The sequence below is a fragment of the Lineus longissimus genome, chromosome 7 (assembly GCF_910592395.1).
Source record: "Lineus longissimus chromosome 7, tnLinLong1.2, whole genome shotgun sequence".
Taxonomy (NCBI): Eukaryota; Metazoa; Nemertea; class Pilidiophora; order Heteronemertea; family Lineidae; genus Lineus; species Lineus longissimus.
The window spans coordinates 5,757,774-6,230,619 of NC_088314.1; the positions used below are offsets into that span (position 1 = coordinate 5,757,774).

General features: G+C 40.2%; 31 protein-coding genes, 1 long non-coding RNA gene and 3 other non-coding genes across 67 annotated transcripts; 18 read left to right on the forward strand and 17 right to left on the reverse strand.

Annotated features, from left to right (window-relative positions):
- Positions 1-522: 522 nt before the first annotated feature.
- On the forward strand, positions 523-9,364 carry LOC135490584 (rab GDP dissociation inhibitor alpha-like). The gene is made up of 11 exons (XM_064775786.1): positions 523-649; positions 1,142-1,249; positions 1,587-1,692; positions 1,922-2,059; positions 2,407-2,605; positions 2,810-2,941; positions 3,126-3,297; positions 3,729-3,831; positions 4,145-4,289; positions 4,712-4,766; positions 4,977-9,364. Exons 1-11 carry the CDS (start codon positions 605-607, stop codon positions 5,115-5,117), a joined length of 1,344 nt encoding a protein of 447 aa, XP_064631856.1. The 5' UTR covers positions 523-604; the 3' UTR covers positions 5,118-9,364.
- A 598-nt stretch (positions 9,365-9,962) lies between these two features.
- LOC135491528 (E3 ubiquitin-protein ligase HUWE1-like) lies at positions 9,963-46,002 on the forward strand. 5 transcript variants are annotated; one of them, XM_064777481.1, is made up of 65 exons: positions 9,963-9,973; positions 11,006-11,101; positions 11,289-11,387; positions 11,875-11,994; positions 12,387-12,626; positions 12,907-12,969; positions 13,268-13,342; positions 13,532-13,648; positions 13,900-13,999; positions 14,857-15,019; positions 15,449-15,549; positions 16,031-16,111; positions 16,364-16,449; positions 16,789-16,890; positions 17,237-17,480; positions 17,649-17,750; positions 18,046-18,126; positions 18,391-18,497; positions 18,826-19,003; positions 19,296-19,602; positions 19,780-20,008; positions 20,342-20,587; positions 20,908-21,566; positions 21,728-21,850; positions 22,296-22,369; positions 22,708-22,865; positions 23,129-23,377; positions 23,855-23,983; positions 24,364-24,462; positions 25,196-25,432; positions 25,709-25,980; positions 26,236-26,323; positions 26,615-26,909; positions 27,026-27,161; positions 27,409-27,649; positions 27,986-28,340; positions 28,857-29,029; positions 29,244-29,462; positions 29,706-30,267; positions 30,514-30,762; positions 31,043-31,177; positions 31,420-31,580; positions 31,962-32,073; positions 32,377-32,698; positions 33,462-33,606; positions 33,897-34,017; positions 34,209-34,387; positions 34,618-34,720; positions 34,990-35,115; positions 35,383-35,476; positions 35,682-36,058; positions 36,254-36,377; positions 36,573-36,849; positions 37,018-37,309; positions 37,538-38,826; positions 39,078-39,235; positions 39,440-39,747; positions 39,859-40,047; positions 40,748-40,954; positions 41,134-41,355; positions 41,628-41,903; positions 42,134-42,404; positions 42,639-43,044; positions 43,219-43,409; positions 43,652-46,002. In XM_064777481.1, exons 2-65 carry the CDS (start codon positions 11,057-11,059, stop codon positions 43,752-43,754), a joined length of 13,392 nt encoding a protein of 4,463 aa, XP_064633551.1. In that variant the 5' UTR covers positions 9,963-9,973; positions 11,006-11,056; the 3' UTR covers positions 43,755-46,002. The 5 variants fall into 5 exon arrangements, with proteins under 5 accessions (XP_064633551.1, XP_064633552.1, XP_064633554.1 ...); XM_064777482.1 differs by having other exon boundaries at positions 34,990-35,109; XM_064777484.1 differs by having other exon boundaries at positions 32,377-32,614.
- Positions 16,538-16,600, forward strand: LOC135491871 (small nucleolar RNA SNORD27). Its single transcript, XR_010447950.1, has one exon. It is a non-coding gene; the product is annotated as a small nucleolar RNA SNORD27 (small nucleolar RNA).
- On the forward strand, positions 40,111-40,327 carry LOC135491875 (small nucleolar RNA SNORA53). Its single transcript, XR_010447954.1, has one exon. It is a non-coding gene; the product is annotated as a small nucleolar RNA SNORA53 (small nucleolar RNA).
- Positions 40,455-40,671, forward strand: LOC135491874 (small nucleolar RNA SNORA53). Its single transcript, XR_010447953.1, has one exon. It is a non-coding gene; the product is annotated as a small nucleolar RNA SNORA53 (small nucleolar RNA).
- A 14,284-nt stretch (positions 46,003-60,286) lies between the features above and the next one.
- Positions 60,287-68,024, reverse strand: LOC135491657 (uncharacterized). 2 transcript variants are annotated; one of them, XR_010447856.1, is made up of 7 exons: positions 67,802-68,024; positions 67,128-67,291; positions 64,451-66,375; positions 63,990-64,062; positions 63,350-63,562; positions 62,385-62,628; positions 60,287-61,935 (listed from the first exon to the last, which is right to left on the reverse strand). It is a non-coding gene; the product is annotated as an uncharacterized LOC135491657 (long non-coding RNA). The 2 variants fall into 2 exon arrangements; XR_010447854.1 differs by having other exon boundaries at positions 62,385-62,631.
- A 3,835-nt stretch (positions 68,025-71,859) lies between these two features.
- Positions 71,860-78,749, forward strand: LOC135491506 (GATOR1 complex protein NPRL2-like). 4 transcript variants are annotated; one of them, XM_064777420.1, is made up of 12 exons: positions 71,860-72,074; positions 74,388-74,490; positions 74,785-74,876; positions 75,118-75,286; positions 75,467-75,575; positions 75,798-75,934; positions 76,309-76,406; positions 76,638-76,674; positions 76,830-76,923; positions 77,233-77,350; positions 77,560-77,714; positions 77,930-78,749. In XM_064777420.1, the coding sequence occupies exons 2-12, from the start codon at positions 74,416-74,418 to the stop codon at positions 77,995-77,997; spliced, it is 1,152 nt and encodes a 383-aa protein (XP_064633490.1). In that variant the 5' UTR covers positions 71,860-72,074; positions 74,388-74,415; the 3' UTR covers positions 77,998-78,749. The 4 variants fall into 4 exon arrangements, with proteins under 4 accessions (XP_064633490.1, XP_064633489.1, XP_064633488.1 ...); XM_064777419.1 differs by lacking the exon at positions 71,860-72,074 and adding an exon at positions 73,910-73,986; XM_064777418.1 differs by lacking the exon at positions 71,860-72,074 and adding an exon at positions 73,910-73,982.
- Positions 78,750-82,230: 3,481 nt separating this feature from the next.
- Positions 82,231-88,031, reverse strand: LOC135491516 (leucine dehydrogenase-like). The gene is made up of 10 exons (XM_064777458.1): positions 87,396-88,031; positions 86,893-86,999; positions 86,246-86,367; positions 85,901-86,026; positions 84,877-84,969; positions 84,479-84,585; positions 84,207-84,302; positions 83,653-83,796; positions 83,216-83,305; positions 82,231-82,894 (listed from the first exon to the last, which is right to left on the reverse strand). The coding sequence occupies exons 1-10, from the start codon at positions 87,957-87,959 to the stop codon at positions 82,667-82,669; spliced, it is 1,677 nt and encodes a 558-aa protein (XP_064633528.1). The 5' UTR covers positions 87,960-88,031; the 3' UTR covers positions 82,231-82,666.
- Positions 88,032-88,181: 150 nt separating this feature from the next.
- Positions 88,182-90,721, forward strand: LOC135491746 (protein FAM72A-like). The gene is made up of 4 exons (XM_064777864.1): positions 88,182-88,534; positions 88,693-88,770; positions 89,110-89,234; positions 89,523-90,721. Exons 1-4 carry the CDS (start codon positions 88,371-88,373, stop codon positions 89,624-89,626), a joined length of 471 nt encoding a protein of 156 aa, XP_064633934.1. The 5' UTR covers positions 88,182-88,370; the 3' UTR covers positions 89,627-90,721.
- Positions 90,722-90,756: 35 nt separating this feature from the next.
- Positions 90,757-123,306, reverse strand: LOC135491745 (cilia- and flagella-associated protein 54-like). Of its 8 annotated transcripts, none has more exons than XM_064777860.1 (60): positions 122,978-123,306; positions 122,265-122,370; positions 121,850-121,993; positions 121,563-121,734; positions 121,221-121,279; positions 120,757-120,900; positions 120,403-120,516; positions 119,952-120,053; positions 119,265-119,586; positions 118,923-119,035; positions 118,485-118,668; positions 118,075-118,125; positions 117,385-117,467; positions 116,760-116,897; positions 116,412-116,544; positions 115,983-116,036; positions 114,675-114,910; positions 114,236-114,478; positions 113,534-113,959; positions 112,875-113,200; positions 112,294-112,441; positions 111,872-112,027; positions 111,383-111,505; positions 110,798-111,101; positions 110,440-110,454; positions 108,747-108,839; positions 108,438-108,564; positions 107,998-108,118; positions 107,706-107,795; positions 106,633-106,701; positions 104,530-104,634; positions 104,236-104,327; positions 103,654-103,850; positions 103,026-103,450; positions 102,649-102,875; positions 102,165-102,415; positions 101,826-101,981; positions 101,488-101,697; positions 101,050-101,137; positions 100,739-100,912; positions 100,235-100,420; positions 100,035-100,116; positions 99,569-99,832; positions 99,312-99,472; positions 98,896-99,014; positions 98,596-98,766; positions 98,117-98,158; positions 97,100-97,292; positions 96,331-96,898; positions 95,923-96,107; positions 95,359-95,483; positions 94,957-95,065; positions 94,591-94,768; positions 94,141-94,393; positions 93,776-93,901; positions 93,334-93,581; positions 92,753-93,186; positions 92,371-92,533; positions 91,974-92,126; positions 90,757-91,526 (listed from the first exon to the last, which is right to left on the reverse strand). In XM_064777860.1, the coding sequence occupies exons 1-60, from the start codon at positions 123,166-123,168 to the stop codon at positions 91,401-91,403; spliced, it is 10,398 nt and encodes a 3,465-aa protein (XP_064633930.1). In that variant the 5' UTR covers positions 123,169-123,306; the 3' UTR covers positions 90,757-91,400. The 8 variants fall into 8 exon arrangements, with proteins under 8 accessions (XP_064633930.1, XP_064633927.1, XP_064633929.1 ...); XM_064777857.1 differs by having other exon boundaries at positions 118,042-118,125; XM_064777859.1 differs by having other exon boundaries at positions 118,075-118,128.
- Positions 123,307-124,475: 1,169 nt separating this feature from the next.
- LOC135491360 (medium-chain acyl-CoA ligase ACSF2, mitochondrial-like) lies at positions 124,476-127,296 on the reverse strand. The gene is made up of 2 exons (XM_064777168.1): positions 127,159-127,296; positions 124,476-126,632 (listed from the first exon to the last, which is right to left on the reverse strand). Exon 2 carries the CDS (start codon positions 126,614-126,616, stop codon positions 124,835-124,837), a length of 1,782 nt encoding a protein of 593 aa, XP_064633238.1. The 5' UTR covers positions 126,617-126,632; positions 127,159-127,296; the 3' UTR covers positions 124,476-124,834.
- A 1,183-nt stretch (positions 127,297-128,479) lies between these two features.
- On the forward strand, positions 128,480-136,270 carry LOC135491395 (muskelin-like). The gene is made up of 16 exons (XM_064777239.1): positions 128,480-128,571; positions 129,193-129,262; positions 129,615-129,757; positions 129,989-130,077; positions 130,221-130,330; positions 130,615-130,807; positions 131,072-131,218; positions 131,440-131,666; positions 131,861-132,018; positions 132,358-132,502; positions 132,753-132,882; positions 133,173-133,317; positions 133,569-133,758; positions 133,969-134,133; positions 134,336-134,399; positions 134,668-136,270. Exons 1-16 carry the CDS (start codon positions 128,489-128,491, stop codon positions 134,787-134,789), a joined length of 2,181 nt encoding a protein of 726 aa, XP_064633309.1. The 5' UTR covers positions 128,480-128,488; the 3' UTR covers positions 134,790-136,270.
- Positions 136,271-140,398: 4,128 nt separating this feature from the next.
- LOC135491381 (dedicator of cytokinesis protein 4-like) lies at positions 140,399-176,474 on the forward strand. 11 transcript variants are annotated; one of them, XM_064777211.1, is made up of 51 exons: positions 140,399-140,527; positions 142,897-142,980; positions 143,434-143,474; positions 144,141-144,205; positions 144,518-144,614; positions 144,818-144,969; positions 145,396-145,516; positions 146,109-146,156; positions 149,972-150,129; positions 151,331-151,412; positions 151,934-151,994; positions 152,326-152,400; positions 152,769-152,844; positions 152,949-153,037; positions 153,365-153,490; positions 153,776-153,900; positions 154,159-154,321; positions 154,628-154,728; positions 155,013-155,181; positions 155,545-155,642; positions 155,888-155,968; positions 156,224-156,324; positions 156,774-156,855; positions 157,108-157,272; positions 157,492-157,687; positions 158,096-158,223; positions 158,499-158,546; positions 159,852-159,950; positions 160,290-160,483; positions 160,668-160,844; positions 161,132-161,190; positions 161,331-161,479; positions 161,722-161,807; positions 162,310-162,336; positions 163,409-163,420; positions 163,855-164,014; positions 164,146-164,388; positions 164,606-164,692; positions 164,977-165,081; positions 165,420-165,561; positions 165,847-166,016; positions 166,257-166,523; positions 166,721-166,804; positions 167,184-167,303; positions 167,665-167,759; positions 168,133-168,229; positions 169,422-169,550; positions 171,575-171,668; positions 171,780-171,914; positions 172,285-172,367; positions 172,548-176,474. In XM_064777211.1, exons 1-51 carry the CDS (start codon positions 140,491-140,493, stop codon positions 172,860-172,862), a joined length of 5,898 nt encoding a protein of 1,965 aa, XP_064633281.1. In that variant the 5' UTR covers positions 140,399-140,490; the 3' UTR covers positions 172,863-176,474. The 11 variants fall into 11 exon arrangements, with proteins under 11 accessions (XP_064633281.1, XP_064633282.1, XP_064633279.1 ...); XM_064777212.1 differs by having other exon boundaries at positions 146,112-146,156; XM_064777209.1 differs by lacking the exons at positions 146,109-146,156; positions 149,972-150,129; positions 169,422-169,550 and adding exons at positions 147,750-147,920; positions 149,035-149,231; positions 168,864-168,908.
- A 1,108-nt stretch (positions 176,475-177,582) lies between these two features.
- Positions 177,583-180,793, reverse strand: LOC135490693 (testis-expressed protein 264 homolog). Its single transcript, XM_064776054.1, has 5 exons — positions 180,493-180,793; positions 179,794-180,015; positions 179,431-179,614; positions 178,892-179,094; positions 177,583-178,644 (listed from the first exon to the last, which is right to left on the reverse strand). Exons 1-5 carry the CDS (start codon positions 180,751-180,753, stop codon positions 178,501-178,503), a joined length of 1,014 nt encoding a protein of 337 aa, XP_064632124.1. The 5' UTR covers positions 180,754-180,793; the 3' UTR covers positions 177,583-178,500.
- A 79-nt stretch (positions 180,794-180,872) lies between these two features.
- Positions 180,873-188,059, forward strand: LOC135490692 (serine/threonine-protein kinase PAK 1-like). Its single transcript, XM_064776053.1, has 7 exons — positions 180,873-180,919; positions 181,630-181,867; positions 182,799-182,968; positions 183,479-183,543; positions 183,799-184,028; positions 184,202-184,678; positions 184,910-188,059. The coding sequence occupies exons 2-7, from the start codon at positions 181,671-181,673 to the stop codon at positions 185,232-185,234; spliced, it is 1,464 nt and encodes a 487-aa protein (XP_064632123.1). The 5' UTR covers positions 180,873-180,919; positions 181,630-181,670; the 3' UTR covers positions 185,235-188,059.
- Positions 188,060-193,474: 5,415 nt separating this feature from the next.
- LOC135491264 (ubiquitin-like protein 4A) lies at positions 193,475-196,430 on the reverse strand. Its single transcript, XM_064777009.1, has 4 exons — positions 196,274-196,430; positions 195,954-196,059; positions 195,359-195,570; positions 193,475-194,903 (listed from the first exon to the last, which is right to left on the reverse strand). The coding sequence occupies exons 1-4, from the start codon at positions 196,319-196,321 to the stop codon at positions 194,811-194,813; spliced, it is 459 nt and encodes a 152-aa protein (XP_064633079.1). The 5' UTR covers positions 196,322-196,430; the 3' UTR covers positions 193,475-194,810.
- A 3,356-nt stretch (positions 196,431-199,786) lies between these two features.
- On the reverse strand, positions 199,787-204,018 carry LOC135490951 (nuclear transcription factor Y subunit beta-like). 2 transcript variants are annotated; one of them, XM_064776537.1, is made up of 8 exons: positions 203,943-204,018; positions 202,983-203,092; positions 202,310-202,437; positions 202,030-202,097; positions 201,545-201,674; positions 201,302-201,380; positions 200,906-200,988; positions 199,787-200,460 (listed from the first exon to the last, which is right to left on the reverse strand). In XM_064776537.1, the coding sequence occupies exons 2-8, from the start codon at positions 203,074-203,076 to the stop codon at positions 200,431-200,433; spliced, it is 612 nt and encodes a 203-aa protein (XP_064632607.1). In that variant the 5' UTR covers positions 203,077-203,092; positions 203,943-204,018; the 3' UTR covers positions 199,787-200,430. The 2 variants fall into 2 exon arrangements, with proteins under 2 accessions (XP_064632607.1, XP_064632608.1); XM_064776538.1 differs by lacking the exon at positions 203,943-204,018 and adding an exon at positions 203,667-203,910.
- A 1,088-nt stretch (positions 204,019-205,106) lies between these two features.
- On the reverse strand, positions 205,107-288,646 carry LOC135490807 (general transcription factor 3C polypeptide 1-like). Of its 5 annotated transcripts, none has more exons than XM_064776327.1 (38): positions 288,561-288,646; positions 287,801-287,868; positions 287,327-287,538; positions 286,800-286,957; positions 286,499-286,630; positions 286,071-286,191; positions 285,604-285,783; positions 285,313-285,425; positions 284,935-285,029; positions 284,410-284,623; positions 283,946-284,061; positions 283,429-283,599; positions 283,046-283,140; positions 282,640-282,780; positions 282,232-282,375; positions 281,700-281,994; positions 281,263-281,546; positions 280,836-281,010; positions 280,209-280,374; positions 279,764-279,873; positions 279,173-279,388; positions 278,843-278,928; positions 278,429-278,530; positions 278,040-278,153; positions 277,637-277,743; positions 277,201-277,363; positions 276,740-276,865; positions 276,267-276,340; positions 275,678-275,870; positions 275,373-275,565; positions 274,784-275,124; positions 274,353-274,535; positions 273,606-273,668; positions 208,753-208,875; positions 207,308-207,777; positions 206,757-206,949; positions 206,078-206,168; positions 205,107-205,790 (listed from the first exon to the last, which is right to left on the reverse strand). In XM_064776327.1, exons 2-38 carry the CDS (start codon positions 287,850-287,852, stop codon positions 205,687-205,689), a joined length of 5,916 nt encoding a protein of 1,971 aa, XP_064632397.1. In that variant the 5' UTR covers positions 287,853-287,868; positions 288,561-288,646; the 3' UTR covers positions 205,107-205,686. The 5 variants fall into 5 exon arrangements, with proteins under 5 accessions (XP_064632397.1, XP_064632394.1, XP_064632395.1 ...); XM_064776324.1 differs by having other exon boundaries at positions 280,209-280,377; XM_064776325.1 differs by lacking the exon at positions 288,561-288,646 and adding an exon at positions 288,298-288,335 and having other exon boundaries at positions 280,209-280,377.
- A 969-nt stretch (positions 288,647-289,615) lies between these two features.
- On the forward strand, positions 289,616-292,385 carry LOC135491513 (uncharacterized). Its single transcript, XM_064777440.1, has 6 exons — positions 289,616-289,864; positions 290,139-290,211; positions 290,561-290,608; positions 290,864-290,926; positions 291,539-291,640; positions 292,100-292,385. The coding sequence occupies exons 2-6, from the start codon at positions 290,139-290,141 to the stop codon at positions 292,222-292,224; spliced, it is 411 nt and encodes a 136-aa protein (XP_064633510.1). The 5' UTR covers positions 289,616-289,864; the 3' UTR covers positions 292,225-292,385.
- Positions 292,386-293,975: 1,590 nt separating this feature from the next.
- LOC135490937 (uncharacterized) lies at positions 293,976-295,837 on the forward strand. Its single transcript, XM_064776521.1, has 5 exons — positions 293,976-294,066; positions 294,360-294,432; positions 294,764-294,826; positions 295,255-295,356; positions 295,746-295,837. Exons 2-5 carry the CDS (start codon positions 294,360-294,362, stop codon positions 295,835-295,837), a joined length of 330 nt encoding a protein of 109 aa, XP_064632591.1. The 5' UTR covers positions 293,976-294,066.
- LOC135491149 (23 kDa integral membrane protein-like) lies at positions 295,234-300,362 on the reverse strand. The gene is made up of 7 exons (XM_064776834.1): positions 300,274-300,362; positions 299,863-299,998; positions 299,389-299,589; positions 298,852-299,031; positions 298,362-298,439; positions 297,986-298,084; positions 295,234-296,640 (listed from the first exon to the last, which is right to left on the reverse strand). Exons 2-7 carry the CDS (start codon positions 299,956-299,958, stop codon positions 296,353-296,355), a joined length of 942 nt encoding a protein of 313 aa, XP_064632904.1. The 5' UTR covers positions 299,959-299,998; positions 300,274-300,362; the 3' UTR covers positions 295,234-296,352.
- Positions 300,363-301,546: 1,184 nt separating this feature from the next.
- Positions 301,547-306,308, forward strand: LOC135491237 (EF-hand calcium-binding domain-containing protein 12-like). Of its 2 annotated transcripts, none has more exons than XM_064776971.1 (8): positions 301,547-301,559; positions 302,136-302,850; positions 303,227-303,424; positions 303,817-303,979; positions 304,159-304,457; positions 304,631-304,850; positions 305,213-305,522; positions 305,741-306,308. In XM_064776971.1, exons 2-8 carry the CDS (start codon positions 302,212-302,214, stop codon positions 305,997-305,999), a joined length of 2,088 nt encoding a protein of 695 aa, XP_064633041.1. In that variant the 5' UTR covers positions 301,547-301,559; positions 302,136-302,211; the 3' UTR covers positions 306,000-306,308. The 2 variants fall into 2 exon arrangements, with proteins under 2 accessions (XP_064633041.1, XP_064633040.1); XM_064776970.1 differs by lacking the exon at positions 301,547-301,559 and adding an exon at positions 301,566-301,733.
- Positions 306,309-307,348: 1,040 nt separating this feature from the next.
- Positions 307,349-309,573, reverse strand: LOC135491238 (N-alpha-acetyltransferase 10-like). Its single transcript, XM_064776972.1, has 6 exons — positions 309,452-309,573; positions 308,783-308,881; positions 308,432-308,490; positions 308,030-308,239; positions 307,800-307,884; positions 307,349-307,580 (listed from the first exon to the last, which is right to left on the reverse strand). Exons 1-6 carry the CDS (start codon positions 309,470-309,472, stop codon positions 307,521-307,523), a joined length of 534 nt encoding a protein of 177 aa, XP_064633042.1. The 5' UTR covers positions 309,473-309,573; the 3' UTR covers positions 307,349-307,520.
- Positions 309,574-311,597: 2,024 nt separating this feature from the next.
- On the reverse strand, positions 311,598-327,273 carry LOC135491193 (N-acetylglucosamine-6-sulfatase-like). Its single transcript, XM_064776907.1, has 11 exons — positions 327,067-327,273; positions 322,746-322,805; positions 320,839-321,108; positions 318,950-319,048; positions 318,168-318,335; positions 317,347-317,429; positions 316,696-316,814; positions 316,421-316,524; positions 315,853-316,074; positions 315,481-315,591; positions 311,598-314,477 (listed from the first exon to the last, which is right to left on the reverse strand). The coding sequence occupies exons 1-11, from the start codon at positions 327,250-327,252 to the stop codon at positions 314,304-314,306; spliced, it is 1,596 nt and encodes a 531-aa protein (XP_064632977.1). The 5' UTR covers positions 327,253-327,273; the 3' UTR covers positions 311,598-314,303.
- Positions 327,274-327,365: 92 nt separating this feature from the next.
- Positions 327,366-329,572, forward strand: LOC135491273 (zinc finger CCHC-type and RNA-binding motif-containing protein 1-like). The gene is made up of 6 exons (XM_064777025.1): positions 327,366-327,552; positions 327,696-327,807; positions 328,104-328,211; positions 328,390-328,484; positions 328,789-328,876; positions 329,086-329,572. The coding sequence occupies exons 1-6, from the start codon at positions 327,440-327,442 to the stop codon at positions 329,221-329,223; spliced, it is 654 nt and encodes a 217-aa protein (XP_064633095.1). The 5' UTR covers positions 327,366-327,439; the 3' UTR covers positions 329,224-329,572.
- Positions 329,573-333,167: 3,595 nt separating this feature from the next.
- LOC135491192 (protein bicaudal D-like) lies at positions 333,168-347,138 on the reverse strand. Of its 2 annotated transcripts, XM_064776906.1 has the most exons (3): positions 346,844-347,138; positions 340,707-342,851; positions 333,168-333,742 (listed from the first exon to the last, which is right to left on the reverse strand). In XM_064776906.1, exons 1-3 carry the CDS (start codon positions 347,054-347,056, stop codon positions 333,737-333,739), a joined length of 2,364 nt encoding a protein of 787 aa, XP_064632976.1. In that variant the 5' UTR covers positions 347,057-347,138; the 3' UTR covers positions 333,168-333,736. The 2 variants fall into 2 exon arrangements, with proteins under 2 accessions (XP_064632976.1, XP_064632975.1); XM_064776905.1 differs by lacking the exon at positions 333,168-333,742 and having other exon boundaries at positions 333,759-342,851.
- Positions 347,139-348,566: 1,428 nt separating this feature from the next.
- LOC135491496 (sorting nexin-5-like) lies at positions 348,567-365,591 on the forward strand. The gene is made up of 12 exons (XM_064777400.1): positions 348,567-348,672; positions 349,416-349,516; positions 349,744-349,976; positions 350,363-350,438; positions 350,714-350,872; positions 351,022-351,052; positions 351,406-351,499; positions 351,697-351,736; positions 352,070-352,156; positions 352,333-352,422; positions 363,067-363,132; positions 363,644-365,591. Exons 2-12 carry the CDS (start codon positions 349,421-349,423, stop codon positions 363,785-363,787), a joined length of 1,116 nt encoding a protein of 371 aa, XP_064633470.1. The 5' UTR covers positions 348,567-348,672; positions 349,416-349,420; the 3' UTR covers positions 363,788-365,591.
- On the reverse strand, positions 352,754-361,722 carry LOC135491313 (uncharacterized). The gene is made up of 2 exons (XM_064777091.1): positions 361,204-361,722; positions 352,754-354,709 (listed from the first exon to the last, which is right to left on the reverse strand). The coding sequence occupies exon 2, from the start codon at positions 354,655-354,657 to the stop codon at positions 353,359-353,361; it is 1,299 nt and encodes a 432-aa protein (XP_064633161.1). The 5' UTR covers positions 354,658-354,709; positions 361,204-361,722; the 3' UTR covers positions 352,754-353,358.
- Positions 365,592-368,658: 3,067 nt separating the features above from the next.
- Positions 368,659-378,708, reverse strand: LOC135490743 (importin-9-like). The gene is made up of 23 exons (XM_064776175.1): positions 378,570-378,708; positions 377,558-377,706; positions 377,084-377,285; positions 376,818-376,906; positions 376,490-376,576; positions 376,020-376,240; positions 375,777-375,835; positions 375,345-375,496; positions 375,005-375,103; positions 374,807-374,913; positions 374,441-374,580; positions 374,037-374,115; positions 373,603-373,831; positions 373,064-373,300; positions 372,720-372,848; positions 372,439-372,511; positions 372,113-372,315; positions 371,749-371,915; positions 371,240-371,373; positions 370,872-370,999; positions 370,558-370,666; positions 370,192-370,274; positions 368,659-369,896 (listed from the first exon to the last, which is right to left on the reverse strand). The coding sequence occupies exons 1-23, from the start codon at positions 378,706-378,708 to the stop codon at positions 369,780-369,782; spliced, it is 3,132 nt and encodes a 1,043-aa protein (XP_064632245.1). The 3' UTR covers positions 368,659-369,779.
- Positions 378,709-379,204: 496 nt separating this feature from the next.
- LOC135491005 (uncharacterized) lies at positions 379,205-396,303 on the forward strand. Its single transcript, XM_064776622.1, has 4 exons — positions 379,205-379,815; positions 392,418-392,603; positions 393,010-393,303; positions 394,980-396,303. The coding sequence occupies exons 1-4, from the start codon at positions 379,542-379,544 to the stop codon at positions 395,147-395,149; spliced, it is 924 nt and encodes a 307-aa protein (XP_064632692.1). The 5' UTR covers positions 379,205-379,541; the 3' UTR covers positions 395,150-396,303.
- A 535-nt stretch (positions 396,304-396,838) lies between these two features.
- Positions 396,839-420,014, reverse strand: LOC135491720 (cortactin-binding protein 2-like). Its single transcript, XM_064777777.1, has 17 exons — positions 419,703-420,014; positions 419,239-419,340; positions 415,309-415,548; positions 415,087-415,194; positions 413,439-414,638; positions 406,097-406,202; positions 403,218-403,418; positions 402,830-403,080; positions 402,444-402,653; positions 402,113-402,230; positions 401,663-401,971; positions 401,170-401,432; positions 400,796-401,051; positions 400,211-400,580; positions 399,913-400,082; positions 399,663-399,795; positions 396,839-399,391 (listed from the first exon to the last, which is right to left on the reverse strand). The coding sequence occupies exons 1-17, from the start codon at positions 419,805-419,807 to the stop codon at positions 398,461-398,463; spliced, it is 5,073 nt and encodes a 1,690-aa protein (XP_064633847.1). The 5' UTR covers positions 419,808-420,014; the 3' UTR covers positions 396,839-398,460.
- A 3,557-nt stretch (positions 420,015-423,571) lies between these two features.
- LOC135490938 (fucolectin-3-like) lies at positions 423,572-426,217 on the reverse strand. The gene is made up of 4 exons (XM_064776522.1): positions 426,211-426,217; positions 425,192-425,413; positions 424,569-424,772; positions 423,572-424,384 (listed from the first exon to the last, which is right to left on the reverse strand). The coding sequence occupies exons 1-4, from the start codon at positions 426,215-426,217 to the stop codon at positions 424,140-424,142; spliced, it is 678 nt and encodes a 225-aa protein (XP_064632592.1). The 3' UTR covers positions 423,572-424,139.
- A 720-nt stretch (positions 426,218-426,937) lies between these two features.
- LOC135491284 (NADH dehydrogenase [ubiquinone] 1 beta subcomplex subunit 11, mitochondrial-like) lies at positions 426,938-428,499 on the forward strand. Its single transcript, XM_064777038.1, has 3 exons — positions 426,938-427,193; positions 427,565-427,698; positions 427,933-428,499. Exons 1-3 carry the CDS (start codon positions 426,993-426,995, stop codon positions 428,081-428,083), a joined length of 486 nt encoding a protein of 161 aa, XP_064633108.1. The 5' UTR covers positions 426,938-426,992; the 3' UTR covers positions 428,084-428,499.
- A 2,050-nt stretch (positions 428,500-430,549) lies between these two features.
- Positions 430,550-462,757, reverse strand: LOC135490757 (calcium/calmodulin-dependent protein kinase type 1-like). The gene is made up of 9 exons (XM_064776216.1): positions 462,566-462,757; positions 460,890-461,024; positions 452,811-452,885; positions 443,384-443,522; positions 439,903-440,026; positions 437,132-437,207; positions 436,623-436,735; positions 435,713-435,879; positions 430,550-435,456 (listed from the first exon to the last, which is right to left on the reverse strand). Exons 1-9 carry the CDS (start codon positions 462,688-462,690, stop codon positions 435,397-435,399), a joined length of 1,014 nt encoding a protein of 337 aa, XP_064632286.1. The 5' UTR covers positions 462,691-462,757; the 3' UTR covers positions 430,550-435,396.
- A 2,351-nt stretch (positions 462,758-465,108) lies between these two features.
- Positions 465,109-471,242, forward strand: LOC135490942 (uncharacterized). The gene is made up of 10 exons (XM_064776526.1): positions 465,109-465,195; positions 465,666-466,338; positions 466,475-467,111; positions 467,353-467,987; positions 468,388-468,510; positions 468,805-469,036; positions 469,327-469,418; positions 469,693-469,779; positions 470,056-470,293; positions 470,732-471,242. The coding sequence occupies exons 2-10, from the start codon at positions 465,682-465,684 to the stop codon at positions 470,827-470,829; spliced, it is 2,799 nt and encodes a 932-aa protein (XP_064632596.1). The 5' UTR covers positions 465,109-465,195; positions 465,666-465,681; the 3' UTR covers positions 470,830-471,242.
- The last annotated feature ends 1,604 nt before the right edge of the window (positions 471,243-472,846 follow it).

Below are 472,846 nucleotides of genomic sequence, written 5' to 3' on the forward strand. Positions count from 1 at the left end.
CAAGATGTGGTTTTATTATAGAGTTGACTATTTCGTTAGCGGAATAAATCAACTGTTACACCAACATGAGCATTCCACATTTTAGCTCAAACCTGTCATTTTAAAGACCACGCCCCCCTTACCAAAGGAATATCTTTTTACGTTATTCACATTCATCTAGATACAAAATACCTGTATATGATAATCGATAAACATATTTTCCAATTAATCAAACTTAGTGTCCATTGATTTTGTCCAGTAACTCAATTTTGAATTCGCAGAAAGTTGTTCCATCGACGATCCCCTGACGACCGCATCACTAATTGCTAAATGAATTATCATTACGTGGTGAAACCTGAGCGTAATTTCGACAATTACTACCATAAATTAGCTATAATACTATAAGAACTAGTCTTATTTTTGTTATAATGGTAAACCCCAATAATTTGTTGAATTACGTTTGAGTCCAAACTGACCTAGCATTTGTGGACTACTTCCTTTGGCGAATCTATATCAATTATCTCATTTTGGTACTTCGCCGTGAAGCCATCTTGGATTCTCCATTTGACGTTTTTCGTGATCTGTGTTCACTCACCTTGTTATTTTGATTGTTTGAAGTGCAGTCATGGATGAAGAATATGATGTAATCGTTCTTGGCACCGGCCTGAAGGTATTGAACAATAATTAACATAAGAATGCGCCTTTTATTTGCGGGTAGTTCAATGAAAAAGAACCGGTCTGTAGTGTTGGGACTGCGTGATGTGATGTCATCAGTGATCTCCAATGGCAGATGGGTCAATTGGGATGGATGACTCGCCCAGCATCGTGAAGTCATCTTCACTGTTTCACGACTTATTGCAGCAGGACAGGATGAGGACCAGCAGTGCATTTCACAATAGGCCAATGCATCAACTACTCCAAATAAAGCTGGTTGTTCCACTCGATATAGTATATATTCAGTATACAGTTATCGCTCGTTAATAAATACTCCGGAGAAGGCCCCCGGGCCGGCCACCCCCTCCCCAAAAAATTAACGGCACGATGCCACAGCCTACAGGCTTATGGCGCAAGATGAACAATCCAGTTGGCCAGTAATCTTCCGCATCCAGACTTTCTTCAGTAACTTACTCGTTATAATAATTGAGACATTTCTCTTTTTCAGGAATGTATTTTGAGCGGCATTTCATCTGTAGAGAAGAAGAAAGTCCTGCACATGGACAGGAACAAATATTACGGTGGTGACAGTGCATCAATTTCACCGCTTGAAGATGTAAGTTCGGCACAATTACTTGTTTTACCTATTAACTTGATTGTGACATTGTCTCTTGATTGTGATGCTGTGTCGTGATTGTGGTCACTTGTTGGCCATCCGCAACAACATTTGATGATATTATGACACCACTTAAGTTTGGTTCTATTTCTTTCCACTACTGGAACTAGTAATATTTTGTTCTGCAATATCCAATGCCGGGATCCAATGCTGTAACTTGAATCGCTTGACTTTGTGTATCCCAGAGAAAACTTCATGTTGCAATAAGCAAGGGATACCTTAACTGTTTTGCATTGATAGTTAGCCATCATTATTTCATTCCTTATTTTATTTGCAGTTATGGGAATACTTCAAAGAGAAGCCAGAGAAAATCAAAATGGAAAAATATGGGCGTGGTCGAGATTGGAATGTTGACCTCATTCCTAAGTTTCTTATGGTCAGTGGTAAGTACAATGTATTGGACCCATGGAAGTAAGGGGAAAGAATTGTTTTGGTGCCATGAATTCTGTCAGGGCAACATTTTTATTAAGAAAAGATGGTCAGGTTTTTGCAGTTACTGTGAGTGATAGTGCCACATGATTCAATTTACAAACTTCATACAGTGTATCCAAGGGGAGCAGCTATTTCACGAGTGCTTGGTATTGTAACAGTTTTTATCTCCTCAACTTTTAGGTCAGCTGGTAAAGCTCCTCATTTATACTGGTGTGACAAAGTACTTGGAGTTCAAGGGAATTGATGGAAGCTATGTGTACCAAGGTGAAGGCATGATATTCAAGGTTCCATCGAATGAGAAAGAGGCCCTTTCCTCTAGTAAGTATTGATGATCGACTAATACAACAATATTGTATAATCATCTACTTACTAATTCACTTGCACGTGTGAATAATGTTCCATTTGCATTTTACCCGGACCAAGATGTTCGACTCGAGTGCCTTCTATTGTTCATAGTTCTCTCAGTTTTGGAAGTAAAGCAATGCCCTCCATTTCTAAAAAGCTCTCCCTTTAGAATTGCAGGACGCTTGTACAAGGTGTTAAAAGTTGCCGTTGAACTTCGAAAAAATGATTTTAGTTCTGCCCAGAAAGTTTTTTCAAGTTTTGAGTTGTTTGGGAAAGTGTTCTGATGATTGCTTGTTAAAAGCCATATCTATTTGTTTTAGATCTAATGGGCATGATGGAAAAGAGGCGATTCAAGAACTTCCTATGCTATGTGACCTTGTTCAATGAGGAGGATCCTGCTACATTTGATGGGGTTGACCCTGGAAAAACAACCACTAAGGAATTGTATGACAAGTTTGGGTTGGAGCAGAACACGGCTGATTTCACTGGACATGCAATTGCACTTTATTTAGATGATTCGTAAGTTGAGCAAATTTGAAATTGCATTCTGATCAGTCCTGCTCTTTTGTCCTCCAACAGCAAAGAAGAGGCAAATATGATGTGACTTGTAGCTTGTTACATTTTAGTACTGTTGGGGTTAAAATTATTTGTGTTGGAGTGTATGACATGATGATAATGGCCATCTCATTACCTGAATTTTTCTTTCTAATTCTTCTCTTGTAGATATATGGATAAACCTTGCCTAGAAACTATCAAAAGGATAAAATTGTACTATGAATCTCTAGCAAGGTATGGCAAGTCACCATATCTGTATCCCTTGTATGGTCTAGGAGAATTACCACAGGGCTTTGCCAGGTGAGTCATCAAATTGTTGTGGTTCATTTGCAATGATATACAAATTTTTTGATGCAAAGAAATCAGAGCTGTCAACTTGACTTGAATCTGTGAACCTCTGAGGCAACCAACCTCTTATTGCACTGAGCAATATCTAATAAAGTGTTCATTGTAAGAGGTAAATGTTCATATTCTGATTTTGCAGGCTTTCTGCTGTTTTTGGAGGGACCTACATGTTAAACAAACCGGTTGATGAAATTGTGATGGAGAATGGTCAAGTTGTAGGAGTGAAGTCTGAAGGAAAGGTTGCCAAATGTAAGGCTGTTATCTGTGATCCATCATATGCTCCGGACGGTTGCATCAAGAAGGTCGGACAGGTATGCACTTATATTTTCTTTCTCCACTTTCCATTTAGCTACCAAAAAGTGGAGGGAATTGTTCTCAGCCAGTGCTGTCATAAGTGAAACCAATCTTGTGATATCTTGCTCCACGACCAGGTGAACTTCCCCATCTTGGTTTAAGGCATTTATAATTGACTAACCAGCTCTTGAAATACTTAAACTTGTGCGACTAGCAAAAAAAGAAGTAGGAAACTTCAGAAATATTCATCAACACCAGATCAGTAATAAAGGCTTTTGCAGGACCCTAACTTGAATAGATTAGATTAATAATTATTATGATTAATGCCTAAGGATATCCTATAAAGCATCCCCAGTGAAGAAGTAAAATTGGGTGTGGTATTTGTGTGATGACATCAAGGTCACAGTCAAGGTTGCCCACTGATAAAACATCTCTACTTCAATTTCAGGTTGTTCGAGCCATCTGCCTTCTTAAGAATCGCATTCCTGAAACTGGTGACAACGAATCTTGTCAAATCATAATTCCACAGATTCAAGCAAATCGCAAATCTGGTAAGTCTCTGCTGTTTGTTTCCTACTGAAGATCAAAATTTGCATCGATTCATGATATCCATCACTGGCAACATTCCTGTTTGCTGTGTATTTTTCTGGTTTGATTTGTGGTGGTTCAGCTTTGATTTATGATTGTTATCACCAAACAAAACTGTTTGGGTGATACAAAAGTAAAGCTTGTTGGGTTTCTTCTAATAGGTCAGGTATAGGGTAATTGGCCCTGTTTTAAAAGTAGAAAAGTGTCATGGAATCTAAAGTTCAATGCAAAGCTGTTGATTTTCAAAAGTGTAATCTTACATGTGAACTCTTTCAGATATATATGTGTGTTGTGTGTCTGGGGCACACCAAGTTGCGAATCAAGAATACTACCTTGCCATAGTAAGCACAACTGTAGAAACTGATCACCCAGAAGAAGAACTAATGCCTGGGCTTCAATTACTTGGACCTATTGAAAAGAAGTGAGTATGACTGCTGTCCGTTCACCTTCAACTGGGGAAACAAGACTTGACTTTATGTTGCACTCTTCGAGCTTAGCTCCACATCACCAGTTATCGGTACTGTGTACGCTCTGGCCTTTAGTATTGTAATGGTTCATGTCAATATGGTGCATACAGCATTATGTATCATAGTACATTTCGTCATGACATCATCAGGCCAAAATTTTGGTCTACCAGAGCTTGCGACATCTCATGTCAAACCGAATTATTGTGTAGCATAGTAAAGTGGTTAAGTCCAATGCTAGTAGAAATCAAGCATCTAATTGCAAAATGAGATGTCAGCCTCTACAACTGTGGAAGGCCAACTGGAGAACTAACCCAAGCAGCTCCCGGCACACCAAGGCTCTTACCATAGCACCATATGTCCCATTTATCTTTTCCAGATTTGTTGCAGTTTGTGACCTCTTTGAGCCAACTGATGATGGCACTCAGTCTAAGGTAAGAAGAGAAGACAGTCGTATCTATGGTCGCTGTGGTACTGGGACATCACTACTATTTCCGATATCTGTAAAGTGACCAGTGATTTTTTTTCAACTACTGAGCAGCAGCCTGTCTAAAGTAAGTTTTTTATGGTGTTTGAGTAATACTGACTAATCAACAAAAGTGCTGGGTGCTGTAGAAATCTCAAGTATTTTTTGTTGGTTTCAGCTTTTCATATCGACTTCCTACGATGCCACAACCCATTTCGAAACAACGTGCACAGATGTTTTGGATATCTACAAGAGAATGATGGGAAAAGATCTGGATTATTCTTCTATCACAACACCATCAGAGGAGTGCCCACAGTAACCTAGTCTTGTCAGTGTACAGCTGAGTTGCCCAGCCTTGGCTCTTCTAGCCAGAGTGATAGGAACATGAGTTTTATGTGGTTGATGTTGTGTAGTGTGACGCTCAGAGAGCTGATGGGGTTGGAGATATGTGGGATAGCAAGATTGGGTTCATTGCTTCCAATGTATGATATTGTGTACTAGAGATGCACAAAGGAGCCTGGGGCTATTTTGCTTGTCATTTGATTCCCAAAGCTGAATTATTGTTAATTGGAGCAGTGATCAAGCTTTGATTTTTGATGGTCTGAAAAGGTGATAGGTTCTACAATTGAAATTTTGTCAGCTGTTTGATAGTTACATAGTACACACTAAATCTTCCACTAAGCTATTTGAAAGAGAATGTGAGACAACTTTCAGTGTTACAGGAGAGGCTGAGGAAAGGATGTTTTGTGTGACAAAAAGAAAATTTACTGTCTCTGCAAGTCGGGCAGTCTAGATGTATTCATGATGTTGTTGAGCACAGACATTTTGGTCATATATTTACAAAGTGCTTATCGAGTCAATATAGTCTATGTCAGTGTACTTATGCCTTAATGGAAACAACAGTAACAAGCATTGTTTTGATGCTTCTTTGTGCTTTTTTGCCAAATAGGTGTTCACATCAGATTTTTGCATTATATCCTAAAAGCGCTGTTCACGTGATATTAGAACCAGCTCTGTCAGTAATATGGCACCTACATGTAACTGGAGTTTAACTCTCTTGCTTGGTGATTTGTTAACGAAATACGAAATATGTGAAAATTTGTTTAGTAAAGGATACAAGCATATCGTGTTAAGGTATCTTAGCGGCAGGATTCTTAGGACCACCATGACTGACTGGAGTTCAAGTAGTCGCCTTTTATTCTTTTAAAGATTACATTGTAACATTTTGTTTTATTTTGTTATTGCTAAATGTCTGGTATGGTTGCAGAGTAGTTGCTATTACTAAGGTGCTTGAATAATGCAGTTGGGATGTGCACAAGTTTTAGCATCCCTCCTTTTGTGGGGAGTCAAGGATCTGAGTATCAATTTGAGGGCGGGAAAGTTTTACCGAGACTCATGTCTTGGCTTTTGAGCCGTGTATAATAAAGTATCTGGAGTAGTTGCTTTTTCCTTGCATCTAATAATGCTGTGCTGCCTCTGGTGTTCACCCAGTGGTCACATTTTCAGACAAACTTAAAATGTAAATGAATTTCGTATTAAAATGGTTCTATCCCTCTTTCCTGTTACAAAAAATAAAACTACCAAAATGTGTTGAACTCCTTGTCTTTGAGGATTCAAACGTTCAAGTTTCAAAGAAGGAGTCCTCTGAGAAAAACGGCAAACCAAAATTTATATCTTCACACAAACAAAATAGAGGGAAGGACTGCACCCTTTAAGAATTAATGCCGACATTTCACAAGTCCCCGCTGTGCCGAGTGCTTGTACTTAGTGTATGAATTTCTGATGACTGTCGGAAGTGAAATATTTCTTGGTCAACTTGGTTTTTAGCTACAGTTGTTTTACAAGACAATGACAATCTGTATATCTAGATCTGTATATTTTGTTATCACTTCATGACATCTATTTTCAGTGTTGTATGTATTTAGTACAAAGTTTTCCTTTTTTTGAAAGAAAATCTGTCGGAATTGTTGCATAATTTAGTTGCCACGTAAATGGTGAAGAGAGAATTTTTCTTTGGTGCTTTATAGTTCTTAGATTTTTGGTGCTTTTGTATTACATGTTCAAATCAGAGATGCTGGTCTCCACAAAACTTAAATAAATGGCGTATTGCAAAGATGAAGATTTAGGTTGAAAATGTTTTGCATTTATTCATTGATTTATGTGCAATTCATATTATTGCTATTGTGCTAATCAAAGATCTTTCTAACTTGCACTTGGAGTTTAAAACATTGAATGGCTTCAGAAATCAACGCTCACTATTTGTAAATTGAAAGTATTCATATTCTGTGAATATTTTGCTATGCATGTTCACTTAAAAACATGATTAGACCTGCAGTAGTTTGTAAATTTAGGGTCAAACTGACTATAGTCTATCATGAATGTAGATTCTTGAAAAATGGCAGAGCTATGCTGTAATTTCCCAAGTCACTATTTTTGACATCTAATAACAGCAATTTTCTTAACTTGAAAAAGACCTTTGGTACCAAATGTTTACCAAAAACTTATACTTCAGACCTGGAATGAATGGGTTTTGGTGTTACATTTGTGAAATGAGAACATACCACATTTAAGTCTATACTGTGATTTTGTGCTTAAATTTCCATTAGATTTCTTTCATAGATCTGTTTTTATTTACAATTTCATTATGCATTTCAGAACGTTTGTTATATTTGTTAGTGATTTGAACTGTCCCCAGCTGTTCTACGTTGTTGCCTCTGCTTGTCCGAAATACTACAGCCTTTGGGTGCTTTGTTTGTTGAGCCCAGAGACGGATAGGCACTGGCTGATGCTCTGGCCCTTCCCCTTCATTGTCAGTCAAGCTCCTACACTCGTATCAATGCACTGATAATGCGTCTAGACAGTGCCAAGTAAGACATCCCTCTTGTCCGATTGGCTGTTTTCTATGTAAAACTAGGAGTCGAACGTCCCTTCTTAATATCCAGTTACTTTTAGAGTGTGTGCTTAGTTCTTTTTCAACATTCCACAAGGCAGAATTCCAATCATTAAAAACTTAAGCATTGGATGCCATGACGATTGTTTGCCTGGTAATAATTCAAAGCCCTTGATCTGTACCCCCCCCCCTTCTGTTCCTATTTATTGCAGGCATTTACTCAAGTTGTAACAACTGATACGCTTTAGACATATTTTTTTATCAATGTTAATAAATTGTCACCATCTGTATTTTGTCTGACACCTGCTTTTGGCTCTCAGTGAGATATAATTTATTGCTTTTAAAACCTGTATCTTTCTATACACAATTTATCTATACATATACATAATAACTGATCAAAGTCTGTCAAGTTATCTGGCACATAATCGTTATTAGTGTTGTGTGACGCATAAAAAATCAGAGCACTCATAAAGTATAAGATGAGGGGAATTGTCCTCAAGCCTGTCTTTCTTAGGATATCGAATCTGTCTATGTACATCTGCCCCCCATTGCATGCTAGTAAGAAGCATTGGCATTGGCAAAACTTCATGCCTGTTTTAATAAAGCCTTTAACTTCAAACTTAAATCACTGGTCGGTTTGGCTTTTGTTCGTCAGCACCACCTGGACTCGTCCACAGGTAATGACAAAGGGACTCTACAAAACAGTCATTTGATACCTTCAGTTTGGGCACTAAAGTTGTGAATACTAGGTACAAGTGTAGGACAGGTCTCCTGTTCCAGCCCACGAGGAACAGGCATGATGTTTTTTCCAATACATTTCTCAATGTATTTCTGCATTTTAATCGGCTGAATCATCTAACATGGTCAGCATTCTGTGTACACTCCCCTGTCTGGACCAATGAGGTTGATTATAGCTTTACATGTATAGCGTGGAAGATAATTTGTACTGCCTATATTTTCTACATGTTCTATATTTTCAATGGCTGAAGTAAATATGTTGTTAAAATGGAACTTGTTTGATGGTTTTGTCACCTTATTTTCAAAAGCACTGATTGGCTGAAATCCTGGAGCTGGTTGTTTTTGAGATAATCAGTTATAAGATGCCAAACCCACCATCCATATACTTGTGTGTTCCATTAAAATTTTCTGTAAGGTTGCCAGTCATTATGCATTGGCAAGTTTGCTTAACAGTGTAATTAATTGGTTGGCGTAGTTGGCTCTCAATCACTACATAACATTATATTTTGGCCAAAACTACACCTCGACCTATGGTGGTTGGTTTGTATGGTAGTGAAATGTATTAATGCACCTAGGACAAGAGATGTGGATCATGTTGGGTCTTGAAATGAAAGGGTGTTTCATGAAAGGAAGTGATTTTGGATGGAATTAATGTTTATCCTTGATGAAATGCCTTTCTATATGGTTTATGCTAAACTTGTATATCAGGTCCATCATTGCCGCACGGGGCATTGATAGATTTCAGATTCTCTATCCTATGTTAGCAGGTTGTCCAAATTCTGGCGAAATTTCTTCTCAGTCTTAGGCGGTTCTATACTCCATGTGTACTTTCTTTAGATCATGGTTAGTGACCACTGGGGTAGAAAGATGTGCATAAAAGACTTCTTCAATTACTCACCTGTAGTGCAGTTTATGTAGATGGAATAAAACATCATTATGCCCAAAAAATTGTGTCTCTGTTGATGTTATTTTAACTAAAACATGTGTGAGCAAGCTAAATGACAGCATAGTTACACAAGTTGTTGTTACTTGATTTATCAGAGGATTTTCCCCCGGAGAGAGTAAGATCACTTCTGCTAGAGGAAGAGACAATGTCACAACCTAGACTCCCCCTGAAGAATACTGAGGTTATATGATAGTATAACAGAAATAATATATGAGGGATGATCTCTTCACTCCATTATCATTATTTCTTGTATGAAATGGACACGACATGGTCACAATTTGATGAAGTCGATAATGATTTTCGAGAGACCAAGTCACAGCCTTCTTATTCTAATGTCCTGATCACAATGTTACTCTCACAAGACATGAGTTCCTGCAATCTTTTCAGTGTTATTCATTATGTGACAAAGTAGGGATTCCAGAGATAATTTTGACACTAAATTCATCTGAAACATCAAAGAATATCATATGAATTATGATGGTCAAAATCAAAGACACAATCAGCTAAAATGTTTAGACCTGATGCCCATGACAAATCCCATGTGCGTCGACGAAATGGAGGCTCATCCGGGTCTTTGTCTTCAACATGGCGGCCGATGGAGGTTCGTTATCAAAATTTTATCATCTGCGTTTGTGTCAATTTTGGTGATCTAAATCACAATTTTTTAATATTGCAGGAGTCAGATAGCCTAATTAGTATCTCTAGATAAAAATAACGAAATTTTATGACAATGAATTGTGTTATTATGATGTAATTTTATGTTCAAACTAAGACCGCCTTTTTCCGTGCTCGTGCGGTCTGCCATTTTGATCAATGGAGTGTTCTCGATTTTCTGCGGAATTTCATGTCCGTTTTTGCAGTAAGATACGTGCAGAAAGTGTGACTCTGAAAATGTTGGTTTGAGGTGGGAAATCTGTCCTATGTCTGATGGGAATTCGTTGAAGAAGGAGCCACGCAAAAATCAAAAAATGCGTATTTCCATTGTAATACTAATAGTGCATTCTTCAGTATAACTACAATCGGCGAATGGCGCACTACTTCATTCATTATCATGCGCATGCACATCTATGCATACATACATGCATGCAGCGCCGAAAGCCAATCGCAGGAAATTCGTCATGGGTTTCATGTTGTTGCCACCCATTTGTTCCCCATACCACTTTCTTGGCGAGGCTTTCCTGTTTAGCTCGGCAGTGCTGTTCTATTCACCAATTATTGTGTCGACTGAGGCTCGTAACCTTTCTTGCCAAAATGCCACCTGGCACGGCCTGATAGGCTAACCCCATTTACGTTACCTTAACATTCATTTTGGTTTGTCATTTTGATTTTCACAAGATATCATGATATATCCTCTTACCCGTCAGATCCCATCAGGATGTGTCACCGGCTCTGTTGTGATTGTTTAAGACCATGTGACATCATCTTTGCAGGAGATTCAGTTGAAATTTGACGTTTCAGCATGACCCTTCCACTGTCTTACTGACAACAGGCCCCAATATCGGGAGTTTAGACAATACTATTACAAGAGATGTGACAAGAAGACCTGTGCCTGCCAATCATGCAATGTCATGAATCGCTCTCTAGGCAGTTCAGCATGTGGTGGTGAATCTTAAAATCATTCATTATTTTTCAGGCCATGTAGAACAGTAGATTTCTTGGTAATTTAAGTGGTAAATAAGCCAACATGAAAATCGATCAAAACAAACTCAAGAAAGGCACGTCGGAAGTGGTAAGTTGATCAGTAATATCAAGTTTGTCTATTTGAAATAACATTATGAATCTGAGTTTGAAATATTTGAAAACAGACATGGGCCCTTAGACACGTTAATTCAAATAAGATGGTATGACAAAGTCATGGCTATTCAATCATGTGATCAGGTTTGAATAGTACAGTATTGCCACATTTACTTTTCCAGCCTGCCGACTGCCGGACGTTGATTGAACGTCTGAAGTCCTGTAGTCAGGATGACTTGCTTGGAGAATTGAAGCAAATCAAGTCCTGGTCCTATGGAAAGGTAAGACTATTGGTCTCGAAGGTCATCATGTCAGTTTGAATAAAACTGAGAAGCTGTGTGATCAATCCCAGAACTATGTACTGAAAATAATGAACACCACGAAGAACAAGGAGATGTGGAAGAGGACTACCAGTCACATTGCCAAACTTAGAAACCTAAAAACGGTTACATTTGTTTTATAGCCCTCGCACAAGAGTCGACTTGTAAACATATTGTATTGAGGTCTTAGCATTTGTTTGCATTTGGTATTTTGTTTTGTTGGCTCAGGGTTTGGACAGCTGTGTTGTACACAACAATGGTGGATTTCAGTGATGTTTTATCAAGCACATATCTGACCTAAAACTGCAGACTCACAATTCTGAGAAATTCCACCATCTCTCCGATTCTTCTGCTCTTTGGGAGACACCCTGTCTCATCCTTGTTCTCAAAAGATCTGGAGAGTTCAAATATTTTATCTGTGATATTTCACTGAATGTTGTTTTTTCAGTGCGAGTTGTTCCATTGGGCAGATGTGCTTGATATTTTTGATGAAGTTTTAGATAAGGCATGCAGGAGGGAGACTGATACAAAGTGGATTCTCATGTGTGACCTTGAAGGCAATGAGCAGGTTAGTCATTTCTGAAGTCAAGTTGTTTGAGTAGCATATGCCAAGTTTTAAAAAGGGGCTCATGGCAATACCAAGTTGTGGTTTAAAGAAATACTTAGTTGTCATTTTGTGGATTTCAGTGATGTCGTATCAAGCACATATCTCAACTAAAAATGCAAACTATCCACAATCAATCTCATTCAGTTCCACTGGTGCTGCTGCCTAGTGCAGGATAACTCCGTTTGAAGTTGTTTTAAATGCTGTCAGAATTAGCTAGGGGGGGGGGGGGGCAAGTTAGTCCTACTCCTATTCACCCTGTGTTGCATTTTCCAATACTGATTCATTGTCTTCTTACCACAAATTACATAATCATCATGTTCTTATCTTTACAAACCACCATCTGTATCTTTCAGTTGAAGGAACTCCTCCTCCAGGTACTCCTGTTCACCGCCCTTCTGATTGAGCACAGCTTTTCTCGCCATCTCTACAATTCGATGGAGCACTTAACAACCCTGATGTCGTCAAGTGATATGACAGTAGTCCTAGGGGTATTGAACCTTCTCTACGTCTTTAGTAAGAGGTCCAACTTCATCACGAGGCTGAACATGGAGAAGAAGCAGGCTCTCGTTCTCAGGCTGTCTCACCTGGCAGAGGTGGGTTGTGATATTCTTATCTCTCTCTAATCCTTGCACTCTTGATTTCTTGGACATATTACATTGCCGAGCAAGCTAGATTCTCTGACCCTGAATTTGCTATATAAAATCGATACAGATCCGTTGACAAGCGAGGAAATAAATAATATGATTCAAAATGTGTGTATAATAAAAAACAAAATGCAAGGTCTTAATTTCCAGTTCAGCTCACAAGGTACTGTCTTGTTCAAAATGTCTGACTCGGTATTTCTAAATCAAAAGTAAATGACTTTTTTTGTAGAGCTGGGGAGGAAAGGAGAACGGTTTTGGACTCGCTGATTGCTGCCAGGACCTTCCTATAAATGTAAGTTTATTTATCCTCGATTACTAATCATACACAAGTTGACTTGATTTAGATAATTCAAGATTGTTACCCCAACCCAATTTCAAAGTAAACCCTTGAGTAATGGAAACAGTCCAGACACTGTAGTGATGTGTGCCAGTATCTGGTGGATCTATGGATTTAGATGTAACATTTGTAGCTTAGGTGAATTCGCAAATTTCCTTTTGAAGTTGTGGCAGTTCAGTTCCTACACGTATCCATATTGAGTTAAAAATGGGTGTCCAATAAGTGTTAATATTGTTTGATTTTCTTCTTATAGAAATATCCTGGTAGTGCGACAACACTCCACTTTGAATTCTATGCAGAAGTTAGTGATGACAAGTCGGGCAGGAAGGTAAATATTAGGCTAGTGAACCCCAAAGAGTTTGCAGAGTTAGGAGGCCGGTCAGAGTGACCAATCCCCAAAAATTGATGCCTTTTTGATCAAGTCCATGGCTCTTGAAATGAGTATGCTGGTATAAAAGTTAGCACTGGAATTTATCCAGTTATTTCACTCCTTACAAATTGACACTCCATGTTTCAGAATACAGCCAATGTAGTTAGCTGTATCCATGTGGATAACTTGGACAAAGTGGAGAAATCTCCTGGAGAGATTATGGAAGAACTTCTCAGAACATTCGGTGTTCCAGATGATAAACAGGTAATTTCTTAGAGCTATAGAATGTTTGACAGAATGTTGTGTTGTTGCCCAGTGAACTACTTACTTGTTAGCCGACTTCTGATGGTCTGCCCTTGTGTCTAGCAGTAGCATGACCAGAAGTTAGGAAGAAGCACGACTGAGCCACTATAACCCTATATTTGGGTAGTTAGTATAGCCTTGTAATAGGCTTAATAAAAATATCATTCTGGTGTTTTCAATTGCTAGTAATTTTTCATTTACTCTTGTTTCAGATTTCGCTCTTCACTCACATTCGATTGGCGCATGCATTCTCCAAATATGAGCGTAGAATTCAGTGTGTACAGGCACGTCTTCAGGCTATTTCGATCCTGGGTAAGTGACAATATCTTCATTTTTAGGTCATGGGAATTCAATTTGTGGGTCATGTGTGCTCTATGTTAGGGTTGCACTGTCGTATCTCCACCCTACAACACTGTGTATTTGGTGGTCGTAAACTGGTGCTAGATAAAAGTCTGTGACCAGCATCGTTGGATGACAGACATGTGAGCTGTGATCTTGGTTTTTAACTGACACATTTTCCCACAATTTTGTAATGGTAATAATCTGATATCAATCAAATAGTCTGGATAGTTTGTTGCACTGTCGTATCTCCACCCTATAACACTGTATTTGGTGGTCGTAAATTGGTGCTAGATAAAAGTCCGTGACCAGCATCGTTGGATGACAGACATGTGAGCTGTGATCTTGGTATTTAATTGACACATTTTCCCACAATTTTGTAATGGTGATAATCTGATATCAATCAAATAGTCTGGATAGTTTGTTGCACTGTCGTATCTCCACCCTATGACACTGTGTATTTGGTGGTCGTAAACTGGTGCGAGATAAAAGTCTGTGACCAGCATCGTTGGATGACAGACATGTGAGCTGTGATCTTGGTTTTTAACTGACACATTTTCCCACAATTTTGTAATGGTAATAATCTGATATCAATCAAATAGTCTGGATAGTTTGTTGCACTGTCGTATCTCCACCCTATGACACTGTGTATTTGGTGGTCGTAAACTGGTGCTAGATAAAAGTCTGTGACCAGCATCGTTGGATGACAGACATGTGAGCTGTGATCTTGGTTTTTAACTGACACATTTCTACACAGTTTTTGATAATGTCGACCACTTTTGATTTTATTGAAATAACGATTTGTTATAAGTTAGCTTATTATCTTCCAGTGTATTCCAATGCCATTCAAGACAGTGTTAACAGTTTGCTGTACAATGGCTTGATAGAAGAGCTGGTCGATATCCTTGAATTGAAGGATCCCAAATTAATGGACATAAAAGCTGCGTCACTTCGAACACTGACATCAGTAATCCACCTGGAGAGGAACCCAAAGTAAGTGTCGTAAAGAGTCCCTCATTAAGTGCAGTTGGTCAGTTTTTGGTTGGGCTTGTGAATCTCGATCATGATATCAATTTATGATATAATATGCCATAAGCAGTGAAGCTTCCCAAATAGGTAGTTGTAAGGTTAGCGCCAATCATTTGCTCATTACAGTTTTGATGAAACACGGCCAGCTCAGTGAGCTAACTACAGAGTGCCAGATTCAGACTCGAAGAATATAGCACCTAGACTTGAAGGTTCTAAGATTTGTTAGAAAGCAGTACGACTCAAAAATTGTTTGCTGCAATGCATTATTTTGCTAAGTTTTCTTACAATTAATACATATTGCTACAACTCTGCTCTCTTTTCTGTGCATCACTATTATTCTTGCATAAATGCTTCAATGTTGTCATTTGTCTTAAGTTGTTGTTTAATTTCCAGTTCCAATTTTAGGTTGAATGCAATCATCGATGCCACAGGAGCAGCTTCGTACCATGGATTCCTACCGGTGCTCGTCAGGACTTGCATACAGCACATGTCAGGTAGGGGAAATCTTCTGAAGAAACATGATTCCACATCATGTTGTAACTGTTTTGTACCTACATGTATGGCCTTTCAAGCTGAGTTGTGTTTCAAACTGAGGAAGATTCTCTGTCTTACATGATCCCAGACCAAATAAGATTGGCTGGCACTTCTGCATCGTCCATCCGGGATTATTGCACACACTTGCCTCTGGATGAAATCTCTGGAAAATTATAAGTTGTGTAAACGAAAGCCTTGGTGATTTCTCCCTTCTGTCTTGTTGTGATCAGTGCACTGTGGTATCTCCACCCTTTACTGTATTGTGTATTTGGTGTTCGAAAACCAGTGCTAAAGTAAAGTCAGTGACCAGCATCGTTAGATGACAGACTTAAGAGCTGTGGTCTTGGTATCAAACTGATACAAAAGTTTCATTCACAATTCGTTGTCTTAAAATTCTTCTATGTAACTATGATGGCAACATTTAAAAAATCTTTCTTGCAGACAACAACTTGGAATCATTTCCGCTGCCATTTGCTACGGCTCTCTTCTCGTTCTTGTACCATCTAGCAAGTTATGAAAGCGGTGAGTATTCAATCTTTCAAAAGATTGCTGCAGACGTTGCTGTTTCTTTAAAAATATGCATTTATCGTGGTATCCAGTGATGATTTTTCCACAGATAGGGACAAATGAATATCCGTGATTAGAATCTGTGCCTGAGGATAACGTGTACGTTCAGGCACACCTGAAAATCCTATGCCCAATCTTGTCTCAAAGGCTTTTGGTAGGCTGCAGTAACTTGACATACAGTTTCAGTCTATCTTCTCCCTAATACAGGTGGTGAGGCCCTTGAATCTTGTGGCATGATGGAATCCCTACTTAAAGTCATCAACTGGTATGGTGAAGGCCAAGAACACATCACGGTAAGAATTAACGTTGTCGTTCAGAAGCTGTTGGAAAAGACTAGGCGCAGTCTCAATGAAAGAGTTTTCATGTACGAGTGTAAATGGATTTCAATGATGGCATGAACAAGCATATGTCTGAAATAAATGTGGACATTTTACGACTGAGAAATCCTTATAATTCAAATGAAGGTTAATGATATGAAAGTCGTGGAGATCCAAAAAGATCCATCAGCTTGGTAAATATCATACTGCTTGTGATAAAGGAACTCTTGAATATCATAGGAGTTATTTAAAACTCATGCATTCTGCAATTGCTTTCTGCCTCTTTTAACCCTTGAGAATATTGTGCATTTTCAGTTTGTCACGAGGGCAGTGAGGGTTGTTGATTTGATAACAAATCTGGACATGGCTGCTTTCCAGTCTCATGGTGGACTGTCCGCCTTCATCAACAGATTAGAGGTAAGCCCCGTTACCCCAGTTGTTTGATCTGCATCTCTTGATTTCAATGATGGCATGAAACAAGCATATGTCTGAAATTCATGAAGACATTCATTCTCTGAGAAATCAAGCTGGAAGTAAATACCTTTGTTTGCACATTCTACTTTGAAAGGTTCAAATATGTTTTGTCAGTAGCAAACTCGAACAACATCAGTACTTTGTAAGTCAATTTTAGAGGTCGTGTGATTGAGCATTAACTATTGTAATTGGAAGAATCTTTGATTTGAGTCTTCAACTGAATTTTGTCGACTTGAATATGGCAGCATGAAGTCGGTATCACCTGAATTTTGATTTTGATACATTCCAGCATGAAGTTGATATCTGCAGAAAGGAACAACCGTTTGTGATCAGACCAGATCGTAGTGAGTCTGCGAGTGGTCTCGACTCCAACCCTGCCTCACCTGCTAGCCTTACAAAGAGTGCTTCACCAATGGATATGGATGGAGAAAACAAGCCCAGTGATCATAATGATGCGGTCAATAGTGGTGCCTCTACTTCAGTTGGGTTAACGAAGGAGCAGAAAGCAGAACTGTATGCTGAGGCTAAAACCGGTAACTAATCTGTTGTTGAATTGCCCATTTCATATTTGTGTTCATGACTCATTTTTGTTAAGAAGTCTAAATGTCTAAAGTTTACTTTGACCTTGTGTAAGAGTTGTTCGTGAGTAAGTTGCTCTGCAGTATCTCCACCCTACAGTCGATCTGGTGGTCTCATTTCAGGATTGACATGTTTCCCCCAAAGGGCTGCTCTTCTCAAGTCCATGCTGAACTTCCTGAAGAAAGCGATACCTGACCCTGCATTCTCAGAAAGCATCAGACACTGTGAGTAAATGAAATTAGATCTGTGTATTAGATTCTGTTCGAGAAGACTGTAGCAAATGGATTTCAATGATGGCATGAACAAGCATATGTCTGAAATAAATGTGGACACTTTTATTCTGAGAAATCCTAACAAATTTGTGATTATTTGAGCTCAAATATAACTTCATGTTGTGCAACTGATCTCGGCCAAAGAGGCGAGTCTGTCTGCCGAATCAAACATCAATGAACGAAAAGTAATCATCAAGTTAAATAGTTGCCGCTCTGTTATAATATCAATATCTGTTTTTCCCTTCAGTAATGGATGGATCACTACCACGGTCATTGAAACATATCATCAGTAATGCTGAATACTATGGAGCATCTCTATTCTTGTTAGGTAAGTTGATCTTGCAGACAAACCTTAGCATTTTGTTTGTTTGATTTCGATGATGGCATGAAACAAGCATATGTCTGAAATTATTGAAGACATTCAATCTCTGAGAAATCAAGCTAAGAAAATATATATCTGTTGGCACCCAGATATAACTGTGTTGTCAGTTGAAAATAGTAGAGCACGTCGTCAGAAAGATTTGCGATCACTCAAGCCTTTATGAATGAACTCTATTGGTGAGTTAATAGCAATCACTATTTCACTTTTCAGCAACTGATGCAGTTACGGTGTACGTATTCCAAGAGCCCTCCCTGCTGTCGTCCCTGCAAGACAATGGACTAACTGATGTTGTTCTACATGCTCTCCTCATCAAAGATGTAAGTACACATACGGATGGCTTAGCAGCGATGATACTAATTCTGCTTTCTCAACTCTATGCTCACATGTTTCATTAGCAAGAAAATGCCATTCAGAGTGGCATTGCTTTAGAAGGAGGTGAGAAAAGATTGAAAAATCTGGAAAACGTAAAAGCTTCAGTGGTTAGTTCGTAGTAGTACATAGTGCAGACTGATTTCAATGATGGCATGAACAAGCATATGTCTGAAATAAATGTGGACATACAACCTCTGAGAAATCCGTTGCTATGAACATCTAAAAATTGTTGCTTTGATGAAATGTTGCTAACTTTTTCTCCGGCCATTCCAGGTTCCAGCCACACGCGAGGTATTGGCCTCCCTGCCCAATGTTTTCAGCGCCCTGTGCCTGAACGCTAGGGGTTTGGCGGCATTCGTCCAGTGTAAGCCATTTGAAAGACTCTTCAAAGTTCTACTTTCACCAGATTATCTACCAGCCATGAGAAGACGCAGGAGTTCCAATCCCCTTGGTGAGGACAAATTTCAATCCATATCTACTCTGGTAGTGCTGCATGAATATTCAGGGTATTTTTCTCGGGGGGGTTTTGTGGCATAGTGATGAGTGTACTTCTGCAAGTGGATTCCAGTGATGTCTTAAAGAGTAAGTAAGTATCTGAAAGACAGATGTAGAGTAGTAAGTCTGAGAAGTCCACTCTTCAGGTCCCTCAGTTATTGTTATCAACCATGTATTAGCAGGTGAGGAAAAGTAGACCGAAGTAAATAAATGAACTTGGTGTATGATGTTTCTTATTTGCTCGATAGGTGATACTGCTAGCAACCTTGGTAATGCCATGGATGAGTTGATGCGCCATCAACCTTCCCTCCGATCGGATGCCACAAAAGCCATCATACAGCTGCTCGAAGAGGTCGTATCCATGGGGAAAGATCCAAAATATATTTGCCAGAAACCGCAACCAAAGTCTGATTCCTCAACGACAGTGACCTTGAGGTCACCGACACCCAACGAAGGCACATCCTCTGATGAAGAGGAGGAAGAAGATGACATTCCGAACGCTCAGAGTCAGACTACACCAACAAAATCTGTTGCATCAGATGTGGAAACTACTCAGTAAGTCAGAAAATCCTGATTGTTTAATTATGGAATTATGGATTTCAGTGATGGCATGAACAAGCATATGTCTTAAATAAATGTGGACAACTTACCTCTGAGAAATCCTTCAAAATATTTGTTGAAGTATTATTGCAAAAATGTTTTGTTCTTATCATATTGTTTATTTGTCTTCAGGCCATCCGCAGAACGAACACCAATTCCGTTGATGGATTACGTATTGAATGTGATGAAATTTGTTGAGGCAATCTTGAGTAATAACACCACAGATGATCATTGTCGTGAGTTTGTCACTCAGAAGGGCTTGGTACCTCTCATGTCCATCCTCGGCTTGCCTAATCTACCCATAGATTTTCCCGCCTCTGCCTCTTGCCAAGCTGTGGCCACAGTCTGCAAAGCTGTCTTTGTAAGTGTTTATTTGATGAGTGGTTTTCTTTATGTTATGATGTTTTGGGTTTCAGATGGCCAGTTTCCTTAGGATTTTTGTGTTGCAAAAACTATCTTGTGCTCATGATGACACACTGTATGATGAAACATTGAACTCTCTCACTGATGTGATGTGATTGACATCTTGTTCTCTGACAGTGTGAACAACCAGCGTGAATTATGTCTTTCATTATCACCTGATGTTTGGATTAGTTTGTGTTAAGAACTTGAAATATAAAGCAAAGGTGGCTTTTAAATTATCATGTAGATTGAAATAAACAGGTAGAAACATGATAAAATCTTTCCATTCCAGACCTTATCTCATGAACCCCAGGTGCTAAAACAAGGTCTCCTGCAGTTGAACGAAGTCCTCATGTCTCTTGAGCCTCTCCACAAGCCCCTGGACCCTCCTGGTGGCTCAGTCCTTCTCCATGAGTTGGTCAGTGCCAACAACATCACTGAGGCCACGCTGTCTGTGAACACCACCCCGTTATTACATGCCTTAACAGGGGCACATGCTTACATCATGATGTTTGTGCATGTGTGCAGAGCAGGACAGGTAAGCTGGTCATAACCATTTCATATATGATTGGGTTTGCCTTTAGATCGTCCTTGCTTCGGTTCAGTACTTGGCCAACTACTCTGGCCAGACATAATGTAGTTATTTAGAATAGGCGAGTAAATTTCAGTGATGGCTTAACAAGCATATGTCAGAATCTACATGTTGACAAACATTTACTGAGAAATTTACGACAGAAAATATCACTTTTATGCAAAGGAAGTAATGGTATAGCCTATGTGTAGGTAAATGTTGAGGTGGGGTAACTTACCAGTTGGTTCAGTGCTCTCAGAATTTCAATATTGGTCTTTACTTTTCAGAGTGATATCCGTACAATATCAGTCAGTCACTGGGGTTCAGACCTGGGACTACAAGTGTTGAAAGGACTAAGTCAGTTGTATACATCGCTTGTTTGGGAGAGTACAGTCCTACTTGCATTGTGCAGTGAGAATATTCTGCCCTCGGGATGTGAATTCGGCAGGGCAGATATGGAGAAACTGTTACCAAAGGATTTCAAAACAGAAAAGGATAAAGATAAAGGAACTCCAACATCGGACAGCAATCACTCACTTACACGTAGCACCGGGGAAATGGGTAGCAACGGGGTCAGTGCAGCCATGGAATCATTGACGACACAGGAAAGCACTGTACCAAGTCCAATGGAAATGGATGACGTGACTTCTCTGGATAACGAAACCAAGAAAAACAAACTTCCACCAGCCTTACAGGCTCAAATTCGACAAATCAAACCATTGCTTTCGGCTTCCTCAAGACTGGGAAGGGCGTTGGCAGAATTGTTCGGACTTCTTGTAAAACTGTGCGTTGGTTCACATGTTCGGCAACGACGAACTCACCAGTTGCCACCGCAGCCAATCGCACCTACGCCTGCAGCCAGAGCAGTTGCATCTTCGCTCACTAAGTTATTAGCAAATGGACTGTCATGGACACCTCCACCTACATCTCCTGTGCCAAAACTACAGTAAGTTTCGTTAAAATTAACACTTGCAATTTGCCTGCTGGTGTTGCTGAGGTTCCCAAATCTACCTACATTAATAATAAATGTTGTACGGGAATGAATATAGCACTCAAAAAAAAGTGTGTTGGGATTTCAATGATTTCAATCTTTCATTTTGTTTCCAGGTTAACTTTCTACATCTGTTCTGTTGGCTTCACATCACCAATGCTGTTCGACGAAATGAAGTATCCATACCACCTGATGTTACAGAAATTGGTGTCCTCCGGTGGCCAGGATGCGTTATTTGCGTAAGTCTTGAACTCATTCTGATTCATGCAAAAGAATCGTTCTCATATACTGCACTGTGGTATCTCCACCCTATAACACTGTGTATTTGGTGGTCGCAAAACCAGTGATAGAGTATCCAGTGACCAGCATCGTTAGATGACAGCGATTTAAGCTGTGATCTTGGTTTTCCAGCTGACACATCTCACCTTCTTACCTTGTATTTGCTTTCCTTTTCATTATAAATGCACTGTGGTATCTCCACCCTTTACTGTATTGTGTATTTGGTGTTCGAAAACCAGTGCTAAAGTAAAGTCGGTGACCAGCATCGTTAGATGACAGACTTGAGCTGTGATCTTGGTTTTTAGCTGACACATCTTGACTTAACATTGCCTTTTAGGAAAGTAATGCTCCAAAAATTCACATTCCGTATGTCATTTATCATATTGTACTTTATATCTTATCCAGGGCATTCAACTGGGCTCTCTCTTGTGGTGGAAAAGTATCTCTTCAAGATGGCTTAGAAAGTCCAGATCTCCCTGGTAAGGCATTTCATTTTAAAGTGTCCACACAAATTAGCGACAACCATGATTGAATAAACGTAGTCAAGTCCCCGTGACCCTCTCCTGATTGCTGTGCAGGAATTCCACGTAAAAAAATCCACTAACATGATGAACCTCTTAGACATATCATGAATCACAGTGTGTGTCCAAGCTCAACAGGTCTGATAGTGATGGTAATTCTTCACAGCTTGTAACTGTGTTGTTAGTTTAGAAAATACTCCTCAAGATCAAAATTTAACAGAATTTAACCTTCCTTAAGACGAAGAAATCCTGCTCTTTTGGTGTTATTATTAACTTGTTTATGTTTTTTCCCCTAGATGGCACTGGTGAGTTCCTTGACGCCTGGCTAATGCTTGTTGAGAAGATGGTCAACACAAAGAACGTGCTGGAGTCGCGTCACACCCTTCCTACCAAGTCAACCCCACCTGGCTTTGTGCCGTTCAGCCCCCTCCAATATCTCATCAAAACACACAAGGTTAGTTGACTTTGCAAAGGATTGTTTGAGGTGGTTGCCGACATCACATCGGCAATCAAAACAAAATCATAGAGCAGAGAAAGAACAAATTGGAGCACCAGTGATGATGAATTTTCATACATTAGCCATGAATAACCATGTGTGTTCAAGCTCAACAGGTCTGATACTGGTGAATTCAACTTGTAATAGAAAAAGTACAGATCAACATCACAGTAGTTTTGTTTGAAGTCTGAAATTTCACTCGTATTTTCTATTGTATGCAGGCTGCATTCCATGCCATTATGTACCTATGGGACAAGAAGCCCCTGAAGGTGTACGGTAGCCGCATGTCTGAGTCGATCCTGGCCATCCTCTGTCACATAATCAAGGGGGAGGCGACTATCAAGGAGAAGTTGGCTAAAGAACAAGAGGAAAAGGAAGCACAGTCACCGTCCACATCAGCTGGAGCGAGCAGTAAACCTGCTGTCAAGGAACCGGAAGAACCCCAAGTCAACCAGGAACAGCTGCAACAGGTTGGTTGAGAATTGTAGCATTTCTTAGTTTTTCCAGTTAGATTGGAATAAATTAAAATGATTATTATATTTGTTTCATCGAAAGTCTCTTTCCCCATTGGTTCTTGAAAATTCCTATTGTTGAGGTCACCAGTTATGATGAACTTACACAACAAGCCATGAATTCCCATGTGTGTTCAAGCTCAACAGGTCTGATGCTGGTGACTTGTACTGTCAAATTCCACAAATGAAATTTCTGATTCCCTTTTATGTCACTCTGATTGCTTTATTTCTCTCTTTAAAGTAGGTGTGACTCCAGCATATCGTTTGAGACTGTCGTTGGCTAGTACAACATGATTGTCAAGGTTAATCCCCTCTGTCAAACAATGGAAGGATTGACTGTCCGAATTCTTTCCAGAACTATCTGTAATGACAATAATTTGGTAAAATGAGGTGTGATCTGATACCCCTAATAATCGGTGATTTTCCTCACTTCAGTTGCAGGACATGGGCTTCGAGAAGGAGCACTGCTTGGAAGCGTTACTGCACTCGTCAAGTCTGGAACAGGCTACCGAATACCTCTTATCTCATCCTCCACCTGTCTTGGGCACCCCAGCATCATTAACAGTAAGATTTATAATAAACTAACAGCTCCACTTTTAAGAATGACAGTGGAATCAGTGATGAACTAACAAAATCTGTGAGCCATCAAAATCTGGCCAATGGTATTCTTGGTGTTGCCAGGTTTCACAAGCTGGAAATACTTTGATTAATGCCATGAATGTGTTAGTCAAAATCAAGTTTGACTCCCTTCACTTTCTACATTTGTACTTCATGCAACATGCACTTTTGAAAAAAATTGTGCTTTGGTTGTTTATCCTGGTGGAAAATTCTTTTCAACAAAATCAATCTGATATAAGCATATTGCCACTGTTAACTGCAACGGTTAGGAAATACAACCCATAGCACCCTCAATTGGTGCTAACAGTTGACGTTTTCATTTTCAGCCACCGATTGCACCTGACATGGATTTGTCAGAAGAGGATCAGATGCTGCGTGCTATCGCTATGTCTCTTGGCGAGAACGTGCTGGTTTCCACTGATCAGGTACTGTGTTCCCCATTATGACTGCAGATGTAGCTTCTCTCGCTTAGTCACACATCACGCTACATTGACGCTTTGGGAACTGAGGGGCCGAACGCGGTTCAAACTCTTTACCAGTCAAAACTGGATTCTTCATCACTTCTGATGTTCTTGAAAGTGGCCCTCAGTTCTCAAAGGCTACCATTAGGGTTTGAAATCTCATAATTTCTTACCACCTACAATTCAATAGACCGAGGAAATCTTTTTTGCAAAATAACGGGGAATGCAGTCTGCCAGATTGTGACTATCTGTTGTCAACATTTTTTTCTAGCACTGATTGAGCATGCTTTTACTTTTCGGAATCCAAAGTATATATTTTGCCAGTTCTGCCCCCTAATTTAGTTTCAGACAGCTCAGAGTGCCAGTCGGTCTTCATGACTAGGAGAGGTACAACCCATCTCTGTCGGGGCAGTTGGGCACTGAGTATATCTTTGTTTAGCAAAGATTCTTTATACCATCATTGTGCATGTAGATAATGAAAATACACAAGTGTCGCATCCCGGAGGATATCGGCACCTGACAGAAAATGCAGCGGCCTGAGACGTCTGCTGCTGGTTGGAATGGCAGGAATGTGAAAAAAAGTTGAAACTTTTGTGTATAGTGTATGTTGGCATTGAGAGTAAATTGATAAAAAACTCAGTCGAATCTACTTCCATTATTCACGGCTTATCTTATATCTGTCATAATTCATTTCCAGACCGATTCTAAGAAGAACGATGATGAAAAGAAACTGGATGAAGAAAGTAATGTGGAAGAATCTCCGTTAGAGAAGGGAACGTTAGATGACTTCACGAACAATGTGATGGCTGGATGTTTGAAACTGCTGGACTCTTTACCTGAAACTGTTTACCGTGTCTGTGATCTGTTAGTTGTTATTACGAATAGGAATGGAGAGAAGTGGAGGAATGAAATACTTGCTAACCTGGTGAAGGAGGTAAGTACACTTCGCTGTTAATTCATCATCTGGTGGTAGATAATGCATCTATTTCTAAAAGCTATATTTTTGGCAGTACTTGAATTGCTGAACAACATACATGTACTCAGGTGGTCACTACTGTGAATTATGATCAGCTCCATGGTCATGGGCAGATGCTGCTCTGGCCATTACAAATTACACTGCTCTGAACTAAACTTCTCCTTTGGCTGAGAAAATAGTGGATGACAAAAAGTTTGCTTCTTCCAAACGATCATCTCTGACTCTTCTTTGCAGGTGTCGGACTATGCCAACAAACTGGTACAGGTGGCAGCTCCCCTGACCACGTCAGATACATGTAGCATCCTTGAATGGGCTAACAAACTCTCCACTGTTCCCGAGGCATCCAAACTTGCCGCTAGATTACATCTGCTGAGTTTGACTTTCGAGGAGATGAAGATGCCATGTGCAGAGGCTGTGGAATCAAGCGGACTCCTGGAGCTGCTTGTCCGTGCACTTGATGCTGCACAACGATGTCTCTCTGCTGCCAAGGATGCTTCAACTCCAAAGTAAGTCCAAGTAAAGTGACGTAACCTCGACCAGATATATCTGGTCAGATGTAAAACATCTCAAGCTTTCGTCATAATCTTTTGGTTTTAAAAGGGTCACCAGTGATGATGAACTTAACAAAAACTTCTCATGAACAATCGTGTGTGTTCAAGCTCAACAGGTCTGATACTGGTGACTTAATGTTATGTTGTCGATTCCACTTTCAATATCCCAAGCCATTAAGGTAGCTTAATATGTTCACTTTATTGTTTCAGGTGGCTGGCTCCTCTGATGTTGCTTATTGATCAATTTGAGAAGATATCAATCACATCTAGAAGAAAGGCTGAAGTGGAAGCACTTTTGGTAAGTAAAAGGATCAGTCAGTGAGGGAGAGTTTGCAAATGTTGACAGTTTGAAGAGTAGTGAATTTGTTCCTTAGATAGTTTATGTGCCTTTGAAGTTCAGCAGCCAGTCATGATGATTTCAACAGTAAGTCATGAACTACAGTGTGTGTTCAAGCTCAACAGGTCTGATGCTGGCAATGTGACATTGTGAAATTTATCGCAATTTTCTGACAGTAATAATAAGGCATCGGTAGCCAAGGTACAAATCTTTATTCAGCAAACATTTTATCACCTCTGTATTGTATTGTAGGGTCCAGTTCATGTTTGGAAGTGGTTTGATGACCGCAGCGGGCGTTGGTGCACCTACAGCGCTGGAAACAACAAGACAATCGATGATGCCTACTGCGCCAGTGAAACCAACATCCGATTCACGGCAGGCAGGAGGAGATATACTGTGCATTTCAATACGATGGTGCAGGTGAATGAAGAAACCGGTAACCGACGTCCAATTATGTTGGCGCTGCCAACCAAGGAAGAGAAAGAAAAGCAAACTGCCAAGGAAAAGGAGAAGAAGGAATTGACTGATGGAAAGGAGAAGTTAGATGGTAAGTTGTCGGATCTCAAGAAAGTTGCCATTTTGAGCTTGTTGTCCCACTTCCAGATCAGGATGCTGTTCTTATTTGTGCTTAGAAATTTACATGTATTTTTCTTTCTTGAACAGATGAGAAGATGGATGTGGAAGAAACTGCATCATCATCCGACAAACCTGAAAAGAAGACCGATAAGAAGAAGTCGGATTCCAAACCTGTCAAAATAGTTCAGGGACTTACTCCTGACCAGTACACCAGTATTGTAAGGTAAGTCTACTTTGAATTTGTTCCTGTCCGAGACCTCACATTAGAGGCGCCAGTTATGATGAACTTGTTAAACAATCCATGAACTACCATGTGTGTTCAAGCTCAACAGGTCTGATGCTGGTGAGGATACAATTTGCCCCTAGTTCTCCAAAATTCTTGATGCTGTGCATCTGAATGCTGCACATTCCTGTAGCTTCCGTCACCTCTGGTCCAAAATTAAACTTTGGTGTCTACATGTTTATTCCAGATCTGCCGTTGGCCTACTTGGTATTCCAGTTGAAGCAGATACCCTCCATGCTACACTTCGTGTCTGCCTGCGCCTTACCAGGGACCATAAATATGCCTTGATATTTGCTGAATTGGGTGGTCCTAAGCTCCTGTTGGGCCTGACACAAGCGTCTGCTTTCCAAGGGTTCACTTCATTAGCTACGTTATTGTTGAGGCACGTGTTGGAAGAACCTAACGTCTTGAGAATGACAATGGAGAAGGTAATTCATTATTCACAGTACATATCACTGAAGATTTTGTGACATCATTTGAACATCTGTCTCATTCGTTTACACTACCAGTCATGATGAAACCTATCAATCTAGCCATGAACTTCTGTGTGTGTTCAAGCTCAACAGGTCTGATGCTGGTACGCCCTCCAGAATCCAGGTTCAAATCCAAAAAAAAAAAAAATTTGCAACCCTTACCCTTGCACCATTGAGTAAATCAGTGTGTCACTCTGACCAAGGTTTGTAAATTTTCACCACTCACTTGCCTCACTTCCTTCCGACAAGTTCCGTATCATGATCAATCAATCGTATGTTATCTTTCTCCAGGTGGTAAGAAGTCCAGCTCAGGGTAATAATTCCACAGTGACCGGTGTATCTCAGAGAAGCTTGGGTGCCGTTGAGATGCATTACGTGCTGCGAGTCCTTGGTCCAGCCGCTTGTCGTAATCCTGACATGTTCAAAGAAGTGGTGAAAGACGTCTTCAGAATTATCATTCCGCCACCACCGCCCCTATCAAAAAGTGAAGATGAATCGCGCTACGCTGGGCCGAATGCTGCTCAGATTCTGAAGATCCCACCACTAGGTCAGCAGAAACAGGTTCCATTAGAAGGAGCAACACGGGATGTCATCTTCGAACTATTGAATGCTCTTGCTGCCAAGTATAACTGGCTCAAAGAAGAAAGTGAGTAATCTGCTTTGCAATTTGGAGATTTATTTGGCGGCTTATTTTGTGATTCATTGAAAGAGATGTGTTCTGTCGTGTCAACTTTGTCACCTGAAGTGATTATCCTTGTCTTTTTGCCATGGTGCTTTAGCTGAAGCAGGACAAATACTAGTGCAATTGGTTTTGACTTCATCGGTTGGTGGGAAAAGGGAATTTTGAAAAAAAAGGATTACACAGTCAACTTACACTACCAGTTATGATGAAACCTATCATTCTAGCCATGAACTTCTGTGTGTGTTCAAGCTCAACAGGTCTGATGCTGGTACTCCCTCCAGAATCCAGGTTCAAATCCAAAGAATAATTGTTTTGAAACCCTTACCCTTTCACAATTGAGTGAATCAAAGTGTGTCACTTCTGACCAAGGATCCAGTGGATGATTTGAAAGTATTCCACCTTGGCAAAGTACTGATGTTGTGTGGTGCGGTTTCCTGGAGTTTTTATCAAGAATTGACTGAATGTACTCTTCCAATACAGATGCCTCAAGCAACAGTAACGAGGTTAAACCAGCGCAGACGTTGGCCGAGGCAATCCAGGAGGTGGTTAGTGAGGTGACGAGAGACATCAATGATCGGACAGGCATGATCAGGCAGGGGAGTGCACTCGATCTGCCATCGCAGGATGAGGAGGGCAACCCACTACCAGGGACAGTAAGATTCATTTCACTTAAACTTGTGATCAGTAGCTGCGCTATTTTTGTGGTTGTTTACAATTACCAACCAGATTTGCTTTTGGTAGCACGACTGATTATGCAAAGGTCATTTAGTGAATTGGAGAACTGTAGTGAGATTCCAATGAAGTAGCTGCGTTCATTCTATTTCTACCTTTGATATTGGTAACTGATAAAAATCTTTTTATCTTCAGACTCCTCTGACGATCAGTGATGCAACGGAAGTGGCCGACTCAACAAAAGATGGTGCTAAAGATGCAAAAACCGCAGAGGAAGCTAAGAAATCTCGCCCGTTGCTCCCCAAGGCAGCGGTCTTGAGGTTGCTAGCGGAGCTGGTGCGCTCATATACGTCATGTGCTCTTCAAATTGCTCAGCATACTTACCCTCCTGGGCTTACAGAACTGGTCACTGAGGTAAGGATTCCAGATGAGTAGAATTCTGTATTTCGAAGTCCAAATGAACACTCAGTTTGTACACACATCTTGCTGCAGTCAAGAATGATGACAATTCTTTGTCTCCCTAGTTGACAACGATGATGGGATTCACCTTGGAGAACTGACTTGACATCCACTCAGCAGATGCATCATGATGGCTCATTTTGACTGTCACATTCTTTTGCTGGTTAATGTATGATTTTGATCTGTCTTCCCTTCCAGGAATGTTCAGTTCTTGCATTCATCTTGGATAACCTGCTCCCTTCAACTCAGACGTGTGGAGATAAAGACTGTCCAGCCCTATCTCGTATGCTCATAGCCAGCATGGCAGCCTGTAACAACTGCCCGGACGCTCAAGCCGCCTTAGTCAACGAGGTCAAATCAGCCTTACAGCGGGCGCTGATCCTGCCGGAAAGCTCTGAAAAACATGCAAAAATACAAGCATTAACGAACATTATTAGCACTATGATTGACTCTTGTTCTAACCCTGGCAAGGTGCAGAATCAAGTTTTCAAGGGCCAGCAAGCGACCATGAATAATATGGTTAAAATTCTTGTGAAACGTGGCTTGGTTGTGGACTTGGCACGGATACCTCATAGCCTTGACTTATCGAGTCCGAGCATGGCGAATACAGTGAATTGTGCTCTGAAACCTCTGGAGACATTGTCGAGAATTGTGAATCAACCACAGACTGTGCCAAATAAGAATAAACCTAAGAATCCAGCGGATGGATCGACTGCTGAAGGTATTGTGGATGAGGTGGCGGAGAACAATCCAATCACAGGTAAAGAATTTGTGTCCAAATTAAACTTCATATTCTGAAGAAAAAAAACAATACTTGAGTCTAGAATCAATAACAAATGCTACATGTACCAGTGATGATGAACCTTTCATTCTCACCATGAACTACAGTGTGTGTTCAAGCTCAACAGGTCTGATGCTGGTGTAATAAGAAAAAGACTTTGGGTTACTTGGTTTTGGGAAGTGCTTTGTTTTTAGTCGATTCAAGTTTTGCCTTTCTCTGTAACAGATGCTGACCAGAATCCTTCCTTGGAGAACAATGACAGCGCATGCCGAGACATCCAGGACATTCACATCGAGGATGTGACTGAGAGCCGAGACAGACATGAAGATCTCGAGGAGTCTGAGCCACTTGATGCCGTGGAGCCGAGACAGGACACACACGTGGAAGAACTTGAGGAGGTGTTGGACGAGTTATTCAATAGGAACAACCCAGCTGAGGCTGTGGAACAGGTCTTGGGAGAGATTATCATGACAGGTGAGAAGGATTCCAAGGAAGCTAGGGGATTTCTCTCCCCGATATTTGAGATGAACTTGACTTGACCAGTTGACGTTAAATACTTGACTACTGTTGCTATGATTGATCGGTCAACCATGATGATACTCTTTCTTCTTTCACTAGTATCAAAATGATACTCTGTGGGTTCAACCTTGGAGAACTGATATGACATTCAATCCTGTCAAGCTTTAAATGGCAACATTGTTTAACTCTGAATTCTGGTTCTGACTGATGATAAATTTTCGTTATCTTGTTGCAGAAACGACAACCAGTGCAGCTTCCCGTGGTGGTCATGGTGATGATGATGATGAACATGTTGTGATAGATGACCACCATGATTCGCAGATGGTCAGTCAGGAGTTTTCAGATGACGAAGTTGGAGAACACCTAGGTGGTAAGCAACTTACTTTCTCCTTGATATTTAGCCATGGTTTTCTGAAACAGCCTCTTGGTTATGCCAGCACTCTTCCTAGTGGAGGCAATACCTACACTGCCCTTCTGTTCTGCCTCATTCCCCTCAATTTCAGATTTGTGGCCTGCCTACTGGAGTGTAGTGGTGCACACCAACAAGGTGATAAGCATGTCTAAAACACTCCCGATTCTCCCAATACACATTACTTGATGATCTTTCCGCAGGTGACCGCCATGATGATCATTCAAGTGCTTCAGATACAGAAGATGACGAACACGATGGCCATGATGATGATGACGACGATGATGTGAACGATGATGATGAAGATGATGGTGCAGACGAAGAGGATGATGAAGATGAGGAAGAGGAAGATGAAGATGATGAGGTTTGTTACAAAGTTGACTTGCATATCAACTTTGAAATTGAGGCTCAAACTCTTCAAGGTGTTCTTGCCCCAGACAGCAGCATTCTGTTGGCTAGGCTGTGGCAGGGCCTCCTTTTAAATGTTCACTTGGAGTCAATATGCTTCAGTAGTGAATGATTTCTTCTCTTCAATTGGGCATTCAGTCGCACAAAAGACATAAAAAAGTTAATGATAAACTGAACTCTGCATGATGAAACATTGAACTCTCTCACTGATATGTTGTGAGTGACATTTTGTTCTCTGACAGTGTTTGAAATGTTCAAGGCATTTCCTTGTTCCTCATATCTGTGACCTGGATGTTGATGTGTCTGTATTTCCACTGAGACTATGATTGTCTTGCAGGGGTCTGACATGGAAGCAGACAACGACGACTACCAAGACTTCGAGGAGTCCATGGTGAGGATGAGTGATGACAATGACCTACTGGTACACTTAGAAGACATGTTCCCTCCAGGTAAGAAAATCTTGTCAATTGGAAACAAAAAACCTGTCATAATTTGATGATTTCATAAAGTGTCATGTGTTCACAACTAAGGAGTTGGTATCGCTGAGGAATGATGCATTTAGATGAGTCAGAACTGCACCGAGTGCTATGAACACTGCATGATGAAACATTGAACTCTCTCACTGATGATTTGTGAGTGACAACTTGTTCTCTGACAGTGCTGGTGATCCCAGTGCAACTTGGTAAATCGCATAAGGCTGTTTATTGTTACTCCTTCGTTGAAAAATGTGTGCTTTTTTCTCTCTTCATCAGGCCAGTTGATTGTTGATAATACCCACATCCGCACCTACCAGCAGCTTCCAATCTCTCTCCATGATGGCGACACTGGTACCAGCGATGCTCTCATTCCATCAGTTCCGCCTGCCCCGAGTAACGTCACCGCTAATCATCCCCTTCTGGTGCGCCACCCAGAAGGCCAGTCTGTGTCGGGCACGATGGCTGCGAGGATCCATCGCCATGGAGGATTCGGCCGTCAACGAGGGACATACAGGTACAACCCTAGCACACAGACACTGCATGTACATTATCCAGCAGGAGGTGTGAGACACCCTAACCCTCCAGCCATACTGCAGAGGTAAGCCGCGAGGGAGCAGGCTATGGGCATGCTTTAGTTGTCTTGACCTATGGACTTCTGGCTGTAAAGACTTCTCATGTGATTATCTGTATGGAATAATGGATCTAATTTGAATACTCCGATTTTTGGTTTGGAGTCAAATGTCATTGAGATGTCAGTTTTGCAAACAAAAATTGATTAAAAATTGAGTGTTGGAAAATTAAAAGCAATGCCATAGCCAGAGTTCATCTTTGTCCCATTTTACCTCTTTCTGTCTGCACTTCCTTGGCTGATAGAAGTGATAGAGTTTTGCAGTAAACAAGTGGCTTTCCACTGTGCTGTGATGGAATTGGGTGTTTCCGCTTTCCGTAATCCTAGCTTATTAGTGTGTGCACCAGGGAATAGATTCCATTTTGCTCCTGTGAGGTTATAATATTGTTGTGAATATTTCTGTGTTTTAGTCCTGCTTGCCTCCCTGGCTTTGCTTTTGCTTGCCTATGGATAAATGGAGTGGTGAAAGGGTTTGTTTAAAGACCTATCGATAGCAAGGGACATCTTGTCGACACGACAAATGTTCCGATTACCAACCAAATCTCTGGTCTTGTTTTTTTCCATTCAGAAAATATGGACTCTGTCTTGCAAAGTTTAGCAGGACTTTGTTTAAAACTTGTGCTCTGTAGAAAATGTATAAACAGGTATGTCCATAACGAGCCCCCAACTGAAGTGGTTCTTATATGTTTATGTATGTATTCTTGTTTGCATCACAACGCGTCTTCTCTTGCAGGTTACTTGGACCTGACTTCCTTCAGCTGACCAACAGTCTTTCATCCCAGGCTGGGACAGGACACACTCGAGTTCTCTTTGGAAACGATGACCTACGAATATTCGCATCACGGCCAGAGGAAGATCTTCTGGATGAGTTCTTTCCGGTACGATTATATTTCTCTTGAATTGTGATGGAGAAAAACTATTAAGACAGGGTTTGTGCTCATTATACTGCCTGCATGAATGATGTCTAAATCAGCTACTTACGAGCAAGGACAGTTTACTCTGTATGCGCTATGAAAATAAATGGTCCTCTGACATGAAGGCAGTTTAACCCAACTGAGATTCCCCCTTCCTCCTGGGCGCCCCCAAAATAGTGGGTGATGAACAAAACATGAACCATTTGTTTGAAAGCTTTCATGGAACACTTTCTAACTTCATTTCTTTTCACCAGGATCCATATGGAGACAGCACAGGCTCAGGAAATGTCTTATCAAGTGTGCCATCGGCTCTGACTCGCTGGACGGAGGAGTCCCGTGTCCTTGATGGGGACAGCGTGCATGACTGTGTCACCTGTAAGTTCATTTTGCCTGAAATGCACTGTGTATATTCCTCAACATGGCTTTTTCCGTTAGCTTTCAAATTTTTTGGTCAAAATGCTGAATCTACCCCCACCTGACAGACTCTGCAAGTACTGGATTTAGATTTTTGAAGTTTGAAAATGGTATTGGAATGTTTTCACACTGATTTTGTTTCCTCTGTTTAGTGCTGAAGCCAGAGATCCTCGAGGTGCTAGAGAAATATCGGGACGAAGAGTTACAAAAGAGACGAGAGAAGAGGAAGAACAAGGACGGTGATGATAAAACTAAGGAGGATGAGAAAGAAGAAAATGAAACCAATAAAACAATAGAATGGACCTCACCACGGTCAACATCTGCTTTACATGTGAGTAGTATGGTTGCTGTTGGTTATGGGTTTTCCCTTCTAGGCCAAGAGTGCAACACTGATACTCAATAGGCTTATAAAGAGGCTTACTCAATTAGGTGAAATAGATTGGAAGACCTGTTCATTTCAAGACCGACGTTCTCGGATTCATGACTGAATTCAGATGTTACGGGTACATTCATTGTAGTAGTGTATGAACCCTTTCCTGATAATCTGTACTCTTCTTTCAGTCGTCTTTGATAGATGCCATTGCAGTGAGCTCAGCAGCAAGTAGTATTGTGTCCCAAGCAGCACTGCCAACTAGTCTACAGTTGTCCACTGCAGCCTCAAGAGGTAGGTCTGCTGAATTTATTTCACGTAGTACTTGTTGGGAAGAGTTGCGTCACAGCCCCCTTACCTCTTTGTTGTTTTGATGGAAGCTCCCCCCCCCAAATGTTATTATAGAGGACTTTGTTGAATATCTTGAATACCTTTGCTATCTCACGTCTAAATAATTGATGGAGGTCTCCCTTTGAGTGAAATCTAAGAAGTATAGACTCGGCTTAGAAAAAGTCGCATCCTTCAGGTTGTACACTACTTTTACCCTCGTCTGTTGTTTTCAGAGAATTCCAATGAGGTATCAATGGCTGAACGTCTGGCCACTTCACTCGTGGATGAACTTCTTTCGGCACCCGTCACGTCTGCTCCTTCAATCAATACGACTTCATCTAGTCAGAGGCAAGGTACATGTACGTTTCTGATTTTGGTTGATCGAAATCGTTAGCTGAGGCAGAAAGAAATTGACTTACTATTTCTTTCGTAGTTTCTGTTCTGATAAGGTTGTTTGTCTGCATAGAATGATGTTAAATAATCAGCTACTTACGAGCAATTACATTCTGTATTTGCCATGAAAATAGATGGTTCACTGACATGCAAATGACTGTCAAGAACCGAAGTCGATGTTACAAACCAATATTGTTTTGGCACTGAATGTGTTTGTGTCGTTTCACTTGCAGATTTGACCCATGGTTTGGTGCGAGCTTCATTACCAGAGATGTTACAAACACCATCACAGTTGGTCCAGATTAGTACGCCTGCTGCTCCACTTAGGTAAGGATATAGTCGAAATGACGGTATAAAAAAGTGTTGACTTCTGTTCGATGGTTTGTATGAGTACTTTAGTTGAATGGACTCTACTAAACTGGTTTCCCTCATTGACTATTGACCCTCATTGCATTCTGTTGAAATATTGATCTGTCTTTGCAAGAAGACTGTTTGGATTTGTCTTGATTCAGACGTAATTTTGACTTTGCAGGCTTTCAGAAACCCTTCCCACGATGCATCCGAGTTCATTTTCCTCGTCACCTTACGAAACGCCAATCAGTCGTGTAGAACTTCCCGGCTACAGCTCTGAAACGCCAATGGAAACCAACTCGGCCGCAGCGGTGTCCTCGTCCAGTCAACTTGTTGCTGAACTCTGTCGCCAGGTACCAAGTCTAAATGCTGCCTTGGCAAGGAGTGGCCGTACGATGGAGGCAGCAGTGTCCCAGAGCACGATCAGACCTCCAAGTGAAGCAAGTGCCACCCCGAATTCAGCAACTGTGGTTGCATCTGTTGAATCTGTGATAACTCCTGAGGAACCTTCAAATATCATCAGCTCTGAAGCTGTTACTGTACATTCCACTCCTTCAGGTAAGCTTTATCATGAGTTGTTGTCCTCGAAATGATTCTGATGCGAAAAAAAGACTGCTTCTCTGTCAGATGGAACTCTTTTTTAAAGTTACATAGTTCCAGCATGTCTGGTGCTCAGTATAAATGGGAGTTGTTCTTTACTACAAGTTGCAGTCATGATAATATCATACATGTACATGCAATTCTTTCCTTCAGGGAGTAGTTCTGAAGAACCCAGCATTAGTACACCCTCTAGCGAGATGCCTGTTTCAAGCTCAGATACAGCAAGTCTAATGTCGAGTGTTCTTGCTGCAGCTGCAGCGGCTGCCGCAGCATCAAGGTGAGAGTTTGCAACAGTTTATGTTTTGTACCCTGACTGAAGCAGAGGAGTAGATTGTGGGTTGATCATCAGTAGATTTGTCATGTCAGACATGCACTGCATTTTTAGCCATGGACTTGTCGTATAAAAGCTCCTTTATGAAAGATAATTTGATAACTTTCATTAATCATAACGACAAATTGCTCCTCTTTCTAGTGGGAATGACCAGCCTGGGACCTCTGCCCTCACTGAAAGTGGTATCCCCCAGTCACTTCTTTCTGACATCCTGCTCCCTGATGGGGTCGACCCATCATTCCTTGCTGCATTGCCCGATAACATCCGACAGGAAGTCGTAGCAGAGCAGTTGCGTTTGCAGAGGATCCAAGAGAGGGCGCAGCAACAGAATGAGGCAGCTGCTCAGCAGGCGCACCTTGGGACTACTGAAGTCAATCCTGAGTTTTTGGCTGCATTGCCACCAGCCATACAGGAGGAGGTAGGTGCTCTTCCCAGGATCATTGATCCTTTGTTATCTGATTTATTACCCATTCTCTCCAGCAATGGTGTAAATTTCAATGATGCAAGATCGAGACTATGTCTGAAATATTGGTAGATGTGTGCATGTTTTGTCACAACTCCATCATCCCTTCCTCATCTATTCTAGGTGTTGGCACAGCAGCGTGCGGAGCAGGCAAGGATAGCCTCGTCCTCTGGCACCACAACCACAGAAGCGCCCGTCGATCCTGCTAACTTCATCTCCTCCCTGCCAACTTCGCTGCGGCAACAGGTCTTGGCCGATATGGATGACAGTATGATAGCTGTATTGCCAACTCAATATGCTGCAGAAGCTCAGGCCCTGCGTCGAGAACTGGAAGATCGCCATCGACGGATTATGCAAGAACGATTTATTGCTCAAACTGGTGGTTCGTCTCTATCATCCATATTGCGTCATGCAGGTGAGAAAGCATTCATTCTTGCTATTCATTCTTTAGAGAAATTTTGATTAATCGGAAACAATAAGAAATCGAATAACCACAACTCTCCTGAATAAAACAATGAAACAATGACCAATCAATTCTGCGTGTTGATGAGAGCCTTCCTCTTACTTATTATAGTTAGTGAATGACTTCATTGTTTCTGTGGTTGATATATTATGATGCTTATCTATATCGTTTAAATTGCAGGGCTTGGTAGATTTAGAACGGGTGGTATTCGCGCTACTCCCAGGTCTGTTCAGCCATGGACATGGGCACCCCGCCGACCTGGCCAAACAGGGACTACGTCAGGGAATGTTGCTCTTCGTGGATTACACTTGCGGGGACGTCATCTTCTTGACCACGAGGCATTGACGTGTTTGCTCGTTTTGCTGTTTGTGGATGAACCCAAATTGAACACTAGTCGTCTTCACCGTGTTCTGAGGAATCTTTGTTATCATTCTCAGACACGCAACTGGGTGATCAGGGCGCTTCTTGGTATCGTTCAAAGAACTAGTGAATGTAAGATAGACTCAGAGGAAACCAAATCTGGCAAATCTAGTGATAAATCAAAGAAGAAAAGTAGCCAGTCTAGTCATAGCGGAGAGTTACCGATTTACCGGCCTGAATTGAACGTCGGGCGGCAAAGTGCGCCATCGTGGCTGTCCATAGGATTAGATGCAGCCCTCGGATGTCGGGCAAATGTCTTCCAGATTCAGCGTAGTGGGAAAAAATCTGGTGGGAATGTGGCGAATTCGGTTGTGACGATTCATCCGCAGGCTTCTCCTGTGGTGTGTAGACATGTTCTTGATACTTTGATCTCTTTAGCTAAAGGATTCCCGTGCCACTTTGCGCCGGGCAACAATAAAGCCAAGGAAGTGAAATGTGACACTGAGAAAGAGAAAGAAAAAGATCTTGATAACAAAGCGAAATCAGCTCCGAGTCTTTCTAGTCCGGCTAGAGCAGGTGGAAGTGCAAAATCTGCGGATGGAAAGGAAAATAAGGATACAGAATTCTGGGACTTGTTGATTCGATTAGATAGCTCCACCACGAGTAAAAAAGGGAAGGGTGTACAGCGGGTTCATAGTAATCCGAATCTTGAGGGTGACACTGACACCATGGATTATGAGTCATCACCTATTGGTCAGTTAATGAGCATGCTTGCCCATCCTGTGATTCGACGGAGCCAGTTGTTAACAGATCGCTTGCTACGTCTTCTTGGACTTGTATCTGTCGGATTACCAGAAATGAACAATTCAAGTGCTTTAGCGAACGCCATAAGCTCATCGACACCTGTGACGAGCTTGGCCAGCACTGTGGCACCTGTTCAACCAAGTGTGATTCGTAATGCTGTGGTGGCGCCACCTGTGAGATCAGCCTCGGATGCTGCTGTGCCAAGACCAGATGCAGCAGAGTCAATGGAGACAGTGGAGGAGAAGAAATCTGAAGGGACAGATGAGGAACCAATCCTGCCTCAGCAGCTTCAGTTGGCAGTTCAGGTATGTCCTTTGGTGTAAAAGCTATGAAATCACATGTAACATCCTCATCCTTGTCTAAAGAGCATTTACATTTTTCGAGGCAATTTGTGGTTTGGCTTCTCTTCTAGCTTCACTATTCGACTGTGCGTTCTGTAATTCTCAAATGATTCACTGGAACAACCCATTATAGCTATCTGTCTCGGTTGTACAGTACTGCATGTGTTTGACTCTTTTGAGACTCCCACTTAACTGGTTATCTCTGATCATTTCAGGTGCTCACATCCAAGTCATGCTCTGAGGAAGGTCTAGAAGATGCCACCAATCTTCTGCTCCAGCTTTCCAAAGCTAATAATCCCACAAGGGCCACAGTGCTCGATCTTCTCCTGATGGGAGCACAGGAGCTGGGACAGACGGTCTGTGCCCATATCAGGTGAGAAACAGAATTGCATATTTCAATTTCTCTCGTATTTTCGATAAGCTTCCTGTTGCGTGCGAGCAATCGGATGAAAAGTTTTCATTGGGTGCTTGTATCGCACACCCACTGGTTTCAGATGAAAGAGAAAAGGAAGACTTTGTGACTGATAATCAACGTTTGACTGAATATACTTATAAGGTATCAATCATTTCCTTCCAGGACACTACTACAGGAGATTCAAGAAATGTGCGTCAAAGTCTTGGAGACAGACGAGGACATGAATGAAGCAGATGCATTGGCAGCATCTTCTCAGCCAAAAGGTGTCATCGCCGATCGCTTTGGAGGCGGCAGCATGATCGTCGTGAACGCCCCAACAAAAATCAAAGTGGGTCGCGAGCTTCAGTTACCGTCTATGGTTTTGCTAACGAATAAGACGTCAAGTCAGCAATTCTTCCTCCGGATTCTGAAGGTCATTATCCAGTTGAGAGAGGCGGCGAGATTGGCCGCTAGGAAAGCTAAAAAAGCAGGTAAGACCCTTTCCCTGGAATTGGCAGATTCAAGTCATGAAAATTGAGTATCCAGCTGCTCTTGTGCTCATCAGTCTCTACAAGTCAGAAAAGGTTCAATCTATCTTTCAGAAGCCATGGCTAATCTTGAAGCAGAAGCCGAGGCCATCATGGAGATGGTGGGGCGACGTGATCGTTTGGAAACGCAGCGACAGGAAAATCGCGAGGGAGAAGGCGCACTGGAGATCACCATTTCAGGCAGCATATCTCAGCAAGCATCTGTTGAGAGTAGGGATACGCCAATGGATGTGGATCAACCAAGTAAGATTGCTGTCTTCTTGGAACAAGAAAGGCATCTCACCGTAGTTCTTTACATTATCATTCCACACATTCCTTAGATCCACTCCTGGGACAGCCACCATCTCGTCCTCTATGGATGGTTCATGTCCAGCAACTTTATCGGTTGTACCGTCGGGGGTGCTTGAGTCATTAGTGTGTCAGAGTAATATACCTCCACTGTTGGTCCATGGCCTGAGCTCGTCGATCAGAGGCTTTCTGATTGGTGCCTTGTGTTCAGGACTAAACCAATGATGGGGACATTTCTCATTCATTTGATTTTACTTTGGTTAAAGTTATCTTTTCCCATTGCAAATTTAAATGCCTGCAAACTTTATCCAGTTTACAGTGATCAAAAGACTTCATTCCTTTGTTTCTTTACATCATCATTCCACACATTCCTTAGATCCACTCCTGGGACAGCCACCATCTCGTCCTCTATAGATGGTTCATGTCCAGCAACTTTATCGGTTGTACCGTCGGGGGTGCTTGAGTCATTAGTGTGTCAGAGTAATATACCTCCACTGTTGGTCCATGGCCTGAGCTCGTCGATCAGAGGCTTTCTGATTGGTGCCTTGTGTTCAGGACTAAACCAATGATGGGGACATTTCTCATTCATTGGCTCTCGTGAATAAATTCAAACAGTGAAGTTCAGTTAAAAGAGCAATGCTCTTTGAAATTCCAGGTGCCATATCAGCAGAACCAAGCAAGCCAGTTGAGAAAAAGAAAGAAGAGAAAGAAATTCCCTTGCCTCGTCTGAGCGACCTTCTGAAACTGGATGACCTGTGGGAGACACTCGGTGAATGTTTGACAGAGCTCGCGAAGACACCTGATCATCACGCTGTTCTTGTTCTGCAGTCTGCTGTTGAGGCTTTCTTCATTGTTCATGCTGGTAAGATCCTGTAGCCTTTCTAGCTGAGTCTAAACATCACCAGTGATGATTGTAGTTGATAAAGTTACATTCGAATTGAACACAAAAAAGTACATGATATAATGATAGGCTCTGTCTGAGAAGAAATCATCTTTCAAATATATCACAGAATGTGTAATATCGTAATTGTTTTACTTTAGGTGAGAAAGATACCCGGAAACCTCGCGACAGTGCTGCTCAACGACGGGAAGATCAGCTTGCTCACCTGAATGTGGACATCGGCATGCCAATGTCGCCGTTACCAGCCGCCTCCAGCAGCCAAGATGTCATTGGTCTGTTGACGCGAGAGAACTCAGTTGCTTCAGTTGTTTCCATGACGTGTAGTCTTCCACCTGATACACAGAAATTCCTCAAATTTGCTGGTAAGTGTTGGCCTGCTCATAAATCCTATGATGGCATTGTCATCAGGTCTTGGTCCAGCCCATCGATTTCCCAACATGAATGATGTCTTAATCAGCTACTTACGAGCAAATGCAGTTCACTCTGTATGTACACTGAAAATAAACGGTTCTCTGACATGTTGGCACGTTAACTTCGATTAAAAAAACAACACCTGTTGTTATGTTGTAAAGAACTCGCTAGTTGTATGAAATTATGAATCCAATATCAATATTCTTACTTGATTACCTTCCAGAAACGCATAGGACTGTTCTGAATCAGATTCTGCGCCAGTCCACCACCCCATTAGCAGATGGGCCGTTCTCAGTTCTTGTCGATCATACCAGGGTCTTGGACTTTGATGTCAAACGCCGCTATTTCCGTCAAGAACTTGAGCGTATGGATGAGGGAATGCGGCGGGAGGATGTTGCCGTCCACGTGCGTAGGGAGCACGTATTTGAGGATTCGTTCCGAGAGCTTCATCGCCGTACACCAGATGAATGGAAGCATAGATTCTACATTGTATTCGAAGGTAAGAAGTTGTTCAGATCAAGTTGAGCACTTAAAAACTTATAAACAAAATTTTGCATACCGTGTTAGCTCTGGCTCGGTGTAAACCTATTTGACATAGTAAGTGCCCAATTAAATTGCACTTGTCAGATCTGTGGAGATGCTTGCAACCATGAGATCTACCAAGATAGATACTGGACCAAATCAAGGAATTTGTGGTTTGCTCAAGATAAGAATTTCTATTACTTGCAGGTGAGGAGGGCCAAGATGCAGGTGGGCTGCTACGAGAATGGTACCTTATCATCTCACGTGAGATCTTCAACCCAATGTACGCCTTGTTTGCCACATCGCCTGGTGATCGTGTCACGTACACCATTAACCCCTCGTCGCATTGCAACTCGAATCATCTAAGTTACTTCAAGTTCGTTGGACGCATCATCGCCAAAGCTATCTATGACAACAAATTGCTCGAGTGCTACTTCACAAGGTCATTCTACAAGCATATCTTAGGAGTATTAGTCAAGTAAGTAAGCCCTTGTCCTTAGCTGATACATGCCTGGTCCTTGAGCTTCACCAGGGATGAAAAAGTGGTGACCATCCCTGCAATTGGCACCACCCAGTACTAGAATCAGAAAGCTGCCATACCTTGGCAAATCTGAAATGGTAGTGCATTGAATAGTAACGATGGGATTAGGACCTGTATTGTGTGTTCGTGTGAATGTTATCTGCCATTGAAATATTCACTTATTTTCTTCAGGTACACGGACATGGAAAGCGAGGACTATGCTTTCTACCAGGGCCTTGTCTACCTGTTGGAAAACGAAGTAGAACACTTAGGCTACGATCTGATGTTCAGCACAGAGATCCAAGAATTTGGTGTAACAGAAACAAGGGAGTTGAAGTCAAACGGCAAAAACCTATTGGTGAATGAAGATAACAAGAAAGAGTATGTCAAGTTGGTTTGTCAGATGAAGATGACTGGTGCTATTCGGAAGCAGCTGAATGCTTTCTTGGAGGGCTTCTATGATATCATTCCAAAGAGGCTCATCTCCATCTTCAATGAACAGGAACTCGAGCTGTTGATTTCTGGATTGCCGACCGTTGACATCGATGACCTCAAGTCGAACTCTGAATATCACAAGTATCAGCCAAACTCTTTACAGGTAGGTTTGATTTGGATGTTGATGTTTTTTCTTTCCAATTACACTAATTGATGCCAAACAAAAATACTACTTCATGATTGCCCAATGGTTGAAAGCTTGATCCTTCCTGTTGAAACTTGACTCAAATACTGAAACGCTGAAACGGCTCAAAATTGAATATCATTTTGCTTACAGATCCAGTGGTTCTGGCGTGCTCTGCGCTCATTTGATCAGGCTGATAGAGCAAGATTCCTACAGTTTGTAACTGGTACATCTAAGGTGCCTCTCCAAGGTTTCGCCTTCTTGGAGGGCATGAATGGTATCCAGAAATTCCAGATTCACAGGGATGATAGATCAACAGATCGTCTGCCGTCTGCTCACACATGGTAAGTCATTGTTCTTTATGGAAATTTGGGGAGAAAATGAATTTTCTTGATGATTAGTCGTGACACTAGACCAATAAGTTCTTTGGTTGTGTATCTTTACAACCCAGTTGAAACCTAAGATGACATTCAGTTTAGACTGATATTTCTGATTGAAAATCTTTTAGTCCACAATGGTTATAATGTAATGAGCATTTCTGATTTGGTATCTGCTTGAAATCATGTTTTATTCCTCTGTTTTTCAGCTTCAACCAGCTTGATTTGCCCGCCTATGAGACGTACGACAAACTGCGTGGTATGTTACTGCTGGCTGTGAATGAGTGCTCTGAGGGTTTTGGCTTGGCTTAGAATAAAACATCCGGTGCTTGGAATTGGAACTGAAAGAACTGTGTGTGTGACACTATTACAAAATTGCAACGCAATACACAACCTTTGGGAAAATGGACCTGCAGATAGAATTTGTTGTAATATTCGATCCAAAGCGTTGGTGCTGCAAAAGAAGGAATATGACAAATTAACAAGTGTAGGATGAATAAAGAATGTTTTCCCAGATTTAAAAAGCAACTTGGAAGTTATTTCTATTTGCAAAGAAGTGCTGCAGTGAAATTGCAAGTCTCTGGTGAATTTAACCTTGAAGATCAGCATATGGTTTCTTCAAGAGTGAGATCAGTTGATCAGTTGATCATGTGAACTGCTGTAGTTTGTGAACATATTGTACTTAAACGTGTTCCGGTTTAAGTCTTGGAGGAAAGGTCTATATCAAGTTGAGCTGTAAATATTTGAAGCAATTTGAAGGCTGTATGTATGCTTGAACTTTCATACAATGTCAAAGAATCTGAAGCGATTTGAATCAATAGTCAAAACTTAGTGTGAATTCTTGTCCCATAAGGGTCGTTGCCTCTAATCTGGTCAAGCTACAAAACCTGTAAAATTTGTATGTATTGAAACCACAAACTTGTGATGTATATTACTGAATCAGACCAGAGTTAGATGTAAGGAGTGCTCAGAGTTGTTGCCTTCAGGAATTGGTAAATAATTTTCAAAATCATTATGTTCATTCTTTGAATATGTACTCGCTCTGTCAAGGTTGAGGCCGAAGCTTTACTTGCATCAATTTCTTTCTGTATGGGTTGACCCCTCATGCATATCTCTTCACATTATCTCTACCTAGCCCACACAACATGTTATTGCCGACAAAAACTAATCTTGGTCAAGTGTCCTTCACCCAAGTGTTATCTCGCAGTACACCGACACCATCGATACTTGTTAGAGGAATATTTGTATACCTACTTCAAACCAGACACAATGTTTTAACTGTGCTGAAGTCACATGCCTAAAATCCCCCTTCAGTCAACCTGATCAAATGGCACATATTTAAATGAATACCAGACATGCTTCTTTCCTTCCAAGGCTTGACCACTGTCCCTGTTATTGCCATGCCCAGGACTTTTCAAGGGTTGCGTGATGCTTTGGGCCAGAGGTTTGATGGTCTTGAAAACTACGACAAACTGGGACAAGCCTTCTAAGCAGAAGTTGAAAGTCAAGTATTAGATGTAATTCATTTGCCAGTGAGCCTTTTGTTGGTTGTCACCTGATGGTAGCAGAACTTTCTAAAAACATCATGAAGGTTACATTTGTAGCTAATCAAGTGCGTTTCTAGTGTTCATGTGCATGTATATAAAACTTTCATTGAAGATACCATGTAACATTGAATTGTTACTTGTACAATTCTATATTGTATGTCTGATTCCACGCTTTGTAAATGCTACAGAAATCTATACAGGGATTCAAATTTTTTTATTGTTTATTTATGTCCGAAACTTTGATGTGCTTACTTACTGTCTCTGCATTTAGAGGTATTTATTGATTGAGTGCAAAGGTGCTCCCATTTCGAATATTTATGCAACTAGAATAAAATATTCAGGCTTTATTGCTATAACATGAAATCAGATTTCAAGCCTACCGTGTTTGCACTCATCAGTGGATTTGTCTTCTAATGTGGAGATTAGCTGCAGTGAAAATCTCAACTTGTTTTACGTTTTGTTTATCCTCTATGTAATTGTAAGTCTTTATTGTCACGAGGAAAATAGAGGGTGAAAATATTTTGGTGTTGAAAACATCCCAAGTCAGTTTTGCCAACCAAATTAACATTCTTCTGATGTACATTTTATCGGACAACATCTACTCTCTAAGATTCACAACATAAGCATGATATTTGGTGAAGTAATTTAAGGAGAGCTGGTGTGTTGTGTGTCTACTGGCGGAGGGCGGGGTTCTCTGCTTGCACAACTTGCTGGGAGGGAGGGATTCTGTGCTATGACTGGCGACAAACTTCTGTCAACCTTCTTTTTTTCAGTTCTATGTTATTATGGTGGATTATTTTGTCCACGTGCTTGTTGTACTTTGCAAGTTGTTTTTGTTTATTTTCTTTCTGTGACAACGACCAAATGTGCTTCATTTAGGTCATAGAGACTTGCTACTATTGAAATTCAAGCTTTGAAAACTGACACTTATTTGTCTTTGTTGTGCAGAAATACAAAATTATATGGCATTTTGTTATAATAGATTGTATCGATAATAAATATGATGCCAATAACATTTGACTTCAATTCCTCTTTGATAGTTTGCATGACCCTTCAGGACCTGGGGGGCATTGAAAGTTCATAAAAGTGACAACCTCATATAAAGGACGAAAGTCCTTTCTGAGTTGCCCCTCAATTTTACCAGCTACAAAGGAAATCTCACTTTGAATACATTCGATGTCGAAGAGACATGGCCACTGTGGCCAGCAGGTCCTACAGGGTGGAGACGAGGTCCACCCTGAAGAAACATGGTGCACTACGTTTGGGAGAGTACACATCTAGATCAGACAGAGTACGCACAGGGGCATGAAACATCTAGCAAAGACTTGGTACACTCTGGCAACATGACAAGCTATGAAGGGGGTGGGGGCACATCCGATAGAGACATGGGGCACCGTGTAGAACCTGACACACTGCAGGTCAGAGCAATGGCACACCATTGGGGACAAGGCCGCCAGGTAGCAAAAAGGAAGATCCATTGAAGGGAAAGGCCAGGTCGGTCTACTGTCTCAATGGCCAAAAGTCATTTCTGAAGAACATGGTCCTCCCCAGAAGATAAACGTTAAATCCGTGTAAAAGCCTCATCATATCATATACTCTAATATGTAAAGAGCAAGCTCTAGTGAACTCACACAACTGTTTGACATGGGGAGCCCCCCAAACCCCCGTCCTTCTGGTTCTGACATATTTAGCCAGTACATTGGGGGATGAGTCCCCCAAACCCCCTCCCCCGTTCTCTGAAAGTGACAGGTTTTAGTCAGTACATTGGGGGGAAGGCCCCCCCCATTGGACTCTAAAAATAGAATTCCTTGGAGACGCTGAACTACGTAACCATTACACTCACTACGTTGTGTGAGTGATGAATTTTGTTTACGCTTTATACGTATACGTAACCATTACACTCACTACGTTGTGTGAGTTATTAATAAGACACAACTTGGGGGTTTTACGGGCCCTTTCTGTACTTGCATATACTAGGCTTCTTAATAGAAGCTTGGTCTGCCTATCAGACAAGACCACCAAGCATTAAGCAATGATGGCAAGACCTCTTTACACATTAGTGTCACATCTGAGGACCAGACTCATGTGCAGTCCATTCGTCATCCCGATTGTCCTTCCTTGATGTATCAGGTACCAAGGCCAAGCCAGTTCATTGCGTCCAGTCTACTTGGAGCTGGTTCCTCAAAAGATTTTTATCAACAGGCGCTGGATTTGGGTTGGTGGACATACAATGCACAGCTAGTAAGTTGTCCCCATTCCCCGAAATCTAGACTGGGCAGATCTGGGACAATTTGAGCCATCTCAGTTTGTTGTGTTCCACGACAAATGGAACGATTTTTTTTCATGGTATCCCCCACTACCCCTATGGCGTAGCCAGGGGGCAAAAACAGCCTTCAACTTGCAATGACCTTGGAGGTTGTGATCACTACTTGTATGGATCACATTGATAACATGCAACAGGTGTTCTACAGGCGAGGCCTGGTCCCAGCCATGCCACTGTTGAAAGGACAATTCTGGGCTTCATCTTGCACAAACATTACAGGTGTTGTATAGTAATTGTAAAACCTTTCTTATGAGTAGCACTGTAATGTGTAATTCTTGGAATTAAGTGTGCGAGATTATTGGAATTGGGTATCAGATAAGATACCTGTGAAAATTCCCACGGTCTACTTTTAATCCTCCATTCTCCCCAGCGTGATCAATTACGTCAGCATTGATGCGGCTCCTCATTGGATGGAGACGCATCAACGTTGCCCCCTGATTGGTGCAGACAAAGCTGCGCGTGAATACAAAACAGCTGTCCGCACGCTCTCGGCAGAGAGAGAGAGAGAGAGAGAGAGAGAGAGAAGAGAGCGATAGAGAGTTATTCCAGTCTCCCGAGTATTTTATAATCACGTGCACGAATCGTCATCCCGACGAACTATTTTATCAATTATGACTTTGGTGTGTATAATTTTGTGAAGCAGTGTTAGAATAAAGGATCCGGACGTTAGAAGGCAAATTCAGGACTTATTACGTTTGTAACCTGTGCAAATACAACATGGCGACCTTCCCAGGACCTTCAATTCGTGACAGTGAGTCCGGATGCGTTTCAGTCTTGGAGCAGATTCTATTAACCGAGGACTCCGTTTTTCACGCCACGTGCTAGTGCTACTGCAGTCCATTATGTACATTACGTGTACACCTACGTGATTTCTAACTCGCTCATTTCATCGGGAGGCAGAATAGTGACGTTCGTTTGTCAATATAATATTTATAAAATCGTGAATTTTTTTCTAAACTGTTCGTGACGTAAGTGCGAATTTCATTATATTTATATATCGTCACTTTTGTTATAAATCACTGTGATCGCCATGAATCACTGTGAGTGTGAGCGCAGCATTTTTTAATCGATTGACGGACACCGTCTTCGTCAGTACGCATAGTACACGTCTATCTCTGTGTGTACCGAACTATTCAACTTCTACATCATGACATGTGCTATAACGTTCACGGATGATGTGCCCAGCAGCCAGAATACTCTTCAATTCGCCCTGATGTCTACTCGAGATCCGATACCGTTCCAGGCTCCAGCTGATCCAGCGTTGCAGTTTTAAAAGAGACATTTTATCAACTTTTTGAAAGACATTTTATAAACTTTTGAGAGACATTTGTAAACTTTTTGATAGTCATTTATATTAACTGTTTTGAAAGACATTTTATAAACTAATTAGTAATAGGACAATATTTTTGTGCATCATTTCCATGTTGGCAGAGTATAGTACAATACTTTGCAATATCAGTCGATTCATAGCATTTAATGCATTTAATCTTAAATTTTCACTCGTTATTGCAAACTGACTGGAACCGGACCCCGAGGATTTTGACAACTGTATATCTATAATATGAACTTTGTTTAGCTTTGCCCTGTTACAGCAAGATAGACAACGGACCAACCCAACCTTTAATGTTGCATTTACTTTTCAGAAGAAATTAACTTTTGCTTCCCAAATACCTGACTTTTTATTCCTTCATAACTAACTTTTACCCCTTTACAGTAATAATGGAAGGGCCAGCAGATCCAGCACCACCTGCTTTCAGGGGCACCGATTTTCTACCTCCTTTGTTTGATGGTGAAGTGATCGACCATGACATTTGTCATGCACATATCTTATCGTTTATGGACTACCTTCACTTCCACAATCTCCACGAGCCAGCAAATGCTGCAGAGATGATTCATATCATAACATTGTTCAAGGCTAGACTTCGTGGCAAAGCACGTCTGTGGGCAGAGGGAAAAGTTTTCCCCACTATCGCTAATCTCAGAGCACAGTTTATGCAGCGGTTCAGTCCAACCCATTCAAATTTTGCCAATGTCAAGCATTTTCATTCTCTTTCCCATACCCCAGGCGATTCAGCCGAAATGACTCTCAATAAGATACGCTTAGCAGCCCAGCGTATTCATTATAATGAGGTCCAGGTTCGAGACAAATTCTTACAGGTTTTGCCTACCAATTGTCAGGCAGCAGTCATCATGGCTGCCCCTGCAGATGCAGACGTGGCAGTTCTCGTTGAACGTGCTCAACAATATTTAGATTTTTCTGAGCCAGACAGGCCAACTACTGCTAATAAGCAGGTATCATTTATCACTGATCAGGTCCATGTGACCACTGCTAGTGCATCCACTAACAGTAGTGCTTGCGCAGTTGACAGGCTCACTGAGCAACTTGCTGCTCTTCGCACAGAAGTGCAAGATTTGTCTATAGAGGTCAGGACTCAACCTCAGGTTCATTTTAGTCAACCACAGTCCAACTCTGATACTGGTGCTCGTACATATAGCTCGAACTACCGTTCAAGTTCGCCATCTCCTGTGAGTCATCAGTCTAGACGTCCTAGTCGTAGTCCGGCTAGAGACCGTTATCGTTATAGTCATCGTGTATCCAGTAGATCCCCATGTAGGGACAGTCGTCGTTCTCAGGGTTCCTATGGTATTTCTCGTTCTGGTAACTCTCCCCGTCGTGCCACCTCCAACATTGTCTGTTATTTCTGCCACAAACCCAATCATGTGTGGAGAAACTGTTATACTTACCAGAACATGGTCAGTCGTGGGATGAACCCTACTTTCATGCCCGTAAGGCCTCCAGCGCCACCCTTTTCTCCGTCCCATTATCAGCCATCAGATAATGGTCAACAGTTTCGTCAGGACACTCGATGTCCTCAACCCTACCCGTTCCAATCCTATAAGCCAGATAACAGGTCTAGGTTTGATCAGTACTCTGGACCACAACAGCAAAATTTTTAGATAGGAGAAGCACTAACTGCCACTTAGATGCCTCTCCGACTCTATTTTCTGCTCAGCATTCTGGTGATCAACATTCTAGTGATCATTTGTCTTCATCGTATAATCCACATTCTGAATATCTTGGTGAATCCTCTGCTGACATTCAGCTCACTTCTAGGAATTATGCCAAAGGTTATTTACCCACAGGCCAAGGTTTGGTCATTTTATTTGATTCAGGGGCCACTGAGACTCTGATTGGTTTGGAAACTGTAAGGGACTCCCCCTATTTGTCCAAATTGCCCAAGGTTGATATTAAACCAATCAAATTTCGTATTGGTAATGGAGAATTTTTGTTTGCAAAACAGGCCATTAAGCCTAAACTTACTATTCAAGGGAACCATTTCAATGTATACAGTGTCATAGCTGAAAATTTCATTGGTCCTGATATTCTTTTGGGTACATCTACCATGAAGGAACTCAAAGGTTCTTTGGATTTCATTACAAATTCGTTCAAGGTCAGGTCAAAGAAGGCTTGGTTACGTCCTACTGTCAATACTGTCATTAGACCAGGTCAGGTTAGGGTCATTCATGTTAAAGGCAAATTGCCCCATCACATGAAAAACTCGGCACTCATATTGAATTCATCGTCTCATTTGTCTAGGTTTTGTCCTTCAACCATGATGGTCAAATTGAAACACGGTTTAGCTCCTATTCGTATTTATAACCATTCTCGTAAACCCGTCAATATTCGGTCTGACAAGCCTATTGTCTTCACCAACTTGGATGATTTTATTCATGTAACTCAAAGTTTGTCTCCAAGCTGCCTCAAGCAAAATCAACCCTGTGCTCCGTCACAACCACCTGTTGATGATCAAGACTCGCATTTGTCAGCTAGGGACATTTTAAGGCGAGATGTTAAATTAGACCATAGTATTCTGTCTACGCCAGAACAGGCCAGTGTGTATGATATTTTGGAAAACCATGCTCCAGCATTTAGTCTTCGAGGTGAGGTTGGGACTTGTCCCAATTTTGAGGTGGACATCCATCTCAAGGATGAAACCCCTTTCTATATCCGACCATATCCGGTCGCTGAGGAAAACAAACCTCTCATTGATAAGGAACTTGATAAATTAGTCAAGTTGGGCATTTTGCATCAAGGACATACATCATATTCCAGTCCAATTTTGCTTGTCAAGAAGAAGGATTCTACTGAGAAGCGCGTTGTAACAGATTTTCGGTTTTTAAATAGTCGAGTTCATTGTGCAAATCAAGATTTCACTCCTTTGAAAACCATCTTAGCTAGAATCGGTCAGTCAAATTGTAAAGTCTTGAGTGTCATAGATTTGAAAAGTGCTTTTCATTGTCTACCTTTGTCTCGTAGGGCACAGGCCTACACCGGCATATCTGCCTACAACGGTGGTCGAACTTTTTACTATCGTAGACTTCCAATGGGTTTGTCCATTTCTCCGTCCATTTTCTCTCAGAAAATCAATGATATCCTTTCTAATATTCCCAACTCTAATCTCTTTTGCTGTGCAGTACATGATGACATTCTCATCTTCAGTAAAGATAAGAAAGAGCATACTGTACATCTGCAACAAATTTTCCAGGCTTTGATTGCCAATGGCTTGAAGATTTCTCCTAAGAAATGTCGCTTGTTTCAGACTAGAGTTGTTTACTTGGGTCATGTTCTGTCCATTTCTCCTGATGGTTTTGTTCAAATTTCGGCTATGAATGACAAGTGTTTGTCTATTAGGAATATGAAGACCCCTACATGTCAGAAAGCGGTCCGAAGGTTTGTCGGTGCTGTGTCATATTTGAGTCAATATTTACCTAGATTGCAGGAATTGCTTACACCTTTACATGAGCTCACACGCAAATCTAAGCATTTCCATTGGCAACCCCATCATGAGATAGCTTTTCATACTATCAAAGACTTGCTCATCAAGCCACCTGTCTTGAATGCACCCACTACTACAGGTGAATTCAGATTGTATAGTGATACTTCACGTATTGCTACAGGTTCATATCTTGCTCAATACTCTGATGGGCAAGAACGCATCATCGCATACTATTCCAAGCGCTTGCCAAAGGCGGCAAAGAACTATTCTGTTAGTGAGCTTGAATTACTTGGACTCCTCATCAATGTAACAGCTTTTCAGTATTTGTTACAAGACAGGACTTTCCAGGCTTTTGTTGATCATTCTTCTTTGGTTCAGATTGTAAAGTCAAAGAAGCAGCCACCGACCACTAGGTTGCAAAAGCTGCTTGAGCGACTGTCTCCCTATAGTTTTCAGTTGTCGTACATGCCAGGCAAAGAGCTTGTGTTAGCTGATTTCTTGTCACGTGCTCCTCTAGATGATGATACTGAGTTAGATAGGATTATGCCAATCGCGTTCCAGGCACAATCACCTGTTATTTATGAATTAGAGTCTCTTTCAACCCCTGTTCAGGAGCATGCATTTTATACACTGCCACTTCCTGAAAAGATTGTTACCAGGTCATATGCAAAGAAAATGAACATTCCTGTGCCTCTTCTGCATAGGCCAAAACCAATTCCCAAACCACGAACACATGTTCCTTGTCAGCAGACGGTGTCTGTTGCACCTACACACACTCCTCTTGTTAATGGCATTCAAAACAATGTGCCACCAGTATCTATACTTCCAAAAGCTCCACGTGTGCCCATTGTTACATCAACAGTGGCACCACCAGTGTCAGTGATTCCATTTGTTCTCCAACAGAATGACAAATCTCAATCATCAACCAAGGTTGCTGATGAACCTAGGCTCATTGATTCCGCTCTTCCTCCATCTTCTGTCGTTGAAGAGTATTCAGATGATATTTTAGATCTCCTGGTTAGACCCACACCATTGGTTCCAAGGATTGATAGCATGCATACCAAGCATGTCCCTGATCAGGCATCTCTGAATAAGGTATTGAAGATCATCAGACGCAAGGTGATTCGGGATTACAATCTCCCTATTGAGGCACAACAGCTTAGTACCGCACAACAGACATCTCCGTATTTTAAACCCATCTATGATTACTTAGTCCATGATATCTTGCCAGCAGATAAGAAAGCTGCTAGGGTCGTTAGCATCAAATCTGAGCAGTATCTGACTTTCAATGGCATTCTGTTCAGGATTTTCTTTCCCACCAATTCTGAGAATTTCTGTTTTCAATTAGCAGTTCCGGAAAAGTATATAGATACCATCATAGGCCAACATCATGGCTCAGGTTTGCTTCTGGGACACGGAGGATGTACCAGAACTTATCTCACCATTAGGAAAAATTTCTATTTTCCATCTATGTTCCAACGCATTGTCTCGTATATTCAATCATGTGATAGGTGTCAACAACTTAAGGGAAAGTCTGATACTATGCGGACATTTCATGAACGCATTCCAGCCAGTTTTGAACCATTCCAGACCATTAGTATGGATTTCAAATCCATGCCCACATCTCCATCAGGTTACCGTCATATGCTAGTGGTGACATGTGCCATGACCAGGTTTGTTGTGGCCGTCCCGCTAAAGACAATTGACGCCCCCACTGTTTGTGAAGCCCTTCTCCAGAAGGTGATTACTCTGTTTGGCGTCCCATCTGTAATTGTGTCAGATGCAGCAGCATCTCTCACCGGTCATCTTGTTGAATTACTGTGTGCGACACTTGGCATTCAACAGAAGCTTGTCTCTGTAGAAAACCATGGTAGTCTTATGGCTGAACGGCAAATCAAATCCATTGCCGACCTCATCAAAGCAAATCTCCTTGAGTATGGTGTTTCTTGGACTCAATTCGTGTCCACAGCAGTGTACACATACAATTCATTTTCAAGTGCTCACTTGGGAGGTTACTCTCCTTTCTATTTGCTCTTCTTGCGTGAACCAGCTGATTTGTCCACTTTGAATTTCAAACCATGTCTAGGTCTCTCACGGTCACATGCTGAGTATGTCCAACATCTGCGACAGAAATTTCAGAATGTGTCCAAATGTATGCTGCAGCTCCAAGAGCACCAGCAACTGTCTCAAAATGCCAAGATTGTTAACAAACTTCAGAAATCTCCCATCTATGCTGAAGGTCAGTTGGTTTATCTACATAAACCCAACACTACAGGGATGACGGCCAACACAAGAAAGTTTAAGACTCTTTGGGTTGGCCCATTTGTTATACACCAGGTTTTGGATAGGACACACTATATTATAGCAGATTTGAAGGGAAACATCATTCCTGATATCTTCAATTTTGCAAGGTTGAAACCAGCATTTTTGAGGGCCACAGGTCAGAAAAATGTAGCCCATCTCCAGCAGTTGCAAAACTTGCTTCATAAGGCAGACAAGGCACAGGATGAGAAAGCTGTGCATGCTGCTTATGCTTTGGATTTCACTGATGAGACAGGTTCTGCTCATGAATCCACCACCTATAGAGGCGACATCTATGCCTCACAGGCTGAACTTTGTGATTTCAATATTCATTTGTCTCATGCCGAGGGTAACCATGGCATGATTGCTCCCTCTGTGTTGTCCACTAAGCAACAGGATGATTTGTCTCGGCTCACTTGGCAATCTCCCTCAGAGTTTGATTACACCACTTTGAAACGGGCGCGTTTCAAAAATGGATGCCTAGAACTCTTGCTCTCTGTGCCTTTTGGGCAGAAACAGTTTAGCTATTGGTGGTCACCTCAATTTGAACCACATGTTGTCAGCATTGTCCAGTTTGTGTTAAGTGCCAAGGATATAAGATGTACAGGGTGTCCCAACCCGTTAAAAATGTTCAAAGATAAGACCATTCATGATAAGTCACATATTTTGGCGAAAAGCCAAGAGAAAAGTGATTAGACGACAATTTATTGAGAATATGGTTTGTATTTAAAACATCTCAAGTGGTTTCTTGTTGTCGTTGTTATGGTAATAATGTCATTTTGTGTTTCCAACAAGACGTTGCTATATTGCTTATCAAAACAAATCTTTACGAGAATAATTATTTCACCCTCATTGCTATTTTTATAAAAGCTAGTGAGTTGTTAGTTGGATAATTGTAGAAACATCTATTAGCTATAGATGTGATATTTTTTTCTACTTGTCTTCAATGAAGCTTTGTGCAACAGTAATCTGTCTATTGAACAGTTTTCCAGTTTGAGTATTTTATTATCAATACTCTATTTTATTGGATGTTTGTACGGCTACATGTTAGCAAAGCCAACTCTCATCAGTCTTGGGACTGATTTATTTTCGTGATGGGTTTCTGTCTCCAAGCAGTGCTTGTGGCAATTGCTGTTTCGAGACAGCTCACACAATAGTGTATGATTTAAGCAATTTGGATACTTTTGTGACAACAACATTTTTTTTCGTTGAGGTTTTGTAAATACGCGTGTCATCCAGAAGTTCTTCGAGTTAAACTTTATTTTCCACAGTTTTCAGATGCCTCGTCGACCGGTCCAGTCAGTTTCGCAATATTCCCAGCAGAGGTTTTGAAACTTCATTGTATCATTGCATATTTTAACATGCTGTTTAGCATGAGATTAATGATTCAATGTATAATTATATTGTAACCTTATGCTCATACTTTGTCATGAATGAAGTGGTCATTCATTAGTAAGTGGAACAAAATACATATATTGTAACTAAATTCGGCCGCTGGCTGAACACTGTTGGGAACCCCGAACCATATGATGTAATTTAAGTTCATTCGCTGCATGAACACCTCGTTTAAAGCCTTATTATCATTGATTGTACCCCATTCAACAATACTATGTGTTAAGCCAAAGTCATATTCCTCTAACTGTTTTTAAAAAAAAAAAATATTTTAACTTCGTAAAATATTTTACCAGTTCCGCGGGATGTTGTATAGTAATTGTAAAACCTTTCTTATGAGTAGCACTGTAATGTGTAATTCTTGGAATTAAGTGTGCGAGATTATTGGAATTGGGTATCAGATAAGATACCTGTGAAAATTCCCACGGTCTACTTTTAATCCTCCATTCTCCCCAGCGTGATCAATTACGTCAGCATTGATGCGGCTCCTCATTGGATGGAGACGCATCAACGTTGCCCCCTGATTGGTGCAGACAAAGCTGCGCGTGAATACAAAACAGCTGTCCGCACGCTCTCGGCAGAGAGAGAGAGAGAGAGAGAGAGAGAGAGAAGAGAGCGATAGAGAGTTATTCCAGTCTCCCGAGTATTTTATAATCACGTGCACGAATCGTCATCCCGACGAACTATTTTATCAATTATGACTTTGGTGTGTATAATTTTGTGAAGCAGTGTTAGAATAAAGGATCCGGACGTTAGAAGGCAAATTCAGGACTTATTACGTTTGTAACCTGTGCAAATACAACACAGGTATGCAAGGCAGGAGGGCTCTTTAGGTAGATTTCCGGAAATGCTATTAATTAGTTTTTCCAGAGAACTGGCAGCAACTATTACTAACTAGTTTAAAGGCACTCTTGCACAAACCATGCACAGGCGCGGAGCATATTTTGCAGGTATACTACACCTTATATGCAGTAACGACAATTTCTGCCCATTTTTATCTATTTATAACTTCTGCAGCTCCAATCCTATCGTGATGGCAAGACCATTTATACAGCAACTATTACCAACTACAGTGGAACCTCTTTAGCGGACACCGCTCTATTAAGGACAACCTCTCCATTAAATACACTAGTTTTGGTCCCAAGTTGGTTGTTACCATTCAATTTGACCTCTCTAATCAGGACACCTCTCTATAAAGGGCAGCACTTGTCAGTCCCGAGGGTGTCCTTTATAGAGAGGTTCTACTGTAGTTTAAAGACTCTCTTGCACAAACCATTTACAGGCGCGGAGCATATTTTGCAGGTATTCTACACCTAAAATGCAGTAACAACATTTTTATCTTATTACTTCTGCCCATTTTCATCATATTACTTCTGCAGCGTCAATCCTATAGAGTCATGCTGTACAATTAAGCAAACAAGATGATACTTATTGCAGTTTTTAATTCCGATAATAACTAAATTTACAATGCATATCTTTTTCAATCAGCGGCATGGCTAGCTTTAAGATCTTTAGGGGGCAAAATAACACTTCTTCAAATTTTTCTACCGAAATCGTGGTCAAAAACAAACTTTTTGGTGACGTCTGGAGGGGGGAGGGGGGCGGGCATTTGCCCTCTTCCGCTAGCTATGCCCCCGACAATGCTAGAACTTGTAGAAATGCAGCACATGGTGCTCATGGTGGATTAGAATCACAGAAACTATCCTCAAATGAGCCATTGAATGTAACATGTAACAAGCAACACTACTTTACAATGGACGTGAAAGAGTTAAAAGTTTGACAGGAACGCCACATAACTATCAGGTACTGGTGACAATCAGACTGGCGATGTCTTACAACGTCATAAATGGTTACATAATATATATATTTTTCATCAAGTAGGGTACCTGTAGGCTTAGCATTCCCAAAGTTTCATTAGCCTAAACTTTTTCTTTGGCTCGGGGCTTTCCTGGCAGCACTTAATTGGCTCTTTAACAGCGTCTTGGCTCTTGGCTCTCAGATTAGGGCATCCCGCGGATATTCCATTCTACAATCTTTACTCCAATAACCAGATTTACAACTTTTTAGATCACATACTACAGAGCACAAACTACACAGTTTAGGTTTTAATGGGCCTGCTCATGGTAAAGTAGAATCACAGAAACTATCCTCAAAGGAGCCATTGAATGTGACATGTAACAAGCAACACTAATTTACAAAGGATGTGAAAGAGTTCACCGTTCGACGGAATGCCACATAACTATCAGGTAATCGCCCTCTGAACTGGTGACAATCGGACTGGCCTGAAATTCTCATTATCGTCCACTCCTCAGTAAAATCCAACTAAAATGGGGTCATTGTATACAGTGGTACTGTATTACCCCGATGAGAAGCAAGTACGTCCCCCACTCTCAGCCAAGATATTTGTACATGGACCGGTTTGACTACGGGCTGAAGTTGACGATGTACTCCTGACGGAGCCATTGGGTTCTTCGCCCGCTCATTGACCAAGGTGTGGTGACCTGGAGACAGTGACCGGGTTAGCACTAGCTGGTCGAAGGACATATTCTAAGGCGTCCATTCGCAACTTCTCATCTTTCAGGTACAACCTATTCACGTGGACCAAGTCTTACCCAGAACCTCCCCTTACGTAGCGTGGGGTACCAACCCACCGCAGATTCAAGAGATGTGTGCGTGGTAACCAGATATCCTACACCACCCCCAGATCTCAGAACTGGTTGTGATGCTGCCCATTCGCAATAGATATAACCGCCGTCATGCCCCTTTGATTTTGCCATTCAACGCCACCATCGGGACACAGGCCTCAAATTGAGGGATGGGCGACAATGATTATTTCAGACCGATCAGAATGTCACAAGCCCAGAGCGAAATCACCAGACAGTTATATGGAGTTACACCAAAAGGCTGACCCCCTCACTTCATTTGTAAATAGGTGTTGGATATTTTTGTCACATTTAATGGACCCAGTCCAACAATCTCTGGAGGGACCTTCAGTGCGGCAAATCGAATAGGTTTTTAAAAGTGAAAACAATGAAATGGCCAGGGCCATTGTGCTCACCTCATGTGGAGGAAAGACGGATAAAGAGCATGGTATTGTGTCATGTAGTGTTAGGTTTGATGTAGGTCCAAGCAATTACAATTTCCCCAAAATGGCCAATTTACAGTACATTCGACCTCTGTGACCTTGAAAAGTAGGTCAAATCAAAGAAGACCCGGGTGACACATTGAATGGTTGTTAGAATTAGATGTACCTATGATATAAAATTGGTGCCAATCGGGCAAGTCATTACTAGGAATAATGGCATTTTGAAGAATTTAGGATTTGGCCCCCTCCCTGGAGGCCAAACGGCAAATCAGATCGCACCAAACTTCGGTACCTAAGATCACCTGACCAAGGGGTACATGTGTACTTAATTTGTGATCAATAGTCATTGCAGTTAAGAAATGTGCCATAGTTACGGCCTGACGGCGAATTTACGCCAATTGACCTCTGTGACCTTGACAAGAAGGTCAAATTAAAAACCTGTGTGACATATACTGTATGGTGGTTAGATGTACCCATGATATCAAATTGGTGGCAATCGGGCAAGAAGTTAAGGAATAATCACATTTTTAAGGTTTTTGGATTTTGCCCCCTGGTGGTCAAGTGGTGAATCATATTGGACCAAACTTCGGTCCCTGAGATCACCTGACTAAGGGGTAAATGTGTACCAAATTTGGTATCAATAGTCATTGCAGTTTAGAAACGTGCCATCAATACATCCTAACGGCCAATTTACACCATTTGACCTCTGTGACCTTGAAAAGGAGGTCAAATCAAAAACCCGGAGGATATATGATGCACCTTTGCTAGAAGTACCTACCATATTTTTTTCAAAATTTCCCGACTACTATTAAGGGAGATATTGCATATTTTCACTTTTAACGTTTGGCCTCCTGGTGGCCAAACCATGAAACGAATCGGACCGAAACTTGGTCTCCAAGGTGTCATTACATAAGGGTACATGTGTACCAAGTTTCAACTCAATAGCTCTAACAGTTACGAAACGTGCCCTGCTAACGGACGACGGACGACGACGACGACGACGACGACGACGGACGCCACGGTATGGGATAAGCTCACCTCTGCTAAGAGGTGAGCTAAAAAGGTGACTACACAGTAACTAAAGAATACCAGGTGTGGATATTGGGACACCCTAATCCTAGAGCCAAAAGCCGCGATAACCGTCGGTTTTTTTATAGTACAGATAGGCAGAGTACCGCTATCTCATTACTTGAATTGGCAGATTTCAATCAAGAATTTACAAATTTGGGCAATATCATGCCTTTTGAAAACAATTTTGATTGAACTATTTGCGCAAGGCTACATGATACGGCAGGAATGACAAACAAGTGTGATTGTACACAGTGTATGAAGTGCAGACTCATGTACACTGTACTTGCCCTATTGTATTGACGGCATAACAAGAGTACAATAAAAAATCCTGGCATGGTAGACTGTGAACTATATAGCTATCAAGGTGGTGATTTCTTACAATGTCAAAAATGATTACATAATAAATTAATTTTTTATCAAGTAGGGTACCTGTAGGCTTAGGATTCCCAAAGTTTCATTAGCCTAAACTTTTTCTTTGGCTCGGGGCTTTCCTGGCAGCACTTAATTGGCTCTTTAACAGCGTCTTGGCTCTTGGCTCTCAGATTAGGGCATCCCGCGGATATTCCATTCTACAATCTTTACTCCAATAACCAGATTTACAACTTTTTAGATCACATACTACAGAGCACAAACTACACAGTTTAGGTTTTAATGGGCCTGCTCATGGTAAAGTAGAATCACAGAAACTATCCTCAAAGGAGCCATTGAATGTGACATGTAACAAGCAACACTAATTTACAAAGGATGTGAAAGAGTTCACCGTTTGACGGAATGCCACATAACTATCAGGTAATCGCCCTCTGAACTGGTGACAATCGGACTGGCCTGAAATTCTCATTATCGTCCACTCCTCAGTAAAATCCAACTAAAATGGGGTCATTGTATACAGTGGTACTGTATTACCCCGATGAGAAGCAAGTACGTCCCCCACTCTCAGCCAAGATATTTGTACATGGACCGGTTTGACTACGGGCTGAAGTTGACGATGTACTCCTGACGGAGCCATTGGGTTCTTCGCCCGCTCATTGACCAAGGTGTGGTGACCTGGAGACAGTGACCGGGTTAGCACTAGCTGGTCGAAGGACATATTCTAAGGCGTCCATTCGCAACTTCTCATCTTTCAGGTACAACCTATTCACGTGGACCAAGTCTTACCCAGAACCTCCCCTTACGTAGCGTGGGGTACCAACCCACCGCAGATTCAAGAGATGTGTGCGTGGTAACCAGATATCCTACACCACCCCCAGATCTCAGAACTGGTTGTGATGCTGCCCATTCGCAATAGGTATAACCGCCGTCATGCCCCTTTGATTTTGCCATTCAACGCCACCATCGGGACACAGGCCTCAAATTGAGGGATGGGCGACAATGATTATTTCAGACCGATCAGAATGTCACAAGCCCAGAGCGAAATCACCAGACAGTTATATGGAGTTACACCAAAAGGCTGACCCCCTCACTTCATTTGTAAATAGGTGTTGGATATTTTTGTCACATTTAATGGACCCAGTCCAACAATCTCAGGAGGGACCTTCAGTGCGGCAAATCGCATAGGTTTTTAAAAGTGAAAACAAAAAGGTCACTTCAGTAGCTAACCTACAGTAACTAGAGTACCAGGTGTTGGATATTTTTGTTACATTTAATGGAGTCACTCCAACAATCTTTTGAGGGATCAATGCAGTTGATCATGATGGCTTTGTAAACTGAAAACAAATGGGTCACTAACACTGCCTTAAGTTACTGTGGCAAACAAAATGACACTTGTTCCATTGTACAATCCTTACTCCAATCTTTTCAAATCACATACTACAGAGCACAAACTACAGTTATAGGCCTAAAGCAGGCCCAGGGGCTTTAGTCCTAACTTGAAAAAAGGTCCTTCTCAGCTGAAAAATTGAATGTCCAAATATTGTTTGTGCTGTCTTTCAGAATATTCTTCATGCTCAGGATGTTGTGTCCAAACTTTACCATCAGAAGACCTACTGGTGAACCAAAGCTGAAATAATGATAACAACTGATTAAGAGTGAAAGAAAATGAGGGTTACCCATTCAATTGAAAGGTGTCCGTCAATCATGATGTTTACAAGATGTTGTACCGAAAGATATCAGTCATATCGAATACTCGAATTACCCATTCAATTGAAAGGTGTCCGTCAATCATGATGTTTACAAGATGTTGTACCGAAAGATATCAGTCATATCGAATACTCAAATTACTTTTGTGGCATTATCAAGGGAGACTGGTTGTGACTTTGTCCTTGAATTTTTCATGGCAGGAAATTAGAATCATGTACCACAGACTATCCTTCCGTGCAACAATGTTATCATTAGGATGATAGTTGCAGTCACAGAAGGGTATCCTGAGCTTGCCTAGGCCTCAGCCAGATCAGCCATATTTAGACCTATACCGCAAAACACAAGTTCTGCTATAAACAATCAACAAACCTTTGTAGTCAAAGACGCCTGGACATCACAGGGCAATCTTGCATCAACATTGTAGATTCCTCATCTTTGTCTTCAGTAAGATATTGCTGCAGTCCACTGATCCCAGCTGAGAGCATTGGTAGTGGTGTTGGAGGGCCAACCCTCCCCATCTGGATTGGTCTTGGCTTGTTAACCAGGAGGACGATTGTGCGGTATCAGTCTTGATCACCTGTGCTATTTTCCAGTCCAGTTCATGAGGTGTTGGCTGCTGGAAAGACCAATAGTATTCATTTAATTTAATTTCAATCCTCGATTTCCGTTTCTCTGAAATTTTGAAAGGTCATCCTCTCCTCCCTTGGTTTTTTTATTTCTGAAGATAAAATCAAAACTCAGCCACCTTGTAAATTTGGGACAATTCAAATTCCAATTTAATACCGCAAGGGAGTCTTGGCCATAGCCAAATTCCTTTTAATCTTCCACAAACATTGTGTAACTTGGCACAACCTACATTTTACCACAAGGACTTCTTGACTGCATCCAAAATTATGGTCTTATGGTCTGGTGTCATAACTTTCAACGCCAGTCTTTCCAAAAAAGCAACCTCAGCGTTTCTATTCATAAAGCTGGGTGGAGTTAAACAAGATAGACAGTGACCTGCCACAGGTCTCATGCCAACTTTAAGGTTCAAACGATGGGCCTCTGGAGTTCAAGCAACTAATCCACAGAAGCTCTGGTACATATGTTGATGTGTCGTCTTCCCAACCTGCTGTCACTGTCTCACAAAGTGCAATGATTTGAAGCCCTAACTAGCACACATCACAGGCAAATGGAATAATTTCAAAATGCATGCTTACAGCAAAGGGTACCTGTACTTGTCACTAAACCACCTGTCATTTTACTGTCTGGTGCAGTCTCTCTTGGACAACCTCAGGGACAAAGTTCATATTTATTCAAACTGAAAACTCTTAATACATTTAAAAACTTACAGGAAAAGCCTTTAGTTTCCAATGGATCCATCTTCAGTCCTGCCATTGGTGACGTTGGCAACATGATAGGGATTGTCAATAATCTTAGCTTGGTTCAGCCCCAGCTCTTGTTCACAGCAGGCATACCAGGGGTGACAAGTGTCTCCGAGCATCCATGCACTATGGTTTCTCCAGGCCCCCGTGACACCCAAGCCCAATGATCTTGAAACCATGCTGAAAAACAACACGAACCATTTAAATAATCATAAATTTGTTGACAATTTTACATAAAAATTCGGACACTTCGACATCTGGAAGCATCCATCCTATCATCGACTGGCTGCTGATATCTCATCCTAGCAATTGCTAGGTAATTGACTAGCTGTGGTGGTTACCTCGTAGATATGTTCCCAGGCGGCACAACCCTAATTTCTGTCCCTGTTGATAATCTTTCACTATCACAAGTCCAATTATCACTATATGAGCAGTTTTCACTTCACCTAAGATCACAAGCAAGCACTTTTTAAACTGCAGAATTACAGCAGAATGAATGTCACTAAACAATGAGACAGGTAACTTCATGGCACACAGGCCTCCACCGCCTTTGATGGACAGTTTGCCTGCATACTTGAGCCACGCCAAACCAAAGTGCTCCATCTACCTGATCAAGTAGGTTGCTGAATCTCCCTTGGACAGCCTTCGTGGGAACCATGCCCTCTGATCTTGCTATTAGGCTGAAAAGAAACATCAAGATTTATCATAATTAATGCAGGCTATTACCGCATGCAAGAGTCTTTGATATCTCGCTAAGCATACATCCTTTGATTGACTGCTTCCAATCTCCTCTGTTTGAACATCATCCTCATTGTCTTGCCATGGGAGAGGGTTTGAACCCTGTTGGTATCCTTTTCTGATACGGCCAGTGGTTAGCCACTAGCTTGATAAATTAAGTGGGTACAGATTGCCTCCTCGCCACGCACTTGGCATGTAAGAAAGGAATATAGCAAGTAAGGAGCATCTCATATAGCAAGTCTGGCTGGCCCATTCTTTATGGGTAACACAATTGACTTTTTCTAAAGTTGTTTATTACATCACCAAATATCATGCAGATTCCACACCAACCTTGTATCCCAAGACGGATTCTTCTCGCGACAACATTTCCAGTTCAAATGGTATTGTGGTCAGCAAAACCCAGCCAATGTCGCAGCAAAGAACTGTGGTCCTTGGTAAATTTTGTTAACGGGCCATGGCTTGTCAGTAGAATGACGATGCCATACCAAATCTGAATGCCTTCATCTCCTTCCCTGTTAATGTGGGTCATCAGGTGGAGGGGCTGAAAAATATAATGGTTCTCACTCAACTTTTGATTCTGAATGGTAAATTCTCCACGGCACTCGCGGCAAATGGTAACCCCAAAGTTATGGGCCTGGCTGCCTTATTCTAATTATACAGCCCCAGTTCTTAAGCCGAGGACACACTACCAAGAAAAATTGGCCAATGGTGATTAATTTAATTGACTGCAGATGTCTTGTCATATGTGAACGGTCCAGCAATTCACTTGGCCAGTGAAATTAGATACTCTCACCCAGTCTTGGTGAGTTGGTGGGGAGTTCTATATTTTCGCCAAGATTGCCACCACAGGGGGGCTACTTCAGGTAGAATTGTCGTTTGTGAACGGTTCACCAACTGTTTCGAGCAAGGAAAATGTAAACAAGAGGTTTTGTTTTTAACTCTTTCAAGCCCTTTACACCAAGAAAAAATGAATTCATGTTACTAGGCACTAGCTCTTTTAGCTATTTGAGTCTACATTTAAAGGTGGAGTTCCGATTATATGTTTTTGACATGTAAACCCGTACTTTGAAGATGGTTGGCTGTTTTGAGAATGTCCATGGGCCTATAAAACTACAGGTATATACCTGATTAATCAGGAGCAATGACAGCAGGGGTCTCATAAGTAAGCTGTGCATCAGGTGATCAAAATGTTTCCCTCCAGTGACGTCACAGACAGGTACAGGTAGCTAAAATTGTCTGGGCCTGACATTGGTGTGAACGCACAGTTGTTGAGGCCAGCAAGAGTGACTTGCCAGGTGACCCTACATCTGTTTTTGATCTTGGTGAGCAATAGTTGGTAGTGTGTCCTCGGCTTTAGGCTCCGGATCCAGGTGTGCATTGCCAGGAGCTCCGCAATCACTCTGGCAGGGTTGCTATGCCTAAAATAAGCTGAGGCAAATTTGTCTTGGGCAAGGGACAAATTGCTGTTGAGAGGCCTCTACCTCCACAGCACTTTTTTCAAGAAATGCTTTGGAGGCAAAATCCTGAATTTTGAGGCCCGAAAACATTGGAGATGAAACATTGGCTTTCCACATCAAGTTCTTCTGCCAAAGATTAAGCTTTATAAAATCAGAAGAGTCATTTAACACCAACAGCTTTGAAGTAAAGAATTTCAAGATTGAGGTCCAAGGCCAAGTTTTATGTTTCAAAGGACACATAACGAACTCTGTGAATTAAGACAAAATTAAGAAGCAGTCATCCCTCCAGTCCACATACCAGAGTTTCTGGTTGTTTATGATCACAATGACAAGGATATTGTGGGTTCAACTCTCACATAATCTGTGCCACCTCATCTCGTTGTCCTTGAGCAAGGCACCTAATACTTCATTGTGTCGCCCCAAGATTGAGGACACTCAAAAATCTCTGTCAATGTAAACCTATGTCAACTCATCCTGATATTTTGACGAGGAGACCCTAGGCTTCCACTGATCAGCACATCTGGGAAATTTTTAACTATGGAAGCACAAAAAGGGCCTTGTCCAATCCCAGTTTGATTATGAATCACTGTATGAAATATCAGGTGGGCCAAATTTGGTATTTATTGTAAATTGTCAGTCAGGTACTCATCTGGAAATACTGTTTTTTTCAGTTGAGTGATCCCTTCTTGGCTTTGTTGCTCTCCAGGCTGGGAACCACCTTCCTCTAAGCAAAGCTTCCTCTGCAACTGTGCTTTCAGGCAACAATGGGCATCACCAATAAACTTGATTGTTTCATTGCTATAATCAAGAAAATGGAAGAATATTTACAATGGGTAGTCTTGTTTAATACATCCAAGACCTTTTCAACTTTTCCTTCGACCAAGCTCATTGCTGAAGACTAGAGTGTCAGACATTTTTAAGAATAGCACAATACTCAACATCTTCATCTTGATCTTGGGTAGGTGGACATTGGGGACTTAGCCCTAAATCTTGTGAAAGTAAAAATCTGGCAAGGGGGGTCTGAGCATGGGGTCCCCCAGAAACATATGGGCCACATATTTTTTCCTGACATCTGGATTCCAATAAATACACTAGGCTGTAAAACCTTTGCCTTTGCTGCTGCTGGAATATCGATGGTTTGCGAAAATATTAAATATCAGCCATTTTTTTCACAGGAACTTGAGGAAGTGTAATTTTTTCAACGACAATTGACATCACCCTTGTCGAAAGAGTAATTCTTCTAAATAGCTTTTAAAAGTGCGACCTCGAAAGAATTGTCTTCCTCTAAATAATAAGAAATATAGGCTTCCAAGTCTATTTCCACATGGATGGGCAGTATTTTAATGTGGATGGAGGGATAAGCTACAGAGCATCACAATGCACTGAACTGAATAGTGAATGCACTGAATGATGCACACATGATGCACATATGATGCACAGACATTCAAGTTTTTTAAGAGTTTTCAGCTGCGAATTTCAAATGCCACACCTACATTCTCGCCTCAAAATCGACGAAAAACAGAATAGAAATACGAATGTTAACTGCTTACCAATGGTTATTCTGTGTGTTAATTCCTGAACAGTTTACTTATCCAATTCGATCTACGATTTCCAGGAGGCGAGATGCCATTTCAGCCACAAGACGGCCACGAGAAAAACGAAACGTGTCACGGGATAAGCTCGCGAAAAACCGTTGTAAACAGCAGATTTCAACCTGAAAATCAAAAGGAACGACTTACAATGACGAACAACAAGTTATATTTACTAGTTATCAAGTTTGGAGCTGTCAAACCAGGCTGATTTATGATCAAAAACGACCATGAAATCATCATCACTGTTGCGCGAAACAATGTATTCATCTATATCAAGAACTTGCCGTCGTTCGAAGTTACCGTTTTCAAAAATCCCTTGTATATGATATCGTACGAATACTTTTTCACAGTATTTGTTCATATAGATGTAGAAATTCACAAAGAACCTCAAAATAAGTATTATTGGTGCTAATTCACAAGGATGATGAAGGATTTGATCGGTGTTTCGCGGCCGATTTTTGCTCCGAGCATGTGACGCGAACTGGCGCATTGCGCATTTCGAGAAAAAAACATCACGCTAACTTCTCCGACGGAAAAAATAGGGAACAAGTTGACTAAAATGAAAATGAATGGGCCTGTTATGGACACGAGATCATAAACAAGAATTCGGACATAAAACTTCTGTTATTTACCCGACAAAAACTGTCTTTGAGGACCAAAAATAACCACGAAATGTCAAAAGTTTCCGAAATGTATATCGTCTGCGTCCACGGCGTGCAGGAGTGCGGGCGTCACGTGATAGCAATGACGCGATGTCGTTGGTTGGAAACAACCAAATATGGTCCTCAAATTTGGCGGGGTATTGGGTCCACAAACCAACCCTCAAAATGGCGTTTTTTGGCTTTACAAACCACGTATGGGTCCTGAAACTGACTATGAATTTAAGATGATAATATCTCTGGCAAAGAACGCTGCAATGACCCTGTTTTTGTTTTGTTTTGTAAGAGTTCATTCACCCCTACCCCCTCCCCCCAAACCTCATTGGGCGGGTCCATTTTCCCTTTCCGTTGCAGATGCGAAAGCTATAAAATGGGATAGGAGCCGTCACGGCGCCATTTAGTGTTTATAGCACATCCAGAAAGAACATCTGCATCTAGGGGTTGTCAAGCGGGGTCGGGGTAGTGCGGTGCATAGGCCTACTCAGGGATTGTTTCATGATATCTTTTAAAGTCATTACATCAAAACCAGGCGAAAAGATATATAAATATATAAATACGCAGCCCTATTGAACGAAGGACAAGAGAGGAAGACATTGTAACAATCTTACTCGGCCACAATTGTTCGGTACTGTCGCAATCTTATTGTCTCAGAAAAGAAGGAGTATTGCCTCAAATGACTGACATGGAGACATTTTCACAACCTACCTCTTTCAGAATTGTAAGACATGCGATTGAAATCTGCGCCTTCGCCTTGCAATAACTGAATAAGGTTTGTATAGACAACTTACAAAGGATCATGGCCAGAAACAAAAATACATCGTCACAACCGAGTTTTCCAGTGTATACTGTTGCCTTCCTATACAGAATGTCTCTGAAAAGGATCTGCTGGTTGGCATACCGTTGCAATCGTTTGATGTTTCTCTCAACTTATTCTTGCAGTCTTAGACTGTCTCGTCCCGTGCCTTCCTATACAGAATGTCTCTGAAAAGGATCTGCTGGTTGGCATACCGTTGCAATTGTTTGATGTTTCTCTCTAATTATTCTTGCAGTCTTAGACTGTCTCGTCCCGAATAAGCCCCATCTCGTCAGGCTCATGAGCTGCCATCGTCTTTTGCCGTATGGTCCAGAAAATATATCCATAGTGCCTTGTTCAACAAGGGCTCAACATGTGGACATCCTCACAATCGATGCCTCTCGCATCATTGAGACATGCTGTCCGCCTTGCTATGTACAGGACATCTCAGAAAGGATCGACAAGGCTTTCAAAACCAAGGACCTGACATGGAGAAATCATCACAACCTAGCTCTCTCGCACCAGTTGTAGACGTTTTAATATTCCTTGCTATATACAGTCCTGGTCCATCTTTTTCTGTCCCCATATTCGTCGCCTGCTTGTCCACATTACCAATCTCTAAGAAGCCAGCCAGTGTGTCGGGAAGCTAAGATCCCAGCTATTTCTTGATCTTGCGGTGGTATGTTGGGACTTGTCTCCTCGAGGTCCATCTATGTCTGTCCCCGTAATTGTCGCCTGCTTGTTATCCCCGTGACCAATCTCTCAATGAGCCAGCCAGTGTGCCAGGGAACTAAGAACCGAGTTGCTCCTTGATCTCGTGGCGGTATCTTTGGACTTGTCTCCTCGAGTCTGTCCACAGTTTCGTCGCCTGCTTGTCCACATGACCAATCTCTCAAGGAGCCAGCCAGTGTGGCAGGGAACTTTGGAACGAGATGCTCCTTGCTGTGGTATGTTTTGACTCGTCTCCTCGATGTCTTTCTATGTCTGTCCTCATATTCGTCGCCTGCTTCTTGTCACAACTGTGTTTTTGGGACGTCTCTTGAGCAGGAATGGGGCTACTAACACATTGTGCTCTTAAAGACAGCCACAACCCTGACGGTGAAGTCCCTGGATGTGATCCAAGATATAGTGCCACAATCAAGTCAGATCCACATAGCATCTTGTCCCAGATGTGCCATAAGCTATGGAGACAGAATCAAGTCAAGTCAGATCTACACACACAAGGGAGAATGATTTTTGATGAATTATCACCAATGTAATGAGGGGACATATAAAAGTTACGCTTTTTGTAGAATCGCTTGCCAATTAATGCTGCCAGCTGGTTAGTGCCCTAGGATCAACTGGGGATGATGTTTCACTGTAATATATTCATACTGGAGAAAAAACATTCTCATGTGCCAGTTTGTCCTCTCTTCTCAACTGTTGATGCTGCTTTACTGTTATGTATTCATATTGAAGAAATACCATTCTAATGCCACAGGCAGTCTCTGTCCAGACAAAAGTCATATATGTGGTGTTGCTGTGCGACTGACATGTTCATACGGAAGAACTGCAGGCCAATTACTATTCAAAACATGTATTTGTATGATTTATTACTTGCAAAATTTACACTTCATGCAATATCATTGAACCATGGAGGTATAAATAAGATATTTATACCTCCATGATTGAGCCGACTAGAATGCATATGCGAACGAGAGAGATCAAAATACATTTCATTGATAATCAAAAAAAGTCCTGCATGGTGTGGAACTAATTTTGCCCCCTGGACAATTATTCCTACCACAAAATAACGTTCGTTGAGGAGTGTAGCATCAAACATGATGATCCCCACCCACCCTGACCCACACCGACTGTCCCCACCTGGAGCATATGATATGAGGTATTACATATCTCAAAAGTTAAATGGTTGACCCTCGATTTTTTTTGTGTAGCGTAAGCAACTGTCTTTCATGGGAGAATGATCTCTGTAAGAATTATTCAGGAAGAAATGTATCATATTTGGGGGTTTTCGTGATTGTCCGGCCCAATTGGCAATATTGCCATTTGGGATGGTGAACAGAGCTAGGAGCAAATGCGACGCTTATGATTTATTTAAAGAAATAAAATGCCCGATTTAACATCCTGCAGAATCAGGGGAATCGGGCGTTTTGATATACGACACAAGTGGGTTGTCCTCATGCATTCACTTTGGAAACGCATTTTAAAATAGATGTTACGTCCTGTTAATGGGGCACGTCATCATCGCGTACATTTGGGAAAAACTCCCTAACGAGACCTACATGATGTCCCACACGCGAAATTTTTTTCTGCAGGATACTTCTGCCATAGTGTACATCTGACAGCCAATCAGAATTCAAGGCAAGCACGTGTCTTTGTTGACATCATCTTTCCACATGGCGCAATAATGTCAACAATGCCACGTGTTCTGATAATCTTGGAAAGAACAAGTTAGCAAATGGTTAGAGGAGTATATTAGCTAAAATATATTTATTTGCAGTATCTTAACATGTATTTTCATTGTCGAGTGGACTGTATTTATTGGACTTGTCTGTTAAAGGCGCACTGTGCTCGGCAAAATAGCCGAGGTTGAATGTTTATCTGTCAACCGTGTAACTAGTTCTGCTGTATATGCATAGGTGGCGCCACCATTCAATTTATTTTGTTTGCTTGTCAAAATGTGTTTTATACAATGGCCCTTCAACAATGTTCAAACTACCAAAATAGGCCTGATACCTTCAACAGCAGACATTGGATACACTGTCCCTTTAATAATTATCAACATTGGCAACACTGTCAGTGTCACTGCCCCTTAAAATTTCACAAATCGCGAGACATCGGATACACTGTCCCTTTAATAATTATCAACATTGGCAACACTGTCAGTGTCACTGCCCCTTAAAATTTCACAAATCAATGCATGCACTGCAATGTAGCGATCAGATCAGCTGATGCCTCTTTTGTACGCATAATATCATCAATTTTACAATGAAGCTGTGCAATTCATTCCTAAACGCTACGACACAAACCTTGAGTTGAGCATAATTGGGGTCAGACAATGAACTATTGTCACATTCACAGTTGAAGTGGCACTCGGCATGCGACTCGGTATCGTCCATTGTATTTGCATTATCATGCATAAATAAACAGTGTGACGTCAAAGATCGCGCCAATTGTGATTGGCTGTCAGATGTACACTGTGGCAGAAGTATCCTGCAGAAAAAAATTTCGCGTCCCACACCCGCACTTCAGTGGCGCCGGTGTGAATAAATCTACTTGTGTGAATGGTCAATGGCTCATGACGTCATGAAATAATTGCGTCACGAGGAAGGAAACAATGGGAATCACGTCCGACGTGGTAACTGTGGGTGCGGTGCGTCGTGAATGCAGGATCGGCCAACGCGCGGCCCGTATGGAATGCAACAAACTGTACCGGAACCAGAATTGTCATGGGTCTGCACAAATTTTTTCAGATTCGATGGACATGATTACGGTGGCCCATTAGGGACATCATGTTTTTTTTTAGATTCAAATACGATTTTTTTTTCTCGAATTTTCTCCACGGAATTAAGTATTTTCTCCACGGAAATAACATTTATCTCCGCGGAAATAAATACTTTTCTCCACGGAATTAAGTATTTTCTCCGCGGAAATAACATTTATCTCCACGGAAATAACATTTATCTCCGCGGAAATAAATACTTTTCTCCACGGAATTAAGTATTTTCTCCACGGAAATAACATTTATCTCCGCGGAAATAAATACTTTTCTCCACGGAATTAAGTATTTTCTCCGCGGAAATAACATTTATCTCCACGGAAATAACATTTATCTCCGCGGAAATAAATACTTTTCTCCACGGAATTAAGTATTTTCTCCGCGGAAATAACATTTATCTCCGCGGAAATAAATACTTTTCTCCACGGAATTAAGTATTTTCTCCGCGGAAATAACATTTATCTCCGCGGAAATAAATACTTTTCTCCACGGAATTAAGTATTTTCTCCGCGGAAATAAATAATTGATTCCGCTGATATGATTGGTCCTGCATTTTAGAGGACGAGGTCAAGGTGAAACTATTAACCCTTAAACCCCAACCTTGCGGTAGGCTCGGGAACCAAGCTGTACAGGCGCTGCCCGCTGGAACACGAGGCCGCTTGTCAATCCCGTTTGACATTGTCAAATCTGACAATCATCGTGTTACTTACATCTTCCACAGTCTTCATGCCAACACTATACACGTATAGTCAGATCTGACAATGTCAAACGGGATTGACAAGCGGCCTCGTGTTCCAGCGGGCAGCGCCTGTACAGCTTGGTTCCCGAGCCTACCGCAAGGTTGGGGTTTAAGGGTTAATAGTTTCACCTTGACCTCGTCCTCTAAAATGCAGGACCAATCATATCAGCGGAATCAATTATTTATTTCCGCGGAGAAAATACTTAATTCCGTGGAGAAAAGTATTTATTTCCGCGGAGATAAATGTTATTTCCGCGGAGAAAATACTTAATTCCGTGGAGAAAAGTATTTATTTCCGCGGAGATAAATGTTATTTCCGTGGAGATAAATGTTATTTCCGCGGAGAAAATACTTAATTCCGTGGAGAAAAGTATTTATTTCCGCGGAGATAAATGTTATTTCCGTGGAGATAAATGTTATTTCCGCGGAGAAAATACTTAATTCCGTGGAGAAAAGTATTTATTTCCGCGGAGATAAATGTTATTTCCGTGGAGATAAATGTTATTTCCGCGGAGAAAATACTTAATTCCGTGGAGAAAAGTATTTATTTCCGCGGAGATAAATGTTATTTCCGTGGAGAAAATACTTAATTCCGTGGAGAAAAGTATTTATTTCCGCGGAGATAAATGTTATTTCCGTGGAGATAAATGTTATTTCCGCGGAGAAAATACTTAATTCCGTGGAGAAAAGTATTTATTTCCGCGGAGATAAATGTTATTTCCGTGGAGATAAATGTTATTTCCGCGGAGAAAATACTTAATTCCGTGGAGAAAAGTATTTATTTCCGCGGAGATAAATGTTATTTCCGTGGAGATAAATGTTATTTCCGCGGAGAAAATACTTAATTCCGTGGAGAAAAGTATTTATTTCCGCGGAGATAAATGTTATTTCCGTGGAGAAAATACTTAATTCCGTGGAGAAAAGTATTTATTTCCGCGGAGATAAATGTTATTTCCGTGGAGAAAATACTTAATTCCGTGGAGAAAATTCGAGAAAAAAAAATCGTATTTGAATCTAAAAAAAAACATGATGTCCCTAATGGGCCACCGTACATGATGGCCTGGATATATGAATTTTGTTTACACTTTATACGTATACGTAACCATTACACTCACTACGTTGTGTGAGTTAGTAAATAAAAGTTTAATTTTCAGTATTGTCCGCAGAATAATAATGATCTTTTTTGTCTTTGTCTCTGTTTGTTTGCCATGGTTGTGCCTATGTTACGTCCTGAGTGAAAGAAGCAGGGTCTCAAAATATGGCTAGGTCAGCATATTGGCCATCCTTGCACCATTGTTTTCAATATACTCCGCCTCTCGAAATACGACATAGGAGTAAAGAAAACCTGATGTCAGGATGCATCTGATGGGGAATCTCAGTGTCTAATAGTACTTGTCTCGTGATTGACTCATGACTGGGCCTTATTAATATCCTGACCCACAAGTGATGGCTCCGTTACCTCTGCATCCAGGTATTATAAACATGTCCCCCTTCACTGCCCACTGTTATTTTGTTGTCAATATTCCAGCTGGATTGAAGAAGCGTAATTCAAGAAAATGGGTAGTGAACGCATCAAGTGCATATTCTTCAGCGAGTTTCACCCTATTGCTGGTCCGAAGATAACATATCAGGTCAGTTGCAATACTAAAATTTAGACGGAAAAAAATATTCAAGCAAGTCTCCAATCATTTCATAATTCACATCTTTCTGAAGAAAGGCACTTAAATGACAAAATGTCCAGCATGGCCATTAACATAAATACTGATCAGAAGACAGATAAAAAGTCATCTGGGGAAACTCACTGCAAGCTCATCATGTCATACAACATGTTTTCAATATCTATGTCATTTTTATAAAGACACAGTATTCCCCTACCTGAGGTACATTTGAAAGGGTTCTAATTCTTATCTTTTTTCTGTCAATAGGTGCCAGATGACTACATCAGCAAAGAGGAATTCGATACTGTCCATGTTTATATCATTACCAAACCAGAGCTACAGAACAGTATCATAACCATGTAAGCTAATTGGGTAACTAGCACATGTATTAGTGAAAGTCGACTGAAATGTTATGATACTGCTATTTGTCTTTATAGAGAGATTAGCATCTCCGTAATTGAATCAAGGCCCATAGAACATTGAGACATTGTCAAAACTTTGGATAAACATTTGCAACTGAATACAAGCTTCCCCGGGTGACAAAGTCAAATGTCATCATATAGAATGAATTGTTTGATCATAAAGTTCATTCCCTTTCAGAAATGCCTTGGGGCACAAAATAATGGGCTACCCGGTGTGTATTGATAATCCCAAATATGCAAGAAATGCCTTGATTTTCAACCTATGTTTTGTATTCGATGCCACATCCAAACCACAAAAATATGAACCGGTTGTAAAGAAATTGGCTTCTTACCTAGTATCTTTAGAGGTAAGTTTTCAAAGATCTTCTTCAGAGCATTTGAGTTGTATGTTATTATAAATCATGTTTGTACTGGGGGTATACTGTTTCTGAAGATGTTTTACCTTAAGTAACTTAAGGAAAACAGCGAGCAGAAAAAGATCTGATCTACAATCGGTACTATTCTTCAGTAAAATATTTCTATTTCAGCGAGAAAATGGTTTCCTGTCTGATGAAAAAACCAAGGAGACACTTCCATCTAAATTAAAACAGATTATAACACAGCTAAACCAGTCGGGGACCTGTAGTGTGCCAGTCAGTAAGTTCTACTGTAATACAAAGTTTTTAGCACTGAAATGGTGATTACATTTGCAACAAACCAAGAGAATAGCTGCTTTATAAATACAGCTACCGTACAATGAAGTAAGGAGTTAAGTTGTTCAAGTTTTGAACATTCAGCAGTAAACGTCCATAGTGAGAATATGGGACATTCCTACCAAGCCTGTTCTCAAGTGCTTTCAAAGTAGCATGACTATTTCAGATGATGCCAACCACATCCATCTCAAAGTTATAAGGGACAGTAAAATGCCACAAGAAGTGGAAAAACACAACGTTCCAATCTTCATGATGGATAAGAGCCTGATTGTGGCCAGTGATTGGGATTTGACCACTCAGCAGGTATGAGTAAAGTGATCACCTGTTTTACTTTGCGTTAGTCAGTAGCCCTTAAGCAATGTGCAAACAGGTGATTGTTATTTCCTCAACCTGCAATTATAATGACTGCAGTGTGCAACAAAACGGTCTTCCGGCTTTGGGTAAATCCACTAGTCGCTGGATTTGATATTGATTGTCGGTCGCTGCAGTCACCGATTCTTGGCAGACGCCTGCAATATCCACCACAAACAAGACAACATTTCTTGATCTTGACCACTTTACTACAAGTCATGTGAAAGTTTTCAGTAGCGCGTAACAGCTGTTGATTTCAGCAGAGGGATGTCTGACAAGTTGCCATGTTCTCAACATCAAAGTTGATTATTGTATTTTTCTTTCAGATTCTTCCATTTATAGATGGTTTCAACCATGTCGCCAGAATAGCAGTAGAAGCCGACATGGATATCAACATTGTCAAACACTGTATTAGGAATTTATTGTAAGTAATGATATTGCGCTAAATGAAGTAGGAGAGTTGCCCTGGCATTGACATTCAGTTACAAGGGACCACAGCTTTTAGTCTCATCCAACAGACTTTTACATATCATTACATTGCAAGAGGATATGGCTGTGTAGCTTTGCTTTGTTTATACATGTATATATAGTGTAATTTTGCTGGTGATAAATGCAGCTCAAGCTCAAGCCTAAATTTGATCTCCTTCTGTTGCAGATATTTTGATGTGGTTACCCTAATATCTGTTTTCCAGGTGAGATTTGATACATATATGTCCAAATATTAGTTTTACCTGTTATCAATGTAGAAATTAGTATGTGATTCTGACAAATTTATGGACTAAAAGTAGTGACATAACTGAATGACAGAATTTGTAAATGCTGAATATTACTATTATATCTTTTCCAGTATTCCAACCAGTATGCAGTCACGCCTGATATCCAGAGATTGATGGACGACAAAAGGTTACAGAATGAATGCATCAAATTTGTTGCAAGACCTGGTAAGTGCAGACAGTAGAGCATAAAAGGGAGCCACAGTGATGTACATGTAGGTCTCTGACCAACTGTCGTGAGGCCCTTGGTTCAATCCCCACTATGGGCATGAGGCACCAGGCAGGCCTCTTTGCCTCATACATGTATACACAGGTGTATAAATGGTTACCAGAGCAGGTCATCTAAGTTCTACTGAATGGTTTCAGGATGGACTGGGGTCAAAGTATAAAGTCAGATGATAACCTCTTCTGTTGTTGATACCAGACAACAAGCAGAAACTTTATATGACATGATTAGTTTTTCCATGTGTTTTTCAGGTCGTATTCTTCCTACTTTCCATGATGTGTTCATGTTATACTGTGGCCTGACACCAGGTACAACTGTCCGTGATTTGTGTGCCCGATATAATCCACATTCAATCAGAGTGGATGAAAGGTAAACCTTCATATCTTACTGCTGGTTTATCTTTAATCGAATTTTATTGAACTCACAACAATACAACACAAAATAGGACAAAGACTTTACTTTACAAATCAAAAGAGTTTTGCTATTAAGTTGCTGGCTTAAAGAATTGCACCATTACAGCAAAATCTGATATTTACAATGACATTAACACTTCTAATGAAAAAAAACTTAATTTTCAGGAAATTAATCCAGTTTGGGTTAATGAAAGGCATCGTCCGACGTTTGCATAAATATCCCTTAAAATTACCAAATGAGAGTGGAGCAAGTCGACATAAACATCTCTATCGTTGGTTCACTGGACGCCACTCCATGGATGAAATATGCTGCGAAACTGGTTAGTATTACATGTCAACTTCTATGACAGCTCTTGTTCCCTGCAGTGTTACATGATCCTGTCCATTCTGAGCCACTACCATTCAGTGCTCTGGCTAACTTCAAAATGTAATGAAAAACAACAACTGATCATGAAGCATGAGATATCGTTAGTCAATTCATGAGCTTTTCAAGGCAAAGTCGTGTCAGAAGTTACATGATTTCATTATATTCCAGGTTTGAGCCATCAAGAACTCGATGATCGAATAGAAAGTGATCCGAATATTGTGGTCTGTCTGAAGTGACCTGTGGTAATGAACCGCTCAAGGCTTTTAATGGAAAAAAGTGGACTAGTCGGAATAAATTCGTTAGTACAAAACTGAGAGAAATTCACCTTGGCTAATTTTTTGCCATTATTTGTCTGTCTCATCATCTGGTCTTGGAAATGGAGCTCATAATTGCCACAGCCAAATCGTAGTTGAAAATATCTGCCAAGGTCAATGTCCCTCAGTTGTGCAAAAAGTGCAGTGAAATCTTTCGGGATAATAAAATCATTAACACTGTAAGGAACTACATGTATGGACAACGGCTGACAGAATGGAATATAATCAAAATTGTACAATTCTCTGAACTATTCTGGATTGTGTGTACTGTTATTGCACAGAGGGATACCAATCAGAAGTGTTCACTTGTGTGATACTTGTATCTCACTGTGAATTGTTGATAATATGGTGCTTGTTGTTGAACAAGTGAAAGGCCGTCTGCTCTCATGTGATAACATGACATTGTGGGACACTTAGAATGGAACCTTTCACTTAAGATACTTGTAAGATTATCTGTGCTATTGTTAACAGACATAAAACTTAAAGTTTCTCGATGTTATTACATGTATCTATCTATCATCAAAGAAATAGCAGTAAAGTATCGCATTTGAGGGAAATGGCCAAATCTACCTTTTGACCACTTGAAGGGATCATTACGAGCATGCTGATAAAAATAATTTATATTTTGTTGAAAAATGTTGAAAATGTTCAGTTCTGTTCTGAGTGGCGTGTGAAACCAAAATATATACTTAAAATCATAAAAATTAATAAGCCTCTTTCCTTTTGACATCACTGCATTAAATAACATATTTGCAATGAAGGAATCCTTGCAGAAACTGTCCTTCCAAACAGCAAAACAGGTTGTGACATTGAGTCCAACTGAAATTGAGGATTCGGTAACTGTCCATTTACACAGGACAGAGGACAGATTGTGACATTGGGCTCTACTGTCTTCTGGGCCATCTCTTCATCTTATCCAACCTCTGAATGCAAATGTCCTCTCTTGTCCTTAGTCACCTCCGAGCATCTCAGGCTGTCTCTGGACGTCTTCTGTCACCTCTGCATGCGAATACTTCTACGTCCTCTGTCCAATCTCAACTCTTTGTCATTGTCTTCTGTCGTCACAGAATGCAAATATCCTCTCACCTCCTAACATATCAAGCTGCCCCTGGACGCCTTCTGTCGCCTTTGAATGCAAATGCCTCGAAGTTACCCGTCCTACCTCATCATCATGTAAGTCCACCAAAAAACGTATTTTCTGTCGTCCCTGAATGCGAATGTTCTCTCCTGTCCTCAGCTACCTCCCAATATCTCAGGCTATCCCTGACGGCTTCTGTCGCCTCTGAATGCGAACGTCCTCTCCTGTCAGTCCTCAGTCACACCTCAACATATTAGGCAGACTGGATGTCTTCTGTAGAGCCATTTGCATTCAGGGGTGACAGAAGACGTCCAGTAAAAGCATGAGGTATTTGGAGGTGACATAGGACAGTAGATGCACTTGCAATCAGATATGGAATATAAAGGCGTTTGTATGTAGACTAAGATCCTGAGATGGGACGAAGAACGTTGGGGCATTTGAAGGAAAGAGGCGACAGAAGACGTCCAGAGACATGATATGATGGGTTTGGGAATGCAGACGAAAGTAGAGGCATTAGAATTCAGGGGCGACTGAAGACATCCCGAGAAAGCATGAGGTGTTAGGGGTGACGCAGGAACCTAGATGCATTTGCATTCAGAGATGATGGAAGACGTTTTGAAGAGACTAAAAGACAGTGAGAAAAGGACGTCCACTTTTCGAGGTGCCTTGACAAGACAAGATAGGATAGAAAACAGTTGTAGAGGCATTGACATTAAGAGGCGACGGAGGTCGTCCAGAGACAGCCTGATATATTGGGAGGTGAGACAGAGGGCAGGAGAAGACGTTTTTTGATGGACGAAGAGTTGAGATTGGATGGAGGACATAGAAGCATTCGCAAGCAGAGGTGACAGAAGACGTCCAGGGACAGCCTGAGACAGGATGAGATGAATACGTTTGGAGGTGCCTGCAGCAGATAGGACAACGACAGCAGAGGCATTCGCCTTCAGAGGCGACATATGACATCCAGGGATAGTCTGAGGTGTTGGGAGCTGATGTAAGACAGTAGATGCATTCGTATTAAGATGTGACAGAGGATGTTTCGAGATGGATTGATATGATGGGTTTGGGACCATGCAGACGACAGTAGAGGCATTCGAATTCAGGGGCGACCGAAGACATCCCGAGAAAGCATGAGGTGTAAGGGGGTGATGCAAGACGCTAGATGCATTTGCATTCAGAGAGGATAGAAGACGTTTTGAAGTGGCTAAAAGACAATGAGAAAAGGACGGAAGACAGTATGCGTCAACTTTTCCAGGTGCCTTGAGCAGACAAGATAGGACAGAAGACAGTTGTAGAGGCATTGACATTAAGAGACGATGGAAGTCGTCCAGAGACAGCTTGATATATTAGGAGGTGAGACAGAGGGCAGGAGAGCAGAGGACATTCGCATTCAGAGACGACAGAAGACAATGACAAAGAGTTGAGATTGGACAGAGGACGTAGAAGCATTCGCATGCAGAGGTGACAGAAGACGTCCAGGGACAGCCTGAGATGCTTGGAGGTGACTAAGCACAGGCGAGGACATTTGTATTCAGAGGTGTCATAATGTTTTGAGGTGGGATAATATGAAGAGATGGCCCAGAAGACAGTTGAGCTCTATGTCACAATCTGTTGTGCAGGCAGGCAGTTTTATTACAGATTCACATGATCAGAAAAGCCCAACCATTTCAACATACCGTACAGCTGCAATATCCCTATTTATACACAGGATGTCCCTGAAAAGTTTATGTAAGTCCCCTGCAAATCCAGAGCCTTACATGGAGACATCGTCACAACCTATCACTGGTGCTTCAGTCTAAAATGCTTCAAAATGCCTTGTGATATGCTGTCTTATAAACCGCCTACATAGCAAAAGGTTGTGACAATGAGTTTTCAATTTGAAGCGATTAAAGCAAGTCTCCATTGGACAGATTCTGGTGCATGATTGTTCCAAACAAAACTGTCAAGTCAAAAGACTTTGATTCATATCATTTATTACACTAAATATGGCAAAAACAATGATTTAGTCATGATTTTTAAAGTATACAGCTGAAAACATTGATACAGCAACACTAGTTATTCAATATTATGCAAGGGTATTTGAGATTCTGGACTATTAAATGCAAATACAGTAGTGTAAATTCAGTATGGGCTTATGTAATTTGTCATCAAGCTTACTTCTACTTCTCGTCTTATTCTCACCAGATCTACCCAGTAGAAGAATACATTGAATATTAAAGGGAACATTTTGCTGGTACTCACAAATATGTCCCTTTAGCTGGCAAAGCCATTCTGTAAAAAGTTTGAATTGTCACACAGATGAAAATTACATGAAGCCAGCCAAAGAGTTAAGTGAGGAAAAAAGTAGCTTAAAAGAGGAGGTGGGAATAATCTTCAAATAGCTATATGCTGGGAGTAACTGATTAAAACAACGTATAAAAATACATGAAATGTGTAACAAGAATCAGACTGAACCATAAGGATATCAAACACACCCAAGTGTAAGTTCTTTCTCCTATCCAAGGGCCAGGAGCCTTATCACAATGTAGAAAATGCCAAGAAGGTAAACTTTCCCTGATATGCCACTACAGATACACCCAAATTAGGGTCATTAATCTAGCATCTATGATTTCAGCTTTGGCCCAAGGACAGATGGAATGTCGTTTGCCAGCTACAGTCCACTTTGATAGTGCTTGCCCGAGCACAGACACCAAGTACAAAATATACATGTACAAGGAATCTCGGTTTTGCATCTCATTCAAGGATGAAGCAACTAGAGTGAAGCAACTTGCTTATGGTTGCAAACTTCCTTACACTCGAAGTTACAGGTTACAAAGTATTTGCACTGCCAAACACCACTAACGTCCCCTATCCTTTTTGATTCAGGGACGATAAAACAAAACAACGACACTAATACTATTGATTTACTAAAGCTGCAAAACCAAACTACTATATAAAAACTACATAATGGTTTTGTTATCACTAACTGTTCAAGACATCTACCACCATTGGCACCGAAAGTGATAATGCTTGCTACCCTGAACCACAAAACCAATGCATTAAAAGAGATTATTTCTGATGCTTAAACTTCTCTGTACTTATCAGTTCTCAATAAACAAAAATCGTAGCTAGAGTTACTACCGAGATTGCACACGCACAAAATAAATATTTAAGGGAGGTCCACAAACATAACATTAGACATGTCAGAGATAATATTAACAAGTTATGATCATGGATCCCATGCATTGCTAGTGCATTACATTACAATAATTAGTTAGTTGTGAGAATGAGGAGAACAGTGCTTTGAGCAGGGCAAACGACTACATACATGTACAAAGACTTTGCATTGTATTGTTTTGTATAATTTAGAATTTTCAAAAGTTTCCAACCTCCGAGCTGAACCTCCATGGAAATTCAACACTGACATTCAAATGTTTTAAAATCTCTCAGTTGACCTGAACAGTAATTAAATATTGACCTTCAAATTGACCTCCCAGTTAAACCTTAATGGTAAGTCAACAGTGATCTCCATGTTTACAACCTCTCAGTTGAACCTATAGGATGATTCAAGCTTGACCTCCAGTAGTCATCTCCACGATGCCATCCCATATCAACAAGTGATCGGATGATTTTCTGGCTCCGATTTGGCCATATTGGGTGGAGCTGCCGACTCATGTGAGCCGCTATCTCCATGGCGGCTTTGTGTGGCGTGATTTTTTCCTCCTCAGCCTTCTGCAGGATTTTCTTTGTCATGTGGTAAATCTGTGATAGAAAAAGACCAGTGATGTTTTACAATGCGGCAACAAGTGTTTTATTGCCATTATCCACATAATGCGTTCTTGCACTCTTTAACCTAACATTTTTCTTTCATTTGTGAGCAAAAAGGTGTCTTTGAGGACAGAGGCATTATCGCTGTCTCCAACACATTTCAGTAAACTGTTCCACAAAGTCAATCCTCCTCAGACCAGCAGGAAAGGAAACATACCCCAGATGGATTTCCAAAAGGATTTTATTCTTCAATAAGGCTATTTGGTAAGTGATCCTTTGTCCATTATTCCTGAGACAATGTCACAATCAACTTACTGAATTCTCCCAGTCTTCTGTGAAGTGTCTGTCTATCGCTGGATCATCAGGCAGACGACCATAGGCCTCATTGGCACAGTTCACAATGCCCTGAAAAAGTGCATTTACATGTAGATTTGTATAAATGTATTTAGAATATACTTTTGTTTGCAAGTAACCTTGTCTTCGCCAGGTGAAGAGTCCATTGCAAGCTACTCCTGTTTCTAACTTGGTAGGGTCTTGCTTGCCCTGACCTAGACACAAGATACAAAGAACCTCAGTTTTACATCTCATTCGAGGCACTGCGCAGAACCAGAATTGTTGTTCCTTGAAAGCCGAACCGGTTTATCCAGAAATATGATCTTGGCTTCTCCCAGGTATTGAACACAGGCCATATTGCGTGGCAGTGAGCAGTGTTAATTACTAGGCTATGAGGCTTCTCAGCAACATTAACTCACCATCCTATTTGCAAGAAAATCCACGACATATGTGATGTTTCGATCTGCCAACAGCTGATTATCGTCATCACAGCCAAGTTGGTTATTGGCAGCGCCACAGATGATTCTGGCACCGATTTTAGGAATGGTGTCCTTGTTCAAACACTGGAGAGAAGAGAATATTTCCTTTCTATACTTTCAAGATGTATTTCAATTAAACAGTGGATAACCAAATGGCACAGAAGCCTAACAATTTTGAAAATTACATGGAGTTATTAAGGGATTTCAGATGTACACGTAATTTCTTTTGCGTAAATACAACATGATCAGCACTGAACAGTGAGCCATCTTGGGGAAGGAACACTCAATGAAACAAACTCAGCAAGATGTTGCAATCTACTTAGGGAAGATGATCTCAAAGAAGCCCACAGCGTAACATCAGTCAACACACTATGGGATAAATCATGTCTCCATGCATGCCAGATCTTGATGATACCATGTCCATTTGCTATTAACTTAGTGTTTTAAAGTCAATTCTGCTGGATTTCAAAAGTGGATGCTCTTTTCATACTTACATTCCCAAGAGCACAAGGAGACAGTATATCACAGTCGTATTCCATAATACTTGTATCATCTAGTGGCACCTTCATCAGAGTAAGACGACCATCAGCCTAGAATGTAAAATATGTCGTCACCAATTTGTTTGATCAAAACAGGTTCATCAGCTCAGTGGTTCTATTTTTTCAAGAACATTAATTCTTAAACTTTGCTTATGAGAATAGTATGGACCCCTTGAACAACAATTTCTTTGACTTAATCTATTGTTACTTTGACTGTTGTGTTATACCTTTCCCCTGAACAGATCCTGTGCATCCTCCAGTCTCAGCTGATTGCATTCCGATACATAGATGTGTCCGACACCTCTCTCAAGGAGCTCCTCTATGATAACCACAGCTGAAAGACAAAACAGAGAATGTGTCCAGCATACCCAATAAAAGGTCAATTTTGGCATATAACGCTAAATTTGTTACTCTCAAATATAAGGCACGAACAGACAGTCTAAATCTTTTTCATAAGATTTTGGCATAATTTTTCCAGTACACAGTTTCTTTTTTTCTGGTGAGTATATGGCCAAATTTTGGCTCATCAGGAGATGTCTATTGGGACTCGAAGCCCAGGTCGATTTGTCGATGCCAGGTCAGAAACAACGTTTAGCAAGACCAGATACTCGCTGAGACAACCTACCAACATTTCCTGCACCCTGTATGGCTACTGTCTTTCCATTCAAACTTCCCATATCCAGAAAATCGATGGCACCTTCCATTGCACTCACCACACCTACAAAGACAGCAGAATATCGTTAAAGAACCTTTCTGAGATGGCATTCTCACAGTGGTGATTCAAACCTTCTACTTCACTACAGAGATTGTTCTTCTCCTTCACATTCAATTTACTTTTTTATGGCCATACTACAGAACTAGGCCTCTGTCTCTTATAAACCTCACTGTGGTCTTTTGTACCTCTCATGGCCGTTATACCAGTATATCTAACTTGCAGAACCACCATTGGTGATATTTGCCATATTCTTTTAGTTTTCACTCGACACTGTAATACATGTCATTGATATTTAGTTGAATGTGACATTAATTCATGATATTTCACCAGAAGGCCCTATTTCGACTGAATTTCTGATTGTATGTCATTATCCTACACTTTGGAATGCTTTTCAGTAATCATCCTTTTAGGACAAAACATACCATTTAAATGCTGGTATCATCACGAGTATCATTAAAAAAATCTTTGACCTGACTGAATGACAGCCGAAAAGACAGGCTCTGTCAAATATCTAATTCACTGGAGCATAAATTGGGACATCAATTGATGTGATATAAGTAATACAATAAAGCATACACAGAAAATAGTGCATTCATCCTTCATTCACACTCTTTTCTATATCACAGTTTAATAAGGAGACACTCCAAATCTAAAGAGAAAAGTCACATATGACATGTTTCCAATAGCCTGCATTTACGAGTACAGAAGTACTGAAAGGACAGATTCTTTTAATTTACATGTAGGTGACAAACATAGAATGTAAAGACCAAAGTTCCAGGTATTTTTTACCTAGAAATCTTCCGGATTCTAAGAACTAGAATAGAACACAAAAAAATATACTAGGTTTGTTTATACTGTATATATGACACTTATGATACTGACTGTGAAAACAATTCCATAAAACATTCCACGTGAAAAGCAACCTCAGACCCACCTTTGCCGGTTGCTATGGACGGGTTCCCAGATCCACCCAGGTCTTCACCGATACATGTAGTATACCGCGTCTTCAGGTGAACATTGTTCAAGTCAGCCACATTCAATCCAACATCTTCTGCAGCCACTGGAGTATAAATAATAATTTTTTACAGGCTTTTTGATATCTGATATCTTCTACGTTCATCACTTTCTGATATGATTGTTAAAAGAGACTGTAAGGATTTAAACATACAGTATTTTGGCAATTTCATTCATTTATCTTCTAAAGTAGGTGAGTTGATGAAGGTTGGCTACTGAGAACTGAACTTAACTATCATTTGAAACTTTCGAGCTCAACACATACCATAGCATCCATTCAGTGAAGACAGCAGCTCTCCATAATCATAGAAGAGCTTTTCACGGAATTCAGGATCAAGGTGTTTCATTCCAAGAGGCTCAGCGACGACACCTTTGCCACCTCCAGCCCTAGGAGAGATATGGAGACGATACATAAGGCGAGAGCCAAACCAGGATGCTCAAATTTATCGAGGCCACTGCTGCCATGCACTAGGTGTGCTCCAAAAGTGCCTTCATGCCCTCTCAAATCTCTAACATCATCTTCTATCAAACACTCAAATGCCATGAAATGCGACAATTAAATTTTATTTTGAAGACTTTAAACCTTACTGGATGCTGGATTGATTTTAGTGGTCGCTGGTGGACATTATTTAGGCTGACCCACATGCAGTGCAGATGAGATTCTAATTTGAATTCTGCCTTAGAGATGACATTATGGGTGAACCACAGAAGAAAATACAAGCTTATTGAATAAGCCGCATGGCACATGCTGCAAGGCAATGAACTTGAAATATACATATTTTGATATCATTTTATATACACAGAGAATGGAAGCAGAGGGAAAGAGCAAACAAACAGTCACAATGTTATGCTTCTCCTTACCAGACGAAACCTGTGAAAAGAAAGAAAGTTCATAAGACAGAGATTACTTACCAAAGTCCTGCCAGGGCTGATTTCACTCCCATCCCAAACGCCAATCGTAGCCCATCCCGGATATATGTTTCCATCTTTGTGTACTGCCACAGTCGAATTCCACCACACTAAAATAAAGCATAAAGTCTCATGCTAGACAAATTAAAGAAGCAGTGAATACCCTGACAACTTACCACCTCAACTACAACTTTTTCTTTGATGTTTTATGAAACAGAGAGACACTTCGAACTGAATCAGAACCATTGTCATGACAGATTGATCTTCAATCAAAAATCCTAGTATCGGCAAAAGGATACTCAGTGAAAGTCTTTCTCCATACCTGCCGTCCAAAACTCTGCCTCTAGCATTGTCTTGGCTCTTATTCATTGTTGTAGAAATCCCCACAATATTGGAATGTCTTCAAACGTGACACTCCAAAAACACCAGTCAAAACCTTATAATTCCAATCAAATTATTAATTGACAACCTTTGAAAAGCCCTTCTCATTCAAGATAAATACTTACAGCCTGCCCTCTGTTTGTGTTCCACACAAAGGCTCCAAGCAAACAGTTCGAACGTGGTCCAATTTCCATGAAAACACCCTCATGTTGACGATAATCTATTTTATCTTGGGCAAAGAACTCTGCAAATTCCTGGAGCTCTCGATGTGAAACTACTGGCTTCTCCAAATCAGGATCATGCACCATGTAACAGCGCTGGATATTCTTTTCCTTCAAAAATTTAACAAATTCATTTGGTTCAATGTCAAGGAGATCCCGGCTTCCTGAATATGTGCTGTATGCACGACAAATTCTTGAGTTGGTGTAAAAACTTCTTACACCAAATTTCTTGTAGTCTGTTGACTTGGATAAAGAACGACCTTCCACTTTTCCAAGACTTGGCCTATGAACTCGACCACTCTGTACATTTTGTGTAGGACTGTGTACACAGTTTGAGGATAGTGATGAAAATGCTGAAATTTTTACATTTATCGGTAGAAATGATGATTCTATTCGTTTTGGAATGTTTCTAAACAACTTGCTCCTTAGTTGAGAATTATTGACATAAGAAAATATTCGCTGGGACATTTTTAAACGGAATTTAAAAGGAGAAATCAGAATTTTATTCTTTCACTTTTTTAGTGACAGCTGCGCGAACGAAGTGCGGGAGGGAATTCCCTCACGTGACGAATGACGCAAGGATTTAAAGGGACAGACGCACGCACTGTGTTGTCATGGGGAAAACCAATCAAAATTCGTGTTACATACGAAGTAGCCAATCAAAATTAAGAGGACAGCGGCACATGTCGCGACAAGGTCATCCCCAATTCGTGTTGTTTCTTGCCAAAACATTGGGAATTTGTTCCTGAAAAACCCAGAATTTCTTATTACAAAAGGAGAATCTATCCGATCCACTCGCATCACACTTTGTGGACATACTCAGGAACATTATCCTGCAAAAGTTGTCTCGATATTCCGTAGAAAAAACACGAAATCCAAATGAAAATGGCACGCAAAGAAGCCCACTCTTCTTTTCTCAAGAACTCAGTCATGGAGTTGGAATGTCGATATTGCTCAAATTCACTCAGTGCTAGGGGGATGAAAGCTATTCTTTTGGCCGACGTTAATGTGCAGCTTTATTCTACAGATTTCCCACCAAAAGGGTAAGTAAATAACTATGTGAAAATTCACTTTCCAGAGCAAAACGTCTTTTTCAACTATTATCTATTATGACATTCGCAGGATCAAGAGTGATCAATCTCGTATCTCTTGTCTTTTACTTGGCCGATTTGACTTTAATATGTTTATTTCACAATTTCAGTTCTGTAGGCGTGGTCGATGATATACGTTCAACAGACAAATGTGGCTGCCTTATAAAAGACACGGCTTGTTATGGATGGTAAGTTAAATGGTAATATTAATAAATAGTCATATACTATAGGCCGACATGATGCTAACAAGTTGATCATACTTATGATCTCCATCTATGCTAACTGTAGGATTTCAAAGGGAATACATATGTTTGTTCAGTCTTCTGTGTCTTTTATTATCATACTTATCCTATACTTACATCTGTTTGGTTTTTTCATACATCCTCTTTCAGCAATACATGTACATAAGAATTGAGTCAAAACCTAATGTAGAATAATCAGCTAGAATCATGATGGCCATAAGCATATGTAACAAAGGCTTTAAAAAAGAAGCATAAACTAACTTTTATCTGGTATTTCCATTTCAGTGGTAATATAGTAGGCTACAATGTCTCACAGCCCTGTCGTCCATGCCTGGAGTCGTGCAATAATGGCCACTTCTGGATGTTTTACAGTAGTGCAGTCATGGGATACCAAAGGTTAAACAAAGCAGGTATGTTTAGTACCCCTCTTCACATTGTCGACCTTTCTACATCAACTACCATGAGATATCATTTTATAGCTTACATTACATGAGAAGCTTTTCTGAACCATGAATTTCCTTTGTGATCATTAGTGGGATATTTCCTCATTAGAACAACCATGGGAAGATTCAAGCCTGGAGTACTGCTATTATGCATATTATTTTCTGTAATGAGGTAATCATGGCCTCTCCGAAGGTAAAACCTTGCCTCACCATTGTACAGCAATATTAAATACTTTCTTAACCTTTGTTTTGCAGCTGATGATGCATTAGTTTGGGGAGACCTCTTGGACAAGAAAGCCAGACCAATTCTAGAAACAGAATGTGCCAAAACAGATGTGTTGGACGAGTGTTGCAGATAATCACCAGGCTGTGCTCTCATGGGACTCCAGTGTTCAGTACTCTAGAATAAAACTGTGTGAATCCCTGGAAAATTTGGTTGCTGGGATTTTCATCATAGCATTTCAAGTCACAACGACATTCTGTTTAATTTTGCATCTCTTCACTTCAAGTGAAAGACAATGCCAAAATTTCTCAACAAAACTTACAAGTTTGGCTTGTTATTATGCCCTGGGAAAGGCTTTCCCATTGTGTAATTAAGTTGTTTTGCCATCATTTTCTCAGGAGTGATAAGTCTCAAGTTGTTTGATGTTCCCACCTCTGGGAGGAAACAATTGTTGGTTGTGTGTTGTTGGATTGATACATTTCTGTAAATCAAAGTAAATTTGGGTGTCATGTCCCACTATTGTAAAAAAAGTTTTGCTACCGAATTCTAAGTGTTCTCTCTTCATAATATAAATGACAAAGAAGTTTTTGAATTTGTTGTTAAAAGTTGGTAATTTTTCTTCAAAAATGTCTTCAGATTTATTGAGTTGTCTTCTACTTTTAAGATTATTTCTTCATACTAAATATTCTAAAGCACTGTTTATTTATTAGCGCTAGCGGGCAATGTGCTGCAACTAAAGATATTTTGATCTTGCAATCTCGAGTTCCATCTATTTTAGCAAATACCTGGAGGCTACTTTTTGACATAGGATTACACTAAAGATGCTACATTACAATTTATGATTGCGGTACATGTAAACAGGCCAACCTACATTTTACTGTACTTTACTGTTCCAAGAAGAAAAATGTAAATAAATTTGAATTGAATGATTGAGATAAATTGGTATCATTGGATCACTTAATACTATTCTGTAAAATGATATTACTAAACGGATTTTTTTGCAGCATATAGCAATGTCCATCACTTTTCGAAAGTTGATAGTCTTTAAAATCATTTGTTTCGAAGTGATGGTCATTAATGAATTTTACTCCTGTCAGATTCACTATCTCTGGAGCTGTGCTATCAAGAAGGAGAATTCTTTATTTACATGTAAATAACATTTATTATTTATGATAAAGCTACAAATGTTTTGTAAAAACCTTGAAAACTCAAACATTTCTTCTGAAATGTAAAAAGAAAACATGTAAATTGCTATTGTAAATACAGTAACACAATTTTCAATCAAATTTTTTAGTTATTTCATCACATTGTTTCCGATAATTCAGTGACGGAGTTGATGATTATCACCCGGATAATAACAAAGAAGACATATCTGTTGGACGGATTGTGTGTCTTTCATCTAGAATATAACACTGGATGGGATCATATGACCACATAAAACAAAACATCACCATTGATCGGTTTGACGAAGTTTGGACGGATATATGCATGAATATGAATGCTATTGGCTGAATATTCAAAGTTACTGATCACAAGTTTTTACAGAAAAAATCACAGCAGATGGGAAGCTCTAAATATCACAGTTCTTCCACAGACTCATACTTGATGAGCATTCACCAGCAAAGAACACTAGTCACTTGACTATGTAATTTATCATAAAGGTCTTTCAGATAAAAAATCGAGAGACGAGGAACTGGAAAGATGATTGTGCTATCTGCTTTCCTGAATAAAAAACTTTAGTGTCATCAAACTGATAGTCCTTCGATGTAGTTCAAAGCATGCATATCCTTGTTTAAAGTTGTCCTATATGATAGTCCTCAAAGCATATCCTTGTTTGAAAGTGTCCTAATATATAGTCCATAGTCCTTTTATACGTCGAAGCAGATCTTCGTTTGAAAGTGTCCAAAATCCTAAGGTATCGGGAAGAGCTTTAGAAGCCATTGGAGAAGATCTGAACCTTTCAGGATCAAGCCAAAACTGGGGTCAAACAGACGTTCAAAGTTGTAGACATTGGTCTTGTTGACGTCGAATGGAATCTGTAGTGAAACAGAAAACATTCAGTAATGGGTTTAAATAAACTATTAAAAAATTTAAACTGGCTTTGATACGAGACCTCGCACTTTGTCTTGGTTGTACCAGTGCAAGTCTACTCTGTCCTGAACATAGCAACGTTTTATGATGTCTGTGTCAATCTGCTGAAATGCAGGTTGTCCCCTTTGTCCACCAGCAGGGCTGTGAAAGGAGATTCTGTCCAACAAAAGAGTGTCGGGGAATACCTCTAATCTAAGATATTTGGTATCTTTATCAAACAGCTTTCGTCATCGCCAAATAAGTTGGGATTTTCTTCTTCTTGGGAAAGCTTATGTCTTTTGAAATACCGGCCAGGGGAAGTGCATACATGTAAGTTGGAGTATTGGAATCACTTGATTGTCCCTTTGTCTTCAAACATATCAAAACTGAAGAGAAGAAATGTCTCTACTCACCGCTGACTTGTGCTCCGTTTCGGAAGCGGCTGCAGTGGTCAAGGTTGGTGCACCTGTCGTGGGCGATACTGTAGGTGATACGCGGTCCTCAATTGTCTCCAAGATAACACCGAATAGTTTCTGTGCATCGTTCATGCACTGCTTCAGCAGGGCCTGGCAGATGGAAATAAGATTACACAATTAGACTACTTGAAAGACAGAATATAGACATTTCCTCTGGTCTAGTCTACATTGGCTAGAATGTAATACATTTATAAAGCTTAATAGTAGCCACAGGGCACTAGCACCAAGTAAAAACTCCAGCAACACACACATCCTCAGGTTGAGCAAATTCAACAAATGTCATCAAATTCTGTCAAATAAAGAACCATAACTTGTCAAATAAAGAACAACATACCTCCAGATGAACGTCTTTCTTAACCTTTGGTGACAAGGCCTTGATCCTAGCCGCTTTCTTTTGTTTGCTGGTGGTTGGAGTAGGAGTTTGACTGGGTTCCTTTTTGGTTGGGGTCGGCTTATCCAGTAGGGAGATCTCTCCTCTCTGAGTCAGGACAGACAATCTGAAAAGATGAGAACATGCACCATTTGAGAAAAAGAAATGTAAGCAGTAAGTCCTATCAATTCATGCCCAAGTTCATGATTGGAAAGTCATTTATGACATGCTTTTATATAGCTGGATTCAGCCATGATCACATCAATAAATTTTAACACTCAATCAAATTTTGTAACAAGGTACCCTTTGATACATTATTCAAGACCAGTGGCCTACCAATTCTTACCTGTCATGTAAGTCCATGAGTTGTGCCAAGGACACCCAGATCATAGAACACTGCATGCCAGTTGCCGCAGAACCACTCGCCCTCTCCGCCTTCTTGTTTATAGCATAACAGAGCACAATATTCTGCTCCATTTTCCCAGTCTCTGTGTTCATGGTCTCAACTTCTTGTAACGAAGGCTGATACCATTGCAAGCACAATTCTGGTGTTGTCGGCTGCACTAGGGGCTTGTCGACAGGTTTACAGTCATCTTCTCTGGTGCCTGGTGGGAGTGCCACATCCGACACGCTGCCACCTGGGGGGATTTCAAAGGATGTAATCCTGTTGTCCTCGTACATTTTTGTGGTGACGTGGATGTCTGTGATTAGAGCTCCATCTGGTACAGGAAGATCAACCATAGCCGGTGGATAGATGGCACAACAACTTTCCGCGTACACCTAAAAGAGAAATCAATAAAAGTCAAAAGTGAAGTGATTTTGAAGTGTTTCAAAAAGCCAATGTGAAATGGATGAGACTCTGTAATATCAACAGTTATTGAATTTCATCTTGAAGTCAAGTCGAAAACTCGCCACAAGTATACTTACGGGCAGGTTATGTGAGAAGAAATTGTGCATGTGATTCAACCTCGTCGCCCACACACCGCTGTAGAGGGGAGACCTGATCACATCATGGTTGATACTCGTGTCAAACTGTGAGTGTGCGATGAAGCCAAGGTCAAACTCTGGCCCAAGGTCACCCAGGTTCCCATCTTCATTTTCTGCTTTCTTCTTCCTGTCAGCGGTTATGGAGACAGTTGATGTGTTACAGATCCTCTGGAGTAGAGACTGGTAGCCTAAAATGAACAATGGAGAATCATGATTAACCTTCAAACTCCAAGACTGGAAAGATCAAAGTGGCTCGGTAGGAACTGAAATCTGGAACTCTCACAACTACACCACCTGCAACCAATCCCCACTTACCAAGCACTGATCTGAAACACCAAACAACAGCAAAACCTTGAAAAAATTGATTATGTTTCCTACTTACCAAGCAAATGTACCCAGCTGACATCTTCAGCAGATCTCTTGGCTCTTTCTATCTGTTCCTCATATGTTTCGACCTTCTGCTGTTCCTGGGCTTCCGGCATGTTGGCGAGAGCTTCTTCAATAGCATCTGAGAGAAAAGTATCAGTTTTAACAATTTACCACGAGGCAGCAGTTTTAACAATATACCACGAGACAGCAGGGCTCCCACTCCTTTCTTTTTTATGCCAATTGAATGACTTTATTCATGACCAAAGCTCAGGAAATGTTTTTTTGATCCAATTTTTTTTTTTTTGTTCTGCTTGGAACTGTTTTTGAACTATTGAGTATCAGTATGTGGCACTTGAAGGGAGACTTAAAGATACATACCTTTGAAAATCCTCTTCTTCTCACCAAGGACATATGAACCGATCAAGTCCAGTACAGCGAAGTCAGGGATGTCATTCCTTGCCTGAGCACTCAGAGCTTGCGTTGTGACAGCAGTGTTGCCCATCAGCAGCATCCGGCTCCTTTGGGCACTCCCAGCAGACGCCGCACATCTTATGGCAATCCATGCGGCACGGCGATCTTTCTCAACATCACTTAGTTGTTCCTCCTTCTTCTTCCTCAGGTCCTTTTTACTCTGGAAAATAAACAAGGTCAGAATTCAAAGTTTTAGGCTGTGCATTTGTCAATGATTTTTTCCTGTGCCAACAGAAAAATCCCTATCACAACACATTCTGGTTGATTTTGACTTAATTTTTGGTAATGGCACGGCAGCTGCTAACCCTAAGCATAAACAAATCTTTTGGATATCAATTTTGCAGTCACAAAACTTACTGGATATTTCTTGGCTCTCCTTCGAGTGGGACTACCGCCACGAACACTGAGATCATCACCGCTACCTGCATCACTCACGTAATCCAAGGAGATGGCCGACTCTTCTCTCAATGCAGGTACCATGCCACTGCTGACAAGGTACACTAATGCCATCTCCAGGTAAGCTTGGCGAATTAATCTGGAAACGAAAAAAATGGTGAAGTAGACTAAAGCTGGAAATTTTAACATTTTTGTCCCAAATGGCACCAAAGGCCGCCAAGATCAAGCAAGGTTTCCCTTTCTTCTTAGTTCCTTTGGACATCACAACTAATTTTTCAGATATTCATGATATGGGTATCAACAAATGTAACTTGATAACAATCTTACCCAAGGTCATGGTCATTGAGGAAACTTGTCCTGATCGTAGTGAGTAAAGTGCCAACGACAGCTCTGGGGTGGAAATGACCAAGGTTGAATAACTGACGCTGGACTTTGCCTGAAATTTGAAAGAATTCAAGATGATATGGTTGATGGAAGCAAACCATTATAATTCTTTTGTTATTTATGTATACTGTAAGCCCGAGAATGTTCACTTGCTTTATATAATCCCTTATATGCCAGCACAAGGTGTGGGGATTGACATTGCTGTACCAGCCGGATGCAGTCTATCAAAAACTCTGGGGACAAGGACGACCTACAAGTAACTGACCCTTCATCCTTCACCCTGGAAGGTCATATCATCCATGCCATTCATTTCCTATTTTTTACCATTCAAACTGATAAACATACCAATAGTAAGTAGGATGTCTGCCTCAAGGTTTGCCTGTCGTCTGCTGTTCACCTTGCTGAGTTCAAGGGCAGTATTGAGGATGCCCAGGGCACTCACCCACAGATCTGATGATGTTTCTTTTGGACTGGAAAAGTAAATGACCTTTTTAGTACCATGACAATGTTGTAGTTGTATAACAATTTACCCAACCAAAGATTCCTTTTCAAGAATTTTGAACAGGCTTGCAAATAATCTTTAACAGAAATCAATTGCCTGTAAGGCTTTTTTTCACTGACAGTAAGCACTATAAATTATCTTATGATATCGATGGTATTGAGGACCAAGAGGAGTGAATCATGATGTCATACTAAAACTTTGTTCCCCATAAGAGTTTTTCTACTTATTATCATCTTGACCCTCAAGCCTTGGATCCACTCTGCCAACCCGACTCTGTTACACCAAGGTATGAGGGGAGGTAACAGACCGAGTAACTCTGATGGTTTAGAATGCTTGATATTTGAAGAATCTTTATTCTGATCAAAGCTCTTGGCATAAATTCTCCTTTTTAAAAATTTTTCACTTACCTTGCAGTTGCAAACCTGGCTGCATTCCTAGCCACAGCATGTCCTATCCTCAGCTTGACTTGAGTCAGAGGGAGCAAGTGAGGGAGGTAGAGATTGTGTATGGGGGAGACTGGTGTAGCCAGCAGGTGGAGTCCAGTCACTTCGTCTGCATAATGATACTCAATCTCCTCTCCCAACAGTTTCATCTGAAAATGGAAGATTTCAAAAGTCAAGCAATTATTGCCTTGGAAAACTCACACGATTTTCAATTTGCTTGAGAAGCCAGCTAAAGACACCAAAATGTTATTGAAGTCAAAATATTCAAAACCAAGTATCTGCTGTAAATTTTTTAGTTGGGTGAATTCATCAGCTATTCTTCATCACTCTGGTTTGAAGTTAGTTTTGATAAGTGATAAACATGTGTCCTACCTGATCTAGGAGTAGAGTCTGGGCTTTGATATATTCACGGAGTGTTGTTTCGGTGATTGGTTTCCCTTCATCGCCCTCATCTCTCTTCTCAGCAGCATGCAGGTCCGTAAGCTGCATCATGGCCGTTGTTTTGATCAGCTGACCCGGCATCGACAAACACGGCACACTATCGAGGGACCGTAGAACTTCCTCCAATATCATGCGTGTACGATCCACTGTCTTCCCTTCCAAGATATCAAGCAGCGCCCCCTGTACAAGGAACTCGGCCATCATCTCAATATCACCAAGATCCTCTGCCTCAATGACGCCTTCCTTACAGTATTCTCGACAGTCAGCCAACTCCACCTTGACCTCACGCTCAGGGCCTCGGACCTCACCCATTCCTCGTATTTCTCCGACTAAACTCTTGACCAAGGCTAACCGGCAATCTAGCCATAGGCGACAGTCAAGCCGAGACCTGGCCTGGAAGTTCTGATACTGGAACTGGTTACCCTCAGGCTTGGTAAGACGCACATTTGGCATCTTGAGGTGGGCGCGATTATCACGAGTGCCAGTGAAACTAGACGGCCTGAAACAAATGCACAGAGTCACAGATTATTCCCCTGACTTTAGCACTATAATGACTTGGTCAATGAAATTTACTTCCCAAATGAGAATACCACCTATAAATCTGCACCAAGCAGGTCAAGTGCCTAACCTCAGGTGAAAATATACAACAGCTAATTGTCACCTATAAAGGTTAACAATGGTTTGAAATTCTAGAACTCACCTTTTAGGAGGAGCTGTTTCAGTATCCTTCTGGTTCCCTTCTTTGAATATCTGGGAGTTCTGCATCATTTTGAGCGCAGACAGGACAGTCCTCGCCGCCATGGCAGCGTGGTGTTTCTGCTGACCAATCGCTGCCAGCTCCAATTTGCACAGGACAACAAGCTCAAGTTCAGCGGCTTGGAGATTATCGATACCTGGAGAGACAAACAAATTGTTATGAAGGCGTGCAAAAGCTTTTAACGGGCTTAGTTGCCTTGCACAATCTTCATCATTGGCCATATCTTTGATCCTGATGGTGACAATTGTCACTTTTGTCCATAAAATTAGTGGAAGTGGACAATGAAAGCGTTGACAATATTATGCATTAAAACAATGCCTCACAATTATTAATAAGGATGTATGAATTCAACCTTGAGATTTATCAAACTACTTAATATTTTGTGAGGTGACGAGTGAAAATCAGCTGAACAATTACAAAGTGAGGTGAAGCACCCAATGCCAAAAAGCCATTTACAAAAACATATCTAAACTAATGTCAAGGAACAACATCAAAGGTATATAAATATTCATATATTTTAAATGCTCACTAAAGCTTCAATAAATGCTTACTATAGGCAGCCATAGAATATTGTATTTGTATAACATCAAGACTTTAAAAAAGGTTGTTTTTTTAATTTCAAAGGAAGAAAAACACCAACGCTGTTACCTTCACTGAACCAACTATCTGACATGTCTGCACCTAGAGTGATGGTTGACAGATAAATAAACGGCATCATCATGAAAGATAGATAAACGGCCATCAATTAAAGCCAATTTGTGTAGGCTAATGTTGCCATTTTCGAACCTAGGTATTGCTCTTTGTATATTGACCAGGTTAAAAGACCAGTAGGTCTATCTACAAGCTTAGTGTCAGTCACAGCTAAAAAATCTCCATCCAATCAGGGATATGCAATATTAGGGGTCGATTAAAAGCAGGATTGACTACAAGCATGGTTTCCATTGGCTACCTGATACTCACATAGGTAGTCACTATCGACTGGTTGCCCAGGCATTACTTCCCCTAGAATTCAAACACCACCAAAAATGATTGCACAACTGACATCTGAATAATGGAAACTAAATTGAATGTCATAAGCCCAGACGTGATTTCCAGCAGATGATGTGGATCGTTTGGGGATGGGAAATGGGTGGAAGGAAAAACTTGTTTAAACACAACTGACCTTTATTACTTCAATGTCGACCGCAAACTATGTTTCAATCCTCTCTGCCTCTCATCATGAGTACTGAGATACAGTGCTCGTGACTTTACTCAAGAGAGTACAGTGACAATACACAGAAGCCCCAACTGGTGTGTTTGTGATCAGTCTTGAGTAGTGTTTATATCATACACCGCAAAACAACATTTTTACATTGTGATTTATACTTGTGGACATACATATGAATGGAACAATGTCAACACCACCATGAGATTTTTCACATAGAAGACGGTTGTCGTACCTGAGTCATGTGCAGCATTGACCAGGATGAGCTCTGACACTGTCCGGAGCATGGATTCCGCTGCTGCCAGGACTGTACCCTTGACAATCTCCAGGGAGACTGGTCGCCTGGCTGAGCTGAAACGCTTGTGTGCGGCAGGGTCAGAAATGGTGTCTGCATCACTGTCGGCATCTAGATATGAGAGAAGATCACCAATGAATAAAACATTAAACAAACAGCAGAGAGATTAATTCGGAAAGAATTTCATCAATACCTCAATGTATTGGCTGTGCAAAGATCAGTAATGATTTAAATGCTCACCTTCTTTGAATCCAATCTTTGACATGCTTGAAGCTTTACTGTATCGGCTTCCCTTGATGGCTACATTAGAGACCAATATGCTTTTATCCTTGCCTTCCACCCCTGCCTCGCTCTCACCACTGAAATGATAGAACCACATAGAAATCAGCAAATAACATCGGCAACTAATGAACATGAAGATAAAAGATCTCCTGAATATTGTCTGATTTATGATTGGTGCTGGTAAAATATTACGAGCAGAGCAGTAATACCAAGAATCATTGCAGATTCTGCAAATTCTGGCTCACCTAACATGATCAAGACCTAAAAGACGAACTGTGGGGCACAAAGGGCTGGCTCGATTCGTCTCATCCACTGACCTCCGAATTTGATGCAATTGCAAAATTTAAGAAGGAAAAAACTGGAGTACTACTTACCTTGTAGTTGGTTCATCCAGAACCTCTGGAATGACAGGTATAGTCCCAGAAGTGGCAATCAGCAGATGAGCCTGCGCAAGGCTAAGGTGGCACGTCAAGTGGGGACCATACAGGCTGCCCAAGCTGGATGACAGGCGCTTGTCAATCACACTTTCAAGGATCTGAAAAAGTTTGAAATGTTTTATTACCTTGAGTCCAAGTTTACCCTTTTTAGAACTAATGGTAACATCTATAATAGCAAAGTGAATGTAACGCACCTTCAAATTGTTCGGGTCCATTATGGGTTTCGACGTATTGAACTTGACGCTGCTACTCCTGGACTCAGTCTGTCTGAAGTTGCTGTCAGCATTGTGAGGAAGACGCTCTCCATGGAGGAGCCTCTGAAGGGTGACGTAGGCCTCCGTCAGAAGGCCCAAGTCTGTCAGAACTCGCACTTTCAGGATACGACCGTCGACAGATCGTTGGAGGTCCCGGCACATGAAGGTCGTGAAGTAGGAGTATAGGGTCAGCAGAGGGAGCACCTTGAGGTGATGGAAAGAATTATGAATTTAATACCAAAGAAAACACACAGTCCAGGAGCTTCAAAAATCTCTTGAGTTCATGCACAAGTCCTTATTTACAACAAATGATTGAAAGGAAGTGCCATGCCTGGTTTCAAGATTGGATTTTTCTTATCGATTTTAAACACATTGATATTAAAAATGTCATTATAACACTACTTACAAACAGATTCTGTTTTCCTCTTGCGAGTTCTTCCGTGACCCAACGAAGAGCAGCAATAAGAGTTCGACCATCAGAACGGAATCTTGAAAATAGAGAAATCTGTGAATAACAGATCGATGGTCAAACGAAGATATTATCTTATTATTGAAATTGAAATGTATGTTTCAGTCTCATGTGGATCAGCTGAAATGACCACATACCTCTCAGAGAGCAGATCCATGCCTGGCACGAGATTGGTCACTTCAGCTCCCTCTCCGATATCATAGAGAGCATAGTCGCGGTCAGCCAGGGGGTGAGGCATCGAGGAGCGGAACAGCGCTTTGAAGAAGAAGCCCGACAAGAAGCAACACTCCATTCGCAGACCGAGGTCAGAGGTCAAAACAAATCTGGAAAAGGGAGCAGTGAAATGATGTTAAGCCAAACTGACTATACCAAGAGTTTCAAAGGTAATATAACTTGAAATTGAAATTTAGATTTCCATAGCACGTTCCCCAATGCCACGGTTCAAAGCACCTATTACACTGAAATGTCTTTGGTATAGAAAATCTGTGAGATTGTGCGTGAAACTGTCAACTTCGGCATCAATTCTTAGGGTGGGCAATGGATTCCTCAATCTCGAGCACAGTACAGGTGAAAAAGACCCTACCTCCAAATGATGCTGGTCTCAATGATTTCTCACATACGAGATGTTTTTATTTACTTACTGTGCAATGTTTGATGCCACAACCCCTCCCAGGATACAGCCCCAGAGGCCACAGCGATCGAGGAGCTCCCGGCTGATGTCTATTCCTGGTTTCATCTGGCTCCTCCAGTTGCGTATGGCATCTGTTGTGTTGAGGATCACATCCAAGGAGTTTGACCACCAAGTATATGCTGCTCTGTACGGGAAAAGGAACGTCATATTTTATCTGATAAGCTCAACTCAAAGACATGATAAAGTTTCATTGGCTCAGGATGCAAATTCCAAAAAATGGAGAACCTTAAAATTGAACAAAGCTGGTGCATGTGTACATACTTGATATTTCCCGAGTGATAGTAAAGATTTGCCAGCTCCCTCATTGCCTGTCCTGCTGTTCCCTTTTGGTTCTTAGCTGTTAGCAGTTCTGAAAGAGAGGTTTTTATAATAGACAACATGTCAGTTGATATTTCTCAGATAAAACAGTACTGACATTGAACTCACTGAAATGACGAATTATTTGAATGACCCTCGGATATTTTTACCTTCCAAGCAAAACCTTCGAATATCTCATTATTTCATTGAGTTCAATGTCATGGTGGTGTAGAGGCTCAGCTCTCTGACTAGCGGTCATGAGGTATCTGGGGGGATCCCCACTGTTGGTATGAGATTCTAGGCAGGTCCCTTGACTTACATGCATAACTCCACCCAGGTCTTTAAATGGGTACTGGTTTGACTGAAAAGTTTCAGCTTTTCAAGGAGAGACAACACACTTACCAATCGTTTTCACATAGGACGAAACCACAATATGGAGTTGTGACTTTGGAAGCGGTGACACCTGTACATCATCCATCTGCCTGTATTCTTCCTTGGAGAGGTCAGGTGGCATTGTCAGCTGCGGTCGGGCGGTTAGGGGTGTACGGAACTCCACACGAGGTTCAATGTGGGTGATTGACTTGCCGCCTCCTACCATATCAGTGCTTGGGACTGAAAGAAGCAATGGAATACATTTCTAGGAAAAGGAATTAGTTTGCGACGTGTCAAAAGAAAGTAGAAGAAACATATACATGAAAAAAAAGACTTGTATTTCAGCAGAAAAACGAAAATGAACTTACCATTCTGTTGTCCAGCTAAGTAGAGAACCATGAGTTTTCTGCTGTGGAAGAGAGCTCTCGCAGTGTACTGGGATGCATCGAGGGCAACCCGCAGGGAGTCTAAGCTCGCTTCGACATCAAGCGGGACAGAGATATTCTTCATGGCATGAGTTCCACCTAGAATAGGACAATACAACAAGGTTGACTGACTGTATTGAGACTTGGCTGGACTTCAAATTCAAAATTGCCGACTGCCTGGACTATCGCCAGTTTGGCAGTTGTCTCAACTTGCTGTGGGTCATTGGATTCATAGTGACAGCTGCACAAAAATACACTGGAGACTATAATTCGACAACTTACCTGAGTAAGCATCATGTCCCTCCGGATCAATGTGAGCTCCAGGATCAATCTCAGACAACTGGTCAAGAGCGACATTCAGCTTTAGCTGTAGGTTGGTGTACTTGTGGGCTGTGACCCTCCCACCAATCTCATCCTCCGCCACGCGGTAGTGCTCCTGGGGTGGTAGCTCACCACCAGCGTCCTCCAGCTGGACAGTCAGTTTGCGCTGAGCCTGCACTAGAAGTGGGTTCACTTGTTCTGCATATCGATCACTGAAAATTTAGATGACATCACTGACTAACAAGTCTAACAAAGAGCTTAACCCTTATTTGTGTATTAAGAGTGACAAATGTGGTGATAGACCTTAAGTATCAGTAAGTAGGTAATCCTCATGAAATACAATCAAAACAGGTCTTTGAAGAGGTATGAGCTAGAAGGAAAAATGTGCATCATTTGATTTCACTCAGCACTCAGTTTACTTTCAGAGTTCAGAGCTCAGACTCACTTTGTAAGAGCATTAAACTTGAGTGCCACATGGACCAGCTTCTCCCACTTGTGCTCGTAGTAGAGGATCTCAAGTGTCCTGAGGACGATGCGGCGGACCCAGCGAGTGTCGACCGTACTGATGTCATCAAGGCGAGTCTCAAACTTCAAACTTGCTGCTCCTTTCTCATCCTTTACAGTACCCATCCAGGTGTCAAAGGCAGGAACAGGGCGACCTTTGTTTCTTGCCTGGAAATGTCAAGGGGTTCATTTACCAATTCATCATAAACTGTGATAATGCCCATGTCTTCTTCTTCTTCTTCAGTGTTTGTTTGGCATTTGGCATTCTTATGGAAACAGAAGAAATAGTCAAATTGCTTGAAACTGACACCCTCTTACCCTGTTGATTTCAGAGTTGATCTCAGTCAAGAGTTGTGAGAGCATGTCAAGCAGGCAGTCTGCAGCCGTATAGAACGGCAGCCAAGCCATCTCTCTCAAGTCACCAGCCGTCACCATGCCACCTGGGTTATTGGTCGAGATGCATGCCCTCAACAGAGCCGTATGGGCACAGTTCCACAGGGCACGGCACGAGTTCTGTAACAAGGTCCAGTGCTGTCCTCTGTGAGCAAGAACGATAGCCCTCTTGAAGAATTGGAACGTCTTTGTCAGCATGTCCAAGGCCATCTTCGGGTTGACAAGGGAAGAATCCTCAACTTTTGGATCAGTCGGCTTCTGTCTTGGTTGAGAACTTGCGTCCGAGCGGTAGGTTCTTGGGGTATCCTCTTCTACCTCCGGTACAGGGAAGAGTGGAGGTGGGGGATTGCCTACAATAGTATGGAATGGTCATTTTTCAATTGACAAATATATACCAACAAGAAAGGGTGAGATTTGGTGATGGCAACAGCGTTGTTAAGGGAACATGACATCTCAAGGGACTTGCCGAAGAGGACTAAAGAATGGATCATAAAGGGAATTAAAGAATCAATTCACGAAGCATAACCATGATCTAAAATATCTGTTTTCTCACCTGTAGCAGCAGCAGCTGCCAACTCGATCCCAGTAGCTCTTGGAGTCTCATCTCTGCCAAGAATATTGGGTGGCTCTCTACCCTCATGTTGCCGGCCACCTTGTCTGGTTACCTGGCGCGATGGACCGCCATCCCAGTTCACCACTAGGGTGCCTGATGTCTCAAGAGTGAACCACTCCTGGTCAAGGAAGGTCGTCCTACAAATTAAAATTCAAGTATTCCTAAATAAAATATGTCGATTAGGACAGGTAACTCCCCAAGCCAATGGAGTGGTACTAGGTCAGAGTCCTGCTTCTCTGAGGTCAGCACGCATTGTACACAGTAAGTAGGTTTGTGTGGTCAATGTCAGCACCCTCGGGGACCCTCACACCAGGTCTGTCAGGTCTGACATGGAGGGTTTTACAGACAAGGAAGGAAACCTGAGAAGTCTCTTTAACAGTTTCTTTCTCATGGAGGTAACAAGCTCAAGAACCAGTAATAACCAAATTACTCCAGTACCAGGGTATTAGAAGTTAAAATATTGATATTATTCAAATTGAATCGGAAATATCATTCAAAGTGAATCAGAGGGGCTCTACTTGCCTGTAAATGGTGTTTGATCCCATGAGTTTCTCCATCAGCTCGAGACGATGAAGGAATGTACCAAACTGACTCAAACCAAGCAAGATGTTGAGCTGAAATGATAGAGGCAATGAAACTTATAATAAAGCTGCAACAAAAATTCAGAAATGACAAAAGGTTTTTGGTAAATCCTGTTTCTGAATGTGCTTTGCGACAAGCAGGACATTAAAATTGAACATTGGTTTAATACGCCATGAATGAAAGGTCAGAAGATATGCAAATTTCTATGAATTTGGAAAGTCCCACTCCCCCTACCTGGCTTCGCCATGGTAGCTCCTCAGTACAGATCCTCCTGAGCTTACGACGTCTGTGAGCAGTACGAATCAGATCAGGCAGATACAGCGACATCACATCAAAAGCCTGGAAAGAAACCAATCAACTATCAGTGTCCAAAGACAAATGTGTTTCCATCATATTGATGAGACTTCATGGTCACTGTTTCATTAAAGACAATGACATGATCAGTCTGATCAGCTGATTTTGTCAGTTTTCTTCATCAATATTTATGCGATTTGTCTGAAATAGTATGACTTACATTGACAGACATTGGTGCAATTATGTGCTTTAATGTGCTAAAGAAGTGTCTAACATGTCCTAACTTAATATCAACGCAAAGACATTGAAAAGGCCAACTGTTGGTAAATAAACTGGTATGTTGTCAAATGGTTTAAATAATCAATACAACTAGACTACTCAACTCTAGCCTGTGTAACAGAACTTTGATAAGACATATCTTTGCTAACTATGGCTTAAATACCATCTACAAACCCAAGCAGATGATGATTAAAAGAATTGGACAGGGAGAAAAGCAAGGGAAGGCAAGGGTTGTTTGACATAAAATCAAGGCAGCAATTACCGGAACTTCTAATTTTTGGTCAACTGGTACAGGAAAAAATATTTGGCATAACCATGAAATTCCTATAGGATATCTGTTCAATGAGCTCACACATAATAACATAAGCAAGAAGTTGTTAGATATTTTGACATGGAAGGAAGTGTCACAAAAAAGGACAGGTATAAAACTTCACCCTGCAAGAACACAAATCTCCCACATTACAAAGCAGACACTTCAAATTCTTCAGGGTAACACAGTCATCAGCTATTTTCACTAAAAATTTGGAAATGAATCCAAGGAAAGGCACAAATGATAGCGTTAATTGAAAGAGTGTGGGTCATCTGGCAAATGATCAGACATCATTAAAGGATAGGATGAAGCCCCTAGGTATATCAAGCAAAATCTTACACACAAAACCTGCACCTCTACAGATCAATTCTTTACAGAATTCCTATAATTTCATGTTTGTATTTTCTACAGTAACCATACCTTTTCATCCTAAAGACAAAGAAAGAAAAGGAGAGAAAATAACATAAAGTGCAACTAGAAAGAGCTAGAAAAGAACATGCTTGAAATGGGTGACAGAAGCCATGAATATGCAAAAACTATCTTGTGCAAAGGTGAATATCTATTATCATGACCCATGCCAGTATTTCAGAATGGTGAATGAAAGGGGCGGGTGACCCAATGGCTCACTATATCATATCTAACACTGCCGAATTTTTGTCAGCAAGATATTGGGAATGTGATAGGAATGCAACGGGAGCCTTGTGGTATGGATCACCCGCCTATAGGTGATGGAAGAAACTATAGTGTATGCCCTGAAAGATGAACTATGGAATTAGTAAAGTGTTCCCGATCCCTGAATGTGCTGAAAGGGAGAGTGACCTAGAAGACCATGCAATTATTTGTTTCCTTCAGTGTTTTCCCTGTATTTGCTCACACTGAACTTATTGACAAATAGTGACATTAAACAGGTTATCACTTTGGGATGGCCATAACATCATTTGGTTTGCTACGGGTTTCTGCAGTGTTCGCAACAATGACATAATACCATGTGATGCATCATGGTCATGCATCGAACATTGTGTCATGGCGAGGTTCTAAGCAAATGAGAAAGAAAACACTGATGGAATAAACCTTAACCAGAAGCTGTAGGCGAAAAGGCAGAACAATGCAGCAGCATGCTTGATTCAAGCTGTCAAATGGCAGCCAATGTGGAACTGGAAGTGTAGCCAGGCTCCTAGTTGGGGTATTTTCCCAAAAGCTTGAATTTTGTATGGATTCTCTCACATCATCTCATCTAGATCAAGTCAAAAAGTACAGTCATTGCCAATAGAAATGAGACAGTCTATGAAGTCCAATTAAGAACAGCCATGGGCGGCTAACAGTTAGCATAGGTCAAATTCTTAGTAGATGTGACATAACGAGACACCAGCAGGGACAACTACTGTACCAACTAGGAGCCATGGTAGTGAACATTTAGCATCATTTGCATGCAATGCTCAAGGAGCATACTTTACCCTATTGAGTGCCTCTTCTAGAGTCGAGTTGACTGGTTCAGAGCCTTGATTAAGCCTACCCTTCCAGAACTAACAAGAAATAAGGAAGGTTACACTACAGCACAGAGAAACATAGGTCACCTAACCAGGCAAACTTAAACAGCAACAATTTTAAGAACTGTTTAACTGCTTGGTGCCGAACAGAGGAATTTCAAAATAGCAATGAATACGTGGCACAGCAAAATCCACAACACAAACTGAAAAGCAGTCAAAAATACGACACAGAACCAGATTTTCTAATTTTATTTCTTTTTTCACAGTTTCTCGGCCTGTTCCCATATGCTGATATGCAATTAATTTGACACTTTCTGCAATCCTGACCCCACTATGTGACAACTGAATTTGAATAACTTTACAACTTTAGCTGACCCTTCTCAAAATAATTGAACATTCCAATACATGTAAAAGAACAAAGCAGTGAATTTTTTAAACTTGCACAGTAAACAAATATCATGATTAGGCAAAAAAAATATGATGTCATGGTTCTCATCACCACCCTCACCTAATTTTAAGCCCGCACCAAAACAGTTTCACCTTAAGTTGTGTTTTTCACCAGCACAATGATGAAAGACAAAAGCTGAAGGAAAACCCTCATCCCCTTCCTGAAAGTGGCAGACGAGAACCATAATATCTGATTTCTTTGGCCTTAAGTGATCAAAATTTAACGTAACAAAATGTGCTCATGGTAGTGACCCACCTCATTGCGACTGGTATACTTTCTGGTCTTTTTCTTTTTCTAATTACAAAGGAAAGGATATAGAGATAGCAGATCCACAGAGAGAAACCTACCAAGGTGAACAATCAGCAATAGAAAGATAGCTTATGCCTACTAGTACTAAGCACAGTAAAAATGGAGTATCTTTCTAATTAGAAACACATTGCTACTACAACAGTCGACTTTAAAAAACATAATTTTACAATGGCTTCCAAACTCTCGATAAACATAACCAAGTTTTCTTCAAATATTTTCCCACCCACATCTTAGTTATGAAGAGAATGCCTGGCGTGAATGTCGTCTGGTATGTCTTTCTTACCTTAGTCTGCATGCCTTTCCCAGGTTTTCTTGGTTTAGGCTTCCCTGTCGGAGCTAGTGCCTTGAACCTCGGAGTTTGGTCTTGGCGAGACTGCAATCAAAAGAGAACATTGAATGTAAACTAAACTACTATTCAATTTAAAACAGTCTTAAACATAAGGTAACTTCCTTTTTTATGAAGTAGTCTTGACAACAGTTTTCATGATTCTGACTCTTACCTAAATATCATGCCAAGTAACAAACTTCAGTCAGAAATTCCCCCCCCCACAAAAAAAACCCCAAACAAAACTTACCTTTTCCTTGCTGTATTCCACCATGGCAGCAGCAAACTTCTTTGGGTCATCACCAGCCACAGTCAGAGCTCCTGGCTGCTTCACAACAATTGCCTTGTTACCGATGATCTGCTCATTACGCCTGAAATACCCCAAATGAAAATGTCATACGACTCATAAGAACCATCCCAAATGCTTTTACTTTGCTGATTTGGATTACTTCTAATCATACTAAGTCGAAGTCACCGGATAGATCAAGTAAAGTGTAAAGTTGGAAAAACTTTGAGCACTGGAGAAACTTGTACATTCCTGAGTTCATGCACCCAAGTACCTTTGGCCAGTACGATATGAAAAACACTTTCATTCTGATAATAACCAACGCCATCAAGCCAAGTTAGAATGTACACGACTGCAGTGAACTCCTCCAGAGATCACTGTTGTATAATACTTCACCAACTTACTTGTTGATCCACTGGGCCGTATCTTCACACCATTCCATGGCCTGCTCAGCGATACCCTCTGCAAGTGCCTTCTGCACAACCTGCACAAAGAACTCCAGGTATCTGGTCCTACGCTTGAACTTCACCACTGCAAGAAAAAAATCCTTTATTAATGGACCAATTGTGAACCAGGCTGAATTTTTGTTGCTGAGACCTACAATTACAAGCGCTGCCCTGCGATATTTGATCTAATGCACATGGCTTGACTGCTTTCTGCATCAAGACAATACAAGTTGAAACATTTTTCTCTACGACAGATAAGATTCATACCTTCTCTATAAGCCACCCTGCTTGGTAGATAGGCAATGTAGGCATGCAAGATGTTTGGATCCTCATTTCCTGTCAATTCATGTTCTCCCTGGCCTGAAGCAGATGAAACCAATTAGCATTGCAACAAACTTAACAAACTTAACATGCTATTTCTCTTGCACAAAAAAGTCAGTTTATGATCGCCTTCAAATGACCATTTTGATAGCCATGTAATGTATTCAAACCTGAATTGACAATGATAACCAAGCTAAATTAAAAGATATTTCTTGAATCTTATCAATTTAGAACTGAAACATCAACATCCAGAGACTACACCAGAGGTCCATATTAACAGACCTTTTAATGATTTTTTGACATGTTTTTAATGTGCATGTGTGTTACCCTGATAAGATCGTTCAGATTTGATGGACACAACGGACAATCTTTAGACATATTATTTGATTAGATTTAGCAAAAGACCGTTGGAAATTACATAGTTTGAGGCTTTGGGACACTTTTATGTTAAATGGACATTATAGTTTGTTCTAAATGTAGGTATGCTGCTCTGGAATACTTCAAGTTTATAGGCTGAGTTTTATTTCAATTTTGCCAACAAAACTAACAATCCAACTACCGTATACACATGTAGTGTAAGTACATGTACCACTGTGTTCTTACTTAATAAATGAAGACAAAAAGAACAACACAAAATGAGTTTTTTGAATGACATGAATGCAGGGAAACACAGAACACAATAGAAAAGAATGAATGGATGGATAGATGGATGGATGAGTCTAGCAGTGCATGAACGCAACTTCAAGGAGATCATCATAGAAATGGCAAGCAGAATGAAACACACTGGAAGAAGCACTATTTTATAGCATTGGCCAAAGTGCAGGAATATTTTATAGTGCAGGAGCTTTTTGAGCGGTTGCACTTTGAAAATGTAAATGATATGCGCTGATCGCTTAAATTTAAAAAAAAAATTTAATCAAATTTCCCAAAATTCAGGTGAATTTCTGATGAATACAATTGGAGAAAGGAGAAACTCATACAAAAGACAGCTAGTGTTGATGATTTTAGAAGTCAACTGGTTCCAAATGCTCATGATGGTGAACGGTGAGATGTGATAAGGTGACAAGGCATGAATACAACAAGGACATCTTTTATTACGTCCCGAAGTTATCCCCTCGAAGGGAGTCAGAACTACTTTTAATGGTCAAGCATTTAGCACCAACCGATCAAGTATCCATCACATTCAGCCCTGGTCATCATCATTAGGGTTTGGATCAGGTCTACATGCAGATGTTGTCACAACAACATGAGTTCTATACTACAATGAACAATTGGTTTAGGAGACCATGCACAACATCCCATGCAGTTTACCTTCTGTTTCAGAATTCATGACTAACAAAACAAAACAAAATACAAGCAGTGAGATAGATAATTTTGTGTCACTATGCGCTTGTTGACTAAAAAGGGAGGATTTTCAGAAATAGAAGTAATATTGTGGTGAATATTGGAAGAAAATAGTAATGAAACATGCAGAGAAATTGATTTATTTACAAAAAAGGATATATAGGTGTATCCCTTCACAGAGAAACCTGAAGACAGCGGACTGTGTCCTATGTACAGTAGAATGGAGGGTTGCAAATATTGGGATTTTTTCCTAATGTGATGTAAGAGGTGTCAGTAAATTTGTGTACAAACTTACGGTGAAACTTATTTTCTGTACAAACAGAGATAGGATGTTGTCACAACAGGACAGCAAGCAATGCAACAATTGAGTGATACAAAGTGGCAAACATTTCAGAACTGCAAAAAACCCATCACTTAAAAAGAGGTGAGATATTGGTGACTAAACAATCAAGAAGGTACAAATGTACTATCAGGACTCCATGAACCTAAAATGAATGTGACAGCTCCTTCCAAACAAATCTTTACACATTCACATGATAACTGATGACATGGTATGGAACGTAAGTAGCCTGTATTTGGGAATAGATGAGTGATAATTTGACTCGTAAAAATCACAAAGAGAAAACAAAGACCAACTGCTCAGATATCCCTACCTTGCTTGGACAATCTCAACATATGTGCCTCCAGGGCTTTCAGTTCTTCGTTCACTGGCCCATCAGGTTCCTCCTTGGACCCAAGGACCTTTGCCTTGGTCCTTCGTTTCTTCAGAGCAGCCAATGTCAGGGCGCCAGAGTCAGTCACTTGGTCCAAGGAGGAGAAATCAGTGGCACTTGCATTCAGCTTGTCCTTGCTGTCCTTTCCATCAGCCTTGGGATCACTGGTGTCAATTGCTAGAAGTTTTCGACCGGTTTCGTTCAGGTTGTGTGCAACAGCTTTCTGTCCCCACGTTCGCAGAACCTGAATCATACGCAAGGATACTACTGAACTAAACAGCGCTATATCTAAACGGCTCATGATAGGTAAAATCACATTCTCTTTTCTTGAAACTTTTTTTTTTGAACATGATGAGACCAGTGGCATAGCAGAGCACTGGGCTCATAATCAGGTTGTGGGTTCGACTCGCAGAAGGCTCACCCCTGCTTCATCAGTGTCCTTTGGCAAGACATCGACCCCTACATTGCTTTGTCCTTCGAATGAGACATAAACCGATCATCTGATGAATCTGATGAACACCCTACCTTGGCCATATGGAAAGTCAAGCAAGCAGTCATGTGGTGGATGCTCTCTGAAATGTTGGATTGTCTCCTCTGCCTCAATGCGACTGGAATCTCCTGAAGAACCACATGGCATCTCTCCAGAACCTGAGGGAACAGTAAGACATTTGACATCATGTCGAAACCTCTGACTCGTGGATCTGCCCATGCAGTTGAAATGCTATTGTTTATGTTTTTCAATCCATCTTCATTGTATAGGTAGGAGCCTGAGGGTCGAATTGGTAGTCTTCAAGTGACTGGTATGCACAGTTAGGGGCCCGTACAGTGGTTGATTCATCTGACCTAACATCTCTTCCCTGAAGGCACTAGGCCAATAAAGGGGGACCTCAAAAGTAAGAACACTCAAATGAGTGAACACAGTAGAGGAGTTTGGTCTTCAGGGAAATAAATGGAAATCTTAGGTAAATGAAAAATCTCATGCAGCTGCACGAAGACATAGGAGAATTTACTGACCTGAATAGCAGATGGAGATGGAATCTTGAAGTGAATCATGGGAGCAAGGAGACCGTAGCACTGAACCACCGCTTGAAGGGCAAGGTTAGCTTCATTCAGCCACCCTCCAAGTTCAATCGCCACAAGCATGCGCTCACACTCAAGGAGGCGGTATACCTGTTGAAAGAAGAAGCAGGTGTCACTGCATATCCTGAGAGGAGAAATGTGGGAAAGCTATCCCCAGCCATTGTTCTCTATATAGGCACTCGAGAAATAGTGAGTAGAACACAATTGAAGGACAGTAGTTTGTGATCCACTCCTCTGTCCAGGCAAGAAGACAGGGTCACTAGGCAGTTTGAGCCGATCAATTCAGCACACAACAAATGCTTACGTGGGTAAAGGAAGTAAAGAAAGAAATTGCTGAAAATAGACAATATTCTTACCTGCCCGTTATAGAGAGGGCCATGGTCGCAAAGGGTATCACAGAACAAGGCGCCCTCCTTGACATGGATATCAACGTTGAGGAAGATGCTAGTCAGGAATTGTCGCAGCAAAACTGGGGACGCAAGACTTACAACCTTCTTGTTTAATCTGCAAATGATCAGAATAATAAATTTGACTAACCTCGTGGATAAGACAAAAGAGGGTCTGACTCAGAGCCCGACAGACGCTTTTTATCTGGTCAAGCAGAAGAGGTCAGCAAGAACAGAATGACATAATTGCAGGTGAATGCATATTGTATCAATAATTAACTGCATAGTTACTAGTTCATTGAAACGTAATTATGCTCTTAGAGACAATAAAATCATAACAAAACTAAAACCTTTACGAAGGTTTGTGCCATCTTAAACATAATTCGAGGAAGAGCAGAAATCCAAACGCAATTGGAACATAAGATTTTTATAAAGATCTAATGCACAGTGACTAAGAAAGTCTAGTCATTAAGTGACTAACAAAGACTAGTCATTACTGCTTCCTGCCGTCAGTGCTAGTTCATTGATATTTTTAACAGGGCCTTTCATACCTATGCAAGGAGAGAACGAAATCCTTTTTGTTTTTCTCAGTGTAAGTGACACCAGATGGTGGCGGAGGCGTGGCAACAAAGTGACTCCACAGGACACTGCAGGCCTCAAGAGCTATGTCGTAGCATCCAACTTGGTAGGCCACTTGGCTGAGATAAGCCCATGTCATGAGGACTGGGATCGGGTGAGCAGCCAGGATTGGCTTGCTGGTCTCTCCTATACCATCGCCAATAAGCTTGCCTTCTGCTGTGTAGGCTGCGACAGCAAAAACATATCTCTCGCTTGGGATGAGGCCACTGACACGAAGCTCACAACGGAAAGAGGGTACCTGGAAAAGAATGACCAAAGTAACTGTCAGTCAGTCAGTGCTAAAAAGAGGCAGGCCAGAGGTGCAAGGGTTCTCTAAGATTAATGCTACTTCAATATTAATTAAAATACATTGAAACCAGCTTGGACTCTTACCCTCCCAACCTACCATTTGCATCAAGAGGAAATTAGGAGCTGAAATCAGAGTACCGAATATGGCCCATTGATGCCGTTAAGGTGTCCGCCTCGTGAACGTAAGGTTGAAGTTCGAGAGCTGTTGGTTACGATTTCCAATGCAACTGGTTGGTTAGCGGCCAGCTAAGTACAAAAAAGTACAACAAAAATTTATCCTTACCTCTTGACCAGTTCCAGGCAAGTAATAATCATTGAGCCTGACCTTCACATTACTTCCACGAGCTGCACGACAGAATATGCGATACCAGGCAATCTTATCGGACTTGGGGTTGAATGGTGCCGGTCGAAAGACCATGGAGGTGTCAGTCCTGCACAGCAAGATTGGTGGAGGCGGGACTGGCCCATTGGAAGCACGCTGTGACATTTCACTTGTGTTTTCAATGAAGAGTCGTTTCTCCTCGTTTTGTGACTTGGACAACATTGTCAATGCTTCCTGCATGAGCTGTTTTTGTTCCACACTTGGTAAGCCATCATTACTGGAGAGCAATGCCTTCTGCATGTTGAGCAGACACTTGGATATCAGATTCTTGTTGCAGCGGGTAGAGAGTTCTTCATCAGACTCAATCTTGATTTGGTCTGCTGCCACCTGCATGAAAAGAGATGTTTCAAGGTCTCATCCATTACATTTCCACAGGAACAAAGACTTTACCCATACATTTATCTCTCTACTGAACCAAGTCCCAATTCACACCACTTTTTCCAGTAGGGATCTGCGAGATATTTTTACAACAAAGTTTCTATCAGCCACTAAAAGCAATACAGCTAATAAAAGCTAGCCACCAGTTTAATATATGTTTGGACGTTTATTTCAAGATCTTTCATCTTTCAGCCTGACGCCCTGATTTCATTGTCTCACAATTACCTCACTTAGGCGGGATGCTGTTGATACAGACTTTCTTGCCTTCTTGGAGGGATCTCGAGACATCGCAGCTAACTTGAGGCAGACCCTGTGATACATGTACTCCAGTTCCAGATGCAGATCACGGACCATATTCCACACAGCAGTGGCATCTCCACTCTTCATCATGTCTGCATCACCCGACTCCTCAGCAAGAGTTGATGTCTTCCCTTCTTCTTCTGGTTTGAAGAGATCCTCGTTCAATTCCTGAAGAACAACATCAGGCAATTTGAATACTAAATTTTAATTAAATTGCTGTTACAATAAACCTGATAGTTCACGAGCTGGTATCGACTGCAAATTAATGAAAACTTACAATGAGACAGACAGGGAGAAAAATGCCGACAACTGTGTATAAATTATAAGCAACCAATTGATCTTGCTGACTACGAAAAGCACTTACTTTCACCCAGCCTATATCAGCAATAGACTTGCCATCAGTCAATGCCACAGCCTGCCTCGCCTGAGAAACATTCTTCAGCCCAAGTTCCAGAATCTCCCTGGCCTGTAGCAGCTGTTCCTTGGGACCTTGCTTCAAAATGGAGACAGTAAAGGAGGGGGCGCGGCTTGGCTGACTTGGGGGAGGCATTTCACGACTTGTGACACTGTCGGTGTCCTTGGTGTCCTTACCTTTGTCGCCTGTTAAACAGAAAAGAAAGATAAACAATAGTCGTGAAAGCAGACACGTCACAATCAATATCTTTCTTCGTTCAAGATGATTGATTAGATGGTCTAAGCTTGTTATAGGAGGAAATTCAACCAGCAGTTTAGGCAGCAACATGAGGCTAAAGGAAACCCTGATGACAGATACCCAAAGCTAGGAGTCGGCTGTACCTCAGACTATCTCCATCTTCCCCCACTGAATTTAAGGTACTTTATTAGGTAGTACTAAAGGTACTTTATCAAGTGACGAGCATTACACATACTGCTCAGTTTTAAAATTAAAAACAATATAACACTCTTGTTCTCCCAAAGTTCTGCATGTGTAAAGTGCTTTCTATTTGTTTCAGTGAAACATTTGTGATTGCAGGTGATTCTTAAGCTAGAAGGCCATTGCAGGTGTGTACAGACTAACTGAAGAGTGGAATAATGTTTTTTTTTTAATTTTGAGCTCAAGCAGATCTATCTCTATATCTACGTTAGATTTTGTGTGATTGACAAGCTTTTTATCTCAATATTCAAGGGACATACTAGTTACATTGATGTTACATGACCTTGTGTTCAACTCGACACACAGCAGGTCATTTTGTGGGGAGGATTGGAAATTGTTATTTAATGTTACACTGGGAACAGATATGCTTCACAACAAAAAGTCTGACCCATTCCTGATAACAAGAGCAAACACCAGCACCAATTTCAGTTATACTCCATTTCCCGAAAAAATTTATAGGTGTACGTTATAGGTTCCACATGATATATCAAGTAACAAAACAACAAAAAACCTCTGAATACAAAATGACACACAAAAAATGTTTAGATCTATCCTGATGGGGTTTGGGTAGGGATTGTGCTCCCAGTTCATGAACACTGGAGTGGACATTACTGAGACTTGGCATGCAGACTAAGAAAACACGCCAATTGAAAATGTTGGCTTTGGTAAACAAATGACAAACAGAATTTTTTAAAAACTACTCCGGCTGAAATCAAAAGGAATTGTTGAGGGTTGACAAGCTCATGCATGGTTGGTGCAAATGCGTGTGGTGATGTTTACCTTTCGCCGATGGTGTTTCACTTTTGGTCACTATTTTCACTTTTCGATTTTTACCTAAAAACATGTCATTTTCTACATGAAAACAGGGTCGGGCATTAAATAACTATATTGGGATATAGCATAGGGATAGAGCATGGAAGCATTTCTTTAATGTTATAATTGCAGGATGTATCAAGAAAAGAATAATGTAAACATCATAAATTGTAAGAAAAAAAGACAAGGTACCAAATTATAACCAATTTTGTCACACTGGTTTATTAGATTAAATACAGCGGTAAGGTTACTGGCCTAAATAAATTCTCAATAAATAACACTATACTAGACTTATAGGTCATAGGAGCCTGATAGAAACCGTCCTATTTACGCAAAGAAAATGAAACAATTCGACGTGGACTTCAATTCAGTCACCTTTCAAGTAGTTTTACTCACTTTCATCAATGGTTGCACTGCTCTCCAAGACCAGAGCCAACCTGATCGCAACCTCAGCACTCAGAGCTGGATCGACTGTGCTGAAGTTACACCAACCCATAACTTGATGGACAATGTGAAGGATGTACACCCACTGAAAAATATAAATTTCGGCTTCAGTCTTCCAATATTCAAGAACAAGAAATTCTATACAAGATAGACACAACTCTGATAATGTGCAGATCTTAGAACAAGTCAGGAGACAGAACATGGGTGATAAAATTGAACCTTATTGCAAGAAAGCACTGAATCCTTCTCAAAAACTTGGACAAAAAACTATTTCCATTTTTGCCAAATGTTGAACCTGACCTTGCTTGGATTCTCCATCTTCTGCAGGTATCTGGCATTGTCAATAGAACCAGTTTGATACTTCTGCAAGACAGCCTTTGCTTTGTTCCATAAGAACACAACAGCATCCATCACAGAATCCATGTCCATCTCTGCCATCTGAAACAAAAAAGTCAGTCAAATTCTTACCATATCGGATAAGTTGATATCGACAATCAAAACAGATACATGATGTCACATCCTACAAGGCACTGATGCATGCAATGCGGTAAAGAAATTCTCAAGTTAGAATTCAGGCACTCACATATTTTGTGACCAAGTGGGCTTTCAGTGAGAAGTCTTTAAGAATGCAAAAGAAGAAGAAAACTCGAATTTCAATAATTTCATCTTCTGTTGCATACTCTCCAAATAAGTGATAAAGGTCACCCAACAGTGATGCAGTGTAGAGCGTCAGCCACACAATCTAGTGGTCAATTGCCAGTTTGATATGGTATGCAGCTAGTACTTTTTAGCATTGGCAATTGATTAAGGGCCTGCTGTATGCGTTGCACTTGCCACTGGACACACCAGAGAAAATGGGTGAATCCCAAGACTCCATTGAGTTTAACTGCTGTTCAACTAGGCTATTTAACATGATAAAACTTACTGAGTATGGTCCACTGGAAATTGACAAAAGTACTTCAGCTAGCTGAATCAGGTCATCATTCAATAAGCTAGACTTGGTGGTCGCTGGAATCAGATAGGTACATGGATTTAACATTATTCACATGGTGTCTAATGTCTTTCATTTTGCTAAGTGACTTAGGCAACTGTTGGGAAGTCAGAGAGTCAATTCAGTTTAACCTAATTCATTCAGCTTGTACTGATTCAAGACATTTTCAACCAGTAAGTTCACTATTCTAACAATACCATGAAAGTATGCATGAAACCATAACTAGACACAAGCTCCATAATCTCTGTTGGCCAGTCAATAAGCAAGTAACCAAGAGATTTGACCGCAAAAGGAATAATATAGCAAGCAATTATTAAACGGTTTCAAATTAGATACTATTTGGTCGTCTAATCTTATCTATGTACAGCCAGGAATGAAAAAGAGTCAAAATATTAAAAACATTACTCTAAGTTGTTATTTGAATCTGGTTTTTCTAATACAAAATTAAGGTTGAAAAAATCCAGAACAATTTCATTCATGTAAAGGGTATCTAAGAAATGAAGAAAAAACCCCGCTACATGAAGGAACTTTACTAGCCACCCAGGATAGCAAGAAGGAAATCAACTAAATATCTAAAGGAAATGCACACACCACACACTGTCAATGTTCTACTAGTAACCCTACCAAAGGTCTGTCGTGTTGCTAATGTTCTTTGATCAGAGATACTGCTCATGGCTGCTGAAACATTTTAAACATTTTACTTGTGAACACCTATAGTACGTCTCACACTGAAGGGCAAAAGGTTAATAGGAAACCTGTAGGTACTTGGCAGGAATATCTGAATAGTGATACGGTTGGAGGTGCATAGCGAAGGTAGGAATCATGCATGAAGGGTGGAACAGATACTACATTACTACAAAGGGAGGATTTCTTGGTCATAAACCAGGCGCACAGATGATATAGTGTCATCGTAAGGGGATAACCAATGGCAGTTGCCCTTTGATAGTTCAAAGATGCAAGACTCCTTGAAGAGAATTCAATCCAATTTGAACAATACTTGGTAAAATATGAGTATTTTTGAGCTGGGCACACACCTGGAGGTTGCTCCTTCTCCTTGTTCTCTCTATTCTCTTTATCCTTGGCCTCCTTGTCCTGCAAGGCACTGCCATCTTCCCCCAGGGTCTGCTTCCTACTCCTCCTGTTAGTGCTGACCCGCTCCATGGCAAGAAGCAACTCTAGGATCTTGATATCAGGGCCAAACCGGGGGTCATCCACCTCCTACATGACAGTTTATAATACAGTAAGAGTTAAAAGAATAAACGGTTACAGTGTTCAATTTGATCTTCTTGACAGAATAATCGGTGGGTCCAATATATTAATAACCTTTTCAAACTTTTTAATTGAACCTTGGATCAGAGCAAGAACAACATCATACTGAGATTATGACGAAATCTTTGGCCAACTTTCTCACTGATCGGAGCACAACATCTCAGTATTAATTCAGGACAAGTAAAACGACAACTGCTGCTTACCTTGAGATAAGCAAGGATATTGTCCACATAGACATCAAACAGATCAAAGTATTCAAAGCAATATGCAAACTTGATCAGTTTGATAACAGCAGACAATGGAACAGCATCTTCTCCTGCAAGAATGTACAACACAAGAATTAGTATAGAAATTGACCTGTTCTTTTTTTAAAGTATTTTAAAAAATTATTTTTCATCTGTGACTTCTGAAGTCTGGGTTGGATTACCGGTCATACTCCTTCCTCATAACCTAGTTGATTGATGCTCAATTTTTTCTGATTATAAAGTGTCATTCAAGAAATCTTTACAAAATGATTTTAACAACTTAAACAAAGTCCACCTCACCTGCTGCAGCATAATCCATGAGTGTCCTTGGTCCATCAACCACACCTGCTAATCCCGAGTATTCAAACAATGATGGTTCTGACTTTGTGTTTTGCTGGATGCTTGTATTGCCGCCACCCCCAGATAAGATTTCCTGGGCAGCCATGAAGAGCTCAGCATACACGTCAAGGATTTCAACTTCGCTATCCGAGGCTGGTGGTGCCGACTGCACTGTCCTGCGGTTGCTGTCCGACAAAGTCTCAAGGATCCCCAGAAATTGGGCTGCACTACCTTCAAACATGTCAACCAGGAGTTTCTCACTTGGTGTTCTTGGCCATGGGAGCTGCATTTGTTGAGGTTACATTATCAAGGGTATATAGAGCTTTGAGGCAACTAGTACAACAGAAGTACCAGACTTTTTGACACGGTCATTCAAATAATGGGCCTCTTGTCCTAGTCACAATTTTAACATTTTAAACTTTTAGTCTGAAATCCTAGGTCTGGCTAGTTTACTGCATCGATTGGATAATTGACAGCTGTTGTGCAAGGCAAGATCACTAATTGGACATGACGACCAATGGGCAACCAGGTACTTTAATTAAAAAGAAAGCTATGATTCACTTATAAACAACAGAAATCACAAAGAAGTCAAACCCAGCAAGTGGTAGTTTTGATAATCAGATACAATAACCATCGAAATTGACTTACCCCTTGTGCATCCTTCAGATTTGCCCTTGTTTTTGGTCTTAGCAGTCCCTTAGGTTTACGTCTGCTTTCAAATACACTTCTCTTGTACACCATGATAGCCATCTGAAAACATTGATACCCCAATATAAAAATATGTCATAGCCTTCTAGAATTGATCAGATAAGATGCTTAAGACTAAACAAATATTAATTTGAAGTTATTTTCAAATAAGATCCGAATTTTACAGGATTCATGAACAAAATGGGCCATTGATACATTTCATCAACATTATCACGTCTTTTTCGCCCACTTGTGTCCTATCAATATTTAAAACTACGCATCAGAAAAATTGATTTACAATGGTACAGCTGATTGGATATGGAAGATTCTAAGACACCTCGTATTTTCTTTTCTGATACAAAATACAAGGCCAAGGTTGCTCCATAATAGTAGGTCAAGATCCACGTCCTACCTTAATTGTAGCAGTTCGGAATGATACTTCACGCAGTACACTCTGGGGTGAACTGCTGATATTTTCCAATTGACTAAGTTCATTGATTTTTGCTAGACCTCGCCTGGCAAATGCCTGAAAACATACAAGAACACATCAATAAATTGAAAGTCAGAAAACAGAAGAGCAGCAATTTTCAGGGCCTTCTGATTTTACCGATGTCATTCCAGAAACTTAGATTTCATGGCTCTAATGCAGACATCATTCACTTCACAGGATTCGATATAAAACTGGTAACATAGACAAGTCTAATATAGTGCCACAACAAATTTGAGAAATTATGTCATCATTCTATCAGCTTTTCAATATCCTCACCTCAGCATGCTGACCAGCCTTGCAGTCAAAGTAACACTGACACACTGCAGTATAAAGGGTAGACCGCCAGACTAGATACTTGATTCCAAGGAGGGGGACAGATGATTCCATGCACATAGAAGCCCAGAGGAGATACTCAACAACCTAAATAAAAGAATAGAAGAAAACTTACTGACCATACATCAATAAAGAGTTAAGAAAGATTATGCATCATAAAATATCTAAGATTGTGCAGGAAGCATAACTGCAGCATTCTTGCTGTAGTTATGACATCATTTCTTTGGCGCCTTTTGAGGGAAAATGACCTCAGAGATGAGAAAATAATGAGTCAGGGGCCATTTGGACCCCTCCCAAAACAGCAGTGGCTGGCCTCCATGGTCAACATGGCATATCACCAAATTTGTGCGGTACTCGTAATTTATATATCAACCAACTTCTCTTCAGTAGTGGTACAGTACACTTACCCTTGAAGAATGGCCAAGGGACATCAGGTGCCTGGAGACACTGTAGATATGGATGGTTCCTGAAACAAGAATGAAACTCTGTCGATAAATCAAAAAATTTCAAATCGAAAATTTCTGAACCGAAGTCAAAAACTTCCAGTTCCAATATACACCAAGATCAAGGTAAGAAGTGATCTTGTGAAACAAACTGTGAGTCTACAAATATACTCCAGATAGGATAATTTTGAATGACAAAAAATGCATGGTGGATTTGAACGACAAAAAGAAAATACTATCTTGGTGAATAGCCCATTTATCATTATTGCATGAACGCCAACAAATTTCAGCCTTATTTGAACGTACCATTGTAGACCAACCAGCAAAGTTTCTCCTGAGGGAGCACAACTTGCATGACCAGTCTCAGGAAGGACAGGAGCTGGATACATCGGTCCACAGATTCTTTATTCTGGAGTTTAGGATCTGTCATCTTGATAGCTTGGTACATGCAGATAGCTTTACCCATCAGAGCACGGAACTGAAAAAAAACACAGGTTAAAGTAGTCAAAGGACTTAGACAACAAGGCAATGCAAAACAAATGTAACAGTAAAAGCAGGTCATTTCTCTGAGACTTTAAGAGGTTATTACGTACTGTGAATCCAGAATTCTGCATCTCAAAACCATCTGGGAAGAATGTCTTCTTGAAATCATCGACATCAGTGATCTCTTCAACGTTAACATCACCAAAGTGTTTCAGGTAACGCCCATAACATTGCCAGAGAGCTAGGTTATATTCCTAAAAGAAAAAGAAATAAAAACTTATGGTTCAGATAATAAGAAAGAAGGTGCTCTTTAATAATCAGTGGTAAAGGGAAATCATCTCATAAAACTAAAGCAACACAATAGCCAGATTGCTTGGATAAATTTAACTTAAACTTAACACAGCTTTCAGTCCATGAAATAATCATCTGGCACATCAGCCAAAGAATAACTCAAACATGAAATGAATTCGAACTTATTTAGGTGTAGACCTCCTGTATTGAAGTTAAGTGCAAAATAATTGATACCTTGATAGAGACCAGGAAGTCCCCCATTTCCAACAGTTTGTCCTGGTAGTATAACTCCGGTAGACGTGGCTCATACTTGTTCCACAGTTCAAATAGGGTGTCAGCCCTGAAATAAATGGCCAAAAAAAATATATAGAAACAACATATGACAGACTAGAGTAAGAGCAATCAGTAGGCCATTTTGAGATGAAGACAGCAGAAAATTTTTAATCAAATTGAAAGACATCATCATCATGCCAATCATGGCCTCCCTGTTGGGAATAATTTGGTTGCCGACCTGGTCATGGGAAAGGTTTGTAGTAAAAAACTAAAGAGTTCGAAGATAGGATATGTAGCCAATAAGAACAGACTGGTAGTACGCAGAACAATGATCGTACACCTTTAAAAGGCCTGGCTTTAGGCACGAAGTGTATGATGATGATGCAGTGCGAGTGCAAGAGTTTAATCTTGCAAAGCTCAATCATCATTGTGTCATTCAAATATGCCTCAACCGGGCCTCAACCACTCTATTTTAACTTATTTGTTTATTCTTGGTTCCCGGAATGGATTGAACTATGCCTTAAAATGATATCAACCAATTCAGAACTTGAAGTAATGAAGAGTAGGCCTAGGCCTAGACTATAATTGCTTGGCCTAGGCCTAGAGACAGAGTCACTCGAGCATCAGCAAATGGACTCATAACTGACTCGCAAGACTTGTTGTTAGCTACTCACGGCCGTGAAGAGGCCTCATCGGTATCTGTTCTCAGCCAAGGTGTAGATCTCTTGCGCATGTAACCAATGTACACTTTGATCTCCTGTTCTAGGGCCTGGAAAACTGGATTTGGTTTGTCTTTGCTGTAAAAAGTGCTTGGCCGTCCGCGGTTCACGGCCGCCGCCGCTTTATATTTCAGCGTCCCTGACATAATTATGGCGTTCTTAAGACGCCTTGGTTATTCAACTTCAATTAAATAAACTTTGTGAAGACTAAAATTGTAAGATGTAGTTGGATTGAATCAACATAGGCCTAAATCCATGAAATCAATTTTTTGTCCAGTGTCCACCATTTTTCAACAGCGGCGTTGTCAAGTGTTTTCTCTCCTCCTTTCGAGCAGGTGCCCGTTAGTGCTAATTTCTGCACCTAGACGGCGTTAGTCTAGCGGTTTTACTGATTGGAACCAGGTGAACCATGGAGATGAAGAATATCCTGGGGAATAAACATCAAGGCTCCAAGGGATGTAAAACTGCTAGACTGGTCCATCACTTCATTTGATATGTGAGGCTGGGTGGTTTTTTTCCAAACTAGGAAGAAATGATACATCTCAGGTGTGTATTTTAATGTTGGACCCTTCCAATGTCTCCTGTTACCATCTGTTGGTGTTGGTTGAAAGCACAAATATCAGGAATGTCACATCAAAAGAATCATTTAATTTATTGAAGACAGGTGTGTATTTTAATGTTAGACCCTTCCAATGTCTCCTGTTACCATCTGTTGGTGTTGGTTGAAAGCACAAATATCAGGAATATCACATCAAAAGAATCATTTAATTTATTGAAGACAATGTCACTTTTCAAATCTAGATACATGAGAAATTTCTTTGATATATCTACAATGATATCTTCTCTGATATACATCTAAATATCATACATATTTTCCCTAGACAGCCTCTCTTCATTTGGTTGCTGCTCTAGGGGTTCTGCAACTCTTTAATACACTGGGCTAGGAAATTCCTCCAGGCCTAACTCTGGTTCCCGAAGTTGCTGTGAGGCTGCTTGTTGGTGGATTTCTGCTCAGGCATGTCAGGCATCATGCATTATGCATCATGCTGGAGCATTTTTAACCCCACCCCCCCCCTCAATAAGTCTTTGTGGGATGCTTTAAGGGACCACAATATACATCTTGTAGCATCAACATTTCTATGACCCATCTCGCATCACTCAATTATCTTTATAATATTGTTTGCAATCCAAGATGCAGTACTTCCTAGCAACGGCTGACCTCATGCCACTGATATTGATTTCCGTATCTCCTCCCAGCCTGGTACTTTGTACTGGTGACCTGAATTCTCGGCGGGTGTAAATTCCTCAGTTTAGACCATGGCCTTTAAAGGGTCCTTTAGCTGTACACGACAACATTACACTTGCGTTCTACATCGCTTATACAAGACAACTGATTTGGTCATGTACCATGGCAATCATCTCACAAGGACGGACAAGTTTCATTTGACGCCAACACCACTCATAGCTAAAAAAACTAATTCGACAAGTTTTCGATGTTGATGGGGCTCCCTAGTTAGACCATCATTAGTGAGTGAAAAAAAACATGTTTTAATGAATAAAACAGTCTACAAACTACATGCACATGTTCTATGTAATTGCAATTTGAAAACATGGGCCTAGATATCTCAACGCAAAACGTATCGGTAGTATCCGATCATCATGAAGCGCAAAGCGACTGTTACTCATCCCGACTGAAATGTACATATACCATTATCTCGCTCTGGAATAACAAGCAAACTAGTTTTAGGTTTATTTCAGTCATTTAAAGCCGCGACATTGAAAGCAACAAAACTTCAATAAAATTTCGCACATTTAGTCCTTGAGCAATTTTGATAGTAGCTCACTTCTGTGAACTAACTTTTCGGTCGCATCAGCTTTTATTGCCCGTCTGTCAATCTTCCCAAGTCGTACTGGGAAATTCTCCCAAACAAGATAATATTTAGGTGTCTTGCCTAAATTATCTACAGCATTTTCTGGAGCAAGGAAAGTGTCTTCGCAAAACGTCCTTAATTCCTCCTCCGAGATGCTGGCGTCTGCTTTAGGCGTCACGCACACGCATATTTCTTCACCTAAACATTCGTCTGGTACCCCAACCACCACTGCTTGCTTTATTTTTGGATGTTCGAAAAGAGGTCGTTCTATGTCCACAGGATGTGTCTTGAAACCGGCACGATTTATGACTTCAGTGTTTCGTCCCAAGATTGTGACATAACCTCTCTCATCCATAACAGCCACGTCATTCGTCTTGAACCACCGCTGGGATGTCAAGGATTTCATGGTCCTCTCCAAGTCTCCCCAGTAACAGATGAACCCTAGTGGTGTCCTAACGTACAGTTCCCCGAGCTGGTTCACGGGGAGAACGACGCCGTCTCTGTCGACGATCTTCGCCTCCGTGTGCGGAAGAGGAAGACCAGTCACATCCATTCTGTGATGAAGGTCGTCGTGACGTCTTGTACATAGCAGGTGCCCAGATTCTGTATTGCCATAGATCTGTAGTAGGGATGGAATATACTGCAATCCTTTGGTCATAAATACCCGGGGCACACACTGTCCTCCAATGAAACCTATTTTCAACGTCTCCAAGTTATGTTTCCCAGATTCACAGGCCACCAAAAGATCATGGAGTACATATGGAAAGAAGGCTCCACTTGTGATTTTCTCATCCTCAATTGTTTTACAGATAAATGTCGCCGTTTTTTCTGTGCATTGACCAGCTCGATTCTGAATGATGATTAATGTATGACCTAGTAAAACCGGCCCGGAGCAAAATCCAACTGGATGTGTCAACGGACATTCCGACAGATAACGATCCGATCGTGATATTCCAGCTTGAAGAAAGTTGTGCAGCCACAAATTTGTTATGTGTTGTTGCGTTACCAAGACAGCTTTAGGAAACCCTGTACTTCCTGAGGTTAAAAAGATTGTCGAAAAAGCATCAAAATCCACTCTACTTTGCCTTGTGCGGAGAACTTCGCGGTCATATTCCACCGGAAACAGACTATCCCAGGCGATTGTGCCGGGGAACGAATCGTCGGACATCGTCACAACAAACTCAAGATCTGGTACCTCAGGAGAATTAAGCGGTTCCTCAGGATCATGACTACTCAACTCAGGAAGGAATGTCGAAAGGATGTTATAAAATGCTTGGTCATGACCAGGCCGGACAAAGAGACAACGACAGTCCGTCTTCTTTAAAATGAACATTACGTCTTCGCCGCTTTTGAGCACAGTGTGGATTTTCACCAGGATTACCCCAATCCGAGAGAGGGAAAACTCTATAATAGGGAATTCGAGGCAGTTCAGAGAGAGTATCCCCACTCTGTCACCATGACGGAGATCCATCTTTTCCACCAACGCCGCAGCTAGCTGCTCCGTCTTCGTCTTCATGTCCTTGAACGTGATGGCCTTTCTGGGCGCCCCCTCCTGCAGGAAGACATAAGCTTCTTTGTCTGAGAGCTCAGCAGCCTTTTTGTCTAGAAGACCATGTAAGGTGTCCGCAGTAAAAGGGACATCAGTCGTGGCATGGTAGTAACTGTATTCGAGATCCTTGCTGCGGTCCGACCATCGGGCCTCCGGGTCATCTGAGGCTGCCATTGTGTCCAAGGTGACTCTGAAAATGTAGCGATAAATCATGTTCAAAGACAGGTGCGATACGGGGACAGTACACTCTTTAAACGACTCCTCCAATCGCTAAATGTTTCACATGGAGGTACGGAGCGAAAAATATTTCCGAGTGGTTAACCAAAGAAGGAATAGAGAGACAACTTAGAAAAGGGCACCTCCTACTATGTCTTCAATAGCACCATGTCACTCTCGTTTGATCGCTATTGATCTGTCGATTCGAATATCATCAGGCGCCTGTGTCACATCTTGGACCTCGCGGTAGAAGTCGACACCAATACTTCTAGTGGAGAGAATACCCTTCGATCTACCAGGAGAAAGGTCTGCATGCCGCAGAGTCGCACCGTCTTCAGAAAGTGGAACAGGAGAGGTTATACTGAGCTTAGATCTTCTCCATTAAAGAGAATCTATCCTTGGGTCAACACTCTTCCAGGAATCGTGTGCGACAGCTGTCGTCGATCATGAGAACACATTGCCCTGAAACCTCGGTTATGAGAGAGAGCAAGAAACCTTACCTGTTATATACGGGTGTGGTCCTTCTGTCTTCAGCTGCTGACAAACAGTAAGACTGATCAGCCCAGTGTCTGCACTGTGCATCCAGAGAATGCAGTGTTCATCGATTGCCTCACAGCTACGTGGTTTTATTACCTATTGATTGCCTACTCGGAAGCAAAGCCAGGTGAACGCATGCACAGAGATCCTAGGCAGTGTGCGTGGTTTCCCACTGTGCGCCTCGAATAACCGTGGCTGCCACTCTGTAGAAATGAAGAAGAAAAATCCCATCTGACCGCGCTTGTCTGACAGGCTATTATTTGCTCTCATCACGCAGTGACCCGGATAATATATGATATTATTTTATGCCATGACACAATACATTTTCATTGAATTGAATGGACTTCCATTGTCTGGATGGCGCAAATCCGTATACCATACACGTATACCCCGCTAATCCGACTACATCTATTGTCGCCTATTCTCACTAAAAGTCACATCATGACTACATTCCGGACGCAGTGGACCGGCTTCGTCCTTCACCATAAGGGGATCTTAGTATTAGGAGACGCAATGGACTGCCTCGGGAGTCTGATCATGACATGATGTCGGCCAGTGACAGCTTCGCCCGAGCGCGCGCAGTGTTTGGTGATAGGCCTACTCCTACAACCGCACAGTAAGGTCAATTTTTCATTCTTAAAAACATCAAACTTGACATTGATATAATTCAGATCTTTTCGGCATAATCCACCGAGAGTCTGCTTTTGACACATTTTATACTGACCATAATAAAAAAACCAATGAGTTTTCGTACTGATACTTTCGACAAAATAAACGCGCATGTATACAATCAGTTTTGCCGCCGTGACTTCCTGGTGTGCGGGCGGACGAAACGCAATAATAATGATAATAATACGCAGAACCGAATCCTTTTGTTTTGGTTTCAGTGGGACGTAAAATAAGAAAGCATTGACGCGTGCGTTGTCGCAATTGCATGCAGTAGGAGATACCCTTACTGGAAACCTATATCCTGAGGTTTCCACTGAATAAGTTGAATCGCGCAGCACACACGATTGCGCCTACTTTGGCTCGGATTATGGATTAAAATCGGGGCAGAATAATGATTGGTTTCATTTTATAGCAAGCAAGAGTCGAGGTGTACAGTTATAGTGTCGGTTTATCGCCTCAAAAGTAGACTTTGGTCATAGAACTCGAGATTCCCGCTCATCCGCTTTAGTCGGGGCTCCATGCACGATTTGAATTTCCCGCGGTCATTTCCCGCGCAATAGCTCGCACTTTTCACCAATCAAATTTCGGGTACTATTCAGTGTTCGGTATAGCGGGAAGCCCAACATGGCGGCTATTTCTCGAGAACGTCACTTTCTAAAATTTTCTGTGCATAAATGGTCGAGCTATTCGTCAAATTATTACCCAGAGTGAGTTCAGAAAGAAGGAGAAATATATGAACTTGCTATGAAGTATAACTTTTTGTGGTGTCAATCCAGTAAAATGGCTGAAAATAGCTTTTTCATCGCATCCAGCAGAGACCTTGGACCTGTTCTTGTACATTTTGTACACATGTACTGTACAGTGTACGTGATGTTGCATGCATGGCTTTGGTTGTTGCATGCGTAATGGTAGGCTAGGCCTATGGCTTTATGAAGAAAGGGGAAAACATGTCATATTACCATTTTATAGCCTACCCCTAGTTATAGTACCTTGGCTTATAGGCCTACTTAATATTCCTCAGTTAGGCCTATAGTTTTCTGGCTATAGACTAGTTCACGCTCTTGACTTGAGTCAATGAGTGGGTGCGACGACGATGTTCCATTGTTCCCTACCCTTGTCTTGACTGACTTGGTGTACTGTCTGTTGTGTCTCTGGTTGTACGAGTCTAGGGAGAACTAGAAGAGAGACTGAAGTTTAAGTCTAACTCTAGCCAGAGATAATGTCCCATGAGGTGTGTTGTCATGGATGTAGTCAGTGTTGTATGGCCCTCGTTCGTTTGGTTGAATCTCATCAGAGCTCAGATCATGCTTCACTTATTTTTCTTACAGAAATGTCACATTTGACAAGCCCAGTGACCAGTCTTCACGTTGGTCATCCGACTCGAATAATCCTCCTCAGGTATGTATGAACATGACCAACGACTTGAAAACTTCTTTTTTGCCGCAGAAGAGTCTCCCGTTGTCAAGAGTCTGGGACTGATCTCCATCTTAAGATTTTCTCAGATGTTCATCAGAAGACAGAAACTGTCATTCAAGCGCTAAACTATAATTTGTAGAGAATTTGGCTGTTGCTAACTGAAAGTAGAACAGGCAGTGTGATGTGACAAAATGCTAAAGGCAAGGACGAATTTGAACCAAGTTATTAATGGAAAATGTTTTTCAGCTAATTTTACAACAAATAATAGATAAATAGGGAGGCCATCATCGGATTCTTGAGAGTTTTTATATTTTCTGAGTATCCTTTCTTCCAGTTCCTGACTCTGAAGTTGGAGTTGCCTGCAATTGTGGAGACCATTACATTTGGAAAGTTTGAGAAAACCCATGTCTGCAACCTGAAAAAGTTCAAGATTTATGGTGGGCTAAGTGATCAGAATATGATTGAGTTGCTGGAGAGGTAAATATAGTACATGTTATTTAATTATTCACATTCTTTTACAGGATTTGTTGATTTGTTTAGAGCATTTCTGAAGCCTGCAGCTGAAAATCTAGTCCCTTAGCTATTCATCTTTACAATCACAGGTGTGGCTGACTTCAAAACTTAGGTAAACTCTGTGCTTTTGCTCTTTTCTCGCTCTGAAAATCCTTAAAATGTTGTTGCGAACTTCATAGTATTTCCGTTTTCCAGTGGCCTACGAAATGATCACCAGCCAGAGACTTTCAGCTTGAAACATAAGATTGATGGAAATGACTTTCCTTCCAAATTCATCAAAATAGGTAAGCTCAGTCCCCTGCACAGATCAATTCTTTAGACTCAGATTCGTGGATTGAAATGTTCCAGCCATTACCAAATGCTGGGTCCTTGTTAGAGGGAGTGTCCTGTATATGGATCCATGAAGAAAATATTGTTATTTTTTCAGTACCTATCCAGTCATGGGGTCCAAGTTTCAACTTCAGTATCTGGTACATGGAGCTGTCTGGTGTGGATGATCAACATTTTGTAAAGCCTTGTATGAATTGGTATAACACAGTAAGTTTAAAACAAATCATCAAAACATATCTGATGTATGGAGTGTTCCTGTATTAGTACAACTCATGTTCAAAACTTGGGCAGGGACGGACAGCTTTGATTACAAGTTCGGAAGGTTGAGAACTGTGTTGACATGGAGTTGAGTCATGTTATACTGAGGTCAAGAATGACAAAACAATTATAAAGGAAAATGTGGCTTACGATGTTTCAAAGCTGTTCACTGAAACTAAAATTTCAAAAAGTAGCTTAAGTTTAATTTCATGTATTGGTTGTGGTCTTTTCAGTATCGGGAACGAGAAGCAATCCGACTCTGTCTGAAGCATTTACGCCAACATCATTACACAGAGGCATATGAGGCATTGCAGAAGAAAACAAAGATATCATTAGAACATCCGGCATTGACGGAACTCCATGAACAACTGGTGCTACACGGAGACTACAACACATGTGAGAGATTGATAGAGAAGGCTTGTTCAGGTGAGAGTTGTGTTGGCCCTTTGATACATGTATGAGACTTTGATGACCAAGAATTGAAATGTAACTCCAAGCTGTCAAGCCATACTAATCTTCCTCGTAATTTTGTAGTCTTTGAAGGGGGTGGGGGTTAAACTATATATACAATTTTGACACTTTATTGGATATGTTTGTGCACATTTCATTCTGAATGTATTCTCAATAACCCTTTGGTATCTGTTAACCAATTTCCTAATCACTCTAGCTTGATTTCCTCTTTTGTTTCAGAGGGCCTATTTAACAACTTCATCAGTCAGCAGGATTACAAGCCAAAGTGGACTCCCATTGAGCCTGCTGTTCTCTGTTTAGATTCCAACACCGATGCCAGGCCTGGGATGAGAGGAGGACATCAAATGTGTATAGATACTGTGACAGGTAAGGCCTATTATCCTGCCGTCAATAGAGCTGTTTATTTTGAAGTTTGGTGCATTGTACGCCTTCAGATGAGCAGTCTACTTTTCTCAACATACAAAGCTATTGAATGAAATTACTGAAAAGAAGATTTTTCAGATATTTTCTTGATTAAATAATCATAGATCAACTTCTTATCTTATCTGAGTTTTGACTCCATGCTTATCCGTCAAATTCTTCTTCAGAAACTGTCTATTTGTTTGGCGGATGGGATGGCATTCAGGACTTGGCCGACTTCTGGGCGTATCATTTTCCTTCCCAACAGTGGATGTGTCTTTCAAAAAATACGGATGAAGAAGGTGGTCCTTCGGCACGGTCGTGTCATAAAATGTGTTTAGATTTAGAAAGGAAACAGATCTTCATACTCGGCAGATACTTGGATTCCTCTATGAGGACAAAAGATAATCTGAAGGTTTGTAGCATTACTGTATCATACATATGTCTAGTAAATATCAAAAAGTGATAATTTCTGAAGGCTATGTGTTCCCATATTTGCCTTATATAGCTCTTTAAAGCTGTGATAGACATACATGTATTTTGACTCTGAAGCATAAACCTTTCATTGGATGGTCATTTCTGTATTTACTCCAAGTTCATTTTTTTCAGAGTGACTTCTACATGTATGATATCGAAAGTGGTAAATGGACATTAATAACTGAGGACACATCAGCGATGGGAGGTCCTAAATTAGTCTTCGATCATCAAATGGCAATAGATACTGAACAACACACAATCTATGTGTTTGGTGGGAGAGAACTTGCTGGGTAAGAGATTTTTAACTGGAGGCGTGTACAGAAATGTTGCAGGTTTGGAAGACAGAGTCATTTTTAAGCATCATAGTGGTTTACTGATCTATACGTGTCTGTGAATTTTGAGGATAGATCTCATGAAGGGTCTGCTTCCGATGATGTAGTGAATGTCACAAATGCTGCATGGTTGGTTTTGTGGTAATCTCTCCTGTCTAAGTAGTCGCAGTACAGCTATGTGTTGCATTGTGTCAACCACCCCAGAGAAACCCCAAAGAGAACTAATAACTTTTTAATTGCGTTTGTGATTATTTCACTATCATTTTCAAAGTTCATCTGAATCTAATTCTTTTTCAGTGTAAACAGTGACTCTGAGAGAAGTCCTGACCCCGTATTCAGTGGTCTGTACTCTTACCACATCCCTACGAACACGTGGACACGTCTGAGTGAGGACTGTGACAAAATCAAGTCAAGAATTGGACATTCTATGCTGTTTCATCCAGTAAGTCTTTGACAAATTTTGCCCAGGCACCCTTGTCAAGGCCAATTCAATCTCTATCTCTTGTGAAGAACTCAAACTCGAAGTGTCTGAACCAATAAGGATGTGATTCCTGAGTGCGTACAGTGTTAACAATCACATTGCTCTATGACTTTCAATGTGTGTTATCTGCTGCAAAAGAGTTTTCCCAGTATTCTGTTTTTAGTACCGGTAATACGTATTTTAAAAAGTACGTGTTTGTTGTTTCTTTCAGAGTCTCAGGCTGCTGTATATTTTTGCTGGACAACGACAGAAGGAATACCTGAATGATTTCTTTACTTACAATGTCGATACTGGAGAAGTGATTGTGATAAACGATGGAACTTGCAAGGAGGGAGCCCAGTGTAAGTTCAGTTAATGGATCAGTGTTAGACTTCCTGCTTAACACGTAATGAACAGAAAATTAAAACCAAAAGTTTCGGGTACTGTTAACAGATAGTTTCCTACTCTAAAATTTGGTAAAGTTAATAATTTTTACCCAGCAATAGGCTAAATATCGCGTTTGATAGACCAGGTCATGTAATGAATGATGTCACCGCAAAAAGGATTGAGAATGAAATCACTTATTACCTCTTGATCCATATTTTTACCTTTAAAAACCTGATGAATTGTTTTCTTGTTTTTGCAACTCCAGTGCCATCAGCTGGCTTCACTCAGAGAGCTACAATTGACCCGGATTACAGTGAAATCCATGTCTTATCTGGTCTCAGTAAGGAGAAAGACAAGAGGGAAAATATGAAGAATTCTTTCTGGGTGTACGATATAGTAAAAAATAAATGGTAAGTTTGAAACGAATCTAATGGAGATAGTTAGTCATATTTACTCACTTCCTCTGTGTGATCAGGCTTCCAATTTTTACCTTAGCCACAAAATATACGATAAAAATGAACAGCATAAGCCTTTAAATGGCTCCACACTTTACTGCCAACCAGCAGTGTATACTGCTGTTCCTTGGTGAAACTTCAGCCTTTTTATGCGAGGTCGATTGGATTTTGAAAGTATCTTTTAATGAATCGTGTTCCCTTTCTAGGTCTTGTATATACAAAAATGAAGGTACCTCACCAGCTGCTTGTACAAAGAAACAGCTGTCTGAGCCCGTGCCAAGATTTGCTCATCAGTTGGTGTATGACCCAGTCAGAAAGGAGCATTACTTGTTTGGAGGGAATCCAGGGAAAGATACGTTACCTAGAATGAGACTAGATGACTTCTGGGCATTAAAGGTGAGGGATTACTTCATTTTAGGTTTCCATGTTCTTGTTAGTGAAATTTGACTGTCCTTTTCAACCTCATATTATATATCATTTGGCTCTGTTGTCTTTTAACGTTATACAAAATATGGACATGTGAGCTGTTCATAGCCATATCATTTGTTGATTAAGTTGATTAAAGTAGTTTGTTGTTGTATCAGAACATTTCTGTTTCATCTCTAGTTGTCCCGGCCTTCCAAAGAACAGCTGCTACGTAAATGTAAATACTTGTTGAGGAAACAGAGATTTCAGGAGATAGCGTCTACAAATCCTGTTAATGCGCTGAGATACCTGCAAACAGATCTTGCTCAGACCGTGGATCACTCAGATTTGGACGATTCAAGAGAAGTAAGTTCCTCCATGTCTGGCTGTTTTTTTTTGGTTTAGGCTAAAACACATGTAACTATGTCAGCTGTGTGATTGGTTTGTGTACCGGTCACTATTTGTTTGCACTGTGAGAGGTAGTTAGCCTTTCAACAGCCAAAACTTCCATACGATATTGAACTAATTGTGAATTGATGTACAATTTTTTTTTTCTTTCCTTGTTCAGTTCCAGCTCCTGGCATCTGAGTTATTCAAGGATTCAGAAACTGAAACCGAAGTCACTCTTCTCAGTAAGTAACTTTTGGGAATGTGTCTCAGACTTGATTTTGTGTTGCATCCACTCGCCAGATTGACTCTGCCAGTGAGGAGGACTCCGTTACAAACTTTGGTCCAATCGGATGTGGTCTTTTGCTTGCCTTTGGCATAAGCCCAAGGTATCACTATTAAAGATCTAGATTTTACGGATATATGGGAGGTGACCGCATATTGATATATTGGAACTGCCGATTCTTTGTCTGTTCACTCTGTGTCGTAAAATAGCTGTCTTTGTGTTTTCAGATCCAGACGTGAATGAACATTTTATCAGCCGAACAAAGCTCTTCGACATGTTAGTTGGCTTCTTCCCTGATGATATGACGCAGCCAAAATGTAATCTGATTGATCTTATCGAGATGTCCTAAATCCGTAGAGGATAACCCAGAGAAACTAATGAGAAACAAATATTACTGAATCGATTGACTGTTTCACTAGAAAGGCGCAGGCACTCAAACTTATGGTGATTTCACACAGAAAATGCAGCTGTTGAACAAAATGTTACATTTCCTCTGAAACTTCAGAGTCCAAAGTACCTTAAATTACCAGCTTTGCTAGAATTGGACAAATCTTGACCAAGAATTAGCCGTTTGAAGCGAACTTCTGACAGATTTTCTTGGTCATTTTAGGCCTGTTTGTGTGCAGTGCCTTTGAAGTGGACCACATTCTTTATCTCATTAGTGGATTGAGACTTCAGCCGAGAAAATATTTTTGATCGAGTCAATTCAATTCGGATATGCGGTATCTTTGTACAAGTATGCCAAATCTTCTGTGTGTTACTTGCATAATTATTTCAATGCTAGTCAAGATGGATATCATAAGGGTTGGGTCATTATGATGTAAATTTCATTGTTGTTTGTTTACTTAATAGTGGAACATTATGAAATTCTAAATATTTTCATCCTAATTCATTCGTAATGTCATTGTTTTCTCATTATCGGATAGTTTTACCACTCTTAGCTTTTTTTTCTCCCAACAAAATATTTATTTATATTAATATAAATAATCATTTGTATATTTTTGCCATTAAGGACAGTTCTAAGGACAACATTTTCACATGGAAAATGTTTCAGTGTTTTTAAACACCTACCGGTACATGTATTACATCCTTGTTGCTGCCGTGTTATGTAGAATGGATCACAGAAATACTGATAAGTTGGGCAAGTGACCCATTGGCATTTCTTCCCCTTCATCATATTGATGTTCTGTTGAGTAGTTGAGAATTGTTTTGTTAAGTTCAGTCAAAGTGTACCTCATTCAATCAGCTGATAAATGTTGCATTTAATTTTCATACTGATTTGCTTGGTTGGCAAGAAACAATCACAGTTTGCATAATTTGGTTGTATGAACGGGTCATTGTAGAAGAACATGTTTTAGTTGGCATGTTGGTTGCAGATGCTTGAAGGGAAGCTTCAGTATTGGTTGTCATTTCATCACAACTTGCAGAAAGGGAAAGAAACGTGTGACGTTTCATTCTTAAAATACTGCAGTTAGAAAATTGTGTGAGATGATGGCCATTACCAATGCTGACTGCCCTCATTGGAAGTGACCAACATGGTTAGGTGGGCATTATGGGATTGATTTATATGGTCCTGGTTCACTTGATTTTCTTCGTGGACAAGAATTCACTTATTCTTTCTCCGTTACCAGGTGGCAATCAAATCTTTTCAAATGTTTTGCAAAAAGGCTTGTTTTTTGTCTTTGGCCGGCTGGAATCAGAAACACTGCTGTCGGGCAAAAATTATTTTCTTGGACAAAACTAACTGAATCAAGGGAATGGCTCTGTAATTGACTCAATCGAACAATCCCACTCTTGTAATGTTGCTTTTGTTTGTAATTGCAATTAAAATCAACATGAAAAATAAAATCTGTTCAGTTTTATTTTCAACTACTACTGCTACTTAAGAAAGCCTTGTCATCACAAGCTTCATTCTCCAAGTTGTTCTCAAAGATGGAGGTTGTTACCACAGTCATCTGATGCTTTGGACTGGAGAATGAGACAGATTTTTCATAAGACCTTGTACCAGTCTTTGTATGTTAGAGGAATAAATGACGGAAAAGCAGTCCTCATTGTGGAGCAGTATTACAACTTATCATGCAGATGCCAGGTCCTTGGTCCAGATGAACTGAGACTAGTTACTCTGAGATTTTGTCTTTGATCCGTAGCTATGGAGTCACAACCAGTCCCTGGACATATATGTGGTGATTTCCAATATATCCTTGACATTTCCAATGAATTATAATTATTGCCCCCTCCTGAACCAGGTTTCCACCTTGCAAAATACAGCATAAGAAGAGCCCTTTTGTACCCTACATGTACATTGTCCCTAATCGAGTGGTGTCCTGATTGCAGAGGTCAAATAGAATGACATTTGCCCTGATATGTCCTAAGTGGTGCAGTCCTGTATAAAGAGGCTGTTTTGGTGCATGTATGGTCTTCAAGCCAATGATGTGGTATCTCATTCTATCACACGACATGCCTTATATGATTTAAGTCATGATTTCAACCCATTTCGCGCAGTGCTCGTTGAGGACAATCAGCGCAGCCGTCATCCACATGGTGTTGGGATTGTCCCAGGTTATTTTTAGCGGCTTATTGTAATGCTGATTTTATTTTTCTATAGATCAATGTCCTACATCACGGTCCGCCATAACCAGTCCAAGTGGTGGAATTCCACGCATTATGTATATATGTCCCGATACATGTATGTGCTGTGTTATTTTCAAAACACATACATGTACTTCCATATTCAAACCCCTCATAATCGGTTGGAATCTTGATCAGGTAAGAATCTGATAAGATATTAGAGAGGTGCCGATTTTTGATCCCAAAACGAAAACTGACGAGAATTAACGAGGTGGTATTTGAGGACGTCGTCGGAGCCCGGTCACCCCCTAGGGTTGTGCTCTCAAATATCAATTTTTAGGTTGAATGAATTTTCTTTTTTTTCTGATTCAGTGACAGGATGAGTCATCCTCGAGAACACAAGGCAAATTTTGAACTGATGGAAAACGATCAGCCTCAGACAGGGTCATTTGGCCAGCTTCAATTCATAGACAGAGGACGGGATCAATGGGGTCAACCGACGACATGTCTTGGCAAGGAGGACGACACATGGGGTCAGACTGCAGGGTCATCAGCCAAGAATGATCCTTGGACGAACAACCCGGACGACACACGCCAAATGGACCCCTCCTCTGGAAGTGGAAGCGCGGCGTTGACAGTGACGAATAATGATCCGAGGACGTCTCGGACGGTACATTTTGGTGAAATCAACCCTGCATTCGTCGGAGATGACAATAAAACGCCAGTGTACAGAACGGCGGATGGTAAAGCCATCATCACTCATGAACACGTGGTACAAACCAACCAGGATGGTCTCAATGTTGTTGTCACATCACACAGACAAACTTGGCGGGAAACGGAAAAAGTCATCAGAGAAAAAGACATAAGAATTCTTAAAATATTCTCCATTATATCATTTATTCTGTTTTTCCCAACTGGAATTCCTGCATTTTATTTCGCGCGCCGGACGCACACGGAATATCACGCTGGGATTATTCGTGGTGAATTAGATACTGCGAGAAAGATGGCTAAACGATGTGAAAAACTGATTATTCTGTCCGTAATGGCAACCTTGTTAATTGCGGTGTTGATCTTTGTGGTTTTAGAGTACAACGTGCAGGAAGATGATGGCAAAACTAGCAAATTCGGTAACACGTTTGGCAAGAGAGCACCATGATATACATTATATATATACGTTTGCTGAGGTATGTCGCTCCATGCATGCGTCGCCCCTTTAATCGGTTGTCCTATCTTTGATAGTTCGGACAAACGAAGGACGCATTCGCGTCTGGGTGTAATGATATCGAATCCCTTTTCCTGCAGCAGTGAGATGGGACTGTGCGTCTGAAGGACATGTCCCTAAATCTTTGATTTCCCTCCACGTTTCGCTGAGTGTTAGGACGTGAAAAAAAGTATTCCTATTTTCCTGTCCGCAACGGTTTCGGTAAGAGAGAGAGAGAGAGAGAGTTTTAAAAAGTGTTTGGACAGTTGCGTTTGCATTATGAGAGGTCGGACAGCGCTCAGTTTCGTATACATATCGTTAGTAACATCGTCTCTCTATATATCATTTATTCAGTATACGCTCCCGTCCGCGTTCGTTAGCTTTGTCCTCTTAATTAGTGTGCCCATGGACAAACTTTTACTAGTTTTAGCAGGTACACTCGCTGGCCGTGATCAAGTTCTCGTCATTGTTGTACATTGCATTTCTGAATGTTTTACTAATTGTGTTTTATCATGATTGTATAGTGGGAAAAAAATCATATCACGTCTTTTCCCACGCAGGAGGTCTACCAAAATAGTTAGTCCTACACCAATTTTTGTATAGGCCTATAGACCCAGTTCAATATTTATGACGAAACGAGACGGATTTTACAGCACTTATATACAGGCCGACACTATTATATAAGTATATTGTATCTGTAAAATACATTTTACCCTGTAAAAAGAGATATCTTCATGATTTTAATTACAAGCTGTTGATTCTTTTTTTGGTAAAGTCATCACGTTATAAACTGCTAAAGCATGCAACTTTCCGTGATATTAGGCCATGGGAATGATTAATCCGGTTTACCGTCCACCTCCCGCATGGGTTCAGAGCATACATAAAATGTTTTCATTATTTTTGAAAAAAAGCTATTTATTTCATTGTTGCCATTATTTTTTTATTCAAACAATCTTTCCAGTGGTTCATCTTTACCTAAACTGATTGAAAAACACAATAAAAACTTGATATATAGGGTAGGGTCTTCACCATAATAATGTCTCGGATGGTAAGCCGGATTAATCATTCCCATGGCCTTACACTCTATAAAAACTTGATATATAGGGTAGGGTCTTCACCATAATAATGTCTCGGATGGTAAGCCGGATTAATCATTCCCATGGCCTTACACTCTGGATGCAGTGGATCGCGACTTCGTCCTGGGAATACTATGCTTAGGGTGACGAAAGAATAGTCATTTTAGTCTATGTTATATCGGTGTTCACTCCGGACGCAGTGGACCGGTCTCGTCCTGTCCAAAGATGCAATTAGGATCACTGACGCAAGACTGCCCCGGGAGTCTATGGGTGTGGTCTGACGCTCATGGGTAGACTTGGAGCCGCACTTGCGATTGCATAGCCGTATCTTCTATTTCCCATCCCCAAGGCCAATAATTCCCACCTACAGTGCTGAAGGAACTTGGCGATCTCGGAGAATTGTGTGTCGGACTTCGGATTCGGCGACTCCAGCATTCTTCAGTTGGATAAACGTCCAAATCAATGATTCGAGCTTTCATTACACCTGAAGAAAAAATACCTGCCTTGGTTGGTTTCTCACAACAGAATATTTGATTACCGGCAATTATTGGTCTGTCAATCACAAAACAACAATAATGACAATTATCATCCAACCGCATACACTAACTAAGTGTCAAGAGTCAAGTTATCACAACCTTCATACACTAATAGCAACGAAGATAGTCCAAATTTGCAGTACTGGGACCCAGATGAAGGCGTCCTAAAAGTTGTCTCACCAATATCACTTTAAGCATCGTTCACCTGTCCCTGTTATCGATATCAGGATGTTTCTATGGTCTGGAGCTTACATATTTTGACACCCCTGCTGTATTCTTGTCACACCCTGTGAATATCTATACTGCCCTGCCATCGCCAGCAAAATGATAGAACTAAACGTCCAGAAACTGTGAGGCTAGTTATACTTTTCCTCAACAGACAGCAGCACCAGCGTATCGTCTTGCCTGTTTTCCTCTAAATTGAGACTTCTGAAATCCTTTAGACAACCTAAGACCCTTTTTTGAGAAATATTCTTCATCTGAGAAGAATTCTAGCAGGTGAAAGTGCAGATCACAGGAGTTTTCTTATCTGACATATCAAACACTGCGCTGAAGAGTTTTATCTAGTCACGTGACAAAAACAACATGGTCGTCTTTGGACTGGGGAAGTGATCTCCGGTAACATTTTACAAGGAAATACAGAGTTATTAGTACATATTTCTATGCGAAATGTGGACTGTGTCAAAGAATGTGAAGTTTGGAGTCGGTATGTTAAATCCCATTGCCTATTTCCGTATAATCTTCACGCAAACATGAATTAGAAAAACAGTTCTTGATCAGGATGTACTGTACATTTTACAGTACACTGTCACTCTGCATTGTCACTATTTTACTTCCTGTTTCCTGGAGGAGCGTCATGATTCAGGTCACTACTCATACTGTTTGTTATGACTGCACTATTCTAAACTTTAGGATATCTGCAGGCGTCTGTCTTCTTAACAATTTTGGCTGGAACTTGAAATCCTATTGGTAGCAATACCAATAGACAAATTCGAAGAAGTTTGTTTTGGTGCTGACCTGTCATGTGTTTCAACTTTAGGCTTGAACAAAGAATCGCCGTGACTCTAGCTAGGCATTTCTGACGTTTTCTGTGTGAGCGCATTTGATTTGTTTTGGCGTTCTTCGAATTCGTCTATGTCAGATAAGAACTTCTTCAAAATGCTTTAGGATTTCACATTCCAGCCAAAATGTTGGTGCCTATGGCTAGCCTATATGGTCGGCTGGGCAACCCTTTACAAGGTTGAGAAGACAAGACGCCTGCATAGAACAATCCTATCATTAAAAACAGTGATATCAACCTTAAATTACATGTGATGTAAGCCTGGTCACACAGGTGACTCGAAAGATGTTTGAGAGTTGTTTCTTTTACAGTTAAAAGTTTAGAGCTAGGTTGAAATGATGTATACATTGTATTAACAGTTGTGTGACACTGACAAGGTGCAGTGGCCAGCACGGTAGATGTTTTGTGTCCTGCTGCTGGCAATTTTCCAGAGCCCTCAGCAAATTTTCGGAATGAGATGGAGGAGCTGATTTCCATTTTATATACTGATAATTGTAATTGTCCTGGCATAATAGCCTGAAAAACATAATAGCCAGAAAAGTGCAACTGCAGTACAATGGTTTCTTCATCTAATAACAGGTGGGCTCATAATTATTGGTCATTAATATTTAAAAAAAACTAGATTCCAGAATTGACCTCAGTCTAAATCCAGCACATTAACTTGACGTGCTAGATGAATGTGCATTATAAATTCATGATCATCCTTGCCTTCTCTGCATTAGACTGCTAACATGCTCATAACGATTTCATGGAATCATCTTGCTCTATACTCTGCTGTGTTTGATAGATAATCTGAAATATAAAGGGATGAGACATTTTCTAGTTTTGTAGGATAGCCTTTTACCTTCTCCTCATAAAGGGCTTAAAATTTACATCAGAAATGGACAGACTGATAATTTATGTCTTAGCTCTCCATTGACTTTAAATTTTTGAAAACAATATTTATAAAAGCATAGAAGGACAGTTTCAAGGACAGCACTTGACAGATTTTACAAGGACTGCTTTTGAATTTGGAGAATAAGAAGTCGGGATACATCCACAAATAGTCAAAGCTGTGGTCATTGTGTGTGATCGTTTGAGTTGAGTCAGAGTGCATGATTGAAATTCGAGAAATTTTGAAAATTCCTTTCAAATGATTAATTATCATTTGTATGCTCTTGGTGCTGTGTTTTCTTTGAACACAAGCCTAGTTTGTTGACATGTCCTGGACCGTGCTTGAGCATGTGAGGATGGATAGTGGAGCATGTGATTCACAAACAGGATACCAAAATGACTCCAACAAGACAAGATGTCCTACATTAACCCTTTTGCTACCAGAGTTTTTTTAACGGTCCATACTATACATAGAACTGAGCGAAAATTTAGCAGTATCGATCAGTATCACTGCGGGTCAGTAGTACTCAGTGTATCAATCCAGTATTTCCCGGGTGCAGCATGCAGTAGCAAAATGAAAGAGACAAAAAGATTCCCTCAGCTCTCACCCAAAAGGAAGTATTGTTTGTCACTGCTGTCTGAAGATGTGATTTTTCAAGTGGCTAAAAATAAACTCTTTAAAACATTTTTCGAACTGTTTATTATTTGATATATTATCTGGATTGATTTATTTAGGCCATGATGCCATTGATGTCCTCAGATTATAGTGAACTGGGTGAATCCCAACAAGAGTTATTCTGTATGTTATCACTGGTCTAATGAGTGTGTTCGTGTTGTTGTTTTGATGACATTGTTCAGGCCAGACTTTAAAAAATTGTTGGTTTTATTGCAGCCTTACCTACCCATAGAAAACCAGCCCCCTGCTCTTAAAATCTTTAGTTGGGGAAGAAGAAAACTTCCTAGAATTTTTTATTTCTTCCAATTCTTTGCATGTTTTTTCTTCATTTTAAGGGGTCTTCTGGGGTTTCTGGAAAATTTGTGTTTTGGTGTTGATTAAAAAAAAATTGCCTGCTTACTTTCCTGAAAGTAGCATTTTGACTTCGTGCACATCATGTTCATATTGTATGTTCTTGTCTTTTCAGCTATTTACAACTATGATGGCAAGGCCAAATTTGGTTTACCCCTCGAAATAGGGGAGACTGTCCAGGTCTTGGAAGAATGTGCAGGTTAGTTGACGGCCCCAATTTTTACTTACATAACAGCAAGAATTTATGAATTCTTGATAACAGATTGTTACAGTTATTATTGGCATCATATTATTGTTCTTTTTTATTTGCAATTATCTGTCAGTGTGCAAAGACAAAAATAAAAGGCTCATGAACATTGCGAGTTTCATTCTACACAAAAGTTCTCTCACAACATAGACCAGAATGACCAGTGGGCCAACCGTTGGATATATATATATATATGTTTATTCGTACTGAGGAAATCTAGTATAATTTGAAACAGTAAGCAAGTTAAGAAAATACAGAAAAGAACATTACACTGAAAACAGACAAAGCAATGTACAATATACTTAATTGGTCATTCTACTAATTTCCCTGCATCTTTGAGTAATTAACATGACAGACTTTCTCTAAGCTCTTGTAATGATCACCGTCTGAATTGTTTAATTTCAGGATGGTATCGGGGGTTCTCGACAAGGAACAAGGCTGTCAAGGTACCACCTAGTGCATCATTCTTTTCATTCATAAGCAGAGCTAAGCATCCCTGCTGAATTGGGAACAAATGTTGCTGTCTTAATCACCCAGCAAACAAGTGATTTTTATTACTGCTACCTTCAAAAATATTTGTTGCAATGGGTGATAAATAGAATGTTTGGAAGACAGTGTATGTCCACTATCATTTCATTTAGGGTAAATTATGAGAATTTCAACATGCTTACTGTCATTGTGTCAACCACTTATTTGATCTTTCACTATCACTTTGAATAAACCAATTTACTGCGCAGATAGGTATTGAGGTTATTTTCTAGGCTGACCCTGCTTTGTATTGTGGGGATTTTTTGTGGACTATGAATCGAGGCACAATGACAAAGGCAATTCAGACACCATAAAGAGCTTTTCTGTGTTGAGTACCTCTGTTACCTTAAGGCTAAGACTTACGTGTTCAACTTCCTGGTTCATCATCAGAATGGAGAGGTTACAAAAAGAGAAAGTAAAGCCAAAACAAAACAAATGCATACACTCAGAAAGCATCAGAAAGCCCAAGTTACTTAGGACAATACCATAAACCACAATGACCCTTTCCAGGTGATGTGCAAGACTGGTCGGAGCCCAGACTAACTTTTTCTCACCATGTTGCATAATAAGTGTTATCGTTTCAGGGTATCTTCCCAGCATCCTTCATCCACTCTAAGCCAGTTGCGGCATGTGTCGTCGACAATGAGGGGTAAGTCTCCAAGGTCAAACCAGGAGGGACTCAAGTCCATATTTTTGCAGGAAACAGTGCTGTCTGTTAGTAGTACCTGTGGGCAAATACATGTAGTTTCCCTTTGCGTCCTTTGTCTTTCATGAAATCAGATGGTTTCAATAGGTCATGTAATTGATTAAAAAATGTCAGGTTAAATTTGATATGACAATCACAATTATTTTATGATCATGGCTCTGTCAGTGTCACTGAATCTTTACAAGCATGTTTTGGATGTGTTGATTTCGCAGTTTTGTCTTTGAAATATTCATTATGATGCTCTGTCATTTCCAGGCCATATGAGACAGTAACGCCGGTTGAGGATACGACTGTCAGGGAAGTTGGTTATGTGCTAAAAGAATGGAACGGCATCTGGAAAAGGCAGTTTGTGGTAAGTTTTTTTCCATAAGGGATGCTTCTGGATGGCTGCTGTGGCCACTTTCTCTTGTTTAAAGTCCAATGTGTTGGACTGTTCTGTGTTTCCCTTTTTCCTTGGATTGCCCTCATTGTATATGGCTAGATTAGATTGAAAAATCGTTATTTCGGAAATCTTGAATGGTCAAAGTGTTAATTTCTGGGGGTTTTTCTTTCCAGTCACGGCATATGGTGATGTTCAACAATGTGAAAGGAGTCATGCAGAACCTGTTGTCATTCAGGAGGCAACTGCTTTCGAGTACATTAAACACGCAGGAACAGAAACGTGCAATAAAAGCCAAGATTGTATCAAAAATAGACTGGATAAATGGGTAAGGAAAAAGAGATTGGGAAGAGATGTCACAATCTTAAATTCTGTGAGATGCTGGACAAGTTAGCACTGCTGGCTACCACTCAACAAGGGCCAGGTTCAATCCCGGGGACATCCCAGCATTCATTGTCTGGATGAACCTGTGTGGCTTTCAAGGAACTTAAATCCTTGTTCTCAACAACACAGCGTACGAATACATTCATGGGTCTGTCGGATGAGACTAAAAGCGGTGGTCCCTTGTACCTAGTGTCTATCCCAGGGCAAGTAAAATATCCCGTATAGGTGGACAATAGCCTATGGTGGGCAAAAACTTGACTTTATAGATAAACATATGGGACAGACCATTTTCAGCTGTACTAGACATTGCCATCTTTGGGCCAGTATATGTAGTGTTCAGCATTGTTCAGTCTTGCATATCTCATTTCAGTCAACTTGGTCTGGACCTTGTCCCCAGGGTAGAGAATGAACAGGTCGACCCTGACAGGATCAGCGTGATTGACTTATTCCGGTTGCATAAACAAGGTGCTGATAATAACATGAATGCTTCGGTAAGTTACCACAGTAGATGAAGTGTATTTGCACAAATTTAGAGGGATTCATACCAGTTTTAACATCCCTGTCGTGATCATTCTACTTTGACAAATTGTTTAAAGATGTGAGTGCAACAAGAGACGTCTTTCATATTTTGTCCTAAAGTTTGAAGAAAAAAAATTCAGTTGTTGTTAAAAAACATCAAAGGTTTTAGCTTCCAACAGCAGTTAATACTAATAGGACATAAGACCCACCTTGTTGTTGAGTGACTTTATGGTGCCTCAGATGCCATGCAATACATTTGGTGTCGCTTTCTCAAGACAAAGGTTTTCTCTCTTTTATGGCTTTTTTTACTTGGCAGGTATCATTTCACCTATGAATAATGCCAATGCTGGTAACAACAAGTGTGTGTGTGTTGATTTTTTTTCAGAGTTTTTTAGTTTGAGTTCAGGCTTGCAGTGTTTTGGCATTGAAAAGAAGGGCCTATTCCATGAGTTTGCAAGTTTGACGTCCTCTGTAAACAGAGACAAAAGTGTTTGACCGGGTTGTTCGTTTTGAACTTCATTCAACTCTGTAGCCTGGAAAAGACTAATTTGTTAAGGTTTTTAGCAGGAAATTAAGGATCTCAAAAGTGACGATGACATTTTTGGAGTTGAGGTAGAGTGTATTTCTATACTCTGTATGCGACCAATTGTGCATCATGTTATCATTTGGTGTTCTGGAATTCATAAAAGGGCCAAGTTGTTAAAAAGGACACTCTTTAAGGACACTGCATTCCAATTTGTCGTTTCTTTTAAAATTGACCTCTAATTGGGACACCTCTCAATTAAGGACTACATTTGTCAGTCCTAACGGCGTTGTCTGTGGAGAGGTTCAACTGTAACTGAAAGAGATTTGAATAGTTTCGAGGATAACATGAACTATGTACTTAACCTGTTAATCGCGTAATTTTGTATTTGTTAACCGCGTCCTATTGCGTAATTAATAAGATTACACATGCACATCCTCATCTAACAGCCGCTTCGTCTTGCATGCTGTAGCCATGATTCAGCTCAAAAACTGGTGCCAGTGGTGACCCGTAGTGTTCTGAAAGTAAACTACACTGTGCGGACGATCTAAGGGGATTCCCCATCGAGTTTCTGAGTGTTGCCTGGACTTCGGCGAGTCACAAACATAGGACGCCATATGACGTCTTACACAATGCACGGTCTTTAGGCCAGGACGTCATATGGCGTCTTACGCAGTTAACAGGTTAAGAACAACCGGGCCCAGTAGGGTCTGCTTGTGGTAACCTCAGAGTGTTATGGAACTGTTCAGAAAAAACCCCTGTTACTGGGTAGCAAAAATGACTCACCAAGCAATTTTACATGTTTTAGCATAGATTCATAGACTACTGCCAGGTGGCAAGGTCACGATGGAGGCACCTTCCCATACAAAAGAATGATCTTTATATCTCATAAACTTAGGCTGTCGGTCTACAAAAAGTGCTTTAGTATACAGCAACATACATTCATCAGGTTAATGCAAAAGTCTTGTTGACCACGATGGAAAGAATGACCAACTGCATGAGCATCCTGTCCCTTCTGCCAGTCTCATCTTCCAACTTCTAAAAAAATTGCACAAGAGATAATGATCTATATGTATAGTTTGTCGGTCCCGGTGAGGTTATTTTGAATGCACATCCTCCTATTAATGTGAAAGACTGCATAACTCAAAGTGTACTCACTAAATGAATTTGTAAAGGACTGAAACCTTTTACTTGTCAAGGTACCTAGACAGCATACCTTGGAAACTTAGAAAAGGATGACTATACGAAATACATAGAAGTGCTTCCAACTATCTGCATTGCATGAGCTATTTCCTGTTTCGTAATGCCCAACAGTCAGACCTCTGAATTCTGTTTCACCTGGTTATGCTTGCTGAAGAAATACTGAAACATGCCTGAATTACTAATGAGGTTGTTAGACAGTGATGCCTGCATGTGTACATTTGCATGACGGAATTTAAAGTATGGAAAACATCTATCATCAGATCTATTGTTTTCAACTAGAAACCCACTAATAGCAAGCCTCATCAATTTTCATAGTTTTTTTATGACTCTGAAAATAATCAGAATCTTTTACAGAACTTGCCACCTTGCCGACGACCCAACTGAAGATGGACACATTCTTTATCTCATTCAGGCATGAATTGCAATGAAATTTACGCCATTCTTTCCAGTTTTGAACAATTCTCTATTTTTGTTTCTAGGCACAAGTTGTCAAGCAGATCAATGAAAATAAAGTGGTTTTTGCCAGTTTACTGAATAGCATCCCTCGAGACCAGGCTCTGTCTGGGGGCAGTGTTCGTCGTGAACATGAGCAAGGGGATGGCTTGAATGGTGACGACCGGGTTGCTAATGCTAAATCTGCCATCATCAGGGTATTTTATATTACCTTATGAATTATCTGTTCACTACGTCTAACCAGAAGTACCTTTTTAACTGCTACTGTCTTGCTTTAAATTTCAGCAGCTAATCCTATCGTTTGCAAAATCAAAAAAATAACAAATATTCTCACTATCACAAGCCACTGCATACTATTTGGCTTAGTTTCATACTTTTCTTATGATCTTTGGTCATTATCATTCTGAGTTGATATCAATATCAGTCCCCCCCTCGACATTCATATACAGTAATGTAGGTCACTGCAAAGTATAGTTTAGAGGCAAACTTCCTTGTTCAGATATCAAGGGGACATTTGTCAAAATACCAACTTATGCAATTCACTTGGCTACTTCCTGGATTGTCAATAGAATTATAATACCATACTCTCTTTACAATTCTATGAGATGAATTCAGTTCTAAATATAAACAGTATAGAAAGATTAAAAGGGCCACCCTGGGACGTTATTTATAAAATCCAGTTCATACTTGCAGTGCTGTGGCCATGAAAGTGAGGTATGTTTGATCGAAAAACAAGTTAACCATATGCTGCCTTATATACTGTATACAGATAGTGTACATTGCATATGGCCGAATCAGATCAAATTTGGGTGAGGTGCACCGTATATTGAGCCATGCCATATACAGAAAAATGACACAAATTTCCTCAGTGGTATGAGCGGAGGTAACGGAGGCAATACCACTGGAAGTTCAGTATGAATCCACAGTGGCAAATCGAAAGTGTTGCAATATCCTAGCGTGTTGATGGTTCCACATATATCAACATTCACACTAACATCTAATCAATAACGACATAAGTGTATACTTAACGAAAGCTTGCTTTGTAATCCTCTACTTACATTTTTGCATCTTTTGAGATGACTTGCTTGTTGTGATGTGAAGAGATTGATTAAAAACTGTTTGTACACTTATAAAGAATGAATTCTTAATTTTAAAGTTTCTTTTGGCCATCTTAATTTTTGACAGTATATAACATAGTTAAGGGATATGGAAATTACCACCTGTTAATGTATGGAATTTAACAACAATCTCAGTTCATCCTCACTTCATTTATCATGCATGAGTGAATGACACCCTTGTGATTAATTGCAGCAAAGTCAAATTGTAAAAGACAGGCCACCACCACTGTTTCCGCGCAGAGAGCGTATTTCGGAGCTGAAGATTTTGAAACATGCGGGTCGACATCTATTCCACTGCTCCTTGGAAATGAGAAAATTTTTGCTTGACATGCAGAATCCCAGTGATGTATTTTTTGGTATTTATGATTTCAAAACTGGGGAGTACATTAGGTAAGGTGTCCCTGTCGAGAGTTCTGACCAGTGGCGATCTTTGGAAGGATATCATACTGTATGAGAGAGACAGGTTGTTCATTGGTCATTTTCAATGTCGATTGAAATGCACTTCGTTTCAAGTTTTTCAAAAAGAAATTTATCTGTGAAAGTTGCGTAAACATTGATTACGTTTTGATGAATAACTGGTTTGAGTTTTGAGTTACTGGCCTCTAGATATCATGAATTTGTATAATAAGACAACTTGTAAGTTCTCTTTGAATCAGGCAGTAAAATATCCTTCCTTTGCCATGTGGGTCGCTCCTGATGTGACGTCCGGTGATGGTGATTATAACACACAAATGTGGTCATTCATTCTCAATCTACTGTACAACATCAACACTGTACACTGATGAAAAACCCAAATCAATTAACAGAAGTCTTCATTTGGAATCAATGCTTATAATCTGTCTGTAGACTGTTACATCGTTCTGCTGCGAAATACTGAGCTTCGCAGTATTTTGTATTCGGATTGGCAGGTTGTCAATTGTTTCTGTTTGAGGTGTTTTTTATTCCTAATATTTATCCATCAAATGTACAAGATCAAGAATGAGTGACCATTTCCTTGTACTTTAGCCTGTTTGATAGGAATAACACCTTTTAGTGCTTTCTTAGCTATAGACAAGCCTGCTGCAATGGAAATCTTACCAGGTGCTGCCCCATTCAGTTAAGTGTCTCAATTTTCTCTTGGCTACTTTCAGGGGCGTGGCTCAATACAGAAACAACATTTTCACAACGTGTCGGAAAATGTGATTATCCATCACTTGTTTTTCTCCTTAAAAAACTTTGGATGTAACGTTGGTGAGGAGTCTGAAGTATTCTTTGGTCTCTTTGATACGAAAAGCTCTAAGTTCATCAGGTACGTTGCTGTCGGGGACATATGGTGGGCTTTTCTATCTTATATCCGCTAGGGACATTCATTTCTTTAATTTTGGTGGTTAGGTAAATTTGGGAAAAGCTAGCTCTGTTGTATGTTCTATTTGCAAATACCGAGTCTGTCGATTGAGAACAATGGCAGAAGCTTGCTTTTCCCAATGTTATGTTATGTTTATTTTTCAATTATCTGTATGAATCTTTTAATTTCATAAACTGGATGAACTTTTTTTTGAGAGTCTATATTGAAGCTATGGTTAGTACTCTTAAAGAATTAGTCAAATTACAGTTGATCTAAATAAAGTCACAGGTCTTGAGAGCATCAGGTTGGTAAGTCATGGATTACACAAACAGTGCAACTGCCGGAGGACTGAGGGAGCGCTTGGCAGCATTAGCAGCATTTGGGGAATTAGTGTCAAAAGGTCTTATTGCTGTGCCCTGCATTGTGTGCCCTGCAGTGTGTAACAAAAAGATTGCTTGTCTGCGATTAAAATTGAATATCGCTGGGTTTGAGGCATTATTATTGACCATTGCTAACGAGAGACTTTGCGTGCTACAGTAGTGCAACCAAAATCTCCTCTTCCTAGTGTTTCCTCATGATTATGACAGATAAAAAAAATCTTGTCTTTTCGACCTTGGGAGAGCTAACTTTGAGATTTTGACTCCCCCAGTCTGAGGAGAACAGACACTTAAACAGTTTATTTAGCCTTTTAACATCACCCATAAATTGTAGCTCTAACCATTTTATGTATAGGCATCTATGTGTAGCTGACTGTTTGTGTGCTTTTTAGTGTGCTGTGTTTTGTGTTCCCCGAGTTTTAAGTTGACTTGTCTCCGCAGTGAGACAGGTATACCAAGGTTTCTTTCAATTTATGATCAGAAGCATCCTAAATGTCTAGGTGCCAGGTGGATGGCCAGTTCCATGACGTCAGACGGGAGAACACAAGTCAGAAGCAGCCTTCCTTGTATGGTCAGGCAAGAGCCAGCGTTAATATATGGTGTGTTCTCTCCAGTGACATTTAAAATATTAATTCAATTATGCAACACAGATTGGCCAGTTCATCAAAAGTGGACTATTTTAAAGAAATCGTTTGAAGAAATATCTATCCTTTGCTTATATCTCATCAAATGGATTGCAACTGTTATCATCAGTTAACTGAGGCCTTTGTGTTCTTTCTTAATTCCAGTGAGAAATTCCTGGCCAGACTGACCAAGAATGGTCTACCAGAACAATTTGAAAAGCTACACCACAATACTGCTATATTCACAGTAAGTATGTACATCATTTCTTGGGTGTAACTGCTGTTCATGTCCATTGATTCTATGTCCACATCTCCAAAAAAGACTGTTGCATTTGCTCACAGTGCAGAGGATCTAATACACCAGGTAAGATTGGGAGATATGCTCAAGGTTTTGATACGATATGATCATCAAAGATTGATCCCACCTGAATGCATCCATGGATAGAAGGACTTGATTACCTTGACGCACCAAAAGCGGTTTCAATATGATGATGGTTGTCAATCTTGTTGTCATTAGCTCTCTCTTCCTCCAGATTGCACGTCGGAAGTTGGTACGTGTTACATGGTCAAAGTCAACACTTTGTGTTTCTTTTTATATGTAGTTTAGTAATCATTGCATATAAATCCTCTGTTTGATATTACTATAGTATCAAAACTTTCCTAGCTTATTTCTCTTTGTAAATATCTTGATGTTGATACGGATATTCATTAAAAGATGAAGTCTTTTTTGAGGAAGTGATCAGTCACTAATTATCGTATTCATTTCAGGATTTGGGAAACGATGACCTTGTGAAAGATGTGTACATGGTGGCTCACATTTACAGGAAAGGTAAGCCTTGTTTTGATATTCTCTCTTAACCTGCCGTATGTTTAGGCCTTCATCCGGGGTAGCTTGAAATTTGAGCAGAGCACCCGATACCCAGTAACAACAACATTTTCCTCTGAGGTTTCTCTGAAAATGAGTCTATCTGATATCAACAAATGAAACTGACTTAAAGACAGCAGTCATCCAAGTCGAAAAACTCAATGTGGCCTTCAGAGAACTATGTAAGTTGTCACTATAGGCAGGCCTTGGGGTGTTTGCCTATTAGCCGCTTCGACAAACAAGATTTTTCCTAGTTTTGACCAATATCTCCTATTCCTGCATTTTCCCATTTCAGGTGTGATGTTACCGGCAGATGCAAGTTCCAAGAAAGGTGGTGTTCCACATTACAGACGGCCATATGGGTGCTCAGGTATAAACAGCATCTTGACATTAATCCAACATTTAGACATGGAACAGCAATTGTACTATTGCTGTATTTAATGCACTGCCTCTCTTCCTGTGGACTTGTCTCTTCAGATACCCAAATCTCTGCGAAAATTCTGTAAACCTGCATTACATTTTGTGCCCTTGGTGACACTATGTACTATGCTGAGAGTTTTTCAAAACCTTAAAAAATATGTATTACTGGCATTATGATTTTGACAATTGACTCCCATGTTCTGTGTGTTCACCCAATGAATATTTGGGGCACGAATCAGCTCAATCCATGTTGATGTTATAGAGGCACTTATGTTTTTTTGTTTGCCTTAGTTTTACTCTCTTTATGTTTGCTTTCAGTTCTAAGTATCAAAGAAGTATTACTCAATCAGATAGGCCATGACGACGACAAGGAGTTCCACATGAAAGTATACTGGTAAGCCTGGTCTCATTCTTCAAGTGTTATCACATCAATATGGATGCAACGCTATAATATCACATTTCTTTACTCGTCACTGATAAATTCAAATATCGTTTCAGTTGTAGTGAGGAAAACTTCTCATCATTACACGAAAACATCATTAGGAAGAAGGGGAACTACAACCTTGCCTCAGGACAGACAAACTATGGTGAGCCTGTTTTCATTGATTTTTGCTTTGACCAATAGGATGTACTATGTCCAAGATTACAGAACAAACACCACGTGTATATGATGCCTGGCTTGTGATGTTGTATGTATGTTTGCAGAACAAGTTGCAGATTTAAAGTTTGATAAGTTTTGGGTCATTCTTTATCAAAGCCAAGTTATAAACCTGCAGGGTACCGAGTTGATTTGATCGGTGTTTGAATTTGCATCAGATCCTATATCATCTCTGAAACTGCAGAAATACTCGCTAGCTAGAGCAGAGCAACTGTTGAAGAAGAAGAATACAAAGTGCCATTTTCTCTGTTTGAAGGTATGGTAGTAGCAATGAGAATGCTTCATGGAGACCTTGACACAGTCAAGAGGGAAAACCCGCTTCTGTTCACCAAGAATATTGCCGTTTGTCGGCGGATGGGGTTCTCGGATGTCATCAGACCAGGTAACTTTTCTTTCATCAGTAATGCAGTACTCTATTACAATTTGTAGAAATGACACATTTGGGACTAAAATCACTGTCCCTAATTGAGTGTCCTGAATACTGAGGTGTTTACTTGGGGGGATTCCACTGTACTTAATTTAACCGAACTACTTCCAATGAACATTAGTTTTGTGTCAACATTTTATCAATTCTACTATAAAGACCAGTCTTGATGCTGCGGTAAGATGTTCGACTTGAACTGATTTTGATTAAAGGTTTGTTTATCTTATTTTGTACTTGATTCAGGTGATGTCCGGAATGACCTGTACCTGACGATATGCTCTGGAGAATTTGAGAAAGGCAGGAAGAAATCGGGGAAGAATATTGAAGTCATTATGTTTGTGCTGGATGAGAGCGGGAAACCCATTGAAGTAAGGCTTAAAATCTCTGCAAGTGGAAGCCAATCATTGGTATTAAAGATCATCATCAAATGATGGATAAAAACATGTACCAGTGGTTTGAAAAATTATTCAGAAATAAGTGAGGAGAGAATGTATTAGTAGAATTGAGCATCATCTTCGTTTCTTCGTATGATAAAACTCAATTCCTGTTCTGACATCTATCATTGTCTTGAATAGTGTCCGAAATCAAATGAAACTTGATATGATAATGTCTCATTCATATTTCAGAATGCCATTTCAATGGGTTCTGGCGAGCCTAACGTCACAGAGTTCCGCTCGGTGGTGTTTTATCATTCGGACAAACCTAAGTGGTTAGAGACAGTAAAGCTCAATGTTCCTCTGGAGAAGTTCCCTAAAGCACACTTCAGGATGGACTTCAGACATGGCTCAAGTAAGTAGTAAGCGGACCATGCACAAATATAACATCTACTTAGTTGACTAGGTATTTCTCCATGTTCAAATACTCCAGATGACAGCCTACTTTTTCTTAACTGTGCAGGCACAGTTAGACTGGGTACAAACCTGGCTTGCCTGGAAATTTAACCTGTGATGGCCCAGCATCCTATCAAGAGTGGATGAAACTCGCAGGCACTTAATGCTATGTAATCTGGGATAAGCTCCAGCTTGGTGAGCAATTCATGGCTCAGACAAAACCCAGCAGACATGAACCTAAACTTGCCTCTTTTCTCTCCTTTAGCCAAAACTGGGAACAAGTTGTGTGACTTTGCCTTTGCTAAGCTTGTGAATGAGAATGGTGCTACGATAGGAGATGGACGACATGAACTCTTCCTCTACAAGGTCAGTGCTGTTTATCTCAGGAATAGCCAGTTTTGTTTATTTTTAGTGCTATAGAAGTGTATAGAAGTGGGTCATTCACCATACATGCTCTGTTATGCAACTTTTCATGATTAAACTCGCCTGAATCGTACTATTCACAAAGCCATACGATCTACGGGCTGAAATTGAAAAGAGTCTTGACCCCAACTTGAGACACCTGTCAATGACTTTGTTGATAAAAGTAACATCAGGGAGTGAAATCACTCCAAAAAGGATGTTTATATTGCTATTCAATACATTTCCAGTGTGAGAATGCAGAAGCTAGCAAACTGGCTAAGGTTAGCAATTACATCAAGTTACCCAGCTCAGCTGAGGACGGCACGACCCACACAGGAAACTCATTATTTCAGCGGAGCACCAAGGAATTGGTCATTATCAATTCGTTACTTTGCTCAACCAAGTTCACACAAAATGGTAAGTATAGTTTGGGCATTTACCATTGTTTGATGTACTTCTCTAGAATAATGATAATAAACTGTTTGCTGCAGGTGTGGTATTCAGTTGACATCTCCTTGGTATTTTTGTCTTTGTCTTTGTGTAAAGCAGTCACTCAATCTCATTCTTCCTGCAAGTGGAAATTTCTATGTCAAAAGTACCACACTTTCCAGTGATCAAATTCTGTCCTGTTTGGTAGCACATGTCACCTCAGTTTTGCCTGTGTGACCAAAAAATGATGCCTCCACATTGAAGTTGTGTGCACCCTGATTTTGGCCTGTGCTACAAAAACAGGGGTTTTCTGATCATTGCAAATGTCTTGCAATTCATTATCTATTTCAGTTGACCTCCTGGGATTCCTGAAGTGGAGGACACAGCCAGAGAAATTGGAAATGAACATCAACAAGCTAATGACCTTAGGAGGAGAAGAGATTGTCAAGGTAAGAGGAGTGTCATAGAAAATGGAGTCTGGAAGTGATCTTCACTTGCAGGCAAGAGGTTGTATGATGTGCATCAAAGGTCTGTTGTTTTGGAACCCTGAGTTGCAAAATACTTGGATAGAAGAATGCAACCTGGATAACCTTAGACCAGACGTTCCCAAATTTACAACAAAAAACAAAAAATTCTGAAAATTTCAGCTGAAAACTGTTGCAGCATTACTTATTAAAATCTTCTGTTATTTCAGTTTTTGAGTGACATCTTGGACGCATTGTTTTCTATGCTGGCACAGACCACGACTCATAAAAATCTTGTGTTCAAGGCCCTGGTAAGTCCTTGCTTAGCTGTTTCCTTCAAGAAGCATTTCATTTGTTGACATGTTTGGTTATTGTCCTCAATTTTTGAGTAAAAGTTTCGAAATATTTTGGAATGTGGACATCTGAGTAACCTGTATCTGGGGTGGTTCAATTCCCCTCAGTGACCCCGTTTCTTGGGATTTTGAAGTATAGAAATTGTGTGAGAATTGAAAAGATAAACCTGTGAAATATACCAACGTCTAGCATATCTCTTGTATTATTGTCAGGTCTACATATTCAATCTGCTGAAAGATGAAAAATTTGAGCATTTCCGCCCTGTCATTGATAACTACATCTCAGACGTCTTCTCTGCACTACTTGTGTTCAAGTAAGTTCATTTTCAACTTTTTTCAGCCATTTACCTCCCGCAAACCCTTTACATGATGATTTGATGCTCATTCCTACCCTTACATAACAAATATCATTATCATAGACAATGGACTCATCCTTCCTGCAGTACAATAACTGTACAATTTGCAACAGTGGAGGTGCCAATAATGATTTTGAAACTTAAGTTTGTTACGATATTTCATGAGATTTGAAACATCTGTCAATCAGTTGATCCAACTCTAGATAATGAACATGACCAAATACAAAAGGTTACGGTGCAGCGCACCAGAGCAATAGCACCAGAATTGCCTGAGAGGCTGCCCGCACTGTCAAACGATGCATCAATTGCCACGAAGCTCTGGGGATCATGAGAGGAACAAGAGATGACTGCCCAGTTTATAAGAGAAAACGCTTAGAAGAAGAGTTAATCCGTTGTTTCTTCTGCAGGGACATGCTCGGCTGTTTAGTACATCAAGTCAAAATGTGTTACCAGAGCAAACGACCAACAGACATGTCAAAGACATTTGAGGTACATATCTCAGTCATCATTATTTTAGTTTTTATGAGTCCAATCAGACTTTTGTGATGTTTATTTATTGAATTTAATGTGGTCTTATCCCAGCTTTCTGGTTGTACTTCGCTTTCGTCAGATCAATTTTGGGGTAGCTGGCATTATAATCAAACACCATGAAATCTCTCTTAGAGCAATCGACACCAAACAATGGCTCAAAGCGCTTTACATCAACTATCACAGTGTTCAATTGTAATATTCTAATTTCAGGTCTTGGAATACATTTTCAAATTCATGGTGCAGTCGCGCAAACTCTTCAGCAGGGCAAGCGGAGATCAGGAGCAACTGAAAGACTTCAAAGAGATACTCATGACATTTATCAGAGAGTGCGGTTTTATGCTGAAGTCCACCCAGGAACCTGTTGTCAACTCACAGGTGAGTCACTTGCTTGATTGAGGAGCCTCATAGCCTAGTGGTTAGCAGCGCTGGCTACCATGCAATAGGGCCCAGGTGTGATTCTGGGGAGAAACCAGCTAGTATGTCTGGATGAACCAGTGTCTTTCAAGAAACTAAAGTTCCTGGTTTATCACACTCTTGTTTGGGTCCTACAACTTCTCAACTGCTTAAAGGTAATGCCGATATTTTCTTCTTCAGGTGACGCTTCTCAGTAACCTGAGCTCTGTCTACCCAGATCTGTTGAAGCTACTGAGCTGTGCGGATGTGACAGCAATGGTATCGATACTCCTGAATAGCATGCCAAAAGATCAAGTCTCCATAGCTGTCAAAGTCAAAGAAGTCAAACTGCAGTTCTTAAGAGATACAATTGGATCAAAATTGTTTGAAGAGCCAGGTAAAAATAGATTTAGTTTCTATTGCAGATTCTCATCTGTAACATTAAGTAATGCATAATCATTGAATCACAATATGCTGCTAATGTTTTGTAACTTGACTGTTTGAAAACTGATGGCAGATTCAGAGTACCATACTTGAGATAACTTGAGTGACTCTGGATGACTACTATTGTTGAGGAGTGAATTCGAATTGGTCACGAATATTATACTGCTTGAAATTTCTCACTTAGATGGACTAGGATTGAGATCACGTTAACTCCAAATAATGCTATTGGACTTTATTCTCAACTAATTTCATCATTCTCGCTGACATTTGCTGGCATTTTCTGCTAGTCAGGACATCATTTTTCACAAATGGGATAACTTTTCCTATAAACTTTTAATATGATGTACAATTTTTTCCTAAGAGTCCCGCACCACAATGCTGACCCTGGCCATGTCCCAACTGAAGCGTCACCTCATCACCGACTCCAACTTGCTGCTTACTGTTAACATCCTCGGGGATATATTGACCTTCCTACAGTCACAAGAAAAGGTAAAGACAATAGTTTTAATGCTTGTTGTACTCCAGGAAACACACAACAGTGCAAACGGTGTATTGTGTAAAGCATGGCGTTTAAGAGACAATACATGCTTGATGTGATCTTTTTTGACAATTAAATTTCGATAATAGGAACTATTACTGAAGAGTGGGAAGTGACTGGGAAGTTGACAGCTTGGTCGTTTAAATGAAGAAATGTTGGTGCTGAAAGTTGATTATGAAACAATTTCTATTTTGTCCTCGACAATGCGTGATTCTTTCTCTCCTAGGCGGCAGCCAAAGAGGCACAGGCATGTGGTGATAATGAAATGGAAAAGGTGTGTTAGGTTGGGTTACGGATGTTTCACACCCCCTGGCATGCTAACCAGTCCTATTTGCATTCTTTCATTTAAATAATGTGGTCATTCAATTTCTACCATAGCAAATATAATTCCTGTCGATAATTTTTCAACTACTGATTTTGCTCATTGATAAAATTTTCTTAGTTGTATCAATTCCCTCTGTTCTTCCAAAGAAGTTTAAATATCTTTCTTTTTTACATCGTGATTATGTGTGGATCATGATTCCTGGAATAAGATAGCTTGATTGAAATTTTATCTTCCAAAATGAGGCCAAAGGTCATCAGCTTAATAGTAGCTGCATGATCGTTGGTACAGTGGTCTATACTGGTACTGCAAAATGAAGCGGGATAGCCATAACTAACTTTTACCTGCGTTCTTGTTCATATTTTTGATAGTTTCAACTTGCTTTGGCTTGATCTGTGACTGTGCCCAAGATATGAGTGGTTAGGCTCATTTGCACTGGTGATTTAAAGATGTGAAAAGAGGGAAAACAGAGAGTTGCGAAAGAGTCAATATGAATGGGTTGTTTATTTAGTCATTCAACATGTTCAAAGCAAATGCAACGTTGGTCGTAATGAAATCCCCTACCGCTCGTACACCACTCTTTCTTGAGCACAGTGATAAATGTCATACTTGTATCATAAATGTATTCAATTTGCTTGAATGCTATGGTTACCAATCCTGGTGCATATTGGTGTGGTCCGGGAGAGTAAGATATCTCGAAAAGAATCTAACTTAGCTTGTTTTAGAGAAATCTTACTCTCCTGGACAGATTTGAGAATGACCCCGCCCATCATATTTCTCAACCAAAGAGTTGACAATAAAAGCTTTTCAAGTTTATGATGTTCTTTTAAAACTTTGTTGATGATTAGTTTGCTTTCCTCGCTATGTTAGGGAGGACAAGGTGAAGGGTAAAAAATTCGAGATACACATTTACAGTATAAAGGTCATGTCTTGGGGAATTTTGCAAATGATATCTTCTGCCATGTTGTTTGAATGTGATACATGTACCTCAAACGTTGCTCCTCTGATTTGGTTTGAAGGTGCCCTGATTAAGTCTGGTGCATTCTCAGGCCTGATATCTTGGTCAAAAATACTTCAGACCAAACAGTACTAATATGTTATGAGTTGCATTAGCTTTTGAGATATTGAGTAGTTATCAAGCATCTTTCATGGAATATAGGATACAAATGGACGTACAATGTATTTGCACTGGTTTCAAAATGTCACCACCATAAAGTTAAAACAGAAACTGATCATTTCAATGTGCTTGTTTTTCAGGTGGAGAGTGTCCATGAAGACATTTGTCTTGTTGTCAGCTCCCTACTTAGTGTTGTGGCTCAGGTTGTTCTCAGGGTGGAGAGGCAAGACAAAGCTGCTGTAAGTATTAGTGGATTAGTCTCACCTCCATATTTCAGTCCCTAAAATTGAAAAAAGAATGAAAATCCTCTCACACTGTACCGAGGACTTGCATCTGTTTCCCACATTTTCGTCCTCAACCGGCTCTATGAGCTACCCTCGAAGACCAGTTGTGTGGACCAACATGGCAAGTGGGAAATAACTTCTGCTATAGATAATAGACATTACATACAGGCACTGATTTGCGTCTGCCTTGATAAGTAGCAAAGGAAAAGAAATATCTTATTGTAAGGTTCTCATATTCATTTGTACAACTTTTTCAATAAGGAGTATACACACATCCAGATTTTGTATTTTCAGGGTCTGCTGGTAGCGTGCCTAATCAACATGTTCAAACTGATGGACGAAGGTCATTACAAGGCCATATTTGATCAAATGAAGCCCAAACAACCACTGAAGAGATACCTGGTGACAGTGTTCAGGGTATTCAAAGATCTCCTGCAGGCTGGAGTCTTTCCCAAGGACTGGATGGTCATGAAGATGGTCACCAACAGGTAAACTGCTTGGACTCGAAATTGAGTGTAGTAGCAGGAGGGGATGTTGGCTACCGCTTGAGAGGGATGAAATATTTACAAAAAAAAGCGAGAAATTTTAGTAAGAAAGTGAAATAAAGTGTGAAAGAAATGCAAGTAAAAAGGTAAGCTATATGAGAAGTTACAAATTTCTTGTTTCTTGCAGTGTAATCTTGAGTACGATGCAGTTCTTTGGACAAGCGCTTAGAGACCAGTTTCTTGGAAATGACTTTGACCTTGAGTTATGGAGTGACTACTTTAATCTGGCTGTTGCCTTTGTGACGCAGCAATGTCTTCAGTTAGAGAAGTTTTCCAAGGCCAAGAGGGAGAAAGTCATTGAAAAGTAAGTCATTTGCTGAAAGACCCTTTTGCACCTGAGCTGTTTTGGAATGTTGGATAGATTGAAAAATGTGCTGACTGTCCCAGTGATGTTTGTACTGTATGTGAATTTTGTAGTGAAAGTTGCTCTGTTGAACCTTTCTGCAGATCCTGAAACTTGAATGAAATAAAACAAGAAACCTTGTTTAGTTGTAAGAGCAGTAATATCTCACACTACAATGTACATGGTTATGAGATTTTTATTCAGTTCTCCACATTCAGGTATCAAAATTCTGGTGTTTCTAATTGCAGATATGGCGACATGAGGGTGCCAATGGGTGTCGACATTGAGTCTATGTGGCAAAGTCTAGGTAAGCACAACAAAATTACAATCTTTACATAATTGATCTTCGAATTGTTAAAAGTTACCATCATGGTAGTTTAAGTATTGTAAAGTATCGTTTTTCTCTCTTTTGATTTTAAGACTTACAGTAATTTCTTCATGTTTCAGGCACCCATAAGATCTGTTTCATCCCCAACATGGTTGGTCCATTCCTTGAAGTGACTGTAGTCCCAGAGACTGAACTGAGGAAGGCAACGTTGCCTATCTTCTTTGATATGATGGAGTGTGAGCAAAAGGCAAGGGGACACTTCAAACAGGTGAGTGTTGCACTTTTCTCTGATTAATATCTGATACACGAATACCAGATCTCGGAGCAAACCCAAACCATACATTTACCAATACGTTAGTAAGAGATCTGTTGCATGCTCCTGCAAGAAAGATATCTCTGGCATGTTGGTGTGTAGGTCCTTGTTTTGTTCATTTGATCCTACTCATAACTTCGTTCGTCACCTTACCCAAGTCACTTAACACCATTGACACCTTCTTTTGACTCTTCCAGGTTGAGTCTGAACTGATTGACAAGCTCGACCGTCTTTTGAGTCAGAACAAGGGGGATGACCAGTACAGGGAACTATTCCAAAACATGTAAGTTGTTTATTCCTTTTAAAGGCCATTCCTAGCCAAGCAAGTGTGTTTTAGATCAGAAATCCAGGCATTTTTGCCATTCACATAGATTTAGGCTTCAACAACGAACAAACATTGCAGGAACTCCTTTTTCATGATGAGGATGTATAGGCCTGTCAAAATGGGATCAAATAGAAAACGATATAAATATGTTTTTCTGCTGGTATTGGCTTGTGCCTTAGTGTATACTTGGGTACCATTCTTTGCCGTATTCATTTGGTTTGCTTGACAAAGAAATGTGAAAAGAGAGCCTGAAGCTGAAGGCATACTTACTCACTTTTTTCCCCAGAATAGTTTAAAATACCAAATAGCGCTCTTGCTTTCCACATCAGTTGTAGATAATAATCCATACTTAGACCATTTAACTCATAATTTATGCCACTTAGTCGCTACTATTGTGTATCACATAGTCTAGAACTTGTTTGTTGATCATTGTATATCATTTTCTTCCCCACTCCCTCAGGATGGAAAACTTCATAGATGAGCTCGGGTAAATGTTTACTACATCTCTGAATGTTCGTCTTCTTGTCACTGACTTCAATTTGGATGACCTTTTATTCTTGGATTGGAGATAATATCACTTCTGGAAGCAGTCAATAAATATAGCTCCTCTCTAGGTGTCCATTCACCAAACTGGGTTTGGCTGCCAGTCCAGAAAGGCTCATTCATTCAATCCTTTTTGTTTGCATATCTGACTACAGGTATGAAATTCTCAAAAGAGATGAGATGCCTTGGTAATGACAGTGATGAAAACATCTTCCTTGGTCTCTATAAATGAACAAGGAAAGTGCTCTTATTGTTTCCAGAAGTAGAGCATGGTTATCTCCATCCAGGGGCATTACATTTTTCTTGTCTTTGAGTATTGGGAAGTTTAAATAAGTTGCAAATTTTACCAGATGCTTTTTGACTGAAAGGAATATCTGCATGCGATATTACTCATGCTTAACTAATCGCGTTAACTACTTCTACACTTGTTCATGGAAATGGAAAGTGGATGACAGCTTATTATGTTATCATCCATCACCCCTTCAAGTTACTCGATTAACAGCAAATGCAACAAGTCCGTTAGGTTATGCATAAACAATATCGCGTTCCTATAAAATCATTTTGTGTTTAAATGGGAATGGTGATGAGGATGGCTTTCAAAAGACTCACATTGTCATTTGTCACAATTCATGTGTCACATGTCATTGTCACAAGTTTGTTTGTTTCATGACATTAGGGTGAAATGTCTAGTTCATTCTCAAAAGTGACATGTTACAAGTCACAACGTTAACTCTATGAAAACCCAGCCTAATGGCCAGTCATTCGAATTATATTCTAACACATTTGTCCTGTATTTGCTATCATAACAACCACTCGCTTGCCCTGAAACAAGGGTCATTGATAACATAAAGAAAATGCAACTTTGGCTGTCAACAACATTTCTACCACTGAATGCCCATTAAATTGTCATTTGGCTCAAATTTGATTGGTATCTTCTTCAAGTTTATCAATGGCCCTCAAGAGGATGCAATTCAATAATCATACCATTGTTCACTTTTGTCCATTCTGCATCACAGGGAATATCTTGTGTAAGTTCTATTTTAACAGTCAACTGTTGTTTTCACTGTTGTAAACCCTTCTGTGGTGGTTACAAGATTTCTTTTTTGTTCTTTTTCCGTTTTCTTGACTTCATAGAGTTCAGGTTTGGTGATGCTGAGAATTCATTGCCTTGGAATAGCCTTTCATGTGTTTGCCTTGTTGTACTGTATCAAGAATTTATACAGGCTTGTCTTTATTATTGTCCATGAAACTAGCTAGGAATCCCTTGACTTGTTTGAGAGACAGTTGTTTGTTCCAAATCCTGGCTGTAAAAGCAGGTAATCCTCACTGAATCTACCCATGTTATTTCACAAATTAGTGTTAAAGGTATGTACTGAAGGTGTTGCATTGTTTCTTCATACATAATATGCACTAAAATGCAGTCAAATGAAACGCAAAACTGACAAATATTTTTGTTTTTTAGGATGCAAGATAAGATAGATACTCAACCAGACTGGAAGGAGAGTGGGTCTGCATTCATTCAGTCCGTGACGAGATTGTTGGAGAGACTCCTGGATTATAGACGTGCCATGTCAGGGGACAGCAACTACAGTCAGAAGATGATTTGTACGGTCAACCTCCTGGTGAGTTGACAATTTGACATCTGTTCAGTGATTCGGAGTCACTACGGTCATTGTTCCTCATCAAGTTATCAAAGACAATACCAAGATCAATTATTTGAACCCTGATCCTGAACATATGAATACATTTGCAGAACTTCTACAAGAATGAGATCAACCGTGAAGAGATGTATATCCGCTACATCTACAAGCTGCGGGATCTTCACATCCAAGGAGAAAACTTCACCGAGGCAGGATTTGCTCTGAAACTACATGCAGACATGCTGAACTGGAGTGAGGATTATGTGGAGGCAGATCTCTCATTCCCCGACCAGATGAAGTGGAAGAGAAAGGAGTTGATCTACAAACAGATCATTGAGTACTTTGACAAGGGCAAGGTGAGTTGGTGATGGGTTGTCAAAATCATACCGTGACAGGGATTTGAACCACAGATATTTGGATTGACCATCTTCAAGATTAAACAATTTGCTCCTCAATGTCCCTCTCTAAACGCTGAGATGCCACATATGCTTGATAAAGATTCCTTCGAAAAGTGTAATATAAAAAGCCGACCTTTAGTCTCTTCTTTAACCATTCAAAACCATTCTGCTTCAGAGTTGGGAACATTGTCTGCCACTGTGCAAGGAGCTAGCAGAACTCTATGAAAAGAAATTTGACTATGCAAAACTTAGCAATATTTTGGTAAGTTATTACATTTACTGAAATTTAAATACTTATTTCATGAAGAAGGGAGGTAGTCACCCACCTTGGTTGGTGATAATTGCAGAGATTAGTCCTTCAGTTCATATTGAAACATTGTGTATGGCAATCCCCCCCCCCCCCCCCCCCTGTCAGCATGGAAATCTGATTAGCTGGGGTGATGATATTCACCCAAATTCATAATCTTGATCGCTGAAAGCCCCATTCCATTTCCTCCCTTGTACTGGTGTCCAAAATCTGTATGTTGATGTTAAATTTTTTTCCAGAAAAAACAAGCAACCTTCTTAGATAACATCCTGAACCAGCCAAGGTTTGAGTTCGTTTACTTCCGGCAAGGCTTTTACGGCCAAGCATGGCCCACTTTCCTCAGGGTAAGTACATGTAGGTTAAGCCAGTTCAGCATTTTATTATGTTAAACAGGGCAAACAAAGGTGAAATTAAGATGCTTAGGGAAACTCAAAATAATCTTTTGCATCCAATGAATCTGACTTGTCAAAGAAGAGTCTCTACTAAATTCCGTATTTTCTCTGGTGAACGCATCATGTCCAAGAAGTAAGCTATGGTTTTCGTGTTATCAACTTTTATGTGTGCTGGAGCTGGTCAGTGGTTGTTCTTGTCTTCATCACTTTAATTAGCAGTTGATGATCCTGTTAAAGCTGTCATAACGTAGAATGTGTGATTTTTGAGAACTGTAGATATTTCATTTCAGAATAAGACTTTCATTTGCCGAGGGAATACGTTTGAGAGACTGGGAGAATTCAAGAGTCGTGTTATGATAGAACACCAGAATGCTCAGTTATTGAATCGTCTAGATCCACCAGACCCATCGATTTTCAATGGAGAAACTCCATGTATCCTTGACTTTACCTTTCATGTCTTAAACCATTCCTGTTATGCCTTAATAACAAAGACTGCCGAGGTCTTTAGGTATCTGGCTCAGAGTGCCTGACAACTGCTGCTACTAACATACACCTTCTTGGAAGAATTTCACAATCTCGAGGTGTTGCTCATACAGGACATTACCTGAGCTTTATCAGGGAGGTCAAGCACTCACATCTCCTCAGCCATTCATGTGTGACATCTCGCTTAGATAACTTAACCCCTTCCTCCAATGTATTCCTTAACAATGTCCACAGACATTCAGTTGTGCACCGTCAAGCCAAATCCGGTTGAGGAGAGGGCTGAACTGTCCGGTGGGGATGTACCAATGAGGATCGCAGAATACTACAAAGTGAACGAGATAGATACATTCCAGTTCGACAGGCCATTCCACGAAGGCAAAAAAGATGATAAGAATGAATTCAAGGTGAGAGAATTGAAACTTTCTTTCCTGAGGAATGACTTTTCTCCTTCGGAACAGGTTGCAATAATCTAAACTTGAACTTAACTTTCACCATCTTAACTTTTAATCAAGCAGTGTTTTGGGACATTTTCTGATTATCTGCATGAATTTTCTGCACTGTTGACAATTCTGCACCTAAAGTCTGGATGATGATCTTGTGATAATTCGCCTGATCATAATGTTGTTGCCATCTTGTGTCTTCAGACATTGTGCCTAGAGAGAACCACCATGAAAATATCAACAAAACTTCCTGGCCTGCTCAAATACTTTGAAGTGGTGAAATCCAACACAATCAACCTCAGTCCGATCGAGACTGCCATTGACACAATGGAGAATATGAACGCTGAACTTCACACATTGATATCAACATACAGTGGCAGTAACCCAGAGAAGAATATCAACCCACTCACAATGAGGCTGCATGGGGTGATTGATGCTGCGGTGATGGGTGGACCCAAACATTATAAAGAGGTAAGATTATCATTGAGGTGGGAAAACCTTCAAGAGTAGAAAGTGACCTAACTTGTGTCGAATTGAGACTGACTGTGCATTGGGATGGAACGTTTTATTTCTCATTTCTTATTTTCTGTCGTACGGTAATAAAACTTTTGGTAATTTGTAATTGGTATATAGCCTACTATTTTATTTGTATTTTTGGTACATTTCAGGCTTTCTGTTCTCAAGACTTCTGTATTGAGCACCCAGAGCATGTAGACAACATTGTCAAACTCAAGGGGCTACTGACAGAACAGGTAAAGTTTCTAAAATCATCTTCAAAACATTGTGTAAAGTTACTATCAGTCAGTACAACAATTTAGATTATAATAAAAGTAATAATATACATATTCATAAAGCGCCTTTCAAAAGTCTGTTCAAGGCGCAACCCTACCAAAGTGGTCCTGAAACAACCAAGTCTTTACCCAACTTTTGAAAGTGTCGATGTTTAGAGAGAGTTTCACATGCTGGGGGAGACCGTTCCACAGCAAAGGGGCACAAGGATACCTTTTATTTATACGTTTTATTTCAAATTTAATTTATGTTGCACACTTGTATTCAACTATGAATCATACATAAAAAAATCTCATTCAAAATCAGTGAGGTAGTGGCTAATTAGTACGAAATTGGTTTCAGGTGACTATTCTGGAGAAAGGCATGAAACTTCACAGTAAGCTGCATCCACCGGATATCTTGCAACTTCATCAGAGGTTAGAAGCGTGCTTCAAGGAGACGAAGAAGGCCATGAGGTGGTCGGTAAGTATCAAACCAATGAATGCCAATAATTGGGAACTTTTGGCCGAACGCATGTCGATTTCATACTGAAATGACCAGCATTGTACTGGACCGCTCGGGCGGTGCTGCCACCATTGGCTATAAAGTCACTCATTAGAGAATCCTTCATCCTATACTGCAGTGATATAGAACAGCTTCACTGGAAGTAATACCGCCTCAGAAATTAGTGTCATATAAAAGTGTCAAATTTAGTTTTGGTAGGAGGTGAATATAAGGAAAATAATTCTTGGTGATTGAAACAAATTTTTCCTTGTCTGTTACATGTATTTGAAAATGAGTGGAGCTATGGATAATATGACTTTATATCATTTATCTTTTTTAGGGTTCATATAGTGACACAGCCAGTCTGCAGTCAGCCTCTGATTCTGATCCATTTGACCTCTCGCGTCCAGAGTCAACAACCAGTTCTTCATCAAGGTGAGAGCAGCTCTCATTTGTGACCGGCTCTTGCTAAAGGATCTGCATATTGCATTTAGGGAAAAGGAAGAAAAAGGAGAAAAACTTTTAAAATTGAAAAATGATTTTGTGACTTCCTGAGGCAACATCGACTACATTTAGTAGAGTTTAGAGACCACTAAAGCCATGTACAGCAAATAAGTTGCCCCTCCAAATGCTTTTCCTATAAGTAGCCTATCTTTGGATAGGTTTTCTCTGCTTGAGAGAGTGATGTATTCCAAAGTCCATAGCTCAGTCAATTCTCAATCTTCATGTACCTTCCATCATTTTAGAGATGCATGAAGTCATCCTATACAAATAATTCAGTTTCAAAATGTGTGCACATTTGTTTCAGTCGCCCTTCGTGTAGTTCTGGTATATCGGAGCCAGCAGTTCCCAGTGGGGGTCAGACAACTTCCATACTCGACGAAGACATCTATGCCTTGCCAGATGTAAGTCATAGACTGATTAACAAATCCTGATGTGTCATTCCCATTACAATAGCAGTATTTGAGTTGACATCTTGATTTGCTGGTGCACTTTTAGAATGGACATATTTTGATTGAGTTGGCACATTTCGGTGTCTCATTACATTTATACCTAAAAGTCCCAATTCCTTTGGAAATGCAGCTTCGTTTGATGGCATTTCAAAAGGTGGGGAAATGATCCAAATGTGGCATGAAAGCACTGAGGGTCAACCATCGCTATTTTGGATGGTCTATGGGCCCAATATTTCGTTTGAACGCTTACAAATTTCTCTGATGTCCTGTTCACAACCAAACAATGATCTCCGCTCAAATATCAATTGAAAGCATGGAAGGAAGGGAATGCTTCTCTCTTTGTCTGGTGTTGTCTTGTCTACTATGTAGTTTAGTGTCATTGTATTTGTCATGCACATTAATATCTCTGTTTCAGGTTCCCTCTTTCACATTTCAAATATTTTCATGCAATGTGTATTTTCGATGAGAAGTGATAAAGACTTGCTTTTACTGAGCAATGCATAGTTTTCTCATTGGTGTATCAACTGCTCAGGCCACTATTCTGTACGATTAGAGCATTCCTAGTATCTGTTGCCTTCTCTTGTAGCCAGTCACTGCCAGGTCTAAAGCCAGAAAACTGCGGAAACAACAGGTTAAGCACCATTGATTTTACAAATAAAGCCATCCCCTTGGTTTTGGCTCCTTGCTGTGACAATTTTGCTTTGGCCCAGTTTTTCCTTTTCAGTAATGTTTTGAGTTTAAGTGTTAAAATGTGAGACTAGGTTGTGGGATGGGGATGGGGATGGGGTCCAAACCATGGTTTTATTTCATCTGTACAGTGTTCTGTATATGCATATGGTTTTGTGGCTAAAATATTTTTTATGGCCTTTTTGAGAACAGTTTCATTTGTACTAAACTTCAGATAGGGCCTTAACATTTACGGAACCACTTTTAGAAGTACAGGATATTTCGTAAAAACCCCTGGGCACTGAAGGTGTCAGATGTGTAAGTATTGTGTAGTTTCTTTTTTAGAAGGGAGAAACATTAAATAAAGCTGGTTAAGAAATGCTTATAAAAATGGGGAATTTTAAATAGCCTTTCAAAATCCAAACTGAGGATGAGATTTCATTCTAATGTGTTTTTTTCCAATGTCTTTTCTTCACAGTCTCCCAAAGATTTATATTCAGAGCCTCCCCCAGGTACACCATTGTATGCTGTTGGTGAGCTACCTCATGCTCCAATGCCAAAGCCAAAACCAACAAAGCCAAAACCTGCGCCAAAGCCACCAAGAGAGGTCAATTTTCATCAAATATATTTTGTAGAATGGTATAGAGCTTGTAGGGGAATCTATTCATACTGTTACCTCAGCTTTTGAATGATACTGCAACATGCTGTTTTAGTACTGGTGATCATAAGCACATTTTCCCTACAGTGGGATATCGACAAACCATATCGATCCTTTGCTGTTAATCTGCTTAGTCTAGCCTTACACCTTACAAGAATTCATGCCAAGAAACTTCACTGAATTCATTCTTGACCTGAGACATGCACCTTAAAAAATCTGCTTGGCAGTCTCAGTTGTATTGAATAAGAATTTTCAGACTGCTCTTCCGGAAATCTGAGTTAACTTGAGGAAATATGAAACTAAATCAGTTTGAATGCACTTTGTTTCTCACTAACACTACATTGATTTGGTTCCTGTGTGACCAAGTTGGCTTTTCCAACAATGTCTATTACAATGGAATGTTTTGAACACCCCCTTTAGGTTCAAAGTTCCTTCAAAAAAGGTGTAATCACTGCTTAATCACTGCTTACACCTTCTGTATATGTTCTTTGACTAACATGATCGTTCGTTCAGGAGCGGAGGCAAGATGTCAAGACCTTGCCTCCGGAAATAAGGGGAGAAACCACTCCTCCATTTCCTAAGCTGTTAAAGAATTACTTATCGTCACGACGTCGGTATCGATCCGAAAGCCATGTTCCCATGTTGACTAAGTCACTAACATTGATGCTAAAGAGGCCCTCTTCTCAGTTGGCTCTTGTTGTTAAGGACTGCTTTCAGGTAATGGTTGATTATTGAATTGATGCATGTTTTGCATCTTTCCAAGGCTGCTGTTTGTGTATTATCGCTGTGGTTACCATGAGTAACGACCAACGCTCCTGTCATCAGCTGCCATGTTGTTCTCAGTGTCACCTTTGCAACCTTTCTTTTGCTACAGAATGACTTCACATTTCATTATAAGATAAAAAGTGGGCTGCTCTTCTCTATTACGACACTCGCTCAGGGGATGCCATGTGCATGTATGAAAGCTGCTCGACATTCAACTTTCTTGTACAGAGAGTCTTCTTATGCTAGGGACCCGCCAGCACCCAATTCCTAATGCATTGAATTAAATGACGTTACACGAACAGGCACAGCATAATGCAATGTACAGGGAATGTGTCTGGATGGATGTTTGTCTGTAACATATCAGAAAAACATTGGAAATGAGTCGGGAACTTGAAACAAAGCTGATTCACTGGCGCCCAGTTATCAGGAGGATATCAGAATGTGGTGTGAAACCAGTGGATCACTCACATGATGCTTCATCTTCTCCCGGCTCTGGACCACTAATTGACCAATCACTGCTGATTGTTTTATAAAGTAGTACTTTTAGAAATAAGTGTGTGGTCTCACTTTATGTCCAGCTGTAGTACTGCTCAGAATGTAGTTCCTCTGATAACATGAATTAAAGCAGTTTTTAGTAGTTTGTAGCCTTCTTTTACAGTGCAGTGGGTGCGAACATCTTCTACTGACCTTTTGGTGGCTTCAGTCCTGCTTCTCTATAATTCTAAAAGGATTCAACAAAATTCATCCTGAGCTCCAACCTTGAACACAGAAGCCAGTAGGCAGTAGCATCTAAAACAGTGTGTTCATTGCTGTATATAGCATAACCTTGGTTGTTACTTTCTACCTTCCCCTTGTCTTGTCTGGTATTTTCACCCATAACGGTATATCCCATTTTTGTTTCAATGATAAGCGAACAAGTCTATTTTTCAGTGTGTTAATCAGACCTGAAATGTATGGGCAAAATTGTAATTCATATAAGGCCAGCTGTTATGTACATGTACAAGCATCGTATACCTCCACCGACCAGCCTTAGTTATATGCCATTGTCAAGAGGACTTAATAAAGTATTGTACTCTTGGTAGATTAAACACCAAGTTAGAATATCGCAATGGCATTCTTTGTGCATGTTCAAGTCCAACTTGACAATCTCAAAAGAAAATACCTCTTTTCAAATCCTTTTCTGGTGCAACTGTTCTTTTTTGTTACAGAGCTTACAAATTGGAGGGGCATATTCGGAATTACCTGATCAACCTGATCCCAATCTGGTGAGCGCATGGAAGAAAATTGGCAACAAAGAAAATGGTGAGCTGGTTATACATTCTGCCTTGGCACCAGTATTCTACTTCATGTAACTAGATTCCAAGTGTTTCAGTGCATTTGATGCATTTGTACAATTTATCTTTCTTCCCCCAGGCGACACCCAGGTTAGTCCTTCATCAGACAGTGGCACCAGCAGTACTAGCCCATCACCCCGGTCATCAAATTCTGCTGGTTCTGGTGATAAGAGAGATCCACCTGCATTGCCCCCAAGAACAGGCAAATCCCCAGGTAGTGTATAAAGACAGTCCCCATACCTTGGTGCTGTGCTAAGAAAAATATCAAACAGTACAAACCTTTCAGACTGGTGTTTGTTATGATCCTCTTATCTGGTCTGGACTATAGATGGACTTTGTTTACAAAATTACCTCATTCTGAAATCATGCTGAATTATTGGCTAAGAGTGTGTGTCACACGATCGTTGCCAGAATCACTGGTTATGAAGAGTTTCTCTTACCTACCTTGTGACTTACGGAGCCGAACCATCCTGTCTTCAGGCAACTTGTTCATTAGTTACAAAGTCCCAGAGGCATCCTACTTCAGCCATTAAGGAATATGTGCCATGTTCTCTCAATTAATTTATACCTTATTTTGTACCTAGGTCAAGAGAACCCACCATCCTCGCCTGTGCCAACCCAACATTTGTCAGCCGTTCCACCGATACCAGCAAGATCAACTAAAAGGGTAAGTTCTCCAGCTCCAGAATATCAACTACAGAATGTCAAAACCAGCTTAAAGTGGTAACAGACTAGTATCTCACATCATTATTTTGTATTGTTAATTTCCATCCCACAGTGTTGTTTGGTCGTTGCACAGAAAATAACAATACAAACTAACATATTGATGTTCGCTTCTCTATTGCAGGACTCTGCACCAATCGATATGCAGTCTCACCTGCATTCCCCGACCTCTGGCATATCACCGATGAAAACGGTTGAAGAACCATACCCTCCTGCTCTACCACCAAAACATTGCTCAGTGCGTCGAGGACAGTCAGAATCGGCTAATGCTTCTGATCCTCAGGAATCCCCACCGAAACTTCCGAAACGAGCTGCATCCATGTTTCAGCAAAACCACCCAATGCCTGTAATGTCACCTTACCGCCGACCAAGTGCACCGACAATGACTCTTGCTGAGGATGACGAGGAACTCAGAAATAGCACATCAACGGATATGTAAAATAACTCTGGGCAATGCCCTTTAATGTGTTTATGACAAAATGGCTGATTCGTAAATATTATTGAATCCGTTGATTTCAACGTCATGTGGCATTCTGAGAAAGATATTTGGTACCTGTAGGATACGTCTTTTCTCACAAGTATACCCAGCAATTTGTTAGCTGTCCAGATATCATTGGGTGATGTCCTGATGTTTTGTTTTCTCATTGAAATTCATTTGTGAAAAAAAAATAACTCAACACACAATTTTGTATTGGTGATGAGATATGGTCATTTTGTAAGTGTCTGTCAATCCATAAGGGATCCCAAATCAACTGAGGTGCGATACAGGCCTCTAAGAAGGGAAAGGTTCCTGTCGATTTCAAAGTGCTAGGCAAGTAGAGCTGTGTGCTTGTGTGTGGTTTCCAAATATTTCATTCCAAAACCTTTCGGCATATTCTATCATAAAGAAACCAACTGGACAAAGTTTGGTTTTTGTGACTGCATAGTTTAATCATGTGATTTTATTTTACAGATTTGTTTATATTTTGTTGATTGATTGTGATTTTGATAAGTTTTATTCTCAGTTTATATGATCGTCTGCAATGAAATGGTTATTTCTTGTTATCAAGATTTTGACTATTCTAATTTTTCCTATCTGTGTGGAGATAACTAAGGCATTATGAGACAAACGGAATGCTGCTATGTCTCCCAGCTCTTTTCTTTGTTGTAGAAAGCTTTTTTAATGAGCCAAGGGATTTTCAAGGATGCAACCAAATGTGTTACGAGATACTTTTAAATTATGGATTGTTACCTGTAAACATTTGAGAAACAATACGGTAGTTGAAATATCCATTTTTTGTAGTCTTTCTGCTTTATTGTAAATTGCCTAAAGACTTCGATCTTTGTAACCATTCTATGGATTTGTTCAGTTTTGTAAAGTCTTTGCAGAACCTTCTTCTAGCAAATAATGCTGAGGTCAGTCAATTTTTGTCTCAGTTATTCAAAGTTCACTTATTTTGGGATGCTTTACATTCGAAACCTAAAATGATATCATTTGCTCATTTATGTATTACATTTGAGTAAAAACAATAATCTCTTTTTTGAACAAAATCTTGTGCTATGTGTTTATGTACTTTGATAATCATGTTTCATTAATTAGTACCAATTCATTTACTCAACTGTATATAGTCATTCTAAAGTTTTATATACATTTTTCCTAGATGATTATACATAATAATTATGCTTGTGCCAATATTCTATATTCGAAGATTAGTGTAGGCAACAACCACGTGGTCAGAAATTGCTCAATTGGTGGTGGCCGATTTAATTGTGGTGTTGAAATTAACAGGGTTGAGGTGATTTGTTTTTCCTTTGTCAATATCAAGAATTTATCAATTTGTAAAACATTTTCATCTCCATTTTTTTGTAATCACTCTTCCAGTGAATGCATTAGACAAGTTGTTTCCAAGAAACTGGGGATTTAATGGTGAAAAACAGTTGTCACAGATGTTTGTTTCACAGATTTATTTTTCTTGGCCAATAAATCATTCCGGCATTTGGTCAAATTCTTATCACCTCTTTCCTGGAAAGAAATTTCACATGTTGCATCCATCTTGTCAAGAGCCATACCATTCCCTCTCTCTGTTGAAGGAGTTGAAAAAAGCTGTGTTTTTTGGGAATGATAGGGGTGTGGGTCAGTTTTGTAACTTAATTGTGTTTGTGATAGTTTGTCATCATCATGGAGGGTATTTTACATAATTTGAGGACATGATTATAGCTTTGCAGTAAAATGCAATAAACTCCAAACTCTTTACTATTGGAGATAAAGAGGCTTTTGACTTCGTCTGCTGAATTGGGGCTTATATTTACTTAAAGTCAATCAAACTTGTTGGCTTGGCAACCTACTCAAAAGACTTAAGTATGTTAGTCTGGATACAGTAGCTCAGTTCGCTGTTTGGAGTGGGTTCTTATGCCCAGATGCTTACCCTTTTAAATGGTATGCAAAGACAAATGTAGCATAATCGAATCAAAATGCATCAAATAAATTATACAACTTTAAGACAATGGCTTTTGTAAAATACATTACGTATTCGGTACTTTTTTTTACTAAAACTGTATCTTGATGATGGTTGTGTATAATGTGTGTAACCGTGGTTACATCCGCTCGCTTCAAGTCAATGTTGTGTTGTATTTGAGACTTGCTGTGTGTGTGTGTTAGTGACCTTGTCGTGTGGCACTTGGACTTGTAGAGGGGTCAAATTTTATGGCCAAAATATTAGTGTAATCGTCAATGAGTGTAAAGCAGAAAAAATAATTTCTCTTGAAATATTCTGGATTAGTGTTAGGGATGATTGCATGTTGGTTGACGCATCTCACATGTATACAGAAAATCCTATTCCAACATCACAATTTTTTTTCAGGGAATTATTTTTATACATTTTTTTTTTTTCAAAGTGATTGAAAATACTTACTCATGATTGGAAACTCATCCTAATCTAACTTGCTCTCAAAGTTGATTATGAAAATTTCTCAATGTTATCAATGATCAAATCCGCTGTTCAGAGATTTTAAGAAGTGTACACTGTAAAATCAGTCAAGACCTGACATAACTTTCTTGGTATCCTCATGTTATGTATGTCCTATAATAAGCTAGGTGCTGCCACCATTGAAGTAATGGCTCCTGGTTGATTTCACAGTTATCATGATAGAGTGTCTTTTCACAAAATTTCCCATAAAATTGAGATAGAAGAAACCTAGATTGACTGTGTTTCATACTAGCATATGGCAAAAACGGATAAGTAAAGGGTATTTTATACTATGTATTTGTATATAGTAATAATTATAAAGAATATTAAAATGTATGAAGAATGTCAGTGTGTGTATCATATCATATTTCATGATTGTAATTTGGCACATCTTTTTTGTCATATTTTCTTCAATTTTTGTGCAATATAAAAAAGTTTCGATTTAGTGAAATTAGTTAATCAATTAGATATGATCGGTGTTATTCTAGAGAAAGCAGTCAAACTGTTTATAAATTTAGAAGTGTGTCTTTTCAATATGATAACCAAGAGGCCCAACAGTGATATATGTAACAGCCGCAGTTTACTTCACCCACTATATGAGTGGAAAACCTGTTGTCTTTCACCAGATATATCCTTATGAATCACACACTTGAGGCCAGAATTTATTGATTTGCCATATGCAATATTGAAGACAAAGTTCCAACAAATCAAGTTTCCACAGACAATAAACACTTGTGACTTGAAAAAGTTAACTTATGATCAAGTAGAACCTCCCCACATCCCTCAGGCCTTCAAGTTTTATTCTGATTTCGAACCAAAATAGCTCAAATAATAGAAGGCATTTTCCATAGATGTTTTCAGGTAATTGCTTTGTTTACGAAATGGAACTCATTTTGATTCTAGTGTGTTCAGGACCAAGTTTGATATGAGAAAATACAACTGACAACTTCGACAAACCTGCAGCTACTTGTTGAGTGTTTGCTCCATTAAATGCTTTGCCTCTCAAATCATGGGGACAGTGAAACTTGAGCAATGTTAGCTTCAATATTCCCAATATGTACTTAAGATTTGTGGTTGGACAATCTTAATAAAATTCAAATGAAATATCTAGCCTTTGTTACTTTTGTTACCAAAGTGTTGTTTCCCCTGGCCAGTTCACATCCTTTCTCTCAGCACCCAGCTTAAATTTAGCATATTTGTGACCCGGTGAGGTCAAGAGTATATTTTTATCCAACAGGGTGTTTGTCTCTTCATAGTCCCCCCCCTCCCCCCAGTGTCGTGCATGTGTTGTTACTCACCACCACTGGGAGTCATCAATGATCCCAATGACATCCTGTGCTCTCCTGGCCATATGGTTCTGCCATGGGTGTTGCAGTGACATACTCCGCTGCCTGTTTTACTGCCAAGAATGCTCCAAGTGTCATAACGTGTCATAAGAGCTATTGTCTAGCCGTTTGGTTGTTGCCGTGGACATGTTACAAAGTTGGCTCTTTGGATTCCTAAGGCATGTCCCAGTGATATCCTATGCGCAGTTAATCTTATACTGCCATTGAGTGTGTCCCAGTGACAAGCTATGATCCCAGCTGCTTCCAACAGGCTGTTTGACAAGCCAGATAGGGTACTTGGGCCTGTCTTAAAGAGTACTGTGAGGTAGAAGTTCTACCAAAGGCAGAATGCTCCTCATGTTCAGCCAGGTACATGATGTACCTCAGGTACACAAGTTACTTCAAGGAGGCTACTTGAGTTGCCGAGTAGGGTACTTGGACCTGTCATCAACAAGTTCAAGAGAAAGTAAGACAATTAAAATGCTCCACCAAAGCAGAATGATCCTGATGTTGTCTCAGGTACATGTACGGTAAGTGGCCCAAGAGGGAACTGGGGCCCAGTTTCCGAAAGTAAAAGCTTCACCAGAGGCAGAATTATCCCAACATTGTCCCAGGTACATATGTTCAAGGTGGGAGACTATTGACCTACATGAGCTACTTCAAGTATGGCGTCTTGAAATGTCTCTTATGGCCGGGTGGGATCCATCTTCAATAGCACAGTGAAATAGAACCTCTACCAAAGACCTTGTGTCCGGATGTTGTGCGAGGTAACATGGGTTGTATGATATGCATGAGCTGTCAAGCATGTTCCCATCATGGACATGTTTTTGCATAGGTACAATAAGTTCTACAAAATAATTGAAAAGGATTTTTTTTATGACAACTTTATTAACACTGCAGTGTGAACCAAATTACCATACATCTACATTTAACAATTACATGTATATACATCACAGCCACATTATCTTAACGAACCAACTATAATGATATGCAAGATGAGCCGCTTGCTGTACCCTGTGTCACTCAGAATAAATCGTCATAGATTGTACTACAGTCCATGCGTAAATATTCATCCAAAACATTTGGGGCTCTGGAGTCCAAACTACAGGTTGGATGTCATGTTTTAATTGATCTCAGCTTGGAAACCAAACAGGACCTTAGTTAGTTGAACCTGTCCATTCCAGTGCGGTTTAAAGTAAAGTGATACAGATGACCTAACATATCTAAACCACCATTTGATGTTGCTAAACACCGCAAAATTTTATACAAATCATCATTAAATGAACACAGTTAACATTGATTATGCAAGACAGGATTTCTACTTGTATTCACAAACAGGAGAAAAGGCATAATACTCATTAGAAAATGTTGTTTGAAGTCTCATAAAAATATCACAAGTTACATATATCAGCATGTGAACACATTGTTGTGGAGTTCAAGACTTCAAGAAGCAACAGAAACAAAAGCTATAGAATTAAGAAGTGCCACGAGCTGTTTTAATTCCCTCCACCTGTTTGTATTTAAACACCACCAGTGCTTTCATGTTTGCTACATGTTGTAGAAAGGAAATAAGTAGAATCTTTTGACAAGCTTTAGCAACCAAATGAATAGAAACTTAAACCGATTCAGAATCTATACATTGTGTAATGTACACTAACGGTACCAACTTTCGAATTTGTCTGTCCTCATTATCAAATTTGAAACTTCAAGTCCAGTGTGCCGCAGATTGAAACATTTTCACGGTTGTCATCGAACACCAAAATTGATCAATTCGTTTGCTCCCAATCCATCTGATGCTGCAGATGACCTATTCCTGCCTCTCTGGTTCAGCTGATGTCTGCTTCTCCGCTACCACCTCCTCCTTTGTTCCAAGTTGTTCGCTCTCCACGACTTCCTCCTCCATCTTTGATTCAACATCTGGCGTCTTCAATTCTTCCATGTCCATATTCACCTAAAAAGTGGAATTTAAGACTTGTCAGGACATCAGGGTTTTTGCATCTTATCAATGATTTAAAACCTTGGCAGATATGGCCCCCGCTATCTGCTCCCAAGCAATAACAGTTCTGACACGCCTGTACCAGCACTATCTGAATCATGATATCAAAGCGGACCAAGTTCCATGTGCATATTTTGACAGTTTGGCCCCCTGGTTCCTAATTGGATACAAAGTCACATATTCAGGATTTTACAATGTTCACCTGCTCAAATGATGACGTTGTCCCAGTACTTGCTTCTGAACCTGAATCATTGCCATTTGCCACTGGTGGACTAGGTTCAACTGGACTTTCGTCCTGTGCAACCTGGTCCCCATCAGCATCAACAGCAGTTGGCTTTGGCTCCTTAGGTAGCTGGACTGTTGGAGGTGCATCCTTTCGACTTTGCTCATTCAAAAATGGAAATTCTGAAGTGAAAAAGGATAATCATTTCAGGAAACTGACAATTCAAGATGTGTAGACAAGCAAGGCATCCAAGACTGCTTCTAGAATTCTATAACCTAGAACTCTTAGAAGTAGGTCACATTCAATCATAACTCATTCACATTCATGATTGAGGGCATTATAACTGTTGCCAATTTTTGCAGCATATTTATGCTAATTTTGTGCAATTGAAGAGCAACACAGGTCTCTCTCCTTTTTATCAGCAAACAAACCAAATAGTTTTTGACCTACACAAAACATAAGTAGCAGCATGAATGCTAAGGCAGGGCTAAGTCCTGAAAAAAGTAATTCTTGCATACCTTGCCGTTCAACACTTGAATCGCCAAAACTCCCATTTGAATATTCTGTTGTAGCATCATCATTCACATCATTCTCCTGGACCTCTGGGACATAGAAATTTTCCTGTTTGGCCAAAGGTGCCATGATGTGAATGGTATTGTCGGAGTAGATCTCCATGAAGGGATGAGCACAGAGTCGATGTTCCTGAAATGAGTGGTACAGAAAGCAAAATGACTGTAGTGATAAATGTTGTAAGAATAAAATTACTTCCAATGATATTCCACATAGTTTTTACATGGACTTGCCCTCGCTGATAGTTCCAGGCTCCTAGTCCTAGTGATTAACTGATTTGCTGCGAAATCTGAAAAGAGTTATACTAATACCTCAACATATCTTGCCATTGCTGGATAAACTCTTGAAACAAGCATGTAGACAGAGAGAGGTGTGTTATACGGGAACGATGTCCTCACACAGCTTGACACGGCAGGAAGATTGTGGAACTTGAAGCCTCTCTTCTTCATCAGGGTTTCCACCTCTTCATTGGATTTTTCTGTTCCCTCAGCCAAGATAGCACCAATGACATACCGGGTCTTGTCAGGCTCAACCTGAAATTCATGTATACATTAGACTAGGGTTTTTAGTCAATATCTGACAGACTCTCAGTGCAGTTATTTAGGACATGACATTACATTACAGGAGCAAAAGCACTTGAGGCAAATTTGCCACAAGCAATGTTGTCAGTTTTAGTTTATCTCTCAGCTTGCTGGCAGATTCATGCTGTAATTAAGCCAGTGGCCACACATTGAGGACTAGCTCTTAAAGACTCTTGATTGACTTATGTTATCTCATCATTGCAGCCCCATCACTAGGCCTTTTCATAACCACCATTAGTCGACTGAATACTTCTCGTGCTTTCAAGTGAGTGCAGCTCCCAGGGAGGACACGGAAGAGACCAACAACGTTGGTCAGTTCGATCGAGTGTAGCCTAGCCGCCCTATGTTCTGATTATCCCACCTCTCCTGCAATAAATAGCTACACAAAAGAGGGTGTGGGGCGCGGGACAAGGTACATCGTAATCTCACCTCTTGTGGGTTGTCGTAGTAAATACCAAAACATCTTGACCCCGGTGCACATGCCGCAGCCTCAGTGAACAGGGCCCCACACTCTTTATAAGGACCCTGTCCAAACTTGTAACCGACGTAAAGATTTTGCACCGGAGGCTTGCCCGCACCGATATCAAAACTTGTGAACAAGCCAGAATAGATTAGAAGAAAACCTAAAGTTAGCAGTATGATGATCAGGATGGCAATAATGCCCCAAACAAACAGGGTAACATCAGTCATTTCCTGGGTTTTTTGACAAATTCTGCAACTTTCGTTGTTATCGTCGTTCGGCGCTCGAAGACCGACTCCGAAGTGGCCGGCGATGAAAATCCTGAAAGGGGTGCGCACTGGAGATGCGCAGTAAGTTGGTCATTGCTGTGACTTCCTGCTTTTTGAGGGAGTGTTGGTAAGTTTTAACCCGTTAAAAAAGTTATTTCAAGTGGTTAATCCATCGCAATTTTAGGTTTTATAATATCTGTAATGTATTTTCATTATTTTTAACATGCTAGATTTTTATAAATCCTTTATTATTCCCTGAAAAACTTGATTAAAAATTCACCTGTTTTGACTGATTGAATGGAAAAAGAGAGGTTGAGATTTGATAAATCACACGTAAACGTCCACGTAATCAAATCTTCTGTGTCTTGGATGGGTAATGCTGATAATAATGATATCAGCTGAGTTGAAAGCACATCTAATACTAGTAGTCAAACCATGGGGTATTCGTTTTGTGACAAAAATGAAGCGACATGCACCCAGCCAATATGGCAATAGCCGTAGGCCCTCGCCCTAGGCTTGGGCCTTTTTTGCCAGAGATACAAACCATAATAGATCTTCACGGTAAAAGACGCCAGACAAATGCTCGAGAGGTACTGTCTGGTGTCATTGACCGTGAAGATCTATTGTAAAGATGGTTTGTTGGTCCGACCCTAGGCCTAGGTGGTACCGGCGTATCTGGAAAATGGCCTACTATAAGAACGACAGCCATTAGATACGAGCTGAGTTATCTTTGGCATGTATCAAAAGTACATGTATATGCATTTTCAGTCACCGGAGAAGATGTAAACATGTCTCACCGTAGGCGTAATTCAGCTATTCATCTTTGGTACATTTCAGATATTCTCCGATACTGGCCGTGTCATTTCTAAGCCTCCACCATGTCAAAGTTCATAGAAAAAATGAAGAAGAAGAAGAAGCCTAGAGCAAATAGTAACACCGATTCTTCCCCAGGATCGAGTATTGGTGCACCTTATGAGTTTAAACACAATCTCCATGTTGGGTTTGATGCGATATCCGGAGATTTTATTGATTTACCAGAACCTTGGACAAAATGGTTGGGTGTTTCAAATATCACGTAAGTTCTCTTTCAAAGTTGGGCTGAATTTGATCAAATTGAAAGCTAGGGGCGACAGTGTGGGCTGGGGCAGTACAAATTTTTTTCAACAAATAGAATTATCCAAAGACAAGTTATTGAGGACAATGCATGGCCATACTTTTGAATTTGATGACATTATGACTTTGCGATCAGTCATACCTTCCATGCCAACTTCATCGGATTTTCATAAGAAATTGCTATGATTATGATAATTTATCAGTGACTTTAGTGCAATTCATGATATGCCTTCAGTGAAACCTTTCTATTTGAAAGGATACAATTGGGACTGACAAGTAATGTCCTAGATAGAGAGGTGTCCTGATTGGCGAGGTCAAACATCATGTCGAGTATATTCCTAAAAGTCAGGGCAGTCAAAATATTGTGGTTTAAAGCCACTATAAATCTTTTGTATGTGACCTACATTCTTTATTTCTAGACATGAGTTATTCAGGAAATGGCACACTTTTCATTGATACATGCTCAGTGTAAAACGCCCAGTATATAAGTGTCAGTGCTGTAGGTCCTGAATTCTGCTTGATTGTATAAACAGTCATATATGTATGTATGTGTGTGTACTGGCTGAAATTTGCTGAAATGGGAAGTTATGTATCCATTGCTTTTGTCTTCTTAATAGTAAGTGTACTTCCTCACTGAATAGATCTGGATATATTCAACTGAAATTCATCAAATGTATGGCATCAGTTCTTTAGTAGAAAAGTAGAAAGTGTAAATGTGAAAGGCCTAGTGGCAAAATGTTCCATTATCCATATGCCAGTTTAGTAAAAAATTAGCAGGTCTTCTTGAACATGCATCGGCAAACTGCATTTTATTTCAACATAAGCCATGCATTTTGTATAAATATAGTCATAACCCACTCTCCAACTAATCATTCCCCACAATTTTTCAACAGAAAAGCAGAACAAACCGAAAACCCCGATGCCGTTTTAAATGCTTTGAAGATTTTCGACAAGTTGGACAAGTCTATGAAGAAGAAAGGGACCAAGTACATGGTGAATCAGACGATCTGTTCCAATGATGATGAGGATGAATACCCTCATATTGCAGCTGCTAAACCTTGTGGTAAGTCTGCCTGTATTGTACATGTACCCAAACTATGAGGATGCACACATTTTCCCAAGACTTCTGGCAGGCACTATCCAGGGCAGGCTGCTCGGGAAGTTGGATGGCATGCCTTGAGTAAACAAGGTCCAATCGAGATAAAGTTCTGGTCAGTTGGGGAACTGATTCTCCTGTGCTTATACCAGCATACTTAACTGATGATTTGGCATTGCATTGAGCGAGCTGAGTAAACTTCCTGCATTTGTGATCTAGGTCACCCGTCAGTCATAATCATTGTAATGGTTGTAAGCGAGAATTTTCATCTGTACCGGGGTAATAGAAACTTTTAATTTTTGATATCAGTTCCAGGAAGTCATGGTTATTGGTAATGCATGTAAAATGAATTGATATCAAATTCATACCTGTCTAGGTGTAGGATTTTACATCATCCAGAGGCCTTGCCAGTCATCACAATTTTATCAAAATTCTTTATCGTATTCTCTTCTGTCAGTGTGTGCGTTTGTTTTGCAGATGGTGATGAGGCAGTTGGAGGGTCCACAAATCTACCCTATGCTGATGAAACAGTATCAGAAACAGTGAGTAGTTGTCTGTTGTTGATTCATCCATTTTTGTCCAAATAACACCTCAGGCTCAAGCCAGCTGCCATTACTGTACTGTATCTTTGTATTCTACCAGGACGAGCAATTTGAAAACGATCCTTCATTATGATTCCACGGCTAAAAGTACATGTTCAGACTATTGTACATTTGATGAATATTTAAAAGTTTGTGTTGTATTGCATACCGTCTGCTCTGAGTTGAGGCATCAAAGGAACTTATTCAATCTTTCAGTCGGACACAAACCACAATAACGACGGTGTGAAAGATGCTATCAACGATCTCGAGAAAGACGTCCAACATATGAAAACACAAGATGAACCAGAGGAAAAGTTCGAGAGACGACAACGGAAGTCAACGAAAAAGAAAATGTCGGAGGAGGAGATAATGTCTGCTTTACATGCGATTTGTGACCCTGGTGACCCAATGGAAGTGTACAAGGTTGGCAAGAAAGTTGGATCAGGGTAAGAAATAAGTATCTTTAATAGGTTTCGGTGGAAAAAATTTGTGATACAGGTGCGCATTTGTCTCAGCTAATGACCTCAAATGTTCTTGACATGATTCAGTTCAGACCACGGCGAATATCCTTTCTTATGACTTTGCAAGCAGTATTAACATGCTTCATGTTGCATTCCAGAGCTTCAGGCACAGTCCACATGGCCACAAACCTGAAGACAGGTGAACCAGTTGCCATCAAAATGATGGACTTGAAGAACCAACCCAAGAAGGAACTCATCATCACAGAGATCCAGGTCATGAAAGAACACAACCACCCCAATGTTGTCAACTATGTAAATAGTTACCTTGTCGACGATGAGCTGTGGGTCGTTATGGAATACCTGGAAGGTGGCGCTCTCACAGATGTTGTGACCGAGACGGTGATGAGCGAAGGACTGATAGCTGCTGTTTCGAAAGAGTCCCTGAAGGCCCTGAAGTTTTTACACGATCGCAATATCATCCATCGTGATATAAAGAGCGATAACGTTCTCTTGGGAATGAACGGGCATGTTAAGTTGACAGACTTTGGCTTCTGTGCCCAGATTGCATCAGATGCAAGTAAACGAACCACAATGGTTGGAACGCCTTATTGGATGGCTCCTGAAGTCGTCGGGAGGTAAGTTGAAATTCCTGACATTACCGGCAACCTTGAAAATAGTTTTCTGTGACTTTGAAAATAAATCTTTGGGCAAAAAAGCTTTATAGTCGTCTGTATTGGGCACAAGTGACCTGAACAAATAAGTACAAGCCTGAAAGTAAATCTGGAAATGGTGCCTGTCAAAATGATCACTTCATTTGCATAATGACCTCAAGGACAGTAGTTTAGTAACCTTCAATCTCTTTGCAGGAAACACTATGACAAGAAAGTAGACATTTGGAGTCTTGGCATTATGGTTATGGAGATGATGGATGGTGAGCCACCGTACATGAATGAGACACCACTTAAAGCCCTTTATCTTATTGCCACGCATGGAAAACCCAAAGTAAAGGATCCGGAGAAATATTCTGAGGAACTGTTGACATTTATCGATAGGTGTCTAGAAGTGAGCATTGAGAAACGTGCTGGTGCAGCGGAACTTTTACAGCACCCTTTCTTGTTGAAAGCATCCCCATTGATTAAATTGAAACCACTCATAGAAGCTGCAAAGGAGCAGGTGCATAACAAGGACTGATCTGGATGGAAGACATTACAACTTGCATTGAGAAAGTTGTTATAAGTGTTAGTTTCGAATGACATTTGGGTGCAATATGCAGTAGATCTTATTATCCACCGTAGACATTATTGTGATATGTAATCACCATTGTGGGCTTGTGTGGATTTCTTTATTCCAAAGTTACCTAAAGAATGAAAGAGTTGGCAACAAAAACATGGCTAGTGCTAGTGCTGTGAGAGTCGATGCCTAATGACTTCACAATAATATTACTTTATCTCCGTTCAACTCCTATTTGGGGTGGACAAAAATTTTTGTTTTTCTGCTGTATATGGATCCAGAAAGAAATTTAAGCACCACACAATAAACGATTTTTGTTATATGACATAATAGCTTGGTGACAGGACCAGAGGAAACCTGTTTTCCGCAAGCCCTTGCGCAGATCGTGGCTGATGTGGACAACTTTAGTTTTGTCTGTAGGATTATCAAAACCCTAGGTACTTCGTTCATATGGGACTTGTGTAAAGAAGAAAAGAATTTGGTACCTCTTTTCATTGCTCTACAGCTGTCAATAGGATGTCGGGTAACTCCTGCCCACAAATGTGTGTTTCCTATTTTGAACATGTACTTATTAACATATTGCAGTTTAGAAGATAACAGATAACCAATATTTATCATCGTTTCTTGTCTTGAAAATGGATGATGTGTACAATATTGATTGTTATTCACGTTGTGGAGAGATGTCAGTCATACCTGGAAGACTACAAACTTCCTTATTGTGCTGCCAATCTCCACATCTTGTGCACATTGCATTGAATGCATTTTCCCTTGTACTCCCTGGTTGTTTTGGGAGTGCCTCCCTGATTTGCTGAGGAAATTAAATGGAATTTTCATTAACCTCCCAAAACTTTGTTTTTGACTGCCTGGGTTTTCATTCCTACAGGTTGGCAACTCTGATTGTTGGCCTACCTTTTATGCATTGGGATTCCAGTTTGTTTTTTTTATATAATGGAGTATTTTCTAATAAAAGATTAAACGGTTGAATGCTATAAATATCCAAGATTAAAGATATTTATCTATTTTCATATTTTTGTAGACTGATTATTATAACAGATTTTTATATTCCTGATGATTTATTACATTTTGAAGAATATACGTAAGATGTTATTGATGTGTGATTATGAGCACCATTCCATGTGACACTGGTTTTCTGCGACGTAAAATGTTTTGAGGTGGAGTGCATAAGCCACCTGTGGAACTGTTGAAGTCCATCATTCAATGGCATTATGCAAAGATATTTGTGATAGGATAGTGCATTGTACCATTGCTTGTACCAATAGCTCATCAGGAATAATTAGATGATTGTTAGTAGCCACATGTGCCCAAATTTTGTATGAACCCAGCTGCTGTGTTTATTTTGATACTAAAGTATAATGTGATCTTAAACACTTTTGTGGTGTAATTTTGCTAATACGGTACTTTGTTATTCTGGTAGCTCATCGGTGCAGTGCTTCCAGAGTTTCATTCTGGAGGAACATTTTCGGTATGGGGCATGCCTTAGTCCGATGACTCAATTCGTTTGGGTGTGTTCCAGAAATCACATTCCTCTTTTAAAGTCAGATTCCTTCCAAATTATGGCTGTCTTTGCGGTCCAGTGTGTCGTGATGCATTGTACAACAGACCACATTTGCAGTCTAATGATGTCAAGACTCAATGTAGGCCCCAGACACATAAAACATTTTCATGAGTGCTCTGTAGTAAAGTGGTTTAAACACATTGGTTCTGAAGAGAAAGAGCAGTACTACTGAATTAAAAATGGTACCAAAGAACAAAAATGGGGCATAAATCATTATAATAAGGATGTTAGTGTGAGAGTTATTTTTTTCAGCAAATGACCTTTGGTACCAAATGGAGTTTCTGTTGATATTACTACCATTAGTTGACCTAATTTTATACTGCATACTTTGTAAAATGCCCGGTTTACGATATGTGTATAAATCTTGATATGGACATTGCCGTTAGGATATTTTTGTAATTGTATTAATAACGTTTTTAACTCTGTAATGACATTTCATGTGGTGCTACATTTGTAGACATAGTTGTAAATGTAGGGTACAGTTTTTGACCCTACAACAGAAAAAATCTCTCATCCACACTTACTGACATGGGGTAAGCCAGCAGAAAAAACTATGGAGTGCCCTTAGAAACATGCTGTTGAAAAATGGTTCTGTAGAGCTTAAATGTGAAAGCAGGGTGTTTGGATTTCACTTGGCATTTTGAAAATCCCCCTGTTCCATAACTCAGCTTAGATTACTTATAAACGTGTGGTTAAGTTCTGTTGCTATCCAGAGCCTGAGCCAGCTCACCAAACCCTTTTTATAATAATACTAATAGCAGATATGGAGATAGCTGCTAGTTTTCTCTGTTGCAAACTTATTCATAAGAAAATCCGATCAACAAATTTGCTTTTGTTACAATTTCCAGACAGAATGAGAATTCATGTTCTGTAGGGAATGATGAAAAATTGCTGCATTACAATCGCTCCAGAAGATTAATTGTTTTATAGACCTTATGCTTAGAAATTCTCATATCATAAGCCGCACAAATGGTTCAGCTAGTGCGCTGGTCGTGCGAAACCCCCTTTAAACCATCGGATCCCCTGCTACAATGTACGTTTATAGTTACAGTGTTACTTGTATCAAGAATTGATAAAGACTATTGATTCTTGCTTGTATGAATTCCAGAGCGAATGAACATTTTCTGTCAAGATGCTGCATGGCATTGTGTACATTAATGTATATTATTGCTATAATTGAGAATAAATACATACCTACATGTAAGAGTAATTAAGAAGCTTTTGGGACTTCTTTTAAAGACTTTGGTTGATATGAATAAAAGCTAGTAAGTTTTATGTCACTTTTGACCAGAAAGACCTTGTGTACACGGAGCTTTCAGTAAAAGCAATTACTAGCATTTATTTATATTTCCTTTGATCTTGTGGCTTTGGCCAAACATCTCCCTGGAGCCATGAAATGTCCCCCTGTTGTAATGTATTACGGTTGCAACCAAATTCCATCTTGTCTTGCTCTGTGACATATTGGCAGTAGCACCATATTCTCTAGGCTTGATAACTGATTGACTGTGATCCTCATGTACCTCATGTTACTGGGACAACATCGGGACCCGGCAGGTGCTGTCAAATCAATATTAACAAGACCAGATTCACTTACAACTCCCAAAAACATATTACAACAAGGGTACAATTCATTGCCCGAGGGCGAAATCATCCATAATCAAAAGATGGCACATCAAAGATGCAAAGACCAGACTATTTGTTGAAGCTACTGTCAATGCTACCGCAAAACAAGGGGACAATGCTGACCTCCCTTGCCGGATATTGTCCACTGACTGTTGGGCCGTCATATCCTAATCAGCAAGGTCCAAATGTCTTTTGCAACTGCACATGAAATGTCACAACCAGGGGACATCCATATATATATATATGTTTATTTCATACAAAAAGATGTATACAATCTCCTATAGCTGCATGGACCAAATACTCTCTGCTGTCAGGCAATGTCGTGTCCAAATAAGCAGAATAAGACAAGCATTGTCACAGAAAAATCAGCAAGGGGGATCAACATTGCATTGGACGCGAGCATGACCTAATATTGTCAGCTGTCAGGTGATATCAGATCCAAAGAGGAAAACAAAAATAACTTGAAACGGGCCATGAAATAGCTCAACACAGGTACTGTGATCCTCATGTACCAAACATTGCCGATCTCAGGTGTTGTCACAACCAAATCGGCACTATAGCAAGACAAGACAGGCGCTGTAAGATCCATATCGGCAAGACAAGAATAACTTGCAACTGCCCACGACAGGTCACAAGGAGGGGCAATTCGGAGGTCCACGGCGACATCGTCCACAGGCAAGCAATATCACACCTAATCAGCAAATGCCAGGACCACTGTTGCAACAGTCGCCAGATATTGGGCGTTGTTACGTCAAACTATTGCAGTAACACATGATGCCAAAATATATATTGTCCACCGTCAGGCATTGTCACATCCAAATCAAGAAGACGGATATTGCATTGGATGTAAACAAGACATGTCCAAGACGACATGTCGTCCAGATCAGGTGGTGTCACATTCAAGCAAGCAAGTCCAGGTACTATGTTGCGACTCTAAATGATACTTCACAACAAGTGGACATTTCTTTGCCCTGGAGCAGCAAGTCGCACACAGTCTTGCCGATGTCACATCCGAATGATCGAGACTGGAATCCCTGTTGGAAGTAAACATTATATGTCGCAACAAGGGGACAATTAATTCATAGCTGCAGGGCGTGTCCACAATCAGGAAATGTCTCATCTATTCAGAATGACATTATAAGCTATTGAAACTGTCCTTGAAATGGCTCCATATTGGGGATATTGCATTGTTCCAGAGTCCACTCTCAGATATTGTTACTGACAAGCAAGCGCCAGCAGGTCAAGACAGGCACTGTTGCATGGCTCCATATCAGTAAAGCCAGAATAAATTTCAATTGGCCGACAACAAGGGGACAATTCATTGCCCCAGGCTATATCGTCTCCGGTCAGCGATGTCATATCCTCACAGCAAAGACCAGGATCTCTGTTGCACCAGTATATGGTTTACCTCAGAACAAGGGGACGTTTGATAGATTCATTGCTAGATTGTCCACTGTTGGGAGATGTCACATCAAAATAAGCTAGACCAGGATATGTAACTGTTGCAATTACACATGAAATGTCACCCCCAGGGCACATTTCATAGTCCCAGGGCCAAATGTTGTCCACTATCAGACAGTGTCACATTCAAACCAGCAAGATAAAACAGGCGTGGTCACTGCTGAAACAAGAAAACCAACATTGAGTGTATTAAACACAATGTGTCACAACAAGGGGACAATCCATAACGTTCCGTCCCGGACGACATATCGCCCTTGGTCAGGTAATGTCACATCCCAATTAGTAAGACTGGAATACCTGCCTGTGGAATAGCACAACAAGGGGACGATGTATGGTTCCAGAGACAATATTGCCCGCAAAACAATATTGGGTTGAGAGCTGAGTGTCAACTAAGAATCAAATCATGAATTGTCCACTCAATGGCCTGACATCAAGACATCAACACAGCCTGTCTCTGTCTCGCCAGTAAGATTTAACTGCTGCGGTCGACTTTGCTCTATACAGGATGTCTCAGAAATGGATACAAAGCCTTGTAAACTAAGGACCTGGCATGGAGACATCGTCACAACCGATCTATGTCGCACACGTTAGACAAACTCCAGTCTACTTTTCTCTACATAGGATGTCTCTACAAAGTATATAAAACCTTGTGAGTCAAGGGCGTGAGATGAAGACATCGTCACAACCTATATCTGTCAATCCTCTTAGCTTTATACACAATTGCGAAGCACGATGTTTCAGCAAAAGGATCTGTAAAGCCTCAATGGTCGGGTATGAAGACATCGTCACAGCCTATCTCTGTCGCACCAGTAAGACACACTTGCTGTAGTCTCAGAAAAAGGATCTCTGAAGCCTTGCAAACCAAGAGCCTATAATGGAGACAAAATTACTTATCTCTGTCGCACCAAATATTAATCTCTGTCGCACCAGTCTGACATGTCATGATGTAGCAATATGGCTTGCTATATACAGGATATATCAGAAAAAGATATGTCAGCCTCGAGGGCCTGAAGACAACTTTACAACCTAGCTCTGTCAACCTTCTTAGTTTATTTCTATTAGATGTCTAAGAAAAGGGTCTACAAAGCCTCAAAGGTCGGGCATGAAGGGACGTCAAAACCTCTCCGACGTTCAAGTTAGACATTCTCTTCAACAATCTGCCTTGCTACAGACCCGGTGTCTCGGCATGGACATTGTAAACCATCGTCACAACGTATCTATGTCGCACCAGTCTGACATTCTACCTTCCTCTAGAGGATGTCAGCAAAGGATTTCTCAGCCTCGAGAGCCTAACATGCAAGGAGATATCGTCACAGCCCTTGTGAACTATGGGGTTGATATAGTACATAGAGACATGGTCACAACCAATATCTGCGCACCAGTTAGACATTACAGCGATGCCACCTGGTCTCCGAAAAGAACCCATGAAGCCGTGTGAGCCGTCGACACAACCTATTGCTGTCGCACAATTTCGATATTCTTCGGACATACTGTCTTCATCGGCATTACGATATAAAGAGTGTGTAAAAAATGATATATAACGCCTTGTAAACCAGGACTGATACGGAGACATCGTCACAACCAATCTATGTCAATCTCCTAGGACTTTCTACAAGATGTCTCTGACCATGATCTGCAAGGAGCCTCAAACACCTGACACGAAGACACCTTCACAACCTATCTCTATCGCATCAGTTTGACAGACCCTTGCATGCCTTGCCATACAGGGCGTCACAGTAAAGGATTATAAGGTGCCTGACATGAAGACGTTGTCACAGCCTGTCGCACTTTGTAGATTTACTTTGCTCTGAGCCTAGGGTGTCTCAGAAAAAAGCCTTTCACTGGATTTCTGACGTTTAACGGGGAGTTGCAACAGTCATTCTTGTCGCAGTGATTTGGATGTGACAACACCGACAGTGGACTATCTTTAGTCCAGAGGCAATGAAACGTCCTCTATTTGGGAAGTATAATGGGCAGTTAAAACAGAGATTCTGGTCTTGCTGATTGCTGAGTGTGACACAGACAGTGGACAACCTGTCGCTCTAGCCTTATGCAATGAATCATTCCAAGTTATTCTAGTGTCACTGACATGGATCTGACAGAGCCGGTCTTGTCTTGCTAGTGCCGATTTGGCTGTGACATCACCAGTGAACAGAAAATGTTTGACTCTGAAGCTATCCATTGTCCCCTTATAGTGCTATTTCACGGCCAGTTCCAATAGTTATTCTTGTATTGCAATATGGATGTGACTTGACAACGGACAATGTTTCGTCTAGGAACTGTTAATTGTTCCCTTGTTGTAACACATCATGTTCACTTCCAATGTAAAACGCGTCTTCTTGATTGGGTGTGACAATGCCTGTCTTGTCTCGCTGATTTAGATGTGACAGTGCATGATGACGGACAATATTTGGCCCTGGAACTGTGAAATTTCCCCTTATCATGACATCATTGTTTTCACAATAGAGATTCTGATCTTGCAAGTTATTGTGGTCTGGGTGATAGGAATCATACACAGTCTGTCTTGTCATGCTTTTGGCGATTTGGTTGTAACAATGCCCGAGAGCGGACAATGTTTGGCTCCGAAGCTATGCATGGCCCCCTTGTTGTAGCATGTAATTGCCAGTTGCTAGTTGTTCTTGTCTTGCTGATGTGGACTTGAAAAGTTCTGTCTTGTCTTGCCAACGCCGATATGGTTGTGACAACACCTGAGAGCAATGTTTGGCTCTGAAGCTGTCCTTTGTCCTCTTACTGTGATATTTCACAGCCATTTTAATAGTTATTTTTGCATTGCAATTTAAATGCAATGACTGGTTTCTTTGTTGTGACATCATGTTCATTCCACTGTAACATTGGTCTTCTTAATTTGGCTGTGACAATGCCTGTCTTGTCTTGCTTATTTGGATGTGACAGTGCCCGATGTTTGGCCCTTTGAAATGTCCCTTGGTTGTGACATTTCATGGGCAGTTGCAAGTTGATCTGGTCTTAGTGGATTAGCTGTTAGAATGCCCGACAGTTGTCACACATGGACTGTATGTTTGCATTGTCCCCTTGTTAAGACAAACATTGTATTATGATTGTGCAGTGGCAACAGAAATTGCCAGAAACTGATAACACGAGACTCCAAATTGAGCTTTAAATGTCCCCAATCACCATCCCAAAAGGGTCAAAAACCCTACCACACCAGCAAGACAAATTTGTAAACTAAATCCAAAGATAAATAATTGAATTCTATCCCATTGGCTTTTCTCTTTGGCACAGTGTTTCGTACAAGAACAGAGAAGACGAATGGCAGGTTACCAGAAAAGTCACGGCTTTAATCAATAAATAAAAAAAAATGGCCAGGGCCATTGTGCTCACCTCATGTGGAGGAAAGATGGATAAAGAGCATGGTATTGTGTCATGTAGTGTTAGGTTTGATGTAGGTCCAAGCAATTACAATTTCCCCAAAATGGCCAATTTACAGTACATTCGACCTATGTGACCTTGAAAAGTAGGTCAAATCAAAGAAGACCCGGGTGACACATTGAATGGTTGTTAGAATTAGATGTACCTATGATATAAAATTGGTGCCAATCGGGCAAGTCATTACTAGGAATAATGGCATTTTGAAGAATTTAGGATTTGGCCCCCTCCCTTGAGGCCAAACGGCAAATCAGATCGCACCAAACTTCGGTACCTAAGATCACCTGACCAAGGGGTACATGTGTACTTAATTTGTGATCAATAGTCATTGCAGTTAAGAAACGTGCCATAGTTACGGCCTGACGGCGAATTTACGCCATTTGACCTCTGTGACCTTGACAAGAAGGTCAAATTAAAAACCTGTGTGACATATACTGTATGGTGGTTAGATGTACCCATGATATCAAATTGGTGGCAATCGGGCAAGAAGTTAAGGAATAATCACATTTTTAAGGTTTTTGGATTTTGCCCCCTGGTGGTCAAGTGGTGAATCATATTGGACCAAACTTCGGTCCCTGAGATCACCTGACTAAGGGGTAAATGTGTACCAAATTTGGTATCAATAGTCATTGCAGTTTAGAAACGTGCCATCGTTACATCCTAACGGCCAATTTACACCATTTGACCTCTGTGACCTTGAAAAGGAGGTCAAATCAAAAACCCGGAGGATATATGATGCACCTTTGCTAGAAGTACCTACCATATTTTTTTCAAAATTTCCCGACTACTATTAAGGGAGATATTGCATATTTTCACTTTTAACGTTTGGCCCCCTGGTGGCCAAACCATGAAACGAATCGGACCGAAACTTGGTCTCCAAGGTGTCATTACATAAGGGTACATGTGTACCAAGTTTCAACTCAATAGCTCTAACAGTTACGAAACGTGCCCTGCTAACGGACGACGGACGACGACGACGACGACGACGACGACGACGACGGACGACGGACGACGGACGCCATGGTATGGGATAAGCTCACCTCTGCTAAGAGGTGAGCTAAAAAGCTACAATTATTACAATTACAATTGAACAATTATTAGTACATGTAGATGAGTAATTGCCAACTTCTGACATACAATGCACTCAGCAAACGTAAATCCAACATTTACAAGTCAATGAAATAGATGTATCATAGTCATTTATCAATCTGATTAAGTGCCAATGAATGATCCAACTCCACAACTTGCAGAGAATAACAATCAAACACCAGGACACAAAACATCCATCATGGGTCAATCAGTCATAATTCATACTCCAGTTTGCATACCGGTATTTCATGTTCCTGAATGAAAAATTTAAAACTTGGGTGTGCTGGTGACAACTCTTTATAACACAGTCCTGTTTGCCAATGTCATAAGTATCATAGTATAGTCTGTTTCCTTGCAGTTCTATATGCTAATATCAACAAGTATCACCGGCTATTCTGTTTCCTAGCTTCCAGATTCATGTGTGCAAGTCTCTCAATGTCATCTAAACTCAGGCTGTTCAATCTTCCATGATGGTGCTGAAAAACAATGCAAGAAGCATTTTAGTAGCAGTGAATGGACTTAATAACTGTGAAGATCCTCGAGGTCTCAGAGTGATATCATCTTTCAGTACTCTTCATTTTCAAAGGTAATGCCGTTGCCAATATGACATTTATTCCTTTATTTGCAACTGAATTTCACAAAGCACACCTAGTGATAGATGACTTTCTGTGGGAGCCAAATATATCAAGACATTGGTCACTTACATTGTTCAAATCTACAAAATAGCATTTTTATTTGATGCGGAGTCTGCTTGGACCAGACATCTTACAAAAACAATGTATTTCAGCAAATTAACACCACCATCTGAGCAGAACTGCTCCTGGCAAGGTCGAATGGTGATACAACAATATTTCTGTTCATGCAAGAGGTGCAAGAAGCTGGGAATAACAGTGGACACTTTTACATGTCATTTAGCAAGACTATAACTAACCTCTTTCATTTTCTCTAAAACCTTTTTCGCATCAGTTTCTGTGAAGTGTCTTTTTAGGAATTTCAGCATTTCTTCCCATAATGCGGACGTACTTGTACTTGTAGGTTTTTGAGTAAGTTTTGCATCTGGAGGGGTTATGGTAGCGGTTTTCTTGATAGTGAGAAATAATTTACTCCCGGAGACAACTTCACAGTCTCTTAATTTTGAATGATCTGAAAGATCAAGACATGAAAAAAATCGGGTTTATTAAGATCCAACAAGGTTATAAAAAGCTGTAAATGATTTGTTCTACTTCAAACATCACACTAGTCATTTAAATTTTCCGGATACTCCAAGCACAGAATACGGCTAGTATATACATAACTTTAGTTTCCAAAACATAGCAGCTTATACTGCTACAAGATTTAGAAAGGCCTTGTTGGGCTAATACAAATATGGTGCCATTCTTGCAAACAACCCAGAGGATGTGACTTGCCATGCAATTACCCACATTCAAGGTTGTCTAACTCCAAAGGCCTTTGCACATAGACATAGTACTAGTCGTCACCACCTGCAGATGCTCATTGAGAAAATGATACGATTCAAGGATCATCACCTGGTAGTGCCTTCCCTTTGAATACAACTCTCTGTTGATCTGGAGCGACACCTATTTGCTCAGAAACTTTACTTTTCAGATCGGCTACTGTTGCATCACATGTTATCTGAAGAGAAGAAATGATACAGTGAGATGATCAAGCCACATTCAAACTTTTCTGCCAACTGTTATTTAACAGTTTGGAGTTACCTAAAAATCAATAAAGGCCCTTACACCTGGCCCCCTAGTCGTCTTATAGAAAAAACCTAAGTACGGTAGGAGCTTGGGCCCTGGCGAAATTTGAGCAGCCAATCTTCAAAAAAGATGGGGTGCCTATTCACCTTTATAAAGAGTTCCTGTCCCTGCAAAATCTTTACAGTGATATCCATATTGAGATCTTTCAATATATCTTCAAAGGTAAAAAAATTTATCGTTCCAACTGTGGCAAAATTCGCACAAACACTAACGAGAAAATGAAAAATGGTATAGTTGTAGATGTCGTTTCTGTACAAAAACCTGAAACAACTGATGCGGTTGCAGCCTTGGATTTCTCTACTCCACCACCAGAGCACCGAAGACAAAAAACATTCCTAGGTTGTGACAGGTTTTTTGGGATGCATTTTGGAGCGAAATTGACATTTTTGGCGCATTGCACAAACCTTCGGATTGTATATGGACATCTAATGTTGTCTTGCTTAAGACAAGTCCAATCAAAATAATATGTAAAGGGCAAGCCCTAGTGAACTCACACAACTGTTTGCCCCCCCCCCCCCCAACCCCGTCCTTCTGACATATTAAGCCAGTACATTGGGGAATAAATAAAAAAAAAACCTCCCCCGTTCTCTGAAAGTAAACAGGTTTTAGCCAGTACATTGGGGGAAGGCCCCCTAACCCCCCCCCCCCATTGGACTCTAAAAAATTGAATTCCTTAGAGACGGAAAGGGCCCTTTTGAAGGTTGTGTCAATGTCTTCCCAACCTGACCAGATAACCAACTGGAAGAGGTTGGTTGTTACGTAGGCTGTCCTGTCGTCCCAAAGTTTATTAGTGGTAACCCTGGTGTAATTTTTAGGTCGAGTCAAGACCAGATAACCAGCTGGCAGAGGGAAGGCCTTCACAATCTGAATATATAAGCAACTGGCAGAGGTTGATTGTTGTGCGAGTTAAAATTAATGCAGCTCCTATATAGGCTAGAGATCCACAGAAGATTGCGTGGCTTAGGCCTCAATTGACTTGCACCAATTTTATTTCAAAATTAGACCTTTCCATTAAATTTTTTCTTGTGAAATCCGAGCACCGCTCTTATTTGACAGCCCCAAGGAAGTATATGGAGGCAAGTTCTGATGTGATGTAATTGAAGTGGTGATCCCTCCTGGCAATCTTCAAAACCTTCCTTGTTACCAACCAATTGCTTTTATTCATGAACAACTTGAATCAGCAACATTAAAAATTAAACAATGTACATTGTGTCTATTTTTGAAGTTTTTATTATAACAAAAGATATTTTAGCTCAGTTACAGCACTTCACACTTCCAAGTCAACCGATTATACCAACACATCAATACACTCATGATTTGCAGTATGAACTAGCTGGAGCTTGAAATTAAGAGCCCATCTCCTAACATCCTAAAGACAATCATTCCAGTGATGGATACAAGATTCAAAGAGAGGGGGCGCCGGGTATTTCACACAAAATATCCTTGAAATAAGGGGGCTGGGAGGTCATTTGGTGGTTGGCAGGGGCACTCCCTCGTTATACAAGCCTGCACTCCTTGTTCAGATAGGCCTTTGCACAGAATGTCAATCAACCACATCTGAAGTACTCCTACAAAATGAATGGAAAATGTCCAAACATATCCTGCAGACTGGTCACTGGTGCACAAACAGTCAGGTTTTCTACATAATTGAGTTCAAGTACGTATGTACTTGACTTGACGTACTTATACTTGATAACATAATACCAGTAGTCTATTGCTTTCTAGGTTTTTTATGTCGTTTAGGTTTGCCTCTTAGTGTTCGTAACCGTTCCATCTCATCTTTGAAGTCTTCATGCTCATCTCTGAAAAGGTAGGAAAGACAAGGACATCTTGAATAACTGATTAGATATAACGAGTACAATACAAGCAAGCCAGAAGTATTGATGGGTACCAATCAGAAACAATTCAACGTGTGCTGTATAAGAAGCTCCTGCAGTTTCTATTAAGTTTTAGGATCTAGGGAGAGACAGGTACCAGGAAGTTCATCTATGTAAAGTTGGCATTGCAATAATCGCTGTGGATATCAAACTACTATAGATTCATGCACTTGATTGGGAACAACATTTACATGACGTAGTGTTGGCCGTCGTCACGTCACCATGCATTTTACATTAGTGTAACGTGACGTGACGCGACGTTTTCGTAAACGTTGGTCCCAATCAAGTGCATGGATCTACTATTAACTGCAACTTTTACCTCCTTAAACATGTGCATTGTCTTCGTTTTTCTTACCTAAATAATCCATGGTATCGTAGCTTGCTCATTAGGACTGCAATTGCAGGATGTCGTGGATAATACTGTACAACGTCTTCTCTCAAATTCATTGGTTTTTCCTTTAGTAATTTGACAACTTTCATAGAAGGAGCATTTGTAGGTCTAGCTACTTCACCAAAGATCCGCGCTGACAAAAATGCCATTCTCTTGGCATAATTAGACATCTTGTACCTGCAGGAAAAGGTGATAGCGCTAGACATAATTGGCATCAAATGGGTAAAAACATGGACATCAGCTGTATATATAGAATCTGGAATGGCTTCAGAGGCGTGGCACTGTCTAGCGCCTTTGAACCTGAAAACCTACAGTAGATATTGTTAGTGTCCTAATCCTAGGTAGGTGGTACGGGTATATATGGTAAAGGGCCGTCTTTACTACCCCAAAGTTTTAAATTGGATGGTTTGCATGCCAATATCACAGCCAAATCTCAGCAAGCATAGGGCCTAAGCCATAACGCTCAACTGGTGTAAGAATAAGATGGCAAGTGGTATATGGTGACCAAAATTGTGAGTCGTGACGTAACTACTAACGACAGATTGATGTTGGGAGATTTATAGTCAACAAGCTAAGCTGTTGAGCTTGCGAAGTACTAAGAAATGGGTTATCTGTTCAAAAGCTCGAAGTCAATGAACGTTGCCATAAATCTGTCCAAAATTAGATACAAGTAATTTTAATCCGGGAATAGATCGGTAAGGTAAAAACCCCACTCAAAGAAGTCAAACTCTCATTCTATCGTAGACTCGTCATATATTTTGTTGTATATTGAAACACTAAAACATAATACATCAGAAAAACTCTCGATCCACCCGCAATGACAACGTCTGGTGTGTTTTGATACCTAAAAGTGAAAGTTTTCAGACATCTTACTTTTGATAAACTATGACGGACCACTTCCAAATTGGCCGTGCATAAACCCCGAAGACAGAATGGTCCCTTCCACGGTGTCCGCCCTTAAATTCTCAATTTCTATCCCATTCTAGCCTTTCAACCAGGACTGAAAGCTTGTATTTTCCATTTTCTCAATGTGTTGTGGGTCCCAGCATCCACCGTTACACCAGGTCGCTAGGATTGGTCATCAGGCATCTACATAGACTCCCAGGGAAGTCCATTGTGGCACCCTGATTGGGTCTCCAAATATGGCGAGGGACCAGGCCAGTCCACTGCGTCCGGAGTGAAGCATCTACATGGCCATTGGGCCCATGGGCATGAGAAGATATCACCAAATACACACACAAGGGTCTAGGAGATGATGGTGGGCCACTCATATGAAACTAGTCACACATGAGCTAGGCAAGAGAAGTAGCTACATGAGGTAAAAATTTTGTACTATGAATGATTTATTGTCTTTTTCTTACAAAAAATCATCTACTTCAATAAAATTCTACCAAACCAAAGTTTACATTGACAGAAGTTTCCAATCCTTTTCATATTTATACAATTTTTTTTTTCAAATTCATGGTGTACTTTGGACAATTGCTCCTACCACAACAAAATGTCTGCTGAAGACATAGTAATAACCCAGAGTAACTGACAACCTGGGATGAACAATTATATGTCGAGTCCTATCCAAAATGCACAGTTCTCTTTTTACTCAAGACGAAAAATGACATTTGAGGGTGATCACCACAGCAAAGTGATATACACCATTACAGTTTGCCCCACTGCTGACTGACTTTGAGCAGGGAAACTATCTTGGGTCTAGTATTTACTTGGCCTTGTCAAGTGCGAAGAAATATTGGCTGTCACATGTAATTTATAATTCAATACACAGTTTATCAATTACGAGGAAGATGTGATCTCTCACAACACAAATATTTCACAAATATAAAATCCTCAATATCAAACATTGTAAATCAGTCCAGCTGTAGAGCTCAATAAAATAAGTGTTTATAACATAAGTCCTGAACTTTTAGAGAGTTCTTTCTAGGAATCTGGCCAGTATATACACAGCTGATTCTCCATCTATATCTCATCCAAATTGAATCTGATGCTGCGGTATCTGAAAGGATGAAGGGATATAACATAACATACAGATTTATACAGGGCGCTTTTCAACTGTGTAAATGTGTTCAAAGCGCCAACCACTTAAAATGTCTCTCAAACAGCCAGTAATTAATATCAACATGGCACAGGATAATACATTTGACTTAAGCTGGGTGTTGGACCAAGGCAATCTGTCTGATGAAGATGACAAGTGGCCAGTATGACACTTGTGGCAATCATTAAAATCTGATGTTTTATAAAGACAAACCAGGTCCAAAACAAAACAAATGCGGAAACGATTGCATCAGATTCAGAAGGCCAATATAAATTTACTTTGAAAAATGCCATAAGCTACTCTGACCCTTAATTCCAGTGAAAACGCACGACTGGTCAGACTCAGAGCCCAAACAATTGTGCCCATGTCAACTATTGAACTGCATAGAAAGAAAGACGAGATGTACCTGATTAGCAAATGCTGCTGTGTAGATTACACTCTGTTGGCCAGACTGATCAGTTGTCAAGATATTTGTCGGTAAACCATGTGCTGAAATAAAGACAGTGGATGTGAAAGATACATCATGGTACAATTACCTGCTGCGGTTTATCAAGCTACTATATTCCCAGTATCCCACAATAAGTTCACAGAACAGACATGTTCCCCGACCTGAAATGGTGAACATTTTAGCTGGTTTTTAAAACCTAAAAGAATCAAGAATGACACTTTAAAGTCTCCCCAGAAACCAGAGTTCCTCTTATGACATTGCACAGTTTCAGACATTACAGCAATAATAAGCCCTTGTTTGCTGCCACCTATACAAGATATTTTTATACACACAAGTTTTAAAGAATTGACTCACCAAATGTATCGTCAGTACCAGATGCCAGTTCTTCCAGTCCTTCATTTACACCAACCATTCCTTTTTCGCCCTTTGTTGACTGAAAAGAAAACATTTTCAGACTAAACTGGAACATATACATGTACATGTGCATTAAGGGTAATTCTGGGTTAGTACCACTAATCTCAATATCAATCCAGTCACTTTTCAGGGAGCAGTGAATTACCCAAAGAATCTCTCAATAATTGCGCAAAAAAAACTTACCTCTCTATATTTTTGAAGATATAATTTCAGAGGGTCCACATGGTTATCAAAACCAAGATTTGACATGGCAAATAAGATGTCTTCCCCATTGATGGTCTTTCGTTTCTCTTGATGGCACCGTTCACTGGCTCTATGACTGAGTTAAGGGAAGCTATGAACAATACTGAATGTTAACAATTTACTTCGATAATCTCCTTACCCATTCACTCTATCAGAAACATTGTTATCAATGTGACTTCTAAGTTGAGTCATGCTCTTGACATAGACATGGAGCATGGTCTTCCAATGATGGAGCGGATAGTTTTGAACACCATCAAATTGGAGGTATTCACACCATGAAACATCAAGTAGCTCCAGAAGGTTTGTTTCTCATTCAACTGAGGATGTATGGCTTGCCCCGCCACAGACACAGCAGTGCTATGGCACATGTCATACAACATCGGTGAAATGTTATTTGGTCTATCTTAAATTTTTTCAAAAGATACTCGCTTGTTATAAAGCTGATGAACTCTGAGACACATTCCTGTACACACTCCTTCGCATCCTTTGCAATCTGAAAATCAATAAAGAATTTTCAACTGTTGACTGTCTTCATTGGTCCAGGTATAGCCTACTACTCCTCCGGAGTAGGACTAGGAGGATCAGAATAAGCCTTTCGCTGCGAGTAAATCACAGTGATCAAAACAGAGGAGCATTACACTTGAAGTTATTAAGATGTAAATGTCTCATTCCCAAAATAAGAACACACAGAGAGAAGGCACTCACCTTTCCAGTTTTTGGAATAGATTTTTTCATTATTCTTGCGACATTAGCTATGGGAAGAAAGCGATCCTGCTCCCGTAATGGTGCATCATTCCCCTGATCACCATCTGACGTGTCTCCTTCGTCTTGCCCTAGAAGGAAAAGTATAGCAAACAATTAGATTATGCACTTGAAGACACAAGACAATGCAGAAATGGGAGTTTTAAAATCAACACAGGTAACACTACAGGAAATAAAAACCTGATCCTAATTTTGGTCAACTTTTTTACAAGTGGTTGTAACATGATGGGTCCGTTACTTCAACTTTCTCATTCCTAGATGTACACAGATTTTAATGTCAGCATGCCAAGTGATTTATTTTACTGTCATTGATAACAAAATTTAGTATATTCCAGGCTAGACTGTAATCTTAGTACTGTAAGGGAAGCATATTCATGAGTTCCGTGATGATATTCTCATTATTGTTGTCAAACAGTTATTGTTAGTCTGGGCAGCATAGTATTAGACTACATGTAATTAGGCCGACAAACTGGGTAATGTTTAGTGTCCTAAAAGTTACCCAGGACGATTACCCAGGTTGGTCCTGGGTAATGTTTTGGTATACCCAGGACGACATCTACCGATTCGGCTGTAATTAGTTTGAGTGAACTGATATCATCAGTTCAAAGACACATACCTTCTGACACTATGTACGGATGAGACCCCAAGAAACTGTCACCAAGACCACTGCTATCACCACCCCCATCTCCTGTGGGGTTGTCCATCTTCATCTACGACTTAGACAACCTGAAAAAACATATGTCATATTTCATTCATCATAACCTTACATCAATTAACACAAAGATCAAAGCAAAATACACCTTCTATTCTCCACTGGTCAAGGAAAAGGAGATTCAATAACGAGAAGTTACTAAAGCTTGGTAGCATGTTTGAGAAGTCTCGCGCGTAACAGACATGGCCAGCATATAACGCATATCTCCTTCATAATGGCTTCAAAGATAACACTGTATAATTAATCACCCGAGATTATGCACGATTTGCAGTTGCGCGCAACACTGTTTTCTATGAAGGAGATAGACTTAATTTATAGGTCATATCTGCAACGCGCGAGACTTCTCACGAAACTGCACCATCGTCATATCCAGATCCTGGCGTGGTGGTCTATATGCTTGGTCGGGTTGAAAAATCTACATGATGAGCGAGGGCATTGATCAATGTCAAGAGTGAAAATGATGTTCATTGATGTATGCATGCCATGGTCTATAAATAGTACAATCAGGGTAAGGGCGAGACAGACAGGCACGGATTGGGATGCGATGATATGAAGTGTGGAATTTTTTTAATTTCTTGTAATTAGCACTTTTTGCATCAAATCCCTGTGATCTCATCATGATCATGCACGATTTTCTTTTTCAATGTGACTGTCTGTTTTGTTCCTGGTTCAGTGTTTCTGCATGTTTCAGCGTTTGAGATGGACAAAATGCAAGTGGATTTTCCTCAACAATGCAGGGACAAAACAAATGCTTTTTTGCGCTTTAAATTGTGCGATATTTCTTCACACATCTCCCTTTTCGCTTAGGGCATTTGAAAAAGGGGACTTTAGACTGATTGGCTGTCAACACAAAATGGAACAGACCTCTGAAAATCACTTCGGGTTGGTCAACTCTCTGAGCCAGTGAAAATCGAGCTATTTCAGCGAATAAGAATGGCCGACAAAGAAGTCAGTGTCGCGCACTGCAAATATTGGCGCCTACAACAATTCCAACTACTTTACAATTGCTTTGCGCAAGAATACCCACGCTTTAGGTCTCGTTAGGGAGTTTTTCCCAAATGTACGCGATGATGACGTGCCCCATTAACAGGACGTAACATCTATTTTAAAATGCGTTTCCAAAGTGAATGCATGAGGACAACCCATTTGTGTCGTATATCACTGGAAACGCCCGATTCCCCTGGGGGGGGGGGGGGCGCATGAATAAAAAAAACTCCCTAATGAGACCTTAATTACCCGTGTTGCGGGCAGGTTGAAGTGGGCACCTGTATCATCCAGGCATAACCAGTGGTTTTTAAAATACTCCACCTCATGATATTTCAAGTAAAATTGTACCCTTTAGATGGATTGTGGCGGTAGAAAACCCCCATATCAATCAGATTGTCACATTCTAGGAGACGTGGTGCTTTGATTCTATAAAATTTCCTTTGTATTGCTTACTTCTGGATGAAATCTCCAGGTTTTTTTTCATTCATGTAGCCTAATGATGTATCTCTTCAAATGTACCAAGTTTCATTATAACTGTTAGAAAAAAATCGGCCGGCGGAGTAAATTGAAAACCCACTGGTAAAACCATCTCCCGGTCTTCAGTCCTTAATGACGAATTTTACATTCACCCGTTACAGTAGGTCGAGTGAGACTTGGCAACGATGATCACCATTGACGACGCTGGTAAAAAAGGCACTGGAAAAAAAGGCACCGGAAAAAAAGGCACCAGAAAAATTCTTTTTGATTTTTAAAGTTTTTTTGGTCGAGTGCCTTTTTTACCTAGGTAGAGCTTTTCTGGTGCCTTTATTTCCAGTGCCTTTTTTTCCAGTGCCTTTTTTTCCGTACCTTTTTTCCAGTGCCTTTTTTTCCAGTGCCTTTTTTTCCAGTGCCTTTATTACCGGATACCATTGGAGCCTATATGAATTGGGGAAAGGCAATCCTGGTCTTTTGACTGTACGGTTAAGGTTGTGAGAAAATTGTTTAAAGAGGATTGTTACCAGAATGAAATAAACGAAATGGAGACATTTTGATTAAGATTTTTTTATTGCTTTCCTCACTTAGTGACATTTTACATTTACCATGATTTTTACCATTATGTAGTGTTCATAGTGCACAAGTCTGATTCCGGAAATGATATCATGTAACATAAGGGACTGAATCATTAGGAAAGAGACATTTTTTAAGAGCAAAACTTTTTGCTCCAATAAACCGATATTCAACCCAGATTTCATAATGCAAAACAAATGAACAGTTTTGTTTTCAATATCTTAGTCTCAAATACATGTAGTACACGGGAGACAATCACAGTCCAATATCAAACTGTACTTGTCAATTCTCTATCCGAGAGGCAGATTTACGGATTTACTACCCGAGGACCTCTACAGAGAGAGTTCCCTTGCGCGCTTATGCCATTATTAGTAGATTTTCAGATAGTTTGAAGGTTGCACCCTCAGTTGTATCATGGAGAAATGCATTGAAAATCCATGATGTCCTCAACTCTGTCTTGGTTAAAAGGACGAGGCAGATTACACCTTCAATGTGCCCGACATATATTGCAGCCATATATCCTTGCCATTATCTGTGAATGCAAAAATAAAAGACGAAGAACTCAGTTGGTCCTTTAAATTGATACTGTTTGTAGTTGAGACAAAAATTGTCCTAGTTTGATGATGCAGTCAACTGTTGGACTGTAGGCTGCCACAACTTCACCATTGTCTTCATTCACTGGAAGGGAAAGCAGAATATGGAGGTTTGGTAAAGTTCGATTTTTCCCTAGTAATAACTGAATCTTTATATCTAATTAGGATAATCTCATCCAATTTCTTCAGAGACAAGCAACTAGGAGTATCAATCCCCCCAACACAGGTGGTGTTAACCAATTAGTGTTTGTTTCCCGCAACACATATTCCTAAAGTATACATGCATGTATCAAATTGAACCCACCATGACAATTCTCATTCTCCACAGTTCTTGCTCATGAATTTAACTGCATGCTGTTTTATGACACTTACCAATTGGGCAAAATGGTCTTGAGGAGAACAAGCAAGTTTGTGCTGGTTTTCTGAGCAACTTTCTAGTGATACATTCCGTCTTTTCCAACATCTATGGAAGACAAATATAGAATGTAGATTTAGGGACTTTGCTGCTGTCTGTTTCTAAGATTTGATTCATGTCGCAACTGAGCTGATTGAATAATGATTGCACTGCAGACTAGCCAACCGACAACAGAACAGTCTGATTAACTTCTGTAGTGTTGTGATTCTGGCCGGAGATGGAGCCACTAGGTCAACAAACCCAGTACGGCTTTGGCATCCCAAACAGGCTCCGCTGGTTTTCAGTCGGGGTAGCATTAAAAAGACATCAAAACTCAAACGAAAATTTCAAGTCTCTGTCACAACAATGCCATACCCTACTGAGAGTCAGCGCTGGCCGAAATTTTGCTGGTAACCTCTTGGCGCCGAACCGTGCGGCACTCAAAAATGCTCATCCTGCCTTGGAGGTGAAGAGGGAATGCTGAAAAGGTCATATGATTCTTCACCAGGCTCCTTGTGGTAAGGAATTCCACCCCCCCCCCATCTTTACAGACTCTGTGACCAATAGGCACAATTCAAATGTCCAGGATCAGTTCAACTTCAACACAATCCAAACCAGCCCTCCTTGCATATACATGCTGTAACAACCCCAGCTTACCTCCAATAGTTCTAGGATTCCCATAGGTTGCAGGATGGGGTTGAATTTCTTCACTAATCCCTTCATCATGATGCCTGGATTATTCATAATATACATCAACACAGCTTCCAGCATCATTTTGAGGGTTGGACGGTTTACGTATCCTTCTGGCTTTATCCAAGGCCGGCATAGGACGCGTACCCTTTCGTATGTTCTGTAATAGACAAGTTGTAAAGTTTGGGGGAATGGCTGATTGTAGGTTAAAAGCAGATTGCAAGGAACCCTGAAAGTGTACACAAGTGATGGCATCGGTAACTCACGCCATTCAAGTTGGCTACAGAGGTTCAGTATGGTTGTGACTACTAAATACCTCAGTCATTTTTGTGTCTTGAACAAAAATGACAGATTGCACTATGATTGCAACTATGCCTCAGCCGTGTTCTGTATGACGAATACATGTCTTCACAGTGGTTGTGACTAACTCTCCCATGTGTTTTGTATAAAGGTAATCAAAAAGTCACTAACATGGTTGTGACTTCGTCTCTTGTTTGACTTTACAACATGAAGCGTACCCTTCAACAGGCAAACTATGTGAACCACCATCTAAGGACATGGTTTTAAGATTCCTCCGCCTCCGAGTAGCCTTTGAAAGGTCCTGAGTATCAGGCATGATTTCTGCTACACTTTCATCCAACTCAGCAGACGTTTCAGTCTCCATCGGTGTCGGAGTCTGAGAAATGTCAGCTGAATATGATTCTGTTGAGACTTCCATGGCATCGTTTCGGGGTTGACCAGTACTGTGTTCAACTGGTGCCGTAGGCACAATGGTGCTGCTTTTGGCTGGTTCAGTACTAGTGCTGGGTCCTCCTGCTGTACCAGTGCTACCTTCAGCTGGTGGTGGTGTACTAGAGCTTGATCCTGGTGCTATACCAGAGCCACCATCTGTTGATCCTGTTCCTCGAGTGTCCTCCGTGGATAGTTCCAAACCAGCAACCGATGTCACTCCTTTTGCTGCACTTTCTGGTGAAAGCTTATCATAATCCTAGGACAAGAAAAGAAACTGGGCATGAGAGCAGGTATGTAAAAGACCCATAACTCCACCGCAAATGAGATAGTTTTGTTGCTGCTACGCCGACCCCTAAAGCTGAGCGCACACGGGCAACAAAATGACAGCGAAACTGAAAACATTTGTTTTCAGTTGTTTTCGAAATGTTTTGCGTCTTTGTCGTGTTTGTTTCAATCACCCGCACACGGGAGACAAAATGACACAGTCACGTCACAGGTCACGTCAAAAACAAGGGGTAACCATAGTTGCGCCATACGTCACACCCCGGTCACACCCGCGTATTCCAAGATGGCGGCCGATCTCTAGGGTCTTTGCTATTTCAGTAATTGCGGCATACCGCCTGTTCTTATCGCTGTAGAGTGGCGAGGTCACCTCGGAACAGGGCAGGCCTTTCCTGCCAGAGCTCGACCAACCTGCCCTCGAGCTCAGCCGTCCATATTAATTCATGCAATTCCGATTCTTCATCCACAATCAACTCCATTTCGTTTAAAATTGGCGCTGCCATTTTGACCTGGCTTGGTTGGTATCACATGACGCTGAACGTCATCGTGATTGGCTAATGACGATGATGACGCAAAAAATGTTTTACGTTTCGTTGCAGTCACCCGCAAACGGGCGACGTTTTGACGAAAAACATTTTGACTAGGTCAAAAATATATTGCATGTTTAATATTCGAAAACTGTTTCAAAAACAAATGTTTTCGAAAAACATTTGTTTTTGTCGCCCGCAGACGGGCAACAAATTATGAAAAAATATTTGAAAACAAATGTTTTCAGGTTTTTTTGTCATTTTGTCGCCCGTGTGCGCTTAGCTTAAGGGGGTACATGATTTGCGTTGACTGCTGCGTTATCTTGCAGTGTTGTCCCTGCAGTGGTATGTCTTCAGCGGGCCAGCACTTTGTTATCAGTGATGCTGTGTTCCATCTCTATTTTACAATTGCAAGTGCTTACCGCGAAACCATGTTCCCAAGGCTTCATGCTCCGTCCTCTCAATGTCTTGTAGGAGTGGATCAACCAGGGCCGGACATGGAGATAGCTGACATAGCGTGGGATTGTAACACCACTACGAGTTACCTGGAAAACACATAACAAGGACATAGGAACATGAGAAAGTGGAAGAGGTTGACTGAGACTGAGACAAAGAATACAAGGCAGCTGTCGTGCTTGTTCAACTAATCTGTTATTCTTCTCTGTTGAATCAAGGAGAACCGCTGGGAAAGGATTTGAAGAAAGACATCATTTCAAGATATCGAGGTTTATTTCACATTTTATGAAGTGAACTAAAATGACATCAATGAGTCCCTGTACATTTAAGATACTGTTAACAGTTGAATTACACAATCATAAAAAAGTTATGCACAAAGATGTTATACCTACAAGCAGCTACAAGTTGATATACTTGATTTTCTATTGTGGCGAATAAGGAAAGGTGGTACAACTATAGTACAATTATAGACTCTGTGTGCATTAAAATGTGTACAGCCAGTTGTTTTCTTCTGTAGGACCTATTACTATTCTGGGCTATAACTGCAGTACCGGCTATAATTGTATCAGATACCTTTACACTGTACAAGTAATGTTTACAATAGACGCACGATAACTCGATAGTTATTGTTTTTTATTAGGAACAAAAATGCGTTACAAAACTTCAGATCTACTGCAGAACAGAAAAATTTCACGGGCAGGATATTTCTGTGAATTTTGTGAATAGTTTAGGTCTAATGTGGCCATTAATCTCAAATATTCTGAAATTATTTTAAAATGAACTTTATGAAAAAATGAAAAAGACCCCTCAAGACTCCAGCAAATTGGAAAACCTTGTTCAAATAAAACCAATAACTGAATTTTTATATCAATTACTATATACATTCATCGTATTTTTTCATTGTAAAACACCATTTTCATTTTGAGTTCAAAGCACTAATTACACATAAGAGAATGTATATTCATCGCAAAAACTGAATTCTACAATGATAGGTGAGGAATAGCATACAAACTTATACAATTAAGATAACTTATGCTGAACTGAGACACAAAAATGTATTCCCCTCCCTGGCATTCACAACATAGCATCACTGGTGTTGTCACAAGTATTCCACTTCACAACGTAACATCACAAGTGTCCCCTTGATCTCATAAAATAACAAATTCTTGCTAGTATTGATAAAATTGATTCACTCATTTTACAATGTTACATTGTTGGTGTTACCACTAGTGTTCGACTTTCTTATTGACGACACAGACTTCTTAACATGAATCCCTGGTACTGATAACTTTCCTTTGACTTCATAACATAACATCAGGGGTTCCACTAGTGCTCCCATTGCATTCAGTTGGCACTGATATCAAAGGTACACTGATATCAGATTTGTTAGAGTCTTTATAATTGCCATTTAATACCTGGTGACTGTAAGTCGGGTTTGTGACTATGTTCGTCATCGGAATTACAGTGCTTGGCCCTTCTTGCAGTGGCTGAGTGATGAGTACAGAACGACTTGATTTCCGCCCTATGTCCTCACTGTACGCAGTCAAGAGCGAGCCATTGCTGTGTTTACGGCAGTCCGTTGTATAAACAGCGCTATTATAGCTCATTTTTGCGACTCTCTCTTTTCCACAAACACAGCAACAGAAAGTGTTCCAGAATTCTCGTCGGAATCGCTGTCCGAAGAAATAGTATGGCACAATGTTGATTGCAGAGTTCAAGATCACCAGAAAATTGCCAACTTCATTGAGAATGTGTAACTCTGGGCTCTGGTCCAGTCCGTTGTTGAATGCCCAGAGTACACGTGATATTAATGCAGGAACTTGGCACGTGAAGAATACCACAATAACACCAATCAGCATGACGGTTGTATCATTACGTTTTTTCTCAGCAGCGTTCATTTCTCTGCCGCGTTTCCGTGACATGTGCACCGCATAAATTAAGAAACAGTTCATCACAGCTAATGCAATAAAAGGAACACCACATACGAAGATCATGTAAAAGTACGAATGAAAAATCTCACGGTAAATCGTACTCCAGCCAAATTCTGTGATTGTGTACCATACCCTCTGCGTGCACACTCCAGGCATCAGCAATGTTTCATACTCAAAGAATCTTGGTATGTGTAAGAGGAACCCAGCCACGGACAGCCCCAGAATCACCTTTCGTGCACGGCTACGCGTACACATTTTCTCAGCTCGGAATGGATGACAGATCATGATATACCTGTCCGTCGTGAAGGCCAGTGTCAGCCATATTGAAATCACTTGAAGAGTCACACACAACGGATGGACGTATGGAAACATATAGGGATATATCGTCCCTTCTAACTGCACCCAATCACCGCTAGAAGTCCGGTCTGGTCTCGCTGTATCTTTTGTAAGTAACATCATCGTGAACAACAGCACTAAAGTATCACAGACAGAGAGTGCGCTGAGATATATATACGTTGTCATTGCACGCATACTTTTCCGCGTCAGCACAATCAGCGACAGTATATTACCAACAATCCCTAAGCAACATATCGTCATTCCGCAAATTCCTGACAAGTAATACTCCACTAGTTCTTGACGGATTTGTCCATTTGATTTGTTCTGTTTCATCAATGCACTGACGTTAGCACAGAGGTCAGCTGGGAGTTCGAGGTCGGCCAAGGACAGGTTGGTGGACGGCACCTCACCCATGGCAAGTACTGCAACGAGAAAATGGGAGAGATGGTTGTTAAATCAGGAATGAAAAACAGGGATGTAAATCTACTTCAAACTGTTTGCTGGCTTCATATTTATAGCTTCTTCATGACAAATAGATATCACATACATGTATTACATAACACCATGACAGGTTAATTGACAGTGCTGGTCACGATACCAGACTTGCGTATATACTCCACGCGTGTCCCTACCACTGTGTGCTCTTTTAGGACACAAAGACATATACTTTTGATCAAGACACAAAGAGATGGACACGAACTACTTCCAGAAACAGATTTATAAACTGAGTGTTAGGCCTTTTATAAACAGATAGTGAAAATCCTGAAATAATGGTGATCATAGGAAATGGTGACCGGGTGAAGCAGAGCAATGCCACACGACGCTCACATGAATCAGCTGAGATCAAACAGTACATAAAGAAGCCAACCAACAACGCTTCAAAAGTACAATTAACCTGCCGACGTATGAGTGCGGTGGTGCAGTGAACAGTTGAAATACTTGACTAGCAAAGCAAACTTATCAAACTCAATTTATCTTGACTTCGATTAAACTTATCTAAATACCTGTTCTGAACAAACAAGGTCAAAATAGCACCGATTTTCTTGTCTGGAGAGGTTTTTTCGAGTTCAACAACAAGCATACCACTTTACTTTTTCGAAAAAAACACAAGTCACTTTGAGGTGACATTTTTCTTCTCCAACTCTAAGAAAATACGAAGAAAGATAATCTCAGCTGTGTGACTGGGTTGGGAACCATATCCATCAGTGGAGACTGATTTCTTCAGATCTTAAATTTGACCATTTAGCATCGCACTGGTATATATGCCAACAGAGGTCACCTCCTGATGAAAATATCATCACATGAAAAATGGTAATCCTCGAATGGAAACAGTGACAATCCTAGTGAAAAGACTGTGGAAAGTTGTTGAGCCAAAGGAAGAAATCAGAAAATAACCTTTTCCTAATGTTATATGAGTGCAAGTATTAAGTTGTACAGGAATTATTCCTTTTCCAATGATTTTACCCCCCTGACACAAATAATAGGTTCATGATGAAACTCCAGTATTAAATCTGCCACTTCAGAAGGGTCTGTTGTGCAATGAAACAAGCACCAAGTACACACCCACACTACTTATAGCTTATAATAAATTTATCAAAATTATCACCAAATATTGGACATCGATTCCTTTGCTGCGTGTATTTTGTGGCATATTTAGACTTTGGTCGAAGATTATTGAATTACTGACGCAAATGCTACTTCACTCACAATGTTTGGGTAAAAATACAACTTATCCTACTTGTGAAATAATTCTCTATTATAAGTTGGGCAATTAAGAGGATCCCACTGAGAACAGTTAGAGGCTTATGCAAGTTTAACATCAGTAAACGTTCAATTTTCAAGAAGGCTAGGCATAAATTGTTGACCTAAGCGACTCACTTTATGGTATTACAACTATTTCAAAAATTATTAGTGTTTATGGATTTCATAAATAGACTCGCCAAAAAATATATCAGGAAAGATATTTTTGATTGGAAAAATTAGAAGGAAATTCAAATTTTTTAGAAATATTTGCAAATCACACAATATATGCAAAACTTGCCTGGCAACAGTAATCAGAAAATACAGAAATCAGGGAAACAAACCCGTCTTAAAACAATTTTTAAAGAAGATTCTATCAGTAACCGAGAGAAATTGGTGGGAAAATAACAAGGACAGGAGATCATAGCATTTTATATCCAGGTGACATCAGGTTGCCATGATGACAGGGATAACAAACCAGAGTGACCATAGATATTGGAGAAGCCTTCAACAGGTTGTAGAAGGATGTTGGCACCAGGCCAGTTGTTCAGAAATGAGGATTTTTGCCACATATCCACACCAGCTGAGGCAAAATATCCTACACGGGAAATAATACAGCAGAATCACCCTAAAGGCTAACCTTCCTGGCTCAAATTCAGAATCCTGGCCATAAAAAGGCCAGGAAAATTTCCTGTCCATATCTATATATCACTTGTCCAAGGACCTCCATGACCAAAACATCTTCCTTGGTGGGAGGCAGTTTCACAGGACGTCATTCACAGTTAGTTTGGTCCTCAGAAAGATCCCAGGAGACATAGCACTTCAAGTCAAGGTGTCACTTTTGGAATCACATCCGAGCCAAATTTGACACCCTTACTAGTTCTTTAATAATGCCAACTGGACATAACAAGTTCTTCAAAGATGTGGCAATTTAAAAGAATTCCATTCAAGTTGACAAGTATGTAGCTGTTGTCACTTGACATTGTATTTTATCTTGTAGGCAAACAGCAAACGCTAGGCTTAATTATTTTAAAAAATGCACAACTCGTGGCTGTGACACACTTAATATATCCTCCCAGTCCCATCACTAAGTACCCTTTTTGATTAAATGCGATCTGTGAGGACAAGGCCAAGGGCAATTGTACTCCTCTTTATTGGGCTGTCAACTGCACATTTTGAAATGGTTACACTTTTTCATCCAATCATGTTAGATGACTCAAACACCTGTCTCCTAACAATGGACAATCATCTTTAATTGTTGATCTCAACCAATCATCAATGACACTACACTCTCTAGTGTAGCTGATTGGTTACACAATAGCTATTATCAATGTATTTTTATCAATTTCATGACGGGCATCGAAGAAGTGTCATCAACAGAGATGAAATTGAGATGATGATGTCATTCGCCGTAAAAGAAGATCAGTTCAGTGGTGAAGATCCTTGAAGCCATGCGTGCAACCTGGTTAGGATCTTCAGTGGAACATACGTGGCAGATGCAGGCAGAACCTGCCATACCTGCTGAAGCCAAGCGACTCTTTGGGAAAGATAAACCAAAAATACGCACAAACACACTGAATTTTAAAACATTTGACATCATAGCTAGTACTTTTAACTGACAAGAGGGTGAAAAAGAGTTTTTATCAAAGGTTGTTTACCAGAAAGAAGTATACCATAGTGTTGGCCTATTAAGAAGATTACAAAATAGCGAACATAATAGAAAGCTTTCTCTTATATATATACATTTGTATAGGTTTTGATTAAGTTATAAGTGTTTCTACCGAGAAGTTGGAACCGATTACACCCATTTAGGAGATCAGAGATGAAGTATTAACGTATAGATTTTGAAGACACACTGTGTCAGACATACTTAAGTCGATGTCTTTTTTTAAATACAAATCTCTGCCTCAATTTCTGTAGCGAGTCTATATAATCCCATTGCTACATGCATAATACAACAGCGTTAAAAGTCATCAATTTAGCTGCCTTAACTCTGTAACTGCATGCTTCGACAGGATTGAGGAACTGTTTCAACTGTCTGTGTGTTTTTCACCAAGATAATCATGGTTTTACGAGAACCATAAGAAAATCAATTTCATCTGCCTGAATATCAATTGAAGTCACTGTTCAGAGCAAGAAGTGATGGAAGAGATCAAGCTGCAAAGACACTATTCAGCAACATTGCAACAGTGATTTATTTCATCAACTTAGAACACCATCATGAAAAAGTTCAAGTTCAAATTCAAATGGCTTAATATTTGGCCTTTATAGCCAACAATTCTAATCCAAACTGCCTTCAACTTGAAGTTCAACTTAGTTTACCTTCAATGCTTTCCGGCCTAATACATCGCATGTTCAACATCAAAACTCTAATCCAGCATAAGGTGCTTTGCCCCGACACACCAAAGGCCATGCATTTGTTTGCCCACAAAACCATGCTTACGCAAAGAGTGGCCAAGTACTGTGCCTGAGTAAAGTCTTCCAAGACAGTTCATCATTGACAAACTCAAACATACAAAAATCAACAGTCTAGAAGAGTTTTGGCCTAGAAAACGCTTAATTTGTTTAGGTAGACCGGTACATGATGATAAAGCCTCTCCTTTGGCCAGAGAGGAGTCAATCCTGAGCTAATTCCACTTGGATGCAGTCTTTTGCTTGCCCCATCACACTAGGTACAAGGAATTAAGGTTTTACATTTGCTTTAAAGGAGGAAGTAAAGTTATCTGCCCAGGTCATGAGGATTCCATCATGGATTCTTGATGACCAGATCACCTAGCTCTCTTGTCACAACATTTCTATCAGTTTGGTCCAGGAGTTTCCAAATGCTGCTCTTATGTACTTTTCAACCCAAACAACTGTCAAAAATTTCCCTGCGACAGAGGATTAGTGATTTACAAGACCGAGACAAAATAAACTCCTGCAATCAGAAAATTTTTTTTGACAATTTCTTTGTCAATCAGGCTGAATTGCCCATTTTTTTGTGTTTAGGCCAATGCACTGAGTCCATTAGCTTGATTATAAACTTATCTATTAAGGAAACATGTTGAATTCAACAGGGAAAACACTCGTTTTGCATCAGGGGTTCAGGAAAGAAGGTTTGGAAAATATTTTTCAGACTTGTCACTAAAGTGGCTGTTATGGACACCTGATTCTCATTAAGTCTCTACAAAAACACTTGTCCTGATGGCTGGGTAATTACAGTTGACGCTATGTATGGTGACATTTTGTTACTCATCTAATAGGCCTCTATTTTATGAGATAACTGCCAAATTAGCGTCACTTAAGGGCTGTACACACACCCGGTAGCTATTTCATACAGAGATATGGCGATGCTATTGTAAGTGACCCACAGCTTTTGGCTTCAATATAATTTTCACATGCTCCTTTGGTCATAAGTAGTAGCAGTTAGATGCATTGCAGCAAAAACAGTTTGCTTATAGACTGAATTGTTTTTGGAATTATTTTATAACATAGCCTCTATTGGGAACAAAGTAGACATGTACCGAATAAAACAATCTGCAGAAGTCCCAATGGACATTTCAAATCACTTTAAGGGATAAATATTCCGAGAAAGCAAGCTTTAAACTATATGTTATTGATCGAAACATATCTATTATACAAGGCCAATGTAACGTAAGAAATTATCAGATTGAATGGCAATCCGATCATTAAAGGATAAACATTCATATGAAGAAAGCAGTTTTTAAATATTTTCTTAATCATATTTTTGACAGACTGTATGGTCTGCATTATTTCGTCTGATTGAACAATCAATTGTGGTCTTTATAATCAATCGTGGTCTTTATTTAGCCAGGGTTATGCTTGTTTTCCATGGAAAAACATGTCTAAAAATCTTTAATTATTCATCATTTGTTAGAAATGGTTGGTCAAACACTCTGCCAGTACTTATGATAATGCACAGAGGGAAAACACAATTCATGTTAACTCTTAAGCACTGCCCAAACCCGGGATTTCCATCGTTGCATCTTGCAACGTAGTAATGACAACATTGTAACTGGAAAGTGCCCGCAGATTGGTTAAATCACAGGCAATCGTCCTGTTGTCATGCAACATTAATTCCACAGACCAATTTTGTAACCGTGAGAAGTGTGTAAGGGAAAAAACATCATAACAATATTACTGTGAACTGTGAAATTTTCAATAAACAAAACAGTGAAAGGAAAGTTTATGGAATCCCATAATATTTCACACTTCATACCATCTGGTTCGTCATTCTAATATTGAGTTCGACATGGAATCAGAGAGATCTCATCGTATTTCAGACTAGATAGCATCTGAACTCATTCTATATTGAGTTCGAAATGGAATCGCATTATTTCAGACTACATAAGCATGCATGCATCTGGTACTCATTCTATTGAGTTCGACAGGCAAATACACAGCTGTTGCCGAAATTCATCCTTTGAATATCATAATTTATTTGAGTCGCACAAATCATTTCAATCTTTTTCCAACTTCAATGACAACACATCAAAATGACTGCTATCTAATCTAATTAAACAGCAATATTTCTCATTAAGAGTGGTTTCCAATGCTATCACCCTTCTTAGAGCAGTGGATGTGGTTTTTATTGATTATAGCAATCACATATGTTTTCTACAGGATGCTTATTATTTACAGCTGCACCTATCCTAAGATATCAATTTTTTTTCTTTCAACGATTGAATAAACTTAGAACACGACTATTGATTAACTGGCCGCTCTGTATGAAGTTACATGATTCGTTTTCTAAAATGAAGCTCAAATGCAAGTAACGCTTGTAATCAAACGAAATGTCAAACGTAAGTTATATGGATCTAATGTGACTTTCATGTCCTCACAAAATGAGAGCTCTTTATTGCAACGACCTACAGTTTTACAGTTCAATGAAGTATTGTTAGCAAACATTCTTTCTCTCACCTTTTGTATAAATACTCCGGCCACAGAATACTCGCAAGGAACCACACAGAATAATTTTGCTGAAGTTTAATCAAGACTCCAATATAACACGTTCATGTTAAGGTACTTTGTGTCCCAATGTCAAAATAGTTATTTAATGCAATCCTTGGTAAGATCGACTAGTATTGACCTGTCAATTAGTCTTCCACAGCACATCGATTTTGATTATCCTTACATTTCCTTAGGTAAATATTCAAGAACACCTTAGACAGATTTGTACCCTTTTTTCAGATTTGATCTTTCCTGGCCAAAATATCGAATTAAGTCCTCTGGTAAAAGCAAAACGAGAACTCCTACATTCTACATCCTGAACCTTAGTGAATAACAAAGAAGCAAAACTTGACTTCTTAAATCCTGCCTAAATTTCACACAACTCCAGGGGTTTTTTTCATAGAAGGTCAGTCAAAAGTTCATCAAGTTGACATTTTTGATAAAATACCTTATTGACAGGTATATTTAATTCCCAACAGTATCACCACAGTTGGACACTCCAGTGCCTCAACAGAACCTCCTAACACCTCTCATTAATCAAAAACACTTTGCAATCATACACTTCCCTAACTTTGACAAAACTTCCTAACAGGTCGATATCCCAAGAGGTTGTTTTTGAAATGAACTCCTGGCACACTTCTTAGACCCTATAAGGCAAATAGGCCCTAATAATCCTCAAGGACTGTGTTTATAAGCCATATGATACAATGCAACAAGAGCGATTTACCTGTCATCTGTAAAGCGACGTTTTCTCAATGCAAACCTGCAGTCAGGCAGCATTGGTCAATGACTGTTTTCCTACAAGATTGTGCGTTTTTAGATAATGCACGATAATCAACCAATGGAACGATTAATTGATAATGCTTTATTTGTTAGGGAGATGTATTCAAATCCATATTCTGTTTACCCATATATGTACATGTATTGGCCTGTATTGGCCAACAGACCTTTCATTCATATCATTTTTGAGTTGCAAACAACCTGGGATATCTCAGCCTTCTAAGACATACAGGTGGCCAATAATGTCAAGGTGAAATAATGAGCAAATTTTTCACACTGTTCATTCCAGTTTTAAACTCAGTCGACTCCCTATGGGGAACATGTCCAAGCTGCATGTACTATCAGTAGGTACGACGTAAGTGAACTTTCCATTTCACATCTCACTCTGAGAACGTGGCAAGCTAGTGTAGCATTAAAGTGACTTTCTGAAGGTCACAAAGAATGAGTTGGTGTCATTTATTTAACAACAATGTTCAGATTATTAGTCAGACACCTTAGTTATAATCATTACAAAACAACATAGCTGATCTTTTCATCATTTGCAATGTAAACATTGATAAAGGTTTAAATGGAAAATGCCAATATTTCACAGCCGCAAGCAAATATCATGTTTATAAATGTCATTGGGAAACCATTGACGCTCCACACTTAGCTTTTGCCCGGAGAACAGAAATACTTACAATTGCCTGTTTCTAACACAGCCATCATAAGACGATAATAAGAGCAATTATAATCTACAGCCTATTCAGGCAACCAATTTTCCATCACATCAAGCTATTTTCAAATGCCAAATGTTGATATTGAATGAAGTGTAGTTTTCACTGGAAGCCAAATTTCCAGAAAGTAACCCTGGGAGACATGTTACAACTGTTTGACATTTATGCTTTCTGCAAACTATCTGCAACAATTAAATATACATCAAAGGGGTTTATGACATTTCCTGCCCCAACAATACATGACCTCATTTGAGGACTGAGTCAGCAGTAAAACTGAAAAAAGTTTTCATATTACTAACTCAAGGTTAAATAAGTTGCAATTTTTGTTCAGGGGAAACAAAACTGTCAGTGACACCCCAAGACAATCTTTACAAGGTTTCATTAATCCAAATAGAACTTTTATCGTCTCGTTTAATAGTGTGCATAGAATGCCCACAAATATTTCCAAGTCAGACAAATGTCAGATAGAATTAACTTGATTAATCAAATTTTTCTTTCCAATTTTGTTTAATCTTCTGCATCAGCAGTGCTCAATGTAGAAACACTCCAAGGAAAACAAGACAAAGGTATGATTTGAGTGATATATTAGATGGTCACTAAAGATAACACAGCTTGAGCACTTAAAGAACCTCTGGGATTTCAAACTGTGCTCAAGCTTGAGGACGATGAAGTTTCAAAGCCTTGCTGACAATTATACCCTGTTTTTATTCAAAGTCAACCAAGTACAGAATAACCAGCGACAAATGATAAGAATCATCCAATCCTGGGCCTCCGGGATTCAAACTTCACCAAAAGGTTAGTCAAGGAAGATATGGCTAACAATAGGTGGCATTTTTTAGCTTTGTACTCTCTTTTTAAACAAGTACATATCTGTCAATAACTGATAAGGATCATGAATCTTCTAATGGTCACCAGGCAAAACTGTAAAACACACATGAACTGACTATCAGGACCCACAGGATTTCAATCTGGGTTCGACTGCACCCAACATGTTGGCTGTAAAAAAATCTGATCATCCAGAACAAACAAAGAACCCGATGAAAGCCAAAAATCAGTTTTTGATTAAATTTTCAATGGCCCAAGAGTTTCTAACTCAATTGGTAAAAACCTTTGAGCATGCTTGACAAACAAACACATTAAATAAAAAAGCTACTAACTTTAACTTTGTCAACCAGCTAAACCTCCCAGTGATCTTTAATAAGTTTTAGGCATATAATACTCCTTGGAAAAATCCTATTGACATGTTCAGACATATTAAAACTGCCTTGCGCGACCAGCTGTGCAGTGACATGACACAAACAGCACCAGCTTTGTGAACATTGAAACCATTTCATCGCGGAGTGAATACAATAAGCACGCTAAGGTTTGGTGGGCTATCATGAAGTCCACAATCAAAGAGGCAGAGTTTGAAGAGGCTGTTTAGAAGAGGCCTGGCAGCCAGGAGAGGTATTTGGTTAAGCATGTTAAAACATTTTACTGCTTAATATTAACTGCACTACAACAAATAAATAGTACCTGTACCCACATTTGGGCCCGGTTGTAGAGTCAAGTCAGATCAGGCTTTTGATCTTTGTCTTGCACATTTCTGTAAGAAAACTAACCAACGTCTCTTGCCTCCACAGATTAAAAAAACCTTATTGCTCTATTTGTCAGGCTCAGCTGATAGGAAAATTAATATCGGAACTGAGCGATGATATTGGATGTTTCATTCAGTTACCATTACAAATACGGCAATGGCTTCAATCATCTCATGAAAGATCTTATTTCAGTTGAGTGGATACTATAATGCTAGAACAGGCACGTTTACCAGCTGTATCAAAGTAAGGTTTACACACTCAAATAGTCTGGAATTGATAGACTGCAGTAATTCATACAGTGATATCTATTTATAGCCGTAAAAGCGGTAGTAAAGTATTGTGTGCAGCACACACTTTAGGTGAAAAAAGTCACTTTGAAATCCAATACAGTAGTTGTCTTTCGTTTTTACTTCTTCTTTATCATGGTATTGTTCAGGAGAAGATTACATCAAAATTCAAACCAAATTGCTGATCCAGATTCTGGAGAGGAGTTTTTTTATTGGGATGGTGGAACAGACACCCCCTTTCCCACCTCACAACAACTCATTGAAATCGACAAGCGACTTCCTGCTACAAAAGCATGCCAAAGGACAAATCTGCATGAACATCCTTTTCTCGCTCCTCGCCTAATTAGTCTTCTGCTGTGAAAACGAAATTGACGATGACACTCACCATCCCAGACAGAACATGGCCGAACATACCAAACTTACAAGTCCCTAGAACATCATGAAAATTGAGAGCTACTTCACTCACTGATCCATCATTGCACAAGTCGTTTATCAGAGAAAGAAGGCAATAAACAACAGAAAGACATTAATGTGACCAGTTTTAGTAACATATGGGTATGAAAGACAGTCCTGCAGGGGAGATAACAAGCTTTCGAACCTAGTTCCAAATAAAATACCTGAAAGATACCTATTTCTTTCCCACAAACATTCCTCCCGATAAAAAGGCCACCTCTGAGATGAAGTTATAAGAACTTCTTCACCTTTCCGACAAAACTTGCCATTATCTGCATAATTTACACACCTTATTTCTAGATAGCCCCAGACGATCGACGCACCAGGGGAAAAAACGTGCCCAACAGTTGATCAAATGAACGTGCACTTGCATCAACCTGTCTACTCACCCATCCAAGATTATTCAGCTTCCCCAACTTCTTTTGTATCTGCATTGTGAGTCAAGGATAATCAAAGAAATGATGAGACTTGTCAGTCTACCAACAATCTCCCAGTAAACGAAGATAAAGGTATTTTTTACTAAAGTTAAAAGTACACCAGGCATGGATCAGAGGATGGGGGCTTACACTCATCCTGAAGGTAATTAAGGAGATTTTTCTCAGATAAGTGGGAACCCAGCAGGACATGCCCCCCCCCCTTGGATCTGTCCTTCTATACACCCAGGACACAGGGCCGCATGGTGGTTCAGGGCTAGATCACTTGGCCCTTGACTGAAGGTAGCTGCTCGTTCATACCGTAACCACTGAAATATTCTGGGATACAAAATTGCTTTGAGCAAGGATTCATTTGGAAGCACTTATACATCATTTCCAGTTTTTATAAATGGTAGGTTATTCCATTGCAATCAGGAATGCAACAATGAGATGAGGGGTTAATACTTTTAACAGTAGATCAAGGCAAGGACCAACCACGACATTACCAACACTCCACCATTGAACTATCATGGTGACAGACACAAGCTCACGATAGGAAGGAAATAGCCTGTCACACATGCCTCACATATGCAGTTTAATCTCATATCAACTGTATCACTTTCAAGGCATAACAAGCATCCACCATCCAGGGGAAAGTTGCTTACATATAAATCAGATGAACAATAATTCGTGTATTGTCAAGAATATAACCTTCCTGGCCGGCATTTTTGCACCTTCGGTGTTCTCTGCAATTGAATGCTTTTCAAAGAATTCTGATTTAGGACGTAAGACTTCCACTGCTTTGCTTCTATTGCATATTCTTGCTTCTACATGTAAGGAACATCAAATAGATCACTTTTATCACAAATGACGACGGATGCTTTTTATCAATATCTCTCATAAACCTGGCAAATTCATACGAATCAGGCATATTTTTCTCCCATTACTTTCACCTATGAACCTATGAATCAGTATACAAAGGCCTTGAATGTGAGTCTGGCTTTTCCCTGGCTTCTGTATCCCTTTCATACCATATTCGCTCTCTCCCCATCTTTCATGAAGACACGCAGCATAAAAATCCAAGAACGTCCACAGATAAAAAGGTATGAGTCTGCGGCTTTTGAGGTGTCTTTTGAAATCTTGTTATTTTTTTAGCAAAGACAGCTATAAGCTACATTTAGAGCACAAAGGGTACATTTAGTTATAAGGCAGGAAACACGTAATTTTCAAAAGCTAATCTCCATGGAAATGGTAAAACGTCAACAATGAATGCATTCATGAAGCGGCCGGCCATTACGTTCTTTTTCATATCATGCTTTGACAACGAGACAAAATGGAACGAACAGACTAAAAAAATTGAAAAAATTTGATAAAAACGGACACCAGAATTTCCAAGAAATGGATACGTTTACAATGCGAAGACAATAGGAGATGAAGTTTTTATCAGTTTCTTTTCTCAAACAGGAACAATGAAACTGGGGAATATCTTCCAGTCACAATTTTTTGTTGTGGCTCTGGTTTACTGTTTGATCAAAAAGCACCCATATCATATTTACAGCAGATGACAATGTATTGTATAGCTTCACATTACAGTGGAAGTTTTCTTAGAAGTTTTTAAAAGACAAACTATATTTTCCCTGACGTTGTCTCAGCAGTTCCTGCAACTCTTAAGACCAGTGTTAGTGCAGAATTGATGACACATGCAGACTAATTGCCTAATCTGGAAATGGTCGAATTTCAGATGAACTAGAGCTTTCATCATTTTTTGTAGGTTTTGGGATAACCATTTTTCTGTAAGAGAGATCAGGCTTAGCTTCAACTCTGATAAAGATGAGTGGTCAGGGGATATCTTTTTCAAGACAGCTAAAAGCCCTTGGCTGATTTTTTAGAAGAAATACCAGCAATGAGAAGTACCAGTAAGAGAAACGTATCGCATTTCAGAAACATTTTAGTCGTCACCTTTCGTCCATCTCAAATATCATTCAAGCTTGCTCGCAAGAACCTTTTAACCTTTTTTTATGGAATACGGAAGCAAAGTAATGGTGAGATGGTAACAGTAAAACCAATCTTTCAACAAGACAGCAGGATTATTGCTATTGTTATGAAGAAGAAATACACAATTTTTGCGAGCGTTTATTTTTTGCTATTTCAATGCACTGTCAAAGGCAATCTTAAAAAGTATGACAATTTCAACTCCAATAACTCCAATGCATACCACTATTAGAAGCTTTGACATAAACGGTGGTATTTATATTCACTAATGTTTAGCTTCATCACACAAACATTTCACGCTTCACATTATTCTATCTTTTGCTCACTAGAGGCTAGTGATGGTTTACAATGCTATCACCAATACTACAATGCTACCATTGCTATATAGCTACATGTACAGTACGTCAAATCGCTTGTTAATTCTATTGCAGTTACATCGCCTTACCTCCGTTTCAATGACTATTTAGCCCGAAAGGAAGTTGGCAATAGGAGTAACAACCATCCACCTAGAATTCTATAACACAATGGTATTTTCAGATATTAACATGATCCAGATTTATGCTCTACAAGCAGAAATATATAACAAAAGATGCACAAACGAAGCATTAGCTGACAAATGAGTTATTAACCAAAGGGCGTTTGAAAGCAGTAGGATATTTCAAAGCATTACACAGCGATTTCACTGACTGACGACATCATCTAGCTTACATGTATGGAGCTTATTCATATCATCAGAACTAGCAATAGACATTTTTTTACCCTTCCTGTAGAAGTACAATACCCCTTTAATGGCCTGCCAATTATATTGATGCCTGCAAGGTACACCTTTGACCACTTTGAAGTTCTTAGTACAGTGATGTGCCTTGAAGGATTCAGCCTTTGGGAGGCATTTAAATTTAGTCAGATAATAGAAAGCAAGAATTCATCATGTTCGGCAAAGTTGAGAACTTGAAGAACATATGACATGATGAGCTGCATATTGGTATGGGAGCACTCAATTTCCTAAAGGTTTCATCCTAATTAACAATACTTCCCAACAGGTTCACTCTCATTCTCCTATTTACTCTCATCACTGCTACAACAAAGATCAGACAGAAAGAAACTTAAAGGAGAAAGAAAGGTCATTCAATAGTCCATCAGCTGGAGAGAAAAAAAGCTCATCTCATATGGTAGTATCTCCTTATTTTAGTTGCTGATTGGAAATGACCAGACAATATTTGAGGGATAGTAATAATCAAAGATATTGTAGGGAGATGGTGCCTCAAGCATAAGCAAAAAAAATGTATGATCTTCTGTACATGATCAGGTTCAAACACCGACTAAATACAATTCTTATACCCAATTCCACAAGGACTTTTTTTGTTGGGTTGCCACCTGAGAAAAACTTAGCTCAACTCCACCAGGTATTTGGTAACTCTTACACCTACTAATAGGAGTCGTGAGCACAATTTAGTGACCAAATTACTGCTGATGAGGAAAGGTTTGACCACGGCGGTGCAAGCATTTGCGAAACCACACTCATGAAATCAGGTGAATGATAAAGAAAATTTCATGGATTAAAATTGCAACTCGTTTACATGGTTCAGTTCCAAAGTAAGCCAAGGAATAATTGGAAAGGCGTATATCTGTCTGTCTGTCTCTCAATCATTGCAACTAGGTTTTTAAAATGACACTATACTTGATCCTCCTTGGAGAACCCAGCTGCAAGAAGAGCAGTAGCTCATCCTTTAAAACCATTTGATCTCATAAAACATGTTAAAATCCCATTTGTTTGAAAAAAACACCACAATTTACAACTTTTCTCGCTATAACAGATGAGACTTCCCCATTCAGGATCAATCAATTTGGATTGTCTCCTCTATTCCTCCTCAATTTCGAACCCATCTCTTTTGGTAATTTTATCATGGATTTTCAATTTTTACCTTAATCTCCTCTACTATTCCAATTTGATGCTTACACTATAGGGTCAGATGAATAAGGAAGATCGAACACTAGACCAAGCTTCACTGAAAGCTTACAATAGGTTGTAATGTCTTGGAAGTTTCTTAGGACTAAGTGACCTTTGCCAACATTTCTTTTTTCTCATAAGATTGATTTGGGAACTTGGAACTAAACCCATTCCTCTCTCCATACAAAACTGCCTTCTCAGTGAAGAATGCCATCTCTAATGTGCATTTCCATTGCAACAGGGTTTATGTTCGGCCTATTATTGACGGAACGGAAAATTTTCCCCATGACATTTATCACCACCGATGACTAATAGAGAGAAAAGAAATAAAATAGCTTTTCCTCTGAAAGGATGATTGTTTTTTAACTAATAAGGCATGTTAAAATGAGATGTACGGCATAAATTGGTGGGATGCTGTTATCTGCAAACGTCCAGTATTTACACAGGAAATCGTGGATAATATTTTGTATTTGCTCCTACGCATTTCAATCTCCTCAGGATGGTTATAAAAGCATTCTTCATCAATTGTTTAAACAAATGGAATTGAGTGCGAAAATAGTTCTGATGAAGATGTGCTTAGGGAAAGAAGAAGAATTACACTAAGTACAACAGTGCCGGCTTTCCAACTTCTCCTTGACTCGATTGGCTTGTTACTGATGGTCTCTGATGTAGATAATGCCCGACTCAATTTCCTTGTTTTCTGGTGCCATTCGGTACAGCTTAGTGCCTTAAGAAGCTGCTTATAGAAGTCAGAAAATCTAGGACAATAGGGCTAAGTATGATGGAGGAAATGTAGTGACAACCCACTTCTAATACCTGGAACTGAAAACATCTCTGGTCAATGGTGTTTCACGGCTTACTTCAATTTTGAATTCACCGAGAGAATAGTTTACCCCACTTCCAGTCAGACACAAGACAAAATTTGGATGACACTTTAGCGAGGACTAGTTGACGTCTTCCCACTGTATCGATCAGTCCCCATAACACCCTGTACAGATTGGAGCTAAATTAATCAGTATGCTTTTGTAACCACTTATTCATTTCGTGACATGAATCTAAACTTTGAAATTGTCTGGTCACAAACAACACAATAAGGAATTTATAACAAGGACAAATGGCATGGAATAATATAGCCTCATCTTCTATACATTTTACATTCAACTGATGTCCGTGAGACCAGCCGAATCACCTCAGACAACTGACCAAATTAAATATGGCCAATGTGTTGCATTTCTTTCTAGTAAGCCTGCCAAATAATCTTCAACCAATTTGTTTCTGGCAGAAATAGCTTTTTGCCCAAGAATACAAATGGTCTAATACTCATCCAAACAAGACCACTTGCATGGAATTGCCAAGCAAAACATCTATTTGCCATTACGTATCACTTCGAGATAAACAATTTTCTTGTCATTTTATGACAGCATCCACTGTATATCCACTAAATTGTCTTATTGTGGCGTCCACTTTACGCTGCAGCATGCAAGTTTTTTCATCTTCTACTTACTCGTATTTGTTCACTTGCGAAACATTTTCAGCTTGACCAATATTGTTTCCCAGCAACATCAACAAAGCATCTCCACAAATTCTGGCATTATTTTATTAAATGGGTATGCCGTTAATATTACTTGTATATACTGGTGGCTGTGGAAATATAATGCTATAGTGCAGTTATTATGCATGCAAAATCACTAAAACTTGGTATTAACAGAAAAGACTAGCCTTTATCAAATCTTGCTGATATTCATAAGATGGCAAATAGTCACGACTGACTAACTCAGTATTATTTTTTTGTTCCTCAGACGAGGTCCTATGTGGAATGTGATGTTACATGAAGATTGCTACAACCAGTGTGGTTATCTGAATGGTACGCCATTTCCTCTCAAGTGATTTATTCCATTGATCAAAGAAATGTTGCATGTATAATAGAAATGAATCGCTTAGCAGGGAATCACCTCCTCATTCCAGTTATTAATCACGTACGGAGACAAAAAACTTGGACCAATATGTTTTCTAAAGCGATGGAACAAATGATAGGGTGAAGGCAAATCTTATTTGTGCACTACATGATCTGTTCAGTGGAATAACAAACAGCTCAGTTGTCACTTTCACAAAACTAAGAAGTTGTTCAGTGCTTTGCCGCAACAAGATATTCCATTGGTCACATCACACATATATCATCCGCCTCAACAGATCCGTAAATAAGTGCCGACTTTAGCATGAAACTGAATACGTGGAGAGCGATGGCAAACTGTTTAACTCTTTGACTGCCATGGCCGTTTATCTACGCTGTTGACTGCCAGGGAGGTAGATCCATGTGGACTTTCAGTTTGTCAGGAGGCCATCAGATGGCTTCCCAATAGTTCTGCTGTATCTTGTTCAAGAGGGGGGAGAATTAGCAGACAATTATTATCACTACTTTCCAACAACAAAATGGAACATAAAGTATTCTTATTAGTCATGTGACACAAAGCAACAACAACTAATTTATCAGACATGCACCTCACTGAATTCATATCCTGCTGCACGCAATTTTCATTTTTCATGCCCCAGAGTCGTAAATCACGAACATAGTAAATTATGACTGTGTTAAGAAATGTTATTTTCCTTTGAACGCTTAAAAATAGTGACAAATGGATAGAGGTATGCTACAATGACTGAGAAAAGAAGGAGCACTCAGTTTCCCGAGAAAAAAAGTTTTATCACTGGAGTTCCACATGTAGAATCCAAATACTATATTGGTATTGGACAGATTTGGAAGGCTCTAAAAATTGTCATAAAAGTCTTGCACCCCATCCATGGAAACTGTTATATCCAAAGACAAAGAGTCAATAAATATGAAATGTGAGGAAATAAGACATAGTGCTTACTGGTAATACTAATGGACATTGGAGAATGTATCTTTATAGCCATCGCATTGTGACAGTATTAACATAAATAACATAAATGAAAGACAGAACATTGCTGGTGGATTATAAGATTTATAAAGAGAGAACTGTAGTAGTATGAATCATACGTCAATATCATGGGATATATCGCAAAAAGATGATGATATATTGAGGCCATAATCATCAATGGACCTACATGACAATATTTCAAAGGAAACATAATGTGTGCAAACTTGTTTGAGTGTATCATATTAATCTTGTGGTTCGGACCAGCAGTGGCTGGAGGATACAAGAATCATTTCACTGTCATCACTGATGGCACATATCATTGTTCGAATATAGGTGACTATAGGTGTGTCATGAGGTGTGTACAGCCTACGTCGTCTGTGTGTGAACAAATAAATTTGCCATTTTTCAGCAGTTGGATGGGCTAGAAATCTTGATTTTGCTGAGATGTGACCACTCATAGAAATCAGAAAATTAGGCTGCAGGCCCCTATCCTATCTTTTGATGAAATTCTGAATACCTTACCAAAGCACTTAACAAGCATTGTTCAGACTGTTAATGAGTTCCTGTTAAAAGAGTTCCTTATGATTTTAACATGAGAGAAATCGTCGCCAAAACTGTGCCTGGTCATGCATTTCTTAGAAAGAAATAGAAATTTCTTTCAAAGAAATAGAATCACCAAAATGGATTTCATTCCTTCAAGATGGACTAGCTGATGCTGAGAAGAATTTAATGCACGAGCACCAAGGCCCATGACATTTGAAGACTCTGGGATGCTGAAGCACGTTCAGCAAAGACTCCACACCATCTTCGAAGAGTCGAAGAGGTCAAACATATAAAACGATTTTTCTTCTAGTAAACAAACTGCTTAAGCATAAAGTGCTGCATTGGAAATTTTTCAAAAGAAAATATTTTTTGACAGAAATAAAACCAGAGAGATTTAAGATAAGAAAGAATAAGGACACTTGAAACCGCTTTTTAAGAACTTGAAACTCATTATAGATCTGAGTATTAAAGAGAGGTGTATTGAAGAAACAACGAGCACTCAAACACGATAAATACTTTTCCATGGTACCATAGCGGCCAGCTGGAAAAGGAGCAAACTTTGCTTTTTCGATAAATAAGCACTAACGACATTTCCGTAGTGGAGGTTACTTTTTTCACATTAGCGATGTCTTCAGCCAGTTTTTTATGACATCCACGGGGCATCAAGACAGTGATCATTAATCATTACACTTTTACATTCCCATTCATGGTGCAATCATCCAATTGGAACAGGAGACTTGCTAAAATCCGATACGGAACAAATTACTGCAACACCTCAAGCAAAACAGATTTGCGACAGTTGATCATGTGGCTCTGGGGCACTGCAGTTTTAAAAACTGTAAAAATCTGATTACAAAGTAAAAAGTCTAACATCACATAAGATGATTTCTGGTTCGAAAATTACACTGATTTTGGGACATTTTCACAGGGCCAATCAAATCATCGCCTTACTTTGAGAACTCATTACACTATCGAGCGGTTTTGTTAAACCGTGGCAGTGTGTTGCTCGAGTTTGCTTTTTCTGCATTTAAAATTTTGCCACAATGGCAGTTTCCTGTAATAATGGAACGAGTCCTTTGAAAACCATATCGCAGAATGCAGAAAATCTAAATGATATCTGCACGCAAGGATAACAGTGTCGCTAATCTAAATCTCCAAACAACACCCATGCGACAGAAAGATAAACTGACGGGTGCAGAGATTTCTGAATTTTCTAGTAACTGTGATGCACTAGGAGCAGGCATAAAGTTCTGGTTTGAACCAGTATTTTGCAACAAGGACAGATATGGAAAAATTTGGTTTACCAAATTACCAAAAGATCCAACCATGGGTAAATCGCCTGTGATTTGATCTAATGGTAACATAAGAAGTTGTTTCCAAGCCGCTGACGGCAAATAAGTTTCGTAAAATGGGACGATTATTGCAAATTATATGCATCGTTACAGATCTGTTTACCGAGTCTGATATATGATACTGTTGATCAGTGCAACTTTGTCTAATCTTCCACAGGATCAAACATGAGTCAAAACGCTACAGGAATATACATAAGCTTTTTGAAAAATGGGTCAAGGTGGTTAACCTGCTTATGGTCTGTCCAAATAACAGTCAAGTGACGGGTGGACCGAAACAAGAGTTAATATTTTGTCAAAGTGGCAGATAATATCGACAATCGTCTTGACCATTCGTCACTTCCACAAAACACTGATGATTCTACCATGGAACCTTTTGCACTTTTTTTTGGTTCAAGCTTCAAGATGACACAAACGTAACCACTAGGATTAATAATTTTTAAAGGTTGGAACATTTTTACTCATCCATCCAGGTCTACAGTTATGCCTTTAACAAATGTTTAATCACAGAGAATAGTAATCAAGAGGAAACACTGTCCAATCAAGTGACTCCGACAGGAAGTGGTAGACTCCAACCAACCACACAAGTCTCTTAAATTATTACGATTTGGCTGCTCTAAAGGATTCTTGTAGCAGTCGATGGATGGATATGTTCACTAGACGGAAGGTGGGAGATGATATTGGAATAGACAACTGTTAAAGGCTGCCCTGTGGCAGATCACTAGATGCAGGGTAAAGTTGATTCTAAAGAAATCAGCCCTTTTACAGAATTTGGCAAAGCATGTTCTTTCTTTGCCAGAAATTTAAATGAATAAACTATAAACTTGATCAACAACAATTTGAGGAACAGTGATGATGAAATGATGATGATAACGGTGGAGGAAAATGCCTTTCAAAGCCAAATGTAAAGTAAATTACAACCCATTCTGTTGTGGAGACAAAGATTAAAACCTTCCGGGTATGGCAGAGGAAATTTTCATCAATGACATCACCATTGATGTCAATTATTTAGTTTTTTATTAGTTTTCATCAGAATGTCATAGAAGACAATAAAATGCACCACATGGTGAACTCCCAATAGATTTGGAACTATTTCGGTGTTATTTGCAACTTGTAAGCTTTCAGATCAATGCAAATCCATTCTTTGCAATTAGGCAACCAGTCGAACGTGACTTTGGGTTTCATTATCTGGCACTACTCTTCAAAGCAATGCTACATTGAAAGCTTTTTAAAAATGCTGCATCAAACAGGAAAGATGCAAATCCATTATTTCAAGCCAGAACAGAGTGAAGCCAAAGCTGAAGGATATTATATTATTTTGAATATTTCTTTGAAGTTAAAGTAGGGAACAGAAGCTTTCCTCCAGGATATTCACTTTGTCAAGATATGGTCTAAAAAAACCTAACACAGCCCGTGGATTGAAATGATGTGGCCATGGCCTATATAAAATGCTCTAGACAGTAAGCGGGACTGATTTCTCAAGAGGCGGTTGCAACAAATGGTGACACATGCAGATATTATCCAATAACGGAAAACATTGGTTTATGGTGTATGATAGTGTGGGTGAGATACTGCCACAATGTTAGAAAAAAATGTAAAAAGCTTTTCTGCAGAGCCAATGCTTTCTCAGTGAGGAATCAAGGATGAACTTTCTCTTTTGTCATCAGCGGACATGTTAACTTTTTCATCTCTTCTTCAATCTTTCCATCTGATAGGTTCAGCAGACCTCATCACTCATCCGGGGTGCATAAAACTACCGAGTAGTGATGCTTGTAACATAATAAACATATGTTTACCATTCCACCTGTGGATATCGAAGCACCTTTGATCACTCGAGCGGAATTTCAAGCTCAGTTAGTGATCAAAACACATTGCGTGTAAACAGTAACAAGGGAACCACCTGTTGTATGGCAAGAAAACTTGTTTATAACTGTTGCCACCAGCAGAGGAATAACACGAGATCCTTTATAAAGCTACAGAGCATTTTGTAAGTTACGCGTATCTCTTTGTGGTATCTTATGCGAAGTTAGAGAAAGGAACATTAGAAGTAGATAAAATAGATCTGGTATGTGAAACAACGACTTGAATGAATAAAATAGTTGATTTTTGTCTGCTATGCAGTTCCATGCTGCATTTTTTTTGCTCATTTATTTTTTTCATGGGTAAGTTGTGGTGCAAGTTAAGGTTTTGAATCCTTCCTTTGATAATCAACAAACCATCTGACCAAAGGAAAAATTCTCTCAAATCAGGCTTTTATGGAAATGTTTGAAATCATTATTTTCACTCATGCCGCAGTCTCCTACCAGAGGCGACTGGTATAAAGGGGAGTGACACACATTACTCAGAAACCTGACAAGATGGTTTATCAGGTATAATCAGTATTACAAGACCTCCTAAGCCAAAGGCAACCTGGCTTCCTGGATTATCAGAATATGTCTCTGTCTCAACTGATGAGCATAAGGGTTGCTGGAAGGGATCTGTATACCCAGAGGGAAAGGGTGTCAAGATATATGAAGTGTATTTATGTCTTGTTGAATATGGATTTAATCACTCACAAATATGACTTGCCCTTCTGAACATTATCTATAGGTGATAACATTTGATTGCCTGAAGTCACATTGGAAAGAGTGAAGACCCAGGAATGTAAGAGCTGATCAGCATAATATCAACCAGGACATTTTCTTGCCACTGATTTTTTAAATTTGTATACTTTCTAAATTTGATGGTTAACTCAAGGTAGATATTAACCTTAGCGAAATGCATCTTGCATTTCATACAGCTGCCTGGTCATCGCTTCATCCCACTGTGCATATACGGACGACGGCACTGTGAAGGGTGAAACTGTTCACATGGACTTGAAACTCCGGATTTACCACAACCCAGAATTTCAAATGATACCACATCTAAATTTTTGATGTGGCTAACTTTGTAGTTAGAAGTGCCATCAAAAGCGTAGATGAGGCTCACTCCACGAGTCGATAATCATCAACAGCAGTTGGTATCATGTAGAATGTTGAACTTTCCAGATGCAGTTTTAATGAATAAAGCGATCGTTTCTTTTGTCTCAAAACAATTATTTCAGACATTGAAAATCGATAAACTGTCTGAGTGGCAGCTTTTTGTTTTGCAAAGGTTTTGAAACATCACACTTCAGTAATGGGGAAAGAATGCTACACTTTTTTGTTAAATTTGTTACCAACAAATATCAGGTAACTCCATAGACTGGAAGAACAATGCATGAGTACTTATGAGCCAGATTAAAAACGTGCTGTATCATGGCAAAATTTAAATGAATGATGAGACAAAACAACTATCTAAATTTGCTTCTATGCATTGGGAAAATGAATTTAAGCTGAGAGTGAATTTAATGGGATGGCAATTTTGATGCATTACATCAGTCACAACAGTAATTGATAATTGTTGCTAGTATGAAGCCATAATGGAACCTCATGCACAAAGAGTGACAGCTTCTAATTTTTTACTCAGGTTTTTTAATAGCATGGAAAATTGTCCATGAAAAGTGCAGGAGGTACGATAATGTCATTTGAGATGAATGCCACAGTTACTGTGAGATAGGAAAAGGATAATGTAAATCAATGCAGGCGGTAAATTGAACTACATTACGTTTTGGCACCTTACCGATTTTTTTCTAAAGAATAAATAGTATAATTATACTATATTGAGAGAATAATTCTGTACCATATCTCACTGGAGGCCTGACTTACTGGAGCAGTATCTCTCTAAACCATTCAGCTGACCTCACCCTTTTCAAAACAATTCCACGGACTTCCAATATTGCATGCAATTTTAAACCTTTATATTTGAATCAGCAAAGGCTTATGAGACGGGCAACAGATGGCAGTGACTAGGAGAAGAAATCAATGAAGCCTACAAGGCAATGATTAATTTGTATGATAAAGCTAAAATTTGACCCAATAGGTCGCACTAATCACCACCGTTATCTAAATCATTAAAATGCCATTATTTCTCTTTAAAAGCTGTAGCTGCTTCAAAGCAAATATTCAAAATGGTGATATCAGAAATGCCTCACTGAATCCAAGATGAGGGAAAAGGGGCCCCTGTCCAAAAGTCCTGTCATAACCCCCTTCCCAATTCAAATTAAGTTAGTGTAACGCATACATCAAGTGGGTATTAAAGCATATATACACTTTCAATCTTCTCCTGATTTTTTCTTATGCCTTAGTACACTATATTCCCACAACGATGATCAGACAATCATCTGGCCATAATTACTAAAAAAACCAAGTCTTGGGAGCCAATTAGTCATGTTAGTGCTTTATCAATAATCTCGCTCAGACGACTAGCAAAGTTTCAAATACAACAGGCTGAAAAGGATGGTACCCCATGGCGCTACAAAGCTGACAAAATTAATGATGACAGTCCAACCCGCCTTCTGAACTCCTAACGACTAATTATCTTAAATTCTTCAGGCTAAGTTACCTAATTTTTTTCAAAAGCTTTCACTTCAACCATCACGATGAGCTAATTATCTTGTCTTAATTAGTGCTGCAGCAAACTTCGTTAACAAATTAGTCCTTCATTACTGATCCATTTCAAACGTTATCATAGCAAGTAAGGCAGAAAATTGTTCATGGTCTGTAACATTCTGCTCCAGCCATAACAGCATTCTGCCGACAGCAAAATCCGCACAGAAATAACCTATTTCTCTACCAATCATCGATAAAACTGATCCTACCAGATAACCTTATCTGACGTCTCAGTAATCACCTGGCCATCTCACCAACAGCAAAGTGGCCAAACCACCACAAAAAACACTACAAAGCGGTTCAACACATCGTTTATTGGTTATAGGATTTTTACCTTGTAGTATCTGGAACGTCATATCCCCTGGATCTGAGTTGCAAACATATTGACAAAGACAACTTTTGCCACCAGTGTTTCTCCAACAATGACCAAGAGCACTGAGGGCCTTGTAGCTTGATGAAAACAAGGTCTGCTCCATGGGGTCCCAGATGATGCTGCTGCCAAGGAGTCTTCAATTAACTCTTGACAACTTCCCTTAAGGTGCTAAGAGCTTGTGGAATAGCTGGCACAACAAGCAAGAGCTGTCAAATTGTCACAGTGCAAGTTCGACAAGTTAGCTTTGTTAACTAAGATAGGATAAGTCTGCTAAGAGCATGTCCAGCATCCCAACCGCCAGATGCTTTCTAAGCATTCTTTCGGATTCTTTAGTTGACCCTTGACTACGTCCCTCTTGGCTAGCCAGATAGTCCTCCATCAACTATTGCTATGATTGATCGTTCAAAATTAATGATTTCATCAGTATTGACTCTATGAGGTGGTAGGAGTTTGCCTAATGGTAAAACTCAACTAGCAAGAGATGATAATGATGTTTTTGTCGGTATTGCTTGAGTCAATATTAAGACAGCTCCAAAAGCCGAGGCTGACATTACTACGCGAAAAGGTATCTGCCAGAAGCTCATCTTATACAAACTCATCTGATACAAACTCAGCAGCTAGAATGTCTCCAAGCCAAAGTTTTCTTTCCAAGTAATGCATTCTAGCATTGATGTTGACAGGCTCTCTGAGCTAACTCTCCAAGATTAGCTTTCCAAGGTTGCAATAAGATGTGTTTTTGACAGGGAACCAGTCTCAAGCTTGTCTGATACTGGCTGATACACCAAGCAGGATATTCTTTAGCCTTTGTTTATGATTCACTTAGACCTATCATAATGCTGTTGTTGATAAACTTCAATGAAAGCTCCAGCAATATGGAAGGAATCGACATGAAAAACAGCAGCAAAATTAGTTCTAGAAGAGAAACAGGACACAAGTCAACAACGTTCATTCTGATGTCTTTAAAAGTACAAGACATTGACAGCATGTGTCTTTATCAGATCTTCCCAGACAGTCAACATGACCACCAGATGATGCCTGTCATGGATCGATAACAGCAAAAATCTACATCAATGGTGGCCCGATAACGTCACATGCTTGCCAATCGATGTGTCACTGTGGCGACATCCTAAAGGTCTCAGCAGAAATTGACTAATAAAAAATCAATTCTTTACAACATAATCACCATGTTTATAGCACCATGTTTTGGCCATGATGATGTACTTACTGCCTGGTCAAAAAGATCACCGTTACCCACCTCTGACAGATGTGGCTCAGCTCTTCCAACAGAAAACAATCCGCCAAAATTCATAAAAGGATGGCACTCATAAAAGAGTTGTCACACAGAATCTACAAGTTCTCTCAAAACTGGAGCAGTTGTGTGGTTCTGATTCCCACCAGCAAGTAAAAGACATCTGCTCATAACTGGCAATGACCTGGCAACACATCTCCTTATTGGCACAATGAGCTGGCTACTAGATCACCAAACAACTGCAAAAGACAGAGCCAATTCTGACAGATAACCATCCATCCTTGGCACCGAGTATCATCACAAACAAGGACATCAACCACATTTGCTTGACCAAGAAGTAGGGTCATCTTCACCTGTTCACAGATGTCTAAATTGCTGGCTGTGAGAAAACAGAAATTGTTCCCACTACAAGAGTCGTCTCTGGGCATCTACACTCCGCTTCCTCGTGGTACCCCTTCGTAGCAAGTTAATGGCGTTTCTTTGGTAATTTCATGGTTGAGCAAGCTTCATGATCATCCAATTCTAATGATAAGTGTACAGCTATTTCCAAATTGACACAATAACTATCAGAAAGAGTTCAGTAGATGCCTCAGACATTGGCAAGTCACAACTGATCACAACAGAACTCAACAACAAGAATCTAACACGATATTTCCAAATTTGACGGACAGATGTTTATTTTGTATCCCTTAGCTGAAATCTAACAAAGTGACAACACAGGCATTCTGAAACAGTAAAGTCTCACGTGTGAGACTCTGGGGACAATGACGAGGGCCATCAGGGGATTCAACGATACACTTCTGTAATCACTTCTACTTTTGAAATCATAAGCTACCGCGGCTATAAGCTAAGAACAACACAATGGGAGAACTAAATGAGAGCGTTTGACAATGCTCCAGAGGATGATTCTGCAATGAGCGATCAACTGTAGTGGATACCAGTTTTACCAACTTCAAAGTCTAAACTATCTAAAAATGCCCACTTTGCAAGAATCAGAAAATAAATCAAGAACAAGCCTTTCGAAGAAAACAGTGATACATTTTCTCAGCCATTTCAGGCTTTTGTGTTCTAGACCATTTGTCTTTATCTATTCTTGATGATAGCAAGTACAAATTGCAAAATGAAATCTGTAACAGGATACGAGGTCAAGGACCATTGCATGTTTTATGACATTAGTAATCATGATGATCGTAGCTGTCTTGATAAAAGAGACAGCATCAAGGGACCAAGGACACATCACAAAGTGAGTAATAACTCACTTTCAACATATTTTGATCATGCCACTGTTAATTGGTAGACCATAAAGCATGATAATTACTCCCTGAGTACTTGGAGTAACGAAAGTGGCTGACAGCACTTCTTGTTCAGAGACAGCTTGAGTAACGGCTTACTTTCAGAAGGAACAAGTCATGATAAAGTGGATGGAGATAATCATCGTGGGACTCTCTCACCAATCACACAGATCATAGGATTGGTGCTGTTACAAGGTTCAGCACGCTTACTGTGATAGCTGATTTAAAGGAAGGAGAAGACTATCAGCTAGCGGCAGCATTCGCGGCTGTGTTATTTTGTGGTTCTGTGAAATTGCAACTTCTTTTTAGCGTTTTGACCCTCCTTAACAGCAACACGAATAAAATCGTCTCTTTCGTAGCCGTATATTTTTGCAATGTATTTCTCGGTTAACAGCACAGTGGTATCCCGGTCGGCGACCACCCCGCTATGACGACCAAGAATCCCCGGTCCCGAATGTTTTCCTCTCTCAACTTAATCATGCATTTCGTCCCCTGATTTTCAACTTCACTAACGCGACCACCCCGGTAACGCGACCATTCAGCAATATTGTGACTTGATGCTAAGGCAATCATCAAGCAGATGCGAGCTGTACTTTTAGATGAAAGAAGTCAGAGATAAGTATCTGTAAAGGAATCTGTTGCCAATCTCAGATCACAGGGTAGCGCATTGGTAGTTACGAGGTTAAGATTGCCCCAGCTTCCAAGAACACCATGAACGGGGATTAGGTCTCAAAAGTTGCGACACCCATTTGCAGTTAAAAAATTTTGAACACTCGATGAGTACGAGAACTTCGAAGTCAAAGTCAGAAAGCACTTACGACTTGCAAGTGATTTTCCTGTCCATCTTGACATCTTGGAATGGGCAAAGCTCACCGAAACTGATGATGTCTCACACACAAACAGATTCATTTCCTTTTCGTTCTCAGAGTCAGGGCTGATCTTAACCGCCCTAATAAGTAGAAGCAATCACATAAAGTGCTTTTTCTGTCAGATGCCACTGTGAGCTTGTAAAAGTGTCAGAAAGAGAGAACCAAACAATAGTGAATCTGATAGCTGCGGAGATTTGCCTTGGTAATAACTCAATGGACAAGGCAGAGGCCGGAATGTCCAACAAGACCGAAGTTGATTTCCATAATCAGCATGATTTGAGACCCACTATTGCAGTCACATATCATTCCTGAGTTTGTAAAAGTGTAAGAAAGAGAGAACCAAACAGTAGTAGTAGTGGTTAATCTAATAGCAGCAGACATCCCTTTGGGCATCACTCAATGAACAAGGCAGATGGAATGTCCAATAAGACAGATGTTAATTCTATGATCTGAGATCTAATATCTATATCTAGCAATGATCTATTGAGAAAGAGGAAACTGAACAGATGTAAATCTAATAGCGGCAGAGATTTGCTCACTATAACTCAATGAATGGAAGGGAAATCCCACTAGCTACTGAAGTTAATTCCATAACCTGTCACCATCTCAGACCTGGTAGAGGTGAACACAAATTGAAGCAGAACAAGGCTAGCATATCCTGGACAGTGATAATGTGATCATACATGATCCTCATGCCCTGGAGACAACGTTGAAGCCACATATGTGCAGGTCTACTCCTCAAAGGGCCAAATGAAAAGCACCATGTTTTCTTTTCAGACACTGCTCACGCACTGATCAATTTGCCAAATTACTAGTTTTATTGGTGTCGACCATCACATGCTACATTTCTCAAATGAAAGTATCATAAGAAATTCAAAGCAGAAAGTCACACAGCCATCATCGTAACTTTATATCATTTGGTCATTGCTTTGGCAATGTTTAGTGGGATGGGATGCTGATAGGCTGCTCTCACGCTAAAAGCATCAACTTGAATTGTGTGTTGGAACATCAATTTTGAGGCTGTAATCATAGAGGTATCCCTGGGGGTGGGACATCAGACCACAGCTGGGCTGAGGAAGCTATGTGTGAGAGAAAAATGAAATGAAATGAACTTATAGATCTGTGGCTCTTGTCAAATGAGGTTACTAGCAATAAATGTGACGTCTTCAATACGGGTGTTGATGACATGCAATGTTGCCGTATCAAACGCCAAGGACATGACCATGGAATGCAAACAATGACACTGCAACAGTGCACAGCCCTGGTATACAGCGCTCTTAAAATGTACACTCTGTCATTTGATATGGTACGTCAGAAAGTACCGTTAACTGTTGAACTGACCAAATGTGACCGGCACCATGTTTGCTGTAGATTTGGTGATAATGAAGTGATTTATAGCCCACTGGAGTCTACAGTTTTCAGTTGAGAGTGTGGTACTTTCCCTAAAATAGTAACAAGGCGTAAGAACTTCTTTCAGCCAATCCTGATTTTATAGATGAAACTTGTACACTGTGACAAGAAAACTGTTGGCCAAGGCTGGCAAAGAATCTATGACCATCTAATCACATGAAAACTGGCACTTGCTCAGGCAGTGACATTTGTCTTCCTCACCAGTCCTGACCCTTCTTCCAGTGGCCACACTCACCATGTTAATACCATTATGGTAAAATGTAGTAAGTCTCTTGGGGACACTAATTGTCATTCGCCTGATCATAGGCATCCCTTGCGGCGGAACATTAGCCACGGGTTGATGGGTGGGTTAAACACTCCTGGTTATCGGCTAAAAGGTACACAGCTCGCTTGGAAGGGCATTATGACATCCATTTTCGGCCAAGATATTTGGCGGTTTACAGTACTGTCTTGGTCAAGAAAGTACCGATAAAAACCTAAGCAACACGCAATAAAACACACCGATGTTTCAATATGATCTGTTCGTTCATTTCCTATCCATGTCACTCTCTAACAAATATCTTGCTGGCACCTACACTCGCTTAAACTTTCTAAACAGAAACCTTTGAAATCATAATGAAAGAACTCGTAACAGAAAATATCACTTGTGGCGCCCTGCACAATAGGTCAAAGCCAAAGAAGTACGATCGAATTACTTCTTGCATATCAATATTCCCAAAAGGTTGGCACCGCCAACTCAAGATTAATCTGTAGCGAATGAGACCGATATGTTATAAAGTTGCCATTACCGGTGTACATATGATTGATGATGTTGTTCCTAAAGGAATGTTAACGACGCATTCAACCCCCTCAATATTCTCAACCAGGTACCATATTTGTCTGACGATTGTCACCAACACCTGTGCAGCTTGGAAGGCAACTGCTTTCGTGTTAGTGTCAAAGTTTTAATGTAATTATTTTTTATTGTGATTGATTTTTTCCGGTTCACGCTTGCTTGATCTGTTTTCATATTTCACGCACCATTTGCATGAAGTGTCCCATAATGTGGATGATTCAATGGCAATGGCTCTCCCTGTCATTCTCGATGTGCTCTTCTCGGGTTTTCGTAAGGGTTTACATAGAGTTCAAATTTTCCTATGTAACATGGCCTTTTTCACTTGTCATTTGAGACATGAAGAATAAAGAAATCATTTCCAAATACCACAGGTCGTATCGTGTCAGGTTTTCAAGCCAAAGTCAGTTAACCAACTTGCTGCTGACAAGTGACCCATCATGAACCATGCTGCTGACCAGTGACTCCTGAACAGTGACAAGAGACAGCATGAATCTAAAATAAACCTGGCCTAAGGTTCCAAAGAGTTCTTTTACCGTCATGACATCACATCATTTCTCTCCTGACATGTTCGATGATCACTCACATAACCTTTGTAAGTACTCATCTTGCATTTGTCACCAGTACCTCTATGTTTTTGCAAGTCAGTTTTCAGAAACGGTCTTCGATTCCTTGTCATGCATTCATCATAATCACCTGTGCATACACCAGCTATTATCTTCATGTGGATGTCAGAGTTTCAATTCGACAATTTTAATCAATCATTTTTACAATATATGTATGCTTCTGTTTGCACATTTCTCACTACATTATAAATCATTGTCTTGCCATTGCCAACAACACCTGTGCATATTATTTTCATGTTAGTTAAATTCTTCGGTCGATGATATCGGAAAACCACACTCGCCAAAAAGTTTCAAAAGCAAGCTCGAATCTTTCCATATCTTTTTTTAATCTCATATCCTGTCTTCCTCACTGGAGGGTTACACATGAGCACTAACATGACAACAACAGACAGGATCATAAATCATGGCCACTCTCCTCAAATTGACCGGAATAGCCATTATTATCCAATTTAATCCACAGACTGATATTTAATCCAACTTCATCAGTTTTGTCAGAAGATTTATTGATCGAATCACACATTTCTGTCCAGTTGACGCCACAGGATTATTAGCATGATATTAAAATCCCAACACAGATTTGAAGTGCTAGTCTTTTTCACTTCATTTTTTCACAGCATTCTCAGTGCAACAAATCGCAACTGCTCTTTTTGTACATTTCTCGAAAAGCAAGATTCCCTGAAAATAGTGTTGAAAAAGCCAAACTTAACAGAGCCAATAATGGACAATAACCACTATTTGTCTAGATGGTTTGGACTGATTGCCTTGTCTGAAGTGAAAATAGTCCCATAACAAAGGGATTTATAGGGAATTAACCTTATCATTGTATTCTCAGAGCTCTCTTTCCAAGGAATGATATCAAAATAGCGCCTCTTTCCACAAATAATCAAACCCCAGGGACTGTTACAGTCAATAATGATCATCGAGATCAATAATGGATGGAATCCAATCTGAGAGGACACAAAATTAAACGTCAACATTGAAAGTCAAGAGATCCTTTTTAATGGCTCATCTTGCACGAAACGGAGAGAAAATAATTGTGCCTTAATGCCTTTTTCCAAGCAAATCGAAGCGCTTTCCAATTGCAAACAATCCCAATCTAACTGTGGCATTTTTTAAAGGATTGCCACTTTAAGGTTGGAGGCATTAGATGGTGTGAAGCTGGAGTAAGCTCAAGAGCACTCAAAGGATATGCTCAAGATTGCCTGAAGGCGAATGGGAGAAATTATTGTCCAATGCAGCACGCTGCCACAGAAAGAGACGTTCTGTCATAACAGCACTGTGCAAAGCTGGATTTGTCAATGCTTAATGCTCCTTGGTTTGATAACTCCACATACCAGTAGTTAGGAAGTTGTCAACTCCACAAACTGATGCAATAATCAAGTCCAATTCAAAGGGATCATGAAGGATTTGATCACAGTGCTCTTTGTCAGAAGTTCAACACTCTAACCACTACAGCTCTGCAGCACTACAGCAGAACTCCCCAAATTGTTCTTGTCCAAACCCTAATTAAGAAAACAGCGTCTCCTCTCATGAAATATTTACCATTGGATGAGTGTATGGTACATGTAACACCAAGGAGCATCTCCCAAACCTTATAAGTCTTGTTGCCTTCATTAATAAACCATCTGTTAGAGGGCTAATTATGACCTGATCACAGTAATTACCGGCTCACTTTGGTCACGTTGCTGATTGCAGACCAAGGGTGGTGGCAACAGAACATGAAGAACCACACCCTCATTATCGGATCTTGAACCTGAAATTTTCCTTGGAAAGGCTGTTCCTTAATATACCTACACAGAAATATGATCACCATTTCCAATTACAGATAGAGCCTTAACTGTGAACTTTCTCCCTAAATCAGCATTTATCAAACCAAGAATACTGGAGGATCATGTCAGAAGTCACGAACCAGACAGAGGATCATCAAAAGACATATTTTTAGAAATTGCCATGCTGTAGCCTTCAAATTATTTGTTAAAGGACTTCTTTGAAGGAGATAGAGTTTGATGTAAGGGTTGCTTTGCATGTATTGGCTTGTTTAATCAATCGAACTGGATGACATCTTTTTAAAAAATTTTTAGCAGCCATATCTTGTTTTTACCTCACATATTTCAAGGACAATCAATTTCAATCAATCAGAGAGTACTAACTTCATCATTTAAATAGTAATGAGCTTCAACAAGCTTAGAATATTTACCAATGCCAAGGCATTGATTTAGCCTTGATATTTAAGTTAATTTTATAGCTTTATGACTGATATTCAGAACAGTCTTGGACTTGGTGCAGCAATCAGAATTTGGGAACCCGATTCTTTCAAGTTGACATATTTGTACATGTAGCACTCTACATTTAGTGAAAAGGACCGACAGAAAATAGCCATGAAGATCTGATAAAAGATTCAAAACAACACCTAAAAGTCATCACCACCATAATTGTACATCTTTTATGTACATTTTTGATTCGGTTATATACTAAACTAGGAAGGTGGGCATAGACATGTGCCTGTGTATTTTGAATAAGTTGTCGAAATTGATGGTCACAACACAAGGTACATCGGGGTGCATGATAGATAGCTCGCCTCAGTTCAACTACGAATATTTCAGGAGCCAAACAATTTGATAAATGACCAGCTTCATTCAGTCAACAATGTTCAAAGTACCCTTCAAACGAGAGGATTTCTCCATCGGCTAACTAAGCCACTCCTGACTTGCTAAGTTCATTACAGACTGATAGTCAGAGCTATAAATATGTGAATCACATACGAATTAGGCTGGAGGCAGAACCCTTAACAGATCAGGATGTTGCCATTTCAAATTCCTGAGGTGCCAAAATGGTATAGATGAAGGAAGACAAATCTTTAATACACGAGCTGTCAGCATAATGATAAGTAATTTCGAACAATCACCTCTGACGGAACAACTCAAAAAAAAAATCACTGATTGATCACAGTAACCAGTCGACTACAGAAAGATCAGCACTTTCTGATTTTGACGAGACAGAATGTTCCAGGGTTGCAGTGGTACAACAAGGAGATCACACCATGTCAATCTTCTTGAAATTTTAACTCAAATGAAATGTATCTAGTCAAGGGACTTCAATACAAATCTAATCCCGTAGACTTTCAAGGGCAAGTTGATTTATTCGAATTAATCGATCTTAACGACAATTTAGGACGCTCTTCCGTATGTTGACGTGACATGTATGCATTTGTTTAATTACTCATAGCTTCTCGGAAGTGGTTGTCCCATGACAATGTGTAGTTCAGGAATAGGACCTACGGTTAGCATGCGATCTGCTGAGATGCCAAGTCAAGAAGAAGCAATCTAATGAGGCAGTCAACACGCAATTGGCTGGGGCTACTAGGTTGATATAATGGGGAACACAGCTCTTTTTTTCCAAGTCAATTTAAGACACTCTTCTGTTGGCGTGACATGCACACATTAGTTTTGTTTGCTTCTGAGATTACAGCAGTTGCATCACTTCATTCGGTTCACCTAAAAGACAGTGAACTTGTCAGGCAGAGTGAACAGAGGAATTTTTCCAAAATGTGTTTTATGGTTTCATTGATTTCTGCAGCAGATGAGCTCAAGAGCTCAGTCAGTTTCCTCTTGTACCAAATAGCATCGACTCTCTCTGATGACAGTTGAGATTGCTGTTGGCATGCAGATTGACAGTGAACCCCGTACATGACCAATCATCCCCTATCCAGCTTGACCTTGGTCTTGGCTAATCTGCAACTTAATCACAACATAGGCAGACTAGTTCTCCATGAGATGCTGCCGAAGACCAAAATTCTCTGAATGAGTTTACTCCATGCTTTGAGGGGTTAATAGTTCTGAAAAACAGAAATTGCATGACAATTTGACCAAGACTGACTACTCCCTAAATCAATTGATTTTCTTGCCATTAGATAAATGTAAAGGCGTAACCCCTCTATGCTTAAATCACAATGTTGAGATTACGTGTTTTTTTTACCAATAGATACTTCAAAGGCCATGCTAAGGAGTTCATGGCTCCAAGACATAGAAATTACATGATAACTTTATACAACCAACTCCTCCCTGAATCAATTGATTTTCTTTGCATTCAACAAATATTAAAGGGAGACACTTTAGTGAAGTAAGGTAGATCAGATTAGTTACACTAAGTCACTGATAGGGGTATCTTTTATCTCACAGTACATCAAAACTATTTTTAACGGTCGTACAATGAGGAATTGGACCATGTGTTCACCTCGGGAAATGTTGATGCATGTCATTTGCAGTGGATATGGGGAGAACAGTTTTTGTCATTGATGTTAATTTTGCAATCTTAGAGGAAGTGGAGTGGTAGTGCAGCTTTCTTTCCTCGGGCAGTTTATGTCAATATTCCGTCCCAAAACTGAGCTAAAAATGGTTTCCAAGATGGCCGCTTGCCCAATTAAAAGAGAAAGAGGAGCTTTGCTCGATCCATCTGACTGAAAAAACATCAGGGTTGCCCACGAAGCAGACATTGGTCTCCTTAATCTCATCCCTCTTATCCTTGGTTAGTCACAGAGCGCCGATGCAAGGAAATATTCGCATGGACATTGCAAACTCCAATTTCTTACTGGTTTGAGCAGAACATGCCGATACAGAACATGCTGTTGTGTAACTAGAACGTGCAGAACAGAACAGGGTCATATTGGCACAGTTTCTTTTACAATTATTCCAACACTGAGAAACAATCAGAGATGTTAGACACAGACTACTAGAACCTAACACGGACATTATTAGATCTCAAGAAGGTAATCCTGTCTGAAGAGGAGGGAGAGATTGAACAGTTTGACTGGGACATAATACTTTGTCAACCTTGGAATTGGTATTGATTGCCTGACTGAGACAGAATAGTACACATACTAAAGGAAGTTGAGTGTGACGGAGGAGATTGAACTGTTTGACTGCGACCTTTCCCAGTGGAATACATTCAGGCCATCAATGAAGCTCTGTATGTTCCTTCCCAGCTTCTCCTTAGTCCTTTCCCGCTGTACCCTGCTTCATGTAGCAAATAAACCCATGTGTCATGTTCACCTATGATGGTCCAAGTTGACGTAGTTTTCTGTGAATGTCACACCAAAATTACTTTAACTGGGATAGGGTAGATTGTTACAATAAAACCCCTTTCTCTTTCACAGTTTTTGATCAGTATGATCAGGTTCACATGGAATGCCCTCTGACTTACCGTAGACACTATTGTAAACCGCAAAGAGAAGTAATCCAATATTGCTTATCATCATATAATGTAGAAGCTACAATAAACATAAGTGTCTCACAGCTAGGGCAGCCATTTCCCATGACAGATCCAACATTTCCACCCACAGTATTATACCATGTCGAGATATGATTGAAAAATTGGCTGAAACTAGAATAGATTTGTATCAGGTGATATTCGATTTCAAACAACAGTTTTCTATCACCTTTTGAGCAATAAGAATCAGTTGAGGCTTAGGAAGATCGAACAAGGAACGATCGAGTTATTCCCTTTTGGTGACTACTATACATACAGTATCTAGACCAAAGTTTACTCAATAACTAAATGGTCAAATATCTAACAACTAAGGATAACGAGTACTGATAACCTTGGTAATCAAAAGTATCGAAGAGTTAATTTCGTGTTTATTTGGTGGATATACATGTATATGATCATAGGTCAATTCTGAATCAAAGTAAATCCAACGGATGTCTTTGGGTTATTTCCAAAATTTTAAAAGCAAAGGTCTAAAGTGCCAATCTCTGTGATGTGACAAGGCCTCTTATTCCAGCTCTGGTTGCTTTATTAGTTTTATCAGACAATGTCACATACTGTTATCAAACGATTTCACATAATTGCCAGGATGTAATCATCCATGTCTTTTTCATTTTAAAGGAACGTGATATTCTGTTACCCCAGTCTTCATCAGATTTTTCATATTACATTTCGTCAACATTTTCTTGTCTGAAATTCATATTAGTCACATCCCACTGTTTTTATTGAAAAGGGAACATAACATTCATAATCTTCTGTCAACCAAGTCTGTATCAGATTTGCAATGGTGACGTACATTCTGACAGAATTTTGTCACAGCCAGTTAGTGACGGGAGGGAGACGGCAAGTGAATGAAGTGCAGTGGAGCTCAAACAGGTTTTCAAAATGGATCATTAACTGCTCCTAACTTGTATTTAGTCTTTAAATGATTCTGGAAGGCTGATCTGAATTTATCAGTTGAGTACTGTGGAGGTACAGCAGACTACATCAAATTTCTGAACTCAGTAAAGAACTTTTAGTTGCGCCTGTTATGATTCTAATATTCTGATTTTATAATTTTACATAACGAATCCAAGAGAAGCATTCCCTGGTCTGGACACCACCAACAAATTCCTTGAATATACCCGGTCAATTTACTTAGCTAGCTATCTGGTACTTACAGAGCATTACCAAATGGCTAGAGCAGGGGATATGAAAACATATTATTCCAAAGTATCAAATGAGGGCTGTATCACAGCCTCGATCCTCCACATACTGCAGGTGGTTCTTGGTATCTTGATCAGTTTGAGGATTCCAGATTCATGCAGTCAGACAAAACCAGCATTGTCAGGCATTGCCTACTTCCTTAGGCAAGGTGTGATGTTCCAATTATTCCAAGTAAACAAAAACTACTAATTGATTAGAAGAAAGGAGCACTACAGGAGAAAGAATCTCAGTTGGGAAAAAGCTTTTTATCTGTCTCAGAGCACTATGCAGGCTCTGTAAAATTTACCAACTCATTAGAGCAAAACAAAAAGTTTCCTGCTGAGGATTTCCTCAGGAAATCAATCAATAATATGTTCGTCGGATCTTGTTATCAATAGTGTGAAGGGTATCACATCTCTCAAATGCCATACAGAACAAAGACTTTCAGCATATTATTGATTGATGCTTTAAATCACTGCAGGTCTTTTGGACCTTTCTGGAATACTTAAAAAACTTCTAGCATCAATCAACCATTAATCAAACAGCAGAAAGCTCTATGACAAAATTGCATGAACTGATTGCAGTAATTGAAACAACCAGAATAAATTCCAGAACTTTTTTGTCCTTAGTCTATGATTAACGGCCGTAAACCAGGGCGATATGAAATTCATTGCAGATCAGGGCAAGAGAAAATTCATTATGGATCTCCAAGGATTTCTAATCTGAACTTGCCAGAGAGTCAAACTTTGTATTTGGTCAAATGATTTGGTAATCTGCATGAAAAGGTACTAATGGAGAACGGACTATAGACTCTGATCAGAGGACATTTTGTTGAATTTTTTTGGAAAATTTGTGAAATTTATTCAACCTTCCGTCGCAAGATATTGCGTGATGTCATGGACACATCGTTTACGTTCAGCATGAGATAAACAATGTGTCTGATGGTCACCTGTATTGTTGGCACAAATCTTGGGGCAGAAAATTGTGGTCCCGAAATACCAAATTCTCCTCATTCATATGAAATGACAAGATATCACTCATAAAAGTCCAGACAACTGTTTGTCGCTGCATTTGAATCTCTCTCTGAACACAACACACAATGGCATAGAGTCTAAAGTTACACGTCAGGAAGTTCACAAGACGCATTCTGACTTCAATATCTCACCCACTAGCACTGCATGCAGAACTGCAATCACGATATTCTGCAAAAAAACGTCTTTGGTATTTGATCATGAATGGCTGAATACTCAGTTCCCCGACAGCAAAAGACTCTAAATGAAATGATGCATCGAATTACAACTAACAATTTGCATACTCGATTTCAAACGTGCCTCAAATGAAGATAACCTCATGTATTGATGAGACAACGCCTCTCCTGATGAAGTACAAACATCATTAGAAAGCTCGGTGATTTGAGATCAGATTTGTGTTGATTCAGCTTCTAGACCATCAGATTCTCTGATTTAATTACCGAAAGTATCAATAAACCTGGAATATCATCAAAAAGGAAATCGACTACACTACACTTCTCTCTCTCTAAGCTAAGCAAATATCTGTAAAATTGAAACAACTAAATTGACCATTGATGGAAAAGAAACTGTCCGCATTGCATAAATCAGCATTTTTACCACTGATGGCCCAATGTTTTTTTCTGGAGAAGCAGATTAACGAAGACAGCCAAAGACAAAGCTGACCACTCATGACAATAGGAAACTCCAGGATTGCAGAATTCACCTGTTCAATCACTGAGCCTCAGGGTAATGAAGACAACCAGTTGACCTGGACATTACGACAAAGTAAATCAATTACAATAATCATTGGACTATTGATGACAATAAGGAATTGTAGAGATTGCAGGATTCAGCTGCTCCTTCATTGGATTCCCAACTGTTTCTCTATTGGGTATGTCCGTAGCCAAATCTAATGATAAAAGCAAGTTCACCCATTGTGTTAAGGCTAAACAAACAATACCAAAAGATGTGACCACTGGCGATAACAAAGATGGGGCTTGCACTAATTAACTTGGAGCGGTGCAACAACATGAACAATTAAACTGGGAAAAGGATTTATTTTCCTCGAAAGCAATCTTTACAAAGATTATATTCTTGGTGCACTTTTTCTACCAGCAAATCTGGCTATCTGGGATCGCACTCTATTGAGAGCAAAAAATTCTGAAAGATTTCACAACCCTGAGATACCGGGGCAAGATGCTGGTATGTCAGATAGAAAAATTACAAAGTCCATTACCATAATCCATTACTTTAAAAAGAAATTGATGGAGAAGGAAATGTTCATATGCCATGGACGAGCGGATATGATCCTGATGCGGAAGAGACAACTGAAAGAATGCATAGGTGATTTGTAAATGTAGCACGTTTAAAAAGATCTCGACTCTTCGTGTGACCAAATAGAGCTATTAATAGCAATAGGATACAGAGTGGGAAATGAAGAATTATGCACTAAAAGGCCAGGTTTGTTCAAGAACATGGTTTGCATGTAGCTTGCTGGTAATTTGAAATACCACTGGGTGAAGTGAAGAATATGCAACAGTGCAACGAAACTCGCATGTATCTCACAAAAACTGCCAATAAAAAGATGATCATTACCAATTTTGATAAACCATTTTCATCATCTTAATATCATACATCATGGTAATCTTCCATTGCTTTCCAGGCATGGTCAATCAGTCACGTAACTGAAATTCAGGTAAAAACAAAAATTTCCATTTATTGATAAACTAAAGTGCTTGCTCAGTTATACTTCTGATCAATCAATGATATCTTTCAACTGAACTCACAGATAAAACCTGAAACTTCTTGCAAGATGAATGACATTTTGACATTCTGACTCATTGATCAAAGCAAGGATCAGATTACCATGAGATAAAATGTCTCATTTAAAAATAGAAAACAAAGTTCAATGAAAGCGAATAAGAATTGGAATGGGAGACACTTAAATGACTGTATCTGAATTACTTTGAAGAGCATTCCAGACAATCTATAAGGAGGGTAATGTGACATGTCCCTTAAAATCCTGAGATATTTATCAATCAAGAAGACTTATTTATAGTGCTGCACAAAGCTCAAACTTTCTTTCACAATCTCATTGAAGACGACTAAGGTTATATCACAAGAGATAAGGTTCCTTCTTTTTAAGGCAGGGAAGCCTCATGAAGAAATATCAAACCACTGCTATTACAGTATATCTATGTAAATGGCCTGAAATGAATGAATGAATTGCTACACTCGTTAAGTGCATCAGCTTTTGAAATTTGAATTAAGATCAATATACTGGACAGAGGAGCAATCAAAACAGATCAATGGAAAACACACATTGGTCCAGATCCAGAGTAGATTTTAAGGTTTACATAATTTATCAATTTCCTTTGTAATTACAATAATCCAATGCCAAACCCAATGCAAATACTCCAGTATAGATGGCTAGATGGCCATTTGATTATAACACGACCATTCACATTGATTCTGCATTACTCCCCACAGGAAGCAAATTGATTACTGGCATAATGGAAGGAGACTTATCCCTCAACGCCCTTACTGAGCCGGTGTGAATCAAGGACCTGACTTTAACCCATAACAACCATCCTCACACACTTTTAAACAACCATTCGATGCTCTGTCCCTTTCAGAGAGTTCCTGCGCTGTGCTCAACTTGATCTATTTTGCACATAGTGCACTGATCAGAGTCGAACGGAGTGCAGGAACTTACTCAAGTGGACAATACAATGATTGGTTGCATGACGATTTTCGTAATGCATATTGGAAAAATCGGGTCCTCTGTTTACACCAGGTCATGCCAAGGTAGATGGCCCTGCTGGGGCTGGAAAAAACATTGCCAAGAAAGATATCACATCATACCTTTTAGACTATCACAAACATGGTATTTCAACATGTTCAATGAAATGGAAACAGTTATTAGATCTTTGCAAAGAATCAAATAAGTAACGCAAAAACAGTCTGAGACTGCATGATGAACACATAACTAATACGGAAGTACCTGGGACATGAATCTATGATCACCGAGACCTGCCAACTATAATCAACTTCTTTTCTATAATATTTCATTTGAAAAAAGATATTTACATGTTAGTTTGAATAGTTATCAAAACGGCATACTTACTTCGTCGTAAATTTGTCCGACTCATGACTGCTTCTCGGATTGCCAAATTGTTAACGTGAAGTGCAATATTCCAACAATATTAAAGATGTGAAATCCTCTAAAGACTGAAGAATATTAGCAAAAATCTCCAAGCTGAAGTTCACTTATCCTGAAGCACAGCTCCTACTAGAAATCACCAGCCTTGCCAACAAACCTATCTGTATCTTTCCCAGGCTAATAAAAATTGTTACGAAAAGATTTAGAACTGATTGCGTCAAGTCCACAAGAAATGTATCTTGCAATATCTCCAGATTATTGTTCCACCCATTTTCACGCTATTAGGCACTCACCAACATGTTTTCACTGCAATCTTCAAGATTTCACTTCAAGACCCCTCTTCCTGTCTCACAAAATGAAAAAGTAACGTTATTTTACAAAGAAGGGTGAATCATAATACCATCAGTCAATCACCAGACTGGAAATTTTCTAAATCATAGCTTTTATAAAACCCTAGCATCAATTCTACAATCCCAACTATTTCTAAACAGCTTATATTGTTCTTCCAATTTCATCAAATGAAATGAAAAGTGAATATCCAAACTCTCCTCGAGGACAGCTGAAAAAGCTACTTAGCATATTCAACAACCAACAATGTACCAAGGCAGCCAGTCTTTATTTTCTAATCCTCTGGTAACGAAGTATCAAGCAGATGTCATAACAACTCCAAAAGTTATTAATGAGCTTCATAGATCAATAGTATCAGTCTTAACATAGGTGTCCTACCAGATGGTACTGGATTGACTAGCAGGAGCCGCAGAGGCCATAGAGTATATATTGGTGTTCATTCATGCTGATGGCAGGCAACATCAGCACCCTCTAGAGGCAAGACCTAACAACTCAGACACGAGTCAATGAAAGAGCTGAAACCAGGAGATAAGTGGCATCTGCCATGACAAAGCCATTGAGTATATTTTGGTATTCATTCATGCTGCTGGCTGGCAACACTCAAGAGGCAAGATCTAAAAACTCAACACATGAGTCAATTAGGAGCTGGAACCAGGAGAAAAGGACATCAATGACAATGTTGTGCAAACGAGTGATTTTAGTCACTAAGACTTTGACTCGTTTGAAAGGAGTATAATCAAGAGGCCAAAACATACGGCTCCCTCTAAATAGTTTCAGTGTCTCCATCATATCATAAAGAGTGACACCATAAGACAATTTCTGATGACATCACTGCAAAAAGCTCCAACTGAATCATAGCAGCCTGAGAGTCAGAGAACAACCAATAATTTCTACATTACAATCATAAAAAATTACACTGATCAGTCGATATTAGTTTATGGCCAATAAAATAGCCCAGATTAGCCTTTGCGTTTTTATATCTCAACCAAGAACTGATACATCTAGATTTGTTCACAACTTCTTCGCACTTTGATAGTCATTACCATCATAACCACACTGCATCTCTGCCAGAGTATGATAAATCTGGATTTGTTCATCAGCCCTGACTCTGGAGAACATCCTGGCTCAGCCTGTTTTGCTCCACAGGCAGACGATCAAGGGAGGAAATTAATGGTGGTTGTTAGCAAGTATAATAAGCGACTTACGTACTTCACCTGCCACTGGCATTCAACAGAGGATATATCTAAGATTACTATTCATGCAGGATCATAAAGCTTAAGTCGTGGGTGATAAGGGATTCAGAGAGAGAGAGAGAGAGGGCACCATTGCAGTCAAAATCACGGCAGTTTTTTTTTCATCCTGGGGTCCAAGAAAAGACCACCCCTGGATCCGCCAATGAAAGGTACACATAAAACCATGGAAAATCAACCATGGTGGGATTACTAAAAAGCAAATGTGAATAGCCAATTGGCCAAAACTTGGCATTTGTAGAAAGGAAAGAACTCTATCCAATTAAAAAACACTCAAATGTGAATAGCCAATTGGCCAAAACTTGGCATTTGTAGAAAGGAAAGAACTCTATCCAATTAAAAAACACTCAAATGTGAATAGCCAATTGGCCAAAACTTGGCATTTGTAGAAAAGAAAGAACTCTATCCAATTAAAAAACACTCACTTTTTTCAAACTTAAGAAGTTTGTTATACAAACTGAAATAAGCAGCTGACATATCTAATTTCCATTATACGAGAAAAAAGAACTGACGCAGACAGCCCAAAGCAGAAAGGGCACTCACTCCATTTACATGAATTTTCAGACTGTTCCAACTTATGAAGAGTATTCCAAGCAGAATTCAAGCGGAATATATGAGTCTATCGCAAATCTTATATAGAAGAAAAAATCATATTAGAAACATCAAAGACACATCATGAACCCAAATGTTTTAATTTTCTTTTCTGATATTGCACAATATTAATATCGTAAAGACATTAGCTGTTTTGAATGGTAATGGCAAAACGAAGGGTTTTTTGCGGCTTCTTGACTTTATACAGTGTAAACAGGGTTATGTCCACAAAGGACAACATTTTGTGAATTTTATGATTTCTCATTTGGATTAGACTTAATTCTATGATTGCTGCCAAAATCTAATGGTTCATGGATAAGAGTTGAAATATTTGGCAAGATGAAAATTTGATCATAAACGGTCGCAAACATTACCTGGTTTACAGTATCTGAGCCGGATCAGTTTGTTAAGAGGCTGAGCCATGAAATAACTTTTTCATTTCTTTCCCTACAGCAGATTCTTCATCTTCAAAAGTCATTAAAGACAAGTTCAAACAAACTCTCTTTATTCTGGAGGAGTTGACCTTTACTCAGTGACGGAAGTATTTTTTCTTCTTTGCCTCAAAAAGATGGCCTAACTTCATGTTTACCTTCGCTTTTGCAACTTCAGCGTTTTTTTCCTGAACTTCCAATGCAGAATCACTTTGAGGACCCCGAAATCAATCAGCGACAGGCAAAGCAAACAGACTTCCTAAACCCAGGGGATCTCAGTCAGAATCCATGGTGGTCAATATGGTAAGAAAGAAACAGTTGTCTCATGCATTTCTTTGAATTGTCTTTATTTGCCAATTGCAGTTCTACCATCACTGGTAAAATCAGCATTACTTGATGTGAGGAGGTATGGTCTTTATTGTGATGCTAGAATTGGTAGGAAATCCTGTATTTAAGCAGAATTCGGGGTAAGGATTGAATTGCGCCGAGATTAAGCCTAAATTACTAGTCGGGAATCTGGAGGGGACCTGTCTTTAAACGATGAGCCAGATACCTTCATTGCTGATGATTTAACTTATATTACTTGCAGTATTGTCTGGAACTCAACTTTATATTTGTAAATACCCAAGCGGTATGGAAATGTCAACATAGACGTCCACTTCACGGCCCTACTTGTGGTAATGGACTTTTCAAGTATGGCTGGCTTGGTTGAAAGCCAGAACAAATACATTTCAGCACCTGGCATGAGATTATTTTCTAATTAGAGGCAATGTAGATTAGGGCAGTTTTTTCCCATGTGTGACTGGCCTTGCTGGTAGTATCCCGATCATCACCAAAGTTCAAGCCACTTAAACCACAGAAGCCCAAGTCTTGGCCGTAGCAACTGATGTCACCTTTCAAATTGGTTTCTAATATCAATTGCTTCCCTTCAACAACTACCCAGATTCAGAATTGCCCCTGGGCAAAACCCACCTGACAACACGTTATTAGAAATGAAAAACACCCACAAAAACTGCCGACATCTTCAGATGCCCAGAGTGACAATCTTCAACTGATTTGTATGGAACCTTGAAGGAAGGAAACCTCGCTTTTTATGAGTAACTTGGGGAAAATATATGTAGATTGAATATCCATACATAGTGGAGGTTGCGTGCGAAGTAGTGCCCGAATCAAAGCTTATTGAATTTGTGATGACCTTTAGCGAGAATAGCAAGCAAAAGAAAAATATCAAACATTCTGTGATAAGTCCTGCTTCATACAAAACGTCCAAAACCAAGAGGTCGGCTGTAGACACCTCCATTAGGAATGGTTCTATTTAGCGTTATTATTTCCAATATTATTCTTCCAGTATTCTTTGGTTGATAATCCATTGCCATCCTTCACAGCCATTAAATACTTTAGAGAAAAATGTTTATGAAAAGTTGACATTTAACAAAAACTTCTCAATGAGGTTTTTTTGGAATGGTATAATAAAAACATTTTGTACCATAAAATGATGGGCCACGCCATCGGGAGTTCCCAACGTTCAATTTACAACAGCTATTGGCAGCAGTCACACTGCTGTTGTCCATCAGTATGCTAGATGTGCTGAAGTACTTATTTAGTCCACTCAACAAGGGATTAGGAAATCATCAAACTAAGTAGAGGTGGGCGATGAACAGAAAAACGTGCATGGAATCATTGGCACACGCAGCCGGAAAACTTAGGCTGTCACTGGCGACATCTTAGTCTGTTAAGTTGTAGTTACAGGAAATTAGTCGAGTCATGTACTGCTAGCAGCTGGAACATGATTCTGGAAGTCTGGATTACTGAGGAATCTCGTAAGTGGTTACCACTACTGGGTACTACGCAATAGGGCAGGGTTCGATTCAAGGGTAAACCCAGGATTGTATTTCTAGATCTTCACAACAAGTTAGAGATGAGACTAAAACCGGTTGTCTCTTGTACCTGAGTGTCTATGCCAGGGCAAGTTAAAGATCCCACCTGGACAGCATCCTATAGTGGAATTCATACTTCTGGCAAAAAACAATAGGCTGACAACGCCAGTGAGGACTATGATAATGATGATGACGATGTTAGGGTGTAAGCCAAAATAAACTAGCTTAAGATGAAACCTTTCACATGCTATATCATAATGTATATATCACCAGACAATCGTCTGAATTTTTCTTAAGGAAAGCTATTCACTATTCTCAGGGGTCTTTTTTATAGGCACATTACCCTTATATCTTATGGGCACTCATCAGTTGTATCTTTGGTGGTGTGAGAAATAGCCATCGGTAAGGTGTCAGAAATATAGGATTTGTATTCATGGTCTCCCCACAAATATGACCAAAGAAGATTACTCAAAAGGCCAAACGGAAATCATCTACTGGTGACGCTGAATCGTACACTAGCACAATGACCTGGGTGTCAGGTGAAAGGGTTGCTTGGTAAGAAGCATTGCCCAAAACACAGAGTATATCAGAAAGGCTATTTTATATGATAAGTGCATCAGTATGCATAGCCACCACACCAACACATCATAAGTATTCATGAGAACATTTTGCACAAAATGACATTATAGATATTTGTTTGGTTCTAAATAATGGCGAACGAACTACAGGCAGGAGCTAGGGGGTCAAATTGGAGACATCAAAGTGACCAATATGAATATGTGCAGTGAGAAAACTGGGTTTGACTTGATACTTGGGATAAAAATATTCCTCATAAAGGCTTGGTTACCTTTGGGAAGGACTAAGGTTATGACGATAAGTTTTCAATCATGGCCGTGCATAAGAAAGATCAATGCTAGAGTAGGCAAATACTCTTGCTCCCTTATCTTATCAGCCACACCCCAAGGGCAGAAAGGGCAGAAGTCGATCACAAGAGTGCCGATCAGAGTATTATCCCCAGGGAGGGAAATATGATTGTCCAAATGGATAGCTGCTCAACCAAGCACTGTTCACGCTGCGGCAATAATCTCTGAATTATCATCCTGACTTACCAGGGTTCTGTGGTCATTCTGTCGACATAAGTATCAACGGAGATATAAAACCTAGGTAAACAAGGGGCTGAATTACTGGAAATAATGAAAAACTTCTAAAAAATATCATCTCAAGACTACTTTAGGTCATCCAATCTTCTTTTAGTGTGTGGTCCAAGTGATTTATTACCGAGCTGGCAGAAAAAACTTAGCTATTCCCAATAACCTATGAGTATGACCGCAAGATTCTGCCAGACATCCTTTGGATCACGCATCACCTCTATGTTATGTGATATTTGATTGGCCTGTATCATTACCAATTATATTCAAGCGGTAAGAACTCCCCACCAGGGTTATTCCTTTCTCCCCAGGTATTGGTGATTATGCCGGGCATTATGGCCTATAGGCTTTTTCAAATGTCACCGTACTTCTGGGCTATTGTGTGAAAACTACTGGGCCTGTATCATTACCAATTATATTCAAGCGGTAAGAACTCCCCACCAGGGTTATTCCTTTCTCCCCAGGTATTGGTGATTATGCCGGGCATTATGGCCTATAGGCTTTTTCAAATGTCACCGTACTTCTGGGCTATTGTGTGAAAACTACTGGGACGATTTCTCCAAAGTTTTCTATTTTCATAGCCAATTTTGGAACTCAAAAGGATTGTCATATTTTCAGTAACTATGGTTACAACATTTTTTGGGGGTATGTATTCAAGTACATTGATGTAGTGCATTGATTTTGACATTTTCTCCTCCTTACTGCTTATTTCTTGAAATTATCTGGCTATTATTTATTCATATATATCTTCAAAAGTATCAAGTTTAAATGAAAAATATCCATTAGAAAAAAGATTCTGAACAGCAGCCCAAACGGACAGTGACATTTACTTCTGAAAGAGCCTATAGATATTATTTTCAATATGGCTCTGATGGTCTACGATATTGGGTCTCCTTACGCGGGTAGTGACCAGACAGAGCAAAAAATTGGCTCCAGTGGTACACATAATACGATTGTGAGTTGTAAAGGGACTTCTGCTAGGTTAAGTATAGTAACTATTCTTTGGCTTATCCAATCATGCCTCCTGTCACATGTTTTTTTATAGGGGCTCTATAATGCAAGCTTATTTGGAGAAAAAAAATGTGTCCTGTGCTATCACCTTAGCTTTGAACAAAGTTGAAAAATCAGAGAGGTCAATCAGTACCATTCTTGGATCGAGCAAGTAAATTCCATGTATGGCCTGGCATCCATCCAGAGGCAGCAATACTGGACTTCAATATTGCCTCGTGACCAATAATCTTGGCAACTGCTTCAACCGTTCATCATTTCATTTGAGTCCTGTTGAACCACTCAGACCAATAAAACCATTGGAATAGTATGGGCTCTGAATACATGATATATTGGAATGACATGGAAAATATAACCATTTATAATCAAAATATCAAGTTATGAGTATGACACTTGAATGACAACTGAGGACATTTCTGTTATTAAATGTTACTGCCCTCGTTACTTGACGACATTTCAGGCATAAAAATGAACTAAAAAGACAAAGAAAACAGACAGCAGGTATGAAACAAACCTCATAAACTCATCTAAATTTATGGATTCATAGATTCCAGCAACCGGAACAGAGTTCACAGCTGCGAAAAGACATTAAAAAAAGCCATACCAATCAATTACCTAGTATAATCTCACAACCTCAGCCGATTACTGCTAAGTTAACGCTAACGACCATGGTAAACCATCACTTTCCACTAACTAAATTTTACATCTCGTAAAAAAGAGACGGTGTATTACATTAGAGACAGACTGAAAACTTATAGGGTTATTATCCCCCAGAATGATGGATACAAATTGGGCTGTTAAGGGAGGGCAGGCTATAAAACATAACTGGGCCGACATCCTCTGAGATGGATTAAACCAGTCATGACACACCCATAAATTCTTGGAACAGATGTAATTTTATTCCCTTGCTGTAAAGATACAGGTGTAAGCTTTCAGTCATCCATGCGGCTTTGGCCAACAGAGCAAGCAAATTATGCCACAACAACGCATGTGATCTTGTGAGACGTGATTGGTTTCAAGCTGGATGTCACCAAGTGAATCCGCCCCCTAGCGGATTTTGTGCCAAATGAAATGGCCAGGGGCCATTGTGCTCACCGTATACATCTTTTAGTAGCCAGGATCTTGCTTAATTTAGAGGTGAATATGGTGAACACAATCAGGCATGAAGACTTTTTTAGATGTGTATTGATGTCAAGTAATAAGACAGGGCAGTATATATAAGTTTATGATCCAACCAATAATTGTCTATGACATCAACAAGATCAATATCGTGTGATTGCTAAGAGTCCCTGCAATAAAAAATTCATCGAAAAAAAGTCATTAATAAGCGAGATATTGCACGTCCTACTTTTTCAGTTTTGACCCCCTGGTGGCCAAATCAAGAATCAGATCAGGCCAAAATTCGGTGTCAGAGATTATCTGATGTAGGGGGTTACATGTACCAACTTTCAAGTTCATAGCTTCAGCAGTTAAGAAATGTGCCATAGTTACACTCTAATGGCCAATTTATGCCATTTGACCTCTGTGACCTAGAAAAGGAGGTCAAATTCAAAAATCGTAGGACATGTGGTGTATCCTTGCTAGAAGTCCCTGCCATAAAAAAATTATCGAAAACAATTCACTCAAATGAGCAAGATATTGCACTTCTTCCTTTTTCCATTATGGCCCCCTGGTGGCCGAATAAAGAATCAGATCAGGCCAAAATTCGGCATCAAAGGTTATCTGATGTAGGGGGTTATAGGCACCAAGTTTCAAGTTCATAGCTTTACTGGTTAAGAAACGTGCCATAGTTTACACTCTAATGGCCAATTTACGCCATCTGACCTCTGTGACCTTGAAAAGTAGGTCAAATTGAAAACTCGTAAGACATGTGATGTATTCTTCCTAAGAGTACCTACCATAAAAATTTTATCGAAAACAAGTCACATATAAGCGAGATATCACACTTTTTAGATATCCACTTTTGGCCCCCTGGTGGCAAAGTTGAGAATCAGATCAAACTGAAATTCAGCACCAGAGGCTATGTGATATAGGGGGTTATATGTACTAAGTTTCAAGTTCATAGCTTTAGTGGTTAAGAAACGTGCCATAGTTACACTGAAACAGCCAATTTACGCCATTTGACCTCTGTGACCTTGAAAAGTAGGTCAAATTAAAAACCCGTATAATATATGATGTATCCTTGCTATGAGTACCTACCACAAAAATTTCATTCCAAACAAGTCATTAATAAGCGAGATATCACACTTTTTAGATATCTACATTCGGCCCCCTGGTGGCCAAATTAAGAATCAGATCGGACCGAAATTTAGTGTCACAGGTCATCTGACCAAGGGAGTCCTGTGTACAAAGTTACAAGTTCATAGGCTTAGCGGTTAAGAAACGTGCCACTGTTTCTGAAACAGGATACGACGACGACGACGGACGACGACGACGACAGACGACGACGGACGACGGACACTGCGGTATTGTATAGACTCCCCTACGGTGAGCCAAAAACTCAATATTCTGCCTTTTATTCAACTCGTCATGCCAACAACATCAATTACACAACAAATAAGAGTTTGCTTTAAAGTCTCCATTTCCCCACACATGAATACAGATATTCTACAAAGGTGTCTGCCTTACCATATTTTTGTCAGATATTTCCATTTTGCTGAGACAATGACAACCAAACAGTTAAAACGAAACCACAACGTGATCTGCCTGAGGGAGGCAATGCCCACTAAGATTATCATTTGTTTGTGAAGATACCACCGATATCGTGGATTTGTAGCTGAAGTGTAAGGTATCCCTGGAAGGAATATGGAATAACACATTTATTTTGCATAGTTTTCTTATAAACCTGGAGATGTTTGCTCTGTATTTCATCTCATGATCGAGGCATTATACCTTTGTCATTCGAATTTGGCTTTTTAGTCAGTGTTCAAAACAACTCTCTTGTTCTGACATTTTGTGTAATATATCATTTAGAACAATACAACAGTCAGTTATGATACCAGATACACGACATAAAGGTTTCACTCTGACTTCGTATTCAATACCATACACTTTTTTCAGGTGACAAATGATGCTGCAAATCCCACACCAAAGATCAACATGTGATTTAACCTGAGCTGTGCCTCCAGGGAGAAGCATAGCATTTCATTGCCAGCCTTATCAGGCAATGTTCTACTAAACCATCTCAATTTGTCTGCGGAACTCATCATGAAATGGATAAGATCAGTTTTTGGATGATATTGGCGAACTGTGTGGCCGAACCTGTGACTAGGGAATTCATGCTGTAAATTATCAGGGTTTGTCACAAACTTGGCATACATTTTAGCCCCACCCTTAAGGTTTTGGTATCCCAAAATAGACCCTTCTCCTCCTTGGTTTCAATTCCTTAATCAAAGCTGGCATTAGAACCCAGTCGTATGACTCCATTCAAGCCATTAGTCCAATATCATAATGAGATCAATATCAGCACGCAAGGTGTCCATGAACTGTACTCGGTTATCACTCTCCTGGGGTAAGAAAATTTGTTATAAGATATAAGGAACATGGTCCATTAAACTTGTGCAGAATGTAAGACTCAATCACGATAAATCACAGAAGTGTCAAGGGTACACGACAAGTGCATAAAGCTGTCCTTGTATCAGCGATGTGACAACAATACACAATATTTATGGAATTGGTGACAACTCGGGTGAAAAAAACACAATGAGAAATTGTGAGTTTATTTATGAGTGGTAAGGGCTCTGTGTCGGCATATCCGCAACAGATTAGGCGGGATAAGAATATCAATATGAAGAAATGGCAGCGGTCAGGCAACACTATATGGTTGACACTTTGGGCAGTAATCAACAGAGTGACCAAATATATGACCAAAAAGATCATTCCTGGAGAAAATGAATAGAGACAAGAAATAAGGAGTTGATGAGTAGAACAGACTCTATCAAGACATGACAAAGTTAGAAATAGCAGTGGAAGAAATGGAATGGTCTTGCAGAACTGAGACAGCCAGGAACCTAATCATCAGTTTTAAAACGCCTCTGTACCAATGCTTCATTTTTATAATGGATTATACAGAGGCAATGAATTTCATTTATGGGACTACCGGAGTGTCAACTGCCTTCCTATACATGACGTTCCCATTGCCTTGGAGGAAATAAAGATGCATGCCCGCTAAAAACAAGATGTTAAAATTTCCCTGGGATTAATTTCAGTTGCAAATAACAGTTTAATGTGGTTTGGGAGCAATCACGATTTAATTCGAACAGGAATTCATGCATGTTGAATTAAATTTTTGATAGCAGCAGATTAATAATCGCTTCCGTGTAATGCAATGTTTTTTTCTTACAAGAAATTACATTAGATTTGTGAGTTAAAAGGTTCTCAGGAAATAACACGGTCTGCACTAATGAAAACACCACACAACTTATGGTAGCCCTGAGGTGGTAATTGTTTTTTGAGCATCGCAGTGATAAATGAGTACAGTTTTAGTCAGGTATGCTGTAATTAAGGCAGGACTGAGTATGAGGTTAAGACTGCGGCTGTGTGACCACCTACATGTGTTATTGCAAACTTTTTCAGTGCTGTGCTGTTTCATCGGGAGTTTCAACAGAACTCCAGGTCTTTTACAACCAAACTTGTCACCAAAACAAGCTATGATGGGATATGAACCAGCCAAGGAGAAAATCGCCACAAAGCAATAGAAGTCTTTAGCTAATATTTACTGATATATACACAACCTCATCTTTCTAGAATACATGTCATGTCATATTGCTGGCAGCTTAGTAGGTATGATGATGTTTACCCCGTGCCAAAGAAAAGGTTACATTGTTGACCTTACTTAGCCGGAGCAACTTCTCCAACTTCTGTGTTTGATAGCAATTAGATACCATGGCTCTTTCTTTGTTTTTGCCTGAACAGGAAGTTGGGTCCACCCTAATAGACTTGGATCACCAAGCTCAAACAAATAATCTCCCCGAGGTCAAACCACAATACATGTACCGATGTACAACTACAAGGGAGCCACTACAAGCAACAATGAGGAAGGGAAGAAACCACCGGGAGATGAGGCTGACTATCCGTGATCAAACGGGGGTAAACAATGCATCTGACATCATTGATCGGACCGGACCATTTGTCAATGATATCCCCCCCCCCCCCCCCCGAGTGACTTTGTAAATGTCAATATGTGATACTTCTACCTGATAAAAATTTTTTTTAGTGAAACACCTCTATTAACCTTGAGACTATTATAGTATTCAAGAAGGCCAGAGTTGATAAAGATAAGGCAATTTGCCGACTTCTCATCCTTGACCACACAGCCAGCAATCTCATCAACTGTCATCGACATTTTCTTATCAACAATATGGATCACTTAAGTAATGACATTATTTAGAAAACAAGATTAAATATTTCTAGTGAAAAGTACGTACCACCCCAACCTTAAGACTCGTCAAGGCCAGAGTTGATAGAAATAAGGCAATTTCCTGACATCTCATCCTTGACCACACAAACGGCAATCTCATCAACCGTCATCGACATCAATATGGATAACATCACTTGGCATCGATTGGAAAATGAGAAAAAAACATGCTTCCATTTCTAGCAAGGTCTTCCGAGGTATTTTCAGACTGGTCCTTGTAATTGCTTAAGGTGAACGAGGCTCAACTCATCCTGGAGAATCAGTTCCCCCACAGACTGAGAATCATATCTTAACCTTCTGTATTCAAGATGGGCCTCCGGACTTGCCGAGTAGCCTGCCAAGGATATATTTCCTGGAAAAACATGTGTATCACTAGAGCTAAAATGTGCGCTCACCGGTAAATTTCAAAACAATACCAGGCTCACCAATTACTTGTGAAATGTCCTGACAGCAAAGTAGCATTTAAGAGTAACTCCCAGAGATTTACTGACCGCTTAAAAATGTACCCTATTCTTAGTCGAGTAGATTAGTTGGTTCAAAAGGCGATACTTGCATCGTAATCGGAGTCTATATATCATTATGAGGTGGCTGGAAATAGGCAGAGGAGACAAATTTCAGATCTTGTACTGAACATTATGGGGTCAACTTGGCTATATAAGTAGCTTCACTTGCATCAACCAGGATGAAGAGGATTGATATATTAACTCTGTAATACGGAAGGGAAAGCCTTGGATCATGGCAAGTACTCTGCTGCGAGAGTTAGAATAGCTCATCTTCAATAGCACTGGTTGTGATGATAATCAGTTGGCAGGGTTCATTTGGTTGATTGCAAACATGACAAGTCATTGTCGAAGGGAGACACCTAATATTTTCTGATAAATTTGAACAAATCCATAATTTTTTCTTTTTTTTCACCTTCAACTTCATAAATAATGCATCTTCAAGGAAGATATAATTCAACCAGTCTGTTTCCTTGACCTTTAAGAAGAAGGTGATTTATGCATTTTCACCCGATTTATATCCAGCTCTAAAAATCTATATAGGCTCATAAAATGTAATTAGTAGCTGATTCCGCGAGATGTATCGATGTGAAAATGTGGTAAGTAGATTTTGCTCACTTTAACGACACTTAGACCGGAACAAAGTAACCAATAAATGTAATCACAGTCAGGTGAGAGGAAATAAATCTGATTTACTAAGAAATGAAACATTATATTTTATTATTTAATAAGGTTACCCAGGGCATTAGACAAGTAATCTGTATTCAAGAAAAACAAATTCATATTTATAAATTCTGAATTTTATGAAAAAACGAGGTTTATGCCAAAATAATTTTATAGCACGCACCAAGTATAGGCTGGATGTTCTTTTTCTTGCTGTTTAATTGCCACAAACAGGGGGTCGAAAATTCGAGATCTGACATAACCAGCTAGGACATTAAACCTAAAGCGAAATGGGTAGGCCCGCCCATTTCTGGAGTCATAATGAACAGTGGGTGAACAGTGACACCAGAAAGGAAAATCACATCAAAACCAAAAGAAATGTGTGCAAACATTGACATGATATGGGACATTCTAATGAATATGATTAACTTTCTTCTTCTTGTTAGTGCATAAGCCTTTGATGGTGAAACAAATATTTAATCTAATTAACAAATGATGTCTTGAAATGTTGCTTTGAAGAGGAAGTTAGGAACCTCCATCTTTTCGCCACGAAATGGAGAGAGGAGCAAGGGTCAAATGTCAAATTACTTAAAAGACCCTCAGACTGTTTTGACCAGTGTCACGATAGCGTTGGACAGAATACAAAATTGGAGATACAGTACATAACTAAAGCTTGCTAGCTTTAATCAGACATGTCAGAAGTCAGTATGTCCATACTTCATCTAGAGTGGTAGTTTATGTCTCCATTATGTGACCTAATCTTGAACCCTTGCCTGATTCCAACAATAGTCCCTAAGCATTTGAATCATACTCCCCCATTATTGCCCGACCTGGTACATTACATCCCTGATAACTCCATTAGCAGGATTCGGACTTCAGAGAAATATGTGTTTATTGGTCACCCCAGTGAAATCTCTGTCGCATTGCGCCTCAAGATAACGATCAGATTTGTGAAGGAAAAGCAACAAGGCACAGGAAAAGGGGGAAAACACCTTTGAAATTAGCACTGTAGAGATCTCATATTATCATGATAATTATCAAATCAGTGACCTTGCAACGACTTGTATTCTGACTGTCATCAATGTGAGATCATGTTGGTCAGACATGAATTACAATTACCCGTACTGGTACTGACATCGTTTTACTGAGTAACCTTTGAATAATTTAGTAACAACTCAACATTTGTCCAACGTGGTGGAATACTGATACCCTCAATTTAGATTTGTGGCACCTCTTTATCACGGATAGGAAAATGAGCATGATAAAAGAGATCCAGTCGTGGCACAAGCCTTTATATAGACTAGCTGAACGTGGTAAAAATAACTATGGTGATTACTTCCTATGCAGCTCATTGGCTAAATAATCAACCACCTGCGGGAACTCGAAACTGCTAACATTTATCAATGGAAGCTTATTCCCGCCTTAGGTTTTAACCGGGTCGTTCAAAACTCCCCATTTTTATAAACGTTTCGCAATAGGTTTCCTTTAATTGTTAAGTTGGCCAAGCCGAGCCCACAGGTTTACTTGAAATCAGTTTCTGCATGGATACAATCCTGATAAAAGAGTTCTCTGAATTCTGAAAATTTATTGCTGGTTAACATGATTGAATGGCCCCAGTATTTTCCCATGTTTTTTTGCTTTTGTTTTAGCCCACATACTGTGAGCGTATAAAATTACGATGCAACTTATTCCACACGCTTTTGTTCACACATCCTAACTGAATCCATCCATTATGTATTTATCATGATGATCTGAGATGTGCAATACCATCAACAAAGAAAATTGCCTCACAAATCACCTGCCTGGTCACTGAAGTCATTCTCAGGGCATCTATAATTGCTACAATGACAGGTGATTGACTCATCTACTGTATTGTTGGCTCATTGATAATATACACTCTATCAGTCTTAAAGACCAGCACCATTCCTTTTATTTGGGGGGTGGCTGCCATGAAAGTGATACACACCACTGCCAAGTGCACCAGAGAACACTTGGTCGTAGGTGAAAAAGATGACACTCTAAAGGGGTACGCCATTCGTGTTCATTGTACATGCACAATGCCATGGTGCAGTTAAATGCATGCAAATTTGAAGAACATTGGTATGGATAGTATTTGTTCATCTGTCTACACACGGCATTCTTGAAATGGTAGGCCTATTTACAAATTTCAAAATTCAAACTAACGGAATAACAAACAAACGAATGGGGTAAGCCTTGGACACCTTGGTGACTTATTCAAGTGCATGCATGCCTTAGATAAATATGCACTGGTAGGAATATTTACAGTTGCATTGCCATTGTGCGGCACTACAGCTACACAGCGCAAACAAACGTGATCATACTGACTATATTCGGCCCCTTGGTGTCCAAGAGTGGTGAACTTTACAGTTGTGGGATGAGAAAAAACAACGGGCAGGAATGGTGCAGGCCTTCAAGACGATTTCTTTTTCCACTTACAACATGTATAATTGGATTCAGGGCTGGAATCCCTCGGACCTCAAAACAATAACGATATGATTAATTTGTCGGGGCAAGATCCTGGTGGACATGGGTCAACCTCACTATGGACATACTTGACCAAACCCAATTATGTCAATTTTCCCCAGGGGTCATTCTCCAAATGACCGATATTATTGGATCCAAGTGCTGTCTCCGAATCATCTGCTGTGATGATTGTGTTGCTTAGGGGGAGAAATAATAATCGACACCCTGCTAACCGAAGTAGTGTCTACATATTAACTGATGTGATGATTGTGATAATTCTGTTGTTTTTGTTCGCAACAAGTACCAAAATGAGTGACAAAATGTTGAATATCTAATCTGTCTGATTCTTTATAAATTGACAATCCCGGAAGTGTGGCATATCTGGCAGTCCATGGCTTATAAAAGTTGTATTTTAGAGATTTTGATCCCACTTAAACCAAAAGTGCTTAATAAAAAGCTGACTTTGCACCTTCCAGGCAAAAGTTTCAGGATTGGATCACATATTCAACTCACTCTAGTATTTTAAATCGCGATTTTTTATTTGATTTGGTGTAATTTTCTTTACTGATAGGTTCCAGCACTATCTTGGTAATAGAATGCTTAAAAACTCTTCTGTTGACACATCATCTGATTTGTTTCTTTAGCCATGATTGCTGTCAACGTTATTTAGGGACCAAAGCCGCAGATGAGATGTCTGATGCACGGATAAACACTTAAGAGATTAGGGGTTGCACAGAATGGAAATCGTGGCTTGACGATATGGTTAGTTATTTATGGTAAAAAAAGACAGTAATCCATTTTTTTTTGCGCCAGCTATATTTTGCAGCAGTCGCGATGCAGATGTATATTGTTATATTCTTGATATAATATCTTAAAATAATCTTTGAAACCTTGTTTCTAAAGTTTATAATCCATATTTGCAAATCAAAACTATTCCAATTTTATATCAAAACCCAATTGCATGAGCTGCATGAGAAGTAGTCCCCAATTTAGTTATTTTTACCACGTTCAGCTAGTCTAAACAAAGACTTGTGCCGCGACTGGATCTCTTTAACTAGCAAACATTACCAAAGTCCTCAAACACCCTAGAACACCTAATCTTATGGATTAGCTGACCAAACACAGTGTTCAAATACCTGTCATGAAGCAGAATGTTTTGCTCTTTCTCAATATCCATAATTTTTTAGTTGCTATTTGCATGGTTTGACCAGTTGGACTGGGACCGCTCCATCACACTGCTTGTCAAGCCTGTCCAAACATGCAGGATTGAACGGTTTTAGACGCAATAGAGAGGTCTGTTTGGTTTATGTGTTGAAAGATTAAGATAGTATCAGGTGTGCACCTATCTAAATTGCCAGTGCAGACATTTACGCCCAGCTAGGGAAACAGATCAAGAAAACACTGATCAAGCTGGTTCAATAAATCAAGAGATCATTGTTGCTACAACCTGCAATCATGACCATATGCACCAAAAATTGTTAAAGGGGATCAGTGGCATAGTGGGTAGAGTACCGGGCTCATAATCGAGAGGTCTTTGGTTGTTTTCGTCTTTACCCTACTTGCTTCTCTCCACCCAGAAGTAAATGGGTATATGGCTGGCAGAGATGGCCCAACAGGAATGTTAGTCCTGAGCAAAGTCTCATGATTATTATCAATTAGCGGTGGTCATTGCAGTTGCTTGGAACAAGAATGGTGACAACAGCGAACTCTGATCAATATCAAACCATGCGATCCAGATTTCACCTTGTAGTGCTGGTGCTAGACCTAATCCCCGGAGCCACAATTGGAAACTAAAATGCCAACCAAATGAAAATTCAAGGACAATAAAATTTACATTAGCGCAGCATAATTTCTAATATAGATGGCAAACTAGCCATCAACTTAAATTAAGTGAATGATGGAGGGATAATTGGATCAGGACACAGCAGAACGCTGACAATATTGGTAGTATCAACTCTTTCATGGCCCACTCTGTAAACACCTACATCTACATGTATCACTGGACCAGATTTGCCTACTTTTTAAAAAGTTCGGAAAATCAGAAAAAAAGGAGCTTTACTAATCAGAATAGATTGATCTGCTAACTGGGAGTTAGTTTTTACATTTGATTTTAGTAAAACTTAAACAACACAATAACACACGACAATCACAGACTCTGACCGCAACATTAATGAAATATTCACCCATTACCAGGAGTGATATTTCTTAGATTTTGTTACATTAAGATTTATAGATTATTTGATATCATTGGATTATTTCTAATATAAAAAATAAGAAATTGACATACCTGCAAATCCATCGCTATCTTTACTACCGGATAGCATTTTCACGAAAATTATCCTCGAACGTCAGCAACCAAAGATCTCTCCAATTGATTGGCCCCGCCGATATTGGCTAAGTCTTAGTCAATCAAAGAGGTTTCATGGGCGGTCACAAAGTATCGGCCGCTTATATGCAAACGTTATCAACAAGGGGCTTAGATAGGGACGTGTGTCCCATAAATTCGAGGTGATCATCGTACAGGAGTATTAGGGGTATAATACATAACGACAATGATGCAATTCTGATTGCGACAATGACGCAATTCTGATTGCCTGGTAGTCTTGATATCCTGAAAACAACAAATATTATCAATCTATGATGAAAGCTCATCAGACAAGAATAACCATTTGTGGGGAAAAAAGACATGTTTCGAGGAACATGTTTTACTCTTAATTCAACCATTACTCTCTACCAATCTGTTTATTTACCACCCAAAAAAACTCATCATTTTGATGCAACTTCACTTTCGACCAAGGTCAGAGTAGAAATATGAAGACAGAGGGTAGTCAGTTCTTACTACTGAACAACTACCCTGAAAAAATATACCACACATATCATCAAAGGGTAGAAAGCACTCATAGACAGATTTTCATAGACCAGCATACTGAATGCTCTCAGAAGCATAACTGTGGTGGAACTCTCCAAGACAGCCGACTTCCTCAATAATGAAAAGGCCAAGGGCCATTGTGCTCACTGGTATTTAGGTAACGACTTAATTGACAATGGACCTTGAAAAGTAGGTCAAATCAAAAACCTGTATAATATGTAATGTATCCTTGCTGGGAGTACCAACCATAACAACTTTATGGAATACGAATCACTAATGAGCGAGATATCACACTTTCTAGGTTTTCACTTTTTGCCCCCTGGTGTCCAAGTCGAGAAACAGATCAGACCAAAATTCAGTGTCAAAGGTCATCTGACCTAGGGGGTCATGCATACAAAGTTTTGAGTCCATAACCCTAGCGGTTAAGAAACGTCCCACTGTTTTTGAAATCGGATACGACGGAACACGACGACGACGACGATGGATGATGGACGACGACGACGACGACAGCGGACGACGATGACGGACGACGGACACTGCGGTATTGTATAGCCTCACCGTACCGGTGAGCCAAAAATCGTATTGACTGTCTAGCGTGCATTTCAAAATTCGAACACAGAAGAAGAAGAAAAAGAAGAAACAACATGATTTTAAGTTTTGATGATTAGTTTTATTATATTTCCAATGATGTACATCAGTCCAACTTCCAGGACATCCTCTTGATAGGCCAGAGTCTGTAGAAAGATTCACTTCAACCATTGCAATCTGTGTCAATGAAATTCATCAAAAGGAATTCAAAGTAAATTTCCACACTTTGAGACAGACATGATCTGAATCAACAATATCAGCCCCAACAGGAAATTACAGAGGCAGCCTTCCACTTGGTCACCTGAACCAGGTTCAGTTCAAGGTGGTTGAAACATCGAGTGTGAAGCACGATGCACCGGTGGAAGGATACATGTAAAAGTGCAGTCAAAACTGAAATGGGAGCAATTTGGAGTTGCTGAAATGATGAAATGATAAGCCTTCAGTGGCACAGGATAAGGACTGCACTTTAGGCAAGGTACTAACTTGGTATTAGTGCTATCCTGATGCCTTCTCCATTAGTTCAGTCCAGTAGACGTTACACTTTTATGAAGTTTAGAGCTAACACCACAAAACAGCTCACCCTGGTACACTTCACTGATTCTGTCATGCTTTACTTACTCTGCAATATTTATCTAGTAAGTCTGAATATTTTCATGGCTTGTAACTTAAAGTGGTTAAGCCAATTTTTCTCAAAAGACGCACTTGCTTTTCAAAATTATCCCTACTTATTTCTAACTAAACAGAACAGTTTTTATCATTACAGATGGAGGTGAAATTAGATAGAAAACAAAAAGTAACAGGCTTACACTTATCATGAAATTCAAAAAGAAAAATATTCAAGCAATATCAGAGCTGATTACTTTCATAACAAGATACACTTTCACTTTTAAAGTTAACTGAATTGTCAATGGCCAAACGTGTACATGTACATAACTAAAGTACTCACCATGTGAAAAAATCTAACTTAATCGATTGATGTTTTTGTAATTTGCCGAGACAGACACAAATGTATCCCAAATCAAACCTGATCGATACTCACCTCAGTAACAAGGAAAGGTGTACATGAACATGTACATAATTACCGTACTCACCTTGTGAAAAAAAAAACTGAATTGATGTTCTGTAAAAAGCCGTGACAGCGACAATTGTATCCCAAATGAAACCTGATCGATACTCACTTCAGTAACTAAAGAAAGGTTTTGTACATGAACATGTTCTTAATTATGATACTCACCATGTGAAAAAATAAAACTGAATTGATTGATGTTATTGTAAAATGCCGTGACAGGCACAAATGTATCCCAAATCAACCCTGATTAAAACTCACCTAGGTAACAGGAAAGGTTTTGAATATGTTTATAATTACGCTACTCACCATGTGAAAAAAATAAAACTATAAATTTATTGATGTTATTGAAACTGGTCGTTACAGACAGAGATATATTACAATTCCCAAGAAATCTAACCACAAACATGATTGAATTTAAGGGATCTGCCCAAGGTCACAAGAACACACAACTGAACAAACAATCGAAAAAAAGAAAAGAAAAGCAAGAAAGAAAGAGAAGAAAACTGGATTGCTTGATGGTATAGGTAAATTGTTGTGGCAGACACAAATCTAATCAACATTGCGAACAAATCTGACCACAAAAATGCCCCTCAGCAAACTCGATCACAAAGAGAAAAGTATTGATTGAGGAAATCCGATTAAGTGAAGAGGCTGGACTTACATAGGTAATGGGATCACGGCACAAAAAGGGAACACTTTAGGGTTGCAGTGAGCCAGTTTTCAACTGAGAAAGTAGGAACTGACAACCATAAGGATCAATAAAGCTGTTCCAAAAACCTAACTAATCATTTACTAACAAAAGCTGGCTCTGTACTCAGTAAACTAATAGATATATGCACTTCTTTTATCTGACAGTGCTCTTGAAAGTTTAGAAAGTAAGGCAACTCACAATTTTATTTCTCATCAGTATGTTCAACATCTTATCGAGTGATCTGATGTCAGGGTTATATTCCTAAAAGCACAAAGACATGAAATGCATGAGAAATTTTGATAAAGTATTCATAAACCCTATACGATTACTAACTTGCCTGAATATTTGATTTTAAAAGAAATTAGTAATGAAGTATAACTCTCACATTCATTACATCTGGATGATGAAAGAACCAGGATAATACCATATGACATTGGTAAAGTAGTTATTAAATTGCTTACCTTGTAACACAAACTAAGCTTAAGATATTTGATTATTATGAAGTAGCTTTCACATTTCTTTGAAGGCTAGTAAAGTGTAATATGCCAATAACTAATCAAATCACTGCTGTCGCTTGGTTGAGTTGGGGGTTGTGATAACCAGGGGCAGAAGGGGCAACAGGGCATTGGCCCTTCATGAAACCCACAACTCTCTGCAAACTTCTGAGGTGCTGACATCTGTCCGTTCAGTACAACACTTTCAAAATTACAGTGTTCGAACTATCAATATGACGTACATGAAAAGATAATAGGGTCACAACGAACATCCACCAGGGGGTGATAATGTAACTTCTTTGTATAAAGCGCTTTTATCCTCGTTACTGTTCTATCTCAAAGAACTTTACATTCATTTCCTACCCTAATCCAGAAACCTTTCTGTCGAACCTTAACCATGCAGCCAACTCAGGGACGTTAATGCTTGATAACTTTTATTTTAAATACCTACCACTACTTCTTTACGTGTCAGCCCCATTTCCTTGGCACTTTCTATTCTGTTGTGCAGGCGATGAATCTGGTCAACCTCATCTTGGGATATGGTGTGATCTGTCCTGCATTCAGTAAGAAACGCATCGTAATCTGTATGATGGGGATGAAGCTCTGATAGCGATGTTAGGATGTCCTTGGTTATCTGAAACATTAAAAAACAGGAACACATTCGGGTGAGATCTTGACCAGAATGGAATTCAACCAAACAATTTGTCCTCCCTTGGCTCAATTAGACCTTTAGAGTTGGTTTACACTGAATTCTTATCAATCAACATCATAAGTACCAAGAGAATTCAGTTTCCAAAACTATACTGGTCAAGTTATTAATGAAAGACGAAAATCAAAAAGCCTCCAATGGTTTTCTCCGAAACAATCATTCTCAGGACATACCTGTGGGTCCAAGGATGTGTACTCTACTTCACCCTTTGAGTTCTTCTTCAGTCTGACCTTGACCTCACACGGTTTGACTACAAACGACTCATTTGGATTCAGCATTCGTGCAAACCGTGCCACACTGATCAAGTGGCGAGAACAGGGCAGATACGGGGTGGCTCTGTTTTCAGCTCCAAGCACTGCACCTTTACTCAATGTGTCCAACATCCCGGCAGGTTCTGCAGGTTTTTCTGCCGTGCCACAGGTGGCATTGATGAGAGAATCTTGAATCACTGACTTTTCTGTGTTTTCAGATTCTGTCGCATCGAAATCAAATTCCTCCAAGTCTTTGTCAGTATCTGCATAGAAAATGATTAAACATAAAATAATGAGGTTGGACGAAGAAAGTTCTCAGTTCCTCTTCTGGCTTTTGTCAAGTATTATAATTTATTTTGACTGAATTTAGAGCTCTGATCAACTAGAAAACTAGCAGCTGTGTACAAAGTATTGATTTGAAATAAAGAGGAAACCAGAGGAGACTAACAGCCTTCAAAGGAATGGTCTAGTCAAAAGGTTTTGACAATTCCCATGGCGATGTGTTTTTTACCTGACTGAACAGCTTTGGCATCTTCCTGTCCTGTCTTCTCCGCTTCTTCAATGAGCTGTTCATCCTCTTCATCAGATTCTGTCATCAGTGGTGGTTTGCTGCCTGTCGCTGGCTCGCTTTCTTTCTTCTTCGACTTGGCCGGCGCTTTGGTGACCACTGTGATATGCTCAGGAATTTTAGCAAAGGTGACGATCTGGAAAGATATGCAATAAATTATTGTCATTATATTTATAATCATCATGATGAGCAATGGAAATATAAAAAAATCATCCAGAGTACAGTAGAGCAAACAGAAAATGACTCACCTTCTTTAGAGCAAACAAACTAACAACAGCTGCAGCATGTCCACCAACGTCCATGCCACGCAGATTGAAGAAACCGTCTTCATCATCATCCTTGGTCTTCTGATGAGTTTCAAAGAGATTGTCGAGTAATTCAACCGAGTCCATGAAGATCTCCCTCGGATAAGACGACAGGTAGAGGAACACATATTGATACCTAGGGAGAAGAACTTGATTACAAATATCATGAGGCAGATGAAACTGTTACTATAATTAAAAGACTTATAAAGCACTGAAAGTTAGGGGTTCACATTATCACCCCAAGCGATGGCACGCACACACATGATTCAAGCTCCACTCTCTGGGATTATAACAGATCAGAGTTGCAGCTATACAGCCCTCAGGACTAACATTCATATTTTTCCATCGCTGCCAGCTAGACACTCATCTACCTCTGGGTAGAGAGCAGCAAGCAGGGTAAAGTGCCTTGATTCTGCATGGAAAGGCAAATGTAGATGTATTGGAACTTGAGTAATTGACGATATCAAAATATCATGATGTCTTAGGATCAGACCAGGCAACCCATGTCAGAAAAAATATCCTAAATATATACCTCTGTGAGAGCATGTATGCTGACATGGCTGTCATATGAACAGATCTTATCTTCTTCAACTGATTTCTCTTTTTCTGAAAATGTGAACAGAAATGCACAGGAACTTACAATACAATTTTCTTGGGATAATTGATAGATGGAACATGGGCACCACACGATAATGCCAACTGACAGAGAATACTTATCTAGAGCTAATGATGGCCCTTTTTCCATCCAACAGAAACCAACAAGAACAATTTCCATGGTTACTCTTTCATCTGCACAAAACAATGCTCAGAGATGGCCTAGTTGTTTTAGGCAAGGTACTAACTTGGTATTAGTGCTATCCTGTTGCCATCTCCTTTAGTTCAGTCCAGTAGACGTTACACTTTTAGTTCAGAGTTAACCCCACAAAACAGCTCACCCTGGTACACTTCACTGTTCAAACCAACTTCAAATACTAAACGAACACCTTAACTGCAATGAAATCTTACCTTTGTGAGTATCTGATCTGCAACCATTCTGCTGAGAAGGGTGGTCAGCATATCCGCAGGATACTGTTGGAATAACTTGAACAGCTCCTGGGAGCGGCTGTTCTTGTCAGTTGTGGCAAGACAAGCCTATAAAAAAAAAAAGTTTTTCGAATATATTGCAAAATCCACAATGAATGCAGCTTTCACCATGATAAATATGAAATCACCATGGTAAATCTCATTCACCATGGCAAATCATAATTTCACCATGGTAAATCATAATTTCACCATGGTAAATCATAATTTCACCATGGTAAATCATAATTTCACCATGGTGAATTGGGATTAATCTTCGTAAGGCTGAGGGGGATGGCAAAATAACTTATGATTGATTTGTCTTCCCTGGCCCAATATGGAGTCAAGGAGCCAAAAAGTCAATGGGCACTTAACTAGGTAGGACATGCACAACGATGAAAACTCACATGGATAACATTATGCAGTGTGCTCTCATAAATGTCATTGACACAGGTGATATCCTTATGTTGGGACTTCTTCACAAATGTTTCGTCACCAACAATGATCTCGTATGTCTCGTGCAGCTCTTTCAGGCTATCCGGCAGTTTTGCATGAGCCATAAAACCTGACCTACAGAGAAGATGGAGTTGATATAAAACAGACAAATTCAGGATTAGATGCAGTAGAAGACTGGCAACCGAATTAAAAATTCAACGTTATCATTAATGCAAACATCAACTTCAATTTTTGTGTGCAATCTTACCACCATTGTTGATGGTGGGGCGGCCCGACAGACAGCGAAAAGACATGATATGATGACATGAGGACTGATGGTCAAGACAAGATGACATGAGAACTCACCCATGTGAGCTAATAAAAATTACAAAGGCATCGAATTCTTACAATATTTTTTCTTTCAGTGTGTCCAAGAGTCTCTTGAACACTACAATATTCTCTTTGACATTGGTGGCAACGTATACCTTCCCCTGCTTAAACTCCTTCAGAAGAGACTGAAATAAGAACCACACATCAGATCATGCAATATCTGAAGATACCAGAAGTTACTTGCTTCTGACATGATGATTGTTTTGTTAAACTAAAGGTCACAGTTACAACATGGGAACTTCGAACAGTCCAGATGTAAGTCAACCTCAGCCAACCTCATGAAGCCAAGAGGGGCAGAAACGCGCCTTGGTGGAGCAACAACCCAAGCCAATCAGTAGGGACCATTGAATAATGTTGTGATCTACAGTTACTGTATCTAGTTCTACTTCCACTATTCCCAACACCACAATACTGTAGTTACCTTGTCCAAAAGAGCCTGCTTGGCATATGTATCGACTGTAACCCGGCTATCGTAATTTTTCACGAGAAAATTCAGCCGCCGCTGACAAGCTGCAGATGACTTATCCTTTGATACCTAAAGATGACAAGACCCATGAGGATGGTTTAATGTGAATCATGAGAAGCTTTTGCAATCTGTTTTTCAAGGATGAAGTAAGAATTCTTCACGCAGTGAACTACATACGACTGTCTTGATCATGATATAAGCCAATAACCTGAATAGCGCCTACAAAAATGCTCATTCCCACCTTGGAGTAGGACCCTGGAGAATCATACCTCCAAGTGCAAAGAGAACACTGAAAAAGACAAAGCAACGCTGAGCACATACTCTATAATCTATAGGGTTCTTACCTCTGGAAATGTCTCATGCAAGATATCACGTTGATGTTTCCATGACAACAAAGAGCTTGCATAACGACCGAGGAAGATGTTGGCAACTTTCATCAGAAGCAACTGAAATTAATAAATCAGAAACATGATCAAGAAGACTTGCATTCCATGCAAAAGATGGCTTGGAATAACCGATGATAGACAAGGTGATAAGGTTTGTTTTGCATTCGTCGCCCAAATTGCATCAATAGACAGTCATGAAGATTACTTGATTAACAATAATTTGACTTATGTCGAAATCAACCTTTCATGCATCTGAAGTCAAACCTGCCATGACATCAAAATCAACAGTGACTGAGCCTCAAATTCTGTGCAAGTTCAACCACTCCACTGCAAGAGGGGCTCATCTGCAAATTAGAGGAAGAGATAGCTCACCAAGGAGTCTTCCTGTGGACTCCAAATAACTCTCTCCCTTGTCATCATGCTCATAGCCTCCTTGTCACCCTCCTTTAAACGACCCGCTGCAAGAACAGAGGAAAGCTTGCATAAGACAATTATAGATCAGAGAATATATACTTGATAAAACTGATGTCTGAACAAACCCCAAAGTTGTTTCAATCAATCTTTTTATTAGCAAAACATCTTTATGACACTAGATATAAAGCTTTCTGCATGATATAGTGAGTAACAAATTGGGCACCCCTTGGGATACATGTAGACCATTTTTGAGTGTAACCTTAGGAAAATCAAAAGCCATGTACATACATGTACATCTTTTCTTCTCCTTCTGTGCAATAATCGGCATTTGTCTCCTGACCTTCCTCGGCACTTCCTCTCCAGGAGCCGTCTTTGCTTTCCTCTTTATACCCTTGCCTCCTCTGCGACTTGCTGCTTTCTCTTTGGTCAGCTTGGTCTGGATCACAGACATCTGCCCTCCATCCTTATCTGCATCACTAACAGTTTTCTTCGAAATTTGGATGGCTGAAAAAGAGGAATATCAGTGCCAATCCAGAGTACTGGGCTCATAATCAGGAGGTCTGGGCTTAATGCTCAGACTGATTCCTGCCGTTTCCCCTGAGGTGTCTTTGAGCAACAGACCTTACATTGCTTCGTCTTTTGAATGAGACATTAAACTGAGGTTACCTTATATCTTCTACCCATGCATAGGACAAACACAAACACGATTCAAGGGAGAGTCAATGGACACTGAGGGACTTAATTGCCAAAAGGTGACCGTAACAGTTTGCGGTCCGATAAAATACAGTACCTTTTGTGGATGAAATTGACCTGGACTGGAAATCTTAATGATATCATTATCATTTCAGCTCACAGACAAATACAACAAAAAAATAAAACCTTTTGACTTCTCTCGGAGTTTCTTCACCAAAACACTTGTCTTGACCCCTGGTACTTTCCTGGGAAATGGAATTTTAAGGTATGGCCAGGACCAATTCTGGGCTCTGTGGCTACAACATAAAATTTGCGATATGCATGATTAACGGGACAAAATTTTCCAGGCATGAATTCTGACAACAATTAAAGCATAACAACTCCTGTTGTAAAGAAGGACAGGAAATATTACTAAAAATGATCAGTTCTTAAATGTAATTGTAATTTCATTTGAGAGTAAACAGCCTAAATATCTGAAGTGAGTTTTGAAGAGGGATGTACCCAAGCTGTTTATTCAAGAACTCAATGGCAGAGTTCCATATTTCCAAAAGAGCTATATTAATGAGAGTCCGTGGACAATGCAAAGGTAAAACCTGTATCAATGACCTTTCACACAAAAAAAGATGCGTACTTGAAGAAGATGGTATCCAGGCCAGCAGCTCCCCTTCTATCACCTGGCAGGAATCCATTGTCCACAATTTCATTTGGCTTCTTGCGTACAAGCGAGTCCTGTAGCCTTTTCGTCAGATGGAGCGTTCTGTAGTTGAACTGCTCTTCTGCACCGCGGGAGCTCCTCACTCCTAGAAGAGAAATGTATAAAGCTTTTCGTTCATTACAATGACACAGCAAGGCTCAGAAAACCACCAAGTGGCTACTGGCTCATACTGTAATGCACTACAGCAAGCTATGAGAGTAATGTGAGAATCTGGTTCACTATGATATTTTGAGCTTGATCATTGTACACAATCATCCTGAAAGCACTGGCCCAATACTGATAAGGCTTTCAAGATACTCTTTTTCAAAAAACACCCCATTTGAAAGTCAGGCACTTGGTCAGGACACAATTTGTGCCACCGTCACCTCAAATCGGAAGAGCTTCTGAGCTTCCTTTGACGGCTAGATCATAGAGTTCAGTATACATTTTTATAACCAAATCTTCTATTCGAGAAAACAACTTTTATCCAACAGTAACTGATTGGAACAATATCGGTCAAAGACCCATAGACAACATCTTTTTTAATTTGACAAATGTCCCTACCCAGTGATGTGTTAACAGCTATATACTCCAGATCTGCCCAATAAGCTGCAATATCACTGTTCGTTCTGAACTGGTAAACCTTCTCTGGGTATTCTTTGTCAGACACACACATATAGCCTGGTTCTGATGACAGAGTGTCGTAGAGAGTTGCATTGAAATGGATGTAGGCAAAGCACTAAAAAATAAAACACAAGAAATAAGTTAATATTTTGCCATAATTTGCCTTTCATCAAATACACACATAATAGTTTATTGTTACACGTTCTTTTGAGCACAATATCATTGATGTAGATCATGCTTTTAACAAACCGACCCCAACCACAGATGTGCATAGCCCTTCTTTGGGAGTGACCACCATGGGAGGTCCCAGAGTGTTCTTACTTCACAATGCATCACCACTTCCTGAATTTATTACAGGTCAATTTACCTTTTCCTTTGCGTAGACGTTTTGTGGTCCAATTGTCAGCAACCCCTGGTAACACAGCCTCTTTATCAACTCATCAAATATGACAAACACATACTTCCTCTTATATGTAAGCTGGGCAAACAATGTTGGTGGGAGGCAGCACATTGGGTAGTATCGCTTGATGGGGTCGGCTAGGTATTCCTTCAACTCCTCTATGATGTAAGGAAAATTGACTAGCTGGCATAGGAGTTGCAATGGGAGGACTGTCAATGCATCACTCAAGTAAAACCAACCTTTTCCATACCCTGCGTGAAGAGAAGGGAAATCATAAACCGGTAATGCGAGGCAGGAAGTGGTGCAATTTACATCATGAACTTACTGATAACAATTTGTTGAAAGGCTTCACTTATCTGTAATCATGGTATTGTTTTCTGAAGGGACTGATTCCTGATGCTTACCGTGGTGAACTGGAATCGGGGGTAGGAAGCGACGCCAGTCTAATTCGGAACAATAGACCTCCGGCTCAACTTTATGCTCACGTTGGGTCTGGTCCATAAACGCTTCATACGCGGTGAAGCCCCCTGGTATGGTACCGTTGTAGCTACGCGTCAGGTAGAATAGATACTTGTGTAGGATTTCCTGGCGACGCATTCTTGGCACGAGGCCGTAAGCACGCGACGCGTCTTGTTTATAGATCATTTTAATTTTCGGTTGAGCTTTCTTGCTTCCTGAAGGTAAACTGTCATCAACATTCTGAAAAGAAAATCTGAACATTGACTTGATGCGGTAATATTAAAAAGCACTTTTTAGCCATTTGTTGGCCCTAGAAATTAAATTCAAACAGAAAATTGGTGTGTGAGGTGATTTGATTTAGGAGTACAATAAATGACTTGTACAACTACAACATTCCAGGTCATTTTGTTTGCAAATAAGTGACAGATGACGACAACAATGGACTGAGATGATCATAGCCAGAATCAAAATGCCTACGGTGCAGGCCTCATCCCCAGACTCTCTTTTCACTTCCGCCTTGATGCTATCCCTTTGCTGCAGCAGCTTCTTCTTGGCGCGATGGATGGCATCTGTAATACGCTGGTCATTCGGTGAGACAGACTTCAGGCAGACAAACTCCATCTGAAACAAAAGAAAGTATCGATATAAAGACCAACAGGAAAAAATTAAGAGGAGTAGTTACAGCTTTTCTATCAGAGTTTTTTGGATCTTAAAAGGTCTTTTGGCCTGATGGAGTCGTCATTTTGCATTCTAAAGTGCAAAAAATTATCTAGGGTCACTCTCACTCAACAAATTATGCCCTAAAAAATTTCCAAAAATCCAGCAAAATGGGAAAGAATCTCTTCTCTATGATAGATTCATTGCAAAGGTTCAAATAGGGATTACCTTTTGTTCTTTGTTACCAACAGTAACCAGTGTCTTAATGACCTTGATCTGCCCCTCAGCAGCCAAGTTTTTCACCATTCGAGTCAGAGTTTTACGACACATTCTGCTGGTGCTGCCATCTTTTAACTCGCTCTCATAAATCTACAAAAAATTCAGAAATCAGCGGTGGCAAAGCGGCAGCTAAGCCTATCGGAGCAAACTTGGTGGCACACTAAGACAACGGTGGTTTAGCAACCATCAAGTCACTCTTAGCAGATAGCGGAGCTTTGAACAACCGGGCCAGCACTGTGACCCTGCACACTCAAACCAAATATTTTTAGATCCAACTCTCAGACACTGCACCACTAAATTCCACCATGTGCAGAATCTCCCTAACAAGTGTAAAATCTACGTGTTCAATACTCACAATTTTCTGGAGATGGATCTTATCGGTCACTCCTTGTTCCTCAACAGTATCAAGAAACAGTTTCATCCGATGAATCTTCCTCGATGTGACCACACCTGTACAAAAAAGTGTTATAAAACAAAGAGCTTGTGGCTAAAAGAATCAGCCAGTGGGCGCAGTCCTTCATGGTTTTTTGTAGGGGCCCATGGGGTTCATGGGGAGTACTTCAAAACCAACCCTATCTTCTCTAAACAAACCAAGCCATCTTCTTCAGTTCTTCACTTGATCACAAAATATTGTTTTCATCGCAACCCCACTATCCTCCTCACTTGCATGCACACTGTTACATTGCTGCTTTGTGCCGCAACATTTGAGCACCGATTGGGGTTAAAATCAAGTCTCACCTTTTCCCGATGGTTGCCTAAGACTTGTTTGTTTTTTCTCCATGTAATCCAACATCGTGCGCTCACAGCCTTCAGTGATAGAATACTCTGTCTTGGCAGTTACATCGAGGACCACATCACCGCCAGCTCCGGTTGGAATTACATCAACGTCCGTAACTGTTAGGTCTTCATCTAAACAAAATGAGTTCAGTTTAACATGACACTGTAAGACAGGTGTGTTTTTTCGTGACAAACAACATTTTCTAACTATAATGCCACTAAAAAAAGGAACTCTAATATAAGTTACTGTAACAACATTGGCTACGCTAACTTGCACTGTCCCAAAAACACGAACTATAATAGATGTGAATATTTACCAGTTTGAAAAAATTTCACATTTAACAGAAAAAAATTCTTTGAGAGATAGTTTAATAATTAGCTAGATAAACTAGCTCATTCTCAATCAGACATAACATATCTGCAATAGCTATGATTTATTCATCACCACGATAGAGTTATCAATCAGAAGGATTCTCACCATTAATTGTTTCTTCTTCATCCTTGACCGACTTGATCATTTTCTGAACAGTGGTTTTATGCTTCTCAATATCTTTATGGTAGTTGCAGTCTTTCTCATGAACAAAAGCGACAAAGCTGGAAAGGATCAATCACAACTTATGAGGACTGCAAAGGAAATGCTTCCGATTCTACACTTTTAGCAAAATGGTAAATGCTCCTGTCAGCTGATGCAGTTGAGCAGCCTCAGAGCCTAGTCGAATCTAAAACCTCCTGCAAGCTGATCTAGTCCAGCAGTCTCATAGCCTACCTGAATCTAAATGCTCCAGGAAGCAGATCAGGTCGAGGAGCCTCAAAGCCTAGTGCTTAATACAGCTGACTACTATGCAACAGGACATTGTCAATATGATGACTGCCTCCAAGTACAGGAAGAAGAAGTTTACAACCCTATCTTTACAACTACCCTTATGTTTGTTCACTTCTTACCGCTGAATCCTTTGCCTGCCTCGTTCTGCCAAAAACCTGGAAACCACACCCCTTGAGAGTAGATTACTCATCATCAAACGGGCATCGAGGGGTCCGACTCCAAATGCTTTAGCCAGTTGTTCAATTTCACAGCCCTGAGGGCCCAACCTCTCAACGAATCTGTATGCTTGGTTCAGGATTGGCTCATCGCGCACGATGTCAACTGTTTCAACATCTAAAGTGGAATTTTGGTTTTAAAAAGCTTGTTTTGAGCGCAGCGCCAACTGCTATCGTAAAATGGAGTATAGTTGTCTTTCCATAACAACACTACAGTGGTGAAAACCTACTGTGGGAACACAAATAATACTTTCACTACCCACAAAAACAGAATTTCAAGGAATATTTGCATGGTGGGAAAAGGACACTTTAACTGCCATGCAAAAAAATCCAGATAAAACAACGCACGATAAGATCCGAGGCCTTGTACAGCTTACAAGCAAATAACTGACAAACCGACAGGCCCTTCAATAAGAAAATGGCCCTTACCTTGGCAATCACCCTCTTCCTCGGGTATATCATCCTCCTCTAGTTTAAAACGCTTGACCATCTTCAACACTTTTACTGACCGCTCCCCACCATTCCTAGAAATTGATACAAGTGATAAAAATGTAGGAGGATGATACGTGAAAGGAAGAATTGATAAAAACTAAGAAGTTATATTAGAGCATCTTATCAAGTGCTAGGTACCAAATTCTGATGATGGGGCCTTTGAGAAGAGAAATCGGCTCCTATCCAGTGGGTTTGGTTTGACTTATGGAATTGAACCCTAGTCAAGATACCAAAACCCTTGAGAGTGGAGCAGATCAAAAAATGATAAGCTGAGCTTATCATTTTTTGATCTCACAACCAAAATCAGACACTTACTTCGTGTATTTCTCTTCATTGGATATGTCAGGATAGATCGAGGAAATAGGCATTTGCTCCTTTTTGAAGTTGGCCTGGGATGTAGCTAACTTAAAGATTTTCTTTGTGGTGCTCTGAAATTGTAAATCAGTGAACCCCATAATTTAACCCCAGTCACTCCACTCCGGTCCTTGTTGCACTGGCGACAAAGTGCAACGCGTGGGTCAATAAGGTAAGTTTGACACACAAAATGCAAAATGGCATTATTCCTGTGATGACAACATCCGCACGTTCTGTATTCAACCAACTTACCAGTTCTTCCTTTAAGTCTTGAAAAATTACCATCCTGTTTGGAGCCTGCATCAGTAAGTCGATGATTCGCTCGACAGACATGGTCACCTTGGACTTGTACTCGACGAAGAAACGATGTAAATGCATCAGGTTTACATGGGTGGGGGCACTAACTGCGATAGGTTTACGCATGGTAAAGTACTGAAAAGAGGACACAGACACAGCACAAGATAGGCGAGTGGCCGAAATTTGTCAGAAAGTGCAGAAAATAGTCTAACTTTTCTAAGAGATAAAAGGTTTTATCATTTAGATGACATTCATTCAGGCATCACATGAAGTATGACCCTGTTCCTTTTGCAAATTAAGTATAAGATCACTTATAGTGGTGATATCCTGCTTACTTTACAAAATATGAACAACCAATTAGGGGAGAACTTAATGAACTTATAAACCCAAAACTTTAACTTTCGAACTTTTGTTTTCACTACCTGTTTTGTAATCAAATTGTGTTCCAGCATAAGTTTACGATGATAGAACATTTTATTGCTACTCTCATTGAACACATTCAAACTATCCTTCCCAACGGCAACTGCTCCTTCATAACGTGCTCTGGAAGAAAACAACTACCGGTAGTTAATCAACAGATGATAATTGAGTGACAATGTGCTCTTTCTGATTCTAAGATGGCAAGCACTTGACCAATAAGGTGCTGATTTTTCGACTGGTATTGCACTCTAACTTCCCATGTAGCAGTTGAATATAGTTTAATCAATGTTCTTCAACAGGGAACCATATGTCTTGATTCCTCAAGGGGTATTCAGCATTCATTTACTGATGCATTACTGTTTCATCTTATCAATGCTCTGCACTGCAGAAGATTCCACATGAAGTCTGAAATCGGACAAAATGGTATTACCTGCCAACTCGTTCCAATATACAGTACTGGAGACTGTTGAACAGATTGATAATGCAGGGGTTTGTATCCACCCCCAGGATATATTTGGTTCGTGTGGCCTGACTTGCAACCATCACGAACTGACTGCCCCACCTGAAAAAAAGATTCTACTAATGAATTAAGATTATGAGTAACCAAGAAGATTCAAATGGTCCTTTTACTAGACTTAAGTTCATGGGACGGTATTTTAACAATTTGGCATTGACATGGACAAAACTCTACACATCTCTTCTGGATACTTTTGATAACATTTTCTACTTACTTCTTCATGATATCTCCATAAGGCATGAGTGCATTGCCACTACTATCACGGACCAGGTTTGTCACATTTTTCCTGGAATGGAAGGTCTCACAGGATCCTGTTATGCCATCCTCACTGATTATCTTTATGGGATAGATATCAAGAAGCTCATCATCCTCCTAAAATCATTATGAAAAGAGTGCACTCATAAATAAGTGTTTTGCAGTTAAAATGCGATTGGTGTTCTAAAACTAACAGAAAATTTGGTTAAACTTGGCAACCCAATAAGCTAATTATATTGGTCAGAAAGCTACAAAGGGGGTGCTGCTGAAGCAACAACTTGTTAGCTTCTAGGAACTAATGTCAATGCTTTGGGACTGGGAGTGAAAAGTCTTGATTCAAATATTCCAGACTGGCAGAACACCAATTAAAATCAGACTCTGTAATCAAGGTTGGGGATTTGTCCAGGACCATGCAGCACCCCAGCATGTAAAAATGATCCGTGTTACAGAATTAACAGCACTTTACTACAGAACAGTCTAACTTACTGGTTCATAATGCATGCCCGACTCATCATCATAATAATCTTCTCGTTTCCAAAGACGAAGTGGAGGTCTTGGGTTTGGTAGCTCATGGAAATCTACATCACTGCAAGTTGCTATGCCACGCCAAATGTAGGCTTTAGATTTCTCATCAATGCGGAGTGGAAACTTGGTCCTTCTGTGCTCAAGGCGCAACCAGAGGGCCTGGAAGGTTATTCCTGAAAAATAATGCTCGTAACTTATGACATAAATGAGGCATTAAGTTTGATAATGGTCTAGGAAACACGGTACACCAGAAAATATTTTATTTTTTATGTGACGATTTTGTGAAATATTAATTGCAACCTGAAAATAATATTTACAAGAAACTTAACAGTTTACAGTGTCTGATGATGTTGAGGAACAATTATGAAATGATAAATATGGGCAGTAACCCATGTCATACTTATCGGAATAACATTTAAAAATCTAAGAACATACCATCAAGACCTTCAAGTGCAATCTCTTCCAGACAAGCTTCAATGAAATCCATGTTGCAGCATCAACTTCTGAAAGCCAAATACAACTTGACATAACTAACAGGCCAATGATTACCTAAGAGAACTAGGCTATTCTGTAGCAAGCAAAGGAACCAAGTGCCCGAAAGGAAGGCGTCACCAAAAATTGTGTTTCACCATGATTTGCTCGAAAAATAATCTAGGCCCTACATGGTGTTTTGCCAACTTCACCATGGCTCCCCCCCCCCCCCACCAATCACCGGGCCTGACTCTAGGACTTTTAATTGTTGATATATAGCAATTTCGTCGACCAGTCAATTATAAATGCAGTCAATCATCATTCATTCAATCAATCAATTACATGATTACTATGCCTTACAGTTACTCTCTTTTTTTGTGGAAGAACAAGGCTCACCAGACCCTGACAAAACATCCCCACTTCAGGCCAATCAAAGAGGCATAAATGAACCTTGTCCTTACAATTCAGTATTGAGAAATCAATCATTACTGATCAAAGGACAATGGCGACACGTGCCATGGCCTGCGCGACCCTTGGCAAAAATTCGTCTGCTACAGGACAGGGGCATTTAGATCAGAAACACCGAGGCGAAGAATTTTACCAATCGGACTAAATATGCTCCCATTCAACTGCAGTAACAAACATTTACAGCGCATAGACTAACAATGCAACTTGTTGTAGTCGTGCAACAACCTGACGCAATGTCGAAGGTTAGATAGCTTACGTTTAGGCAGAAACTGCGCGACAAAATTATAAAAAACCGTCAAATAGCGAAGCCTTCGCCATGTTTTTTTCTCGCTCGTCGGTCTTTACATTTTACCTACATTTATGCACGTGTAATTACATATAGAATAGACTACACACCAGGGAAAAAAGTGCACGTTGTTTCATTGTCGTTTGCGTCGGTTCAAAATAGATATTTTTCCACGTTAGCCTCCGTTTCACAACGTCTCCGGGCCTGCAGCCGCGGGGATGGACTTGTCGGAAGATGCATTTTACTGTTTTGTTTTAAAATTCGTACAAAATTATTTGAACCGTGTCTCTGCTAAAATAAACAAAGTAGCTGTAGACTGGAACCATATTGTCACTAAAGGCCTCGTCAGCCCCATCCCATAAAGGAGGTATCAGCTGGATTACGAATGTAGGCCTACTCTCTTCTGTCTGGGGAGTCTGATTGAAGGGGGGAGTCGACTGTTGTATCGAATCTCTTGCGATATGTCACTGGAAATCCGATCATCCTTTTATTTCATTGTTTTGTTTGTCGGCGTTTTGGGATACGCCCATTAGTCCTCGAGCAATCAGATCGTCGGTTTTTGATAACATTTTCTCCAATTATTATTGGTAATTTGGCGTCAGCATCTGTTGACACACTATCTTTTGGCATCTTGACACTAGAGGCTTTATAACCCGGCTTTATAATTTGTAAAACATCGGCACTATGCGGCTTGGTATCTTTCGCCTTCGGCCCATATCTATCGCCAACTGACTTTGCCCAAAGGAGACGAGTTTTATTTCTTGAGTCCATGTAATGCCGATCCACCGTCGTTGTGCGTATATCCATTCTTGAATGGAGGAGACTTTAGGAATGATATTCACCGCCGATAAGTCGGCATGTGTAATTAAAAGTTATCTAACGACTTTTCTGGAAAGAAGCCAGAAAAGCTGATTAGATTTCAATCAATTTTTCTAAATGGAGATGATCAATGCAGATTCTGAGCGTCACCCACCTGACTCCAAAATTGAATTGGACCACAGTTTGTTTATGGACTAGGGTAAAAACGCATAGAAGTATAAACAATAGACAAGTGTATCCGGAATCTGTAATCATTATTGAGTGAATATCCAAGCCAATGATCTCCTATTGGTCACAATTTGATCTCACTAATTAAATCGATTAAAATCAGATTTCTAGATTTTCCTTTGCCGGAAGGGGCGTCGCGGGCGAGTAATAAAGAACGACGTTGATGCCCCCGTCATCCTCATATTCGCTCGTCGGGAAACAAAAGAGGAACAACAGAGCCGAAGAAGGTAATTTTTCATCATCGCCGAGAACTTGAAGTCTTTCTAATCTTGTCGCAGTAATCAGCGTGAACGATGATTTTTGTCGCTCCGGATGCCGCACAATCCGGGGATTCAGGTCTTTTCATTCCTGGGTCATATCAGAAATATCGAAATATCGATCGAGAGCGGAGTACTTATAATATGGAAAATATTTGCTATACGAGGATATTTTATCATAGGTGCCACATCTTTTTCGATTGCGCATCAAAATTCCTGCTAATGCACCCGTCTTTTCTTTCAGATGTCGCACATGACTGTCCTAGCTCTTTTATGCATGTGGGCACTGGTAGCAGTTGGTGGTAACGCACTTGAATGTAAGTACACGTATGTTTTACACTATATCAGCTAATTGGCCAATGGGTATACCTACACTACGGACGCAGTGGACCGGCCTCGTCCCTCACCCAAACGAGATCCTATTAGGATGACGCAATGGACTGCCGCGGGAGTCTATAAATGGGTACCGAGCATATTGCCATACCAATTTTGCACCTATCAAGATACCCAAGAAAGAAAACTGGCGTGATGATTCTTTGAGTTGACATGTATGGCTAGTGAAAATAAGGCTCTCGAAAACCATTCCCGGTTTCCGTCTTTACCTTTTAATGTTTTTCAATGATACCTCAAAAACCTTTACTTCTAAGAATGAAGTCTTTTTTACAGGTTCTCTGGTAGGCTCGTGCAACGCAACCAAATGTGAAAGTGACCGTTGTAGGTATATATATCACTCCACTCTTCTGCTCAGTGTAGCTTGGGAAGTTTTGCCATTATTTATTTGAGAGAAAAAAAAGTATTAAATCTATTTAAAACGCCTTTCTGGCTATGAATCCAGCCACTTCCTCATGTGCCCTGCCCATTTATGATCGACGCGCGCCATCACCGATCAAGCTTACTCTCTTTCTTGTTAGTCTTCTCCTTTCAGCTATAAAAATACGCTCCTCAAGAATGAAGTCTTTTTCACTACAGGTTCTCCGGTAGGCTCATTTGAGGCAGTGACGTGCAACGCAGTCAAGTGTGCATGTAACCGTTGTAAGTATATATTTCACTCCACTCATCTGCTCAGTGTGGCTTTAGAAGTTTTGCCATTATTTATTTGAGAGAAAAAAAAGGATTAAATCTATTTCAAAACGCCTTTCTGGCTATGAATCCAGCACTTCCTCAACTGCCCTGCCCATTTATGATCGACGCGCGCCATCACCGATCAAGCTTATACTCTCTTTCTTGTTAGTCATCTCCTTTCAGCTATAAAAATATGCTCCTCCAGAATCGCACGCAATCCGTAAACTGAAAGTTCTCGTCTTCCTTTTTCACGGCTCCTCCTCCAGAGTCTTGTCACGCCACCCCGCAAAATGAATGTTCCTGCCCTTTCTTTTCAGCTGCACTGACTCCTCCAGAATCGCTCGCCATCCAAAAAACCGAATGTTCTCGTCCTCTCCTTTCATCTGCACTAGTACCCGAATAATATGACGCCATCCCCTCAAACTGAATGTTCTTGTCTTCTCCTTTTACCTACACTCATCCAGAAATCGCCATCCAATAGATTGAATACAATGTTCCTGTCATGTAGTCTATATCAGCTACACTCCTCCCGAATCTCACGCGCCATCCCGCAAACTAAATGTCTTTGTCTTCGCCTTTCAGCCAAGTTCCTCCAGAATCTCAGCCCGAGTTGCAAAGCGAAAGTTCTTGCTGCCTTCTTTGATATCGATTGTGAGAAGACGAAATACAAAAGGTCCGAGATAGGTAAATGTTTGTCAATGAATAATTAGAAAGGGACGTCTCGACTCGCTTTATAGCTCAAAATAAAGGGGATGTGCAGGTGCCTGTACTTGCGGCAAAGATGTTTGAATCTCTCCGGTCTCGCTCGTAGCTCAAATTTAATGTGGATCAGATTTTTGTAGCCATTGAAGGGCTGCTATGCACTCGGGCCGTCTGAGCCAGACTGAGATGTGAAACAAAACAATGCGAGAATAAGCATAATATATCGGTACGCTTTGATCAAATTGATGCTCTCCCGTCCTCCGCAGGACTTGCGGCGGTGCATGGTCGCCACTGTTGTTGCACTGTCTCTCAAATTAAGATCGGGTTCTGATTTGCTGTTTGCGATCGGCCCATATCAGATATGAGCATTTTCACAAACGTATACTTTCGCCTTGAAGTAAGCGTTCAGAAAAAAGTGTCCCGTTGTTGTCTTTTTTTCAGTGAAAGAAATACAAAAGGCGAGGGATGACAAGGAAACTCATGGGTGCAATATCGATTGTATGGTTGATGGAAACTGCCCTGTTAATACACCGGTAGGGCTTGCGGGAGTTGGCCCCGTAGCATAAACAGAAGACTCGGACCACATCGCAGCGGGCGTCTACCCCGATGACCAGCACGTGCAGTTGGTGTAAACTGCTGGCAAACTGAAGGCAAGAGGAGCGAAATACATGCAGGACCGTAGAAATCATGTTCATGAAAACAGTGTTATTCTATACTAAATAAAGAAACGTATATTTGAATAATGAAGACAGCTTTTAGAATTTGCTTTTTTGAAATTTCGAATCTTTCGTCCGCCTTCAACTTGTCAGACTATAATGCGCAGTTTGGCGAAACTGTAGACACAGACTCTCTGAGCAGTCTCTTCCACTCAGTCACTCCGCGGCTTGGTAACAGTGGGGAGGAGGTTACCTAGTCTAAACCACATACACTGTATCTGCTTTTTGTCGTTCATGTCATCAGAAAGTTACTCGATAAACGAGGCTGACTTCGTGAAAGCATCCAAACTGGTTTCGATGTGTCCATGGATGTGTGTCAAAATGTACAGTGTCCCATAATTGGAAAGAGTGTCCTGTCAGAAAGCCAACCTATAAACGAAGATGTCTTCGAGCAAGCATCGAAACCGATGTGCCCTTGATGGATGTAACATGCTTCACCGTCCCCTTGGAAAGAGTGTCTCATCTTAAGAAGTCACTCTACAAATAAAGCCGACCGTCGAAACCGATCAGACCTTGATACGGGTGTAAAATGTATCAGTATCCCCGTGGAAACAGCACTATCTTGTCAGGAAGTCACTCTACACATGCACGAAGCTGATTTCGTGCCGGCGTCCTTGATGGGTGTAATATGTTTCCGTGTCCTCCTGGAAAGAGTGTCTTAATCTTGTCAGAAAGTCACTCTAAACGAAGCTGACTTCGTGCAAGCATAAACGGAAACCAAGGTCATCATGTGTCTCCTTGGAAAAAGTGACCTATCTTTTGTTCTATGTATAATATGCGCTTTTATCTCTGATATATTGAAAGTTCATAGGGCCATAATCTGTCAGTCTGAGACTACAATAATAGGGCCGGGCACTTTTTCTGGGGGGAAATTTCTACATCTGTACACCAGGACTTCGCCGTTGTTGATATCGCGATGTCAGTGCGATTGGTTTTTGTCGCTCATCGCAGTAATGTCCGATTCTTAGAAAAGAATCTTTCTCTTATCGCTCATTGCAGCTATAATGTGACATTGCACGTCACTGCAATAAAAAATACTTGTCTGCAGGACGCTTTCGTTCGTTTAGTCACCGATTCTGTCTGATTGACATTCTAATTTCATCACGGCTTATCAAGATATTATGTAAATATTTCGCATATGTTATTGAAAATCATTTTTACCACACGTGGCCTTAAATGGCGCGACGTGATTGGCCCATGGGCCTACTAATTAGGTGTGGTTATCAGTAGTGATATGACCAAATATTACAGGAGCAGCAACATACACGTCATTACTAAAACTTCACTTGATGATATCATTATAATTACAAGTATCCAAGAAGAATCCGATGGCGTTTTCATTGGATTTCTCGCGAAGATAAAAGATATTATCAATAAATTCGAAAGTCAAGAGCCAACTCCATCTCTAATTCGATCATCATCTGAATATTGCCAATTAAATCGATTTGAATCATATTGTTTTTAATATGCGGAGATACAATTTCAAGATTTGAAACTGACCTCGAACACCCTGACAGATATAGCTGGACGGTGCGTCACTTGGTCTGTGCAAGAATATTTCTTGCAGACGAGATTGGTTTAGGCCATAAGTCCCCACAACAGGACGCTGCCACTGGGTAATAAAACCCGGCGTTGCCCGCCTTTCTCACATTCTCTCGAGTTGGAAAACACAAGAGGATCAACAGAACAGAGGTAGGATTCAACTTTTCCGACTTTCATTCCGGTAAATTTAGTCTACTTTACTTTTATCTAGAGCCTGTCGCACACACTATCGAATGTCGTGAAGAGATCCGCGACCACATTGATCCGGCAACTTCTCATGTATCTTCCTCGCGTGTTGGCTATATTTGCGCTTGGACAGGGCGACTCTGATATTGTAATCGAATTGTTCCTTGTGTGACAGTATCGGTCAGCATGCTCATGCAGCGTGCGAGGTAAAGCCGATCCTTTGACTTTCTCCTAAAATGCACCCATCTTTCCTTCAGATGTCGTACGTGACCATCACAGCAGTTCTCTTATGCATGGTGGTGCTGAACGCCGCTTCGAGCAATCATGATTGTAAGTTTATACAAAAAAATGTATAAGACTACTTCTCAATACACTCTGAGGCAGTGGATCGGCCTTATCCCCTCCCCTGATGAGAATAGGAGCATCTTAATTGGGAGTCCAGTCCATGAGTTCTATTTAGGTCTTTCGGTAAAATGCAAACTAAAAACCTCTGATGGTTATTTAGATTCTCTCAGACGAAGTAACCTATACAGAGTTTTTGAATTCGCTGACAAAACTTTACGGGGTGCATATTTGTGTTTCAAAAGCTCAAATATACATAGCTTTATTGCTGAGAGCGTATAGTCCTCCATCTTAACCGTTATACCCTCCGTGCTTGCAGGTTGTCCGGGAAGCACTTTCAGTACAGCGGCGTGTGGCGCCATCAAATGCCAATGCGACAGAGGTAAGTGCATTATATCGTCGGTCTTGAACATCATATTAGTTATTCTACGGTCAAACCTAGTCGCAGCAGGTCGATTTCAGTCCATCCCAAGTATGAAAGTTTAACGCCCGACTCGATAATGTGCCAACAGTTCCAGCATTTAACGGTTGTCTTCTTCCTCCAGTACTTCATCCCTTTTTACATGAGCCGGTGTGTCGTAAGTGTTTCCGTTTTTCAGTGTTTCCCTTCATTGTTGAAAACGCTGAAGATAGATTGACGTATTTTTCTGTTTCCCCTATCAACAAATCATGGCCTGTGTGGCATGCCAACCGGTCCTTTGAATGGAAATATGAATCACCAGACAGATGAATTTGAACGATAACACTGCTTTGCATGTTATTATTGCCGCCTTTTCCATACAAGCTCCCCTTCCTTTAATCTCTTTCCAGATGAACCCGTTCAAAATCTGAGTCCCTCTTGCAAACTGAATGTTCTGGATTACTTCTTTAACCTAGGCTGCGAGACGACGAACTGCAGCAAGGAGAATATAGGTAAATCTTAAAGAATGTTTTTCGTTTCTTTTTATTCTAAGAAATGAACCACGACTTACATAGGGTTTTTTGAGAAATGCAAAACCCCTAAATTGTTTCAGTTTGTGAAAGACCTTAACGCGTTATCATTTCCCTGAATAATCTCTCAAGGGTTCTGGCTGAAAAATCATAAAAGACTTTTCTAAAGTTCAAAAACCATTCTTTTCAAGAGATTGCTACATTGATCATAGACCTGCGAAACCGAATGCACTGTTTTGACGTCGACTCTATCTGTCCGCCACCTGGGAGTTCTGCATGATTACAAACTACATGTACCTGTTTTCACAGGCCTTTGAAAATGAAAATAAATTAGGGAGGCACCGATTCGTATCACATGTATTATATTTCAGAGTACGCAATGGAAAATGGGTCGATAAATGCTACCAATGGATACACCATCGATGACATCGCTAAGAATAACTGTCCACCTCCTTTGACTTAAGGTGCTGCAGACACGAGACAAGAGGATCAAAATACATGTAGGACCGTAGAAAGCATGTTCATGAAAACAGTGTTATTTTATACATACAGAAACGCATTAAAATGATGAAGATTTGCCTTCAGAACTGATTCGTGTCCTTCTTGTGAATGAGCGAACTTGTGCAACTTCCCAGCAGCCTCCACCTTGGGGCATTTCTGTTTTTTAATGTTTCGTTTTTTAAATATCAACAGTGAGTGGCTGCATGCAGCGCCCCTGTAAACGGTGCAGAGGTTGACTTCCGAGCCAATGTATTATTTGACGCCCCCTGCGCACTCATGCGATTTTGCACGATCTGCGCAGCGCATTCGCTTAGATCGGCAGTCATGAATGAGGAGAATTCAGGACTGACGCATAGCGCCGATAGACGAGACAATTGGACTGACGCACAACGCCGATCAAATCGACATGGTCCATGAGGTGTGCTGCAAAGGATGGGGGCTCTGTGCTGATCATTGCTCGAAATCCTAGCTGCCCGATTATGACTTAGTTGACATCTCGTCCATTGCCAAGGGTTCGTCTTCCTCCTCTTTCCTGTCTCTCGAATAGTTCCGTGTTTGCCTCCTCCCCATATATTTACTGATAATCTGATTGAGCAATGACTCCCTTACACCGCGTTTTGATATCTCCGCCATTGTCAAGGGTTTGACTTCCTCCTCTTCTTCCTCCTTTTCTAGTTCATAATCCACCCGGTAACTGGCTGTCCTGTCTCTCGGAGGTTTAAGTATTTGCCGCCACACTTTATATGCCGCAACCATACAGATAATCTGAAAGAGCAATAACACCCTCCATATAGAGAAGTCATTAGGTATTTCAGAGTGGGGAATGTATACAGAGGAAGGAATGTGGCGATTCGTATCTTTTTTTATAGCCGAGTCACTGTGATGTCCTATTTTAATGTCGTCAGAAAAGGTATAATCAAGAATTAATAAAGGTGGTATTAGGAACCAAATAATTAACTTTAAGAAGTGGAACATAGAAAAAACGCTCAAAATTATGCAAAGCTTACTCATTGAGCATATTTTGTTGTAGATATCTATAAGTTTGCAAAATACGTCTCTCCCAAAATGAGCCGAGTGACAGATCTTAAATTAAAATGTATAAAGTTGATAGCACCACTCTTATACACTACTCCTCCAGCAGTGGTTGTAAGCATTAGATGGTCATCCATCTATGGCAAGCCAAAGCGGAATTTATTCAAGACCGTGGAATTACTATTCAAGAAGTTAAATATATGTTCAAGACCAAAATATGTTCAATCCTGAATCAAATATTGTCAACCTTGAATCAAATATTGTCAACCTTGAATCAAATATTGTCAACCTTGAACAAAATATATTCAACCTTGAACAAAATATATTCAACCTTGAACAAAATATATTCAAGACTCACGTGACCATATTCAAGACGCACGTGACCACAAAAATTGATGACGTAGTTGCTCATGTTTTGATGCTTTACGGACTTTCCCGAACCCGCGTCCGGACTTTCCCGAACCCATGGTACTTGTGTTGCGTTTCGGAGCTCGAATTGTTCGCACGAGGTTTTGACACATGGTTGTACACGTACCTAGCCGCCTACACCTGACATGTACTGTAATCCTACACATCATCATGACATGGATGCCGAGTGAATGTCAGAGTCGATACATGTTTCACAGACATATCAGGCAAATTATAGGTTCAAAATGCGCAATGCCTGTCGTGAAACAGAACGCATCGGAAGTACCACAGATTCTACGCTCTACGTCATCAATTTTGTGGTCACGTGCGTCTTGAATATGGTCACGTGAGTCTTGAATATATTTTGTTCAAGGTTGAATATATTTTGTTCAAGGTTGGACATATTTTATTCAAGGTTGAACATATTTTATTCAAGGTTGAACATATTTTATTCAAGGTTGAAAACATTTGATTCAAGGTTGAACATATTTTAGTCTTGAACATATATTTCCTTCTTGAACTTATATTTAACTTCTTGAATGGTAATTCTAAAGTCTTGAATAAATTCCGCTTTGGCTTGCCATATCCATCACCTGACGACATTTTTTTGCCGGGGCGCAATCACATCGACGGCGAAAGTGCGAAATCAGTTTTATCCTTGTCTACTTACTAGGATCAGAAGGTGGAATATTTCAACACCGCCAACGATAAAGATGTTCTCCTTAAACATCTTTTTTATGGCCTCCTTGCATCCGGTAATATAAAGCGTCTGCAAAATAACAAGTTAAGCCTACTGTATGCCTATATAGCGTCACCTTGAAACGGCTAATGAATTTTCCCATCATTTCTACCTTTCGACTGGCGCGTTCGATTTCTTGCGTCGCGCTTCGGCTAAGAACCGGATCTCGGGCCTTGAAGCGCATGCCCAGTATGAATCGAGCCCGAACGTTCTAGCGCCAGGCCCGAGTAACTTTAGGGTAAACTAGGGTAAGCTTTAGTGACAAGACTTGTTTTTTAACAACTGTGCTCTGGCCTAGATAACATACCTTATCCTCTTTCAAGCAGGTGTCCCTTTGATGGTCTTCTTCGTAGTCACCGATGCCCTGTGCACCACAGCAATGGAGCTGAAGACAGAAAAACATATATCATTTCAACATTTACATCCGCTGCTTCCATTACCATGATTACATGCATTAATATACTGACCAATAAAAAACTGTAGGAACTAGTACAAACGTCAGCCCGGTTGTTGGAAAGCATCGTTAGCTTTAAATATAACATCATGTTGACACATTGTTTCATGTACATCAATGCACATTTAACAACATGTCAGCATGCTGTTATGAGCTGACATGCTTTCTAACAACCGGACCAGGCGTTCGTGTCACGACAAGACAATTTCTACCATTACTATGCTGATGAGTTTTTTTAATCTTCACTCATATATCGGATTAGTCAAAAGACTTATTGTGACTATTGGCTTTGTAAGTTGTTACTGTCGTATATGCTTTGCACAATGTCGAATGTGGGACTTACTGTTGACTGTACGTTGACCATAAAAGTTCTTGCGTGGGTTTCGTTATCCCTGACGAAATCGCCCAAGTTTCTGTTGATAACCTTGTCAATGAGTTGGACTACCTCTTCCCGGCGAATCAAACACCATAGAATGAGGGCCAGCTCTGGCAGTACCAGAAGTATGAGCACCATTATGAAATACTGGAAATTGAAATGAACACGCTGTGAAATGACTTGCGTCTCACGGGGATTGGAGGTCGGTGTTGGCAGTTTTCAAGACAACATTGTCAAGTCCAATGTCTCACTTCATGCTGTCGGATTAGGTAAAAAAGTGCAAACTATTCTCGTAAAAAGTAGTCGGGAGGGAGTAAGGGTGGGAGTAAGGCGTAAGTGATATCAAAAGGAGGTTAAGAACAGCGACTTATCAAGGATCCTTTGCATACAAAAAAGAAAATTTAAAATATCGGGAGCGGAGTGTATTGAAAAACCCTTGTCATATGAGGATGACAAAAAGGAACTAAATATCCCGAAGAGCTTGTTACACTACACATAACTCACCGCAATCAGCAATTTTGGGCGGCGAAAGAATGTGCCTCCTAAACCGCCTGCATTGATCAAAATGACGACGAAACCGCCCATGAGGAGCACGACGGCTCCCGTCCGGATCCCATTGATGTTCTCCTCGGTCTGGACTTCTTCGGCAAAAGAATCGTCAGCCATCACCCATATTGAAGCCGCGCACACGACAAGGCCAACGACCTGAAAAGAAAAAAAAAACTGGTGAGGACGCGCTTTTGCAGCTACACTATATAGACTCCCGGGCAGTCCATTCGTCATTATAATTCCTTTTTTACACATCCTCCACGAAATGGCCATGCGTCCCACTTTGGGCCGATCAATCCCAACCCAGGATTGTATGGATTCAGTTGTCCCGTTTGAAAAGTCATTTTGAGAACCAACCTTGCTTTCGGTGTCTCTTTAAATCTAATCCCCAAACATATATACAGTATAAACCAGGTAACGGGTACGTACCGTACTTAATAGAGTCACAAACATCAGCAAAGTTTTCCACACACAGAGAGACACGCATTTTCCACAAGTCCGCTGGGCGTCGGAATCAGGGTCCATGTTACTATCTTGAAAGAACCTGGCTGTTACTCTCCAGAATCTGTTTAAGGAACAAGTCAACTGATAAACTATTTATGAAGCAATGTTCTGGCTGAAGTGTGAAAGTGAAATTGAAAACGGTCCACCCACTGTATCAGCGAGGCAAAGTTGTCTGTTTTCCCTCTAGTCCTTTGAGACTGCACGAAACGAAACTGAAAATATCATCCACGAGTCGAGCACAAAATCTATATAAACCAAGCATTCCAAAACAATACACGGCAAACTTCCGTGTCCAATAGATCTATTGTAAAGCTGCGGGCATTTAGAGATAAATACCTGTATGATGTACATGTAGGCCTATGTGGTTTACAAAGGCTGCTGTGATTGTCATTATGTGGAAATTAAGACAGAAGGTCTGATTTGTCAACACAGCAATGTTGGTGCCAGAGTGGTATTTCCGACTTGCAAAAGCAATCTGTCATCAAGGAAGGTCATTGGCGTTGATCCAGCGAAACGATACAGAGAAACTGCTCCATGATTGTAAATACCCACCGAGCCATTTGCCCATCGTAAAAAAGCTGTTTTATTATATAGATGGCCGAGTCTCACTGACCGCAACATTATTGCGTATATGCAACATTACTGGGTGTATAATCAGAATCTTTCAATGAATAGTTTTGTCCTCTCTCCCACATTCTGAGGAATTCAGGGCGAAGTTCGCTTCTCTGGCCAAGCGCATTATCCTCCGACTTCGTCAGGATCACAGATGTTCAATCACGGACGAGTAGAACGATAGAAGTATGTGCTTTAATAATAGTTGCAAACTATAGTCTGTCCTGTTGTTCTCCATCCCATGAAGTCAGAACGGCTCCTGGCCAAAGGGTTAAGGGCGACCAATAGTCCATCCTGACATAACCAGTGGTTTTGAATGTATACGCGCCTCTCGATAGGAGTATCAAAAACCTGTATCTAAGGATGCCAATAGTCAGGTATATATATAGGCTACTTTACATGATTGTAGTCTCTATCACGGATCTCTAGCACTATACCAGCAGTGTCCGCGCTCTTTGCAGACTAGACGAGAATCTTATTGAAGCGAAAGTAACTTTACCCGAAAAGTAGTCATGACCAATTTTAGACACGGGGATAAAGTTACTTTCACTTCAATAATGTGAAATGATTCTGCCAGGGCCGGGATTCGTGAGACTATTGATAGACCATGCCCTCTGATAATCCACGTAGGTCTACAATATATCATAAACCAGTAGCCTAATTCCTTGGTGGCCCGGACCTTAGAGTAACTAGTCTGGTTCTGAGCCTGGACTTATATTACAAAGACAAGAGGATCTTGTCCCATCTTGTCCTCATTTGCAGTTCATAGTCTACCAGTTTCTCAGATGATGGTCACTCATCAGCTCGGTCATTATCTGCACCTTCAAGTTACACGCGCACCGGCTACAGGCACGGGCCGCATGGCGAAAAAAATATTTTAAATTTCGCGCTCTTAGGCTGGTTCCATTTATATAGCAACCCATCTCGCGTCCCCTCGAAACGTAAATAAACTGGTAGTTTATCCGGTAACAGGCTGGTGGTGTATTTCCTACGTGTAAGAAAACAAAATGGTGGGCATCTGGGACATTTTTCCTATTTTGCAGTGATATTTTGATATATAATTCATAAATACTGGCATTGAGATGAAAGAAAATGTTTTAAACGTATCTTAATACATATAGAGTTGGTAAAAATGAAAATGATACCTAGCTTTCACCATATCACAACTTGCAGAGCTTCAAAAAGTGAGAAAAAAAACAAAAACTGTCATACTCGTTGCAGCCATTAGGCTTATATAGCAGTCTGAGTCAACTCAAGTCGAGCATTGCAATTTTCAAGTGTCAGTCAGCATGCATGTGCACGCACTCTCTGACTCTGCTGCTTTTCTGCTGGCTGACGAGGCCCGACGGAAGAGTCAGACATGTAACTGTCACTGTGTCAGTGCGACAATGGTAGTAAATACTGGCTGTCGGAGACAAGCCAAGAGTGTCACTGTGTCATGCCTGCTGCTGTGTTACTGACAAGACACTGGACTGTCACTGAGTGAACTGAAAGGGGGTCGCTCTCTCTCAATAGTCTCATCGTCTCATGCTGATATGTTCCAGTAATAAACCTTGCTTATTAAAATGCTCATTCCTTTATTTCAGACATAAAAAGCGAATTCTTCCTACTGAAAAATGTAACATTATAATTTATACTGGTCACCTCTCAACTGAGGACAAAATGGGCCTGACTGATACGGCCCAGCTTCCCAATCCTGATCAGGAAAATCCACTGCGCAAGGCGTCATCAATCAGATCCAAGAAATCAAATCTATCTGAGTATGGCCTCGGCAGACTTTTTGATACAGACAATGCCGACCATCTCAGTATAGAAGACCAACTCAAATTATACAAAAAACGTGATTTAGAGGATACCAAATACTATAAATGTGCTGTAAAGGTATTCTGGGCTCCCAGAAGCAGAAAACGGGTGATTGTTGCTCAACCTAAAGAAGTGCTCCGTGGTGGTCATCCAGATGCACCCAAAGAAGAAAAGTCACGATTTTCAAAACCTGCTCTGCCAAAGGTTGGTGAAGACACAAGTATAGCAGAGCTGGAGAGAATCATAGAAGATCTTGAAAAGGGGCCAGAGAAGCCAATATCTAGACCTCCACCAGAAATATCATCCAAGTTCACAGAACCTGATGAGATAACTGAGTACAAGACATGGCTAGAGAAACGTAAGCAGCTCAGGACAGATATTGATTCCATGGGTTTGAATGAAGAATGGCTGGCTAATAAACCGAATAAGACAGAACTGGAGATGAGAGTGCTGCAGAAGATTATTGATGACAGGACACCAAAGATACCATCACCTGTGGTGAGTTCTGGAATAGCCTGACCAGCTTCTTTTGTTTCCTAATACCTTGTACCTGGTGACTATTCATAAGAACAAGAGAAACACCCTTCCAAGTCCAAGTGACTGGCTTGTTCGTTACTTCCTTTGTTTGTGGCATGCAAGTAATACTTTAATCGTGAGCAAAAAGGAGAAAAAGACATTTAATTTTTGCCCTTAATATACCGCTCATCAAGTATGGATTAACCAATCTATACTTGCTCTCATGAATATACTGGTAGGAATGTATTATATGTACACTTAGCTCTTACTCTTGGCTACCAGTAGGTTTTCTTTTATCATTTAGTGCAACTTGAATCTCTACAAAACATTTTTGAGTTAATTTGAAAATTTCCTCCAGCCTGTCCCAGATCCACCATATGATTTTGAAATGTCTGATGATGTCCCGAGGTTCCGTCGTCCATGTCCTGAGGCCATTCAAATCCTGGAACAGTTCCTGTCAGAGAAAAAGATGCGGCTTGTCGACCTGTTCCAAGCCGTGGACAAAGACAAGAGTTGGTCACTTACTAAGGATGAATTTGTGGAGGCAATCAAATTGGTAAGATTGATTGTTCCAATTGCAAAGAGGGGTGAATCAAGGATCTGGTAATAGAAATTTTCAAGTCCTTTACATTTCCATCTTTATTTTTCAGTTCGCTGAATCCTTGCTTCCCCCTCCCCCCCCCCCCCAAAAAATGCCTTAATGGCAGGCTGCACTGCTGATTTCAGAAAATTAGGGTTTTCTTATTTTTGTGAAAACAGTTGCAGATTAATTTCTATTTGGGCACATTTCCTCGTGACTTTACAAAGAGATATTGGCACATTCGTTTTGTGTTTTTAGTCACAGATGTGCTCCAGCAGTAGTTTAGAATAAACACCACACCACTAACAAAGATTTCATAATTCTTTGAATCGTCCTCAGCATTTCAGTAAAACTTGTCTTCTTTTCAGGCTGGTATTGACATGACTGACGATATGTTAGAAGATCTAATGCTGTCTCTTGATGTTGACATGAACAAGGAAGTAACGTACAAGCAACTTCTCAAGGGAATGAGGAGTTGGAAGAAGGAAAAGTTTGACAGTAAACGGAAACTTATAGCATCCGGTAAAACAGGTAACTATGACAATGATCTCCATTAAAGCGCTGGCTCTTGAATTGTAGAGGAGTGGGTCTGCCTTGGTTTGGTGTTACCATTAGCTCAGGGTGAGCCCTTATGCCAAATTTTGCCTCGATGGCTTTTGTGGAATCAGTCCTTAACTGGAGTGCTTTAATTTTTAACTGCCATTTTTCAGATTACCAACTTGATAATCCCAGAAGAAACCGACCTACAGTTTGTCCCCCAGAACACAGCCTCACACCCTCTGCTGAACTTACGAGTGCCCTTGAAAGCCAAAACCTACATCTCTCAGAACCAAGAAAGGAGGTGACATTCAGAGGGCATAATGCTGTGCGTTCAAAGGGCAGTCGGTCCAGTGAGCGTCTTACACCTCCACCACCTGATTTACGATCTGAGGTTTACTATCTCGGTAATCCAGAGGCAATGGTGGCGTTAAGGAAAATGAATCGGGAGTTATTGAAACAGGGAAAAAAGGTATATTTTGTTAGATAGTCGACTGGTGTGTCTAGCCATTAATCCTATTTGTCTTACTTCAAGGTCTTGGTCGTACTTTATCTTCTGCGTGGTCAAATACATTTCAGTTGAATGATTAGTAGTAAAAAGGAAAGTGTTATTTCAAATTAAAATTAAGAAATTGTCTTCCCCAGAAATCTTCGAGACAAAAAACAGCAAATTTCCAGAATGGTAAATCTATGATCAAGACCGGAAATAAAGCCATTGACAATCATTGTCGACCTTCCACGTTAACTGGCGACGTTGCTGACATGGTGGACAAGTTCCGACAACTGAGACTCAAAGAATATGAAGAGGTCAACCGACTTTGTAAAGAATCGGGCGTGGTTTTGACTGAGAAACTGTTGGAGAAAGGTAAATGTACAATGAAAATAATTTCAGACTCAATGGGTGATATGAATAAATACTAGCAAATGCTTTTACTCCGGTTTTGTACTGGAAGGCCTAGTGTAAATGTACATGGAGATTTAGATAAAAGCATTTGCTAGTCTTTATTCATATCACCCAATGTGTGTGTTATGTGTTGTGCAGTGTTTTAAAATACTGGTCCTCAACCAGCTAATAGACGATGTCTTGACTGAAATAGTCCTACCTAAAATAGTAAAATTCCCATTTTTTTGTATGTGTGTCTAATGTTTGAAGTTTGTCATGATCCTTCCCACTAAGGGATATAATCCTTTCCATACGAGTCCTAATGCCAGGTTTCTGTATTTCAGTGCTGTTTCATCCTCCTGACAAATCCCACAGAGCACTGAAGAAGAAAATCCGGCAGCCGGGTGGTCAGTTGCTGTCATCACATTTTGCTGATCCACCAAAACGGCCGACTACACCGATCGAGGTCAAACACAAGGGCCATATGATCAAGACAGCGTCTGGTAAACTTCTGATTGACAGCCGTCACATGTATCCAGATAGCCATTCTGTGAAACCGGTTGGAACAAGGATGACATTATCGACAGGGAGGGCATTTATTCAAAGGCAGGTGGACTGCTGGATGACGTTTGAAGAGTATGAGAAACTAACAAGGTGAGTTGTTAGTTATCTTTTGAGCTCCTGTTGCCAATCGTTAATCAGTCCCCATCTTTCACTTCATACCCAACTTTCACTTCGTCCACAACCTGCAAGCGAAATTTATAGCGAAGCTGTTTATTTTGGTGATTGGCTCACTATTGACTTATGAAATGTGCCCCTGTACTACATGTACTTGAAAAAGAGTTTTTTATATTCTTCCTTCTTATTTTCAGTAAATTTGCTGCTCGTTATAAGGATTTGCATGGATGTGATATGAATGCTTTCTGGCCTGGACACCTACTCGATAAACTACGTCTTTGTATGCCACCATACGACAGCCACAAACCTGCAGGAGTCACGGCGATGTTCCAGCCTATCATGCGAGAGAAGAAGATTTACCATGGGTACGATAACGATATTAACACATTACCTGTTGGTGACAATGGTCACTCACAGTTTACGTGTGTTGACCCATATATCAGGAAATACTAAGCAAGATGTATGTCGAATTTCATTTTTGATTGAGTTTGCCAGTATATAAAGTAATGAGATCTACTCATACATTCTATTTTGTTCCAATGATTGCGTGTTTTTCTGTAAGATGGGTAACCTCGATCCAAGAGTGACATTTTTTTGTGAAATGCACCGTAGTACAATGTTGTGGGACAACTGAACAGATAGGCTGTTACTTGTAAAAAGCAGAGAAAGCCATCTTATATTCCGTCCATAGTGAAGAATTATGTTTACAGTTGAAGACTGTGTAAAACTAAGAGAGGAAATCATGAGAAATAAAACTGTTTTTCAAAATTTTGTTTCTTGATCTTTTTCACCTTGCATGGGGCTCCATGCCGATCCACCGTCGTGCGTATATCCATCCTTCACCGCCGATAACTCCCCCCCTGATCGGCCGTCAGAAGGGCCGTTACTTTATCAGTAGTCTCCCTGCATTCCCCATGCGTCCATGTCGCGACAACACTAACATTACACTGGTGGTTGTCGCACGAGACACACACTGAAAGCCATCATAATTGAAGACCTGGTGTTCAATGAGCGACGGTTCCAGGGATGCTGACCTGACCCAAATGCACAGTGCATGTTGTATAGAAGAAGAGTTACCTGATCCCGTGGTTGGCACTATCAATTCAGGCTGTCATTCTATTACTTTGTGTCGAGCAATTTGATTGACCACCCATTTATGATGGTGCATCTGACAGATTTCCTAGCCCTTGATGTCGGCAGTGAAGGGAGACTTTTAAGACTGATATTCACTGCTGATAAGTCGGCATGATGGGGCTCCTGTTTTCCCATAAAGATCTCAGTTGGGCACTTTGATATGGCTTGTGATATAACCCCATTCTCTGTTATAGTACAAACTGCCAGTGTGGCATTGATTCAGTGTCGTGAACTTCATGTGATGAAGTCTGCTAGTCATTTGCATGTCCAAGAAATAATCTGCAAGTCATTTGCATGTCCAAGAAATAATCTGCAATGCATACAGAGTTATTCTGATCCTCAAATCCAAGTTTCCGTCACCACCTGTCCAAGACGAGACTTACAGCAACAAATATATTCTTCGTATCAACAGATTTATTCAGAAATTTTACATGATGAGTTTTCACACCAGCTGCATCTTGGCTGACAACTACATTCCTCCTTCAAAATGTTTTTGCCAATTCCATATGCATTGGCTTTTTTTGGAAACAAATCCAGTTGACAGGCACAAATACCAGTCAACTGATTTTGAAGAGGGAAACTGCAAATTATTAGAACATATCCTTCTTCTCAGATACAAATGACAGGCTCCAATTCTACCAAAATTCTTCCATCTGTGGTGTTTTTAATAAAGTTTCATCACACGTTACTCGGTAGACAAGGATTGTAGCCCTCTTTGATACAAAATTTGTTTCATGATCACACCTTTTGAGGTGTGTTAGTCCTTAAATGATAATGCAGCAATTTTAAGGAAGTAACTTTCCTCAAGTGAAATGCTATGATGCATAGTCCTTGTGTTCATTATGATGACACTGTAACTGCTTCTGGCGTTGCAACTATCGTTTGGTTGCATTTTGATGCCTAAAATGGACAGAAGAGAACATAAACTCAAAACTGTTTTAAAATTTTAGTAATTTTCATCCTTGCTTTGATATCGACTGAGGTATGGGAAATGAAGAGAGATTGTATTGTGCTGGCTATATTTACTTTAACACTTTTCCAAGGACAGAGATTTTTAAGCCCAAACAGTTACAAAATAAATTTTTAAGTACCTCAGATTGTCAAAGAAAGTCAACTCACTTTTTCAGCAAATTCAGAAAGATCTCTCCTCATGGCAAACGCGTCTTCACCATCGGCATAATATTTAGGCTCTATTTCACTAATCCTGCAAGACAGAAATGATTGTATACATAACATAGAATTGATAAGTCTGATAATCAGTTCCAAGACAATGAAGCAGAATTTCACAAAGTGTGATTTCTGAGCAATACCAGGTTACCAATACTTGTATCTTTTCCAGATATACTTACTGAAATTTCAGTGTCCCTGTGTATAAATGCAATGCAGCCCTGTTACTCTTCCTAACGTGTAGTGAGACATATTTAGCATTGAAACATTCTGTCATCGCCCGGGAAGCCTGATCCATTAGTTTTTGAGCCAGGCCAAGACGTCGGTGGGATCGTTTCACGGCCAAAGATGTGATGTGTCCATGTGGTACAGAATCTTCGGGGTCTTCTTCCCTGAAGAACAGAAATAGGATGTAATATCAAGAGTAAACAAATTCTTGCATCAAAACAACATATGGAAGAAAGTATCCAGATCAAGAAAACTGTTGGAGAATGAACGGAAATTCTTGTAACATTTTCATGTCACAAATAATCAAGGAGAAATACATTACGTATATTATAGATCAACTAATCATGTTTACTTACATTTTTGCTAAGACATATCCAACTATTTTACCATTCTCATCCTCTGCCACATAGGAAAGCTAAAAAAAGAAATAGATAATATAAGAATCATTGGTGTTGCCTATTAAAATGCTTTACATCTCATGCAGAACACTTCTTTTAATGCATGTCACAACACATACATTGAATTCATAGAGAGCTTCTCTTTTTACAGTTGACATGGTGAGATATATAAATATTTTAAGTACTAGCTTCCCAACCAGCCAAGCCAAAACAAGAAACATTTTATTGGGAAAAGGATAATGCCAAACCTGAGGAAAAACTCATTTCTTCTGTTTTTCCAGATACTGGTAGATTTCTACATCAAATTACCTGTGGCCAAGATAATCCGTGGTAGAAATAATATTTCATTTGGTAATTCTCTGGCAAGCATAACAGGTTACAATGCTGCATATTCATCAGGTCATCCGGCTGTAAATACAAATTCAAACATGACAGAACTAAAAGAAGCTCTTTTGAAAATAATCAAAACTAAGTGTCCTTAATAGAGGTGTCCGCTAACAAGAGGTTCCACTGCATATCTAATTATCTTTTTTTTGCGAAATGGCGTCGGCAGCAATTTGCCTCTGAATTCTTTTAAAACACTGGGCGAAAAGCAATGTTAGATATCCCGTGGCCCAATGGTAAAGACACCTGCCTACGATGCGAGCGTCCCTTTACTAGTGAACTAGCTCACTGCTCAGTATAAAATAGTTTTTTAGAGTTTTTGCATGCACTGTCTGCATGTTGACGTCGCTCAAATTTCACGATTCGAGAGTCAAAGCAACTAAGCTTCCCCACCTTATCTCCTTAATATGAAAATGTAGGCCTATTAGATATCAAGCCACCATGCTTCTACTGTGGCAGTGTAGTGTGGATACTCTACATGTATCATGTACTGGATACACGACTGCTCATATTTTGCCATACATAAAAAGAACAACCACATAAAACGTGGGCATCAAATTGAGCAAAAGATACTAAAGAATGGACTGCACTAACTGTGGCATTTCTAATGTTCATTTTTCTTGAAGAAAATTTACGCTACAAGGGAGAAAATAAGACTTTTATAGTGATATTTCGACGAAATTTTTCCTGTAGCTTTTTATTTTGCAATCGGTATCCGGTCGTTTCGCTCCATGACGGTTTCGCCCCCAGTCGTTTCGCTCGAAATTGAAGTCGTTTCGCACTGTGTTCTGCCAAAGTGACAGCAAGGGGGAAGGGGTGGGGGGAGGGGGAGGGGATGATCCTGCAAATCGGAAGTACTTAACTTGTATGTACATTGTGTCCATTTGACTGACTAATGTCTGTAAGTAGATAGTCACAACCCTACAGTCCCTACAACCCTACAACCTGAAGACAGTCACAACCCTACATTGACCCCTATTGGCCATTTCGTGTAACTTTATCTTGACTGCCTTGTTACTGCCTATATTGTCCCTTTAAGAGGATTTCATCAGAAATCAGTTGTCTGCTGGATGTAACCACAAGTCAATTTGAGGTCCCAACTTCAACATTTTAGCAAAGACAGGATTATCATGATCCAGATGCCATGTACACTTCTGAAGAATGCTCTACGAAGAATCAACAAACACTTTGCTACATAAAGAAATATACTTTATTTTGTACAACAGTACCAATACAATATGTCTGCTGATAACAAGTGATCTAACGACACACAACAAGGAGATCAGCAGATCAAGATGGAACAAAAAATAACTTAAGGGAGCAGCCACTAGATAAGGAGATTGCTACATCTGTAGATTAAATCGTACACAAAGTCTATTTTCTCTATTACTCAGCTAGATAGGACAAGGATGATTTTCCACATATTATACTCCTTTGATTCAGCGCCATGATTGACAGAACTTTTAACTCCTTGAGGGCCAAAGACATTGTTTGACATGTTTTAGATTGCGATAGTTGATAGCTCCTCAATTGATTAGCCTTTGTCTCGGAGCCGAAAGACAATGATTTCAGGTCAAAGTGGGCAATGACTTAGGCAGCCTCTGGCACTGAAAATTTACGGGATTTGATTGATGTTCCATCAATGATACATATAAGTTCCTATGGTCATAAGCCTTTCAATTTTTGGCTGCAATGGTTTGAGTCCTTTATCCTATCAAGCTCAATATTGAAACATTTGACAAATTGCTGTGAAGAAGATATGCTTGAAGGTGCATCTCAGCTGTTCAAAATATTCAAGAATTAATAACTATTGATGTTATCAAGTATAGATATATCTATACTTAATCTATACTTGAGTTTATGCAGAAACTGACACTGTTCTCTTTTTGCCACAGAAAAATATGCTGGGCAAGTAAAAGCAATGTTTGTTCATGGGGCTCAAAGTACATGGATCAAATTATACAGGAAGGCCTATGGGGCTGTTCCTTTTTATTTCTATAAGTAATTATACCGTTATATGTTAAATGACAGTTAGAGAAGTATGTAAGATCAACTGTATCAGAATCCATTAATAATTGTATGATTCTTGAAGACATCAAAATGCTTTATAATGCACTAATATTATGCAAGCCTCATTCAGCATGACATTTCTTTATCTATCCAAAATCTATATGGAACTTCGAAAACATCCACTATTTGTATAATAGGTTGAAGACAGAAGCCCGAAAAAATTGTATAACTTCATCGGATTCAAGATATTTTTGAGATGGTACCTAAAAATGATATTGCCGTAATGTCATGGTATTGCTTCATATCACATATATCTCCCCCAATACATGAATATATTTACATCTAGATATTTATACAGGCTGTACCAAAATTTATTTGAAGCAAGAACTTTTAAATACTGTACTCAATCAGCTGTTTGTGCTGTAAGTGTCAAATCAGTAATACTTTGGTGTATAAGCTTATTGTGTAGCTTTAAAATAGAGATCCCCATTACATGGAGATATTTTGAAGCTGTTCAAAGCTGTTCCCCATCAAATAGATTTGGTACAATCATAATATACAATTCTACACAAATACAAGTACAAAATATTCCTTGTTATAAGTCATGTCCATGACACATGAAAACGTAGTAATGCCAATATGAAACTAGACAACTCTCTGTGCAGACCCTGTTTCCATAATATTGCACAACAACAGAAACTTGCACTAAAACACCAAGACCAATCCCCAATCCCCCCCTCCCTCCCCTCCCCATGCATACATTTTTACACTTCCGAAAAGCACATTTTTAGCATTTTGTAACACTACACATTTACTTGCACCCACCCAATACATTAGAACGAATCACATATCAGTTCCAAATTTTATCTCATTAAAAGTCAAGAACCCCCACAGACCTGCCCCTCAATTAACATTTACAGGTTGTATTTCATAATATTTTAAATCAACTAACATTATTTTCTAAAGACATGAATATATGAATATGAAATATCAGATTGTGACACATACTCAGTATATTTGTATTTATTTATGTATTTTCATATCTGACCTACATTATTGCTACAACCTGAATGAACATCTGAAGGGGTCAGAACCAAATTGAGTGTACAAAGTTGTCATATTTCAATTCATACCACCAAGGACAAATTTCTATACTTTTCCAGTTACATTCCATCTCCTCAAAATGGACCAAAAAAAATTGTCTTATATCATACACTATCACGTCTCTAGTTCTGGCCCCCTAAATCCTGATTAAAAAAATTACTTGGACAGAAAGTGAATTACCTGAATTACAACATGAGTCAACATGCTGCAAAAAATTAAAATTTAGATCCTTTTTTTCAGCTTTTAACAACAAAATATGCATAGTATAAATTATTGGAAGGAAATTTTTCTAAGATAATTTTTCAATATTTAACAAATCACATTAATCAGTCCAGACGTAATTCTGTAGCCTTGTGTTATTATGCATAGATTCACAAATATACAATTCAGTACATAAAATGTGAAAAATCAAAACCATTGTGCAGGATTATCTTCTCCAAAAGCATGCATGGCTCGGTTTTACAACAAAACATTGCAGTGATACCACACTAGCTGTCCATGAAAGAGAACGACTCTGCCACACCAATTTACCACAAATGACATCAATTTGCATTACTGACCTTAGCCAAACCGAACACAGAAGTGGATACATTCCATAAGCTCAGAGAAGCCAAAATCAGGAGAAAAGCCTTTTTAAAACTTGCATCGATGCCATTTGCAGTTTCCAATAATGGACACTGTTCAGACACCCAAAGCTGGTCATTTCCCAAATATTCTGTGTCCTAATTGGTGGTAAGTTTGCAGAATGCAGGGTTGTGTTGGACACAAAATCAATGAAATATACCAAAAAAATTAAAGAAAACATTATATTCCTAGCAGAACAATTACCCATAACCAGTACACAAGATGTGCATATCTTAGTGCAGAAGTGCATGAAGCTCATAGCATGATAACAAATGCATAAGTGACGCTATCCAATATGATACAGACAATATAAAGTATTGTTCAAGATCTTGTGAGAAATCGTTATTCCGCTCTCATTTCTATATTCTTTCCTATATTTGACTGGACGCACCTCAAATTATCTATCAGCTCCTGCAGCCAACCTCTAATCCATTGTAAGTAAACTTCACAATGACCACAAACGCTCCTCAAAACTGCAAAATATGCTGCATTCAAAACTTGTGTAGACATCATGTCATGACCTATGTGCATTGAGAGTAGGCCTACATTTTCATGCTGGGATACAAGTTTGGTTTGCTGTGTATCTGAGATGGGAGACTGGAGCTGAAAATTCAACCTCAAGCTCAAAATAAAGATATGAGAGCAAATATATACAATTCTCAATAATTTGAACCATACCATAATACATGATATAAAGATATATACAATATCACAGATAACAATTCCATTGTTCAAATATAAAAACCCTAAAACAGGTATCTATCACAACATTAAGCTAAGGAAGTAAAACTACTGTAACCTCAGGAATTCATTAGATTCTGTTGTGTTTAAGATTTTGTTGCAAAAAGGAGGGAAGATCCTGGGGAATGAAATTTAGCGACGACTGTTTTGTGTTTTCTTTTTTATGCTAACGAAGGGGCCATTCAGAAATACATGCTTTGAATGAAAGACCACACTAGTATCATAATGTAGGTGATTAGAGTGTGCTCATTTACAATAAAGATATCCAGCAACATGGATAAATCTTTTGACCTCATTTGATGAAAATATGTTAAAATCAATAACTTTTCACCAGGTTTACTACAATACAGCTCCACCAATGTGATAAATACTTATCGTCATTATTATTTAAATAATGAGCATATTACATAATTGGCAATGGCACAATACACTTGATCTGCCCATCAAGTCCAAATTTAAAGTAAAAAATCTGTATTTTTTTATAGGAAGCAGAACTTTGATAATCCTGTGGAAGAACTCACAAAATGTCACTTGAGCAATATGGAACCTATCTAAGAATTTACTACCAAAGCAAGGAAGAATTTGATTTTAAAGTATTTTGGAGTGACACAGATGCTCGCGATTAAGACAAACTTTTGGTAGATTATAGACCAGCTGGGTTGGAAGTTTTAAGCTTTGCACATTTGCACATGGATGCATGTCCTTCCAGACCAAAAAAATGGTAGTTTTACATCATATGAAGTTTTCGAATAAACTATTAAACAAACAAATGCGCCAGGTTCTTTTTTAATCTGAACTGGGTACTCAAAAAACATTACCCCTAGTTATGGACAACATTTTCAGAAAATATCAGAAAAGCTATGCAAAAGCTATGTAAAACTAAAACCAGTGCATAACCCTTCTAAACCATAGACAACACATAGTCTTGCATTGGAGTGTTGGGCACTTGTGGTTTGTCCAACTGACTTTATCTTTCAGTGTACTCATACAGTCCGGAGGGTCGCACACAAGATTGCCCAGAACATCTCGTCATCTTCTGTAACAAGTATTGTTTCTGTCTGATGATTGAAGGCTCTGCAGAGTAAGCGATGTTCTTCAACTGGTAGGGGTCTGCTGTCAGGTCATAATATTCCATGAAGGCCTGAAAGAAAAAAACACCCCATTAGATATCACAGTTGCTGAAGTTATCAAAATTGTATCTTCTACTTTTTGTTCTCATTCAAACTCAAATGTACATGTTTTATCGAATTTGCTCGGAGATCTATGATAACCATAGTCACAGTCACTGTCATTATAGCCATAGAGAGCAGTTGCATTAGGGATGTAAACGAAATGGTTAAGTGAAGTGATCATCAACCTCAGTGCCTTAAAAATGGCTGTGGATATGAAATAAAGTTACTGAGCCTTCACTGCAGTGAGGACTGAGACGATTCTGCATAAATAGTCGGATGTTTGGTGCACGTTAGCTAATTACTAAACATTCTAAAAGAAGCTGAACAGCTCATGGGTAATCATTTACACACCTGGACCAAAATCATTATGAGTGACTCAGTTTTCAGACGCTAATTAGATGATTCAGATAGCCAACACTAATCAGACAATTTGAAGCAGAAAACTTGGTTCCAAACTGAAACCTTGGCAGCATAAAACTAGAAATTGTGTTTACTGAAAGTTCCCGAAGGTGGTGAACAGCGGATATTGAGTGGCGAGAGATGATATGACTTGGTGTAATATTCACCACACCCAACACCCTACACCTGCTCACATATCTCGGGCAGACCCGCTTAGAAACGCTGCTGGGTTAGTAAAATACTGGCCAGTGAGAAGATTATGTACGCCAATAAGTAAATGAATAACCTAACCCTTTCGTTAAATATCCTCCGGTGACTGGGATGCAGACCATATCAATTTAACATGCCCAATCATAACCTATATTCTACATGTATTTCATGAGAAAATGACTCTTTGATGTGCCAAATAATGCCACCATCTGCAAACTAGTCTAGACAGTCTACATTTCCAATGAGCACTGAATAACCTAACCAGTCATATTAAATCTTTTTCAAATGATCCCTGAGCAGTTGTGCAAAGTAATCAGTACTGAAATGGCTACCGAGAATGAGCCTACACATGTAGATACCAACCTCTGAATCTTTCATCTCACAGAAGATGGTGTTTTCGCTCTCATTGACTGTCCGTATGCAGGCGTAGGTGTTATTCCGGGAGTCCTCACACACACAGTCCGGGTGGCAGTTCTGTAATAAAACAGGACATTGCTGAATAAAATTTCTTGAAGAGATTTATACATTTACCACATTTTTGCATTGCATTTCAAGGAAAGAGCATTTGACACCAGAAACATCTTCAGATTGATTTCTTGCAGTTGATTTTTTGCCAATGGGTATGCATGTGACAGGATAAGTCTCTCTAACCTTATTTAAAAGTACTGGGTACAGTAAATCTGGTAATGTTAGCAACCACCTAGGGGAGGCAAATTCTCCTCCTTATCAACTTACAGTTACTTGCTGGTGGTTGAACTGAGGACAACCGGCCACTTGGTCTTGAAATTCACCGAAGTGTTCAATGAGCATTGTATCTCTTGGCCATTTCATGTTTTCTGCATGGAAAGCGTCTTGAAACAGCAGAGGAACCAAGGAGACTCCATCCATCTGACTGGGCGGTAGTAGTCCAGCAAGTTCGATAAACGTAGGAGCAAGATCGATGTTCAATGCAGGTTGCTGAAAAAGTAAATACCGTAGAATTATCTGCCACAATTTTTCCACAAATCCACAAAAATAACAAACCGTGAACAAAATTCTGTTTACAGTACAATGTCTATACCATACTTTGAACCTGCTTCAAACTGGCTTACAGTCAACCTTTATTGTAGACACACCAGATGTGGAGAGGCTACATACCAGTAGTTGTCAAATATGATCATAACTAAATTTGTACACAAATGACAACTGACCAACTCCTTGCACTATTGGCGTATTGCTAACTTTTTCTTGACATTTGAGTACTTTTTAACACAAAGTACTTGAACATTTAATTGAAAATTCACACCAATAAATAAGTGTTTACCTTCTTTATAGTGTTTGGCGATATGTTCGGGCCTCTCACAAGAAGTGGGACTCTGATATCAAACTCATATAGTTGCCTCTTGTCATTGGGTAAGCTGAATTGACCTGAAATTAGAAGTTCAAAATGGCAACTTAAACAAGGCAGGAAAAAGACAGAAAATAAGGCAAGGGCTACTCTCGACACTTGGAGACACCACAAACAAACAAGATCTACCAATAAGCATTACTTTACCAGGTCAGAGGCTGAAGTAGAAATACAGGTCACAGAACACCTACCACTGTGGAATCCATTGTCAGACGTCAGGAATATGTACGTGTTATCAATAAGGTTCTTCTCTGTCAAGATGTTCACAACGTTTTCAACCATGTCATCAACAGACAACAAGGTGCGCCATCTAGAAAGTGAAACGCTAAGGATTATGAATAAATTTAAAATGCTTTGAAACAGCTTAAAGCGAACTGGAACCGCCGAGCGATTTATTCAACTTTTCGACTTTCACCGCCCGAGAAAGTCAAACTTCCAACTTCCTATTCGAGTTCAGATTTGTAGCTCCGCCCCCAGTGCCCGAGCATGCGCAGTTCAATTTGTTATTATTGAGAATCATGTGAGAATCACGTGAGTCATGCGATCTTTCATTCATGAATTTTCGTAGTAAATTCCATAGTAGTGACGTCACTGAATGATTGACAGCTAGGCGCCATGTTTCATTCATGCCACGTTCTGATCACCCGATACGCGGGAAATGAAAACGAGGTCATACGAACTGGCTTGGCGGTTCCAGTTCGCTTTAAGTCTGTAGGTTACCGGGATGTGCTATCTCTAATGTTTGGGCCTTGATCATCAAAGAGATGATTTGCAATTTGAACTGAACATAAGTAGGTTTGATGCTTAATATAAAACTGATTTAAAATCGGACAGAAATTTACCTATTGACAAAAGCTGTCTCCAGGAAACTGATACTCTCTTTTGATAATGGATGAGGAGCATTTCTGACGAGCCAGTGTTTGTCCTGAAAGAAAACCATTCAGATTATCATTAAAATCTTGATGGTATCAGATCCACCTATCAGATTTGATGGGCCATCATGCCATTGTGTTTGGGAAGGTTTTACCTATTCATATCATATAAATGAACATGCACACGCATGAGGTGCACATAGGAATGCTGACTGCTGAAAAGAATTCCAAAATCCCTTTGGCATTGGCCACAAGATATCGCTTATAAGAAAACATCAGCATTGATCAAGGAAGGGATAAGGCGACCTGATGAACTTGATAATGAATTTTGTATTTATCCTACCTGACCATGGAAATTGTAACTGCCACCTTTTGGTGCCGTCACATTCTGAAAGCTATTTTTATAGTGAGGAGCCGGGGTCTCCGGTTCATGGCATGCTGGCGTCGATAACATCATGAAGAAAGGATTCGCATCTTCCTGGTGCTGGTAGCCCAAGAATTCCTCAGCTTTTCTACCCTACAAGCACATTCATAATGCAAGAATGACTACATTTTACTAATCTATGCAATGCTCTGCAATATGTCAACTGCCCAAGAAATGCAATCACTTGTTTTGGTTCGGTTGGCAATTTCAATTCAAGGACATTGCTCAGGAACTTGGTAAACTCCTTTAAACAGAGAATACCCATCACAAACTTCTTGAATTAATAGGATGTGACACTCGTGATGCATAGTTTCAGGCAGTAAGACAAGGCAGCAGAGCTTGCAAATATCTTGGAATGTTCGGTTACCTTGCCATGAACGTTATAACTACCACCCCTTGGTGGTTTGATGTTTTCAAACTCATTGCTGTAATGTGGTGCATGAGTGAAAGGCCCATGACATGCTGGAGTGGATAACATCATGAAGAATGGACTTGCTTCGTTTTGCAAGTGAAGGAAGTCTTTGGCTTGTTTGCCCTAGGAGGAGAGAGAGGATGGAAAGAGGTGTTAGGTGAGGAAGAGGTGGAAACAATTAAAGAGGCTAATATGGATGCATGCCCAGCATGGCTGGCTGTATCAGCTTTTTAAACTGCCGACAATGACCTATGTGTTGTTCATCGATCATAACACTCTGTATAAAGTGTGTGCATATAGTAGAGGAAATTTACCTTGTTAGTAGAGACCGAGATGAAATAAGTGTCGTGGCATGAAAACGCCCGAGTTAAAAGTATAGAGCAGAAATTATTGTGAAAACTCGAGTTACTAGGTGTATCTCATTCAAATAACTTTGCCAATCTTATGCTGAAAAACACAGAAATATTCCGCAGCAAATGTTAGTCATAGCTTTTCTTTTTATGTTGTCACAAACAGCAGCCCCCCACAGCTAAACCAATAAACGTCACTATCACTTTTAACAACATTGGAATCATCCTCAGGCATGAGCATGTAAAGTAACAACTGGTAATGGTTATTCGGGCCCTCCAGAGCAATATTTTCAAAGTGACTAAGCCACATTTTGAAATTTGACCCCAACTATGAAATCTGAGCCCAAACTTACAAACAAACGCTTTGAAATCTGAGCCCAAACTTACAATCAAGTCTGTCAGGTAATCCTCCTCATAAACTCCACCATGTTTCTCCTTGGTGCCATTGACTGAAAGCCTGTAGTTGTAGTAGACAGAGTTACCAACCTGGAGTGAAGAGAGAGACCAATTAGGACGATATACTGGGATGTAATGTCACACCAAGTCCCAGGAACCAAGTGGCAAAATGGTTTGAACTGCATGATTGTAGGTTATCCGTCATCCCACTACAATGTACACTCCTAAAGCTGTGGTGGTGTTCAAACACAAGTCTATTCTCACAGACATTACTTTAAGACTCTATATTTTAACCAATACACAGGAGTGTAACTACAACGTAGATCTAAATTGATGCCTCAGTGCATGCCATGTCAAAGAAGGACCGTACAAAGTCCTTTTAAAACATAATGGCTTGTCTAATGATCAATCACAACTAGTTTTACAGACACGAAGCACAAAAGTTACCAACAGGTAAATTTCCCTTCAAAATTCTGCGAGACTGAAATATTTTTTTACACCAGAACAACCCCAAGTTTCAATAATCTGAACAATATGGAAAATGGTAAGAATTACAGCAATTATTTGAGTCTGGAGTTGAAATGAAGTGAAATGAGGTGAGAGTGAAACAAATTAGCCCAGTATATCTCGGATGTAATGTCACACCTGGGAAGAGTTTAGCGCTGGTTGATTTCACCCACCTAGATCATTATATACATTAATCTAAGTACATTCAATACATAAAGAAAACCTGGCAACTTACATTGGAACAGTCAAATGGTAATGACCAGTTTTCTATCAAGAGCATTAACAACATACACTTTGTAGCTCAGTTTAAACTGATGTTTTTTCACCTCTATTCAAACCCTGGGGTTACGGCAAATACTTCACCTGGGTTGAACATTGAAAGCTCACATTCATAATGGTCAAATCATGTTGGCAATCTTCGCGCATAAATTCAATTTCCTGCCTTCTGGGGTCAAAGAAGTTTGCTATTATCAAAAAGAAATTGGCGGATGTAGCCTTAATCAATTTGAGGTAACTTTTTAACACAGCAGAATTCGAGTTGATGAATAAAAGAGCACAAAACACTTCTGTAATGCATAGTTTTCAGAAGTTTCTTTTCTCAAAAATCCTTAACCCTTAACTTCCAAATGGATGCAGAGCTAAAAAAAATTACACAACAGATTTACAAAATAGAATACATGTTTTTGGTGACACATAGAACAGTGTGAAAGGGTTAAGGACAATAAGATTCATCTTCAATTCGAGAGGACTCATTTCCAATATGTCTTAGCTGATTGTGCATACCACTCCTGTTTCTTTGCTACCAATTATGACCGACCAATGCTGCAGGTAGACAGATTCTTCACAATCCTGAATATCTCAAATGGTAGATTTCTCAGAGATAAATAAATGTCTTGCAGCACCGCCACAAACAATGTCTGTCCGCCACATTGAAAGGTACCTAAATGTCATGATTCATCCATCCATGTATACCCCAACTCTCAGCACCAATTCCACCTTTGCAAAGCGATAATTAAACTCACATTAAGTCAGCAAACTTCTGCTAAATTTGGAACCAAATCAAGATTTGTAATGATTGAAAAAATTCCCTCAGCGCTTTTCACAGAAAGGTGGAGAAAAACATCGAATCTCCATTCAGGCAGTTATCCTGGTTATGTCTAATGAATAGAGAGGCAAAAGCACAATATTCCCCAACCTAACCCATAAAGCTTTTTGCACACACTTGACCATATAAAACATTTATTCTTCATCAGAAGCAGAATGGAGTTATACTGCGTACTTCCAAGCAGCCACTCTTTGTGGTGGTGTCCAGGCATACACTGGTGAGAAAACATAAATTTCCCTCAGATATCTTATTCTAGACCTATACCTACCAAACCAGTCCACCAATCCCATCCTGGTGGAACGTGCTGGACACCCCCTGCACTTTTCTTTCCATACTGGTTCAGATATTTTCCCGCAAAGAACGTCTTGTAGTTCTGTTTCTTGAGATATGTCACAAACCCATTGACTTCTTGGCTCTGCTGCCAGACTGGACTGCTACAGTTGCCTGATATTGAGTTGTTTCTGGTTCCATGGTTGTGGATGTATTTACCCGTAAGGATGCTGGCTCGGCTTGGGCAGCAAAGTGGTGTATTTACAAACTGCAAGATAATTTCATAGATTGAGAATGGATTATTATTGACTTTTTATCATATAATACATGTAAATACAGAAAGTTCTAACAATAGAGGTTGAATATATGTCAAAAATGCCTAAAATTCTAGGATGTCAGTCCAGTCATACTCAACCCCTAAGGCAGAGACAAGCGTTGTACATGAAAAAGTCTGGTGATTAAATTTGAGTCAGATAGACCCATGATGAGGTAGACAACAGAACAGGAAAAGCATTTTAGTAGAGCTCTCAACCTGTGACACATTTTTACTTGCTGACTAATTAAATAATTTTCATCAAGCATAAGTTCATTTGTTATGTTTGTTAGCATGTTTATAGCTATTGATTTTATACATCGCACAGTTCATGAAAAAGTTCCAATATTTCACTGAAAGGCAATTCAAATAGCTAATTCAAACACATGAAATAGGTCGTTTCACAAGGCGGATCAGTGATGGGTTTCGCTCGAATAATTTCCATTAGGCATTTGAAAGTTATTTGTTGTAAAACAGCAAGCGGCCATCAATTTAGAATCAAAAGGTTGATGAAAAATTTTATCGACATTTTTCATACGACGTTACATTGAAATACTGGTAGCTTTAGCTATAACAGCAGGACTCCATTACCCGTCTTGAATGCATTATATTGGTAATCGATGAAAAACAATGCTCATTTCAAAGCATGAACTTTAAACTTATCAATCGAGATCACAGCATGAGATCAATTCTTTTTGAATGTTTTTTTAATCTTCAAAGCTAATTCATTCCCTGGAGGCATGAGAGCCAACGTCAATGTCAATGCTTCCATCAAAACATTTCATGGCAATCCCATGGATACAGTTCTAATCAGAGCACATCAGAACACTGACATTGACTGAGTAGGGGATGGGTAGAATTTTCCAGGGCTTTTATGTACCATGTTTGACTTCACATGGACATGAGTACATGTATATCAATATCATGCATAACCACTTTTAAAATGACATTCAGGGCAATGGAAATTTTCATAGGATTTTTTCATGAGGGCAAACGAAAAGTTTCAAAGGTTATTGGACAATCATAGCGTTTCTCTTAGGGGGAGTCTCTGACATATGACATCTGTGAGAGGATGCACAAGAAAAGAGCATCGGTCAATTGCCAATTTTCAGAAAAGGGCAAAGAAATGCTGCAGTGTTACATGTAGCAATACAAAGGAAAAACATCAAAGAACACGTTTTCATCACTTATGCTTATGGTTATTTATACAGTCTGTATAAGCAAGAAAATTCCTTAGCACATCATCATGTAGATTATTCTTAATTTTTTAGAAGAAACAGTAAAATGCTGAGGAAACCAGACCAGCGGAATGTCATATTGGCACACAAGACACTGAGATTGAACTTATTCCGGGTAAGACGGAGAACCAGAGTTTAAGGGTTGTGCTTCAATGGCAATCTTGGAGACACACACAGTTCAGCCCACATGTACGTAGTAGAATTGAAATAACAGAAAGAACTTGAAGAAGTGAAATTAAACATTTATATATCATGAACAGCAATTGGGTTAAAGTTTCACTAATGGGAATTTCTTGGCTGTTTCTCCATTAAAAAGCTTTCAAGGCATCTCATACAGCATAAATATTGACTTACCATGTTCTGGAATGTGACTCCATTATCACCAAGTAACTTTCTTGCCTTGACCATTGGAGTCTGAAACGGAAAGATTTGGGAAACAAGCGTGAATTCAAGTCAACCCTTGACTTCATAAACCAGACCTGCCCACGTATCTGAAAGACTTCCGATTACCATAACCAAGCAAAAAATGTTCAGAAATGCAGAAAGACAGAGCAAGCGCAGAGAAGATGCACAAAGAACAGAGGTACTTTGTGATAAGATTGCGAACAGTTTCATTTTTGTTTATTTATAATGATCCAAGGATGTCGAGCTCTTTACATCGATAAATTGTAGTCACAAAACTGAGAGGTTTCAAACAATTTTAAAGAACTAAGCAAGGCATGTTGATAAAGTTTTACCCAACATGCCTTATCAACATTTTTGTTGATTATGTTTTACTTTTAGAAGATCTTACAGTACACTTAGTCGGTGCGTATTCCAGCTAAAGAGCTTCACCTTTCAAATTCTTTTCAAAACAGGTGGGAGGGTTTTTATGCCCAGCAGCCAGTATCCAACTTGACAGGTTGCCGGAGAAATTGAAGAGTTTCAGAGAAGAAATAGGCAGCATTCGATTACCATAAGAGATTCTCTGAACTGAAGGAAAAGGTACCAGTATGCTGGGAGTAGTCTCTTTGCGGAGAAAACACCGAGTACTTGTTAGTATGGCGTATTTAAGGCATTTGAGGTTAAAAAACAGATGATGCATCATTAGCATAGTTCTTTTCGCTGTGATGTATGTGTTTTCAAGAAGATTTTTTATGTTTGTGTCGCCAACAAGTTTACCATCAATAAGCAAAGCTGGTTGACATTGTCGTTGACACAAATCCAGCACGGGTCCTAAAGGCTAAACAAGGTACTACTTAAGCACTGCCCCATCATCTAATGAGATTTATTGTCTCCCTCCTCACTCATGCACAAGGGAAACTGAATATGGGCAAACACCACAGAACCTTTGGAAACTCGTTACACAATTACCGGGTATGTACACTGATTAGCATCATCCTGAAAATGACAGTTAATCAATGCCTCCGAGATGACAATCATTTATTGACAGTGAAATGGTCTGTTGATAAGCAAACACTGATTTGGGTGGATGATGATTGCGATGGGTGATTGTGAAAGGCTGCAACAGATTCGATACCACAAAATTTTGAAAGTCTTTGATGAGCAATAGTGTCTAAAGTCACACTCAAGTCCCTCTCATTGTCATTGATGATTATGGATGATGATGATGATGATGCCTGTTTACAGCAAACTCTTATGATATACATGTACCAGTACATTTTAGTTAAACTTTAGCATTGTAAATAAGAAATATGCCCCTTGAAGCAACAGAACAGTGTTGCACATCTAAAGAGTCTTCCATTTCAATTAACAGGTAGGAGGATTTAACGCCCAGCAGCACATTTTATCCTGACGTGCTGAAAGATTGAAGAGTTGAGAAAGAAACAATCCCCCAGGCCTGGCTCAAATTACTAATTTACATTTCTAAGTTGTGAAGAAAAAGGTGAGGTGAGGATACGCGTGTTATGTGGTGAGCTAACAACAACTTATTTTTCAAGATACAGCGGTTGCTTTGCCATCAAGATCAAATTGTTTGCCTTAGTATGTACTGATGTTGTGTTTAAGTTGACGTCACTTGGGGAGAAAAGATTTCTGCCGGGGACAGCTGCACAGCCCAGCTAACTGGCTTACTTGATTGACACTAAATGACAGAATGAATGATTGATGCCTCTTATTTGACGCAGTGACATGAGTGATGGATGATTTGTGGGTAGCTGCAACTCTGACTGAAATGGCAAACTGTGAACACTATATGACAAGAGCTAGATTTATTGATTATTGATTCATCTAAGAAATGTTTTCTTCGATTCATTATTCCTCTGATCCTGGCAAGGGTTAACAATCCTTATTCACAATTTATATATGAAAATATAAGATGCTAACATCATGAACATAACATTCAGTACTTTTGTATAACATTGTAGATAACATTGATGATAAGTGATAACAGCAGAGTATTGGTAATACATGTAATAACTATCTGAAACGAATAGCGAGCGATCTGGTACTGTCTGTTCTAGTTTTATATTCACTCAGGCCTACATATCATCTGAAAATATACAACAATTAGAACACCGACAATAATTATCTTGATGATAATTAGCAATTCTACACATCAAGTCTGCCTTCAGGACATCCGCTGCAAATGAGTGGCCGCATTCTATCAGCAGAACAATTAATTCATTGTTGATTATCATTATTCGCTGGGCATGAAATGCAGCAGAATGACATGTTGAATGAGTACAATGGACATGATGGAGTCAGTGAGCATTACTGCATTGGGGTAGTTGTAAAACAAGAAACACAGAAACGAAACAGAAACACAGAAACACAGAAACGAAACGCAGAAACCAGTCTTGTGGCGAATTCTGGTCTGCAGACTCCATCTTGTTGCCATGGTTGTGGCCGCGAACGCGGGTGTAACTAAAACTGGTATTCAGTCGGAATGGAAGGAGGAATGCTCATTTCCCAATACCCCTTTTAGCCTCATCAACGTGTGCGCAGATTGGCAGCATCCGGCCTTGATCGTGCCAATACACTACATGTATGTACTACACGGCGTAAATAGAAAATAGTTCTTCGAATAGCGAGTCCTGTTCTTTTGTACATTCCATGGCCTGTGCACGACACTAGGCTGAACTTCCCTACTGCAACCTCATTAACATAAACAGATATTTAAAGGGACTATTTAAAGGCAGCAGCTGGGCAGGCAAGATTGAGTTACTCCAAGTCAATGTCTAGCGCCCGCCCCCCCCCCCCCCCCCCACTTTACTCTATTCTAGTCGCCAAAATTGGTCTCTCACGTCTCACATAACGTCGAAATGATTCACCCATGTACTGGTACCGTACCTTGCATTTAGTGCTGCATCAGACGGGATATGTAGGATGATCCTGGTACTTCATGTGAATTGAACACTACAAGGCAAGATGTTGCACTGCACCTTCATTTAAAATAACATGCTGTAGGAATCGAATCGAACCTACCAAAGTACTACACCACCACCTCAAAAGACTTCACCCATATCGTGCCGCCCCCTCCCCCCCCCAAGTTGCTCCATGTATCCCCTCAACAACTCTATTGCATTCCGGCTGGCCGCAACCCACCAACCTCAGATTTTACTTTTAAACGACAATAACAACGGATTGGGCAAGGAAAGTATCGGCGTGCCGCTTGATTCCAACTTTTATGAAAACCCGTTTGATTTTCGTTTCTGCGTTTCGTTTCTGCGTTTCTGTGTTTCTGTTTCGTTTCTGTGTTTCTTGTTTTACAACTACCCACTGCATTGTACTTAAGCTACATTGTGACCAGACATGCCAGACACATGTCTGGATCCAGGGTTTTATGATGAAAGGAATATTTGTATCATGGTCTACACTTTTGTAAGTCAGGAGATTCACAGCAGAATGAGAATGGTACACTTAGTACCTAGATAATGCTCTACTGTATGAAGAAGTATCTAATCCCGATATTTCATAATCACACTCCTTTGTCTTACATCATAAGATCAAGTATTGATTGACAATGATACTACTATAGTATACTCCATGCTTGCTTACATACATGTAAGAGTGATTGACGACTCTGACAAGCAATCGGAATCGGATGCTGAGACTAAGCATACAACTGTCACATTAAAGCTGTAACAATATCTTCTACAAAACCAGAGCTGGAAAGGCTGGTCCTCTGGTTTTAGCCATGAGCATTGAGCCTGTGGTTGAGCCAATTGGTCGGTGGTTTGCCTTGTTTATTGACTTACTTTTAAACAAGAAAAAGTCAATTGATGAAAGATCTGAGCAGATGTGTTCCTCATTATCGCGTTCTTTATTGGAATATTGGGGGTTGATGGAGAAATGAAGGACTAAGCTAAGGCAGTGGACAGCTAACAATATTGCAACGCCACTTCTGCATTATATCGCCATTTACGTCATGATGTTGACTCCAATTAAAAAGTGGCGATGTAACGCACAATCCTCTCACGTGGCAATATATATTGCAACATCAGTTAGTATCATAATTTATAGGCCTATGCTTATATTTCACTGCATCATCGTCCGGATACACAGATAAGAATAAGACAAAAGACAAAAACAGAGATGCTATTATTTTGATAAAAAAACAAATGAAAACACGACATGAAATTGCTAGAATACACTGAATATACCACACCCACTTGTTGTTGACACTTCTGAAATGCCCCCTCACAGTCACAATCAAAGAACTGTTGATACTCACCATTCCACCTTGTGTGACATCTTGATCGTCTGTTAGAATGTAAACAATATTCGGTCGTCTGCCTCGAACTGCATCAGCCCCCACATCGGAATGTGACAGATTGAGCAGAATGATACCTCCGATAAAACAAAAGAATAAAGCACCAAGACCACAGACAAAATAAGTCCTGAAGCTCGCCGCTTCCATTTTCGTGTTTATCTGACCTCAGCGGCAGGTGCGGGCTAAATGCACACGACTGCCGCCTGCATTTCGAACCGATAACTTTTGGAGGCGAGGTCCACAATAGAGGGCACTGACAACAGCAATGGCTTCCCAAAATCCAAATTTTCATTTTTCTCATCAGAAAATTGCGAAATACGCCTGATATATCAGAATGAGTGGGGGCTTGGCGCCAAGCAAGAGTACAGTTTATGTCTCTAACCTGCCTTTCTCTCTTACCAACAATGACATTGCTAAGATCTTTGAGAAATATGGCAAAGTTGTGAAGTAAGAACTGCCATGATTTTTTAGAGGGGCTATCTCAAAAGTTAATTTTGCTTGATTCAAGTTGATTTGTGATGGATATGGAAAAGGTCGTTAACAAATTTATGTCGTCATATGACAATGATTCTGTTTCATCACATTTTCAGGGTGACCATTGTGAAGGACAAGTATACCAGAACCAGCAAAGGTATAGCATTTGTACTCTACCTGAAGAGGGAAGATGCATGGAAGGCAATCAGGTCCCTCAATAACACTGAGGTAATTTGATCGTGAAGTCCTTTTCAATGTTCATCGAAGTCTGAATCCAAAAGGCCGGCCGCAAGCAACAGAAATATCTCTTGTCTTAGTTTTGAAACAAAATTATTGTGTGACAGCCAACTTCCAGCTCACAATAGTCACATAGCCACAAAATGCATTAGCCTATTAGAAGTTTTTCTGATTTCTAAATGACCTAAATACTGCTTAGGAGCCATATACCCTTTTGTGTTTTTCTTAGATTCTGTCTGGTGTAGATTATTGAAATAAAATGTCAATGAATAGCTTACTCTTTTCAGATGTTTGGAAGAAACTTGAAGTGTAGTGTAGCCAAAGACAATGGACGAGCCTCTGAATTCATCAGAAGAAAGGTTTATCCTGATAAATCAAAGTGTTATGAATGTGGGGTAAGTGTGTTTTGAAATTAGGCTTGTAGCGAACACATTTCTGAAGAAAGTGTCTACATCTGCTGTTCCCTCGCTACATGCAGTCCTCTTTTTAAACACTTTTTTCTAAAAAGTCCAAGCTAAACCTTGTGTCTTGTGTCATGCATGCCCTTGTTAATCAGAATGCTTCTTTATGCAGGAGGAAGGCCACATGAGCTACAACTGTCCAAAGAATCTGCTTGGTGAGAGGGAACCTCCAAAAAAGAAAGAAAGGAAGAGGAAAGGAGACCACTTGTAAGTATCATACACATGAACATACATAATTTAAGACTCATTGGTTGCCAAAACAATATTCATTCATTAAGTCATTGGTACCCTTTACTGCATTTCCCTAGGTGTCTTTCACTTCATTTGATCAACTCTTCAATACACCCAGCAATTTGGATTCTGTTTGAATCTTTTCATGGTGAAGTCAATTCTATCAGTTCTTCTGGCAAACGAAAAGACATCAATAATCTAATGCAGTTTTGTGTTGTGCTGTACTCTTTTGGCATTTAGGCCTATCTATCTTAAATCTTCATAATTTTCCATCTTCTAGGGATGATGGCGACTCTGATCAATCAGACAATGACGATTCTGAGAAAGGTCCGCAGGACGATAGCCTGGCAGCAGCCATTCAATACCAGGTAAATATGTATGGTTGTAAATGTAGTTGGGAGTCTCATGAGAGCCAGTGCTATCAGAATGGCTATACTTCCTATTTTATCTGATCGTTCTGGTAGATACCAGTGTATCAAAACTTCTAGTAGACAGTTTGCAAGTACATCATGGGATTTGTATAGTACGCCAATTGTTGTTCCAGTAAAATTTTAAAAGCCCACTTGTTCTTTCACAGCAACAGAAGATGTCAGCATCGGAGGAATTATCAAAGAAGTTCATTGTGCCATCGGGAAGTTATGAAGAGGATGAACCGAAAAGGAAGCATTATAAAAAAGATGCTTATTTCAGTGATGAGGAGGAGCTGAGTGACTGAACATTCTGGTTTGGTTAAAGATTCTTGGTACAAATTAGATGATCCCACAAGGAGGAAAACTCTGAACTGAACTCGATGTCAAGTGTCTTTGACAGGCTAATTCAGTGACAAAGAGAGCATCACCATGATCACCGAGGCGTCATCTCCCTGGACAGGACTTCTGCCATAAAATGGTTTGATATGCCTTATGGTATTCAGCTGACTGTCTGACCAGGCTTCGTGCTGGTATCACTGTGCTGCCATCTTATGGCCTGAGGAATTAGTACTACTTGAATGATATCATCTGCAGGCCATCATTGTAATGTAAAAGGTTATACCGATTGGTAGTGGTTTTGTAATAAACATAAAACAGAAGTTTAAATTGATGTTATTTCTTTCCTCTCTGTGGCATCTTTTGTCCTTGTATGAACCAGACTGGTCCCTAGTTCCATCCGTCTTTAGCTCTGGGATGCAAAAAACATTTCAGTAATTTGGTATGACTGTGACCAACCTAGTTCATCAAAATCAAAATTTCACTTTATATTCAGATGACTAGAGGTTATCTTCTGGCTTCTCACCGTAACCCTGGTCTATCCCGAAATATCTTAGTATATAGATCCAAGAGGACTAGTTGCGCTATCAGTGCTACAACCAGAGGATTTTTAACTCTTACCCATTGATACACCTGGGTGGAAGGCAATTCAGACAAAGAGACCTGCCAAGAATCTTGCACTGACTCGGGTTCAAACCAGGGAACTCTGATGCCGGCCGGGAGTCCGAGCCACAAGACCACAGCAGCGCATTAGTGTGCACAATGTATCTTCCACATTCGAGAGACATAGACTGAGATGTGTAAATCAATCCAGTCAGATAGTCTGGAAATGTCTATCAGCCATTCTTCTAATCAGTTTTTGAAAATGGTCTTCATGTCTCACAACATGGTCTTCCGTTCTCACATGTGCTGGTATGAATGGTGAAAGAGACAAATGAACCACACATTTCTGCCAGCACCTCCAAATCTTGGAAAGCTGAAGAAGGAAGGAACATCATCTATTTCAATTTGTTCATATTTATTGTTGATCACAATCATTTTGTACGATACATATCTTATCACCAAGTATAGCAAACACAGTTGTGACATTTTGTACTGGTGAAAACAGTACTATCACATGGAAATCAACATACTGCGTACTACGGCACATGTATTACATGTATTGTCCCCACATATCAATGAATTAAAGATGCACTTACACCCCAAACTGCTGGGCCTACTTGCTCAATTGGTAACATTGACCTTGTTGTAAATAAAATTTGCAGAAGAAGTTTCCCCTTAAAAGAGACTGAACTGACCATTATTTTCTACCGACAAGTCTGTGTAGAAGTAAAAGCAATCGGATTCTACTAAAATACAAAATATTGATGCGTCGATAGCAAAATGCAGTGCAATTATTTGTCATTATCATAGATCATAACTTCATCTAATTCTAATTTCCTCGAAGGAAATTAATGGCCAGTTCTCTCTTACAGTGAAATTTACAAAACCGATTCCTTCATGTGACACTACACTTACAGTCAATAGTTTTCTCCACAAATGTTGGTAGCACTATAAACACTGGGACACCCAATCATCAGATAGGACTATTATGGTGCAGTTCAGTTCAAGCGGAGCAGCACTGACATAAGGTCTGAATACTTTCACAAACATCTGTTTTGACAACAATGAGAAAAATTATGATCAGCAGCTTTATTTAATCTATCATAGCATCAAAGATAACTTAACTCGCAATGTTATTTACCATCAACACGAAATCATATAAAAAACACTATCACTACCAAATTTCACCAACTACACTGATATTATATAGAATTCATCTTCAAAGGTGACACCGTGTACTATGAAGTAACCATATTTGATGCCATGATATAAACATTCATGTACAGTAACCATACATTTTTTACAGGATTATAAAAGCGCTTTTCTATGATTTGATACACGTTTTATTATTTACCTTTATAACACATGAGGTTAACAAATTATCCACCAAGTCATTTTGTGGGTAAGAAGCATTGTCATTTCTCCTAAAATTGTCCGATACAGAATGCAAAAGAGTTCTGCTGAATGTACTTTCCGAGAAATAGAAGGTAGCATCAACATCCTGGATGACAACAGCTGTTATAGCCCCCGTGTCATGACTGCATATGGAGCAAAGAATTTTGAATCCGGGTTTTAATGACCAGGTAAATGAATCCAAAACTGAAGATAATAATGAAACAACTCGGACCCACAACATGACATGACTTCATGATCAAACATATCCAATTATTTAGGCAATCTATCTATAAGTACATAATGAGTGTTTATTGCACTCTAGTTCATCATGCCATTTTGGCATCTCTTCAACGGTGTCCCAAACGATCATGCAAAACAGATTTGGCAAAACACCAAATATAAAATCAATGAATAATTATCTGCAGTGAGTTCAGATGTGGATTATCAAAAACAGATCATTCATTTCTGGGATTATTCAATAGACAATATCTCTATAGAATTGATAATGAACCGATTATCCCCCCTCACGGCGGAAAATACTTAGATGAAAAAATGTTCACCAAGTATATGCTGTGGTCTCATGAAGGCTCAGATCAAATGCACAGCATATTTATTTGTCTGGAAGAAACTGAAGAATTTGTCCAGTTATTTCCTGGCCCAGTGATATAATCTAAACTCACTGCAGATATTCTGTTTAAAGTAAAATAAATAAACAGTATAATAATAATTGAACACAGCTCAGTATACTAAGGAATTGCCAGATTCCTGACTAATTCATAAACAAAATATACAAAATCTTCCTTTAAAATCTCAAGTGTTTTCAGTTCTAGTTGGCCCTAAGCATAAAAAATACAAACTTGTATTCCTGGCAACAGGTAAGCGTGAATCAGCGTGATGTCAATGACGATAAAAACACATCATCCATAACATTTATTTCCAACCATCACCCATTCAAAAAATATCAATTTATTTTCCTCGGAAGTTCTATGTCTATGAACGTGGTCATCTTTTTGATAAATCTGCAATGATGGTAATTTTGACAGATGAGCAAGTCCTATGCATAAATGAGCCACCATCATGAATGATTTGGCGGGCCAGAAAAAGCAGGGGAGGGCATGATTACTATTAGCTTTGGCAGGCTTCCCATACACAAGCATGTTCATGATTTTTGATAGTCGTACTTGTCGTACTGCATACTTCACTTGGACTCCATGCACTGAGCTACTTCCCAGTAAAAACCACCAAATTTCTGTCAAAAAGCCAAAATTTTACTGTGACTGCACAAAACAGAAGCCTTCAGCTTAAAATGTTCATGTTTAATTCTGGTAAACATAGTTCTAGTCGGGTGGTAATTTAATGACTGGAATGGAGAAAGATACCATCGGATAGTTAAGCACTAATTACAAGATGATCTCAATGCAGAATTAGCCTGTTGCGTCATCATAGTCAGGAACAAGATGCACCCATCACCTGTCAACAATAACCAACACCACTATTTCAAGCATCAGAGTGGTTACACATTCCCACCAGTATGTACTAGTTACATGCATTGCGAATTTGGTCACCCTGACATCCAAATTTTATCAGCTCAATCACTGATGGCACCAGCAGCTTCCAAACAGAAATTATTGGTTCCCAAAACTGCTGAGTAACACCTGTAGTAAGCTGATTCTTTGGATGCCAAAATACTATTCTTGATACAATATAGCAAGTCTTGACTGTCTGAAGGAAATGTCGTTCCACAGCATTGTCACATCAGAGCTTGGGAGAGTGCTCAAATCAACTTATAAAATGAAGTATGTCAACTTATTTGTTGACAAGACAGCACTCCAGGCCTATTTGTGGACAAGACAGCAGTTGTGCATAACCAAATAACTGAAATTAACAACAAAGTAAACATAAAATTATCACAACTATCACTTCCAAGGCCATCTGTTTAAATACTATGATTGGTAAACTATCCTGATGAAATCTGCATCAAAGGATTCTCTTGCATTTCTGGAGTCGAAAGGAAATTCTAAGGAGATTTAGAACAAATTGGGATTCGCTGCTCACACAAAAGCTGTCAGTCCTGATTAACCTACGCTGTATAGCATTACATGCTTGTGACGGGCTTGTCCACAGTGGATATGTACTTTTTATAAGATTCAGGTCCAACTTTTGATATTTTCCATCAGAAAGAAACCCTCTTCCCTAAACTAATCAAAAACAAAATGGACTATCTCTCAAAAAACTTGATAAAAACATAAAATCGACTCGCATGTGTAATCTATGGCAACGTTATAACGTCTGTATCAAAATGATCCTCTATCATGTTTATCACAGCGCATTCACGATGATTCCGATGTAAGTCACATGACAGGCCATCTTGGACGGTACGGCAAGGTGTGGAGCGCATGCTCGTCATTCAAGCTACTCATGCATCCCAGGGTGCACCAGGAGAAGGAAGGTAGCGTCTTGTGGATGAAGCAACTGATCGTATCGCTAGCACTACAAAAATAAAGAGGACAACATGAAGGAATTGTGATGGAGTGCAAGAACAAGTCTTAGGGTGAATTCATACTCCAGTTGCAGACCATCAGCAACCAGTCGGTCGCTGACTATACTCTGTTAGCCGGTGTTGCAGTCCGAGTCATCAGCAACTGATTTTTACCAGTAGAACTCCAGCCACCAGGTACCAAATGGAAATTTGGAGATTACCGCCTCTCATGTGCAAGGGACACAGAGTTGGTAGCATTGGTCATCTGTTGGAGTATGAATTCCACCTTTAACAAGGAGACAAAATCATCTGATCATTTAAAGAAGCCTGAAATGAACTTACTTTAAGCAAAACCTCTTCATCAAGGACACCCGACTGACCAATCATTAACACATCATATCAACACTGGACAATAGTGCCACAACCAATCTCATAATCTTCTGGTTTAAATACCTTGCTTACAACTTTGATATCTTGTTTACACCATTGTTATGCAAAATTTGGGCAATTTTCCCGAAGGTTTGTAATCCTGTAGATTATTATATGAAAGGTGCATGCATGTAAAAGTTCCTTTACAAGACTGAAAAACCAAACGATTTGGCAACTGACAACAATTACAACAGGCCACATCCCTGACCTGTTTAGGATAGCGGCTCAAAACCTGTTTGAAAGGAACACCTGAAGAGTTGGTCATCCACAACCTGTCACACCCACAGGCAGTAACCAACAATCTGTTAAAGGGACAATGGCTTAAAATCACTTAAAGGGACATGTCTCAAAATCTCTTGAAGGGATAAGTCTCAAAGGTCATTGAATGTTGTCTCAAAATCCATTAAAAGGCCCACAATCTGAAGGTTAATCTACAATCAGTGGGATATGAATCAAATCTGGGGACAGGGGCCCAAAATATGTTGCAGCAAGGGGCTCAGTCTGTTGACACAGTCGTAGCAGACAAATGGTTTGCAGCCATCTTGATGAAGGGACGTTCCATCACATCCTGTCAATACATCCAATGATTCCTCCAGAATCACGTTGATGGTCTCTGGAATGGTTTTTACAGGGTTCCATCTGGTCCACAGCATATATTGGATCTCCTTGAGTCCTGTCATGATAGCCATACTGTTTGGATCAACATAGTGAGAATCACAAAAAGTTGGCGGTCAAGGTGCATTGCAGCAGGCATATCTATATCATAATGGATTATCATCTATAGCAAGTCCTATTATTTGGAAATGGATGGAAGAAATAACCACCATATTTTAGTGATCAAATGTAAGTAACTCAAAAAAATTATTTCAAGAGGAGTGAAGCTATCAAACTTAACAGTCTTATCATCAATTTTTTAAAATCACACTGCCATGTTTCGTATAACAATGTCAGCCTTAGTCAACATGTTGATAGTTCAGCTTCAGGTATGAATACATCTATCAGCTGTTCAATTTCCAACACATTTTGATGTGGCCACCTCGCATTGGTGAAGCACAGTGCTGCAACAACATGTGGAGGCATGTCCACACTGAAAATTACAAATCTGTCAGCTTCAAGTCAACTCCAATCAAAGAAACACTAATTGGCTTTTGAGTGTTGCTGATGCTTCTAGTTTTGACAGCTATTTCTTCCTTAGTGTCAAAATTGTCAATCATTCATTTCTGAACCATGCTCTTTTCAGTGTCAAGTCTACATTTTTGGATGGTTGATTCAAAACAAAAGTAATTTTCAAACAAAAATCTATGAGCTTTGTAAAATTAATTCAGAAATGAATAAAAGAGGGGCAAGATTCCAACGAAAAAAAATAACAGAAAATAAGTAGTTCGTATTACCATGCTTTATTACCTGAATATTCAGACAGAATGCTTCTAGTGGTTTGTTATTTCTTCCACCATCAAGTGCCAAATATAAATCAACATACCCAATCAAATCTAAAATGTCCGAGATGTCTTTTGGTGGAATACCATATGCAAGGTGAAATTGGGCGTTCTTCAGATCAGGCTAATGCACAAGACATAGCCTTTCAGCAAACAGCATAATGCTAATGGTTAGCAGTATCTCACAGGCACTTAGTGCAGCTCAATCCATCATATGATGGTGGTCGAGTAACACCAATATTGCTCCTAACTGGCAATATTTCACCAAGTTCGTTTTTCGCAAGCACCATCAGGTCTCAACCTTGTTTGACGCCTGGATTTGAGGGTGTCTCATTTTGAATGTGCACATTCTCGAGACATTTTAGATCTGAAAGATTCAAAACAATACAGGATATTCTTACGTTTTAGGGCGGCCACGGAAGAGCATAAATCATGAGCCAATCAGAATTCCTGACATCCTTTGCACGACCTCTGCAGCAATGATGATGCAGATGACGATGTCTTAACAATGCACATAATGGCACTTCTGTCTTCACATCGTGAAATATTTATTGATAACCTCATGATGTATACCAGTCTAGTGCTGCCCCTCAACAAGGAATACAGTCTAACGGTCTTTGATTATGACGATATATATATACACATTACACATCATAGATAGTGACAAACACGAACTCCCTGAAAATAATTCTGTACAGCACCTCAACGACCTGAACAATTCCTCTTCTGTAACCATAGAAAGTTACATCCAGGCGTTACTCTTTACAACAATTCGAGGCATTGCATAAATGGTACTGCTGCCAGAGACACTGCACTTGTTATTTAGGTACATCAGACAATTTGAGTCCTTGAGCCGAGCACTTAAGTCTTGTATCATAAGAACCATAAATGGTACAGCAGCTTTAAACCACCTTTGGAACTGCAGATCGGTCAATAAACTGAATTGCATTACAACACAAGACAATGCCTCTGACAACTGCCCTTCAAAGAAAAACAGAGATAGTTGTCAACCTGACATGACTTTTCCCAAAAGTGCACATATTTCTCCCGGGCACAATGACAAAGGAATATATTTAATCTACTAGAAACAGCCACTTGAAAATGAGTAGATGCGCCAACGATCAGCTTCACAAATATTTCACTGTTTTACACACGAACACATCGTAGAGAGTAAGGACAGATTACACACTTTAAGTCTTGCTCACAATGCGAAAAGAAAGGTTATTTGATTGATCACTCAAGAGAAATAGAGCAAGCAGTGAGGAAAGAAATCATGTTGTCATTTGCTTCAGACTATTTCATCAGAGTAGAGACAATCTGTCGGATTATTTACAGCTATCTGTCGTTGCATCATCGTATCGTTGGTGAGATAACAACCTCTGACAATTAGGAAAGGCAAAAAAGTTGTAGCAAACAAAGATGTAGGTTGCTTTTGAAGGAGAACATTGAATTCATAGCCTGAATAACTTTTCAAAAATAACCAAAATACGGTGTGGGACGTCTCCCAACTAGATCGGGAAAACCGCTCCACTAATGTACATTTCGAATGACTTAGTATTTCTACTTATTCAAGTCTGACTAGTTGAAGCGAGTGACAGGGAGGTGACAAAATAAAGCACACTAGACAGTGTCTGGATTCTCACATAATGCTCATATCATATCTTATGCCAAGAATGTTTTAAACAAATACCAATGTTTCCTCTTCTGGCAGCAATTTTTTGTGAGAGTCAAAAAAGTTGCACATTTATTCTATAACGTCCTAAAAAGAGAACAATTTTTTCCCTTAGAGATTCCTTTTTCGAGACATTTCAATGAAAACATACACTATCATTTTCAGGAATTGAATTTTCACATTATACTGAGCTGTATAAAATTAAAAGTTTTTAAAGTTATCTAGATTTTAGATAATCATATAAATACAATAACCCGAAATGGACTTGCAGAGAACGGTGAAGATGGAATTGAAATTACTACTAAAATAATTATATTTTAAAACCATATTATCTATAGTGATAGTTTGGTAGCTCATTAGTTAAAATTTCTTACATATTTACAATAATGGGCCAAGTTAAATCCTGAAATAATCAAATATTTCTCAAGATATTTCTGCCATGGACAGACAACAGACTTTCGCATCAGATCGCAATTTTTCTTAGTGTATCCCAATGTTGCATAAAATGTTTTTTTAAATTTTGTCCATGGTAATTTTTGAAAATTTGCAGGATTGTGATCACGTTGAACTTGCCAAAACGTTAATACAAAAAAAACAATACATTGTAAAACTACGTTAAGAGAGGGTTAAATAAATCTTAAATATAACATGATCAGTATATAAATATCACCGTTGATAGAGTGATGGAACTCTGAATATTTCTAAGCTGAAACTTCCTTTTTTCTTTCATGTTTGAAACATTAGCCCCACGAAATCAACATTCTTTGGATATTGGTGAGGTGAAGTGGTACAATTATTATCCTAGGTACAATTGTAACCTCCTCTACAGTGTAATCAAGAGCTGTCAGTACACATCAATGCACACAATGGCAATAATTGTACCAGTTTACCTTATTCGCCTCCTAAATATTTCCAATTGATTTGGATCGTCAATAGAGAAGCAGAACTTGGATGGTTGTAGAGGGTAAATGGAATCTTAATGAAAGACATATTATTCACACCCACCACAAGATCGGCTCACCTATACCACATTATTTGATACTTGCCACCGGTGTTCAATCGACTTCCAAGACAATGGAATCCCGGAAAGGTTCCAGGGTTTATAATAACATGGTTTACCTTTACCGAATTCCCCCAAGCATAGATAGGCAATGGAGAAGATAGCGTGTCTAATGGGCCACCAACAGGGCCGTGAGTTCCCAACTTAGCCACTGTTGAATTAGCCATAGGAAAATTCTTCACTCAGTAGCATTCATGAAGTGAAGACATGCTTCTGTATTATGTTACACAGAAAATCTATGAAATATGTTTAAGTTAAAAATAGGGGAAGTTTCAGCAGAAATAATTCGAGTTCCATTTCAGAACTCATTATGTACTTTTAAAAGAGTTGTTACTGTAATGTCATCTAACAAAATCCAAAGTTTCATGTTGAGAGTCGGTCTGCAAGGTCAACTGACTCATCACTAGCAAAATGTACCAACTGCACCAAAACTTTTACCCCAAAAACTGCCCATTTTATGTTAACTTTACCCATTATGACACTGAGTTCATTCCGGACTTGCCAGAACGCTGTGTACTTGTACATAACGTTGTAACAGTTATGTACACAGGATTCTGGAAGCGGAATGAGTAGACCATTACTCACTTCTTGGTCTAACTATTGCAAAAGCATGGCGCTCATAGTCAACAAACATACTGACATCTTAAAAAGTACATCACCTTTGCGGAACTGAATAATTGTGTTTTAGGAATACTCGTCCAGGATGGGGTCATGTTACAAGGAAATACAAATGAATGGTCTTTAACATGCCAATGCTGGTTGACGTTTTTATGTGCTGACAAACTGATTGCTATCACTTTCAGACGGAGTTGGCATTACCACCACAAAAAAATTACAGTTTTTAAAGGTCAAAACACTTCCGGGGGTTTTGTAATGAAACACCTTCCTGTTCTTAAATACTGTAAAATGAAAGTACAGTAGAACCTCTCTATTAAGTACAACATGCTTTCCTGAATATACCTTGATGTGAAATGTGTCATTGAACATGTTGAACAGCTTACTCATCTTTCTGGGTGTGCAGCTACAAGGGGAACATGTGCCTCTACATCCCAGCCATCCCGTGGAGTTACCATCAATGTCAGTTCAAGGGAAACCTCAGACCTCAGCAACATAACATCCACAATCGTTCCAAGCAATGTCCATAGAACTGCCCCATCACAGAAATAGAATAGTCTAATTGGTATCATTTTCTATCAGTTTCTTCTCTTGCACCTCACCAGACATTAACACAGAAAAGCATTCATGTCCATTAACATGCAGTAAGTTTACACAAGAAAGATGATTCATTTACATTACATGCATTCCCCTTAACACTATACCTCAAGCCCCAAGTTATCAAAACAAGTCAGTGGATAGACACAATTTTTCAGTTCCGCCTTGAACAAGATGACTACATATTAACAGTTTACTGTATCTTATAATGGCACCTCCGCATCGGCTGCCTATCCAGGTAACCAGTACCCAGACGTGCCAACCAATGGCCTCAGTATTTACTCCTCAAGGATCCCTGAACAAAGACATCCCGTACAATCTTGGTGGAATGTACAGACACGCTACGCACATATGGCAAAGAAAAAACACGAGATTGAGGTCCTGAGAAAATCACCGTAATGTTTGGACGAATCAAAATAATGAGCAGACGACTGAAAGGAAGTTTGTCTTCTAGCTCATTATCTGATGAACGTTTAAACTTTACTGGTTATTGTCTCAGGAAGTCAATGAATACATTGAAAACCTTTCAACCATTTCGTTTTTTGCAAGTTCAATTCTGCACTAACAAACACTCTTACCACAAAACTGATTCAAACAGATAGGGCAAGTCGGTACTTGCTTCGCTGAAGGATTAAATATGCAGAAAATGAAATGGATGTTTTACCAGCCTTGATGATAATCTAAAAATCTGAAAAGTAATCTTCTAACCCATTGTTTCACTCAAATCATCCAATGCCATACACGAAACCTTCAGCCTAGTTAATAATCTGGTCAACTCTTGCATAATTTGCAAAGAGAATTTCGAGTATTTGGCTTTGAGCAAGTAAAAGCAAACCAGATTACAAACAGGCTGATGGCGATGGCCTAGTCCAACTGCTGGACCAGAGCCGAGGGTTACCAGACCTACAGCTCAATGGTTGCCAGTAGAAAGATCAGCAGCGCCTCCTTTTTACAGGACAGGATCCCTTGGGTACGCTCCGTAAAAATTGGCACGTTTAAAAAACATCACATATGCCAGAGTGGAAGTATGATCAGTAGTCCCGCCTCTGACGTTGGGGGGCAGGGTACCGATTGAAGCCCTCACTTCTATTGAACCCATCGCTTCGATTGAAGCCGCCCTCACCCCGATTATTGAATCCATCGTAAGGATTATAATTATAACTTACTCGAGGACCCATATTGTTCCGATTCCCACCACTAGGGCGATCACGTCGCATGGTGCGTCGCTCACGGTCAAACTCCATATCCTCAAGTCTCTGAGTAAGGGCGAGCTTTTGTTGAATAGCCATACGGAGCAGAGAGTTGAGCGTTTTCTTCTCTTCTTCAGCAGCGGATAACAATCGTTGGGTTTCTTCCAGCTGGGTGACGTACTCATCACATCGCTGGGCGAACATTGCTCGCAGGGATGCAAATGTTGCCGCATCCTCTTTCAAAGCCTTGAGTTCATTACGCAACTTCGTCATGACCTCAGTAACTACACACTTCTCGTTCTCATATTTCTGTTTCAAGTTGCCAAGGGCACATTCAGCAGTTGACTTGTTTGCTTTCAATACTGACCGGAGAGTTGCGATCTGTTCTCGCTTGGCTGAAAGCATTGCCTTCAACTTGACGACCTGTTCTTGCAACTCTTCAACATCCTGGTTAGCACTGTTGCTAGCCTGGCGTTGCCGAGACAGTTCAATCATGTGTTCTAGCGAGCGTTTCAAGTATTTCACCTGGTCGCGCACTGTCTCAATCAGTTTATAACATGTCATCGGGTCAGCCTTTGTTCCTTCAGGACTAAAAGACTTCTCCCGACTCTCATTTGTTTCAGATCCGAAAGACTTCTCACTCGACGCATCACTGTCTTTTGGACTCAACTGCCGCAAGTGCCGAGAGTTACGGAAATGTTCCAAGATCACCCTGTTTGGTGTTTCACCGTTGTGTTCACAGACATGATGGTAGATCTGTGCAAGCTCGTCTGCCACTCGGACCAACTCATCTTGTGCTGTGTTCAAGCTGCCCTGGCTCTCAGCGGCAACCCCTGTCATGGTCTTAATGTCACATTCGAGATCTTTCACGATCGTCTCATATTCCATTATCTTATTCCTCAAAGTAATAATCTCATCTTTCCAATCACCTTCAGACGTGAACTCGTTTGCCAGCTTCACTTTCTGTTCCAAACGAGTGTTCTCCATCTGTAGATGACCCAACTGCTTCAAGGCTGCGGCATACTTCTTCTCGCTCTGTTTAACTGCACGCTGCATCTCCGCTAACTTCTGCTCATTGTCAGACAGATTAGCATCTGATTTATCCAATTCGATGTTCTCAACGTCCATCACAAGCTGAGCCTTTTCCATGGATTCCATCGCAGCAACTTGACCAGCTAACTCCTCGGCCTTCTGGGTCTGCTCGTTTAACTCCCTCCTGGCTGTCTCCAGAGCTTCCCTTGCCTCCCGTAAAGCCTGTTCCATCTCGACACGCCCAACCTCCTTCTCTTCTAGCGCATGCTCCATTTTCTTCATCTCACTCATTTGAAGTTCACTGAACAAGTCATTGACAACAGCCGGTTGAGGTTTCGGTGGTTTGGATTCCTTCTTCTGGCCTTGGGAAACAATGAAATCTGCCTCAATACGTTTCAGGGCAGGAGAATCATGTGTATCACCATCATCATGACTATGATTTGAGTTTGGTTCATGTGGGGGATGTCCCATTTTAAACGCATCACCTAAACCAAACTGTGCCAAGTTCGTGAGATTAAACATGGATTCATGGTTGATTCGCTGATCAAGTTCCTTTTTCATCGCATGTTTCTGCTCGCGTTCCTGCTGAAGCGAATTTAATGCCTCCTCAAGATTTTTCTCGATAATCCGTTTGAGATTCAAGCTTTCTTCTAACTGGACATTTGTGTCATCGACCTCTTCCTGGAGGTGTTTCACCTCGTGTTTCATTGCCTCAAAGTCAACTTGCGACTGCTTTAAACCCAAAATCTGTTTCTGCAACGTAATATTCTCCTCTTCCAGCTCTGAGTAATCAGATAAGTTCCGCGTCTCCCGAAATTTCAATTCCTTTATTTCTGTCCTGAACTGTTTCCGCTCCTGCTCCATACTTTCCAATTGTTGCGACATTTCCAGCGTAATCGTTTGTAACCGATCATTATCATTTTTGAGACGTTCGATCCCCGTTTTCGCCGCTTTGAGTTCATTTTCGAGGTCTGTGATGGATGTATTGTAGAAGGCTTCTCGGTTTGCTGTTTCTCGTAACAGACTTTCTTCATCATGTGCACCCGCTTGACTTGCCCGCCTCCGACTTTGATGGAACTGGTCTAATGCCTGAAAATATAGAAGTAAACAAGGTGTCAGTAAATAATTTAGATCAAAAGAACCAAGAAATGGTAAATGAAAGGAAGTTCATTCTCCACAGCCAGAAGTAGTATGAAGATTGAACGATAATCAGTGCATAGTCTGAAATTGAGAGACGGGTGAGTTGAAAGAAACCTATTCCTTCATTGTATCTTTCTGTTACAGAAAATCGAATGATCTACTAACTGATAGCGGATGAACATGTCAGTCAAGATATTCTTGGATTCAGCAGACACGAAGATCACCCCTGACTAAACTACTGAAGTGAAAAATAACAATCATAATTGTTTTATTCATCATCTTGCTATGACAACAGGACCAAACCTCCAACACAGATCATTCAAAATCATACAAAATTTTGGCTTTATCAGTCACTGTTAGACAACAGGCTATCATGTTTATGGAGAAATAAGTTATTTGAAAGTTTTGAAATTACAGATTATGATCGATCTTGGCTGTTTGCCTTTGACCTACAACTTTAGGTCAACATCTCATTGCGACAGATAAGTAAAGGTTGTTTTTGACTAACTGTTGACGAGCAGAAGTAAGGCGAGAACTCGAAGAGAATGCTCACACTCAAAATACATCAGTTTAGAGTACATTCTACTCATTGGCCAGACGTGTTTAACATGCTCTGGTAGCATTGTGGGGCACCTTGTTTAGCTAGATGTTTTTACCTTCTTATAACGAGTAAGTCTACATGATAGGAGTCAGGAATAAGCTACTCATCAGATGGGGTGGAATGGAACAGAAGGATTCAAACTGAGTGATTTTGAACATTATTGGCCATTGTATTTTCTTGGTAGTATTGTAAGTTTACTTTGTTAAAAGACTGTCACTCACTTTGTTCTCCACTTTATTTCAAGGTCTACTCCAGTAAAGTCTTTCCAACAACTATTGCTAAAATTTTCGTTAAGAATTAAACAAGAATGATCCCACTAGCACTTCTACATGCATTACACCCTGGCCTCAAAACCCAAGGTAATATTTAGGACTTCTTCACAAAACATTAATTCACGTTGACTGTATGGTATTTTTATGTCCAAGAAAACAGTGGATGTGTTGATATAAAGTCAATCAAGTTTGCTAGCGAAAGTTATTGAGAGACTTTTGTGCTGTTTTCTATACCATGTTTGGCAGTATATCATGTGCTATCGCAATGCAATACAAATTTGACTGAACAAGTTTTCAGACTAGCCAAGGCATTACTTTTTAATGATATTTGAAAACTTGAGAAATCTTAGAACTAGACTTATCAACATAGAATCTTTGGTTCACAAACTTTTCAAAACCTGGGGCGGTAGGTGTCAAGATAAAAGTGATTTTTTATATCACATTTTATAATTGAGGACCTTTGAGACACAACAAAATTCCATCACTTGCACTAGAACACGAGCACTTGGTATTGAAATGAAAGTTATCTTAAAACTGTCGAAGGCACATGAGAGAGAGCTCTCTTACAAGAGTATCACAAATGCGGTATGTGGCTGTGGTATCCCACTCCTCCCTACAAGAAACGTCAGGTTTGCGGCAATGCTCAATATCAGCGCCCGATGCGAAAGGCAAAATTCCAGACCAAGTCGAAGCCGTGCTAGGAAATGATGTAATTCTCATTTACTTATTGAGGAATATGATTAGTTGGATCAATGAACAACAATAAGGTATAAAATGAGGTCCGATTACGTCCTTTGTTATACAAGCCTAATTATGCCAAGTACATAGTGTACCACGGCAGAAAATCGAGAGTGTGTGAAATTAAATTTGGCCGGCCTGGCAATTGGAGGTGCCAGGCTATGCTTATATACATGTAGATCTCATGGGGAGACCAGGTCACCCAATCATTGCCCCATTTTGTACCACATCACCATGATAACGAAAAGTCCTAGGGACGAATTGTCCAGGGACGAAAAATCCTAGGGACGAATTGTCTGGGGTCTTACTGTCTGGAGACTAACTGTCCGGGGACGAAATGTACTGTTACCGATGAAGAGGGGGTGGCCCAGGTAAGGCAACATGAAAACCTAGAATATAGCTCGATGACAACAAGAAAATATTTTGCTGACCCTGTACAGCAGTGCAGGCAACCAACATCTTCTGTTTGAAGTCTGCCTAATCCATCTACTTTATAGTTAATGGCATGCATACTCAAGTATTCCTTCTTATCCCCTCATGAAGCTCAGCTGGGCATGTAACATATCAGATAACCGAACGATGTGACATTTATCAAGCACCAGTGTTACGTCTGAACAGTGATGGCCAATACAAGTATGGCTCCTGTGCCAGCTTCAGTGTAGCACATTATGCAGAGCACCAAAAATACCAAATTTCCACTGTCATCTGAGTAATGGAAAATCTGTTACAGCCTGGCACGCTTATTCTGTTATTACTGATGATGTCAAATGCTTTGATGGCAGGAAAACTTGGAATATAGTTCATTAAAACTGAATTCTGTCTGATTTCCAGTTTTCCGAATTTCTTCGTGTTGATAATTTCATATAGCATTATTTGTTGTTAATTGATTAAAATGCTAGGGAGGCACTAGAAACCAATGTATAGTTCATCACCAGCAAACCCACACGTTAGCATAGCATTGGTTCCACCGCCAATATATGGCTCCGGCTGGCCCAACTTCACGGTTTTGATAGCATAGCCGGCATAGCACTTGTTGCCATGGCTACTGTAGACCATAGAGCAGCCTATTCCAAGCTGGTTGTTTGATGTGCGCTGGATGGTACACATCTCGGATTAGGTTCTTGTTTTCGGAATCATTGACTCATAAGACTGACAGAATAAGTCCCCCCAAAAAGGCATATTCTGCATTCAATGATTCAAAGATGGCCACGTCAGCAACGATGACCCAGTTTGAATTATGGCGAAGACGGGAAAGATGGCTCAGTCAACAATGATGCCAAAGTCTCCAAAGATGGTCAAGACATTTCAGGCCAAAATGGTAAAGTTACATGTAGCAAAGACGAAAAAGTCAACAATGACAATCATTTGCAGATATAACATTTTCTTTCACTTCACCACTAGCCGCCCAATTTAGCCAAGTAAGGAGTCTAATGGTACTGCCAATCTCGACGAGCAGACAGATTGATGGGGTACATGTACATGTAGATCAATAACAAGGAGCCATAAATAAAGGAAATTGAGAGACCGTCTGCATCCGATTGGAAGAGCTGCCTCAGGCTGCAGAAATGATGCGTGGAGGGAGTTGTGACTTCTTCTTCAATCCAATTTTGTATTGTACACGTAGCATTTCCTTTTGTTGCACTAATAATTCTGATTTGAATATCTGTATAGTGCATGCATTGGAATTCCCTATTTTTACACCGAGAGGTTTTCCTGTTTTTCATAATGGTTTAAGCTTAAATGCGTTCGGGCTGGAATTCCTGGCTTTTTTCGAGATATCACATAGGCTCGATGTACAGTGTAACCATTTCCCATTCTGAATGCCCACCGAAGATCACTTTGTAAAAGGCCGCTAAAGAGACGATGACCGCGTAGTGATGATGAGGTTGTAGACCTCATTTTAAGAGGGCCCGACGGAAGAATTCACTGCCACTTTTTTACTCCAATGAGAAATGCTCTTTATTTCGTCATTCAAACTGCGGCTAATGACGCATTTTGGGAATTGGCAGTTAATTGTCAAGTCATGTACCGGTAGTGGGTAACAGTAACAATATGTGTACAACAAACATGTATGGTTTACCAGTATTCTTGTATACACACCCAGGCCATGGGTATGTGTGTAGTACTACATGTACATGTACAATTTGTATGATTCAGCAGGGAGTAATGTACACACATAACACAGTGTACATTCCAGTATTAAACAATGTATACGCTTATGCATAACATAACACAGCGACCTCAAACCGGGGTGAAACATAATCTTTAGGAATAATAAAACGTATCAAACAGTGTTGCAAAATGTGAATTAGTTTATCAACTATACTCACTTCCTTAGCACAGTCCAACTCTTGTCTCGTCGACTCGTACTGGACCTCTAAATCTTCCAGTTGTTGTTGGAGTTGCTGTTTTTCTTCCAAAACGGCCAACCCATACTCGGCGGCCTGGACTTTCTGTTGCGCCGTTTCATTTAATTCCACTTGCAGACGCGTAATTTCACCTCTCAGCTCCTCCACGGTACAGTCGCTATACGAATTATCCATTGTTTTTAAACGAGCCCCCGCCGATTACTAAATATTTGAGGATTTTTAGCCCGGTGTCACATCGGCTTGAAGCAACGGCGGGCAGCCATGTTGCATTCTATGCAAAGTTATGGCGTCACGTGACTATTAACCTCATCGCAATTAAAAATTGCGGTAAATTCAACTTGTTGATTTGATATGCTGATTACTCAGTGGTGACGTGTTTCGGTCCACGCCCGCATCATTTTTTTATAACCAGAAAGTGATTCAGCTGACAGTTTTCAAAATGAAAAAGTCTCCCTAGGCAGCCAATCGCGTGTCATCCAAATTTGGTCTCCTTATATATTGCCTTTATTGGCGCGTTCGATTTCTAGCGCCGCGCTTCGGCAAGCACCGGATTTCGGGCCTTTAAGCGCATGCCCTGTATGAATCGAGCCCGAACGCCAGATCAGACAACCAGCTGGCAGAGGTTGGTTGTTCCATTGTCCGTCCTTGTGGATGGTACAACCAAATCAGTTGTCTTGTATCACCCTGTAGAACGCAAGTGTAGTGTTGTCGTGCACATCGCTAAAGGACCGTTTGAAGGTTGTGTCAATGTCTTCCCAACCTGACCAGATAACCAGCTGGAAGAGGTTGGTTGTTACGTGTAGGCTGTCCTGTCGTCTCCAAAGTTCATTAGCGGTAACCTTGGTGTAATTCTCAACCTGACCAGATAACCAGCTGGCAGAGGGTAGTTGTTTCAGAGTTTTTATGTTTTTTTGTGTCAAGGCCTTCACAATCTGAATAGATAAGCAGCTGGCAGACTGGGTTGATTGTTTCGACATCCCACAGACAGAAAGATATTGGGATTTCACCAATCGCAATTGCCGTTGCCTGTAGCATGACAGAAGACGGACAATAGTGCGATGGCCTTCATGATTTTGCTTGGGTTGGGGAGTTCCTGGGCTGATAAGGGCAGACATACATTGAGTCAGGTCAAGTATTGGGGTTGAGAAAGTGTTAGGTGTTGGTGCGTCGGCCCCGTGTTGAAATGCCGTCCAGTGCCAGTTGGTGCGTTTTTCGCTGATTTGTGCAAAATTCAACATATCACAAAAGTTCAATGGTTGACCCTCGATTTTTTTTTTTTTTTGTGTAGCGTAAGCAACTGTCTTTCATGGGAGAATGATCTCTGTAAGAATTATTCAGGAAGAAATGTATAATATTTGGGGGTTTTCGTGATTGTCCGGCCCAATTGGCAATATTGCCATTTGGGATGGTGAACAGAGCTAGGAGCAAATGCGACGCTTATGATTTATTTAAAGAAATAAAATGCCCGATTTAACATCCTGCAGAATCAGGGGAATCGGGCTTTTCCAGAGATATACGACACAAATGGGTTGTCCTCATGCATTCACTTTGGAAACGCATTTTAAAATAGATGTTACGTCCTGTTAATGGGGCACGTCATCATCACGTACATTTGGGAAAAACTCCCTAACGAGACCTATATCTGTTGCGCACTGGGGGCAACCGTTTAATCCGTTCTGCGCATCACGGAAGTAGACACGCCGACCAGACGAATTTTGCAAATTTTCTTGTGAAAAACTCCTGATAACGTTGATGATAGGAAAAATAAGAACTAAAGGATTAGACCAAAGGTTAGAACTAATAAAGGTGTTGACTATCTAGTGGTTTTTAGGTCATGTCGCTCCTTTAAATGAGTGTGAAGTGATAAAGACGTTGACTTCCGGCAAGAAAAGTCAGAAAAAATGTACACTGAGGCCTATTGCTAGTGTAGTGCATGCATGCAGTGATAAACAATGTATACAATACACCAATACAGTAGGCCTATATAGTGTATGTCCACAAAACTAACTAAGTGAACTGTCAGTCTTGGCAATTCTTTGGCCTAGACAGGTCGAATAGTCGGATGCTGTATGATCGAGGTTCCAATTGCGATATAGATATCATTAATGATACTATCGAACAAACTTCGTACTGCACTAGGACTACTACTAACTACTGGTACTGGTAGCCTACCACCAGGAACTTCGCCTTCGGAAGAGGGACCAGTCGGAGCAAGCCATGCCCATGGAAAGCCACAAGAAACCATGGCAAGAGAAAGAGTTTATAGTCACATATAGGCCTATACCACATGACATGTTATTTTGTTTGTTGTGATGGCTGCTTTAATATATCTACATTTGATTTGTTGTGGCTCTGATCTGCGCCCTCTGATTGGTATGATGTCTGCTATTGTTTTCTCATCTTCATAGCGCCCCATTTTATACATTTCTTCTTTCCACATGCATCGCCACTGCCTCCAGGTTACTGATAGTGATAGTGATTCGTGATTGACAGGATTATAAACCGTCATTATTCAAACCACAATCTATTCTAGGGAAGATGATGGATCAATTTGAGCCTGTGTTCGTCTATGTGAAGGTCGGCGAACCAACAAAGAATGGCGATGTGGTCAAGTACTCCATTGTGTCACAAAAGGTATGCAGAGTAGATTGAGTGAAGAAATGATCCTTCAAATATTAGTCTTAGCCTTTAAAGATAAATTAGAAAGTCAATTTGGTAATCATGACAATTCATTTTTGATTGGATGAAAGTTTATCTTAGAATAGTAATTTAAATGGACCCACTTTTCTCTCAGTATATTTGTCCCCTCACCTGCAGGCCTTGGTTTTATTCTTCATTCAAGCTATAATTTCTTCATCCAGGTCACTGAGGATGAATCGACAGCAACTGTAGTTCGTCAGTATGAGGACTTTGAATGGTTACACCATTGTATGGTCACACAGAATAACCTAGAAGGAGTCATTGTCCCGCCATTACCCCCTAAGCCTCTTGTTGATCCAAAGATTACTGAGAAACAGACCAAGGAAAAGCTTGGCAGTGATACCAAATTATTAAAGGGAGATGAGTATGAAAAAGACTCAAGAAATCTTGAAAAGTAAGTTCGTGTTGTGACATGTCATGATTGAATGTGACTTTCTCTATGGAATTTCCTAGGACTCCTCGGGGGGAATATCACCATTTCTCATTGCTGCCTGGTGGTCTCCAGCAACGGGACCACTGCTCAAATTGAACATTGATACATAAATGATTTACCGACCTGCAGGCTTGTCTTAGGTATCGTAACAAGGAGATCAAAATATACAGTTTATTAAGCTCATCTTGCCTTTGCCCTGACAAAGTCTATACATAACAGGCCAGAGGGCCCTGCGTTATTTCAGCTTGTCCATTTCATTCGCCTTCATCATTGGGCTGTTGATACCAAAAAAGTGCCGAACTTTTGTTGTGATTTTCCTCAACTTTACTTTATCATGTCTTTTTCAGGTACCTCAAATTAGTTGTGACACACAGTGCATTTGGAACAGATGCCACTTTAGATAAATTCCTGAGGGAAACAGAAGTAAGTCAACTCTAAAGACTCCGGAGTATCTTTTTTTAAACAGGGTATTTTTCCTTAAAACCAATGGATGTAAATTTATATCATTTGAATATCCATTCCTTGATTCAGTCGATATATGAAACTACCTCACGACGTGACTGGCAAAAATCATAGAAGATCAGTTTTAGTTTTAGTGAGATGCTACAGGTTGCAGGCAGGTGTATTGGCCTCCTTGCCACCTTAATCCATCGCCCAAGTTGTCCCTTTAAATTAAAGTTGAGGTGTTTTCATTTCAGCCGCCATGTAGGACGAATGTGAAGAAGGGTTTCTTCAATAAAGTCACGTCGGCAGTAAATGAAGTCAGGAAGGGAGGCCATAAGGATGTTGATGAACATTTTGTCAAGGAGAAGGACTGGTTGAACGAATACTCAATTCATATCAAGAGTTCTGCCACTGTGAGTTGAAGCAGTTAATTTGCCTGATGTTTCTTATTGGTGGCATCATTGCTACTCAAGACTCCCATGCTAGAGTGAATTTCTCTTTAGCTTAATTGGTAGAGTGAAGCTTGAAGCTTCAATAAAGTAATTCCTTGTTTCTTTTGCAGACATTCTCTAAAACAGTAAGCAACCAAGAGAGTAAGTACACTAAGCAGGAATGTTAGTTCTAGTGTCCATCCCAGTATTAACACGGTACACACCAAAAAAAGACTCCGGTTCCTGCCCAATTCGTAACCTGTGACTTGTGCCCATTGGTTTTGTTGCAAGGAGTATGTTCACCTCTTGGCTGGACTTGCGTTAATGAAGGGATTCTTGGCAAATAAATCTAAGTCCTGTGCATTAACTATGACTGAGGTCGTTTTGCCTTGCAGCGCTTCAAATATTAAGCCACCAGATGGCTGATGAATACCTTGAAATGAGAGTCCTGTTTGTCTGTGTTCATCAAGTCACAAATGGTATTTTGATTGTACATGTAATTTGTTTTTCTTCAGAATTGGCCCAGGGTTACTTGCACCTGGCTACTGCCCTTAATCTTGGTGGAACACTTTATGATGAAGATGATGAGAACGGTCAAACAATTCACAGGTAAGGAGAGTGAAATGTTATATTGTAAATTGCTTTGGGAAAGTTTGTTTTGGATGGAAAAGACATTTTGCATTAGAAATTTTCCGTTGAAATATCATGTGCAAGAAATTTTAAAATGGTGAAAGGAGGGATGATAGTTACTAAGACAGAATTCTAAACCAGTCAAAAGTGCTTAGAAATTGTTCTTTTTCTTGCAGATTAAGTGTTCAGCTGTCCGAAGCTTATGAGGATGCTAAGGTAATCATTTAAACTTGATTACGTCATAGTAAGGTCACTTGATGATAATTCTGTCTGGGGAGTGAAGGCTTGGACAACAAACTAGATAAAAAGTGATAATTTAGCATTGCAGGACAATAAATTCTAGTAAGAGGATTTTGGTTGTTACATGTGAGTTGACAGATACAGTTTTCCTTTAATAGTCATGTTAGTCTGGAGGTCTTATTTGATAAATACATTTCTTTATACTCCAGTGCTATTCATTCCTTATGCTCTGCTTTCTCTGCTACACATCCTTGCTATTCATGTTATTTTATTTATCATAAGAATGTTGTAAATGTATTTGTATTGCAGCATGGTTTACTAGTGGACTGTGCCAATGATGAGTTGACTATGGGACATCAACTCGATCTTTATGCACGATTTGTTGATGCAGAGAAGGTACCGAATCATATCAATTTCATTCTTTGTACTTTTTACTTTGGTTAAAACAAGGGAAGTCACCAAGATACTGGCATGCTACTAAGCTCACAAAAGAGTACACACATCAGATAAACGTTGAAAAGAATGGTTGGGGGAAACATCAAAGTTTGACCTTGTAACCGCTGTGATTTCAGGAGATGTTATTCCGTCGTCTATGTCGTCTGATAGAGTATGAAGATGCCAACAGAGCAGTCGAGAAAGCCAAACCTCAGAAAAGACCTGCGGTATGTATAATTTCTTTCTTGACAGGTTGTTCGCCGTGAAAGCAATGTTGAGAAGTCCTCCTTCTACTGTGTTGCTCTTGAGTTTCATCATTTACCCAAAGATGGCACTTCAGTTTTTCAGAATGGCTCTAGTCTAATAGAGACTTTTGCATCTGAACTCTTACAGAATGAGTCAAATCTGTCTTACGAAATATCAGATACTTTATTGGTGATATGGAATAATTTGGCAATAATGGCACAGAAATATCTAAACCCTCTCTTTTTGACACTGACAACCTTTCATCACTGCAGGTCAAACCATGAGTTACAACACTACCCCCCCCCCCCCCCCCTCATAGTCAATGTCAGTAATACTGTCCCCCGTAAATCGATTCGGCATTCTCATTTTGCAGTTTAATTTTGCCAAGAACCATGAGTTTGGCAATTACCTCAGTCCTGATTAGAAAATTGCTGTTTGAGATGCAATTTAAGATGCACATGCTGGGTATCACCAGGCTCTGATGTGTTTTCTAATTGACTAACCAGGGGAAGTCCGCTTTTGTAGGAATTTAAATGAGCTGGCGGTAGTCACCCTGGAGAATCAGTTTCCCAATTAACTGAGAATTTTATGTTATCTTGTTCATTCAAGGCAGACGTTCAAATTTATCATTGAGCCTGCCCTGGGTAGTGCCTGGTAGAACCAAGGGGAAATTTGTGCATCACAGAAAAAAACCTTTTTAATGAAATAATCTGTGTCTATGTGGAGAGGAAATTACCAATCTGCAACCACAATCTGGATGCATTGTGGTTTAAATGATTCGAGGAGATTATCATTAAGATTTGTGAAGAAAAGCATCTTTGAAAATGTGTCGGACCCCTGTTGAATCCCCCCTCTTTTTGTATGAAACGCATAACTTAGTGTACACTGGAACAATGGAATTTCATAATTATGCTTCTTCAAGAATTGGTCGGATCAGACATAAGAATTTCCTCATTTTCTGACTCGACTGGGCCCGGATCATATGCCTTGTTTACATAACTTGTAAACAACCATGATTTCCTCCGAGCCTTGTTATGTTCATTGTCATTCTCATCACTTGTCTTCACATCATCGTTATGGCCAACATTGTCAAATTTCTCCAAGTCATGTGAATGATTTTGTGATTTGGACATAGAATTATTACATTGTAAATCATTGGAGCGAGTAATTGGTGGCGTTTCGTCTTTTGTTTCAGAGTCTGATTTATTCAACTTCTTCTTTAATTCTTCAGACTTTTTGACGTATCTTTGGGAAGATTTTTGGAGGGAAGTGTGTGACAAATCAGGTGGTTGTTTTGAGTTCGATTCAAAAGATGAATTCTGTCCCTCCGGGTTGTAACTAGGGGAGACAGCTTTTGGTGTTGAGTCAGTTAGACATGTTTCTTCAGATATATTTGAAAAATGTGGATTTTCTATCACAATTGCTGTCGTTTTAATCTTGTTTGGTGCCTCCGAAGTCGGGGAATTTGGCCCCTGGGACATTTCTTCCCCTAATTTTCTCTGACCAAAGAACATGTTGTGTTTATCACAGCCTTCCAACTCATCCAACATTGGATTAGTCTTGACAACATTCTCTTCTGGAAACTCATAAGGTTTAAAACTGAGTAAACTTTCTTGGGGGCTAAACCCCCAATTATGCATTGTACTAGCTGAAGGTGCCAATTCAAAACTTGAGCGTCTGCTACTGCTGTTACTCCGAATAGAACACACTTCCATTGCGTCGTTCAACCGCACTGGTTTCCCGTTCAGCTGGAGTATCGGGACAGATATGTCCGTAAAGAATACGTTTGGCGTGCTCTCGCTTTGTTGTGGATTGAAATCTGGAAGCGGATTGTTCCTAATACTGCCATTCATAATAACAACACTGCCACCTATTGACCGTGCTGTATTTGAGTTAGACGATAACTCTTTCCTAGAAACAAGAATCGGATTTTCTAAAACTACATCGTCTTCTGTCCACCGTCGGTGGTCGCGGTACAAGTGACCATTTTCCATGGAATTCTGCGCCATCTTGTAGCGAAGTTGTAAACGCATCAGTTTTTTCTTTTGCCGCCTTTTGTAACACTGCATGGCAATGACGACTATGATGATAAAGACAGCGGGGGCGGTGGCCCCGATTCCCAACATGATGTATGAAAATTGATCCACCGGCATCCCAAGAATCATCTTGGGAATGATCTTCGGGATATAAACCTCTGTTGTTGTGGTAACTGCCATCTCGCCTGACTTCTATTTTACGTCTCTGGAGTTCTGTGTTTTGTCGAAATTACTGAAAGGTACAAAAAATGAACAAAGTAATGCATTGATTTTAAAACTTAGATGACAATTGAAGAGATTTTCTTTGTATTTTGTCTTTTCTATGGGGTGTGGTATTCCCAAGCTGAAATACAATGGAAATAAAAACGTTGGGCTACTTTAATGTCCCTAAAGTGGGGAGTTTCTATTACCGGATGAAGAGACTTTGTACTGGAAAATATGCAAATTGATTAATTCTGTGCGGCAGAATTATGGTTTTTCAGCCGGTAGCTGTTTTATGAGAGAACAAATCAACTCAGTCCTGTATTAAGCATGTATACACAAGTTCCCATAGTGACAGTTCTAAAATAACACATCGGAATTTTGTCGCGAGTCAGATATATACATGATATATATCATTTATTATCAGAAATTGAAATGGCCCAATTTTATTTTAGATTATTTGCAAAACCACAAAACCATCGTGCAAATCACCTTATTCTTATTGTAAACTCAAATTATCTTCATGTGGCCATTAGTTGCCATGGAAATACAGTAGTTATTAGCAGGATATTCTTGCTGCAGGTAGCACTTCTTGTCATCGTTGTGGGTTTGCAATTGGTGGGTGGTTCTGACTGCTTCAGGCAAATCTGGCGCCAGCCAATTATTACCTCGATTGTTTCTTCTCAGTCGCTAAGTAACCAAACATTCACCTGGTGGAAATGTCACAACTTTGCCCGGAGGTAAGGAGGGCTGAGATTTTTGTGGGATGCAATTTGGTGCAAAAAATGTGTCGCCCATGTTCAAGTATAAGAAATAGCATTATATTGAGCATAGTGGGTGTAAGATTTGGGTAGTTTAAACACCCTCTTGTTCCAAAATTTGCCATATTGATTTCAGCTTTGTCCACGAGATCCTTTTCTCCAGCTAAGCATCAGCTCATATCAGTCCTCAACTCCTGCTTAGACTCATGTATTTCTGATATAGCAGAATATAGAGGATTTTTGTCACCTGTGGAAAGCTAATCCTGTGTAAAGGAAAGATTCTGGACTGTTCCATAATCTTGTCCATAGCCATTAATATGTGTGAAAGATCAAGTAATTTTTCTACATCATAGTTATTACACCCGAGGTATTGATTGGCATAAATCACCCTTTCATAACTCTGGTACCAAAATCGTAATAGTGGCTTGGTCCAGGCACATGGTAATCACACCCTGCAGTTTCTGATAGATTTGTACAAAGTTAATATTCAAAGAGCCGTGCATGTACATGTGAGTTCCATTAGTTTGATGAAGTAACTGTCAAGCTTGATCAGACTTCTTTTGTAAGCAAATCTCTCTGTTGAGCTGTTTTGCTGCAGAACATGCAGAAGCTAAGTGCTATCTCAATTTGTCTGGTCTAAGCTTGCTGCTAAAGACTTACATATGTAGACTAAGGGGGGCAAAGCAGAGTCAAATCAAAAAGTGGACTTCATCATGTCGACTTTTGGTGACCCTTTTCGGGTTTTAGCCGGAGTGCTTTCTATACATACGACTTGTGTGGGTGAATTGGTCTTATGCTGAGGGCTGAAGAAAACTTGGCCATACTTGGCCATCACTAACCAAACAGTGCATCCTTGAAGACCAATATCCTTTTGCTTTGGGGCAAGGCAACTTACCCCCCACTGACCAGACTGAATTCCTATGAAGTCATATTGGATATTGTGGCCCTATGTCTTGGAATCTCAATCTTGATTAGCCAGGTTCGACATTCTTATCAAGCAATATAAGGATGAGCCCTTTGGGTAGGAACTCAGTGTCTATGACCAGAAGCATTCTGGGCATGCTTAGTTCTGTCTGTGTAGCCTGGTAAAGCAGGATCATGGTTGGGTCTACCCAGGCTCACTAAAAAATCCTGAATTTACACCTATGCAAGCAAATCAATGATTCAAATCATAATGAAGTACAATCATAAATGTGGAACTTCGGGAACTTTGCCATGTGGCATAAGATCATTATATGACTTCTATGAGTCCATGGAAGGTGACCAGCGTAGAAATTAATTTGAGGTCAATTAGCGTGGTGATTCCAAGATTTGATGAGTAGAAGTCAAAGAGATGAAGATTGACCCTCTGAAGTATGGACAACCGCAAGTCAAAATTCTGTAGACAATTTTCCAGTTTCTGCTCTGATGTAAGGCTGTGAAAAAGTTCAAACTGTCAACTTGTTCAAATTACACTCGTTCATTTTGAAAGGGTTAAGACATATTAAGCGATCTCTGATGTGTTGGTTATAATGTCATGGCCGTCGTCTCTCTGATGATCAAATCATTTTAATCCTTTTTCCAATAAATTGCTCCAATGCATTAGAGACGGATTGTAAACAAAGTTCGCCCAAGTTCAACTTCTATTCTGCTTGGGGTACTTTGTTAATTTAATTGATATATCATGTGGCGTCAACTCCATTGACAGTTCTTTGTACTTAAAGTTTTAAATTGATTCATTTTGTAGCTGTCACTTCTGAATGAAATTTTCTTTATTTCCGGTTCTGGGTGCGACAGTAAAGTTGATTGAGTTCAAGCTGTTGGGATGTGACACAGTTGATAAAATTAAACACAAGCGCAGTATGCCTTTAAAAAAGGCTGCTGCTTCTTTTGTTTTTGCCCCTTGGCAGTAATGTGTATCACTCAAGAACACAGCTGCCCCATTGAAAATGGCCTGGGCATTTTCTTAGTCGATAATTGTATGTTTGCCAAGACATTACTACTCTGGATCGATATCTGAATGCCAATAACAGCGACACACAACTGTACGTCTTGTCTCTTACAGTCAGATATCTTGTTTAAAGGTGATATCCTCTTCATGCCTGGAACAGACATACTCGTTAGGGCAAAGGAAGCGGGATTCATCATCGCATGATAATTAGTGTGGCTGGATCTGGTCACGTTTTCTGTTCAACACCAGGTCATTGTCAAATCAGATTAGAATGCCTTGAGGTCAGGTGGTTCAGTTTTTCTGGTCACAGACTTTTGTCTTGAGACATTGGATCAGCTCGTGGCAGCTTGGTCCACACTTCAGGTCAAGGCCTGTGATTTGAGAGGATGGGGATCAGAGGGAGAGCATATGTCAGGTCAATGGCTGGGATCTGATATGACACGGGCTTAGAGAGATGGTGTGTCTGGTCAATGCCTGAGATTTGGCTAAGCTAGGGGTTAGAGGGATGGTATGCCAGGTCAAGGCTGTCCAACCTAAATATAAGCCTGTCTCCCATTGTTCTTCTTTCGAAAGCAAAAGCGATCTAGCTTCATTACTGCAGATAATTTGTTGCCTAGATGCAATAATTAGTCTCCTAGATGCAATAACCGTCTGTTATGAAATGTAGATATTGACCATAATTGAGATTTCTGAAGCACCTAAGAGCACTTATGGATATTCTGTTGTTGGCTTTCAGCAGTTAATTTCTGATTGATATCGGTAATGAGAAGTTGTTTGTGTCCATTGGCATTTGTTTTCTGGAAGAATTAGCTCCCAAATGCGTGCAAAAGTCCTGATGATTTATGCATGAGCTCCTTTTGGCAGAGACATCAACTTGGGTACCATCTGACCTGTTCAGCCAGAAACCTGATCCATATCCTAGCGGAACAACACAAATTTGTTGAAGAGAACTGTGAGAGCCAAGGGACCATTTTGCCTCATTGAGATGCAGACATGGTTTTCTGAGATGCGTGGCTTGTTAGCTGGTCAATGATGTTTGCCTTATATATGGCCACATCCGCTAGCCTTGGTATTTCCGATAAGGTTTGGCTTAACATATGCTTCACTGAAGTGCCAACATGATCATCCAAGCTGACCAAAAACTTCCCCACTTGGTAGTTGTTGGTCAGCTTGGATGATCATGTTGGTCCACCAGCACAGAGATATTTTCACTTCAGCCTTGCATTTCATATTTTAACAGAATAAGATGAACTGTTTTAGATGGTAATATAAACTTGGGAAACATTTGACTGAGAAAAACTCTTGAACAATTTGCCAATGAATATAGATTCTTGGCCAGAGCCTAGATGTACATGGGACTGTCTTGCCTCAGTGACATGCAGACATTGGGTGATATGAATAAAGACTAGCAAATGCTTTTTTCTAAAACTCTGCGTACATTTACACTAGGCCTTTCTGTACAAAATTGAAGTAAAAGCATTCGCTAGTCTTTATTCATATCACCCATTGTCTATGGTGTGCAGACAGAATTTGGCGCTTGGTCAATGATGTTGTGATGGTCTACTTCCCTGGATTGGACTTGTGCCATTATTGACGTTGTGTCATGCATAATGTTTTTTTCTGACAGAAACCTTTCAGGTGAAAGACAGTTTCGATAAACACCAACAAAGCCTCTTACTCAAACATCTCGGAAATAGTGCAACCACAAGCAAATCAACTTGTGGATATAACAAGAGTAAAGTAAAGGACTTATACTCCGGAAATGGTCTTTGGGTAATTGCTGTTCTGTTAAGCTGTATTTGCTCTGGCCACATCAGCCATTGATGAACTAATTCCAATCTCGAGACCTGTTTGCCCACCAGATATATCCCGCCTTGGCTTTCTTGGAGTTGCTAAATGAGTGGCTTTTACAAATTGTTGCTGCTCTCAGGGTTACAGCTTGATAACAGCGTTCATGAACTGAAAGGTTTGAGGAGCAGCACTGAATTTTAAAAGAATCTGAACAAGATTTCTTCTTAGTTTTTGCAGAATGGTCAAGAAATGTAGTCATTCCACTTCCATCAATACTTTGGTAATACAAGATTTCCTTGAAATTGTCAAAGGTATATCAATTTCTCATGGATAATTACATTTCTGATCATGTTGCATCCAAGGGAGTTCCACTCTTGCAAACAAACAGTCTCCACGTTGGCTTTTTGTTCATGAGAAATGGCCGTCTTGCTTGGACGTCATCAGATAGTTGATATGTTGGGGAAGGCCACTTATTGATTTGTTGAGTCGTATTTGTAGCTTTGTCAATCCCTATGACAAACTGTAAGTCTCAACTTGGTTGGTTGCTCTCAGTTCTCAAGTATCTGATTCTAAAGGCCTTGTTCACAGAGAATAAGTGTTGGAATTAGAAGATATATGCACCATCAGAGAAGTACATGCCTAATGTCAAATGGTGGTTGGTGGGATAGAGACCCTGGTTCCTTGTCATGTTAGAACAAACACAATCCACACGTGCAAACAAATTGGTTATTTTTACAGCTAATCAATGGGCTTTGCTCTGCGTGACTACTGTGGTCCTTTGAGGCCTAATAAGTTGATTAACTGTTGGCACTTTTGATTTGCACTAGTGAATCATGAAACATTGCTGTTTGATGAAGCAATTGGCAAAGTCCCCTGCTACAGACAGGTGGACCTCCTTTATTGAAAGTGACAACAAGTGATTTGTTTACGTCCACAAAAGGCCAGCCAATTGAGCTGTTCTGTTGAGTCTCTGATGGAATTATTGATGAGAGAGATTTAGGTAACCAGGAAATGAGGGCCAATCAGATAATAAAAAAAGGCTCTTCTCTACCTGATCTATTGACCTTTGAGACTTGGAGAATGAAAGAACCCTTGGAGTTACCTCATTTGCCCCAAGATTCCTGGGAGATGGTCTCAGCACCAAGTGACAAGTTGGTGACAGTCAGCCAACTAACATCTGACACTAATTAATGACATAAATGTGCAAACTGACATTTCTTTGCGATGCTAATGGACTGCCATACGCTGAGTATTGTTGAAGGAGTTCATTACTCGCACACATTCTATTCGGAGTGATCAGCCGGTTTGACTGTGAGAGCCCGGGTTCAAGGACCAGTGAGTAAGTCACTCAACTAACTTGCTTCTCCCTGGGAGTATGAATCAGTACCTATTTGCAGAGATGGCCAAACAAAGTGGTTAGTCCTGAGCACCGAGTACCTCAGAGTAATGTTTTCCTTTGTACTGTCCTGAATCACACTAAAATAACGGTGTCCATCCCAAATCCCAACAGTTGAAATTGAAGTTATGAAAATACCAAAAGTGTGTATCAGAAGGCATTAGATGCTATATGTTTAAATAGTCTATTTAACATCCCTATCAGCTCATCATGTGAAGTTAATAAGTTCGACCCTCCCTTTTTACTCTACCACTCCCAGACACGAATGATACTACAGATGGGTGTTTCCCCCATTGCTCTGTGATCATGGTAGCGTTATTGTCCTCACTAAATGTTCCCCGGAAGGTATCTGTCCATTCAAGTTGCCGTGGAAACAACACATCATTTAAGCTTGCTCTGTCTCCAGGTGGTCCTCAATCAACGATGACTAATCGTAAAACACGGACACACGCCAAGTTTACGATTGCAACATGCACAGTGCCTGTCCTTATGTGATGAAAAATAAGAAAAATGTTGACGATTTCTCACTTCAACAAAACATTGGTGATAAATCTTCTCGTTAGCAATCGATTTTGTGGGTGAAACCCTGAAAGGGATGTTATCAGTCTATACAAATGAACATTTAGCCTCCCAAACCCCAGCCTTACCTGATTTGAAAAGATTCTGTGATGTTCTCGAATTTTATCCAGGATGATCTTGCATGTGTATTATCCATTAAAAGACCTTCTTATGTTCTGTATATCAAGACACTTATAGAATCCTTAAGGGAGAGGCCTTTTGTATTCTCATAATTGAAAAGTCTCACACTGTGATTGAAATGTCATATCACACATAAAGAGATCTGATGTGAACCATTTGGTCCATATCATTATATCACAGTTTATCAACATGTGTTGTGTTTGTGTTATAACGTCATATCCTTGGGGTAGAATTGAGAGGAAAAGTCACTTCTTGTGAAAAATATCCCCCCTGGGTGTGTGCTGTGAATAATGATGAAAGTGTTGACTTTCAGTGCAACAGTTATTTCGAGAAACTGTCACTGCTTGGGAAAAGCGACCCATTCTAAAAAAGTCCTTTGTGTAATATATGCTGACTATTATTACAACACGTTCCCACTCTTTTGCCTTGTTGTCATAGTTTCAATGATAGCGGTTTTCGTCATCCTTCCTGGTAAACACATCACTCCTAATGGCTATCGAATAGTCGCCCACGTGTAAATTACAATCGTGCATTATCCTCCTTTGGAAAGTATTCACAGAAACTCTTGAAAAATCAGTTATTCATATGCATGTCCATCCTTTGTCTAATATACATCATCATTACTCCAAACACTATGTTCATGGTTATCTTCTATACTCCAAGTTTCAATTTGGGCACGGTTTCTTATCCTTTCTTGAAGATACCGCACAGAACAACTAGCTATCAAAAGTCAGCCACATGTAAAGATCTATCCCTTGTGAACTACAAGTATGCACAGAATCGAATACTAGAACAACACATCTTATCCATGTGCTCGACATGTGTTACTCTGCCTGATCGGTGCTAGTATTGATCCGAGCGCCTCGTGAAACTCAACGGAGAAAACATCATTTAGTGCACCGAGCCTGACGCTTATTAATTGCACAGAGCATTTCATGAATCAGGGATGAACGGCTGATGAATCAAGGTGCATGCAGAACACAAGTTGCCCGTCGAATCTTTTATTCTTTGTTTGAAGATTTATATTGTAATTGAATGAGCATGGGCTGCTTGCTGAGGCAGAGTCATCTTTTAACCCTTTGTGAGCATCACTTGGAGACACTCCGACGACTGTAAGCTGCGAAACATTTGTGCGCAATTTATTTTTGAAGATTTTGCAAGTAACCTGGACTCACGAAAAGCCATTTCATGAAAAAACGAAAATGCATTTCGTAAATATAAATAAATCCATTACCAAAATTAATGGAAAATGATAAAAATTTCACATATCATTAAAAAGTGAACAAAACCGTTCAATTTTTTATTTGTTTTAACTGATTGTCCCGTCATCATGTTGATGAAATTGTTGACTATCACTGTTATGACCTGGTCTCTCCAACTAATAAAATAGATTATGTTGTTCCATATTGTCAGGCTGATAATATGAGTACGCCTTGTTCCCAAGTTCTATTGTCCCGAGGCTGTAAAGGCTAATAAATGATAGACTCGCTCAATAATTCATAGAATTATCAACAATGGGACACAATATGTTACATTTTTATGTCCCAGTTTATTAGGATCGTATAATATCACCAATGGGGCAGCAATGGCTTGATCTTGGCTGTTCTTTAAGAAAGGTGTGACTTCTCTTTGATTTATTTTTAATTGATAATCCAAAGAATAATATGAAACAAAATGTGTGGTTTTAGGTCAGCAGCTGTCAAAGTGTACCAATAGGACTTGTCAAGATGAAAAACCTCAGTAATTAATTGGTGTAAAACATTGTAGTCTTCTATATAAAATTAACATTTCTATGAATTGTCTCATTGCAGGCGGAAGAAGTTCAAGTCGCTGCAGAGAAAACTTACCAAGATTGTACTGAAAAGTCTAAGAAAGAGGTATGATCTTTAACTGTACTGTTATCCTTCTTCTGCCTTTGATATTGGCTAGTGCTTCTTCTTCTGATCAAACCTGTAGTTGAGAAGTTGGGTATGTCCTTCATGTTGTGGGGTGGAGTTCGATGTCAGTCCAGCACTTGCACAGTGCTGTGTCCACCACCTCCAGTATGTCCAGTTCTCAGGTGATATACCTTACTGTGATGTTGCTAGTTGTCATGTTGAAAAAAGTACCCATTACTGAGATTTTAGAAAAGACTCGGATGGTGGTTTATGGTATAACCTGACTCGAAGTGCCCACCATGGCAGTTGCCAGAAATTGAACACAACTGCTCTTTCAAGGGGAAATACCACTCATATTGGCTGTGACCATGTATAAAGAATTTCTGATTTCTCCTGGCAGCCACTTATTGCAATTTTGTGAGCCTTGGACAAGAAAATATCCAATAGCTTAATCAACATCTTTAGAATTTCCTTCCATTCACCTAATTGTTTCTTTGTTATTTCATTGCAGCTGAAATCGTTCCACCATGACCGCGTGCTTGCTCTGCAGGACGGTCTGGTCAGATTCGCCGATGCCAAAGTCAAGACAGCCAGAGACACATTCGCCTTACTCGCCAAATCACTGAGTTCACTGAAGCAGATTCAGCTACCATAATAATCAAAGCTTAAGACTATAGTGTTATGAGAGACAAACTATCAGTGCTGTCGTTCTCCTGAATACACCAGTTAATACTGACCCACAAGAAACTTGTCTGAAACCTTTGTCAGAGACATTTAAGGGGGAGACAGTAGTCCAGCAACCCCTCACTTTCATCAGATGTAACGCTTTAGACAAGTTACTGTTGGCCTGTACCAGTTTATTCAGGAGGAGGACCACTTTGACTATGCACATTGTAATACTGGGGAACTACTGTAAGCCATGAAATGATGGTAAAGCTAGAAGTATAAGTTGGGGATTTTTTTCTTGTTTTCATTTTGCAATATACTTAATTTCCTGTTTGCTTGAATTTGATGGTACAAACATTAAAGTTGAAACTTTCATGAGTTTAATGTTCACCTTTGCATTTTCCACCCTAATCACGGATGTAAAAGTCGCCAATATTACCCTGTCCGCAGAGATTTACGCTTTTGAAGGGGTACATGTTTTGTCAAATTCATGCTGGACTCAAGCCTTTGTACATTTTAGGTTTATAGCATATTTTGGAATACTTTAATAGATTAATTGACATATTAGTTAAAAGATCATCAGGTGCCATTTTATAATGGATTCAAAGTCATATTTATTTGTAATCCTGTTATACTTAAAAAAAATGCTTTTCTGATCAAATTTTGATATCAAATAATATTCATTATGAACTGTGATTATGTAGAGACTGATAAGTGGTTTGACTACTTAAATACTGCTTGATGTGAGGCTGCTTAAATTTGCTTGCAACGAAGCAGTTTTTAAATCTTGATACTATTGACTATATATACTAAGCAATCAACAGGGGTGATTTTTCATCATTTTGACTGCTGAAAGCTTTGCAGCCACACTCCTCAGATGGAAAACCTATATCTAAAACTTGTCCGAGTTATTGGTTGTTTGGTACGTTGCTGCTTTAAAGGGGTATGCTCGTTTGTATTTAGTGGTGGGTCATGAAAATAGAAATGCAGTTATACACAATGCTCTAGTGCAGTTATCCTGCAGGAAATTAACTGAAACTTGTCATTTATAGTCTTTGTATATGTGTCATAAGTGGCAATGCTGAATTTCATATTCAATACGTACCATATATACGCGATTGGATATTTTCAAATTCAATTACAAATTTCAAATTTTGAACGAACAACTGAAGTCAAATAGAAACAGTTTTATTTGGGACCAAAATCACTGTCCCTACAAGAGAGGGTTTCCTGCTAACAGGTTTCTACAAGCAAGCCAGGTGCTAAGCTTACACTTATAAGAATATTAAAATGTGTATATTTTTATGAAGAGATCGATTTGATTTAGAAAATATTTTTTATCTATTCTGCTTGCATATTTAAATGGTAATTGCCTAATTGTGACCCGTCACAGCAAAAATGTGTACAGATTTTCCGGTATGTCAAACCAAAATAAGCCAAGCTGCCCTTGCTTTGATGTAATGATGGGACATTTTCAGGCTAAAAAACAGAAAAAAGAGGTAGTCACCATTTAAAAATGCAGGTGGTGAATAATCTGAAAGCATTTATCAAATGAGATGGTGGTTAGGTGAAGAATTTGGGTTTGAAATAGCTGAAGGATTTACAGTCTAATCAGCAATACCCACTGACAGTTTTGATCGGGTAGGCCACCCTGATGATCTTCTTCATATAATCAGTACAGCTATCTCAAACTTTAATTAATTGTAATAGACTGACTGAGATGCAACTTCCAATGAATGAATTCTACAAAATAATTTTGTTATGATGATTTATATATTAAAAAAAACATATTCTCTTGGTATATCTGGTCTTATTGTATCCTTCTTGTGCTTTGGACGGACTTGGGAAACTCGGTATGGATCTATGACAGATCATGAACTGAGGACACTGGCTGAATCCCAAAGCCTGAAAACACATTGAACTGACCAGGCTTGACTTGACTTCAAGAGAACAGTGAGGTAATTGCTCAACCAGAGCCGGAAGGGGTCTGATGTTGTCCCAGGTACATGACAGGCAGGTTGTACCTTGCGTGGTCTCTGTGGTCAGGTTGGGCCTGTCTTCAAGAGCATATTGAGATCATGGCTCACTCATAGCCAAAAGTTTCTGATGCTGTCCCAGGTACATGACAAGCCTCTACAACGAGGAACAAGACCAATACAAGTAGGCTACTAAAGTTGCCAACTAGGATACATGGGCCTGTCTTCAAGAGCACAGTGACATAGAGGCAGTCACAGCCTCACTGACACCCACATAAAACTGGGCCTTAGACCTCTACCGTATTGTCAACATGGACTTTCTTGGATGTAGGAATATCTTGGTTTCTTTCTCTCAAAAACGAGCCTCTCACCGTCTGTGACACGCCGCATCAATCCCTACCCTTACTTGAGCGTCTATAACATGTCTTGTCCAAAATGAAAGTGACTTGGCTGTCCTTCATAGCTACCCTTACTTGGGTAGAGACGGGATACAACCCAAATGTTCGAATGTCAACATGCCAACATGGAGAAAGAGACAAAACAGTCACAACGAGACTGAGATTGAGCCTTTCAACTAGACCAACATGCCTAATCGTAGAGAGAGATCAGGCGGTCTCAACCTGATCAAAATCGGACCATATTAGGCATGAGCATCCATGGGGAAGCCAGCATTGTGAGAGAGATGAAATAGTTAAAACCAGGCTGAATCGAGCCAAGTCCCTCCAACGTTTTGTCACAATGGTTTTGAGAGAGAAGACAGTCACAATCAGACAGACTCCAACCTGGCAACTCCTCTTCTGTCTAGCCAAAACGGTCAGAGACACAATCAGAACGAATTAGTCCGAACAGGTCCACTGTCATGCCAACATGTTAAGAGACAGTCACAATCAAACTGAATCTGGCCTGGTAGCAAGCAGTCCACCGTCTTCCAAGCACTGTGCGATCACGTGACGGTCACAATTGGATCAAAATTGGCCTTGTACCTCAACCATCTTGCCAATACTACGAGAGCGATTAGGCAGTTACAACCAGATCAAAATCAGACCATATTGGGCATCAGCATCCATGGCTAGCCACCATGGTGAGAGAGATGAAATAGTTAAAACCAGGTTGAATTGAGCCAAGTCCCTCCAATGTTTTGCCACAATGGTTTGAGAGAGAAGACAGTCACAATCAGACAGACTCCAACCTGGCCACTCCTCTTCTGTCTAGCCAAAACGGTCAGAGACACAATCAGAATGAATTAGTCCGAACAGGTCCACTGTCATGCCAACATGTTAAGAGACAGTCACAATCAAACTGAATTTGGCCATATCAGTGCTTGGGTCAAGATGATGCAAATAGGCTCCGATTCGCTTATGAAGCGCTCGCCGAAAAAAGGAACATTTCGAGAGGGTATAATGACTGAAAAAACCATGTTGGCTGTGGACGTCCTGGTAACAGACATAGCACGCACTGACTTAGTTGTTGGCCGCAGTCCTACCTCATCATCTCAGTCCACAAAAAAAACAAGAATAGTGTGGTTTCAGTCTTGCTTGTGACCTGGTGTCAGCCAACTCATTAACCGCTTGCTGTTTTGACCATAGCTTATGGCCTTGGTGAGTTAACGTTCTTCCCCACCTTCTTATACGATATGTAAATACTCTGTATGTGAGGACACATTGTGCGACGCTGGATGTCTGGAAGCTGAGCAGGGTCAATCAGTGAGGGTCAAGATGATTCAAATAGGCTCCAACTCGCAACTATGCTGTACTCTTGTAGTGGGACGGTCTTAACACTCCCCAAGCACTGATATGACCAGATTCAGTTTGATTGTGACTGTCTCTTAACATGTTGGCATGACAGTGGACCTGTTCGGACTGATTCATTCTGATTGTGTCTCTGACCGTTTTGGCTAGACAGAAGAGGAGTTGCCAGGTTGGAGTCTGTCTGATTGTGACTGTCTTCTCTCTCAAACCATTGTGGCAAAACGTTGGAGGGACTTGGCTCAATTCAGCCTGGTTTTAACTATTTCATCTCTCTCACCATGCTGGCTAGCCCATGGATGCTCATGCCCAATATGGTCTGATTTTGATCTGGTTGTGACTGCCTAATCACTCTCGTAGTATTGGCAAGATGGTTGAGGTACAAGGCCAATTTTGATCCAATTGTGACCGTCTCGTGATCGCACAGTGCTTGGAAGACGGTGGACTGCTTGCTACCAGGCCAGATTCAGTTTGATTGTGACTGTCTCTTAACATGTTGGCATGACAGTGGACCTGTTCGGACTAATTCATTCTGATTGTGTCTCTGACCGTTTTGGCTAGACAGAAGAGGAGTTGCCAGGTTGGAGTCTGTCTGATTGCGACTGTCTTCTCTCTCAAACAATTGTGGCAAAACGTTGGAGGGACTTGGCTCAATTCAGCCTGGTTTTAACTATTTCATCTCTCTCACCATGGCTGTTGATATACAGGCAAGGATAGCATGGTTTCAGTCTTGCTTGTGACCTGGTGTCAGCCAACTCATTAACCGATTGCTGGTTTGACCATAGCTTATGGCCTTGGTGAGGTCACATTAACGTTGTTCGCCACCTTCTTATACAATATGTAAATACTCTGCATGTGAGGACACATTGTGCGACGCTGGATGTCTGGAAGCTGTGCAGGGTCAATCAGTGAGGGTCAAGATGATTCAAATAGGCTCCAACTCGCTACTATGCTGTACTCTTGTAGTGGGACGGTCTTAACACTCCCCAAGCACTGATATGAAGGGCGGCGCTGGCTCTTCTCCATGACTATTTGCTGCCTCAGAGTCTGAATCTGTAGACGACACAGATGCCTTTGAAGGTAACAGGTGGGAAAATGATGAATTTAAAGAATTCATTTATTGATCAATGCATCATTTGTTTTATATAAATAAAAGAAGCAGCATCAGGCAAATAACAAACAACATATTCCAAGCGATATATATATTACAGCCAAGGCAATGGTTTAGAGAATGCCCTATTTCAGCTACCTTGATACATATACGAGTTGGAAATGAAGCATGGCAACTGAAAAAGCAGTACAATGAGCTGTAGAAACCCTACCAACCCCAGCTCTCGCCATGTTTTAACTGGTAAGGACAAATGGAAATTAAATGCTAGGAAACTCTTTCGATTTTCTTTGTGGCAAGAACTGAAAGCTGTTAGGTGGATCATACTGCAGACTTTTATTTCATCCAAAGCTTGTTTTGGTTCACGTTCACTAAAGTGGTTGACTAGTTTTGATTTCAACCCAAAACCCACCACAGCTTTCTTTGTATTCTTGACCACTGTGGTCTCAGAGGGATAAAATCTACGGCTAACAGACAAGGAGTCATCCCCCAGTGCATTCTGCATGCTGCATTCTAAGATAGACGACTGATAACAAAATAAAATATGGTGGATAAAATGTACATCACTAAACATTTTACTGGAATATCCCACATGCTTCGCTGGGTTTCAAGCACAATCTCAAGCATGATAGGACATCAGATTGTCATAGAGAACAATGGTGATATAACGTATGAAATGAATCACATTTTCTTTCCATGCCAATGACACTTCAGTCAGAACAAGATGAACCAACACTCTCTCCCAATAACAGCAAGCATAAAAATGTCCCATATAAGGCACATTCTAGTCCAATTAAAAGAGCTAAATGTTCAGTTGTGACAGTGTCTTTGCAGAAATGTTTCTATTTGGCAATGAACAACCAGGGTGACAGTGTTCAGATATCCACAGGGGAACATGGCTGCATGATGCCTGAAGGAAGTACAATGACGGAGCTCTGATTAGTCCTGTTCAAGGCAAAAGTTCACCTGTGACAAGAGTCTCGTTCTTGGAAGATTTTCTACAGTGTAATGAAGGACTAGGACCACTTGGTTCAGCTAGGACAAGATTTCGAATTCAAGTCATAAATTGATGCCATATCCTTAAATGCCAACTGATTGTAGCACTCCTTCTCCAAGAGTGAAATAAGATATCCGAGTGATGTGCAGTCACTGTTAACCTTGAATGCCGATTGATTGCAGCACCTTTTTCTCCAAGTCGTTATGATGCTGAGAGAATAATCCATAGAACTGCTGCTTTGAGAGATCGAGGAGGAAGTCGGTGAGATAAGCCTGGAAATAAAGATGGAAGGATAAGTTCCCTGGTAAAACATAGCTGCAGGAAGGTTTTTAGTTATAGAAAATCTGTGTGACTTCTTGAATCCACTGGTGTTCCTGTTGGTCCTACTTTTACAAGAATAGTTACTATCATAATGGGCAGCATTCCCCAGAGACCACCCACATAATTTACAAACTAGAATGCCAACAAAATGATCAGAGGGGGACGCATGACTTTCTCTACAAACTGCTACAAATATTTCATAGCCTCCCAGCTTACACCCTGAGTGCACATGTCCTCAGTTCTTACCTGCAAGTCAATCTGATTGATAGGATCATTCATGACATCTGGATCATCATCCTCATCCTCATCAGCACCATCTAGGTCAAAACCTGGAAAAGGAGAAGATGTCAGGTTGATGTTTTTGGCAACTGAGAGCACAGACAATACACCTCTTTACTTCTGCAGTAGAACTAAATATCTTCCTGAGATTTTAATATCAACTATGGATGGCTGGAAAAATGAAAGCATAAGAAATCACTTGAAACTGGCAGTCATCAGACCACAGGGCTCATGTTACAGAGTTCCAAGATCATTGCTCTTGTAGCTAAGAAACTTGCCACTGTTTTTTTATTAGCACAGATTAAACTATTCAGTGCAGTAATCTATTTTTACCTGCATAATCTGCTGCTGGTGCAAAATGTGACAACACGCTGGCTAACGTCTGCTCTGAGTCCTCGATATCGTTGCCATCCTCCTCATCATCATCCTCCCAAACATCATCCTGAAAGTTAGAGGATGATTAATTAATCAGTTAATTCGGATAAAAGGTACATGATTATCTGCACTGAACTACAGCTTGTTTACAGTAACAAAAGAAAGGCACAGTGCACAGCTTTCACTCTTCCAGTTGATGAAAGAAAGTCAAACCGAAAACTATTAAATTTATAGCAAAGTATTTGAAAGAAAAAATCCCCCATGGTACTGACCTCATCACACTCATCATCACCGGCTGACACCCTTGTTGACATGTTGGTCTCGAGTTGGTTTGATAATTCGTTGATAAGTAACTTGTAGATCTTCACCAACACTGGGATCTTCGTCCACTGTTCTGGAGCTGAAATTGACAACAAAAGAATCAGTGTCAATCGAGTGTCAGTTTCCAGCTGAACTGCAATACTCCCAAAACAGGGATGGGACCATGCCTGGAGCAAAAAGAAAAATACTATCAGGTGAAAATGTTGTCCTTTGAATTGCCTAACTGAATTCCTCCAAAAATCAGCAATATCTTATCCCTCCAAATGTAGATGAGTTTGAACAAGAAGGAAAAGCTCGAGCACCAGGAATAGTGACTCACCATTAGCAGCTTTCGATCTGGTCCTGATCACCTCTGATTGATCATGGATGGGATCACCATTCACCTCAATGTGGTGGAATCGTGTGTCATCTGTCTTGATTGCATGGGCCAGCAGCTTAGCAAGGGCAACAGTACTGAAATTAGAATATACACTTGAGCTTATTCCAATTAACATTGATAATATCTGCCAGAATCTGCTCAGCAAATTCTCGAGCATCATTGAAAACAAAAAATGGACAAGGGGCATCTCAGGCTGAGCTTAGAATCTCTCACAATGCCAAAGGAAAAGTATGGGCCAAAACCTTATTCTGTGATGTATTTTTGTACTGTACGGAATTTCAAGTTGGGCAAGTAGATGGACTGGGATATCTTGTATATCTCAGACAGCACGAACTGAATGATGCAAGGAGATATAGCTTTAAATTCCACTCCCATCATGACACTTAGCCTAGCTTCCATTAGTGGGATTCACTAATCTCCTCCCCTGTATTAACCAATATGACACTCACCTAACCTTTCCTTCATAAGACCCAAAGAACAGGTGCTGCTTAGCCAACCATTCATTGAGTACAAACTCCAGGGCTGGCTTGCCCGAGGGGTCAGGTACAGAACACAGGAAGTTGAGCAGACCTTCTAAGTGGTGGTGGACTAATTGGGCGAACACCATTACCAAACTCTGAAAAAGACATTTATTCTCTTAGCTTCAAAGAAAGTATGAATCCAATTTTCGGAAACAGTCAATGTCTAAAAGAGATTCTCAAAACCAATTCATTGGAAAGATCTCGAAGAGCACTTACTGATGGAACCGTTTTCATCATAAACTGCTTTTTTGGAATATAAAATTTTCAAGGAACATATCGAAGATCAGCTTACCTGTATCACACTAAGAGACTCCGCCTGCATCAATTTACTCAGCACCATCCGCAGCATAAGGTCAAGGTTATCTCCGAGGTTATTCCCGAGACGAACAATTAAAATAGACACCAAGCGACCGACAAATGTCGCCGTATTCTCATCCGTCTTTGGGTCCAGTATTTTTGAGACGGCCTGTATCACATAGTATAAACCATTATGCCCTGAAAGAAACAAAGTCCGATGATATTTGGGAACGGTGAAATGAGATTTAGTCGACTCCAAACCGAGAGGCAGTGGTTTGAATCCATACTAAGTAGGACTAGTAGTTGAAAAGTGGAGCTCACCTTGCTCGTCATGCCATCCTGTGATTTGATCCAAGGCTAATGAGACGTAGGCCCGCAAACATTCACCACCATACTGGAAAACAATTGCAAAATATTACATAAAGAAATGCCCTTTCTTTATTCTGCTAAACTACATATGCCCAATGCTTCAAAGAAAGCATTCACAGTAGACTAATGCTTCTGAACTGGAGACAAGTTGACTGCTTGCACATTAATGGTTCCCAACCAAATGAAATGAGCAGCGTGATATCAAAATGAACAGATGATAAGTCAGGCCTTACCTGTATAGTAGAATGATCATCAGTGGTGAGCACACACCGACACACAGCAGGGAATGCATGGACTACTAAAGGCTCTGGTAATGGCACCACACTATTCCTGACTAAGGTTTCTACTACTTCTAATGCAACCTGAAAAATATTTTAGGAAACATATTTCTAGAGAATGATATTTACAATGTAAGCTTTAAAGATGGAAAGATCAGAAACTGAGCCAAACCTTGATTCATCTGGAGTATTCTATGGAAATTCATTTTTTTTTCAAAATATATAAAGACAAATTTGATGACAGATACATATGAGATTAGTAGCAATGCAGTGAACAGATGTAAAATAAAGAAACTTACTGAAGTCGAAGGCATAACGTTCGGCCCTGTGGCTTTTCCATGTGCCTGTAATATACTAACTAAAGTCGGCACAATCCGCTGCTGTAGTGGGCCCTGACAAGCCTCATTCTGTGAAAGTTCTTTAAAGATATCTTGTGACAAACTGACAATCAGAGGGTCTGAGCTGTACTTTATAAACGTGGCAATGGCGAGAGGTCCAATGAGAGACTCATGGCTTGCAGTGAAAGACTTGTCAACCTGAAACAGTGAAATATCAATTAAGACTAAAGATAGTTTATCAGCAAAATGGAATTTATCGAAAGCCACAACAAAGAAAATGTAGTCGACAAATATAGAAGAAAATGTTGGAGAAAAACTCAAGGAGGGTGGCCTAGGAATAAAGATTCACATTTTCAAATCTACTTCAGTCAATCCATTATTCAGTTACCATTTCTGCTCATTCAGTTAAATGTTCTCAAATGACTAAGCTACCAAACCACCACCAACTCTGATTTTCAACCCCAATTGGTTTTTGAATCATAGCAACATCTGGAGCTTACCGTTATAACTACAGTCAACGTCTCTAGACACAACGCCAACACATCGGATGAATATCCTTTGCCGATGTCGACCAGGTTGACCATGATATGAGCAAGGCATGGCGATATTAAGTTTGTCTGGTTGGTCTGTTTCAAGTAATCACAGAAGTTGAAGACTGCGCGGACGGCAGAGATTCGTACGCTGGTAGGATGTTTAGGTAGAAGGCCATCGACCGTTACGTGAAGGAATCTGGAAGACAGGGTAAAGACATGCTGAGAAATTACCAGGATGGATATTCCATGATTTGGACTCAGTCTGCCATTTTGTGTAGTGTACACTCAAAAATGCATGTGGTAAATTTCTGATAACAAATTTGTAAGTTTTATGTGCATGTGACAAATAGTATTAAAGTTATAATCCAACAACAGAAAAAGGCTATAATCTGATGTTATACCTTTGTAGAAGTTGTGGAGACATCCCTCCAGCAAACCGACTTGACGTCCACATACAACGCCCCAATAAGAAAGGTAGATCTGCAAATTCAAAAGAAGATGATATATGTAAAGTAGGGAAAGGTGGGATGGATTTGAAATGACAAAAGAGAACAGGGTAGGTGCTGTACCTGGACAAGAAGCAGAGTGGAGAACCCCCTGGGCTAAGATGTTCTTGGATCTTACTCCAACACGTTTACTACTGTACCAATACAGAGCCCGGTCCAAATTCTGACCAATGAGTCACTCTTTCACTTAAGACTCATATCTGTCTAAATTTGAGTATAAATGCAGATGGAACTTTGATATAGCAAGGAAAGATATCAAGTAAAGATATGCAATGATACCCCAAAGAATGCAACTTTACCTGGAAGACTCATATCATTTAGCACCACAACTGTGAGAAACTTTGGCACATCAAACTGTAACTTTCCACTGGATATAGCATCTAGTAGTAAGGTCTTCACACTACCCATGGCTAGTAACACCGACTCATGGATCTTCCACCTAGAAATCAACAAATTTACCACATGTTAAGGTATTCTTGCCAAAATTTGAATGAAAGACTCAGAGGGCTTGTCATGGGTTTCCAGTTCCAGTCTGATCACCAACTCATGAGAGATAAAGCTAGCAAAGGTTTCTTAAGGCGGGCCAGGGCTTTGGTTTATCCTAATTGACCCTTAGGTCTCAACATATTACATAAATGAATTCAGCATGAATGGAAATGACGTACCAATTTTTGTTTCCAGAATTCTTTGCGACTTCTGCTTGTTCTATATGAGTGGAGATGGCATTACATAAGGCTTTCGCAGAGAGGGTGGGGAATTCATGAGCAAGAGACTGAAATGAATAAAGGGCATGAATAAGGAAACAGATGGAACTGGTAGAACTTCTTTGTTTTGCAATTTCAACTTCTCGAGGCTCAACTTACCAATAACAAATCTTGGGCAGAAATCCGTACAGAGTACGAAAATGTATCATCATCTTCGTCTTCTACAAACTGATCTGGATTCTGTGTCCACTTTTTCACCTACAAAGGGAATAATAATGACCTTTAGGCAAGTAATTGTGGCCTCCTCTGTAATGCAAGACATAAAAGTACAAGTGAAATCACCATTTGTGTGTTACACACTCATTCTTTTTTAGTTTTTGGCTTATACCAACGTTAAGTGAGAGTGCCCGTATTAGTGAAAACAAGAATCAAGCATCCGTCACCAAAGTGCTGCAACTGAAAGTCCTGAATAGAATCAACAAAATGGTTATGCACTAACCTGTTCTTCCGTAATCTGCATATACAATATCACAAAGTACACAAGCTGATCTAAGTATTTTTTGACAATGTTCCTAAATTTTGAAGTATCGATCAAGCCATGGATGAACTCAAACACGCTAAAGACGAGGCTCTCAAATCCTAAAATTTCCCCTGAAAAATATTACAATGTAACAATAGTAAATACTCGATATCTCAACAAAAGCTTTAAATGTTTTCATGGCTCCAAGCACACCGATAAAGGGGGGCGATTGATTTTTACGGATTTTGGCTTTGATGGATCATGGCAAATAACAGCTTAAAATCTTTTTTAGCAGGCTTAGAACACAATGATAATCTTCAATTAGCAATGAAGTCAGTACACCAAAAGATGTTCTAGGCAGATCTGCATCAAAGGTGGGAGATGGTTGGTTTGGAAACATATTCAACTTACCATCGGAGTCCACAACATCGTCATGATCTTCTGTGTCGTTCACCACAGTACCCACATATCTGGTCATGTGTAAAGGACTTGGAACAAAAACATCGAATGGGATTTGAGAGTGATCGCCCCTTGAAACTATTATATGATAAGAAGGAAACTTAGATTTAAGAGTAACCCACTTCAAATGCTTACCACCTCGTGATCAGCCCCAACCAACCAACAGCAGTGGAGAAAATAACTATAAAAGGATACATGTTGACACTTTCTTCCAAAGTCTTCCACACAGGAGCAAGCACCTGGCTCAGATACTGATTCATAAACTTGGGAAAGTTCTTCAGTAAAGTGGTGAGTGCCTTTAAAATTTCCATTTTTAAGCCACTGTCCGAGGTTGGTCCATCAGGAATTCGAAGAGCTTCAACTAGTGCCTCTGTGAACTGTGGAAGGACTGGGAACAGCAGCTGTTTGGCAGCATTCTGGAATGAAACAGAACTAAGTAAGACTCTTGCATCGATTTTACATCTTCTGTTTCTGTGTATAAGGTAGATTAAACCAAGAAGTACAAGACAGCTAAGAGTGCCTTGTTTACTTTTGAGTCAGCACCAATCACTGTCATCCGACTTACTTTAAGTCAACAAATTGGCCCATCTATTGGCTGCATGGCAGTTCCCCACTGGAATGAGGATCTGCTCAAACGGGAGAGACAGTCAGCGAATTAAACCTACCCGATGAAGCTCTGACATCGTCCCAATAAGATCTGCACACGTATTGACGATATCAACAGCCCGAGATCGAGTGCGGATACTGTAACGCTGCAATGAGTGAAAAGGTACGATTACATGAAGCTAATCCTCGACTCTCTGAATGTCATTCTTAGATTCCAGTACAAGGGGCTGAAGCTCGGGCAAATTTGTAGTCCTGAATTCATATGTGATTTAAGCCAGGTTACGTGCAGCTATCACTGGAAGCAAAGATGTCTTTTAGAAAACACAGCCGCTCAACAATTTTTGTTTCAGATTATCATCTGATTACCTTACGACTCTAGAAACTTACATCAGCGTGCATAAATATCTTGAACATTTCTGGCAGGATAACTGGAGCAACCTGAGGCATCTGTGTATCAGTTACTTCCCGGCAGAATTCTGAAAGAGAATGTTTGATATGGAGATGAAGCAGTTCAGTGAGGAACTAAGCTCAGATCAACAAGAAATTTGAAACAAACTGTAATCAACAAATGAAAGGCTGATCCAGTAGATTAGACCATCTGGAGAAAGAATAACAAGCTCCAAGCAAGACACGAACGGCAGCTCTACTCTTACCCGATAAAACTCTCATTGCTCCATGTACTGCATTGACGTCTCCATTGGTTAAAGATTCCATCAGGATCTTCAACAGATCAGGCCACTCCTCCGGCCAATCCCAGTGGGCGATAGCAGACACAGCATATGCCACACTCGAACGCACTTTGCTGATAGATTCTCCAAGCCCATGGGGAAGGATGCGGCGGATCTCCTTTTTGGCCTGGAAAAAACAAACAAATGTTTTATCAAAAACCAAGAACTGTTTGAATGGAAAAAAATGCAAGGGCTGGGTTCTTTTACTTGACCTTACTCAACCTAAGTAAATGCAAGACCTCACAGAAGATTATTCCTTGGCCTCTATATTCAGTAGGAAGTTTCTTCAAAAAATCAAGCAGATAAGGCAAGAGACCTAGTGACAATCCACAAAATGTCACTTCTAATCCAGATAGCAAGACTCTGTTTGCTCTACTCATCCTTTCATAGTTTACCTACAGCATCAGAAGTTTCTGGTGATCGGAATTTCTCCGAGTGCCTAGACCAGTGAGCCTCCACATACTGCTTCAGCAAGACTGAGGAGAGTTGTCGCACTGCAAGTGGTCCACTCCTATCAACTACAAACTCAGCAAGAAAGACACCAAATTCTGAAATATAAAGGAAGAAACCATAACAATGATATAGATTTATCGTGGATAAGGGACTGGTTCAGCGGTTGTGACATTGTCTCCACTACAAAACAACTAAATATGCATGATATAGATATCTTTTGGTTGAGAGACAGGTTGTGACTTTGTCTCCACTAAACAACAGCAGCATATGCATGCCTTGGATTTATCTTGGCTGAATGACTAGTTGTGATATTGTCTCCCCTACACAACAACTGCTTCAACATGACATGAAATTCTCTTAGCTGAAGGACTGGTTGTGAAACTGTCTTCAATGACAGCTACATCTGCACGGGAGGATTCTTTTGATTGAAGTGCTTCAAGGCAAAACAGGATGTTTACTGTCACTAGAGTCAGTGTCACGGTTATTGATGAAGTAATTGATGAAGGACTAGACTGATTGTGACATTGTCCTTATCAGAGACAGGGAGGTGTGCGAGACTGTACTTAAAGACACTACACAGTAATGAGCCTGGCCTCCACACGACTGGAAAGCTACGATTTAACTTTAAGTAGGCCTAATTGCACTTTGCTTTATTGTTGATGGAAAGATTTGTTGAAGGGTCAGCTGGACCGGTTGTGACATTGTCTCCAGCAGCCATGATCTCATGTCTAAACAACTCTGTCTGTCTTCATCTTCAACTTGTCTGATCTGGTACTGTAGAAACTTTATTCTTTACATCCTAAAGACATGTACGGTCAGCGCAGAGTACACATACATACCCCTCACCACTTCATATCACAGTACAGCGCGATGCACATGAAAATGTACAGAGCAAAAAAATGGTGTAAAACCGGTCAGAAAACGGGGGTACAAACACCGAGACGGAAGTGTCACAAACCTTCTGTGACTTCCAAAGCCTTTATCTGTTCTTCACCGGCCGTCCTGACCTCCTGCATGGGAGATAAGATGGCCGTAAGGCTCTCAAAAAGAGCTTCCTTCAACTGTTGCATCCGAGCTCGGTCTTCCAGCACAGCCATTTTGGATGAGGATGGCGGCGCGAAATCGAGGCTACGGGGTGTTCCATAAAAACTCTCTTGGTTTTTAGCTCACTTTTTCCATATATTTCAGGGGAAATTCTAAGTAAAAACTAATGTGGCAGAAAACGATCGCATTTCATATGCATGTATGTAACCGAAGATATGACATTTTGAGGCACGGTGAAATAAGGAGATAAGACCTACTCTGTAAATCTTGAAGTTTCCGCCCGACAGAGCATGGGCGGTTCCTTGCCGTTTTAACAGTATTCCTCAATTCATTGCGGTCGCGATTCGCAAAAATAGTCAATTTTCGACCACAATTCCAAGCAGTCAGAGAGACTCGTCCGAAAGAGTCGCCTCTTTCCCGCCCCTCTTTATTGTTAACTGTAGAACCGACCAGGAGCAGTCGCGGCCGCATAATTCGCATTCGCATCGCCTGGGTACAGATCTCGCGCAAAGAGCTGCCGAAGTTGCCACTCAGTGAGATAGGTATCACTATGCAGCCACGTTGCAAGACTGGGTCTTGAAGATATCGGAATTATCTCTCAGGTATCTGAAAACAGATCGTCAGAAGTTAGTTTACCAGTTACTCCACTTGTGACAACATCGCCTGCAACATCTGGTCTGTCGTCTGCTTTTATTCATAGAGTTTAGCTTCTAATGTGAGTTTGTATCAATTCTGTAAAAAGGATAAAAAACGTTTTCATTGAGGGTGTAAACCTTTGCTGCTCTCGTGAAGGGGACGATCGTGAACGGATAACTATTTCATGGATGAAAGACAACAACTCATTGAATTCGGATTTTTTTAGAAGAGGACCGAATAGACGCACGAAATGGAGATTTCACCGATTGTGACCTCTCTTTTTTACGTTTTCGTTTTGCTTTCTTCTGTGATTCTGGAAACTCTGCCATGTCCAGGGAAACATTTCCCGCGAAGTTTGGCGGAACGCGTAGTGTCCAGTGATGTGATTTTCTGGGGTGAGATCGTGTCCAAGATGGTTGACCATCAGCGCAGTGATGGGACGGACGTGGCATATTCGGCCGAGGTCCGGGTCCACTGCGTCCTCAAGGGGCGGGTCAGGTCCAGGATTATCGTGGACGATATCGGTAAGTGAAGTGGTTGTGACCAGATAGTCAATGCGGAGGCGACGGGAACTTGTCGGGAGTCGGTGGACGACGTCCACAACCGACCCTGCCCCAAGACATGAAAGACAAATGGCACGCAATGGTTGGAGGATGTTGCTGTTTATTTTAACACAGATATGGTTTTTCTTCATGTTTTCTTCTTGTTGTTGATTTTGTGTTTCTATTTTAGGCATTATTCATTGGTGGTCTTCATGCACAAACTTCTTACGTTTATCGTATAAGCTTATCAATAGTTGAGATGATTTGTAGGACTGTGAGGCAAAGTTTACGATAACCAGGTCCACCTCAAGAGTTGCCTGGGGGGAGCCCTGCCTCAAGGATACCGGACTACGCTTGCTGGAATGTTAATTAGTTCTTTTTTATGTTAGCTCCATCAGTCTTTCAGGTTACTTGCAAAGGATGCTGCTATGCTGTAATTTGTCCACAATGGGTCATCGACGAGTACGCACACATGGGAAAGTCAGATGCCCTAAAAAAGTGGTCAACGAACGTGATAACTGCAGCTCCACGTGTATTGTTTGTTCATTGTTAAGGATATGATGCTGGTTTTTGCAGTCACCTTTGGTTAATGAACACCACATGTTGAAGCTAAGCTTCGTGTCGTTTGAGGACACGGAGTGCACGGCTGCTGACGAAACCAATCACCCTTCGTTATGCTGATGACCAACACTAAATGCTGAATCATTCGAAAAGTGTGTCAATTGCGCCATTCCTGACTCTTTTTATTGCTGAAATTATGATCTTCATTTCAGTTCAATTACAGAACAAATCAAAACTGACATCTCTGTTTGGAATATTGATGTCTGTGTTGGGCCAACGGGGGCAATGACGGCAGTGTATATAAACTGCCAATGAAAGTCCAATAACCCATCAGAATGACTAAATGTATCTATTTGCAGTTTCTTCACGTTTGAATGGAAAGCTTTTAAAATACCAAACACCTTCGATCATTTTCGCTTACCTTCAGCTGATTCTGTTGAAGACGACTAATCGAAGATGCATTCAAATTGGTCTCAGGTCGTCTGCCGGGGTTTGCATGGATCCCGCATTGGTAGATCTGGCATTTATTCCCGTTAGTGGAGTTAAATTGTGGGCTCATACAAATTTAAGGAGGTTCACCATCTGTTTTCTGGGTCCACTTAGGGTAAAGTTTTAAAAGTTTATTTCTCTTGTGAAAAGAAGCAGGAATATTTTACAGAGAAGTTGCTGAAAGATTCTGCAAGTGCTTAAATGCTGTGTTAGTTTACGGCACATTAGCTTGGTGAATGCCTTTGATTCAAGTCAAATTGGCTGAGCATTTTAGAAGTAAAATAGTTTCTTATTTCCTGAGTATTGGCTTTAGGCTAAAACTACGAAAATATGTACGGCGGAAGTCGAGTGTGAGTATTTAATGAAGAAATAGTCTTCGGACTTTGTATTGCGGACTAAAGCATTAAGAGGGAAGCGCTTTTACCATTGAGATATCAGCCAACATTTTGACAATGACACATCTTATAATTAAACAGAATTCTTGCCAGCCGTTTGGCAATATGTTGTTTCTCATCAGAGCCTTGAATTAAGCCTTCGTTTTCAAACAAACTAAGACTTTGATACCCATCCACTCCAAACGGAGTGAGCCAACTGATACCCAAGAGTTTACAAATATGAGGAACAGATTATTGTGTCGTAAAGGGTAATGCCGCTACCGGGCAATACCGCGCTAATTCACTAAACGCTTCTCCATAAAGATGTCCCTCATCACTCAGATATAAAAAAATAGTTGCGCACCTGTGGCCCATACTCCGCTCAGCAGTGGTGTGAAGCGGTCCTAACCCGTTGTATAGTTTGTTGCTTTTCTTTGCGCAAAAACGCAATTTTTTGTTCTCTGAGTAACAAGAGAGAACATGTGTGGAGAAGGCGTGGTAAAACACGCACAGTCACACTACTTATGATGATGCATTGCCTACAACCATCGCCATAGTATGTTACTCCGTATAGGCTAGTAACCTCTGCAGTGAGGCTTACTGCGTTTGGATTGGAAGGTATCAAAGTATTAGTTTGTTTGAAAATATGAGATCACTGAAGGGTCGGATGAGGAGCAACATATTTGCTGCACGAATGGTATGAGAATTCAGAATATTTCAAGAATGAATTACTTTCTTTTCCACTGAGGTAGCCGCCGCATCCCCCACAATACTGACCATCGGCCAAGAAGCAACTTAGCAATTGAAAATTAGCTCAGTTTCCTGTTCTAGTAGAGGAATATGAGGAACTATTGAGCGAGGCGATGTTTGGCAGACGTCGCCGCGCCTGCAGCGGGAAAACGCTCTCGAGGAAATCAATTCATGAGAAGAACCGACTATAGTTCTGGTTAATATTTACAGCCACAAGTGTTTTTATGTGTTCACATTCAACACTCTATCAAACCTTTTGTAATAAATCAGTTGAGGGAATGTATTCTCACCGACTGATACTGACGCCTCATGAATGGGTCAGAAGCCGAAACGTCAGGTTTCAGAGTACAGCCGCAACTGGGAGTGGCAACCAAGTTTCAGGTGTAAAATTGCAACAGTTGGCGCTTAGCTGTGGCTATGGCATTATCAAACGTTAGCCATTCTAAGCCCACAACCCTGACCAGCAGTTCAGGCCTAACATGATAATCACGGAGGCTGCATCTTGGATGCAAATCATCGTTATTGCCTTGTTATCTCATAAAGATGCTTTCATGAAGCGTTTACCGCGCGTGCTTTGTAATTATTGTATCATTCGGATTCTTTCGTGGTTCCAAAGCTGGCTCCGTTCCATCTCTTCGGCAGCGGGTGAAATGATTAAACAATAATGTGCAAAAGCACGCGAAACATTATAAACATGCTTGCACCTTTTGTACTTCAGTTGACCAAGTTCGTCCGTAAACGTACTTGTGTTCTCGAAATGAAAAATTCTTTATCAACCAAATGGTGTTCAGGAGCACCATCATGATGAGGGGAAGATTTGTAGGCAATGGCCTCATCTAAGTTCTCTGATGAAGTTAAAGAGCTCAGGCGGGACGGCAGGATTTATACCTTTGATGATAACATCTGTCTGCTGGGCGAAGGGAAGGTGAATTAGGGCTAACAGATACCAGAACCACCTCCTGTTTAAACAGAGTAACTCATCATTATCGCAAGAGGGGTTCCAACTCATCTTCAAAATCCTTCATGGACAGTGGGTATGCTTTGGGTGTAGAGGAGGTGGGGTATGTGTGTGAGGTGGTGGGGAGTAACACCAGAAAATTTATGACTGTGTTAATGGCCAAAGAAAAGGTGAACTGCGCCAACACTAACCAGGACCACCTCCTGTTTTTACATTTAACAGAGCAACTCATCATATAAAAGGGACACTTGTCTACCAACACTTGTTCTGATGTCCGCTATTATTAGTACTTTGAGATGGTGAACTCTGATTTATGTTCTACCTAATCGATCAGATGGAATTTCCATTCTGATTCCTATGGCTTGATGGGCGTTTTCTTGGAAAAATCAGTTTATTGCTTAAGGCGGGGTGATCGCTAAAACAGCACAAATAGTACAGACAAAAGGACAGATTTAATCTTGTCACTGTTACTGCTTTGCTTTTTCCCAGCAACAGGGTGGCCCATCCAAAGTTGCCACGAGGCCAGACGCGGCAAACAGCTTTTAAATTTTACCAGCTCTTCTTGCGCTAGCTGGGTTCTTTCACCTCTCTATCTTTCTATGCACTTATATTTTTACGAGCTTATTTGCTTACCAGTTATAATCACACCAACGCTGACCTGAGGGCTGCTCCTTTCATCTGACTTGGTAACCATGATCTTTTTTAACCTTTCTCTATTAGTGTGGCCGTCGTTCTCACACGCCTGGGAAGTAACAGCAGTGGCGCTGATAAAGAACTGACTGTTTGATGTGATTTATCTAAAAAAAACTCTTTTTTTGTGGTGGCAATTTGTTTGTAATTAGCCATATTGTTCAGAAACTAAATGTTTTGATACAAAATTAATAACCCAAGTGATTTTACATGTAATGTTGTCATAACGAAACATTCCTTCCGAAAACTTACAATTAAGTATACAGGTTCTTTTTTGCCGAAGTGTGAAAGTTCCCACGCTCTTCAATCGTCAACAAACTTACTTACAAAAATGATATACATGTACTATATTATACACACACGGAATTTTTCAGCCTTAAACCTGCTTCACGGTACCCGTTTTACTACTTTTACCAGTCACTTTCCTGGCCATTGACCCAATATCTCCAAGCATTGTTTGCAGAGTCATGTCGCGCAAGATCAACAAATTGTTGATTTTGGTTGCGAAGTGAGAAAGAAAGGTGCTACATTCTTCTCGGTATCACACTGTTTACTGAGATATGTTTTCATTTTCTTAAGCCTCACCCGCCAGTGATGGATTTAGCGGCAAACGAGCCGGCCTTTCATGCAGTTACCATGCACAGCATTTCTTTGTGTAAAGGGAAAGAAATGACTTATTGAAAGTTTTCTTAGCTTGATATAACGAGAGAGCGCCAAAATGCGCACATATAGGCTAACGAAGATTCGGGAAAAGTGCCGAAATTTATCCTAATTCAGCTTTGGTATGTGACAATGTGACATGATCATGAAATTCATATTTTGGCCGACGGCGGATGACAGACGGACACAGAAATGCCTAGTGCTTGTGACTTGAAAAAGCAAAGTTTGACCAAATATCTGCTTTACATTGTACGTCAATCCAAATGTCTAGCATCTTGACCACCAAGCTTTTTGCATCTTATCAAGGCCATTGCCTACAAACATAAAGTTGACATAAAGACATAAAGTTGGCTCAACAATAAGGCGAGTCCTCCTTGGCAATTTTGATCATTAATGGCGGCCATCTTTGAGGTGGTGGGCGTGGTGGCCATCTTGCGTCAAGGTACCTTTCATGTATTTTCGGCATACAGATTCAAACGTGCTTGTTACGCTGGGGACTGGGTTTCTCAACGTTTCTGTGCAAGCCAGAGCAACCCACTTTGTTAGCACATTTCTCTTCATCATTCTGCAAGTTGGCTCCCAAAGAAAACAAGTTTGCTCATTAGCTTATCGTTTGTTCACAGAGTCATTAGCCCACCTACCATGAGTGTACGTTATCTTTCCAACAATTTAGTCTGGGCAGTACACTACTTTGGGAGGCAATGATGAATGTTATTGCCTACCACCTTCTGGTCTCTTTTTCCTTTTTCTTACACGAATGGAACAATAATTTACACATATCATACAATGTGTAGACATTATTTATAAATAGACTTGATATATCAGCGCATACCTTCTATAATCTAAACCCTGTCTTGGTGACGATGCCGTCTTTATTCGTCCTGCATGATCACCTATAAAAGCGCATGGTCTTTGATGCATATTCCGGGTGGCTAGAACTCCTCCCTCGAGCTTTAACTTTGGGCATTTTGTCTGGATGTGGTTGGCTCGGAGTTGAAGGCGGAAAGGTCGTTCTCTCCAGTTCCAAACATGTGGTGCAGATGGTAGCCACAGTCATCAGTTGGTTAAGTTTTTCAGAAAAATTTCCTTGATTACTAAATAGCTTTGGTCCAAAAAATGTAGTTTAGTGATCCATCTTACCAGTATCTTCCCAGTTTCCGGCGTATCCTTAAATCTCATCAGTCACTACAGATCCGGTCAACAGGTGCACCGAGATTATATGGATTTAATGCTGGCGAAAAAGGCTGAAGTTGTATCTTTCTGATGCTAACCAGAGATGATCTGTTGCAGGAAGCTAATACAGCTCCCAGTCATGGTGTGTTACATTGTGTTGCATTTTCCAGTTAACAAGAAAAAAGGTTTAGGTCTAGCATAGCTAGTGGTATTGCTAATGAGGTTAGGTATGCTCTGAAGTAAATTAGTAAGACAATGGTTATTTCGTGAGAATATTATAGCAATCCTCGTTTACCAGTGGTTTTGTACTCCGCTCTCGATGATTTTAATGACGTACATGTGGGAGTGAAGGAAACAACTGAATCTCAGGACACTATTATTTCTAGTATAAGGTATTTGTAGCATCCTAAAGCTAACGAGAGCAGTGTAGTGAAAGAGAAAGCTAATACCATGCTTGCCAACGCATGTTACATGTATTGTATTCTTCTTACCTTCGGGCAAAAACAGCGTTCTTTCTAATGATATAATGAAGGTACAGAGAATAAGAATGTATAGTGAACCAAGCTAAAGATTAGTATGCCAAGGCGATTTCAGTAGGCCCTGTGCTGTAAGCTCGAAAAGAAGAAAATAACAGACAGTTCTACTTTGCTGAAGTACATGAACATTTTTCGTTAGCATCATTTTCGAAATGGAAAAGATGGCACTTGATCATATTCTTGCATGCGGTAGCATCCTCAATTGAGCTATGATATTTAAAGGGGAGTACTCCGCTCCCGGAGTCCCTCCCTGATGGAGGTGGAGACCACTGCACTGTAATGCCATGACCTTTGCCAGGGAGTAATAACTCAGCCCCTTGAAACTCTCAAACTGTTTCCATAGCTTATAAATATTTATACAACCGAGATTGTATCTTAAGATGTTTAATACAGTTTAGACCGGGTTGTCATCGGTACTACCCGGTTTCAGGCCAAAGGTTTTGACATTGTTTACCCAGGTTATACTTGGTCATATATTCTCATTAAAAGGCGGCAAGAGGTTCAAAAGCAAAGCGGGTACGAAATACTTGACGATATTTTGTCAAGGCCAGAATGTATCCAAAAAAATGGATGTCAATTGACAAACACTTCTATATCGTAGTCTATACCGACGTTTTAAAAACAAGACCTTCTAGCAACAGACCGCAAATATCAAGGAAGGGCCATAACTTCGGCAGAAACAATTTATATTACGGCAATTTACAATTTACAAATACAATACAAGATTTATGTTTTTACTACCCTATAGTTTAAATATCTATTTGACGACAATGACAATGGGGCATCCGATAATTTGCATCACCAATACTATAAAACACGAGTACATAACTGATATTGCCAATTCACTTCATAATCATCATTTTATGGCATAATGACCGCATATTTCAGCTAGTCCAAAGTATAGGTGTGTACACAATTTCACTGAACGACCTCTTTTAGTCTCGTAATTAGTGAAAAAATAGCTAGTAAATATATTTTGACCAATTAGTGTTCAATACGAATCTGATTGTCTGTTGCTAGATTGATTGGCATTTTGCTAATTATGATGATATTAGAACAACGAGCCGTTTAACGTAGAAAAGAAGATTAATATGATGCCTGTTTATATCACTGAATGTTTTATGAGTCAATCATAACGGGTGACGTCGCTCTAAAGATGATGTAGTTTTGCAGCTCATATACTTCGTCTGCGAGCGTTATCCAAGGTCATAGTTCATATGGCCTTGAAGGTCAGATCATGAAGATTTTTGGACTTCAGTCAGAAAGTGATGCACAACGATATGGATCATGCACTCAGGCTCTCGACCCCATGGACCCCCATCTGTTTTAGCGCCATCACTTTCCAATGGTTTCGACTCAAGAAGATGAACTACTTTTTCTTGAAACATCAGTGTCAGCCATCAGGCAAAGCAGATGGACCGTGTTCTTGAGTTGCGTATGGTGTTTGGCGCCAGACTGCCAATGGTTGTGTACGGCTATTGGCGAAGATATAACACATTGAAGTGTAAGATAGCCTGCAGGATGAGAATCAGAACCAAGACAAGAAAATAAAGCATCGACCGAGAAATTTCGTGACGCCTCCAAATCAATTTGGTAAAACAAATTCACCTGCTAAAACTTGATGTGCAATGGTTTAACAACAAGATCAATCCCTCTAACATGTCTGGCGTTCTTGACTTCAAGGGCGCACAATCTCACCAAGAAATTCAACTTGAACTTGACTAATAGACATGTTAGTTGATGTACTGTATAGATGCAAAATGTACACATGGGTTGCCAGTCTGCTTATGCTAACCTGGAATTGACTCATGGCCACTTCTTGTTGCACCCTACACTGGTTTTCACCGCTAATTGGTAACTAAAAACTCCTCCTGTTTTCACTAGGTTTCGCAACGAAGATGCACAGGAAAGAAACCACAAACGAATCCTCTACAAGGTTTGAACGCTGACCCGCCGCTGAGGACCCAAAAGTTACCGCACAACGCATCCATGTTCGAGCAACCGAAGTGCTGTCCCCGCCCCCTGTAATGGTGACTCGTATTATGTATGTGATTCTTGAGGCCACCACAGCTTCGAACCAAGCCTTAAATGCCACAAGAGCAACCTCTTCAAGAGGAGGTATCAAAGTTCTAAATTTACTGCTAAAACCGAGAGAAAACACCTGTACAATATTTTGATAAGTGAATCCCGATTGGTGTATTTTTTGTCTCTCCGACTCAGTTCATTCAGATTCCGTAAAATTGATGGCACGTTGCCCCAGGTTTATCCATTTGGTTCCTAAAGCAATTGCCTCGTATCAAAAACTTAGCAGAAGGATTTGAGGAAACTGATGGTTACCTATAGCTATACCGCTGGGTCGCCCTCATCGTAGATTTGATCAACAAGATGTCTGAATTCCGTGAAAATCACGGTCATGCGTTTAGCCTTCACTCCCGACTTGGAATTGCGAATAAAGTGATCGCTAAGCGACATCGATGACAACGATTGTTGGCATAAATGATCTTTGAAAGGAATAGAAAAGGTTTGACCTCGTAACAGAAAACGATGACCTTTCTGGCGTTGAAGCCATGCCCATCTACCCACCAAATTGACGAATTCCATTCAGAAATATGGGTTCAATGATTCAAGTGTACAATGTAATCTCGGTACCGGTACCGGATTCTCTGTCATTGTCTTTGCCAAGCACATGGTTACCATGGCTTCTGCGAGACAGAAGTCTTGGTTGTGAACGACAAGTTGTAACAATGGTTTGCTGTTACTCAAAACCCGTCTCACGAGCGAAACACAAAACCAACAACTCTCTATTTTTTCTGAAAAATACTGGTACCTCCTGCGTGGGCTGCATGATTAGAGGTGGATCGGGTCTCTTTTTTCCTTGAGAATTCTGTACAAAGAGATGCAAGTGTTATACCTGGCCTCCACAATGCTGCTTTCCTGGCAATAGTAAGCGCTTCGTCTTTCAGGTTTCATTGATGCAAAAATGTATTTCCAAATAAAAACTTGATGCACAATTGCAAATTCTTGTGGATTATGGAACATAGAATCAAAGGAACATCGTGCTGAGATAGGTTGCAAGAATGGTGCATACACCGACAAAGAGAACGCTGTTTAAAAACCGCGTTGCTTCCATAAAAGATAATGATACGAGTGAAATGCCTGTTCGGTCCTATGCATACGTGTCGAGCTCAACATTTAGCTAACTTGAAAAAAGATTTGTGTAAAAATACCTGAAACAAATGCAAAAAATACCAACGTTCTGACAAAGAAGATTTAGACCTCCGGAGTTACTGGAAACCACGTTGATACAGTGAGCCTGTTTACCATTGTGTTAGTTCAGAAAGCAAAAACAAGGCGACTTGGCTGTGGGATGGGCGAAGAATAACTGGCCTCAGCGGACCCCTTGAGAGAGGACCCACGCAGTGGGCTTCTCAGTGCTTGTTTCTCCGTTTACTTAGGCTTTTCTTTCCTGATCCCAGTTGGAGTTTGTTTGTACGCCATAAAATCGGTAGAATTCTCTGTGGTCGATCCCATGTAAGCTGATGTTAAACCACTTGCTCTCATTCTTGAAAACTTCTTCAGTGGTTGTTATGAAAAATTGATTGCGAAGAGCACTTACTCAGAAAAACATGATGGGATGCTCGACGGTTTAATGGAAATTGCAGAATCGTTTTTATGTCCGTGGTTATTCAAAAGCCTACAGATGAGGAGAGCTCAATAGAAGACTAAAGCCCAGAAACGATCATGCCGACACGACCGTTGAGGCAATAGCATTGTTGATTTGTCTAAATGAGCAACTATGCCCACTGAAGCTAAGATAGGTTGAACAAAATTGGTGTTTGGTCAGTAGCTTCTGCATGTAGTATCATTGAATTCGATTGATGCATCAAGCGGTTGGCCTGTCCAGTCTATCTGAAGCGTGGAGTGACCACACGTCACTCATTAAATGCATGTTTCACTAATACGTCTGAGGTTATGATTACAAATTGGCCAGCATAGAACAAGTACCTTTTTCGCTGCATCAGGTACAACAGGGCTTCAGGGTCGTAGAAAGGTTAAGTTAGCATTAAGTGCCAACTACGCAAACTAGACTTATCAGTAAATGAGAGAGATAACTAAGATATCATTTGGCCGAAGTTACACTAGCAATTGTTGTAATTATTGGCGGTCAGCCATGGAGGTGCGAAACATCTCTGCTTGGAATCAGAAGTGTAAACTATAACAGCACGAGCCCTAGGGCAATAAAGATAATGGCTAATGATGGTCAGTACACAATTTGTATACAAAATGTACTTGCTCCTGTTTACTGTGTGCGTGCATTTCATCTTAGATTTGGACTTTTAGTGACCCGCTGTATCTCTTTTAATTTTCTTGAGGTTGCATGGCGCCAGGAGGAATGGGTTCAAATACATAACTGGCACGAATAAATTAACCATGGTATGAGAAATGAAACACACTTTGTTCTTCACCTAGTCTATGAGCAGGAGAATTTCATTAATTACGAACTGATTTAGCGAGAAGAGGGGACGAACAAAATAACATGCGGCATGTACTACCACTTGCAATTAGAGGTTGGCTGTTGATTTCCTTGGACAGGAATTCAAAATTGGGACTTGAAATCCGTGCTGCTAAAGAACAAATAAGATGCTACTCAAGTTAACAAATCGGGTACAGGTGCAATTCACTTGTCGCACCACCGACAGCTGTTCAAGATAATTTCAATCAGCACCTATTGCTTACATTGGTCAGGTCCACCATGACTTCTGAGGAAAGTATCAGTTGAGTTGATTACCTTTGCGGGAAGTCCGCGTCTTTACCTGAAACAGTTTGTGGATTTGAGGAATGACAAGCGATAAAGAACCAGACGATCTAAGAACCTAATGGATGTTCGGAACTGTTAGAAATGAAATCTACCATCAGACATTTTTGGGGCTCATTGTGGTCTTACCAGCATTTCCTTAAACTATCCCCAATCACTATCCATCAGCCGAACCCCATTTTTTTACCAATACAGGCGCTTTAAAATGTTAAAAAGCATCAAAATGAGAATGAGAACCGAAAGGTTCTGGTCATTTCCGACAGATTTTGCCCTTTTCGAGGATAGACTATCTAATTTCGTGAGAAAACAAATCTAGAACGGGCAAGAAGTCATGTTTTTCTTTTCACGTATTGAAAATTGTTACTTCTTTCCCTCCATCCACATCCTCGATTGGTAACCATCACCCGAGAAGTAAACAAACCGATCATTATCGTCTGAAACACTAGCCTTGATAGCGACAGCAGTTTACATGATAGAGTTTTGATAGGGCAGATGATACCCTTTACAAACATAAGCGAAGTCAAGCAAAAACTTTGACAAATACAAAAACCTTTACATTTCAATCTAGAATGTTCCGGTTGTCTGGTGCTTTCTTAGCATATTTTGTAAACATCTCCTAAAACAACGTTTCTTTATCTTTCCATCTACTCAGTAAGTTTCTCCTATAACGCCTCACCACTCTATTTTGTGTCGCAAGATATAACTAAATAGGCATTTTCGTTCACTCTTGTGTTGCTAAATGGAAAGCGGTAAACTTGTCCGTATCTTTATTGATATTCGCTATCCTTCAATAATCGGTTGAGAACAGCAACAGTTTGATATCTGAATGTGAGCAATATCTCTACCTAGCAGAGATTATCACCTGCATCCGTGTCCGATTACTGCTGCAGAGGATGGGAAAGATGCCTCAGAGAAACAACACACTTCGGAGATCAGGTGCATGCAGAACAAGCCAAATTAATATGTCGTAAAACACCAATAAATAAATTGAAGTTTGAAATGTCGTATGATATAGAATATCACTGGGCCAATAGATTTATGCGCTTCTAATCTCTGACGCATCCCTGAATCATCCTCGCGGTGCAAGGTATGTCGTCGGACTTTGCGTGGAAATTGTACCTGAATCGTACAACTTTGCGGGGGGCCCCCTGGACTTTAGACTGCTACACCGGCATTTTGAAAGGAATTGTACGTTGTGAAAGCAGTGGCATATGTGATTTATACAAAAGGCCCACGCAACTTGTAAACAGTTGCAGAATGAAAATGACGAATAATCTTTTAAAGCGGTTACCAAAGAGACGCTTGAACGAAATTCCCATTTGGCGTTCGTAGAATAATGATAAAGGATCACGTCTATCAGCCTAATGCATATTATATGCGGATACTTTAAAAGTGTTTTCTCACAATACTTCACCGTTCATGTTACTGCTGGGAAAAATAAAACTTTGAAGCGTTTTTAGTTTGTATTCAGCTGAAAGGGGGCCGTGGAAGCAGACAAAAAGGCAGAATTTGTATTTTATTTCTAGCAGCTTTTGTTGATTATTAGTACAAAATAGTTGTCATCTTCTATCTTTTAGGTAAGGTATCAGGCAAATGCAAAGCGATAGACTTCATAGAGAATGAACAGTACATCATGCTGCTGAGGGTGGACCGCCAGGGGCGCTACGTGCCAACATTCGACCAGGAGATGTACTCGCAGGGTGAGCTGGACAGAATATATGGTTACTGTGGTATCAATATCTCACAGCCTGCAGAAGAAGCAGGTAAGATTTTTTTGCTTTTTTGTATTTCAGCAGTCAGCGGCAGCGCTGTAAACCCACGCAACGTTTTCGGGGAACAGCAACCATGTCGACATTCTTCTCATCTGCTAGTGCCAGGCACGCGGCAACGTAAAAGCCAACATTTTGCATCCTTATTTTTCGAATTATGTGAAGGATACCAATAGCAGGCATAACAACTTTTCTGAGACAATTCTGAAGTTTTTAGAACGAATACTGTCAAATCATACATGTTTTTACATGTTTAAATGTTTATATAATGGTAATGAACACAAATCGTTCTTTTGACACTTTTTGTTTCACCTTTAAACTTGTCACACATCTGTGCAATTTGATCATCTCAAGTTCGCTCCGACGGCTTTTAAACGTACGTTACCATCATGATTTTCAGAAAAAGAATCCTCATACGTTGATTGTCCCAATATACCAAGCAGACGAGTAATCAACAAAAAAGAAGCAAACCGGTGCACGCCTGTAGACCGGGTCCAGCGTTGGGAACACTCAGGACCGCAGCCACAACCGCGGGTGACCATCATCCCCGTCATCAACGCCCGCACCAGGGAGTTGGAGCGGCCTACTCGGCGGCCAGGGAGGAGGAGGAAGGGCAAAGGCAGGGACCAGCAGGATGATGATATGGACGTGGGGAGGCAGGATAGGGAGCAGGCTGGAACTCCGGCAGATTCAAGTAAGTATCCATGACATGACTGGAGGCTGCAGTTTGGTAGAGCTATAGCTTAGCGATGGGACTGACTAAGTGATTGGAACAACCTGTTATCCACAAAGGTGGTCCAAAAAAGGGTTCATGAATCTGAACAAGTTGCATACTAAAATTTGTATTTTTCAAGAAAATGTCCTTTTTGCGCGGGGGGGGGGCAGACGACCAAGTTGAACCCATGAGAGGTCCAATCGTCTTGAATATAGCCGGTAGGCCTATAGCAAGGTGGATGCTGGAACATTCTGTGCAGTGAAGGTAAGAACAAAGAAGGAGCATGTTTATCAAGGTTTCTTCTCTGCCAATCCATCCAACCACCTGCACCTGGGTTTGAGATACTCTGGGTATCTTAAGATGCAGTCTAGTCGGATCCGTCAAGTTATCTTCCTCGAGAGGGTTCCCCCAGCTATCTAGAGTTATGAAGTATCAAGAGGAATGTTGAAACACCGTGTGGGCACATTTTAAATAGATGCACTGTTAAAAGGATGGACACGTTGGAACCTGGCTCACAGGTCTTTTACATGCACATGTTTCCATTTCGATGCATATAGTCGTTCTCAGCAAAAAGGCTCAGCGGGTGAGCGGAGTACCAGGCATTTGTAAAGCCATAGATAAGCATAGCCCCGAGGAGAGTACAAAATTTGATGTCGCTTTTCCATTCGCAAGTTGGAAACCGTTTACCAAACAAGATCTTGAGATCTTATACTTTACTCCCACTTTTACTGAAGCAAAAAAACTCTCTGAAGATGAAATGCAATCAAGCAAAAAGATGAGCACCACTTCGCATCCAAGCGATGTTTACTCAATGAGAATTGAAGGCGTGGAACCAAATGATGTTTACTTTTCGTCATGTTTACCTGTTGAGTAAATCCATTGAAAAAAGTATGTTTCTTTACCAAAATTAAACACCTGTTCCAGGAGGTGGATCAAAAACTTGGAACCAAGTGAGAAAACGAAACGGAGACCAGTATTTTTGAATTTGCTCAGGAATTGTATCTTTTTGTTGCCTTGTTTTAGCTTCCACTGATTCTTTCAAAATGTTCTTTTTGATTGGGTAGCTTCTTGTGTGGCATCAAGTAATCTTCCAGAAGAGCCACAGAAAAAGTTAATGCTGGATGTGAACAACAGGCATACCGGCATACACTCTCCCCTTGCTTTGGCTCATTTCTAATCACAACCTGTCGTTTATCGCAACAGAAATTTTGAGCACTGAGCGCGTGTCGGGGAAAGTCAACAATTGCTTTAGCATGTTCTTTGGTGCTGGGTATGGGAGATGCTGGTAACACCGCCACCCCATCTTAATTTGGGCTGGTCTCCGCGGGTCACTTCGCATACCCTCCCTCCAAATGGCGGTTCGGGCCGGCTGAATGACTTATAAAACCCTTCATAAGTAGTTCATAAGAAGTTCGTTGGTCAAGATGCATATCCAAGCAATGAATCTCACAACATTCTGCATTAGTAATCGACCTCGTTCAAGGGAATATTGAACAAGATTTTCGTGCTTGCTTTTCGGGCAGAAAAAAAGACGTTGGAAACTTAGTTGAGAGATTATTTGTGATACAAATTATCTTTTTGCGCTTTAAACCCATCCTGCTGATACATTTATTAAAGATAACACTAACAGGTGGCTGTTTATTCATATGTTTCAGGTAAAGCAACTGGCAAGCGGCGATACCCCGTGTACCCCACTCAGAGTGTGGTCGCAATCATCTACGAAAGGCGGGAACCCAGGAGCCACGCATCAACAATCTCGCCGCAGATGATAACAAATTTATTGACAATTTCTTCGTTAGTTTTGTTTTATTTGAGAGGATTTTGAAAGATATGATCAATGACAATTTAAATAAATTAGTCATCTATCAAATCCCGGATCGGCAGACGACACGACCAACCGGCATTTTGGCGGCCATCTTGCTTGTCGTCTGCTCTTGCGAGTCAGAAACGCGAAAGGGCCTTAACAAAAATGCCATTAGCAAATTAACAGAGGATTGTGGTAAAGCAAATATTTCTTTTCATTCTTGACAATTGCCATGGATTGATGCAGTGATTCTGCTGCAAATGAATAAAGGCAAAAAGTGATTTCTGTCTTAGGTTTCGGGAGTCATTTTTACGGCATTGCCCTGGAGTTCGCGGGCGACTGTGAAGTGCCTCAGTGAAAACCACGTGGAAACTCGTGAACGGACTGGGCTTCGCTGCGTCTGCGCCATGCAATTCGACGGACTTGAGATGGGGATTCGATGAAATTGCAGTCATTCTTTTCGTAGCTACTTGTCTTACGGGATTATAGTTTGTTAGCAGCAGTAATGCTGATGCTTATGTAGCTATTCATTCGCAAATGCAGTCCCTTGGACGACTGGTGGTGACAAGAAATACCAGGACCGACCACACCCTATTGCGGGAAAGTCGCACTTTCAGGAATGAAAACGCGATTTGCGCAGTGCAAATGTTTCATTTTGTTACAGATATTCTGTGTAAACATTTAAAATCTATATACCTGTATCAAAGCTTGAGATAGTCTATTGTAAATATACAAGCCTACACAATGTAAATATGTTTGACGGTAGGGCTTAGATTTCACAATAAATGTCAGTATTTCATCCATCAACACATTCTAGGTTTTGGCCAGATCAAAGGAACTCCTTCAAGGCTGCGGACTTGGCCACTTCCTGAAACAAGAACTTAGCTTTTTGGTTAGATATAGATATTTATCTATCATAGCTTAGAGCAACAAACTCGCAGAGAGCAGTTGAATTCAAGGAGGTCAGAGACCTGAAGGTTATTTGGAGGGGATGTATTTCACCATCCATAAACAAGAAACAAGAAATTAGCTTTTGGCAATATATTGATCTCTTATAAACAGAGCAGATAAATTCAAAGGAAAAAGAAAATATAGGCAAGGTTGTAGGGGGTTGGTGGGTGGGGTTACGTTCTAGTCTGTATATAGGAGGAATCAAAATAAAGTCTTTCTACTTATTCAATTTCTTCTTTTCTTTCATATAGCAGTCCTTCTCATATGACGCACTTACATGAACATGAATTTTTGTCCATATGAGATACCTGAGAGCCAAGTGTATATATGCCTCACTTGGGAGCACATCACCACAGTTCCCTTGTGGCATGGTTTCCATTGTCTCCATTACTTATTCCCTGCTACAACCAACGAGGATGTCCAACAAGCCAAAGGTTCATAGTGTGTGTGGTGGCAAACACAGGACAGGGAAAAATTGCACGACTGTCCAGTCGATGGACTTGCAGCCTCACCGGCCCTGCCAGGCCAAAGATGGGCACTTGAGAATGGGAGGGCATTGAACTAGGTCCATGGAGAGACACATTTGATCATTCCTGGCTTTCAGGGCAAGCACAGTGCTCACTGGCCCTGGGAGATGCTGAGGAGCATTATACCTTGGTGGAGTGACTTTGAAGCATTTCCACTGCTCCTAAATTACTCATCCTAAAGTGTTGCTCAGCGATTATCAGTGAACAGTGAACAAAAGAAAGAGACAGCATATTTCAAAGTAACTATCCACATTTTATTTCATTGTACAACTTGTAAAAGCATATCATACAAATGGTTACAAATTAATTTATAACATTTAGCAACATCATGTCCACACTTTACCCCTCCACATATATTAGGTGCCGTTAAAAATGCATTAAAGTATCTTCAATATCTTGCATCTTGGGAATAAGTTTGCCTCTACATGGTAGAAGACAAATTCTAAAGTACAGGGTGTATCCAAATAAATTGCACTATACCTCAATTTTGCCAGCCAACAAAAAACTGGCCCACAAGCACTGATGGTAAAAACATGTACAGGCGGCCTTCACCAAGTGTTATCTGCTCAGAATATGGCAGCCACATTCTGGGCCAGCAAAAGCCTTACCTATATTCTCCCCTTAATACAGACAATTCCTCCTGGCCTAGGTGACCATTACCAGAGAATCAACTCCACAATGCATTGATGTTGAAATAGCCCAGGCACAGGTGTTCTTCGCCAAGTGCTATCTTGCTCAGAAGATGGGAGCCAATCTGATTCTGATGAAAAACATGGAGTCAATTAATTTCCCCATGGATTGGCTTCAAAAGTTTGATATCGATGATTATCAACTATGCTCTGTGTCAGAATCGTATCTTAAAAGGATTTTCAACATTCAGCAACCCACAGCTCTGGCTTCACTATTCCCTTAACATCAATGTGGTAAGCTGTGGTACTGGTAAGCAAATTTAAGGTGCCTGTTAGAACAGAAATGTTGTTTTTTTGCCATTGCATTGAATGTTTTGGCTACATTATTCAAATCCACCACCTTAGAATTAAAATAGTTCTTAGAAAAAAGATCATCTTAACACCCCTAAAATGTGGTTCCAGTAATGCAAGAGAGAGTAAAAAAACACCTACACCTTAGCCAAATGTATTTGGTCCTAAAAAGCTAAGCCCCCAAGTGCCTCAGTAGGCTAAGTAGTTAACTGTTTTACACCTGTACTTTAGCTGTAATTAGTTGCAATGCGAGGAAATTCCGTGAAACTAATTAGGCAGACAAGAAAACCAGGTGACTTTCCTTCAGAGAGTGAATGCTGTGTCGAATATGTGTTTTCCAATTCAGCTGAATTGTGTGCATTATACACTGAAAGATATGAATCAATGCACACACGATTCAAGCAGACTCAGCTCCGAATGAAATTTGAATTGGATTAAGGTTGGTTTTCCACTCTTAAATCAAGTTCAAGTCCTGGATGTTTCCTTTGGAATTTTTCAAATCTTAAGTTTGGATATCAACTTGGTGACTAACCTATTCTTTAAGACACTGAAATGACTAATTAATTTATTATTGGAGATATCGAAGTATTTTTCAGACTCACTGGACCATACCTTCCACGCAGCTGTTGCACCATGATTTTAACCTGACTCATAAACATTTCAAATTCAGATTTTTAATGATTGATGGATTTGAGTACACTCACCCCAGACTTTTTTGACAAAACCTGGTGAAATATTGAACTAAATCTAAGAGTGAACTAAATCTGTCTGATTGTTTGCTCACAATCACTTGAAATTGACAAGACAAAATCTCTCCTTTATTGCACAAACCCTGTTAGTATTCGCATTAGAATAAGATACCCTCAATTTCTTGTCATGAATGATTAGAAGTCGTACGTTTGACGGATGAAGTCCGCTTTGGTACAGGAGGTCGCGCTTTCACCTTACCTGACCCACCAAACGGCCCTGCCCATCTCCTTGAGCATTTACTCGGAGAAGAGCCAGGTGAGGGCGACCTTGTCACCTCTCGAGTAATATTAACACTATTGTCACGACTCATGTCGGTTACAACAACAGTTGGAACAGACACTGGGCCATTCTGTGGTCCACTTGGCACTGGCCGGAGTTTGGGGATTTGACTTTTCATAGCCCCAGGCACACCACTTAATTTTGGAGACGTCTTTCCAGAAAGAGCATTTATATTTTGACTGGTATTATGCAAGTCCCAGAGGCTGAAGCGCGCACCCCCACTTTCAGAGTTGACTGATAGTTCATTATTTTGTCTATTCTGTCTCATCTCTAAACTATCTGATCTGCTTGAGACTTTGTTTGCTTGTTTACCAACATCCAACACTGGTCTCACAAACAAATCAAGATTATCAGAAACACGCTCAGACGTCGCACTACTGCCACCTTTTGTTACTTCCCCGAACTCATTCTCATTCGAATTACTGTCTTTCGTCAACACGCCGGAGACATTATCATCAACAGTGCTGCCATCTCCAATTTTGAAATCAAACTTCAAATTCTGCCATGATCTTTCAACATACACAGGTAATGTCGAAGTATTACTTCTTTTGAATTTCAGGGAATTGATATCATTGGCCTTTTCTTGAGATTCTGATCCTCCATCAAAAAGTTCGGGGTCTTTTGACGCGTTGTACGTTTGTTTTGGTTTGGCAGGATTTGGCGAGTCATCCCACATTTGCGCCATTGCGTCAATCTGAAGGTGATCTTTCTGCGGCAACCTCAAAACGAATGTACGATCCGCCGATTTCGAACGTGTCCAAGTCTTACACAGCCGCCTGGAAAGAAGACAGACCAAGATTGAGTGATTTTTCTGATCAGTGGTTAGGTTAACTGAGCCTTCAGCCAAAACTGACTGCTTATCTGACGGATCCCGGGTCTCTGAAGGGAGTTGTGTCAAAGCTGCCAATGTCTCTGGCAAGGTCAACTTGGTCAGACTCATTGCTGGCCTCCCGGTCATCCTGGTTGGGAAAGGGAACAGTGTTATGCTAGTACCAGAACACCTTGCCTTGGGATGACTACAAACCCAAGGCCAGAACAGTTCCTTACCTTTCTGCAATCGGGGAATGTTTGACAGGGGAAGTAGGTGCACTCTGCGTCGACTGGATCTTGCCTTGGCTTGGCTTGACTTGAACGTCTAACTCATTTACACCATGGAACCCAGAGAGGTAGCGGTCTTTCTCTAAAAGAACAGACAGGAAGCAGATTTGAAATTGTGGGTCAGATTGTGTCGAAGATCAGCTGTTTCACCCAACGAGTTTTGGTATTTTTATCTAAATAATCTAAAAGTGCTGCTTACCTTGCCTGGTCAAAGGACACCCTGGGACTATCGCCCTTTGGAGGATAACATAGAGAGCTGTGTTGGCCACTTTCTGTTGGGAGAACTCATCACTATCTGCATTGTTACTTTTCATGACTGCCTCTGTTACCACTGGAGCTATCGCGGTGTTCCAAAGCTTGTGCAACCACCTGAAAATACAGGTAAATTCCTGAAAAGTTTTCCAAATACAGCAAGATGAGAATGTTTAGCTTATCACATGTACAATATCTGTTTTGGAAAACTAACATTTTCTGAAGACTTATATTTTAGTACTCACTTCAGAATAGTCTTTGGTTTATTCACCTCCACAGGACAAGACAAGAACAGACTCGGACCAAATGCGACCTCCGGCAGCTCCAACTTCCCAAGTGCATCATTCAGCTTCAACCACATCAGCGCTACCCACTCTACGGCTTTATGAACTGGATTATCCGGCGACGGCAGACAGCCGCCATGACAGTGGAGAACTTGACGGCAGAGGTAACGGGACAGGAGATTATTGACCGGTTCACTATCGAGGCGGCAATGAACCCAACGGAAGCGTTGCTGTATTGAGAGGTCAAGGCCAGTGGAGCGTGTCCTGTCCATTGTCCCGATGATGAAGCAGTTCTGGGGAAGGTAGTAGTAGCCTTCAGCAGCATGTCCTCCTGAAACATCAAACTCAGTTTTAAAACTTCGCAGGTTATCAAAAGTGTTTGCTCAAATAACCTTCATGTTTACATGCAGATTTATGCCCTTTGTTAGCCAGTTCTAAAGTCTCCTCCTTCAAGCCTATTCCGTGAAAGAGGATACTTCAGGACTGGTGAAAAATGCTGGTTGATCACACATCAGAAACATCAATTTCTAAAAGACAGAAGCTCACCTGATTTCAAGCAGAATGTACACTTGCTCCCTCTATTATCAATGATTGTAAGTAGATCTATCATGACATCCGAGATGGCGATTTTATTTAGATCGTCAAGGACGAGGATTCGTGCATATTTCGATGATTCTTGGATAGATTCGTGTTGGAATATCCCTTCCTTGATGAGTGACATTGAGAAGTCGGACCTTGTCATGGTAGGGTCGAGTGATATCACACGGATAGAACATTGGTTCCCGTTTTGTTCCTCTTTGGCCTGGAACAATAGAAGATTGTATGTATTTTAAATTTTCACTGGGCGACAATCTCAAGAAACAGTATCTTAGCAACAAAGAATATCTTGAAGAGTAACCCCCTTCATCACGACTATTTACCTTCATACAATCAGCTATTCTCCGTGCTACATAACTCTTGCCAGCACCTGATGGTCCATAGAAGACAACACTTCTGTACTGTTCAACCAGCCTAAGATAGTTCTGGAGGATACAGGTAGGGGTGAGCATCTCATAGGCCAGGGAGTCTTGGCTGCCGTCATTCACACCATGGAGGCCGACGTGGATGCACCTTGTTTCATTATTGCAGAATGTTTCATATGGAAGGGATTCGGATTCTGCACCAGGAGACCAGCTGTATTTACCTATAAAATGAACACACCACAAAACATTATGCCTTCTATTGCAATGCATTGTTACCAGATACACTCGACTGATTCTAAGAGAACATCTCCAGCTTAACCCCTATCCATGAAATGATGATGTCACAACTACCAAGATTTTCAACCTTTGTTCCTGGGTTTTGACCTGTAACCACTGACCATGACAGCTCATAGCAGTATGCCCCCGGTGAGCAAAATGAACCCAAACATACCTATCGAGAAACTGCTAATACTCTCTAGACTCAGCCCAAACATATTGACGCCAAACATTGGCGTCGCTGGTATCGTTGGCGAATCAGGTGTCCTGGGCTTATAGTTAAGACTCATGGCTCCTTGCAGCCCATTGGCTACAGCAGTTAGGTGACTAGTGAAAAGTTCGTTGAGTTGTTCCTCGAGTGTGCACCAGGGAGTGTGAGGTGTGATTGATAAAGCCCCAATGTTGTAAACGGGTTGGACGTTGTAGGCTTGGACAGATTCTTCTAATGATATGCAAACAAGGCAGAGCTTCTCGTGCGTCAAATCTGCAAATATAATTAACTTGTTTTTATCTTTAATATTTACAAGCAAAGATCATGGCTTTTGAAATACATGACTCTATTGTCTTCCCATTTTGTAGATAGGCAACCCTAACCCACACCAGTTTAATTTGTCAGCCAACTCACCAATTCTATCCAAGAACTCCTTACAGGCCACAGAGGCAATATCATAGACACTTCTTCCATATTTGTCCTTCTTCTTCAAGTCAACCTGGTAGTAATGTAAGACAGCTTCTAAACATTCCTGAAATGAAACAATTGTTTGAGAATGAGTCGCAATTTTTCATAAAAAATTCTCCGAAATGTGCAGTACAGGATATCAAACGTGAAAGTAGGATTTGACACTGATAATTATAGCCACAGTGGCAATTGAAGTAAAGTGACTTGCCAAGGGTCCGACGTCACCTTTTTTACCACCTCAGCTAACAAATTCACGGTGAAAACCTCAATCACTCACCGTTGTTTTTCTCATGGCAGCAAGATGTGCAACAGTCATCCCGTCCTTATCAGAACTACTAAACACATCATGTAACAACAGATCTAATTGGCTGGGACGGTTATCTAACGAGATTGCTGATTGGGTGGTGTGGATTATGTATCCCAGCAACTGGTCTAAGCAAGGAACATGGCCCCCATTTATCGCAGCATGAATAGGACTCCAACCAGCCTGGAAAATGATTGACAAGGAGAGTCATGACAACATTTAAAGCCACACTATGCGATTTTGGTTATTTGCGAAATCTGTGAAAATAAAGTGCATGTGAAAATTAAGCGGTATACAGTACTGAACTCATGCCCCTCCGATCAAGAATTTGTAAACAACGGCGTCTGCACTGTACTCACAAAGTTGACAATATCTAGCCTTGCGCCATATTCCAGTAACAGTTGGCAGCATTCCTCGTGGCCCTGGCGCGCCGACCAGTACAAAGGGCTCCGTCCTGATTGGTCAGTCTTGTTCACATGAGCGCCATGTTCGAGGAGTAATCGTAGACATTCACTGTGACCTTCTGAAGCAGCGGCATGGAGTGGTGTGAACTTGTCATCACGACGGTTATTGATATTTCCGCCAAATTCTAGGAGGAGTTTTAAACAGTCTGAAATATAAACAGATTCAGCCATTATCAAAACGTTCCAGGCATTCATAAGGAAACACCATGCCTTTTAATACCCGCTTAACCTGACTATTGTACCATTATAGAATAGTTACTCTCCAAATGCTATTCAAACTTACCAAAATGGCCTGCTTCGGCCGCAATGTGAACAGCAGTGGTTCCATCTTTGAGGGGAGTATTAACACGACAATCCTGGTCTAAAAGCACCTGGTGAAGATCCCTGGCATTACCAAAAGCAGCTAGGTTGTGGAGAGGAGAGGAGTGGACATCTTTTGGGGACAGCGGGGTGGGGGTATCTATGGCAAGTGGACTACTCGGACCTGAAAGACAAATGGGACACTTTAAAAGAGACAGCTTTTTAAGATACATTCGCACCATCAAATCCATTCTTGAAAACTAATCTGAAGAATATTCAATCACCATAAGTTGACTGGTGCTACTAAGCTTAATTTAAGCAACCGGTCTTGCGTCAAGAGACATAGTTGTCATAGAAAAAGAAGCATATTCACCACAGAGAAGCAAACTAAGAGAAGAGACAAGAAATGAGAGGTTGATTTACATCGATTAGATCAAAGTAACTTAAGGTAGAATTCAGTTACAATGCTGCTGCATATTCTTAGATCAACAATATGACACCAAACTATTTTCGCATTGTTTTAAAAGAAAAAGAATTATATACATTTGAAACACAATTTGCCGGTTCTTTCATCTTCATTTGCTAAGATATAAATAATGCAGTTTTATGTAAGAAGGCATGCGTTTAATACTTTGTAAAGGACGTTTGGAGGCATGCTGATCAACTGACCGTTGTTCTTCAAGAGACTTAAAAGGCAGGAGCTAAGCCAAGAGGACAGATCATGTTACACAAATTCGCCAATAGGGGGCTCTCAGTACGTCAAAACTATTCACACTTGGATAAGGAATATATTCAATGCTGAATCCAGCGCCCTTACTGTGCATGAATCGTCACCTGAAGACAGCCAATTGACCCCCTAGCTCCTGCCTAAAGTCCCTCTTTAAACCATAATGAGACCAGCAAATACCATACTCAATACCATCATGCTGGGTTGGCATGCTCCTGATTATATCAAGGGACATTGTTGCCACGACTACTTCCCTGAGGGAGGAAGAAGGAACAATGTATTGCAAAAATCTGAAAAGGATGTTTTCACAATCACACAAGGCTGCAAAAATCAAAGGATTTACAGTACCTTACAAGCTATCGTTTGCTTTTTTCACAAATTTAGAGGCCCTTATAAATGGACATAGAACAAGTATGGTTCTTGAAAAAGAATTCAAAACATAGACCTAGAGGTTAGAACATACACCCGCTAAGCAACAGAACATGACAGGACATGCAGCGGCAGTTGGCAGAAATAAGATAACTTGGAATAATATGTTTATTAGGACATTATCAGATATTCCATATGATATTTGGCATGTCGTGATAACTTCCAATGCAAGCCATAATTTCCAGCCAATGAAAGTTGATATACAATGTACTGAAGCTGTTTATTCCAATCTTGAAAAATAATTCTACACCTCTGGTTTCTAATGGCAATGATGAGATTAACACTTGAATAAACAGCCACAAGAATTGAAAACTAACCTATTTCTATCTATCAGCAGTAGCAAGCTCTGAAGCGATACAAATGTTGATATTCCAAGGGTGCAGTAGTGACTGACACCTCGTCCCCAGACATGCTGAGGGACAGAGCCAGTGGGGTGTAGGAGAAACTGCTAACAGACCATTAAGTGATTCGTTGGTCATTTTGGACACCCCCTGGCCTGGTCGGCATGAATATCAACATTGTTGTGGACTTCCAATAAAAATCTCTTTGTAAATGAAACCAAAATAGTGGTTTTCAGAGATTTCCATGGGAAGAAAACCATATTCAAAACATTCATGTGAATAAGCGAATGCATAGAGCTTGGCACACCACCAGATCATCAATATCAGTATCATACCTACTTCAAACCTTTAACGCGTATGGAAGGAAAATTAAACAAAAGGTTTAGCATAGAAAGTGCTACTTAATCTTGCAAATGGTGCAAAAAGCTCTGTACACCTTGGCTAATTATTTCAGCTTGAAGTAATTCATAGATAAATACCGTGGTCTAGCCAAGCTAAGCCTATAAATCTGAGTTTCCATCATCAGCATCATCATCATTCTAGCACTTTGATTGATAAGACTGAAGAGAGTTCCCACTCAAAAACAGGTAGGCAACTAACCCTTTATAATGAAAACTCAAGAAATTGGCTAATTTTTGACCAACCCACACAGCATTTCCTTATATGCAGATTGCATTCTGATGAAAACAACAAACAAGCTTACAGCCCTGTCCATCTTAATTCTGACTGCCACAACCAAAAAGCAGTTCCCACAGAGTAGTGAAGAGAATTAATACTTCCCAAGAAGGGTAGTACATGGTTAACATAGCTCCCAAGCTTTCCCACATCACCCCTTCACCAAACATAATAGCAGGTTGGGTTAAGTGTCTTGTCAAATGTAGGTAAATTTGACCTCGGAATCATTTCAGTGCCTAAAGGCAAGAGAGCGAGTTAAGAATTTTTTACTGTTTACCGTTTTAACCCCATGGGCATACTTCACTAATGTAAACATTACTTTTTTAACAGTCGATTGCAACCTGATCAACAAGCAGTTTTTCAGGTAATGAACACGGTATATGAATCAGTTCATGAGTTAGGCACTCTTTGGTACTATCAAATAAGATAAGGTTTGGCTTTCGTGAACTTCCTTGAGCTGAGATCAGGCAGGAGGGGGCAACTGCTGCAGTTTTAACAGTCAGAATGTTTCACAACCATGAACTCATCTCTTTTGGTTATTAAGAGGAAGTTAGGTTGGGATTGCCATCCATTGATGATGTCAAGGGAAACATACTAGCACTACTGGACAATGTACATCAATGTACATGATTCACAGCAGGTTAACATGGTTAGGTGAAACAAAGCATGGGCCAGTAGAGGACCCATTACCTGATGTGATAGAGAGGATGAGTTGCTTCAGATCGTCGGGGGTTAACGGTTCACCACCGTCAGTCTCGGCTAGATCAGACAGAGGCAAGCTATCGGGAGAGTCAAACTGCAACGAAAAGACGACCATGCAGGTACAACATGCTAAACAAAATAAACAAAGCGAGGAAAAGTTGTGTTTGCATCAAGAACTTCAAAAAGTGCTCACGCAGATACATCCATGTTGCAGTGCACAGACTTTGTGTAGACCACAGTTGAGAGAAATATCATTCGTCTTGTATTATTATGATGCCAGTTGAAATTTTGAATACATAGCATCAGGCATTGCATATGCAACAGGCCATGCATGTAGGCTTTTCAGATTTTTGGTCATGAGCATAGCCTGTCATCAAAATGATTACAAATGTAAGGCATTTCAGACCTGAAATATTTCCAGAGGTCAATCACTTAAACGCCACTTTCTGTCAAATTAAAATACCCACAGGGACAGTATTTCCTGAATTGCTGATAGGTCAGCGTTTAGTAGAAATAGCTATGGCAAAGTGGAAACACAACTTTTGCACAACAACAAAAACACACAAAACTGAAATTATAGACTAAAGGTAAAATGTACTGTGCAATAATGAAGACAAAAATTAGATGAGATGAAAGATGAAATGGTATAGGGTAGATCAAAGCATGATTAACGCAGTCGCTGGATCAGCAATCTACTATGGGTGGGGTCAATCACGTCATGACATACAAATGGAAAATGTGATTGTAGCACAAGCATGGTAAGGGTTCCATAGCAACTGGAATAATCACACTGGTACATCAAATCAAATGTTAACAGACTCATTTGTTGTGTTTGCTGACTAGACTTAAAGGTTATGCGTTTCAGAGTAAATAGACCACTCACAAAAATTTAACAGTATACACCTTTCCAGAAATGGGGCGCTGAGTGTCCGAAATAGTGATGTCATAAGGGAAAACTAAGCCTCATGGTGGAGGGACAAAGGAGATAGTCATGGTTGACCAACAAACTTGAATGCCTTTAATGACGGACAAGGGGGAAAAAGTTGGTTCCAATGCAAGCCACCAATTTCGGGAAGCATGTATACAGTAGCATGCTTGAACCTTCTTGCGCTTTCTAAGACTGCTGGAACTGCCTCTGAAGAAAACATATCCGAGTTGCACTCACTGTCAAGCAGGTTCCTCTTACAATTTTCAACCAAGTCTCCAATAAAAACCCACCCGATAAGTGTCAAATACAGATGCCAACTTCCTATCAACAAATCAGGAGAGGAGTCTTTCACAAGATAGGTATGTTTGGGTTTCCACCGGCATGATAGGGACCATATACCTATGGCCGATCAGCAGAAAGAATATATGCAATGTGAGCTATCATGACCATAAAGACTTTGAACATGTCGGCACACAAAATTTCAGTCAAATGGAAAAGGTCACAACTCAGACCAGTATTTACAGCTTTGAGACAGACTTTTGACTCGATCCACGTAAATTCTGCGCGATCCCACATAATTCAGTCTGTTGGCCAAGGTCACAGCTCACACTGGTAAAGCTTTGAGACAGCCCCATAATGTTGAGATAAGCTGTTAAAACTCAAACGTTCTCTTTCAAACATCAGAACATTAGTTGAAGGAGCAACAGATGTTAGAAGTATTATTCGATTGAAGAACACTTGGCATATGGTCTCCATCGTGAACCAATAATCGTCGCAAGTCGCAGCAACAAATACCTCTTGTGTGCAGGGCCCGATAGATCTTGATCATTTCATTTGTCTGTTAATCTTGTGCAAATCACAATAGAGAAGTTCAGGATTGAGAAAAAGAAAGCTGCTGTTAGCATATTACGGTGCAAAACATTCAAGCATGCATGAGTAGTGAGAGGTTCAGATGATAGAGGAGCTTGCTACAATTACCAAAGACGAAGACGGTTATTACTATCAAGCAATTTATTGCTCACTAAGTCGGTATATAATGATGATAATATCAATAATAATCTTATACCATAACAAAAGCATCCATTCCAAACCATACATTTGATAGACAATGTTAAACAAGCTGGGGTGGGGAGCCATTTATGTCCTGACCATTACAAGCAAAAGCAAATTTCCCCTGAACACAAAACGGATATTTCAAAGTTTACGACGCCTTTGATTGTAATGTTTTGTACCCAATAGAATGCCTCCATGCCATTTAAAACATCATTTTAAAACTGTCAAGGCTTTTTCAAATACTTCTCAATTGGGGTGAAGTTAGATACCAAAACCACTGATCTTTTACCATCATAAGATAAAAACAGATATCAGAATTAGGCAGAGCTTAAGACAGTTGACACCTTGAAATCCTTCTCAAGCAGCACTATGATACGAAAGACAGTTTATTCTTAAATTGTGGTACGTCACTATGGTAACCAAAGTAACACTACAGAATCAATATGTCATCTCAATTTCCACAAGTCTAGCCGCTCATTGCGCGACTAAAAAATATCACGAAAAGTTCACGGTTTACAACTACAGTGCATGTTTCTGGTTCTTTAATAATGTATTCCGTCATAAGCACTGTGACTGCCCTAACTCCAAATTCTGTTTCTGACAAACACCAAACAAAAGTTACCTTGCAATCCATTCCATCACCAGTCTAAGCCTTTTTGTGGAAGCATGCTTTTTCACACAAACAGACAAAAACAACTGAAGAAACCTGTTAGACTTCGCTGGTTAGCCTTCAAGAGATGACTTTCAGGGGCATTATGGCTAAACAACGTCAGACAAATCGTCAGGTCATGAACAGAGCTGGTGCAAAATCCAGGAAAGGAAGAACCCACATCAAACAGGTCAAAAGAACCAAGGTCAAATCCCTGTAGTGACAAAACATGGCTGCTGAAAAATACTTGTCCAGTAACTACTCTCAGCCATGGAACAATTTTCCACAAAATATTCAGTGAAGTTATTAGTAAAATCAAACCAAACCAAAAAGTTTTAAAAAACCAACATAATGAATGAGAGCATCAATCAGATGATTGACAATAAATTATAGTCAATAATTAGAATATAACACTCCATCCCATTCCACACAAAGTTTGGAAAAAATACACAACTGAATCCTAATTTCAGAGATAAAACCTAAGAAAACATGCAAGAATAAACAGAAAGGGTTAAAAGTTCTACCGAAGGACGTATAACCTGCAAAGTTTAAGACCTATAGTATCAATATTTGCCCTGACCCAAGGTTTATACCGAAGCCATTGAGACGATCGCAAAACTGATACTTTCTTTGAAACATAGAGATCTGAGATGGAGATTTAGAACCAAATAACATGAACTTTCTCCTGGCTCAGGTTTGACGCAACTGCAAGAGAATCAGACAGACAAGAATTCCCTTGAAGACTCTGACTGAGGTATTGGAAACATGCACACAGCTAGTATCCAAGGGGATTGTTCTTACCATTAGTTCCACCTCAAATTGCGAGATATTACAAGATAATTTAGATCCGGGTTCCGCCATTACCAAGCAACAGGTAGTTTGAGGATAATGTGGAATTAAGTAAGATGAGGTGGATTCCAGACCAGCTTTGGTGTATAAGATGTCAGACCCAAAGACCAATCCATCAACTAAGATCTTGGCATACTGAACATGTTGAAGGAACTACCTTATGTTCAGAAGTCCAACTCAATGGACAGTCTGATGAAAGAGCTACGAAACCAATGTGATGGCACTAAATGACCATTTTAACGTTGTACATACACAATCACTCAAAATCCTGCAAGTTGGATGTGATGTGATGCTGGCATTTTCATTGCAGGCTACATGTACATGATACACAATAATAATGTATATCAAATTCCTACAACAAGTTCTCTAAATTCAAGTATTCAGGTAAAAAATTGATAAAAATGCAGACAAAAAAGGGTAAAAAATTCAGACTCGAAAAATTGGCTAAAAAAAAGGTCAAAATATTTCACTTCCATTGATAAAACCTTTCTATTTTGAAATGGCAGGAATTTTTTACAAAGACCACTAAAACGTAATCTTATTTTGGGAGGTGTACATGTCATGATCTGCTCTGATTACTACAAATATGTTGAATACAAATGCTAAGGACAAGGTTAAATGTACTCTATCTACATGAATGTACAACTGTACACCATTTATCTCCTCAAGTTCGGTATACAGATTTCAGACACCTGAGGCTAAACCAAATTGGTTTCTGCTACTTGTCATGCCATCAGGCTCAGCGACTGCAGTCATGTCAACAATGAACATCACTACTAATAAACAATTCCAATTTTTGTAATAGCTCAGGCCAATGCGCCCCTAGATGTGATGCAATACCCCAAAACAAACTTCTGCCTTAAAACAAGTGCATCTTCATGGTAAGAATATCAACACTGTGACTGACACAATCAACACAAGTTCTACCAGACAGTAACATCGTCTATCATCTCAACGATGTCAACCCAATCTTGCCACAACATATAGACATAGTCATATAACAAGCCCAGCCGCCGATAAAACTGCTGCAAATTGATAGTCCCAGCTCTTTGTTCAGACGATTATAGTCAATAAATCACTGCAAAAACCATTCCATAGGATGCATGGGCCATAAAACAACAACCAATTACCTTTATCAACGACTTGTCAACAGGTAGCCAAGTACACTCGAAAAAGCGCTATGAAAAGTTGATATGGGTGGGTGTGACATTATCTTTTTAATGTAAAATCTGGAGCACATTGTTGAAGCAGTGCCTTGGAGTCATCCTTGCAACACATTTGGAAAGGGAACTGTTGATGGATATGATATTGTCCCAAATCAGGAGCCAAATTATAAGTATCATTGTTGAAGCAGTGTTTTGGAAAAGCTACATTTAAACAGTCTCTTGAAGCAGACAAATCAATACACTTTCAAAATCACGAGGTGTGCTTATTGACTGGCATCAATTTTAATGGAACAGATAATTGTCTATTGCAAGCACACCAACAGTGCACAAACAAGTGTCCTTTTGAAAGTGAGAACATTTTTCATGTTTTAGGCGAGCAGGATATTGGACGACGTAGATTAGCAGTGATTATGCATGACATGTACATACCATACTTATCTCCTGCAGAACTCCTGTCACAGAGCAGCACTCGAAATGCAACACTCAGTTGTAGTGATTTCTGTCTATAAAGACAGTTTTGGTGCAGGCTCAACCACATCTCAGACACTTTGCACAGATCATATTCATGAAGACACACACTGACAGAAGGCAATGCAGGAAGGGGTACTGGCACCAGCATTCACTAGCCACGTAATAAACAAGGTGTAGAGTGCAGGAAATTTTGCTTACGTACTACATATATGATCCCTTTTTGAGCCAATTTGCATAATTACTCACAGGGTTCTGCTGCAGGAAAAAAAGACCCGATCAGACAGGGAGGACATGACGTTTGGGACAAATGAGACAGAGGTGTGTATGAACTAATAAAGAGTCCCAACCTTAGCAAAACTTGATGAATTCTTGAACTGTGTTGAAACAAAACTTTTCCATGGCTTTAGGATTGGATGAACAAATAACGAAAATGAACTAGGTTTAAGTCTCCTAAATTTCAGTCGTTATGCCAATTACAATCAAGTGAGATGACTGCCATGGATGTGCAGCCTGAGGTGTTAGAGTGGCTTCTGTGAATAATCAGTACCCTGTAACTAACTGACTACAAAAGACACAGTGGCAGACAACACGATGGTTTTTTGGTTTTCAATGAATGAATGGCAGATGCAGAAAAATGTGACACTCATCAATCAAATGAGAAGAAATAGAGTGAATTATGCAATGATTTATGAAAACAAATCAGGTAAAAAACTTAGCCAAGCACCTCTCAGAAAAAAACTGATAAAATCATAATTTGACTAGCTAGTTGCAATAAAAATTGTAGAAAAGACGTACTTCTGACCATGACCTACATGTACAGAACCAAGCAAATGTCTTCAAACTTCAAGTCATTTGGGATGAACCTGAACTAAAACTGACTGCACTATTGTTTACTACATGTACCAACAGCTTTCCTGCCCAAGTAACAAATACAGCCAAACTTGCACATGCGGCTTCTCGAGTCGTATAATTGCAACACTACGAAAATTGGCAGAATCTGTAAATAGTTGCAAGTACTGAATATATGCAGGAATTGTCTGTGTGTTTGGATAAACAAACTATCCGAGAAGGGACCTGGCATAAATCAGCATCTCAGTCAACTATCTTCCCAATCACTGTTTTAATGCATTTGTGCACCTACATGTATAACGAAGTTGTTGTTTCGACAGCTTAGACTGTTAGTCGCTAGAAAATATCTTGACTTGCCCGACACTGATTTAGACCTAGTCCCCAGGAACTGATAACCTAATGCATGAACAGAGCAGGATAAGAAACCAGGGGTAGCACTGGGTTCAGGTAGGGTCAGTAGTCTTTCAAGACCAAAATGAATTAGCATGATTACTTTCAACTGACATTCAAAGTACAGCCTACATTGATTACACAGCATGAAACTTGGCAGATACTAATAAAACAGCAACCACATGGCTGGTCAGAAAGGATACCAACTCTGACAATGCTGATGCAAGGTAAAGTGGAGCCATCATAGCCCCAACAGTGTAAGACAGGTGCATGTACTTGTACCATCTTACCTTACATATCAGCAAATAAAAAAGCTGGACCCACTGATGACTCTTTTGAAGTTGCCCCAGTCCAATTTGAAATTAAAAGTTATCACAGTCTATTGCCAAGTCTCTCCAAGGATTACATGTTAAATAATTTGTTTACCATGATTACAATTAGGACTCGTATATAAAGACACCAAGTTGTTTTAACCTCTCACACGAAGTGCTATCCCGGCTGTGAAGGGTAGAAGCCAGACAAAGAGGGTCCTAACAAGCAGGCAGAACGATTAACAATGCATTGATGTCCACCACCCCTCACCCCTGTTCCGAGGACTAATCTAAGTCTTGGAAACAGGTGGCCTCAAAGTATTTTGGAAAACATATGCTATATTATGAAGCAAAGCAGGCGTCAAGAATCGAATGAGGTCATGGCATCCCAGGATTACCATTGATGGCAAAAAGGACTGACTTCGAGAAATGAATAAACGGTTCCCGACTTTCTACTTGCATTCTGATTTCTCATCTTGACACTGTTTCACTTTCCAACACGGCACATATTTTCTAAAGCGCAAGGAAGACACCCAAAGGATGAAGGGGACGTGATCGCACTTATGGATGGCTGGGAAAGGGATAGTGATGATGAATATGGTAAATGCAGTTTATTGCACAATGGCACATAGGGTAGGTTCCGTTAATCAGCCTGGACACAAACCTGAGAGACTTTCCGCACGGTTCCATCTCCAGGGGTTGGACTGGCCGACGGACTCATGCCTAAAGGTTTCGAATGATCGTTCGGACTCTCTGGACTAGAAAGTTGTAAAGTATTCCCTCCAACACGCATACCATACTTATGCGGAGTACTAGCAGAAGTTCCTCTCTTAACCTCAATGGGTGTCCCCATCGAATTTTGAGCACTCACACTTGGAGGTCCATAACGTGCCACAATTGCTTCTTTCTTCCCGCCGGCTACTGGATGAAAGACTGGTTTGTTCGGCGGCACCGGTGGTGGAGTGCCACGACCAGCCGGACTGACCTTGCGAGGCTGACCACCACCGACTGTAAATGAAATTTTGCCACCAGACGGTGTTGTGAACACAGTCGTGCCAGAACCCTGGGCTGTATTAACATTGACCCTGGCACCAGGAGCAAGCACAACTTCATGCGGAGTGTTCGGGCGGTCAATTTTCAGATTTTCAGGCTTCTCTGGCTTTTCTGGTTTAGTCTGTAGTTGATACATTGCACGTTTAACATTAGAATCCGGTTTACCATCACGTTCCAAAGAGCCAGTGTCAACCTGTACCCGCCTGACCTCGGGTGGAGTATTAGGAGGTGTAGTTTTGTAAACTTTGACTTGTTTGGGTACTGCCTGAAGTGCTTGCATACCTAGTGGTGGACTCGGGCACAAAGAAGGCTCGGCATTGTTCACAACAGGTTTATTTGGTGCATGAACACTACTCTTAATCTCAATACTCTGAGGTCCATCAGATCGTTTCTCTGCCAGCTGTCTCTGCAGAGATTCGACTTGTTGCTTCAACCGTTCCACCTCATTTGATAAATCACAACTGTAGCCATCGTCATGGCCCAATCGAGCTTTCAACTGTTCTCGCTCGGTATCAAAGTCAGACATCTGCTTCTCCATTGCCGCTTCCATTTTTATCGATTTCTTACTCTCCTCAACCAAACCTTCCGCCATGTTTTTCATCTTCTGCCGCTCCTCTAGCAACAATTGTTCAAGAATTTTCGTCTTTCTCCTTTCGGCAAGGAATCTCTCAGTCATGCGTTTACGTTCCTTTATCAACATGATTGCAACCTCTTTATGCTTAGATGCTGCTGTTTTCTCATCATCTAACGCGCCCTGTGATTTCTTCAAATCTTTCTCCATCTTCTTTAGCGAGTTCCTCTCGAATTCAATCTGCAGATAGACAAAACAGTGTTATTTTTCTGTGAAAATTATGGAAGCCAATTGTCTCAGCTGGGCTGCCCCCCTCCAAAATAAAAGTTTATATAACAAGAAAATTGGAAATCTGGCTGAGCATTCAAGATAAATTCTATTGGCTAGAACTAAGTATGTGCAATAAGATGATACTCTATGGGTGGGACGGTCTATGATTCAATCAGACTTGGTTACCTTCAAGGGGTTAGGGGAAGAGGCGAAGCCTGGAAGACAGGATTAGTCATAGAAACTACAGGGTGTCCCATGTGAAACTTTGGCAAATATCGTTATAGTTTTTTTAGAGCAGGAAAAAACCACTAATGAAACTGGCATTTAGTCGGTGAGACTCAAGTAAAGGGAAGGAGTTTTCTACAGTCGGTCTGAGTGGCAATGTGTGACATTTGAATGAAGATACTCTTGCTCTCACCTCGTTCTTTAACCTCTCACGTTCCTTCCCCAAGGCGTACGTCACATCATCTCCCTGCGCCATATCTTGAGCATGTTTCTTCTTCTCCACTTCTAACTCAGAGGTGAGCTGAAAAAACGAGACAGCGTTAAGAAGTTTGAAGCGTTCAGTGACTTTTGCTATTGAATTTTGTTTACAATGCTATATCAATTCCAATTCTAGTAAGATTTTCCGCCAACTTACTTTATGGTATTTGTGTTCAGTATTTTTCATTTGTTCTCTCATCTTGACCTGCGCCTTCTTCTGTATCGAGATGAGATTCTCCAACTGGCCCAGCTGGTTATCGTACATGTTCCTGACCGCATTCTCGTCAAACCCGTTTTCCCTCGTGCCATCTGAATCACGCTGGAGGGAATAGAACGGATCACCGAGTCCGAATCGACCGTACTTGGCTTGGTACAACATCTGGCGGGCTTTCTCTGCCTGGAAAATAGCAAGAAGAAGATAGATTAAGATTCGTGACTGATGTACTTTGTGGAGATGGCTGTCATCCTCCTACATTTGCGTTCACAAATTTCAAGATAAAACTGTAATAATACTCTAATAAAGTTATTAGGGGGCACAGATGAAATAGAACTTATGGTAAGTTAGCCTCAAAGTGCACGAATGGACTTAAGCTTTGGAATATTGAAATGTAAAATTGATGAGGTATCATTACTTCTTCAATCTGATCTAGCCTGTGGATAGAGCCAAATTATCAATTAACTTCACGTTTTAATTGTGAACTTGTAAACTTGCAAACTCTGCATAATTTAAATTTTGATACCCTTTGTCAACCCTGTAACACTAATTCGATTAGAATTTCTTGTTCTCAACCATTATCATATATAAAAGGTGCAAAATTAAAAGGAATGCGAACATTCCGCGTATACTCAATACAATATTGTTTGAGATTCTTCTGTTATATTGTATTTCAAGGGTTAGTCTCCTCTTGCTTGATCAACATTATCAAGGAACTGTAAACAACAAGGTAAACAGATAGTCGACTTAGGAGATCTATAGAATTAGTGTGAGGCCTTCCTTGGGTAGGAGGAGATCCGGTAGAACTGCATGAATCAGTTACAGGAATGTTGTAATACTAGCTGATGAGTCACTACCAGAAAGCGAGCTTGATCTTTGCTCAATATACATACATGTACGCAGACCAGCGAATCGAATGTACGCGGAGCAGAGAATCAATCACCAGTCACGCACACTGCCAGATCAATAATTCATGAGCTTGAAAAATAATATGGAATTGCTTGTTGCTGAACTTGAGAGATTTGAAAACCTTTTTTTTAGAAGAGTCAACCAATAAATCCAGGAGTCTTAGACTCCTACAATTGATCAACGTGAAGTGGGTTGGAAAATTGGGTCTACGGCCACCATTTTATTGACAACTCTGAGATATAAGGGAGAGTTTTAGTGCTTCTACCAGGATTTGAAAAAGGCAGCATATCTTCTAATCACTTTTTGAGCGAAAAAGGCAGGGAGCAGTCTGGGTCAAAAGCCATGAATTGTCGTATACTAGATACACAATGTACCGTGAAAATCTTGAGGCTTCATTGAATATTTTGCTTACAACTGAATCTTCAGGCAAAGATACATGCAGGCTCGCCATGACTACAACTATATCAATCTCTCTACACGCATCTATTGATTTTGGTTCCTCCTCGCTCAGAAAATGGAAATTGGAAATTATTCCCAAAAGAGGATAGCATTTACCACGTTAGCCTACATGTACATGTACTGTTGTTTGTGTGGCCATTTCATATATGCCTTTCAGGAAGGGATAGATGTAGCAGTGTTAGATTAATAGCTAAATCCTTCTTAGGACTGTCACAAATAATACGCAGGTGTTTTTAGTCTTGTGGCTAATCGTTCTGCATGTAAAAGTGGACATTTCACATCTCTGATCTATGCTGAACCATTGACTGCTAAAATGACTATATCATCATTTAGGATAAAACCATGCTCCAATGTAGCCTCGCATCTTTGCAAGTCTCAGAATCTGTCTGTCTGTCCGTTTGTCTGTCTGTCTGATGCACTGCACATAACCCATGAAGCAGAATCCAACACTATCATGAAATGTCATGTGAAACAGTACGTCTCAGGAACTCAACCCAATCAACAGATTCACCATTGATTTTGGTGCAAGCCCGTTTCCATGGAAACAACATGGTTCTCATCTAGAAAAAAACCCAATAAGGAACGATAAGGTTTCAAATAGGATCAGATTAAGAATTTGATACGTCGCAAAGCAACAATGAAAGTTACAATGAAAAATAAAGACAAGATCGTTATTTGTGCCTCTCAATCGGTATATAAGTGATCAGGAATATTTTACATCATACCATCGGAAGGAGAATGTCACATCAGGCAACTGAACTAAATGCAGCACACCATGAGCCCTAGCCCTCCTCTTCGGAAGACCTCCTGTTATCGTTTCACTAATCCAGGAATACGCAAAGAGCAGAAAACAGTCGGCTCCTGCTTTTTCAAAGTGATCTTTATCGGTTATTCTTGGTAATGCAAGGTGGAGCTCCAAGACAAGTTATCTGCTGTTTGTTGTCTCAACAGATTCAGATGATGTTGGACCTGTGTTACTTGAATGCCAATGCAAATGTCAACTTGTCAAAGGTCAAGATGCATACACATACCTTGATACCCCATAAGAAAGTGTCATTATGTAGGCAACACAAAAATACATAACAAAAGTTGGCTTTTTTAGTGGAAAGTACATGTACTTGTCTTCATAACAGTCTTACTCTTAGGGGTAGCAATGCTAGCCAATGCTAAAAGCAACTGCATGCTTAGCCAAGCTTCTGCATGAATCAGAAAACAAAAGTATGAATGGTGATGCATCAATCTGCATGTACCATTGATATTCAGGTAACTTCAGGTACACTGTAGCAATAAGACTGCTGGTGTGTGCACCCTCGACCTCCACATGCATGTGTACATTTACACCCTCTGCTTCATATTGGATGGATGTCTAGACTGCACACTTATATATTTTTCAAAGGCTCTACTTTTTTCATTAAAGTCAAGCCAAAAGCCATTTCTGCATAAATGTGTAATTTTCCATTTATCATTCTGATGAGGAATTGTCGGCATTGTGATGATGAAATAGCCCTTCAAAATATGATAAAAAACATCATTTATCCACACAAATATTGTATAATGGCTCAACAGGAAACATTTATCATTGTTTTCAAATGTATTACAAGAGCAATCTGGTATAAAAGGCACCTACCACATATATAACACAAATATCATAAATCATCATGATTTGGCCTTGTCAGTGTTGGACTAATCAGTAATTGCCCACTTACGTGTAGCAACATATTGTCACAACTATTTGATGTAGTCACATTAGGAATGATAATTACAGTAACTCCCTGCAGCTGGCATAAATTGACTAAATGAGTGAACCATCCTACTGTGGTTCATCACTGCTCCCAGTATACTTGCATATATGTGCACAATTTGTGTATGTCATTGACTATGCAGTGTTGTAATATTTCACTCATGGGGAATTACTACCTCAAACCTTTCAGAGACATATGTGACGACGTATCACTATCAGTCCTACAATGTAATAGGCCCTATAGGGAGTCTCTTTTAATGGAAGTTACTCATATCAGTCATCTCTGAATCACTCAATACACTGACTCTTTTGAACTGAAGTTGTTCTGACATGAAGTGTAGTCACAGTGTTTCAACTAAATGGATACTTGAATTAACTCTGTTTGAATTGGTAGTAATTACCTTAAATTACAAAGTAATACCCTTTTTCTTGAAAACAATACGAGGCCTACTGAACAAGGTCAGTACTCTCAAACATGTCATAGACAAGAACAAACAGGGCTAATGTGAACAACAACACTAGCCATGATTTGAATCCTCTACTCAGTTGGGCAGAATGATTCACTTGAAAATTGCATGAAAACAACCAATTTGAGTCAAAACTAGTGTCCTTAATAGAGAGGGTATCCTTGAGAGGTGTCAGCTAAGGGAGGTTCCACTGTATATTGATAATGATAAATGTGTTATTATTATACCCTTCCTTGTTTATAAGGGCCAAGGGCTTCTGCTTGACCTCTTCATGAACATATTTCATTTTCGGCTTACCTTTAGTGTAGCTATTACAACCTCTCTGGCCTGCAATTCCCCCTCCAGGTAACTGAGAAGACGCAGCAAGTCATTCTTGTTAAGTTCCATCTTTGGATGTCTCTGCAAAAGTAAAAGCCAACATCAAATTGGGGCATATAAATTGAAATGTTGAACAGCCATAGCAAAAATGTCAGTGTCAGTACAACTGTCATACTGACGAGTGACAGCTTCCCTTCGACCCTTGTAATTGTTAGTTGTATTGATGCTGCTGCACTGGTAAACTGCAGAGAGCTTTTACAGCCCACCACTGTGGTGCACACTGTACATTACCTACAGCAACACTGTATACCCATACACACTACAATGCTACACTGGCCGCGGGTCGAACAAAAGGCCAGGTTAATCTCTACGATTATACCCTTTTTACACCGGAACAGTAGCAGAAAACGGGCTATCAAAACCTGACACAGTCAGAAGATTACCTTGAGAGTATTTGTAGAGAGTCTATCAGCTCCATCAAAGCTTGTGCCGCTCGTAGAACTGCTTTGACTGAGGCGATTCGAGCCCCTCGGACTTCTGGAAGCCATCTTGGATTCGAGCTCGTACACTCCTTTGTAAAAAGTGGCCTCACAACTCACAATAGATCCGACAGAATCATACCAAATCCTTGCAATGTGGACTTATATATATAGTAAAACGTTACCGCAAGGTGAAATCGGAATCGCGACAATGTATTTAGTATTTTAGAGGTATTTTCTGAAGACAATTTCACACCACCTCCTCGCAAGATGAGAGACGAATCTCCCAGATCACGTGACCACTGTTTATGCCGTCTCGCTACGTCAGTCCTTGCGGGAAATTTGAAGAGGCGGCCAAGACGACCAAACGAAGACAACTTGTTGCAGCTTTTGGTCTGCCTCATTCACAGTTCAAATGTTACAGTTACTAGTATATCTCGCCAAGATGGATTGGACGGTAATGCTGCTGGCTCATTAGACATAGACATCATCAGACATACATAGGCATGGGACAATGTCACATCCAATCCTGGGCTGGCACATACACCCCGCGCGGCTGATCGGGTGGCTGCGTCTGCAATAATCGTTTGTGGGTCAACTACGTCCAGCAGGAGTTGATGCGTTTTACAGTATATAAATTGGACATTTGTGGTAAATCGAAGGACAGCACACAGGTTCTGTAACAATTTATGCATTGTTCGCGAGAGTAACATCGCAGTACCCCACCCCTATAGTCAGCAGTCCTTCAGATTCAGCTTGTCTTGACGCAATGGCCGAATTCGCTGTTAGTACTATAATAGACTCCTACATGTATGCAGTCCATTGCGTCATCCTGACCGTCTTTCCGTACCGCGGGCGACAGGACAAGGCCGGTCCGCGAATTTTTCCTACTGAAACTTTGGGGCACTATAGTGTACAGGGACTTTCAGCCAATCAGATTTCGACAAATACATGACGTCAGAAGTCTTAGAAACTTTACAGCAGTTGGTGGAGCGCTCGTCAGAAATGGCAGAATACGATGTTCGATCCAAAGGTCGCGAGTTCGAATCCGGTTGTGGACAACATTTTTCTTTTTCTTGTTTTCTTAATGTTTTATTTTTATAATGCATTTCTTTTCCCTTGTTATTTAGATTTTAGATATTTGAGTTATGCCGCCTGCAACATACCTACAGAAAGGACAATAACAATAGCCCATCTCCAAGATCCAAGGGATAGTCCTTCAGATATGAGTATGAATATACAATGAGACTTGTCTCATGTGAATGGTCTTCCTCCAGTATGAATATGTTTCTCTGCAATGAGACTTGTCTTTCGATACTGCCTCATGTGTATGGTCTTCCTCCAGTATATTTTGATACTGTATGCTTCAAATTTGAGTAACAAGCACAAAACAATACAAGCAAAGATTTTCAGGATTTGTATGATTTATTGCAACAGTGAACAGACCAGAAATATACTACATTACTAATACATATATTTCATCACCAGGAATAGCATCAGGCATGTCACAAGAAAGAACAGCTGGAGATCTGAGAACAGCGTTATTTGAAGCATCATTTTACAGAAATATCTATTGATATAATGGCAAGTTCTACAAAGCGGTTTCATGATGACGCCCCGATGACGACACAGATTTATCGGATTCTGATTGGCTGAGAACCTGTGTACAAATGTACACTGTACAGCCCGAAATTTTCTGGTTTTACACCTGAGTCTTTCCCCCGACTCCCCTGAAGTATCGGCGATCTGTGACCTGATCATCCTGATAATGTTGATGTGATTGTGATGTGACTGGGCACTGCCACCTCGTCATTCTGAAGACTGGCACTCATTATTCTCGCTTTCACACCTCATGGGCCGAGGGGTCAGTCACCTCTGAAATCATGAGACAGATCAAGTTAATGGTCAAATTCAGGAACACATGTAAAGATCAAGATTTCCTTCCAATAAGTTTTCAGCAAGACTTGCCTTTGACTTGGACAGTCGCAACGTGAATTAAGACTATAGACCTGCCACTTTAGTTTTCCTGGCACTATGGTCCATCAGAATAGCACAAGGTAGCATACTAATGCTGTCTTTATGATACCTTTAAAGGCACTATGGCAAACTTCCATCTCCAATCACATCAAAGTATGTTGGATCAAACACCCACACAGGGTCTCCTAATTATCATGATCATATACATTATCAAATAGTAACATATCGCCATCTTTTCGGCGAAACCGAGACTGAATTATTCACATTGTGTTCAACTGATTTCATTTCGCAGTCAATTCATTAGTTACCAACGTACGCCTTAGAGGGGGCAGAATGGCACTGTTTAGACAAGAAGCCTCTCCAACAGCCCCAGGAATATTGGATAGAACGGCACTGTACTGGGTCCCAGTAATAAATATTGCCATAAAGACATATGATATTGTTTTGGGACTTATGTAAGATTAGTTCTCACCGCCAAACCCAAGACTGAAGGATTAAAATCTTGTGTTTATAGGCTAACAAATGCAAACACTTCCAATTGAACCCCCTACAAGAGAAGAGTGGCTCTTCTTCTCTCCGACTTTGACACCCTACTACGAACATATCAATAGATCAGCCAGTGGTCCTCGGTGTCGCCGCGTGGGTTACGTCCGGTGAAATTGTTTGCAAAGGTCAGGGAACCACGATCTGACATCCATAACCAGCGTATCCCCTTTTCATGCCAGTTACAGTCGGGTGCTACACCACAGTCGGGATGGCCGCCAAATGAATGGTTGTTGAATTTAAAACCGTTAACTGTTTACGTCAATTTGCATATAATTAGACAAACCTTCATGAATTCAGTGGAGATTTCCACATCACAGCATAGAAGAGCAGTGATGGGATCTCGCAGATTTAACATGATCACTTCCATCTTCACCATCATGACTTGGACGTGCGCCTTTAGTTTCTTTGAGCAAATGGTATTTGATTAGGGATGGCAATTAAAATTGCCGTTGAACATGTACATGACGTGCAGTGATGTGCATAATTCAACATGTCTGGCTTGAAATTTCAAACTGCGCAATTCATTCCCGCCTTGATTGTATGACTATTTCTTATACAATAAAAACCCTTTAAAACCAACCCATACCTTTATCAGGAATAGATACTGTGCCTTACCTTCTGCTGAAGGCAATTTTACATTTGAAATCGTAGAAAGTGTTCCCGCGATGTTCTCCGCATCTCACAAACCAACCGACTGGCGTTCAAATCAACCGCGACCGATCATGACCAAAGACAATACATTTGACGTCACAGCACCCTCTTGAACCAGGCTGGCTAGTAGTTATCTGCTCAAGCGAGACCTTTGTTCTGTCAGTGATCAATATGACAGGCATTGTCAAAATGTGGGATTTGCTTTAGCATACATACTTGTTGTACATGTACATATGCTGAGCTGTGGAAATGCATTAGGCAGGTTCCGTAAGCCAAAAGACGACGTAATTGCATTTTATCGACGATTTTTTTTTAATCATTTCCCCAATTCCTGCTACAACCAAGTATAAAATATGGTTCAGTGTCGTGTAAATCAATGAGCAGATAGAGGACTTGATGACTCGACAGACATTCGTACTTTATAGTTCGTCGTTCGTAGGGCGCTCAGTTTCGAAACCTGCAATCATTCGAAACAGAATACAATTGCCAACTTTGCGGTCCCCTGCGTCCGGAGTGAACTTAGCGGAAAGGAGAGACACCAACTTAGTGGAGGACAACACTAGGTGACACAGAAACGATTTTAATACATAAAGATTTTTTTAACAATTTTTATTTTTACACGGAGATGAATAAATGACAAGAAAACGATATGATTGCAGTAAAATTGGGAAGTGTCCTCAAACGAGTGGTTGGGTTTGGAATACTTGTGTACATTCGAGCATTGGTGGTGTCCGTAATTAATGTCGATCGATAGATGTCACTCTCATCGAGCTGCACCTATGGATGCAGTGGGCCAGCCTCGTCCTCTTGCCCGGTACGTCCGTCAAGAAGGACGACCAAGACGACGAAATGGACTGCATGCCCCGGGAGTCTAGCTGCTGCGCACATTAATGGCAATTTCATAGCCAACTTCGTTAGCTTGATCTGGCGACAACTATAGAACCATGTGCAGTCCATTTCGTCATCCTGGTCGTCCTTCTGGGCGACAGGACGTGGCCGGTCAACTGCGTCCGGGATATACCTACCATGCACCCGCGTGCCAGTCATTCGAGGATATCAGCCTGACTGGTATAATGTTTGGAACAGAACACGAAAAGATCATGGCCAGTTTCATCACGGTCCATCCAGAACTTCAGTGACACTCAGCACTTATGACCGAGCTCAGTAACGTGTGCGAGGGGAGGAGCATACGACTGACTGGTATATGACGATGGATCACAGTTTGGATCACGGTTTTCGCTTGTATGACAAGCCACGGCCTCCGAACGGCATTTCAACACATTTCCTCCACAGCTGACCCAGTCTGGTCTCTTCAAAATAAAAGAATGTTTCGCATCCTTTTTGTTCAGCACACAGCAAAGCACATTCTATTAGAGACCTTGCTTGACGGGTGAGGAGGGGTTCCGTGTTGTTTGGGGCTGCCGCATCCGCCACCATTTCGAAGTATGTAGTTGTGGACGACATGCACGGTACTGGAGAAAAGGAAAATCAGTTAATATTACATGATCTAGAACGTCTTTGGTCCAAGTTATTTGCAATTTTGAATTGAAGAATTTTTTCGGACTTCAGAGTAAATAAGAGTTTCCTTGATTTTATTCTGTTCCTGTCGGTAAAAGTTGTGCTGGGATACACAGCAAAGACAGAACTGCAACTTACCATAGACCGTCACCTCACATAGACTAAGGATACCATGTGGTATTCGGATCATCACAAATCTCCCGGTCATATCATTGCAGGGTATCGTGAATATCTGGCCGTTTTTGACGGCTTGACTGGCCTTATAGCATCTGAAGGCAGAACCGAATCCTGTTGGAGGCTTCGTGTTCCCGATGAAGAGTTCGAAGTTATTTAGCCGATTACCTGGAAAGGATGTGACACTCTTTAGAGCAACTCGCATAGCATGGCTTGTCTAATCCTGATGAATCCGGGGGTTTCTCTTTGAGCTTCTCCGACCCTGCAGACAATTGTTTGTGCACAGGGCCAGAGAAGCGAATATCATCAGAACGGGCTAGTCTGAGATCCTGACCTCACTGTCGGTGTGGAAGCTGAATCGAGGCTGGGTAAATTGGGAACCAGGTAAGTACAGACGCCGATCGGCACCATTGTCTCGATGGTGTCTTGCTTCGCCAAGATGAGGTGTCACTCGACTTCGGGACTCCAAGTGTCCTTGAGGAGACTTTGGGAGGCAACGAGGAAGGTCATCAGAAACAATCTAGACCCCCCTTCCCCACTCACACACAGATTTTTCCGGTGGGCGCACGAAGTCTGCAAACACTCACCAAGGCTGTCTCCCCTGTTCACAATCTCTACCGTTGATATGGGCAGTGGTTCGCCCAGGTCCACATACCACCAAGAGGCGGACTTCTCCGATTTGGTGTGGGAACATGTGCGTCCTTTGTGATAACTGGATTCTTTCTTCCCATCGACAACTGACTTGGCGAAACCATTATCTTTGTAAGCATCGGAAATTTGGTAAGCCGGTCGATTGAGCGAGCGGTTTTCTGGAGAGAAGCAAATTTTCTTTAACCATTGAAATGAATGAGCTACTCGGCCTATCATCCTAACCAGTGGTTTTCAATTGACTCTGCATGTCGCCTGAATCTCAGGATGCGGCCTAATGGCTAAGGTAGCGGGTTCAATGTTGCGTCACTATATCTGACGTGCGAGACCTCTCAATTCTCCCCAGATAGGCTACTCACACCTGACTTTTGACTACATTCAAAGGAGAAATAATTCTCCCTTAATTAAGTCAAAAGGCCCCAAGACCAACCAGAAGATGCCAAACGTCAAAACAAAACTAGAAAAAACCCAAGCCTTTGGCACTGTTTTCGCGGCCGCAGCACAAGCTGCATGAATCGGGGCAAGACCGTCCTGTTTATCGTCGTTTTTCGGACAACACAAATATGCACGCCGTTGAGGTTTTTCAGTGAAAATGAAAAAAACCTTCGACGTAAGTTTTTTCAGGATCTCAAAAACCATACATGGGTTTTTCATTTTACCGAAAAACCGCGACCACTAATTAGACGTGCACATTTATAATGGCCGAAGGAATCCAAGAGAGTGCATTATATATAATCGAAAAGTGTGCTTATATTTACCCGTACACTTATCATTCGTATCCACCGCAAAAAATGTCAACATGAGGCATATAATGAAAATGATAGAAGGTACAAGATGTACACTAAGATTATTATTCGGCTGATTACGAGTTAGATGTCTCATGACTGCTGCTCCGGCAATACTCGTTGGTCAATACGTTGAGCTTGAGTTGATGTACATGTCATTGGACATTTTATACCCCGCATTGTGTTAAAATGATTCAGAAAGACAGGTCTCAGGTCTGTATCAATTATGCATTGTTTGCGAGAGTATCGCAGTTGGTACCCCATCATCAACAGTCCTTCAGTTCAGGCTTTTTCACACTGATGAATGAATGATAAGGAAACGATTATATGAATGCAGGAAACATTGGGACAAGTCTCCTTAAATGAGTGCGTGGTTGATTTAGGAATACATTTTGTACATTCGAGCATTGGTAGTGTCAGCAGTTAATAAGAGGAAGTATGCATCTGGCCTATCGGCCCATAGGCCTACATCCTTGAGAGACAAGAGGCTTTGCCCTGATCTCACTCGTGATAACTGCAAGAAAAGACAAGTGACCTGCCAAAGATCATCTATGGCCAAAAGATTCTTTCTTTGTAGATTTGTCAACCCAGGAAAGCACATCTACTCTGACACTTGTACTTTCCCGCAAATAAAGTGAATATCATTGCACACGTGGAGTTTATCTGGGATACTTTCTCAATCCCCAACAAAAAGTCCCAGGGAGCGAAACGACTGGGGGCGAAACAACAGGACATCACAACTTTTTTACATCAAAGACAACAGATTGGATTGATATATACAACCTGTTATCCTTAAAATGTCGCGCACACATTTATGACCTAAATGCCCGTGAAGAAATACCTGCTACTACTGACTGATGACTACAACAATCAAACTAACGAAGGGGAATTATGTTGATAGCGTCGGCCGTAAAGGAATCGCGACATCAACAACAGAGTTGCCCTTGAATCCAAAATGGCTTCTTTGCTTCGATTTTCGTGCCGACAGGGCCGAACTTTGGTCCAGAATTTCTGCCATCAGAATAAATATTATCAAAGGATTCGTACCATAACGACATCTAAAAAGAACACAGATTCTGCAACTGTCACAGGTCCTGTAGAAGCAAAGGAGACGTGGCAGACTGAGGTGGAAAAAGAGGTCGCAGAAGAGACCAAGGTTTGCAGCTTTTTTTCCATAGGCCTATGTTGTATGTACACTAAATGTACATCGTTGTGCATATTATGATAATATGTTGTTCAAGAAGACATCATGGTTGTTCCTAACATGTGTAGGTCCAGTATGTCAATTGTCATCCAGGCAGTCGCTGCAGTGTCTTTGCTATGGGATATACATTGAATAGGCCCTAGCCCTACGCTGCATGCAGTTTGAGTTTAAGTTTGTTGTGCAGCCTTTAAAGTTTGGATGTTGTTGACTTGTTGTTCGTATATGCAGCAGCATTTACTGCTCCTGATCCTCAGTACTGACTTCAATTGATTGTACACAACTGTTTGCACTTACTCAACAACTTACACATTTCATTATTCCAGGATTGGGTATCTTATGGCTACAGTTACACTGACCGGGATGAAGATGAGTGGGGCCATCATCTACTGATGTTTGCTGGAATAACTATAGCTATGGTTGGAGGCTCATTTGTCATTGCCTACATGCCAGACCCAAAGTAAGAGGCAAAGAAAAAGCAATACAATATCATGAAGGATAAAGGCTAAGAATTTGGACCTTCAGAAACATTGTATTAAAAGGGCAGATCAAATTTTCCCGAAGTCAGATCGGGGAAAACAACTGTGTTCTAATCAAATTGGCAATCCTACATTGTGTTTGGCTTTTTGTCCAATCAATCATTCAGACAGTGTCAAGTTATATCGATGTTAATTTTTTGCTGTTTCCTTTCCAGTATGCGGGATTGGGCCCACCGAGAAGCTTATTTAGAACTTGCGCGACGAGAAAGAGATGGACTACCTCTTGTCGACCCAGATTATGTACCCAAGGATTCAATCGAGTTACCTTCAGATGAGGAATTAGGGAATCAAGAAATCATAATTTAAAAAAAGACTTGTTCATATCATAGACAATTGTGTACATAGTGGACTATAGAGGACAGAGTGTTTCTTTCACATTCATTTGTTGAATGACTTTAGTGATGGAAGTATTTACATTACTCCTATTGGAACCTACAAATAGTTTTGGCTGAATACCCTGTTGCAAGTTTCAACTTAGTTGTGTGAGTGATATTTGACCAAAATGGACTAGAATTAAATTTCATTTCAAAGACGGTCACATTACATGTACTTTCAGTTTAATAGACTGTATGCTTCAGCTGGAGTACAGCACTTGACGGAGTCAGAAGACGTGATGTCCCTCCTGCCTTGCAGTTGCTGCACAAAACCGCTAGACTTTCACAAGTGACTGTTCCTTTAATTCATTCATCAAAATTTCAATAAATGATGTTGTTTGTAAACAAGTTTTTGTCCTATTTAATTCTGCCCACTTTTAAGAAGACAATAAGCTATGTGCTGCTTTAGAGGTACTGCACAATTCACCGGCTTGACATGTAAAAGTAACTTGCAGTATCCATGACACAAGAGAAAAAGGTCATTCCAGTGATAGGTGGATTATGGAAAATGTTCTGGGGCTTCTCTCGTTGCTTCTGAGAAAATTGGAGATGTTATTTCTAAGAAGACTGTCGTGGGGTTTCTGTTGATGGTCATGTTTTTGTACTGCTCCCTCATATTATTAAAGAACTTTTCCCTTCATTATTGGTTGTGACTTTGTCTTCAAAGACCAGTTTTGGATGAATGGGAATTCATATTCAACACCACTCTTTTGAGTGCAACACAGCATTATCCAGGATAATATATTCTCTACCCTATACAACAATGATTTCAATAGGGGATATGGACCCTTTAACTGAAGATGGCAAAAGTGGACAAGCCAATTAACCTTTTCCTGATCTTGCCTCTCTTGCATGGGACAGCCAGGAGAGGACTCCGAGAGGCAAGCAAGCTGCTGAATACACAAAGCAGTTTCCTTCAGTCTGTGTCCTTACTGTAATAGAGTCTTCAGGCCCAGAAATAGAGTAGACTTATTGTATCCCCATGATCAATTGATAGTAAATGATAGGTTTTCTGTTGAAACCTGGTCATCTGGTTGTGACTTTGTCCTCAAGAAGCCAATAATGAATGGAAATTATGAACAGTGTGAAATCTCTGTGCAACCAGGCTATTGTAATGATGATTTGTTTGCATGTTGGGTTCACCTTCGCTTACTGAAGGAACACAGGGGTGTCATATCCCCCCCCCCCCCAATGCCCTACTTTTACTTTGAATATGGTAATTTCTGACTTAACAAACTGATTTGTCTTGTATCAGGTACAACGCAAGTACAGTGGAACCTCCCTTAGCGGACAAATCTCTATTAAGGACACTAGTTTTGGTCCCATATTTGATGTTTCCATTCAATCTGACCTCTCCAATCAGGACACCTCTCTATCAAGGACAGCACTTGTCAGTCCCGAGGCTGTCCATAGTAGGGAGGTTCTACTTTATTACTTAAGAAGTAGGAAACCGAAAACACTTACCCCACAGCTGCTCAACCATACACCGTTCTCCTAATACTCTCGATATACCACACCCAATCTACCAACATAGGCCCTTGTATGATCCTAAAAGCAATGATCCATACTCTATTCACTGCTAACACCCAGTCACTCAACTCCATTCACTCTACACCTGTGATCCCTTTCTTCATTTCTCCAACCAATACTCATTCAAGCAGGGCCTAGTGATTTGATAAGTTTGTTGTGACCGTCTTTAAGAGCACATTGAACCAACAGGAAAGTGTCCCGATACTGTCCTTCTGTACCAAGTACTATACTTGGACCCAAGTTTACCAAGTTTGATGTGACTGTCTCCAAGAGCACATTGAGCCTGCAGTTCTACATCCATTGGAAAGTGTCCCGATACTGTCCTTCTGTACCAAGTACCATACTTGGACCCAAGTACATGTATATCAAGCTTGGTGTGACTGTCTCCAAGTGCACATTGAGCCCGCAATTCAACATCAATGGAAAGTGTCCTGATACTGCCCTTCTGTACTAAGTACTATACTTGGACCCAAGTTTACCAAGTTTGATGTGACTGTCTCCAAGAGCACATTGCGCCTGCAGTTCTACATCCATTGGAAAGTGTCCTGATACTGTCCTTCTGTACCAAGTACCATACTTGGACCCAAGCATACCAAGCTTGATGTGACTGTCTCCAAGAGCACATTGAGACTGCAGCTCTGGTCTGGTGCTGTCATTCTGCAACATACTTGGATCCAAGTATGCCATTTGGATATGGCTGTCCCCAACTGCACATTCGGACTCCAGCTGATGCTGATGCTTATGCTGTTCTTGTTCTTATTGGGAACAGGGGAATGTTAGGACAGGTCACTCCATCCCCCTCCTCTGAGACAAGCCAGAAGTCGAACAAACGAACTAATCATGAATAAAAAGAAAACAATTTCAGATGTAAACTGATTTTCCTTTATTACTGAGATTATTACACATATGAAAGGTTGTGACAAAATGAACGTATTACCATGGTTACAAAGGGTCATGGCCAGGGTAAACATCAAACCCGTATTGGCTATGGGAAACAACTAGGAAACAAGAGGATCAAATACACACAATCTTGAATTTATAGGTCTTATTCTTGTTACTTTATGGTTTCTTTTAAAAATGTCACTGTTGTAGATAAATTAGCTGTAGAGAATCAATTATTATTTGATCCATGTCTGTGTCAAGGGCTGTTAAAGGGGTACTATAGGCAGATGTTAATAATATGCACAGTTCGAGGCGGAAGTCATGCTTGATTCAGTGAGAAATATATTCGTTGCACAATCATGGATAGTATCAATGTACCGTATGAGAGAAGAGACCCCTATCAGCAACTTTCGGTGACCTAGTCGCCTGTCTATAATCTCCCTTTAATTCCAACAGGTGGCAGCACTATGAGACCCAGTGTCTCGAACTCTCATATCAGATCCAAATATGTCTTAAATGTTCATTTTAGGCAAAAAATTGCTTAGATAACAGTTTCTAAGTTTGAGTGCATCTCATAATGTATTGGCCAACAATGAAATTCACCTTGGATAAAATCAACCATATATGTGTAATTATCAGTATGTATTACGATTAGACTGCTATATATTGCCTAACTACTCTAGATACTACTGGGGTGCACACTACAAGAATTTGTGTCAAAATATAAAATTTACGTTCTGCAGAATGAGCTCTAATACAGGCCCATTATATTTACAAGTACAATGTAGGCCTTCTCAAGTTCAATTATTTGCTCCACCCTTTACTGCCAAGACCCCTGTTAGGAATCCTTCTCTATACCCACTTATTAATCATTTGTATATAAGATATAAATGTCACTGACAAATATCTACACTAGCACGAACTATAGCTGTGTGCGTTATTAAAAAAGCTGGTGAAAATCTGTTCAAATTCTGAACAAGTCAATGTGACCTTTGAAAATATCACTACGACATCTTTGCAAAATGCATAAACAAACTGTTTCGATGTCATGAAATTCATTGAAAAAAATAGAAATTTCTAACTAAATTGATTTGTTCTTGGGAGTCCCAGATACTGCTATTTACCTTTCAACCAGCAGGTACATATATCATACCTTTGAACCAGGAAATACAAATATTAAGTAGTAAATTGAAATATTTTAGTAAAATCTGCTCTGCTCCCAATATTTTCTAATTTTGAAACAAGTACACCTCAATAAACTGAACACAAGACTGATTAGCTCAGATGCTTCTGAAATCAGTTTTTTAATCTGAGCTAGCCTGCAAAAATAATCATACAGCCATCTTCAACTTGTATTGCCATTACTATTGTTCCCTGTTTCGTCCATTATTGTCAATTACAAAACCTCAAGGTATGTATCAAGAACCCATCACAAGTGAGAATATTGACTGAGGATACCCAACCGACATGAATTACAAAGAAAGTGGATGTTTGTATATTATAATGGCGATGATAATTTTGCCAATCTGAATCAGGTCAAATTCTAGGGGAAAAAGTAATCAACCAACTGTCTGAAATAACCAAACATCTGATCCAGGGGGCCTGTAGTGCATATGCTGTGCATATATAGACAGATATAAAATACAAGAATATTCATATGAAAGAGAGAAAAATTCTGGAGAAAATGTAAGACTTGATGCATTACAATAGGGCTGTCAGGGTCAAAAAGGGACACAAAAGCTTAACCTACATGTATTATTATATGCCATAGTCGGCCTAACAAAAATAGACTACATAAATTGTTTAATAGTGAAAATGGAATATGAAGCCGAAGTAGACTAAACAATTATAAAAGCAAGACTATTATGACATTAATAAGTTGTAATATGAATTATGTGTAAAACATGTAATCTCAGATCACGATACGTCGGAACGCCCCCAAGCGGAGGCGGAACCGCAGTGCATACGATACTGGTACATAGTCAATACATTCTGTGCTGGTAGTGCAAGTCTATGAATTGTCACCCCATTTATGAAATAAACCTGAGATTAGCAACTCCTCAGCTAACATATCCAAACGACCTGTGGTCAGTTTTTGAACATTTGCAAACCCCAAAGAAGCCGGAAATCCCATTTACCATGTTTACAGAAAATATGCGGTAGAATCAGCGCGAGGAGGGATCATATCTTGGAGTCACCAATGATCTCAATCCTTACCACAAAAGATAAATTCCACGTAACCCGATTAATACATACATAAAACTCTTCATTATTATACTCAAGAGCAAATAAAACAGAGAAAAAAAGTGCAAAATGGAATGATACTCAAAGATAAACAGACTAAGATTAATCACAGTGCCCAAAGTATGTACTGAGTAAAAGCCAACTATACAATGCTTTTGAAAGTGTCAATCACTGCTAAAAAGTGCATGTTATTGTGCTGCTATATGAATAACTTCCAATTAGTTTTGACCTAAATTTTCAGTTGACCGTCCATGTCTATTGTTAACCACAAGATAACTGGACTAGGTAGATTGGTGACTGATCTGCTCCCTAGTTGCAGGATAAAATGAGTTGCTCCGTCATGTCGGCCAATTCGAAACAGTATGCATGTACTCATTGTCGGTATTCAAGAGGAAAAATGGAGCACTCCAACTGGTTAATAGAAGTTCACAACCGATCTACTCATTTCATTGTGCCATAGTGCACTAATGATCGAGTGCTAATCTATATTTAATAAGCAAGGGCCACATAGGATGCTCAAATAAGCTAATGATTTCAGGACTGCATCAGCAACTGGTATTTTTACAGCAAATTAACATTTTCACAAGCAAATGTTTGATCCCAGTTCAAACAGATATTAGAAAGCATTGAAATAAATGAGATAAATGTATGAAATATTCATAACAACATTTATGGAAATCAGCAAAAATAGTTCCACACAGCAATTTAACATGACTTGACAAAAAGCAATAAGTGGGGAGATGAGACTATTTCCCCTCTCCCAGAAAAGCGCCTCTTGCAGGGAGTGACCAAACTTGGCCAAGATATGGGTCAGCCTCTGCTGATTATGACATCAAGACTCTATGATGTTGGAAGCATAAGGCTGACCCCTTATCAGTTACATGCATTACTGCATCCAGCTTTACATAGATGAATTCAAAATTCAATACAGCAGGCCTTTATTATAGTTATCTGGCCTTCCATTCTATGCCCAGAACTACCATTATAATATATGCTAGGCCACTAATGATAGGAACACCAGATATAATAAACAACGACTTACAGAGTTTTGTCTGTTAAATTTTCATCATCATGTAGAATCAAGCACCACCACCTTGTCATTCACACTTTGTACTCTTTTAGTCATATGATTCATCATGTGTTACCCAGTATAAATTTACAGGAAACCATAGAAGCCCTTTATATTGTCTCATCGGTGGGTTTACATAACAAGTGAAAGATGAAGATTCAAAATTTTGATAAGGGATAGACCTCTTTTTGCTATATTTCACAGTCCAAGATTGTCTTTAGCTCAACTGGGACTCGGATCTTACCAAATTCACCGAGGTTTTACTGGTCAGGACCTCCCTGCTGAGTAATGGGCAATCGGCCAACCAACTGGGCCTTTGGGAAAACCCTGGAAAGGTGGATTCACTCGATGGATTGTCAAATATAACAGAGAAGGTTTTGGCAAAGGAAATTATGAGGTAAACATGCAATCTAAAGCATAAGTGGGTGGAACTTGATAAACATAAATCAGCAAACATATTGTAAATGTTACTGTCGTCGTTAGATCTTAGCTTTTCATATCAAACAACAAAATATTTCTGTTATCAACGTTTTCATTTGTCCAAATCTCAACTGATCAACTGATCAACCGTTTCACCCCAATTACCCTAAATAGACTCTTCCTTCAAATGAATTAGCAGTTAGAGTCCCCAGTTTTAGACTTTTGACGCACAAGTCACTGGATTCCTTGTCACTGAGACTCATTGCTCATGATTCAGTCGTGCTGGGCCCAGTGCTCAACTGGCCTTAGAGACAAACACCGGCCAGCCTACGCTCAAGTATCTCCCTCAGTAAAAAAATTTCATTTACAACTGTAGAGTCATGTCTTGATGCAAATGATACTGGTCACGCCGACTAGGTTACCCAACCCTGGGCTTAAAGGTATTAGAATTACCATTGAGAATGAAAATACATACATGTACAATAGGTTGGACGCACCAGACAAAAATAAAATATCATGTATATATATTATACAGTAATTTATGTACATATATAGACTGAAATGTACATGGAAAAGTGTAGCAAAATTTCATTCAAATATTGCAACAAAGATATCATAATGCATGAAAGCAGAAATCTCCCGGCCATGCAGCTTTACCATAGGTCCAAAGTGTTGGAGAAATGCTGAAGTATCACATGTTTGAGGTTGTGATTTACGATATAGTGACAGAAAAATTGTATAAATTGTCAGAAACAATGACCGGTCAAAGAGATTCTTTTCTTAAATCCTCATAATCTCTAATAAGTTTATGATTTAGAAAACCTGCATAATTTGACTCTGCATCATTTGTTCAACACCTCTGCTCCTTCAAAATATGACTTTCGCATCAACAGGACCATGTCCTCTTGCTACACCATCAATTCCCTTCAGCACCAAATACTGACACATTCAATTTTAATCTCTTGACTTCTTAACCATTTCTGCGCCATCTTTACGGTATCTAGAACCTCGTCGTCTGCTCTCAAACTTGTTTTTGGCATAGTGGAGTAGTTTCCCCCGCAAACTCGACCAACTATTCTTTCCAGCCACCACAAGTGGCATTACTTGTTCATGGCGAGCTTTCGCATCTGTCTTATTACTGCGGTAGCATTGTACGCTTGCTGAAAGAGAGGGAAACAATGGATAACACCATGAAGACTAAGACACAACCACATCACAGGATGCTCTACTAACAGTGACACCAAATTAACTGCTTATCATGTGGACGTCTCATTTGAGGAATTCTCAAAACTTCAGCAACCACAGAACTGAAAAATCGCTTTCTTTCCTCCACAACAGTGCTCCATACCACGAGGGACTCAGACAAGAGAGGTGCAAATTTAGCCTAATCAATTGTACTTTCGCTATCTTACTCACCCTCCATTTTGTTTTTGCAAAGTTCTTCTTCATCTGTGCACTGACAGATGCATGGATGTCCTTGTCCAGCGCAGCGTTCCCAGAGATCCACGGGTCGGCTATTGCTTCTTTGCATGTGAATCGTTTTTTAGGATCTAAATGCATCATGTTCCGAATAAATTCCCTTGCTGGAAACAGAAAGGAAGATATTTTAGACAAATTTACATGAAAGATGATGAAATAAGGGCATGCCAGAGCTATTGGCAAAATTCAACACTACCATGGTAACCAGTAGCAGACAATGGTCATGACGATCTGGGAGACAACGACCCAAGTACAGTAAATAAACATTGAATTCATTCCTGATGATCTCATTTTTGACATTTCTCCCACAACACACCTGCAAACATATCGTAATTTTTTGTAAACTCGAAATAGTACCTGCATGACCTTTCCATTTGGTATCCAGCTCCCTTTCAAATAACAAGTAAATATGGTATGATTTCATGGTTTCCCACATCAAAGGGGTAAGCGTTGTCATGACGATTCCTAATGGAGGGTGCTAATTATACACTGGAAGTGTTCGTTGCCGCTAATTGTACCATTGCCCCCATTTATTCCAAACGACAGAATGTAATAGCGAACCCTTGAGTACACATAGAAGCCCTAGATTAACCAGGTTACTAATGAAGAGAGATGGGTAGGACAAAATCAACGGATCACTAACTCCATTAGATTTTTACTGGAAACTCAAATGGGTCTGGAGTAACATACACCTCCATGTACTCGGTGCCTCAGATACATGAAGTTCCGGATAAAAACAGAATGGTGAGCACAATTAACTATGCTTTAACATTTTATGGAAAATATGAGGCATCTAGAGAGACAAGTCTGCAGGGTCAGAGTTTTCAGTGTTGCTGCTGCCCCTTACCAAAATCTGAGATCATATCCCAGTAGGGCGAGTCGAATTCATAGTCTGCCTTCATAATCTGCGCAAACAGGTCTGCATCATTTTCATGGTAAAATGGTGGATAGCCGCATAGTCTGAAAACAAGATTAACATCAAATAAACTTTCAGTGCACAATTTCCATCATCAGAATCTAAGTTTTCCTGAACAATATGTACAGACATGGACCAATTTCAAACTCATAAACCCAAAAGATTTCAGTCAAATTGTCAGGTGACAACCATTTTATTTCAAATTGGACAGCTTTCTTCCCCAGCAGGTAGTTTTCCTGTTTGTCCTACTGATGCATTTGAGTGGAGAATAAAGTGGTGGCCATCAGACCTCATTCTTACGGCCAATTTTGTGGATTCTACGGAGAAGTGCGACAATTGCGAAATTTGTGAAATCAATGAAAAACCTCTACATCAGTGCATGCGCTGCTATAGTCGCCTCTTTATTATATCCGAGTGGAACAACACAGAAAGATACTCACAGAATGTAAGCTATTACACCTATTGACCAGATGTCCACCTCTTTGCCATAGGGTTCGTTCTTCAAGACCTCCGGGGCTGAAATGAAAAAACACTATCATCACACGTCTAGCCCAAGCAGTTATGAAAGGGACTCCGCTAAAGGATGAGGAAGGCAGACAAGAGCGGATGCCAAGCTATCGAGTAAGCTTGTCACAGGTGAGCTAAAAGGTTAAGCCAAATCACATTTCCCAACAGAAAAATGCATTTCAAACGATACATGATCAACTTGCATCATTCATCTATGCAAAGTTCTACTTTATACTTATAGCACAAATACTTCCATGATCCTTTTTATAGTGAGCGCCATACATCATCCCTTCAGGGAGTGCCTCAAAAGCTTTTAAGTCTAAATTTGAACACCGGATTATACTCTAAGCAAGAATAATGTCAGTATGAAAGACTTTTGCTGCACTGGCACACTAATAATGACCAGAGCTGTCATTGCGATACAAACTAGAACAAAGCTGGTTATTAGGACAAAATGTTTGGAGGAGGACGCTGCAACGGAGGTTTAAATGTGATGTGTGACTCCCTTTCGGCTTCCTCCAGTCTGCCATGAGGCATTTTTCAACCAAATTTTCTTCGTCAAGGCAAAATGTTAGGTGCCCCTAAATAGATTTCCGCAGCTGCCCTTTCTGGCTGTTGGGGGTCGTGGTACGTTTTATTAGATTTCTAAGGCCATGCTACATGTACTTCTGATAACTCATTTTACAATTGACAATCCCCTCGGCTACAGCAGTGTCACCCAGAACCTCGCCGATGTGTACCAATGATTTCATTGCCTCAACACAGACAAGATAATTGGGAAATCAATTGGTCATGATAGCCACCAGCAGGTTTATCATCTAATTCATGAGTTATCGTTTTTTCCCATGAAGTTTTTCCGATATGTGGCAATTAACGGTGATAAAAGTATCAATATGCTATTGATATTAGCAAGTGAAAACATTGATTGTTGGATGTGGAGTGATGGATTTTGATGTGAACTGCATGAAATTGGCATGGTGATGGTTTTGCACTCTGGGAGGCTCAGACATGCCGCTACTCAACTAGGATGATATTATTTTTTTAAATCAGAGTCAATTGGTGTGATTGTGACTCTGTGTGCCAGGACAGCTTATATTTTAGCACGAAAAACCTGGAACTTTGAAGTACCTACAAAATGTACTCATATGAAACAGACACCACATATTAACATGGTGCAGCTTACATTCAGAACACAAAGTCGATCGAGGCTGAAGCATTTGGACTCACTCAGGCTTAGAATTGAGCTCAGTTGTGAAAAACCACATCAGCAGCGCTCAAGTGCCAAATTGATGCAGTCACTTCGTACTGATATGGCCCTTTATCAACACAGCGTAGATTCACCACAAGTGTCGATCCTCCATCCTGATCGATCAAGGCTGAAGTACCTGCACTCGATCATAAACTTGGCTAATCCAGCTCTGCTGTGACAGTGCACACTCAGAGATTCATGTGCTTCATAAAAACAGGCTCCTCCGACCGTGGTTAATTTGGGGGATGGTTCACTGGTCATGTGTTCAGTTCTTGAGAATGGGTGAAAGCTTTTTGGGAAAACAGATTAAGGGACTCTCAAACATACATCTTTATTACTGACAGTTTTCATCAACTTATATTCATCCAAATTTGAGGAGAGTAATGAAGGCAATATCGACCTGATTCATGTTTTTTAGCACACTGACAAGTGGAACACTTAATTCACAACTTTATGTAATTCAAAAGCTAACAATCTTTTATACTCCTCGTGGAAATTGCTAAATAGGCTATTCAAGATACACTTCCAGAAGGTCCATTTCCACTTCGTGACCAATTTATGTGGTCTCAGATATTGGTGAACCCATCATCTTAGGGTAAAGAGAAATCCATTACTACTATTATCTCAAGTAATGACAAAATAACCATTATGAATCACAGCAAAGACAATGGTCTGCCTAATGAGATCACCTAATACCAATGAAGATCAGATCGAAACTGTATAGCACATTGTTATAAAGCTGGTTGCCAGTGACATGGCACTGTGCACGCAATATGGGATATATTTCACTAATTGACAAGAAGAGAAAATATGATATTTCTGTTCTTTCAAAAGTTGTGGTGGTTGTGTTGTGGTTGGGAGGGGGGAATTCTATGTTCAAGTTATAAGTGGGTCGCAAAGTAGATGCGTTTTGTGTCAGAAGGAACTTCGCGAGTGTAAATTACAAACTGCATTGGAGAGGGAACTCAGCATTGTAAATTACAAACTGCATTATCTCAAAAACGACAAAACTGGATTCAACACTTGGAGCGAGACGGGAAACAAGATCAGAGGAGAGGCGACACCAGCAGACTGTGCTCACCGTCGCTCAGTTGCAGACTCCATGGTATACTGATGCAGCACAATGGAGCTAGGTGATTGTCCCGTTGTCATGGTGACCAAATGGTGGGTGATAACCTAATGATTTCCCCGCTGAATTATCGGCGACTTATTGATAGGTTTTGTAAGTGAGGTAAACAGTTTCGCAGTGTCGACTCATTTCATTGTGTCACAACAAAAAAGTCTAACGACTAAAGAGACATTGTTGAAATTACTTATTTGAAAATGTACCAAGGGAGTTGCCTTCCAATTTACCAGATGACACTTATTTCCAGCCATCCCTCTAATAGGTAGTAGAGCCATCTATAAGGCCCGAATCCACTTCAGAGTTTAGTGTGCATCAAAAGTAATACGTACCAACATAGCCCGGCGTTCCGCAAGCAGTGGCCATGATACCATCATCCTCTACCTTTGACAAGCCGAAATCACTGATCATAATCTTGGAATCTTCATCTGGACTATAGTATAACAAATTTTCAGGCTAGAATGAGAAATGAAATGTTAATTAGGTTTCTTTAGGGAAGACATCAGAAATACTAACTATCAAGCAAGAAGAAAGGAGGATTTCAGTATTCTAAGAGACTCACAGTCACAGTAATTTTCCTAAATTGTATCGTCAATGCGACCATTTTAGTATTCATTTCTGCATTAATACGTCCAAAATTCCCCCCTGCCTCTGCATGCATGCATTTAACGATACCAGGCTACGAAGTCAGTATGAGCTGCCAAGCCCCCCCCCCCCCCTCCGCGAGAACATTTAGTACGGCAAAACAATCTGCATGACCACTCCCTCACTGTCACCACGCAATTTCATGAAGACGATAAACGAGCTAGGTATTAGGTGCACGGGCCGTGTAATCTCAGTTGTGTAATTTATCAGGCTCATGAATTACTTACGAACCCATCACCTTCAATCTGCTGAAGGCCACGTTAATCAAGATTAATGAAAAGAGTCTATCAGTCGTGCATGGAGCTGGTCTCATGTCAAGTTTACCCATAATTTGTGTGCATTCTCTATAGTGCAAGATGCTGTGAATTTTGTTCACCAAATAGCGACAAATTTTAGCCGAAATAGTGTTTGACTCGACATCAGTCCTGTCAGGTTTCTGTGAATCTCTTTTTGTGTTGCTGTAAAGAAATATGTGCACTTTCTGGCAAAGACGGATGCCTTCGATAGTGAATTTGGACAAATCACTCCATACCCCCATAATCATAACTACAACCACAACTTAATTGCCACATTTTCCCAAGGTTGTCCATCGCCAGATTAGATTATCTCAGGAATCTCAATAACATGCCATTAACTTGGAGGCACTGAACTATAGTCATTGCCTCCCCAATTTGCTCCATTCTTGTGATATACCAAGAATTTCTCTGCAATTTTTTTGAAATTTGAATAAATCATTTGGTCCATAACAATCGCATTTAAAGGCACTTTGCTAACAAGATTGTCCATCACATCTAAGATACAATAATCTTAATAGAAGCCTCAAGCCAATATAGTCTATTACCATCAAAGTAGACATTTCACCTCCATCTGCTCAACACGGGAATAGCCATTTTCATGGAAGGCTGAATGAACTGCAGTGCCATACAGTGCCAAAAAATAGAAATGAGGCACTTCTTCTTACAATCCTTTGATCAATGCAACTACTCAAATTGGCTCGATCTTAATGTTAAATCATCATCGAGTTGTTTTAGCAATCACCAGTTGCATTATCAGACCATTGCCGAGTGATTTTAGAATGGGTATTCAGTTTCAGCACTTGAACACTTCCTTCACTACTAAAATGATACCAAGATACTTAGATGATATCAGGAATGACCCACTCCAAGTAGTATGCAAGGAAGTTTTGAAATAATGAAATGGCCAGGGCCATTGTGCTCACCTCATGTGGAGGAAAGATGGATAAAGAGCATGGTATTGTGTCATGTAGTGTTAGGTTTGATGTAGGTCCAAGCAATTACAATTTCCCCAAATTGGCCAATTTACAGTACATTCGACCTCTGTGACCTTGAAAAGTAGGTCAAATCAAAGAAGACCCGGGTGACACATTGAATGGTTGTTAGAATTAGATGTACCTATGATATAAAATTGGTGCCAATCGGGCAAGTCATTACTAGGAATAATGGCATTTTGAAGAATTTAGGATTTGGCCCCCTCCCTGGAGGCCAAACGGCAAATCAGATTGCACCAAACTTCGGTACCTGAGATCACCTGACCAAGTGGTACATGTGTAGGCCTACTTAATTTGTGATCAATAGTCATTACAGTTAAGAAACGTGCCATAGTAACGGCCTGACGGCGAATTTACGCCATTTGACCTCTGTGACCTTGACAAGAAGGTCAAATTAAAAAACCTGTGTGACATATACTGTATGGTGGTTAGATGTACCCATGATATCAAATTGGTGGCAATCGGGCAAGAAGTTAAGGAATAATCACATTTTTAAGGTTTTTGGATTTTGCCCCCTGGTGGTCAAGTGGTGAATCATATTGGACCAAACTTCGGTCCCTGAGATCACCTGACTAAGGGGTAAATGTGTACCAAATTTGGTATCAATAGTCATTGCAGTTTAGAAACGTGCCATCGTTACATCCTAACGGCCAATTTACACCATTTGACCTCTGTGACCTTGAAAAGGAGGTCAAATCAAAAACCCGGAGGATATATGATGCACCTTTGCTAGAAGTACCTACCGTATTTTTTTCAAAATTTCCCGACTACTATTAAGGGAGAAATTGCATATTTTCACTTTTAACGTTTGGCCCCCTGGTGGCCAAACCATGAAACGAATCGGACCGAAACTTGGTCTCCAAGGTGTCATTACATAAGGGTACATGTGCACCAAGTTTCAACTCAATAGCTCTAACAGTTACGAAACGTGCCCTGCTAACGGACGACGGACGACGACGGACGACGACGACGACGACGACGACGACGACGGACGACGGACGCCACGGTATGGGATAAGCTCACCTCTGCTAAGAGGTGAGCTAAAAAGTAACGAACTATGAGAGTGATGGATAACGTATTTCATTTGCCAGGCACATTAGAAGGTTATTTGCATTTCTGAATGATGTGGCAGCTGGTCATAAAAACACTAAAATATCCATCCACGCCTTGGTCCGAAAGTCTGAGATTGTATGCTGCAGTGGATGTGATTCTTGGTATTTGGAACACAATGATATCGTCTGACTCCAGAGGTTCAGTATGCAATAATTTCCATTAAATCAATATTTTGATATGCGAGATATGGACAAGTGCATTGATGTCAGGCTTGGAGTCTGTAGATTAGAACTTGAAATGAAGAGTGCTTGCAGTTTGTATACACTGGTGGTATGCCTTAAGACTAAAGACTTAAGTCACCTATAAAAGGAGGCTAAGTATAGTTAGCCTGCCATTTACTCCTAGAGCACTACAGGTAGAGGTTCTCATAGTGCATCAACTAGTAGGTTGGTATTGAGTGATGTCCGTGTCAGGGTTCATAAGATTGTGAACTATCTTTAGGTCTTTATCTTTGTTGTTGATCTTGAATTTGGCCAACGCACGCAACCAGCAGTGTATGACCAATAAAGTTTCTAATGTGATGTCAAGTTATCATTTGGAATAATTCCGATAGATTTGATTTACACTGAAACACCAGACTCCTGAAATCCTTGGCAATCAATTGCTGGTGCACACTCGTGATTCTGACAATCTAATCTCAGTTTGGCGCCATCATCAATCGGGACTCGCTACTTTCGTTCACGGCAAGTCAACAGCGCTCGCAGTGCCACAAAAATCGTGTTTTCAGGACCAATAAACTTAGGATCTCACGATGAATCAAACCTTACCTTTAAATCTCTATGTACAACACCCTTCTCATGCATGAAGTCTACCGCCTCTAATATTTGTTTTATCAACACGCTGGCATCTTTTTCTGTGTAACTACCCTTCTCTACGATTCTGTCGAATAACTCCCCACCGGTTACTCTGCAAAGAGATCAAGAAAAGAACACATTCAGTCAATCCCCATCACTAGTCCAAGTCAGAGGTCATATGGAGATGACCTCTTAACTGAGGACACCATTTTGGATGTCGAATTTGACCCTCAGGGCATACTTCGTCATAGATGCAACATTGGTATGGTGAACTGTGGTGGGCTAAGCAGAAGACGATACATAAGACCTACTTGCAAAAAGAGGGCGGGAGTTCGTGTTTGCTGTATCACAAAACTACTTTATTTCATCAGGGTGACATTTTATAAATGTGCTGTGGTGAGTCAGCATCACGAACAGCGCCCAAATCCAATAATTGATTACTATAGATGATTGAACTGTAAACGGTGTGGGTGGAGTGAAATGAGGTGGCACATTCTAGACTTCTTCATGGTTATTTCAAAAGTTTAATGATAACATTATGGCCCCATCTCAAGCAATTTGTGAGGTAATTTTGAGAATTGTTATTCTTGGAAATCGGTCTTTAGATGTCGTTGTTTATTTGACTGGGAATAGACATTTAGGCAAAACAGTTTATGGAGAGGCAAGCTAGCACTGAGAAGATATTCCAGCAAGAATTCGGAAGGTGACTCAATCTTTTTTATCAATTTCAATCTCAAACTACGTTAAATCACAACACACGGTATAGCACCAGAGAGTGCTGATCACGAGCTATGCCCACCAAATGGCCGTATCAATCATCTTGAAAATACACACCTCTGAGACTTCAACAATGTTAAAGGGGAAAGCTATTTTTTGGTTTGCCGCAACATGCCTACGTGGAAATTGCACCAGATGATACCAACTATCCTCAAATAGGATTCAGTGACATTAATGACATAAAAGTAATGGAATAAACAAGACTGAATCGTCCTCGAATGCATCCATCGTCTCTGATGGTTAAACTATTCTTGCGGCACAATTTTATTTCATTCTCTCCTGAGTAACTAATTGACTTACTACACATCAGTTTTTCTTCATTTCGTGAAGCATTTCACCAATCTGAACAATAACGAAGGTAAGAAAACGCCCCTGGCAACCAGGTTAACACGATTTCTCGTTGGTGGGAACTTCGCAATTGGCTTGGGAGTTTCACTTTCGTCTTGGATTAAGCGGGAGTGGTTGGGAAGTTTTTGTCAAAGTCAGTATTAGTGGATACAAACATGAACAAATACTAGATGAAACGGTTCTTCATCTATCATGCCATGGCGATGGAGTTTGAAAGTCTTGGATACAGCAGGCTAGGTCGGTGAATTTGTTTTCAAATGATCTAAACAGATCTGAGAGTGATCCAAGCATCATATGATATTTCAAAGTCATTTTCAACTTACTCAAAATCAGTGATGACACGGGTAAAGAATTCCAGAGCTCGTCTCTCCTATGTGAACTACAGTACTACACCCCATGCATGCACTCAATTGCCTGTGAGAAAGACGCCGTGAATAGTCGGGTGCCAGGAGACATGGCAGAATCGCACCAGATGGTCCCCTACCCGGGTGCTAATATGTCTCAATCAATATATTGAGAAGATGTCATTAACACCCAATATCAACAGAGGGAGAAAGACATACTGCTGGAAGTCAGAAAGCAGTGTGAAGATCTAGCGATGGGGGATTGGACTCGTAACAGGGGTTTATCTTTCTTCCTCAGCGTTAAGCACTTCTTTCCTGATTATATAGGTCATTGCTTTTCAGGGCATTTTTAATATTTCAAGACTGCTGCCACGTAGGATAATGCTGTTGATTTCAGTCAATAGAGGGCAGTCTTCTGCCATTTTGGCCAAAAATATTTGTTACCAGGTTTTTTATTGTAGCACTTCAGTTGATCAAAATTCTGTACAGTTGAGCAAAGAACTGGCTCCACACATCAAAATCAATTTTGCTTTCGATTTCACAAGTAATCGTTTCCGTCATCGTCTTTTCTGCATTATTGATTTCAATATATCACCCACTGCCTGATGATACACAGCTAACAAATAACAAAATCAATGGAGCCACATTAATTTCGCTAATGTTCTTAAATTGATTAAATGTTTTTTAAAATTTTTAATGTCGCACCGATATCGATATTATTTTCTTCAGAGTAATTTGCTCCACAGAAAATGTTGGTTGTGTTTAGAATGGTACAGTACATCCCCTTTATTTTTCACAACGTAACAATTTAGGTACCACAGTGGGTGAGTATACCCTCAATGATCTTTTCTGTTATCAACACTGGTTGTGCAGAATCCAAAGACGATCACCTGGAATTTTTGAATATCAATAGATTATTGCCAAGCACACTAAAACCATTAAGATCAAATTATAATGATGCGCTGAACTGACTAAATTCGTGGAAAACACATCAAGATGGGCATGTTCATGTTCTCAGAATCCGAAGATTCAATCACCAGTTATTTAGCTCAGAAAAGGTGGGTTTGAGGACATGAAAATTTCATGAGCACAGCAAGGTGCTGCCATGGATACATCAATGAGAAATCCTGGATAACAGAAGACCATTGTTAAATGTGAGAAAACCCTGATTACTGTAAGAAGATACAGACAAATTAAGATGGATTGAGGTGCGTGGACATTTATATTGATACAGGGTGTCTCAAAAAACAGGACAAAGACCCTCAGATTTATTGAAATACAGTGTAACAGAGTCAGAGAAACATTGTGAAAGGAATAGGTACTAGCGGTTGTTTTGTTTAGTATAGCCCTTTTCACTGAACAGAGTACAAAAGCATTTCACAACAATTGTCTTCTAAGGCCGAAGTTACATAGACCTCATTCGTTCATTTCCCAGGACTCATTTTCCCCTTTTGCTTTCGTTCCCCTGTAAAAGCACGGCCTTGTGGTGGCATTCACCGAGGAATGAAAGAAAAACCCGGAAAGTGACTCGTGGTAAATGAACGAATGAGGCCTATGTAACTTCGGCCTAAAGGATCTCCACTCTGGGGTATCAGTGGCAGCTGTCATTTCAGCACACACATGAGCCAGACTTATGACGCAAAAATATTATGCTACCAAATATAAAGATGTTTATCATATTTTGAACGCAAAGAGACGAAAGTGCATTGCTCAAAGTCAACTAACGCACGCCTGAATTTGTATTTTTGTTTTGCAACACCCTGTAGATGTTTATCCATCAGATCCGGATGTACCATAATGATAATTGACTATTGTTCAATTAAGCCATATAAATGGATCTAGAGATGTGAATAAAGCAATGACACCAGGATGTACTGATCGAACAGATATATGAGGTCACCAGACTCACCCAAGGCAGCAACTAAAGGTCAGTTGATATTCAAATAATACAAACCAAATGACAATTTCTTAAACTGAGCATGCCAGTTGTGGACAGAATGGGCAAACTATTCAGCTTATTGGAGAATACATTAGGAGAGCCAAGTTTGGCCATATTCACGACAATGGAGATCTCATCCTCAGACGAATTCACCAAGAAAACTTTCACAAGCATTCTAGATCTCATCACGTAAGACTGCTGTGTTACCCATGGTAATAAATTTCCGTTCCATGGTCTTAAAAATTCATGTAGCATCCTGTGTCCATTCATAATATTTTCTTAATCATAGCGAGTAGCTTGAGTTAATGAAATTCTCGAGTGACATTGGCAATGCTGTACATAATGGAATATCTTATGAAGTTGCATAAGGGTTGAACATTCTAAATTTTCTCTACGGCATAAACCTTTTTCTCATAATATAATAATAATAATAATAATAATAATAATAATAAATACCGGATATTATAGTGCCTTGTACAAGCTAAGCATGCTCCAAGGCACTTTACAATTGAGTTAGAAGCAAATACATGTATTTGGATTTAAAACAGTTTGATAGTGGTAAAACAGATTGATTAAAAAAATTGAGTCTCTAAAACATATATATAACCATGAAACTGGTTAATCATATCCATGAAACTGGACAACACAAATTTAAGGTGGATAAGACAAATGCTGGCTTGATGATCATTCGATGGTGACATTTGGAAAGTTGAGACAACGGGATGAGCCATATTATATATATCAATATTTACAGAATGGGTTAGGAAAGAAGGTTGAAAATTATTACAGCAAACAAGATCTGGAAGTCGAATCATAAAATCTTCTTCGCTAAAGCTAATGCTAATTATCATCATCAGCATCAAATTGTTTATAACTCTTCTGGTTCTTCAAAATCTGTAAACTGCCATTCCACCAACACCTGCCAAATCTGAAACAGCCAGCATGCAATTTAGAAACTGGATCGATAAAACAGGTAATTTGTAGTATCATATTCGATATCAGCATGAAACAAGTGGTATTCACATGCTTGATACGCAGTGTTTATTTTCACTCGATACATGACATGTGCGTCTTAGGTCCGTGTTATCACGAACTAGCAATCACTTTTCTTAGTCAACTTCCTTGTTCTTCAAGCGAATCTGATGGACCAAACCGTTTCATTGCCAAGCACTTTAGTATAGTGACCCAGACTATATGGGTCATCCCGATGCACCCTGGTTTCTGTGTTCCTGGGTTCCATGTTCTCCCTGTGCGCCACACATTTTGTTATTGACAGAGAAGCTACCACTGCCTGCTGTTACAGACAGACAATCAGCCTAACTGGAGATTTCCTTGGGGTGTCTTCTGATTAACCCTGCAAGCCTACTTGAAACCAGACTGCAGGATGCATTGCGATGTTGTTGCTCCCAGCAAAACAAGATACACATGAATCCAATAATGACAGAGCGCATACAAAGGAAAGTGCAGCAATATTGGTTTCTGATATATTTGATGATTGTATCATCGAGGCACCTCAACATCCAGGGGGCATATACAGCAGACTCTCATCTTTCCTTTGAAAGGTGATGGCTACTTCAGTAACCCTTGAAAGTTGAATATCATTGTCTACTAGACCGTTTGAGTGATGTAGGCCACATGGTCCTGCCTGTTAGTCTCCTTTAACAAGAGACAAATCGAGTGCCAATCATAGATGATCACGAAAGTTAACTCGATTGCTTTGTCATGTAGACAATATAATGCTAAACTTCAGTAACCATTGGTTTCCGATATCTGATTATTGTATCATCTGGGCACCTGACAAGATACCCACACCCAGAGGCAATGTAGAAACAGACTCTCATCCACCCTTTGAAAGGTGTAAACTACTTCACAGCAACCCTTGAAAGGCCAGGCCTCTACAGCAGATTGAGATATCACTGTTAACTCTTAGGAGGGGAAATTCCAATTGAAAAGAGACAAATGAAAAGAACAGAAGATAATGTCAGGCAGAATGAAATAGAAGTCAAATAACCAAAAACAGACTTCACTGCTTTAGAGATGTATCTTTACAGAGCGCTAGTATTTGGTGGAGCAGGGCAATCCTTGGCCATCTTTGTTTGTGCTCATAACCCTTGAGCGGTGAAGAATCAATAAGCCAATACAACTCTTTTGAGTGGTGTCATTTTTCTATACCCTTGAAAGGTGAAAACAAATTTGCTGCAATTACCGTGACGCCTTGTAACGTGTTGGGGACAATTCCGTGCCCTCAACCTCATTACACTGACATATTGATTCTCATTGATTTCCCCCAAGGTCGAAATTATCAATATGCTGCATCGCAGTAATCTTCATCATGATATGACAGACGTGCAGTTAATGCAGTGGCACAGATAATGCCAATATAGATCAACCGTGATTACCAATCTATCTCTCCCTGTACTGATTTCCTGAGGTGTGTCGACATCTCAACCACACAGGGCAGTGAAACTGGGCAACACCGAAACAATACATCTTAAACATCAATCGGCCTTGTCTTTCCTAATCATGGTTTCCGTCTTTCTATGATCATCTGTTTATACACCACAAAAGCAAAGAAATGCTTTGTGGTCAACCTAAGAAGAGGTATCATTAGGCAAAGCTTTCCATAGAGTTTTGTTACAGCGACCTGCAATAAATATCTTGTTTGCAGTGGTCATCGCTGGCACCTGCAACAAGAGTGATCATCACTGGCAATAGAAGAAGCAAAAGCATCAATGTGAAAGTCTAACTAGGTAAATGCTGAAGATAAGAAGTAAAAGCAACAAGGTCATTGATTAAAAAGAAAAATTACAGGAAACTTTCTCATCAATCAGCTTCGGCAATGACAAATGATTGAACCATCTTCTGGGCACCAATTACGGAACCTGAATAATTGAAGACGACATAATTTCCACGAGGAATCTGCACATCAAATGACCTACTCAGGCACCAGGCGATCAATAAGGGCTTTGATCTTTTTGAGAGAGGTGGGTGAACTTTTGAAACCATGCGTGGATAAGGAGAGCATCTTATTTTCAGCGGTGTTCCGAGATTTATGGAGTGGAACTTTATAGGGAAATATAAAGATATTTTCTAACCAACCTTTGGAACACTCCAATTGGATAAGCAAGGCAAGGCCATGCAAACACCATAATTGCTTTTTCTTCACCGGAAGAGTTCACCTCGGCCATGATTTCTGCCAATTTCTCAGGGAAAGACAACAAAATCGTAATTTCCTTGTCATCTGATTGGCTCTTTGACAAATGACAGCAAAAACTGACCAAGTCAAAGACAAATATCAGGCCGCAAACCCATTCAAAGAACATCTCCAGAACAGAAATGAGACAAGATTGACAAGAAGTGTGCCAGCTAAACCTTAGATACGTCACTCAGAATCCAATTAATTAAGGTTTCCCTGGAGTTTTTACATTTTATTAAGGAACAACATCAAAGTACCCCACTTGATGCTGACCGGAGCGTAATAAGAACTAAATTAATTATTGCTTTCTCGGGATTTTAAACCTTACTTTATAACATTATGAGAATTGGTGAATCAGGTGCACAGCTTTACGTTAACTTGGGTTTAGAATTTATAAAGATAGTCTTTTTAGGGGACAGATGACGGTAACCTATCACACATCCACACATGAGGACCAAGGACACAACTGATAATATCGACCCCACCCTTCCTTGGATCTTGTGCTTGCCCGATCATGATGTCTCCCTGTGCTAGTTAGAGAGGACAGCCCTTTCTATGTACCGTCATATACGGACTCTGAAACATGATCAGGAAGGTTGCAATTTGTGAGTTTATTGGTCCCAGGCGGATGGATACTGCCTCTTAATGGGTACTGGGCAGACCAGGATCACTCTCATGATGATCTTTGCCATGTCTCATGATTAGACTGAGTTAAATTATGGACCAAGAGGTCATTTCTGGAAGGAATTGTTGCTTGTTAGCTGGTAAGGGAGGAGTCAACGGGGAGATGTTAACTGCAAAATCTTTATTTTTGAAATTCACGAATTTCAGTAGAGGCATATTCAGAAGGGCACACACTGCACTCTTCGACCCAAATAAGAAGCAATTGCTTTTTACATTTCCTAATTTTCATCAGTTTCAATCATGGAAAAAATGGATGTTGGCATGACAAGACGCTCCTCCAGCTATTAGGCCAATTGATTTTCCTTGAATTACTGTTATACTGCAGAGTTGCGTGGGGTATATTTATAGCCCCAGAAGCCATATTGAGTCCATCATGTGACTCAGATGAAAGTCAACAATAATTGATACCCACGTTATAGCCTTTTTCATCACCGACCAACAGATTAGATCCAGACTAAAAGATCGATGTTCAAATGAACTGATGTTGCAGCTGTGTAGTGTTACTTTTCAAGAATATAATATCACAATTTTAGGGGACACAATGATGTTGAAACCTCCTGAGGAGAAAACTGCCAAGAACAAACACCATGCTAGAATTGCAAAGTGCTGTGAGATTGATCTGACAGACAGACTGACCTTTTCCGATTATGCCAAGTGGTTTTTTAGAAATCTTTTGATGTTCAAATTGTATTTTGATTCTGTAACCTTTTCCTCCCTGCTTTAGATCCAGTACAGAATGTCAGCAAGTGTGACAAGAGTGACTATTTTGCCAAAAGTGTAGCTCTGGGTGGAACACAGCCTTCCATTCGATTCTACCCAGGGGGAATGATGGAACCGGATGCAGGTAGTGTTACACAATCACTCATCTTTATTTCTTAGGTTCTGTATGTCTGAAAATCATACGAATCTCACAAAATGGGAACTCCATGACTCTGATGAGCAACAAGAGGTAGTCTGGCAACTTGTACATTGGAGGATAAGAAGCCAATAGTTATCAACTCAAATCATGGCTAATTCACAATCATAACATGGTCATTACATACATCATCCTTCAACCTGCATCCTTATAGCCTATGTAAAGTATCAACTGAACAAGCACAGTAAGGCATAAATATGTTATATAATGTATTACATGTACATACAAATGTACATTATGAAACGTAAATACTATGTAAGGATACCTAAATTCTAAGGTACATTCCTTGAGGAAATAGCATCTTTCTAGCAGCATCTGGTAACATGCTCTGAAACCACCACCCCCGGCTAGGCCGGTATAGCCAACAGATGGTCAGGAACTGTCTGGGCAAACAGAATGATGTATGTAGGCGTAAAATGTTTTCGATAGGGTTTCCACTAACAAAAGTACTGCTAACGTGTAGGTTGTGCAGTTAGCTTACCTGAACAAATTTAACAAGTTTTTTAAAAGTCTATCAGTTAAAATTTTACACCACTACTTGGTGGTATATTTTTACTATAGTCTATTGCTTCTCCGAGTTCACGTATTATACTGGTGACTGCAAGCGGTGCACCTCTCTCTGGTACAAATGGAAGGCAGGGTGATAGTGCAAGACTGCCCCAAGCAGCCAGATACATGTATGTGAACTTGCCCACGGCAAAATTTAGAAGTTCATAATCCTTTTACAGATGCAATATGAAATTGCCAGACACAACACCAATATTACCCGAGGTCATGCTTTTTATTTGCCAAGCAAATTCAAGCATCCAGAAAGATTAAAATCTAATTTAGTTTTCGACATGAGACATTATGGCCAACTTCAAATAAGGCAGATCATATGAGGTGGACAGATGCAAATATGCTCGCTTTGTACTCAAGTGCTGCAAAAATGAGCAGTTTTTGTTGCTGTGAACTGCGATTATAATCATTGACAATAAGATCTCTTGTCTGCAGGTAAAACCAATGATTGCAGGGTCCGATATTGATTGCAGGTTAATGCTAACACGGACTCTTGTTGCAGATATCTGCGATTACCACAACCCAGCATATATTGCTGGTAGCAGCCATTTAAAACCTCCGTTTGTGGGATCCTAAAATATGAAGTTGAGGAACGAGTTTGGTAAGACCACTAAATGAAAAAAAGGATTCATACTTACAATTCCATTACTAAATAAACTACTTTTTGATCTTCGAAAACATCTACAAGTCGTACTATATTTGGGTGTTGTAATCTGAAAAGACAAGAGAATTCATGGTTAATAACAACAAATCACAGATAAATAAATATATGCAATGGGGGGGGAGCATGTGGATCAAAGCTGTGCAGTATAAACTTCACTGTATCATACTATACTTTGAGGACTGTTTGTCTGTCGTCTGTCTGCCTGTTTGTCTGTTCGTTCCATTTCTTCTCCAGGTCCTTGGCCTACCCGCTGACTGCCCTTAAAGGTTGACAACGTCAAAGGTCAAGGTCATATGGTCAAAAGTCAAGGTCATATGGTCAGAGTTACGCACACTGGCAAGTTGCCACCAAACTCATGAACCGCCAAAATCGATTTCCACCAAATTTGCTAGGCCAAGCTCAGACAGAGTTTATTAGAATTTGCAACACCTTAGTCACAATCACATAATAATGAATTGCCCAAGTAATCGAGTCATCCACCCTAAGGAAATGATGGATGTAGAATTACCTCGATGCATAATTTATATCAGGAAGAACTGACACAAATCACACAGCCGCACAGCTGCTGCAATTCGAATATGAATATCCCACGAGGGTGGCGGGTAACTGACTGAATGAGAGCACTTTTTATCATATTATCTGTTTTCTTGTAGAAATTCTGTCTTAGTAGTTCTTTTTCATTTTCTTCTTCAAGGGGTACCAAGTTCGTATAATCGAGGGTAAAAATGCAGTAATACACAATGCCGTAGTGCAGTAATCCGAGTACCGAGTATCACCTTACAAGAAGTATCCAGTAGATATGCTCACTATGAAGAAGTGTCATATATTTTATCTTAACCAAACCAATGCCAAGAAATTTGTGTCGGCAATTCTTGTTCCTTTTCTTCTTGTTTGCCAATCATATAAGTTTTCAGAGAGTATCAGTGCAGTTTTCTGGATCATAGACCAGGGATGTTTCAATATCTGGCCAACAAAATATCATCCTTGATTCCATCTGTAAATCAGCATTATTGTCACCTCCGCAATACAATTTCCAGAAGATGGGGTCAAAATTTACTATAAATGTGCCACAGATGAACATCTTACACATTCCTAGATGTTTGTTCTGCTTCAGACCAAGCCACAGGCTTCTAAAGAGCTAATATAATTTTGAGCCACGCAGCCATATGTCCTGGGGACACACATAATCCCACATACATGATTCATATGTGGAAATGGAATGTCTGACTCCCTGAAGGCAGCCTGTGGCTCCGAGAGTGTCCATACTAACCAAATTGAGCTGCCGTAACAAGATAATCAGAGAGAGTAGCTCGGAACCACACAGTCACGTCAGTATCTCTGCTGACAAATATATTGGGATGCGGTGTCTGTTGGCGAATAACTGCATGGTTTCTAAATTGAAATGGTCATACAAGTAACAAGGCCAGTCTGCTAACTGACTCCATCAATGCTACTGGAACATGCCAAAGCCAAACCAACAAAGAAATCTGATAAGCCAATCCGTCACATCGCAATGAACATGGTCCTCTGTCCCTGATAGAGATAACTCATCGGATTGATGTGATATGGTTACAAGTCATAAGGTTTGAGGGGGCAACTGCTGGGGGCGATATCTGAACTAGGGAAGTTAGGACCTGATTACAGTAACACTGCCAGTCAGATCACCAACTCTGCCATCGAGGGTCAACCACTTCCCAACTGTCAATTCCCCATAGAGAAATCTGACAAGCTATCAGAACCATACAAATTGGTGTGATTGGGTGACAAGTCACCAAGGAGGGATATCGAACTCTGGTCTTAATGTACGAGAAGATGTGAGCCAGAGAGATCCCTGTGGAGACAGGAGGACAGTGGTGCATGACAAGTTACAATGCAACAGGGAGGGTGACTTGAATGTTCTGTCGTAAAGCCTTGATAAACCACCATGTCCAACAACCAGGCATGTGGCAAAAGTCTTAACCACTTGCTCTAAATCCACAAATTATCGTTCTTATACGCAAAAACAGATTAGGTAAAGCTTTTTTTTATTAGCATAGCCCACCATTCAATAAACCAACTTTACCTTAGGTCATGAATATTTGCACAATAATTGATCTAATATTTTGAATTTTTGTGGACAATTACAGCAGTGGTTTCAGCCTAAACCAAAACATGAAGGTATGCAGTTTGATCGAGAGATTTGAATTGTATTGCACTGCTCTCAACTGAATTTCAGTTGCGCTCTCTCTCCACTGCTCTCTCTCTCTCTCCATCAGTGCCAATATTCAGAAAGTTCTGAAACCTATGCTGCTATTAAGTCCAATGAGCAGACTGCCAACTGCATTTAGGCACAAAAAATACAAATGCCAATCAGAAAGTGAGTTCAGAGGGAGAAAACAAACTTGTAAAAGACGTTGTACAGAAAGGTGACTAGTTCAGATTTCAAAGCAAGGGAAGAGCGAGAAAGTTTTCTTGGTTATCGTTTGAGATAATATCGGGTCGTATGACAACGGCTTAGGCGATCAAGTGTTTGTTCATGTCCATCATGCAACATGCTGTTAGTTACACGAAAGAAAACATTCTGACGTCGTTTCTTTGCTATGCGTTTCTGACAATGGGGAGGAAGCTTTTAATTCCGCACTGTTACTTTGGGATTGAGGAAATGTCAGTCGGATGTCACCAAATTGCATCTGCCGCCATCAGCAGCAATCACAAATGATGCCAGTCATGGTTGGGAGAGGAATGTATAGCCAGAGTCACAATCAAGTTCAAAGTAAATGTGATCGGCTCTGGCTAAAGGAATAGCATCTCGCATTTGGGGAAAAGGGAGAGATGTTTTCTGGAGAGGAATGTAGCCAGACTGAGTGACAATCAAGGTAAATGTGACAAGCCCGGCAACAAGATACATGTGTCTCCTTAGGGAATAGGGAGAAATGGGGATGGTGAAAATATCTGTTTTTTAAATGAGCATATAAATTTTACTCCTAACATTCAATAAGCAAGTGACCCTACCACGCCAGCATTACCAATGCATGAGAAACAAGCTCAAAATGTCAATCAATTAGACCAATAGATTGTGATATAGACCAGGTATCAGTAAACAAGCTCTAACGATCTTTTTTTCAATCGGCAGATATCTCCATATAAGCTCTCATCATCGATTGAAACATTTGAAACCTCACACAAATGTGTAGGTGCAGGCAACATACAACGGTCAGTGTACTCAATGTATGCAATTTCAACACATTAACTTCTTTAGCAAGTTTTTGCCATATCAATGATTGCTGGTGAACTTTCCGATTCAAATACCAGCTGATACATGTACGATATGTAATAATCTTCTAAAAGAATAAACAGGCACAGCCTGCTTGTCATCAAAGGTGAGCGAGTGCGGGCTACCATCTTCAATATTGTCCCTGAAGGCTGTAACCGTTCTGACTCACTCTCATACATGTCTCACCGAGCCACTTCAGTGGCATTTTTTCTCTCGGTTACCCAGGCTATCGCTAGAGTGCTAGCCTTTTCATTCTGACTACAGGTAGTCACGCGAAAGCGGCAAAATGTCATAAATGACATGGGTGGGGCACTCTTCACAGATCACCGCAGACACTGAGAGCAGACATCATAAATAATGGACTTCCAGAAGCACTGGTAATTACACCTTTACCTCGAACCCTCAACAACAAAATCTTCAAGGGTTGTATTTTTGTGGATCGTTTATTTTGCAAATAACCTCCAAATTACAATTGTGAAAAGATTTTTTCAAGCAATTCTCGAGTAACAGAATCTTTTGACAACTTGCGTCATCAAGAGCAAAATTCTCTACATGTATCAATAAAATCATACTTTAACACTGAACCCAGAACTTTCTGTACGTGGGTTTCCCTTCTCCCATCCCATCTTCATGTAGTTACCGAAATCAATTGATACGGATTTCATCATTCAAAACATCAAACATTTCGTAGACTTTTTTGAACAAAAGTGGGCAAATATGAACAAAATGTTGGAGCATTTATCAAGTTCAAGCATTCCAATTCTTTGTTGGCAATAATTCATTTCCTAACTTTGCCTTTAAAATAACACGTTCAAACAACGAAATTATGACTATTACAATTCGAAGCGTTTTTTTTAGATCCTAGATTGTTGCACGCTGGGTATTCTCTACTCCCGGCAATATCACAAAAGCACTTTTTGTGATCAGCAATTTTCAGCCTGCAGACAATTTGCCGGTGTAAAAGGAAATCGATATGAAGTCTATTGGAATGGCTACGAGATGTATGGTTTCTCTATGGAGAATGATACAAACGCAGTGAGAACACCAGCAAACAATCGCGGGTGATGAAAGGTTTACTGTTAGTTGACACTACATGGTATTGGTAAACTGCGTTTATATGAAACGATGAAAGCTTCCGAGTGGGGATTCGATTTGCTGATGAGGACGCGTAGGAATTAAAGCTGATGTAAAACAGATTGTGAAAAATACTGTAAAAATTGCCCGCTTCATCCAACTGATAATTTGTGCTGTTCTACAGAAGCTTTCAGATGGCTTATGCTAGTATCGGGATTACGACATGTAAGCTTGCGATCGATGTCTATGCTGATAATATTTGTACTGCGGTCACTGGAATGGGTTGTCAAGTGGATAACTATTTGACTTCTAGTTTAAACAGCCTTTTGTCTTGTTTACATATCATTTAATATTTATTTATCACTTTCAATGCCAATATCAAATAAATCATAAATGGACAGTATAGACTTTATTACACCATGATTTATTTAGCATTTCATATTCAATTGTTGGTTAATGGTAAATTTTACAGTCCTGCTCACAATGGCAGGTAAATATTTTACTAGAGGATTATAAATTATCGTTCATGACCTCCTATACAAACAATAACAAAGCATAACAGTTGTACTTTCATACTAAAATATAGGTTCGTGAAAAATGTTCAGTGCATTATTTTTGACAAGCTGTCAAGTTTATCGACTACATTGCATGACTTAGCACAGAATATCAAGTAGGTAGGTGCTGATAAGTAATTCATCGCACTCTCATAAATGTATTTTAGATGTAAGCTGGATGCCTGCTTTTTCTAAGCAAAATGAGTTATCATGCAGTCTGAACTTGAGCAGTTACAATGCAGCTTTTACAAACTGTTCTAAAGTACTGGTTTATATGGATTGTTTCATCGAGTAACATCACCCCAGCAGGATATTTCTACTACTAGAAGCAATAGTCTCCCCAACAAACTTGTCTCTACCTTGAATACCTTGGAATACATTGCACACCCACAACGCGTCACTATCAAGAACTAGAAGCGATTTGCGATCCGAACACACTTGTCTCGACCACCAATACGAACATTTATTGATTTTTTATCAGCTTAGTATGTCTATTTCTTGGACATTTTGTCGATGTATTATCTTTCCCTTGATATTGGCATGTGGAAATTGGCCGTTATTTTTCCGACAATCTCATAGGATCAACTGTCTCGGTTACATGTAGCTTTTAGCTAAATGGAAATGAAGAAGTGTGTAGACCAGGAAGCAGACAGCGGTACAATGTTGTTTATGGAGTTGTCCATCCTAAACGCCAATATCATATTTTGTATATCCTGCCCAATTTTTTGTACCTAGAAGTATGTAGAAGCTGTATGTGCTGTGTTGCAGAGGGCTCTAGGAAAATTCGTCCCCGGAAAATTCGTCCCCGGAAAACTCGTCCCCGGAAAATTCGTCCCCTAGGAAAATTCGTCCCCGGATAATTTGTCCCCGGATAATTTGTCCCCGAGGATAATTCGTCCCTGGAAAATTCGTCCCCGAGGAAAATTCGTCCCAGAGGAAAATTCGTCCCCGGAGTATTTGTCCCCGAGGAAAATTCGTCCCTGGAAAATACCTCCCCAGAAAATTTAACAAAAGTTGAAAGTTTCTGACATTACTTTCTGGTAATAACTACTACTTACTACTTTCGACTTTTCTCATTCAGCGTTATATCTCTCTTTACTACCCTACTAGCTAGTTACCTACCCCACTATTTTCATAGTTGGTAGAGGTAGGCAGGCGAAATAATTTATATTTTTTCAAATAAGTATTTTTACTGGTCAGAATGAAAGAAAAGCTCTAAATTCTTCAATAAAATATTTCGCCTGCCTACCTCTACCTACTATGAAAATAGTGGGGTAGGTAACTAGCTAGTAAAGAGAGATGTTACACTGAATGAGAAAAATCGAAAGTTGTAGTTATTACTACAGTCCATTCGACAAGACTAAAGAGTCATAGAAAGTAAAGTCAGAAACTTTCAACTTTGTAAAATTTTCTGGGGACGAATTATCCTCGGGGACAAATTTTCCGGGGACGAATTTTCCAGGGACGAATTATCCTCGGGGACGAATTATCCTCGGGGACGAATTTTCCAGGGACGAATTTTCCTTGGGGACGAATTTTCCGGGGACGAATTTGCGGGGACGAATTTTCCGGGGACGAATTATCCTGGGACGAATTTTCCTGTAACCGTTGCAGATATAAAGTACATAAAGGTCTATAGTCATGACAACTTCCTGAGTGAATCAATGAGTCTGAAAGTATCCAATGTCACAATAAATTGAAACAATTCATGCTGCATGAGGAATATGATTATTACTGAATCAAACACAACTCTGAGTCTGACCCCTCCTGTGCATGTATACATTGTATTTTGTTGTCACATGATGAAGACTATGCCAACCTGACCTCCTACCCCTTGCCTATACTCTCCCTTTAAACAAGACATGTTGAATGAAAGGAAATTACAACTACAATTCATACCTGTAAGCTGCCATCTCTAATTTCACTTGAAGATTGTTCCATGAAATAAAACCTCATCAAACAGAACACAAACACGCCAATATCAACAAACCATCCATAAACACTAACAATATACATTGCTAATTACAATCTCTCGGGCTATAGTAAACATAAAATCTCGTCTTTCAATCTCATTTGAGACACACCCATTTCACATGCATGATATTCCCGAAAGTCATGATAGTAGAATCTAAACTCAGCTGAATTTTAAGCTTATGTCTTGAAATGTAAGCCTGTAACTTCCATTGAATAGGGTCTAATTGTTGGCAACATCTTTAAGTTTCAAATTTGCTCGATCAAACCACAGGCTTTGTACGGCAAGCATCACACATAACCAGTAACATTACACAGTTTGAATGCGACCCAGAGTAAAAAGCATGGCTCAGACTTCATGCAGACACCTGGGATGGCCCACACAGACAAGTAATATCAAGAAAATCCCGTACAACCAATCTGAGTTTTGCACCAATCTGAACTTTCTATCACAGCCCAGCCATTTCCATTTTCATGAAATCTTCTGAATGCCACCAAATCAAGCGTGAAACTCACTGTGTGGGATTCGCTGCATGATGCATAGAAATACACACATTTGATAGAGTTGTACTGAGAAAAATTCCCACATATGCTATATGTAGTTTTCTCAATAAAAACACCCTTTAAGTCAAAATAATTGAATTCCAGTGGGATATGTTGAAAGCCGGGCCAAATCAGTGAAGTCATGCTAAGCTTTGAGCCAGAACATCATGTTCACCTGGATAAGTATCTGATAATGCCATTTATTTTAATTTCAGCTGTCAATTGGTGCATGATAGTACCAATCGAAAAAGCTCCACTAGCGTCCAAGGGTTTTTTTCTATTCATTGAAGCCAGACATTTTGTAATCGAGGCTTTAAAATCAAAATCAATACGATCATCAGTAAAGTACATGTAACATGCTGTCGGTGTTAAAACTGGGTATTCTTGAAATCTTTGAACGCACCTTACAAAGTGGAGGTTTTTCTGGGCAATTCTTTTTGAAAGGATGATGGTTTTGATACCCAGTTCTATACTGACTGTCTATTTATTTACGAAGACTGCTAAAAAATATATATCACGCCATTTGCCCGGGGCCACTTGACAATCATTGGATGACATCATTGCAGCCATTTTGTGAAACCCAATACCACCAAAGCTGTGCTTACGGAGTTCTTGCAAGCACCCATTTCAATAATGAATAGAGATAAATAATGCATACTTATTTAAGACTGCTATTTCATTCCTTAGTGATTCCTCTTTGCCTTTGAGATGTTTCTTGTTAATACATTTTATTGCTCTAAATGTTCCACTTTCAAGTTTATCCTCAGCGAGTTTCACTTCAGAGAAAGCACCACTGAAAAGACAGAAAAATATATTTCTAATGAAAGATATATATCATTACATTTATATCAAAGAAAAGCCCATAGATATGCTGCCTAGGCATGCACGGATCTGGGAAATGGACCTGTTATCTGAGCATGCTATCAAGTGATCGAACAATGCGCAATTGAGAAACTGCTTATTAATACAGTGTTAATTACACCTTACACCTGTCACGCACTTCATGATTTGCTGCATGCAAAGACGTCACTGGCCATTGATTGTCAATGTATGGCTCACATTAAGGATGCATAGCACTAGCAACTTTTTTTCCTAGTAGTAGTAGTAGTGCAGTGACAGTTCACATGCAGTAGGCGAACTGTCCTCAATGTTAACCCTAAAATGTATGAGGCAGCTCAGCTTTAAGACAGGCAATGTCTCCTCAACTGGAATCTCCGTAAGGACCCTTTGCATTCTTTTTAAAAGATATATTCAACGTTCTGCTCTCAACAATCAATAATAGTGAACCAAATAACAACACTGGCCCCATAAAAAGTATTCCAGTTAGTACAAGCCTATGTGTACATGTAGGGAGTATAATACTAAAAGCAATATGTTGGTTTAGAAATCCCAAACTGTCGTAGAAATAGAATCAATCAACTATACAGGACTTCTCAGAGCTCAATAATAAGCTTGAATGTCACTGTTAGAATTCCAACAACAGACCAAGCACTTTACCTATCATGATATAAACATTTATTTTGTGTAGGCAGATGAGTAATCACTCTATTGGCCTAAATGTATCGTCATTTACGTTCCCTTTCATCTTAAAGGAACAACCAAGCCTATTGGTATTAAACAGTTTCACTGTGGCCAATAAGCAATCCCACGACCCTGTCTCAAGTCCCCGCAAGTACCCGACCCATCGGCGACACGAGGACGTCCTTCTTGAATTTTACATGGTATGACGTCATTTTCCAGAACATGGCCGCAGTCTTGTTTTTGGCGCCAAGATATTTGCCCCTTGAACGACCGATTTAAATCTCCGATATAGGCTTAGAGTAACCAGACTAGGTCATGTGGCAATATTTCGGCACAGAAATTTTGTCAGTTGTGATAAATAGAATGTCTCACAGGTAAACTGCATTTCGAACAATTTTAAATGCTTTCTAACTTACTTACTCTTTACACTGCAAAAAACAGAGTAATAATAGTCAAAACGAAGGCAGCAAAAATATGGGCTAAACTTTAGAATCCCCGATCGGAAATGACGTAGTTTGATCGCATTCAACTATAAATCCATTGAACAGTGGTGCTTGGTTAGTCAACCGATGACCTTTTTTTGGGGTGTGATCGGGGATTGTAAACTCGTTCCAAAATATGACATGATCTTATTTAGTCTACATAAAAAGAGATCAAGGAAAGGACACCTTTCCAAATAAGAGAATACAATGTTTACATATTTGCAATACATGTACAAGACCGTAGTACATTGCACAGTGTGTACAGCGAGTATGTACAGTGGTGTACAACAATGTATGTAGATATCATGATAGCCAGTACATAAATACTTACGTTCCCAAGACCGTAGTCATGTCATAGGCCTTTTTGATTTCCCGCGGTGGGTTATCCATATCTAATATATATTTATCTCTATCCGTATTTTCACATTTGTTTTTACCAACAATGAAGCGTTTCATTCTGGCAACAACATTGACTATTAGAAATCTCACATGTGTAGTGACAGTGTACTTTTCGTCTTCTGAGTTGATTGCGAAAACTCTGTGACGTCAGAACATGGCGCTCCTGATTAGCATACTTGATTAGTTTGGCCACATGACTACATTTTCAATGCTTCCGGGTATTTGACAGTTACCATGGTGACTACAAATAGCTTTGGTTTTTTACTCATTAGATGAGAGAATTGATGTGCTTGGCGCCAAAATACGAACGCAATGGGAATGATCATGCATCAAGCAGACACCATTGCCAGAACCAAATGGCATGAAAATAATGAGAGGCATAAATCCACAATGCACTGTATGGTGAACTGTCAGAACTTCACTATACTTCACCATGGTGAATTAGTCTGGTTACTCTAACGGTTGTGACAGTAACTGCAAACTCATCAGGTCTGGTTGTGCAGCATCTGCAATCTCATCAGGTCTGGTTGTGACAGCATATACATTTATGTATATGCTGTATTATCAGGTGTGGTTGTGGCAGCATATTATGGTATGGTTGTTACAGTATCTGCTGTCTCTTCAGGTCTGGTGTTCTGATTTCATGCAACCCCTATATGAAAATGATCAGGTATTCACCATGTGAAAATGAGACACATTTTTTACGGGTGGAGACAAGATACACCCTGTAGAAACGTGGTGCACCAGTTGTTGAGTTACTTCAAGATCAGACGGAGTACGCATAGTGAAGGGGTATGGCATCCAGCAAAGACTTGGTAGGCCTACACCCTCTGGCAACATGGCGAGCTATGAAGCTATGAAGGGGGGGAGGGCACATCCAGAAGAGATACGGTGCACTACTGTCCCATTGGACGTATCAGGTACGTTGCAGCTCCCTGTGCCATCTGCTCGTCGTTAAGAGGGACCAGCTTCTGCAAGACTTCTAACGTATGATGAACTATATGGCTTACTAGCATTGTACCCGTGGCGCAGGCAGGTTCAAATGGGCTATACCTTGAATAGATTGAATTGCAATGAAAATATAATGCAATATCAAAGGAGCAATATCGAAGAGACAAATTAAACCAACCATTTGTCCACAGACTCGGACCCTGTGGCGTGCTGTATGCGTGCATATAAAAGTAAATCAATTGGTCCGAATGAGATGATGAGGCAATGTGAATATACCTCGTTCCTTAGTCAGCAATATGCCCCTTTTTATACGGAGATGAAGGAGAACCCAGATAGGCCTTCACATGTCGTCCTCCAAATGGCTCGGACCAATTGCACTATCACTACTAAAACTTTAAAATGCGTGCTCCTCCTACATGTAGCATGATCTCGGGCAAGGCACTTAGTCGACAGGCAAGCTAGAAGTTCAGCACCGTGAGCAGCTCCTTGATAAGGCCATGCCAAGTTCAGAGTGCCTCTTCAGATACATCAAGTTTTGAAAGCTGTGGTGAGCACATAAACATACCATTGTAACCTTAATTTGAAAATCCCTTCATAATCAAGGGCTAGCTCTGGCTAATACAGTACCAATATACGATAGACCATCAATTTGACCCCAGCTCCTTACTGCGGGAAAACCCAAGTCCAGCAACCAAAAGTATCAAAATACATTTTTGTTTACATTTGAACTGCACACATGCGTTTGTTTACAATTTCTTCCCGCGAAATCTCGAAGATCAGGTGACCTACAATCGTGGATTGAAAATAACATTAACCTTGGTTCAGCAGGTCAACACGTGTGTACAGGCTGTTCCAATCATCCCCCTATAGCCAGCCGTTCAACAGGTAGTGTTAGTCACCCCACAGGGAGTGCAGGTGATTCATTAATCCCCTGCATAACTGAACAGCAATGGCTTGGCTTCCGTGAGTGATAAGGAGAATTGACCGTGTCCGATTAAAAATCCCTCATTACTGCTCCGCTGAAGTAAATTTCCGAAAATAAACATGACGTTGCATCAGGATAACATATCACCTGCAAATGTGCAAAATTTCGAGACGAAACACGACCCCCAAATGGCACTTTAGCGAGCCGCCTTATAGTATTATGATATAGATCTATTCGTGGGAATTTCATTCCCTTATCTGTGAACTTTTTGGTAATATTCAAGAACTCTACCTGCCGTAATAGCAGGGTTTCTCGCATAACGGGAGGATCTCAATCAAGAAGAAGAAGAAGTAGAAGGTCAAATCAATCTCCCGGTCTTCGATCCGTCTGTCGTATTTTGCATGCACCCGCTGAAATTCTCACATAGAGTCAGTAGGTCGAGTGAGACAGGCTTTGCAATAATGGTCACCACTGACAATGCTTGGAGAATGAGATCAAATCTCTATGCTGTCACCTATTAGTGAGAAATATAACTAGTAGTCCCGGCAAAGGTGGAAAATATTGACGTTGTTTACTTCTATCTTCGCAAAAGTGAGTTTATTGTCGAATATTGAGAAGAGCCAACACCACTTTCCTACATTAATGAAGCTTATTTTGTCATTTGATCCTGTCTAACAAACAAGAAGGTAATATACTAATAGTGAAATGTGTTGCATCAACTTTTCAACATTTTCTTCGGTTAGGATATCAGAAGGGGACCAGCCACCCACCAGGTGAAAAGTAGGATACCATGAGTTGATTTAGGCCTACTACATGGTGTCCCATAAAAAATCCCTGACACTGACAGTCCTTTCTCTATCATTCTCGACGTTCAGTTGTTTTCTAGCCCATCAAAATACGGATTTTGACCCAAACGTAGCAGCTGATGAAGTGATTTTATAGCAATCCTTGTCCGCACTTTTGTCCTATTTCATGTATTGTTGTTGGTGTTGCACTGACTGATCTCAGACTCAGTCAGTCAGTGATGACGAGGCTGAAAAGTTGAAAGACATACTTCCCACATTGTCAGTCCATTGTGCGTATTATCGCCAAAGCTTCATTGGTAATTAGCATCATGATGTAACTTAAACCTACAAGCAAAATTTCCTCTTTTCAGGAATTCATGAATCAGAATGAGTAGAAATACTGAGAGTACTGGATGGCGTAAGGATGAACCACCGGATAAAAGAAGACGCACAGATGGGACTGTGCCTCCTGAAGATGCCAACCTATGGGGTGGAGATGATTGGGATGAAACTGACTATGCAGATATTGATGTATTGTGCTCGCAGCCTATAAATGATGAATCATCCAAAAACGACTTTCTTAAACCAAGGATTGTTGCACCAGTGTCAAAAAATAAGGTTTCAGCCTGTCCTTCTGGTTCGTTTACTAGTAGTTTTGATTCTAAAAGTGCAACTGGAACATTTTCTCAGGGATCATCCATTTCTGCCCACAACCCAAGAGTTCAGACAAATTTGTCTTATCCATTGCATTCTGGAGCAAAACCCAAATCAACCTATCCACCTCTACTGGTGGCCCCGAAACCCAAAACTTACCCACTACAGAAATCAACAATTCAGACTGATGTCAATCAGAACCTCGCACCTCGGAATACAGGGCCTTCGCCAAACTTTCAAAAACTAGGAAGACAAACCAATGCACCAGGCCTTGGGTCCAATGGTTCCTCAAGTAGCATCCAGCTCTCGCAACCACAGGATAACTTTGTTGACTCTATCAAAAAGGAGTTGGAGAAAGTAAGGGAGGAAAATGACCAAATGAAGAAATTGGTAAGTAAATTTTCCAACAGTCTCAAACACGTGTGATGAAGTGGATGCAAACGTGTTGTCAATCTAGTATAATCTCTTTCACTGTGCTGTCAGAAATAGTAATTAATGTCTAATCTGAATTCCCATCTTGTTGCAGATGCAGAGTGCGAAGGAAGAGCAGTATGGTAAAGATGGGCAAATCAGGATACTAAGAGAATCACTCTCTAAGAAGGAGGCAGAACTATTCAAACAGAGACAGGAACGATCTAAAGATATCGATGAGAAAGTTCACGATTATGTTGAGCGAGAAAAGGCGCATATCAAAAAGGAAAATGTACTCGTGGAAAAGATTGAAAAGTTGAAAGCGGCATTACAGTTCAAGGACCATGAAATTTCAGAGGTGCAGTCTAATCTGAAAAGACTTGAACAGAGAACACAGTCTCCTCATACTGCCATGAGTCCTTCCCATCAGAGCCCTAGGGCGGGGAAGCGGCCTATGACGGAGTTGAAGAAGTCGCCAGTCACGCCAAAATCAGTTAAAATGGCATTTCCAAATCGGAGGACATTCATGGCATCTGAATCTGTAGGGGAGAGGTCCACTCCTTCGCCCATATTGAATGTGAAAAGAGAAGGCGAGAAGCCCACCCCTCCACCCGTGTTGAACATGAAAAAAGAAATTTTTGGCGGGAGTCCTCTGGCTATGAGTTCGGCCAAATCTGCAGCAGATATTAAGCAAGAAGCTGATGTGAAAGGTCGTCTTCGGAAATACGCATTGAAGGTTGCTAGCTGCAAAGGTATGTATTACTATCCTTTGGCAGTTTTGAAAAAAGCTAGATTCCCACATTCCAGAGAACACAGCCTAACAGAATGAAGCAATTTGACCTGCATGATTGACCATTAATTGAATGAGGCTTGATTGCATTTTAAGAAAATTCGCTGGATCCCTTGAATTTCGAAAGAAGGCCTCCTCCTCGACAAGGTGGTGCTCATGTAGGAATAAATTTACCACACCAATATTTCCTTTTGTTTTTTCAGGTGCTGTGTCTGGGCGACATCTAATGGCAAGGCTGGTAGACCACCATGACTCAACAGATGAGAAAGAGGGCGACCTGGTCAAGTTACTGAACAATGCAGGTTCCCCTCCCAAAGCAAAGGAAGCTGTAACACCTGGCTCCAAACCTCGATTAAAAAGTCAGTCAAGCCTTGAAGCTGAGCAAGAGGAATATCGTTTTGGGGCTAGATGCTGTCGGCAGGCCAGGTCTGGTCTCACTAAACTTCTATCACATTCCTGCAATCAGAGCATAAACTCTAAAATACTCTCTTCGAAGACATCCGGTGCATGTGACTTATTACCGATTATTGAAACGTCATTGAAACACTACTTAGACTATCAATCTGAACTAGATTCGAATAAGAAATCAGGGTCTGGTTCGAATTCGAACAAGAGCTTAAGTTATGACAGCAGTTTAGAATCTGTGAGTTCTTCAATGAGGAGTTTGGAAATATCACGTCATTTGTCTGTCAAAAGTGTCGCGGATACGGCGTTGAAGATTCTCTGCAAGTTAGTGTGCTATAGTGAAGAAGTGAGAGACTTTTTGTTGGCCACGGATCGGGAGATGATCTCTGGTATTGATCCATTGGGATCTCGTGGCGATGAGCCTACTGCCAAGGTGAGAGTGACTTATTGATAATGAAAATGACTTATTGATAATGAATAAGAAATTTTGCAATTTTTCTAGGGATTGGACTCCAGTACACTAGTTTGTGTAGCGTATTCCTTGCTACTGGTACATTTAAATAATAGTTCCTTACATGTAGATTACTAGATGGTTGATAATTTCTATCGATTTCGTTCTCTCTGAACATGGCTCATAAAATCTGAGGCCTTGACCTTCCCCAGGCTGCCTTTCATGAGAAAAGTATGTTATTACAAAGTGTGGAGATTCTGGTCCATACAGTTTGTTTTATTCACATACATGTAGATACTGGCTTATCTTGCCCAGATGATTCCCCCTTTTCTAGAAAACAATGTGCCTGTACATATTTCATGTCTTTTCCCACCCTTTTCAGATCGCTGAACCCAAACCTGGCACATCACATGATCGAGCAGGTGGGGGTGATGCAGAGTCAGTCTTCCAGCCATCCGGTATTCTGCACATGCTGTTCAAATTGGTTGCACCTTCGATATCTGATGTGAGTGCTCTTAATCTGAGCTAAAGATGAAAATAAATACACAGGATGGGAAATTACTGGTGAAACATTCGCAAGTTTAATGTCTGCTGTTTCAGACATTACACAGTCAGCAGTAGTTCCCAGTAATTTGATAAACTAATGCAATGTAATGTACATCACCTTGCATTGCCACAATGGAGAGGTATTTAAAGTCCTGGTTGGCTTACTGACCTCATTTCATTTATCCTTTCAGCAGCATTCTGAATCCGAGCAAATTATGTTTCCGTGTTTTTCACTTTTGATGTTTCTTGTCAGGATAAACCAACCACTTCAGACACGACTGAACTAACTCTGAAGATTCTGACAATGTTGGCAAGACTGGGCAGCATCAAACAGATGGAACAGTTCCTCCCTCTGGTAGCCAAGACAACACTTAGCAAATGCCTCAGCTTGACGTCAGAAGCCAACTTAATCATGAGGACAGTAGAACTTCTGCAAGCTCTTTCGATATCTAAGAAGGTGGTCTCCTCGTTTTGTACTCAAACAGGTTTGTGATAGTTATTGTGTATTTGACATGTTTGAGTTGACTGACTGCGCTGAGAGATGCATTGATATATATCCCAGACTTGTCTGGTGTACATGACTGTGCTGTATGTGGACATGGGATAGAGCATTTAGGTTAACATTCCACTTGGAAAAGATGGCTTTTGGTGTTGGGAGATTTCAGTTGCGATAGATTAAATCCATGTGAAGCAGTGAGAATATTGTTACAAAATGTCAGTAGACAGACTTATGAATATTGTATTGGCTTCTGATTATTCTACTTTTCTTGCCTAGCTGATTGCTGCCTTTTCCTCGATGTCTACAGTGTCTGCCTTGTGAGGCATAATGGCTGGACTACGCAGGAGCATACAGCTATTTGTGACAAGGTGAGTGCTTGTCTCTGTTCAAGTGAACATACATAATTGCTTTGGTTGCAATTGAGTATTGTTTTGGATGTATGACGCACTCGTGTGTCCTTTTGGCAACAGCCGTTTTAGGTGCCTCAGTGGTCACAGCCTGGATTGGTATTAAAAGCTAATCTTCATCAGAAATTGCCATAAAAAGGAAAATTACAACACGTTTTGATTTTAGTTTGAGATAAACTAAGAATAGAAATCTTTACCATGGTCATTTCTTTATGATATCCTCCTTTGTTTTCAGGTTGTGAATTTCCTCTGGACTGTGGTCAGTCACCACAAAGGTGGTGTGACATTGCTGCTAGAATCAGACTGTTCATGCAGTGTTGAGGTATGCTATCCATTCATCATCTGGTAAAAAACAAAAGTTAAGTCTGGTTGGGTATTGCCCATGGCACTGAACAGCTTATCAGCCTGGAGCTTATCTCCCTTTCTATAGTATAAAGCAGTTAGGATTATCGCTCCCCCTTGATCAAGAAAGGATAGTGGTTCATCACAGGTTAACTCCCTAGGCAATACTTCTGGGTGGAAAGGAGCAATGTGGCACTGCTTGCTCATATCCTCACTTTTTAAAACGTGTTGATAAGGTACAGATTTAATTTTGCAGGTTGTGAAGTCTCTGGTGGTAGTACTCAACGATGAAATGGTGCTCTACAAAAATGGTCATTGTGAATGCGAACAGAGCTACAATGTCTTAGCGCGTGGAATCAAGCTCCTTCAAATCTTCAGCCTCCGAGATCAGTTGTTCGTGGACCACTGGGCTGATGTTGAGTTGCAGTATATCAGTTTGGTCAGCTCAATGCAGCTCCTGCTCAAACAGATGAACAGCCCTGATGAGTCTATGAGTGAGTATAATATTACTTGTAGTCCAGCCCAGCTTGGTTGTCCCATTCAGTCTATCACGGCTTGGTTGTCCTATTCAGTCTATCAGGGCTTGGTTGTCCCATTCAGTCTATCAAAGCAGGTTGTTACTCTGTCAGGTCTGAAATATTCTATATTCATACACAGCCTGACTGTAATTTGATGCTGACATGAACTTTTCACCTCCACAAAAGCTGGCATTTCGCAGAATTCTTTTGTGTAATCTGAACCGGCCAAACATCACAGGGCACAACCATGATCCAATTCAGTGTAAGTCAGTGGCTCATTTGGAATTTGCCTCGTGGAGCCAACATATTGAAACTAGTTTGTTAAAATGATATTGCCATATTATTATGTTGGAGCCTTTTACATGTGTATACATATGCCCCTTATCTTATACTACCTCTTGTTGTTACTTACAGCCATGGCCATTCAGGATCTGTGGGAAGTTGATGAACTGTTTTTACAAGGACTTGAAGCTGATCATGAAGAGGAGGAATCCCCGATGGAGAAATCGTAACCTGGATTGGTCAGATTATAGAGCGTATCAGGAGAGCATACAAGACTTGCATTGATAGTTGCATTTAGGGAACAGTGTTTCAAGCCATATTAACAATTCCTGCCCTGGAGAACATTGACCTGTTATACCCTAGTTACTGAAAGGATAACTTCGAGACAGACTTGTTATTGTGATGCCTTCTATGGGGTGTTCTACCAAAAACTGTTTAAAAATCACTTCATGTTTGTGTGGATTTTATTTTTGCATTGGTGTTTTTATCAGTCAGCCAATGAATATCTCTTTCATTCATTTTAGATCTTGGGAAGACACTGATAAGACAAACATCAATGAAATAGTCCATGTCAGAATACGTGATAAGACAGAAGTGTCCTTCATTCGACTACTGTATGTTTTCTATTTCATATTAAAAAAAGATTCATAAACTAATGAAAAATAATGAGTTTTCTAATCACCTTTGTACTTTTCATCAGAGGCTCTGTTTACTTTTCTCTGATATTTTCATCTGAAGAGTCCTGTCTTCATTGAAGTTAGAGCTGGAGTCTTCTGTTTATTGAGGTTGTGACTCCGAATGGTTTCCATGTCATCCTGTCTTCACTATAGGGTAGTAAGAGCTGGAATCGTATACTGTTTGTTGTGGGTGTGACTCGGAATGGTCTCGACCTGATCCTGTCTTCGCATTCACTGTACATGTAGTTAGAACTGGTATCGTATTCTGTTTGTTGTGGTTGTGACTCGGAATGGTCTCGACCTGATCTTGTCTTCACAACTGGAATCGTATTCTGTTTGTTTTGGTTGTGACTCGGAATGGTCTCGACCTGATCCTGTCTTCGCAACTGGAATCGTATTCTGTTTGTTGTGGTTGTGACTCGGAATGGTCTCGACCTGATCCTGTCTTCGCAACTGGAATCGTATTCTGTTTGTTGAGGTTGTGACTCAGAATGGTCTCGACCTGATCCTGTCTTGGCAACTGGAATCGTATTCTGTTTGTTTTGGTTGTGACTTGGAATGGTCTCGACCTGATCCTGTCTTCGCAACTAGAATCGTATTCTGTTTGTTGTGGTTGTGACTCGGAATGGTCTCGACCTGATCCTGTCTTCGCAACTGGAATCGTATTCTGTTTGTTTTGGTTGTGACTCGGAATGGTCTCGACCTGATCCTGTCTTCGAATTCACTGTAGTAAGAACTGGAATCATCCTAACTATTTTTAGGTTGTGACTCAGATTGGTCTCGACCTGATCCTGTCTTCGGAACTGGAATCGTATTCTGTTTGTTGAGGTTGTGACTCGGAATGGTCTCGACCTGATCCTGTCTTCGAATTCACTGTAGTAAGAACTGGAATCGTCCTATCTATGTTTAGGTTGTGTCTCAGATTGGCCTCGATCTGGTACTGTCTTCGCTGTACAGTTAAAGTTGGAATCCTCCTCGAGGTGAGGTTTGGTCCTTTCTTAATTGAAATTCGAGTTTGAATATATTATCGTCTGTGAGATAAGATTGTGGTCAGGGGTGGTTGTAATCTGATCGTGTACCTTTGTCCTCTGTATAGTGAGGCTGTATAAACTGAAAGTTTTCACCTCTTCGAATCTTTATGACGAAGTTTACTCGAAATGGTCTTGAATTGATCTGGTCTTCACCGTAGTTAGAGCGGGAATCCTCTTATTATGAAGAGGACTCGACTCGAAATGGTACCTTTCTGGTCCGTTCCTCACAGGTACCTGGTACAGAAGCACAACATCGGAACCATTTGCAATAGACAGAGCTGCAGTCTCAGCCTATGGAGTACAAGACGGTGTCTTGTCTCTCTCACATTGCTGGAATTACGGTGGCGGTACCAGGCCTAATTCCGTTTGGTTGATCTCATCAGCGCTATGAATGATATGTTACGTAACTATTGAATACATGTATCCACGCAAGGCATTATAATGGCCGATTGTGCGGTTTCGAAATTTTATGCAATACATCTGGAATGATATAAACGGGTGCTATCATAGGACAAAAATAAGATGGTAGCCATCGGTCC

Coding starts and splice junctions, on each gene's coding strand:
- LOC135491513 (XM_064777440.1), top strand. CDS start 290,139: ATGTCGCACATGACTGTCCTAGCTCTTTTATGCATGTGGGCACTGGTA. Junction 290,212..290,560: donor TGGTGGTAACGCACTTGAAT/GTAAGTACACGT, acceptor TCTTTTTTACAG/GTTCTCTGGTAGGCTCGTGC. Junction 291,641..292,099: donor ATACAAAAGGTCCGAGATAG/GTAAATGTTTGT, acceptor TCTTTTTTTCAG/TGAAAGAAATACAAAAGGCG.
- LOC135491720 (XM_064777777.1), bottom strand. CDS start 419,807: ATGGCTTCCAGAAGTCCGAGGGGCTCGAATCGCCTCAGTCAAAGCAGT. Junction 419,341..419,702: donor TCTCTACAAATACTCTCAAG/GTAATCTTCTGA, acceptor TTACTTTTGCAG/AGACATCCAAAGATGGAACT. Junction 406,203..413,438: donor CCGTGCGGAAAGTCTCTCAG/GTTTGTGTCCAG, acceptor TTTTCGTTGCAG/TTTGACTCTCCCGATAGCTT.
- LOC135491193 (XM_064776907.1), bottom strand. CDS start 327,252: ATGGAAGCGGCGAGCTTCAGGACTTATTTTGTCTGTGGTCTTGGTGCT. Junction 322,806..327,066: donor ATGTCACACAAGGTGGAATG/GTGAGTATCAAC, acceptor TTTCCGTTTCAG/ACTCCAATGGTCAAGGCAAG. Junction 317,430..318,167: donor GTTATAACGTTCATGGCAAG/GTAACCGAACAT, acceptor GTTTTCTTTCAG/GACAAACACTGGCTCGTCAG.
- LOC135491746 (XM_064777864.1), top strand. CDS start 88,371: ATGAAAATGGCACGCAAAGAAGCCCACTCTTCTTTTCTCAAGAACTCA. Junction 88,535..88,692: donor ACAGATTTCCCACCAAAAGG/GTAAGTAAATAA, acceptor TCACAATTTCAG/TTCTGTAGGCGTGGTCGATG. Junction 88,771..89,109: donor GACACGGCTTGTTATGGATG/GTAAGTTAAATG, acceptor TTTCCATTTCAG/TGGTAATATAGTAGGCTACA.
- LOC135491360 (XM_064777168.1), bottom strand. CDS start 126,616: ATGGCAGCCTCAGATGACCCGGAGGCCCGATGGTCGGACCGCAGCAAG.
- LOC135491381 (XM_064777204.1), top strand. CDS start 140,491: ATGTGGACTGTGTCAAAGAATGTGAAGTTTGGAGTCG. Junction 144,970..145,395: donor AAAATAGACTGGATAAATGG/GTAAGGAAAAAG, acceptor ATCTCATTTCAG/TCAACTTGGTCTGGACCTTG. Junction 171,915..172,284: donor AAGAACAGGCAAATCCCCAG/GTAGTGTATAAA, acceptor TTTTGTACCTAG/GTCAAGAGAACCCACCATCC.
- LOC135491237 (XM_064776971.1), top strand. CDS start 302,212: ATGGGCCTGACTGATACGGCCCAGCTTCCCAATCCTGATCAGGAAAAT. Junction 302,851..303,226: donor CAAAGATACCATCACCTGTG/GTGAGTTCTGGA, acceptor AATTTCCTCCAG/CCTGTCCCAGATCCACCATA. Junction 303,425..303,816: donor TTGTGGAGGCAATCAAATTG/GTAAGATTGATT, acceptor TCTTCTTTTCAG/GCTGGTATTGACATGACTGA.
- LOC135490938 (XM_064776522.1), bottom strand. Junction 424,773..425,191: donor GAACAGGGGAGACAGCCTTG/GTGAGTGTTTGC, acceptor CATCCTTTCCAG/GTAATCGGCTAAATAACTTC. Junction 424,385..424,568: donor ATGTGAGGTGACGGTCTATG/GTAAGTTGCAGT, acceptor CCTTTTCTCCAG/TACCGTGCATGTCGTCCACA.
- LOC135490757 (XM_064776216.1), bottom strand. CDS start 462,690: ATGAAACGCTTCATTGTTGGTAAAAACAAATGTGAAAATACGGATAGA. Junction 437,208..439,902: donor CGGAACGCCGGGCTATGTTG/GTACGTATTACT, acceptor TTTTCATTTCAG/CCCCGGAGGTCTTGAAGAAC. Junction 435,880..436,622: donor GGATATGATCTCAGATTTTG/GTAAGGGGCAGC, acceptor TTCTGTTTCCAG/CAAGGGAATTTATTCGGAAC.
- LOC135491192 (XM_064776905.1), bottom strand. CDS start 347,056: ATGGATAATTCGTATAGCGACTGTACCGTGGAGGAGCTGAGAGGTGAA. Junction 342,852..346,843: donor AGTTGGACTGTGCTAAGGAA/GTGAGTATAGTT, acceptor CTATATTTTCAG/GCATTAGACCAGTTCCATCA.
- LOC135491264 (XM_064777009.1), bottom strand. CDS start 196,321: ATGGATATCACTGTAAAGATTTTGCAGGGACAGGAACTCTTTATAAAG. Junction 196,060..196,273: donor GACAGGAACTCTTTATAAAG/GTGAATAGGCAC, acceptor TCTTCTCTTCAG/ATAACATGTGATGCAACAGT. Junction 194,904..195,358: donor TTTTAGAGAAAATGAAAGAG/GTTAGTTATAGT, acceptor ATTGTTTTTCAG/CACCATCATGGAAGATTGAA.
- LOC135491005 (XM_064776622.1), top strand. CDS start 379,542: ATGGAGATTTCACCGATTGTGACCTCTCTTTTTTACGTTTTCGTTTTG. Junction 392,604..393,009: donor ACAGCCTGCAGAAGAAGCAG/GTAAGATTTTTT, acceptor CATGATTTTCAG/AAAAAGAATCCTCATACGTT. Junction 393,304..394,979: donor TGGAACTCCGGCAGATTCAA/GTAAGTATCCAT, acceptor CATATGTTTCAG/GTAAAGCAACTGGCAAGCGG.
- LOC135491528 (XM_064777481.1), top strand. CDS start 11,057: ATGAAAATCGATCAAAACAAACTCAAGAAAGGCACGTCGGAAGTG. Junction 34,388..34,617: donor GGTCAACATCTGCTTTACAT/GTGAGTAGTATG, acceptor CTCTTCTTTCAG/TCGTCTTTGATAGATGCCAT. Junction 35,477..35,681: donor ACGCCTGCTGCTCCACTTAG/GTAAGGATATAG, acceptor TTGACTTTGCAG/GCTTTCAGAAACCCTTCCCA.
- LOC135491149 (XM_064776834.1), bottom strand. CDS start 299,958: ATGGACCCTGATTCCGACGCCCAGCGGACTTGTGGAAAATGCGTGTCT. Junction 298,085..298,361: donor CCTGCTTGAAAGAGGATAAG/GTATGTTATCTA, acceptor GTTATTTTGCAG/ACGCTTTATATTACCGGATG. Junction 296,641..297,985: donor TATTCCACCTTCTGATCCTA/GTAAGTAGACAA, acceptor TTGCTCTTTCAG/ATTATCTGTATGGTTGCGGC.
- LOC135490951 (XM_064776537.1), bottom strand. CDS start 203,076: ATGAAGATGGACAACCCCACAGGAGATGGGGGTGGTGATAGCAGTGGT. Junction 201,381..201,544: donor ATCTTCAAAAATATAGAGAG/GTAAGTTTTTTT, acceptor TTTTCTTTTCAG/TCAACAAAGGGCGAAAAAGG. Junction 200,461..200,905: donor CAGCAGCATTTGCTAATCAG/GTACATCTCGTC, acceptor TCATCCTTTCAG/ATACCGCAGCATCAGATTCA.
- LOC135491395 (XM_064777239.1), top strand. CDS start 128,489: ATGGCGGCTATTTCTCGAGAACGTCACTTTCTAAAATTTTCTGTGCAT. Junction 130,331..130,614: donor GTATGAATTGGTATAACACA/GTAAGTTTAAAA, acceptor TGGTCTTTTCAG/TATCGGGAACGAGAAGCAAT. Junction 134,134..134,335: donor ATTTGGACGATTCAAGAGAA/GTAAGTTCCTCC, acceptor TTCCTTGTTCAG/TTCCAGCTCCTGGCATCTGA.
- LOC135490942 (XM_064776526.1), top strand. CDS start 465,682: ATGAGTAGAAATACTGAGAGTACTGGATGGCGTAAGGATGAACCACCG. Junction 467,112..467,352: donor GAAGGTTGCTAGCTGCAAAG/GTATGTATTACT, acceptor TTGTTTTTTCAG/GTGCTGTGTCTGGGCGACAT. Junction 468,511..468,804: donor TTGCACCTTCGATATCTGAT/GTGAGTGCTCTT, acceptor GTTTCTTGTCAG/GATAAACCAACCACTTCAGA.
- LOC135491313 (XM_064777091.1), bottom strand. CDS start 354,657: ATGGCAGTTACCACAACAACAGAGGTTTATATCCCGAAGATCATTCCC.
- LOC135490807 (XM_064776324.1), bottom strand. CDS start 287,852: ATGGATTTCATTGAAGCTTGTCTGGAAGAGATTGCACTTGAAGGTCTT. Junction 283,141..283,428: donor TAGGCAACCATCGGGAAAAG/GTGAGACTTGAT, acceptor TTTTTTGTACAG/GTGTGGTCACATCGAGGAAG. Junction 282,376..282,639: donor TTGGTAACAAAGAACAAAAG/GTAATCCCTATT, acceptor CTTTTGTTTCAG/ATGGAGTTTGTCTGCCTGAA.
- LOC135490743 (XM_064776175.1), bottom strand. CDS start 378,708: ATGGCTGTGCTGGAAGACCGAGCTCGGATGCAACAGTTGAAGGAAGCT. Junction 374,914..375,004: donor CTGCCCAAGATTTGTTATTG/GTAAGTTGAGCC, acceptor TATTCATTTCAG/TCTCTTGCTCATGAATTCCC. Junction 371,374..371,748: donor TCTTATGAAGGAAAGGTTAG/GTGAGTGTCATA, acceptor TTCTAATTTCAG/TACTGTTGCCCTTGCTAAGC.
- LOC135490937 (XM_064776521.1), top strand. CDS start 294,360: ATGTCGTACGTGACCATCACAGCAGTTCTCTTATGCATGGTGGTGCTG. Junction 294,433..294,763: donor CGCTTCGAGCAATCATGATT/GTAAGTTTATAC, acceptor CCGTGCTTGCAG/GTTGTCCGGGAAGCACTTTC. Junction 295,357..295,745: donor CTGCAGCAAGGAGAATATAG/GTAAATCTTAAA, acceptor ATTATATTTCAG/AGTACGCAATGGAAAATGGG.
- LOC135490584 (XM_064775786.1), top strand. CDS start 605: ATGGATGAAGAATATGATGTAATCGTTCTTGGCACCGGCCTGAAG. Junction 3,298..3,728: donor GCATCAAGAAGGTCGGACAG/GTATGCACTTAT, acceptor CTTCAATTTCAG/GTTGTTCGAGCCATCTGCCT. Junction 4,767..4,976: donor ATGATGGCACTCAGTCTAAG/GTAAGAAGAGAA, acceptor TGTTGGTTTCAG/CTTTTCATATCGACTTCCTA.
- LOC135490692 (XM_064776053.1), top strand. CDS start 181,671: ATGTCAAAGTTCATAGAAAAAATGAAGAAGAAGAAGAAGCCTAGAGCA. Junction 182,969..183,478: donor TGCAGCTGCTAAACCTTGTG/GTAAGTCTGCCT, acceptor TTTGTTTTGCAG/ATGGTGATGAGGCAGTTGGA. Junction 183,544..183,798: donor ATGAAACAGTATCAGAAACA/GTGAGTAGTTGT, acceptor TCAATCTTTCAG/TCGGACACAAACCACAATAA.
- LOC135491238 (XM_064776972.1), bottom strand. CDS start 309,472: ATGAACATTAGAAATGCCACA. Junction 307,885..308,029: donor ACAGGGACACTGAAATTTCA/GTAAGTATATCT, acceptor TCTGTCTTGCAG/GATTAGTGAAATAGAGCCTA. Junction 307,581..307,799: donor TTTCTGAATTTGCTGAAAAA/GTGAGTTGACTT, acceptor TGTCCATTTTAG/GCATCAAAATGCAACCAAAC.
- LOC135491745 (XM_064777855.1), bottom strand. CDS start 123,168: ATGTCAGGGACGCTGAAATATAAAGCGGCGGCGGCCGTGAACCGCGGA. Junction 116,037..116,411: donor CAGTGCAACCATTGATGAAA/GTGAGTAAAACT, acceptor ACATGTTTTTAG/GTAAAAATCGAAAAGTGAAA. Junction 106,702..107,705: donor GGAAAGGCATGCAGACTAAG/GTAAGAAAGACA, acceptor ATTTCTTGTTAG/TTCTGGAAGGGTAGGCTTAA.
- LOC135491516 (XM_064777458.1), bottom strand. CDS start 87,959: ATGTCCCAGCGAATATTTTCTTATGTCAATAATTCTCAACTAAGGAGC. Junction 83,306..83,652: donor ATTTTCTTGCAAATAGGATG/GTGAGTTAATGT, acceptor GCACTTTTTCAG/GGCATTGTGAACTGTGCCAA. Junction 82,895..83,215: donor CAGAAGACTGGGAGAATTCA/GTAAGTTGATTG, acceptor TTTCTATCACAG/ATTTACCACATGACAAAGAA.
- LOC135490693 (XM_064776054.1), bottom strand. CDS start 180,753: ATGACTGATGTTACCCTGTTTGTTTGGGGCATTATTGCCATCCTGATC. Junction 180,016..180,492: donor ACTACGACAACCCACAAGAG/GTGAGATTACGA, acceptor CATGAATTTCAG/GTTGAGCCTGACAAGACCCG. Junction 178,645..178,891: donor CAACGTCATCATTTGAGCAG/GTGAACATTGTA, acceptor TCCACTTTTTAG/GTGAATATGGACATGGAAGA.
- LOC135491284 (XM_064777038.1), top strand. CDS start 426,993: ATGGCTTCTTTGCTTCGATTTTCGTGCCGACAGGGCCGAACTTTGGTC. Junction 427,194..427,564: donor AGGTCGCAGAAGAGACCAAG/GTTTGCAGCTTT, acceptor TCATTATTCCAG/GATTGGGTATCTTATGGCTA. Junction 427,699..427,932: donor GCCTACATGCCAGACCCAAA/GTAAGAGGCAAA, acceptor TTTCCTTTCCAG/TATGCGGGATTGGGCCCACC.
- LOC135491506 (XM_064777420.1), top strand. CDS start 74,416: ATGGGTAGTGAACGCATCAAGTGCATATTCTTCAGCGAGTTTCACCCT. Junction 76,407..76,637: donor CACTGTATTAGGAATTTATT/GTAAGTAATGAT, acceptor CTTCTGTTGCAG/ATATTTTGATGTGGTTACCC. Junction 76,675..76,829: donor CCCTAATATCTGTTTTCCAG/GTGAGATTTGAT, acceptor TATCTTTTCCAG/TATTCCAACCAGTATGCAGT.
- LOC135491496 (XM_064777400.1), top strand. CDS start 349,421: ATGATGGATCAATTTGAGCCTGTGTTCGTCTATGTGAAGGTCGGCGAA. Junction 350,873..351,021: donor ATATCAAGAGTTCTGCCACT/GTGAGTTGAAGC, acceptor TTTCTTTTGCAG/ACATTCTCTAAAACAGTAAG. Junction 351,500..351,696: donor AACGGTCAAACAATTCACAG/GTAAGGAGAGTG, acceptor TTTTTCTTGCAG/ATTAAGTGTTCAGCTGTCCG.
- LOC135491273 (XM_064777025.1), top strand. CDS start 327,440: ATGAGTGGGGGCTTGGCGCCAAGCAAGAGTACAGTTTATGTCTCTAAC. Junction 328,212..328,389: donor CAAAGTGTTATGAATGTGGG/GTAAGTGTGTTT, acceptor TTCTTTATGCAG/GAGGAAGGCCACATGAGCTA. Junction 328,877..329,085: donor CAGCAGCCATTCAATACCAG/GTAAATATGTAT, acceptor GTTCTTTCACAG/CAACAGAAGATGTCAGCATC.